This window comes from Balaenoptera borealis (genome assembly GCF_965194805.1).
Source record: "Balaenoptera borealis genome assembly, chromosome: 2".
NCBI lineage: Eukaryota > Metazoa > Chordata > Mammalia > Artiodactyla > Balaenopteridae > Balaenoptera > Balaenoptera borealis.
In genome coordinates, this window is record NC_138867.1 from 90961314 (window position 1) to 91538029 (window position 576716).

At 38.0% G+C, this 576716-nt stretch overlaps 2 protein-coding genes across 2 annotated transcripts; one reads left to right on the forward strand and one right to left on the reverse strand.

Moving 5' to 3' along the window:
- Positions 1-6437: 6437 nt before the first annotated feature.
- Positions 6438-276901, reverse strand: LOC309622514 (uncharacterized protein). Its single transcript, XM_082378595.1, has 4 exons — positions 275581-276901; positions 266046-266237; positions 35679-35770; positions 6438-33495 (listed from the first exon to the last, which is right to left on the reverse strand). The coding sequence occupies exon 1, from the start codon at positions 276645-276647 to the stop codon at positions 276120-276122; it is 528 nt and encodes a 175-aa protein (XP_082234721.1). The 5' UTR covers positions 276648-276901; the 3' UTR covers positions 6438-33495; positions 35679-35770; positions 266046-266237; positions 275581-276119.
- On the forward strand, positions 276618-438118 carry MAN2A1 (mannosidase alpha class 2A member 1). Its single transcript, XM_082375444.1, has 22 exons — positions 276618-277270; positions 306642-306899; positions 309552-309696; positions 324606-324777; positions 340889-341016; positions 348897-349070; positions 351784-351970; positions 355923-356100; positions 361464-361666; positions 364426-364608; positions 369136-369250; positions 369993-370060; positions 391920-392085; positions 393422-393640; positions 394380-394502; positions 397405-397519; positions 411246-411379; positions 414180-414321; positions 416754-416887; positions 423844-424038; positions 433555-433665; positions 435356-438118. Exons 1-22 carry the CDS (start codon positions 277136-277138, stop codon positions 435506-435508), a joined length of 3438 nt encoding a protein of 1145 aa, XP_082231570.1. The 5' UTR covers positions 276618-277135; the 3' UTR covers positions 435509-438118.
- Positions 438119-576716: the final 138598 nt, after the last annotated feature.

Genomic DNA, 576716 nt, shown 5'->3' on the forward strand with positions numbered 1-576716 from the left:
ATCTGATGGAGAAATCAAAAGCTTTACAGACAAGCAAAACCTAAGAGAATTCAGCACCACCAAACCAGCTCTACAACAAGTGCTAAAGGAACTTCTCTAAGTGGGAAACACAAGAGAAGAAAAGGACCTACAAAAGCAAACCCAAAACAATTAAGAAAATGGTCATAGGAACATACATAGAGATAATTACCTTAAACGTGAAAGGATTAAATGCTCTAACCAAAAGACACAGGCTTGCTGAATGGATACAAAAACAAGACCCATATATATGCTGTCTACAAGAGACCCACTTCAGACCTAGGGACACATACAGACTGAAAGTGAGGGAATGGAAAATGATATTCCATGCAAATGGAAATCATAAGAAAGCTGGAGTAGCAATACTCATATCAGATAAAATAGACTTTAAAATAAAGAATGTTACAAGAGACAAGGAAGGACACTACATAATGGTCAAGGGATCGATCCAAGAAGAAGATATAACAATTATAAATATATATGCACCCAACATAGGAGCACCTCAATACATAAGGCAACTGCTAACAGCTATAAAAGAGGAAATGGACAGTAACACAATAATAGTGGAGGACTTTAACACCTCACTTACACCAATGGACAGATCATCCAAAGTGAAAATAAATAAGGAAACAGAAGCTTTAAATGACACAATAGACCAGATAGATTTAATTGATATTTATAGGACATTCCATCCAAAAACAGCAGATTACACTTTCTTCTCAAGTGTGCACAGAACATTCTCCAGGATAGATCACATCTTGGGTCACAAATGAAGCCTCAGAAAATTTAAGAAAATTGAAATCATATGAAGCATCTTTTCTGACCACAACGCTATGAGATTAGAAATGAATTACAGGGAAAAAACCGAAAAAAACACAAAAACATGGAGGCTAAACAATACATTACTAAATAACCAAGAGATCACTGAAGAAATCAAAGAGGAAATCAAAAAATACCTAGAGACAAATGACAATGAAAACACGATGATCCAAAACCTATGGGCTGCAGCAAAAGCAGTTCTAAGAGGGAAGTTTATAGCTATACAAGCCTACCTCAAGAAACAAGAAAAATCTCAAATAAACAACCTAACCTTACACCTAAAGGAACTAGAGAAAGAAGAAGAAACAAAACCCAAAGTTAGTAGAAGGAAAGAAATCATAAAGATCAGAGTAGAAATAAATGAAATAGAAACAAAGAAAACAATAACAAAGATCAATAAAACTAAAAGCTGGTTCTTTGAGAAGATAAACAAAATTGATAAACCATTAGCCAGACTCATAAAGAAAAAGAGGGAGAGGACTCAAATCAATAAAATTAGAAATGAAAATGGAGAAGTTACAATACACACTGCAGAAATACAAAGCATCCTAAGAGACTACTGCAAGCAACACTAGGCCAATAAAATGGACAACCTGGAAGAAATGGACAAATTCTTAGAAAGGTATAACCTTCCAAGACTGGACCAGGAATAAATAGAAAATATGAACAGACCAATCACAAGTAAAGATTAAAAATCTTCCAACAAACAAAAGTCCAGGACCAGATGGCTTCACAGGTGAATTCTATCAAACATTTAGACAAGAGCTAACACCCATCCTTCTCAAACTCTTCCAAAAAATTACAGAGGAAGGAACACTCCCAAACTCATTCTATGAGGCCACCATCACCCTGATACCAAAACCAGACAAAGATACTACAAAAAAAGAAAATTACAGACCAATATCACTGATGAATATAGATGCAAAAATCCTCAACAAAATACTAGCAAACAGAATCCAACAACACATTAAAAGGATCATACACCATGATCAAGTGGGATTTATCCCAGGGATGCAAAGATTCTTCAATATACGCAAATTAAGCAATGTGATACACCATATTAACATATTGAAGAATAAAAACCATATGATCATCTCAATAGATGCAGAAAAAGCTTTTGACAAAATTCAACATCCATTTAAGATAAAAACTCTCCAGAAAGTGGGCATAGAGGGAACTTACCTCAACATAATAAAGGCCATATACGACAAACCCACAGCAAACATCATTCTCAATGGTGAAAAACTGAAAGCCTTTCCTCTAAGATGAGGAACAAGACAAGGATGTCCACTCTCACCACCATTATTCAACATAGTTTTGGAAGTCCTAGCCATGGCAATCAGAGAATAAAAAGAAATAAAAGGAATACAAATTGGAAAAGAAGAAGTAAAACTGTTACTGTTTGCAGATGACATGATACTATACATAGAGAATCCTAAAAATGCCACCAGAAAACTACTAGAGCTAATCAATGAATTTGGTAAAGTTGCAGGATACAAAATTAATGCACAGAAATCTCTTGCATTCCTATACACTAATGATGAAAAATCTGAAAGAGAAATTAAGGAAACACTCCCATTTACCACTGCAACAAAAAGAATAAAATACCTAGGAATAAACCTACCTAGGGAGACAAAAGACCTGTGTGCAGAAAACTATAAGACACTGATGAAAGAAATTAAAGATGATACCAACAGATGGAGAGATATACCATGTTCTTGGATTGGAAAAATCAATATTGTGAAAATGACTATACTACCCAAAGCAATCTACAGATTCAATGCAATCCCTATCAAATTACCAATGGCATTTTTTACGGAACTAGAACAAAAAATCTTAAAATTTGTATGGAGACCCAAAAGACCCCGAATAGCCAAAGCAGTCTTGAGGGAAAAAATCAGAGCTGGAGAAATCAAACACCCTGACTTCAAACTATACTACAAAGCTACAGTAATCAAGACTATATGGTTCTGGCACAAAAACAGAAACATAGATCAATGGAACAAGATAGAAAGCCCAGAGATAAACCCACACACCTATGGTCAACTAATCTATGACAAAGGAGGCAAGGATATACAATGGAGAAAAGACAGTGTCTTCAATAAGTGGTGCTGGGAAAACTGGACAGCTACATGTAAAAGAATGAAATTAGAACACTCCCTAACATCAAACACAAAAATAAACTCAAAATGGATTAGAGACCTAAATGTAAGACCGGATACTATAAAACTCTTAGAGGAAAACATAGGAAGAACACTCTTTGACATAAATCACAGCAAGATCTTTTTTGATCCACCTCCTAGAGTAATGGAAATAAAAACAAAAATAAACAAATGGGACCTAATGAAACTTCAAAGTTTTTGCACAGCAAAGGAAACCATAAACAAGACGAAAAGACAACCCTCAGCATGGGAGAAAATATTTGCAAACAAATAAATGGACAAAGGATTAATCTCCAAAATATATAAACAGCTCATGCAGCTCAACATTAAAAAACAAACAACCCAATCCAAAAATGGGCAGAAGACCTAAATAGACATGTCTCCAAAGACATACAGATGGCCAAGAAGCACCTGAAAAGCTGCTCAACATCACTAATTAGTAGAGAAATGCAAATCAAAACTACAATGAGGTATCACCTCACACCAGTTAGAATGGGCATCATCAGAAAATCTACAAACAACAAATGCTGGAGAGGGTGTGGAGAAAAGGGAACCCTCTTGCACTGTTGGTGGCAATGTAAATTGTTACAGCCACTATGGAGAACAGTATGGAGGTTCCTTAAAAAACTAAAAATAGAATTACCATATGATCCAGCAATCTCAGTACTGGGCATATACCCAGAGAAAACCATAATTCAAAAAGACACATGCACCCCAATGTTCATTGCAGCACTATTTACAATATCCAGGTCATGGAAGCAACCTAAATGCCCATCAACAGACGAATGGATAAAGAAGTTGTGGTACATATATACAATGGCATATTACTCAGCCATAAAAAGGAACGAAACTGGGTCATTTGTTGAGACATGGATGGATCTGGAGACTGTCATACAGAGTGAAGTAAGTCAGAAAGAGAAAAACAAATATCGTATATTAACGCATGTATGCGGAACGTAGAAAAATGATACAGATGAACTGGTTTGCAGGGTAGAAGATGAGACACAGATGTAGAGAACAAACGTATGGACACCAAGAGTGGAAAGCCGTGGTGGGGTGGGGATGGTGGTGTGATGAATTGGGCAATTGGGATTGACATGTATACACTGATGTGTATAAAATTGATGACTAATAAGAACCTACTGTATAAAAAAGTAAATAAAATAAAATAAAAACTATTATGAGCAAATATGAATGTTGCTTTAAGACCTAAAAAAAAAAAAAAACGAAAACTTACACCTGTGGTTCTCAACCTATTGAACCCGCAGAAGTGCAACAGCATCACCTAGGAACTTGTTGAAAATGCAAAATTTCAAGCTGTATTCCACACTTACTGAATCAGAAACATTGGGGTTAAGGTTCAGCACTCTGTGTTTAATGAGCCCTCCAGGTGAATCAAATGCAGGCTAGGATTTGAGAACCATTGGGTTTCAAAACATCAATATTGTTTTGAGAAGTGGGTGCAGTGACCGATAAGACTTTGATTCTCTTTCCTAGAAAGACTAAATGCAGTTATATGGTAGCTGTTTTTGTGTGAAAGTTTAAGTATGAAAAGAAGAGAGTGGGGGCTGGAGTGTGACAGACAATGATTATTGACCTCTTCAGCTTTCCTTACAACGTTCTGAGATATCTGAAAACTGGAAAGTTAAGAACTCTCCTTCTTCGATTCTATTGCTGCTAAGTTTCCAGATATGATTTAGGTTCTGCCAATTACACGCACTCATGTGAGATTTGTAAGGTGAAAGTGAATCTCACAAGTCAATGCTACCCTTCTACTGTTCTGTTTATTTCTGCTGTAAGCCCAGGTTGGAAGAATTGGAATTATCTCTAGCAGCTGTGGCCGAGATCCTGGTGTCTGCTCTTAAGTTTTGTGGCAGTCCAGAGTTAGGAGGTGAGATATCCATTTTGTTGGTGTCGATTGTGGTGGAGATGATGCAGTTCTGGAGCTGGGAACTAAGGTGATCATTTCTTTGAATTGCCAAACAGCTCCTGATACTCTGTTTTTCTGTTCATGGCAAGGGCAGAAGTTCTTTTGGTGGTTCAGCTTTTCAGTGTGACTTTGTGGATAGTTCTTGGATGCCCAAATCAGAGCCTATTTCATCAGCCCTTCCTCCCAGCCATTTTTTATCATATAATAAATTTTACTAGAGTGGATTTCAGTTTTCTGAAGCTGTTTCTAAATGATATAGTAGGTGACCTGTAGTTTATCCTCTCTGGAAGCTTTTAGCACTTTTTTTTTAGATAAGATTTCCATTATCTTTTGTGTCCTAAACTTTTACAACAATTTGTTCTAAATTGTGGGTCTATTTTGATTCATGTGCTAGGCACTGGGTAAGTTTTGGTATGAAGACTTAAATCTGAGCACAGGGAAATTTTTTTAATATTATTATAATCGATAATTTCCTTCACTCTCTTTTCTTTGCTGTCTCTAGATATCTTTCAATTCTTTGCTCTCACTCTTTCATCCTCTAAAATTTTCTTCAGCTTTCTAAGAGTTTCTAAATGTTAATTCCTCCTACTGAATTATTTTTTCAGCCCTCATATTTTTTATTTCTAAGATTTTTTCCTTTTTTATGCCATACTGCTCTTATTTTTTGTATGTAATCTTTTCTTGAATCTTTCCAAAGATTAATTCCACCCCACTCAGCTTTACTGAAGTATGATTGACAAATAAAAATTGTATATATTTAAGGTATACAATCTGATGTCTTGCTATACATATACATTTTGGAGTGATTACCACAATCAAGCTAATTAGCATAGTAATCACATCATACAGTTACTTTATGTGTGTGTGCATGCGTGTGTGTGTGAACACTTGAAATATACCCTCTTAGCAAATTTCAAGTATACATCATTATTAACTATAGACACCATATATTATATTAGGCCTATTTATCAGGCCTTTAGAACTTGTTTATATTATAACTGAAAGTTTGTATCTATGATCAACATCTCCCCTATTCTCTCACCCTGGTAGCCACCATCCTACTTTCTGTTACTATGAGTTGACTTTTTGAAATTCCACAAGTAAGTGAGATCATGCAGTATTTGTCTTTCTGTGTCTAGTTTAGTTCACTTAGAATAATGTCCTCCAGGTTCACACATGTATAAATGGCAATTTTTTAAAAGGTAGAATAATATTCCATAGATAGATACATCTATTTGTCTCATTTTTGTGGGTACTCATTCACTGTGCTCTCACTTTCCCCTGTGGGAGAAATTGTTGGTTAAAGGGACCTCTCTCAGCACTGAGCTGTGCTGCCTTGGGGAAGGGGTATCATGGGTACAGTGAAACTATTCTTCATACCTTCTTCAATACACCTATTCTTGGATTTTTTTGTTCCAATGGTGTGCTGAAACTTCTCCACTGGACTCCTGGATTCACACAAAGGTGATCTTAACCATGGGTGGTTGTCAGAATCAATGTTCTGTGGGGGAGATGATGATAGAAAACTCCTATTCTGCCATCTTGCTGACCCCAAAAATTCTAATTAAAGGTTTCTTTTATTTTTTTAAAGCTCCCTTCTGTTATGTTTCCTTCAATGTTATTTATAGTATTTTTTAATCTCAATATTCCTCTCCCTTTTATTACAAGCTTTCTTTACATATATGATGACCCTTGATTTGTGTTCTGATTTGAAAATAATAAGTAAATTGTAAGTTCTGTGAATATGAATGGGGCTTGTTGACTGGAAGACAGCCTTTTATTTGTCTTTAAGCGGAGGAAGCTCTTTTGCTGTGAGAATCACAGATATTAAAATGCCAAAATACTGCTCCAGGGCCATTCAGTTTCTTCAGGGGAGTGAAAGCACATTTAACTATTCTGTCTTGCAGATGGACACTTGACTGTTCGCTTTTCCCCATGGAATTTCATATAGAGCTACATTGTGCAATATAGTAGCCATTAGCTACATGTGGCTATTGAGCACATGAAATGTAGCTAGTCTGAACTAAGATGGCTGTAAGTATAAAATACACACCAGAGTGTAAAGATTTAGTACAAAAAAGAAAACTCATTAAAATTTTTATATTGATTACTTACTGAAAATTAGTATTTCAGATATGTGTTGGGTTAATTTAAATATATCAAAATTAACTTCACTGTTTCTTTTTACTTTGGGTACTATAATATTTAAAATTATTTATGTGGCTCAAAGTATATTTCTATTGCTTAGCATTTATATAGAGCTTTCAATTATCTTTTTTCAGTTCCGTATCTTACTTATGCTTTTCGTACTTCTAATATCTAGCTTGCTGAATACCACGTATGTCTGAAGCTCTTTTAAGTTTGCTAATTTCCCACATCAGCTATAACTCCTTCTAAGTATCCTTGAGATTTTAGCTTTTTTCTGACTGGTTCCATCAGCTACATTTTCCATTTGATTTCTATTTCCTATAAATTAATTGAAGTCTCTCATGTGCTGATGTCCTTCCTCTTATTACCTTTATAATTTAGGGTTTATACTTATAAGTTTTTAAAAATATTATTTTCATGTAGATTCAAGAGGAAGAGGACATAACATGTTGTTTCAAAAATACTCTTTGATCTAATAAATTATTCAAGCCTAGAAGTCTTTCTCTGGATCTTATACTCGGATATGTCTTCAGCATTGCCAGGCAAGGAGCACTAAAAACAGTAGGGATTCATTTAATTTCTAATTAATCCATATTTGTAAGAGAAAGAGAGTATATATTTAAACTGAAAGTGATGAATTCTGTTTCCTTATGATGGGGACTGTATCAGTTAAGGTTGTAATTAACCCAAAGTGGTTAATTAAAGAGGTAAGTGAAAGTACTGAAAAAGAAACTGGTGTGGAGATCAAAATGGTGGAGTAGGAGGACATGGTGTCACCCTCCCCCCATGAACACATCAAAAATACATCTATAGGTACAGCAATGCTCACTGAAAACAAAGTGGAGACTGGCAGAAAGATTCTTGCACAATCAAGGATGTAAGAAAAAATCCACACATAATAGGTAGAAAGGTCAGGACCTGTACACTCATCAGGGAACACAGAAGAAGAGGGGAATCCTCCCTGGGGAATGAGTGGTTTGAGCCCCATATTGGGCACCACAGCCCTGGGATCCAAACCTGGAAGATGGGTTTGCTTAGCTGGTTTGAAAACCAGTGAGACTAGCAGGAGGGCTGTTAGAAACCTAGACTCTTCTTGTGAAGGGTGAGCCAACACTTGCTTACTCCCAAAACAAGGCAGAGGAAGCAGATGGAAATAGCCCAGGACTTTGGTCATTTTCCTGTGACTGCCACTGTGTGCCCCCCAGTCTGAGCCAAGCGCCCGCTCTGGCCACACTTGCTCTGTGGCACAACACCACATTAAGATAAGGGCTGACAGAGCTGATGGTAGTGTGGAATTGTTAAGGCACAGTACAAGCCTGGACCCAGAATGGCATCTGAGTGGGGTAAGGGTGGTCATTGCTGGTGCCTATAAAGGCAGTAGATCAGGAGCAGTCCAGGACTCTGACACAGTCTGCACCCCGTTCCACACTGAGCACCTGCTCCAGATGCTCTTGCTCCGGAATTGCTCCCCTCTGGGCCAAGAGTGTCAGTGCTGCAGTGGAGGAAATCTCACTCTTACAGAGAACAGAGCCAGCTTGGACCCAACCATCAAGACTTCTGCTCCAGCAACTTGGGACCCAACCCTGCCCCCATAAGGTGATGGGTGGTGTTGGCCACTGAGCAGAGGAGAAGCCCTGGCTCACAACTGCCTCTGGCTCTAGTCCCTCCAGATCCAGCGTCACTTTCTACCAAGGTGATAGCCATCAGCACACCCTGAAGGAGGGCATGACTCATGTTCACATCAGATCCAATTCTCCCACCAAAGTCACTGGGTACACAAAGACTGTAAAGGGACACTCCCATGTAAGAAAACCCCTTCAAGACTGCAATAGGTAACTATTTCACCTAATTTCATAGAGAAAGAGAAACTTCATCAAAATGAGAGGACAAATGTATTTATTTCACATGAAAGAACAACAGAAAAACCCTGAAAAAGAGCTAATGAAACACAAATAATTTATCAGATAAAGAGTTCAAAGTATTAGTATACAAATACTAAGTGAATTAGGGAAAAGAATAGGTGAACACAGTGAGAATTTTAGCAAGGGACTAGAAAATATGAAGAAGAAGCAGTCAGAACTAAAGAAAGAAGAACCAGTCAAAACTGAAGAATACAATAACTGAAATAAAAAATACACCAGAAGGAATTAATAGCAGACTGGGTGATATGGGAAAACGCAGAAGTGATCTGGAAGATACAATGCTGGAAATCACACATTCAGAACAGCAAAAAGAACAACAAAAACTTTACAGTTTAAGGGACCTCTAGGATAACATGAAGGGTACAAATATTTGCATTGTAGGGGTCCCCAGGAGAAGAGAGAGAAAAAGTTGTACACAATGGATTTGATGAAATTATCACTGAAAACTTCCTGAACCTGAAAAATGAAACAGATATCCAGGTACAAGAAGCACAGAGGGTCCCAAAAGAGATGAACCCAAACAAACCCACACCAAGACATATCATAATTAAAATGGCAAAAGTTAAAGAAAGACATCTAAATGCAGCAAAAGAAAAAAAAAAGAGTCATATACAAGAGACATCCCCTCCCCGCCCCCCCGCAATAAGGCTATCAACTGATTTTTCTGCAGAAACTTTGCAGGCCAGAAGGTAGTGGCATGATATATTCAAAGTGCTATGGGGAAAGACATACAATCCAGGATATTCTACCCAACAAGATTATCATTTAGAATTGAAGAAGAGGTAATGAACTTCTCAGACAAGCACAAACTAAAGGAATTCATCAATACTAAACCTACCCTAAAAGATATAAAGGGTCTTCTCTAAGTAGAAAAAAATGGCTACAACAAGAAGTAAGAATCTATAGGAAAGGAAAAATCCCACTAGTAAAAGCAAATGTATACTGAAGGCTGTGGATGAACCACTTAAATAAAATAGTACAAAGATTAAAAGACAAAAAAGTAAGACAAACAATAACTACAATAAACAGTGAAGGGATAAACTTGAAGATGTAGAACACATCAAAAACACAGAATGTAGGGGAGGGGAGTAAAAAATGTAGATATTTTAGATGTTTTAGATTCTTTTTGAACCTAAATGACTACCAGTTTAAAACAAGTAAATATAGTTCTAGGTCAACATATATGAACCCCATGGTAACCACAAATCAAACACCTACAGTAGATACACAAAAACCATAGAGAAAGGAACAAGCATACCACTAAAGAAAACATCAAACCACAAGGAAAGAAACTAAAACAAAAAGAAATGAACATAGAACTATAAAAATAATCAGAAAACAAGTTAAAAAATGACATTAAGCACTATCAATAATCAATTTAAATGTCAATGGACTAAATGCTCCAATCAAAGGACATATGGTTACTGACTGGATTAAAAAAAAAAACAAACTCACCTATATGTTGCTTATAGGAGACTCAATTCAGAGCTAAAGACACACAGAGACTAAAAGTGAGGAGATGGAAAAAGATATTTCATGCAAACATATGACAAGAAAGTGGGTGTAGCAATACTCATATCAGACAAAATAGGCTTTAAAACAAAATCTATAACAAACGACAAACAAAGAATCACATTATATCATGATAAAAGGATCAGTACAAGAAGAGGATTTTACATTTGTTAACATATATGTACCCAATACAGGAGCAACTAAATATATAAAGCAAATATTATTGGACATAAAGGGAGAAATCGCCAATAATATAATAATAGTAGGGGACTTTAACACCCCACTTACACCAATGGACAGATCATCCAGACATAAAATCATTAAGGCAACAGCGGTCTTAATTAATACAATAGATCAGTTGGACTTAACAGATATCTACAGGGCATTCCATCCGCAAACAGCAGAATACACATTGTTTTCAAGAACATAAGAAATGTTCTCCGGGATAGATCACATGCTAGGTCACAAAACAAGTCTCAATGCATTTAAGAGGCTAAAAATTATGTCAAGCATGTTTTCTGACCACAACATTATGAAACTAGAATTCAATTAATGAGAGAAAAATGAGAAAAACACAAACGTGGAGACTAAACAGCATGCTACTAAAAAACAAATGGGTCAATGAAGAAATCAAAGAGGAAATCAGAAAATACCTTGAGAAAAATGAAAATAAAACCACAGCCTTCCAAAATCTAAGGGACACAGCAAAAGCAATTGTAAGAGGGAAGTTTATAGCAATACAGGTATACCTCAAGAAACAAGAAAAGTCTCAAATAAACACCCTAACCTACCATCTTAAAGAATTAGAAAAAGAAGAAAAAATAAAGCTCAAAATCAGCTGTAGGAAGGAAATAATAAAGATCAGAGAGGAAATAAATAAAATAGAGACCAAAAAAGCAATATAAATTCCAATGAAACAAAGAGCTGTTTTTTTTAAAAGATAAACAAAATGATAAACTTTTAGCCGAGCTCACAAACAAAATAAGAAATTAAAGATGAGAAATAACCAATACCACAGAGATATAAAAAATAATAATAGGAGAATACTATGAACAGTTATATGCCAACATATTGGACAACATAGAAGAAATAGATAAATTTCTAGAAACACACAATCTTCCAAGACTGAATCAGGAAGAAATAGACAATCTGAACAGAACAATCACTAGTAGTAAAATTGAATTTGTAATTTAAAGAACTTCCAGCAAACAAAGGTCCAGGACCAAACAGCTTCACAGAAGAATTCTACCAAACATATAAAGAAGATCTAATACTATCCTTCTCAAATGATTCCAAAAAATTGAAGAGGATGGAACACTCCCAAATTCATCTATGAGGCCACAATTACCTTGATACTATAAACAAAGACATCACATACAACAAAATTGTAGGCCAATATCTCTATGAATATAGATGCAAAATCCTCAACAAACTATTACTGAACTGAATTCAACAATATATAAAAAGGATCACACACCATGATCAAGTGGGATTTATTCCAGGGATGCAAGGATGGTTCAATATCTGCAAATCAATCAGTATGATACACCACATTAACAAACTGAAGAATAAAAACCATATGATCATCTCAATAGATGAAGAAAAAGCTTTTGACAAAATTCAATGTCCATTCATGATAAAAACTCATCAAAGTTGGTATAGAGGGAACATATCTCAACATAATAAAGGTCATATAAGAAAAACCCACAGCTAAAATCATAATGGTGAAAACGGAAAGCCTTTTTTTCTAAAATCAGGAACAAGGCAAGAATGACCACTCCTGTTACTTCTATTTAACATAGTACTGGAAGTCCTAGCCACAACAATCAGACATGGAAAAGAAAGATGAGGCAACCAAATTTGAAACATAGAAATAAAACTGTCACTCTTTGCAGATGACATGACACTATATATGGAAAACCCTGAAGTCTCCACCAGAAGACTATTAGAACTACTAACTGAATTCAGTAAATTTGCAGGATATAAGACTAATATACAGAAATCTGTTGCTTTTCTATGCACTATAATGGACTATCACAAAGAGAATTAAAAAAACCAATCCTATTTACAGTTGCCCCCAAAATAATAAAATATCTGGGAATAAATTTAACCAAAGAGGTGAAAGACCTATACTCTGTAAACTATAAGACATTGATGAAGGAAATTGAAGAGTATACAAATAAGTGGAAAGATATCCCATGTTCATGGATTGGAAGAATTAATTTTATTAAAAGGTACATACTATTCAAAGCAATCCACAGATTTAATGCAATCCCTTTCAGAACACCCATGACATTTTTCACAGAACTAGACCAAATAATCCTAAAATTTATATTGGACCACAAAAAACGCTGAATAGCCAAAGGAATCTTGGAAAAAAGAACAAAGCTGGAGGTATCATACTTCCTGACTTCAGACTACACTACAAAGCTACAGAAATCGAAACAGCATGGTACTGGCACAAAACAGATATATAGATCAATGGAATAGAATAGAGAGCTCAGAAATAACCCCCTGCACTTATTCTATTAGTCTATGACAAAGGAGGCAAGAATTACAGTGGAGAAAAGACAGTTTCTTTAATAAGTGGTGCTGGGCAAACTGGACAGCTACATGTAAAACAATGAGATTACAACATTTTCTCATACCATACAGAAAATAAACTCAGTATGGATTAAAGATATAAATGTAAGACCATAAACCATAAAACTCCTAGAAGAAAACATAGGCAGAACATTCTTTGACATAAATCATAGCAATATTTTTTTTGGATCAGTCTCCTAAAGCAAAGGAAACAAAGGCAAAAGTAAACAAATGGGACCTAATTAAACTTAAGAGATTTTGCACAGGAAAGGAAACCACTGACAAAATGAAAAGCTAACCTACTATAAGGGAGAAAATATTTGCAAATGATATGACCAATAACGGGTTACTATCCAAACATATAAACAGTTCATATAACACAGTATCAAAAAAAACCCCAAGGTAACCCAATTGAAAAATGGGCAGAAGACAAGAATAGACGTTTTTCCAAAGAAGACATACACAGGGCCAACAGGCACATGAAAAGATGCTCAACATCACTAATCATCCGAGAAATGCAAAGCAAAACCACAATGCGATACTAATTCACACCTGTCAGTATGGCTATCATCAAAAACACTACAAATAACAAATGTTGGTGAGGGTGTGGATTAAAGGTAACCCTAGTATACTCTTGGTGGGAATGTAAATTGGTGCAGTCACTGTGGAAAACAGTATGGAGGTTTCTCAACAAACTAAAAATGGAACTACCATATGATCCAGCAAATCCACTCCTGGGTATATATCCAAAGAAAACGAAAACACCAATTCCAAAAAATACATTCAAACCAATGTTCAGATCTGCATTGTTTACAGTAGCCAAGATGTGGAAGCAACCTAAGTGTCCATCAACAGATGAATGGATAAAGAAGATGCGTTTTAAAAATATATACAATAGAATATTACTCAGCCACAAAAAAGAATGAATTTCTGCCATTCCAACAATATGGTTGGACCTAGAGCATAGTATTCTTAGTGAAATAAGTCAGACAGTGAAAGACAAATACTGTATGTTATCACTTATATGTAGAATCTAAAAAATATAACAAACAAATGAATATAAGAAACAGAAACAGACTCACAGTTATAGAGAACAAATTAGTGGTTACCAGTGGGGAATGAGGAGGGTTGAGGGGCAAGATCAGGGTAGGGGATTAAGAGGTACAAACTACTATGCATAAAATAAATAAGCTACAAGTAAATACTGTACAACACAGGGAACATAGCCAATATTTTATAATAACTTGAAATGCAGTATAATCTGTAAAAATTAGAATCACTAAGTTGTTCACCTGAAACTAATATAATATTATAAATCAACTATACTTCAATTAAAAATATATATTGGGTAGTTCCCAGAAGTGTATAGAAGACTGGAGAAGTAAGCTTGGGGAAACGGCAGGGACAAATAGAGGTTGGGCATGCAGAATCATAGTCTAAGATATGCCATATAACCACGCTATCAGTACACTGCTGCCACCCCACTGAACGCTGGATGATACAGCCTGCACCAGTGCAGGCTTGGCAAATCTGCCTCTGAAAATTGGTTGCTGTTATTGCCAAAAGAATTCTTCCCTGACCATGCTTCTTTACATCACCAGCTCCTGAGTCAAAATTACTGGAGGGGGCATCTGATTACCAGAGCCTAAGTCATGTGCCAGTAGAGAGAAGGAAAGCAAGTATCTGGCATTTTCTGCTACTATAATGGGAAGCTCTGCCTTCCCTTAGGATTTGTATAGTAAGAAATTCCTCAAACAGCAAAGAAGTTTGGTTTCCAGGTAACCAAAAGAAGTAATAAATGGCCTCCTCAGAGCACATAGCCGATATTCAGAACCAATATTCGGCATAACTTTTAGAAATGTGAATGCTTAAATATGTTTAGAAAATAGATTCTTCTAATTATAGTAACAGCAAAATGCAGAGATAAATAGGCTGTGAGATCTACAACATTGTATCAAATGATTTCTGAAAGATAAAAAATCTGAAGATTTAAAAGAAAGAGTTGATTATCAATGGTTCAGCTTCTTACTCAATGCAGAAATCCTTCCCCAAGATCCATTTGAACCCTTGCAGTATTTAGGGAGCTCACTGAAATGGGGTTTCATTCCAACGGACTTGTTAGTAGTGTGATGTTAGAAATTTCCTCCTTATATAAGATGAACTTTTCTCTCTTATAACATCCACCCATGAATCCTAGATCTGATGACTCTAGTTATTCAGAATAGAGTGCAATACTTAAAAGTTTTATTTTAACTACTGGAGTCAGACCAATATTTGATTCCTGACTTTGTTTCTTACTAGCTCGGTGACCTCTCTAATTCTTATTTTCTTCATCTGAAAAATAAGGATTATAACAGCATCTACCCTAGAGAGTTATTATGAGGTATAAGGTAGTAATTTAGTGCTTAGATCAGTAACCAACACAGAGTGAGCATTCAACAAATATTAGTGATGATAATGATTGACTGACTGATGATGATGATGATAACAGCATTTCCGAAACTGAACGTCAGCTGCCATGAAAATGTAGAATGAAACTGAAGAAAGAACACTGAACTGTTGTGAGATTTCGGTTGCAATCCTGATTCTACCACTGACCAATTCTGTAGACTAAAAGAAGTTACCATATCATTCTTTCTGCAAAATGAAATATTTGGATTAAATTATCTTAATAAAGCCCCTTTCAGCTCTAAATTTCTGAGATTCTGTATACACATGTCATCTGTTTTTCATAGTGAACATTACCAGATCTCTCAACTGTACCTTGTATAACTTAACAGACTCTTCACAGCATTTGTCACGTTTCCTCAGCAATACGTGTCAGTACTCAAGCTATTATTTTATTAGTAGGCTTGTTTCTTCAGATAACTGAAATTCTTAGTTGTATTTTAAAAATTGAAAATAGAGCATAACCATATATATGTATATATATATATAATACAACAATATAAAGCTATGAACCATATGGCTTGCATTAACTCATGAAAAGAAAGTAATCTTACACAAACAAAATATGATCACCTGTGTCTTAAACACAGGTCTTATATTCCTAGAAATACATATGTATTCTGTAGATAGTCTGTATGTTTGATCACACTCCTCTATAAACTCTATGAAGACAAGATATGTGTCTTTTCTTTTCTCCGCTGTATCCTGGCATTTAGCAAAGTATATATGAATGTACACATACACACACACACACACACACACACACACACACACACACACACACACAAACGATGAACTGAAAACTTGCAACATTTGGGCAACCCTAATTCTACCTCTAAGCAAAGACCGACATTTATCTCTTCAAGTGCTGACTTTGCTTTTGAGGAATGTTGTTATTAAGAATTTTGAATGGCACCTCAAAAAATATGGTGTATTTGTTTTGTTAAATTAATTTAATCCAGGCTTTTCAGCCATTACTACGACTTTGAAAAGTCAATGCTGCCTGGAGTTTATATTGCCAAAAGTTTGGAAATGTTGACTTAGAGGTGGGAAGAAGTAGCCAGAAATTGCTTTTGTAGAATACCCCTTAATTTTGTTTTGAAGAAAGATTAAGTGTAGATGAGGACACTGAGAAAGAGAGATATTTTGGACTGCAGGGCCATCATTATGCAGATAATATTCAGCTTTATTCAGCCATACATCTTTTCCTCTAGCCCAGATGGTGAAATGACTCATCTATTCCACTGGCCAACAAAACAAGGGAGACAGAAGAGGAGCTGTTATAATCCAGATAAAAATGGATGATGTTTCAGAAGCAAGGGGAAAATATTTCTAGGCAATGATGATGGTACATTGATAGTACTTGTTAATACTTTACATTCCTTTTCAGATTCACAGCTTGAGTTTCATATTGCTTCCAGGATTCCTGAGGAGTAGTAGTTCTGGCCAGGAATTCTTTTTATCTTTGTCGTGGATGTAAGTTGCAAATATTTTTGAGCATCAAATTACTTACTTTAGCAATTTTTCTTTGTGAAGCCTAAACATCAACCTTCAAACGTGTGACTTTTAAAATTAGTTTCTTTGAAAATCATCTAACAATTTTGTGTGGAGCATATTCTAGTTAAGGATTTGGCTAGGATGAATGTACAAATTCCTTTACTGAATAACTGGGAAAAAATGGCTACTGGGTAGGAAGAACGATGAGGTAGATAATTAAGGGGCCTGAAAGACAAAAATTAATGGGATAGGATAAAGAAGGTTTTGTGTATGCTTGCTTCTATGATTGTCATTATGGAAGGTTATGCTGAGTCTCTGTGTAGGACTTTTTAGATATATCTTTACAGAAAATCATGAATCTTGCCTTCTTTCCCAAAGATCTGAAGAAATAATTGATTTCTAGGAAATCATACTTGTCTTTCACTAACTAGAAACTTTGTTTCTAATGCAAGAGAGAATGGAAATAACTAGGTAAGATTTGTTCTTAGCTATTAGTGGCATAACTGTATTTTGAATCTAACTTGCTATTCCGTTTGTTCCCAAAGCCATTGACCTTAGATTGCTTAACTACAGTGGCTATTAGTATTCCTCAATCCTAAAGCATTTGGTAGCTGTCTATGCCCTGTGACATTGGGTAAAATCTCTCACCAGCACACTCAGGGACAGTTCTACACAGCTGAGCCTACTTTCCTGTTGTTATACTGGAAGGGCTATTTACATGCTCTATGTTAGCCAAACTAAACTTATTGATAATATATATAATTTATTGTGATTCCACTACTGGCTACCAATGCTATTATTACTCAGAATACCTTTTCTTACTACAGGAGGCATCTCTTATTTTGCCTGCCTAACATACATTTCTCCTTCTTCTGGTAATAATATCTAGATTTTCCATTGAGGAAGAACTTCCTCTCATTGCATACAATTTTTGTGGGTCCATCAATCAAGGTGTTCATCCCAACTCTGGCTAAGGAGTAGATACATTACTTATGGAAAGCCAGTCAGAATCTATCTCTCCCTGGAATTTCAATCTTGAGCAGCATAAGAATAAACATAGTTGGAACTATTCATCAAGATAGTAGTGTCTATTAAAAAGATTGTCAAACATCTCCTACTTTCTAGCTATCCAGAGCTGCTCTGTTTCACATCCATTCCAACACAAAATTATTCAGCTTCTCTGTAATTCTATGAGCTAAACCTTTATCCATCTAATAAATTCTCTATCTGCTTAAGTTAGAGACAATTTCTATTGCTTGTAAACAAAGAATACTGATGGCCTCTGTGGTAGACAAAATAATGGCTCCCCAAAGATGTTCACAACCTAATCACCAGAACCTCTGAATATAGTATGCTACATGGCAAGGGGGAATTAGGGTTGCAGATGAAATTAAGATTGCTAATCAGCTGATTTTAAGATGAAGAGATTTTTCCAGGTGGCCCAATGTAATCACACAGTATTAAATAGGGAAGAGGGAAGCATAAGAATCAGAAAGAGAGAGAAACATGTGACCCGCAATTGCTGGCTTTAAAGATGGAAAGGAGTCATAAGCCAATGAATGTGGGCAGCTTCTAAAAGCTGGAAAAGGTAAGGAAATGGATTCTTCCCTAGAGCCGTCAGAAACACACAGCCCTGCTGATATCTTCATTTTAGCCCAGTGAGACATATTTCAGATTTCTCACCGTCAAAACTGTAAGATATAAATCTGTGTTGTTTTAGACCACTAATTCTGTGGCAATTTGTTACAGCAACAGTAGGAAACTAATACAGACTGATAAAATATGACTGTGTAAATCCCATATATCCTTCAAGGGAAATACCACTTTCTCCATGTAGGCTTTTATTTTTAATTATTTTTTAGTTGTGAAATATTTCAAACATTTATAAAAATCTAGAGAAATTTATCATGAATATACATGTATACCATACAGTTTTGCAATTATATTTATTGATATAATTATTTACTTCAGTATTTTTAAAAATAAATAAAATATAACAAAATCCCTTGAGTGCAGTTTTTTAAATCTCATTTCCCTCCCACCTTCCCTAGATATATGTCCTAACCTGAATGTATCATTCCTGTGCATACATTTTATAATTTTATTTATTTATATATAAACAATACGTAGTTTTCTTTTTCATATTTTCACACTTATATAAACCTGTATAAATCATTCAACAACTTCTTTTCACTGAAAATTGTATTTTTGGCTTTTATACATGATGAAATATATAAATATAATTCATTAAATGTTGGTATCTAGTAGTACATAAGCTAAATAGAAGTAACAAACCCCCTCAAAGCAGAGTTGCTTAAAACTAGATAAAAGCATATTTCTTTCTCAACATAATAGTCCAAGGTTGGGCAGTACAAGGCTATTGTGCCATCTTCAACATGTGGTTTCCATCTGTGGGATGAAGATAGATATGCTCTAGCTCTTCCCATTTCCCAGACAAATAAAAAGGGAAAGGATAAGAGTAAGGTAGTTGCACTGTTTTTTGGTACAACTAGGAAGTGACATATCACTTCAGCTCACATCCCATTGCCTGAACTAATCACAAGTTCACACTCAGCTGCAAAGAAGCTGGAGAATGCGACCTCTAGCTAGGCAGTGAAATGCCCGGCTATAATTTGGAAGTTCTGTTACTGAAGAAAGGAGGAGAAACTTCAATACTCTCCTATCAGTAAAATAGACCCAGTAGAAAGAAAATCAGCAAGGACAGAGAGAACCTGAATCCTATCGACCAACTGAATCTAGTTAACATTTATAAAGTGTTCCATCCACAACAGCAGAAAACACATTCTTTTGAAGTGCACAAACACTTACCAAGATAGATCGTATTTTAGATCATAAAACAACCTTAACAACTGTAAAAGAATTGAAGTCATGCAAAATGCATTCTGACTATAATGGAATTAAACTAGAAATCAATAAAAGAAAAATGACAGAAAGATCTTTAAACACTTGGAATTTAAAATACAGTCCTAAATTCACTACTCAAAGGACAATTATCAAGGGGAATAAAAAATGTTGAACTAAATAAAAATGAAAATACAACTTAGCGAAATCTGTGGGATACTGCTAAAGCAGTGCTTAGAGGTAAATTTATAGTATTAAAATTCTTATACTGTAAGAAAAGAAGTTTCAAATAGATAAAGCTTCCACCTCAAGAAACTAGAAAAGGAACAAAATAATCCAATGCAAGCATTAAAAAATAATAAAGACCAGAAATTAATGAGACAAAGTATAAAAACAATAGAGAAAAATCAATTAAAAGCTGTTTCTTTGAAAAGATTAATAAAATTGATAAAACTCTAGCAAGTCTGACAAATGGAAATAGAAGACACCAACTACTAATACTAGGAATTCAAGAGAGGATATTTATAGACTCTGCAGAAATTAAAAGGATAATAAAGGAACACTAAAATAACCCCCAACACACGTAAATTCAATAATTTGATAAAATGGACAAATTCCTTAACACCAAAAGATAAAATATATAACAATTAGTCTTATAACTATCAAAGAAATTGAATTAGTAGTTTAAAACCTTTTAAAAGAGAAATCTCCATACCCAGGGTTTTACTGGCCAAAGTGGGAACAATTTGAGCAAGAAAATAAAGTAGTATGGATTACAGCCCAGAGTGGAAACTTAATATCAATGAGTCCATACTGATAGAAACAAATGATTAAATAAAGTAACAAATGGGAGAGAAGAGACAAACCTGTGCAGAAGAATTTCAAATAATTTATGTAGATACTCCAACCTCAAGGAAGGGAAGTGTAACACCCCACTCCTTAAGGGCAGTCTGTGCACAGTGACTTCCTTCTGAAGAGGACTGTATGGAAAGTGGGGAAAAAAGAGTAACTTTACAACAGAGAAACGTGACATATACCACCTCAGCCAGGTGATCAAGATCAACCTCAATATTCATAAATCATTTGCTGGTAGTACATACTCTCAATGAAATGTGATGAAAACAACACTTGACCTGTGGGGTCTTCCTCCCCCTAACCTATGACCCCAGTCTTATCATGAGGAAAACATAAGACAAATGCCACTAGTGGGACATCGTATGGAATATCTAACTAGTACTAAAACTGTTCTGAAACAATGTCTATTTTCAAAATAAAATAAGATAAAAAATAAAGGGGGAGAGGATCAAAAATCATTAGAAAAAATGGGGGAAAGAGAGAAACAGGCAATTCACAAAAAAAAGATACAAAAATTGCTGTTAAATATGTGAAAAGCTGTTCAATTTCACTTATATTAGAGAAATACAAATTAAAACATTTCTAATTTTGTCTTTGCAGAACATCTTTCCTCTTTTGGAGATAGCCTTTAACCTTTTGTTAAAAAGTGTTCTTCCACCCCACTCCATCCCAGTAGTTCTAGCTAACAGGGACAGTCATAACCACTTGATACATACCAAGCACTCCGCTAACGTCAGCTAGTAAATTGTTATTGGACTTGTGGCAAAACCCACATTTGAGAAGATTTCTGTTCATGGACAGCTTGAAGTTGAAACACAGTCCCCTCCTAGGTTTGGGAGTTTGGAAAGAGGGTAACAGTGACCATAGTGGGCATAATGGAGGCAGCAATGTTGGCCGGGGAATTATACATATATCAGGATCCTCTATTAGGTCAGGCCCAGGATATACGATACACAGCTACACAGAGAGGTACTCCGAACCTGCTCCCCCTTTCTTACTTGCATGATCGAAACCTATCACAATGGCCACCACAGTGACAATTATGAGCTGGTATTAGTTTGATTTCCAGGTCAGACATCAGGAAAATCTATTTAGATTCTCTCTCTCTCTCTCTCTCTCACACACACACACACACACACACACACACACACACACACACACACTGTTCACCATAAAACTAACAGTTATGCAGGGAGGAACATCTCACTTCAAGGGCTGCTTGAGCCACATACATCTATCTGTTCCAGGCTCTGAGAATAATGTTCATTTGTAGGTTTCAGTTGATTGGGCCACCTACACAGTGGTGGATGTTGAAATCCACCTTGTGATATCAGACATCCCCAATTCGTTTTTTTCTTCGCAAACTCTGGTTTACAGACCTTGATTTGGTTTCTAATATTGTAGCCATGGTGGCTTAGTTTAGGATCAAGTATAGAAATTCCCAGATAGATCAGCATTTGCAAGTGGGCTCAGGGAGAGGCCACTGATAATGGTCAATTTCTAGAAGTCCTGTGACACTGATTTAACATAAGCTGCCCAGGAGATTGCAGGAGATATCAGAATGTGAATTTACTAACTAAAAATGAAAAACAACTGTCATGGGAACTAGAAGACCCACAGTCAGAATGAAGAGCTTTTCCCTCTTTATAATCAAGTTTATATGATTAAAAGGTTATCTGAACATAAAAATTTTAGCAACAGGCAATAGATAAATCAAATGATTGTTACTATCAGGGCTGATGTGTCCAAATCTCCATGGACATAGTCTTGCCCTAGAGACAGTAATCAAAGTATGATGCCTAAGACTCCCTCTCATTAAGAACCCATTGAGATGGACACTGCCAATGTTATCCTTGATAACTCTCCTTTGTGTGTGCAGGGAAGGATCCCAAACTACACTCCATGACTCTCCTTTTCTGGATTTCCTGGGCTGACATGACAGGTATGGATATAAACATCATCCAAACTTTATAGTTCTGAAGGGCTAGAAAGTTATCTCTTTTGCAGGATAATTTGCCCATCAAAGATATGGTAATTATGCTCATTTTACAGTTTGTCTCATAAAGCAATCCATTTCCTTCATTTCTAAGTTCTTGAGGGCCATCTCTATATATAGTTCTCTATACACACCAAATCTAGCTTCTGACAAGCACAGCACTTTCAATTTGTTTCCATATGGAGAAAAGCATATAAGAAATTTGTTTCCATATGGAGAAAAACATGTAAGAAAAGCATGGATAATAGCCTTAGAAATTTATCTTTATATTATGAAATGCAATAGACAGGTGCAAAAATGTTGAGTTGCCAAGTTAAATTAATTATAAAAGATATATCCATAAAATAATCAAAGCAAAAATTTGTTCTTAGTCTAGACGGCATTCAATCCTTTTGGATCATTCATCATGTTTTCTGTAACTTAATTGATTTTTAATATTTGATGCATTTTTATCTTATTAACTGTATAATAGCAATCAGCATCAGATGAGGGTACATTTGTTTCCAGAATGAGTGATTAATGTCCTAAAACCCTTTTGTGAAGACCATAGCACATATCTGAGTGAGAGATCCAAGCATGTTAACAATACCAAAGGAACTATGTTATCAGCTAAAAATTGTTCAGATGCTGGCATCAGCACATTCTTCTTCTTTTCTTAAACTTTTCATGTATGAGATAGTGGTAAATCTCAACTATTTTTCAAAGAGGCAAAGTTTAAAATTATGAAATGTCATTAACTCATTTGCAATTTTATGTTTTGACCATTTGCCAGGTTAACTTCCTTTCTCACATGGCACTTATTTTAAAGCTCACAATACGTTAGTTGTATGAAATAGCTTGCCTGCTGGAAGGATTCTGGAAAGAAGACACCGTTCCATCTTGGTTTTGGTTCATACAGGCAAATATTCTGACTCTGGAGAGGAGACGAGGCTGAAGTCAAACTATGCTCTGGGTGTGGATAATAGAGCAATTGCTTCTGTATTTAAGCCAGTAACTCCTGCACAGTCACTCTACCCTGGAGCTGTTCTTCTGGATATTCATCGTGTTTTTGGCCCAGCATTTTTGAACAAATGCCCAAGTTTCACAGAATTTCTACTTTATGAGGTCTGCCTCACCAAGGTAGAATACTGAAAATCCAGTCTCTTTAGCAGTGAGGAAACAGGCATATGACCTATATGCCTCCATCAATCACTCTGTCATGCGAAACTTTGATTGGGAAGTCAACAACTCAAGGAAGGAAGCTCTGGGAGCCCTATTTGACTGGTGAGGATAACGACTAAGATGTATGGCTTTTGAGGGTGGCAGTGGTTGCACAGTTGAGTTCTGGACTGGCAGTGGCCTTACTACCATCAGCATTTGAGCTTTTGGCACCAGTGTAAACAAAGCACCCAGTGTTGGTGGTGTCAGTGGCAGCATCGTGGTAGTTTCTTTAGACCATTCTTATTGGAAGCCTGGCTGCCGGCATGGTTCTTTAGCCTTTACCATTCTGTAGCTTACAAAGTAGTCTTTTAATAAGCTCACTTTCTGTTTAATCCTCAGACTCAGAGTCTGTGGTTACAAGTAAGAACTCTGACTATAATGTAAAACTGGTAGATATAAACCTAGAAATTTCAGGGGCCCTGACAAGAAGATAAATTTGAAAATAAAGTTAGCATAGAAGAAAGGATGACTGAATGATCAAGAGTTAGAAACAGACTGAGATTTGATGAGTACCTGGATCCAGCCTTACCTGAAGCTAATATGAATAGCTATGTAAGCCAATAAATAAATTCCTTTTTTTTTCTTTTTGCACAAATCATTTTGGGTTGGATTATTTGTCATTGAAGTTGAACGCATTCTGATTAATACAGGTTCTTGATTAATATCTATCTATATCTATACTTATGGCAGGAGTGTCAAAGAATTTGTGGGTATTTTAAGACCACTATAGTGACACAGCTGGTCAGTGACAGAGTTGGGATTCAAACCTAGGAAGTGTGACTCTTACCTACTATGTCAAAAGGGATCTATTAATCAGAATATGATATACATATATATATGTATATGCCCCAAATTACAGATATTAAAATTTATATAGAGCAGTGATTTTTAATTTTTCTTTTTAGCAGCAGAACCCTTGAAAGAGATAAGTTTTTTTTTTAAAAAGTAAAGCATATTTTTAAAAAAATTTCCTATTGATGAAGGTTGGATTGGGATGGGGTCGGGGTGGGGAGGCACTCTGTCCACTCAGCCACAGTCCAAACCCTGAAAACACCTCAGGAATCTCAGAGGAAGCTCTAGGTCTCTTCAAAGTGCCAGTTTGAAACTGTTTATACATGAAAATTCAGGGATTTATGAAGATGTTCAATATGCAGGGCTGGTGAGAAAAGCAAATTAAAAGGCAATATGTGCACCATGGTCCTATTTTTGTTAAAAAAAAAAGCAACCCCACCTATACATGAAAAAATTCAAAGGAAAACACATGATAATATTAATGGACTGGTGGGCTTGCAGGTGATTTTAATTTTAAAAAAATTTTTATCTGAATTTATTAAGATTATCTTTGTATGGAGAAAATCAAGGCTTTTTTGTTAAGTTCAACCTTTCTAAGATGACTTCCCCTATACTTAAACCCTGATGTCACTACTTTAATATGTTGACAACTTTTGATACTGAATCAAATTGATTTTTCAAAGTTATCAGTAAACTGAGAGACATAGTCAGTGATGTCTGGGAAATTATGCATGTAGCATATATTTAGCAGCATGCTGACACTTAGGAGTATTTCAATCCTGAACTGAACTTAGAATTCTTGGTTCTTCCCTTTTATTCTATTGAATAGAAACCCCAAAATGGCTTCAGAGCTTTTGAACTAGCCAAGGAATATTTGTCCCTTTCAAAAACATGGCATTTGAATAGACACTGTGGCTTTTAGATGCAAATAGATAATTTACTTGATACAGAGACCTCATCTCCTCTCACCTCCTCTCTCATCAATGCCCTTTGCAATCTCACTGAGATACATGTTCAGGCCTAGTCATTGGATCTGTTCTGGTTCAGTGGTGTACAAAATTAGCCTCTATGCAGATAACATCCTTCTATGTTTGCATGAAGAAGAGAAAATCATTATTGGTCCTTCATTATCGCCACTAAAGATTTTGCCGTTCTGATTAAAAACTGTAATTTTTTAAGTCATTGAAACAGAGATTCAAACTCTGTTTTTTATTTTTTTAGTTTTTCCTTTGCAAAAAATTTAATCTTGTTCCATAAAACAGATTCTTTATAACTTACTGCTTTTATGAGACTGTTTATTTACCTTTCTACAATTTTGACCATTTAGGCATGCTAAAGTTATAAAGTATGCTTATTCAGACCTTAAGTTTTTAGGTATGGATGACCGAGGGCAATAATTTCAATGTCAAACTCTGTTTTGTTCTCCCCTCCAATACATGGCATCAGCGTTTGTGTATTTAAAGACAGCTGTAATGAGAAAAATCATGGCATGTTGGAGTTGTAAGGGGTCTTGGAGATCATATGAACTTGTTTTGCTGGTAAAGAAACATACACTGCAAAAGTTGTGACTTGTCAGAGTTACATAATACAGAGTAGGATGACCAGACTAGAATCCAGCTCTACTTACTTTGGGGCAGTTCTTGTGCAATCATGCTATACTACTTGTTATGAGAGAGCTTCCTAAAAATTCCCAAATGGGCTTGAGACCTCTGGTGTTTCTATGCGATGATTTTTTTTCTTATGGGAACATGGAATTATTAGCTCATGACCATTGTTTTTCAGCAAAGTATCCCAGGGTCACAGGGCCCTTTTCTGAAAAAGAGGCTGTATGTCTGGAGTGTGAGTATGTGGGTAATATCTGTGCAACTCCTGCAATGAATCTATAATTGAATTTCTCATTGAGGTCACAGTTTTACCTTGTGGAAAATAATAAAAAGGGTCAGAATATACTCTTCTTTATGTGGGGAGCCCCCCCCCACCCGATAGAGACTTGGATTTAGAACTATGAAAAAACATTTTCTGTTATATACTCCCCAGTTGCCACCTAAGAGACCTCAGCTCTGGGGCTCAGGACAGCTCAGACAAGATTCTCACCATTAGACAAAGAACTAGGAGCAACTATTAATTGGGAATTCATAGGGAATGAAGGGAGTATGAAATGTTCTATCTGTGGATATCCTGTTAATTCTTTCTCATTGTAATAAAAAGAAATTTAACCCAAACAGGAGGTAGTTCCTGTAAGTTTAGGAGATTTCTACAACAACTCTATGATAGCATTCTACGATGTAAAGAAGCAATTTTATTTTATATGATTCTCTTAACAGTTCTGTGATGTTAGCACAGATGAGAACGATGCGGTCCAGAGAAATGGAACAACAGGACTCGGTTGAAGTTGTGACTCTGCACAGGGAACTGCTCCTCAAGCTCTTAGTCATTGTTGATGCAGCTATAGGAATCTTACAGACATGGAAACAGTCAGTTCAAAAAAACATAAAGATTAAACAACAGGAAGTATTCTGTTAAAGGCAAAAATCCCATGACCTACGTAGTCAAAATACTGTCCTCACAGAGGCAGAGAGGCTGAGAGTGGCTTCTTTTCATTCCGGCTTTTGGATATGAATTTGTAACTTTGAGAGACTATTCTATTCTCTCAGCTGAGAGAATGAGAAGTCTAAGAAAATGAAAATGTTTATTTTAAAAATTGTATCCGCAAAGGGGATACACACCACTCCATGTGTCATTGGGGTATTAACATTTGAAAGCAACTGGATTTTGACATGCCCTTATGGTTGATAGACTTAAAAAGCAGTACAACTAAAAATGAAGGTCTTCCACCCTGTGGTGAAGTATACTTTAAGGTTCTGCTGCAAAATCTTTTATAGCATCTGGAGAGAGGTTCACAGACTGTCAATCTGCAAAGCTGTCCAGACGAGCTTCCCACATATCAATCTGACCTAAAGCACAGTGCTATGCTGACAATTTCCAGCAGATTGAGACACTAGTTTACTAGTTAGAGGATTCGATAGTTTCACTTTTATTCACTCAAATTACTCACAGATCCGGTTCTTATAGGTTTAGTTTAATTTCATTCAGGTTGTATAATTTGCACGGCTGATTTAGCAAAATAATTACTTTTTTTCTGGTAAAAAATCCTTTTATAATATTCATTCTTTCATTCAATATTCACAGCAAATATTTATTAAGTTAGACTTGCAAATTTTGTCCCTCTTTTATCTATATGTCTTTCTAGATATGTATACTCTTCCCTCCATCTAGAAATATCCTTACCCTTTTTCTTTTCTACCTAACTCCTCCTTATCCTGCAGACTAATCTCTTCTGAAAAGACTTTCTTAGTCCACAAATTACTTTGATGCCAGTACCTTTATTTACTCCCTGATGGGAATAGATGATCTTCACTGGGGAAGAACATATCATGTGAAAAAAGAAGAACTGGTTTGTAAATGGACATACAAAGGAAGCCGTGCCTGCAAGGGAGAAGGAAAAGGAACAGCTAGAGAGATACAAGAAAAACCAGGAGAGAAGCCAAGGAACCACTGTTTCCAGACATAGAGCATAGTGAGCCTTGTTCACTGCTGCAGAGAAAACAAGTAAGCTAAGAAGTGAAAACAATCATTGGTTTATATTTGTATCTCCTTCAATGCACATAGAGTACACTGGAATGATTCATAAAACAGTGGTTACCTACAGAGGAGAGCAGGCTCTGGGCAGATGAGGAATATGGATGGAAGGTTAACTTTTACATTTTGCATACCTTCTAAAGTTATTGAGTTTTGAATTATGTTAATGTAATACATATTCAGTAAATTAAATTAACATTAATTAGACTAATTGTAACTCATTAATGTTCATATCAAATTAGCAAAATACACAAACTTCTAAAACTTTTATATGAAATTAAAATTGAGTTTAATGGGTCAAATGATCTAATCAACACTTGCATGAAATTTGTACAATAAATTCTTGTGAAAATAATTTTTTCCTTTGTTTATTATACTGAATTGGAAAACAGAGGATGTTTTCCAATTGTACAAGGCATTTTCTTGATTTCACAAAGCTTCTGGAATCCTTTTATTTTAAAGTAAATGAAGTGCACCTGAAGTACAAGATTTATGTATACCTAATGAGGTATCAAATTTTTATGTTCATCACGGAGTTTATATAAGAATGAAGAATGTTAAAAACACAACTTTCCTTTGGGAAAATGAAATAATGAAAATGATAGAATTATTCTGTTTTCCAAGGAATACTTGTCAAAGTATTTGTGTCCAAAATATCCCATCAGATAGGCTAAGGATTTTTTTTCTTGTTTTATATGTGGTATATTCTAACATTATGGGTTCTTAGCGCTGCCTATATGGACACTTTTTTAATGCACTGGTTACATATTATAATTTCTGTGTATTCAAGCTTTCAAAATGTTTCTATGCCATTTGCTGCAGTCACTTTCTCTTTCTGTATCAAACCCCCTGTGTGGGGTCTTGGGATGACATCTAACCTGTCAGACCCTCCTTTCTGGGCTTATTTGTAGCTAAACAAGAGATTGTTTTTCACTGATTTTAGCTGAGCCGCCCAAAATAAATTCCAATTTATTTTTATTTTTTAATTAAAATCTAGAGTTAGGAAATTCCCTGAAGTTCAGTAAAAATGATAGTACCTATTCTTTTTAAGAAGTATGTAAAATACTTGCTTATATACCAACTTTTCTAAAACTTCCAAAAGAATTTTCCAAGAAGTTAACAGTTTTTAACTTTTTAAAAATAAGACTTCCTTCCAATGGTTAAATTCCACACTTTTACCTAAGAGAAATCCTTAGGTTGTGTATTGTATTATATAGTCCCAAAGGGTGATAAAGGGACATACTCCAACCTTAGAGTAGTCTTTTGAAGTCTAGTAGGCGTATATGAGTCCTTAATGGGAAAAAATGTCAAAAGCCCAACATTTGATTCATTCTCCATTTTAAGCACAATTATAACATTATAATCTAAATTTTATTAGTCAGAAAATAAACTGATTTCCATAATTTTTCTTTTTAAGATAAAGTCCCAATCAAATAATTTTTCCACTATTTATATTGAAAATTTGTTTTTCTGATTAGGACACTTAGGACAGGCTAGGTTATCTTGCAGTAGTAAACGAATCCTGAAATCTCTATGGCTCAACACAACAAAGGTTTATTTCCTGTTCATAAACTGCTAATGCAAGAATGATACTGTCCACCATGTAGTGACTCAGGGATTCAGGCAGCTCCCATCTTGTGGGTTTGCCATCTCAACAGGTGGCCGTCATTGCTGTGGTAGAAGCACCTTCCACTCCACTTTCAGGCCGGTGGCCAGAATTAGCCACCTGGCCACAACCAACCATAAGGAAAGTTGTAAACTGCTATTTTTCCTTGTGTTCAGGAAGAGAAAATGAAATAGACTAGGTGAACACAAAGCAATGCCTTTGCCACAGTTTTAAGTGTAAACCCTTTGAAAGTACTTTTTCTAGTACCAAATATTCTTGGAGAAGGAGAACCTCTATGACTGAAACCAAATTAGAGCTGTTACTCATCTCTGATTCCTTCTGTTTATGATGGAAATGTTTCAACCATCCATGTACTCACATACAACTGACCATCCAGTAATGGGATTTGTGAACATCCCTGGTGTGTTATTGCTTTCAAGATTTAATGTCATAATTTGTTTTATTTTAATTGGATATTGCAAATAAGGAGGGACTGCAGATGTAAGAATATATCAGTTTTTAGTATTGCCAAGCAGAGAGAGAGTCTCCCGCCGTGACTTTTGTGTAGCTTTTAAAAATATTACCATCAAAAAGGTTTGCATGCCTCTGATAATAAAACTTAAAAGTTTTACTGCATTAAGCATTTGATGGAGTTGAGAACATTAACAAAAATGAAATTATATCTAATAAAAATACTCTATAAACATCACAGAGATAAATGAGGTATTTTCATAACTTAAAATTCTCTCTCATCTGGGAGCATTTTTAACCTAAAATAAGAATCCAAATTTCCCCAAATTTTATAGTTTCAGGCTATTTTGAATTTCACCAGAATGAATTTTTTTAAAACAAAAGTTTGTCTTCCAAACTTTAAAGTGCAGTGAGAGAAGGCTGAGAAATTTGCTGTTGGTTTGCTTTATTAATGTGAAGACATCCTGGGTACAAAAGAGAATCAATGGCCATATATCTAACATACCTATACTTTTCCTTGCTTCACAGGGCACTTGGAACAGACCATATAGCTGTCATTTGAGGTCTGTGAGTTGACCTACTGGGTACAACATAAGGGTTATATACAGTAGCTGGCCTGGCAGGTCTGAGCATTGGTACAATATTTATGAGTTTCAGCGTGGCTCCTGGACCCTTTATAGTCTCAAATAAGTAACAGGTAAAACCCTGAAAAGTAACTTTACTGTTGGAAGTGAGGCAAACTTACTTTAGCCAAAATAATAAATAAATAAATAGATAAACAGAGAAGCAAGAAAATTAAGCTTTAAAAAATTTCCACAAAAGAGATTTCTTATCTCACATTGCTATTAACAACACTGATGGCAAAATCTAACTTGAGAAACAAGGGGAAAAGCACATTTTGAGCTTTGAGCTCCCATTGACTCAGAAATAGCCAAAAGATAAAGATTTTTGTTTGTTAATTCCTGCCAGCAGCCTTAGTTACCAGGTCATAACTGTGGACAGGGGAACTAAAAGCAATTTTTATAGGGAAGAGGAAAAGAACTCAGAGAAAGTAGCTTCTTCTGTAAGCTATTCCTCCTAGTCTCAAAACATGGACAGAAGACATATTTTTGCAATGTACTAAAATATAAGCCACAGAAATCATTAAACCCAATGGTCAGAGGAGCCAAGAGAGAGCCAGCCATGGAACACTGTGTGGCCAGCACCATTCAGGGGACCAAATTGGGTTAAGCCTTCCCATGGCCAGCATAGCCATTGGAATCAAGATGGGCAGTATGATAAGAGAAATTTGGGAGACATCTGGAGGGGTCCTTAAACTTAAGGCTCAAAGAACTAGTCATGGGCCTTCTAGCTGGTGGTCCAAGGTTGTGGTCCCTTTGAAGATCAGGCACCTATAGGAAATGTTCTAGTGGTTTATTTTTTTAAATTTGTATATGTAATTATATGCATGTAACTCCCAGGTAAAATGAGATTACTAGTTAACAAGACTGTACCTATAGTAGACATATTCATTATTTTCATAAACAAATCCTAGGGAACATTTGGGATATATACATAACCATATACCTAAGCTGGCAGTTCAGTAAACATTTTTATTATTTACCTGTCTTTTCCAAAATTATGAATTAAATAACTCTTTGAGATATTATAAAAACTGTAACACCTCCTTGGCCCAGATACAGCCATTTGATAATCTAGGGTCCTGATAATATTCCATAATCAGGGGTTGTTCCATAATTGACACCCTTAGAGAGATAGGTCCCTCAGTGGCTTCTGAGCAGGGGTCAGGGCTGGCTTTGACATCTGCAGAGTGTTGCACCTGCAAAGAATGGCTTTGGCTGATCAATAATGTGGTGAGTAGGGTAATTGTCACTAGACAGGACCTTTTGGAAGGAATGTACTCATCCATTCACCCTTCCTTTCACCCATTCAAGAGTATCTAGTGAATGCCTACGTTGCACAGGCTTGGGTATAAGTAAGACCTAATCCTTGCCTTCAGATGGTTACAACTTAGAAGGACGATAAGTGACCAATGTAAAGCAAATGGGGCAAGTAATTTGAAGGAATGAACAAAGCTAGCATTCAGTTGTTGAGAAAATCAGATAAGTTATGAGAACTCAAGCAAGCAAGGATGGTGAGGTGGAAAGGGTTTTGTAACCAAGCAGACCTCTCAAGAAAGGGCTCTGAGGACTTATCTGCAACAACTCCTTCAGTGAACTTTGTCACCCCAGCAGAACTGGCCACTCCCAACTTTATCCTCTGTTGTACCAGGAGCAACTTTCAGTACAGATAGCTTTAATTTGGTTGCTATATTTTGTTTATTTTTTCCCCTCAAAACTCTGTCTTATTCATCTTTGAATCACCATCACCTAGTGTAGTATGTTTAGGATTTAGATTGCAGATTATTTCATCTGATCCAGTGGTTGATATTGGACTAGGGGTTGTCTGGACTTTGAGGGTGTTATCAGCTATGAAAGCAGCTGAAATAATTAGGTTGTCTCCACACAGATTAATGATAACTAGGATACATTTTTTCTACTCCATAGTACTTTGCACAATGCTCTCAAGGCTATAGTATTTGCTCAATAAATACACAGTTACTTGCTATTTAGACAAGCTAAGCCAAGTACTAGTGCTTGCTTTACTTGTCAGCTGATGGTTGCTCTTCAAAGTGGATGTAAAGGAAGTGAAAAAAGAGTAACAGGAAACATACCCTTGGCTCTTAAGTATATAGAAAAAATGATCAGTCATTTTCATAATAAAAGAAATGTAAATTAAAACCATATTGAGATATCATTTTTCACCTAATCATTGGCAAACACTGGGAAACTTAAATAACACTATTTTTAAGAACATGCAAGTGTAAAACTAGTACAAATTAGAAAAGTAGTTTCTGGAAGGCAATTTGACAATATCTTTCAGAATTACAAATGTATATACCCTTTTACTCAGGAATTCCACTTCTAAGGATATTGGCATCAATATTCTCATATGGGGAAAATGATGAGCCAGAAAATTATTCAGTACATCAGTGTCTGCAAGAACAAAATATTGGAAACAACCTAAATACGTAGTCAGTAGGTGTCTGGTTCAATAAATAATGGCACAAGGTATAGTGAAATAGTATGCAGCCATAAACAGAATGGGGATGCCTTCTGTTTTTGTATTGGTGGAATAATCAGTAAGATATGCTAAGGGGAGATAAGAAAGGTACAGAACAATGTTGTAATTATGCTATTCTTTTTTTTTAAGAGCTGTTTTTTTAAATTAATTAATTGATTAATTTTATTTTTGGCTGCATTGGGTCTTCATTGCTGTACGTGGGCTTTCTCTAGTTGCAGCGAGCGGGGGCTACTCTTTGTTGTGGTACGTGGACTTCTCATTGCAGTGGCTTCTCTTGCTGCGGAGCACGGGCTCTAGGCATGCAGGCTTCAGTAGTTGTGGTTCGTGGGCTCTACAGTGCAGGCTCAGTAGTTGTGGTGCACGGGCTTAGTTGCTCCGCGGCATGTGGAATCTTCCTGGACCAGGGCTGGAACCCGTGTCCCCTGCATTGGCAGGTGGATTCTTAACCACTGCGCCACCAGGGAAGTCCTGAATTATGCTATTCTTCACGTAAAATAAGGGGAAAAAGAATGTATGTTTATGCTTGTATATGCAGAAGATATCTTTGGAAGATGACAGAAGAAACTAGTAACATTGATTGCTCTTGAGGAGGGCTGAGAGGCAGGAATGGCAAGGAGAGTTTTCCCTGTGTGTCCTTTTACATTTTTGAAATGTAGAACCTTATTACTACATGGCCTATAAAAAAATAAATGACAATAAACACACTAAATTGGATGCTGTCCTGGCAGGGAGCTGCCGTTGCCATGGTCACCTGCTGCAGCTGTTACATTGGTGTGGTCACCTACAGTGACATCTGCTGGTACTTCCCAACATCTCTTTTAGGTCAGTGTTTTTAAAACTGCTAGTTTGAAAGTGGGCCATGAAATCACTTTAGTGGGTTCAACTAGCATTCAAAAAAAGAAGGAAAGAAATAGAATGTAGAATGAAATAGAACAGAAAATTTCAGGGTTCATAACCAGTAGTGAAAGTAAGTCCTATCGTGTAAATTTTGTTTGGTTTATTTGTATATGTGCTCTGATATAACATATCTTTCTTACTCTGCTCAAAAATGTTATAAAGCCACCATCCTAGGTGGTGACCTTTTTCCAGCCAATCTAGACTTCCACAGTTCTCCCTGAGCAACCAATATATTTATAGGGAAGTCCTGAAGGTCCCATGCTGGTTGGGCCAGGATTTTCAGACCATGTATGTGGGGTTCCCAGCTTCGCAGGCTGGTCCCTCTGCTTATGTCTCCATTACTACTGTACACAGTGTCTATTCATGCAGGCTCCAGGCTGTGTGTCTCCTCACATGAAAGCACATCCATTCTCTTTAGGAGAGTACATCCCACCAACATGGAATACTGTGCTGTCAACAAGGATGTTTGGGGTCTAGATGGGGTAACTGGGACTAAGAGCCAATGTGGAGTCTTTCATGGATCCTGAGATTATGACCCTGTAGCAACCTCCCTTCTCAGATCGACCCCAATGCCTTGGATCATCCAGCTGCGCTCAGCAATGCCCTTCTCTCCATCTCTGCTTACTCCAGTCTAGCTTCCTTCAAGATCCTGCCCAGTACTACTTCCTCCATGGAACGTCCCTAATTCCCTCAGTCTAAGGTGATTTCTCATGTAGCTTCATGCTCTCTTGATGGCAAATGAAAGAAACTCAGTGCAAACTGGTCTTAAGCAAAGAGGGGGAATTAGCTTAACTAATTGAGAAGTTCAAGAATAGGTTAGATGCACAGGCTAAAAAGGTACCATCAGGACTCAGTCTCTCTCAGTCTCTCCCTCTCTCTCTTTCTTTCTCTCTTCCTCTTTCTCGCTCTTCCTTTCCCCTGTCTACTCCTCCCCCATCCCCTTGCTTTCCTCTGTGTTGGCTTAATTCTTGAATAGACCCTTCTTTCATGGTGGCAAAATGTCTTCTAGGAGCTCAATGATTATATCCAACAAGCTGAATTCCAATAGGAAGAGAAGTCCATTTTTTTTCATGACCCTACCAAGAGTTCCATGGATGTGTCTTACTGGCCTAACTTGAGGATGTGCCCAACACTGAGTCAATCGTTGCAGCTATGAGATTAGAATCCACTGATTGGCCAATCTCAGATTACTACTCACCCCTGGAGACCAGCCAGCCCAGGTGTGGAGAACAGCTCCATAGAGTTTGGAAAAGGGATGGTTCCTCAAATATATATTAGACGTGCTGTCCCCTGAAGGAGAGCAATGACAAAACAGGCAAAAACAATAAATGTCTTTGTCAAATTGTAAGCTGTACAGTGAAAATGCCAATAACCTAAGTATGTTTTCTGTGTTAATACCTTACCTATGCGAGAATGAATCATTTAAGATAAAAATGTCAGGGAAGTGAGATTAACATTTCAATTCTTATTGAATTGAATAAGTTATCTCATTCAATTTTTTTTCATATTTCAGGCTTCTCCATGATGTGTTTTCCCTTAGGATTCTGTTTAGATCTCCCACTAACTAATCCTTATGAAGAACTGAATAATTCATCAGTTTATAAAATCTATACCAATTATAAAAATACTGAATTCATTGTTTTTTTGCCCCATTATTTTTGGTCAAATATTTTATTCACAATAGAAATTTAAATTTACAAAAGAAGACCAAAGCACACTTTGAGGAGCACATATGTCGCTTCTGCTTTTGCTCATTCTTTCTCAGGAAACAGAAAATATTTCTAAAGGGAAACATCTTAACACATCCGGTGTGATTTTCTAGTTATCTAGTTTAAGCCAAAAAAAGGTGGTATCATCTGTTTTTCTTTTATACGTTTTGAAACATGAGTCTCTGAAAGCTATTTCCTAACATATGTCAATTTAACATCTGCTAGTTCCTAACTGATTGCCAGAAACAGCCGGTAGCCCCCTGAAATGGTACTAAGGTATTTCCCATTAGAACTGTCTTCACTTTGGAGTTGTCAGTAATATTTTTACTCTAGAGGTAGCCTATTTCCTTAACTTGAAGGAGACGTGAGTTGAAAGCATAGAGCAGGAGGAATAAACAGGATGATGTATTTACAGTTATACAAGGGTATAGTGGAGAAAGGTTTCAAAAAGAAGTATTAGATAAGAAAGTCCATGTCATAGGTTATGGATTAAACAGCTTCTGGCAAAGCATGCTTCACTATACCACATCTTAATTTCTTCTTGTTATTCAATATAAAGAGTGTTTGCAAGCAGAATTAAGATGTATTAACAATATCTAAGGGTACCCAACCATGTCCAAAGCTTCTCTTATATTTCTTCTCCTTTTTAATCCTTTGATGGAATTTAAAGTGCATCAGTGAGCTTCCATTTCTGTCTGGGAATTCATAATAGAATGATATTTTGATATTTATTTTGAAAGAGGGAGCCTAAGTGCCGGTCCTGGGAGAGATCAATATTTTTACCTGCCCCAAGACAATCTGGTATTGAATTTAGCAGTTCAACAATTTCCAGACCTAGCAATTCAGAGGCCTCCAAATGATTAGTGTCATTTGTTCTCTTTAATACATTTTCCCCACCCTCATAACATTACTGCATTTTGTTTCATTGGACTTTAAAGGAAAGGTATCACTGTGGGCTCATCAAGGTCAAGGCTATCTGCACGTCGTTACTTCTGTATACTCAGTGTCAAACTCAGTGCTTACACAGTCAGTGTGGAATGAATTAATCAATCCTGTCCTGAAATTCTGAGATCCAACATTTGCTCTTAGAGTCCTCAAATTCAGGCAACTTGAATAGTCTTACATAAATTATAAATCCATGAAACTGACTTTGATAAAGAAAGAAGAAATAAGTTCTAGGGCTTGGACTTCCACAGGAAAACTTTAATGGCAGTTTTCTCTAAATAAATTTGGGAACTCACATGTACTCTACACCAAATACTATTTATGGTAGTGGCCACTCAAAAACGTTTCAGTGAATATAGTGGTTCTGAATATGTGTGAGGATTGTGGAATGAGAAGGAGGTTTGGTGACTGATGGAGTTGAAATAACTGGATCCACTCTTTACAAAGTTATTTAACCTCTACTTCCCTGTCCTCAAAATAGGCAGAACAACACTACCATGCAGGGCTGTTGTAATTAATTGAGCACAATAATAAAAAAAAAGCTTAGCCAAGTGCCTCGTATTTGTGTTCACTCACTAAGTGGTAGTTATTATGATGCTTATTATAACAACTCCTGATAATAGCTGTTCTGATATTATATAGCACAGAATATATATATATATATATATATATATATATATATATATATATATATATATATATATATATATATATATATATATATATATACCAAACCTTTATAGCTTAGTAAGTTAAAGCCAAACTCTACCCAGTTCTATGTTCATCACTGTTGCAGAATGGTAAATTATGTTCCTTTTTCATATCTTCAGCAGTGGGATCTAGCAAAGTCTAGATTTTGGGCATGGCTAATAGGACATGGCCCTAATAAAAGTCATGCCAGGGCTTCCCTGGTGGCGCAGTGGTTGAGAATCTGCCTGCCAGTGCAGGGGACACGGGTTCGAGCCCTGGTCTGGGAAGATCCCACACGCCGCGGAGCACCTGGGCCCGTGAGCCACAGCTACTGATCCTGCGCGTCTGGAGCCTGTGCTCCGCAACGAGAGGCCGCGACAGTGAGAGGCCCACGCACCGCGATGAAGAGTGGCCCCTGCTCGCCGCAACTAGAGAAAGCCCTCGCACAGAAACGAAGACCCAACACAGCCAAAAATAAATAAATAAATAAATTTATTAAAAAAAAAAAAAAGAGTCATGCCATGAGGTCTCTGTGGTTGACCGAGGTATCATTAATGGTAGTGAGAGAAGAGATATGCTTAGTATTTCAAACAATGTTTCCCCTGTTGGAACGACATCTCCCCAGTCTATGACATATTATCCTACAGATACAAGCGTATATTTGCATTTTGTAAATCACAGTCAAAGACTGAGCAGAACAGTCTCAGGTTAATTCTTAATGTGATGCAAAAGCAGGTTTCCAAGGGAGCCCTCCCTGCCTCTCTCCCTTCATTTCTCCTTTCTTTCTTACGATGTGCCAGGCACAGTGCATACAAAGAATATTTACAGTTGATTGGATAGCAGATAAGAGATTCCAATATTTTTTCTATCTTGACCTTTTCAGGAAAAGGTGAAAGTCATTCTATGAAAAGTTAAGTGCTGTAAAAATACACTGACTCTTGATTCACTAAAGAGATGCTATGAGTTATGTCTTCAAAACTTTTTGATGCATGAATAGTTGTCATAATCCTCCTTAACAAAATGGATGGAGTGTAAAAGGAATGAGTCGATAGAAGTTATTTTCCAAAATTATTTAACAGTATGAGCTAAAAATAAGGGTGAAAGTTGTACTTCTACCCAACCATTAAGCTCATGCTTTTCCAGCAATAGTTCATCTCCAAAGTTATGGATTAAAGTGATAAATTATGTGCTTAGCTGTTGGTGGGAATGTAAATTGATACAGCCACTTTGGAGAACAGTATGGAGGTTCCTTAAACTACTAAAAATAGAACTACCATACGACCCAGCAATCCCACTACTGGGCATACACCCTGAGAAAACCATAATTCAAAAAGAGTCATGTACCACAATGTTCATTGCAGCTCTATTTACAATAGCCAGGACATGGAAGCCACCTAAGTGTCCATCAACAGATGAATGGATAAAGAAGATGTGGCATATATATACAATGGAATATTACTCAGCCATAAAAGAAACGAAATTGAGTTATTTGTAGTGAGGCAGATGGACCTAGAGTCTGTCATACAGAGTGAAGTAAGTCAGAAAGGGAAAACCAAATACTGTGTGCTAACACATATATATGGAATCTGAAAAAAAAAATATGGTTATGAAGAACCTAGGGGCAGGACAGGAATAAAGACACAGATGTAGAGAATGGACTTGAGGACACAGGGAGGGGGAAGGGTAAGCTGGGACGAAGTGAAAGAGTGGCATGGACTTATATACACTACCAAATGTAAAATAGATAGCTAGTAGGAAGCAGCCACATAGCACAGGGGGATCAGCTCTGTGCTTTGTGTCCACCTAGAGGGGTGGGATAGGGAGGGTGGGAGGGAGGGAGACGCAAGAGGGAAGAGATATGGGAACATATGTATATGTATAACTGATTCACTTTGTTATAAAGCAGAAACTAACACACCATTGTAAAGCAATTATACTCCAATAAAGATGTTAAAAAAAAATTATGTGCTTAGTTTACCTACTTTTAGAGAAAAAAGAGGCCTACATATGCTACATTGTATGACCAAGTAGAGCATTTAAATGCAATCTACATATAGGCATAATTCTAGCCAACACCTTTTAATAGATACATAATTGTTTATAGATTATATATATTGATTTCTCTGAAATATAAGAATTCTCTTGAGACTTATTTTTAGGATCACACATTCTCATAAAAATGACCTCTGGGGGACTTCCCTGGTGGTCCAGTGGTTAAGAATCTGCCTTCCGATGCAGGGGACATGGGTTCAATCGCTGGTCAGGGAACTAAGATCCCACGTGCCGCGGGGCAACTAAGCCCACTTGCCACAACTACTGAGCCCAAGCACCACAACTAGAGTACCCGAGTGCCGCAACTACAGAGCCCATGCGCTCTGGAGCCCACACGCCACTATTAGAGAGAAGCCTGTGCACCGCAACAAAGAGCCCATGCACTGCAACGAAAGATCCCGTGTGCTGCAACTAAGACCCAACGCAGCCAAAAATAAATAAATAAATAAATATTAAAAAGAAATGACCTCTGCAGTACACTGATTAGATGTACAAAATCTGGAAGTTCCCTGAAACCAACTCAATACTAAAAGAACCAAACAACCCACCCAATCAAAAATGGGCAGAAGACCTCAATAGACATATCTCCAAAGAAGACATACAGATGGCCGAGAAGCACAGGTATAGACCCTCTACATCGGTAATTATTAGGGAAATGCAAATCAAAACTACAATGAGATATCATCTCACACCAGTCAGAATGGACATCATCAAAAAGTTTACAAATAATAAATGCTGGAGATGGTGTGGAGAAAAGGGAACCCTGTTGGTGGGAATGTAAATTGGTATAGCCACTATGGAGAACAGTATGGAAGTTCCTTAAAAAACTAAAAATAGAGTTACCATATGATCCATCAGTATCATTCCTGGGCATATATCCAGAAAAGATGAAAACTCCAATTCGAAAAAATACATGCACCCAATGTTCATAGCAGCACTCTTTACAATAGCCAAGACATGGAAACAACCTAAGTGTCCATCAACAGATGAGTGGATAAAGAGGATGTGGTATATATATATATACAATGGAATATTACTTGGTCAAAAAAAAAGAATGAAATATTGCCATTTGCAGCAACATGAATTGACCTAGAGATTATCATACTGAGTAAAGTAAGCCAGACAGAGAAAGACAAATATTATATGATATCACTTATATGTGGAATCTAAAAATTAATACAAATGAACTTATTTACAAAACAGAAACAGACTCACAGACGTGGAAAATAACTTATGGTTACCAAAGGGGAAAGAGTGGGGGACAGATAAATTAGGAGTATGGGTTTAACAGATACACACCCCTAGATGTAAAATAGATAAACAACAAGGATTTACTGTATAGCACAGGGAATTATATTCAACTAACCTATAATGGAAAAGAATCGGAAAAAATTATATGTATAACTAAATCACTTTTCTGTACACCTGAATCTAACACAATGTTGTAAATCAACTATACGTCAGTAAAAAATTTAATAAAACAACAATAATTTATTATTATTTTATTAATTGCTCCCAAATCTGCAATTTGGGTAAGACCCAGCAGTGTCAGTTTTCCTCTGCTCCACATGATGTCAGCTGGTGTAGCTCAAGATGGTTCAATTACTTTGAGTGAGATATTGCTGGCTGGCAGCTGGAAGCTTAGCTGGGTTGTTGGTTGGGGGCCTTTGTTCCTCTCCATGTGGATCTCCCTGCAGGGTTTCTTGGGTTTCATCACAGCACAGTCACTGAGTAACAAAAAGGATTGTTCCAAGAGGCCCAGGAAGAAGTTGCAAGACTTTTTATGACCTAGCCTCACGAGTCTCAGAATGCCACCTTTGCCACGTTGATCAAGCAAGGCACTAAGACTATTGAGGTTCAAGGAGAGAAGCAGTCTCTTAATGGAAGGAGTAGTAAAGATTTTGAAGGCATTTTTACTCTACCATGTCCTGTCTTTATCCAAGTTCTGCTGAATCTACTATCAAGACATCTCTCAAATCCATTCCTCATGCTTTCCTCTACCCAAATCTTCTTATGCAGAGCAGAAAGAGAAAATCATGTTGGCAGTGCCAACAGATCAGGGAAAGAGATGATGTAAGATCCTTGCAGCAATGTGTTGGTCTGTCTCCAAACAGCCACAAAGGCAGCTTTGAATAAGTTGAGACACTGGGACAGGTTAAAGGGAAAATACACTTTCAAGGGAGGTCCTCACCATTGTCATTGTCATCTTTTTTCTTATAATCATCCTTAAAATCATTCACTAAACTCTTCCTTCTACTCTGTGATGATTCATTTATGATAAATATATTATAGCTGAATTTGATTTTTTTAAAAGTGCTGTAGGTACATTTGCCCACTGTGTAATCAATGTAGATGGGAGCCCCATGCCCATTTTATAAGATGTGGAGTATGATTTTTACTGTTTAAATATTATAGACATATCTCATTGTTGAAACTTTGTTTTTATGGCAAATTACCTGGAAAGTTTTTGTGTCTCTTATTTAGGAATATGACCCTCAGTTACGATGCTAATCTTATGAGGAAAAGTGATCTGTGTTACCACAGGTCCCTATATGGCATGATTTCCAGGAAAGCACTGTGGACATGAACAAGAACTGTCTGTACTGTTCTAGGAAGTGAAAACAATACAATCCAGCATTTGAGGGAACATTGAAATGCACCCTACAACCAACCACTGGATCAGGGTGCAAGACAAGTGAGGATTCTAATGGAACTTGGGAAAGAACACTAAATGGAATTTAATATATTGTTGCCTAACTTATCTTTCTTTATGTCTCTATAGGGGGCTAACTGTTTTCCTCAATCCTGTGACAAAAAGAATTGGAGGAGACAGGAAGAGCAAGAACAATTTGGCTCTAAGTTAATTTTCAATAAATGAGTAATGAACTTCATCAGGACCAATTTCAGGAGATTGATGAAGATGGCAGAGTAGGACATGGAATTCACCTCAAAAATAGAACAATTCTCACTGAAATCTAACTGGAAACTGGCAGAAAGACTCCTGTACAAACAAGGCTGTAAGAAAGATCCACACGGAATAGGAAGGTAAGAGAAGTGATCAGGTCAGGACCTGTGCCCCTAGGAGGAGACTCAGAAGAAAAGGGAAATAACACAGCAGGAGATCCACCCTGGGGAGTGAATGGTTTGAGCCAAATATTGGGCATCACATTTCTGGGGTCCAACTCAGGGAAGATGAGCCCCCTCGGTATGTTGGAGGGGTGCTGGGACTAACAGGAGGGCTGTGTGAAGCCTGGACTCTGCCCTGGCTTGCCCTCAAGGCAGGGCAGAGAGGGCAGATTGAAGAGTGCTTCAGTGGCTGCAAGGTTTCCTGTGACAGCCCCAGCCTGAGCCGAGCGAACGGTCCAGCCCTGCTTACTTCACCTTACAGGTCAACACTGGACTGAGGGCTGCAACAACTGTGGATAGAGCTCGGCCATGGGATGCAGAGGTGACTTGGACCTGGGGAGGTGTCAGAGGGGGGTGGGGACAGCCACTGCTGGTGCTTACACAGGGAGTTCATCAGGGGTAATCTTGATCTCTGATAGCACAGTCCCTGCCCCATACACACTGAGAGCCTATGCAGGGCTGCATGTCCTTCAGTGCAGATCCACAACGGGGCAGGGGCAGTGGAGGCTTGGGGAAGTGACTGGTTGTGAGGAACAAAGGAGACTCAGGCCTGAGGCTGTATCTGAGCAGGGTGGGGGAAGCCACTGTTGGCACTTGCACAGGTGGACCATTAGAGACAGTTTGGACCTCTGTCTGGAGCTGCCCATAACAGCCCCTACCTCTTAACCAGCCAAGAGTCTGCATGGACCCCTCTTGCTCCAACAATGCTCCCCTCAGGGGCAAGGGTGCTGCTGCTGGGAGAGGGGAGAAGATACACTTAAAAGGAACAGAGCCAGCTTGGACCTGACCCACAGAGCTTCTGCTCCAACAAGTTGGGATCAGACCCCACACCCAATACGGCAGTTATGGCCACTGAGCAGTGGGGAAACCCTGCTTCACACTTGGCTCTGGCCCTAGCCCATCTCCAGCCCCACCTCCTACCAAACTGATAGATGCCAGCAAACCCTGAAGAAAGATGTGACTTGTTTTCAAGTCAAATCCAGCTCTCCCACCAAAGGCACTGGAGAACAAGAAGGGTACAAGGATGCTCCCACATAAAGAGATCCCTTCAAGACCACAATAGGTAACTGTTTCACTAAATTCATAGAGACAGAGAAAGTTAAGCAAAATGAGACAGAGGAAATGGTCTCAAATGAAAAAGCAAGAGAAAATCCCTGAAAAATAGATAATGAAACAGAAATACACAATTTACCAGATAAAGAATTCAAAGCATTAGTAATAAGAATGCTAAATAAATTACAGAAAAGATAGATGAACATAGTGAGAATTTTAACAAGGAGCTAGAAAATACAAAGAAGAACCAGTCAGAACTAAAGAATACAATAACTAAAATAAAAAACACACTAGAAGGTATTAAGAGCAGACTAAGTGATACAGAAGAATGCATAAGTGACCTGGAAAAGAGAATAATGAAAATCATCCAATCAGAATAGCAAAAGAAAAACAAATTAAAAAGTAAAAACAGTTTAAGCAATCTCTGGGATAACAGCAAACATACCAACATTTGCATAATAGAAGTCCCAGAAGGAGAAGAGAAAGAAAAGGTGATCAAACATGTATTTGATGGAATTATGGCTGAAAACTTCCCAAATCTGAAGAATGACATATATATATCCAGGTACAGGAAGCACAGAGGTTCCCAAACAAGATGAACACAAACAGACCCACAGCAAGATATGTCACAATTAAAATGGCAAAAGTTAAAGATAAAAAGAGAATTCTAAGGCAGCAAGAGAAAAACAAAGTCATATACAAGGGACCCTCCATAAGGCTATAAGGACCCCCCATAAAAGCTGATTTTCCTGCAGACACTTTGGAGGACTGAAGGGACTGGCATGATAAATATATTCAAAGTGGGACTTCCCTGGTGGCGCAGTGGTTAAGAATCCACCTGCCAATGCAGGGGACATGGGTTCGAGCCCTGGTCTGGGAAGATCCCACATGCCACAGAGCAACTAAGCCCGTGCGCCACAACTACTGAGGCCGTGTGCCACAATTACTGAAGCCCGTGTGCCTAGAGCCCATGTTCTGTAACAAGAAGCCATCTCAATGAGAAGCCCACACACCTCAACGAAGAGTAGCCCCCACTCGTTGCAACTAGAGAAAGCCTGCAGGCAGCAACAAAGACCCAATGCAGTGAAAAAAATAAATTAAATAAATAAATAAAGGAATGAGCATCTTAAAAAAAAAAAAGAAAAGAAATCTGTCACCTATAATATAAAAAAAAATATATATATATATATATATATATATATATATATATATATATATATATATATATATATATATATATATATTCAAAGTGCTAAAGGGAAGAACATATGATCCAGGATACTCTACCCATCAGGATTATCATTTAGAACTGAAGGATGATATAAAACTACTCAGACAAGCAAAAACTAAAAGAGGTTAGTCTACCCTAAAAGAAATGTAAAGGGTCTTCTTTAAGTGGAAAAGAAAATGCTATAACAAGAAGTGAGAATCTAAAGGAAAGGGAAAATCCCACCAGGAAAAGCAAATAAATAGTAAGGGCTAGGATCAACCACTAAAATAAGCTAGCATGAAAATTATAAGACAAAAATTGTAAGAGCAACTATAACTACAATAAACAATGAACGGATAAACATGAAGATGTAAAATATGACAGTAAAAATACAAAACGTGGGGGAGGGGAGTAAAAAATGTAGATCTTTTAGAATGTGCTTGAATTTAAAGTAGATATAGTTATAAGTCAACATACAGGAACCCCACGGTCACCACAAATCAAAAACCTACAACAGATACACAAAACTAGGAAAGAACCAAAGCCTAATACTAATTAAAATCATCAAACCACAAGGGAAGAAACAAAAAAGAAAAAGAAATGAAGAGAGAAGAACTACAAAAACAACTTGAAAACAAGTAATAAAATGGCAATAAGTACATACTTTTCAATAATCACTTTAAATATCAATGGACTAAATGCTCCAATCAAAAGCCATAAGGTGGCTGACTAGATAAAAAACAAACCTATCAGGCCTTCCCTGGTGGTAGAGTGGTTAAGAATCCACCTGCCAGTGCAGGGGATATGGGTTCGAGCCCTGGTCGGGGAAGATCCCACATACCACAGAGCAACTAAGCCTGTGCACCACAACTACTGAGTCTGTGCTCTAGAGCCCGTGAGCCACAAATACTGAGCCTGCATGCCACAACTACTGAAGCCCATGCACCTAGAGCCTGTGCTCTGCAATAAAGAGAAGCCACCATAATGAGAAGCCCGCACACTGCAATGAAGAGAAAGCCCGTGCGCAACAATGAAGACCCAGTGCAGCCAAAAATAAATAAATTTATTAAAAAAACAAACCTATCTATATGCTGCCTACAAGAGACTCACTTCAGAGCTAGAGACACACACAGACTGAAAGTGAGATGGAAAAAGATAGGCAAACAGAAATGACATGAAAGAGGGGGTAGCAATGCTCATATCAGACAAAATAGACTTTAAAACAACATCTATAACAAAAGACAAAGAAGGGCATTATATAATGATTAAAGGATCAGTACAAGAAGAGGATTTTATACTTGTTAACATATATGCACCCAATACAGGAGCAACTAAATATATAAAGCAAATATTATTGGACATGAAGGGAGAAATTGCCAAAAATACAATATAGTAGGGGATTTTAATACGCCACTTACATCAACAGACAGATCATCCAGACATAGAATCATTAAGGCAACAGTGATCTTAATTAATAAAATAGATTGGTTGGACTTAATAGATATCTACAGGACGTCCCATCCCCAAACAGCAGAATACACATTCTTACCAAGTACACGTGTAATGTTCTCCAGGATAAATAACATGAAAGACTACAGAACAAGTCTCCACAAATTTAAGAGGCTAAAAATTATGTCAAGCATTTTTCTGACCACAACACTATGAAAGAAAGAAAAAGAAAAACAGTATGAAAGAAAGAAAAATGAAAAAAGCACAAACATATGGAGACTAAAAAGCATGCTACTAAAAAACAAATGGGTCAATGAATAAATAAAAAAGGAAATCAGAAAATACCTCGAGACAAATGAAAATAAAACCACAACTTTCCAAAATCTATGGGATGAAGCAAAAGCAGTTCTAAGAGAGAAGTTTATAGAGATTCAGGTATACTTCAAGAAACAAGAAAACTCTCAAATAAACAACCTAACCTACCATCTAAAGGAATTCGAAAAATAAGAACAAACAAATCCCAAAGTCAGCAGAAGGAAGGAAATAATAAAGATCAGAGAGAAAAATCATTAAAATGGAGACCCATCCCCTCAAAATAGAAAAGATCAATTAAACCAAGAGCAGGTTTTATCTGAAAAGAAAAACAAAATTGATAAGGCTTTAGCCAAACTCATCAAGATGAAAAGGGAAAGGACCCAAATAAACAGAATAAGAATTGAAAGAGGAGAAATAACAAGCGATATAAATATTAGATAATCATAAGAGAATACTATGAAAAGTTATATGCCAAAAAATTGGACAACACAGAAGAAATAAATAAATTTCTAGAAACACACAGTCTTCCAGGACGGAATCAGGAAGAAACAGACAATCTGAAAGGACTGATCACTGGTAGAGAAATTGAATTTTTTAAAAAAGTCAGAGCAAATAAAAGTCGAGAACTAGATGGCTTCACAGGGGAATGCTACCAAACATATAAAGAAGAGCTAATACCTATCTTTCTCAAACTATTCAATAAAACTAAAGGCAATGGAATGCTACAAGTTCATTCTACAAGTCCACCATTACCCTGATACCAAAACCATACAAAGACACTACAAAAAAAAGAAATTACAGGCCAATATCTTTGACAAAAACAAATGAAAAATCCTCAACAAAATATTAGCAAACTGAATTTGACAATACATAAAAAGGATCAGATACCATGATCAAGTGGGGTTTATTCCAGAGACACAAGAATGGTTCAGTATTCTCAAACCAATCAATGTGATACACCACATTAACAAAAGAATGAATAAAAATCACATGATCATCTCAATAGACACAGAAAAAGTATTTGACAAAATTCAACATCCACTCATGATAAAAACTGTCATCAAAGTTGGTATAGAGGGAACATATCTCAACATAATAAAGGCCATTTATGACAAACCCACAGCTAACATAATACTCAATGGTGAAAAGCTGAAAGCCTTTTCTCTAAAATCAGGAATAAGACAAGGACACCCACTCTTGCCACTTCTATTTAACATAGTATTGGAAGAATTAGCCACAACAATCAGACAAGACAAAGGAATACAGGGCATCCAAATTTGAAAGGAAGTAGTACAACTGTAACTATTCGCAGATGACATGATATTATATACAGGAAACCCTAAAGTCTCCACCCCAAAACTACTAGGACTAATAAATGAATTTAGTGAAGTTACAGGATACAATATAAACATACAGGAATCTGTTGCTTCTCTATACACTAACAATGAATTATCAGAAAGAGAATGCAAGAAAAAAAATCACATTTAAAATCACATCAAAAATACTAAAATACCTAGGAGTAAACTTAACCAAAGAGGTGAAAAACTTACACTCTGAAAGCTATAAAACATTGATGAAGAAAATTGAAGATGATACAAAGAAATGGAAAGATATCCCATGTTCTTGGATTAGAAGAATTAATACTGTTAAAATATACATACTATCCAAAGCAAACTACAGATTTAATTCAATCCCTATCAAACCACCCATGACAATTTTTCACAAAACCAGAACAAATAATCCTAAAATTTGTATGGAACCAAAAAAGACCCAAATTACCAAAGTAATCCTGAGAAAAAAGAACAAAACTGGAGGTATCACACTCCTTGATTTCAGATTATACTACAAAGTTACAGTAATCAAAACAGCTTGGTACTAGCACAAAAAGAGATATATAAATCAATGGAACAGAATAAAAAGCCCAGAAATAAGTCCATGCACCTATGGTCAATAAATCTATGACAAAGGGGGCAAGAATATACAATGGAGAAATGATAGTCTCTTCAATAAGTGGTGCTGGGAAAACCAGACAGCTACATGTAAAAGAATAAAATGTGAACATTTCTTCACACCACATACAAAAATAAACTCAAAATGGATTAACAATCTAAATATAAGACCTAAAACCATAAAACTCTTAGGAGGGAACATAGAGAGAACACCTTTTGACATAAATTTTAGCACTAATTTTTTGGATCTGTCTCCTCAGGCAAAGGAAACAAAAACAAAAATAAACAAATGGGACCTAATTAAACTTAAAGCTTTTGCACAGCAAAGGAAACTATTAACAAAGCAAAGGACAATCTGCTGAATGGGAGAAAGTATTTGCAAATGATAGGACCAGTAAAGGGTTAATATCCAAAATATATATACAGCTCCTACAAGTCAATATCAAAAAAAACAACAACAAAAAAACAAACAACCTGATTTATAAAATGGACAGAAGACCTCACTAGACATTTTTTCAAAGGATTCAGAAAGATGCTCAACATTGCTAACTACTAGAGAAATGAAAATCAAAACCACAGTAAGATGTCACCTCACAATGGTCAGAATGGCTATTATCAAAAAGTGTACAAATAACAAATGTTGGGGAGGATTTGGTGAAAAGGGAAGCCTTGTACACTCTTGGTGGAATGTAAATTGGTGCAGCCACTATTGAAAACAAGTATGCAGGTTCCTCAAAAAACTAAAAATAGAACTATGCTATGATCCAGCAATTCCATTCCTGGGTATATATCCGAAAAAAAAAAATGAAAACACTAATTTGAAAAGATAGGGCTTCCCTGGTGGCACAGTGGTTAAGATCCTCCTGCCAATGCAGGGGACATGGGTTCAAGCCCTGGTCCGGGAAGATCCCACATGCCGCGGAGCAACTAAGTCTGTGCACCACAACTACTGAGCCTGTGCTCTAGAGCCCACGAGCCACAACTACCAAGCCCACGTGCCACAACTACTGAAGCCCACGCACCTAGAGCCCATGCTCTGCAACAAGAGAAGCCACTGCAGTAAGAAGCCTGCGCACTGCAACGAAGAGTAGCCCCCACTCACCACAACTAGAGAAAGCCCGCACACAGCAATGAAGACTCAACGCAGCTAAAAATAAATAAATAAAATAAATAAATTTATATTAAAAAAAGAAAAGATACATGCACCCTAGCGTTCATAGAAGCATTAGTTACAATAGCCAAGATATGGAAGCAACCCAAGTATCCATCAACATATGAATAGATAAAGAATGTTTGTTTTATATAGACACAAGAGAATATTAGCCATAAAAAGAACAAAATTCTTCCATTTGCAATGATGTGGACAGACCTAGAGAGTCTGTCCACATAACTTTAAATGGAGTATAATCTATAAAAACATTGAGTCACTATGTCGTACATCTATAATAGTCTAAATCAGCTATACTTCATTAAAAAAAGATAAATAAGTACTAGGGATGTAATGTACAACATGATAAATATAATTAACACTGCTGTATTATATAAGAGAGTAAGTCCTAAGATTTAACATCATAAGGAAAAATATATTTTTCTTTTTCTTTAATTTTGTATTTATATGATATGACAGATGTTCACCTAACTTATTGTGATAATCATTTCATGATATATGTAAGTCAAATCATTATGCTCTACACCTGAAACTTATACAGTGCTGTATGTCAATTACATCTCAGTAAAACTGGAAGAAAAAAAGCCCAATTTAATATTTTAAAACAATATTTAGACAAATTTATTTAGACAAATGATTTTTCACAAGTATTTTCAAGCCTGATTTGTGTAGATAACTTCTTAGACTGATCAACTTATATCCAACTATTCCAGTGAAATATGACTAGAGCATGCTTATTCATTCTATTTAAAAATTTATTTCTGTTTGGATCCATTTTCAAATCTACAAATGTTAAAACTTTTAAACATTTGCATTTATTTAATATGCTGTGTTTATAATGCAATACTAAATGAAAACATAACTAAACCATATTTTCCAAATTTTCTACAATAATCAGAAAAAGATTATAAATAATAAATTCCACGGGAAAATCTTAGAGTATTTCTAACTGGCAAATTTGACCTATAGTTAATCCTAACTTAGCATACCATGTAAACCAGAAGCTGGGAAATGCAGCTCCTGTTCTTCTAAACCTCAGCCACAGTTGAAAAACTGACATCCATATACCTTTCAAGCAAGTGAGTATTCCCTAAAAGCAATTTTTAAAAGGGAAGGAAAATGTTATCTCTTCCTCATAAGCACTGTCTTCTCTATTGGGTCTCATATTTTCCTCCTTTGCTTGCAAATTTCCAAGGTGGGGAACAAAGTCAGCATTTATACTTTGAAATTTTCCCTGGATCAGATCAAAAGGCATCTGAATTCTATATTTTGAGGAACAAAAGAATACAGAGGATAGTCGGTATAGGGCAAAGATATGTAGGAGGGGATCAAAATGTCAGCTTTCTTTCGTATGAAATATAAGTGAATCACTAGAACATTCCTCACTTTACTTCAGGTAACTGGGGTATAATTTATGGAAAGCTGAAAGCTGAAACAAAATTTATTTAATTTTGTTTAGTGAAGACTGATAACAGTGTGAGAGAAGTAGCTCTTGCCACTTGATCCTAGTTCCTGGAGAGCTATGGTTAAGATTTTTTTTCTACTTAGTCGATAATTTAATATGATTATTTGTAAATGGTGCCCTAAATTTATTACATTAAAATGGCAGGTAGTGGTGTGACACAGAATGAAGCATGAGATGGAAGAATCTGGCCAGCAGAACTACATCTTTGTTGCACAAAGGATACAATTATAATTTTTTTTTCTTGGCTTACTTTGATTGGGCTAGAGTAGCTGTAAGATGAGTGGCTCTGATAACCAAGCAGATAACAGAACATATACTAGAAAAAAAACCCTCCAATGATATTATAGGGCTCTGGAAACATGATTTTAATAGTCTGCATGCCTCTAGAGGTAGGAAGATATGTTACTGCTTCTCAAAAAGAAAAACCAAAATGAAAATTCTATTTCTTGTGAGAAAGTATTAGAAGTAATCATTAAAAAAAAAAAGCAAAGAAACAGAACTCACATTATATTTTTTATTAATATTGCTCCCTAAATATAAAAATAAGATAGCATTGAAAAACAACTATAACTGTAAGGCTATTAGGGATAGCTGAACTGACATGTCAGAATGCTTTTCTTATTCCTTTAAAAATAAAAGTTGAATGTTGAAGTGAAATGTTTCCTTTAAATTATGACCTATTTTAAATATATAAATAATACCCATGTATTTGTTATGCAACTTTATCAAATCTCAACATTTCCCCTATTTGTTTTAGATTTTTTTATAAATGGAAAGAAACAGTTGAAGTTTCCTGTGTCTCCCTTTCCACCGTCTCCAGAAATAACATGATCATGAGCTTGATATTTATTTCCCAGAATTTTTTTATGATTTTATAAATAAATAACTATTCATAAACAACTTCTTGTTTCTCATGTTTCCAAACATTATATAAATTGTTAAATAATGTAACACCATAAAAACCACACTTATTTATCCATTCACCTACCAATAGAACATTTAGGTTGTTTCCAAATTTTTGTTTTTACAAAAGACGGTACTTCTATGATATTTATCTAGAAGTAAAATTGCTGGGTAGTAGATGGTGAGCATTGTGAAGCTTATTTGATATTGACAAGTTGCCCTAGGGAATAATGACCAATTTACATTCTACCAGGAGTGTATAGGAGTTACAGTTCCTTCACATTATCACAAAACGTAGAGTTAACAGATTTTTAAACTTTTACCAGTGGAACAGGTGACTTTCTGTAGTTTTAAACTGCATTCCCTTAATAACAGTGAATTTAAACAGCTTTTCCTGTGTTTATTGGCCACTCAGTTTTCCTATACTGTAGATTGACATTTTTATATTGGATTACTTATTTTTAAAACTTTATCTGGGATTAGGAACCAAGATGGCGGAGTAGAAGGACGTGCTCTCACTCCCTCTTGTGACAACACCAGAATCACAACTAGCTGCTGGACAATCATCGACAGGAAGACACTGGAACTCACCAAAAAAGACACCCCACATCCAAAGACAAAGGAGAAGCCACAGTGAGATGGTAGGAGGGGTGCAATCACAGTAAAATCAAATCCCATAACTGCTGGGTGGGTGACTCACAGACTGGAGAACACTTATACCACAGAAGTCCACCCACTGGGGTGAAGGTTCTGAGCCCCATGTCAGGTTCCCAAGCTGGGGGTCTGGCAACAGGAGGAGGAATTCCTAGAGAATCAGACTTTGAAGGCTAGTGGGATTTGATTGCAGGACTTTGACAGGACTGGGGGAAACAGAGACTCCACTCTTGGAGGGCACACACAAAGTAGTGTGTGCATCGGGACCCGGGAAAGGAGCAGTGACCCCAGGGGAGACTGAACCAGACCTACCTGCTACTGTTGGAGGGGTTCCTGCAGAGGCAGGGGGTGGCTGTGGCTTAACGTGGGGACAAGGACACTGGCAGCAGAAGTTCTGGGAAGTACTCCTTGGCATGAGCCCTGCCACAGTCCACCATTAGCCCCACCAAAGAGCCCAGGCAGTCTCCAGGGTTGGGTTGCCTCAGGCCAAACAACCAACAGGGAGGGAACCCAGCCCCACCCATCAGCAGACAAGTGGATTCAAGTTTTACTGAGCTCTGCCCACCAGAGCAACAGGAAGCTCTACCCACCACCAGTCCCTCCCATCAGGAAACTTGCACAAGCCTCTTAGATAGACTCATCCACCAGAGGGCAGACAGCAGAAGCAAGAAGAACTACTATCCTGCAGCCTGTGGAACAAAAACCACATTCACAGAAAGATAGACAAGATGAAAAGGCAGAGGGCTATGTATCAGATGAAGGAACAAGATAAAACCCCAGAAAAACAACTAAATGAAGTGGAGATAGGCAACCTTCCAGAAAAAGAATTCAGAATAATGATAGTGAAGATGATCCAGAACCTCAGAAAAAAAATGGAGGCAAAGATTGAGGAGATGCAAGAAATGTTTAACAATGACCTAGAAGAATTAAAAAACACACAAACAGAAATGAACAGTACAATAACTGAAATGAAAACTACACTAGAAGGAATCAATAGCAGAATAACTGAGGCAGAAGAACGGATAAGTGACCTGGAAGACAGAATGGTGGAATTCACTGCTGCGGAACAGAATAAAGAAAAAAGAATGAAAAGAAATGAAGACAGCCTAAGAGACCTCTGGGACAACATTAAACGCAACAACATTCGCATTATAGAGGTCCCAGAAGGAGAAGAGAGAGAGAAAGGATCCGAGAATATATTTGAAAAGATTATAGTCGAAAACTTCTCTAACATGGGAAAGGAAATAGCCGCCCAAGTCCAGGAAGCGCAGAGAGTCACATACAGGGTAAACCCAAAGAGAAACATGCGAGAAACATAGTAATCACACTGGCAAAAATTAAAAAAAAGAAAAATTATTGAAAGCAGCAAGGGAAAAATGACAAATAACATACAAGGGAACTCCCATAAGGTTAACAGCTGATTTCTCAGCAGAAACTCTACAAGCCAGAAGGGAGTGGCATGATATACTTAAAGTGATGAAGGGGAAGAACCTACAACCAAGATTACTCTACCCCGCAAGGACCTCATTCACATTTGATGGAGAAATCAAAAGCTTTACAGATAAGCAAAAGCTAAGAGAATTCAGCACCACCAAACCAGCTTTACAACAAATGCTAAAGGAACTTCTCTAAGTTGGAAACACAAGGGAAGAAAAGGACCTACAAAATCAAACCCAAAACAATTAAGAAAATGGTCATAGGAACATACATATCGATAATTACCTTAAACGTGAATGGATTAAATGCTCCAACCAAAAGACACAGGCTTGCTGAATGGATACAAAAACAAGACCCATCTATGTGCTGCTTACAAGAGACCCACTTCAGACCTAGGAACACATACAGACTGAATGTGAGGGGATGGGAAAAGATATTCCATGCAAATGGAAATCAAAAGAAAGCTGGAGTAGCTATACTCATATCAGATAAAATAGACTTTAAAATAAAGAATGTTACAAGAGACAAGGAAGGACACTACATAATGATCAAGGGGTCGATCCAAGAATAAGATATAACAATTGTACATATTTATGCACCCAAACATAGGAGCACCTCAATACATAAGGCAACTGCTAAAAGCTATAAAAGAGGAAATCGACAGTAACACAATAATAGTGGAGGACTTTAACACCTCACTTACACCAATGGACAGATCATCCAAAATGAAAATAAATAAGGAAACAGAAGTTTAAATGACACAATAGACCAGATAGATTTAACTGATATTTATAGGACATTCCATCCAAAAACAGCAGACTACACTTTCTTCCCAAGTGGGCACGGGACATTCTCCAGGATAGATCACATCTTGGATCACAAATCAAGCCTCAGAAAATTTAAGAAAATTGAAATCATAGCAAGCATCTTTTCTGACCACAACGCTATGAGATTAGAAATGAATTACAGGGGAAAAAACGTAAAAAAACACAAACACATGGAGGCTAAACAATACGTTACTAAATAACCAAGAGATCACTGAAGAAATCAAAGAAGAAATCAAAAAATACCTAGAGACAAATGACAATGAAAACACGACAATCCAAAAACCTATGGGATGCAACAAAAGCAGTTCTAAGAGGGAAGTTTATAGCTATACAAATCTACCTCAAGAAACAAGAAAAATCTCAAATAAACAACCTAACCTTACACCTAAAGGAACTAGAGAAAGAAGAACAAACAAAACCCATTAGCAGAAGGAAAGAAATCATTAAGATCAGAACAGAGATAAATGAAATAGAAACAAAGAAAATAATAGTAAAGATCAATAAAACTAAAAGCTGGTTCTTTGAGAAGATAAACAAAATTGATAAACCTTTAGCGAGACTCATCAAGAAAAAGAGGGAGAGGACTCAAATCAATAAAATTAGAAATGAAAAAGGAGAAGTTATGATGGACACGGCAGAAATACAAAGCATCCTAAGAGACTACTACAAGCAACTCTATGACAATAAAATGGACAACCTGAAAGAAATGGACAAATTCTTAGAAAGGAATAACCTTCCAAGACTGAACCAGGAAGAAATAGAATATATGAACAGACCAATCAGAAGTAATGAAATTAAAACTGTGATTAAAAATCTTCCAACAGGGCTTCCCTGGTGGCGCAGTGGTTGAGAATCTGCCTGCCAATGCAGGGAACACGGGTTCGAGCCCTGGTCTGGGAAGATCCCACATGCCGCGGAGCAACTAGGCCCGTGAGCCACAACTACTGAGCCTGAGCGTCTGAAACCTGTGCTCTGCAACAAGAGAGGCCACGATAGTGAGAGGCCCGCGAACCGCGATGAAGAGTGGCCCCTGCTTGCCACAACTAGAGAAAGCCCTTGCACAGAAATGAAGACCCAACACAACCAAAAAAAAAATTAATTAAAAAAAAAAAAAAGAATAGCTCTTTAAAAAAAAAAAAGTGTAACTTTTAAGAGAAACATTAATAAATGGCTATTACTTGTTTAAAAAAAAAAAAAATCTTCCAACAAACAAAAGTCCAGGACCAGATGGCTTCACAGGTGAATTCTATCAAACATATAGAGAAGAGTTAATACCCATCATTCTCAAACTCTTCCAAAAAAGGGCATAGGAAGGAACACTCCCAAACTCATTCTATGAGGCCACCATCACCCTGATACCAACACCAGACAAAGATACTACAAAAAAAAGAAAATTACAGACCAATATCACTGATGAATATAGATGCAAAAATCCTCAACAAAATACTAGCAAGCAGAATCCAACAACACATTAAAAGGATCATACACCATGATCAAGTGGGATTTATCCCAGGAATGCAAGGATTCTTCAATATATGCAAATCAAGCAATGTGAAACACCATATTAACAAACTGAAGAATAAAAACCATATGATCATCTCAATAGATGCAGAAAAAGCTTTTGCCAAAATTCAACACCCATTTATGATAAAAACTCTCCAGAAAGAGGGCATACAGGGAACCTACCTCAACATAATAAAGGTTATATATGACAAACCCACAGCAAACATCATTCTCAATGATGAAAAAATGAAAGCATTTCCTCTAAGATCAGGAACAAGACAAAGATGTCCACTCTCACCACTATTATTCAACATAGTTTTGGAAGTCCTAGCCACAGCAATCAGAAAAGAAAAAGAAATAAAAGGAATCCAAATTGGAGAAGAAGAAGTAAAACTGTCACTGTTTGCAGATGACATGATACTATACATAGAGAATCCTAAAGAGGCTACCAGAAAACTCCTAGAGCTAATCAATGAATTTGGTAAAGTAGCAGGATACAAAATTAATGCACAGAAATCGCTTGCATTTCTATACACTAATGACGAAAAATCTGAAAGTGAAATTAAGAAAACACTCCCGTTTACCATTGCAACAAAAAGAATAAGATATCTAGGAATAAACCTACCTAAGGAGACAAAAGACCTGTATGCAGAAAATTATAAGACACTGATGAAAGAAATTAAAGATGATACAAATAGATGGAGAGATATACCATGTTCCTGGATTGGAAGAATCAACATTGTGAAAATGACTCTACTACCCAAAGCAATCTACAGATTCAATGCAATCCCTATCAAACTACCACTGGCATTTTTCACAGAACTAGAACAAAAAATTTCACAATTTGTATGGAAACACAAAAGACCCCGAATAGCCAAAGCAATCTTGAGAACGAAAAATGGAGCTGGGGGAATCAGGCTCCCTGACTTCAGACTATATTACAAAGCTACAGTAATCAAGACAGTTTGGTACTGGCACAAAAACAGAAATATAGATCAATGGAACAGGATAGAAAGCCCAGAGATAAACCCACACACATATGGTCACCTTATCTTTGATAAAGGAGGCAAGCATATACAGTGGAGAAAAGACAGCCTCTTCAATAAGTGGTGCTGGGAAAATTGGACAGGTACATGTAAAAGTATGAAATTAGAACACTCCCTGACACCATGCACAAAAATAAACTCCAAATGGATTAAAGACCTAAGTGTAAGGCCAGACACTATCAAACTCTTAGAGGAAAACATAGGCAGAACACTCTATGACATACATCACAGCAAGATTCTTTTTGACCCAGCTCCCAGAGAAATGGAAATAAGAACACAAATAAACAAATGGGACCTAATGAAACTTAAAAGCTTTTGCACAGCAAAGGAAACCATAAACAAGACCAAAAGACAACCCTTAGAATGGGAGAAAATATTTGCAAATGAAGCAACTGACAAAGGATTAATCTCCAAGATTTACAAGCAGCTCATGCAGCTCAATAACAAAAAAACGAACAACCCAATCCAAAAATGGGCAGAAGACCTAAATAGACATTTCTCCAAAGAAGATATACAGATGGCCTACAGACACATGAAAGAATGCTCAACATCATTAATCATTAGAGAAATGCAAATCAAAACTACAATGAGATATCATCTCACACTGGTCAGAATGGCCATTATCAAAAAATCTAGAAACAATAAATGCTGGAGAGGGTGTGGAGGAAAGGGAACACTCTTGCACTGTTGGTGGGAATGTAAATTGATACAGCCACTATGGAGAACAGTATGGAGGTTCCTTAAAAAACTACAAATAGAACTACCATACGACCCAGCAATCCCACTACTGGGCATATACCCTGAGAAAACCATAGGTCAAAAAGTGTCATGTACCACAATGTTCATTGCAGCTCTATTTACAATAGCCAGGACCTGGAAGCAACCTAAATGTCCATCGACAGACGAATGGATAAAGAAGATGTGGCACATATATACAATGGAATATTACTCAGCCATAAAAAGAAATGAAATGGAGGTATTTGTAATGAGGTGGATGGAGTTAGAGTCTGTCATACAGAGTGAAGTAAGTCAGAAAGAGAAAAACAAATACAGTATGCTAACACATATATACGGAATCTAAGGAAAAAAAAAAAAAAAAAAAAAAAGGCCATGAAGAACCTAGTGGCAAGACGGGAATAAAGACACAGACCTACTAGAGAATGGACTTGAGGATATGGGGAGGGGGTGGGGTGAGATGTGACAGGGTAAGAGAGTGTCATGGACATATATACACTACCAAATGTAAAATAGATAGCTAGTGGGAAGCAGCCGCATAGCACAGGGAGATCAGCTCGGTGCTTTGTGACCACCTAGAGGGGTGGGATGGGGAGGGTGGGAGGGAGGGAGATGCAAGAGGGAAGAGAAATGGGAACATATTGTATATGTATAACTGATTCACTTTGTTATAAGGCAGAAGCTAACACACTATTGTAAGGCAATTATACTTCAATAAAGATGTTAAAAAAAAAAAAAAATCCTACATCTTCTTCTTACAGTTATAATGCTACGGTTGAAAATATCTATGCTCTTAGTTGTCCTGGAGTTTATCTCACTCACGTGAGATAAAATTTTAATTTTATTAGATTTAATGTTTTCCCATTTGAATTCTCTTTCCTTTGATTTTTGGGATGCCACCATGGATTTTTTTAAACTGGATTTCTATTTTGTTCCATTGGTGAAGTAAGGCAAGTTACTGCCATATGGTTCTTCTTCAAATTGAACAGACTATGTATCAAGTCATGTATTATTATGTATAGATTTAGTATTAGCTTGTTAACTTACACAAACAAATGTATTGGTATTTTGATTGGAATTGTATGTAATATGTAGATCAATATTCAGAAAGTGACATCTTTATATTATTTAGTCTTTCTATCCATGAACATTGTATACCTCATCGTTTTTTTTGGACTTTTTAATGCTGTTTAATAACGCTTGATAATTTTCTGTATAAAGTCTTTGCACATCTGTTGTTAGTGTTATTCCTGAGTACTTTATACTTTTTGTACCAATTGTGAATGGAATTATCTCATATATTATGTTTTCTAATTGGTTATTGTGAATACATATGTAATAATGTCATTGGGTTTTGTATGCTCATCTTGAGAAGAAAGCTTTTAAAGCCAACCTGTAATATTTACTAGCACAAATTTTTATTAAAGAAATAAATTTGGCATTCATTCTAATTCAGCTAAAATCATGGTTGTCTGGAGATGAGTTAACAATTATCTGCATTGGAGTGCTAAAACACTATAGATCTTTTGCTTTAAGATCATTACATAATATTGGACTCAGTTTGGTAAGACTTAATGACCCCATCTAGTGGCAGTTTGAAGTCTAAGTGAATTGGAAAATGTACTTACAGATTTTATTGGATAGCTATTTTTGTTTAAAGAATTATAATAGCAAAAATATCCTTGTTGGAAATGTCAAGAAACAGCAAAGATTAATTTGACACATCAAAATTAATTATGTGTATAGTCAGTCTTGTGTTGCTGATTTCAAGATTAGAATGAGGTATGCTTACAGAAAAAATTATGTACAATCTTCCATGCTGGAGCCAAATTGTGTATGTGGAGATTTAATTTTCAGGACTGTTATTCAGGGACTTAACACAAGTCACGTTCACATAATGTTTTAAAAATAATATTACCTACAGCTGGCTGTAGTCAATCCATATGACCTTTAAAATAACATGATACTCAGAGTCTAACTCATAAGAGGACTGTTTTATAGTGAAGGATCCTTTAAAATGAGGCCCAGTTTTATATTTCACTAATTAGAATTTTTTCTTTGTGTAGGAAATAACAAAATTTTATGCATAATTGTACTCAGTTTCAGAAAACACTGGGACAACTTGCTAATCACTCAAAAAAGTTTTTTAACTCTAAAATGAATTCAAGATGTATTTAAAATGTAAATATACACACAAAACGATTTTTAAAGTGTAAGATTAAAATACTTGTGAAAGCTAATTTTGAAGTGGGGAAGACCTTTCTAATTATAGACAGAACCTCTAAGAGTAAAGGTTGAGTAAAACCTTTTATTAAAAAATTTAAAAAATTAAATTAAAACAACACTGTCATATCTTTGGTAACATTTTTAAAATGATGACTCCCTGGGTTAATACAGGTTAAAGATGAAGACATCAAGAACAGGCTTTTCTTGGATTGCTAGTGGAGAATATATTTGGAATAAACTTTCTCAAGGGAAATTTGGCAATGCTATCAAAAGCCTTAAAATATGCTAACATTTGCCCCAGAAATTACACTACTCAAAATAATTACAGGCATACAACAGAGAAATGATTATAAGAGTATTCTTTATAGCAGTATTTAAAATATTTTAAAATTATAAAAAATAAACCTCCATCAGTAGATGAGTTGGGAAACTAATTAGAATATATACGTACAGTAGAATTTTATGTTACTATTAACCTTAATGTTACAGAATAATATTTGAAGATATTTAAAATATTTTTACATATTTAATTACATAATTATACAATTAAGTGGGAAGATATTCTCAGAATAGTATTAAATGAAAAGCAGAGACTGACAAATTATTTTCATTTTCTACAAATTCTTTTTGTTCTTATGCAGAAAAACAGAATTTAAATACTCAACAGGGGTTATATTCTGAATTGTGATGTGTCCCCCACCCCCCAATTTATATGTTGAAACCTTAACCTCCGATGTGATGATAATTGGAGATGAGACCTTTGGGAGGCAATTAAAGTTAGATGAGGTCATAGGGCAGGCCTTCATGATGGGATTAGTGCCTTTATAAGAAGAGTCATCAGAAAGCTTGCTTGTTCTCTCTCTCTCTCTCCACCACGTGAGGACACAGTGAGAAGGCAGCCATCTGCAAGCCAGGAAGAAAGGTTTCACCAGGAACTAAATTGGCCAGCACCTTGATCGGGGACTTCTAGCTTCCAGAACTTTGAGAAAATAAATTTCTGTTGCTTAGGCCACCCACTCTTTGCTATTTTGTTATGATAGTCTAAGCAGACTAAATCACAAGATGAGAAGGTTTCTTTTTTTCCCTTTTTTTTGCTTATCTATATTTCTAAATTTTCTCCAATAAACATACTATGTTTATAATTTTAAAAGATATTATAAAATATATTAAACAGTATTAGAACATTTTCAGTGCATACAGATGAGTTTCAGTGAGAAACTCATCATTAGTAAAATCAGTTATTCAAAGCTTGTTTGTGATTACCTTGACATATCTTCATTAATTCTCTTCATATACTAATTATTTGGCCTACAATTAGACTTAACAAAACAGATTGAATCCTTCTTAGCTATGAATGTCAAAGATTGATAAGGTTTCTAAATATACCACTGAAGGACAGATTTGTTTTCCTCCCGTATAACTACCCTACAGTTATTATTTGGAAATATTAACTATTTTAATCACTATATTTCCAATTAGAGCAACTAATTAGCATTCTGCCTTAGGATCACATGCCTAATAATGGTGGAATTATACATTTTCTTGCATTACAAGACAATTTTCTAATTATCTTATCCATCCTATTTCCCACTTATGCCATCAAATTTCTAAGAAACAATTTACTCCTTTTTCTTTTATTACAATTATGTCCAACCATAAAGCAGAGGTGAGATCATAAGTTCCCCCATGGCAATATGTGATGTCTAATACATCTACACATACACATACACACACACGCACACACATTTTTTATCAGTTTTATCTTCATCACCTCAATATCCCATGTTAACACTGGGTATGCTGGTGAGGGGAGGAATGGAGGAAGCAGGGCACATGTTTCATGAATGGCAACTTTTCTTTGTGGCAGCAAAGGGTCTGAACAATCCTGAGATCTGAGGAATGTGGAGTCCATCTCCAGAGAACTGAAAAGTACTTGGCAGCAGGAAACTTCTCAGGCACAGTAATCCACAATCAGTGTATAGAGAACACTCCAAATGACTAGGCCTGTAATGTATATTCATCACTTGAGCTACCTGCCATGTTTGAGCACTTTCTTTACATTATGATAATTTCCCACATTTTATGTCTCACCTTCCCAAAGAGGAAACCAGAAAACCTGCAATCCCAAACTCCCTGCATTAGGGGGCAGGCATGACCTAGCTTCCTCTAAACAGACTATCCTCCGAAGACAGATCTGGAGGGAGCATGTGGGGAGGCAGATGCACCTAGGAATATTGGTCTTTTGGCAATCCAGGAGGTGGAAGGATCCAGTTCTCGAGGGCAGGGAGTGGCAGTGCTTTGGGAATCCAGTCCTGAGCATCATAAGTGCCAACCGCTAGTGTCAGTGGTATTTCTGCTTAGAAAAAGAGTGGTTGGCTACTGCTCATGGAGGTTCAGATTTATTGTTGGATCCTCTGGCCCTACTAGACATTCTGTGAACTGTCTCATATAGTCTCATCAATTCCTTTCCTACTCAAATTTGCAAGAGTGGATTCTGTACATTACAGTTAAGCCCTTTGCCCAATGTATCATCCCAATCATAACACTCCTTCTCTCCTCAAAGCAAAACAAAACAAAACAAAGCCTAACCCTAGTAAAGTTTCACTGCTCATTGTTTCATTACCACAAAGACCAACCATATTTATAGATAATAATAAGAAAACTTTACATGTAAATCAGTGCTATTTGTTTATTTACAGAGCTTTAGTAATTAAGAAAAGAATTTTCTGGCCAAAGCACCACTCTCTCTCTGCAGTGCTCAGCAGAATTCATTCTTCCTGTTTCCTTGGTTTCACAAATAACACAAGGATTCAAACAGAACCTGTGAAGTTGACAATTTCCTCATTAACACATGTTTGATCTCTGCAAAGCCTCTCTATTCATTTACTAGGTGCTTAACTGCTTATTTTCCTGTCATGCAAACATCCTGAAATTCTACTTCATATCACATTCAGTGTTGACTATCACATGAAAAACCCTAGCTATCAGGCCGTGAATATTCTCAATGTAAACATAAACGCCAGCAGGTGAATATTTTTGTTAGGAGCAATGTGTATCCAGGATGAAGGAAGGAAAGGACACAGGAATCAACTGAAATACATTCCCACATGAAAGGCCTGTAATTAGAGAGGCCACTGCACTCGGGGACAATAGAAGAGCACCAGACTCAAGTGTCTGAAATTGGAATTATGTTTCCAGCTTTATTGAGATATATTTGACATAAAACACTATGCAAGCTTAAGGTGTACAACATGATGATTTGATATATGTTTATGTTGCCAAATGCGAAATTGGAATTTAAAGAGGTTGTGGGTGCATGATAAGCATTTGACCGTGTGTTAGAGTGGTTATATCTCAAAAATAACTTCCATTTTCTATTTGATGGGATACTATACCACCTAAACATTTATACTTTGTGAAGGTTATTTTTAGCTAAATTTATTGGACATTTAGTACAGGCCAGCATTAAGATTTTGCGTCCCATAACTCATTTATTTCTCCTGAGAGCACAAGGCAGATACTGTTAACCCTATTTAGGGCCAAAGTGATTTGCAGAGAGATTATTCACCCAAGATAATACAATTACTAAATGACAGAGGTAAGATCTGCCCCCAGGTCTGTTAGACACCAAAACTCCCTACGCTGAATTACGAAGGCTATGCAGCAACACTGAAATAGTACTTACGGTTTTACGTTAAATGCTAAAGGAAGAGTAGAAAATTGTACGCACACTATGATGCAACTATGTGAAACTTTATACACACATGGACAAAGGCTTGGAAGGGAGCACATATAATGTGCTGCTCATTTCTGTGTCCAAGAAACTAAGGGAATGAGGAAACAGACCTTAAAAGGGAAAAAAGATTAAGAGTTTGTGTGTGTGTGTGTGTGTGTGTGCGTTTGTGTGCACGCGCCGCACCATGGTTTTAAGAAAAGAAGTTAGGAAAGTTGAACTCCTTTACTAAACACATAGAATACAGAGACTTAGAACTCACAGAGTCTCTTCACTATGCAGTTTGGAACTGGGATTATTGTTTTTCCCAGTCTTTTTTTTTTTTCCAAATGTTCTTGAAAGCTGCTACATTGTTTTTAAAATAAAAAAAGAGGTAAGAGTATGCGATACACAGAAGCAGAAAGGTTCAGGATTTCAGTCCCTGAGAAGTGCTGAGCTTGTAAAGGCTGAGGAAACCAAGGTCAGTCCCACCCCATTGCCTCCAGGGCAACTGCTAGGCTCTGCCCAAAGCCGAAACCATGTTTGGATTGAGAGTCTGTAAAGTCACTGAGCAAACAGATTGAAAAGGTCATGCTGTCTCACAGACAATCAGAGACCTGCTGGAAGGTAAACATCCCCTCGTTCCATGAAGAGAAACATGTTATCCTAGGATCCTAGGGAATGAACCCTTCTATGACTGTTGAGAAATTGGTGGCTATTTTTAAAAATCAGTGATTTGGCAATCTCTTAATATGTGGGGTTAGGGTCATCATGCCTCCCCAGCTAACACAGTGGTCCCCAACCTTTTTGGCACCAGTGACCGGTTTCATGGAAGACAATTTTTTCACGGACCAAGAGTGGGTGGGTGGGAAGGGATGGTTTCGGGATGATTCAAGCACATTACATTTATTGTGCACTTTATTTCTATTATTATAACATTGTAAAATGAAATAATTATACAACTCACCATAATACAGAATCAGTGGGAGCCCTGAGCTTTTCACTTGCCACTGATAGGGTTTTGATATGAGTCTGCAAACAATTGATTTATTATGGTCTCTGTGCAGTTGAACCTCTCTGCTAATGATAATCTGTATTTGCAGCTGCTCCCCAGCACTTGCATCACTGCCTTAGCTCCACCTCAGATCATCAGGCATTAGATTCTCATAAGAAGCGCGCAACCTAGATCCCTTGCATGTGCAGTTCACAGTAGGGTTCGTGCTCCTATGAGAATCTAATGCCGTGGCTGATCTGACAGGAGGTGGAGCTCAGGCAGTAATGTGAGCAATGGGGAGCGTCTGTAAATACAGATGAAGCTTCGCTCGCTTGCCCCCTGCTCACCTCCTGCTGTGCGGCCTGGTTCCTAACAGGCCACAGACTGGTACTGGTCCATGGCCCAGGGGTTGGGGACCCTTGAGCTAACAGATTCGCTGCTGGTACTACCCCTTTACAAAGTTCTATCATATGAGCAGCAGCTTGTGCCCTCTTACTCACTGAAGGGTAAACAACGGAAAGAGAGAAATCAGATAAAATGTAACTGTAGCTCGGAGAAGAGAGGAACGAAAGATCAGAGGAGGCTCCCTGAAGGACCTGTCCCTGAAGTTAGGCCATGAAAAATAATATGAATACTTGGAGAAAGGGCAGAAAGCTATTCTAAATGGACAGAAGATGAACAGAGTGCAAAGACCCTTTCTGTTCAAAGACCCAATGAACAGAAAATGAACAGAGTGCAAAGGAAAGAAAATTCAAGGCTAGCTAGCATTCCCCTGAAGCTTCATCTACTGATGATAACCATAATTATTTTTAATTTCTCAAAAACTAGGATGACATGCTAGATGCTATACAGTCAGTTACAGATATGTGACCTTTGAGTTCTGGTAGCTAATGTTTTTCAATAAACATATCCAGTTTATTTGGAAGAACAGATAAAACCCTTAAAGTACTTCAGTTATATATAATAGGGTAAATATTTTGGTTTGTGCTTTGAGAAAGGAAAACTTCAGTATCACACAGTAGTTTACAGCAGTTTAGCTTGGAAAGAACAGGAAAATAGAGACAAACTGGATTACAGTCATCAGCAGGCTAAGCATGTCCAGGACCAACCAGGGCTGAAGAATAGGTACCCAGGAGCAGCTGTGGCAGCCTGCTTCCAAGATAGCCCCAAGGCTCCCTGCCTCCTGGTATTCACACCCTGTGTAGTTCCTTTCCACATTACCCCAGGGTTGGTCTGTGTGACCAATAGAATACAGCATTAGTAAAGGTATGTCACTTCTGAGATTAGGTTATACAAGACACTGTGGCTTCTGCTTCCGTCTCTCTTGCTTTCTTGGATCACTTATTCTGGGGAAAACCAGTTCAAATTTCGTGAGCAGTTCTACGAAGAGACCCACATAGTGAGGAACTGAAATCTCCTGCATGAATAAACTTGGAAACAATCGTGCAGGCTTGGATGGCAGCTTGGCTTTGCAGAGATCTCATGAGAGACCTTGAGCCAGAATCACAAAGCTAAGCTACTTCTGGATTCCTGGACCTCAGCAGTGGTGTGATAACAAATGTTTGTTGTTTTAATGTGCCAAGTTTGGAAGTAATTTGTTACATAGCTCTCACTTTGTCCCAGCTTACCCTTCCCCCTCCCTGTATCCTCAAGTCCATTCTCTAGTAGGTCTGCATCTTTATTCCCGTCTTGCCCCTAGGTTCTTCATGACCATTTTTTTTTTTTAGATTCCATATATATGTGTTAGCATACGGTATTTGTTTTTCTCTTTCTCATTTACTTCACTCTGTATGACAGTCTCTAGGTCCATCCACCTCACTACAAATAACTCAGTTTCGTTCCTTTTTATGGCTGAGTAATATTCCATTTTATATATGTGCCACATCTTTATCCATTCATCTGTTGATGGACACTTAGGTTGCTTCCATGTCCTGGCTATTGTAAATAGAGCTGCAATGAACATTTTGATACATGACTCTTTTTGAATTATGGTTTTCTCAGGGTATATGCCCAGCAGTGGGATTGCTGGGTCGTATGGTAGTTCTATTTTTAGTTTTTTAAGGAACGTCCATACTCTTCTCCATAGTGGCTATATCAATTTACATTCCCACCAACAGTGCAAGAGGGTTCCCTTTTCTCCACACCCTCTCCAGCATTTATTGTTTGTAGACTTTTTGATGATGGCCATTCTGAGTGCTGTGAGAAGATATCTCATTGTAGTTTTGATTTGCATTTCTCTAATGATTAATGATGTTGAGAATTCTTTCATGTGTCTGTTGGCAATCTGTATATCTTCTTTGGAGAAATGTTTATTTAGGTCTTCTGCCCATTTTTTGGATTGGGTTGTTTGTTTTTTTAATATTCAGCTGCATGAGCTGCTTGTAAATTTTGGAGATTAATCCTTTGTCAGTTGCTTCATTTGCAAATATTTTCTCCCATACTGAGGGTTGTCTTTTCGTCTTGTTTATGGTTTCCTTTGCTGAGCAAAAGCTTTTAAGTTTCATTAGGTCCCATTTGTTTATTTTTGTTTTTATTTCCATTTCTCTAGGAGGTGGGTCAAAAAGGGTCTTGCTATGATTTATGTCATAGAGTGTTCTGCCTATGTTTTCCTCTAAGAGTTTGATGGTGTCTGGACTTACATTTAGGTCTTTAATCCATTTGGAGTTTATTTTTGTGTATGGTGTTAGGGAGTGTTCTAATTTCATTCTTTTACATGTAGCTGTCCAGTTTTCCCAGCACCACTTATTGAAGACGCTGTCTTTTCTCCACTGTACATTCTTGCCTCCTTTATCAAAGATAAGGTGACCATATGTGCGTGGGTTTATCTCTGGGCTTTCTATCCTGCCCCATTGATCCATATTTCTGTTTTTGTGCCAATCCCATACTGTCTTGATTACTGTAGCTTTGTGGTATAGTCTGAAGTCAGGGAGCCTGATTCCTCCAGCTCCATTTTTCTTTCTGAAGATTGCTTTGGCTATTCAGGGTCTTTTCTGCTTCCATACAAATTGTGAAATTTTTTGTTCTAGTTCTGTGAAAAATGCCAGTGGTAGTTTGATAGGGATTGCATTGAATCTGTAGATTGCTTTGGGTAGTAGAGTCATTTCCACAATGTTGATTGTTCCAATCCAAGAACATGGTATATCTCTCCATCTATTTGTATCGTCTTTAATTTCTTTCATCAGTGTCTTATAATTTTCTGCATACAGGTCTTTTGTCACTTTAGGTAGGTTTATTCCTAGATATTTTATTCTTTTTGTTGCAGTGGTAAATGGGAGTGTTCTCTAAATTTCACTTTCAGATTTCTCATCATTAGTGTAGAGGAATGCAAGAGATTTCTGTGCATTAATTTGGTATCCTGCTACTTTGCCAAATTCATTGATTAGCTCTAGTAGTTTTCTGGTAGCATCTTTAGGATTCTCTATGTATAGTATCATGTCATCTGCAAAAAGTGACAGCTTTACTTCTTCTTTTCCAATCTGGATTCCTTTTATTTCTTTTTCTTCTCTGATTGCTGTGGCTAAAACTTCCAAAACTATGTTGAATAATAGTGGTGAGAGTGGGCAACCTTGTCTTCTTCCTGATCTTAGTGGAAATGGTTTCAGTTTTTCACCATTGAGGATGATGTTGGCTGTGGGTTTGTCATATATGGCCTTTATTATGTTGAGGAAAGTTCCCTCTATGCCTACTTTCTGGAGGGTTTTTATCATAAATGGGTGTTGAATTTTGTCGAAAGCTTTCTCTGCATGTATTGAGATGATCATATGGTTTTTCTCCTTCAATTTGTTAATAAGGTGTATCATGTTGATTGATTTGCGTATATTGAAGAATCCTTGCATTCCTGGGATAAACCCCACTTGTTCATAGTGTATGATCCTTTTAATGTGCTGTTGGATTCTGTTTGCTAGTATTTTGTTGAGGATTTTTGCATCTATGTTCATCAGTGATATTGGCCTGTAGTTTTCTTTCTTTGTGACATCTTTGTCTGGTTTTGGTATCAGAGTGATGGTGGCTTCATAGAATGAGATTGGGAGTGTTCCTCCCTCTGCTATATTTTGGAAGAGTTTGAGAAGGATAGGTGTTAGCTCTTCTCTAAATGTTAGATAGAATTCGCCTGTGAAGCCATCTGGTCCTGGGCTTTTGTTTGTTGGAAGATTTTTAATCACAGTTTCAATTTCAGTGCTTGTGATTGGTCTGTTCCTATTTTCTATTTCTTCCTGGTTCAGTCTTGGAAGGTTGTGCATTTCTAAGAATTTGTCCATTTCTTCCAGGTTGTCCATTTAATTGGCATATAGTTGCTTGTAGTAATCTCTCATGATCCTTTGTATTTCTGCAGTGTCAGTTGTTACTTCTCCTTTTTCATTTCTAATTCTGTTGATTTGAGTCTTCTCCCTTTTTTTCTTGATAAGTCTGGCTAATGGCTTATCAACTTTGTTTATCTTCTCAAAGAACCAGCTTTTAGTTTTATTGATCTTTGCTATCGTTTCCTTCATTTCGTTTTCATTTATTTCTGATCTGATCTTTATGATTTCTTTCCTTCTGCTAACTTTGGGGGTTTTTTTGTTCTTCTTTCTCTAATTGCTTTAGGTGTAAGGTTAGGTTGTTTATTTGAGATGTTTCTTGTTTCTTGAGGTAGAATTGTATTGCTATAAACTTCCCTCTTAGAACTGCTTTTGCTGCATCCCATAGGTTTTGGGTCACTGTGTTTTCATTGTCATTTGTCTCTAGGTATTTTTTTAATTTCCTCTTTGATTTCTTCAGTGATCTCTTGGTTATTAAGTAGTGTGCTGTTTAGCCTACATGTGTTTGTATTTCTTACAGATTTTTTCCTGTAATTGATATCTAGTCTCATAGTGTTGTGGTCGGAAAAGATACTTGATACGATTTCAAAGCTTGCTTTGTGACCCAAGATATGATCTATCATGGAGAATGTTCCATGAGCACTTGAGAAGAATGTGTATTCTGTTGTTTTGGGGTGGAATGTCCTATAAATATCAATTAAGTCCATCTTGTTTAATGTATCATTTAAAGCTTGTGTTTCCTTATTTATTTTCATTTTGGATGATCTGTCCATTGGTGAAAGTGGGGTGTTAAAGTCCCCTACTATGATTGTGTTGCTGTAGATTTCCCCTTTTATGGCTGTTAGTATTTGCCTTATGTATTAAGGTGATCCTATGTTGGGTGCATAAATATTTACAATTGTTATATCTTCTTCTTGGATTGATCCCTTGATCATTATGTAGTGTCCTTCTTTGTCTCTTGTAATAGTCTTTGTTTTAAAGTCTATTTTGTCTGATATGAGAATTGCTACTCCAGCTTTCTTTTGATTTCCATTTGCATGGAATATTTTTTTCCATCCCCTCACTTTCAGTCTGTATGTGTCTCTAGGTCTGAAGTGGGTCTCTTGTAGACAGCATATATATGGGTCTTGTTTTTGTATCCATTCAGCCAGCCTGTGTCTTTTGGTGGGAGCATTTAATCCATTTATATTCAAGGTAATTATCGATATGTATGTTCCTATTCCCATTTTCTTAAATGTTTTGGGTTTGTTATTGTAGGTGTTTTCCTTCTCTTGTGTTTCTTGCCTAGAGAAGTTCCTTTAGCATTTGTTGCAAAGCTGGTTTGGTGGTGCTGAACTCTCTCAGCTTTTGCTTGTCTGTAAAGGTTTTAATTTCTCCATCACATCTGAATGAGATCCTTGCTGGGTAGAGTAATCTTGGTTGTAGGTTTTTCTCCTTCATCACTTTAAATATGTCCTGCCACTCCCTTCCGGCTTGCAGAGTTTCTGCTGATAGATCAGCTGTTAACCTTATGGGGATTCCCTTGTGTGTTATTTGTTGTTTTTCCCTTGCTGCTTTTAATATTTTTTCTTTGTATTTAATTTTTAATAGTTTGATTAATATGTGTCTTGGTGTGTTTCTCCTTGGATTTATCCTGTATGGGACTCTCTGTGCTTCCTGGACTTGATTAACTATTTCCTTTCCCATATTAGGGAAGTTTTCAACTATAATCTCTTCAAATATTTTCTCAGTCCCTTTCTTTTTCTCTTCTTCTTCTGGGGACCCCTATAATTCGAATGTTGGTGGGTTTAATGTTGTCCCAGAGGTCTCTGAGACTGTCCTCAGTTCTTTTCATTCTTTTTTCTTTATTCTGCTCTGCAGTAGTTATTTCCACTATTTTATCTTCCAGGTCACTTATCCGTTCTTCTGCCTCAGTTATTCTGCTATTGATCCCTTCTAGAGAATTTTTAATTTCATTTATTGTGTTGTTCATCACTGTTTGTTTGCTCTTTAGTTCTTCTAGGTCCTTGTTAAACGTTTCTTGTATTTTCTCTATTCTGTTTCCAAGACTTTGGATCATATTTACTATCATTATTCTGAATTCTTTTTCAGGAAGACTGCCTATTTCCTCTTCATTTGTTAGGTCTGGTGGGTTTGTGCCTTGCTCCTTCATCTGCTGTGTGTTTCTCTGCCTTCTCATTTTGCTTAACTTACTGTGTTTGGGGTCTCCTTTTCGCAGGCTGCAGGTTCATAGTTCCCATTGTTTTTGGTGTCTGTCCCCAGTGGCTAAGGTTGGTTCAGTGGGCTGTGTAGGCTTCCTGATGGAGGGAACTAGTGCCTGTGTTCTGGTGGATGTGGCTGGATCTTGTCTTTCTGGTGGGCAAGTCCACGTCTGGTGGTGTGTTTTGGGGTGTCTGTGGCCTTATTATGATTTTAGGCAGCCTCTGTGCTAATGGATGGGGTTGTGTTCCTGTCTTGCTAGTTGTTTGGCATAGGGTGTCCAGCACTGTAGCTTGCTGGTCATTGAGTGGAGCTGGGTCTTAGTGTTGAGATGGAGATCTCTGGGAGATTTTTGCCATTTGATATTACATAGAGCTGGGAGGTCTCTTGTGGACCAGTGTCCTGAACTTGGCTCTCCCACCTCAGAGGCACAGCCCTGATGACTGGCTGGAGCACCAAGAGCCTGTCCTCTACATGGCCAGGTACGTGGGGAGTTTCTTGCCTTTTGGGAGGTCCAAGGTCTTCTGCCAGGATTCAGTTGGTGTTCTGTAGTAGTTGTTCCACATGTAGATGTATTTCTGATGTATTTGTGGGGAGGAAGGTGATCTCTGCGTCTTACTCTTTTGCCATCTTGAAGTTCCTCCTCTACCAGATTTTGAGTGTCACTCACTTTTCTGTTGTTTCAGATTCTTGATTATAAGCCAGAAGTCATGTGACCTCAGTGATTCATACCCTTGAATGCCTGGACTCTGCTGTCGAACCCCTGGGGACAGGTGTGTGAGTGACTCACCCTTGTGGGGATTTCTCTGAAATGAATCCTGACTACTTTGTCTGAATACCATTGGGCTTTGACAAATCTAGAGGTCCTCACTGGTGGTTCTGGAGTTCCTGTGCGGACTCAGACCTCCTCTTCATACTTAATATTTAGAGTAGCTAATATTTTAAATAGCTGTGCCACTGACCATGTGCTAAATATTTCATATGAATTTTGTTATTTTATCTTTATGACAATCTTGTTACATAGTTTTAGAGTAATTCTCATTTTAGAGATAAGGAAACTGAGGCAAAGAGAGGTTATATGGTAAGTGTGCAGGTCCATAATGTTCTTAAGTGACAGAGTTAAGGCATGGATCTGATTGGTCTGATTACAATGCCCATGCTCTAAACTACCCTGCTATAAATGCCTGGAAGAGAATTTTTGCCACCCGTAGACTTGCCACTTCTGGACAATCAGCCCATTTGGGGGGATATTTGACTCTTCACACAGAACCCCTCATTCTTTCTGGTTGATTGCAGTAGTCAAGTTAAACATCCCCAGATTCAGCTGTATCAAATCCACAGCTTAAATCTTTCCACAAAAAGAGCACTTCATTTTAAAAATGTAAGTGGGGAGAAAAATGGCTTTCTTATCAGTGTTCAAGTTTCTTACACCTAATCTAAAATTATACACTTTGCGGTACCTCTTCACACTCTCTCCCACTGCTCTTGGCTTTATGATGGAATAATGCTTTAATTTGCTCCTCATATAATATCCTTGCACCACTGTTTTCTGTAATTTATCCCACATGCTGTCCACTTTCTTGTACTATTTTATTCGGTAAAGCACTTTGGATACCAGTTTATATGAAAGATGTTATTTGAAATGAAGTTGTTTGCAAGCTACATTATTATAATTTCCTTCTTGCTTTGGTCCTACTTCATCTTACACTGTTGCCTGTTGTTTGATGCAGTGCTGAAATTTAAATGAAAAGAATGTTTGGGATTGATGCACACGCATTACTTATTTAATCTGTTACCAGAGCAATCCACTACCCAGTTCTAGTTTTCAATATCTTCCAAGACCTGCCCTGACATCCATCTTACTTGTTTCATGGAGAAAATATGCACTATGTACATTGTTACAAATTAAGTGTAAATGAGCAAGTTGTTTTGGTTTTGAGGCAATGTGTCACAAGATACAACTTAGTAACAACACACAATTATGGGTAGTAGAAAACTTCCTCAGATCTCACTTACTCAGGGACTAATTGTTCCTGTTCCTTTTCCATTCTGTTATTTTTCCTTTTATTCATTCCAATGATTTACTTTAGTACTTTTAGAAGTTAAACAAAGAGGAAGAAAAATTTGAATGGGTCACTTGAATGACTTTCTGGCAGATCTTGATAAAGACTCAACAAAACAGAAGAAAAGATTACTCTGAACACAAAGGTGAAGCTAGTGCCTGAAACCTACATGTTCTCTGTATTTGTGATTCTCTGGATTTGAATATACATCTTTATCATATTTCAGGTATTGAATGAATGTTGCCTAACTTAATTTTGCTAGAAGGAATATACTGATACTGAGTAATAAAAAAGATGACAGTAATATTATTGTTATTAACATTTACAAGAAAACACATTCTCTTTTTGGTAGAGAAGAAATATGCTAATAATGTAGACAGCACGTAAGATAGTTCTGGGTTACTATTCTGTCCCCTTGCTTTAACCTCTGAGTGTTTCACCCATCCTGTGGCTTAAGGCTTATGGTCACCTCCCCACTCTGACTCTCAGAGCACTTTGTGGTGCCTTTCTGGCAGTGGATATTTATATATTATGCTCCAAACCAGAGCATGCACTTTGAGGGTAAAGAAAGGTTTTGGTTCATCTTTTATTCGTCCCACCACATGTAGAAAGGAGGTGTCAGGAAGTACTTCAATAACTAGATTTTTATTTCTTTTTCATTCTAAATATTATACAATTTACCAGTAAAATACTGTTGATATGTAAATAGCAACAGATTCTCCCAGGCAGTCTTTGAAGGGAGGGAAGATAGAACTGGAAGAGATCTTAGAGAGCAACCAACCCAATACCAGATTTCACAGCTTGGAGATCTTGATCTAACATTTATGGTCAGCATGCTCCTGGGTAGACCATTTATCAACTCTGAATTTAAATTTACTCTATTTTGAAAAATGGTAATATTTACTTTACACAGTTGCTGTGAACATTAAGTGAGATGATAGATACCAAAGTGTATTGTAAAATGTTAATTACTCTATCCACATTAGATCAGGAGACTGGTGTTTAGAGAAGTTAAGGGACTACTTCACAGTATTTTTTACAGTTGGTGGCAGAGCCAGGTTTCCTTAGGTGGTGTAGTGTTATTAAGTAAGAACTGAATTTGGAGTGAGAAGGAAGGTACATTTCAAGCAGATCACAGTACTACTTGGAATATACCCAGAATATCCTTGCCACTTTGGTTAGTGCTAATTAAAAATATAACAATTAAATTGAGAGTTTTGAAAAATAAAATTGACTTCAAGATACTGTCACTCCTCAGCTGAGCTTGTTGGTGAAATGTAGAATGGGGATGATAAGAGCAGTTCTACCTACCTTATACAGAGCTTTGTGTCTATCAAAGGGGATAATGCATGTGAAAGTATTTTGGTAAAGAGTAAGGAGCTATGTAAATGTCATTATTATGGTCTCCTGCTTCCTCTGTGTAACTTTTTATTGTATTTCTCACATCAGGAAGAAGAAAAATAATTCTCATGCAAATTTCAGATTAAGTCAATGGAATAGTTTAGTATAACATTTTTTGGGGAAATAACATTGATTGATTTTTTTCAGCATGATAAGCCCATTAAATCTTCCTTTCATGATACCCATTCCATTTTTCAAAAATTCTCTATCTTATTTTCTTATTTTTCTCCCAAAGACCATTACTGCATATTCGTTATTATTTTTTGATTCTGCCCTGTGTCTCCTACTATTAATCATCTTGCTTCTTTATTTCTTGTCCTTAATTTTTTACCATATACTCTTTTTTTCCCCTACTACCTGAGTAACTCTCTCCCTCCTTCTAAACCCACCAAACTTATGGAGTCTTACAAATAAGGGCTCTGAATTAAGGCAATATTTTTTTCAGGAATTCTTCAGTTTCCCTTTTGGGAAATGGTTGAGATTCTGACATTGTGTTTCTCTTTAAGAGAATTACTACAAAAGAAAACCGTCCTGAATCATAACTCTTACCACTCCCCAATTTATGGAGCTCTCTCTGCATAAGAAAAGAATCCATACAGAAAGAATAGCAAATAAACACCTAATAAATGAAATTCAGCTCACATTAAAATACTAGAATACCAGATGGCGGAGTTTAAGTATTATTCAACTACTGTTTATCCTACCCAGTGCTCATTTTAAATTCAACATTTCTGAGAATTATTCATGGAGCCACGGTTGTATCTCATGAAGATAACAAGCTTAGTTTGGAGTGAATTACCAGAATGCACCCATAATTTCCATACCTCCTTGGTTATTGTTAATTTGGGTTGCAACTATTAGTTAAAGTTGAAAATTGACATCAAGCTATCACAGACAATAATTTGTTCAGCAATCTGCAGGGAGGGCAAATCATTAAATTTTACAGGGTGGAGGAACTCACCAAAGAATGTGATGTTCCATCTGCCAAAGCTGAAAAACACAACTGTTGGATGAGTGTTTTTTCCTCTGTAGCAGCCCGCCCACTGAGCAGGCAATTATTCTTGCTTTTATCTAATGGCTGTGGCATAACTTTTAAGTGAATGTAAAATGCAACTTCATCTTCCAACACCTCTCCATGTGAATGGAAAAAAGATCAACCGAGCTGTCTCTGACACAGCACAGTTCCCTATGTAAAGTCACAGGGCCCTTCGAGTTGATCGCTAGGACACACACTATGGAAAATGTAGATTACTGAGCTCCTCCCAACTCTGGTTCCTACCATACATTTGTGTTTTATTCACATTGTGTTAGGAAAAATGACAAGCTGCCCTGCACTGAGTCATTAAAAAAATATTAGGAGAACTTTTAAAAGAACAACATCCATTCTAATGCTAAAAGCTAATGCTTTGACATCTTAAAGAGTTTTTACCTGATGTTTGAAATTAATCTTTGAACAAAAAAAAGTTAAATTCAATATGATACATCCCCAATGCCTGAAAAAGATTTTACATGGAAAAACAGGCCTTAAAAGTCTCCTGATTTTATTGTTGAGTTTTCCAAATTTTGAGAGCAACAAAAGCTAAGAAAGAGGACTTTGCTTACAATCATCCTACAAGACATCATTACTGCTCTCTACTGTTGAGCACTCTGTATGTGCCTGAATTCTGTTCTGGGAGCTTCGCATCCATGATTTCATTTAATTCCTACAATAACTCTACAAGGGATTCCCATTTCACAGAGGAGGAAACTGAGCCTCAGAGAGGTTAGTAAGTATTGAGCTAAAATTCCAACTTGACATGGTCTGTCTTCAGGGCTCCTGTTTTTTCTATTGTGACATACTTCCTCGAGCAAAGTAAATGTGAAATTATATGTGGAAGTTAATATTTACATTTTAAAAGTGACATCACAGAGAGGAAAGCACAATTTATTTTTCAAAACACCTACAGAAAGTTTACCTTGGGTGCTTCTTTACACCCAGCCCCATTCTTTGAATAGCTCCTAAATTCATGCAGTTCTCTCTAAGCTTAAAGTTCTTCATTTGTATGTGGAATAATGATAGCACCTACATCATGTTGTGAGATAGTTCTCCATGAGTATCCTACATGTCTACATGTCCTGCAAGTACAGGCACAGAATGCCTTTGTTCTGGACTAACTGTTCAAGGATGTCTGTTCAGTAAATACCCTTGAAAGACAGTGATAGTGTCTCCCTCTGGAGCAAAGAGTAGCATGCTTACTGTCTATTTTAAAAGCTTCAGGTTCCCTAAATTCAGGGCTCCTCTTCCATAATGTAACCCACTGTGTATTCTTCATGTTGTCCTGTGGGAACTGGGGCTTGGAGGACTGGCCCAAGAAAATGCTGATACTCTAGTTTTTGTTATTTCTGTGGGTAATAAAGTCCTTTGTCTCTGACCCAAGAGTCTCATGTCTTCTGCCACCATCTATAAAAGTATGGTAGGCTATTTTGTTAACTTCCAAATAGGGTAGAAATCTCAAACCCTTCATAATTTTTGACATCTCATAAAGCTGTGACAATTAAATGAGATAATCCATGTAGCTGGATTAGTGACTGGCACATAAAAAGTACTAAATATACATTGGCTATTGATGTTATTATTGAATCAGAAAAAACAATACATAATTGTTTCATTAATAATATAGGTACTTTGGAATTTTACATGAATTAACTTCAAATTGCTTTTTTTTCTTGGTATGATAAACCATCTAATAGTAATATTCCTTCGTATATGCTATAGATAATGTAGTTGGGACTCTTGGAGGGTCAAGTCAGTTCTATACAGACAGGATTCATGAGTTTTTTTGTCTCTTATGGCTAGGGAAGTTGGTATAGAAATAATTCGGAAAGCATATTTTATAATGTAACTTCAATATAGATTTTGAAATGTTATAATTGAATGTTGAAGGAAAATTAATAAAGCAATCCTACAACAAGTGGCATTCAATAGTCTGCTAAAGTTTAATGACTCAGAAACCCCAAAGCCCATGACTCTTTATGAATTTCATCTAAGGAACACTGGAAATATGATTTTTATTCCATCTGTGAACCATATAATTTACTGACATGAAAATGAGTTAAGATATACAAATGATAATGCAGCTCTGAAAACTATGGAATCCATCTGGAATTTCTTCTGTTTCTCTTCACATTTTATCTCTTTATTTTAGCTCTGCCCTTGAATTATTGAAAAGAGAAGGTTTTTTGCTACTAATGGCAAATCATTTGATCCTTTATGCCTTTTTGAGGGTGCTTTTGTTTCATATGCTCTGCCTTTAGCATTTCTAAGATTCTCTAGTTTAGGATAATCATAACAGCCACCAAATGTCTTCTGGCTTTTGCTGTCACTAGTAGAGTTCTCCTATATATGGATTACATTTGCCTTTCCTTCAAAAGTGAGTTGCTTAGTGGGTGAAATTTAAGGAGAAATAGGACATTTGAATAATTTCAAAGTATCTCTTATTATATGTAAATAAATTCTTACTAATTACAAAGGGAAAAATAGTAGATTTGTGGTGGGGAAATTGGGCAGACACAGCCTTAACCAAGATTAACCTCAGGATTAACCTCAGCCAACCAAGACATATCCACAGGTACCCCCTTATATGGTACAGTGATGATGGGCACTTCTGTGATATTCTTTCTAACAAGGCATAATCTCAGTCTAAGCATGAGAAAACATTAAACAAATCCAGACTGAGGAACAGTCTACAAAGTATCTGACCAGTACTCTTCAAAAGCCTAAAGTTAATGAAAGACAACAAAAGACTAAGGAACTGTCAAAGATTGGAGCAGACTAAGTATACATGACAAACCAAATGCAATCTTGAATTAGGCCCTGGGACATAGAAAAAAAGGACATTAGTAGAAAAAACTTGTGTAATCTGAACAATGTCTCTTGTTTAATAGCATTGTACCGATGGTAATTTCTTAGTTTAGAGATCAATACTCTCTATCTCTTTGGTTGAGTAAGGTGTTAATGGAAACTGAATGAAGTGGACACAGAACTCTGTACTATTTTCAACTCTTCTCTAAGCCTAAAATTATCTTAAAATAAAAAGATTTTTAAAAAATTATGAAGTGAGTTATTTATTAATCATTGTGATAAACTCTGGTTTTATTTTCCATGCTAGGAAATAAAGTTAAAAGGTGAGTGAATACAACAGATTAATCTTCATAAGTGAGGATAATTATGTAACATCATGGAGATGCAGGATAAAGTGAGGTCATTTATGAAAGACATTCATTAAATGGCATTCACTTTGCTTTGATCACTTTTAAAGTGTAGGTGGGTCGATAGGCATAGTCTGTCTCCCAAAATAGATAAGACCTCCTACCTTTTATTTTTCTGCTGTCTAGTTCATATTTTTATACATACTAGATGTTCATTGGAGGTTTGTTTTGATTGTTGAGGATGATAACCAAGTGCTCTCTGCTGGCTCAGATCTCAAGTACTCTTTTATCTGGGTGCTGAATATCTGCTCTATAGACTCTCAAGTTGCATATTCAACATAAGTTCTGAGCTACCAATTTTTCTATAAAACTTAGGAAAAAATACTTTTTCTTTTACTTCTAATTCACAATTTCTCTCAGCATTACCAGAACATATACTCAAAGAAGATCGTATAACACGTTTTCTTTAACTAGTGACAAGAAAAATGTTTTATTTCCACTACTCAATTATGTTGAGTGTTCATGTCAATGAATGAAGGGTTGAAAGGGATGGGTGAAGGCTTATGCTTATAGTGATATTTTTGAGAGGCTGGAGAAAGATGCAAATTATACTGATGTTCATACAAAGGAACTCTTATTCTGTTACCATCTCCTCCTTCACGTGTATTTTTTCCTTGAAACCCCAACAGGTTTTCATCATTCTCATCAGAAGATTATGTTTTGTCCGTGTCACTACAACAGAGATGGACAAAAACATGTGGTCCCTGACTTCAGGATCCTGTAGAACTGAGACTTTTAGGTGTCGCATTAGAAAATTCAGCCTCCTTTTCTGAGACTATAATCTTAAAATACATCCTTTATCAAACTGTCACTGATCTAAAATTTCACCATTAAAATTTCATCCCATGGTTGCTTCCTATTCAAATGCAACCAAAACTAAAAATTATATTATTACATATATATTAAAATTATATTATTATATTATTAAATCCCTGCTAACATGATATCTGGTTGAAAGTCAGTTTGAATATGAAGAGCTCAGAAAAGAGGGAACACCAAGAAAGAAATAGGAAATGGGGAGGGTATGTTAAATACGCTTTTAGAATTAATAAGACCCAAGGTTATATTCTGGCTTTTACATTTACTAATTGGTTAACTTTGGATATATTGTTTCCCCTCTTTTAGCTCATTTCCTTCATTTGTTAAAGTGGAAATAGTTAGCTCACCTCCCTGGAAGTTATCAGATTTAAATGAGCTAAGAAATGTGAAAATACCTAGTATTAGTACAGGAATAGGTACTGAAGAGTCTCCGGTTTGTCTTTTTGTCCTCTTCACAATTTTGACTGTAGGACCAAATTTAATTCAGAGACCTCAACACTATCCACAGAGGTTTAAAGACAGTATGGGAGACATCCTTGAAGCCCATTTCTTTGCGTGTTTGTGCCTTGGAGACTGAGCTCTGGATGTGCAGCCTGCCATTGCTCTGCCTGTACAGAAGGCATGAAAACAGCTGCTCTCTCCTTTCCACCAAGGTGTGACCCTGGTTTCTTCCAATAGTACCCTAGGCTGGCTTGACCTGGGAGGCAGTCATGTTGGATGAAGGGGAGAAGTTACCAGCGATAGAAGTTGCTGTGCAACCCAACTGTGAGGGAGAGCCCTAGGTGAGTTATTAATGATGCCCTCAATTGGAGAGGCCAGGAAAGGTGAAACTCCAAGGCATTTCAGAGGCTGGACAGATTTATGAGGAGCAGAGCCCTATTTCCAGTGAATCTGAGGGAGATAATTGGCCTTTTACATGGACCTGATACAGGTCATCTGTAATAGCTGTGTCTACTTCTAACCACCTCTCCCCTGGCCTGGAAAGGTGTAACTCAAGCTTCTGTTTGTCCTGCCTCAGTGCAAACACTGTGAATACCCATCTCTATGTTGAGAACAATCTTTGAATAGCAGCACTTTTAGACAGCAGTTGAAGGAAGCTTTTCTTGGAAGCTACTTTTAGAATCCAACTGGGCTCTTTTTTAGTAAAGGAGAACTTAAAACATCAACAAAAGTAATGCTTATTTTTCCCTGAGGGTTTTCATTGAGGTCTACTTTATTCATCTATGTTTATACATTTACTTTAATTTTGTCTCATTAGTGTCTAAAACAGCACTAACCAGTATGAACTTCTGTCATCATCTGTATGTTCTATTCTTTGGGTATTTCTTTTAAAGAGTATCACCTCTGAATAATCTGAAAAAATAACCATCAAGTTGAAGAAGCCATCAGAGAAAACAGGTAAACCCCACGTATCTGCCATTTGTCTTTTGTGATAGTCGTTCTCTATGCTCATGAATGAGGATATATCTGTGCTTCAGAGACTGTTGGCAATATACCCAATCAGTGTTATTACTTCATAGTCATATTATTTTTTTTTAAACATCTTTATTGAAGTATAATTGCCTTACAATGGTGTGTTAGCTTCTGCTTTATAACAAAGTGAATCAGTTATACATATACAATATGTTCCCATTTCTCTTCCCTCTTGCATTATTTTGACTCAAACAGTGTCACACAGTTTGATGACTGATCTTATTTACTGCGTACTAATACAAAATTACTTTTTCTTGAGGTTTTGGAGAATATAAAAGATGAATTTTTAGGAAGTGGTCTCCAAGCTCAAAGAGTTTATAATCTATGGGTGGACGTATGATACCTAGTGAGGAATTTATTTTCAAAAATCAGGTTTTGTCAATTTTGAGAGTATTCAAAAATATGAAATGTGGACTGCTGGTGAACGTGTCAGTTGGAGAGAAGTTTGGTAGTAATAAGAGTTTTAAAAAATATACATTCTCTTTTATTCTGGAAATTCTACCTCTAGAAATTAAGATAACTTCTAGGAATTGAAATTCTACTTCCATTGAAATAAATAAATGTAAACAAAAATTCATGTACAAGATTATTCATTACAGTGTTATTTACAAAAACAAACTATGGAAAACATTAGATAAATCTGGCAATAAATTGCTGTATATCTGCTGAACACTATGAAGCCATTAAAATGATAGTGACAATAATATTTAATGACAAGGGGAAATGTTTAAAAAATATTAATTGAAAAAAATAAGGTTACAAAACATGCAGAGTATTTCCAAATTTGTAAAATGTATACATGCACATTAGATAGATTAAAAAAAACCTGGAGTATATACCCAAACTTTTATGATTATTTTTAAGTGGTGGGATTAACATTGATTCTGCATGTGTTTCTGTATTTTTCGAAGTTTTCAGTAAAACATCTGTATGTTTGTAGTTCAAAAAATAGTCACAAAAATGTTAAAAGTGTTTTGGCTTTTGAAGGTGATTACAACAGAGAAATTGTAAAAGTGTTTTGGCCATGTTTGGGTTATTATGTAAAAAGCTCCATGTGATGATTACTTGGAACTATCTCTATGTCTTATTAGTTTCCAAACAGGTTATTCTACAAAAATGTATTTCACATATTTGTTTAAATATAGGGAACATTTTCCCAAAGAAAACAGCAATCCAAAGAATCTGTAAAGAAGCATCTGGGTGCTTACTCTCTAGAAATCTCTCTGCTACAAGCTCTGAAGAGTACAAAATGAATGAGAAACAGCTGGGCTGTCAGGACTTGCAGAGCTTAGCTGACTTGTCCAAGGTCACCCATCTATGTAGAGGCAGACTCTAGAATTAACAAATGAGACATGTCCAGAGGCCAAGAATCCTTAAGTCCTATTGATGACTCTTGTTCTGTGTCATGTGCCTCCACTCATCATGTGGTCTTTGACCTTCTCTCTTCCCAGTGTGACCAGTCTGGAGACACATGAAGATGCACTGATCATCACCAGCCCAGATCTCTTTCCCTTGTATGTACTGTTCACTGGGGCCCATCACTGCCTCCACCCTTGCCTCATCCTCCTTACCTTTTAGTTTTCATTTTTATTAAGGTCAATCATATACAATATCTAAAGATTCCAATAGTTGACAAGATTTGCTATGAAACACAGCATTGCTCCAATCCTTCTCAACTTTCGCCCTTCCAGAATTAATCACTTTCATCTCTTTCACCTCATTACGTTGTCATTTAGCTTCATGACTCTAAGTAGCATTCTTGTTATTTCTTGATTTTTCAGTTTCTGGCATTGTTAGTTGACTTCCCATTATAAAGTTGAGACTTGCATCTCTCTTTCCCTCTCTCCCTCCTTCCCTCTCCACATATGCATAGTGTTCTCATTCCCTTTTCTTCTAGTAGATTTATATTGTAATTTTGGTTAAATTAATATTGCGTATTAATACATTATTATGACGATGTAAATTCTATTTTTAGCTGAGACATGTAGTAAACTATGAGCACTATTCATTTCCTGTACAACTTTGTGTTTTCCCTAGAGTCATAATTGTTTTCATTTGCTTCATTTTTAATCTGTTTAATCACTATTCAACCTCTCACTCTTCAGCAATTGTCTAAATTTTCTCTCAAGATTCTTCGTGAAAACACTTCTATTGAGTTTTCATTTTTAGCTATTTTTCATTTGTAAAAGCTCTTCTTTGTAATCTATTTCTTTAGTATCCTGTTCGTGTTTTTGGTTGCATGATTTCTCATCTCTCTGTAGATACTAATGCTGTTTTGTATTTATTTTCAGGTTTTCTTATTTTTGCACAGTCTCTGTTGTCTGCAAGTTGCTTTAAATTTATTTGTTTTGGTCTCTTGCCTTTCAAGTTATATGCTGGCTTCCAATGTCTGATAACCCTTAATTGTCTTCTCATATTTTATAGTATTGTTGTCTTCTCCTGTGTCTTAATATTTTATATATAATTATATATGCATATATATATATATATATTTTTTTTTTTTTTAACTTTCTTTTTTTGGCTGCACTGCGTGACATGTGGGATCTTAGTTCCCTGACCAGGCATCGAACCTGTGCCCCCTGCATTGGAAGCACAGAGTCTTAACCACTGGACCACCAGGGAAGTTCCTATATATGTGTATATATTATTGTCTTCTCACATTTGACATATATTGTCTTTTCATATTTTGTAGTATTTTTAATAGCTCACTAGCCCCTTTGAGTGCATTAGCAGGCCTTATAGATTGTGAATTTCATTTAGAGTGATCAGGTTGGGCTATTTACTCAGTAAAGTTCTGATGTTGGCGTCTTTGGAACTTCCTCTTGAGTTGGTATTATTTTCTAGAGACATTTAATCTCTTCCCTGGAGGATGAAGGCCTGGCTACCAGCATATGGGGAGCTGAGTGGGAGAAAATGGCTAAATTTACATAATTCTTCAATTTTCAATATAGTACTCACACCTTCAATTTTGTCTTTTTTCTTCCAGATCAGAGACCCTCTGTCTTACACACTTCAGAAAATGAACCTCCAGTCCTCAGTAAATATAACTGAGGTCGATTCAGAAATCTTATAAAAGATCAGAATTTGTCCAACAGAATTTGTCCAAGCATGTCTGTCTATAGACTTGCCACATTTTGGGGAAAAGTGTGGTTTAGAATTCCTAAGACCAAATAATAGTGTAATAAAAATGACATAAAAATATGGAGCATCAAATATACACATCAATTGTAATGGCTTATATTCCAAACATATATGTGTGAGCAGCCAACTTCACATTAGATGGAAATGATGATGGGTATTGAAGCCTTGGCTTTCTCAATTCTTGACCCTGAACATCCCATCCTTTCACAAGAAGGTGGCCCAGTGCGACACATCACTCAAGAGTAGAACATGTTGATGAAATAATATTAAATGGTCTGCATGTGCAATGTGCTCCTGCCCATGTCACTTTAGGTAACTGGGAATGCCTTTTCAGACTACATATCTGAGATGAAGGTGAACCTTAAGTGTAAAAGTAAACATTTGTTTTGGACACTAAAATAAAATTTAATCCATGGCATTTTTCTATAGTGGCCAAGTTCCTAAAGCATTCTGTTCAACAGAACCTACCTTTCCTAGGGTCCTATTTGTAAAGACATCAAAGAGTTGAGGAGAAAACATTTCTTTTCAACCAGAGTAATGGGACTTCATTCCTGTTTTGAAAGATCTTAATTTTCATTTGAATTTGAATATTGTTTCCCTTCTGATGATATCTGACATTCAAACAGGTCTTGTTAATAAAATTTAGGCCACCTTCCATTTGACTAATTGGGCATGATTAGCTCCATCAATCAGGCTTTCTAACATTTTTCCCCATAAATTAAGCTTTGGAGCTTTGAAAAATATGAAACAATCAAATTACTGTTATTTGATAGATACAGTGTGTTATGCTGCAATTTGGTTTATAATGGGAGCTCATTACCATACTCATTACTGTGAATTATGGGAGTTTCCTGACTGGCCTTCATTAACCATCTGGCTTTAAACATTGATTTGTGGTTACATATGTTATTTTTAGAAAAGAGCACCTGAATATCTACTGAAAACATTTGTTTCATCTTGTTCTACATATTTTTAAAGGCCATGAGTCTCGCTGTTGCAAAAATCTTGTACATTCTGGTGTGTCTTCATCTTTGACTTATATTCAGGTATTATTTATCCAAAGAACATGCTAGCCATGTCATCAAGTCTTGATCCTATAAGCTGCTTTTACTCAAGGAATTTCCTAGGAAATGTGATAGGAAAATATAGTAGGTGGAAGATGAATCTAATCCTATAGATTTTCATTCCAATGTAGTAGAAAATTTTATATATTTGAAAGTGTATAAGGACTTTGATGTTGGAGTATTTTAAACAAGAGGATACTAAAAACATTCATTCATTAATTTAGTCACCAAATATCTACTAAGCACTTTTTAGGGAATAGAGACTATTCAAGGTGCGGGAGATGCTGGGGATGGAACAGTGAACAGCAAGGCTCCTACCACATATAGCTGGACAACAAACAAAGGAAAGGACCCATAATCAAGATAAGAGTATGAAGGAGATAAATTGGACTTCATAACAGAGAGAAAGTTAGGGAAGAAAGGCTACTTTAGAAAAAGTAGAAAATGTCTCCCTGAGGATGATATGAGGATTACCATGTGAATAACCAGTAGAAGAAACTTCTTGGTAGAAGATGCAGTGAATTCAAAAGACATCAGTCCATAAAGAGCTGGATGTGTCATGAGACAGAAAAGAGGCCTCTGAGTCTAGAACACAGGTAATGCAAACACACTGTGATAGGAGATGAGCTTAGAAGTGCTGGCAGGAACCAGATCCTACAGGGTCATGGTAAGGAGTCTGGATTTAATTTTCATTGTGACTTACATTTAAAAAACATTATGGCTATGGTGCAGAAAAATGACTCTAGGAAGGCAAGAGTTGAAAGATGGCGACCACTTAGAAGGCAACTGTAATAGCCAAAGTGACAGATAATGATGATCTAGACTAGGACAATGACATAGAGATGGAAAGGAATAGAGAGGTGTGTAGTTTTGGAGATGGAACCAACATGACATATTGATGCACTGCATGTGAATAATCAGGAAGCAAGGATGACTTCTAGAATTTTGGATTGAACAAATGCATGGATAGAGGTACCATTTACTGAGATAGAGAATTCTGACAGAGGAGCAGAGTGGTGGTGCACCAGGAGTTCATTTGTTGACAAAATAAATTTAAGTTGTCTTTTAGACTTCAAGATGTTAAATAGCAAATAGGAAGTTGTATATGCATCTTGAGGGATATAAATGAGCCAAGATAGACCAAGATCACCCAGGGGAAGAATACAGACCAAGAGAAGAAGGCCCAGAACAAGTACTTCCTTCCAGGAAGGAAAACAGAAACCATAATAGTTAGAATGATAGGCAACTGGTTATGCAGAAGTCAGAAGGCTGAAAGAGCAAAAGGAGGATGCTGAGGTGCCCAGAGATGAATGACAGGAGGAAGAAGCTCCCACTCTCAGGCCTGGAGAACATAGGAAAGAGGCCGTTAACCAAAATCTATGAGCAAGGAGTATGGGCCCTACAGAGTTAGTGCTTGGGCCTCTGGGAGGACACTCCATGCAGCTGGTGCTTGAACCTCTGAGGAGGGGCATGGCCAAGTGGGTTCTCCCAGGTCTCAGGAGTAGCACAGTTGGTAAGAGATGGCAGTGTGCCTCCTACTAGGGCTGCCAAGGGTCTCAGCTTGGTTACTAGTAGGCAACTTGGTGAGACTGGAACTGTGAGTGTTGGAAGAAGGTGGAAGTTGCAGCCAACTGTGAGCTATTATTGAAGATTTTTGACGGGGAGTAGAAAAGAGAAAACAAGCTTCTCGACCCCTCCTTACTACGTCCAATAATCCTCTGGTGATTCCCGTTGGTAGAACCTAATAGAAAGCCAGATGGTAAGGGAGTCTTGGAGATGTAGTTTGAGCAATCTAAGTCCACCAGTATAGAAGATGGGCTTGGAGCTGAGAAATGTTTTCTAAATATTCCTTGATTTTCGATGTGAGGTAACAACTTTGCTTTCATAGCAGGTATGCAATTCTTCATACAAGAAATGAAGGCTATTAAGGAGGCGTTATACTGATGGCCCTACAAGGGTGAAGTAACATCTCCTTGCCTATTGAGTAGAACTAGGTCAGGCATAGCGTCTCATCTAGTTTGTCTCTCACGCTCAAACCAGAACATGAGTTTCCTTCCTGTCCCTTCCTTAGAAAAACCAGCCAAACATTCTCTTGGGTACTTTATAGAAACATTTTTTGCATATATGGGTATTTCCTTTATTCACTCATTCATTCAACATTGAGCTGTTTTTGGTGCAGCTCTAACTATTAAAGGCATAGGGATGAATATGACAACATTCCTGTCCTTATGAACCTTAAATCTTAACAAGTTGTACTGTGTGCAAAAGGGAAGGGTTAGTAATTAACATATAACACAATTTTTTAAATGAGATGTTTTCAAGCAGTGCTAAGTCCTATGAAGAAAATCAAACATGGTGACTCAATACAAGTGATAGGGTGAGGCACTCTAGCAATTATGGACTCCACTTCACCAACATATTAGTAATATCACACAGTTTCAATCAAAATAGGCTAATTCTTTCAATAAGATATAGCTACTAGCAGCTAGAAGGTTGGTCTAAGGAGGAGGAATTTGCACTAAGACTTGAAAGATGAGCAGAAAAGACAGTTATGTGAAAATTGGCAAAACATTCCAGACGAAAGGGATAAGCAAGTACAAAGGCACTAGGCTGAAATGAGCTGGGCAAACCTGGAAGAGAGAAAGGCCAGTATGGCTGGAGGACAGTGAATGGGGGAAGGTGGCAAAATATCTGCACTCTTTCGTATCTACTTTATCTCACTTAACAAAAAATCTTGGAAATCAGCCCTTATCAGAACTTCCCTCTTCTTAATAACTGCATGTATTCTATTGTACAGGCACTTAGTTTATTTAAGCATTTTGCTATCATCAGATCTTTAGATTGTCTGCATTCTTCTGTTCTTACAAACAGTGTTCAGGGCGGTAGCAAATACAGATGTCCCCAATTTACAATGTTTCAATTTTACCATGGCACGAAAGCAATATGTATGCATTCAGTAGAAACTGTACTTTGAATTTTCATCTTTTCCTGGGCTGGTGATATGCAGTAGAGTACTCTCTCATGATGCTGGGCAGTGCCATTGAGCCGTGGCTCCCAGTGAGCCACGAGATCATAAGGGTAAACAATTGATACACTCACAACCATTCTGTAGCCATACAACCATTCTCTTTTTCACTTTCAGTATAGTATTCAATAAACTACATGTGATATTCAGCACTTTATTATAAAATAGGCTTTGTGTTAGATGATTTTGCCCAATTTAAGGCTAATGTAAGTGTTCTGAGCACAGTTAAGGTAGGCTAGGTTAAGCTATGATGTTCAGTACGTTAAGTGTATTAAATACATTTTCAACCTACAATATTTTCAGTTTATGATAGGTTCATTGGGAGGTAAGCTCATCATAAGTCAAGGAAGATCTGTATCATTGTACATATGGTTTTGCATGTTAACATGATTATGTCTGTAAGAAAAGTCCTAGAGACGTGTGTGCCTTAAGAATTTTGCTCTGTTCATTTTAAATTTTGGTAGATATTTCCAAATAGACTTCCAAAGAATTTTATCAATTTCGATCCCCACCAACAATAGCGCCTTCACCCTCATCCATCCAATGAACGATAAAACATTTGGGTTTTACTAGATCTGCCACATGAAAATGGTATATCATTATAGTTTTGTCTTATATTCTTTTTTAAAAAAAATTAATTAATTAATTAATTTATTTATTTTGGCTGTGTTGGGTCTTCGTTTCTGTGTGAGGGCTTTCTCTAGTTGCGGCAAGCGGGGGCCACTCCTCATCGCGGTGCGCGGGCCTCCCACTATCGTGGCCTCTCTTACTGCGGAGCACAGGCTCCAGACGCGCATGCTCAGTAGTTGTGGCTCACGGGCCCAGCCACTCCGCGGCATGTGGGATCCTCCCAGACCAGGGCTCAAACCCATGTCCCCTGCATTAGCAGGCAGACTCTCAACCACTGCGCCACCAGGGAAGCCCTGTCTTATATTCTTTATCAGAGAGATCGAGCTCACGTTCATGTGTTTAAAAGCCATTTGCTTTTTGAGTGTACTTGAACTCTCAGCTCATGTTCTTTGCCCACTTCCACTGGACTGCTAAGTCTATTTCTGTAATGAGTTCATTACTGGTTGTCTTCTCCAGCAAACCCACAGGGCGAGTGATTAGGCTCACAAATGGGAAGAAGCAATGAAGATCCTCATCCTCCCTCACCGTGCAGTAAACTATTAGCTTTGCTACCAGTTTAGAAATTGTAGTGGTAATTTTGGTTTCTTCCCTGTACTCTGGGCTGGGAAGCTGAAAACAAAATATTTTTAGTGGGGGGAAACCAAGATTCAGTCTCTCTATTCTCCCCCCTGCTTCCAGGTCCTAAATCTTCAGCACAGAGCTGAGAAACATCCCCCTCTTACAAGGTATTCAGAGAAAATCCAAATGTGATCATAGTTGGAGACTGCTTTCTAGTTCCATGTATTTCTTTTCCCTGATACAAACTGCAGAAGTTCTTGGTGGAAATTTGTTTCACGCTTGTACTTGTGGCTGGATGAACATGTGAGAATGTTTCTATAATGTGTTCTATGTGGTTATAGCCATGAGTAATAGAACACAGATAAGTTTAATCAGGAGAACCAAGAAGAAGAATATAATATATTATAGTACCTGTCTCAAAATCCTCCTGCACTCCTCCCCTCCCCTGGCAATATTTAGTCCCCCATTCAAACACATATACACAATTTTATATATATATTGGAATCTATGTTTGCCAGGATTTTAAAAGAGTAATCAGAGAGCATTTTTCTTCACTGCAAATGATTAAACAAAGAAAGATTAAATGAAGATGAAATCAAAACTTCAGAGTGCATAATTCTGGAGACCACATAATCACACATACGGAATATTTTTCCATAGCGAAGCCCCCCGCAATTGATGTCATTGTAAATAAGCAGAATAGTCTCAGGTTTACCTAAATCCATTCCCATTTTCCTAAACTACAGATCATATATGCTCTATCATATAAATTTGTTCAGACTCTGAATGGTGTTGGAAAGAATCTTCATAAAAAGGTTAAAAAGTCATCTCCAGGAATTTCAAAGTTTTTCTTGAGAAATATTTTAAATAGTCAAGGGTATCTGCAACAAGACAGTCATCCCCTAAGAGGTACAGGGATTACTAAGTGTTAATTATGATACAATTTACTCTTACAAGTTCTCCATTTTACTTCTTGTCCGTGTCTTACTTTTAATTTAATGTTTCTCTTTGAGCTAGGAGAGCAGTAATTTTCTTGGCTGTTTCTTCACTAACAGATTTGCTATTCTTTCCAGCTCTTGATAGGCAGCTTCTTTTTCTACTAAGAGAAGCTGAGAAAAAAGCATACAGCATCAAACATAGGGATGCTAAGCTCTGAGATATTGTTAAAATATTGTTCAATCACAGAACTTCCCTGAGCCAGTGCTGAACAATAGTTTTCTGTTTCTCTCTGTCCCATGGTTATCATTCATTCATCATTCTTTTCATTCATTCCTCTGTTTGATCATTTGTTCATTGATTTATCTGTTCATGCAACATTTGTTGAGTATACTTTGACTTCCAGGCACAGGGTTAGGTACTGAGGCTCACAAAGTTGAACAAGACTCAGCCTGTTAGGCATTTCATTTATAGGCGAGACATGGGGATGAATAAGTGTAACGTAAGTGCTTTATTCCATTTGAACCTCAGACTGGCCCTGTAAGTTAGTGCTATTGTCTGAATGTTTGTATCCCTCCAAAACTCAAATATGGAAATTCTAACCACAGAGAAGATGTGATTAGGAAGTTTGGCCTTTGGGAGGTGATTAGGTCATGAGGGTGGAGCCCTCGTAAATGAGATTAGTTCTTTTATAAAAGAGGCTCCAGAGAGCTCCTTAGCTCCTTCCTCCATATGGTAATACAATGAGAAGTCTGAGACTTGGAAGAGGTTCCTCACCTAAGCATGCTGGCATCACGATCTTAGACAGTCAGTCTCCAGAACTGTAAGAAATAAATTTCTATTGTTTATAAGCCACCCAGTGTATGGTATTGTGTTGTGGCAGCCTTATTGAACTAAGACTGTTAAGTAGGATGTATCTTGATATTCTCACTTTATAGGTAAAGAAATGGAGACCTCATTACAAGTAAAACATTTTTTCTTTTTTTTTAACTTTAGATGATGGGATGTTCACTAAACTTACTCTGGCAATAATTCCATGATGTATGTAAGTCAAATAATTATGCTGTGTAACTTAAACTTAAAACTTGTATGTCAATTATATCTCAATAAAACTAGAAAGAAAAAACAAAAAAGAAATGGAGACTTAAATGATGGTTAAGTAAATTATCCAGTGCCCTACAAATAGTAATTGTAGGACCAAGATACAAATTCAGTTCTATAATTCCAAATCCACGTTCTTCTCATTGCCACGCTACATGGTGCTAATGTCCTTCCTTGAGAAACTCTGGAGACAGCATTGCTGATGTGACCACTTTACTAACCCTTGCCCATCTGTGCCATGAACCATGAAGTATGTCCACAAGCAGACAAATTCACTAAATAAACTCATGTTTTATTCTTTTTATCTGTTGATAACAGAAAGACAAGCTTATACTATGCCCCAAAGTTTCCCATAGCTGTGCTTTAGCAGGAGCAAACTTTAAAATCCAATTAAGCCCCATGCATGGAGGAATCAGACTCATCCCTCACAGCAAACTAACACACATCTTCCCAATGATGTTATCGACACCACACATTTTCCTTTCCTGCAACAAGTCAGATTATCATGGTGTTCCCTGCAGGGCCAAATTTTAATATATAGCAAGCCATGCTGTGATAAGTGTAAGAAAGAGATAAAGCTAGGTGTGTATCACTGGCATAATATAAGCTGACTGACTACTTAGAAATAATTTATCCGAGAGCAGAATTTAAACATGAATGATGGAGATGCCAGGTCTGGATTTAGAAGAAACACACACATAGTTACAGTAATTATAAACAAATAGCATCAGGTTTGGGTAGGGCTTCACCCCCTCTCCTGTACCTTCTGATCTCTTCTGGGGTGATATATGATACAACCGAAAACTGGCCAAAAAGAGGCTCCCACATCCTGGATGTCGTTGGTCACATTACCCTAGGTAGACCAATAAGACTCAATTTGGGGATTTTTGTTGGGACAACAAGGAAAAAGAAACTCTCTTTTCTCCCTCCCTCCCTTCCTTCCTTCTTTCTTTTCATGCTTGATTGGAAGCTGTAGGAGGATGTAAGGCTCCATAGAGCTTACAAGGGGCACAAGACAGAAAGAGACTGTCTGAGAGTTAAGCCAACACAGAGAAAGTTTGATTTAAAAAACTGGAGGAAAACTGAATCCTAATATTATCGTCTCAAACCAGGACCCAGCCATGCCTAAAGTGAGAGATACCTCTGTACTACTCTGGTAATTAAATCAATAAATTCCTTTTGATTTTCTCTCCCCCTTTCTGTTTCTTGCTCTCACTTTCTTCTTACACCAGTCTGATGTGTATTTCTGTTACTTGTTACTAAGAGCTCTAATTCAGAAAAATAGCAACCAACCTTTCTTCTCAGTGATTCTGTATCTCTTTGTCTGAAAAATGATAGCTTATTAGGGACAGTAGCCATTTAGCCCTATAAATCCTTAGCTGTGCTGTCCACAAGATTCAGCCTTGTCCCTTCTCTTGATATTTAATGAGCAATTGAAATAGGTTTTGGAGAGAACATAGCCTAGAATGATTTAAAATTTTATTTCTTTTTTAAATTGAAGTATAGTTGACTTACAATATTGTGTTAGTTTCAGGTGTATAGCATAGTGATTTAGTTTTTTTTTTCCTTTGCAGATTATATTCCATTATAGGTTGTTACAAGCTACTGAATATAATACAGTAAATCCTTATTGCTTATCTATTTTATATATAGTAGTTCGTATCTGTTAATCCCATACTCCTAATTTGTCCCTTCCCCCCTCCCCTTTGGTAACCATGAGTTTGTTTTCTATGTCTGTGAGTCTGTTGTATATAGATTCATTTGTATTATTTTTTAGATTCCACATATAAGTGAAATCGTATAGTATTTATCTTTCCCTGTCTGACATAAAATTTTACTTCTTAATGAAAAGCTAATTCTATTATGAAATCCTGAGACCAAAAACAGTTAAATGCTTGCAAGGTTAATGACATTTTCAGTTGCTATAATAACATGCAATCTTTTACTTTAAAGATCACAGCCATTTAAAATGATCCAATAAACATGGTATACTGAGTTCATCCTAATGCTCTAGTCTCTTTTTCATAATCTCTTTAACCCTGCCAGTTTCCCCTGAAAAAACACCTCTGGTTTCAGTGAGATTCCATGAGCACGTTGTTTTGTACGGTTTCCTTAATATTTAGAACCAAAAAGGGAAGAATGGTTTCTAAAAGTAAAGATCTCTGGAGCCCTACATCTGAAATCCCCAAGGTAGATATCATGTCCCAGTAGGTTTTTCTTTTTCGTTTTATACCTTCATTCAACAACAACCATGACAACAACAGAATTTTTGAGGAACTATAGACTTTGTACACACAGATTAGCAAGACACATTCTCACTGTCTCATAGCAGAGAGGGATAAGAAAGTCAATTAGTAGAGTGCTTTTTGTTTTCTTTATTCTAAAAGTCTCCATGCTATTTTAATGCATTTATGTGAAAACTCCTCGGCCCCCAAAATTATAGATTGAATTTTGAGTAAGGAGTTTAAGCTTGAAACTAGTTTATCAGGCAAATATGTTGACTTGTCTGGTTTTGGTACCATATAAACACAAATATGTTGTATGGGCATGAAGGGTGGGCTAAGGTTTAATAAAACATGAAAACAACTTTAATACTTCAAGTGAAAGTCAATGTATAACCCACAGCAAATGCTAAAAGGGGTGGTAGGGAAACCAACACTTGTTATGAACTAATGTGCTAAGTACGTTTATAATAAGTTTTCTCAATTAATTCTCAGAACATCCTATGACGTTGGCACTATTATCCCTGGGGACCCATTCTGCTCTCCCATCCCCAGGCAGGCCCCATCCTCCAAGGCAGTTGTAAGGGCTGGGAGATCCCTCTGGGGAGGCCTGGGTATTTCAAACCTCTACAACCAGGTACCAGGAGAGTGGGCACTTGCCATTTCCCAGTCCAGGGCTCCCGATTTTGGGGGTTTCCTTCCAAGCAGCAGTCTGATTAGACTAAGGGGCAAAGTGCAGATGTGCAGCTACCTGATTTATTATTTACCTCTGACTCTCACCAAAGTCAGCTCCAAGAAGCAGCAGGTCATCAGTACCAGATGCTCTCCCAGTGCTCAGGCACAAGGTAACCCTTTCCTGAACAATCATATTCTCTGTTGTGACATAAATTTTTGTCTGTAACATAATCCCTTTTCAAACTCCCTCCCAGATAATTCTTAAGGCAACATTCATTCAACTACAAGGAATTGTTTTCTTTGTAATGTTAAAGCAAGTATCCTATTGTTAGGGCAACCTGATATAGGGCATTAATTGTGAAGGTTTGACCAAGACCTTTATTCCTACCTGGGCAGAGTCCTACTTTGCTCCTGAGTTTTCCCATTCTGCGGTTACAAGAATGAAAATCAGGTCATTGTTCTGCCTCTTTCTGGCGTTGTTTTGTCTTTGTCTCTGCCTGTGCCCTGGTTGATCTACATAGCTCCTCTCCTTTCTTAGATCAACTCCCGCTCTTTCTACTAGTTAACCCTAGTTAACTTCCCGTACTACAGATGACTCCTCTGAGCTCTCTCAATAACTTCCATTTTCCAAGTGAAGACAATGAGGTTCAGAGAAGTTAGTTATATCACTAGTAATATGAGAGCAAAGATTTGAATTCATAATTTCAAAGCCCATATGTTTTACTCCACTCTCTGTGTCTCCTCTCATGATTGCTTCATTTGTGATTGATTTAGAAAATAAAACAGTAACAGAATGGAGTTTCTGGATTATTTAACATGACTCATCCCCTACGGCCAATTATCCTGCTGTTGAACATTTTCAACGACACATAAATAAAATATATATGTTCACACATTATAATATTTTTCATTATTATTATTTCACCTAAAGACATCCTAAAATTGATTTGTTTTTTCCCCAGATTTTTAGTAAGAATCAATTGTATCATATAGCCTTGCAATTTTTAAGAAAATTATGCTGCTTTGACAAAGACCTTGTGAAAGGATATTCTCCAAAGGAGAAAAATGAAGTAATAAATAATAAACAAGGTTAACTCTAGTTTCCTCAAAATAACTTCTGCCCTTGGTTGGGTTTGTATAATCTTATTGGCATTGGTATGTGTAAATATAACTATTGATGATGTTCCTATGCCAGGTTGCAAGTGGCTAATAATTAAAGTTAGCACTGGAAGTTGAAAATATTTTCAAGGTTATCTATATTTTGAAGGTTTGCTTGTGGTTCATTTTCTACAAAGTTCTTCTTACTTGATGGACAGGATTTTATTTTATTTGAGGGCTTTTAGGGCAATGTAATCTCATAAATAATTATCATTTTGGACTGTAAAATAGAATATATCCTTGAGATTCTGTTTCTTTTAGACCAAAGTTATTGATTGCTAAATTACTTCTCAGGTTTCTAAAAGCCATATTGTGTATGAATGTTAATTATTGTCAATAACTTCCACTGCCTTTTTTTACTTCTATTTTATGCATTTAGCCAGCCTCACCTGCTAACAAGCCAGATTGTGAAATGACTTTGTGATAGTCATTCATTTACTCATTCATTTATACAAATGATTCGAGCAGCTATTGTGTGTCGGGCACTGTGTTAGATACTGAGGATGAACTAGCCGGCAAGACAAAGTCTCTGCCCCCATGGAGTCTAGTTGGGAAGACAGATGGTAAATTAGTAAGTAAATATCTCACCTACTACATGCGATCTTGGGGCTGTATAGGAGAACTTGAAAAGCAAAAACTGGTAAAAATAAAGACTGAGAACAGGAATCTAGACTGTTCAGGTTCATCCTTCAAAAACATTCCCTTTGCCACATATTCCTGAATCTTGGCCATTGTACTTTTGCTGTATCACCTGAATAACATTGTCTTCCCCAAGAAAGTGGCAAACTTGGCCCAGTTAAAGATCAAGAAGCAGGCAAAATTGGCTCTATTTATTTATTTAGCCACTCATTCCAATAAACATGTATTCACTTTGTTAGATCCTGTTTTAAAAATTAAAGTATAGATGATTTATATGTTATATTAGTTTCACATATATAATACAACAGAGATTTAATATTTTTAAAGATTATACTCCATTTAAAGTTATTATAAAATATTGGCTATATAATATATTCTCGTAGTTTATTTATTTTATACATAGTAGTTTGAACCTCTCAATCCCCTACTCCTATCTGGCCCTTTCCCCCAACCTCTTCCCACTGCTACCCACTAGTTTGTTCTCTATAACTGTGAGTTGGTTTCTGCTTTGTTATATTTATTCATTTGTTATAATTTTTAGATTTCACATATAATTGATACCAAAGAGTATTTGTCTTTCTCTGTCTGAATTATTTCACTAAGCATAATACCCTCCAGATTCATCCATGTTGCTGCAAGTGGCTAAATGTCATTCTTTTTTATGGCTAATATTCCATTGTATATATGTTTCTTCTTTATACATTCATCTGTTTGATGGACACTTAGGTTGTTTCCATATCTTGGCTATTGTAAGTAATACTGTTATGAACATTGGGGTACAGGTAGCTTTTCAAATTAGCGTTTTCATTTTCACTGGATATATACCCATGAGTGGAATTGCTGGATCATATGGTAGTTCTATTACTAATTTTTGAGGAACCCACATACTGTTTCCCTTAATGGCTGCATATTAAGTATATCATGCCAGTCCCTTTTGGCCTGCAAAGTTTCTGCAGAAAAATCACCTGATTGCTTTATGGGGGTTCCCTTGTTTGTGACTCTTTGTTTTTCTCTTGCTGCCTTTAAAATTATCTTTAACTTTTGCCATTTTAATTATGATATGCCTTGGTATGGATCTCTTGGGGTTTATCTTGTTTGGCACTCTCTGTGCTTTCTGTACCTGGAAATCTGTTTCCTTCTTCAGCTTCAGGAAGTTTTCAGCCATAATTTCATCAAATACTCTTTGGCCTCTTTCTCTCTCTCTTCTTCTTCCAGGACCCTTATAATATGAATGTTGGTATGCCTGATGTTGTCCTAGAGGTTCCTTAAAATATCCTTATTTTTTAAAATTTGTTTTTCTTTTTCCTGTTCTGATTGGGTGATTCCCATTAGTCTGTCTTTCAGATCACTTATTCATTCCTCTCTTTCACCTAGTCTGCTGTTAATTCCTTCTAAGTGTATTTCTCATTTATTGTATTCTTCAGTTCAGACCAGTTTTTTTTTTATATTTCCTAGTCCCTTGTTAAAATTCTTATTGTGTTTATCTATTCTTTCCCCACGTTCAGTTAGCATTTTTGTTAGTAATGTTTTGAACTCTTTATCTGGTAAATTATTTATCTCTACTTCATTAGGGTTTTTTTTTTTTTCTTGTTCTTTCATTTGAAACAAATTCCTCTATCTTCTCATTTTGTTTAACTTTCTCTTTCTCTATGAAATTAGGTGATGCAGTTACCTATCCAAATCTCAAGGGGTGTCCTCGTGTGGGAACGTCCCTATGCCATCTGCATAGAGAGCTGGAGCCAAAGTGAGCATGGGTCACATCCTCCCCCAGGGTGTTCTGGCAGCTATCACTTTGGTGTGAGGTAGGGCTGGAGATGGCAGGGCCAGAGTCAGGCCCTGTGTGAGCTGGGGCTTCTCATGCTCAATGGCCATCACTATCCTATGGGGATAGGCCCAAGGTGCTGGAGCAGAAACCCTGAGGGTCGGGTCTGGGCAGATCCTGTTCCCTTTCAGTGTGTGCTCTCCCCACCAGCAAGGGCACTTCACCCTAGTGGTGAGCAACACCTGAGCAAGAGGGTCTCAAGTGGCTGCCTGGTATGAGCCTGGTTGTGCACTGGGACCGTCCCAGCAAGCCAGTCAGAGCCCCAGGCAGTTTCCAATTCACTGCCTCTGTGTCCTCTCTGGCAATGGCTGCCCTCATTCCATTCAGAGGCAGGGCCAGGTCTGAGATGACTTTGCTTCCTCCTGGTGCATGCATTCCCACCCCCTAACAATGGTACCTTCACCCTAGTGGAGAGCAGTGCCTGAGCAAGAGGGGTTGCAATAGGTACCCAGTGAAGGCCAGGGCATTCTCTAGGGTGTTCCCGGCATGCCAGTCAGAGCCTCAGGTGGCTCCCAGTCTGTGGCCTCCTTGTGCACACTGGCAATGGCTGCCCTCCTCTTGTTCAGATGCAGGGCTGTGTCCGAGCTGGCTCTATACCCCAAGTGTGCACTCTCCTTGGCAACAGCAGCCAGCCTCCAGCCTAGTGCAGAGCTGTGCCAGAGCAAGAGGACCTGGAGCAGGCACCTGGTTCGGGCTGGGGTGCATGCTGGGGTGGTAACAGGAAACCAGCCAGGGCCCCAGGCCATTTTCAATTTGCTTTCTCCACCTTGTTTCAGGAGTAATCAAGCATGTGTGCGCTCTCTTCTTGATCTGCGTCTTAGTTCCTTATAGCCCTCTGGTAAGCCCCACTGGTTTTCAAACCAGCTAAGGAGATTTGATTTCCTGGTGTTGGACCCCAGGGCTGGGGTGCCTAATATGTGACTTGGACTTCTCACTCTCCAGAGAGGATCACTTAGCCTGTGATATCCCCCTCCTCTTCTGTGTCCCCTGTTAGGGGTGTGGGTCCCAACCTGATTGCGCTCCTCCCTTCTACCTTACTCTGCGTGGATCTTTCTTTACAGCCGTAAAAGATCCACTATTTACAGATGTATTTTTGATGTGTTCGTGGGAGGCGGTGAGCTCAGTATCCTTCTACTCCACCATCTTGATCTCCCTCCACTTCTGTTCGATCCTCTTGGAAGGGCAGAGTTGTAAATATTAGAAATATGTGGAGAAGGACTTCTGCTTCTGAGCAGAATGTGAGAGGTCAATACTCTTACTTGAATAAACAAAATATTACAAGAGTCATCTTCAAAACTTTAGAGAGCTGTGAAAGCAATGAAGACTAAATGAATTAAACTTCGAGAGAGAGAGAGAGAGAGAGAAAGAGAACAATTGACATGACCTCATGATTGTCAGCTATTTTTCTCTTGGGGCATTTGTCAGTCTTGGAGATGCACTGATGCTTGGGGTTGACCCATGTGGAGGGACGCTGCTAGAAGAGGAGAAACCAGAAAAGCTTTTATAATCTTGGAATATAATCTTGGAGCATTGGAAACTTGAGGAGCCTCAAATGCATGCCTGGGTCTCCCCACTGTACTGAAATTTCCCACAGTCTCACAGAGCTTAGAAACAAATTCTCATTAGGAAGAGGTCTGTCTCAAACACATGGCCAGTCTCTTTCTGAGGACATTTGTCAACTCTTGAAGTTGCATGGGACAGGAAGCCAAAAAGTAAGCTTAAAACTTCTCAAGGGAAGAAATGTATCTCCTGCAGGCTTTCAGTAATGAAGAGGCAAAGAACCACCATGCTTAAAGTGAAAAGCCTGGGATAGGCATGTACAAGGAAAATGATTAAACCAGAAGTAAACTGAATCTTACTAAAACTCTACCCCAGTCCAGTTCCTGACTGGTTTTAAGTGATTAGGCCCCATTTTCTGCCTAATAGTGGTGTATTAGTCTGCTTGGGCTGCCATGACAAAATACTGAAGACTGGGTGGTTTAAACCCCCAGAAATTTATTTGTCACAGTTCTGGAGCCTGGGAAGGCCAACATCACGGTTCTGGCTAATTTGATTCTGCTGTGAGTTCTTTTCCTGGCTTGCTGATGGTGGCCTTTCTGCTATGCCCTCACATGCCTTTCCTCAGTGCATGAGAACAGAGAGGGGGTGGAGGTGGTGAATATTTCTTTTTCTTCCTATGAGGTCACTAATCCTAACAGATTAGGTCCCTACTCATATGACCTCATTTAATTTTAATTACTTCTTTAAAGGTCCCATGTCCAAATATGATCACATTGGGAGTTAGAGCTTCAATATAAGAATTTTAGGAGGACACAATTCATCCATAGCAAGAAGAAAGGGAAAATTTTTTCTTGTGGAAAATAATAATAACTGGAACCTCTATGGGTCTTTTGTACAAAACATCCTATCTGCAATCAAATGTTACTAGACATGTGAGGAGGCAAGGTCATATGACCAGTAATCAAGAGGAACAAAACCAACAAAAATCAAACAGATGATCCATGTAATTGGAAGTTAGCAGACAAGAACTTCAAAACAACTATTATTGGGGACTTCTGGGTAGCTGAAGACAGCAACAGCTGCCTAACTACTTGCCTCCTGATATTTCTTCCTCAAAGGATTCAAAACAACAAGATAGGATATGCACATCTGCATTAAACAATGTCTTCAGCATAACTTAAAGACAGAGAATGCCAAAACTTTAAAATGCCTGTGACTAAAAAGAGAAAAATCACCACATCCCAGTGCATGATCCCTCATATTTGCTGACCCCTGTACCACCATGAGGCTCTGTAGTGGGCAAAGGCAGACTGAGGAAAACTCCAGGAAAGTCAAAAAGGGAAGCTAGCAGAGGGGCTTAAAGTTCATCAAAAACTACCATCAAAAAGACTAAATCCACCTTCCATATGAAAATATTATCACAGTATCCAGGCAGAGCACAACATAGAAAGGGAAGTCTTTTCACTATGGAAAGAACTTCAGAATATGTGTGATTAAAAGGATCAAGAGTTATTTAAAGGGTATTGTTCAAAACATATTATTTAAGGGGAGAAAAAAAAGGAAAGGAGAAACATCCTTTGTAATTGGGCCATCAAGGAAAAATAAAGCAAAAGGCAGAAGTTTTAGGGTCCTACGATCAAAGAAATACAACATTGACTGACTTACAACTCTTCCTTCCCACTACTAAAAAAATGAATACAATAACCCCTAAAAAACACACGGACCTTGCTATACTGCTGAAAGATGTAGCCATTAAGCCAGGAATCTTATAAAACACTACAATACCATAAAAATAAAGAGCAATATCAACAAATTCGTAGAGTTGTTTCAAAAAAAATCAGGAATTTTTTTTTTTTTACATATATCAACTGAGTTAACAACCCACCTCCCATGAGATGCAGAAGAAATTTGTAAGTCAACAGTCCAAACAGAATCATATATTCTCATTCAAGCATTTGAAGATATTAAAAAAAAAACCCTTTGAATCAGAAATTAAAAACTGAAAGGACAGAAAAGGATAAAAACTTGAAGAAATACAAAGAGCTGATTGAGTTCAGGAAAGAAATGGATTAAAAAAACAAAAAAATCTGAGAAATAAAAAGAATATAAGGAGCCCAAGGAAGAAAAGATATAAAAATCTAATAGGCATACAAAAGAGGCAGGAAAATAAATAAGAGAATAAGGTAAAAAGAAAGTAAAAATGGTTAGAGAGAAAGTAATGGAAGTGGAAGAAAAGCAAAGAAGAACAGTACAAAAAAGAAAACTACTCCCAAATATCCTCTTGGTATTGATGCAAAAATACTAAATAAATATTAACAAGCAGGGCTTCCCTGGTGGCGCAGTGGTTGAGAGTCTGCCTGCTAATGCAGGGGACACGGGTTCGAGCCCTGGTCTGGGAGGATCCCACATGCCGCGGAGCAACTAGGCCCGTGCGCCACAACTACTAAGCCTGCGCGTCTGGAGCCTGTGCTCTGCAACAAGAGAGGCCGCGATAGTGAGAGGCCCGCGCACCGCGATGAAGAGTGGCCCCCGCTTGCCGCAACTAGAGAAAGCCCTTGCACAGAAACGAAGACCCAACACAGCCAAAAATAAATAGATAAATAAAAACATGTCAATTCATTAAAAAAAAACCCAAAAAAACAAAGTTTAAAAATAAATAAATATTAGCAAGCAGAATCCAATACCACATTAAGAAATACACCATGACCAAGTGGGATTTATTCTAGGAATGTAATAATAAATGTAATGAATGAATGTAATGCATTTTCAATATGAGGAAATACATTAATATCTTACACTATCTCAACTGCGCTAAAGAAAAAAATCACATGATTATCTACATTGATACTGGAAAAATCTATGACAGAATTAGAAACCCATTCACAATAAAAACACTCAAAAAGAAGAATTGTGAAATAAACAAATGGGACCTAATCCAACTTATAAGCTTTTGTACAGCAAAGGAAACCATAAACAAAATGAAAAGACAACCTATGGACTGGAAGAAAATATTTGCAAATGATGTGACCAACAAGGGGTTAATTTCCAAAATATACAAACAGCTCATACAACTCAGTAACAAAAAAATAAACAACCCAATTGAAAAATGAGCTGAAGACCTAAATAAACATTTCTCAAAAGAAGACAAATGGATGGCCAACAGGCACATGAAGAGATGCTCAGAGAAATGCAAATCAAAACTACAATGAGGTACCACTTCACACCGGTCAGAATGGCCATCATTAAAAACTCTACAAATAACAAATGCGGGATAGGGTGTGGAGAAAAGGGAACCCTCCTACACTGTTGGTGGGAATGTAAATTGGTGCAGCCACTATGGAAAACAGTATGGAGGTTCCTCAGAAAACTAAAAATAGAGTTGCCATATGATCCTGCAATCCCACTTCTAAGCACATATCCGGAGAAAACTATAATTCAAAAAGATACATGCACCCCAAAGTTCACTGCAGCACTATCTGCAATAGCCAAAACATGGAAACAACCTAAATGTCCACTGACAGATGAATGGATAAAGGAGATGTGGTATATTATAATAATATGGAATATTATTCAGCCCTAAAAAACGAATGAAATAATGCCATTTGCAGCCACATGGATGGACCTAGAGATTATCATACTAAGTGAGGTAAGTTAGAAAGAGAAAGACAAATACCATATGATATCACTTATATGTGGAATCTAAAATATGATACAAATGAACTTATTTACAAAACAGAAACAGACTCACAGACATAGAGAACAGACCTGTGGTTGCCAAGAGGGTGAGAGGCATTGGGGAGGGGTGAATTAGGAGTTTGGGATTAGCAGATGCAAACTATTTTATATATATATGTATAACTGAATCACTTTGCTGTACAGTAGAAATTAACAGAACATTGTAAATCAACTGTACTTCAATGAAATAAATTTAAAAAACTAAGAATTGTAAAATACTTTCTCAACATGAACATGACCAAATTTATATATATACATTTATATATATACATGTATATATACTTCATATACATAATGAGCTCCGCTTCAAGTAAGAAAGAAGGGGATATGAGAAAATATATATGCATCTGTTAATCTGTGCAAAAAAAAAAAAAGGGAGTATAATCCTAGCACTAAAGAAACTGTTTACCTATGGGGGGACAGTATGGAAAAGGGGTAGAAAGAATGGAGAAATGAAGAAGGAATAGTGAGGAGGAGAAAGTGACACTTCTCTGAGTATCCTTAAGTATTGCTTTCTTTGAGCCCATTGTCTGCCAGTTGGTTTAGCATAGAGGCCAATGGCCAGGTTTTCTTCAGGATTGGACACAGGAGGCCAGTCGAGCTACAATACTCATTCCTTACTTTTGTGCTTTTTACACTAACTATATTACTTCACTTATAAAACAGCACATAGTTCTTTGTCTAGATTTTTTAACCTTCAAGTAACTAACACCCCATTTAGAGCACTGGTTAAAAGCAAAATCAGTTTTAAGTACCAAATAGATCATTTTATTTCTAATTTGTTAATTATGAGTTTACAGTAACCATTCCCTTTTTTTGATACCCACAGGGTACCCTAAGCACTTTTCACTACTCTGGACAATCAAACGAATTCATAACTGGTTGACTTTACACAGGGGTTAATTATCTCCTTAACACATTCCTCTGTCTTAGCACTAACTGCTCTTAATTGCCTTCAGTTTGTGATGAGATAACGGGAGAAGAAAAAGGGGAAGACTGGGAACTCCGGTACCCTGCCTTTCGTCTTTTTGTGTAGGTGAAGCAGAGTTACTCAAGCAATTACTAAGCTAGTTCAGAAGCCTTCTCTTTTCACCCACCATGGCTTATATCTTGTGATATTTGCTACAAGAACATGTGATCACCATAAACCATGTGTCCTGATTATTCTGGTGTAACTCTATTTAAATTTGTACGTTTTAATTTAAGTTGCTAATGTTACTTAGCCTTGTTTCCTTCATATAGGTAAAAGAATTAGAGCTGAATTTGAATTCTGACTCCTGCTTACTGACTTCAGGCAAATCTTTCTGAGTACTAGTTTTCCTGTTTGTCAAGCTGTAAAAAGAAAAACTATATAATAAAACCTAAGCCACAGTGCCAGTTACTAGTAACATTCAGTTAATCTTAGCTTAATCCATTTTAAAAATTTAATCTTCCTTCTGTAATCAGTAAGAACTCATTTTCTATCACTATTTTTGAAAATAACACAGAACAGTGTTTCCTAAGGTTATTTGTTTCATTAAAGGTTTGCAATCCCACACAACAGAAACTAACTCTGGTTGATTCAAGCAGGAAATTTAATGAAAGGATATTGGACAGATCACAAAACCTCCAAGAAAGCTTGAGGACCAGGCTTGGAGGCCACATAATCTGGAAAAAAATGCTCCACACCAAGCCCCAGAACTCTCTAGAACAGCTGCAGTGGGCACAGGCAGCAGATGGTACATCCAGCTCCTCAGATCCTGGAGCCAGGATGATGCCACCAGACCACAAAGCCCGTAGTCTCTGCCTGTGGCCTTGCTAGGACTGAGTCCTTGCAGTCCCTGATTCTATATGTCACCACCTTCTGAATCATGCCTAGGGCGGGCTCATCAGACTGGACAAGCTTATGTCTTGTGTCTGTGCACTGACCATAGGGGTGACTGGAAGAATGTCTTTTAGGTGTTTTCCTCTTCAAGGGGGAGTTGTGTCTGGTTTATACCATGGGGGTCCCCCCAAATAAGAAAGGGGTTCAGGTAATGGTCAGCCAAAAAAATGACAAATGTGTACCACAGAATTTGACGAGATGCAGTAAGTATTGCATGAGAAAATGAGGGTATATCCCATGAGCAGATAAACTGGGGAAATGCTCTTTCCCCTTATTTCTTCCCCCTACCCCAGCCCCATTCTCTATCTTCACCTCACATAAACTGTCTCATTCCTTAGGCAACTTCTGTCTCGCTCACTCACGAGTGTATATGAAATGTTAGCAAGGGGTAATGGCATTAGGTTACGGATAATCTTGAATCCCCTCTAATTTATTAAGGAGAAAAGGGGAATCAACTATAAAGTTTGGTATATATTATTCTTAGCAAAATAGTAGACTGTAGATGACTCTGATACATTATGAGTCATAACACCATGACTAAAGCATGGTTTAGGCCAAAGAGTATCAGAAAAACGTTCTGCTCAAAAAGTGCAGTTTTGGAGCTTGCTCTGTGAACATTAATACTCAGCCAAGACCCCAGTGGGTTTTGCTGTGTCCTCTTTCCTTACTATTGAGTACAGCTGGTTGTGCTATTACTAATACTACTTTGTTGTGGTGTCCACTTAAGCTTCCAGTATCTTTCCACATAATCTGCAATCAATTCTAAATAATTATAAATTTAAATAAAACTTTGTAACCAGCCAACAATAGTTGCTTTCCTCAATTACAAGGCTTCCCAAATGATTAAGTCCATAGGCTAGTTAATGTACAGTGCTTTCAATTCTAGCCGATTATGTCAATTACAAACCATTTTGTGGCATCTGATAGTGCCGATTTGTGAGTTGTGCTATCACGTTATTGAGCTTTTATCCTGTTAATGACCCTGATGCCACAATCCTCACATCATTCAACATAAATTAGCTGTGGTTCCATGCCTTACCAATGGAGTAGAGTGTGTGTGTGTGTCTGTTTGTGTCTGTGTGTTTCTCTTCAAAAAAAAAAAATATACTCTTTTGTTAATAGCCCAAAAGTCTCTCATTCAATGATCAAGTCAAGGGTATTGCCAGAGATTGATTGGTGCCTTTAATGCCTTGGGGGGAAATTCCACTGTACTATATTTGCCATTGGCTCTCACCTCTAGAAAGATAAAGACATTTATCTAAATTTAGCATAGAAGTCCCATGAGTGATCCTATCATCTCCATCTGGCCCAGTTTCTTCTGTTTTTGACTTACATCCCCTGATACAGTTTAAATTTCTCCTTCTTGCTATCTCATTCTGAGCCCCTATCCCCAGTCCCCTCCTTCCTCAGGACTTTGCCTTGGGTTTTGGATGAAATGGATACCAAGTAGAGCCTCCCCACTAGTGTCCTAGGATGTCCCTGGACCTTACTTGTCCCCAATTTTCATTACCCCTGGTGGGAGAATACATGTCAAGGCATCTCTCATTCCATTGACAGTGCTGGTCTGGAGAAATTTGAAATGCATCAACACTATCTTTTCTCATTTTCCTTCTGACAGTGTTTCCAAAGTGTAAGAAATGAAAAAAAGGGAATCAACAGGAGACAAGAAAATGGAAGTTGCTTGTATAATCCACAGGCTACATATTTCAAGTTCCAAATAAACAAAGGATGGCCTAGATGCATATTTAGAAACCTTAAGTTGTTCCTATTTGCTTTTAAAAACTGTAAAATTTATGACATTTCAATATGGCAGGCACAGTGCTAGGTTATATTTGAATATACAACATAATACAATATAATGTAATATACTGCCATGTACTATAGATTATATATATTATTAATAATGTGTAAACATACACACATAATTTACTTCTTACAACAACCCTATGGTACAAGGATTATGGGAAATAGTAATTATCTGGTTTGAGGCAATCAATTTTCCTGTCTGAAAAATTGGTCCCTAATTTGTATTTGACGTTTGTGTCTGAATTACTCCTATAGGTTTTACTCTTCCTTCAATTTAAAGGAATTAAATAATGTTAGGTGACCTACTAGAACGGCAGTTCTGCTTCTAGTAGCAGAAAATTAGGCTAGAATCCTCCGGAGATTTGCCAGCAAAATTAGCAGCAGAGGATATAAAAGCAGCAACTAATTCTGCTAGAAAATGAACAGAAGGGAAGGCACTAATCTTATTAGCAGCTATGCCATTAGTCAAAACAGCAAGAACGTAGGAATGAAGTTTTGAAGGCTATTTTCTTTTTAAGAGTCCCTGTTTCTCTTCTTATTTCAGACCAATGACAGGATAAAGGATAATGGTAGCAAAAGAAATTTAACAGAGGTGAAAAAGCAGAGTTGTATGATTGTTCTGTTGCATAATTCTGCAAAAGCTGGACATGGCTCAAGAGTGACTTCAGGTATGCACGGCATTGATTGCCCAGATGCCACAAGCAGTTGCCACTGTGTTCAAAGTATACTGAAAGCTTTGTAAGAATAGTCCCTCTGCGTAGGGTTAGCCTGAGTGGGTAGGCTAATTGGAGTCAAATATGAAGGACGTGCGTCAAGCCCAGGTATTCCTCAGAGAGGACAATCTGCCTTGTGCTGGCTCAGCCCACAGTCCAGAGGCCATGACGATGGACCACAGACCATAGGGATGTGTTCAGTTCACTGACCTCTAACCACAGAGACTATATTATTGTGTATGTGGCCCAGCAGGTGAGGTGGGGTGGGTACTTTGTTTCTCCTTTTATTCAGTGTAAGGTTATAAGTCAACAAAAGCCTAGGGTTTGATGAGAAACCTACTTTTCTCAAAGGAAAAGGACTCAAAAACTATATAAGAAAAATATGATCTCATACTTTACCAGTATGATAGACCTAATCTTAGACTATGGCTAAATGCTCAAACTTGTTGGTTTACATTGAATTATTTCCCCTGATATGAGTTGACCTGAATTTTATTTCTAGCTTTTAGGGTCTCTGGTCTCTCATCTGTAAATTCTCCAAGTCTCCTTCCAACATTAACACTCGAATTTTGTAACTAATCAAGTCAGACTCACAAGAACTGGAACAGCTGAAACATGTAGACACAAGTGTTTATATGAAGTCTTATGAGGACACTAAAAAAATGGTATTTCTGAGTTGCCAAATATCATGGCATTAACTTAATTTCCAACTAGATACAATCTCTGGTGACTTGACACAGGCCCAGTATGAAATTTAAAATATAATTACTTTTCCATTTTCACATTCATTGCTGAATTGATAAAATATTCATTTTTTAAAACTCATACGGTTGTTTATTTTTCCTGAACACAATTAAGGAACTCAGAGTATCAATACAGTAGTTCAGCCTGAATGACAATATAGTCTCATGTGATAATTTTCAAAGGAAACTGGGATAAAGCCAGAAGTACTTCTGGGGAGATGAGCAAACCCCTACCTAGCCCTGTCCTTGGCACTAGAGAGCTCAAAAATGTCATTTCTCGTCCCTCTTCTGTACCGTCTAGTTTACTCTGAAAAAATCATCGGCTAAATCCAGAATTCTCCATAAAACTACCCTGCTAGGAAAATTGGCCTGTTTTTCAAGCTGAAGGGTGGAGACTGGGCTCCCATATTGGCCTGCTGTTCATCTGTATTTAGCCCACCTACACTCTTATTTTTTATTTTTATTTTTTTAATAGTACTTCGGTTTTCCTTTTAGGAGCCATTCTTTCATAACTCTCAGCCTATCAGATTTAGGTGGCTGGTGCCAAGATGGACCCATGCCTGGCTAACCAGCAAATTCATACACAATGATTCTTACCTCAGTTTACTTGAAACTCATCTGTCGCTGGACTTACTGGTGATAAATTCCATTTCTTAAAAGCCAAAAGAATTCTAGCCCTCTTATTTTAGAGCAAAGTCCTTTGCTTTCCACACAGGCAAATTCCATTTTGTGTGGCAACAGTGCCACTAGGGTCATAGCATTTTTCATAGACAATGACACTCCCATACTTGCCCACTGTTTTGATTTTCTGAGCTCTGCTCAGGATAAGACACTACTGACTTTTTTTTCTGAATTTTTAAATTTTAATTTACTTATTTTTTTCTACAGCAGGTTCTTATTAGTCATCAATTTTATACACATCAGTGTATACATGTCAACCCCAATCGCCCAATTCAACACACCACCATCCCCACCCCACCGTGGTTTTACCCCCTTGGTGTCCATAAGTTTGTTCTCTACATCTGTGTCTCTATTTCTGCCCTGCAAACCAGTTCATCTGTACCATTTTTCTAGGTTCCACATATATGCGTTAATATACGATATTTGTTTTTCTCTTTCTGACTTACTTCACTCTGTATGACAGTCTCTAGATCCATCCACGTCTCTACAAATGACCCAATTTCATTCCTTTTTATGACTGAGTAATATTCCATTGTATATACGTACCACATCTTCTTTATCCATTTGTCTGTCGGGCATTTAGTTTGCTTCCGTGACCTGGCTATTGTAAATAGTGCTGTAATGAACATTGGGGTGCATGTGTCTTTTTGAATTATGGTTTTCTCTGGGTATATGCCCAGTAGTGGGATTGCTGGGTCATATGGTAATTCTATTTTTACGTTTTTTAAGGAACGTCCATACTGTTCTACATAGTGGCTGTATCAATTTACTTTCCCACCAACCAGTACAAGAGGGTTCCCTTTTCTCCACACTCTCTCCAGCATTTGTTGTTTGTAGATTTTCTGATGATGCCCATTCTAACTGGTGTGAGGTGATATCTCATTGTAGTTTTGATTTGCATTTCTCTAGTAATTAGTGATGTTGAGCAGCTTTTCATGTGCTTCTTGGCCATCTGTATGTCTTCTTTGGAGAAATTTCTATTTAGGTCTTCTGCCCATTTTTGGATTGGGTTGTTTGTTTTTTTAATATAGAGCTGCATGAGCTGTTTATATATTTTGGATATATATATATCTCCTTTGATTCATTTGTCCTTTGTTCTTTGATTCATTTGCAAACATTTTCTCCCATTCTGAGGGTTGTCTTTTCGTCTTGTTTGTACTTTCCTTTGCTTTGCAAAAGCTTTTAAGTTTCATTAGGTCCCATTTGTTTATTTTTGTTTTTATATCCATTACTCTAGGAGGTGGATCAAAAAAGATCTTGCTGTGATTTATGTCAAAGAGTGTTCTTCCTATGTTTTCCTCTAAGAGTTTTATAGTGTCCAGTCTTACATTTAGGTCTCTAATCCATTTTGAGTTTATTTTTGTGTATGGTGTTAGGGAGTGATCTAATTTCATTCTTTTACATGTAGCTGTCCAGTTTTCCCAGCACCACTTATTGAAGAGACTGTCTTTTCTCCATTGTATATCCTTGCCTCCTTTGTCATAGACTAGTTGACCATAAGTGCGTGGGTTTATCTCTGGGCTTTCTATCTTGTTCCATTGATCTATATTTCTGTTTTTGTGCCACTACCATATTGTCTTGATTACTATAGCTTTGTAGTATAGTTTGAAGTCAGGGAGTCTGATTCCTCCAGCTCCGTTTTTTTCCCTCAAGACTGCTTTGGCTATTCGGGGTCTTTTGTGTCTCCATACAAATTTTAAGATTTTTTGTTCTATGTCTGTAAAAAATGTCACTGGTAATTTGATAGGGATTACACTGAATCTGTAGATTGCTTTGGGTAGTATAGTCATTTTCATAATACTGATTCTTCCAATCCAAGAACATGGTATATCTCTCCATCTGTTTGTGTCATCTTTGATTTCTTTCATCAGTGTCTTATAGTTTTCTGAGTACAGGTCTTTTACCTCCTTAGGTAGGTTTATTCCTAGGTATTTTATTCTTTTTGTTGCAATGGTGAATGGGACTGTTTCCTTAATTTCTCTTTCTGATCTTTCATTGTTAGTGTATAGGAATGCAAGAGATTTCTGTGCATTAATTCTGTATCCTGCAACGTTACCAAATTCATTGATTAGCTCTAGTAGCTTTCTTGTGGCATCTTTAGGATTCTCCATGTATAGTATCATGTCATCTGCAAGCAGTGACAGTTTTACTTCTTCTTTTCCAATTTATATTCCTTTTATTTCTTTTTCTTTGATTGCTGTGGCTAGGACTTCCAAAACTATATTGAATAACAGTGGTGAGAGTGGACATCCTTGTCTTGTTCCTGATCTTAGAGGAAATGCTTTCATTTTTTCACCATTGAGAATGATGTTTGCTGTGGGTTTGTCATATATGGCCTTTATTATGTTGATGTAGGTTGCCTCTGTGCCCAGTTTCTTGAGAGTGTTTATCATAAATGGGTGTTGAATTTTGTCAAAAGCTTTTTCTGCATCTATTGAGATGATCATATGGTTTTTATTTTTCAATTTGTTAATATGGTGTTTCACACTGATTGATCTTCATATACTGAAGAATCCTTGCATCCCTGGGATAAATCCCACTTGATCATGGTGTATGATCCTTTTAATGTGTTGTTGGATTCTGTTTTCTAGTATTTTGTTGAGGATTTTTGCATGTATATTCAACAGTGATATTGGTCAGTAATTTTCTTTTTTTGTAGTATCTTTGTCTGGTTTTGGTATCAGGGTGATGGTGGCCTCATAGAATGAGTTTGGGAGTGTTCCTTCCTCTGCAATTTTTTGGAAGAGTTTGAGAAGGATGGGTGTTAGCTCTTGTCTAAATGTTTGATAGAATTCACCTGTGAAGCCATCTGGTCCTGGACTTTTGTTTGTTGGAAGATTTTTAATCACAGTTTCAATTTCATTACTTGTGATTGGTCTGTTCATATTTTCTGTTTCTTCCTGGTTCAGTCTTGGAAGGTTATACCTTTCTAAGAATTTGTCCATTTCTTCCAGGTTGTCCATTTTATTGGCATAGAGTTGCTTGTAGTAGTCTCTTAGGATGCTTTGTATTTCTGCGGTGTCTATTGTAACTTCTCCTTTTTCATTTCTAATTTTATTGATTTGAGTCCTCTCTCTCTTTTTCTTGATGAGTCTGGCTAATGGTTTATCAATTTTGTTTATCTTCTCAAAGAACCAGCTTTTAGTTTTATTGATCTTTGCTATTGTTTTCTTTGTTTCTATTTATTTCTGCTCTGATCTTTATGATTTCTTTCTTTCTCCTAACTTTGGGTTTTGTTTCTTCTTCTTTCTCTAGTTCCTTTAGGTGTAAGGTTAGATTGTTTATTTGAGATCTTTCTTGTTTCTTGAGGTAGGCTTTTATTGCTATAAACTTCCCTCTTAGAACTGCTTTTGCTGCATCCCATAGGTTTTGGATCATTGTGTTTTCATTGTAATTTGTCTCTAGGTATTTTTTGATTTCCTCTTTGATTTCTTCAGTGATCTCTTGGTTATTTAGTAACGTATTATTTAGCATCCATGTGTTTTTGTTTTTTACTTTTTTTTCCCTGTAATTGATTTCTAATCTCATAGCGTTGTGGTCAGAAAAGATGCTTGATATGATTTCAATTTTCTTAAATTTTCTGAGGCTTGATTTGTGACCCAAGATGTGATCAGTCCTGGAGAATATTCCGTGCCCACTTGAGAAGAAAGTGTAATCTGCTGTTTTTGGATGGAATGTCCTATACATATCAATTAAATCTATCTGGTCTATTGTGTCATTTAAAGCTTCTGTTTCCTTATTAATTTTCTGTTTGGATGATTTGTCCATTGGTTTAAGTGAGGTGTTAAAGTCTCCCACTATTATTCTGTTACTGTCGATTTCCCCTTTTATAGCTGTTAGCAGTTGCCTTATGTATTGAGGTGCTCCTATGTTGGGTGCATATGTTTATAATTGTTATATCTTCTTCTCGGATTGATCTCTTGATCATTATGTAGTGTCCTTCCTTGTCTCTTGTAACATTCTTTATTTTAGTCTATTTTATCTGATATGAGTATTGGTACTCCGGCTTTCTTTTGAATTCCATTTGCATGGAATATCTTTTTCCATCCCCTCACTTTCAGTCTGTATGTGTCCCTAGGACTGAAGTGGGTCTCTTGTAGACAACATATATGGGTCTTGTTTTTGTATCCATTCATCGAACCTGTGTCTTTTGGTTGGAGCAATAAGACACTATTGATTTTGAAGGTCAAAAAGGCTAATTCTTAGAAAAGAATACCAAGAAATATGCAGTTAGGACAGAGATAATAGTTAGCTAATGGAATGTAGCAACAACCTACAGTGAGCTTTTCCTAGGAGAAAGAAGAAAAGAAAGCTTATTCACGTATACAAGTCCACAATAGAGCAGTGAAATAGAAATCAATGGTTGTTGTCATTGTGTACACCATAATCACTGAAGGAGAAAAAGAACACTGAGGGGCAGACAAATATCTTTCTAGAGCTTTTGACTTTCTTAAGAGAGGTAGTATAGCATGATGGTTAAGGTCATAGACTTTGGGATCAAATTGCCTGGTTCCAAATCCCACCTTGGTCATTAACTAGTTGTGTCCTCTTGAGAAAGTTAATTAATTCCTCTGTGCCTTACTTTCTTCATCTGTAAAGTGGAGATTAAAGCTTTCACACAGGTTTTCATTTTTCTGTTTTTTGTTTTAAGGAATTAGTGTATGCAAAATTCTTACAGCAGTGACAGGCCAATAGTAAATGCTATTTTTATTCTTGTCAGGTAGCACTGCATCATCTTGTTATTATTTGCTCTTTATACTCACAAATTTCAGGATCACTCCACAGCGCTTAGATCTATATCTCTACCTCACCTAATCTCAGGTCCTTTTCTCATCTACCATATTTCTGACAGTGGTGCCTCTATTCTCAAGTCTAAACTACGAACTTTCGGATCATCTCAAGCATTCCTCCCCATGTGATGGATCAAAGAGGAGTAACCCTCTCAGATTCTAGCCAAGGCCAAAACAGACACATGTCCCATCCCAACCAGCAGTGTGAGTTTGGGAATACCCCTGTGATTCTCTTGTCTGTAAAATGGGTAAAATTGCTCCTGTTGAGTCTATGCGGGGCTGATGCTGGAGTCAGCTCCAAGCCTTACAGGCAGTCCTTGTGTTCTGGGGCCCCAGAAGTCAGTCTGAGTTAGTGGGTCCCTAAACTGTGAGCTCCCTGAGGTGAGTGAGGGCACACCTTCCTGTTTGCTGTATCCCCAGGCCCCACCATGGGGTTGATACTGGAATACATACTTGTTAAATAAATGAATAAGTGGCTTAGAGATAAGAGCAGCTTCAACTTTAGGGATAACAATCGCCTAATTGCCTCAAGGCTAGTCACTCACAGGGATTACCCCCAATAACCACTTTTTCAGTGGGCAAAAAATTAGGCCATATTTTTTTTTTAATGTAATTTTTATTTTATATTGGAGTATAGTTGATTTACAATGTTGTGTTAGTTTCAGGTGTACAGCAAAGTGATTCAGTTATATATATATGTATATACATTCTTTTTCAGATTTTCTTCCCATATAGGTTATTTACAGAATATTGAGTAGAGTTCCCTGTGCAATATAGAAGGTCCTTGTTGTTTATCTAATTTACATACAGTAGTGTGTATACGTTAATCCCAAACTCCTAATTTATTATATTGGTTTATGGGTCTCTAAAATTGTTTATTCTAGTTACTAAATTGTCCCAAGTGAAAGCTACATTTTATATGTTTATGATAATGCTTTCTTTTCAGTTTTAGTCTGGCAGGTTTTTTATGTCATGGATTAGTGCTGCACAAAGGCATATGCTTTATTATTTATTTCTTTTCATAGAAGTTCATTAAAAAAGTTAAGAAATAAAATTGCTTGTACATGGTTCGGTAACAAACCATGAAATCTTTTGGGGGGCATCCTATGAGTACTTTTATAATAGCTCTTTTCTTATGCAGTCACATCGAGAAAAACATATTGTCTATATGTGTTACATTTTCTTTGTTTTTAATTTGTTGGTAAATTTAGAACAACCTTTGGCAATGCTAGCCATAGGTTATATTTATAAAGCTAGATTGAGCCTTCATTAATCACTGTGTCATGAATTTACATTAGGTTTAGGAAATCTTACAACTATTTATAACATTTAGTTTTTCAATAACTTGCTAGAAGGAAGGTCTTGAATAATTTGTTAGTTAAGACATCAATGAAAACAGATTCAGTTAATTTATTAAGGAAATAGTTGCTACAGTCTCTCAGAGCAAAACCTTCTTTCCTGTTATATTTATTGAGTTCTATCCCCAGTATGTGAATCTGAGAACTAGGCTACTTAAGACTGGAATTAGAAAAGATTATGGCAACAAACTGAACATTTAGATGGGCATTCATTTTTTTTAGCATTAAGTTTTAATGGCAGATATTTGTTAACTGTGCTCAATTTCTTAAAAGTAAATCCAGTTTTATTCAGGGCAGGAGTTGATGCAACTGGAGGGTAGATTTTCCTGGTAAGTCACAGAGCGGCTATAAGAGGTGCTGGGGTGTGCTTGCTATTATTCCCTGAGGAATTTTGTCTTTAAAGGAGATAATAGCATGACAGAAGTCATCTCATATGTAGTACCTTGCCATAAACTAAGTTGGCCTTGGGACAAAAAATTTTTTTGGAGAACTTTTCTTTAAAAAGGCCTCTGGCTTATCAAATAGTTAACAAAAGTAACTCCTTTCATAAGTCTCAGAGCATCTCAAATTCAGTTTGGTTTCATGAAATCCAGAGAAGGGCTCTGTTTACTGTAATTTGTGCCTAAGCACAATGCCATAAACCGGGCAAGAAACTGCAAAATGCTCTCATGGGGTTCACTGTGATAGTGAACACCATAAATACAACTAAGCTGGGCGCTCCATTCATTCACTGAACAAACATTAAATGCAAACTCAGAGTTTCCTGTCTCTGTAAAATACGGACGAAAAGGCAGGAACCAGAATAGCTGATGTTACATAGCCCCAGTTTGATTTGCTACTGGTTGTATAATTAAAGTACAATGTATGCAAAACATAGTAGGATATAAAGTTACAGTAATCAAGAGAGTATGGTACTGGCACAAAAACAGAAATATAGATCAATGGAATAGGATAGAAAGCCCAGAGATAAACCCACGCACCTATGGTCAACTAATCTATGACAAAGGAGGCAAGGATATACAATGGAGAAAAGACAGTCTCTTCAATAAGTGGTGCTGGGAAAACCGGACAGCTACATGTAGAAGAATGAAATTAGAACACTCCCAAACACCATACACAAACATAAACGCAAAGTGGATTAAAGACCTAAATGTAGGACTGGACACTATAAAACTCTTAGAGGAAAACATAGGAAGAACACTCTTTGACAAATCACAGCAAGATCTTTTTTGATCCATGTCCTAGAGTAATGGAAATAAAAACAAAAATAAACAAATGGAACCTAATGAAACTTAAAAGCTTTGCACAGCAAAGGAAACCATAAACAAGAGGAAAAGACAACCCTCAGAATGGGAGAAAATATTTGCAAATGAAGCAACAGACAAGGGATTAATCTCCAAAATATACAAACAGTTCATGCAGCTCAATATCAAAAAAACAAACAACCCAATCAAAACATAGGTGGAAGACCTAAACAGACATTTCTCCAAAGAAGACATACAGATGGCCAACAAACACATGAGAAGATGCTCAACATCACTAATTATTAGAGAAATGCAAATCAAAACCACAATGAGGTATCACCTCACACCAGTCAGAATGGGCATCATTAAAAAAATCCAGAAACAATAAATGCTGGAGAGGGTGTGGAGAAAATGGAACCCTCTTGCACTGTTGGTGGGAATGTAAATTGATACAACCACTATGGAGAACAGTATGGAAGTTCCTTGAAAAAACTAAAAATAGAATTACCATATGACCCAGCAATCCCACTACTGGGCATATACCCAGAGAAAACCATAATTCAAAAAGACACATGCACCCCAGTGTTCATTGCGGCACTATTTACAATAGCCAGGTCATGGAAGCAACCTAAATGTCCATTGACAGATGAATGGATAAAGAAGATGTGGTACATATATACAGCGGAATATTACTCAGCCATAAAAAGGAACGAAATTGGGTTATTTGTAGAGATGTGGATGGACCTAGAGACTGTCATACAGAGTGAAGTAAGTCAGAAAGAGAAAAACAAATATTGTACATTAACGCATATATGTGGAATCTAGAAAAATGGTACAGATGAACCTGTTTGCAAGGCAGAAATAGAGACACAGATGTAGAGAACAAACATATGGACACCAAAGTGGGGGGGGGAAGGGGGTGGGATGAATTGAGAGATTGGGATTGACATATATACACTAATATGTACAAAGTAGATAACTAATAAGAACCTGCTGTAACGCACAGGGAACTCTACTCAATGCTCTGTGGTGACCTAAATGGGAAGGAAAACCAAGAAAGAGGGGATAGGGCTTCCCTGGTGGTGCAGTGGTTAAGAATCCGCCTGCCAATGCAGGGGACATGGGTCCAAGCCTTGGTCCGGGAAGATCCCACATGCCGCGGATCAACTAAGCCAGTGTGCCACAACTACTGAGCCTGCGCTCTAGAGCCCGTGAGCCACAACTACTGAGCCTGAGAGCCACAACTACTGAGCCCACACACCACAACTACTGAAGGCCATGCACCTAGAGCCCGTGCTCCGCAACAAGAGAAACCACTGCAATGAGAAGCCCGCGCACCACAAGGAAGAGTAGCTCCTGCTCACCGCAACTAGAGAAAGCCTGCGCGCAGCAACGAAGACCCGGCGCAGCCAAAAATAAATAAATAAATAAATTTATTTTAAAAAAAACAAAAAAAAAGCAAAAGGAGGGGATATATGTATACATATGGCTGAGTCACTTCGCTGTACAGCAGAAACTAACACATTATAAAGCAACTATACCCCAATTAAAAAAAAAACATAATAGGAGTTATTCATTCATCTGACACTTATTTCGCTCTTAACCATAAGAAAAAGCATTGAAGTAAGGGCATGAGAGCAAGAATAAGACCCAGTGCCTACCCTCAAGGGTATATAGCAATTACTTGGTGTAGAGAAATCATGTAAAAATGAACGAAAAATGTTAGTCCAAAAACCTGAAGCACCAAATCAATACATCCCCACTTCAAACCTTCTGTTACATACGGTCCAAGTGGTAAAAGCTACTGCAGGTGTGGGTAGTGCTTCCGATTACATACTGGGGCCCTTCAAGTTCAGTATAGTTTATCAGGTTTCCCTCCACAGTATGGCTGCCCTGCTGATGTCTACTTGGTCTTCCCAAGAAGAGCTCAACTGCATTTATAAAAAACAGTCTTCGGTCTCCAAGAAGCCGGCTCAGTTGGTCTCTGTGGCAGAAATCCTAGCTGTGGCCTCTCGCTTTGGCCACACTCCTAAACACTAGCTTCTTGATTCCTATGCACTTAGCCACAGCTTATGAGCCATATCACCTTGCTTCTTGCTTTCTTTCTGGTCCTGGCTAACCCTGGCAAAGAGCCAACACTGTGTTCTTTATCATCGTACCAGAGTCCACAGCATGTCTGCCTTTAGCTCAGCTCCCTCAGCTGTCCTGATGCAGTGTTTGGTAAGGTGGGATAGGAAGGGCTTTGTTTGGGCCTCAGTTAAGAGTTCTGACCCACCTTTGCTGTTTACAGAAGCTGTGAGATCTTGGACAAAACAGTTAACCCTCCCAGACTCTAAGACTTCTACTTCAAAGCAGATAGTAGTTTTTAACTTCCTCTGATTGTTACGAGGATTAAATGAGCTAATGTAGGTAAAATGCTCAGGACCTAATTGTGCTAAACACACAAGAGTTAGCATTTTTTTCTCTTTTAGACTCTCACTTTAATTAGCCAATCTCCACACTTGTGCACCTGACAATTTACCAGTTTAGCTCTTGAATATTCATTTACTACATTTGTCAGCCAAGCTTCCCCAGACCCTCCATGGAGAGCCCCAGGTCCCTTTCCCACTGCCTGTCAGGGAAGAGGGCAATTTCCATTACCAATGGACAACGCAGTGCCCGTGAAATTAGTGGTTCCCACAGACAACTCACACATCACTTTTTGGGCACAATTAAGATTGGTTCAAATAAAGGGATGTTGAGTATAGGAATGAAAGGCTTAGCTTAGGCCAAGCCCTGTAATTCCTCAAGAGCCTGCTGGAAAAGGTCAAGCAGAGAGAAGAGGTTGGCTTTATTTCCTTTGGGTCCATATCCTATTCCTCACCCCCAGGAGCAGGCATGACATTGTGTTTGAAGGCTGCCAGGGATTCTAGGGCCAGACTGCCTGGGTTCAAATCTTGATTCTGCCATTTACCAGCTGATGACCTGGAGTGAGTTCTTTAACTTCACACCTGAGTTTCCTCAGCTATAAAGCAAGGATGGTGTCTACCTAATAGGGCTGTTTCAAGAGTCACTGAGATCAGTTCTGTGAGCTGCTTAGAACGATGCCTGGGACACAGTAAACACTATGTGTTTTTAAAACTGGACACATTTAAAATGCTAGGTACTGAAACTGTCCTCAAATCTTGAAGAATGCATTCACGCACTAGTTCTTTCCTTTTGCCTCAACTGCACCCAGGAAAGCTCTTCTGATGCCACCCACAAAAGTTCTGCAGGTTGCCGCTCTTGCCATGTCTGCTCAAAACTGCACTGATCTAGAAATACAAGCTCAATAGGTGCCTCCCATGCCTCCATCAGTACACGAAGGATATGGGCTTCATGACGTTAGACTGAGTGATCTTCCTCGAATGGATTGCTCAAGACATCTACCTGACTAAAGAAACAGTGCTAGCTCTTTGTATATTAAAAAAAAAAAAATCTTTAAAATAAGAATGCTACTTACCCTTGGGGCAAATTGGATGACTTTTAATGATAAAGGTTATACATGCTTAGACCTGTGATTGTTGTCTCCATCCCCCCTGAAGAATGTATTCTGTTACACTTGCGTCCCTCAAAGCCCTCTGCTCAGATCCCTTCTGCCATGCTGCCTTCCTTGATCTCTGAAACAGGTGAGCCTTCTCCTGTTTAGTTTACCTTCTTTCTTAAGTTCCTTTCACTCAATATACTAATGGAGTGCTCGCCAGGTGCCAGGCACTCAGTCAGGTACTGAGCGACAGCAATGCACAAGACACACAAGGGCTAGCTTGTCCTGGAGCTTTCAGTTTTGAGAATAAGAATTGTGTTTGTTTTGTAGCTCTGTCTAAACACCTGGTAAAATGGTTTTCACTTAAACGGACATTTGGTAAACTTGTTAGGCTCAAGGAGCAGTTAACAGAGTCAGGAGAACAGGATGCTGTTAATATATAATAAGGCTGTGTTTCCTTGGATAAGCGACTTACATGTTTGGAGTTTCTGATTCTTAACTGTATGATGTTAGGTTTGGCCTGTGTTGTCTTCAAAGACCCCTGCCTCCTCCAAACGTCACTAAATTGTATTTGTGATATTTTAAGATAATTGCAGGCAGATACATTAATGTTAGCTGCCTTTTAAGTGAGCGGGTGGGAATTTAAAAATAAGATAAATTACTAAAACATCTCTGAAAGAAACATGAAAGTTTCTAGGATCAGTTTTATAGGTTGCTTTTTAGTTATTATAACTTCAGTATTTAGATTTTTTGTTTCAAACTAGAAATATAATAACAAAAAAAGAGTTAAGGCAACACCAGGTAAAGGATAGGTTAACACTGTATCTTTTAAAACTGCTGATAGGAAATTTTAGTTTCAACATAAATATTTGGTGATAAAGTCTCTTTTCTTCTTGAATGAGGTAAATCTACACTCATCCAAAAGCAACTACACAGGGAGTGAAAGTATCCACAAAACTTAGCTCAGTATGAGTCTGAAGTAATGACTTCCGTGGCCAATTAGGCTTATGAATCCAGGTTCTCTGAAAATTGTATGTACTTGTATTTACAGTTTGATTTGTATATATTAAATGACTGATGATCAAGAGAAAAGAATATGTTGTACAATCCATATTTCTATGATTTTTAAAAAAGCAGCCTAAATACCACCATAGTAAATTTTATTGAATGCAAAATGTCAAGGAAAATATAAGTCCAATACTTCCTTATATCAAAAAATTACAGCTGGGTTATACTCATATAGACCTTTACGATCCTAAAAGATAATTAATTAAAAATCTGCCATTTTGCAGAAGCCTAGAGAAAATAAGTGACCTTCCCAAGGTCACTCCAGAGCCAGAACTCTAAACTTCTCCTTTGGTCAATTAATCCCTGTGTGTGGAGCAAATGGACACAGATCATATCTGTTACCCATCCTTTAAAGATACTCAGTTTAGAAAGCTCAGAATATCCATACTTTACAAATCTTTGTTTTAGCCATTTATCTTAGTCAAGCTGCTTATTATTAAGTTAAACCTTTCATTTCTTCTTATAACCTAAACATTTTCTTTAATTTTAAGAGTCCCCCCTTTCTCCTTCTTCTTCTTTTTCTATTTCTGTATTTTGTATAAAGCTTACCTTCACTCACTTTTCTCATAATCTCACTAGACTTGGTCCAACTGTTGGTGCAGCCCTTGACAAGCTCTACAGCATCTCCATTTGGGATTCTTAGAGGGATTTTACTTTTGATTTTGAAAGCTGGCACATATGCACTTATATCTGGTATTTCTTATTTCACTTATTTTTGAGCTGCTATCAAAGATTTAATGTTGACTGTGTAAACTTTATCTTTCTCATCTGACACTTTGAAGACAAATTCCTTCATCCTGGATCATCCTAGGGAACCACACTATCAAGTCCTGGATGAAATGCTAGATATTACTTGACAGATGTGTTTGCCAGTGGTAACACTTTCGAGGGCATAAGGTTGTGGGGAGATAAACACATAAAATGACTGCAGGAGAAAGTGATTAAATTTTTGATGCTACTTAGTCAAAGAAAGTTGTTACATTAAGCTTGTGCAGGTGGTTAACTATCAGCTTCTCTCATCCTAAGTTGGTAAAACACATTCTCCCAGAAACACTGCAGAGAGAATCACTCTTCTTCACCTCTGCTTCCACAGGGAAATGAAGTCATTTCCCACATCCATGTGAACCTATATGTTTATAATGTCTTAGCTCCCAAAATACGCTAATTGCTAGAAAGGAAAGTTAATCTCTGAGACTGAGTTAATACTATGATTCTAGAACAGTCGATGTTAAAAATTGATGGGGAGGAATTCTGCTTTAGACTATGTCAAACTAGCATATATTAGACCAAACCTCTCACTGACTAAAATTGTGAAAGCTGCATAAAAAAAGGCTTGAAGCCATCCAAGAGCTTCCAAGAAGTTTCTCTCTGTGCTTGAGGTGCTATAATGCTGAAGAGAAGGGAAGAACAGAGAGAACATGACATTTGGCTGAACATTTCTCCTGAGCCATTTGCTGATCTATAAACAATGGATGAAGTGAAGAAAAACTAAGCAGAGTTTTTGGCAGGCTCACAAGGCTGATGAGACAAAAATTTGGGTTTAGGGCCCACCAGAGAGGAGGGCAGATAAAAACTGTATGCTTTCAATGAGCTCCCATGAAGCCTTAAACTTTAGGGCAAACAGGGAACATACCTGCCTTCACAAAAACTGAAACCAAGATTTGAGTCATCTCAATCCCCAATTAGATTAAAATGATCTGCCTCTAACCTAATTGCCTAACAGAAGCTAAAGTATGTTCTCTCTAGGAGGAAGATCACATCATTTAGAGCCTCAAATTATCTCTACAATCTTTCAGAAACAAGGTCTGGGATTTCATTTTAAAGTTACCAGGAAAAAAATAGAAGACAGTCTTTGTGAGCTTAGGTTAGGCACAAATTTCTTAGCTACGATATCAGAAGCTCAATCCATCAAAGAACAAATTGATACATTGAACAATCTCAAAATTGAGACCTCCTACTCTTTGAAAGACACTTTCAGGAGAATAAAAGGGAAGTTATAGAATGAGGGAAAATATTTGTAAATCACATTTCTGATAAAGGACTTAAAACCAGAGTATGTAAAGATGTCTCAAAACTCAATAATAAAAAACCAAATTATTCAAATAAAAAATGGGCAAAAGATTTGAAAGGAGACTTCACCTAAAACAAATACAGATGACAATTGAGCATATGAAACATGCTCAACATCCTTAGTCATTAGGGAAATGTAAGTTAAAATCACAATGAGATACTACACGCTCTAGTTATAACGGCAAAAAAAGAGACAAAACCAAATACTTGCAAGGAAATACTTAAAGCCACTGGTATTCATATATTGCTGGTGGGAATGTAAAATGGTACACCTAATTGGAGAAATAAAAGGGTTTCTATTTCTTATAAGATTAAACATACACTTAATATAAGACCTAGCAATCCTACTCCCATTTATTTTCCCAAGTTAAATAAAAATTTATGTTCACACAAAACCTGTATATGAATGTTTACAGTGGTTTTATTTGTAATCACTCCAAACTAGAAACAATCATAGAGGGAGATTTTAATCACGTCTCTCAGTAATAGATTGAAGAAACATACAAAAGTTAGCTAGAATATAGATAATTTAACAACATGAGTTAAAAAATGGAACTTACTGGTATATCTAGGAAACTCTACCCCAAACTTCAGAATATAAATTATATTCTAGTGCTTTTGAATTATTTACAAACTGAGCTATGCTAGACCATAAAACATGTCTCTACAAATTTCAAAGAACATAATAGTGAGCATATTCTCTGACCACAGTGAAATGAAGCTAAAAATCTATCTAAAAAATAGGAAATCACCAAATGCCCAGAAATTTAAAGTATATTTATATAAAATCCATTGGTTAAAGAGATCACAACAAAAATTAGAAAATATTTTGGAGTGAAGTATATAAAATAGAACATATCAAATCTTGTAGAATGCAGCTAAAACTTATGTTAAACTAAACTTATGTTTAGTGCATGTATTTCAAAGAAGGAAAGGCTGAAAATCAATGATCTAGGTATTTGCCTCAAAAGGTAAAGAAAAAGAAAACACCAGTAGAGCCCCCAAAAGCAGAAGGAAGGAATAATATATAAAAGTGCAAAAAAAATAATGAAATAGCAATAAATCCAATAATGAGAATAAACAAATGTAAAAGTTAGTCCTTTGAAAAGGTTAATAAGAAAGATAAACCCCTGGCAAGAATGATGTGTGAGAGAGAGAGAGAGAGAGAGAGAGAAAGAATTCCTAATACCACTTGTAGAAATGGTGACATCACTATAGATTCTTCATTTGTTACAAACACATAGCTGAATAGTATTAACTTTTTGCCAACAAATTGAAAAGTCAAATAAAATGGGCAAGGTGATTGAAAAATACAACTTTTCAAAAAATGATGTAAGAAGAAATAATATATGAATATTCCTATATCTAATTTAAGTAATCAAATTTCTATTTAAAAGCCATCCTACAAAAAAACTCCAGGCCCAGATGGCGCCACTAATGAATTCTTCTAAACATTAAAGGACAAAATAATATTAATCTTATACAAACACTTCCAGAGAACAGAAAACAACAGTCAGCTTATTTTTTGAGGCCAGCATAATTTTGAGTGCAAAATCCTATAACAATATTACGAAAAAGAAAAATTACAGTCTCTTTCATGAACATAGATGTAATATAATCCTAAACAAAATGCTAGCAGGGGCTTCCCTGGTGGCGCAGTGGTTGAGAGTCCGCCTGCCAATGCAGGGGAAAATGGGTTCGAGCCCTGGTCTGGGAGGATCCCACATGCTGCGGAGCAACTAAGCCCGTGAGCCACAGTTACTGAGCCTGCGCGTCTGGAGCCTGTGCTCCCCAACAAGAGAGGCCGCGATAGAGAGAGGCCCGCGCACCGCGATGAAGAGTGGCCCCCGCTCGCCGCAACTGGAGAAAGCCCTCGCACAGAAACGAAGACCCAACACAGCCAAAAATAAATAAATTAATTAATTAAAAAAAAAAATGCTAGCAAACCAAATCCAATGATATACGAAAGGAAACATACAGCATGGCTAACAATGTAAGTTTGCTTTAGTTATACAAAAATCAATCAGTATAATTCACTGCATTAAAAGACCAAAGAGGAAAAATTATATATCTCAATAGATGAATTAGAAACATCTGATGAAATTTAATACCCATTCATAATAAAAACTCTTAGCAAAATAGGAATAGAAGGAAACTACCTTAATTTGATTAAGTCTATCTATTAAAAAAGCCTATAGATAGCATCATACTAAATAGTGAAAGAGAAAAAGCATTCACCTGAGGTTGGGAATGAGACCAGGATATCTGCTAGCTATACTTTTATTCAGCATTGTTTTAGAGGTTCTAGCCTGGGCAACAGGTCAAGAAAAATAAGTAAAAAGATGTCAGGATTGGAAAAGAAACTGTCATTATTCACAGTCAATATGATTATATTCAATGAAAACCCCAAAGAATCTATAGATACACTATTAGAATTAATAAGTGAATACAGAAGTTTCTTGATACTAGAGCATTATACAAAAAACATTTTTATTTCTATATATAAGCAGCAAGCAATTAGAAAACAAAATTTCAAGAATATTTAAAGTAGCATAAAATTCAAATACCTAAAAATAAACCTAAAGACAGATGTACAAGACTTCTTATACACACTCACTCACACACCCACACATGCACACTATAAAACATTATTTAGAGAAAATAAATATGGTGAAATAAAGGGATATATCACATTCAAGCACTGGAAGCTACGATATTATAAAGATGTAATTTATCTTATCTACAGATCAATTGAATCCCAACCAAAATCTATTTTTTTGTGTGTGATTTTTTGAGGGGTGAAAATTGACAAGCATATTAAAACATAAGTGGAAATATTAAAAGACCTGAGATAGCCAATACAATTTTGAAGGTCAGAACTGGAGGACTTATGTGAGCAAATGACAGCATAGTAATTAGGGCAGGGTGATGTTGGTGCAAGGATAGACAAATAGGTAAATGAAACAAAATATAGTTCAGAACCGACCCCACATATATGGATATCTTATTTATTACAAAGTTGTCAATGCAGAGAAATGGGGAGAAATTTTCTTGCCAAAAAATAGTGGTGAGTCAATGGATGACAGTGAAAAAATGAGTCATTACCTCTACCTCACACTTCCAATTAATAAACTCAAGATGGGTTGTTGGCCTAAATAATAAAGGTAAAATAATAAGGTTTTAGATTGATAATATAGAAAAAATATCTTTATGCCCTTGAGGGATGAAAAAACTTCTAAACAGTACAGAAAAAAATGCCATCTATAAAAGATAAGATTGAGAAATTTGACCTCCTTAACATAAAATTCTATTCATCAAAGGAAACAATTAAAAAGAGAAATGAACTCACAGAGTGGAGAATATATTTGCAGTACATAAAAACAAAGAAAGGTTTATAAATAGATATATAAAGGAGTCCTATATTTCAAAATATAAAGACAGACCAATTTTTAAAAATGGGCAAAATCGAAATAGGTAATTCACCAAAGAGGATATCTAAATAAACTTATGACAAACGTCATTACCCAACATCATTAATCACTAGGGAAATATTTACAAAATAAAACAACAATGTTATGCCACATATACCCCCCAGATTGGTTAATTTTAAAAAGACTCACAATATGGCAAGTTGCAAAGATGTGGAACAACTGGAACTTTCATATTCTCCTGGAACAACCACTTTGGAAAACTGTTTTGCAGCCTACCCTAAAGCTGAACAGTTGCATATTTTGACTTAGAAATTCAACTCCTACATACATGCCTAACAGAAATACACACATATGCATGCTAAAAACATATACAAAAAGTTAAGAGCAGCATCACTCATAATAGTCCAAACCTGGAGATAACTCATAAGTCCATCAACAGTGGAATGGATAAATACATTGCAGCATATTTATATAAAGAAATACTATGCTGCAATAAAAAAGAACAAATGACTGATACGTGTAAAAACATGGATTAATCTCACAAATGTAATGTTGAGGAAAAAAGACACAAAAGAGTAAATAGTATATAACTCCATTCATATAAAATTCAAAAACATTTAAGACTAATCTGTGGTATTAGTGTGAATAGTGGTTACCTTTGGGGTGTGAAAGGGTTGGTGTCTGGTAGGGAGCACAGGGGTTGTTTCTCTTGTGCTGTGAGGACTTTGTTTCTTGATTTTTGTGGTAAATACAAAGGTGTGTTCATATCATAGAAATCAATCAGCTAGAAAAATTATGATTTTTACATGTTTGTGTATGTGTGTACTACTTCCATAAAATTTTGTTTGAATAAAACTAATGGGGAGACTTAGATAGGAGTACTTCCCATTAAAGGGAGAGCAGAATGGCAAGGTTATTTTCCATTTCCAATTTTTTAATCCAAAATAATAAATAGCATAATTTAGACAGAATTAATTAATGGAAACAGACAATCTTATAGAAGTTTTTATTTCTCTCATCAGAAAGGCAGGTTGTAAGCTAGCACATCATAGGAAAATACTTTTTAATATTTATAATGATTACATTTCTTTTGTTCTTTATCGAGTCTCTTAAATGTATATTCAAGGAAGTGACGGCTATTTCCTTGGGAACACTATGTTCTTAAAAAAAAAACAAGCAAAGCATTTCTTGTTTGATCACATTTGTGATTCTACTGAAGAGTGTCCAGTAGATAAAAATTCACAGTGTCCCCTGGAGATAAAAGTGTTTGCTTTGTTACAAAACAAACAAATAAAAAATGTATCATTTTAGAATTAGGCTTTAAATGTCCCTGAAACTAGCAGGAGTTTTCTGCAACTAGTTAAAAATAGGTAACGAGAATTGAAGGATAGGAATGAGGCTAGTGAAAGATCTTGAGCAAGCACAAAAGACAAATTGAACTAAGAAGAGATGTTTTCTTTCTCTAAGAATTAAAAAGAATACAATTTTGTGACAGAAAATTTAGAAGGTATATGGAGGGATAAAAAAGAAAAGAAAAATCATCTATGATCCCACTACCCAGAGGTTAAAACCTACCTATTCTTAGAATTTATTTTCTTGGTCTATATTTGAGTAGGATTTACTGTATTATAACAAGCTTTCTACCCTTACCATTATGTCTGGAACATGTTCCCATGTTGTGATATACTGTGCTGTATTTAATGGTTTTAAATTCTTCATAGAATCAATCACCTGTGTGGATTTTTAAAAATACAGAAACCTGGGTCTTATTCCCAGTATACTGATTTGATTCTCTCCTTAGAGAGACCTGGGCTTGTGTATTTTTTAAAAGTTTCCCAGCTGATCTCAATGCAGAACTAGGGTTGAGACTATTCTTTGACTACTCTTTTTCTTTTAATAGATGCATAGAATTCTATCATATGAATGTACCATAATTTAACTTGTTCCCAATATTATTAGACATTTATGTTACCTTTTTTTGGGGGGTGGGGTATTAGAAATAACCCTGTACTGAATATCTATGGATACATCTCTGATTATTTCCTAAGATTAAATTCCTAGAAGTAAACTTGCTGGTTTGGTCTAATTTAAGGCTTTCATTGCCAAATCATCCCGTAGAAATGTTTGGTCAAAGTTTTCTAGCATCGGCATTTTATGAGATTCTCTGTTTCCTTGCACCATCACTAAATAATGGTAAATATTACAATTTTAAAACATTTTGGCTAATTTTATTGTTTGGTGTATGTATTTCTTTGGTTATCAGTTAGGTTGAACAATTTTTCATCAGTCAATTGTTTCTTTATATCAGATGCAATTCTCACATGGAATAAGACTTGAGGAAAAGCCTAAAATTTTAGAGCAGAAATGAAAATGACTTGGTATTCAACGTTCCAAATCAGAAACCAAAGCAAAATTTGAAGAGTTTTTACTGAGAAATCTAAAGTTATCTTAAATATGTTTGCCTTAAACTAAAGTTAATAGAAGAAAACTAAAGCACTCAAGGGAAAAAATGGGCTGGTTATATCTCCCTAGTACATTTAACTCTGGATAAATGTCTATAAAATAAGTGTGGATTATCCCCCAAAAATTAAAATCCAAATGCGTATCTGGACCATATCATTGCATCTAACTTCTTATCTAAACATTTATTGAACATTGTATCACCTGGAGTTCCAACAGGAAACAGTTACACATAGTAGCATAATTTGAGGAGGGTTTATTTACAAAGGACTAGTTAACAAAGACGTGGGCATGGTAATGGAGAGCAGAGGAACCAGGGCTGGCATGAGCAAGACTGCTCCATCCTCAGTCCTGAAAGAAGGCAGAGTTAATTGTATAGGAGACCACCCTGAGAGATCAGTGATCTTTGGTGGAAGAACCCAGCCAGTCTACAGTCATTTCATAAGGAAGATGCTAGTGAATAAACTCCCTGACAACAGGGTCCTGTAGGACATCATCTATACTTTCCAACCTTATCTCCTATCATTTTCTCCCCATGTCTTTGTATGCTGAATTTCTTCACTTCAGTTGGATATCTACCCAAATGTTACCTCATCAAAGAGGCCTTCCCTGACAAGCAAAGTAGCCAGAAGAGCCGTGTCCTCCTTCCCCCAACTCCTTACCCTGCTTCATCTTACCTTATAAACATTATTGCCACTTGATATGGTACCTTTTTTTTTTTTGCTTACTTCACTGATTGCCTCCATTATCAGAAGGCAAGCTTTATGAGGACATGGATTTTGTCTGTGCCATGTCATCTGTATCTTCAATGCCTAGAATAGTGTCTAGCTCATAGCAGGTGCTCAATATTTTTCATCTTTGAGAAAATGCTTAGTAAACTCCCATGTACCATAGAAACATGAAATATCATCATTTAAATTACATAAAACACTGTGTAAATACACACTTTTTTGGAGATTATCCCATTTTCACTCATGTGCCTTTATTAGCACAAATAACTCATTTTATATCTAATTATATTTCCTACAGATTCTACTTCCAGTATATATCTCTAACCTGTTCACTTCTCTCCATCTTTACTGACATCACTCAAGACGAAACTATCATCTCCCACTTGGACAAATACAATAGCCAACTGGTCTCCCTGCTCTATTCTTTCCTCTTTCAATCTTCCCGCACACAGCGGCCAAAGCAGGCTTTAAAAAATCTGGTATCTATTCCCTGCTTAAAAAGCTTCAAAGGCTTCATTTTGCTCTCATGAAAGAATTTAACATCTTTAGCCTAACCTAGAAGGAACTACATAATCTAATTCACCTGCCCCCTCTAATCAATCCCTTTTCTTTCACTTATAATAAGCCAGTGGCCACTCTGGCTTATTCTGTTTCTTGAACACCCGAGGTCTTCCCTGCTTGAGGGCATCTACACATCTCTCCACTGCCTGGAACTCTCATTCCTCACGCCTTTCCTATCTAACTTTTACTCAATCTTCACATCACAGCTTAAAGATAACTTCCTCAGGAAGCGCTATCCTGACTCCCTGATATTCACGGGGATCCTTTATCTTAAGTGCTTAGAGCACTCCGTAATTTCATTTCCTAAAGTTTTTACAGTTGTAGTTATATTTTATTTGTGTGACAATTTGTCTAGTCTGTCTTCCCCACTAGACTATAAGCTCCAAGGAGGTGGAGCTGTGCCGGTTTTGATCCTGATGTCTCCAACAGTTAAGATAATATCTGGAATGTACTGACTTAATTTTAGTGTTTCACTTTTGAATGAGTAATATAATTTATAAAATTCTCACCTTTAACATTTCAAAATGTATTGTCCTTGTATGAGAAAATGGCATTTAAAACTCAATTCTGTGTATCAACTGCTTCTATTGCCTAGCAAGGCAATTCTTATTAATAGACCTAGAATAAACACTTTTGAAGAATTCATGAATGTCCCCAAATGAGACTTATTCTTAATTTCTAGTTAGATTCTTAGCTCCTCAGGTTAAGGGGTGATGGCACATGGCCCAGGTCTCCACACAAAATGAAAGTATGCTGGATGGAGAAACATCTCTTTTCTTACGGCATTCTTTTGTCATCCTAATGTTAAATGGTGGTATCACACAGTTTTCCAGGCTGAAATGGGGTTCTGAATTTTATAGGTTGTGAGAAAATGTCCTAGGGTTGCTACTAACTCAGGTAACTCATTGGTGGCTTTGAAAAAGGGCCCCCTTCCTCAGGATATTTTGCTTCCATCTGTTTGCAATTGTTATAATATATTGCTGATTTCATTGGAATTTTATGGCCAAAATTGTTCTAATTATTACACAAATCTGCATCATCCACAATGTGAAGGGTGCCCCCTGGGTGGTGTCATTGTACCTGCCCCAATGTCCATGGTAGTCTTGGGAGGTACAACAGATATGGAACATAATACTGAAAATGTGTCACCCATTGCATACTTGTGCAGTGATTTTTCTTCACCAGTGATATTAAGTACAGGAAATGTGAAAAATCTTTCTTTGTGCTCATGGGGATTTTTCTGAAGAAATACTGTAACCTCATAGATAGGCCTTAAATATTTGATTTTCCTGTTCTCATTTCTTCTTCTTAAACCCTATCAGTTTTGCTTGATTCCATTTTGCCCATGTCACTCTGATGGATCTCTTACTTCACTTTTAGAATAGACCTTTAAATTCACTCTTTAAATTCATCCCAGAGGGCATCATCTTTCCTGCCTTGCTTCCACAACAACAAACAACTCAGGTAGTCTTCTGGAAAACTTAGAGTAAAATGCAATTAAATTTTAAAGTAGCTGTTTTGTTGGCATGAATTTTCTCATTTGCAATGAATTTTATCCTCTCATCCAGCATTTCCTAAAGTAGTATTCTGTAGGATGCTAAGAAGAGTAGGGTGGAAAAAGTATACTATGCTGTAAAAATTAGGGAACTGCTGGTTTGTCACATTTAATATGCTTTATAAATTTTTCTAATGGTTTGGGTTTTGTTGGTTTTACCTAGATCTTTAATTAAGTTAATGTGTATTTGAATTTAAAGTATTTTGCAATTTAGCCATAAACTTTTTGTAGCACCTGTTAACAAAACCCTGAAAAAGGCTCTGCAGAACATAGGTTTGGAAAATGTTGCTTTATTGATTGGTCCATTTGTGTGTGCTCTTGGGAAGAAGCCTCCTGAAATGGAAAGGCATCGACTAACAACTAGTAGACCCAGTTTCCAGGCCTTGTTTCTATTAAGTAGTTAAATACCTTGGGCAATGAACTAAATCTTTCTATGTCTAGTTTTCTTCTCATTGAATTTTTTTTCAAAAATGTGTCAAGTCAAAGTGTGGCCAAGATGGCTGAGTAGGAAGACCCTGAACTCACCTCCTCCAATGGGCACACCATAATTACAACTATTTAAAACTATTTTCAGAGCAACTATCTATGAAAATGGGCTGAAGACTACAAGAAAGGATTTTCCACAACTTAAGATATAAAAAAGGAGCCACAATGATATGGGTAGGAGAGGCAGAGACACAGTATAGTCAAGACCCACACCCCCAGGTAGGTGATCCATAAATGGGAAGATCATCATAATTGCAGACATGCTCCCCAAGGAGCAAGGGGTCCAAGCCCCACCCCAGTCTCCCCAGCCCGGGCTTCCTGCCCAGGATGATGAAAGGAAAAAACCTACAACCAAAAATACTCTACCTGGCAAGGCTATCCTTCAAATCTGAAGGAAAGATAAAGTTTTACAGACAAGAAAAAGCTAAAAGAGTTCATCACCACTAACCCAGCTTTACAATAAATTTTAAGGGAATTTCTATTGGCGGAAAAGAAAAGACCACAACTAAGAAAGCAAATATTACAAAAGGAAAATTCTCATTGCTAAAGACAAATATACAGTAAAGGTGGTAGATCAACCACTTATAAAGCTAGGAAGGTTAAAAGACATAAGTAGTAAAATTATCTATATCTCCAATAAGTATTTAGTGGATACAGAAAACAAAAAGGTATAAAATAGGATGTCAATACAGATGGCCAAAAGGCACATGAAAAGATGCTCAACATTGCTAATTATTAGAGAAATACAAATCAAAACTACAATGAGATATCACCTCACACTGGCCATCATCCAAAAGTCTATGAAAATAAATGCTAGAGAGGGTGTGGAGAAAAGGGAACCTTCCTTCACTGTTGGTGGGAATGTAAATTGGTGCAGCCACTATGGAAAACAGTATGGAGGTTTCTTAAAAAACTAAAAATAGAGTTGCCATATGATCTAGCTATCCGACTCCTGGGCGTATATCCATAGAAGACTCTAATTTGAAGAGATACATGGACCCCAATGTTCATAGCAGCACCATTTACAATAGCCAAGACATGGAAGCAACCTAAATGTCCATCGACAGATGAATGGATAAAGGAGGTGTGGCATATATATACAATGGAATACTACTCAGCCATAAAAAGAATGAAATAATGCCATTTGCAGCAAAAAGAATGGACCTACAGATTATCATACTAAGTGAAGTAAGTCAGAGAAAGAAAAATACCATATGATATCACTTACATGTGGCACCTGAAATATGATACAAATGAACTTCTTTATAAAACAGAAATAGACTCACAGACATAGGAAACAAACTTATGGTTACCAAAGGGGAAAGGGGGTGGGTGGGGGTCGGATAAATTAGGAGTTTGGGATCAGCAGATACAAACTACTATATATAAAATAGATAAACAACAAGGTCCTACTGTATAGCACAAGGAACTATATTCAATATCCTGTAATAAACCATAATGGAAAATATAATAATATGAAAAAGAATATATATATATAAAACGGAATCACTTTGCTGTGCACCAGAAACTAACACAACCTTGTAAACCAACTATACTTCAATTTTAAAAAAAAGCAAAAAATGAGGAAAAAAATATGATGTCAAAAACATTAAACTTTGTGCGGGGGAATAAAAATTCAGGATTGTTAGAATGCATTCAAACTTAAGAGACCATCAACTTAAAATAATCATGTACATATATATATATATATATATATATATATATATATATATATATAGTTATATCTAGTCATATATGAACCTCATGGTAACCATAAATGAAAAATCTATAAAAGATACACACACAAAAAAGAAAGGAATTTCTGTGCATATATAAATATATATGCACCCAATGCATGAGCCCGTAAACACACAAAGCAAATATTAACAGGGGCAAAGGAAGAAATTAACAGTAACACAATAATAGTAGGGAACTTTAACACCCCACTTACATCAATGGATAGATTACCCAGACAGAAAATCAATATGGAAACCGTGGCTTTATATGACACATTAGAGCAGATGAATATATATTTGTGTGTGTATATATAACACACACATGCACATTTATTTATTTGTAAAACATTCCATCTGAAAGCAGCAGAATACACATTCTTTTCAAGTGCACATGGAACATTCTCCAGAATAGATCATATACATGCTAGGCCACAAAATAAGTCTCAGTAAATTTAAGAAGATTGAAATTTTATCAAGCATCTTTTTCGACCACAACAGTATTAGACTAGAAATCAACTACAAGAAAAAACAACTCCAAAAAACACAAACACATGGAGGCTAAACAATATGCTACTTAATAAACAATAATTCACTGAAGAAGTCAAAGAAGATATAAAAAAATACCTGGAGACAAATGAAAACAGAAATACAACAATCCAAAATCTTTGGGACACAGCAAAAGCTGTTCTAAGAGGGAAGTTTACAGTGATATAAGCCTACCTCAGGAAACAAAATCTCATATAAACAATCTAAACTTACATCTAAAGGAACTAGAAAAAGAAAACCAAATAACAGCCCAAAGTTAGTAGATAGAAAGAAATAATAAAATCAGAGCAGAAGTAAATGAAATAGAGACTGAAATCTCTACTAGAATCTATTGTAATTTTTATACAACAACAAGAAACTATCAAAAAAAAAATGAAGAAAACAATCCCATTTACAATTGCATCAAAAAGTATAAAATACCTAGGAATAAATCCAACCGAGGAGGTAAAAGACCTATACTCAGAAAACTATAAGACATTCTTGAAAGACACTGAAGACAACACAAAGAAATGGAAAGCTATGCCACACTCCTGGATAGGTAGAATTAATATTGTTAAAAGGACCATACTACCGTAGGCATCTACAGATTCAGTGAAATTCTTATAAAAATACCAATAGCATTTTTCATGGAACTTGAACAAATAATTCTAAAATTTGTATGGAAACATGAAAGACCCCAAATAGCCAAAACAATATTGAGAAAGAAGATTGAAGCTGGAGGTATGCTCCCTGATTTCAAGGGAGCATATACTAGAAACCTACAGTCATCAAAACAGTATGGAACTGGCACAAAAACAGACACATAGATCAATGGAAGGTAATAGAGAACCCAGAAATAAACCCACGTTTATATGGTCAATTAATCTACAACAAAGGAGGCAAGAACATACAATGGGGAAAAACAGCTTCTTCAATAAGTTGGGAAAAATGGACAACTATATCTGAAAGAATCAAACTGGACTACTTTCTCACACCATATACAAAAATAAACCCAAAATGAATTAAAGACTTAAATGTAAGACCTAAAACCATTAAAATCCTAGAAGAACACATATGCAGCTCATTCTTTGACATTGGTCTTAGCAATATTTTTTGGATGTCTCCTCAAGGCAAGGGAAACAGAAGCAAAAATAAACAAATGGGACTACAACTAAAAGTCTTCTGCATAGTGAAGAAAATTATCAACAAAATGAAAAGGCAGCCTTCTCCATGGCAGAAGATATTTGCAAATGATATATTTGATAAAGGGTTAATATCCAAAATATAAAAGGAACTCATACAACTCAACATCCAAAAAACAAACAACCTAATTAAAAAAATGGGCAGAGAACCTGAATAGACATGTTCCTAAAGAAGACACAGAGATGGCCAAAAGACACATGAAAAGATGCTCAACATCACTAATCATTAGGGAAATGCAAATCAAAATCACAAGATACCACTTCACATCTATCAACATAGCTATTATCAAAAAGACAAGAAATACAAGTGTTGGTGAGGATGTGGAGAAAAGGGAACACTTGTGCACTGTTAGCGAGAATGTAAATTGTTACAGCCACTATGGAGTATGTGGGTTCCTCAAAAAATTGAAAGCATAACTGCCATACAATCCAGTAACTCTTCTTCTGAGTATTTTTCTGGAGAAAATAAAAACATTAATTTGAAAAGATATATTCACTCCCCTGTTCACTGCAGCATTATTTACAACAGCCAAGATATGGGAACAGCCTAAGTGCCCATAAATGGATAAATGGATAAAGAAGAAGTGGTGTATATACACAGTGGAATATTACTCAGCCATAAAAAGAATGAAATCTTGCCATTTGTGAGAACATGGATTGACCTAGAGGGTATTATGCTAAACGAAATAAGTCAGAGAAAAACAAATACTGTATAAGTTCACTTATATGTGGAATCTAAAAAACAAAACAAACATAAAACAAAAACAGAGTCATAGATATAAAGAACAAACTGGTGGTTGCCAGTGCAGCGTGGCGGGGAGAGGGGGGCACTGATGTACATAGGTGAAGGAGATTAAGAGGTTATACAACAAATAAGTCATGGGGATGGAATTTACACCATAGGGAATATAGTCAATAATACTGTAATAAATTTATACAGTGACAGATGATAACTAGACTTGCAATGTATCAAGATATTGAATCACTATGCTGTACACTTGAAACTAATATAGTATTGTAAGTCAGTTATACTTCAATTCAAAATAACGTGGCAAGTCAACATTCTTATTATTTAGCCGTGTACTGGGCTGCCGTAACAAAATATCAAAAACTGCATAACTTAAAACAACAGAAATTTACTGTCTCACAGTTCTGGGGGCTAGAAGTCTGAAATTAAGGTGTTGGCAGGGCCAGGCTCTATGATAGCTGTAGGGAAGAATCCTGCCTTGCTTTGTCTAGCTTCTGGTGTTTGCTGGCAGTCCTTGGTGTTCATTGGCTTATTGATGTATCACTCCAGTCACAGGGCCACCTTCTCCCTGTGTGTCTTCACATCGTGCATGTCTATCTTTGTGTCCAAATTTTCCCTTTTTATAAGGACACCAGTCATATTGGATTAGGTCTCATCCTAATGACCTCATTTGAACTTGATTACCTTTGTAAAGACCCTATTTCCAAATAAGATCACATTCTGAGGTACTGGGGGTTAGGACTTCAACAGTATCTTTTTTGGGGGCAATTCAGCATATAACAAGCAGCCACCAGCAAAGCTTGCTTTTTCACCTGAAATACATTAAATTTGCAAATACTGCCTTTGTTAGGAACTACACTTGCTCCCCAACCCTATGCTCCTCACTCTAGATAGCTTTCCAGTTATCTGCTTTGCTTATCTCTGGGTTAGTCTAAGACTCTGCTGTATAATATATGATCCCTGTACCAGCAGCATCAGTATCATCTAGAAGTTTGCTAGAAATGGAAACCCTAGGCCTCATCTCAGACCTCTTGAATCAGAATCTGCATTTTAAACGATCCCCAGGGGATTCATATGCACTGTATTGAAGAATTAGCTCCCATGAGAACAGTAGATTCCTAAAACTGAAGTAGGAAGTTGCCTCTTCTCTTAAACTTTATTTGACCCTGGGGAAGGCTCTCCAGGTGTTCCCTGTGCTGCCTTCCTGCTTTCTTGTCATCTGCTCCCCTGATTGTCCTGACCGTGTGGACCTCTGTTAGCATCATATGGTTTGACTCATGTCTTGGTATCTGTCTTCCTCATTGGTCCTTCTCCTTTCCTGGATACCCACCTTGTACTTATATTCTGCCGCTGCTGCCTAAGCACCAGCATGCTATAAATAATATAAGTGCCACTGCACCTGGAGTACAAAGATTTATAACAAAGCAAGTCAAAGACTATCAAACAGATGTACTATTGTATCCTCAAACGACTCAGAATGTTGGTTTCATTAGCTTCACAATGTGTATGATAACGCTGTCCCCCGTTACTAATATAATCCACAAAGCTAAAAACAGAAGCTGCCCACCAGCTGGGAAAGTGTGTGATGTAAAGCAAAATCAAAATATTATGATATTGAAGTTATAAAAGTATGTATGTAATTATGCTGGCTCTATCTTACATTGGATTCTCTCTGAGGTAGAAAATGAAATCGCCTTCTTTTGATAAAAAAGTAAAATTCCATTTATACCGGATACCATTTTTAATAGAATTTCAGTTAGAGGAAAATAAAAGTGACTGGCAGAAAAGCAATCAATAAGCCATAGGAGACATGACATTTTTATTCTATGTGTAAATTCTAGTTCACTAATAAGAGGAAAAAAAGACATACTAAATTTATTATACTTCATCATTATTTAAGTGTTATTTTTAATAAAATTTTAGGATAAATTCCCAACTTTTCTTTTTTAGGAAATTAATTTGGGTCATCTTGATTGCTATTTACTCTATTAAGACAAGATTTTATTACCTGCTTATGAAAAAGATGCATTTTTTCCCTATTGTTATTTACATATGAATTTTTATGTCTCATAGAGCTGGAATTTTTTTTTTACTAGGCATACTTATTCCCCATTTTTTCATCCTATTTTTTTATACAAAGCCAAATAGTGTCTTACATTTAATGGTATATTGCCACTATCTATATGCAATCACATGAAATTATTTAGCTTTACTTTTAACATCTATATCTGGTTCCTTTTCTTAAGTTAATTTTTTAAAAATGTGAGCAATATTTTAAATGGAGTTGTTTGCCTGAAACTTGATCATTAATAATTCTTGCCAGCCAGTTAGATTGAGATTTTGAGATTCAAATGGAAAACAGTCAACAACAAATACTGTCTTTCTTATATAGTATATGTCATGTTCTTCCATTAAATGTGCTTTTGGCTAGGCATCCTAGAAAGCAAACATTTATGACCAGGAAAGTGCATGCACTGAAAAACAGAGCAGGCTAGACAGAGACTGACATTTTACACTGAGAAAGGCAAAGATCGACTCAGACTAGACAGAATTGGAGCTCAGTGTTTCTTGTTCTGCTAGTAAACCACTTATATGGCTCTAGGCACTTAATTAACCTCCCTGGACCTCATTTTCTATCTATACAGGTAGGCCTCTACTTATTGCAGAAAGGTGCTTTTGATAGGAAATATGGAAATGAACTAAATAGAAACTTGAGTAAAAATACTTTCCTATTCAGTAGTCATTAAACAAACAGTGTGAACACCTATTTCCAGGCAACACTGCTGACTTGAGGAGCTGACTCACAATCTAAGGAATATGTCACACACTTGGAACTGAGGGCAGTGTAAGGCAGGAGAAAAATCTTATGATATACAGTTTGGAAGGACCAGGCTTAATTCTAATTATCTAGGTGAACCTGGGTATATCACTAAACTCTTCCATCTTAGTTTTCTTATCTGAAAAATGAAACAATATTTTTATCTGCCTGGAAAAGAGAACTATAAATTGAAAGTGCTGTACAAACATTAGTTGTTATTATTTTCATTAACTTATAGAAACTTAAAGTGTGCAAAACTATGTTGCCAACTGTCAACTAAAAGAATGACTGTAGTGCTTTAAACTTTATTATATAGTTAAAAAGGTACAGGATGGAAAGTAAGAATTATTGTAAAAATACTGCACATAAAATATGACATGGAAATCCATAACTGTAATTTATTTTCTCAACTCCAACATAGAATTTGCTAAAAATCTGGGCAAGCACTCATCTCTTAACTATAAAGCCCTTGCGATGAAAGGTTCTCTGTGAATTCAAAGTAACATTGTTGACAAGGTTTTATCATCAACTCTCAAGCCACAGACTGGGTGATTGGACCCGGAATAAGATCTGTTCTCTTTAGTAGCTGCAATAATTTTGCATGAATATTGCTTCAACAGGGGTCAGGACCTATCTGCTTCTTGCACAGGCAGAGATAAGCTCCTATATCCTGAGAGGTCTGCTGTATTTTATAAATATTCCCTTACTGACTCTGGCTGGACCTGGAAGGGTATCCTTCCACAGGATGCAGAGTTACAAGTGAGGTGGAAAGAAGGGATGGAGAAGCATTGAAGGGGTGTCCCAAGTGAGAGAGGTTAGAGGAATTACCAAACCACAGGTTATAATCTAATAGAGACTTTGTGCAAATCTCATCACCACTCTGCTCTTTGGTTTTATCCTATAGTAAAACATTAGGAACAATGGTCTCTATGGATCATTCAGAGAAGTATATGAAATGATAGGTAAGCACAGAGATGGTGCCTACTACATAAGAGGTGCCCTATAAGGTAGCTATTCTTCTTTATCATCATCATCACCATCATTTTATTCTCTCTTCCTTCCTCTAGGATCAGATCCTCTGGGACTAACTCACTCTGGAGTTAAAACTCCATACTGTTAAAACTCCAAACTGCCTGTAGCCAGTTTTTCTTGCTTCCAGGATGGTGACTTTAATTAATGTTCTAAATCTCTCAAAGATAATCTCATGTTATTTGTTATCTACTGAGTCTCTCAGGTTCTCTCAGCTGTTTCCGCTCTGTCATAGGGGAAAATGTGGCCATTTTTCTCTGTTCCTTCTATTAAAAAATATTTGTAATTTGTAACTCTGTTTCTCCTTTTATGTGTCTGTTGCATGATTTTAAAGTTATTTCACCTTCTCTGTCACTTTATCATGAATAGAATTTCTACCTTTGGCAACCAGTTTGTATCATCTTAATCTGAACTTCTTTTGGAATCATTCTTCAATCAGCCCCTGATTTTTCTTCAGGATATTTAAAAACAATAGAGTACAGCTTTTGTTTTTTAATCTTAACATTTATAAAAAGTTATTTCTGGGGGCTTCCCTGGTGGTGCAGTGGTTGAGAATCTGCCTGCCAATGCAGGGGACACGGGTTCGAGCCCTGGTCTGGGAGGATCCCACATGCCGCGGAGCAACTAGGCCCGTGAGCCACAACCACTGAGCCTGTGCGTCTGGAGCCTGTGCTCCGCAACAAGAGAGGCCGCGATAGTGAGAGGCCCGCGCACCGCGATGAAGAGTGGCCCCCGCTTGCCGCAACTAGAGAAAGCCCTCACACAGAAACGAAGACCCAACAACAACAACAACAAAAAGCTATTTCTTGTAAAAGCTAGTGATTTAATAAAACATTTTCATTTTATTTAAGTAGTATTTGTATATGCCATCCTTCTGTACTCTAATAGTTAAGAGGTGATCATGAATATTTTCATTATTAACGTTTTATTAATATAGAAAATAATAGAAAATAGTCTATGTTCTCTTCATCTTTGTGTCCCTGCTAGAGCAAGCAGCAAATTTTTGAATGAATAAATAAGTAGAGGATTTTTATGTAGGAAAAGGATCTCCGTAGTTATATTTATTTATGGTAGAGAACTTATGAAAAAAATTAAGTGAAGCTATATCAAAGAAAAATCTAAGCAAGAAAGTCGGAGATTAATCTTCACATCATAATTATGACTTAAACACCAGTACATCCAGTGGCCTTATCTGAAAGCATGAGTACTGTTTTCTGCAGATAAGGTGCCTGTAAGAAACAAGGGTATGTATTCTGCTGTAGAATTCTGCAGTTCAAATGCTAAAAAAGAAAACCCAGGTACCATAATTTTCCTTCCAGAATCTTTTGCTCACAGGATACTTAGAGATAATTCTCTAAAAAGAGTAAAATTAAATTATATGCAAAGAAGAATAAAATACTAGACTGTTGAGGAAAGACACCCCACTGAGAAAGCATTTGTGAGGGTCTTAGCTGCACTTTGAGGGGAAATTTTAAAATTACAGTCTACAGGTGAATGAGAGCTACCACAAGAATACTGAGTCACTGAGAAATATGAGCTAAAGACAGGGAGATTATTGGAGTTATTTACTGAAATCAGTATCACTTGCCTTAAAAATTAAGATAATCCAGGATTTGTTTACCAGGTTACAAATCATAATGATTCTGTGATCAAAAGCATTTTTTGGAGTAGTGATGGTATTAGTAGCAACAATATTAATTATAAAAAATTAGAATATAGCATAATTAGTTTTCAAGACACTATTTCCTCCTATCATTCTGAAGGAATTAGGAAATCATATTAGAGTCAACATTTTCCAGAAAGAGTCATGGAAAACCCCCCAAATTCAAGCAAAAGGATTATTTATCACCCAAAAAGGGAAGAAAGAGAGGATGCTTGCAATCCACTCAGCAAATAATAAAAATAGTTAACAATGGCTTACAGCCTATTATATGATGAAAACTGATAGACTGTCACAAAAATCCCACAAGGTAGGTGTTATTATTATAGCCATTTTACAGATGGGGAAACTGGGGCACAGAGACATAGTGTAACTTGCTCCATGTCACACATCTGGTTAATGAGAGATATGGAAGTTGAATTCTGGCAGCCTGCGCTCAGAACCCAGACTCTTATATTCTACATAACACTGTTTTCCAGAGAGCAAAATCCCAAAGTACTATTCATTCTGAAAAAGATAAATGTTTAGACGTTGGTGTACAACATGAAGCATTTTCCAGAACACACTCAATTCAGTTAACAGCATTAACAATTCTATTTTAAGAAATCCCAGTTCACATTAATTAGGTCTGAGTTTTCAGTTTGTCTTTGTTGAATGTCTCCAGTCTGGGGTCACACTATGGCTACTGTGTACAGCAGTCATGAACGTTCAGACCACCTCGGAGAAACAGGATGCAGAGAAGTTTTCAGGCCTTGCCTAGAAGGAGTCTTCCCATGTTGTCTGGGACCCAGTGGCCACAGATGGCAACTATCCCGCTGTGCTTCCAAATAGGGCCAAATGTCCACTGAGATCAGGAAACTATGCAGTTACTTACTCCTTCAGCTGACTCAGCTTTGCTTAAATAATTAAAAAAATTTTTTTCTGGCACAACAAGAAGCCCAAAGGTGGGGACACTCCAAGGTTAAATTCAGTGGCTCCATACTATCATGAAGGATCCAGGTTCTTTCCATTTTGTCACTCTGCCATTCATAGTGAACTGGATTTGTCTTGTCATAAGGTAAGAGTTATAGCCAGTCTGATAATGTCCAGACAAAGTGGAAACCATCTTTTCTAGACCTTTTCTCATGTTTTATTACTAGGTCACATGTCCACCCTAGGCCAACACTGGCAAGGGGAATGGAGCTGCTGATTGACAGAAGCCCTATAGCTGGGGACAGGATCCCTTTCTTTAGTCATTTGGAAGACGGATAGAAACCCAAACACCTTCCTCTGCCAGCAAGGTAAAGGAGAAAGGATTGGGGATGGGCCACCAACAGTGTGAACTGTAGGAGAATAAACTGCTCATTTTGAGACTGTTCACCTTTAAGTTAAAAAGGAAAAAAAAAGCTACCTTCAATTTCAAAAGCTATATTCATAATACTGTCCATCTTTCTGTTTATGAGAAAGGTTCATTGGTGTTTCCTATACTCAGAGACATTTTTCATATTCCTAGCTCTAATTTAATTTTAACTTTGCAGGAAAAATATTATGCAAATAAGACACTCAAACAGAGGAAGCAAACGCATGATGCACTGTCTAATACTTTAGCAGTTGAAGAGGGAGAGAAGAGCCTGAAGTCGCTTAATAGACAGATCAAATAACTCTTTAATGGATTGTCTTCCTTTCTCATGAAAGTTCAAATTCTTATCCCAGTTAGGGATAGAAGAATGGTGGAAAAAGCACAGAGAATTTGGGATTTCCAGTACTTAAGTCCTGGTCTGCCTTTTTCTAGTGTGCTCTTAACTGACACTCCATTAATTTCCCTCTCTCCATTGGTAAAATAAGGATAATGAGAATCTACTACAGATTTATCATGAAGCTCAAATGAGATATTGTCTATAAAAGCATTTCATCAGTTAGAAATATTTTCAGCTACAAATAACAGAAAATTAAAATTCTAATACTTTAAACAAATAGAAGTTCATTTTTTTTTTCTTATAACGAGACATCTGCAGGTAGGTCGGCAGGTATAGCAGCTCCATGACATCACCAGTGTCTCAGGATCCCTTTATCTTTCCATTTCAACTTCCTTAGCAAAGTGGGCTAATTGCTTCATGCTCACAGCCTGGCTGCTGGATCTCTAGATATTGCCAAGTTACATGCAGAAATAAAAGGGAGAAGTATCCATGAGCTTTGTCTGTTCCCGTCTTCTCAGAACTCTCTCAGCAGACTTGCACTTATATTTTAGAGTCTCCAGAACTAAGTGGCATGGCCACGTCTACACCTGGGAGGCTAAACAAGTATTTGGTTTTTCAGCCTCTATAGCGGGAGAGAGCTGGGAAAAGAAGGTTGGATAAGGTAATCAACAGTGTCTGCCACATGCATTTTGTAAAGTGCTAACTCTGGGTAAATGTTAATAACTAGTGTTCTAGTTGAAAGTTTCCTGAAAGTAAATCAGTCACTCAATAGATGGTTGATGAAAACTAGTAAATATATATAAGAAGAAGAGAAAGTTAAAATGCTAGCTTATTTAGAGGGATGCCTAGTTTCTACTTTATCACTATGGTAAACACCACTAGGTCATACCTGTTACCTTTCTCACAGCAAGGCATGTCCAAAACAGGCCTCCAAGTGAAATGCTACAAAAAGCGTGGATTAATTGGGCACCATTTCCTACTCTTATCATTATGTTTTACAAGCAGATGAAATAATTTGTGCCCCTTCCCAGCCCCTTTTTAGTATTTGTCAGTAGAATGGAATGTCAAAAAGGACTTACAATGCCTAAAACATTTAGAAATTAAAATAGTATGCAGTAGCACCATGACCTTTTCAGTATGCTGGATTTGCAATTGTTCAGCCATTCCTCTTGTTCTTTTTCCCTGGCTCTTCTTAATGAGAGGAAAAGGTGAATTGGCACCTAAAGTATGGAGTACTCACAGGAACAAAACAGCACATCATTAAAACAATTCAGAGGCAACCCTGCACTGCTTCAGAGTGGCAGGGGAACAAAAGAGGGTAACTTTATTCATTATGACAAGGCTGGGAGAATGGATTTAGAACCTTGCCTTACCAATTTTCCTCTAGTGTGCTCTGCAGGTAACCTGGTCTGCATACAAACATCTATTCATGATCAATATGTGACCCTGCCTATTCCAAAGAATAAAAACTAATAAATCCCCTGATGGTATTGCTATTTGGCTCCTCTGAAGGGAAATAGTTGCTTTCGTGTCATTATGGTTCCATGACGTCTCTTGGAAGAAGTCTTCTGGGGATGCCCAAGCCCCTCCTCTGGGTTTCCCTAGCACTCTGCATGTGTTGCCACGTAGAAATCACCACATGGTACTGCAAGTTTCTAGTCACCCACTTGGTTTCCCAGGTAAGTGTGATTTCTTGAAGGGCACCTAGCACATGCCTGGAACACAGGAAGAATTCACAAAATGTTGGCCTAATAAATGCCACCCTGTGCCAAGGAGCAGGATAAGTCTGCAACCAAGAGGCCTTCTCTCCAATAGTCAGAGGGTCTTCATCTCTGAAGAGACTTGAGGAAACACAAGGCATATTGGATGTGTGAAGCCTGCTCCACCATCTCCCAAGTTTTATCCCAAAGCTGATTTTGGTATAGCTCTCCCTACACTATAGAATTAGACTACCTATGAATTCCACAGATGTAAGCAGCTCTAACGCCATTCTGCTACTTTCTTACAGTGAAAGAGGAGACAGGTAATATTTTTAGATAATAATGGTAATTTCACAAATCAAAATAAAATTTAAAAACCCAGTGCCTCACCCTTTTATTTTTATCCTTCTCCTTTCTTGCATCATTCCTCAGAGGTGGGTAGCTTCAGAAACTGATAGCCAAGGATGATTAGGAAGAGTCAATCTCAAAACAGGTGTTTGCACATACACGCTAGATAGGTCTCTGAGCAGAGCAGGTGCTGGCATATGGGACTATATATAGCAGGGGGAAACTATTTTTCTAATTCTGTTAAAAAGGAGGGGATGGGCAAGCCATAACATATGTAACAGTGAATGATAAAGTATATTATATTGGTTGAGGGAAAGGCCTCTGGAGGGAAGGATGGGAGTTCAAATCCCAGAGCTGCCAATTTGTAGCTATGTGCCTTGGTTACTTAACTTCTTCAGTCCTTGTTTTCCATCTCTGTAGAATGGGGATAATGCTAGTGCCTACATCACATGGAGTTGTCAGAGAATGAGAAGCCATGTACAGGGCTTGGCTATTGGTGAGCTCTCAATAAGCATTAGCTGTGAATATGAACTATTACTATGTGACAGTGGCCTGACATTGCTCTTCTAGGAGGCTGAACATTTAGAGTAGAGCGAGTGCAAGGGTCAGGAGACCTGTGCTATAGACTCAGTTCTACAAAAAACTACAGACTCAATGCTGGGCAGTTCATAGGGCCTCAGTTTTCTCATCTAATAAACGAGAAGGGTTTGGATGAATCACTTCCTACCTGATTGTTCTGGAGACTCTGGATTCTAGCAACCAGTGCAAAACAATCTCAAGACTTAGTTCTGAGTATTTTCTGTGAGATTGGATATAGCAAAGATCGGTCTCCTGGGAGCATCCCTTGACAGGTACATGCTTTAAGCCTGTATGAGGTCCATGCCCACAAAAAAGGAAAGTGCATTTCTTACTACAAAGCTACTGCCAACCCACAAATGAACACAGACTGTCTTAACTGGCTCCAACCTCTCCACAGCTCTTTTTGGGGTTCCTGGACCCAGTTCCTACATGTGTGTTTTGGAGTGGTAGGTGGGGCTCCCACACAACAGCAAGCAATTCTCAGACACCAGCAGGGTATCCGAGAATTCAACTCAATTCTGATGCTATCTACCCAGAGGCAGCATCAGACTCCACAGGTTAAGGGCTCAGTCCTACAAGATGCGACCCACCTCCATCCCCAACTACAGATGCAAACCGCGAGCCCAGGTTGTCATCTGTACTTCTGACCAACTGGCTATAAATCAGCGGTTCCCTTCACTCCCTTCTCAGGTTTCATAATTTGTTAGGGAGGCTCACAGAACTCAGGGAAACACACACTTATGTTTATCAGTTTAGTAAGGATATGATAAAGGGTACAGATGAATATCCAGATGGAAGAGATGCATAGGGCAAGGTATGTTGGGAGGGCTGAGGAGTTTCCACGCCCTCTCTAGGCCCACGTGTTCACCAGCCCGGAAGCTCTCCCAACCCAGTCCTTTTGGGTTTTTATAGAGACTTCATTACATAGCCATGGTTGATTAAATTATTGACCATTGGCAACTGATTCAACCTCCAGCCCCTCTCCCATCTGGGAGGTTAGGGGTGGGACTGAAAGTTCCAACCCTCTAATCATATGGTTGTTTTCTGGTACACCAGCCCTCATTCTTAGGTGCTTCCTGAAAGCCACCTCATTAACATAACAAAAGACACCGTTGCTGTTCTCAAGTCTTAGGAAATTCCAAGTGTTTTAGAGGCTCTGGGGAAGAAACAGGGAGGAAGACTAAATACCAGGCATATTTCTAATTATAAACTACAATGTCACAGCCACCTAAGTCCTCCCAGCATCAAATGCCTATTTTCCTTGGTTACTGCCCAAGGACACCTTTCTAGTTGTGCTTCACCCTCTAACTTTCGTTCTAATAATGCTTTGTTGGTTTCCCTGTTCTAGTCTCCTGTTCTTCCCCACCAAACTCTCCTTTAACACTTTACAACTCCTTTTCCATGGCCCCAAATCATAATCAACATCCTCAGCTTCTTCAAGCAACCTTCCCTCAATCCTTTCACCTGCACAGACATTTGGCTATCACCCTGTAAAACCACTGGTCCTGCAACCTTTTTGAGTGGAGGCTGTGTCTGCTCTTCCACACACTGTGTAGCTCAGCACCGGAAGCAGAGTGTGCAGCCCATTACTTCTGCCTCTAGTCTCTTATCAATGCAAACTCCTGTCCCTGTGAAGCTCATGACAACTGGACTCAATCCCCACCTTTGGCTTCTCCTCACTCATTAAGTGGTGGTGACTTTGGCAACTAGCTCACCGTCTCCCTCTCTCTCCCAATTCCTGTGACTGTGCTATGGAATTCAAAGGTGTATGTGGCTAGCCGGCCCCCGGCATACAGCCTCTCAGGCCCATGACTGCTGTTGGCTCAAACATCTCCTTCTCTCCAGCTGAGCCACTCAGTTCCATTTTCACCTCTTGTACCCTGTCATGACCTGAAATTTTGCCACTTCCCAAATCTCTGATTATACCATCCTATGCTTCAATCACAGCTCCTTATTTTTTAAGATTGACTCTTCACTTACTTTCTCTATAATTGATCATCCACTTCATCAATATAGCCAGTCCCTTGACCCATCTACTTTCTCTCTACTCATGGGCCTTCTCCTGCTTGATGTCCTCCTAATCAAGCTTAGATATCATGGTCCATAGTTTTCCAGTCACCTGACAAAACCCCAACCTTGGATGAATTCACTACCTGCTATTTGCACCTATACTTGAGTTGCTGAGACAGCTGTAGAAAAAGAAATTACATAACCAGAAAAATTGATATCAGTATAAACCCATGCTTTCTATCAATCAGGATAGACCAGGTTATGTTGTGGTAACAAACAAAATGAAACAAGATGAAGCAAAGCAAAACATAAACAACAAATCTCAAGTATCAGTGGCTTGATACAAGTTTATTTCTTGTCTAGGCTACAAGTCCAGAATGGGGTTCTGCTCATCTTCGTCATTCAGAGACTCACAGGGATGGAGGCTACATCTGAGTTTGTGCTTCCTAGGTCATTGCAGCAGAGGAGAAGGAGACATGGTGACAAATGCACTGGCTTTGAAAGCCTTCTGTTCATCTTATACTGGCCAAAGGAATTCAGGTAGCCATAGCTGAGTTTAAGAAGTTGGAGAAGTGCAATTTTACCATGTGCCAGGAAAGAGAAGAACCAAATATGAGTATTGATGAATAGCCAGTGGCTGCCACAGTAATCAATTTCAGCTGCTCCTGGCTTCTTAATGTTTTTCCAGTTAGCTTCCTCTCTCCACAGCAATGATTTCAAACTCCTTTACCCTATTCATTCTCTCATTCTGCCTTATTCTCATGCTCTCACAGCTGTGCAGGTTGGAGAGAGATGAGACTAGTCCTAGGACAGTGGCTGTGGGAATCTATCATCTACAGTTTCCTCATCTGTAACACTGAGGTAGTAACATCTGTCAAGCTTACTTCAAGGCCAAGGAAGTGTAAAAATCAACTGAGAACATATTTGGAAGTACTTTGAAAAGTCAAACACTATACTTTGTAAATGTAAATTATTATTATCATTATTATTAATTTCAGAATACTTAGCATGCAAAAAAATGCAAAACAGGGATATTAGCATTGCATTGGTTTAGAATTTAAGCTCCACATGGCTGACTTTTTTTTAATCTGTTCACTGATATATTAATTCCAACACATAATAGGTACTCAGTAAACACTATTGAATGAATAAGTTTTTATAAAATATGTGGTCTGATTTATATGATAGCATCATTACTGTAAGGTGATAAATACTTTGATCTAAGTTCATATACTAGGAACTATTACCTAGTTCTATATACAGTTGAATATTTTCCTGTTTATCCAGTATTAGGACTGTGTGTTGGGAAGTGTAGGGGGCTGGTTATCTCAAAGAAATAAGGTTAAAGTCCTATCTAATGGCATTTTGAAAGTAAAGTTTGGCTTGCTAAATTTTCCATATTCTAAATGCTGCTCAAATTCATATGAGTTTTGTATAAGCATAATAAAATAGTATCATTATCATAAATTTAAAATGCATTATTTAACATATGTGGCAAATGTTTGCCAAAAATGTTTTCATTATATATATTAGACAAGGCAAATACATCACTTAAAGTATGGCATGATAATTTAACAGGAAATATTCACAGTTGATCTTTTTTTAATAAATTGGATGCAAGTCAATATTTACTCAGCAAATTATCAGTCATTTTTTTAGTTTATATAAAATAGTTCTTATCTTCATTTTTTAAAGTTACATGTAGTATACATGAATAGATAGGCAGTTATTATTTATTTGGTTTCCCTTGTAAATGCACAGCTTGCTAATATTTTCAAAAACAACTATTTCCGAGTTGTTAATCTTTGAAAACATTTACAACCCTGGGCTTTTTTCAACTTGCAAAATTCAAAAAGCAAGTCTATTTCTTTAGCTTTTTATTCTAAACTTTTTTTTCATATATTATAGTTCTTTCTCAGAATGGACATTTAAATGTTTAAAGTGGCCACCATAAAGGAACAGTCTTCCTGAGAAGTGACATCCAGCAGTGACAGCCCCAGAGCTGCTGGTATTGCTGAAGCAGAGCCTTGTGCCTCACTGTGACCCCAAGCTACAGATATCAAGTAAGTCAGGTTTACTGTGTTACCAAATCCCCCAAAGACTCAGGGTTCTCCCACATCCCCATTCTTGCACAGAGATCACTGAGATGCTCCATTACACCTGCTGAGGGCAGCATTGATTATCTCTTTTGACTTAATTATCCTTATCAAAATCATCCGTCTTAATGTTCTCCACCTTTAAATCTTAGGTGATATCTTGCTACTCATCTAATAAGTGAAACAAACTAAACTGTTAATGAACACTTGATGTGTTTCCCTTCAACAACTTAAAACATGTTTGAGCATCTATTATGTACAAGTGATAGGCTAGGCTCTACTTGTCTATGAAAGGAGTTAGAAAAAGATCTTCTCGAACATAGGCAAAACATCCTCTGACATAAATCATACCAATGTTTTCTTAGCTCAGTCTCCCAAGGCAATAGAAATAAAAACAAACATAAACAAATGGGACCTAATCAAACTTACAAGCTTTTGCACAGCAAAGAAAACCATAAACAAAACAAAAAGACAACCCATAGAATGGGAGAAAATATTTGCAAACAATGAGACCAACAAGGGCTTAATTTCCAAAATACACAAACAGCTCATACAACTCAACAAAAACAAAAAACAAACAATTTAAAAATGGGCAAAAGACCTAAATAGACATTTCTCCAAAGAAGACATACAGATGGTCAACAGGCACATGAAAAGATGCTCACCATCGCTAATTATTAGAGAAATGCAAATCAAAACTACAATGAGGTATCACCTCACACCAGTCAGAATGGCCATCATTAAAACATCTACAAACAATAAATGCTGGAGAGGGTGTGGACAAAAGGGAAGCCTCTTGCACTGTTGGTGGGAATGTAAATTGATATAGCCACTACGGAGAACAGTATGAAGGTTCCTTAAAAAACTAAAAATAGAGTTACCATATAACCCAGCAATCCCATTACTGGGCATATATCCGGACAAAACTATAATTCAAAAAGATACATGCACACCTATGTTCATAGCAGCACTATTCACAATAGCCAAGACATGGAAACAACCTAAGTGTCCATCGACAGATGAATGGATAAAGAAGATGTGGTACACATGTACAATGGAATACTACTCAGCCATAAAAAAGAACAAAATAATGCCATTTGCAGCAACATGGATGGACCTAGAGATTGTCATACTGAGTGAAGTAAGTGAGACAGAGAAAGACAAATATCATATGATATTGCTTATATGTAGAATCTAAAAAAGGGATACAAATGAACTTATCTATAAAACAGAAATAGAGTTACAGATGTAGAAAACAAATTTATGGTTACTATGGGGTAATGGGGGGAGGGATAAATTGGGAGATTGGGATTGACATATACACACTACTATATATAAAATATCTATAGATAACTAATAACTTACTGTATAGCACAGGGAACTCTACTCTGTAATGGCCTATGTGCGAAAAGAATCTAAAAAAGAGTGCGTATATGTATATGTAGAACTGATTCACTTTGCTGCACACCTGAAACTAACACAATATTGTAAATCATCTACACTCTAATAAAAATTTTTAAAAAAAGAAAAAAATCTCTTTAAGGATTTCTACCTGTAGAATTAGATAATACACAATTTTTTTAGATTTTTAAAATCTCACTAAAGTTAACCAAAATTTAAGGGGAAGGTATTATGGGCCAGTCCTTGTGCTGGGTTCTGTGCATACACAAGTGAATGAGATTCCTTCCATGCCCTCAAGGAACTCACAGTACCACAGGGCAGAACTTGCAGATTGGTGCTTGCAGGCCCAGTCTGGCAGACTGCTTTAGCAAATTTGAGACTAACCATGAAATTGTGAGACTTCATATAAAAACCTAACTTTCCAATTGTTACAGAAAAATCGTAACGTCTGGCACTGCTAGTCCCACATTCCTGGCACACCCACCTGGCACTGAGTGGCAGCCTCCTCATTTTGTCGAGTGTGAGTTTTACGGTTTGTCATAGTCTTCACCAGTCCCTCTTTCTTCCTGACACTAAGGTTGAGTCTTAGTGGCCATTTATCAATGAGTTTGAAAAAATACTAGAGAAAATTTTTTGTACATATGTCTACATCAAAAGTGGGAAATGAAAGTTCCAAAGGACCACATTTTAAGAAAAATGGAGGAGAGCATCCTCTGTTAAAGAAGTGAAAGTAACCCAATATATTAACTGTGCAACTAGTAGGCCTTCATCACTCATTTAAGTTATCTGCTTCTCCTCTTTAAGCATTTGAATGCAGGGTCCCTGTTTTAGGGGATACTGGTATAAACTGTAAGATGGGAGGAAGAGATAGAAGAAATCATATGGGGTAATGGGATACATAAAGAGAGAGTGATAATTAGTAAATCTGAAAGGGCTTCAATCGGATGGTGGCATTGTGGATACGGTAGGAAAGATCACTCAGAGACAACTGTCATCTTGAACCAAGTCCTGAAGGTGGGAGAGCATTTAGTGAATATTAATGAAATAAGTGGTAGAGTGAGGTGCCATGGAGAGCAGGGGTGAATGGGTGATTATACTAAAGCTGTAAGCTCTGATGCATAAAATACAATATTTTATATGGGCTTCAGGAAGACTAATATGAATACCTCTATCTCATCCTTTTGGTGGCTCCTTCTTAGAGCCATTATAGACCATTTTCATTATGCTTTTCAAGGCCGCCCCTGAGTAAGGCTAAAATGTAGTGCCACTCCATTTTTGGATGGTGCCAGTATGCCCTACAGAATCATCTCAAAATCAGGCCCAAGTTGTGTCTTTATCAGCCAGAGGATCATAGGGAATTCCCCCAAGGACTGTAGGTGTGGGTCAAGGGAGAGGTGACAAAGCAGCAGGAGTAGGTGCCATGAGAATCGGAGCCAACTACTCACGTAGCTTTTCTGCCTTTGAGGCTCGCTTGAGCATGATCTCGCTTATACTACTTCCACTTGATTATGGAGTGACGCTGCCCATGCCCCCTGTGGCTCAGTGAATTCAACAACTTCCAGCTCATGATGGGCAGCTCAGGCTGTATGGTTGCTTGATGCTCTGTCATTCAGTCTTTACTTGGATCCAGATTTACTCCAGGAGTTATTTCTCAAAAGAATTATCTATCGAAGAGAGCATGTTTCACTCTAAAACCTCAAAGGTTGCACTGTAATTCTCTTATCTGGATTTGTCAGAGGCTTAATACAGCATTTCCATTTGTAGCAAGTGGCCTTTATGAATTGATATAGAGAAGAAAGCATTTGTCAGATCAATAGTGGCATACTTGATGCCAAAGGATGTGTTAATTTGCTCCAGAAAAAATAGCATATTTGAGGCAGTAGATGTAATTGATGTCACAATCTGATTAAGTTTATGATAATCTGTTTTTCTTCAAAAGCTCCAAAATTTCTCCAAAATTCATCTTTCTTCTGCACAAGACAAATAGGAGAGATTTATTGAAATGTGATAGGAATCAACACCCCTGTATCTTTCAAGCCTGTTGATAATATTAATCTCTGAAGTTCCCCCAGGGTTGTAGAACTATTATTAATTTACTACTTTGGTAGAAAAGGACAGTTCCAGGGGCTGGCTTCCTCTTGGTCTTTTCTATCATAATAACCCTCACTTGAAGAGTCAGGAAGTGAGAGTTCTACCAGTTGCCAAATATACTTTTAGGAACTGGGGAAATAACCACAAAGCTAGGTTTACAGATCCTCTGGGCCCTCTGAGAGAGGAACGTAAGCCAAAATTCTATTCATTATCTAGCATTCCTAAGTCCCCACACTAACTGGTGGAACCTGAAATTTTGGGGGTCATTTCAGAGCCAGTGTACAAAATTCTGGAAATATCTGGGAATTTTCCTTTCTCCGGATTAAATAATCACCCTGATAAATGGATGCATTTCCTTTTGGGGAAAGCTATAAGGAAATTTTATAGTACAGTTTTGTTACAATCTTACTGGGTCCTTCCTCAAAGGTCCCAGCCTCCCCTTCTTTTAAGGGACCCTGTTAACTAGCTTAGATCTGAGGATTGGTGAGTCCATGACTCTCTACTGTGGATACTTTAGTCAGATATCTGTCCACTAGATTTAATTTTTTTTATTTGACAAATGAACTAAGGATTTATTAGCCTGACAATCCATTTCAGTCCCAGGGACACTATGATCAGAAGTCACTGCCAAAGATCTCTGTGGATAAGGTCACTCAGATTAGAACTTTGGCCTGTTGTCCAGTACAATAATCTTGACTACCTTGTTTCTCTGGCGGGTAAGTGCTGTCAATTGGCCTCTGCAACTTCCAGTAGCCCTTCTGTTATTATTATACTCTCATGCCTAATCTGAAAAGGGACAGCCTCCACTGAGAGTTTCAAGGATGCTGGTGCTTCCCTTACTAATATACTTTTCAATACCTTCATGATGGGAGTGTCCTCTGGACTCTCCTTGGGGCCATGGTAAGGGGTGGATGAGCCAGTTATAGATGATTAATCCATGCCAGCAATTTTATCTTGCTAATCCTTTGAATTTCTTCTTCTTATACCAATTTCCTTTAATGAAGACCACTATTGTTCAACCAATCAAGCAAACTCTTTATAGGACTGTTCTCAGTCACTCAAAGTAAACCACAAATCTAGAATATCTATGGTACCATCAATCTATGGTAATTGTACCCATACCAACATATTTGCCTACACCCAAAATTATGTTTCTTCTTCTCTTGTCTAAAACCATTAGATTCCATTCCCAGTAATGTTTTCCAGGTTTCTGATATCCTCCCAGGATCTGTTGGGCTCTGACTATAGTTATAAGTCTGGGGGCAGTAAGTAGTGGAGGTAGACCATGAAGAGAATCTGGATCCCTGTGAAAGGTAGATTTTCAGGATCTTTAGCCTAGGAAAGGCTACTTTCAAACAGGGAAGAAGGGCAGCTCAGTGGGATTTAGACGCTGGTGACTCTCAGAGTCACTGGGATCCACCCAAATGTCCTCATTCCAATTTTGTTCCTTCTCAATCAATGCCCAAACTTTTACGTAAGAGACCTGGCAAGTCTGTGAATTCCATTTGGGCTATAACCTGTGCAACGTATAGGATAAAAAGAAAATATACATTAGCCATATGGCCATAAGAGATATTTTTAGGGCAGTCTTAGAAGCTCTCTGGTTCTCTGTGCCTTGAGCTGAGAATTTGAAGTCCTAACCTTTTATTTAGACGAAACCAGCCCATACCATCATCCTTACAGTCTTTATTCCCTCTAAAATCCTACTGTAACAGTTAGCAGTCTCTTGAAGGCTTTTCTGCAATAAATACTTCATTCCGGAAAACTATAGATAATTATTTTGCCACTGCTTTCTATGGACTACTAGTATTTCATTTTTCATCGGCAATGAAGTCTTAACTGTTTTCTAATCTAAGGAGGTCAGATAACTAATCCCAGATTCCTGTCTTTGAGTTTCTGTATCCGGGAACTCAGGAACCAAACACTGTTTTATCAGTCAGGGTTTTGCCAGGAAAGCACTTACCTCTTTAGTTTATAACAGGAAGGGATGATTAAATACAAAGTGAATTACAAACTTACAAAATTGTTGGGAGGACTGTGGCAATTAAGGTTCATGGTAACATACTGATGGCTTTGAGGAAATTTGGAAATCCAAATTTCCAAATTTGGATTTGGAATGACAGTAAGTAACTAGTGATTACAGTTACTTGAAGTACCAAGGTAGATAATTCACAAAAGCTCACGCAGAAGCATCTGTAAAGTTCATGTCTTACTATCAACTAAGACATCTACCAGCCACTGTTGGGGAAGAATAATGGCTGTCCTCTCTTCTGCCTTCCAAATTTTGTGCAAGATACCTTTTATTGGCAGAATCTAAAGGAGGCAGTGAGGGAGTTTAAGCATCATATTTTCCAGAATTCAGACACTATAATACAGGGAAGAGTTCGGATGGATGGAGATCATACAGAGTATAAACAGTTAATATTTGACACAGTATATAACTATCAGCTTCTCAAAAATATTTTACATGTGGCAACAAAAATTAATATATAAACATTTAACTTTTTCCAACTGCCTTTCCAATAAGTAGAGGATTATAGTTTGCCCATGATCTGTTTCTTCTTTTTCCTCACATTTCTGAACCAGTTATTTTGAGCCTTTAAGATGAGATTAAGTAGGTAAGAGGTAGATAGAGAAGGATTAAAGGATCAGGGGCAGTGACTAGGGAGGGAGCTTTTAGGCAGGTTGGAAAGGCTCAAAAGTAGCAGCAATATGAGAGACTTGGATGGAAGGGGGCAGTGACTAGGGAGGGAGCTTTTAGGCAGGTTGGAAAGGCTCAAAAGTAGCAGCAATATGAGAGACTTGGATGGAAGGGGGCAACGACTTTTAGAAGCATTTAGTGAAATATATGTTTATTTCACAGTTCTTAAAAAACACAAATAAAGGATTTTAGTCATTATGAGATTCCTTTGGCTGCTGCACTTTGTATGTTTGTTTACTGCAGAGATTCTCTAAGTGTCCCCAAGAGCCTTTCAGGGGTTCTGTGAAATCAACATTATTTTTGTAATAATACTGAAACATTGTTTGGCTTTTTCACCATGATGAAATTTCTACGGATGTGCAAAAGCAATGGTGGGTAACGCTGCTGGCAATTTAGCAAGAATCAAAGCAGGGCACCAAGCTGTAGTAGTCTGAGTCAGTATGTTCTTCACCACCAAGCATCCACATTATACAAATAAAATTTAAATGCCACTTTCACTTAATAATGTCCTGATGAAGTAGTAAAAATTATCATTTTATTAAATATTAATCCTTGAGTATACATCATTTTAATATTCTGTGTGACAAAATGGCAAGTACATCTGTAAAGCGCTTCTGCTACATATAGAAGTATGATGCTATCTCGAGGAAAAGCACTTCTGTCATTGAGTTGTGAGATGAACTAACCAGTGTTTTACATAGAACATCATTTTTACTTGAAAGATGACTGACAAACCATCATTGTTCAGACTTGGGCATTTGGCAGACATGATCTTCAAAATGAACAAAATGAGCCTGTCACTTCAAGAAAAATAATTTATACTATATGTTGACAGTGATAAAAATCCAAGCTTTTAAGTAAAAATTAACATTTTGAAAAACTTTACAAAATCATACATGGGTTAAAGATCCTGTCAAAGGACAAGACAGTAGACTTTAATGTTACAGACTACCAAGAGTTCACTGATATGGTTTCAGATGCCACCTTGCAACTCACCTTTCAGTAGCTACTACTTGTTGAGTTTTGGTGTGTTATCAAAGAAGAATATCTACTATCCATCTCCATCTGAGAGGGCTATTAAAATACTTCTTTCTTTTCAACTGTATATCTATGTGAGGCTGGATTTTCTTAGTATATTTTAAGCAAAGCAACATATTGCAACAGTGTATGCAGAAGTAGATGTGAAAATCCAGATGTCTTCTATTGAACAGCATGTTAAAGAGATTTGCAAAATGTGAAACGATAAAAGGGGTACAGATTGAGAAGGAAGACATAAAGCTGTCTTTGCTCACAGATGACATGATCATCTATGTAGAAAATCTTAAAGAGTTGACCCAAAACTCCTGTAACTAATAAGTGATTATAAAAAGGTTGCAGGATCCAAGGTTAATATACAAAAGGCAATTGCTTTCCTATATACCAATAATGAACAAGTGGAATAGGTTAAAAAAAACCCACACTATTTACATTAGCACTGCCAAAAATGTAATACTTCAGCATAAATCTAATAAAATAAGTACAACCTCTATAGGAGGAAAACTACAAAACCGTGATGAATGAAGTCAAAGAATAACTAAATAAATGGAGAGATATTGTATGTTCATGAAAAGGAAGACTCGGTATTATCAAAATGTCAGTTATTTCTGACTTAATCTATAGAAATTCAGTGCGATCCCAATCAAACTCCCAGCCAAGTTATTTTATGGATATTGGCAAACTGATTCTAAAGTCCATATGAAGAGGCAAGAGACCCAGAATAGCTATCACCTTCAATAGCTATTGAAGAAGGACAAAGTTGAAGGAATGACACTACCCAGCTTGAAGACTTATTATGAAGGTGCAGTTATCAAGACAGGGTGGTATTGGTGAAAGAACAAATAGATCAATGGAATAGAATAAAAAGCCCCAAAATAGACCCACATAAATACAGTCAACTGATCTTTGGCAAAAGAACAAAGGCAATACAATGGAGCAAAGATAGTCTTTTCATCGAATAGTGCTGAAACAACTGGATGTCCACAGTAAAAAAAAAAAAAAAAAAAAAAAAAAAATCTAGACACAGACTTTATATCCTTCATAAAAATTAACTCAAAATGAACCACAGACCTAAATGTAAAACACAAAACTGTAAAACTCCCAGAAGATAACATAGGAGAAAACCTAGATGACCTTGGGTATGGCAATGACTTTTAAAATATAACACCAAAGCCACAATCCATGAAAGAAAGAATTGATAAGCTAGACTTCATTAAAATAGAAAATTTCTCCTCTGTGAAAATCACTATCAAGATAATGAAAAGACAAGCCACAGAGTGGGAGATAACATTTGTAAAAGACGCATCTTGTTAGGGTAAAGTGGCAACTTGCAAGCTTCTTACATGTGCAACTGGTGTAATATATTTTGGTATGTAGTGTGAGGTACAGACTTCAGTTTTAAATGGGTGTGTAGTTTTCTAGGCATCAATTTTAAAGATTACAACTGGACTTTATCACAATCAAACTTCCCAGACATACTTAGAACTATTTGTGGATATTCTTTTCTGTTTAATTTGTATATGTGTTCATTCATGTAGTAATGCTACAATGTTTGAACTGTAGTGGCTTTATAGTTAAGTTATACAGCTGCCTGCTAATTAACAGATACTCAACTTCTAATAAAATTTATTACTTGTAAAAAAAAAAAGTAAACCGATGTCCTTACTCTCACTAACGTTAATTTTATTTTGAAAAATATAGATGATTTTAATTAAAATGTTATTTATGGTAACATGCAATGGATTTAATCATTTTTAAATAAATTCATCAATAATTATTTTAAAAATGTTTCAGTTTTATTTTCAGATACAATAAATAATGGTAGATATAACTCACATAAAAAAAGATTCCTGGGGTCCTCAAGATGTTTTTAGTGTAAAGGAGTTCTGAGACTAAAAAGTTTCAGAATTATCGGTTCACAGCAATACCCCTCTAAGACCAAGTGAAATGGATTATGGAATTAAATATGCTACATAAAATACTGAGATGCATTTGTGTATAAGTGCTTTCTTTATATTAATATGTGTTGTACACATCTACTGGTATAAAAATCTAGGACACCTTAAAAATTACCATGACTTCTTTTAAGAAAAACACATTGAGTCATGTTACATATACAAATTAATTTAGAAATAAATAAACAATATAGGAGAGTGGGAAAGTACTTGACTTTGGAGCCAAATATAAACTTAAATCCCAGTTCAGCCATTGCTTTACTGTATTATCTTACACTTTTATACTCATACTTTTACTTAACCTCTTAGTTTTACTTTCCTTATTGTAAAATAGAGATAATAATACAGACCTCATGGGAATTATTATGTTAAAGCAGAATTATGTTTATATATTACTTAGAATATACGCTAAAGTGCTGTAAGAGTGAGATAAAAAATTACAGCAGTTCAAACAAGACTACTTTTATCTCTATTAAAAGTCTAGTTGGTCCAGAATAACTAGATATTTCTGTTCCACACAGAGAGTCAGGCGCCCAGGTAATTTTCATTGTGTTGCTTCTGAGTTCCCAGGGTTCTTGTTCTATATGCATGGCCAAGCTAGTTTATGGACACATCTGTATGTCATCCAGTAGAAAAAGGGCAAAAGAGAGACAACACAGGACAAGAAAATTTTATTTAAGTGATGCAGAAATTGCACATTGCACTGCCCACATTCTTATGAAAAAACTTAGTTACATGGCCATCTACCTGTAAGATAGGCTGAGAAATTGTCTCAAGGTGGAAAACCATGTGCTTGCCTGAAAATTCATTACTATTGAAGAAGAAAATACACTAGAAGCCAATTATCAGTATATAGAAGCTAATGTGTGTTAAATACCTAGTATAGTATCTGCTAATTCAGAGGTGCTCAGCAATCGGTGTCTATTTTTATTATAAGAATAATAATATAGGGGCTTCCCTGGTGGCGCAGTGGTTGAGAATCTGCCTGCCAATGCAGGGCACACGGGTTCGAGCCCTGGTCTGGGAAGATCCCACATGCCGCAGAGCAACTAGGCCCGTGAGCCACAATTACTGAGCCTGCGCGTCTGGAGCCTGTGCTCCGCAACAAGAGAGGCCGCGATAATGAGAGGCCTGCGCACCGCGATGAAGAGTGGCCCCCACTTGCCGCAACGAGCGAAAGCCCTCGCACAGAAACGAAGACCCAACACAGCCAAAAATAAATAAATAAATAAATAAATTTAAAAAAAAGAAAAGAATAATAATATAAACAAGCGTGTGTTTTGTCAAATAAGTTAAATGGTTTATAGAAAGGTCTCTGAGAGAGCTTTTCAGCAAAGCCATATTTTTAAGCAAAGGCAGAAGTTTGGCACAAATATATATTTCTTGGCATAATGTAAAGGTTCACAGCCTTAGGGTGCACTTCTTCCACTATCCTGCAATGTTCGAAAATTTTACCATTAGGGTCTAATTTCTTTGAATACCCTGGGAGTGAGTAATAAAATGTTATTATGGGCTATTACCATCTTAGGATAAATTCATTATTATCTCCTGTCTCACTCCTCCCCCTCTTTCCCTGTATTCTTGTAAAAATCCAAAAGAATACATATGGAGAAGCAAGAATTTCCCATTTGAGTAGGAGAAAAGAGGAAACTAAGCAAGGAAGGCCAGGACCCTCTTTATAAGCTCAAGGCAGGTACTTGTCAGAACAAGTGAGGAACATAATAGGTGAGTTTTAGTAGAAAAGCGGGGGAGTGTGTGGTGCTGAGTCAGGGCTCAGCCCTGAGAGGGTATGTCTTAGTGAAACTATACGAGCACTAGGTACAAATGGCCAACTGGCACATGAAAGGGTGCTCAACATCACTAATCATCAGGGAAATGCAAATCAAAACCATAATGAAATATCACCTCACACCTGTCAGAATAGCTATTATCAAAAAGGCAACAAATAACAAGTGATGTAGAGGATGTGGAGAAAAGGGAACCCTTGTGCATAGTTGATAGGAATGTAAATTGCTGTAGCCACTATGGAAAACAATATGGAGGTTCCTCAAAAAATTAAAAATAGAACTACCATATGATCCAGCATTTCTCACTTCTGGGTATTCATCCAAAAAAAATGAAAACACTAATTTAAAAAGATATATGCACCCCAATGTTCATTGTAGCATTATTTACAGAAGTCAAGATACAGAAACAATTTAAGTGTCAATTGATGGATGAATGGACAAAGAAATAGATAAATGGAATATTAGCCACAAAAGAGAATGAAATCTTGCCATTTGCGACAACATGGATGTACCTTGAGGGTATTATGCTAAGTGAAATAAGTCAGACAGAGAAAGACAAATACCATATGATCTCATTTATATGTGGGATCTAAAAAACAAAACAAATAAACAAACAAAACAAAACAAAACTCACAGACACAGAAAACAGAATGGTGGTTGTCAGGGGGATGGGGGAGTTGGAGGGTGGGAGAAATGGGTGAAGGGGGTCAAGAGGTACAAACTTACAGTTATAAAATAAATAAATCATGAAGATGTAATATACAGCATGGTGACTATAGTCAATAATACTGTATTGTGTATTGCATATTTGAAAATTGCTAAGAGAGTAAGTCTTAAAAGTTCTCATCACAAGGAAAATATATTTTTTTGTAAATTTGTATGGTGATGGATGGTAACTAGGCTTACTGTGGGGACCCTTTAGCTACACATATATACACACACATATATATACAACATATACATACATATATCTTGAATCATTATGTTGTACATGTAAAACTAATATAATGTTATATGTCATTTATACCTTAAAAAAAAAAAAAGAGTATTAAGTGCTCCTGAGGGGAGAGAAGGCAACAAAAGGGGGCTCCAGAGGTGCTGATATCAAAGTAGCTATTTCACGATTTTTTCCCAGGGACAGCCATGCTTCAGAGGCTTTGCTGCAGCTACATTTAGCTAGAGACAAATAAGGTATATGAAAGCTCCCAGGGCTTCAAGCTCTTTAAAAGCATGTGTAATTTCTGGATTTTGCAGTTATTTAATTAAGGCAAACAAGAGGGTTATAAATTCAACAACTTTGTGATTGAGATTAACGTGCTCAGAAGTTAACCCTTACCTTCACAGGAACTGAAAAGTGAACATTAGACATTCAACATTCTCTAAATTAAATCTGCCTGCTTGGTGGCCTAGAACAAAACATGGCTCCCAGAATTTAACCTTTTCAATGGTTGGTGCCAGAGCCAGATTAAGTGGTGGCCAGTTAGGACATTACCAAGAGTTGAAATCTGTAAAGGGTGGTAAAGCATCAGTAATAATGTAACAAAATGGATAAACATGATTTTGTTTTCAAGCAAAATTTCTTTTGGTTATTCTGCTATTAGAAGGAATAATTTGAATATGTTATGTAGGATTGATGTCAAAGCCAAAGAATTTGCTTAGAATTCTTTCTGTCTTCATTTAAACTGAGAATAAAACAATAGGTTATAGGTGTCAAGCTGTGCTCACAGCCCAAAATAAAGTGCTAAACAGCATACAAAGAAGGTTGACCAATTTTGCAGACTTAGGCAAACATCTGAGGACATAAACAGGTTTGGGTTGAAGATGCTGGGGAGGGGAGTGCTTTGGGGAGAATGTTGTAGGAACACTATGGGCCCATCTTCAGTAATGTTGGAGTGGTAGGGTGTCCTACTCCTCTAACTCAGGAAGAAGAATGTCAGGAAAACTACTTAAAAAGTTTGACTTATGTCCCTAAAGTTTGCAAGGAACAGAGACTGGAAAAGTATAAAAATGAGAGACTGTGGCTGGCTTGCTACTGGCAAGCAGTTAAGCAGTCTCTGGGTAGCAGCAGGCGGATAAAAGTCCTAAGTTTCACTATGGAAACCACTCGGTTGGCTTGCCACACTTCCAGAGATTTGGCTGGTAAAGTGACAGTGAGCCCAAGTGGATTCTGGTAGATTCTTATTATGTAGCAAATTCAAGGTCACCAGGGTGTCAGTTCTCCATGTCTCTCTCCCACAGGACAGGGGTGGAGATGATACCAAATAAGAAGGGTGATGTGGGTAGTGGCCAGTCTGATGTTGAGGGGCCAATCCTGAACTACAGCCAAGCAGTGTTACAGACTCACACAGAAGCCTGTATCTGTACCCTAAGGAGGGAGGGGAGAAGTGGGTGGAAAGCCCTGTGCTTGGCTAAAATCAGGGAGATGGATGAGAAATGGTCTCATGGCAGTTTCTCACAAGATAGAAGGCAGATGAGAAACTGAGCAGGACAGCTCTTCACATGGCTGCTTATCTCCCGTTGTTTTGGGAATCACAGGGCATTCAGCCAAGACTTGGATAAGACTGTGATCAAGCCTTTCCTATGTGGCCTATGTGGAGAACAAGGCTGTCACGGTGCTGAAGTGAAGCTGACCCAAGTGTGCCTTGGTATGACAGATAAAAGAAGGCTGCTTTGGGAAGTGCTTTGGATTTTGCCTGAAAAGACAGCCTGGAGGATGGATGAGATTCCCAACAGTGGAGATCAACTACATGCAAATGACCAGGAATCATGACATGCAAGTGGAAAGAGACTGATCTCCAAATTATAGGAAATGTAGTTGGACATTTCCAGTTGGTAAATATCAAAAAAAAAAAACATTCAGAAGCACCCGATAGGGAAAAAGTCAGCCTTGAACGTTCACGAAGCCCAAAGAACACCCAATGCCTTATTACAACAGCACCAAGACAGGCCTTTCCTACTACCTAGCGTTTCTGTCTAACCCCACCCCCAGAGAAGAAGTCAGTCAGGCTAATGGAAATGGAGTGCTCTAACAGAAGTACAAGTCAGAGAATAAAGAGGCTGATTGTGCATCCATTTTATCACCATAGGCTTTCAGCTAGAAGTAGCCTAATACAGAGGAAGAGAGAAGATTTCCATTTGATTAAAGTTTGTAGTTTTGACTACTATATTGGAATGAACATTTTAATAACTGATATTGTGCTGTGACTAGAAGTTCCTGGAGGACTTTTAAAACATTATCTACAAGTGAACATAAAAGCCAGGATTTCATCCACTGACAGGGAAAGAACTAGTGCACAGAGAGGATTTAAGGGAACTTGAGGAAAAAAATAACATTGTTTTCTCTTTGTATCTTATTGGGTTCTACTTTTTTTTTTTTTTAACATCAAGTCTATATCCAAGGGTATGCCTGAATAACAGTAGATGGTGAGCAATTGACTTTAATGCAGAGCAAAGTGGGTGTCCTTTGCTGAGTGGGGTATGCAAGTTTGGGCTGGAATTGAATTGCCTAGGGAAACCGAGGGAGGACTGAGCCTGCCCCCAACCCCACCTTTCCCACCTTCCCCCCAAAAACCTTCAAATAAATATTAAAATAATATTTAAGAAATATAGATTTGAAGGAGTGGCAAATTATTAGTCTGTTAGCTGCAGCACATAAATTGGTACAACCTTGGACCAAGATTTTTCTTCCTAGCTAGACTAAGAATCAAGATGGAGGTAACTAAGTGGAATAGATTTGGAATAAGAAGAGGTGGAGCATGTCCTTTTCCAAACCTTGCTGCCTCTATGAACAATTCATTTGGGCTTTCAAAAACTCATCAGTAAATAGTACTGTCTTCCTTGGTAGGCCACAGCTCCAATATAGAGAAGGTTTATGTTTTATTATTAGGACACATAGTATCCAGCAAGTTTCAGTGTTTTTGAAAATATGAAACAACTTTTACATACAACTGTAGGTTTCATGTAAAGATACGGTTAAATGCTTTAAAAAGATAATTTGTTTAAACCAAGATAACAATTTGTTATAATCAGGCACCATTTAATGGTTCTGGAAAAACTTGTGTCTAGGTAAACACTGGTGCGTGTTCATGACTGAATGAAAACCTGGGTACCAGGCCACTAAAAATAGTGCTTAAGAGTTTCAAAAGATCTTGTCATTTTCCTAGTAACCAATCAGGATGTTATTCTCTTCATCCCATAGATCCAATATAACTACTCAACCTTTGTTTCCTAAATGCCAAGACTCATACGCCTCAAATCAACATAGAAGCTTAATATTGACACTTACATTTAATAGAATGATAGAACTAAAAAGAGACTTGAATCATTTGTTTGGTTCATCCAAGTGAATGCCCCAGACCAGGAATTTTCATTTATTTTTGTGACATCTTACATTTAATTGAGGGAATCACAAGGGGACTTTTAAAATACTCCAATTTAAGTTTAAAGCAATATGCCTTAACATGCTCTTAGCAGGATGCTTTGGTATAATAAAATAAAGCAAATAGTGAAGGTATCTACAGTCTAAAAGGTTGGATCTTAGTGTCTGAAACCTGTCAAAATGGAAAGTTGTCTACCTATGGTTTCCAGAAATGGAGAGCCAAGAGATTCCCTCAGCAACCCTTTCCAGTAATTTATTACATGCCTATTAGAAAAGCAGATAATCCCCATGGTAAATACTTTGTCTAGTGTCCCAAGTACTGCCCGAAGGAAAATTCATATACTCCACATAAATATAATGGGGATAAACAGAATTTTGTTTAGGGTATAATAACTCAGGGCTATCACCATATCCTTAAAACTGAGGATGGAGGGGCATGGTGGTGATGACTGGACAGAGGGCAGGTAGAAGGGTCCCCATTAACTTGTGTTCACAGAGAACAGAGTTTTGAACACGAGACAGGCTGGGACCTGGGATCCTTTACTGGAGCACTTGCACCTAAACAAATGTCCCCCCGAGCAACAGACTACAAAGAAACTATAAGAGACTAAAAGCAACTGCACGCATACGAGTAATAAGACACAAAAAGGCCGCAAACCAACTGCCACTTTTGAGGTGCTGGGAGCAGAAGCAGGATATGGTGCGTGATCCCTGCACACAGCACCACCAAGGGGGTGGACAGATCACCTAAGCTACTCCTCCAGCACGACCCACCCATCCTCCCCTACCCTCACCCTATTTAAGGAACCAGCCGTCCTCCTCTGGGAGTGAGCAAGGGAAACTATTTGTTTTTGCTCCCTCATGCTGCAGCATGAGTCCCAATAAAGCTTTGCCTGAATTCCTTACCTGGCCTCTTATCAATTTCTATTGATTAAAGAATCCAAGGACCCAAGTCAGTAACAAACACATAACATCTATTCAAAACTTATACACTACTATCAAAATGAAACTCAAGAGGCTCCCTTCTAATGCCAAATATTGCTCACATTCTTTCAAAGGTGTTCTTGATGTTAACTTAAACATGACTGTTCCTGTGTGAACACTGTTTTCAGGCTGAGTACCTGGATAATTGGTTCTGGATCTGGACTCACTTGGATGGCTCTGGACCTCTTCCTACCTGGAAACAATTATAAAGTTAAGAATGAAGAGTCATCCAAATACGGGCTGTTCCTCCTTGTCACTGGAAGGCATTTGTAACTCATCTAATCACTTCTCATCATATTCACAGTCTCTGCACAGTCCCAGCTGTATTTCTCTAGGCATCCTTTGAATTTCCCTTCTGAATCATCACTGGATGTTTACACTCTGCTCACTGCACCACACCTTCAGAGAACTGCATCTTTCTGACTTCTGCAAGAAATTCAAACCTACTAATTATGATGTAATCATAATTATATCATGATTTGAGGAGTTTTCCTGACGATTCGTGGGATCTGAGGAAAAAAATCACATTGTACATTTCGGTGCCATCGTACTACTGCCTACACAACCCCTCCCTTGCTCATTTACATTTTCTTTCTCAGATTCTCTTCTAGTTGTCATTTGCTGCCTTCCCAAAGCCTGTGTTCCTGCCATGTGACACTCTCCATCCCGAATGGAGCCCAGGATTAGTTGTAGAGTCCTTCACACCTGTTTTGACTTCTTATTCTCCATACCTCTTTCTTTTGTTAATAGTGCCTCTATTTCTTTCCCTTCTCACACCCAATGCATGCCATTTTGGGAAAACTGTCAATCAAGGTATCCTGGAGTCCCTGGTAGAAGAGCCTCAGGATGTAAGCTGGGCCAATCAGCCATCATCTTCCAATGTTTGAATAGCTGCACCCTCAAGAAACTGCCTCTGAGGTGCCCTTGTTCCTTTCCTTTCTAAAGACTTTCCTCTTCAATTCTCTCAGCTACCCCATTTATTTCTTTTTTACTTAAGTCAGCAGAGCTTCAACCAAAGGACCCTGAGTAATATCAAAATAGTGTCTACTTTCTTGCCTCAACTGTCTGGGAAAAGCACTTTCTCTGGAATTCTGACAAATATTGTTTTTTTAATTGAAGTATAGCTAATTTACAGTGTTGTATTAATTTATGCTGTACTGCAAACTGATTCAGTTATACATATATACATTATTTTTTAATATTCTTTTCCATTATGGTTTATCACAGGATACTGAATATAGTTCCCTGTGCTATACAGTAGGACCTTGCTGTCTATCCATTCTATATACAATAGTTTGCATCAGCTAACCCCAAACTCCCAAAGAGTTTTGGGAGTCTGACAAATATTTTTTTCATCTTGTTATAAAATATCAGGAAAATTCTCACAGTTCTCACACTTAGCAGGTTTTTTTTTTTAAGAGGGGTAAGAGAAGGAGAAAAAGATCTCAACTATCATTTATGGGCTTCCCATGGGGAGAGGGGAAGGAGTTAAAGTTGATACATAAACTACAGGCAAATATACTTAAAGCTGCCCACAGAGGCGTTAGTATTTGTCCAATGTGGGCTGAGATATGCAACTGAGATGTGTTCTAAAGGCATAATTCACTGTATGATGGAAAGATTTTCCTAGAAGTTAAATAGTGATTTGAACGTAATTGTTCCTTTTTTTTTTTTTTTTTGCATTTTTTAAACATCTTTATTAGAGTATAATTGCTTTATAATGGTGTGTTAGTTTCTGCTTTATAACAAAGTGAATCAGCTATACATATACATATATCCTCATATCTCTCCCTCTTGCATTTCCCTCCCTCCCCCCCATCCCACCCCTCTAGGTGGACGCAAAGCACCAAACTGATCTCCCTGTGCTATGCAACTGCTTCCCATTAGCTATCTATTTTACATTTGGTAGTGTATATATGTCCATGTCACTCTCTCACTTTGGCCCAGCTTACCCTACCCCCTCCCCATGTCCATTCTCTATATCTGCATCTTATTCCTGTCCTGCCCTTACATTATTCAGAACCATTTCTTTTTTTTTTTTTTTTTTTAGATTCCATATATATGTGTTAGCATACGGTATTTTTTTTTTTCTAACTTACTTCACTCTGTATGACAGTCTCTAGGTTCATCCACCTCACTACAAATAACTCAATTTCATTTCTTTTTATGGCTGAGTAATATTCCATTGTATATATGTGCCACATCTTCTTTATCCATTCATCTGTGGATGGATACTTAGGTTGCTTCCATGTCTTGGCTATTGTAGATAGAGCTGCAATGGACATTGTGGTACATGACTCTTTTTGAATTATGGTTTTCTCAGGGTATATGCCCAGTAGTGGGATTGCTGGGTCATATGGTAGTTCTATTTTTAGTTTTTTAAGGAACCTCCATACTGTTTTCTGTAGTGGCTGTATCAATTTACATTCCCACCAACAGTGCAAGAGGGTTCCCTTTTCTCCACACCCTCTCCAGCATTTATTGTTTCTAGATTTTTTTCATGATGGCCATTCTGACCAGTGTGAGGTGATACCTCATTGTAGTTTTGATTTGCATTTCTCTAATGATTAGTGATGTTGACCATCCTTTCATGTGTTTGTTGGCAATCTGTATATCTTCTTTGGAGAAATGCCTATTTAGGTCTTCTGCCCATTTTTGGATTGGCTTGTTTGTTTTCTTGATATTGAGCTACATGAGCTGCTTGTATATTTTGGAGATTAATCCTTTGTCCGTTGCTTCAGTTGCAAATATTTTCTCCCATTCTGAGAGTTGTCTTTTCGTCATTTATGGTTTCCTTAGCTGTGCAAAAGCTTTGAAGTTTCATTAGGTCCCATTTGTTTATTTTTGTTTTTATTTCCATTTCTCTAGGAGGTGGGTCAAAAAGGATCTTGCTGTGATTTATGTCATAGAGTTTTCTGCCTCTGTTTTACTTTAAGAGTTTTATAGTGTCTGGCCTTACATTTAGGTCTCTAATCCATTTTGAGTTTATTTTTGTGTATGGTGTTAGGGAGTGTTCTAATTTCATTCTTTTACATGTAGCTGTCCAATTTTCCCAGCACCACTTATTGAAGAGGCTGTCTTTTCTCCATTGTATATTCTTGCCTCCTTTATCAAAGGTGACCATATGTGCATGGGTTTATCTCTGGGCTTTCTATCCTGTACCATTGATCTATATTTCTGTTTCTGTGGAGGTACCATACTATTTTGTTTTGTTTTTTTATAAATGTATTTATTTATTTATTTATTTTTGGGTGTGTTGGGTCTTCGTTTCTGTGCGAGGGCTTTCTCCAGTTGCGGCGAGCGGGGGCCACACTTCATCGCAGTGCGCGGGCCTGTCACTGTCGCAGCCTCTCCCATTGCGGAGCACAGGTTCCAGACGCGCAGGCTCAGTAGTTGTGGCTCATGGGCCTAGCCGCTCTGCGGCATGTGGGATCTTCCTGGACCGGGGCACGAACCCGTGTCCCCTGCATTGGCAGGCGGATTCCCAACCACTGCACCACCAGGGAAGCCCCAACCATACTGTTTTGATTACTGTAGCTTTGTGGTATAGTCTGAAGTCAGGGAGCCTGATTCCTCCAGCTGCATTTTTCTTTCTCAAAATTGCTTTGGCTATTTGGGGTCTTTTCTGTTTCCACACCAATTGTGAAACTTTTTGTTCTATTTCTGTGAAAAATGCCACTGGTAGTTTGATAGGGATTGCACTGAATCTGTAGATTGCTTTGGGTAGTATAGTCATTTTCACAATGTTGATTCTTCCAATCCAGGAACATGGTATATCTCTCCATCTGTTTGTATCATCTTTAATTTCTTTCATCAGTTTCTTATAGCTTTCTGCATACAGGTCTTTTGCCTCCTTAGGTAGGTTTATTCCTAGGTATTTTATTCCTTTTGTTGCAGTGGTAAATGGGAGTGTTTCCTTAATTTCTTTTTGAGATTTTTCATCATTAGTGTATAGGAATGCAAGAGATTTCTGTGCATTAATTTTGTATCCTGCTACGTTACAAAATTCATTGATTAGTTCTAGTAGTTTTCTGGTAGCATCTTTAGGATTCTCTATGTATAGTATCATGTCATCTGCAAACAGTGACAGTTTTACTTCTTTTCCAATTTGTATTCCTTTTATTCCTTTTTCTTCTCTGATTGCTGTGGCTAAAACTTACAAAACTATGTTGAATAATAGTGGAGAGAGTGGGGAACCTTGTCTTGTTCTAGATTGTAGTGGAAATGGTTTCAGTATTTCATCATTGAGAATGATTTTGGCTGTCGGTTTGTCATATATGGCCTTTATTATGTTGAGGTAAGTTCCCTCTGTGCCTACTTTCTGGAGGGTTTTTTATCATAAATAGTTGTTGAATTTTGTCAAAAGCTTTTTCTGCATCTGTTGAGATTATGATATGGTTTTTATCTTTCAGTTTGTTAATATGGTGTATCACAGATTCATTTGCATATATTGAAGAATCCCTGCATTCCTGGGATAAACCCCACTTGATCATGGTGTATGATCCTTTTAACACGCTGTTGGATTCTGTTTTGTAGTATTTTGTTTGAGGATTTTTGCATCTATGTTCATCAGTGATATTGGCCTGTAGTTTTCTTTTTTTGTAGTATCTTTGTCTAGTTTTGGTATCAGGGTGATGGTGGCCTTATAGGATGAGTTTAAGAGTGTTCCTTCCTCTACTGTTTGAGAAGGATAGGTGTTAGCTCTTCTCTAAATGATTGATAGAATTCGCCTGTGAAGCCATCTGGTCCTAGACTTTTGTTTGTTGGAAGACTTTTAATCATTGTTTCAATTTCAGTGCTTGTGATTGGTCTGTTTATATTTTCTATTTCTTCTTGGCTCTGTCTCGGAAGGTTGTGCTTTCCTAAGAATTTGTCCATTTCTTCCAGGTTGTCCATTTTATGGGCATATAGTTGCTTGTAGTAATCTCTCATGATCGTTTGTATTTCTGCAGTGTTAGTTGTTACTTCTCCTTTTTCAGTTCTAATTCTGTTGATTTGAGTCTTTTTCCTTTGTTTTCTTGATGAATCTGGCTAATGGTTTATCAATTTTGTTTATCTTCTCAAAGAACCAGCTTTACGTTTTATTGATCTTTGCTATTGTTTCCTTCATTTCTTTTTCATTTATTTCTGATGTGATCTTTATGATTTCTTTTCTTCTGCTAACTTTGGGTTTTTTTTGTTCTTCTTTCTCTAATTGCTTTAGGTGTAAGGTTAGGTTGTTTATTTGAGATGTTTCTTGTTTCTTGAGGTAGGATTGTATTGTTATAAACTTCCCTCTTAGAACTGCTTTTGCTGCATCCCATAGGTTTTGGGTCGTCATGTTTTCATTGTCATTCGTTTCTAGGTATTTTTTGATTTCCTCTTTGATTTCTTCAGTGATCTCTTGGTTATTTAGTAGCGCATTGTTTAGCCTCCACGTGTTTGTATTTTTTACAGTGTTTTTCCTGTAATTGATATCTAGTCTCATAGCATTGTGGTTAGAAAAGATACTTGATACGATTTCAATATTCTTACATTTACCAAGGCTGGATTTGTGACCCAAGATATGATCTCTCCTGGAGAATGTTCCATGAGCACTTGAGAAGAAAATGTATTCTGTTGTTTTTCGATGGAATGTCCTATAAATATCAATTAAGTCCATCTTGTTTAATGTGTCATTTAAAGCTTGTGTTTCCTTATTTATTTTCATTTTGGATGATCTGTCCATCGGTGAAAGTGGGATGTTAAAGTCCCCTACTATGATTGTGTTACTGTTGATTTCCCCTTATATGGCTGTTAGTATTTGCCTTATGTATTGAAGTGCTCCTATGTTGGGTGCATAAATATTTACAATTGTTATTTCTTCTTCTTGGATTGATCCCTTCATCATTATTTAGTGTCCTTCTTTGTCTCTTATAATAGTCTTTATTTTAAAGTCTATTTTGTCTGATATGAGAATTGCTAATCCAGCTTTCTTTTGATTTCCATTTGCATGGAATATCTTTTTCCATCCCCTCACTTTCAGTCTGTATGTGTCCCTAGGTCTGAAGTGGGTCTCTTGTAGACAGCATATATACGGGTTTTGTTTTTGTATCCATTCAGCCAGTCTATGTCTTTTGGTTGGAGCATTTAATCCATTCACATTCAATGAAGTTATCGATATGTATGTTCCTATTACGATTTTCTTAATTGCTTTGGGTTTGTTATTGTATGACTTTTCCTTCTCTTGTGTTTCCTGCCTAGAGAAGTTCCTTTAGCATTTGTTGTAAAGCTGGTTTGTTGGTGGTGCTGAACTCTCTTAGCTTTTGCTTGTCTGTAAAGGTTTTAATTTCTCCATCAAATCTGAATGAGATCCTTGCTGGGTAGAGTAATCTTGGTTGTAGGTTTTTCCCTTCCATCACTTTAAATATGTCCTGCCACTCCCTTCTGACTTGCAGAGTTTCTGCTGAAAGATCAGCTCTTAACCTTATGGGGATTTGTTGCTTTTCCCTTGCTGCTTTTAATATTTTTTCTTTGTATTTAATTTTTGATAGTTTGATTAATACCTGTCTTGATGTGTTTCTCCTTGGATTTATCATGTATGGGACTCTCTGAGCTTCCTTGAGTTGACTATTTCCTTTCCCATATTAGGGAAGTTTTCAACTATAATCTCTTCAAATATATTCTCAGTCCCTTTCTTTTTCTCTTCTTCTTCTGGGACCCCTATAATTCGAATGTTGGTGCGTTTCATGTTGTCCCAGAGGTCTCTGAGACTGTCCTCAATTCTTTTCATTCTTTTTTCTTTACTCTGCTCTGCAGTAGTTATTTCCACTATTTTATCTTCCAGCTCACTTATCCGTTCTTCTGCCTCAGTTATTCTGCTATTGATTCCTTCCAGAGAATTGTTAATTTCATTTATTGTGTTGTTCATCATTGTTTGTTTGCTCATTAGTTCTTCTAGGTCCTTGTTAAACCTTTCTTGTATTTTCTCCATTCTATTTCCAAGATTTTGGTTCATCTTTACTATCAATACTCTGAATTCTTTTTCAGGTGGACTGCCTATTTCCTCTTCATTTCTTTGGTCTGGTGAGTTTTTACCTTGCTCCTTCATCTGCTGTGTATTTCTCTTTCTTATTTTGTTTACCTTACTGTGTTTGCGGTCTCCTTTTCGCAGGCTGCAGATTTGTAGTTCCTATTGTTTTTGGTGTCTGCCCCCAGTGGGTAAGGTTGGTTCAGTGGGTTGTGTAGGCTTCTTGGTGGAGGGGACTGGTGACTACGTTCTGGTGGATGAGGCTGGATCTTGTCTTTAGGGTGGGCAGGACCACGTTCAGTGGTGTGTTTTGGGGTATCTGTGACCTTATTATGATTTTAGGCAGCCTCTCTGCTAATGGGTGGGGTTGTGCTCCTGTCTTGCTAGTAGTTTGGCCTAGGGTGTCCAGCACTGTAGCTTGCTGGTTGTTGAGTGGAGCTGGGTCTTAGTGTTGAGATGGTGATCTGTGGGAGAGCTTTCGCCATGTGATATTATGTGGGGTTGGGAGGTCTCTGGTGGACCAATGTCCTGAACTCGGCTCTGCTCTCCCACCTCAGAGGCTCAGGCCTGACACACGGCCTGAGCACCAATACCCTGTCAGCCACTCAGCTCATATGAAAAGGGAGAAGAAAAAAAGAAGGAAAGAAATAAAATAAAATAAAGTTAATAAAATCAAAAATTATTAAGAATAAAAAAATTAAAAAGTAATTAGAAAAAAGAAAGAAGAGAGCAACCAAACCAAAAAACAAATCTACAAATGATAACAAGTGCTAAAAACTATACTAAAACAAAACAAAACAAAACAAAACAAAAAAAACAGACAGACAGAACCCTAGGACAAATGGTACAAATGGTAAAAGCAAAGCTATACAAACAAAATCACACAAAGAAGCATACACATACACACTCACAAAAAGAGAAAAAGGAAAAATAAATATATATAGAAAAACGAAATAAAGGAAGAGAGCAACCAAATCAATAAACAAATCTACCAATGATAATAAGCTCTAAATATTAAACTAAGATAAACATAAAACCAGAAACAAATTAGATGCAGAAAGCAAACCCCAAGTCTACAGTTGCTCCCAAAGTCCACTGCCTCAATTTTGGGATGATTCTTTGTCTGTTCAGGTACTCCACAGATGCAGGGTACATCAAGTTGATAGTGGAGATTTAATCCGCTGTTCCTGAGGCTGCTGGGAGCGATTTCCCTTTCTCTTCCTTGTTCGCACAGCTCCTGGGGTTCAGCTTTGGATTTGGCCCCGCCTCTGCATGTAGGTCACCTGAGGGCATCTGTTCCCCACCCAGGCAGGATGGGGTTAAAGTAGCAGCTGATTAGGGAGCTCTGGCTCACTCAGGCCAGGGGGAGGGAGGGGTACAGAATGTGGGGCGAGCCTGTGGTGGCAGAGTCTGGCGTGACGTTGCACCAGCCTGAGGTATGCCATGTGTCCTCCCGGGGAAGTTGTCCCTGGATCATGGGACCCTGGCAGTGGCAGGTTGCACAGGCTCCCGGGAGGGGAGGTGTGGATAGTGACCTGTGCTCGCACACAGGTTTCTTGGTGGCGGCAGCAGCAGCCTTAGCATCTCATGCCTGTCTCTGGTGTCTGCACTGATAGCTGTGGCTTGCGCCCGTCTCTGGAGCCCGTTTAGGTGGTGCTCTGTATCCCCTCTTCTCACGCACCCTGAAACCATGGTCTCTTGCCTGTTAGGCAGTTCCAGACTTTTTCCTGGACTCCCTCCTGGCTAGCTGTGGAGCACTAGCCCCCTTCAGGCTGTGTTCACGCAGCCAACCCAAGTCCTCTCCCTGGGATCTGACCTCCGAAGCCTGAGCCTCAGCTCCCAGTCCCCACCCGCCCCGGCAGGTGAGCAGACAAGCCTATCAGGCTGGTGAGTGCTGGTCAGCACCGATCCTCTGTGCAGGAATCTCTCTGCTTTGCCCTCTGCACCCCTGTTGCTGCGCTCTCCTCTGCGGCTCCGAAGCTTCCCCCCCTGTCACCCCCCGTCTCTGCCCGCGAAGGGCGTTCCTAGTCTGTGGAAACTTTTCCTCCTTCACAGCTCCCTCCCAGAGGTGCAGGTCCCATCCCTATTCTTTTGTCTCTGTTTTTTCTTTTTTCTTTTGCCCTACCCAGGTACGTGGGGGAGTTTCTTGCCTTTTGGGAAGTCTGAGGTCTTCTGCCAGCGTTCAGTAGGTGTTCTGTAGGAGTTTTTCCACATGTAGATGTATTTTTGATGTATTTGTGGGGAGAAGGTGATCTCCACGTTTTACTCCTCTGCCATCTTGAAGGTCCCCTCTGTAATTGTTCCTTTTTATTTGAGGACTCAGACTGTCGGCACTCATTATGCTGTATAGCCCTCCTTTTTGTCATGTGATTAATCAGAAAAGTTAACTGTATCTTCTTCTCAGCTAGGAAAATGCATTGTTAATATGATAATGATTTTATTGTCCTGGATTTCTTCTATATAACTATATTTCTGAGTAGAAATTATCAATCAGTTTAACTGAAAATCATGTTCAAAGAAAATATTATGCAACTATCAAATGAGCATCCACTGTTTCTTGCAAAAATTATAATACTAAAGCTAGGTTTTCATTTGGTCTTGCATAGAAAATACACAGAGAAACTTAACAGTATTCCAAAATTTGGGTCTGGCAAGTATCATCAAGGAAATATTTTCAAGAAAGAGAAATGTTTAAGAAATAAATATTTATCTAGGCGATGTGGTTAGGCATAAATGGTGGGATGGTAGTTACCAGATGGAGCAAGTTATCTGGGTTTTCACATAAGGTGAAAGCATACTATGAAGAAAATATTATATAAAGTATGATGTACTCAATAAAAATGGAAATTGGCTTGAATTATACTTGAAGTTGGTCTAATATTGTGATTGATTATCTTGACTGTAACAGAACTGAGTCTTACAGACTTAAGGTATTCTAAAGCAGTCTACATGTTGCCATGGAAACTCCCCCAAATATATTCCTACACTATTTGGGGGCATTTCCATTGTACCGATTGACAAGTGCCTGATAGAGAGACTGTTCAGTCAGTGGCTTACCAGAGAAGTTTTGGACTGGACATCAGAGGAAAAGATAATTACTAATAAGAATGTGTATGTTACTTTGCATTTTTCAAACTATTTAAGACACTCGAGTGTGGCATTCTTTACAAAATTTATGAAGTAGGTCAGTATTATGATTGTCCTCTTTATTTAGCTGAGAAAACATAAAAAAACAGAATTGTATAGCTAGAAAGCATTTTTCAGGTCATGGTCCTCAGGCAAGATTATAATTAAGTCATCAGGAATAAACCATCCTGCATTTTATTCTGAGAAATCTTTAGTTTATTCACAACATCCTAACTGAAAAGAATTTTCCTTAATTATTCAGTCTATATCTTTCCAAGTAAAATTTAGCACATTTGTTAACAACAATAATAATAAATAACAGGATTTCCATGTACTGAGCTCTTTGTATATGCTAAATACTCTGCTAAACTCTTTTCCTACATTATGTTATTGTACTATTTCTCTTACAGAGTTCTGTGAAGTAGGTGTTGTTACTACCATTTACAGAAGAGAAATCAGACTCAGAGAGAGTAATTAACTTGCCCAAGTTCACTATTAAGTGAAAGAAGCAGAATCTGAAATCAGATCTGTTTGGTTCCTAAGCCTACTGAGTATTTAATCATTTTGCCGTACTTTCTGTTGCCATTTTATATTTGTATCCAATATGAATTTCTTTTGCATAGCACTGTGATAAGCATCATATATATAACATGTTTTGAAGTAGTAGTGGGCTAAAACATAAAAGTGCTGGGGTTAGAGAGCTTTGGGTTCAAACCCAGATGGAAACCAGTTTGTAGTTACTGCTCTCTGATTATGAGAAGGATTTCACAAAATTAAATAACAAGGTCAGCCTCAGGGATTAGTATAGGGGCACAGAACAGGTGGTCAATCCATTCTCCCTAACTCTCACATAGAAGAGTTGTTCTCACCTAATCCATTCCTGTCACTTTGAGTAATAAGCCTACACAAAATGCAAACAAACAGTCATTCATACATTGATTCATTCAACAATGCCTACTGAAGTCTTACTGCTGGATACTGTCCTAGGTGCTGCTGATGTAATACTCAACAGCACAGACCAAGCTCTAGCTCTTCTAGGACCATTTTCCTAAAACCCTTCAAGGGCTCCATTTTACTTACAGGATAATACTCACATCCTTTATTAGGAACAATTAGTCATTCTTGACTAGGCCTCTGGAATGGAGAGATTTACAATACAGTTTGGAGAATGTGCAGGCAATGGGAGGCCTCGAATGTTGGGAGAAGGTAGTAGGACATGAGAGAGCCAGAAGGAAGGCAGGAGTCTGAAAGGCTAGGCAGGACCATAGACTGGACTTGAGGAAGTGTGACTTCTGGCTCCAGCTGTGAGCTCTGCGTAAGTTCTCCCTTTCTCTGCCCTGGCTCCCCATACCCCTGCAAGCTCCATGAGGATGGACAGAATTATGGTACCCTCATCTTGTATCCCTGTTGCCTGACCCAGGCCTGCACATAGTAAGAGTTTAATAAATCTTCCAACACAACGGCCCTAAGTATCTGTGGAAATTTAAGTTTCTAAATCCAGTTTGGGTCAGATTTTTCTCTTCTGAAAATGAGGTCATACAGATTCTTGCAACACAAAATGTGGTCCACAGACATGCAGCATTGGCTACACCTTGTTCAAAATGAAGAATCCCAGGTCTCACCCAAAATAACTGACTCAGATTCTGCATTCAAACAAGATCCCCAGGTAATGTATATGGACATTAATGTCTGAGATGTGCTGGCCCAGATCATTTTTATAACTGATTATAATTTTAAGACAAAATATAAGCAACTCTATAACATTACACTCCGGTAGTATCCACTATTTTCATAAATGTCAGGGGTCAAATACAAGGCCAGGGCCTCTGTAAGCTGCAACAGGATAGACTCTGAAATCCTGTAAACCTCCTCGGAAATATTGGCACCCAAGAGGGAAGGACTTTATAGCTCCTGACAAAGTTAGGAGGCTGTAGACAGAACATATGGCATTTGTCAACCTGGAAACATTAAAGAAAGTTTGTTCTTTTGTGCAATCATTTAGCAATAAGGTAAGGCTTGCCAGCTAGATTTATTGGGATATTGGATTTTATGTTTCTTGTAACGAATAATATTTTTTACATTGTTTAGTTCTAAATAAATCTGTCTTCTATTTTACATAGCCCTGTGGTATTGCTGCTTACAGATAAAGGGTTCAGGTAGCATAATTTGCTGTGCCCTTGGGACATGCAGCCATACATTAAAACCCAGTCACATGGTGACTACAGCAGAGAATTTCAATGTGCTCTGAAAAGTTTCACAGAAATAGTGAAGGAATAAAGCTCGATGAGAAGATGTGGTTTCTGATCTTGTTTATCTAGTCTGTGCCTGGCGGACACTGATTATCAGCAGAATTCAAACCCAAAGATGATAATTTCAAAGTAAAATGTAAAAGCCCTGAAAACCCCACTTACGATCCAATTCTTGCAACAGCTGTTTTGTGACACCCATGGCTGTATGACCATCAATACCTCTGTGGTTTTGGGGTTTTTTTGGTATATATACAAGAACTGAACCAATAAGCAATAGTGGACATTAAAAAAACATGATCACATTAGAGATTTAAAATTACTTAAAATTTTGCAAAGGAAATCATGACTATTGTGAGGCAAATCAATGTAGACCCTTCTTTGTGCTTATAAAAGAAATAGAAATGTGCTCTCATTTTGAACAGACAGGATAAAATATGTCCATTTGTGTTATAATCTTTATCCGTTAGTCTGCTTTATGATTTGATTTCACGTTTTCATTGTTCCAAAGCAATTTTCCAGATTGAATCTTAAAAGGATTATAAACCACAAAAGTCATTTTAAATTCTACATGGAGTTAATATACCTACTGCAATTCTGTGCATTTGTCTTTTAAATTTTATGAAAAAATTTGTTGACACTTTCCCTTTCACTTGTTTCTTACAATCCATTTTGTGTAAAAATTTGTCAAACACTGATGCCTGTCTTATTTGATATGTTTTAAAATATGCCAGCTAATCAGCATAATCTCAAATGTCAAAAATGCTAGGGCTTCCCTGGTGGCACAGTGGTTGAGAATCTGCCTGCCAATGCAGAGGACACGGGTTCGAGCCCTGGTCTGGGAGGATCCCACGTGCCGTGGAGCAGCTGGGCCCGTGAGCCACAACTACTGAGCCTGCGCGTCTGGAGCCTGTGCTCCGCAACAAGAGAGGCCTCGACAGTGAGAGGCCCGCGCACCGCGATGAAGAGTGGCCCCCACTCGCCGCGAGTAGAGAAAGCCCTCGCACAGAAACGAAGACCCAACACAGCCAAAAATAAAAATAAATCAATTAATTAAAAAAAATATTGAAATTTGTCACTTCTCTCCCAATCCTGCCTTAAAAAAAAAAATGCTAGAGTTTTACATTTTTTTCTGTATTAAAATACTACCCCAAATTGAAATCATTTGGTGATGCAACAGAAATAAATAAAAGCTTAAGTTCAGAAAGCAATCTCTGGAGGTTGTTGGTTTTTTTCTCTCCTAAGTCTCCCTCTGACAAAAGGATGGTTGTGTCTTTCTTTTCCACTCTAGAGTGGGGCAACTGCCGAAAGCACTGGGGAATTTAATGGATCAGTCTTCCTGAGCACCTCTGAAAGACAGTCTGTGTTTGAAATGGAAGGGCAAAAACTGAAGAGTAGTGAATTCTTCCATCTGGAGAAATAAGAACAGGTATAATAGTTTTTCAGCAGACCCAGAACATTTAAGCAAGTTGGCTAAGAGGGGCATTCATTTTTTAATTAGAATTTAGCCTTTTCAAAATGAAATGAGTAACCAGTATTTCCCTCAATTATTCTCCTTTCCATAATTCAAGCAAAGGAATTCATAACTCAGTTATTCTCCTCTTCATAATTCTTACTGTTTGTCTGAGATCCCAGTGTAAGAGTCCAGGCCAGGAATACCTCGGGGATTCAGCAATGTTCAGGAGGTGGGTGGGCTTTCCCAAATAAACAGAGGAGCCTCATTGGAATAACTTCATTGTGAACCTTCATAGGAAGGACTTCACTCCAAGGAAGTTAGAACTGAGGGAGACATATCACCTCTAAAGATGAATGTTACATGAAATAGCACATGTGCATCATCAAGCTTGTCCTCTTGCCTTTCCAACACCGGCCTCCACCCCTTTCTCTTCTTGGGGTTTACTCCTAAGCTTGAGGAGGAGAAAGCCCCAGAGAGTATGAGGAAGCCCTGCCTCTGGCCCATGGAATGGAGGAGCACATGAATGGGAGCGAGGCATTTTATCCCCTCCAGTGAAGCTGGTATTGGAGGATGGTGAAATATGAAACAGAGCTTTGGCTATGAGTTCAAAGTAGCAGCAAGCTACGTCTTTGTAGTGGCCAAAGGTCCGTGTAGCCAGTGTCAGAGGCAGAGGAGGCCCACAGAGCTTCTGCCTCATTTTAGAGCTATATATTTATGTTTCTTACTTGATAGTGAGATTGTTGAACACAAAGATGCAGTCAATTAGCCAAATATTCAACCTGCACTCTGCAGTTCTCAAAGCCAGTATCTTGCATGAGGAATAGGTGGGCTAGTCCACTATAGATTCTGTTATAATCTATTAACCCTTGGAAAAAAATCTTTCAGGAATAATGTTAGTTTATCTGTGATTTTATTGGCCTTTATTCAGCCTTTGGTTCAAAAGACAGCAACTGGTTTTAGGCATAATGTAGAAACCTGATTATTGATACAATATCTGCATATTAGTTCTGCTGTAAGAGTCAGGGTTGATAATAATCTGCATATAAAACAAAGATTTCCAGTAAGTAGAATACATTTGTGTTCTGTTCTCCTGCCTTCCCTTCCTTTTAATTTTTAAACACCACGTTCGGATAGATTATTGCAGCCCATGTAAGAGGGTGCACTTCTCTGATCTTGGGAGCAGGTAGTCACTAATTTCCAAATTGATAACTCCAGTTGCCTGACACATGCCAGAAGTGGGCTTTCATCCTTTCTTGGAATAGATGATTCCAATTTTTCCAGCTTCTCTGATGGCCATTTTTCACACCAGTGTTACTAATGGTATCCAAACAAGTCCCAGCATATCATATAACTGGAGTGGCAGTGTTTGGGATATGATTACTCAGTAAGTGTTTTTATTTGATAAAGAGCTTCTATCAAATAGGTAAAAATCAGAGCTTATTTTGTACTTTGAATTTGTACCTACTAATAAAAACATTGCTTTGGTCAGATAATAATCCAGTGTCAGAACATACTTCTGCCTTAAAAAAAAATTTAAACTCAGAGCAGTTGTAAGAGTAACCTTTTTGCTAAGTTTTCACAAAAGATAAGATTTTTCTAAAAATATGAGCATGTAGTCAAAATCTTGAATTCACTACTCACTTTCTTATACTCCCACACTATTGCACGCATGTTCACAACTTAAATTTGCTCTTTCTCCACAGGTCAGAACTATGGGCACTCCTTTGTACATCCTTGGTATGGACGGTGAGTAGACCAAAAGTGAGAGTCTGCTAGGGGCATGCAATTGCCTCACAGTTGGTTATGTCTCACTGTCACTCTCCACTGCCTAGCTGCCAGTATGAAAGCTGGCACTTGCCAACATCACAGTCCCAGGATTACTGGGAGGCAAGCCTCTGTGCAAGTCGGGAGACGATGAAAAAAGTTGCTCATCTAAAATTAGACACTCAGGAGAGCATGTGGTTGGTACCTCCTGCATAGTTAGGAGACCTGAGCTCACTCTGCTTTATAGGCAGACTTCAAGAGGAAGCCAGTTCACCTAATGTAAGAAAGTCATTCTTCACCAATTAGCAATGGTCTCATTCTGTTTAACATTTGAGAAAAAGATTGTGAATATTTTTCAGGAAGCACAGTCATGTACTACTGAGTTTCCACATGAAGAGACATCAATTTGTCCAACTTCCAGAGGTACCATCATGCTCAACCTTTTCCAAGGCTAGATGGCTCTCAAAAAACTGTCTTAGCATAGGTAGCATTTTAGAGCTAGGATGAGAAGGATCTTAGAGTTTATCTGGTCTTATCACTTATTTTACATCTGAAGAAACTGAAGTCCATAGAGGTTTATATATATATTGATGATAAAATAGATAATTCATGTAGATTGTCTGCCATGCTGTCTAACGTGTTCAACAAATATTAGCTATTACTATATTGGTCTGCAGTTTGCTCTCTCTTTAAATATATATCCATAAGAATATATATCATGAGAGATAAACCCCATGCACATATGGTCACCTTATCATTGATAAAGGAGGCATGAATAATCAATGGAGAAAAGACAGCCTCTTCAATAAGTGGTGCTGCAAAAACTGGACAGCTGCATGGAAAAGAATGAAATTAGAACACTCCCTAACATCATACACAAACATAAACTCAAAAAGGATTAAAGACCTAAATGTAAGGCCAGACACAATAAAACTCTTAGAGGAAAACAGAGGCAGAACACTCTATGACATAAATCACAGCAAGATCCTTTTTGACCCACCTCCTAGAGAAATGGAAATAAAAACAAAAATAAACAAATGGAAACTAATGAAACTTCAAAGCTTTTGCACAGCAAATGAAACCATAAGCAAGATGAAAAGACAACCCTCAGAATGGGAGAAAATATTTGCAAATGAAGCAAATGACAAAGGATTAATCTCCAAAATACACAAGCAGCTCAATATCAAAAAAACAAACAACCCAATCCAAAAATGGGCAGAAGACCTAAATAGACATTTCTCCAAAGAAGATATACAGATTGACAACAAACACATGAAAGGATGCTCAGCATCACTAATCATTAGAGAAATGCAAATCAAAACTGCAATGAGGTATCACCTCACACTGGTCAGAATGGCCATCATCAAAAATCTACAAACAATAAATGCTGGAGAGGGTGTGGAGAAAAGGGAACCCTCTTGCACTGTTGGTGGGAATGTAAATTGATACAGCCACTACGGAAAACAGTATGGAGGTTCCTTAAAAAACTAAAAATCGAACTACCATACGACCCAGCAATCCCACTACTGGGCATATACCCTGACAAAACCATAATTCAAAAAGAGTCATGTACCACAATGTTCATTGCAGCACTATTTACAATAGCCAGGACATGGAAGCAACCTAAGTGTCCATCGACAGATGAATGGATAAAGAAGATGTGGCACATACATACAATGGAATATTACTCAGCCATACAAAGAAACAAAATTGAGTTATTTGTAGTGAGGTGGATGGACCTGGTCTGTCATACAGAGTGAAGTAAGTCAGAGAGAGAAAAACAAATACCGTATGCTAACACATATATATGGAATCTTAAAAAAAAAAAAAAGGTTCTGAAGAACCTAGGGGTAGGACAGGAATAAAGACACAGATGTAGAGAATGGACTTGAGGACACAGGGAGGGAGAAGGGTAAGCTGAGACGAAGTGAGAGAGTGGCATTTTCATATATACACTACCAAATGTAAACTAGATAGCTAGTGGGAAGCAAACGCATAGCACAGGAGATCAGCTGGGTGCTTTGTGACCACCTAGAGGGGTGGGATAGGGAGGGTGGGAGGGAGACGCAAGAGGGAGGGGATATGGGGATATATGTATTCGTATAGCTGATTTACTTTCTTATATAGCAGCAACTAACACAACAATGTAAAGCAATTATACTCCAATAAAGATGTTAAAAAAAAAAAGAATATATATCATGGAACTTTTCTGGGTCTATTTCATTTATTTATATGAATGTATCACCATTTCTTAAGTAGTTCTTAACTGATGAGCATTTAGGTTATTTCTGATGTTTTAAATTTCAAACAATGTGTAATGAACATCCTTAAAGAAGTATCTTTCCATATCCATGTATTATTTCTGTGGGCTAGATACTTAGAAGCGGCATTGCTGAATGTGTGTATTTAAAGTTTAAAAATTATTGCCAAATATTTTTCTAGGGCTGCTCTACTAATTTCTACTCCATCAACCATGTATAGGAAGATTTCCCCACAACCTTGCTTGCACTGGATATAATCAGTCATATAAGCATTTTTTTTTCAATCCACAAGGTTAAAAAAAGATAATTTGGTTTTGTTTTAATTTGTATTTCTATCATTATTACTGAGATTGAGCCTCTTTCCATGTATTTGCAGACATTGCATTTTTCTGTGTATTTCCTACCATATCTTTGCTTATTTTTCTATGGGGTGTCCTCTTCTTATTAGTTTGTAGAAGTCATTTATTTATTCAACAAACACTTATTGAGTGTCTTTATGTGCCAGATGTCCTTGCACTGAGGATGTAACAGGGAGCAATCGCTACCATTTACTGAACATCTACTATATACCAAAGACAATGCCCAGTGATTCTCACAAAAATGCTATGAACTCAGTACTGCTGCTATCCCCACTGAGCTGTTACACTGAGATGTGGAGAGGCTACATGACTTGTCCAATGTCATGTGGCTTGTAAATGGCAAAGCCAGAGTTTCAACCCAGACTTGGTTAACTCTCTTCAAAATCCTAGGAATTCTGGATGAGGATAGACCCAAGAACTTAACCAGAGGGATGGTGGCCTGAGAGAAAAGCTTCCCGGCGGTAAAGGCCTCAGTTTGAAATTTCTGCTGAGAGCCATTAGGGAGTAATGCTGAGGAGAGTCCAAGTAAGAACATTAACTCTTTGTCAACAAGTGTCACAAATATTTCCTCCCAGTTCTGTTGCTTGAGGGGTTTTGCGGCAATTTTTGGAATATTTTTGGTACAGATATAAATTTAAAAATTACATTATCATATCTGTTAGATATTTGCCTTCTTAGTTTCTGGATTTTGTTTCTTAGAAGGGTGTCACCCAAATTCAGATTTAAAAATTTATCTAATTTCATTTTGATACTTTATTACTTTTTGTTTGTTTCTTTTTTTAAATTTAATTAATTAATTTATTTATTTTTGGCTGTGTTGGGTCTTTGTTTCTGTGCGAGGGCTTTCTCTAGTTGTGGCAAGCGGGGGCCACTCTTCATCGCGGTGCGCAAGCCTCTCACTGTCGAGGCCTCTCTTGTTGCGGAGCACAGGCTCCAGACGCGCAGGCTCAGTAGTTGTGGTTCACGGGCCTAGTTGCTCCGCGGCATGTGGGATCTTCCCAGACCAGGGCTCGAACCCATGTCCCCTGCATTGGCAGGCAGATTCTCAACCACTGCGCCACCAGGGGAGCCCTTTATTACTTTTTTCAATGCTTAATATTTAATTCATATGGCACTTATTTGGGGGCTGGCTCTAACTTTATAGATAATGTAAATAAACCATTTTCTAAGTAGAAATAAGCCGCATCTCATTCACTGCCTTTATTACTTGTAGTCACTACGTTATTTGCTGCTAAAGGATTTCAGGTTGAGAGAAAGGCATTGATAAAAAGTGTCTACCTCAAAGGATTTTGATATTGCAGTTTCTTTGAAAGGATTTTTTTTTAAAATTTTATTTATTTATTTATTTATTTATGGCTGTGTCGGGTCTTCGTTTCTGTGCGAGGGCTTTCTCCAGTTGTGGCAAGTGGGGGCCACTCTTCATCGCAGTGCGCGGGCCTCTCACTATCGCGGCCTCTCTCGTTGCGGAGCACAGGCTCCAGACGCGCAGGCTCAGTAATTGTGGCTCACGGGCCCAGCTGCTCCGCGGCATGTGGGATCCTCCGGGACCAGGGCTCGAACCCGTGTCCCCTGCACTGGCAGGCGGACTCTCAACCACTGCGTCACCAGGGAAGCCCTCTTTGAAAGGATTTTAATGTGTCTTTCTGCAGTTGGCATACTACTGAGTACATGTAGAAAAGTCTAGTGATCAGCACCGGGTTGATTTCTTCTTGGGCCAGTATGTTGGAAGAGAAAGAATTTGGACTTTGGAATCAGACAAGTTGAGTTTAAATACTGGCTATATTACTTATTGGCCAAATGAGTTTTAGCAATTATTTAACCTTTATGAAACTCAGTTTCCTTGCCTGCAAAGATGAGGTGGGGAATATCTACCTTATGAGGTAAAGGTAATTAAGATAATGTGGGGGAAGAAAACTTCAGCTCAGTATTTGGGCAATAATAATAAGGTCCTCAATAAATATTATTTTGGTTATGTTTAGGATGTTGATTGTCATATTAATATGATTCAGAAATATTTGTCTCCTAATCCCCTCAGATGTTTCTGTCCACTAGGCAAGGAAATCAGCCATTACACACTTAATCAAATAAATGGTTTCATACACATATTTCTTATTTAGTTGATAAAAAAATCAATAACAACTTAAAAGCTCTGGTGCTATAAACAATTAGCCTGGTTGACACATATGTAACAAATGTAAGGGAGGAACCCATTGAGGCATCAGCTAAGTGGTGAAGGAAGGAAACAAAGACCTTAGGGAAATAAAACACATTCCAAATCATATTGTTAATTTCTAAAGTAACTCCCAGAGATTCATACAAAAGCTAGATGCAAATGACCATATCCCAGGAATTCAGTAGACTGTACTTAATGGTGAGAGGCTAGATAACCTGTGAACTAAATGGAAATAATCAGAGTAGATTTGAAAAGAAATGGTAGCGGCTTCCACTTTCACCCAACATAGAGTAACAGGGACCAGACTTACCCTCCCATATTAAACAACCAGAAAAGGGACAAAATATATGAAAGAATGGTTTGCAAAACACTGGATGGAAGGCAACAAAGGACAGTAATCCTTGAGAGATGGGAAGCAAATAGGTAAGCCCTACGATTGCCCCAGCGTACTGCCGAGAAGGTGCTTCCAGGTTGTGGAGCACTGAGAGGAAACCCAGTTAGATTCCAGTGGCTTCCTAGCGTTGAAGAGATGGAGCTAGGTGTCTATAGAGACATCAAGGTGATCAGTGGTCATAGTGTACAAGAGAGAGGAGCACGCACAGCGTGGAAATTCCAGAGATCTGGAGATGGTCTGCCTCAGTTGAAGTTTGAGCAGGGCATGCTTGTGCAAAACTATGAGTTAAGAGAAAGAAACATTCAAAAAGATTAGAGGTAACAGCGTCTGGCACTCACACAGGGCTGGGAATAGTGTCTGTTCTTACCAGCCATGTTGGAAAAACCTCAGAATTCATGGAGAACTAAAAACAATACACAGAAAAGTCGTGTCTCAGTAGTGGAAATAAATAGCCCTAAACTGGACTTACTCCAGTTCTGTCTAACAAATCATAAGAGCAAGATCAGAAAGGATCAAACAATTGCTAAATAACTACATTCCAGAGTAAAGCTCAAGTGTTCTTGTAGGCATACAAAAATATCTAGCACCCAGAAAGATAAAATTAATGAGATCTGGCATATATAAAAAATTACCAGGCATGGGGGAAAAAAAAAACTAGAAAAATAATATCCATAATAAGGAGAAAAATCAATCCACCTAAACTGACACAGATATTAGAATTAGCAGATAAGGACATTAAAACAGGTATAACTCTATTCCATAAGTTCAAAAAGTTAAGATATAACAAAGACCCAAATCAAATTTCTAGAGATTATAACTACAATGTATAAGATGGAAAATATACTGGATGGGGTTATTGGTAGGTTAGACATTGAGGATGAAAGATTAGTGAACTTAAAGACACAGCAATAGAAACTATCCAAAATGAAAACCAGAGAAAAGATAATTTTTAAAAAAATGAGCAGAGCATCATTGATCTATGGAACAACAAGCAGACTGGTATTTGTTTAATTGGAGTCTTGAAGGTGAAGGTAGGAGGACAAAAATATTTGAGGAAATAAGGGTTGGAAATTTTCTAAATTTAATGAAAACTATAAATCCATAGATCCAAGAAGTTCAATGGACCTCAGATACAAGAAACATGAAGCAAATGACACCAAGTCACATCATAACTGCCTGCTCAAAACCAGTGATAAAGAGAAGATATTAAAAGCGGCCAGAGGAAGAAGTTACATTATATAAAGTGGAACAAAGATGAAGATGATAGAGTCCTCATTGGAAACAATGCAAGTGAGAAAAGAGTGGAGCAACATATGCAAAGTACTGAAAGAAAAAAACTATCAACCTAGAATTCTATACTCAGTGAAAATATCTTTAAAAAACAAAGGCAAAATATCATTATTTTCATACAAAAAAAAAAAAAGCTAAAAGTATTCACCAGCAGATATACCCTATAAGAAAATTTAAAGATAAAGTTCAGGCAGAAAGAAAATGATAACAGATGGAAATATAGATGTACAGAAAGGAAGGAAGAACACCAGAAATGGTAATTACATGGGTAAATATATATAATTTATTTCCTGATTATTTAAATGTCTTTAAAAAATAAGTGAGTGCTTAAACAAAAATAATTTCAATATAATGTGTAGCTTATATAAGAAGTAAAGTATGTGACAAACACAGCACAGAGACCAGAAAGGAAGAAATGGAAATGTGCTGCTTAAAGGCTCTTATACCATATGTGAAGTTGTATAATGTCAATTCACAGTAGACGGTGACAAGTTAAAGATGTGTACTATAAACCCTAAAGCAACCACTAAAATAATAAAACAGAGAGTTATAGCTAATACTCTAACTAAGGAGATAAACTGAATCATAAAACAACTTAAATAATCTACCATAAGGCAGAAAAGAAGGAAAAAGAGAACAAAGAAGAGATGGGAAAAATAGAAAACAAATTACAAGATGATGTATGTAAATCTAATCATAGCAATAATCACATTAAGTGCAAATGACCTAAACACCCCGATTAAAAGGCAAAGATTGTTGGACCTAAATAAATGCTGTCTTACAGGAAACTTACCTTAAATATAAAGATACACATGAGTTAAACTTAAAAGGATGGAAAAAGATATACCAAGATTAAAGCTATACAAAGGAAAGTTGGAATAACTACTATCTACTATACTACTACTATTTTACTATCAAGTGAGGTAGATTTCAGAGCAGCAAAATACTACTTGGAATAAGATCATTTTGTAATTATAAAAGAGATGAATTTATTGAGATGACATAACAATCCTAAACATTAATGAACTTAATAACAGAGCATCAAAATATGTGAAGCAAAAACTGACAGAACTTCAAGGCAAAATAGAAAAGTCCACAGTTATAGTGGATTTCAATATCCCTCTCCCAGTAACTGATGGAACAAGATGACAAAGTTTAGCAAGTATTCAAAATATTTGAAAACAGTATTAACCAACTTGACCTGATTGACATTTGCAGAACAGCAGAAAACATATTCAAGTGCACACAGGACATGCAGACCATATTCTGGGTCATAACATAAGTCTCAATACAGTTAAAAATGATCCAAGTTATACAAAGTATGACAGAATATTTCTGGAAACTCCCCCCTCCCAATTTGGAAATTAAATAAAACAGTTCTAAATAACTTATGGGCCAAAGAAGAAATCAAAAGGGGAATTAGGAAGCATTTTTAACTGCATAAAAAAAATATATATATATTTTAATCTATGTAATTCCACTTATGGGGAAATTTATGGCACTAATCATCTATATTATAAAAGAGGAAGTATAAGGTGATGAATATTAAGTAGACTTGTTGTGATCATTTTGCAATGTATACAAATATCAAATCATTATGCTGTAGACCTTAAACTAATACAATGTTATATATCAATTATATCTCAATTAAGCTGTTAAAAAATAAATAAAGGGATCAACAAAGAGGGGGGAAAAAGAAAGGGTTATAAATTCAAGGATCAGTGTACAGGGTAAGCTATTTATAGTCTGGATTAGGAAACACAGAAATGAATTTATTTATTAATGAGCCAGATTGTCTCCAGCATCTAAGTAATTCTCTAATAGGAACTTAGGTATAGGGTTGAACATTATCTTTTTCTAATCATCAGGGTGCCATTTAGTGACTCTCTAGAAAACCAGCCACAATTGCAGCAATGCACTAACTGCCCAGAGAGGAGCCAGTGACTCCCTGGGGATTCAGCACAGCTCTCAAGATTCAGAGCATCCAATGTTCGGCCAGAGGTTTCAGCAGCATGCAGAGGGAGTGACATGGAATCCTCAATGTCCTGTCCTAGGGAGAACCTGTCCTAACTAAAAAATATTACCATTTTCCCAGGTTTCCCACCTGTATCCTGGGCCACCTCAAAGCCTGCCCCCTAGGCAGAACTAGCAATAGTGAGGGAAGTGGTGACAGTGGTCATCACTGCTCAGCTTTTACCGAGCACCTGTTCCGTCCCAGTTGCTGTGCACAAAAGCTCAGAGTGCAGCCCCTTCTGAGTAGGTGCAGGACCATAGGTGGCAGCCTCTGCTGTGGCTTCCAAGGCAGAACATACTCCTTATCACAGTTGGCTCTGGGCATTTTGTGAAGCTTTTCTTAGCCAGGTCTTTCTCAAGGTTAAAATATGGAAATAAGTACTAAGCTTATCTCCTTATCTGAATATATCTTACCCATTTAACTTGACTTTGTGGCTGTTTGTGTGTGTGCATTTTAGATATCATCTACTGAGTTCTTTCATGAGTCAGAACCGTTTTAAAAGCCTAATGTGGATTAACACATTTAATCCACATAAGAACTCTGTGGGATAGTAGTATTATTCTCACTTAAAGATGAGGAAACTAAGGTATAGAAGGGCTAAGTAACTTGTCCAGCTTTTCAGAGTTAGTGAGAAATGATGGAGATAGGATTTGCATCCATGAGCCCACACCCAGTTGATCATAAGACTAATGAAACTGAATGAGGGTGAGGACATAATTGGCTGGGAGCCAACTGACTTTGCCAAGTGAAAAACATTCTGTTTTGTGGTCACAGAGTCCTTAAAATGTTTGCTTCTTGGTGACAAGCCATATCAAGTGAAAGAAATAGAATGGCTCATTGTAAAGCCATTCTGATGACTTGAAAAATAGCCCTGAGCTCATTGAGTACCAGCAATGCCAGCTCCCCCAGAGGGCCGGAGTAGACTTCCCTCTCATCTCTGCCAAACTTCGCTCCTGGGAGGAGTGGGGGCTGCAGTCAGCGGGAAAAGCAGGCACTGGAGCCCTGGCCAGAGGAGGATTGCCGCCCATTGCCCGAAGCTGTCAGAAAGAGGGACAGGCCTGAGCCTTGTTCTCTGAGACTCTAAGGGAGAAAAACAGAGGAATCCGATTTCCGAGTAAAATAAGAACTAGAAGGAAACACCCCAACATTTCAATAGCGGGTATCTCTAGTTGGTGGTGGTAGCGTTATGATGAATTTTTCTCTTTATAGTTCTTTATTTTCCATATTTTCTACCAAAAATCTACAGTCAATGTTATAACCTTTAAAACAATAAATGGTAGAAAAACATAAGTAAGGATTTTCTGGCAGAGTTGCCAAAGGATAAAATAGCCTAGAAATATCCATAGCAGGACTTAGGAAACACGTATACACACAAGCTGTTAACCAGGAAGGATAAAGTTTGCATGGGCCTCATCAGAGGTAGAGAGATTCCTTTCACAGGAGATAATCAAGGATAGGTCAAAGGACCTTTTGATGGAATACAGTAGAGAAGATTCAAGCATCTGCTGGGAAGTCAGTCTAGGACGCTGCTACTCACAACATGGTCCGTGAACTGGCAGCACAGGCAGTTAGACACGTAGAACCTCTGGCCTCCACCCCGAGACGCAAGAATCACCTAAGAAGTATTTAAATGGCTCAAACATGGGCACTTGCTCTTCAGTAGTGCTAGATCAGGGGCTGTGTTTGGGACCCCTGGGCTCAATGACATTTCAGAGCCCTTGCAAGTTAGGGAGTCTGAGCATCTCAGCTTTCCAGCCCCTGGTGGGCATACCCTAAGAGCCAGGTGCTTACTCCTATCACAGATGTCAGAATTCTGCCAGCCCAGCCACCTTGGGCATCCTCTGCTCTTCGGCGTATCTCATGGCTTTGATCCTTACCAGATGGGACATCCAGTCTCCACTCTCCTCATGGTGTTGAGTGGCTTTTCAGCTTGCTCTGCCTCTGTCTTTGCCAGACCCCCACACATGGGCCTGCTGATGACTTCCCCTTTGCTTCAGTTCCACCTTTAGCCAATCCTGTTGGAGCAGGAGTGAGAGCTATCACCTCAGTCCCAAGGTCTGAAGGAAGGAGGTGTTTAGTTAAGTGTCCCACCCAATTCATGACACTGGAGAGGGTCAGCCTACTGTTCATCAGAGGGTTCTAGGCGTGACCTATGAATGTCTGTGTTGCCCCCCTTAAAGTGCAGTAAGCGCTAACCTTCCTTCTTTCATATTGGCCTGTATGACTGTTCTTGTGTCTGGTCCCGAGGTCTGACTGATTCCTCTTCCGTATATACCTCAGAATCTCTCTAGAACCCAAAGGAAATGAACCAGTCGTATGTGAGCACCTATACTGTGCTGGAAACTTTGTTATCATACTTAATCTTTACCCTCATATTAAGAAGATGTTACTAATTGCTCTATTTTTCAGATGAGAAAAATGAAGGACTAGAAAGATTAAGGAACATATTCAATACTACACAACAAGTAAGAGGCAGAGATTTGATCCCAGAACTGGCTGATCTCAAATTTCTATGTTCATTGCATTGTCCCATCCACCATCCTAAATTCCCAGCTGGCAGCTGGGTGGCCAGAGGACCTGCCAAGTTCTAGCTCCACTGAACTAAAGAATCCTGTGTAACAAGATGGAGACATTTTTGTCTGCCAAAATTCCAAGGCTAGGGGGCCGTGAAAGACAAAGCAACCTGGTGAGGCCATGGGGTCACACATCAGTGCACTGGCTTCAGAGAGCTGCAGAGCATGACAGACTGGGTCTAGTGGAAGAGGAGGGTGGAATGGTTAGGGAACAGGAAGCTGGCAGGTGGTCACACCCTCCATGGAATTTATCATCTATCTCTCCAATTGGAGACAGAAACTCTAGGAAGACAGAAATTTTGTCTGTCTTGTTCACTGCTGTATACATAGCACTTAGAACAATAACTAAAACATAGTAGGTGCTCAACAAATGAATAGATATGATTGCCCCCTGCCCCTTGTCCCAACAAATATTCAATAAAGCTACAAAAATTATGATATACTTTGTGTGATTGGATTTCTTATGAAAATTGATGAGGGACTGGGGTGTTGCACCTTTGGTTTGGTGAGGACCTAAATTGCATAATGGATGCAGGAGTAGAGACAGAGAATAGAAACAAGCCTGGAAATGAACAGCAGTTGTGGTGAGTCCTCACTAATCTCCAACTGTGAGCACGGAGATTTGAGGAAAGTTTTCCTAAACCTCAGAGTAGAAAAACCCCCAAGTGACTCATGGAAGACCTCGAATAGACAAATGTTCTAGATGACAACTATGTCCTTCCTAATTTTTAAATACCAAAAAACGTCCTTGCCCTGCATGCTTATTGGACCAATACCAAGAGTTTCCAATATGGGGACTAAAAACTGTTTTTTCTTGGGCACTAGGTCTCGGTTTCCCTGTTGTCCCCTCTGGTGTTCATTCTCCAGAAGAGCTAATTTAATACAGTTGCTGCCTAACTCCAGTCCATAGCGTTTTGTATTCAAATCCATGTTGTTCCCTAGTGACACACATGTCTTGAGTCCAAAATCCAGGACCATGACATGAACCCTCATTTTTCTCTGGCTTTTGTCTTGGCTCTAGCGGCCCTGATGGATGGTCTATCTGCCTCACCTTTTGCTGCCCACAGCCTGATTGCAAAACAATCCTAGGGCTCAGGGGCACAGGCTGCAGACCGCCGCTCAGTTGTCTTCATCTCATGTCATAATCATCACTGCATCAGGCATGCTCTTCCCCAGACCTATGAGTGGCCCAAGGTTGGTGCTTTCTTTTCATATTCTTCACGCTTTCTGTGCATACACATAGCATGTGCTCAACAAACATGGCTGACCAAGAAGATGTTTGATCACTCTCATTTTTAAAGTCCTGTAGGGCAGCAGTGATTTTCACATAACTTGACTCTAGGTAGGAGGATCCTGAAGGTCGGGTGAAAGCTCTAATTTCCTTAGCAATGCCTCTGCATAATTTTTGTGCTATCAAGTTTTCTTCTGTACCAAAGATTCCACTTCCACTTAAATTCAGTGAGACCTTAGTAAAAAAACAAGGCATATAGACATTCCACAGAAGCCTAGAAACATAGTCCATGACTTTGAAAAAAGAAAGAAATCATTATCTTTTTTGTTCTTCTTATATCCTATGTATTAGGTACACAGTGATGATAAGCAATAGCCATGTTAATGAGAGTAGATGCAAATGACGAAGTATTATGGACCATTATTATGTTATTGTGATTTGCATGATTCTACTGTTGATGCCTAGTAATTAAGAGATTCAAACTCAACTATAAAGTACTGGATATTAAGGGGAAAAAATCACATAGAGGAAAAAGCAACTCGGTTTTAAAATTTCGGCAGGTCTTTGAACAGGTGTGCTTGTTGAGGAGCTATGCAGAACTTACATGTGGGTAGCTGCGGGATTCTAGGAAGAGTGGCAAAGTGGTAGAGGGTTTTGGTGATGATAAACTGTAGACTGCATTGAACACTGCTCTTCCCATTGCAGGGACAGAATGGGAGGTTCCTATCTTCAATGTGCATGTCCTCATCCTTTGTCTTTTGGCATCCTGTGACCACTCTGAAATGATCTCATTCCAATTTGCTTTTTCCTTCTAGAATTCCTCCCCTCCCCCACCCCCTTTCCTGCTGTCTCCTTTCCTTTCCTTCATCCTTTCTACTATTATGGGTTTGTTTTTTTTAAAAAATCGAACTTTAACATGTAAAAAAATAAAAATAAAAAATCCATCCTACAACTGCTCTCCATGCTGCTATTCTCAGCCCTCTGCTCTTTTCTTTCTATACCTTCCCTCAGAGACCTTATTCACTATCAAGGGGTCAACTACTACTTCTAAGCTGTTAACTCCCAAATCTTTATTTCCTCTCCTAGCTCCTCTTTCCAGGCAAGGGCACATATTGTCTACCTGATTTCATACTTCATTTCCAAATGCTGTGTTACTTAAAGCTCAGAATGCTTCAGATTGAACCCTGCCCAAATCAGCTCCTTTCCCCAAAGTCTCTCTTTCTAAGTAAGGCATCACTATTCCCTTAATTCCCAGCTGTCCCTCACCCTCCATATCTAATCAGTCCTCCAGTAACACGCCCTTGATCTTTGCAATTCTCTCATCTATCCCGCATATCCATGCCCATTTGCCACCGCCAGAGTTCAGGATCTTATCCTTATTTGGACTATTCAAATAGTCTCCTATTTAACCTCCCTGCCCTTAATCTCATACTGCCTCATTCCATCCTAAAATTTGCTGTCAAATTAACTTTTTTCAAATTCCACTGGGATTCATCTCCTTACTCAAAAATCTTATGGCTCCTCATTATCCATTGACTAAAGAACAACTCATACAATCCTTCACTAAACAAATATTTATTGAGTACCTACTACATGCCAGGCACTTGCACAGTGCTGAGGATTCAGCAGTGAGCAAGATAGAAAAGATTCCTGTTTTCAAGGCTTTTGCCTTCTATTAAGAAGATAGGCAGTAAACAAGTAAGCAAATGAACAAGATAATTTAGTGCTATGAAAGAAATGAAATGCAGTAATAGGTAGACTGAGTTGCTGGGTAACGAGGGAATTGCTTTAACAAGTTGGTCAAGGTGAAACTTTTGGAAGAAATGACTTTGTTTGCAGACCTGAATAATGAGCAGGACCTGATCATCTGGAGATCTAGGAAGAACATTCTAAGTAGAGAGAACAGTAAGTGCAAAGGCCCTGAGGAGGGAAGGGAATTATTCGTCATTCCTGGCCCTCTACCATGTTGACCCAAGTTAGCTTTTCAGTGTAATCTCATGTAACTCGTCCACACAATACTCAGGTTCCAGCAATATTATTTACCTTACTTTTCTCCAAACATAACTTTGCATTCCTACCCCATGTTTTTCTCCATTTTCCCCCTTTCATATGGAAAGCCCTCCTCTTTCCTATCTACGACTGTTTAAATCCAGCAAATCCTGGTTCAGAGGTCACCCCTTCTGCAAAAGCATCACAGATCACTCACAGCAGAAGTCTACATTTTTTCCTCACTGAAATCTGATTGCATATGTTGGAGCCTCTCATGTCTTACTTGCTATATCTAGATAGTTCTATAGGGGGCTGCCTTACCAGAAAAGGTATTATAATTTGAAATATGTAAGTCAAATCAGAACTTTCTCATGGAGATTGTGTCATGATGATGGTTATACTCCCATTTAAGGACCTGATCGCTGGTATACAAGGAAATGTTCCAAAACAATAAATTTAAGGAACTCTAATAAATCTATATTCTATATCAGAGCTACTCAAACTTTATTTTTAAGCTCCCCAATGATATATACCTGAATTTTCCACTATATAAAGCATAAAGGCAGAGCTGGTCGGGTCGAATCAGGGAAAGGAGATCCCGGAGTCTCCCTGCTCAGCTTCTTTGCCTCTGAAAGGAACAGATCCTCCATCTCCACCCCTCACCTCTATCCAGTGAGCCCCTGAGACCTCTGTGGAACACTAGGGCTTCCAGAACATGACTCAATAATGCACAGTCTTACCCAACATAAAGCATATTTAAATCAATTCAATTAATCTCATATTTTAAATTTCTTCAGAAGAACTCTAATGGAGGCTTTGAGGAAGCCCATTGCTATAGGCTTACAGAAAAGAGCTAGCCAGAGTATTTATAGGACAGAGTTTCTGAGGTCCTATCTGCATTCACCTTTGTTTATCCAATTCCTCTTTTTCCTTTGAGTCTCAAATTCAGTGCCATTTATTCCTGAAAACTTCCCCTGATGCCAAGCCTGGGTTAGATTCCTCTGATACGGGTTTGTACATCACCCTGCACTTTCCTAACTGCAGTTCCCTATTGTGACTGCTTGTTACACTGTAACTGTAGCAGTAGCCCCTCGAGTGTTTTTTTTTCTTTTCGTTTTTTGTGCTTCACGAACATAATTTTTTATTTGCTATGTGGAATAAAGACTAGGGAAGGGAGACACAAAAGTTAGAGACAACAGTTAAGAAGGTACTGTATTACAAGGGTACAAAATAATAGGAAAGGGCAATTACAGAGGTAGTTAGGAGAGAAAGCCAATTTAGGAAATTGTGTTTCTTTCTAACTGATAGACTTCCAAGAATTTTTTGTTTTCAACATCTTTATTGGAGTATAATTGCTTTACAATGGTGTGTTCGTTGCTGCTGTATAACAAAGTGAATCAGCTATACGTACACATATATTCCCATGTCCCCTCCCTCTTGCGTCTCCCTCCCACGCTCCCTATCCCACCGCTCTAGGTGGTCACAAAGCACCGAGTTGATCTCCCTGTGCTATGCAGCTGCTTCCCACTAGCTATCTATTTTACATTTGGTAGTGTATATATGTCCATGCCACTATCTCACTTTGTCCCAGCTTACCCTTCCCCCTCCCCGTGTCCTCAAGCCTATTCTCTATGCCTGTGTCTTTATTCCTGTCCTGACCCTAGGTTCATCAGAAGCTTTTTCCCCCTTTTTTAGATTCCATATATATGTGTTGGCATATGGTATTTGTTTTTCTCTTTCTGACTTACTTCACTCTGTATGACAGACTCTAGGTCCATCCAACTCACTACAAATAGTTCAATATCATTTCTTCTTGGCTGAGTAATATTCCATTGTATATATGTGCCACATCTTCCTTATCCATTCATCTGTTGATGGACACTTAGGTTGCTTCCATGTCATGGCTATTGTAAATAGTGCTGCAATGAACATTGTGGTACATAACTCTTTTTGAATTATGGTTTTCTCAGGGTATATGCCCAGTAGTGGGATTGCTGGGTCCTATGGTAGTTCTATTTTTAGATTTTTAAGGAACCTCCATACTGTCCTCCATAGTGGTTGTTTCAATTTACATTCCCACCAACAGTGCAAGAGGGTTCCCTTTTCTACACACCCTCTCCAGCATTTATTGTTTCTAGATTTTTTTATGATGGCCATTCTGACCAGTGTGAGGTGATAACTCACTGTAGTTTTGATTTGCATTTCTCTAATGATCAGTGATGTTGAACATCCTTTCATGCATTTGTTGGCAATCTGTATATCTTCTTTGGAGAAATGTCTATTTAGGTCTTCTGCCCATTTTTGGATTGGGTTGTTTGTTTTTTTGATATTAAGCTGCATGAGCTGCTTGTAAATTTTGGAGATTAATCCTTTGTCAGTTGCTTTGTTTGCAAATATTTTCTCCCATTCTGAGAGTTGTCTTTTCGCCTTGTTTATGGTTTCCTTTGCTGTGCAAAAGCTTTGAAGTTTCATTAGTTCCCATTTGTTTATTTTTGTTTGTATTTCCATTTCTCTAGGAGATGGGTCAAAAAGGATCTTGCTGTGATTTATGTCATAGAGTGTTCTGCCTCTGTTTTCCTCTAAGACTTTTATAGTGTCTGGCCTTACATTTAAGTCTTTAATCCATTTGGAGTTTATGTTTGTGTATGATGTTAGGGAGTGTTCTAATTTCATTCTTCTATGTGTACGTGTCCAGTTTTCCCAGCACCACTTATTGAAGAGGCTGTCTTTTCTCCACTGTATGTTCTTGCCTCCTTTGTCGTAAATTAGGTGACCATATGTGCGTGGGTTTATCTCTGGGCATTCTACCCTGTACCATTGATCTATATTTCTCTTTTTGTGCCAGTACCATACTGTCTTGATTACTGGAGCTTTGTGGTATAGTTTGAAGTCGGGGGCCTGATTCCCCCAACTTGGTTTTTCTTTCTCAAGATTGCTTTGGCTATTCAGGGTCTTTTGTGTTTCCATACAAATTGTGAAATTTTTCTTTTAGTTCTGTGAAAAATGCCATTGGTAGTTTGATAGGGATTGCATTGAATCTGTAGATTGCTTTGGGTAGTACAGTCATTTTCACAATGGTGATTCTTCCAATCCAAGAACATGGTATATCTCTCCATCTGTTTGTATCATCTTTAATTACTTACATCAGTGTCTTATAGTTTTCTGCATACAGGTCTTTTGTCTCCTTAGGTAGGTTTGTTCCTAGGTATTTTATTCTTTATGTTGCAATGGTAAAAGGGAGTGTTTCCTTAATTTCTCTTTCAGATTTTTCATCATTAGTGTATAGGAATGCAAGAGATTTCTGTGCATTAATTTTGTATCCTGCTACTTTACCAAATTCATTGATTAGCTCTAGTCATTTTCTGGTAGCATCTTTAGGATTCTCTATGTATAGTATCATGTCATCTGCAAACAGTGACAGTTTTACTTCTTATTATCTGATTTGGATTCCTTTAATTGTTTTTCTTCTCTGATTGCTGTGGCTAAAACTTCCAAAACTATGTTGAATTATAGCAGTGAGAGTGGGCAACCTTGTCTTGTTCCTGATCTTAGTGGAAATGGTTTCAGTTTTTCCCCATTGAGAATGATGCTGGCTGTGGGTTTGTCATATATGGCCTTTATTATGTTGAGGTGGGTTCCCTCTATGCCTACTTTCTGGAGGGTTTTTATCATATATGGGTGCTGCATTTTGTCAAAAGCTTTTTCTGCACCTATTGAGATTATCATATGGATTTTATCCTTCAATTTATTAATATGGTGTATCACATCGATTAATTTGCATATATTGAAGAATCCTTGCATTCCTGGGATAAACCCCACTTGATGATGGTGTATGATCTTTTTAATATGCTGTTGGATTCTGTTTCTTAGTATTTTGTTGAGGATTTTTGTATCTATGTTCATCAGTGATATTAGCCTGTAGTTTTCTTTTTTTGTAGTATCTTTGTCTAGTTTTGGTATCAGGGTGATGGTGGCCTTATAGGATGAGTTTAAGAGTGTTCCTCCCTCTACTGTTTGAGAAGGATAGGTGTTAGCTCTTCTCTAAATGATTGATAGAATTCGCCTGTGAAGCCATCTGGTCCTGGGCTTTTGTTTGTTGGAAGACTTTTAATCACCATTTCAATTTCAGTGCTTGTGATTGGTCTGTTTATATTTTCTATTTCTTCCTGGCTCTGTCTTGGAACATTGTGCTTTTCTAAGAATTTGTCCATTTCTTCCAGGTTGTCCATCTTATTGGCATATAGTTGCTTGTAGTAATCTCTCATGATACTTTGTATTTCTGCAGTGTCAGTTGTTAATTCTCTTTTTTCATTTCTAATTCTGTTGATTTGAGTCTTTTTCCTTTTTTTTCTTGATGAATCTGGCTAATGGTTTATCAATTTTGTTTATCTTCTCAAAGAAGCAGCTTTTAGTTTTACTGATCTTTGCTATTGTTTCCTTCATTTCTTTTTCATTTATATCTGATCTGATCTTTATGATTTCATTCCTTCTGCTAACTTTGGGTTTTTTTGTTCTTCTTTCTCTAATTGCTTTAGGTGTAAGGTTAGGTTGTTTATTTGAGATGTTTCTTGTTTCTTGAGGTAGTATTGTATTGCTATAAACTTCCCTCTTTTAACTGCTTTTGCTGCATCCCATAGATTTTGGGTCATCATGTTTTCATTGTCATTCGTTTCTAGGTATTTTTTGATTTCCTCTTTGATTTCTTCAGTGATCTCTTGGTTTTTTAGTAGTGCATTGTTTAGCCTCCACGTGTTTGTATTTTTTACAGTGTTTTTCCTGTAATTGATATCTAGTCTCATATTGTTGTGGTTGGAAAAGATACTTGACACGATTTCAATATTCTTACATTTACCAAGGCTGGATTTGTGGCCCAAGATATGATCTATCCTGGAGAATGTTCCATGAGCACTTGAGAAGAAAGTGTATTCTGTTGTTTTTGGATGGAATGTCCTATAAATATCAGTTAGGTCCATCTTGTTTAATGTGTCATTTAAAGCTTGTGTTTCCTTATTTATTTTCATTTTGGATGATCTGTTCATTGGTGAAAATGGGGTAGTAAAGTCCCCTACTATTATTGTGTTACTGTTGATTTCCCCTTATATGGCTGTTAGCATTTGCCTTATGTATTGAGGTGTTCGTATGTTGGGTGCATAAATATTTACAATTGTTATATCTTCTTCTTGGATTCATCTCTTGATCATTATGTAGTGTCCTTCTTTGTCTCTTATAATAGTCTTTACTTTAAAGTCTATTTTGTCTGATATGAGAATTGTTACTCCAGCTTTCTTTTGATCCATTTGCATGGAATATCTTTTTCCATCCCCTCACTTTTAGTCTGTATGTGTCCCTAGGTCTGAAGTGGGTCTCTTGTAGACAGCATATGTACGGGTCTTGTTTTTGTATCCATTCAGCCAGTCTATGTCTTTTGATTGCAGGATTTAATCCATTTACATTTAAGTTAATTATTGACATGTATGTTTCTATTACCAATTTCTTAATTGTTTTGAGTCTGTTTTTGTAGGTCTTTTCCTTCTCTTGTGTTTCCTGCCCAGAGAACTTCCTTTAGCATTTGTTGTAAAGCTGATTCGGTGGTGCTGAATTCTCTTAACTTTTGCTTGTTTGTAAAGTTTAAATTTCTCCATCCAATCTGAATGAGATCCTTGCTGGGTAGAGTAATCTTGGTTGTAGGTTTTTCCCTTTCATCTCTTTAAATATGTCCTGCCACTCCCTTCTGGCTTGTAGAGTTTCTGCTGAAAGATTGGCTCTTAACCTTACAGGGATTCCCTTGTATGTTATTTGTTGCTTTTCCCTTGCTGCTTTTAATATATTTCTCTGTATTTAATTCTTGATAGTTTGATTAATAAGTGTCTTGGCATGTTTCTCCTTGTATTTATCCTGTATGGGACTCTCTGAGCTTCCTGGACTTGATTGACTACCTCCTTTCCCATATTAGGGAAGTTTTCAACCATAATCTCTTCAAGTATTTACTCAGACCCTTTCTTTTTCTCTTCTTCTTCTGGGACCCCTATAATGCGAATGTTGGTGTGTTTAATGTCCCAGAGGTCTCTGAGACTGTCCTCAATTCTTTTCATTCTTTTTCTGCTCTGTGGTAGTTATTTCCACTATTTTATCTTCCAGGTCACTTATCCATTCTTCTTCCTCAGTTATTCTGCTATTGATCCCTTCTAGATAATTTTTAATTTCATTTATTGTATTGTTCATCACTGTTTGTTTGCTCTTTTGTTCTTCTAGGTCCTTGTTAAACGTTTCTTGTATTTTCTCCATTCTATTTCCAAGATTTTGGATCATCTTTACTATCATTACTCTGATTTCTTTTTCAGGTAGACTGCCTATTTACTCTTCATTTGTTTGGTCTGGTGGGTTTTTACCTTGCTCCTTCACCTGCTGCATATTTCTTTGTCTTCTCATTTTGTTTACCTTACTGTGTTTGAGGTCTCCTTTTCGCAGGCTGCAGTTTTGTAGCTCCCGTTGTTTTTTGTGTCTGCCCCCAGTAGGTGAGGTTGGTTCAGTGGCTTGTGTGGGCCCCCTGGTGGAGGGGACTGGTTCCTGTGTTCTGGTGGGTGGGGCTGTATCTTGTCTTTCAGGTGGGCAGGGCCACGTCCAGTGGTGTGTTTTGAGTTGTCTGTGAACTTAATATGATTGTAGGCAGCCTCTCTGCTAATGGGTGGGGTTGTATTCCTGTCTTGCTCATTGATTGGCATGGGGCATCCAGCACTGGAGCTTGCTGGCCGTTGGGTGGAGCTCGGTCTTAGCGTTGAGACAGAGATCTCTGGGAGAGCTCTCGCTGATTGATATTGCATGGGGCTGGGAGGTCTCTGGTGGTCCAATGTCCTGAACTCAGCTCTCCCCTCTCAGAGGCTCAGGTCTGACACCAGGCTGGAGCACCAAGACCCTGTCAGCCACATGGCAGGTAGGAGACAGGTAAATATGCAAGTATCTCAATGGCTTCTTACATGACGGGGAAGATGTGATCCATGAAGGGCACCAACTCAAGCCTCATAGCTTCTTTTTAGCCAAAATTAGTCTTCCAGTTTCTTCCTTTTACAGTTAATTGAAATTTTTTGCAGTGGGGTAGGCAAAAAATGTTTAAGTCTCTCTTGACTCTTCCTATCTCTCACACTTAGTTCTGGGATATTGAATTAGGCAGTGAACTTCTCTGTGCCTCAGATTTCCTTTCGTGCAGCACGTCCTCACCTCAGAGGCCCAGTCAGGTGCGAGGGAAGGGCTGTTGCTCACAGGCTGTGCCCCCTCCAGTGTTTTGTGAGCTCCATGTGAGCAGCAACTGTACCCATCTGTTCATCCCCTTAGTCCCAGTGCCACCAATGCACGGCACAAGTTCGATGCTCTGGTATCTGTTGGATGGATGGATGGATGAACATAGGCAAGGAGCAATACAGGACAGAAGACAAGGAATAGGGCCTTACCGGCCAGTGCCCACCTGCAGGCACCCTGCTGCCATGTAGACGGTGAGCAACCTGCTGTATTAAGGAGTGTTGTTGAGTGCCCTTCATACCTGTTTTTCTTCCCTTCTAAATCGTAAGCTTATTGGGAGGCTCCAACCACAGTTTATATCCAAACCCCTTTAGAGAACATTTAATGTTTGCTGCCTAGTATTCATCTCCTTTTAACAGTTCCTTTTGGCAAGTACTCCTGGCACCCCTCACCCAGCTGCTGTCAATGCACTGACCACACTGCCAGTTCCAGGGTGGGTCCTAATTGCTTTAAGCCAATCAGCATATTCTGTTCCCAGCAGCCCACAGTGATTGGCTTGAGAAGAGGCACATAATCCAATTAGAGTCAGTGAGCTGTCAGCAGCTTTTAGCTGGGGATTCTCGGAAGGAAGAGCTCAGCAGAGAAGTTATAAGTACAAAACTTAGCTCCAGACTGGGTCGGAGTCCTGCTCGCATGGCTGTGTAGCTGAAAAACCTTAAAAGTTAATAAGTTAATAGTACTTAACCTCTTTGTGTCTTGGTTTCTTCATGTGTAAAATACATATAATGAGATTTTATATAGTAAAATCTTCCCACTATATCAAGCTCTATCCCTATTGCTTAGAAAGGTACCTGAGATGGTTATTAATTACCTTGTTTGTAGTCAATATTTTACAATGTATACATATGTCAAGTCATCATATTGTACACCTTAAATATATACAAAGAGGAAAAAAGAAAAGAAATGCACCTAACACACAGATCAATAGATAGTAGATGTCATTGTTTTCACTGTTGTCATTTTTGTTATTATTCCACAGGTTATGGCAGTGTATAGATGTGCGGCTTTGGGCTGCAGCCATCAAACCAAGTGGTCTGCTACCCTCTGTTAGTCAGTTTTGCTTGTGCCATATCATTTAACCTTCATTATGACCTCTAAGATAGGCATCTATGATAGGTTTATCCCCTTTGTAAGGAAACTGATGCTTAGAGGGATTAAGTGATTTGCCCAAGGCCTAGAGCTAGTTAGGGGTGGATTTGAACCCTCCACCTTCTGACACAAAGACCTGTTTTCTTTCTACCACATCCTTTACCTCTCCCCAAGGGAGGAAGAATAGATTGGGCTTCAAAGGATTAGTGCTCCATATTTAGGTACTTGAAAAAAACATGGAGTGAAATTCAGCCCTTCCTGATTTTCATATCTCCTCAGTACCATGTAGTAAGACTCTATCCCAGGGACAAGTGCTAGTTAGCAACCAAATGTTTAGAGAATCAATAATCTAATTTTTAAAAAGGGAACCAATTCTATACTTACATTTTTAGGCTGTAGATCTCAATTTTTTAGAGCTACTTTAACCTGGCTGAACATTAAAAATAGAAAAGATCATGAAATTGGTGTGCAGAGGTTTTTTTCCTTTCTTTTTCCCTTTCCTACTTTTTAACCTCAGGCTCTAGATGGGTGGCAATCCTAATTAGGAAATGATTTCCTTTCAGTTAATTGTAGATGGCCACATTCATACTACAGCTATAATCCACAGCTCAATATATGTACCTTGGTGAATTGTGATTGTCCTGTTTTTAATAGTTATTTCCCTCCTGCTGTCTGTAGAATTAACCTTTTGTGAATCCACTTATAAACTGTTAGCAAGAAATTTTAATTGTGAAGAAAATTATATGCATTCTGGCCTACTTCCTGACACCCACTCTGCACATACAGTTCTCTACATGGTGATGTAGGGCCCTCACTTGAGCTCAAAGCTCTCACCCACACAGTGGGTTGAAGGCTGCTAGTGATAAGAAGGGAAATTTGTGGTAATTCTAACCCTCCTGTGAAAGATCTCCAGGATTTCTGCCACTACTGTTTTGCAATTCATTATTCCTGATGTCACTGTAATGTTTCATTTTTGCAAAAGCAGAAGTTGCGAAACATTCATTCATTGCTAGTATAAGTTCTTTACCCCATGATATCCCTCCTAAAGATTAATTTAAAGTTGCTTTCTGAAATGCAAATGTCATGAAAGAAAACATAAAGATAATTTTTACAGTAATAACTTATAAAATGGAGTATTGGGGCTTCCCTGGTGGTGCAGTGGTTAAGAATCCGCCTGCCAGTGCAGGGGACACAGGTTCGAGCCCTGGTCTGGGAAGATCCCACATGCCGCAGAGCAAGTAAGCCCGTGCACCATAACTACTGAGCCTGGGCTCTAGAGTCCACAAGCTACAACTACTGAAGTTCGTGTGCCTACAGCCTGTGCTCCGCAACAAGAGAAGCCACTGCAATAAGAAGCCCGCACACCACAACAAAGAGTAGCCCCCGCTCGCCACAACTAGAGAAAGTCTGCGCACAGCAACGAAGACCCAACGCAGCCCAAAAATAAATAAATAAAATAAATAAATTTATTTAAAAAAAATGGAGTACTGATAGGTGCAATTTTTCAAGAATGTCTATATAATTCTCTCAGTACACCCTTTCTAATTACATTTGATCTATGTAATAGATAATTAATTTTATCTATGCTTGCAGTTTGAAAGAATTAATTTTGTATAAAAAGGCAACAGGAAAGGAAGAACCCTGTCACTAAAGTCACTTTGGGACATTTCTTTGGAGATAAATTGGATAATACTTTTAGCAACCAGTTAACATATACTTTTTTGCCATAATGAGAATTCTTACTTACTCTGGTGGCAAGCCAGTGAAGGTTTACCAGGCAGGGTTTGTGGAAATAGAAGCTTCCTAGAGAGGGTTCATGGGACACTTTATACCATTTCCTCACATAGAGTTTAGGACAAAGAATGTCACTTCACAGTGAAGCCTGGGGAAGAGGGAGACCTGAGGAATTGTAGGCCTTCTCCCTTCTCTGAGGCTTATGCTTGAGGGGTTGCACACTGGATGAACCATCATGTTTAGGATGAAATTCCAACACAAATAAAAAGTGGTATGGTTCTAGCATAATCTGCTATGTTTGTTCACTGAAAGCCAGCTTGTTGTGCAACCTGTACAGAAAGGTTTTGGGCCATACATCAGAAAAGGCAACCAAAGGTCAATTTGTTAAGTCATGTTCCCTGTGCTCCATGAGCATCCCTGATCAGGCCAACTTCTCTCTCTGTCACACACCTTACACTTAACGTATGTCCACATCTCTGTAACCTGGGCCTTCCACCTCGTCCAAGGAAGGGAGCAGGTAGGAGAGTCAGGTGGCCTTCTTTACTGGCCAGGGCAAACCAGTGATCCTTCATGGCTTGCCCTGACTTTCTCCATCTCCCACTCTGGAAGAACTGAGTGTCTCTACAGACCAAGGGTGGGGTGTGGGAAGATAATAGAGTGGCATATCCCTAGGCAAATGTTACCAAGAATCCTTAAATTCAAGTAATATAGTCTTTACCTTAGATTCAAGTAATATAATCTACTGGACAGAGTCCAAAGTGTGGTGAGTGTCCCTAGTCTGGCCAGCTTGTTCTCATGCCTCATCTATAGGCATGGGGATACATTTCTAGCCTTTTGGGGAGCTGCACTTGTCTACCCTATCAATAGTTGGCAGATTCTCCATGTAGCCCCTCCTCTACATTCTTTTAACCCCTTCTCCACCCCATCCCAAGCGTCTGACTCCTCTCCTATTTCATTTTTTGGCATAGGGTCTAGTCAGTCTCAACACCAGATAGAGTGGAGGGGGATGCATAGGATCCGAAGCCTGGAGAGGGCATGGGTCATCAAGTGGTCTGACCCAAGGCTGAAATATCTTTCTAAAAATCTTACTTTTCACACTGTGAAGGTTATAAAGACTTTTTTTTTCATCCACTCCCAGGCTGTTTTAGCCCAACTGTATATATCTCTGTACATGTCCAATTAACAGTGACCATCTTTGCATGTTTCCGCTGCTATCCTGTAAGTGTTCCTATCTATTTTCATTTGTAACTGTCTCATTTTCTTGCCTATGTATTTTATTCCTTCCATTAAATTTCACACTCCTAAAAGGAAGGGGGCCATACCTTCTATTTCATTTTAATTCCCTAAGGTCTCTACAAACAGAGCTTAATGGATGCTCTTGGCTACCTGATATGCCTTAACAAATAGCTTTGATTCTCCTGGTGCCCTGGGCTTTTCACAGGAAGCTTGTCACATGAAGGTGCCCCTTTTGACCTTGAGCAAAGCTCTAAATCCTAGGCAGCTGTGTGTTTTCCTTTCATCATAAAATTGCTGCCAAGGAGTTGTGGCCCAACACAGACTCAGGAATCAGACCTCAAGTTTGACCCCACTGTCGATATTGAGGACAAGGGTGACTGCAAGTCACACACTGGACACTGGTTTTCTAGCTCTAGGGAAATCGTGTGGAATGAATAGTTCTGCTGACATAGATTCAACCACTCTCTTCCTCTGAAAAGAGAACAGTTTGCCTGACAGGCTCGTAATGAAATTCTTTTTGTCCCTTTCTTGTATTCTAAAAAATAAAAACAAGGCCATCCACAGAATAATGATATCAAAATAATACTAGGCTTGTGAATGAGCATAATGAATGCAGAGAAAATTACGGGCAATTAAGGCTGAAACATTGTCCCTGTCTTTCTAGGCACAGCAACGCCTTTCCCAAACTGTTTTCTTCCTCTTCCATCCTGCCCAGGTTTTTTGAGGACATTTAGACATTTGGTCATTTTAGCCTTTGTTATGATTTTTCCTTGTTGTTTGTTGAGGAATTTGTTGTTTGCTCTTTTGGTGTTAAGACTTCTTTCATGTACTCGGATTTTCAAGGAGGATGTGAATGATCCCATGGAGGACAACGTTTCAAAAGCTCCTAAACTGACAGATAATGATGACTTTGGGTGAGCCAGTAAACAAAGAGAACAAAAATTAAGCCCAGGATCTGAGGAAGATTGGCATTTAAAGCTCAGTACAGAAACCCGAGGTCATTCATTCAGGCACTCAGAAACCCAGCATGGGTTATGACCAGTGCCAGATGATGAGGACCTCAGGTCAAGATACAAATGGCATCATGTTTGATGATGGGGATGTTGGATAGGATGTTTTTATTTTGACTGATTATACTTTGATACCAAAGTGGTAAATGATGGCCTTTATTGGTTATCACATAAGTGCAGTCTAAGAAAGCTGGAGATAGTGTTCCTGTAACTCTGACTTTGTCTTCAGATTAGTCTCTTGAGCTTTATTAGCTGTTAATCTAGTGAAAAGTGATGGATACCCAAAGTTTTAATTTTCTTATTTGTTTAGAAGAGCACTGCTTTCTCTCTACACCTCACTTCCAAATTTTCCTTTTCATTTCATTGTAATTAACTCTCCCTTGCTTATGTACAATCTTAAAAGGAAATTCCACATATATTTATGAGAATCAGTTCTCCCAGTAAGGAGGAAATTCAGTCTTACTCTATGTTATTCCAGGCCAGAGAGAAGGATTCGCTTTAAACACTAACTTTGAATCTACTTTAAACCTCATTGCTCTTTTTTTCAATGTATGCTGATACTCCTCAACCTATCTTGAATTATCTTTTTGTTTCTATGCCTTTACCTGCTTTGACATGAAGACCCATGCTTTTTATTTCTTTTGATGCCCCTAATGTTTGAAATCATGCTGAGAATCTTTACAGTTTAATAAACAGAGAAGTACGATGTATTTACCTTATACCTGTAGCTACTCAGGTCTGTCTCACAAAGAAAATTAATTCATCTCTAAAGTTCAGGGCTTCCTAACTGCTTCAAAGTCATGCACTCGTATGCACTGATGTGAATATATATGTATACATACAGGGCTTAAGAAATGGAGTCCCCTCTGTGCTGCTGCAGCTGGGATCTGGGACTAGTGAAAAAGCAGCTGGGAATTCTTTCCAACTCATAATGGGCTGTACTCCAAGTTTCAACCATCACACTGCTTGTTTTAAAACACTTATTCAACTTTCAGGGAACATACAAATTCCTGTAGGGGGTAGTGGGGAAAGAAGAAGGTACAATCCTGCCAAGGTCTAGAGGGCATGAGCCACCTTCTCCTGACAGATGAGTAAAAGCAGAGGAAAGGGTCAGGTACTTTCTTCATTTGTCCTGCAATTACCCTCTGGTAGTAGCTGAAGTCAGTACCAAAATTTGATTGAAAGTAAAGCAGGGGAAAAAGTACAGTGGCCCTCCATATCTTCAGGCTCCATATCTTTGGGGTCAACCAAACGAGGATTGAAAATACTAAAAAAAAAAGTTCCAAAAAGCAAAACTTGAATTTGCCGTATGCCAGCAACTATTTACATAGCAGTTACATTGCATTTACAACTATTTACATAGCATTTACATTTTTTTAGGTATTATAAATAATCTAAAGATGATTTAAAGTATACAGGAGGATGTGAATAGGTTATAAGTAAATACTATGTCATTTTATACAAGGGATATCAAAACCCTCAGATTTATGTATCTGAGGGGGTCCTGGAACCAATCCCCTATGGATACCGAGGAACCACTGTAAAGATGGTTGAAAGAAAGTTAGTTTTGATTATTTGATATTAATAAAGACATCCCTTATCTTTTCCACTGCATTCCCATTGCAAAGATGAGTCATCCAAGAAAGGACAATTAAGTTCGTTTGAAAAGTTCCCTTCTAAGGAAACAGAAATTTCAAAGACATGAGAATAAGCAAATCCCATGTTTAAATTGAAGGACCAAATGTAAGGCTTTTGCACTAACTCCTATTCTTAGGAATGCAAGATATTCTCAGTATAGCAAAGGACTCATCCACAAAATGTTCTTCCCCTCCCTAATATAGTTGGTTTAATTTTAAAGGTAGATGTCAGAAAGGGTTTATGAATGTTAATTTTTGCTCTGGGTACTACAGCTTTTACCTGCCGAGGTTTCTCTTCTTTTCTGGCCATGCCTAGAGTCACTGGTCAGGCATACACTCACCAGCTTTTTAGGGAACAGCAGCCAAATTGGGCAGGGTGCATGTGTATATACACATAAAATTCAAGTATTATTGTCAGCACTAAAGTTTGAAAGCATGAGAAACTGGCTCTATGCCCTGTCATGACTTGCATTTGGTCTGCTGATGCATAGGCTTTGGTTGGAGGAAAATAGGTCCTCTGACAACAATTCTAAATATTAATTTTAAGTGCTCTCCCATAGATTTAACTTCCAAAAATACCATGCTTCAAATTAATGGTACATTTGTTTGAAAAGAATGGATGCAAAAATGGTGAGAATGATATTCAAACTATCAGCTCAGAGACAGGGCTCCTGGTTACCTGTCTAGGTTGTCCTGGGAAGGGGAGAAAAGTATACACCAAAGTCACTGTCAACATTCTTCCCGCAGAAACAGAGAAATGCAAGTGCCTGAATCAAGACACATGATGACACTTTTTAAAACATAAAAGAAAGATATGTTTAAAGTTACTTTTTTATAAACTTACATTGTAATGGCTTTGCAGGGTTTATATTATTTTTTGAGAAATTCACTGTCTTCCCACCTATTCTCTCTGCTCTCCAAAAATGAATGAGAGCTGAGAGAATGGTTTTCTTATCCTGATTTAGGAGTGACCCTCGAAGACAAAAATGCCCCTCATTCTTTCATTGAATAAATATTTATTGAATGCAAATCATTGGGCAAGTTCTATCACAGATGTTAAGGATACAGCAGTGGGTGAGCAAGATCCAGTCCTTGCCCATTAAGGAATTTAGAGTCTTGGGGGAAAAAGACAAATTAACAGATTACTGTCATCCAGAAGGATACAGGTCACTATGATAGTTAATAAGGGGTACTGGGGAGCAAACAGGAAGGAAATCCAACCCAGTATGTTTGGGGAAGAGGTCAGGGAATACTCTCTGGAAGAAGGGATGTGCAGGCTAAGACCGGAAGAATCAGGAGTTAGGGGAAAAGAGTGGTAAGTTGGGGTATGTGGGAGAGCTTTTCAGGAAAGCAATATGTTCAACCCTGCTGGCAGTGATGGAGGGGTGAGTTTCCCATTAACCAGACCAGCCAAACTCTAATCATCGTCTTTACTCGCATTCTCCAATGTAGGAGTGGTCAATAATGAATATTTCTACAGAGTTGGTAAATATGCAAAACCACCTGGTACTGCACTTGTACCCATGGAGGCAGCAGGCACACCAGTGGGCCATTTTGCCTTAGGATGGGATTTCATGCAGGAATACTACTGCCTATTCCTGTGATTGTTTTTGAAACTGGAAACCATAGCCTTTTCACTTATTTTTGAATGTTATATACATTTGCATGGTTGAAAATTCAAAAAGAACCAAAGGGCATATGTCTTGCTTTATTTCCTTAACAATGTATTTTGAAGACCATCTTTAATCAGTAGGTTAAACAGCCCCCCATGCTTTTTAATGGCTTCATAGTGTTCTGTTTTATGGATGTACCATATAATGGTACTATTATATAGACATTTATATTGATCCAAATTTTGATATTACAAATACTTCTGCAGCAGTGACATTGTACATTCCTGCAGGTTAAATTTCTAGAAGGCACACTGCTGGATTGAATGATATGTGGATTGTAATTTTGTTAGGTACTGACATATTGTCTTCCAGGGGTATGTCAATTTGCAGTCCCATTGGTAATGTTTAAGAGTACCTGTTTCCCCCAAGTCTGTATAATTTTTGGATCTTTACCAATCTGAGAGATTTCTTTTAAAGGTATATCAGAAAAATTATAATTTGCATTTTTCTTATAAGTGAAGTTGATCATTTTCCATCTTTTCTAAAGAGCCATTTGTCTATCTTCTTTTGTGAACTGTCTGTGCCTAGCCTTTGACCCCATTTCTACTACGTTTTGAATTTCTTTTATTGGTTTGAAGAGCTCTTTATATAGACAGATAGTATATATATGACAAATAGTTTTTTTATATTCTGCTTAGTGTGGACCTAAATACTTTTGAGGTCCAAACTTACTTTAGCTTACTCTCCAGAGTGGAAAATGGGGTCTCAAGCATTGTTTCAAGTGATATACGGAATTCAGACCAGCTTCCTAAGAAATATCTTGATTTGGATTTCAAATACCCCTGACCTTCCACATAGAGGAAATTTTGCTTTAATTTCATCATAAAATATCCTTATCCCCTACTCATCTGCATGGTTTCCAAAGCCAGTGACTTAGTGCTGAAAAGATCCTTTATTTCAGGCCCTCTTTAAGGAGTAGAGTCTTGATGTGCCTAATACCAGCTTCTATGAAGAGCTGTTTGAAGGTAATGTCCTCAAGGTATGCAGTATGATGTGAGGTATAGGGATAATGTTACCTGTTTACTCCTCAGGTATCATAGTCTAAGCTCTGTCTATGCAGCATTAAAAGACCTCAGGGCTACACATTGAAACCATAGCCCTATGATCTCTTAAACAACTGCCTTCATTGTGGTGATGGTTTTATGGGTGTATACTTATCTCCAAACCCATCAAGTTGTAGATATAAATATATCTCAATAAAGCCTCAACAAAATGGTTTTTTAAAAAAAAGACCTTCCTTCACTTTGTCATCAAGCATGAGAATTTCTCTCAAAATTCGTGCCAGGAAAAACTCTGTTTCCTAAAGCACTAGTTTGTTTCCTCCCTTTATGGAATAACAGTTTGAATTCTACCAACCCAACCCCTTCTATTTAAATTCCTTTAATTGTTGTTACTGCGATTTTTGAGGAACTTACTTTTATGAGGGGAAAGGGTGATCCAGCTAATTAATAACCAACCAATTCAATCAGCATTTCTCAACCCAATCTGCACACTAAAATCACCTGGAGTGGTTGAAAACCTCCCTATGTCCCGGATGATTCAGTCAGAATCTCAGGGGTGGGTCTATTTAGAAGCTGCCCAGGTGATTCTGATGCTCTGTGAGGACTAAGGACCAGTGAGCTAACTAAACAGGTTAAATTGTAGCAGCAGGTAGAAACAGCCCAATGACATCATCATTTCCATTCTCTGTGCGATTAGTAAAAATAATAATAGCAAATAGTTACTGTATTAACAGTCATAAGTTTGAAATGACATTGGGGGTGAAGAGCTTGTCTCTCTCTCTCTCTCTCTCTCAGTGCTGGAAAAGAAGGTTCATGCAGTTCTTTTCTACAAAACAAGAAAATTTCCTAGAAAATTTGACCAAAGAGCTCATATTACCCTGGGCTTTTCTGAGGTGAAATTTTGTCACTTCTTCACCTTTCTGCTCAGTAGAGTTCATTAAAGGCAAGGATCATGTCTTAGCAGCTTTATATGCTTAGTGTCCTCCATCTTGCCAGGAATGTAGCTGGTACTTAATAAATGTTTGTGAAAGGAAATAAGGAATTAAGTTTGTTTCAGTTACCCAGGAATATATTGAACATTCCATAACTGCTTTGTCATTTTGCACTGCATTTAATCACCCACCTGGAAAGCCTCTTATGAAAATAAATTACTCTTTAAAAAAAAAATCACCTAAATAAATATCCTATGAAATGGGCATTAAAGTTTACACAGAGCAAAGACAGGACCAGTAACTGGTGTTAATATGTGTTGCATATTCCATCCTGCCCGATACATATTTATCTATTTTATTTCTTTCTCATCTCATTGATGTTCATCTCTGTAGACAGAAAGTGAATCAGTGTGGAGGAAGGGTGTCAGAAAGAGAAAGAGATGGGGGTGGAAAGAGAGATGGGAAAAGAAAGAACAAAAGGAGAGGGATAAAGAGAAAGGAACAAAAGTACGAAGAAAGGATTAGTTCTACACCATATGCATTTATAGTTTAAAAGTTGAAAATAACATTCATGAAGTTTTTCTATAGGAATTGATCCTTCAGATAAGGATGAGGGAAGGGTGAACGGGGCAAGAGGGTGTAGTAAGGGGTCTTGACCTGTAGAAAGCGTGTCCAGACCCGCTATACAGATGGTATATCACATAAAGCAAGCATCCCTTCCATGAGAGCTCCACAGCCCACCCCATTTCCAATAATTCAAGAGAAGTTCACTGAGTACATTTGCAAGACATGGTGCCTATGAGAATATGAGGAACATATCAAGATGATTTCAATAGGAATCCTGCCCTCAGGGATTCTTGTGTCTATACCTTCAACTGTAATTTTAAATAGAAAGTAATATTTGCCATAAAAGGTACAGATATCATGGAACTTTATAAAAGGGGTATATCTCACACTGATTCTCATTAGCAGCCCTTTTGATGTTTCCTTTTCAAAATGGTATTGTATTATCTCTAAATGTCAACTTCCTAGAGTCAATCTATTGTGCCTAAAAAGAGATATTCATTATTCTGAAGTACTGACTCCGAGTTATGACCAAGGTACCTCCTAATTCTTGAATTCCACATCCTTATCAGTAAATAGTAAAGTTCCCAGATATATATGTCATAGCTCTAGACTGTTAAATACACATAGCCCTTGTCTTCAAGGAGTGGAAAACCTCAGTAGGACATCAAATATACGAACACAAATATGCATTGTATGATGGACACCCTCCCCCGATTATTTATAGGAATGAAGTAAGAACTGACACAGACATCTTTAGAGGTTCTTCCATTATTGGGACCAATCAATTGGAGTACAATAAGGAGGAGTTAGAGCCAGGCTTGACACCAAAGAAAATCTTCTGCAAGAGCTGGGGTTTCAGTCAACTCAAAGGGTAGAAGAAAGCTAACTTTAAAGTGCCAGAGTACCCCTGCTAAATGAAACAAGATGTGAAGGCTCATGTTTGGAGGGGATAGAGAGAAGGACCACTTTTTAAATACCTAGATTGAAATAACATCTGATATATTTGTAGAATGTATTATTTTGCTGTCTTATGGTTAATGATGAATTTGGAAAGGGCTTCTCCTGGACACATCTTAGAACTGCACTAAGAGAAACTTGGGAGACAAGTGGAATTGATTACTACTTTGATGTGTGGTAATCATCTTTTCTCCTAATCTGAGGAAACAGACCTCTGAGGCCAGTCCAATAGGAAATACGGATTCTGAAGTGCAAAAGGCCAGGACAAAGGTCTTAAACTTACCAGGTTCTGTGCATTGGTACTTGTTTGCGCTTCACTTTGTTTTCAAGTGAAAAATTCTTTTTGGAAAAAAAAAAAGGTAATTTGGTTCCAGTGACCCAGTGGCCTAGGGGTTGATTGATCTCATTTCAGTCAGTACATCAGGGAGCAAGATTGTGCTTGAGGTACATGCAGTGGTGGCAGCAGCTGCTTCAGCTCAGCCCCTCTCCGAGAGCCTGTGGGGCTCCAGCAGAACTACAGGCAAACATGCTGGATGAATGGGAGAGGAGGCTAGGACACTGCCTTCACTTCCCCTGGGTCTAGCCTTTGCCAGGTGGCCAACACTGTGCTGACCTGGGCTAAGAGAGTGGGGAAAGGCTTAAGAGATGCAAATAGAGGGGGTTAGATAATCAGAGCACCGTGTCCAGGACTTAATGCTGACATGATCAGTGGGGGGGAGGGGTCCCCGGGGAGCTGTTGTTAAGGAGAAAAGCAACATGGTCAAGGAGGGGAAGAGAAATCCTCTTGGCAGCAGCATGCACCTTTATGAAGCAGACTTCTAAGACAGAGTGTGCAAATCCTATCAACTGCTGCTGTGAATCTGGCTGAGCTGACTCCCAGCACTTCATATTGTCCATGTCGTTGTCAATTTGGTGAACCAGGCAGCGACTGGAGCCACCATTTCAGGAGCCTCATAAAGTGAAACTGCATTATAATTTCAGCAGTGTTAAGAGAAACTGAAGGTTTCAACAAAATGAAACCCTGTAACTATAGATATGAAGCTCTGTCTTCCCTGAAAGTGGCTTTAGAGCATATAAAACCAACCTTCCTTCCTGCAATTAAATCAGAACAAGATCAGTGTGTCTCCTTCCTTGACGTAATGGCCTTGAAGCATCATAATGGAAACACTCTAATAAAAGTTTATCTCAAATACTGACCAAACTTTAGCACCGGCTGCAGTGAGAATGGTGAGTAACAGCCCCAAGCATTTAGCCTGACGGAAAAAGAAGCTTCTATGTCAAACCTTGGTGATGAAGAGATCAGGATGAATTGTGAGAACTGGGAGGTTGAGAAAAACACAATTACATCCGAACCGAGCCCCTCACCTCACAATCTCGGAGAAGTAATTTCTGATCTCTCTGTCAAAAGGTCTTCTGAAGACCTCCTATACCTCCATCAACCCATCTACAATGGCTGGAAGATGAAAAGAATGGTCTCCAGCCTCTCTTTCCTATGAGAGCTGAGTGAAGGAACAGGGCATCACTGTACTTCTCACTCTGGAACTGAGCTCCTTAAAAATAAAATCCCTTTTTAATCTCTAAAAGAAAGGAAATAAAAGTCTTTGAGCAGCCATAAAGAAAATCCTAAGAAGTGTTCAGAGAGAAAAGCACTCCTAAGAAATGCACCTCTCGGCACTAATACACTACCTTCAACACGGATGGAAACGTGAACGGCATTCCCTCACATGGTTTTCCATTTCCACAGGAATCATGACATTTCCAAGATTTGCCTCCCATAACCACTGTATTCCACAAACTTCAGGCCCAATTCACACATATATTCCACTTCCCAACCCTGTCCCCTCCATGAGGCACTAGGGATTGATTGATCCTCATTTCAGTCAGTGCAGTCAGGGGACAAGATGGTGCTTGAGATAAAGGAACAATAATCAAGCCACCTTAATCTTAAAGGAAGATTTAAGGTTTAAGATTTTACAAAATTGAGATACACTGGGTAGTCATTTTCATGTCCACAAAGATTACTCAATATCTTCAGCTTTATTTACAAAGGGGCAGAGTTTACACTGAGTTTTAGCAGTCAAAAATGGAATTTGATCACCCAATTTGTTTCATGTTGTTCACCTTGCTTGGACCTACCACCTTGTACTAGTGCTGTGATCTGATCAGAGTGCTGGGAAAAGCCATGTCTATTTAAACGAGAGCCGTTTAAACAATATCGTTCTGAAGTCCCAGAACGACAGTCTGTTCTGGGACTTCAGAAACTCACCCAGCTGTAAGTCAATGGCATGGACTTTCCAGTAAGTCCCTGTTTGAACTGGTATCAGTTTGAGTCTGTCTCACAAGCTGCTGGCTATGCGACACCTCTCAACAACTCAGTTGTTTCACCTGTAAAAAGGCAGCTACTTCATAAGTGTGTTGGGAAGAGAAATTCAGATAAGGGTTATAGGTGGTGGTGTCTGGCACCTGGTAAGTACTCCATTAATGGTAGGTGTTAGTAGTCGTGGTAGTACTGTTATTCAGTTCCTCTGGCTGAGAGTATATAAACCAGGCAGAATAGGCCAGAGCTGAAATATCCAATGTGTCTCCAGTTTTGTTTTGCTTGTTCCACTTTCTGGCAATGGAAGGGCATCAGTGAGGCTTTCGAGAAAGTGGATCCAATTTTTTTTTTTCTGTATTCAACTGGTGCCCTCTTTGTTTGGCCATGAACACACTGCCACAATGAATAATGAAAATTCTATAATGTTTCCACTCGACTTCTGCCTCTTGGCAGCCATGACCAAAATCACCCTGCAGCTGTCATTTACAACGGGGCTCCCCAGCCAGCCACTTGCAGCCACCCCGCTGTGAGGGGCAGCTGCTCAAGAGTATTTCAAGCGGGAAAAGTGACAGAGCCAGATGCTATCACGAATCCCTCCATGAGGTCAGGGCATTAGAAAACAGGAAGCCCTGTCCCCCCAACCCCCCAAAAAAAGGATGGGGACTCCTGCTTCCAACCTATGCCAGGCAACTAAACATATGATCTTCCTGAGATCTTATTAATTACACCAAAGGCCCAGATAATTTACAGCGCTTGGAGACCTACATACTTAGGAGGAAACCAGTGAACCACAATGATAAAGTTTCAGGGAAAGGTGATCTGTTAGGACAATCCTTTTAAACCCTTCTTGCAGGAGTTCAGTGTTTTTAAATGCAATTATATGGGATAATAATGCATAGTTGGAACTTACATACAACTCTTTCAAATATATAATATACATTATCTCCTTAAAAACTCTGAATTCAATAATGTATCTGGGAAATCTGAGAATTCTTCCTCCACCAGAATGGGAAAGATGTTGAGAAAAGCATCTCCCGCTGGTTGTTTGAGAAATGCTAGTTTCTTGGACTGTCAATAGGTATTACACAAAAGGTATATCTAAATTTATCTGAATGAAATAAAATTAAATAGGATTCTTTATCACCAAACACCCAGAACTTTTAATATGTTGATGCACCCTGTGTATAGCATTTCCCAAATGTGTTTGATCAGAGAAAGAAAGAGAGAGAGAGAGAGAGAGAGAGAGAGAGAGAGAGAGGGTGGGGCGGGGGTGGGGGGTGGGGAAGGAGACTCAGAGAGAAAGCGAAGTGAAGCAATTGCAGGAATGTTTTCTCCGCAATACACTTTGGGAAAAGCACTCTAGACCATAAGCATCTTGAGAACAGGGACATTTTATTTTTCTTTATTACTCCTAGACCTCTAGCATAATGACTGGAACGGAATAGGTATTCAATAAATCATTCACTGAATGAATTAATGAATGCTAAACCAATTCTTCAAATTTATTGATAAATTCTTATACAGCAAGGAGGAGAAAACAATTTTTGGTCAGACCAAAAGAATGGTTGCTAAGATGTGTCACTTGATGAAGGGCACAATCCATTTTATAGTAAAATTTAGAATAATTCAGAAAATAAAAAAGAAATTGATATGTCAGGGAGGAAAAACGTATTGGGTCACATCTAGTAAAACAGAAATTATTTTAATACAGGGAATTCAATAAATGATGCTTTTGCAAATGAGTTCTGCAGGATAGTGTCTCCTACCTGCTTATGTGCTGGAGATGGGAAACAGTGACCTAAAGGCCCACCTCGTCCCAAGGCAGGGCATCTCCTTGTTTGTCTTCTCTTATTTTACCTGCAGCATGCAAAAAAGCTGAAGCGGTTCCGCAGGTGTGACTGCCCTACAATCCCTAGTGAATAGATGCTGGCGGAAGCAGAGAAAACTGTATGAGGGAGGAACATTTCTCCATCTGAACCTCCTTTCTCCAGCCCCGACACACAACAGGCCCCGCACCACACACACGGCCACTGCTGCCCTGTCTCTAGCCCTTCCCTGATCCATACAGCATTGTGAAGACCATCTGGACCACTGCCTGAAGGCAGTGCGGATAACAAGTGCCCCATCGAGTAGCTGCAGACATGATAAGGAACCCCACATCAGCTGCCAGGATGCCAGCTGCCAAGCCTAGCACCTGTCTCCTGTGGAGACTTACAGAGATGCCAGAGAGGAGAGCTGAGGACCTGTTCACACCTGGCAGGGTAGTTGATACAAGGAGATACAATATTTCACCTATCAGATAGGAAAAGATCAAACAGTTTGATAGCCACCTATGCTTACTCATTTTCTTAAAACCTTATATTATTTATTCTGAGAAGACTAGGCTGGTCAAGAATTTTTGGTAGATTGGTAAATTATCAGCATTTTCTGTTGAAGGCAAAGAAGGTGCTACTGTCTAAAGTAAGATAATTAAGTTGCAATTCTTCAGTGCACAAAAATACTTTCAATCTCTAGCAGAATATCTATAATCAAGCATAGTCTCTTCTTCCTATGCCAGCAGCTGCTACATTTCAAGTGCTTTCCTAGGAATTCTATGTTGCCAAAAAAATACAATTATTGTACTTTTCAGTTACTTCAGAAAACTTTTAAACAAACTGTTGGAAAATGTCAGAATCCGAAATAAGAATCTGCAAAGAAGCTTGTTTCAATCACATTCATTTTGGCTGTGAGGTGCAGGCTTGGTTATTCCATCTTGATAGACTGTGTTTCATTTGCCTTGTAAGCACCGTGTATTTTATGTCTACGGTTGAATTCTATCAGTGGAAATCTGAGCTCTGCGGGATTTGCTGTCGGATTGCTTTCTGTGTGTAAGTAAGGCCTAGGATGTGTCTTCTGTTTAAACCTAGTGTTCTGTTAGATCAACTACACACAGGGCAGTGAGGACAGTCAAGTCTCCAAATTGATCTCATATAATTACAAAGTTAGAGTTGGCACTGTGGACTCCTAGAAAACCTTTACCATTTCTGAAATGGCTTTAGAGTTCTATTTTCTATGACTATCTTAAAACTAGAAGACCACTGCTCCTAATGAAACAGAGGGCTGTGCTTAAATAACCAGACTCCACCAGGGCCTTAGCTGATGGCTGGAAAGGAGAGAAAAACTCTGATTGACTGCTTACCATATGCTATCAACACTACACTTCAAATGATAATATCTGTCATCTTATTTAATACTCACAAAGCCCTGCTATGTTGGAATTATTCTCCCCATTTTCCAAGACAGGACACTTGGATACTAAGAAATTCATTCATGTGACTTAAGTCCTATAACCCTCGTATTATGTGGCAGAGCCAGAATTTGAACACTGATCTGTCTAAATCCAAAGTCCAGGCTCTTTCCACTAAATAACCAAGAAAGATTACATTAATTTGGTCAGTCCATTAAGACAGTATCTGAGATGATCTTGAGCTATTCTGTCCAAGAGAAAGTTATCAGAACAGTCTGGCAACTTTCTTATTATGCACACCTCTAATTGTGAACCAGGCAAGGGGAGAAAGTGTGCAGGACTGTTCTTGTGCCCATGACTCTAGTACACTCAGGCACCTTGTAATACAGTGGGCTGGAATTTAGGCAGCCTCCACAGGAGACCACCTTGAAGAAGAGAGTTTCATTGGCATTGGGAAAATGTGGCCCATTCGGGTGAAGTCCATCTTCATCTCCCATGCTATAGCACACTAAAATGGGATGGATTCCAGCCCTGCCGGTCCTCACCAAGACCTGCCTCTCCTTTCAACTGTCCTGTTTAGCTACCAAGAGTGTGGACTGCTTAATCTCACTATCAGAGAAAGAAAGAAAACACGAGTTGCAAAGGAAGAAGGTGTCCTTCTTGTCCCTTTAGAGCCATGCAGGTCAATGGCGTGCACAGTCTTCAAAAACAAGTCCAAGGCCACACTGGCAGAACCCAAAGCTCATGTCAGGCCTGAGGCTGGGGCATCCTGCCTGAGGAGAGACTTGAAACATGTGAAAAGGATAGAGTGATTCATCAACTCACACTTTGTCTCACAAGTAACAGCTGCTACTCTGTTCCATCTGGAACCTAAGGGGATCCAGTTTAGTACAAAGCATCACATATTCTCCTTTTCAAGAGCATCCAGGCACTTTGACATTTCTGCCATCCTTTATGAAAGTATTTATTTATGACACCTACTATATGCCAGGCACTGTTTTAGGTACTTATTGGATATTCAGTAATGAAAAAAACCCCCAGCAAATAACCATTAAAAGACTTTAATGGGGCTTCCCTGGTGGCGCAGTGGTTGAGAGTCTGACTGCCAATGCGGGGTACACGGGTTCGAGCCCTGGTCTGGAAGGATCCCACGTGCCACGGAGCAGCTGGGCCCATGAGCCGCAAGTGCTGAGCCTGCGCATCTGGAGCCTGTGCTCCGCAACAAGAGAGGCCGCGATGGTGGGAGGCCCGCGCACCGCGATGAAGAGTGGTCCCTGCTTGCCGCAGCTGGAGAGAGCCCTCTCACAGAAGCGAAGACTCAACACAGTCATGGATAAATAAATAAATAAATAAAAGAACGTGAATTTCTTAAAAAAAAAAAAAAGTTAAAAAAAAAAGACTTTAATGAATATAATCAAAGTAATAAAAATTTGAGTATATGCTTTAATGACAACTATGTAAAATGCATATACCTTGGGCTGAAGAATGCAATAGCAAATGCACAACTGAAAATAATTTTGTTGGCATCCAGGATAACAGCTGAGTTTTAATTTTTTCAAAATTTTCTTTAATATTGGTTTTATAATTTAAAGGAAGCAAAAAATAGGAAAATATTTGTTAGGCACTAGAGTTAACTTGTTCGAGCTGTATTTTTTTGTGGGTCTCTGATTCTTCAGGGTAGTTTTTTTATCCTAATTTTAATTAGGAGCTTAGATTCCTTGAGCATTGAAACTCAATGTCATTTGGGATAAGAGTTGGGAATGGTATGGTAATAAATCTATGAAGAAGAGAAAAATCTAGCTTCTAAAAGAAGCACCTACTAAATCTTGAAGTACATTTGTTATATTGTCAAACTGTAATTCCCAGTGATAGGAAGGGGAAAAAGGAAAGAAAGTAGGTCCTGTAATCAAGAATTAGAAAATAGACAGGGTTATGCATTGAAGTATATTCGCATTACTTTCATCCAAGTGAATTTATTGAGACATGATTTTAGAAGCCATCACAGTTTGCCCAAAATTTCCTACAATGTATTGTTTCAGCAGTGTCTGTGTATGTTAGTTGTACTATTTACCAGTTGAACATTATGTGGATGCTATGGGCAAAGAGATGTTGATAAACTATTGTATGGAAATACTGAAACCATTAATGTCACAGTGAAACTGCACTTTCCTTTCTTTACCACCATCTTTTCAGCTTCTGTTATAGACACGGGATCATCCTCGAGGAGACCAGGCTGAAATCCAATCACACCCAGGTTGTTGGGGCTTTTTTTGGTCGTTATCTGTCAAGTAAAAATCTTAAAGTACTGAGTCTTGTTTACAGTCTGCATTAAAAAAGAATTAAATATATTGTCACCACCAACTCATTTGACCAATTTCTCATTACAAATTTGCAACATTTTCCAATTACCAAACACCTTCAAGCATTACATAAATAATTTCCAACTAAGCAGAACTTCAGGTATTTTGATGTAGTAACAAATGTCACTTGTAATGTTTTTTCTTCCTTAGGTGGGCAGAAAGTTTTGTACTATCACTGAAAAGCAATCTGGAGGCTCACTTTACTGCATCTAGAAAGCATTCAGTTTCATACCATGGTTAAAAAAATAATAAATAAATAAAATGCACAAAATGAGAAGCATTTCCATGAGTAATTTCACACATGCTGCTAAGTACTGCAGAGTATTGTCAAGACTAACCTTTAATCTCTATGGGAGCCGTAACAGCTGTAAACTCTTACTTGCTGTCAAATGTCTTTTGCAGGGTTATTAGAAAAGATAGGAGGTAAGAAATCCTTCCAAAATAACTTACTTTATTTTTTGACCTGATTTTATCATCATGGCCACTTTATATCTGCTGATAGCTCAAAATGTGCATATTTCACCAGCCCCAGGAAAAATTATGAAGCAGGACTCATGAGGCGTTGGTGTTTTCCCCACTCTGCTTTCTGGGTTCTCACCTAAATACATTCTCTCCAGCAAGTTTCTCACCCCTTGAACCTAGCTCTCTCCAAAACACTTTTTAAGAATTTTGAGGATATATCCTCAGCAAAATGCAGACAAGTGTGATCTACTGACCCACCTTCATGGATACATCTCTCAGGTAAAGATCTTATATGAGAAAATGGGCCTGAATGAGTAAAGCTAAGCTGTGGAGAAATCAGACTTGCTGAAGTGGTCCCTCTCTTGCAGTGGGGGTACACTCCTAGATCTTTAGCAGGTTCTGAATGTGCTCCAGCTTTTATTTCTATAGAGTTCCACAGACATGCTTTGGCAGATTACTTGATTCCCCTGTCCACACTTCTGTCACTCTGGGCAAAAACCCAAACTACCCAATAGTTTCCCAACTTTGATGCTACCCTCCTAGTGCTGTGAACACACTCCTAGCTTTAAAACCCTTTAGAATTTGTAAGGAATAATAATTCCTGCTGTTAACTATGTAAGGGTAAGGTGGTAAGATGGAAGGTAGTTTTAGTGCCGTGCCAAGCCTGGAGAACTGAAAAAATTTTCTGAACAAATTTTCAGGAATTTTGTGAATTAACTGACATCACCTTGGCAACTTACTATCAGCCACAGGTGGGACTACTTACACCATGAATCGGACAAACTTACACCAAGTAGTTGTTCCCCTCACCACCAGCTGCTGTGGGGAGAGCCAGGACTGGCATGTGGTTGTATTTCCCCACCACACCTGTGTGTCCAGCTCTCCTGTATCTATATTGTTCACTCTTGTATCCCCTTCCTTAAGTACTCACTAAGGGACTCACTGTGTGTTGAATGAATGAATGAGTTGGAGACAGAAGAGATTTTTTTACACAGTATGTAAAATTTGTTCTGGTCTTTACTGAAACGTCAAAAACAGTGTAGACCTATTTCCTCCTGGCCCCTCTTTGCCTGCCTATTTAGAAATTCCAATAGTATTTGCATCCTAGCCTACTCATGCTGTGACTTTAATTCCTGGGACTGGAGTTCACCATTTGCTCTACCCCCTTCCTTACACCCATAACCTTACCCATTTATTTCTGTCACATAGGTTCATGACTATCCTACAGAATATATTCTTAAAAAGTTAGGAAGAAACAATGAAAGAACATTAAGTGTTTTAGTCTATTTGGGCTGCTATTACAAATTACCATAGACTGAGTGCTTACAAACAACAGAAATAGATGTTTCATAGTTCTGGAGACTAAGAAGTACACAATCAAGGCACTAGCAGATACAGTGTCTTAGGAGAGCCCACTTCCTCTTTCATAACTCACCATCTTCTCTCTGTGTCCTCACATGCTCACATGGCAAAAGAGGCAAGAGAACTCTCTGTGGTCTCTCTTATAAGGGCACTAATTCCATTCATGAGGGTCCCACCGTCATGACATCAGCACCTCCCAAAGACTCCATCTCCTAAAACCATTACACTGGGGATTAGGTTTCAACATATGAATTTGGGCCAAACCAAACATTCACTCCATAACATTAACTCTTCAGAAAACTCAGCTTTCCAGGTCATTTCAGACACATGATACCTGTGTCACCTCAGGAGAACATGTAACCTTTAGGTTATTTGGTGTCTTCATATATAAGTGAAAATGTTATTAGTGCTATGCCTACCTCAGTGAGTTCATGAGGATCAAAGAAGGTGATACAAGTATTTTTTTCCAACCACAACAGTATGTAACTAGAAACCAATAATAGGAAGAAAAAATGGGAAAAACACAAACACGTGGAAACTAAACAACATTTCACTAAAAAAATCAAAGGGTCAATGAAGAAATCAAAGAGGAAATCAGAAAATACCTTGAGACAAATGAAAATAAAAACACAACTTTCCAAAATCTTTGGGACATAACAAAAGCAGTTCCAAGAGGGAAGTTTATAGTGATACAGGCCTTCCTCAAGAAACAAGAAAAATCTCAAATAAACACCTAACCTACCACCTAAAGGAACTAGAAAACGAAGAATAAACAAAGCCCAAAGTCAGCATCAGGAAGGAAATAATAAAGATCAGAGAAGAAATAAATAAAATAGAGAGACCAAAAAAATAATAGAAAAGATCAATGAAACCAAGAGCTGGCTTTCTAAAAAGATAAACAAAATTGATAAGCCTTTAGCCAGGCTCATCAAAAAAAAAAAAAAAAGAGAGAGAAAGAGGACCCAAATAAACAAAATACGAGACGAAAGAGGAGAAGTAACAACTGATATCACAGAGATACAAAAACTATCGTAAGAGGATACTATGAACAGTTATATGCAAACAAACTGGACAACCTAGAAGAAATAGATAAATTTCTAGAAACACACAATCTTCCAAGACTGAATCAGGAAGAAATAGACAATCTGAATAAATTAATCACTAGTAGTGAAAATGAATAAAAAGTGAATAAAAAACTAAATAAAATGAATAAAAAAATGAATAAAAAAAAAACCCTCCCAGCTAATAAGAGTCCAGGACCAGACGTCTTCACAGAGGAATTCTACCAAACATATAAAGAAGAGCCAATACCTATCCTTCTCAAATTATTCCGAAATACTGCTGAAGAGTAGGGAACACTTCCAAATTCATTCTATAAGGCAAATATTACCCTGATACCAAAACCAGACAAAGACACAACAAAGAAAGAAAATTACAGGCCGATATCTCTGATGAATATAGAAGTGAAAATTCTCAACAAAATATTAGCAAACTGAATTAAACAATGTATAAAAAGGATCATACATCGTGATCAAGTGGGATTTATTTTAGGGATGCTAGGATGGTTCAATATTCACAAATCAAACAATGTGATATACCACATTAACAAAAGGAAGGGTACAAATCACATGATCATCTCAATAGATGCAGAAAAAGCATTAGACAAAATTCAACATCCATTCATGATAAAAACTCTCATTAAAGTGGGTATAGTGGGAACATATCTCAACATAATAAAGGCTGTTTAAGACAAACCCACAGCTAACATCATACTCCATGGTGAAAGCTTTTCCTCCAAAATCAGGAAAAAGACAAGGATGCCCACTCTCACCACTTCTATTTAACATAGTATTGGGAATCCTATCCACAGTAATCAGACAAGAAAAAGAAATAAAAGGCATTCAAATTGGAAGGGAAGAAGTAAAACTGTCACTATTTGCAGATGACATGAACTATATATAGAAAACCCTCACATCTCTGCCAAAAAAACCCACAAAAAACTATTAGAATAAACGATTTCAGCAAGATTGCAGAATACAACATTATTATACAGAAATCCATTGTGTTTCTATACACAAATAATGAACTATCAGAAAGAGAAAGCAAGAAAACAATACCCTTTAAAATTGCATCAAAAAGAATAAAATACCTAGGAATAAACTTAACCAAGAAGGTGAAAGACCCATACTCTGAACACTATAAAACACCGATGAAGGAAAGTGAAGATGATATAAAGGAATGGAAAGATATGCCATGTTCATGGATTGGAAGAATTAATATTGTTTAAATGGCCATACTACACAAAGCAATCTATAGATTTAATTCAATCCCTATCAAAACAACCATGACAGATTTCAAAGAACTAGAACAAATAATCCTAAAATTTATACAGAACCACAAAAGACCCTGAATAGCCAAAGCAATCTTGAGACAAAAGAACAAAGCTGGAGGTATCATATTCCTTGGTTTCAGACTATACTACAAAGTTACAGTAATTAAAACAACATGATGCTGGCACAAAAACACACACAGATCAATGGAAAAGAATATAGAGCCTAGAAATAATCCCACACACTTATGGTCAAGTAATCTACAAATAAGGAGGCAAGAATATATAATGGAGAAAAGACAGTCTCTTCAAAACATGGTGCTAGAATTAAAAAGGTGATACAAGTGACAAAGCTTTACAACAGCTACATGTAAAAGAATGAAATTAGAATATTTTCTCATGTCATATACAAAAATAAATTCAAAATGGATTAATGACCTAAATGTAAGACTGGGAACCATTAAACTCCTAGAAGAAAACATAGGCAGAACACTCTTTGACATAAATCACAGCAAAATTCTTTTGATCTGTCTCCTAAGGCAAAGGAAACAAAAGCAAAAATAAACCAATGGGACCTAATTAAACCTAAAAGCTTTTGCACAGCAAAGGAAACCATTGACAAAATGAAAAGACAACCTACTGAATGGGAGAACATATTTACAAATGATAGACTGATAGGGGATTAATATCCAAAATATATAAATAGCTCATACAACCCCAAATCCAAAAAATCTGATGAAAAAATGACAGAAGACCTGAATAGACATTTCTCCAAAGAAGATATACAGATGGCCATCAGGTACATGAAAAGATGCTCAACATCACTAATCATCAGAGAAATGCAAATTAAAACCACAATGAGATATCACCTCACACCTGTTAGAATGTCCATAATTAAAGTGTCTACAAATAACAAATGTTGGGGAGGATGTGGAGAAAAGGGAACCTTAGTACATTGTTGGTGGGAAGGTAAATTGGTGCAACCATTATGGAAGACGGTATGGAGGTTCCTCAAAATATTAAAAATAGAACTGTCACATGATCCAGCAATTCCACTCCTGGATATACATCCAAAGAAAATGAAAACACAAATTCGAAAAGGTACATGCATCCCAATGTTCATAGCAGCGTTATTTACAATAGCCAAGATATGGAAGCAACTAAGTGCCCATCAACAGATGAATGGTTAAAGAAGATGTAGTATATATGTAAGAATATTGTTAAATAGAAGTGGCGAGAGTTGGCATCCTTGTCTTGTTCCTGATTTTATAAGATGTGGTATTTATATATATATATATATCAATATGATATACATAATATATACTATGATATATATTATATATATATAATGAAGTACTACTCAGCCATTAAAAAAATGCAACTTTTCCATTTGTAAAAAATGTGGCTGGACCTGGACCTGGAAGGTATTATGTTAGTGAAATAAGTCAGACAGAGAAAGACAAATACTGTATGTTGTCACTTATATGATACATAATAATCCTATCATTCAACTTTGTAAATTCTAACATGAAATCTAAAAAATAAAACAAACATATTAATATAATAAGACAGACTCGTAAATTCACAGATATACAGAATAAACTAGTGGTTACCAGTGGGGAGATGGAATAGGGGAGAGGCAAGACAGAATTAGGGCATTAAGAGGTACAAACTACTATGTATAAAATAAATAAGCTGCAAGGATATATTATACAGCACTGGGAATATAGCCAATATTTTATACTAACTTTAAATGGAGTATAATCTATAAAAGTATTGAATCATTATGTTGTACACCTGAGAATAATGTAAATCAACTATACTTCGATAAAAAATTAAAAAGGTGATACACGTGACAAAGCTCTGTAAACTGTAAAGTGCACATTTGTGTTAGAGCCAGTCAGATGTTATGAAGTAATCACTGACTTCAGAGACACCAAGAATTAGATTTGAAATCCATTGCTGTGCTTTCTAGCCCTGTAGAGTTAAGCAAAGCTTTTAAGTTTCCTGAGCCTGTGTTTCTTCATTCATAAAACGGGAATAATGATACCTAACTAGGTTGTTGTGAGGGTTAAATGAAATCATTTAACCGAAGGGCCTGACTAGCACTGTGTCCCAATAATGTTTCTTCCCTTTTCCAATTTCCCAGCTCAAATATCTTTGGGATGATATTATTATCATTGTTATTTGTCCATCACTAAGGTTCCCCTGTTCTCAAGAGAGAGCAATTTATATAATTTTTTTTTTTGGTGAAATGTTTGTTACAAATTCTTTTAAATTAAAGTATAATTGACTTACAATATTATATTAGTTTCATGTGTACAATATAGGAATTTGATATTTTTATACACTACGAAATAATCACCACTATAAGTCTGGTTATCATCTGTCACCATACAAAGTTATTACAATACTATTGATTATAGAGAGACCATTTATATCTTAGATGTTAAGAGTGAGGGCTCTGGAGCCAGACCTCCTGGCTTCAAGTGCTGCCTCTGCCCCTCGCTCCGTCTTTGATCTTGAGGAAGTCCCTTAACCTCCCTGTGCCTCCCATTGTTTTTTATCTGTAGGAGTACCTGCTTGGGTGACCAACCATCCCAGCTTGCCGGGGACTAAGGAGGTTCCTGGGATACAGGTCTTTCACTGCTCAAACTGAGGAACTTCTACGTAAACGGGAATAAGCTGGTCACCTCAGGACCCACCTCACAGGATTGGAACAAGGATTAAGGGAGCTGTGTATATAAGGTGCTTGGACACAGTGGCATGCAGTTAGTAAGAATTATGTATGACTTACTTATCACTATTATTTGTCTGGATACATTCTTTTGGTTCAAAGGTTGAATAGTAGATTTAAGGGCACAGTGACAAAGATGCTCACGGACAGAGGGGGCTCCTCAGAACCACTTCTCTAAGCCCGGACACAGCCGTCTACCTGGGGCCTGGTGCTGACGATGTTCTGAAATGTCCTCCGCTTCATGCGGTGACCGGCAGAGGAGACCCCCTGTCTACTGTCCCTGTCTGCTACTGTGACTGTTGTTCTTATCACTTTGAATCGGCTGCTGGAGAGAGGTCAGAGAAGAAAACTACCTGATTGTCTGATGCTTCTTGTGAGGACTCACCAAAGGGGTGAGGGTAGGTGAAGCAGGGATGGATTTCAGTTCCCCATCTTTCCTATCCTGCCTCTGAACAGGTTCCACTGGGGTCCCTGGACTATATTTTTGATGCTGTGCACTGAACATGGGCACCTGACTATTAATTCTGTGCATATCCCTGAGTCTGAAACAGCCTGCCTGGGTTCTAGTCCTGCCTCTGCCTCTGAGAGGTGGATACGTTATTTAACTTCTTAATTCCTTCATCTGTGAAATGGGAATAATAATAACAGGACCCACACCATGAAAGTGTTGTGAGAATTAAATGAGATAAACCACGTAATGAACTTTTCTCAGAGCCTGGCCTGGCATGTGGGAAACTCTTAAAAGTTATTCCCTTCAGTGCCCATTTATATATGGGGCACTGAGGGGAAATGACGACTCAATGATGTTTCATTGCTATGCTTACATTTCGAAATTCTAAAATCTTTTTAGCTAACTAAACTTATACATGATCTACTCAACCATTTTAAACACATCTCTGAAATGAGAATGTTCAAATTTACTACTAAATATTTTCCTAGGCCTAATGCTAGTTGAAATGGAGATCATGTGTAGTTTCTCTGCCTTCTTAAGAATTAGTTTGCGAAAAGATAAAATTGACAAAATTTTAGCTGGACTAACCAAGACAAAAAGAGCTAGGACTCAAATAAATAAAGTTATAAATGAAAGCAAAGACTACAGAAATCCAAAGACTATATAAGTAATTATCTGCTAACAAATTGGATGACCCAAAAGAAATGGATAAATTCCTAGAAACATATAATCTACGAAGACTGAGTCAGGAAGAAATAGAAAATCTGAACAAATCAATAATGGGTAAAGATTTTGAATCAGTAATCAAAACCTCCTAACAAAGAAAAGCCCAGGATCAGATGGTTTCACTGGTGAATTCTACCAAACACTTAAAGGACTAATGCCAATCTTTCTCAAACTCTTCCAAAAAATTGAAGAGTAGGGAGCATTCCCAAACTCATCTTATGAGATGAGCATTATCCTGATACCAAAGCCAGATAAGGACACTACAAGAAAAGAAAACTACAGGCCAATATTCCTGATGAATATAGATGCAAAAATTTTCAACAAGATACTAGCAAACCAAATTCAAACAGCACATTAAAAGACTCATACACCATGATCAAGTGGGATTTATCCCTGGGATGCAAAGATGGTTCAACACACACAAATCAATAGATGTAATACACTACATTAACAGAATGAAAGATTAAAACTATGGCATTTTCAGCTCTATCTTGGGAGAACCCTATATCTTAAATATAATTGGGGATGTTGTCCACTCTATATATGCATATCAATTTCAAAATGCTAGTCTGTGTCAGGGGGTATCTGGCTAAATGCTTCAAATCTTGTATGACAAACAGTTATAGAAGGCTTAATAAAGAAGCAAAGGGAATTACAAAAAAAGAAAGTTAGTTTGCTTATTTTCAATAACCAATAAGAATTTAAAATCTGAGCTGCCAAAAACTGGTTCCAGAAATTAGGCTTTAGTGTGTCGTTCTCCATGAAAGAATGCCAGAAATGAACATCGAACAATAAAGTTACATCTTGCATGTTTAAGTGCTTGCATGTTTAAGTGCTTACATGTTTACCAAATCACTATTTTTCATACTGATAAAATTCCCAATCCTCCCTCTTATCAATGTTTCAGAAGCAGTTTTAATCGTGATAAGGAAAATTGAACAATGATTTCTGGTTCAATTTGTCCTTCCTTCGTGCTCTTCTGCATTTGACTTTTTGGTATTCTCTAGTATTTTTCCATGCAGAGGATGTTTCTCTTGGAAGCAAGACACCAGACAAGTCTTTTTCCTTTAGACAGGCTGGTGCTGGTAGAATTACCTGTGCTACTCCCTCTCCCACCTTCTCTATATATAATAACAGGACCAAGTGAGGGTCTCTATTAAAGCTTTGGGGACAAGATCATAACGCCAAGAGAAGCCCTCTGCACTCATTCTTCTCATACAATCCTATTCCTCCATAACAGGACTTAAGGTCATATCAGTAGGGTGAATCACAAGGGAAAAATATCTTCCGGCTGCATGGTCTTCCCAGAGTTCATTGATGTGCGTCATTAATTTGGTGTTCTAGCGTATATACTCAAAAAAGAAAATTAAAAAAAATTATATATTGTGACTCTGGTCAAACTGTACCTTCTGAGTAAATGTAGCCCAAAATATATTTTAAAGCTAATTTTAATAATCATCTCTGTTTCTTCTAAGTCTCTGAATTTCTTCTAGCCCTATAGGTATTCAATGTGCTGCTTGAAGGTCAAAGACTGTACATCTCTGAATTTTATGGCACCTCAATTTCAAAAACTGGATCCCTCATCAATGGTAGACCAAAAATCTGCATGTGTTACTCTCTGTAAATTAACCTCAATTTTTAAAAAAAGGAAAAAAATCTCAGCACGTAATTCAGGACCTCTTGGCAGTAGGGCCTGGATATGAGTATTTTTGTTTCAAAACTCTTGAGGTGATTCTAATGTGCAACCAGGGAGGATAAACATTACTCTCTAATATAGGACAATCAAAGGTAGTTTAGGTGTAAGGTTTGGGCACTCCTATAATATCTGGGCATATCTGTGTCTTCTAGTACTGAACTCCTACCCCCAACCTCTAACCATATGCTACAGAAGCGTCAATAATGCCATTCCCTTTTAAGCCCTCCACTCCTCCCCACCTAGACCTTTTAGAACTTTTATTAAGTATGCATTTTTGAAGGGTATTTATGAAGTTGCCATGACCTCAGAATCTCTTCTTTCACTCATCCTGCCAGAACGAACATTTGCCTTATTGTGAGATCAAAAAATGCACAAAAAATGTTGAGCTTAGGGACTTCCCTGGTGGTAAGACTCTGTGCTCCCAATGCAGGGGGCTCAGGTTCGACCCCTGGTTGGGGAACGAGATCCCACATGCATGCCGCAACTAAGAGTTTGAATGCTGCAACTAAGAAGCCTTCATGCTGCAACTAAAGATCCCGCATGCCACAACTAAGCATGCTGCAGTGAAGATCCCATGTGCGGCAACTAAGACTCGGCGCAGCCAAAATAAATAAATAAATGTTAAAAAAAAAAGTTGAGCTTACTCTTCTCCTTTAATCGGAGAGTAAAATCATTATTTTCACTGCAGTATAATGAGTTTAAATCTTCCCTTTTTCTTGCCTTGCTCCTCTATTTTTTTGTCAGCCACAGAAGCACTTCTCCATGACACACTTAGAACTAAGAAGGAACTGTGCATCTCACACAGGAAGGAGTGAACATGTTCACCACAGACCACAAAAAGCATAATTGGCAGCTTCCTGGGCCAACCCAGAAACCAGAAGTGTGGCTTGCAGTGGGAATGACAGAATAGCTTGCATCTATTCCCTCTGAACCCTACTGGAAGATGTCCTTAATCAGAATTTTCCAGTGGTCTTTTGATTGCAGGAGAAAGTGCAGCCTCCACAGTCCACCACTAAATAGCCTTACTCCTCAGACCCACAGCTGCTAGTTCTAGCCTCCTATTCCAGCACTACTTACCAGCACTACTACTTGCAGTCCCCCAAGTGAATCCTTCCCTTCCCACCCTACTCCCTTCCCTGTGCTTTATTCCTGGAACATCCTCTATCCAATTCAACCAAATTTTGAAGTGACCTTTTCCTTTCCTGAAAGTGTAAGACTGTGCTTCTACTAGAATAAACGTGGGCTTTGGACTCAGACAAATCCACTTTAAAATTCCATGACCTTCAGCAATTTCTTCATTTTTTTAGCAAAAAAAAAAAAAAAAGCAATGATAATAATACTCTTGGGGGAGGATGGCTGTAAGAATTATATGAGATCATATGTGAATGCATTTAGATGATCAATACATATTTCCCTTCCTTTACCACTCAAATAGCATTGCTCTGTATTGTGGGTTTTTGAAAGCAGGTCTTACTGTGTCTGTAAAAGCATAGGGTCTTTGAAAGCAAGGGCCTTTTCTTAAACTCATTTGAATATACTCTAACACTAAGAAGAGTGCCTTGCATGTAGAAAGTCCTCCATAAATATATCTGATGGCTGAATAAATAAATAAATGAATTTTCTGACCCTCTGTTGGATAAAAGATAATGGCATAAAGGGAAATGTGAAGCACAGTGCCAACCTACTTAAAACAGAGTGCCCTCACAAAATGTTATAATGATTAGCATTAATGATAATTATGGAAAATGAATTAAATAACTTATCCAGTCATATCCTAGCCTATCTAGGCTTCCTGGGCATGGACATGAGGATTTAAACTTCACAAAGAATTGTTGAGCTTATGCTCCACAAAGAGGGACCCAGAATCACACAAAAATAAATTCACTGACATTTGATGTCCTTACACTTGCAATGTAAAGAATAAAATAGGCTCTTACAGTTTCCTATTTAAAACTTCTCTTTAATAAACTGCCCACTACTGTGTAGTCCAGATGGCTGTTTGGTATATCAATGTAAAAGAATGCCTTAAATTCCATGAAAATAGGGAGGACACACACAAAAGGGATGTTTTATGGACAGTCTAGGCAGGAATAGTGTCTCTTTCACAATAGGGACAAAAACCCCCATATTTTTAAAAGATTCTGTATATAGAAGGATTATTGCTTCATTAGGAGGAGAGCTGTTTGACAAAGAGGTGATGCCAGAGAGTTTCTATTCCTTAGGAGGAGACATCTCTGTCCTCTCTCAAGAGAGAAAGAAAAGAGAACTAGATGTGATGCTTTTGAGTGTTTATTGCTAACACTGCTAAAAAAGCACTCATAGTCTTATTAGATGACCTAAGAATAGACTCAGTTTTATATTGCAAGGTAGGAATGAGCCACTTATTGATGTTTAAGATCCATCAAGACTTGCAGGTAAATTGAGACTCTTGACAGATGACCTTGAAACAAAGCAGTGCAATGTGATATTTCTCTACCACCAGAAAGAAAAGACATTTTTGACAGCTGAGAAATGGTGACCAAATCTTGAGGTCATTGTTTTTCCTCTTAAAGGAATTTGAAATATAAAACTTAGGACAGAAGTCACATCTTTGCTAGGCTCCTCAGGAGCTTAAGGTAATATCAAGATCGCACAGATAAACAATGACTTCTAATCGTTAAGTTTTTAAGGAAAAATAAGTGATATGATTCAGTGAGAATTAAATTTAGAGCATAGTTTAACAAATGACTCACAATTTCACAAGGACAGATATTTATTCAGTTGGACCTTCATTACCATATGTAATATTGATGGAAAAAATATAGGTTAACATAAAAACTCATTGATGTAAATGCATGGTAACAGTAGCACCGTTATTTCTCCAGCTAATTCTCTTTCGGGTAATACGTATTACCAAAATTAAACAATGGTGCATTTTATTAGCACCTTCAAGACTTTAAAATCTGGATTATTCTTTCAGGTCTTATAAAACCAATCACTTTTCACATTAATGACTGATATTATACCTAGTGGATAATCAATGACACATGATTATTTTTCTAAAAGCCTAGATATAAAGAAGGAAGGAAAACTGAAGGGAAACAAATGAATGAAATTCTAGGACCTATCACTCTCACCAAGATACAAAACATTTAACAAGAATCAAGTTACAAACAGTAATGTTACTGTTATTCTCATTTACCAAATATGACTGTTAATGCTAGAGATTTTTTTCAGTTTCTTTCTAACCTAAATCTGACTATGAAATATAAGTGAAGAAAAATATCTTACAATTATTTACTGTCTTATTGGAGGAAAGCTTTTGCTGACACCATTTCTAAAATGGATACCCTTTTTGCAGCATAAGCTATGTTTCTAAATTTTACCTTATGATGTGTAAGCATAACAGACAGTGAAAAGACCGAATACAAAATGGGAATTCATATTTTAATGTATGTCCTTTTTTATATTTTTCTTCAATCACATAACTGCCCTAATCAATAAAAGTAGAGGTGGGGAGGGGCAAGGGTAAGCTGGGACGAAGTGAGAGAGAGAGTGGCATGGACATATATACACTACCAAATATAAAACCGATAGCTAGTGGGAAGCAGCCGCACAGCACAGGGAGATCAGCTCAGTGCTTCGTGTCCACCTACAGGGGTGGGATAGGGAGGGTGGGAGAGAGATGCAAGAGGGAGGAGATATGGGGATATATGTACAAGTATAGCTGATTCACTTTGTTATAGAGCAGAAACTGACACACCATTGTAAAGCAATTATACTCCAATAAAGCTGGTAAAAAAAAAAAAAAGTAGAGGTGGAAGGATTTTCAGAAAAATGTTTCTCCCCAGAAGTGATCAAAATGTATTAGTGTTTTTTTTTTTTAACTTCTTTATTAGAGTATAATTGCTTTACAATGGTGTGTCAGTTTCTGCTCTATAACAAAGTGAATCAGTTATATACATATATCCCCATATCTCTTCCCTCTTGCATCTCCCTCCCTCCCACCCTCCCTATCCCACCCCTCTAGGTGGTCACAAAGCACCGAGCTGATCTCCCTGTGCTCTGCGGCTGCTTCCCACTAGTTATCTATTTTACATTTGGTAGTGTAGATATGTCCATGCCATTCTCTCTCTTTGTCCCAGCTTACCCTTCCCCCTCCCCGTATCCTCAAGTCCATTCTCTAGTAAGTCTGCGTCTTTATTCCTGTCCTGCCCCTAGGTTCTTCGAACCTTTTTTTTTAGATTCCATATATATATGTTAGCATACGGTATTTGTTTTTCTCTTTCTGACTTACTTCACTCTGTGTGACAGTCTCTAGGTCCATCCAGCTCTCTACAAATAACTCAGTTTCGTTCCTTTTTATGGCTGAGTAATATTCCATTGTATATATGTGCCACATCATCTTTATCCATTCATCTGTTGATGTACACTTAGGTTGCTTCCATGTCCTGGCTATTGTAAATAGAGCTGCAATGAACATTTTGGTACATGACTCTTTTTGGATTATGGTTTTCTCAGGGTATATGCCCAGTAGTGGGATCGCTGGGTCGTATGGTAGTTCTATTTTTAGTTTTTTAAGGAACCTCCATACTGTTCTCCATAGTGGCTGTATCAATTTACATTCCCATCAACAGTGCAAGAGGGTTCCCTTTTCTCCACACCCTCTCCAGCACGAAATGTATTAGTCTTTATTTCACCCTGATTATCCTAAATAAACACCTTTGTCTAGAAGTTTTTATCTTTTTTTTTTTTTTCCTTCTAATCTCCCAGGTACTCTCTAATTGCTTCCACATTGTAAAGAATGTGAATATTGTCATGACAACTAAGAGGAAACTATGCCACCAGAAGTTATTCAAAATACAATGAAACACTTACTGTTGGCCTTTCTAGTGTTGGCTGAAATTATAAAAATGTGCTTCGTACCTCCCACCTCAATCTAGATCAAAGTATTTTGGACTAATTTGTCTGCTTACATCAGGAAAAAATTGTTTGCTTTTAACTTTTGTGGGGGTTTAGTTGAATATATTTTAGTTATAGTAATGGTACATTGAAGGAAAGAATGTTTAAAACCTAATTACTTTTCATGGATGGGGAAGGTAGAGAAAATTCAGTGGGAAAAGCATGTAGCCTGTCTTAAAGGACATGTAGCTTCAAAAAGGTATACCAAATTAAACAAAAATGGGCAAGCTTAAAACTATAGGGTCCAGGTTTGTACTCTTGGGTGACAGAACTATAAAGCAAAGCACGCAGGGGATAATTATAAAGGTAGTGGTTGCTTTTGAGGGACAGAACAGCTGATGTTGAGATAATTCATGTGGAGAGGATTTTGAGGTAGCCTTGTAATAATTCATTAAGCTGTACATTTATCTAGCTTTCTGTATCTGTGTTTCATTTTACAATAGTTAAAAAAATTTTAAGACTATGTAGCTTTAGATTATGAGCATGACTCTGTAAACTATTTATAATCTGGGGGTGGTTTCTTGTACTTTAAGCAATGCCTTTGCCTTTTTATGTCTCAATATCGTACAGAAAGGGTTAGAGATCAAAGAGACAGATCCAGAAGAAATGACAAAAAAAGAAGGAAAAAACCAAATACTTGAAAATAAAGTTTTAATTTAAAATTGCCTTTAAGTAATTATTATTCAGGGTAATAATGATATTTTTTCCAAAGAGCTACATGCTGAAGTATTTATAAATGAAATAATATCTGAGAGTTGCCCCCAAAATAATCCAGTGGGGAATGAGATATGAAAAAAGTGGGGTAATAGATGAAACCAGAGTGCATATATGTTGATGATTGTTGAAGCTATGTGATTGATGTATGGGAGATCATTATATAATGCTCTCTACTTTTGTGTATGTTTGAACATTTCCATAACAAAAAAGTTTTAAAAGTAAAATAAATTCTAAAGTATAGAGTGAGTGTATGCATATTTTATAAAATGTCTTTCGGATACTGTAGTCTTTATGAGGTTTGTAGCATTACAATCAATTTTATGTACCTGAATATGACTATTTGTAAAAATTCTAACAGAACTATCTTAGAGATTAGCCCTTCATTTGGGATTAGTTCAATTACAAATTAGTAGCTTAAAATAATTACAATCACATGGTCCCATAACTGAAATAAGACAAATCTAGGTATATAAGCAGGTGGGGAGGTTTGCTGTTCCTGGCATTCAGAGAATCTCTGCATTATCTCTAACTCACAGTGAGGAGAGGAAGGTAGACATGAGCAAAGTAGACTGTGAACAGTCAAAATGAAGCAGAGAACTGAATTTATTCCTTACACAACTTAAAGGGGAAAGTACGAGAGGACAACGACGGTTGCTAAAGAAGCACTGTAATTTTTCCTTTTCTTTTTTCTCAAAGATATCATACCTATTATCTGGAAAGTAGTTTGTTTTCTCTTACATATTGTCATTTATTTAAAGTAAAATGTTAAAGCTATAAGTAAATTTGCTATACTTGCAATTTTATATTCTTCCCATTAGAAGTTTACTCATTCTTGAGCTAACAACTTCTCAGTGTAAGAAAAAATATCTTTTCTTGGAGCAAAATAGTACTCATAACTAGCTTCTTTAGCTGCATTCCTAATTACTGCCATCTTCTCTACAGATCAGTGTCCTCTAAAAGACAGAAAAACAGTTCACCGTGAGAAGACGGATTCTTAAACAGGAAACTCTTCAGATGAAAAAGCCCTTTTCTTAAAGTGTCTTTCGCAAACATACAAGAAACATAAACGAGTCCCAGCAAACAAACATAAAAACCCACCCTTTTAATTTGGAAATAATTTCAAATTTATACAGAGATACAAGAATATTACAGAAAATACCAACATTCACTTTACCCAGGTTCACCTACTGTTAATATACTACTCCACTGCTTTGTTTTTGCTTGCTTGCTTTCTATTTATCTACCCATCCATCGTGTATGTATATACATACATATGTATATCTACATATAAAATATTTTCCTGTCAACAATTTGAGAGTAAAATGTATATATCATGTTCTTTATCCCTAAATACGTCAGTGTATATTTCATAATATTAGGGATATTCTTTTACATAAGTAACCACAATATAGTCTTCAACTTCAGTAAATATACAATGAAACAACACTTAGACCTAGTCCACCAACCACATGTCAATTTTACCTATTAACAAAATAACATCTTTATAGCATTTTCTTCCTCCAGTATGGGATCCAGCCTAGAATCAAATATTGCATTTACTTATCAGCCTTTCATTGGAATATTTCCACAGGCTTCCACAGTGTTTCATGTTATTGATTTTTTTGGAAGTATATAAAAATATACAATAATATCTCTCATTTAGGGTGTCTGATATTTCCTCTGATTTGATTCAGCTTATACATTACTGGCCAGAATATCACATAAGCAATGTTGTATCCTTTTCAATGTATCATATCTAGAAGTGAATGATGTATATTTGCCCTTCACTGGTGATGTTAATTTTGATTACATGGCAAAGGTGCTGTACTATTTGTTTACTACATAGTTATTATTTTTTCCCTCGTAATTAATAAGCAACCTACGGGGATTTCTTGAAGACCATGCAAATATCCTGCTCCCCATCAAAATTACCCCTATATTCAGCATCTATTGGTGATTCTAACCTGGGCCAATCTTTGTGAATTAATATTTATCCAACTTCAGCTCTCCCTCCACATCTGCCACTCTACACTCAGCACTCTACTGTAAGCAAAAGCCCTCCTTATCCTCTATCGATTTATCTACTTATTATCAGTATGAACACATGGATTCCTATCTTATAATTGGTTTATAATTCATTACTGTATTCAGTTATTTTGGCACTAAAATTGTCCCAGATTTGGCAGGTGTCATCTCCTTCAAACTGGCCTCTATTATTTTGTTTAATCACTTCCTTTATTTCTGCCACGACAAAATATTATAAGTTCATCTTGTACCTATTCTGCTCCAGTCTTGTAAACAGCCCTTTCTCTGAGAAGCCCTGGATCCTTTACATAAAGGAATGTTAGACACCAAAATAAGCATGCTAAGTATGCTCATTTTGACTGTGGTCTCTTTATTCCTATGTGGCCAGGGCTAGGAAATATATGCATATACGTAGATATAATCATATATACATATGTATACATATATGCATATACACATGCACTTAGATATGCCTGTGCACACACGTATACATATTTTAGAAATCATGAATTCACATCCATTTCTTCAATTCTAATTCATCACCGTGGAAATATTTCTTGTCTTTCTCAGCTCTATATATGTGGGTCTCTTCTTTCATAGTGAGAACACTGGCTCTTAACATCATCAGTATATTTATTATCTTGCTTAACTCTGCAATGCATAACACTACAAAACAAATAAATAAACCTACTAAGAAGACCTCAGAATTTGCTTGCAGTACTCACCCCATCCCATCCCCCAACCAAGACTGAGAGTATATAGTCAAATACTGTGTTTATAAATTACTTTGATTACAACTCCCCCCCCCCACCCCGTTCAGTGTAGTTATGACATGCATTTGAAATACAATTGTGTTTGTTTATGGCAGGTGGTTTTCCATTGTAGTTTTTTCCCCTTTTCATCTTGGCGAATTAATTTTATTTTCAACTTGTAGAACACTAACATGCTTCCAAAAGTCAAGACTATGCAAAAAGGTATAATGAAAGAAATGGAACTCCTTTTTGTATCCCTTCCACCCTATTTACTGTCCCCATTGTAAGTAACCAAGTTCATTGTTCTCTGGTTTATCCTTCTGTTTTAGTTTGGTAGAGTTGCCGTTAACAAAATACCACAGGCTGGTTGGCTTAAATAACAGAAATTTGTTTTCTCACAGTTTTGGAGGCTGGATGTCCAAGATCAAGGTGCCAGCAGTGTTGTTTTCCTTTGAGGCCTCTCTGCTTGGCTGCCCTTTTGCTGCCTCTTCACACAGCCAACCCTGTGCGCATGAAAGCTCCTGGTGTCTCTCTGTATGTCCTAATATCTTCCTCTTAAAGACACCAGTCAGATTGGGTTAGGGCCCACCCTAATGGTCTCATTTTAATTTAATTACCTCCTTAAAGGTCCTATCTCTAAATACAGTCACATTCTTAGATACTGGGGGTTAGGACTTCAGCATATGAATTTTAAGGGGACACAGTTCAGTCTACAATACCTTCCTATGTTTATTTTTGTAAAGATAAGTAGATAGGTAAATGTTTTCTTATTTCCCTTCTTACACAAGTGGTAGCATAGTATTTATATTCCTTTGCACTTTTCTGGCTCACTTTTTTTCAGAGGCACTTTGTTAAACATGGCTTTGAATTTTAGTATCCATTATGTAACATCTGTTGAATATATTCAATAGATTTCCAAGATTTAAGAATTTTTATGCATTTGTAATGACTTATGGGTCTTAGCTTCATAGAAATTATGTTTGAATTAGACAGTAAGGAGTCATTTTGGATTTCTGGCTTACCAAGGGGGCCTGAAAAATAATAATTTCTAGGCACAGTGGCTTAATCCATTAAGGTGGATATGAAATAATTAAATAGCAAAATTTCACATGACTGTAGCCAGGAGGCATTTGATGTGTGAGATAAGAAAAATAACTCTTGCTCAGAAGAAGAATTTTTTTCAAGTATGAATTAATATTTTCTCTCCAAAAGGCAGGATGGTCTGAATAATCCTTCTCATTATTACAACAAGCAAAGAGAGAAAGCATAGACATATAAAAGATATCTCTCAAATGCCTCTCTCCCAACCCCAATACCTAAAAGCAATTACACTGCAGATTAAGTTTGGATCCGTACAATAGCAAATTAGGAACTTCGGTGGCTAATGCAATAGACATACAGTTGCTCAAGACGCTATACCTAAAGCCTGAACATACATCATTGAAACAGAGACTGAATTTCTTTGCAGGGAAAGCAACCTGTAATTGTGAAAAGTGCACACAGGTTTTTGAGTCAGGTATCTGCATATTTGTCAAGTGTCTTTTGCTATTCTGCCAAACCACTTTTGCGTGTTTGGAGAATCTGTCACTGCATGTGTAAGTCTAGTGGAAGTCAGGACCTAGACTCCCATGATGGAAGAAAAATAAAGAAGCTGGTTCACTGTTATTGACTGAATTGTGTGCCCACAAAATTCATGTGTTTACGTCCTAGCTCCAATGTAACTGTATTTGGAGATAGGGTCTTTAGGAGGTAATTAAGGTTAAATGAAGTCATGGGGTAGGACTCTAATCTAGTAAGACTAGTGAGTGGCCTTATAAGAAGAGGAAGAGAGGAAGAAAGAGAGTGGGAGGGAGAGAGAGAAAAAGAGAAATCTCTGCTGGCACACAAAGAAGAGGTCATGTGAGGATACTTTGAGATAGAGGCCATCTGTAAGCCAGGAAGAGAGGTTTCACAGACCTGGACTTGGCCAAACCTTGATCTTGGACTTATAGCCTCCAGAACTATGAGAAGAAAATTTCTGTTTAAGCCACCCAGCCTGTGGTAGTTTGTTATGCACCTGAGCTGACTAATACTCTTGCCCAGACCAAGGCAGATGCTCTCCATCCTCAGATGCTCTCCTTCTGGAGCAAAGAATGCAGAGAAGGTACAGATGCAGAGAGCTCATGTTGAGGGTGGCAGCAGCGTTACAGAACCCTAACCAGACCCTCCTCTAGCATTTAAAAAATTATTTATTACATGTATTACATAAACACAACTTTACATAAATGTAGAAATATAATCATATACATATGGTGTATCTTCTTAGATTTTTTTTCCTTGCCTTTTTTTGCTTGCTTCCATCAACCCTCATCCTGCACCCCCTCCCTCCCATTCCCACCTCAGCCAATCACTTCTGGTATAAGTACTTTTCTTAATCAGCAATTCTTTATGAAAATTTATCCAAGGTACCAGGGAGAGTGTTATCCATCTTAATTAGTGGCTGCATTATATTCAATTAATTCCATCATAATTTATTCAGCCATTCTCCTTCATGGTCATTCACTGTCTACATTTCTTTTTTTTTTTTTAATTTTTATTTATTTTTATTTATCTTTGGCTGTGTTGGGTCTTCGTTTCTGTGCGAGGGCTTTCTCTAGTTGCGGCAAGTGAGGACCACTCTTCATCGCGGTGCGTGGGCCTCTCACTATCGTGGCCTCTCTTGTTGCGGAGCACAGGCTCCAGACGTGCAGGCTCAGTAATTGTGGCTCACGGGCCCAGCTGCTCTGCGGCATGTGGGATCTTCCCAGACCAGGGCTCGAACCCGTGTTGCCTGCATTGGCAGGCAGATTCTCAACCACTGTGCCACCAGGGAAGCCCTACATTTCTTTTTCTATTATGAACAAGTGGCATAATTTGGGCTGAGCTTGACTGCCTAGGCTCTCCTTTGACCCTCTGCTTAGTTCTGAGCCTATTTCTCCAGTGTAATAGTATACTTTTTTTTAAAGGGGAAAAACACATGTATATATAATTTCTGGAAGGATATACATAGATGTTGTGATGTTTCTGATATCTTTTCAATGAATTACTCTTCTGCTTTATGTTAACCAGAATCAGAACTACTGTTTGCAACCCAGAACCCTAAGCGGTACACCAGGGTTCCCATTTTAGCTTTCACAATTATTAACTGTGTGTCCTCTCTGAGCCCTTACTTCCTTATGGAGTTATAAGAAATTGGAAAATACATGCAATGTGGTTGGCACAGTGCTTGACATATGCTAGGTTCCCAATATATGGTAACAAGAATCATCATTAATAATAGTAGTTACTGGTAACAGTAAAAGGACTTGGATGAGGATCAGTGGAAGACATGGAAGAAGGTGAGAATCCAAATGACACCAGGCTCAAGACTTCACCAATCCTTTAAGGAGAATAATCTGGGGTTACTGACAGGCCATATAGTATTTGTATACCTAATTACCTATTTATGATCCCATATATTCATTCCCCAGTGTGGATTCAGGCATTCTTATTTTGCCCCTTCTACTGTCATCACAAAGTTGGGCATTACAAGAATCCCTTGTGATATTAACATGAATCCTGAAAGGAGTGAAGCAGTAGACACATCTGATAACAGGTATGATTTGGCCCAAAATGGGTAAAGCAAGGAGATACCTCCTACTACCCCAAAGCCTATCCTTTCCAAACGCCACATGTTAAATTACCATTTGACACATTCCAAAATGTGTATATTCCTTTGAATTTGTCTTTACCATGTAAGGGTATGGTCACAGCAGTTATTCCAATGAAAGGAATGTCTACATTTAGATGTCAATATTTTAAGTGGGTCATGAAATTAAATTTCCCTTCAGTAGTGAGCATCTGCTGACAGTGATGGCAGAGCTGTGAGTGACTGTAGTTAGGAAGAAGGGAAGAAGCCTTCTGTCTTTTAAATGCATATTCATGGAGAGACTCAAGTTTCATTTATATATTTGATTCTTGATAATTAAAGCAACTGACTGAAAGGGAACCATTAGCTTCACAGTTTTGTTGGTAATTTAGTGCTGTTAACACATGGCAACTAATGTGTTTACTGTATTGTTCAGCATTTATTTTCTGGTTGTTTTATTTTAGAACCATAAGATAAATTTATTTCCATTGAAAATTAGTTATCTCACTTTTTTGACCAAATAATGATTTCCCTTTGTTAAACTTACAGTTTTTTTCTTTGATATATTTGATATTTGCCATTAACTGTCCTTACAGTTTTTTATTAATTTTTTCTCAGTTTTAAACTAGTTAACTATGATGGTAATCCCTGCTCATGTCTAGAAATTTAAAGAATATGAATATATACACACTGAAAAGCAAAAATACACCTCTCACCACAGTTTCATTCCTAGAGGTAGTCACTGTTCACAATCTCTTGTGTATCCTTCCAGAAATAATTATATTTATATATGTATTTTCCCTTTAAAAAGGTATACATATGATACCATTATATAACTAGAATTATTTTTTCACTTAATAGCTACCTTAAATATCTTTCTACATCTTGAGTATCTACATCTTATTTATCCATCCTAAATATGCGATTTCTGTAAATTATTTAAATACATTTGGGTGTACATGTTATTTTAATAGCTGATTAGTACTGCATTGCATTGGATGTATTATAATTTTTAGTCTTCAATAATTAACATTCAAGATATTTTGAGGGTTTTTTTTGGTAGATTACTTTTTTATTGAAGTATAATTGACTTAAAATGTTGTGTTAGTTTCTGGTGTACCAAAAAGTGATTCAGTTTTATATATATATATATATATATATATATTTATATTTATATTTATATATATACACACATACATACACACACACACATATACATATATATGATCTTTTTCAGATTCTTTTCCATTATAGTTTATTACAAGATATTGAATATAGTTCCCTGTGCTATACAGTAGGATCTTGTTGCTTATTTATTTTATATATAGTAGTTTGTATCTGCTAATCCCAAACACCTAATTTATCCCTCCCCAAACTTTCCCCTTTGGTAACAGTAAGTTTGTTTTCTATGTCTGTGAGTCTATTTCTGTTTTGTAAATAAGCTTATTTGTATCATTTTTTAGATTCCACAAATAAGTGATATCATATGATATTTGTCTTCCTCTGTCTGACTTACTTCATTTAGTAATAATCTCTAGGTCTATCCATGTTGTTGTAAATGGCATTATTTCATTCTTTTTTATTTCTGAGTAATAGTCCATTGTGTGTGTGTATATATATATATATATATATATATATATATATATATATGTATACCATATCTTCTTTACCCATTCATTTGTTGATGGACATTTAGGTTGCTTCTATATCTTGGCTATTGTCAATAGTGCTGCTATGAAAAATGGGGTGCATGTATCTTTTCGAATTAGAGTTTTCTCTAGATATATGCCCAGGAGTAGGATTGCTAGATCATATGGTATCTCTATCTTTAGCTTTTTAAGGAACCTCCATACTACTTTCCATAGTGGCTACACCAATTTACATTCCCATCAACAGTGTAGGAGGGTTGCCTTTTCTCCACACCCTCTCCAGCATTTATTATTTGACTTTTTGATGATGGCCATTTTGACCAGTGTGAGGTGGTACCTCATTGCAGTTTTGATTTGCATTTCTCTAATAATTAGAGATATTGAGTATCTTTTCATGTGCCTATTGGCCATCTGGATATCTTCTTTGGAGGAATGTCTCTTTAGGTCTTTTGCCCATTTTTTGGATTGGGTTGTTTGTTTTTTTGTTATTGAGTTGTATGAGCTGTTTGTATATTTTGGAAGTTAAGCCCTTGTTGGTTGCATCATTTGCAAATATTTTCTCCTAGTCTGTAGATTTCCTTTTCATTTTGTTTATGGTTTCCTTTGCTGTGCAAAAGCTTGTAAGTTTGATTAGATTCTATCTGCTTATTTTTTTCTATTGTCTTGGGAAATTAAGAAAATATTGCTATGATGTATGTCAGAGAATGTTTTGCCTATGTTCTTTTCTGGGAGTTTTATGGTATCACATCTTATAGTTAAGTCTTTAAGCCATTTGAGTTTATTTTTGTGTATGATATGATGGAGTGTTCTAACTTCATTGATTTATATGTGGCTGTCCAGCTTTCTCAACACCACATGCTGAAGAGATTGTCTTTTCTCCATTGTATATTCTTGCCTCCTTTGTCAAAGATTAATTGATTGTAGCTATGTGGGTTTATTTCTGGGCTCTCCATTCTGTTCCATTGATCCATATGTCTGTTTTTGTGCCAATACCATGCTGTTTTGATTGCTGTACCTTTGTAGTATTGTCTGAAGTCTGGGAGGATTATGCCTCCAGCTTTGTTCTTTATTCTCAGGATTGCTTTAGCAATTCTGGGTCTTTTGTGGTTCCATATAAATTTGAGGATTATGTGTTCTAGTTCTGTGAAAAATGTAATGGGTAGTTTGATAGGGATCACATAAAACAGTCGATTGCTTTGGGTAGTATGTCCATTCCAATCCAAGAGCGTGGGATATGCTAGATTACTTTTAATAAAATCATGGATTGCCCATCCTATTATTGAGTAATGGATATCAACTGACCAGAGGAAAGACTTGAAATTCACCAATATCCAACCCATGCCAGCCTCTGTCCCATTAATGATTCATACTCTACTTCTCTAGCAGTGTTCCGTAAACCAGTTAACTAAAGCAATAAGCTTCCTAGCATCAGGACTTTTGTCAGTAAAATACACTTATGCTTTCATTTCTGGGTGAGAATTTGCTACAATTTAGGAAAATTTATTATTTTGATGGCCAATTATATAATTTTCTTTTTGACGACAATGAATGCTTACCAAAAAGGCCATGGATCAGTAAGATCTCAACTTAGCCTGTGTACACTGCATAATTGTCTGTGTGATTCCCGTAAGAAATGGAATAATAGCAGCAAGATAATTCAAAGTGCAAAAGAGGATTCAAAAAATCTCCTATAAAATGTGCCAAATGCCTCCCACTTATTTATTTTTGTAGACATTTTTGTTGTTGTTGCTTTTGAGTGCTATACAATTTTTTAAGTGGAAATTGATTTCTTACCTTTCTATTAATGGATAGAGTTCTCTTTTTTGGTTGACATCCCCCCATTTTGTGATACCTACCAACATAAAGCTAATAGTGAATACGAACAAGTTTATCTTTAAGTTTGAGTTGAGTTTTCATCTCTTTCATTTCCTTAATGGCCTCAATTTCATAAACAGTCCCTTTTCATACTTTTATTTACTCTTTACTTATTTTTATTTATTTCTTAAGTCATCACTATTGCAGCTATCCCATGATGCATGTGTCACACGAACTCCTTTCTTTTTTTTTTTTTTGTATCACTCCTATTTTTACCTTTTCTGTAACATAAATGATTCCTAATGCAGGATATTCCTATGCCTCTTAGAATGGGCTCAGCTATTATGCACGGATTGGTCAGGCATTCTCCAGTCACTTCTCTATTTTACTACCAGCTCTGAAATATGCATTATCTTCTGTTTCTTGACTCTTCCTCTATTCCTCTCTAGCAACATGTGAAAACCCTTATGCTGTGGAAAAAAAATACACTACCAAAACAAAAACTAATATTTTATTTAGATTGACTATCAGTTTTCAAGGTGTTTTCTTCTTTGTGTTCTCAGCACCTTAGAATAGTGCCTGGTACTTAGTAGGCAGTCAATAATTGCTCATCAGGGGATTTATTTGCTTTTTTGAATGAATCCAAACTGCTACACATGCAACTGCAAAATTATGTTTGACGATGGACAAACTTGAAAAAGAACATAAAAAAATAATAATTGATTTGTTAGGGTGAGGAGCAGTAGTAGGTACTTTGCTACTCTTTTTATCATATGGTATGATTCTACTGTTGACTGAACAGTAGAAGTTCTGCTACAGTTCAACTGTTATGGGTCTGTGGCTAAATTCAGCATTCCCTCTTCTTTGACTAATGGCAGAGCACATTGTGGCCTTCCTCTGACTCACCCCCAGCATTTTTTGATACAGTAAATTGAACTGAAAGGACATTAAGATCAGTGTTAAGGATAATGATCAAAATAAAAACCCAAATTGCTTATTCACAGTATTTAGCACCTTGTGTGTAGCACCACATTTAATCCTCCTGACATCATTAGGAGGTAGGATTATTATTGTTTCTGTTTTAGACATAAGGAAGCAAAGACTGTGAGAAGTTAAATAACTTATTTGGGAACCCCCACTAGCTTGAGTGTGTCTCCCAAGTCCTAGCTAGTAACTGTAACGGGATAAGCAGTTCAGAACCAACAGCTAGCAGGGCATCTACTTTGCTCCAACAGGATTAATGGGTTGACTGACTATTATTCTTTGTTCTAGGGTTGTGACTGCTGCCTCAGCTTTGTTTACCCAAGACTCAGATAAATCAGAATATAACTGAAGAACAAATAGGGTGGATCTATCAAGGGAATTATTTGCATAAAAGATAAAGATGTAGGCTGTGGAAGTAAAAATATAAGGAAAACAACAGCAACCAAAACCACATCTCATTCTTCATAATAAGACAGTCGAGACTGTAGGTTTGATCTAAGGCTAGTCACTTAGGATCAGAGGAAAGCATCTGTTCATATCCATAACAGTCCCTGGGTCTGAGGCCAAAGGTATTTCAAGCAAGATTACCAAGGGGCTCTTTCATACCATTTCTCTGAGGCTTTGAGACCACCACTTTCTAAGCCACATAATAGACCACATACAGACCAAGGAGTAGAGTGTGGGGTGAGGGACCCTTTACATTGCAGCCTCAAGAGTCCTTGCTGCAGGAAGCCAAAGCAAACAAGAAAAAAAAAAAAAAGAGATGACTCCAGTCATGAGGTCATGTGAAACAGCCTTCATGTTCATCCTGGGTTCATCAGAACCTTCTTATCCTCCCTGGCCTTCTGACCGCTTCCACAAGTCATGCCCCACTGGATAAGGGTCATCTGTACCAGAATTCACTACACCCAAGAGAGGACAACATTTTATTGTTTTTGTTATTAAATATTGTTGTTCTAAGAAGACGGTGAACTCTTCAAGGGCAAAGACAATATTATTTTTTGTCTCTCTGGTAGGGCGTAGGACAATGTTGGGCACAGTGCAAGCAGTTGACAATTCCTTATTAACCTGACATGACATTATTCGACAAGTTTGCTTCTTACTGTTAGAAACTTAAAACTGTACAAGATTGTTAAAAGGTATAAATGAAAAGAAAAGAATCCCTCCTTCCTGGCTATCACCAAGGACAACATTGCTTGGAAAGGATTAAAACATTTTCTGTCTCTACCTACCATTTCCCTGGGAAGCAAAGCAAAGCCTGTAATGCTGATTAACAATGTTAATGTTCTTCTGTAGGCGGACAGGCAACTCAGAGGCTTGCTTCTCACCTTCTCCCTCTTCCTTAGATAGAATGACTTAACTCTTCGAATTTTCAGAGAGAGAGAGAGAGTCGGGAGTGGCGGATGGGGAAGAGAGAGACTTATCGACAGTTTTGCAGACTCCACATGGTATACGTACATCCTACAGGAAGTTAGAAAGCAGTGAACTTCAAATTATGACAACAACACAAACACTCTTCGCTTAAGCCCGTCTACCATATCAGAATAAATTAGGAACCAGGAACACAGAAAAGACTTGACGCTGTAGGCCATTTATAGGCCTTCTTAGTGAAGCCAGCAAGGTTTCATTATCAGAAATAGCTGCAGCCTTCAGATCTCAGTGACTATGGGAAAAATAAAATACCACAACACACCTGGCAGATTATAGTCTTTCAGCTCAGTTGTTTATTTATACTTCACCACACACTTGACTAAGAGACCATGTTTCTCTAAAAAATTTTATTGCCAGACTTTAACCCCTGCCAGATTTTTCTGGTGATTACTGGGTGTTTGTTAATTTGTTTGCCCTCTAACAGAAATTAAATGGTGGGATAACTTGTCAAACTTAACCAAACTAAGTTTCATAAAGAATACTTACCCAGGAGTCAAAAAATTTTAGCCTAATTCTTTACTGAACTTCAGAGAGAACCTCATCTCTTTGAGCCCCATTTTCTTACTTGTAAATGAGCAGGTTGGATTAGATGATGTAAAGGATCCTTCCCAACTCTCATGTTCTGTGCTATCATCTATGAGAGAATGCCATATGACAGAGATGTCCAACTAAAAACCAGAAGACAGGGCTTAAGGTCCCCACCTTGCCATTTAACAACTCATTAAACCTTTCTGAGCCTTGACTTCTTTCGTCTATAAGATCCATTCCAGTTCTAAATTCTACGATTTTTTATGACATTGCTTATTGAGTCTGAAAATATCACAAACACAAGGTCTCAGACATTACTTTTAAGACTTTCGTACTACAGGGATTGTATCACATAAACTCAATTTGATAATCAACCAACCACCAGCATTTACTGTGCAAGCAAACAGTTTTTCTGCAAAACGGTGCAGGGGTGAGAGGATGCATGTTTTGCAAACATCACTCAGTAGTGATGGTTGTATTTGCCCTATCTTAACTGAATTTTAGAGCACTTAATATTTAGCACTAATTACCACCATGATGTCTGGTTTTCATGAGATTAAACACTGTGTCAGGTTGCTAAGTTCTATATTTTTAACAGTCTGGGTTGCCTGCTTTCTACAGAATGGTGCCACTGGCAAATAGCCAAACAAGCACAGATTGGTACCTTCATCCAATTGGCCATTGGAAAACTGCATTCTGAGGTGCTTATGTAGCAAGCCTGCTTCCTGTAGTAGCTCCCACTTTATGGTTTGACCAAGTCATCTCCTTCCTTCCCTCGGTAATAAAGTGCCATTTTTGTACCAGCTTGAGTATGGCTGGGCTGTTGTCTAAGCTATGAGAGTGCACTGAGCAAAGAATGGCTGTTTCCAAAGAGACATCTGTCAGATGCAGAGGGAGCTTGCATTGCTCTAGGGTGCTGACTTTGTGCTCATCGTTTTCCAGGCTGTCTGATTGGCTTTCCTCTAAAAGCAAGAAACAGAAGTGCTGGCTGCCAAAGATGGTTTGAATCCTTGTCTGGCAGCTGCCAAAGTCAAAGAGGGAGGAAAAGAGATGGGAAATAACATTTATTGAGCACCTCCTGTGTTACCAGACACTGCTTAACTCATTCAATACTCATGAAGTGACATCAAACATGAAGGAATCCAGGGGCCCAAACAATGTGGTCAGGACTCTGTCTCCATCTCCCAGATCTGCTTTACCCTGCCTGACTGTTCTCACATAGGTTCTTTTCATTTGGTAGCAAGACGACACCAGCGGCTCCATTCTCACATCCTCCTGTCTTAGCAAGCCCACGGATGGAAGACTTCTCCTTCCCATGTGTGTACAGCAATCCCAAGGAAGATTCAGAGTGGGGCATGCTCCATATGTCACATGTTCATGACTGAACCAATTTCCCACCCCCCTACCCAAGCACTGTGAGCATGTGCAGGAGTCAGGGTGGCACAGTGGTGGATAGTCCCAGTGTGAAGTGGGGGGAAGTTTCCTTAAAAAGCCAAAAGAAGAGGGTGGCAACCCTTGCTAGAGAGAGGAAAACTCTGTCCAAATGGCTACCCCAGACCAATGCAATGAGCTACTGAAGAATACTGTTGGTTTGAGTTGTCAATTTGAATGTTTTCTCTAGAAGAATGGAATCAAGAATGCAATAGGGAAAGTTAAGGGCAGTTTATCAAACCTCAATGGACATATATATTAACATACATTTATCAGACAAGCTACATAAATCTGTCTTTTTTGTCTTTTGATGACTCTCATGCAGAAATGGCAGTTAGCTTTCTCTTGGATACGTATAAAGTCATCTAGATTTAAAGGCATATGGTCTATCTTGGATCATTTACAGATTGCAAGATGGCTCTGAAGCCAAACTTGCTGCTTATTTCATGCCCTGCACATTTAATTACTGCTTGATGTGAATGAAGCGTTTTACCCGAAGATATGCGCTGCTGAAATTTTAGCTGGGTTGAGTCATAAAACAGTTTTCAACAGATTGAGGCAATCTTAGAGGGAAGTTTGTGAAGAAAGTTGGCTTGAACTATCTGACTGTAAGTCATAAATGTTTTGAGTCAGTCTGAATATTGCTGGATAAGATGACAAATACAAGTGTTCCTAGTTTAGTGCTTTACTGGAAAATTCTAAAAACCAAAATTCTTCTATTGGGCTTAATCACTAGTGGTAAACGGTTAATCATTATAGGAGTTAGTTCTGAAAGAGAGATAGGGCATTTTCCCTAGTCACTTGTTACTTTTTTGGAAACGAATTCTCTGCAGCACAGATTTTCTTAGTTCCACTCTCTGGCTTAGCTTCCATGTCTTCATGTCAGTTAAACCATTCCTCTCGCTGGTCATCTCAGGTGGTACTAGCCTGGGACAGGGAAGAAGCAATAACTGCGGAGCCTATACAGCTTGGTATTCAAGCAAATAAATAAAGAGTTTGTGAGTTTGGGTTGTTCTATCTCATGGGTTGCTCTACCAATTTCTAATTATGTAAATGTAGGAAAATAGCTAGGCTTATGATGAGGATTGAGTAAAATAATGCTATTGAACTGCCCAGCAGGGTATCTGGCACATGCCCTTCATCTAAAATGGCTGCCATGTTGTTGTTATCATTCCAAAGCTGCTCTCCATGCACATTCTTCATATTGGAGCACTTGGTGGGGGGCATAGCTACTAGCCACTTCTGGCTCCTGCATACCTGCTCTGAACTATCCTCTGCTTTTTCTTTCTCTACTGCCCTCCCTTTGTGCCAAGTAATTCGGACAATGCAAAAAAAAATTTTCTTTCTTTTTAATTCAAGCTCTGATCCTAAGCAACAGAAGAGAGAAAATAATTTTATTGACTTCTTTAAACTTCTCCAAAGCATGGCATGCTCTCTTTCCCTTATGAGTCTTCACACAGGCTGTTCCTTCGATCAGAACACTTTTCCTCTTGTATTTGTTTCTTAAGCCTTCTCAAAGTCAAGGCCTCAGTTTAGACTCCTCTCTCCTCCACAAAGTCTTAACTGACCCCTAACCCCACATATTCTAGGTTTTCTATGTCTCTTAGCATGTTAGACCTTCCCTATCACTGCGGTGTTCATTCTGGTGACTGGCTCAGACAGAGACTGTGAGTTCCAGGAAGGGCAGAGGTCACGTCTGCCTCATCAGTCAGTATGGATCACTGTGCCCTTGGCACCTAGCACAGTGCCTGGCCAAGAGCAGGCACGCAATAAACGTTCTTCCTTGGAAACACACGTCAGTGCCTTTTCTAGAAGGGACTCAAGGATCATTTACTATTTTGTATCTCCTCAGTTATGTGTCTCCTGGAGCACTGCTGCTATCCTGGTGGAAATGTCCCATAGCTGTGCTGACTAGCAGAGTGGACACTAGCCACGTGCCGCCATTGAGCATTTGCAATGTGCCTAGTGCAACTGGGGGCCTTACATTAATTTATTTTGAATTTAATTTTAATAGCCAATGTGCTATCATATCAGCCAGCACAGTCCAAGAGCCTGAGGTTTAAAAGTTTGTTTCCAGGAGCTATAACTCTAAGAACTGTCCCTTTTTGAGGGGATAAAATTGTCATAAAATTCAGAAGTTTGGCAGTAACACTCAAGTTTAGTTAATGTTTGGAACCAAGTTCCCAAAGAAAACACACATTGTGTCACTTTTTGGGCTATGCGGAGCATCTCGATTTTAGGCAAAGGAATGCAGATCTTGGCTTAGCAGTCCTGCTCTGATACCCTCTGCTGTGTTACCCTGAGCAAGTCACTTAACATCTCTGTGTCTCAGTTTCCTTACCTAGAAAATGGAGCTAACAGTTTCTACCTCAAATTGTGTTAAATGAGAATGTGTGTGTGTGTGTGTGTGTGTGTGTGTGTGTGTGTGTGAGAGAGAGAGAGAGAGAAAGAGAGAACAGTCCCTGGCACATTGTATGTTCTCAAAAATGCTAATTACCATGGTTAATTATTCCATTCTTCTATGTTTCTAAATCAACATGGCATTTGGATATATATGTGTGCATATATACACACGCCCCCCCCCCCCCAACAGATCCACTAAACCTGCTTCATAAGTTTTGATCAGGCGGAACAAGAATGTGAGTGTAAAGTACTATGAGAAAGTTAGAGGATAGGTATAATAGAATGTTATACGGGATCATTATTAGGGAAGGTAACTCATTTTAGAAAGGTAAAGTACCTTGAAATGTCATTTTAAAAGAGCAACAGTATTTGAAGTAGGGATTAGAATTTCTGCTTGCAGGAAGGCTTTCAGCAAACATTTCTATTTTCCTTCTCCATTTGTGTCACCTGTCCAGGTTGCCCTTTTGCCATCCTCTCAATAGGCAAAATGTTCAGGGGATGGCTGCCTTGTGCCATGCACCAAGGGGACTGAAATGAGCTGATGCAATGAGTCTAACATCCACCCTTTGAGTCTTACTATTCAAATTAACATGCTATACAATGTTTGTGTATCCTCTGTGGCCCCTTAGCTCCATTAGAAAACTGTGTGAGCAAGGGCAGGAGACAGGGAGATGCTTCCTGGAATCAGTAGCTGATTTGCAAGCCTGAGGAGTTTGCATGAAAGGCAGCAGTAAAAGTCAGTCGTCAGCCCTGATATTTATAGAGAGGAGGAAAGAAAGGAGAGAAAGCCATGAAATGTTATTAGGAAGTCAGGGAAATAGAGAGAGCTACTCAGTATAACTCATACCTTACTACCTGTTCTTCATTTAAAAAAAATAATTTTTTTTTTAATGTATGATATATATGTGGAGTCTTTTTTAAGAAACAGAAACAGGAAACCTCCTCACTCTGATCAATGGTATATGATAAGTTACTATATTCTTTTGATACAAAAATTGAAATGAACTAACCACAAATGCAGGAAGATGAGGTCTAAAAAGCAATACAAAGTTTCCTTTACTTCCCTTGCTTTTTTATGTTAGAAACTGGGGAATCATGCTGAATTTCAAATAATCTGCCTGGTCCCAATACGAAACCATTGCATGCTTTGCAAATTGAGATGCATTTTAAAAAACATTTTATAAAATACATGTCATATAGTGAGAAAACAGATGAAAAAGTAATTCTCACATGATATTAGAAGACTATCTAGTGGCTTGCAAATAAGGAAGCATTCATTTTATTGTCAATACAAATAAATACATAGCAATAATAGTCTCAGATGCTTTGAAAACTGTTGGAACTACTGAAATGGCACAGAATTAGGGAGTTTTAACATGCCCTGATGAACTGTCACTATTTTAAGTGCAGAATTATCTGGACTCATCACTTGTTTTTGTATCTTTGATTTATTATTATCCTGGGGAGATTAGACCATGGTGTTTGGAATTCTAAATGACCCTCCACACTTGGAAATTATTCCCTTATACTACCTAGCAATAGAAAGTAGGTAAGCATTTTGGGGGAAAATATCCTCAAATATACAGTAAAGTGAAAAACATATAGGTACCCTGTCTTTAAATGTCTTCTTGGGTCTTTGAAAAGCATTCATTTTAGCACAAAACTGCTCCTTGGATTAGAATTAGGACCCTTTGGGAAGGCTTATAAAAGCATTCACCTTTGGGAGGCTACTGGGTTTCCAGGGCGATGAGTAAACCAAACCAGAAGTAATCACAGAATGTTAGGGTCTGAAGTTAGAGAAGCTCTGTCCACCCCTTACTTTGCATGTGAGAAAACTGGAATCCCAGAGGTTGACGGCCTTGCCCAGGCCACACATGTCAGGGGTAAGGCTGTTTCTATTAGAATGGCACCTCCTGACCTCATCTAGTTGCTCCTTTGACCACAGCATGCTCCCTGGAATTCTACAGTACCCAACACCTCCTCCAATGCCTGGCACGTAGTAGACTCACAATAAATGTGTAATGACTAACTGAATGGCCTGAGAACCTTAATAATTAAAAACATCATTTTAACTTACTTAAAAACACTGAACAAATCTGCTTCTCAGAGAGGCTAGCCAATTGCAACAAGACCATTATGAACAAGAAGGGGGCTGCTGAATAATATAAACAGGAGGAAAGAATTCAACTATAGCCTGTAGTAACAAGGTGAAACACCCCATGACGATGAGGGGCTAGAAAAGCTGGTGACCTGTGACTATATCAGAAGCACTAAAGCATCCTTGGCTATGATGGAGAAAAACATAGTATGAGATTCCTTTGCTTTCTGCTGCTATTCAAACAGCAGGCGTATGTTCAGAATGGTTCTTTTAGAGAAAACAGGGTGAAATTTTGACATCAAAAGGTCTTGAGATAACCATAGTAATGAGAATGACCACTGGAGGAAGAGCATCCCTCTTTTATACTGAGTTAGAATATAGCTATTTTGAGCATTTTTATTCAAAAAAATGGAAATTTTGCTTAATTTCCATTTATCCTGTTCTAAGTCTACCAACCCTGAAAAGTAGAGGTATGATTGATCTTAAAATGTCAATCTCTTACCTAAAGAGAGGAAGAAAAGATTTATTTAAAGAATAAAATGTCACAGGGATTCTTAGGAGAAAAGCTCCTGGGTTTGGATTTTCTTTGACAGCCAGGATTCCAAATGAGTAATTTTCCCCCTCCATACATTTTGTAGTAGCTCCCCAGATAGCTATCAGTGCAGATGTCCAGACTGGCAAATGCTTCCATGTTTTAGGGTCCTTTTTGTCAATTAATCTACCTGGATGCTGACTTTCAGGAAAGACTTCTTGGTACTGAAAGAAAAACTCCTCAGGCCCTTGGGGGGATGATAAAATTCTACTCCTGGATACACTCATCCCAGTGAAAATGCATCCACTAGGCTGGGGTTGGGGATGAAGGAGCTGGGATTTAATACCTTTGGTTTAGTCCTAGGGGATCAGGGAGGCAAGTGAAACCCAGTTTGGAGAGCTCACCTGACTACAGTTTAAAGTATGAACAGGTACAGAAAATGTGAATGGATTCATCAGAGAGCCTGAAGAATTCTCAGCGTCTGTATGCAGTCTTCACACTGAAGGTTTAATGTACACATTATGCTATATTTCCAGGATCTACAACAGTGCCTGCCTGGCACATAATAGGCATTTGATGATTATTTGTTAAAACATTTCAGTGTTAAAATTAGAGGAAATCTCCCACTAGATGCAGACAGAAATTTATATTATTTATGAAAATTTATCCATTTCTTATGACCTTTTCAGGTAAAAAACAAAACAAACAAAAAAATGAGTTTAAAGACACCTTGGGTTTTATCTAAATTGGCCTCTTGTTTCAGAAAGAATCTTACTCAAATCACCCTAGATTAATGAATTCTACTTCTAAAGACATTTAGATGGAGAATGGCTATATATAAAGTCCAGTGACTGGCACCTTGGTTTTCTTTGTGTGAGGATAAATAATTCCTGCTCTTTAGGTATTCTGTATTTTCCAGATGGTGGGCAAGATTAATGGTGCCTGTTGCCATTGCTCTGAACTAGCTGGAAAGACCTCTAGTCATCCTGACAACCTGGAAAACTAGGTCTCTCTTCTCATCCTTGCAGTCACTACAGAGGATCAAAAGGCAGAGAGGAGAACCGCTGTCATTGCAGAAAACCAGACTAAGGAAGAGTCAATCTAAAGATAGGAATGTATGGTCTGCTCTCACTCTTAGGGAGCCTGAGGAATGAGTCAGTCTCTCCAAGGACCACCAGGCTGCCAGAACCAAAAAACTTTCATTTGTCCTCTTAAGGATGGGGAGGGACAGAGGGCATAGGTGAGAACACAGCTGCAGTTGGCTATACTGAAACCTTTGGGAGAGCATGGCCCCAAGAAAGAGAAGAAAGGAAAAGGGGCCTGCAATGGCCTGACTATTTCATTTTCAACAAAATTTATATTTTGAAATCCTAACCCCCCAAAGTTGATGGTATAGGAGGTAGGGCCTTTGGGAGGTGCTTGGGTCATGAGGGTAGAGCCCTCATGAATGGGATTAGTGCTCTTATGAAAGAGACTCCACAGAGCTCCCTAGCCCCTTCGGCCACTTACAGACTCAATGAGAAGCCTGCATTCTGGAAGAGGGCCCTTGCCCGACCGTGCTGGCACCCTGATCTCAGATTTCCAACCTCCAAATTTGTGAGCAATAGATTTCTGCTGTTTGTAAGCTACCTAGTCTATATTTTTACAGAAGCCTGAAATGACTAGGACAGGGACAAACTAACAATGTTCCTAGTTAATTCTCTAAAAAATAAATCTACCAGGAAACCACCTATTCCTGGTTTCCAGATAATGCAAAGTTCATTTATGTATTTATTCATTCAATAAATAGAGCAGCTCAGACCAATGCTATGGATTGGCCTGGTAAATATGTCTGCTTCTTGACAGAGAATCAAGCAAGAAACTTCCATATGATTTTGGACTATCCTTCTAATAATTTCTGTAGGTTACACAGTTACATGAGTATGGTCAAAAATACCAAGGATAAAGAGAATATTCTCAAAATAAAATCACCCTTCAAAAATTATTTAAGGGCTTCCCTGGTGGCGCAGTGGTTAAGAATCTGCCTGCCAATGCAGGGGACACGGGTTCGAGCCCTGGTCCGGGAAGATCCCACATGCCGCAGAGCAACTAAGCCCGTGAGCCACAACTACTGAGCCTGCGCTCTAGATCCCTCGAGCCACAACTACTGAGCCCGTGTGCCACAACTACCGAGGCCCGTGCACCTAGAGCCTGTGCTCTGCAACAAGAGAAGCCACAGTAATGAGGAGCCCGTGCACGGCAATGAAGAGTAGCCCCTGCTCACTGCAACTAGAGAAAGCCCGTGTGCAGCAACGAAGACCCAACGCAGCCAAAAATAAATAAATAAATAAATAAGTAAATAAATTAAAAAAAAATTATTTAAAAGGTCTGGAAGATCATAAATTGAAGATATGGCTTGGCATAAAGTCAGGGTCCAAAGGTACCAAAACTGCTATATCTTAGCAGATTTACTCCCTCAGGGGCAACATAATCTATGTTAAACTTAAAATGCACAGGCCTTTGGCTCCCCAGTGGCTGTAGGGTAGTGCTCTAATTTATTTGGAACCTGCCAAGGAAACAGTTTACCCTTTCATTTATGTCTCATTTTATGTTTTTGAATTTTTAATAAGTCATTGATTTTTGTTGACCATTTTTCTATGGCACATGGAGAAAAGTAAATTGAGTGTTTTAGAATTTTCTCTCTAAACGCCTTCCATAAAATGTAATGATAGTGCTTTTCCTTTGTATAGTTTTTGGATGCTATTTTACCCCTTTGTGTCAATGACTCATCACAGGAACAGAAAAGTTCCCACCCGTTCCTTACTTGGTATCTATATGGCTCTAAGTGAAGGCATGGGCTTTATCCACAAACTGCTATAGTCAGATTGTTGCTGAAATATGAATTAATTACTGCAGAACCAATGTACTGCTGTCACCAGGAACCAGAGAGTTAAATCCAGGATCCAAGGCGATACCTACAAGCAAAAGTGGTGGGGACTTGTATCTGAATCATGGTGGGGTACTAAGGTGTAAGAGGGAAGGCGAGATGGAGAGACACAGAAAACCTCACCACAGCACGTGGTTGTTTCTCCTTAGGAGAGCCTTGTGGCTCGTTGTGCCTGTCAAGTAGGCTAATGTGCCTGTAAATTTCCTGTGACAGAAAACACATCACAGCAGCAGCAGCACCAGAAAACAATACAACCAAACTGTGGAAGACTGAAAGCCCAGCGCTTTCAAGGGTGATCAGAATGTAACAGAGTAAAAAAAATACAAGGCATTGAAAATAAACAAAGGCTAGGAAGAAATGAGATCACTTTCTAAGAAAAAAGCATTTATCATTTATAGGCCAAAAGAAATGCTTCTCCCACAGCCATTTTTTATATATTATTTGGCAGTCTCAGTTCAAGGTAAAAAATATTAGAGGACAAAAGGAATATGACTCAATATTTAAGATTTGTCATGACTGGCTTTGTAATTGCATAAATATTAAATATGTAGAAATAATTGTAAGCACATTATCTCCACATCTCCACACGTTGCTTTAATTTTTAATGTAATCTTTTTCCTGAGCTGGCTGTGGGTCTGTGATTTGCATAGCTAGAATGATCCGGTGCCATCAATTTAGCAATGATGTTACTCATTGAACAGAAGAGGCTTCTAAAAGATTATACAAAGCTGCAGGAAAGGAGAGTGTGAAAATGAAATTTTACGTTTCAGGTAAATGGGAGCACATTTTTCCATTATAAATTTAATATGGTTACTTTACAATAAATTTGGAAAACAAAAAAGAGGGGGAAAAAGCACCTATATTTTCATCATCTTAACTTAGTGTTTTATATTCTGGTCTTTTTATACTTATGCATATATATTTTTAACATAGATGTAATCATAGTTCTGTGTGTGTATATGTGTATAGTTTTGCAACAAGATTTTTTTCTCTTATTAATATGGTTTTCATAACTATAACTTTTATGACTATGAAATAATGATAATAAAGGGGTCTATAATTAGACTCACCCACAAAATTTCTGTTGGCTAGCATTAGCAGAGTACTTAAGCACCTGACACTGGGGCCTGATGAATCAAATACCAGCTCTGCTACCTAACTGTGTGGATTTGGACAGATTAGTAAAGGCTATGCCTCAGTTTCCTCATCTATAAAATGGGCATACTAATAGTGCCTCTATTAGCGTGTTCTAGTGAGAGTTAAATGAAATAATCCATGGAAAGCACATAGCCTGGCTCTTCCATACAGTGAGTACTAAGACTAAGTGTTATTAAAGACAAAAAAGTCAAATACATTATACTGGGTTAAAAAAATAAGCTTGAGTTTTACAAAACTGAGTTTCCTGAGACATTGCCATCATCCCCAAAATCCCCATGTGCGTTTTTCCAGTAACAACTCCCCACCTCCACCACTAATCAGACTTTGATGGTTAACACTTCCTTGTTCTGCTTCATACTTTAACATCTAAGTATGCTTCCCTAAAAGTATATCTTCATTTTGCCTGTTATTGAACTTGATATAAATGGAATCTCTCTCTCTCTCTCTCTCTCTCTCTCTCTCACACACACACACACACACACACACACACACACAGTATCACTGTATTTAGGAAGCATACAATCCAAGGCTTGGTTATGTTGTGATGAAAAAAAGCTTTGGACAGGAGTCAGAGAACTTGGCTTCTAGTCTAGTCTCCGTGAGATCCTGGGCAAATCTTTTTACTTCTCTGGGGCCTCCATGTAAAATGTTTGGATGTGCTAAGTGTCTTTGAAGCTTTAGAGTACTAAATTGTTAAGCCCTTCCTATGTGAGTATTGTGTTGGCATATGAGAAATCAGAGTCAAAAAGAATCCAGAGAAAGGCCTGGGGCCTGCTGGAAATAAGCCTCCTCTTCTGAAAATTCATGCCAATAACAGTGTCGGCAAACAAAGGGCTATAGAAAAATGAAAGTAATGATCCCACATCACAAATAATTTTCTCATCTCTGATATGTGTACATTTAGATATATTATTGGCCTTAACGTGCATAGGGAACATTTTTCCCAGGATAAATCATAGCCATTAAGAGTTGCATGTTAGGAGTTTGGAGTTCAAATAAATAATCATATCATATAGGTTTTCCTGGACAGAGTCAGTTTTGAACATTTTAACCCATTCTCTCTGTAGAAGTATTTGTATTTCTCCAAATACTGCCTGGGCTAAGTACTGCAGATTGGCTCACCCAATGTCCATTCTACCGTCCTCTTATGGTGGCATTCGTAATGCAGAGACTGGAAGCTTAAAACATGTCCTAGACTTCTTTGCACCTAGAGCTATGGATATGAATTAGGTCTGCCAGTTAGGTATACTTGTGCAAGATTTAGAAAACATAAGAGAAGTTGAGGCATCCTTCTGACCACTTCTGATTGTATTTCTTTTATAATTAAGGTCATGGAAACATTTTTCTAGAGCAATGTTCCATAGTTTATTACTCAGCCTCCTGGAAGACAATAAGCAGTTGTGGCCGCTATGAGAGCAGTAGCTTTTTGACTCCACCTTCTATCATAGGGTTATGTTTCTGAACCCAGTGTTCCAGTCATCCTCAGCAATAATAGATCCACTGATAGGTCAACTCTGTATTATGCTGGAATCGTTCATTCTTACAGGCCTAGTCTGTTAACGCACTTCTCCAATCCTGACATGGATTTTTGAAAGTACCCTCTATTAAATACCTTCCTGCTTAAAATACTTAGAATTGTTTCTATTTTTTTTTGCACTGAATCCTACTGATACACATCCTAGATATTATTTTGGAAAATCTATTCACCGTAACACAAGATGCAAAGTATTATAACTCTATAGAATGCTATAGCAAATAGAGGAGGGGTTTTGAAACCAGAAAAAACAAGCTAGTTTAGTAGTTATGTATCCTTAAGCAAGTTATTTAACCTCTTTGTATCTAAGTTCATATATATATATACATATATATATATATATATACACACACACACACACGCATATATATATATATGAAATAGATATCAGTATACTAATCTTGTAGAGTTGTGAGAATTAAATGAGGCAACACAAGCAAGGTATCTATGTACTTAGTATCTAGCATTGAATGGTCACTCACTATAAACAGAGTTCATTTCTTCCTGTCCCCATATGGGATGTCCTTTGGTGACTGAGGTGATTAGCAAAATAATTTTGGGGGAAATTCTCTTTAAAGAACTTTAAAAAAACCTTGTAGGAACACAAAGATTTGGCGCTGATTCACAAAGACAAGAGGAATATCTTTAAACTCAGCTCAAGAGCAAACAGACTTCTATTATGAGTACTACCAATTCATCCCAACTGGTGGCTTAGGGCCCAGATAATTTGTTAATTATCTCAACAAATATTTATCAAGCCTCAACATTTCTAGACACTATTTTACTCATTAAGATACAGTGGTAAATAAAAAGGTCTCTGACTTCCAGGAGCTTGCATTCTACTGGGAGAGACAGACATAAAATAAGTCAATATATAATTTCAAATAATGAGAAGGATTATGAAAAAAGGCATTCTTCCTTTAGCTCTCTTTCCCTTACCTTCTCAGAAGTTTATTAAGTTACTTGACTCATCCCGTCTCTCAGCTTCCTTTCATGAGAGGAAAGGCATAGGCTGATGGAGATTATGCCAATAATGTCAAGATTCTCTTAGGTAGGTGAGTAGTTTCAGGATATGTGAAGAGTCTGGGGCCTGTTACTGTTTCATGGATGCCAGCAGAAAATAGATGATGCCTGGATTAGAGACAAAGGAGCATGTCAAAGCAGCATTAGCACGATGTTGGCACTTGTTTCTTATGCCCCCAAAATCCCATGGGGTCTAAGGGGAAGGGTCCAGGTGGCTGCCACATACTCAGTGGTTTTCTGTCACAGCCAAGGAATATTGAACTCGGGGAATTTACTGCTTTTATAGTGTTTGGTAAGCAATCCTACTCTTTGGGAGGAAGCTATTACTTGGTTGCTCAAGGTTGCTTGCTGCAAATCCAACCCTGAGAAATGACCCAAGTAAAGAGTAGTCTGGGCTCTGCATCCTTGGCATACCCAGAAATAATGTACAGAGATGCTCAGGACCCTTGGCAGATTGCTTTTCCCAACAGGTAGAGGGGAGAAAATAATTGAACCCTCCATCCTTTACAGTTTTGTGCAATCATAACTACAAAATTTTCTAAGGTCTTAGAAAGTAGAACTTTGTTTCTACTCCCTTCGAAACTTTCACCCTAGGTGTGATATATTTAGGCAATTGAAGACCTCAGACAGATTACAGAAGAAGTTGATAGGGGAAGAGATAGATTTTCCAGTTATTACCAAATATAACCTGAGGCTTCTGTATGGATATACAGCCTCTCATCTCCAGAAGCATGGTGCTAGACCTCACACCTAGAAACCTCACCCCAGGCTCTTTTCCTATTCAAGCTATCATTGAGTGCTCATTTTAACAAATCTCCATTGCAAACATATATTTATGTGGGAGGGAAAAGGGCAGAATATGATATGTTCTCAGCCCTGAGCTCTCCTTGTATGGCCACTGCTCTTGAATCCTGGTAGAAAGGGCCATTCATGGGTCATCCTCAGAGTCCACATTCCTTGCGCTTTCAAGCCAGGGAGAGAAAATTGTAGACTTGCTCCATAACAAATCAACGTTGTCCAATTTATCTATGTGGACTCCACTCTCCACTTCCAATGGTGGCAATTTCAAATGTTCTCTACCCTATTCACCCCTTCATGGAACCCATTCTTCCATTTCCCAGAGAAAATGGAAGGCAACTGGGGAATGCTCTCCCAACATGTCATTTGTTACCTCTTGATTCCTACAGCAAATGCTGAAAAATAGCTATTATTATCTCAATGTGATACATTAGAAAATAGAGTTTTGGAGATTTTATGTAACTCTCCCAAAATGACAAAGGCTGTGTGTCCTGGAGAAGGAATCAGAAGAAATCTTTATGACATGGGACCTTACTCATGTAGGCTAGAAATGGGAAAATAAAACTTCCCTGGGTTTTTTTTGTTTGGTTGGTTTTTTTTTAGTGTTCCTGTAAGAGGCTCTAGCCTCCTAAGCCACAGAAATGTATGCACTACAGAGAATGTTTTCTTTCACTTTTCCTAGATACATTTCTCATACTATAAATATTAGATCTGTAGCTGCTTGTTTTCCTAATGACAGAGCTAACTGCTATGATCCAAAGGGTTAATAAAACCTCTCTTATCTTCCCCAAAGCAAAAAATTATATCCTGGGAAAGGCACCTAGGTTAGTTCTGAAGGTGCTGGGGAGACTGGAGTGTTATCTTTCTAGTTATTTAAATTTCAACTAGGAATGAAGACATTCCTAGGCCCTGGAGTTTGAAGACATCTGGAATAAGGAGGAGACCCTTCCAGGAGAAGGGGGGTACAGCTGCCTCCTTTATAAGCAGAGAAAAATCATTTTGCCTTGTCCTTTGTCTACAGAGTATCTGGCCACTCATATAAGGAAATTTCCGTTGGCTTTCATCACTTCGTCCCAGGGGTAAGGCCTGGGGCAAACTGGGAGAGGGGAGCATGCAGTTCTTACTTATTGTGGGATAATAAGAAATTTGCCTCTGATCCAGAACACCTCATGTGCTCATTCAGGATAAAATGAATAAAGATGGATATTAATAACCCACTACTAGACAATTCAGAGGAGGGATAAGAACCACAAATATTTCTAGACCATGAGATAAGTAGCTATAAAAAATACCTGACAATATTTGAAGAGATAGAGAGAGAGTGTTTGAGTTTCCTTATGTGGAATGAGTAGGAGTTTGCTGGTGGACAAGGCAGCTGAAGGACATTCTAAACATAAAAACTTATACCAAGGATTTGAGGTACATCTTTGTTCAAGTTTTTATAAAACTGACCCTTTCTTCAAGGTAGTACTCTACTTCTGTTTGTCACAAATCTGTCATATTAATTTTATTAGAATAGGACAGTCTACTGCCATCTTCCAGAAAATAGTTCTAATAACTATACAAACTGACAGTATCAGCAATGTGTATGGCACTTCTTGGAGATGTTCCATGTGCAGTCTGTAAAACCATACATAGCAGCCCTGTCTGCCTAGCCCATTAGAGAGAGGTAAGTTGTTCAACATAACTGGAGTGAAGATTGTGCGTGAAAGTGCGATAGAAGATAAGCCTGGATAGAAAGGCAGAGGTCAGACTCCCAGGTATATAACCAAAAAAACCCCAAAACACTAATTTGAAAAGAAACATGCACCCCAATGTTCACAGCAGCATTATTTACAATAGCCAAGGTATGGAAGCAACCTAAGTGGCCATCAACAGATGAATGGATAAAGAAGATGTGGTACACATATACAACGGAAAACTACTCAACCATGAAAAAGAACGAAATTTTGTCATTTGCAGAAACATGGATGGGCTTGGAGGGCATTATGCTAAGTGAAGTAAGTCAGACAGAGAAATTACTGTATGATATCATTCATATGAGGAATCTAAAGAATACAACATACTAGTGAATAAAACATAAAAGAAGCAGACACAGATATAGACAACAAACTAATGGTTATCAGGGGGAGGGGCAACATAGGGGTGGGAGAGTGGGAGGTACAAACTATTGGGTGTAAGATAGGCTCAAGGATGTATTGTCCTTCAGAACTTGAAGGAACTTAGGGTCCATACTAATGTGATTAGTATCAAATGTGAAGGTGCTGGGAAACTCCTGAAGGATTTTTAGGCAATTGGGAAAGTTGTGACAGTAGGACAAGATAGTCAGGAGACCTGGTAAGAGATAGACCAGAAGATAATGGGAGCGCCATGATAGAAAAGGATAGGGAGGAGGCTTCTTTGGTCTCAGGGAAGGGGGTGTCTTCCTTTCCAGAGTGATTCTCTCTACCAAGCTATTGGTCCCCATCACTGTATCTTCTTCTCTACTACCTTGATATATTACTGAACTCTTCTTTTTCCTGTGTGTTCAATCTCTCTCCACTTACTTCATCCCTACAGCCTTTAGCTGCCCCAATATATCAAATACTTGCTTCTGCTCACCCCTACTTTTTCACATGAGTATTTTCCCCTGAATTATACTGGCTTAATTCACTCTTCAGATTGGGAAAATCCTACCCTTCTAAGTAACAAGTGGCTGAGCAGCCCCTAAGAAACAGTGCAGCGGCTAACAGAGCCACAAGGATCACAACAAAAGCTTCTAGGTTGGTTTGCCACACTTTGAGAGATTCAGCCATTAAGGTGACCACAGGCTCAACTGGATTTAGACAATTTGTTACTTGCACAGAAAAAACAATACCAGGATGGTGTCACCTCCCCACATCTCTAGTCCCACTGAAGGACACTGAACTGGAGGGACCCAGTGACAGGGACAGGAGTGATGGTTGATCTACTACTGAGAAGCCATCTTGACTATAGCCAGGCAGTTTCTAGACTTACACAGAAGCTTGCAGCTGTATTTGAAGGAAGATGGAGTTAGATGGAAAGTCCTAGGCTCAGCTGAAATGAGGGAGATGGGTGAGAAATGGTTTTATGGCAGTCTCTTGGCAGCTCCGCACAAGAAGCTTATCTCCCCCTGGTGGAGGGAGTGATAGATACAGCAATCAGTCAAATTCAGCTCATGAGCAATGGTCTGGGGAAAGCATAGAAGAGAATTTTTTTTTTTTTTTTTTTAAGCTGGTAAATAGAGAACACATGGGACTGAATAAGCTCGGGCTAGGTGGAACCATATTAACGTCCAGAAAATTAATCTTGCTCTGTCATCGTGGGTGGAAGTCATCCATCTGAAAGGTCAACAGTCCTGAGTTTAAGATCTAAGGACTAAGGATCTATGTCCTAAGATCTAAGGATCTAGGATCTAAGTTAAGAATGGGTATTCAGCTACCAAAGCATCCTGAGATACCAGGCCAGGTGTCCTACAGGTAAGAGCCAAGAGAGGTTAATGAGTCTTCCCCCGACTCTTGACTTCCTGGGGTTTAGGGTGTTCCTTTTCCACCAGTTGTACTGTCGCTTTCCTTTCATAGCCACATGATTGGTATGACTGGTGTCTGCAGCACTCACTTCATTATTTTTTCCAATCCTATAATTTCTAACCAGCACCCTTTGCTTGGATTTCTCTCTCAGTGGCTTTTTCCTTGTATAGCTTGTACCATCCTAGAACTTATCCCACCCCTGAGGTGTGGGCCTTGCCAGGACCACTTCAGAGTTGTCATCTCACACTCCTGATTATTACCTGATGCCCTCTAGTTCAAACAAATCTTATTAAGGTGTATAAAATACTTGCTGCTTCCTGCTTATCATATTCAATCAGCATACTGTTGTCATTATAAACAACCAAAAAGAACCTGTGTGGTGTTTTGTGGAATGTCAAGATGATCAGTATTTCTGTAGGCTATGTTGAGGAGAACTGATGTGCCCCTGAGGCAATACTGTGGAGGTATATTTGTAATAGGGAAGAACAAATATGACTCCACATTTAATCTGTTTCTTTTACTTTAACCTTTGTATTCCATTGCTTTTGCTACAAGTTAAGAAAGTTGCCTATAGCCTGAAATATACAGGATAGCCCATTCTCAAGGCTCTGATCTTTAAGGGTATAACACTTTTCCATTCACATAGAGATAAAAAGTTGCAGAACAGAGAATAACATTTCTTGTTGGGGGTTTACAGGAACATTGTGACCTGACCTACCTGGACAGTTGTAAGAACAAAGGATTGTGACACCAAGAAGCTTGCAACAACTAACCACACCCCCTCCCCTTTTAGTATAAAAGAAGCCTGAATTCTAATGAGAAAGATGGTTCTTTGGGACACTAGTCCACCACCTTCTCAGTCTGCTGGCTTTCCAAATAAAGTTGCCATTCCTTGCTCCAATAACTTGTCTCTTGATTTATTGGCCTGTTGAGCAGTAAGCAGTTTGAGCCAGGACTCAGTAACATACTGTTAGCCCTGTTAGGTAAAAGCCAGCTGCTTCTGGTGGTTTTTATGAGTAAGTATAGAGAAGACAGCATTATCCACGTCAGTAGCTGTATACCAAGTGCCAGGTGCTGTGTTGATTTGTTCCAGTAAAAACACTGCACCTGGGACAGTAGCCACAATTAGAATTACCGCCTGGTTAAGTTTATAATAGTCCACAGTCATTTTTCAAGATCCACTTCTGCACTGGCCAAACTGGTGAGTTAAATGAGAATGTCATAGGTATCAGCACCCCTACTTTTTTTCAAGTCTTTTATGATGACATTGTAACAGGGAAGAACAAATGTGACTCCACATTTGATCTGTTTCTTTTACTTTAACATTTGTATTCTACTGCTTTTGCTACAAGTTAATCACTTAAGGGATGTTGCCTATAGCTTAAAGTATGCATAAGGGCCCATCTCTGGGAACCCAGCCTCCCATGCCAGAACTTAAGCTTAAATACCTTTGTTTAGCTCACAGGAAACATCCTGACCAGGCCCACCTGTAAATGGCTGCAGCAAAGAAGAAATTAACACATCCCCTCCAGAGTCTGGCTGAAACCCAGAAATATTTGCAAAAACATATCAGCTTTTTTTACTTTACCTCCTCACCTCCTCCTCTTTGCTCTATAAAAGAAACTAGCGTCCAAACCCAGGCAATATAGTTCACTGGGACACCAGTCCACCATCTTCTTGGTCTGCTGGCTTTCTGAGTAAAGTCACTATTCCTTGTCCCAACATATCGTCTCTTGAGCCATTGGCCTGTCATGCGGTGAGCAGCATGAGCTTGGACCCAGTAACAACATTAATTGCTTTACTATCTTGGAAGAGAGTGAAATTTCTAGGCGCATCCACTTAGCTCTTCCTACTATAATGGACTTCATCCTATGGATAGGAAAGCCAAAACGGGGATATGATCAGCTCTAGAACTGAGAAAATAATCACACAGTTGGTGTGTGGATCAAGTGACCTAACAACCAACTGTGAGCTGGATATGAGCTAAGACTTCATCTATCTACTAACCAAGATAAACTCCAGCTTTGGTTGAAGCGTCACAGTGGTGTTTTGAGTCCCTAGGAATTAGCATCAGTTCAGATCTGATGTCTAGAAATCCTCAAAAGATCTCCATATACCCTTTTCTCCAATGTACTGCCACTCTCGTATATAGCCACACATTTTTGGGGGACAAGATTGAGGGAACATTTACAACGTGTACTGTGGCAGTGGTGCAAGGTAATTCCTAAAGAGTACACAGACTCTCCTTCAATCAAGGGGTTCTGGGTCTGTGAATTGATATAGGTCTAAAAACTGAGTGAGAGTCCACTGTGGTGACTCAGGTCAGATACTGGCTACCTGATTTAGAGCTTTTCTTGTTAATAAATATCAAGTAGTACTCTATTAGGTTGCCTATCTATTTTTTTCCTAGGGCATCACTGTGGGCCAAGGCACTCTGATTGCCTGTACACACCTGTTGCCCTTTCATAAGGCAGATGTACCCACATTACCTTTGGTGGTCTGTGCTATTTTGGGATCCTGTCATCCCCATTGTTATCAGTGAGTGCACCTCAATAGTGGCATCCTCTATAGTCATACATGGCCTACAGAGGGAAACATCCACAGAGATTTTCAGAGATGCATGTCTTCCTCTCACTAATGTATTTCTCAATTCTTCATTGAAGGAGCATCTTCTGGGCCTTTGCATGGAACACAGCTGGGGAATGTGCATGCAGATTACATATGATAAGTCCAGTGTAACATTTCCCTAAACTTTTGGATTCCCTGTTCCACATCATGTCAGGGAAGCTCTGGCATTTCAACCTCACAAACTCTAGGCAACTGATGAGTCCAAGTTTCCATCAGCCAACCAAGTAAGCTATTAGACCCACCTCTAGCTGCATGAGCTAACACATATAATAAACACCATAACAATAAATTTGGCTCAGTATAGTATTACATTCCATCCTCCATGGTCTAACACCCTCAGAATCCACTCCCACACGTTCTCCACGTTTCTGCCTATATGTTATCAAAGCCTTGTAGTTACTTTGGTGTGTAAGTTACTACTTCCTCCATCATAGTGTGCACCTATACCCCAGGAGCATGCTGAAATTTGATCCTAGTTGTGAGTACACTGTAGTAGAGGGTGATTACTGTGGGTTTTGAGGAGAATGTGAATTTCCTCTCAAGGCATCTGCCCCAGGTGAGTTTTCAAGCAGAGGAAGCCTACCTCTTCAGAAACTGGAGGGCAACCTACTTCCACTAGTAAGAGAGGCTCAGAGTGACTTGGGGGTTCAAGATTGTCAGTTTCATCTGGGTCTAACCCACTCCAAGTTTTGGGATCCTATTATTTTATAGCATCCTAACTTTTTTTTTTTTTTTTTTTTTAGTTTATTTATTTATGGCTGTGTTGGGTCTTCATTTCTGTGCGAGGGCTCTCTCTAGTTGTGGCAAGCGGGGGCCACTCTTCATCGCGGTGCGCTGGCCTCTCACTGTCGCGGCCTCTCTTGTTGCGGAGCACAGGCTCCAGACGCGCAGGCTCAGTAATTGTGGCTCACGGGCCCAGTTGCCCCGCGGCATGTGGGATCTTCCCAGACCAGGGCCCGAACCCGTATCCCCTGCATTGGCAGGCAGACTCTCAACCACTGCGCCACCAGGGAAGCCCTTTACAGCATCCTAACTTTTACACGAGAAACTTGCACATCCATGAATTCAAGAAGTTGTAATTCAGTAACGTGAAAATTAAAATTTTGTGTTTTGATTTTCAGCAATATCATTTTGTTGCTACAATCAATAAGAGCTTCCTTTAGAATTGTATGGAGTCTGTCTCTCTGGTTCTCATACCATCACTTGGAACTGTGCTTGTCATTTCTCTTTTTAAGCTTTCAAGGTTGGGGGGGGGGAAGGGGTGGTGGGATGAATTGGGAGATTGGGACTGACATATATACACTAATATGTATAAAATAGATAACTAATAAGAAACTGCTGTATAAAAAAATAAACTACAATTCAAAAAAAAAAAGTACTAGGGATGTGATGTACAACATGATGATGATAGTTTATACTGCTGTATAATATATAGGAAAATTGTTAAGAGAGCAGGTCCTAAAAGTGCTCATTGTAAGAAAAAACTTTTTTTGTTTTTATTGTATCTAGATGATGGATGAGAACTAAACTTATTGTGGTAATCATTTTATAATATATGTAAAGCAAACCATCATGCTGTATACCTCAAACTTATTCAGTGGTGTATGTCAATTATTTCTCAATAAAACTGTAAAAACTTAAAAAAAAAAAAAAGCATTCAAAGGAACTCAAAAGAATACATCTCACACCACAGTCCTTATAGTTACCTTACAGCCGTAACAGTACAGCGTAGCTGCCACTTGGGGCTCCAAGGAACTTGGTAGTTCACCACAATCAGCCACGGGTGACTGGTTAATTGGGATGCCCCGTGTACTATGAATTATTAGCGTCTTAATTCACTTTGGCAAGGAACTCAGCACTGAGCTCAAGCCCAAAGGCCCAATCAAACCAAACTCCTAATCCTATCTTTGCAGGTCTATCTCTTGGGACTACAGATAAAGTTTAATAAAAAGAATTATTAACTATAACAGGGTTTTGGAGTAACGAGAGATCCACTAGTAAGAGGAGAACCCTAGAGAATACAGAAAGAGGAGCTTTAAGGAGCTAACCTTATAACTAACCCTTGGACTAGGAGAAAGAGTTCTCAAAGCAGAGCTCCCCTAGCCCTTCCCAGGGCTAAGATCCAAAAATTACTGGAGAGGGTACAGCCTGGCTCACTGAATGGCAGAGAAATCACTGTGGTGCCACACCTTGTGAAAAATCGGCTCTCTGGAACTGGCTACAGATCTTGCCTCCAGGGTGCCCAGAAAGCTATTCACGAAGTAGTGTCTATCTTTAGCCCCCCTACTACAAAATCACTAGAGTTGGGGACGTGGGAGGAAACCGCTGGCCCCTGAGCAGCATAAGAGCTCGGCCCTGGAGAAAGCCAGGTATGCTTCAAGAGCCTGCCTACCAATGCACCAAAACCAGGTAGCAAAATACTTTCCTTCCTGTAATGTCTCTTCAGCATCCTCTACGGACAAAGCTTCAGCCCCTGCTGGCAAAGGAAAACTTACTTTAAAAGGCCCAGATCCATTTTCACAGTGCAGTCAAAAAGGGTGAATTTGGAGTTGAGAGGCAATAAATCAATAACCGGCACAAGCAGGCTCTCCTCACAGATTTTTGTAGCCAGATGTCTACACCTGTCTGGAGGGTCCTTCGGCAGGCTCCTTTCCCTCAGGTTTCCCCAGACGTCACCAAAAGCCGCGGAGGAAAAGATGAGTCTGAACAGAATTCGCAGCCCCCTTCTCCTCACCGAGTTTCCGTCCAAGGCACCCCAGGCCTGGGACCTCAAGGACAGAAAACCTGGGCAGTGAAAAGCAAGTGGGGAGAAAGCGCAGCAGAACTGGGCTGCTGGCGCCCCAGGGTCTCTCAGGGCCTCAACTTGAGCAATACTGCCTCCCAGGTCACAAAAGCAGTCTGAGGTCTTCCCACCGCGGGGGGCTCCGGGAGGCCGACGCGGGGCGGGCCCTGCAAGCGGCGCGTTGTGATTGGGCGCCGGGGAGCCCGCCCCCTCATCCCGGCGCGTCGGGAGGAGGCGGGGCCCGCCGCCTGCTCAGCTCCGGGGCTGCCGGCGCCTATTGACCCAGCGGCCACTGCACCGCCGCCGTCTCCTCCTGCTCGTGGCGGGCGGTGCAGGAGCGCTGAGTGGCGCTGGAGAACCGGCGTTTCCTTTCGTAGCTGCCGCCGCCATCTCCGCATTTGCGGGGCGGGAGGGAGGGAGGGGACTCGCGGCTGCAGCTGGAGCGGGCTTTTCTCCGGGGAAGGTCCTCTCCTTGCTCTCCTTTTCCTCCTCCGCGCGCCGCCGCCGCCCGCCCCCTGCGCCCTCCCAGCGTAGCCCGGGTCCGAGAGCTGAGCGAAAAGGGCGGTGGGGGGCGGGAGGCGCCGGCGGGCGGACGCGCGCTCGGAGGAAACTCCTGCCGGACCCGTGCGTCTCCGCGCCCGTGGTGCACCCCGGCCCGGCCTCAGCGGCGGCGGCGGCGGCAGCAGGAAGGGGCTCAGTCGGGGGAGGCGGGGGCGGTGCCACGGGGGCGGGCCCTGCTGTCCCGGCGCTAAGTTGTGGGGCCCGGCTCCTCCCACTCATTTCTTTACCCACGGCTCCTCGGACCCAGTTCCGCGCCGCCGACCCTAGAGCCGCCGAGCCCGCACCTCCTGGGTGAAGAGGACACGCCTGCCCTGGTCGAGAAAACTTTTCCTGCCGACTTGGTCGGGGCGACGGTGGCAGGAAGTCCAGGCAGCGACCTTTCCTCCGCCTGCCCCGCGCGCCCTGCCGGGTGCCGGCGCTGAACTCGAGATCTAGTTTGAGCGGGCCCCTTCCGGGCTGCAGGCGAGTCCCGCCTCAGGAGGGACGCCCGGCCCCACGGAGGGCGGTGGGCCAGGGCGAAGGCCAAGGGCGCGTGGTGGCGCCGGAGATAAGGTGCGGAGCGCCGCCCGGACCTGCATCCGCAGCGGAGAGCGCGGAGAGCCCAAGCCCGGGAGCAGGGAGCCTCCGGCGGCCGCTTCCAGGAGTCCACAGTCCGCCTCCTCCTCCGGGTGAGGACAGTGCCCTGTCCCCGAGTCTATCGAGGAAAAATGAAGTTAAGCCGCCAGTTTACCGTGTTTGGCAGCGCTATCTTTTGTGTGGTGATCTTTTCGCTCTACCTGATGCTGGACCGGGGTCACTTAGACTACCCCAAGAGCCCGCGCCGCGAGGGCTCCTTTCCCCAGGTAAGGACCGAGGAAGTGGGGACACGGGGCTCCGAGAGGGTAGGGGTGGGGGCCCGTAGTTACCCGCTGCTCCGTGACCTCTCCCTCCCGCCGAGGCTCCGCGCTCCGTCAGGGCGAGGCCAAACTGGAGGAGGCTTGGATCCTCCTCCAGCCTGGGCTCCGCAGCCACCTCATCCCGGGCGCGCGGAGTTAACAAAGTACCAGGCGGCGTGCGGTGGCCGGATCACGCTCAGGGGAAGTGGCCGTGTTCCCGCACTCGCACCCGGGCCTGTTGGGGTGGTCACCTGCTGGCCAGTGAACCGGCGCGGCGTGAGGCGCTCCCTCGTTGGCGCAGCGCCCCCTGACAGCTGTTGGTGAGCCCCTAGGCCCACACAGGGTTAAGCTGCACAGACACCCTGCGCGCACCCAGTCGCGGAAATGAATCAAACAAACCCCATCTGGGTGTTTCATTTATTTATTTATTTTAACTGCACTGTCGCTTGAGGAAAAAAAGTTTATTCCATGTTGCATACCTCTAAGGTATGAATCTGTAGGGTTGATTTTAGTGTCGTCATTTTTCAGCTATTACATGGGGCTTGTTTGGAGCAGATGAGGGAGCCTGGTGGGGAAGCGCTTGTTATACTCCAGCCTGTAGCTATGGGGCGCTCAGTCCCGAGCCAGCGGTCAAATTGTCAAACGAGTTGGGAAAACGACCCGTCTTAAGTCTTTTATCTCAGGTTACTAAAAATGAGCAAACGGAGACAATCGGTTCTATTTGGGAGGATATACCGCGTGTGCGATTTGTTTCAAGTGATTTGCCAATGACCTGTACGATCCAGAAATTTTAGTAAAACTGGGTATTGGGTAGTATCCCCTGTAATGAATGAACCGAAGAACTCAAAACTCTGACAAGCTGATTTATCAACTACTTCACTCAAGGGTAGAGAAATGTAGGACGTGAACAAGTTGGTGTTTTTTTGTTTGTTAGTTTGTTTTTCTTTTGTGTGACAGTGTAAATGACCAAAGAATATTCTTGCCTTTTGTTCTTGTGAAACGCTAGGACAAAAGGCTTGAGTTTAATGAAATTAGACTACTAATTTTACCTGAATTATTATGAAAGTGAAAAAAAGACCCCTTTGTGGATGGTGTCATCAGTACAGAGCATTCAAAATGCCTTGCAGACGAGAGGTATTAAAAATCTGGTTGTAAACAGATGTATCAAAAAATTTAAAAGCTTTTGCTTTTAGGTAGTATTAGAGAGAAAATATAGTGCGATAAACACTATGGGATAGTTTAGAGTTTGTCCAGTGCTTGTTGATGAGATTGGATAAAACAGTTAAAAAAAGGGGCGGGGGGGGGGAGGAAGGGTAAATCCTCTGAAGCCAGAGCAAAAGGAGGAGTTCTAAGCCTTTTTAAAATATGTTGTACAATTTTGGGGCTTAACTTACCATGATTTTTCCCCCAGTAATCCTATTTTTTTGAATTTTCTCCATTACAGGAAAAACCATAAAAACTGATAGATTTTACTTAAAGTGTTATCTTGAGTAATGTCCTTTGGCTTTGACTTGATGAACACTTTGCAATGATTTATGCACACATCTGGGGCTGGGGTTCTCTGGCAACCTTGACATTTTACTGTTTCTAAAGAAGTGAGTGAGTCATTTGGTTACTGGGACGTCTTAGACGAAGTTAATTCCAATATTTTAATATCCAGCCCTAGTCCTTGTCAAGGGGCTGAAGTTCTCTGCTTACAACATAAAGCATTTAATGGAAAGTGACAGTGGCTGCTGGAAGAGAAGGCCCTGCGTGTATTCTGTTTTGTGTGCAAGGGGAGAGGGTTTGGAAGGTGGAACTTTTTATACTTAAGTTTGCCTTTCTCAGATTTTCAGTACTGGCTTTTCAGTGCAAAAGGCACCTTTGCTGATTCAGTTTTGGAGAGCCACTGAATCCCCACGCAGGTGGACTGGATAAATGCTGTATAAGCCTAACTCTTGTATGTCTGATATCAGCCTGTGTGTCTTAGTCTGACATGGTAAACTGCATTCACACAATCACCACCCAGTAGCTGAAGAAACTTAGGCACAGAGGGAGTAACTTGCCCAAAGTCACGCAGCTAAAAGCTGAGATTTCAACAGGCACCCTTTGGAGTCTAAGCTCTCAGCTACTGTGCTGTACTGCCCCTTGGCAATCCTTTGCCTGTTTAGTCCCCCAACTTGCTTGTGGAAAATAGAGCATTCTGCTCTGCAGCTCCTTAGCTTATGACTTTTTTTTTTAAAGGAGTTTTTATTATGAAGCCCTAATGAATGTGCTTTTTTTTTTATGCCTTTTTTTAAAAAAATGTTTGATTTTGAGATAATTGTAGATTCACATGCACGTATAAGTAATAATACAGAGATCACATGTATCCTTTACCAGTTTCCCCCAGTGGTACCATCTTGCAAAACTGTAATACAGTATCACACGCTGGATATTTATATCTTGATACAGTCAATATACAGAATATTTCCATCACCACAAGGACCCCTTACATTGCCCTTTTATAGCCACAACCATTTTCCTCCTGTCCCTGTTCCCTTCTAGCCCCTGGCAATTACTCACCTGTTCTCAATTTCTATAATTTTGTCATTTCAAGAATGACACGTGAAATCATGTAGCGTGCAACCTTTGGGGATTGGCTTTTTTCACTCAGTCTAAATCTCTGCAGAGGCATCCAGGTTGTTACATGTTTGCTCCTTATCATTTTTTGCTGATGTTGTTATCTTTTCATTTTTCTTTTGTTCCTTATTATTGCTGAGTAGTAGTCCATAGATAGAGCACAGTTTGTTTAACTGTTCACCCATTGAAGGACATCTGGGTAGTTTCCAGCTTGGGGCAGTTTATTTCAAATAAAACTGCTATGAACATTATAAACATTCACGTACAATTTTTGTGTGAACGTAAGCCCTCATGTCTCTGAAAAATGCCCAGGAGTACAATTGCTGGGTCATAGGGTACAGGCATACCTCAGAGATATTGCAGGTTCAGTTCCAGACCACCGAATGTGCTCCTTTTTATGAAACGTTTAATGCTTGAGATTTCTCTCTCTCCCAGAATGTCTTCTAGCTCGCTTGAGAGCTAAACATGATAATGAAAACCATTATGCAGCATAGCATCCCAGCATTTGAGTTGATTTTTATTTTTTCACTACTCCTAACTCCTATGTAAATCTTAATCTGACGAGAACACCAAGCATAGCAAAGCTAGGTTGCACTAAATTATATTTCTTTGATGAGTTTGGGTATTGAATTCCTTAGTTTTAATAGAGCCAAGCTAGTCAGTCACTATAAATCTTTTTGGTGTCTAGTAGAATGATATCTCTAGAAAGGGATTGATTTCCTCTGAATTGTCCATCTTAGTTTCTTCCAGTTAACATGGAACCTTACATGGTCCATCATGTAAACAAGATATGTTTTAAAACCGTCTTCAGTTGAGAGCAGTCTATTTGCTGTTATTCTGGCTTTCTTTCTTTTTGCCTCCTCCCCCAAGTCTGTGTTTTCCACCACTTGGCCAGACTCTGGGGTGGAAGTGGGCCCAACTCTGGGTGCTCCAGGTTCTCCCACCTTGGAGCGGCTGCCTGCCTCTGAGATAGTCCTTGGAAGGCTTTCCCCTGTGCTTCTGGGAGGAATTCCTTTGAGGCCTTGAGGCAACAGGTGGCTTTGTCTGTTTTAGCTTGTGTGTATTTTAGGGTTAATAAATCTCAGCTAGAAAAATTAATAAAAATTCCACTGTGAATGAGAGGCTGGCCAGGGCCTAATGTCCTGAAGATGCTTTGAGGTAATGTAAGAATTCAAGCAGATGGAAAGGAGAAACATTGTTAAGGTCTTCCTGAAATTCTTCATCACTTCCTACAAGCGATTTCACAAGTTTCTTACTATCTACATTGTGTATAAGAGGATGGCTTATTAATGTCTTATGTTTGGATCTGGAGAATTAATGGCTCAGGTTTTGTATAACAAATGATCGATCTTTACATAACTAGTATAGCATATGATCATAGCGATTCGTATTAACCCTTGAAAGTTCAGAGATCGCGACTGATGGAGAATGTGAAAGTGAAGTTCAGATTTTATCTTGGTGCCCAGAAAACATTTATCAAGTGAGAAAGTGTGAATGTCTTTAAGTATTTGATTGAAAGACGTTGGTAGGTGGGGACTTTTATGTCTTTTTTTTTTTTTCCACTTTTACTGTGAAAATATAATACACATATAAAAACATGCTTAAACACTTTACATTTCTAGTACTTTCTTAAGAGTTCAACACAGTATATGTTTAATTAAAGTTGACCTCAGTCCCCCAGTTGTTTTTTCTTGCTTTTAGAAATCTGTGAATCTTAAGAATAATAAACAGAAAAATACGATTTTTCCTGCTTCTCCACACTCCAGTGCACTCTATTTATAAACAATAGCACTTGTTGGGGTTTGTGCAGGTGTATAGAAGGGAGTTTGTTTCATTCCTTGGGGCACACTGTTTGAGAGCTGTGACTTCTGGGAAGTGATGGAACTTTGACCTTGACCGTGGTGACAACCAGGGATTTAGGAGAAATGAGTGCAAGAACATGAAAGCCCCTGAAAAGGGCTGGTTTCCTCCACCCTCTCCCGAGTAGAGTCCAGCAGTCCTGCCAGCATGTTTCACTAAGACTCAAGAGTCTTCCAATACACCAACTAGGACAGACAGTCATGACTGCATCTGGTCTGAAGGCTTACGTTTATTATTTTTTTAATTGAATTGAATGTGTTATTCCCAGATCAGCACTGCTGTACGGACCTAAACAAATACTTTTGCTTGGGAGATGTTGCAATTCTGTTTATCTGAAGGGGATTTTTCTCTGTGACTCATTAATTAGCATTAAAGGATATCTGGGCTGTGGGCAAAACATTGACTAAAATTACCACTTTTATGTGTTGTTTTTTATTTTGAGTCAGCTGTTGCTTTTGGTGATAGCTGTTAAAACTTTGGCCTTTTTTGACAGACTGGACTAAGTGTTGAGATTGTCCTAGAAAGAGTAGTTTAGTAGCTGCCTCTGATTCCCTGCTTTTACTCTTAGTTTTCTGAGTCCAGCAGTCTTAGTTTTCCCTTGTTGTTCCCTCACTTCCATGGAGATCTGTAAGAAAATGGGAGGATATTCAACAGCTGGGGTGTAATCTCTGGTTGCTGGATTACAAAGGCCTCATTGCGTTTTTGGCCCCTTCCGTCCTGGTGGTCATGTTCCTGGTAGCATCGGCTTTTATAGTACATGTGGAAGAGAGGAGGAGGAACTCGAAAGAGCAAATTTTGCTTCTTTTCACAGTTGTGATTAGTAAATTGATCAAGAGAGGAAGTGTAGACCATTTTAGCTAACACGGGTTTCTGTTTCAGTTATAGGTGTTACACCAAAGCTGCTAATTTTAAGGTTGAAACTGTGTTTAGGTTCAAACAAGTTTGAGGGTCGATTGTTCTGAAATGGAGTTGAGACCTAGTGCTTGAGTATTGCTAAATTTGCCTTGTGATAGGGAGGAAGTAAATGATTTGATTTGAGTACACTCAGTCTCTTGAGGTTACAATGTAGCTTTTCTGTGAGACAGTGTATTTAAGGTAATGCTATTTGTATTGCAATACTTCTGTGCAGACCAGTGCATAGTAGGTATCTAGTAAATATTTCATGTAAATTTGTAAATTTAACACGTTATATCTAAAGAAAAGATCAACCTTGAAGAATGCTAGTTTAAACATGTACATCTCTACCTTTGGCTGCCTCACAACCTCTTTGCTACTGACATTTGGGGCTGGATTCTTTGATGTGGGGGGCTGTCCTGTGCATCATAGGATGTTTAGCAGCACCCCCGGTCTCTACCCAGTATATGCCGGAAACACCTTTCCCCAACTTGTAGCAAGCAAAAGTGTCTCCGCACATTGCTAAATGTCCCCCGGGGGAAAAAAAATCAACCCTGTTGAAAACCACTTTGGCTGCAGTCTAGCCAAAGGCCTATTCTTTATACCCATAGCACTTTGTTAGCACTTTGCATTTTAGGAAGGAGTGATCAAAAGGCTTAATTCTTTTTTTTTTTTTTTTTTGAATTGAAGTGTAGTAGAGTTACAATGTTGTGTTAGTTTCTGGTGTACAGCAGAGTGATTCAGTTATATATATGTGTGTGTGTGTGTGTGTGTATATATCTTGTTTTACATATGCTTTTCCATTATGGCTTATTATGGGATATTGAATATAGTTCCCTGTGCTATATAATAGGACCTTGTTGTTTATCCATTCTATATATAATGGTTTGCATCTGCTAGTCCCAAACTCCCAGTCCAACCCTTCCCACCTCCCCCTTGGCAACCACAAGTCTGTTCTCCATGTTTGTGAGTCTGTTTCTGTTTTGTAGATAAGTTCATTTGTGTCATATTTTAGATTCCACATATAAGGATATCATATGGTATTTGTTTTTCTCTTTGTGACTCACCTTATTTAGTAGGATAATCTCTAGGTCTATCCATGTAGCTGCAAATGGCATTATTTCATTCTTTTTTTATTTCTGGGTAATAGTCTATGTGTGTGTGTGTGTGTGTGTGTGTGTGTGTGTGTGTGTATGCCATATTCTCTTTATCCATTCATCTTTAGATGGACATTTAGTTTGTTTCCCTGTCTTGGCTGTTGTAAATAATGCTGCTGTGAGCATAGGGGTGCGTGTATCTTTTTGAATTATATTATAGTTTTGTCTGGATAAATGCCCAGGAGTGGGATTGCAGGATCATATGGCAACTCTATTTTTAGTTTTTTGAGGAACATCCATACTGTTCTCCATAGTGGCTGCACCAATTTGCATTCTCACTAACAGCGTAGGAGGAGGGTTCCCTTTTCTCCACACCCTCTCCAGCATTTGTTATTTGTAGACTTTTTAATGATGGCCATTTTGACTGGTGTGAGGTGGTATCTCATTGTAGTTTTGATTTGCATTTCTCCAATAATTAGAGATGTTGAGCATCTTTTCATGTGCCTATTGACCATCTGTATGTCTTCTTTGGAGGAATGTCTGTTTATGTCTTCTGCCCATTTTTTGACTGGGTTGTTTGTTTTTTGAGTTGTTTGAGCTGTTTTTGTATTTTGGAAATTAAGCCCTTGTCAGTCACATTGTTTGCAAATAATTTCGCTCAGTCCATAGGTTGTCTTTTTGTTTCGTTTATGGTTTCCTTTGCTGTGCAAAAATTTATAAGTTTGATTAGGTCCCATTTGTTTATTTTTGCTTTTATTTCTATTGCTTTGGGAGACTGACCTAAGAAAACACTGGTACGATTTATGTCAGAGAATGTTTTGCCTATGTTCTCTTCTAGGAGTTTTATGGTGTCACGTCTTGTATTTAAGTCCAAAGGCTTAATTCTAATACTCAAGGATAACTAGCATTTTTTTGATGACTGAAATGAATCCTTTCACTAGATGCCCAAAATTCACTTATATTTTTAGGATTCTGCATTGCAGTATGTTATAGAAAATACAGGGGTAGATTATGTTCATATGCAAGTTAAAAATGGAAGATTATTATAATGAAACTTAATTAAAAAAAAATTGGACATGCTTATTATTCTGAGAAAAGCATTTGGTCAAGTGATAGTAAATAGACCATGTTTTACTTTCCGCAAGCTTAGTTAGAGTTTAGCAGTAGTCTAGATTTATTCCCCTTGCCTTTTAGCACAGGAAAATAAGATATATTGATTAGTAATAAGGTAGTATGGAAGGCATATGCAGAAATAATTTGAGTTGTCTAAAGCTTTCTCAGGCAAGGTATTTACTTTCTTCAGTGTATTACTTGTTTTATTTCTGCTAATTCTGATGATTCTGGTTACTGCATTTTGTATTCCTTTTTGAGATTAGAAAAAGCAGGGAAAGAAACTGGAAAATAAAGTGGATGGAGACCTCCTTCCTGTTCATTTCATTTTGTTCTAAACAGCCTTTTTAAAGAAAGGGGGGGTGGAGGTAGGGGTAGGAAAAGAACGAAGTTCTGGGCAAATATTCTCCTTCCTTCCTTTTTGTCCGAAGACCTCTGGTCTTGAACTTTGCTGAAGTCAGCTAACTGTGGGCCCAATCTGGCCTGACACCTGTTTATGTAGGGCCACAAGCTAAGAATGATTCTTACATTTTAAAATGGTTAAATATGTCATGGTTAAATATGGTCACACTCATTCCTCTGTGAATCGAATCATCTCTGGCTGCTTTTGTGTTACAAGGGCAGAGTTGAGAGGTTGCGACAGAAAGCGTAGCCTACAAAGCCAAAGATATTTACTGTTTGACCCTTTGCAGAAAAAGTTTGGCAACCCTTGGTTTAAACCGTATTTCTCTGTTATTAACATTGGAGGCAAATAGTGTGGTTAGATCTGTTGAAGCAGAGGTGGGTTAAGTAAAAACAAACAAAATTCTCATAAACTGGTTATTAGGTAAGTATTACTCAAACTTAGTTTGTGTTTTGAGAGTGTGGTTTAAAACTTGTGTTGTCTGTGTGTTTCATAGATTTCCAAGCGTCCTTGGGGAACTTCTGTGCTAGAGCATGGGCATGCTTGACATGTTTAATTTGTTTCCCTTCTATCACCTGAAGATTTCTCACTCTGGGACCGATCTGGGACAGAGGGTTCTAGGGCATGAACTAAGCAAAATTGATCCATAGTCTTGAGATTGCAAACCATGACTTTATTGTGTCTTGGATTTGCTGTAATTCACAGACGGGCTGAATTCTGAGCCTAATCTGACTGCTTGGATTGGTTAGTACTGTAGAAGGAGAGCCCAGGTCCTTCTGCAAAAGGTATCTTCTGCAAAAACCATAGATCTAGGGCCGGAACTTGGCAGTCATCTCTGGGACCCCGACGACTGCTCAGCTTGAAGGCAAAGAACTGACTACCAGGGCGTCTGCAGGGGCACTGTGCTACTCTGGTTATCCAAGAGTAATTAATTCCTGCTAATTTTGATCCTTCTTCATGCTTCTTAATGATTATGTGTGACTTTCATCATTCCTGTGGCACAGGCCGCCATCCCATTTGTGTCCTCAAAGACTTTACTGTCACCATTAAAATGTAGTACACTTCCTCTGAACAAAATGAGTGTAATGCGTCTCATTGAGTGGTGCAACTTTTAAGTGGTTTTTTTTTTTTTTTTAATTTTTAAATATATGCATGTGTGCATTTTTCACATGTAAATGGATTTCCGCGCTGGCTTCCTTTGCAGGTAGTTGCCTTCAGAAGTCCAGCGAAATCAAATGCTTTTTGCAAAGGCAGAGCAGGCCCCGAATGGGACCTGATCCTACCAGTGAACATTATTGTCCTGAATCAGGAGTCTGGAGAGCCGGGAAACTTGCCAGTGATTTTTTTCTTCTAAATACATGTTTCTTCCAGGTCTGATGGTGTTTAGTTTTGTAATGGGAAGCTCTTCCTCTTCAGGGTGAAGCTGTACGTTGGGCCTGAAGGTGTACTTTGCAGCATTTACCCTCTTTTCCCTACTGCAGGTGTGGAGGAATGTGGAATTTATTGGTCCTGGCCTTTGTGGCAACATTTTTACCTGTGGAGCATTAGAGGATGGAAGCCTGACAGTCTGAATCATTCTCAGAATTATTTTCTACATAAAAGAAGTCCTGAATTTGTGTTTTTAGAATCCAGTGAGGTAGTCATTCTCTTAACAGTCATCAGTACCCCAGAAAAGTCATAATAGGAGAGAGTCATAGAATCTTTGGAGGGCCCTTCCAAGGTTAGGTAATTTAGTCTTTGATTTTTCAGATAAGGACACAGACATGTAAACTGGACCTCAGCAGTTTTGTTTTTGTCTTTTGGCTTAGGTCCCATAACTAGTCATAGCATACCTGGGACATGCTTGCTGTCCTGTAATTCAGTGATCTTTCTGTTGTACTACAGCCAGCATATACTTGATGACTCACTATGCGTTAGGTACTATGGAAATTGTGATAGACATGCCAGGTATATTATTTGCTTTTTGATAGAGCTTCTTAGTTATTTGAGGAGACACAACTGCCATTTCTGAAACAATTAGAGACAGTTGAGTGTTATTTAGTTATTCTTTAGAAGAGTTAATTTTAAAAAGTTAGAACAGTGCCTGGCATGTAGCAAATGCTCAATAAATGCTAACTATTACCAATGAACGGAGGTTTATATAGTATCTATATGTACAAGGCACGCTTGTAGGTTCTGGGTATAAAGGAACTAAGAATAAAACAAGAATCCATGATCATAATTTATATTCTTTTTTTTTTTTAATTATTATTATTATTATTTTTAAATTTTATTTATTTATTTATTTATTTATGGCTGTGTTGGGTCTTCGTTTCTGTGCGAGGGCTCTCTCTAGTTGTGGCAAGTGGGGGCCACTCTTCATTGCGGTGCGCGGGCCTCTCACTGTCGCGGCCTCTCTTGTTGAGGAGCACAAGCTCCAGACGCGCAGGCTCAGTAGCTGTGGCTCACGGGCCCAGTTGCTCCGCGGCATGTGGGATCCTCCCAGACCAGGGCTCGAACCCGCGTCCCCCGCATCGGCAGGCAGACTCTCAACCACTGCGCCACCAGGGAAGCCTTCATTTATATTCTTAATATAAGGGCAAAGGCCTTAAAGAGAATTCAGAACTAAGTTCGTGTAATGGCCTAGCTCCAACTGACCAAAGGACATGGGACAGAAGCTAGGCTTTTCTGATTGGGTAGGACTTTGAAAGGAGAAAGGACATTCCTAGTGTGAAGTACAATGCTTCCGAAGGCTTGGAGCCTGGCACCGTGAGAAGAGGTAAGGAGGCTGGTTTGATTTATAATATTTGGAGTTTGTAAAGAGTAATTGGGAAAACACAGCAGGTAGTTTGGGATCAGATTGTGAATTTTCCTGAGAGCCAGTGCGAGGAGTTATGAGTTGGATGGTGGTGAACCATTCGAAGTTATTGAGTATGTCAAGAAGCTGCTTGAGAAAACCAATGTTGAAGAATTAATTTCATAGAAAATTTTAGACCTGGAAGGGAGCTAAGAGAATATTAAATCTAAATTATTCCGGTAGCAGGTGTGTAGGAAGACTCAGAAGCAGGAAGGCAGCTGAGAATCTGTTTGAGGTAATACAGACATAAGGCAGTAAATCCCTGTACCAGTATTGAATTGGCTGGAGTCAAGAGGAAGAGGGAAAATGTGGAGACATTTTGTAAGAAGAAGCATTGGGCTTTCTGACGGATTTGATAAAGGGTAATGATGGGTGGCTTGAGTAAAAAAGGTTCTCCCACCTTTTTCCTTTGGGGCATTTGGAGACTGCTTGTACTGCTTGCAGAAGGGGATAGTTGGAAGGATAGCTAGTTTGGGAAGCCAAGTTCAGTTTCGTTTATGATGAGGTGGATGTGAGTGGAAATAGCCAAGTGGGCTGGAGTGCCAGAGTGAGAGATCGGGGAAGGGAGATGCTGATCTGGTATCATCAGCACAGTCGAGAATGAATGAGCTCAGTTGGGACTTTGCTTTGTGAGAAGAGAGCAGAGAGCCAAGTAACATTTCTTATAGCCAAAAGCTATGCTTCTTAGATTAAGATTACTGTATAGCAGATGTTAATAAAATGCAGCAGCTTGTATTCAAATTGTCAGAAACCAGCTCATTGATCAGCATACCTCAGAAAAGATAAGGCTATCATGAGGAAGGACTACAAAGAAGCATTTCAGTAGGAAATGAAAAAAGGCCCATCTCACCTTTGGCCCAAATTATGGGACTAAATTATTTTTTCTAGGTTATAAGAACAAAAAATAGATTACTCTGTGTGTGTGTGTGCATGTGGGGTGTGTGTGTGCGCGTGTGCGCGCGTGTGTATGTTGAGGGGTGGGGGAGGGAGAGGGAGGAAGAGAGAGATTTATTAAAGACCAAAAGGCAGCACTCTAAGCAGGGGCCTCATAGCTCAAGGTTGTTCTGAAGATCAAACAGATTTCTGAGGGTACCCCCAAACTGCCTGTTGTTTATAGCGAAGAAGAGCCTGTCCCACTTGAATGGTGGCTAGCCCCACGTCCCTCACCCCAGAACTGAAGAAGAACTCTTTTTGTCCCCAGACCAATTCGTGAAAATTTGTAGGGCCAAATGACAACACTCAAGATGCAAGCTATTGGGCTGGCCAAAAAGTTTGTTTGGGTTTTTCCATAAGATGTTACGGAAAAACTCGGATGAACTTTTTGGCCAACCCCAGTACTTATTGTGACTTTAAGGGGAGATCTAACCAATAACTGTTTAAAAGAAAAAAAAATTGAAGAACCCAAGAAATTAATATCTTTAACTCATCTCTGGTAGCTGATAGTATGATATTTAGAAGTTTGCTACTTTACATTCTTTTATGTTACATTGTGCCTTACTATTGCTTTTGTTGTGTCTGTGGTATTTATCATGCTCCTCCTTGCCCTTGTAGATCAATTGGTTCAGACTGATATTTTTTAAAATTTATTTTATTGAAGTATAGTTGATTTACAGTGTTGTGTTAATTTCTGCTGTACAGCAAAGTGATTCAGTTATACATATATATACACATTCTTTTTCATATTCTTTTCCATTATGGCTTATCACAGGACGTTGAATATAGTTCCCTGTGCTATACAGTAGGACCTTGTTGTTTATCCATTCTGTATATAATAGTTTGCATCTGCTAATCCCAAACTCCCAACCCATTCCCCCCTCCTCCCCTTCAGCAACCACAAGTCTGTTCTCTATCAGACCGATTTTTACAAAGTCACTAGGAAAGGATTTGTAAAACTTTAGAATATTTGATGCTTGTAAAGAAAAGTAAGGAAATTCAGAATTTATAATAATTCAGGTGGGGCTTGCCTAAACACCTGTCTCTTGTCTGTAAGGAATAGTGGGGCTTATTCAGGAAATGAATAGTATAAACAAGACTGAAGGTAGGCTGATTATCTACTTAATACAATCCTGCCTTCAGAGATTCCCCAGAACTATTTCTGTATGAAAAACCGTCTTAGACATGCCAATTGCATTTATTTTAATAGGCTAACACTGTTTAGGTTGATTTGTTTTTTCCATTTTTGACAGTTAATGTCTTTTTACATTAAAATTGTGTTTCTCAAAATTACTTGTGTCGATAAAACTTTTATTAGCAGATCCTAAAGTATAATATATGCCATTCCTTCATGGAGAACGAGTTAGGTAGTATAAATGGATTGTGCATAATAACCCTTGTGTACAAAGACAGGCGTATGTCAAAAAATATAAGATAGATTAACAACATAGACCAGAAGTCTTTGATCAGATGAATGCATGACAGTATGATCCTGGTTCCTTGGGAATTCTTGCAGTCTGAAAGTGTATCCCATGAACTTTTATGCATGTTCTTGGGTGGGATACATTGTTGACATATTATCTCAGAGTACTATGTGTAAGAATAGAAATTCCATTAAAATATAAAATATGTTTTAGAAGAAAAATTAGTATGATTTTTTAAAAAATTGCAAAACTATAAAGAAAAGTAATGTTCCATGGAAGAGTTTGCAAAGTGCTGAATTAAAGAATTCTATTAGTCAACACCTAATTTGCTTAGTGCCACTTAATTGCAGTTATTAACTATATTTGAAAGTAATAAAACTGCACTGTATGAAAATATTTTATAGCGTAAACATTTTGTGCTGCCTGCAAGGCCTTGTTCTCTTAATCATTTTTAAAAAGATACCTGTTTTGCAGAATTTCACTTTATACAGTGGCTTGGTGCCTAAAATGTTGCCTCAACAGGAGGTGGTTCCTGTGCAGCTGCATTGGGCTGCTGTGGACGGGGATGATAGGGTTCCAATTTCCGTAAACATCTGGAAACCCATAGGGTAGAAGGAGAGCTGCGTCCTGGAGCTCACAGAAAGCTGCCAGCAACTGGAATCCTGACTGTACTTTGAAGGTGGTGAGAGGATGGGATTACAAAGATGGGGAGAAGCACTGTGGCCTGTTGTTTTTCTGGGTCAGGGCTGGGATCCTCTGTAGTGATTCCAGCAGCTGCAGAGTGGTTACCCACATGCAGCCAGGAGAAGTCTTTTGGGTTCCCTGAAGGAAGCAAGGGATGGTGAACTTGGAGTCCCAGCTCTTCCCTTCACAGGCACTTGGCACTCTATTCATACACCTACATCCAAGTAGCCTTTGTTACCGTCACACCTAGGCAGGTGTGAGATTTATGAATGATGATTTCCAGGGCGAAGAGTGCCTTGGCTCTTGTGTTTTGGCAGGGTATTATGTAATTAAGTATTCTCTGTGCTCCCACGGTGAGGGCATTTATTTCTTTGAATGGGCAAGTAGAAGCACAAAGACAGTACCTTGGAAGAGATTCAGGCATGATCAGCTCCAGGTCTGGGTAAATCACTGAAAGGTCATTTGTAACTGTGGTTTGTGGCTTGTTGATAGAGTAGTAGAGTTACATACATAACTGTGGCCACAGCCTTAGTTCACACTCTTTCTGGCCTCAGCACTGCACATCTTAAGGGGTGGAGTGGTCACTTGGGTGACTTGTCATTTTATCAAACCAAAATGCTTTCCTGTCACGTGCCTGAGATCTGACTAAATAGCAGGATCTTTCTGTATAGTTGCATAGCAGCTGACTGACGTGGAACTAAGGCAATAACGGTGACACCCCTGCTGGAAATACAGACTCTCTTTTACCAAATCACTGTTCCTATATTTAGCTTTAATGTAGTGGTTCTTAACTGGATATGTGTGAGAATTGCCTGGTGAGCCTTTTACAATGATAAAAGGCAGATCTGTGCACTCTCTCTCTGGGTAATCCCATTCATTCCCACGGCCTTAAATTCATATTTATACTGACCACTCAAGTTTATATATTCTCCTGACTTTCAAACTTGCATGTCAGTGTGACACCACCATTGAGCTATCTAATAGTTCCAGAATGGAACCTTTGCCCCTCACTCTGTGTCTTCCCCAACATTCCTTGTTTTCTTAAAATGCCACCCACTATCCTCCCAGTTCCCCAGTAAAAACCATCATCCTCCCAGTTGTCTCAGCAAAAATAAGGGGCCATTTTTCTTGCTTTCCTGCCCCCCAGACCCCCACCCCCCACCCCGCCCAGTTCATCTGTCCTGTCACATCCTTTCACATTCCTCCACCTCTGCTGCCTTGGCTCGGCCCTGGCTACCTCGGTGTTTACCTGGCAAACTGCGGTAACCTCTTCCTCCACTGCTTCACTACAGCACCAGGATAGCTTTAAAACACTTTTTGTTCGTTGATCCCAAAACTGTCCAGGAGGAAGAGATGGATGTTTCTTTCCCTGAAAAATATTTTTAACCCTAACATCTTTTCCTGCCTCCTTTATTCAAAGATAGTATATAGGCTTGTTAGATCAAAATATGCCCGTGGGAAACAGCTTATAAAGTCACAAGGTCTCACCTTCCTTGCTCCATTGTACGGGCTCTCAGCTCCTTAGGCTCCCAGCTCTCCACCTCTTCTGATGGGCATTTGGGCAGACTTCCACTGACAGGGACTTCGAGTGTAAGGATACTTGCTGAGCTTTATATAGGACAGCTCTCTGCCAGGTGTATTACTTTCCTAATAAATCACAACAAACTTAGTGGCTTAAAACAAGAAAAATGTATTATCTTACAGTTCTGCAGATCAGAAGTTTGAAAAGGGTCTTATTTGACTAAAATCAAGACGTTGGCAGGGCTGATTCCCTTATGGAGACTTTAAGGGAGAATCCATTTCCTCACCTTTTCCAGCCTCTAGAGGCTGCCTGCATTTGCTGGCTCAAAGGTCCCCTTCTAGCCTGGCATCACTCTGACCTGCTCTTCTGTCTTCATATCTCCTCTGACTGTGACTCTTCCATCACCTTCTTTTCCATTATAAGGCCCCATGTGATTATGTTGGGACTACCTGAATATTCTAGGACAGTCTCCCCATCTCAAAAATCTTAAGTTAATCACATCAGCAAAGTTCCTTTTGCCATGTAAAGTAACAGATTCACAGTTTTCAGGGATTAGGACATGGACATCATTGGGAGGCCATTATTCTGCCTACCACACCAGGCACTATTTAAACTGATTTGTGTATGCCAACTAATTTAACACTCATAACCATCCTATGAGTTAGGTATTATTAGTGATCCCCATTTTACAGATGAGGAAACTGAGGCACAGAAATTATGTAACTTGCCCAAGGTTATACAGCTATTAATAGTGGAACCATAATTCAAATTTGGCTAGGCTTTATTTTTTATCTTATTTTATTTTCCAGCTTTATTGAGAAATAATTGACATACAACATTATATAAGTTTAAGGTATACAAATGATGATTTGATACATGTATATATTATGAAATGATTACTCTAATAATATTAGTTGACAAATCCATCACCTCACATAATTGCCATTTCTTTTTTGTGGTGGGAACACATATTTATATACAGTATCGTTAACTGTAATCATCGTGCTATACATTAGATCCCCAGAATTTATTCATCTTATAACTGGTAGTTTGTACCCTTTGATTAACATCTCCCCGTTTTCCCCTCCTCCCAGCCCCGAGTAACTATTAATACCATTCTAGTCTCTTTCTATGATTTTTTAGATTCCACATGTAAATGATACCACATAGTATATGTATTTTTTTGACTTATTTCACTTAGCATAATGTCCTCAAGGCCCATCTGTATTATCACAAATAGAGAATTTCCTTCTTTTTTTATGGCTAAGGTGTGTGTGTGTGTGTACACATGTACCACATTTTCTTTATTCATCTGTTGATGGACACTTAGATTGTTTTGGTATCTTGGCTGTTGTGAGTAATGCTGCAGTGAACATTTCTTTGAGATCCTGTTTTCATTTCCTTTTGATACATACCCAGAAGTGGCGTTGCTGGATCATATAGTAGTTCTATTTTTAATTTTTTGAGGAACCTCCATACTGTTTTCCACGATGGCTGCACCAGTTTACATTCCCACCGGCAGTGCACAAGGGTTCTATTTTCTCCATACCCTCACCAACACTTGTTACCTCTTGTCTTTTTGATGACAGCCATTTTATCCATTATGAGGTGATAGGTGATATCTCATTGTGGTTTTGATTTGCATTTCCCTGATGGTTAGTGCTGTCGAGTACCTTTTCATGTACCTGTTGGCCATCTGTATATCAGCTTTGGAAAAATATCTATTCCTCTGCCCAATTTTTAATCAGTTTTTTTTTTTTAAACTATTGAGTTATATGCATTCTTTATATATTGGGTATTAACCCCTTATTAGATACATGTTTGCAAATATTTTCTCTTATTCCATAGGTTCCCTTTTTGTTTTGTTGATTATTTCTTTTGCTGTGCAGAGCTTTTTAGTTTGATGTAGTCTCACGTACTAATTTTTGCATTTGTTTCCTGTGCTTTTGGGGTCACATCCAAAAAATTGTTGCCCAGACCAATGTCAAACATTTTCCTTATGTTTTCTTCTAGGGGTTTTACAGTTTCAGTTCTTATGTTTAAGTCTTGAATCCATTTCAGTGGTATAAGATTGGGGTCTAATTCCATTCTTCTGCTTGTGGTTTTCCAGTATTCTCAACATCATTTATGGAATAGAATATCCATTCCTCATTGAGTATTTTTGGCTCCCTTGCCAAATATTAGTTGACCATGTATGTGAGGATTTATTTCTGAGCTCCTGATTCTGTTCCATTTGCCTATGTGTCAGTTTTTATGCCAGTACCATACTGTTTTGATTACCATAGCTTTGTAGTACAGTTTAAAATCAGGAAGTGTGTTGCCTCCAGCTTTACTCTTCTTTCGCAGTATTGCTTTGGCTTTTTGAGGTCTTTCATCATTTTATACAAATTACACGATTATTTTTTCCATTTCTGAAAAAATGCCATTGGAATTTTGATAGGGATTGCATTGAATATTGATAGGGATGGCATTGGGTAATATGAACATTTTAACAATATTTGTTGTTTTGACTCATGAACAAGGGATATCTTTCCATTTGTTTCTGCTCTAATATTTGTTAATTCCTTCCTCTGCTAACTTTGGGCTTAGTTCGTTCTTCTTTCTCTAGCTCCTTGAGTTGTAAAGTTACGTTGTTTATTTGAGACCTTTCTTTTTTCTTAATGTAGGCATTTATCACTATAAACTTCCCTTTTAGAACTGCTTTTGCAGCATTTACTGGGTTTTGGTATGCTGTGTTTCCCTTTTCATTTGTGTAAAGGTATTTTTTGATTTCCCTTTTGGATTCTTCTTTGACCCATTAGTTATTCAGGAGTGTGTTATGTAATTTCCACATATTCGTGAATTTTCCAGCATTCTTCCTGTTAGTTCATTTCTAGTTAGATTCCATTCTGGTGGGAAAAGATACTTGATGTACTTTCAGTCTTCTTAAATTTGCTAAACTTGCTTTGTGATCTATCGTATCGTCTGTTCTGGAGAATGTTCCATGTGTGCTTGAAAAGAATATGTATTCTGCTATTATTGGTTGAAATGTTCTATATAGGTCCCTTAGGTCCTTTCGTTCCAAAGTATGGCTCAAGTCCAATGTTTCCTTGTTGATTTTCTGTCTGGATGATCTATTGTGGAATGTGGGGTACTGAAGTCCCCTACTATTATTATATTGCCTATTTTTCCTTCAGGTCTGTTAATAATTGCTTAATATATTTAGGTGCTCCAATGTTGGGCACATATATATTTAGGAGTGTTATGTCTTGTTGACTAATTGATTGCTTTATCAGTATATAATGACCTTTTTGTTTCTTTTTACCATTTTTGTCTTAAAGTCTATTTTGTCTGATAAAATTATATTTACTTCTGTTCAGTTTTGGTTTCCATTTGCACAGAATATCTTTTTTTTTTTTAATTGCTAGTTTATTTATTTATTTTTTGGCCGGGTCACATGGCTTGCGGAATCTTAGTTCCCCAACCAGGGATCAGACCTGGGCCCCGGCAGTGAAAGCACTACATCCTAACCACTAGACCAGGGAACCAGGGAATTCCCCAGAATATCTTTTTCCACTCCTTCACTTTGAATCTGTGTATGTCCTTAAAGCTGAAGTGAGTGTTGTGTAGCCAGTATATAGTTAGGTCTTGCTTTTTGTCCATCCAGCTACTCTGTCTTTTGATTGCAGAATTTAATGCATTTACATTTAGAGTAATTACTGATTGGTAAGAACTTACTAATATCATCTTGTTGTCTGGCTGTTTTGTAGTTCCCTTGTTCTTTATTCCTGTCTTGCTGCCTTCCTTTGTGACTTGATTTTCTGTAGCAGTATGCTTTGATTCTCTTCTGTCTTTTGTGAATCTGCTGTAGCATTTTGCTTTGTGGTTACCATGAGGCTCACATAAAACATTTTATAGTTATAATAGTCTATTTTACCATGATAACTTAACTTAGATCACAGACAAAAACTTTACCCTTTTACACCCCCCTTTGAAGTCACGATTTACCTCTTTTTATATTGTGTATCCATTAACAAATTACTGTAGCTAGTTATTTTAATGCTTTTTCCTTAACTTTTTTTTTGAATTTTTGAATTTTATTTTATTTATTTTTTTATACAGCAGGTTCTTATTAGTCTTCAATTTTATACACATCGGTGTATACATGTCAATCCCAATCTCCCAATTCATCACACCACCACCCCCACCTGCCACTGCTTTCCCCCCTTGGTGTCCATACGTTTGTTCTCTACGTCTGTGTCTCAATTTCTGCCCTGCAAACCGGTTCATCTGTACCATTTTTCTAGGTTCCACATATATGCGTTAATATGCAATATTTGTTTTTCTCTTTCTGACTTACTTCACTCTGAATGACAGTCTCTAGATTCATCCACGTCTCTACAGATGAACCAATTTCGTTCCTTTTTATGGCTGAGTAATATTCCATTGTATATATATGTGTATATATATATATATAACTTTTTTATTAGAGTTAAATGGTTAGCACTCCACTGTACTATATTACAGTATTAGAGTATTCTGAATTTGACTATATACTTATCTTTACCAGTGTGTTTTGTATTTTATATGTTTTCATGTTACTAATTAGTGTGTTTTCAGCTGGAAGACTTTTTTCAGCATTTCTTGTAAGGCAGGTGTTGTGATGAGTTCCCTTAGCTTTTGTTTGTCTGGGGGAGTCTTTATCCCTTCTTCATTTCTGAAGGACAGCTTTGCCAGATAAAGTATCCTTGGTTGGCAGTTTTCTTCTTTCAGCACTTTGAATATATCATCCTGCTCTCTCCTGCCCCATAAGTTTTCTGCTTAGAAATCCACCAGTAGCCTATTGGGGGTTCCCTTGAACTTTACACGCTTTTTTTCTCTTCCAGCTTTTAAGATTTTTCTTTGTCTTTGATTTTTGTCAATTTTATTAAACTGTGTCTTGGAGAGGATCAATTTAAATTGATTTGGTTTGGTGACCTATTAGCTTCATGAACCTGATATCCAAATGTCTCCTCAGTTTGGGAAAGTTCTCAGCCATTATTTCATTAAATAAGCTTTCTGCACTCTTCTCCTTCTCAAACTCCAATAATTTGCAAAACGGTTCTTTTGTTGGTATCCCACAGAACACGTAGGCTTTTAAAATTCTTTTTCATTCCTTTTTCTTTTTTCTCCTGATTGAATGATTTCAATTGATCTATCTTTGAGCTCACTTATTCTTTCCTTTGCTTGGTCAAGTCTGATGTTAGAGCTCTCTACTGATCATTGTATTCTTCAGCTTGAAAATTTCTTGTTTGGTTCTTATATATGTTTTCCATCTCTTCATTGAATTTCTCATTTTTTTCTTATATTGTTTTTATGATATTGTTATGTTGCTTATCTGTGTTCTATTACTCTTATCTAGAGTTCTATTGTAACTCTCTGAGCATCTTTTGAACAATTGTGAATTATTTGTTGGGCAATTCCTGTATCTTCATTTGTTTGAGACCAATTACTAGAGGTTTACTGTATTCCTTTGGTGGAGTCATGCTTCCCTGATTCTTTGTGATCCCTGTAGCCTAGTAAAGGTGTCTGCATTTGAAGAAGCAGTGACCTCCTCCAAACTATGGACTGACTGGTAAGAGAAGCCTTTCACCTGTGGGTGGGGGCATGCTGGAGCATGCTGTGATCCCAGGTCAAGTGCAGGGGTGTGTGGCTACATCAGTTTTGGGGGTCAGTGTGATGTCTCTTTGGCTCAGGCCACTGGATTTCACAACATTGATATGTGTGGTCTCTGGTGAGTGATGCAGGCTGTTTTCAGTGGCTGCAAGGGCTGTCTGAGTCCTCAGTGGCATCGCTAGGTTCAATGGCTAGGTATCAGAGCAGACAGCAGTGATGGCCAGAGCTGGTGGTGTGCACACATTTGGCCATGGGAGCCAGCTACAGGGGCCAGTGAAGTGACAGGGCCGGTTGCAGACATACATGTATTTGTGGCACTACAAGTCAGGCAGCAAAGCTGGAGCCAACTATGGGTACACTGGTAGTTGCAGGGCCCCTGGTGGTTGATGTGTACTACTGTGACTGCTCGGTCTCACCATGAGCACGCCGCAGTGGAGACTGGTGACAGGGGCAGTCTTGGGGTGTGCAGGGGCACAGCTGGCAGGTCTAGCTGGCAGGTCTAGCTACCGGTGGGCACAGTGTTGCCTGCTGGTGACAGAAGATAGGACCACATCCTGACCCACAAGCAGCTGTAGGGGCCCTCGCAGTAGGCATGCTTTCCCATGGCTGCACAGTCTCTTCCTGGGTGTACGCAGGTGATGGAGGCTGGTGATAGGCATCAGGTTGGCAGCAGCTTGCAAGTGCACAGCTGGAGGGGCTCCCATAGTAGTGAGGGTCTAGGCTGGAATCTTGCACTTGAGCAGCCACAGAGGCCTGGTTTGGCTGCTGATGTGGTTCCTGGGCTCCAGAGGGGATGGGTGTGGAGGAAGCAGGAAGGGACACAGGTGGCTGGAGTCAATGAATGTGAATACATGTGGGGTGAAAACTGGTGAAATCTGCAGGGGTTCTGTGACTACTGTGCTAGCCATTGGTTCCTTCTTCAGTGATGGAAGCTGCTGGGCTTCTCTGCAGTGCAGGTCACTGTGAACTCCTGCTGTGTGACTGCTACTGGTAGCCCCTGCTTTCCTTCCTTGTTCCTAGGTGTCTCTATGTGTCTCTTTGTACAGTGCTCCAAAGGGCTGAGGAGGTTGATCACTTACCCACTTTTCTTTCCCAGCAAGGGGAACTCTTTCTAGCTGTGGAGTTCCCTCTTGGCATTGAACAATGTTGGCTTGGGGGATGGCATGATGCAGGCAAAATGAAGCTGCTTTGCTTCTTTTTTTGTGTGGTATTCTCAGTTTGTTGTTGTTGTTGTTGTTGTTCCACTGTGTTGCTGAAATTCTGTAAGTAGACTCCAGAGCTCTCCCAGGACTATTTTGTTTGTGGATAGCTGTCTAATTGTTGATCTTTGTGGGAAGGTGGAGGCTGGGGTCTCCTATGCTGCTGTTTTGGTTATGCTACTCTCTTGACTTGGCTTTAGAGTCTGTTCTTAATCACAGTTGTTGTTCCCCTTCAAAGTAATTTTAGAAAGCCAAACTTTTTTTATAGCAGTAGCAGCAGTAATATCTTCTTGAGTGCTTACTTGGTGGCAGGTTCTGTGCTAAGTTCATTGACAACCATTCCAAGCAATGGGTATTAGCACTGCATTTAGCCCGTAATGAAACTGAGGCTCCCCAAAGTTAAGCTGTTGTACTTTCTCAAGGTCACAGTGCTTGTAAGTGCCAGATCTAGGATTGGAACCCAGACAGTCTGACCCAGAGCCCATGTGCTTAACTATTTAGCTAAACTGCCTTTACCGTCATCTGGTAAAGGAGTCATTAAAAGTAATCATTATGTGCTGTTATTTAAAAATAAAAATGTGGTAAGGTGTAATATCCTAGAGCATGAGATGGAGGAGAGTTAATATATATTTAAACAGATTACCAAAGGGTGCAGGTCTGTGAATTCATGTCACCCTGTGGGGAGTTGAGGGATGACTTGCCAAATGGTTTATTGTCTGCTGCAATTCTCTTAGGTATTTCACTGAAATGCATGATGTCAGAGCCATAGGTCCCAAAGTTGGCTAATCACCAGAGTCACCTGTGGAACATTAACACTGCAGTTTCTGGGGCCCTACTGAGATTCCAGGATGAATCCCAGGGATCTGTAATTTTGAGCAGCCTTTCCAATGAGTCTAATGGTCACTGTTAGAGCCTTGTTCACCCAACCACATTCACTTCATGAAGGATACTTCAGTGACAGAATCCAAGTGCAGAAAAATCTTGATGTGATGGAGTGACACGCTGAACCTAACAAAATTAAATTTGAAGGGGGGGAAAAAGCATATATGAAAGGGGGTATAGATCTAGAGTTTCAGGTGTATACATACACGCACATATTGGGGTGAAGTTTTGTTTCTTTGGGTGAAGTTTTGTTTCTTTTGCATTCTGCCATTGGTGGTTATACAATATACATGTAATAATATTTCCTTGAGAGTTCTCTTAGTTATAAATTTGATTTGGTTGAATGAAGATTTCATATCACTACCATGGTAAGAAGGATTCTAGAATCGTCTCAGCGTTCTTTATCCAAACTCCCTCCACCCTGGCCCCCACACGTCAGTTGAAAATCATAGCCCATTGAGCCATGGTTACTGAAGGTTGTGAAATCTGAAAACATTTGATTGGACTGTACAGAATCCATAATCTTTGCCCTAGAAAAGGAGCCACGTATTTTACTCTACTCACGAGGTCATGATTGTCACTATGTGGCCGAATATGGGTCATTTTTTATTTCATTTCCTAAACAGTCCATGAAGATCACCCTATTATTTAGGACTCCTGATTCTTTTCTTACCTACTTTTTGGGTTACAGTGAAGAGTGTTTCTGGATTTTCTTTCTTTAAAAATTATTAGTTTCATTTTTATTTGTATTATTTTTGGTGTAGGTATATGTGCCCAAAATGACATTTACTACTTCCTTGTCTTAGGAAAAATGTTACACACTGTTTTTCTGTCTTTTTTTTTTTTTTTTAAGTAAATATTTGCATTTCTATTGTGTGCCAGGTGTTGTGCTAGGTATCAGGGTACAATGATGAGTAAGACAGCTGTGGTGCTTGTTCTAAATATAGTGATTCATTTAGTGATGAAGATGGGGAAATAGTACATGAATAAAATAGGTAAAAATGCTGTGGAAGAAACGAAAAATAAGCTGACGTAGAGTATAACATGAGGAGGCCTATTTTCGAGAGGATGGCTGGAGAAGACTATGAGGGGACATTTGGAACAGAAGGGAGTTGGAGCATTCTGTAAAGAGAACATGTACCAAGGTCTTAATGAGGTGGGGAAGAGCTGGTTTAGAACTGAGATAAGATCAGGGTGAAGCTAAGTTGGAGGAGAGAGAGAAAGAGAGCAGCGTGGGGAGATAGATATGCAGGTCCTTACTGAGTCTAGTGTGAGGTGTTTTAATTTTTTTTGAAGTGTGATAAGAAACTAGCACTGGATTGTAATAAAGGTATTACAACTGAGTAGGGCATGGTTGAAGGATGTGGATATAGGAAATCAGTTAAGAGGCTGCTATACTAGGCTAAGAGAGATTGTTGGTGGCTTGGACCAATGTGGTAGCAGTTGAGAGGGAGAGAGGTAGATGGATTCAGTAAATATTTTGGAGGTAGGATGAATGAACTTGCAGGTAGGTTGGATGTGTGAGCAGGGTGAGGAGGATTTCAGGAGTGGTCAACGAGGTAGACATAGGCCTCCAGTCTTTACTAAGTAGCTTTAGTAAGATGGCTTTTTGGGGAAAGTAATCTTTCAGACTTAAGTTTGAAACCGAAGTGGAGAAGTCAGGTAATCATTTGGATATATGGGTCTATTTTTCAGAGAAGGGGTTTCATTTGGAAATATAAATATGGGAGACATCAGTACAGAAAATGGAATTTAAACCAAGAAGTGGATGAGATCATTTACGACAGTATGGAGAAGGCAGATTTCTCAGGAGCTAACCTTGAGTGCCTCCATTGTTTAGATACTGGGGAGAGAAAGAGACTGATAAACAGTTGGCAGGAGGAAAACCAAGAGCATGCTGTGCTGCGAGCAAGTGAAGAAAATATGTCAGGGAGGAGGGAGTGGTCCACTGGGCCAAATGCTCCTCGAGATGATGAGTAGGGACAGTGTTGGCTAATGAGGCTTGATAACATGGTAGCCTTTGGGGGCTTTTCAGGGGCAGTTTTGGTGGAGGGGTAGGCAGATGCTGATTGGAATGGCCAGATGAGGGAATGGGAGTTTGTAAGGAAGGGGGATGTATAGACTGTTGATAACCTCTGTTTGTCTGTGAAGGGGGTGGGGCCCTCGAAGGGAATGGTGGGGCTAAGGGAAGCACCAGAGTTTATTTTTTTAGATAGGATATAGTGTTAAGTTGAGCCATAAGAAATTGGTGACATTTGACTATTTTTGGCTTATGAGAATGGCAATTTCATATAATTTGACCTAATATAATATGTTATACTATTGAGGATGAGTTGCTTTTAGAAGGCGAGTTTGATGAAGCAGTGTTGAGGGAGTTTAACCAAAAGAATACAGCCTTTGAGCAATTGAGAGAGATGGGTTTGGAGCTCACCAGTGGAGTGTTGGTCTTTGACGTGGGGCGGGGAGGCACGTATTTTTTCAGTTGTAACAGGAAGGAAGAATGATACGCAGATTCAGCCATGCTTGAGTGATTACAGTGATGCCAATCCCAGCAGCTAGTGTCTTATATGGGGCAAATAATTATATAAGTTTTTGGATTTAGCAGTTAGGTGTATATAGATTGATTTTGTTCATAGGGCAGTGTGGGTACTGATCTTGGTTTGCTTGTAGTAGGCTCTAAATTTTCTCTCTCAAAAGTCTTTGCTATCAGTGATTTTTTTTTTTCTCTCAGTTTTTCTTTTTCACCAGAAGCAGAGTAAATCAAATATCATGACCTCCTTCCCCACTCCTTGGCAGTGTAACACTGTGGCCTCCCTGTAGAACTGATTAGCAAATCAAAGAATAAAGTGGTTTTCTCACAAGTGATTTTCTTGCCCTACAGAAAATTGTCTTTTTCAATATTACCATCAGCATTCTTTGACTTGTCAGCATAACTGAAGCATTATCTATGATTTCTGTTACTTTAATGCAGACTACAAGTGTATCTTTTTAAGGTCATATCATGCTCCTCTGTCGTGTGTACAGAATTTGCTTATGGAAGTATGTATATTTCAAGAATTTTAGCTGTTTGTAGCGAGACTTTATTCCACTGCATAATATAGTTTAAAAAATGATTTTCATTAGACCATTATGCTAACATATCTCTAGGCCATAATTTTCTCCATGGACTTATTAATTCAGTACAGAATTCCAGGTACTGATCATTAATTGTATCTTTAAAACTACAGTGAGATTGAAAGTCATCTTTAGTGCCTGCAGGATCTTTTTTCATGGAACATCCATCGCCTGTAATGTTTATTTTGTATAATACTCTCATCCATGGGTTTCGGGACTGGGGCCATAGTGAGAATATTCGCAAAAGGAGGCTCTTTTTTCTCAGTGTGTTCTTTTAAGCTATAGGTGGCTTTGCTATATGCATGGCTCCAGAATTATCTTTTCCCGAAAGTACAGAAAGATCTGGAGAAACATGGGCACCCATGAATTAATTTATACATTATAAGTGTCGGATAAAACACGCAGCATCTTTAAAAGCTCTGGGTTGGTGGTATTTTAGACTAAGCTAAGGTTTTATTTTATGGAGGTGTGTAGCTTTACTGCAGGCAAGACAAGGCAACATGTTCTAATTCTGCTTGGATTCAGAGGAACTTGATTTACTGTTGTTACCTGCTGTGGTAGAAATTGCAAGCATCACTGAAGTAGGCTTGTATGTTCAGTATTGGAAATATTCAACAAAACTCATCAGTAGTGATTTCAAAAAGCCTCAGTCTGGGGTGTTGTGATAATGAGTGAAGAAAAGTTTTTCCCTTATTTCAGACAGCCTTTGATAGCATGTCCATTTAGGAAATTAAATACAGATTAGTCAGCTGTGTACCTAACTCTCAAATATTTTTAGCTTCTTTGGGTGAACTTTGGGTTAGGCCAAGGGGTCCCCTTTGGTCTTTCCACGAGAGCCAATCGACCAATATGGATGTGTGCCTATAAAGAAATACTTGTAGTGTAATATTGCTCAATTGCTGACTGGCAACGTCTGTGGTTCAACTAGCTTCTTTGGACCCTGACCTAGTGTGTCAGTGATCCAACAAGTTTCCTTTGCTTTGCCATTTCTAGTCAAGGACTGATCCATATTCTCTCTCTTGCTTTTCACGGGGGGAAGTGGGGCTTGTTTTGCAGGATGAGTTCTTTGCTAAGACCTTGCACTTTCTGCTTCTCTATACATTGATGAACAGGCTTGTGTTCTCCCTTGTAGGACGTGGCACCCCACCCTAGAGGTGACAGTTGCCTTAAAGGACTACAGTTCTGACCTGTAGGGGGCTCTTTCTATCATACGTGTCTAAGTAGAGAAGCCTGTGAGAGCATCTTTCAGGTCTGAGGAGGTCCATGGCCATCTTGTGCTCTTTGTTTCTTCAACGTCTAGGCTTTGGTTATTCACCTCCAGTGTTGTCTCTCCCACTCACCCTCAAGGTACCTTCCTGCTGGTTTGCCTCTCATCTTGGCTATAGTAAGTCCCCTACATACGAACCTTCAAGCTGTGAACTTTCAAAGATGCGAACATATTATAAACTTACTACAGTACAGTGCTATCAATATATAGCCGATTGTGTTCGTTGGGTACCTAGGCTAACTTTGTTGGACTTACGAACAAATTGGACTTAAAGACGCGCTCTTGGAATGGAACTCATTCGTATGTAGGGGACTTACTGTACTTTTTTTCTTATTCCAAAATATCTCCCTTAGTCCCTTCAGACTTCTGTCACCTCTCTCACAGTTTGCTGAAGTGGTCTTCTCTTGGTAGAGAGCACTCTGTTGATTTCTCCCCACCCCTTGCTGAACTGGCCAATACTTGGAACTTGAATCTTTCTTATTCTTGGCCTCCCCATTACAAAATCCACAACCACTCATAACGGACTAAAGAAAAGTATAAATACCCTTAACCAGTTTTTTCCATCTTGATTATGGCCTTCCTTATGTATTTTTTATCAAAAGAGGATCAATCATGTCATACATACTATGTTTTTCATACATACTATTTTAAAACTGGGTTTTCTTCACTGTATCTCCTGAAAGTAACTTCCCAATATTTCTTTTTTTTGAAAATTTGTATTTCTAACTTTTTAGCGACTGAAAACTGTTTCATGATATTAGATGTATCACTTGACCAGTCCTTCACTTTGGGACATGTAGGTGTTTTCTCTTCTTCTTTTCCTTCCCCCTTTCTGTCTTCCTGTTATTTACTGGTGAGAGAATTTTTGTTTCTGGGTGTACGGATTTGTTTATTTTCTATGCATATATTTTATTAAACCTTAATGTGGACATTTTTGGGGTCATAGCGCAGGCTATTGCTATTGCTATTGCTGTGGCACAAATGCAATGTCACCTTGTGTATTCAGACAGGGACCCATATCTAATGCGCATCTGTCTTTCCAGCATGTAGCCTTATGCCTGTACAGTGGGTGTTCACTAAAGAATTATTGTTGAGTTGAAGAAATGTGAGGGCCATGTGATAAACATATAAGTACTATGTATTTGGGACCCAAGATATAGGAGTGAACAAGACAAAGATTGTCATTGCTCTCATAAGTTGAAGGGTTATTCTATATAGCATGGTTTATGTTCAGAGGTGGCAAGCCTCTACATGTGAGGATCAATGAAAAAAACCGAAAGATGCACAGTAGTATAGTAGGAGCAATCTAAATGACTTACAGCGCAGTTGCTTGGGGAAGGTTCATGCCAATCTTTTTCATAATATAGCTAATTAAGAGTTGACTAGTTGATTTTTCTATTGATGATAGTTCTTTAGGATTGTTCACTAGTGTTACTGATTGAAATGGAATGATCTTTTTTAGGTTCATACATTTTTGCTCTTATAAGTAACTGGAATCAATTATAGTTAAATTTAAAATTTCATATCTGAGTATAATATGGTGTTGTACTTAGTGATTTTAGAGACCTGAAGATCTTTTAGGGCTGGGTTTGGGGTAATAGGAAATATAGCCCCCAATATTTTTGGTCTTTCTGTTGCACATTTTAAAATATGACTAAATGAAGATTGCAGCCATGGAGAAGATTTTCTGCTGTAAATTGGTGTTTTAACAGCCAGCTGTTATACGTTCATGCGTTCTGTGATCCCACTTATAAAAGTGGATAGTGAAGGGTGAGTAGCTGCCCTCTTGGTCAGGCACATAGTTTAAAAAAAATGTTGTGTGTCTCAGCAGAGCTATATTAGAGTTTCATATAGCTGCCTTTTTCTTTTTTATTGTAGGGCCAGCTCTCAATGTTGCAAGAAAAAATAGACCATTTGGAACGTTTGCTAGCTGAGAATAATGAGATCATCTCAAATATTAGAGACTCGGTCATCAATTTGAGTGAGTCTGTGGAGGATGGTTCAAAAAGCTCAAAAGGCAATTTCAGCCAAGGTGCCGGCTCACCTCTTCTGCCATCGAAACAGCTGTCTCTCACAGTTGACCCTGGAGACTGTCTGTTTGCTTCGCAAAGTGGAAGTCAGAGTTCAGATGTGCAGGTAATGTATGCATTCGTTAATAATCACTGGGCTGGGCTTCCCTGGTGGCGCAGTGGTTGAGAGTCTGCCTGCCAATGCAGGGGACACGGGTTTGAGCCCTGGTCTGGGAAGGTCCCACATGCCGCGGAGCAACTAGGCCCGTGAGCCACAACCACTCAGCCTGCGCGTCTGGAGCCTGTGCTCCGCAACAAGAGAGGCCATGATAGTGAGAGGCCCGCGCACCGCGATGAAGAGTGGCCCCCTCTTGCCACAACTAGAGAAAGCCCTCGCACAGAAACGAAGACCCAACACAGCCAAAAATAAATAAATTAATTAAATTAAAAAAAAAAAAAAGTTTGCCTTCAATTAAAAAAAAAAAATCACTGGGCTTTGATTTGTTTTTGTTTTTTTAGATTTGATCTGGTATCTGTTCTTAGTTGCTGAATTCTCTGGATTATCGTTTCTATTTTTATAAAATCATTTGATTAGTCAAATGATCATTAATGTTCTTTTTAGTGATAAATTTCTGTAATTCTGTGTTTCTCCTAATTTTTCTTATTTTATACTTCCTGACTATGGCCTTTTCTGTATGCTTCTTAGGTCTTATTTTCTGTAGTAGTTGAAGACCTTCAGAGGTTTAAATCTGGCCAAAGAGATTTTGTTTACCTTCCTTTGGAGAGTACCAGAAAAGCCCTACTCTTAGTATATATCTGTTCTACATTATAGGTTTTACACAGTGTAAGGTTAGATTCTTTTTACTGAATATGCCTTTGTGAGAGGGAAGGGAAATGTTCTAGAGCTGTGCCGTCCAGGATGGAGGCTGCTCTCCACCTGCGGTTAATGAGCACTTCAAGTGTGGCTAATTTGAGTTGAGATGTGCACTAATATCCACACAAAGTGTTGAAGAGTTAGTGTGAAAAAAAGAATGTAAAATATCTTGCTCATTCTTATATTGATTACACGTTGGGATGGTAAAATTTCGAATATATCGGGTTAAAAAATATATCATCAAAATTAATTTTACCTATTTCATTTTACTAGAAAATTTTAAATCATGTATTTGGCTTGCATAATATTTCCCTCGGGTAGCACTGTTCTAGAGGGTAGAGGAGTTGAAAACTAAGGTGAGAAAGGACTTCTGCCTTTCTTAAACTTTGGGTGTGTCACTCATATTTGCTCTGTTCTACAAATTGGCAAAGAGCTATTTTAACGTTGTACCTTAGACTGGAAACTGGAACTTGGTGACAGGACCCTGGGGTGTGAATATTTTAAAGTTGGACAAAAGGAGTTGGCTCTGGCCTTGCTTCAGAGTAGAAGTTTTCATTAACTCTTGGGGACAGAGAACATGATGTGATCTCGAGGCCATGGCTCACAGGCCACGCCAGAAGCTGGGGACAGTGGAGCTGCCCGGGCTGCGTGCCTACAGCCTCATCAGCCTAGTGTGTGGCCAGGTTCAGATAGGATCACCATCCTGGGCTTTGAAGGGGTATCTATTTCTGTGAGGCTTGGCTTTGTTTAGGTTTTAATTAAGTACCTTTTAAAGGGAGATGATAAAATCTTTTTTGGGGGGGAGGGGAAGGGTCTAAATCTGAGCTGGACAGAAAGGAGCTGCAGAGGAGCCATGGAAATCAGGCAGAGCAAGGCAGCAGGGTACTGGGAAAGCTGCAGGGCCCCAGAAGGACCTGGAAGGGATAGCAGAGAGTGCTCTCACATCCTCTTATCCAGCTGGTTCCCAAAGATTTGTTCTCATCCTTGGGAGTATTTTATTTTAGTTATGAACTTCCAAGTGAAAGACATATGATTGTTTTAAAATACTTTGTATTCACTTTTATATAATTCGCTTATCTTAAAAAAATTTGTAACCCATTTCTGTATTTATTAGGATGTAATTTTTTAGTTTGAATTTTACCAAAGAAGGTTTGTGTTCTTTGTTACACTTACTATCATAGAGAGTATGAAAAATAAGTTTTTAGGTTTGTTTGGCTTTGTTTTTCTGTAATATTTTTTTCCTTTGTGTCCAAATAGATTATTATCTAGAAGGAACACTACATTGGAAACTTAGAAACTTAGAAAATATTTGAACACTAAAAGCTAAATCTCAATGTAAAAAATTCTTCCAATTTTAAACCTAGTTGACCCTGTTATAGTTTTATTTTTAGAATAAAAAAGGTAAACATACATAGGCGAAATTAAAGAATAGCTATAGATCCATTTCCATTCAGATACAGATTTTAAAAAAAACATAGGAGATTGATTATAATATAAAGACGAAGTAGAAAATAATTTTCAGTACCGTGTTTGAAAATGCTAAAATATTTGATCATGATGAAATTTTTTTTTGTTTGCTCTTCAGTTCCCATCATTTTCTATTAAATTGTATTGGAAGTAAAGCAAGGGAAGAATTGAATGAAGGTATTTTATATAAGAGGAAGGGGATTATTTATCAGGTTAATTATATAATACAAATAGCATTTTAATCCTTTGAATGGTGATTAAATATTTTCTGCCTTAAACTCTTTAGTTAACGTCTACAGAAATAGTTTTATCTTTTAAAATATATATACAGAGTACAGCAAGGAATAGTTTTGAGCAAATATTTCCAACATTACGTTTAAATTAATAATGGTTATACATGATTAAATTTAACTTTTTTTTTTTGTCTCATATTTTTAGATGTTGGATGTTTATAGTCTAATTCCTTTTGACAATCCGGATGGTGGAGTTTGGAAGCAAGGATTTGACATTACTTATAAAGCTGATGAATGGGATACTAAGCCCCTTCAAGTCTTTGTGGTGCCTCATTCCCATAACGACCCAGGTAAAATTTGCACTTCAAAAATCTAGAGGTTAATAAGCCCTTGTAGGCCCAGAGTATTTTAGTGAGAATCTGGTATGACCCACTTCTCAAATTTTTGAGACGTTATTCTCTGACTTTTAACAATAACGTATTTATTTTATATGTAGTTGTGTTCTCATTTTATCAATTTATGAGCCATTCAAGGATAATACTTGTATAGTATGAAATAGGAATAAACACAAGAAGGTCTTAGCTTTGGGAGATGAAAAGTTACATGCATTTAAGGTACTGATCGTTCATTTCAGTTACTTCTTACGTATTGTGTGGGAGAATTATTTCACGTCCATAAGCTCTACGTTAGAAAACGCAGAGTGCTCATGGGAAAGTTTGTATCTTTAAAATGTAGAAACAGTGTAAAGTGGTTAAGAGCCTTGATGTTAAGCAGACGTGAGAGTGAGTCCCAATCCCAACAGTGTTAAACAACTTTAGGCCAGCTTCTTAACATGACAGTAAGTTTTTTCCCAGGTGGAATCAGGATAAAGTACTTATTACTTCATAGGGTAAAATGTTAAAGGTATGTTACACAGCCCTAGAGTAACTGCTATCATTATCATTAATGTTATTATTCTTTCATATGACAACTTTTGTTATTTACTGAGGCCAGAGATTTTCCCCCCAAGGTAAAGGGAAGTTGCTAAAATGATGATGGGAAATGTGATTCGATCTTTATCTCTGTTAGTGTGAGGACACAGGCACTGAGTAAATGCCCAGTGAATTAAGTTGCAGGATTTTTTTTTGGAATATACTTCCAAAGACCTCTTTTGAATGACTGACTTTTGCTTCTATTTGTTATTTTTCTCAATTTCATTATTACTCTCAGAGGCACCATATTCATTTACTACTTTGAAGGTTTTTTTCTTTATTACCAATTTTCAATTTTGTCATACTATATTCTTTTCAACTAGTTTATTGTTATGTATTTCTTTCTGTTTCTAAGACAGTAGAACTTGTTACTTTATGTCTGGACAAATGATTTGGTGAAGCTGTGTGTGTGTGTGTGTGTGTGTGTGTGTGTGTGTGTGTGTGTGTGTGCACGCATGCGCCCTGCTTTTGGGTGTGAGAGATAGTCTGGGAGATGGAGCTTGGATGCTGAAGTGTTTGAATTTCCAGTATACTTCAATATTTAGTATACACAGAGGTATAGTATATGTGAAATCAATATTGTTCTGGAAATTTGTGATGAGCAGTTACTACACATCAGCTTCTGACTTGGTTTCCTTGTCTTTGGTCTTAATGTCTTTATCTTTTCCTAAAATTCCTTATTAGTCTTGTTAACTTTTCCTCTTATATGTTTTATATCACCTTCCTCCTTAATCTTAACCTTGCCCTTCAAATCAAAACTCAGGGTTGCCTGGGCATTGAATAAAGGCTGCAGAGATTTGGAGCCAGGCAGAATGAAGCAGACCTTCTGGTGTCCTTGGGCTTGTTTATCTATAAAATGTAGAAAATTGTGTATCTATAAAGCGGAGGTCATATAGTGGACAAGAATTAGTTATAAAGTAAGTACAAAAGGTGATGAAAATCACATCTGATAAAAATTCCTTTTGCTATTTATCCCCTTGAGCCCCAGATTAAATAGTACATTTGCATTTAGGGGACACATATGAAAAAACACACTGTCTTTGTTTATATCTGGACTCACTCAGTGAGGTGAGGTGCTCACACTTTACATGTGGGATCTGAGAATTGCCTGTAGGACTGCAGATTTTTTTTTTCTGTAAATCTCATTTACTCTGAAATAGTCCCTCATTGAGTGAGATAGTGGCAGAGCCACTTTTATTATTTAAATTGTTCTCTCCTCCTCTTTTCTCTGCCAATCATGTATCGTTTAATTCTTGTCACTTAATTGGGTATGTGATGTGATTCCATTGTATACTATTCCTCGTAGGCTTATAAATACACTTAACAGTGTGTTTTACAAAGAGCTTCTAATGTGAACCCAGCTCTCCTCCCTTTTTGATTTTTTACAGACCTTTATTATCCTTTCCTCTTTTCTGCCATCCTCAATTTCCACCAATCTCATTTCTTGTTATTCTATAACGTGGGCTCTTAACTGAAATAATAAAATTTGTAGTTTACCAGGCAATGTGCCAAACGTTTTATAAACATCTAATGTTCACAGTAACTTTTGAAGGTTAGTGCCACTATTCATGATGAAGGTGTTACCAACTTGCCAAGGTTACACAGGCAGTAAGTGGCACCAGACTACTTCCCTGTTAGTTTACCTGGATCTCCCACCCAGATAAACTTGAGTGGCAGAAAACATGTGTCTCTTGTTACACTCTGTCCTCATTGCCTAGCCCAGCACTTGGCATGTAGTAATCACTACATATATGTAAGGCCTTCACTGACCTGCCTCCGTGCCCTTTTCACACTGTGTACGTACACACACACACACACACACACACACACACACACACACACACACACGCATTCATGCTTGCCTATAGGCAGAAATATTAACTTCTGTCTCCTTCCTGGAGTGTAAGCTCAATGAGGGCTCAAACTTTGTCTTATTAGCCACTGGGGTGCTAATGCCTAGAACAGTAATCAACACATAGTACAGACTCATTCAGTTAAATAAGTTAATGAACAAAGGAATGTGACTCTGCAGATTCAGATGAAACAGTTGACTTATTCTTTGGCCTATACGTTTAACTTCCCTCCTTCACTTCTTCCTGCTGTCTACTTATTTCCATTCCTTTAAAAAATAGCTTATTTAAAATGCACTTTTAAATACCAGTAACAGACGATATTAAGCTCTTAAAGGGCAGGGACTGCCTCTGCCCTTTAGACTTTGTTTGCATTAAGCTTCCTTCCTGTTGCAGTTAGTATGTTGTTTTGTGAGAAGACATTATGAATAACTGTTCCTGACTGTAATAAGTGAATCTGTCTGTTGGTATCCTAGCAACCACAGTTGAATCTTTTTGTCTTAGTGAAAGATGTTAATGACCATTACCCTCAGGCCCCTCTCCACTTGAGACAAAAATAATGGTCAGAAACAGACCTTTTAAAACTAAAGTAATTTTTGCTATCAAGCAAAATGCTAGAGAAGAACCTGACTTTTCTTAATAATTTTCACTGCTCCTTAACAAGAGTAGAATTTAGATAAACTAAATTATTCTGTGAAAAACTGAATCACCCAGATCATGAAAAACCACTCTTTCAGTAGAGAAGAAGAGATAAGTATGTACACATACATTCCAAGTCAAAGTGTGACTCTGATGGGAAATCTTTGTATAATACTCCTAAATGAATGTGCAATTAAGGCAGTTTACTTTCTAAATGAAATTTATAGAGATTTGTTTCCATTTTCTGCCGCAACAATTTAAAACAAACTTTAGCTCAGTAGTTTATCAGTGAAGTGTTGTCTGTTGGGGATAGAGTTTAGAAGATTCCTATATTTAGTCACCGTACTTAAAAAATTATGTTGCTGTATTTTTATATGTGGAGATATTTTTCTTTTGGGATCAAATTGGAAAGATAAATTTCAAATTATATTTGTATATTAATAAAATTCCTAATTATGTCTTCTTCCAGTCCATAAGGACATGTAACAATTATCATATAATATTTTACATGGTTTATATGAGATAAAACAAAGTTGGAAAGGAATTGTTAAGTAAATACTGATAATTTTGTACCGTTATGCTTTTGAAAAGTTTTGAATCATAGACCATGAAATTAAATGTTAGTTGATTGATACATGTTCATGTTGTATTTAATAAGCTGATTAAAACACAGTTAAAGCACCTTTGTATCTACAATCTTAATTCTTTGCTTCCCTCTAGTTAAACTGCTGAAATATTTAGTTAATTTTCCTTCAAAGAAATCACAGTGTGTAGAGAGAGAAGATAAGGTATACTAAATGAAAAATTGGACAGCATATTGTTAGTTAAGCAATTTGTAAAATGAGCGTTAGAAAATAATCCCCCGTGTGGTATGACTCCAAAACAGAAGGAAGACCTAGGCCCAAGAGTCACAATGGAAAATAATTTTCTTTTATGCATTTGCAGTTCTTCTGCAGAATTTTTATTGACTTGATTGAGTGATTAGGATTTTCAGCCTTTTTTTTTTTTGAAAATTAAGAGAACAGATTTTTGCATTTAGTATTATATGATAATTTGAAATGAATTTGTTTATGTATCCTTATTCTTAAAAAGTTTGTGAAAAAGAACAAAAACATGTGAGGACATCACAGTGTAATGTTATTTCACAGCTTTTCTGTTCAAATACTGTTAAGCACGGTCAGAAGAAACCAGTTCTGGCCAGCCATGGTTGAGTACTGTGCATGTAGGTGAAAGGCAGTGGGGACAGAACTCGGGCTGCCAAAGGAACCTGCCTAGTGGAATGAGATGGTCAGGAGAAGGAGAGCTTTGTACGCGGGCACAGTTTGGGGAGTATATTTTTCTGTTGAGTTATTGTGGGATAAAGCGAGTTCTTCGGTTTTGGCTACTGTGACGGGAAATTTGCGTTTCTGGAGCTAAGATACTATGACATTCATTGCCTGTCCTGCCTCAGGGTGTGTTTGGTGTGTGTTACTTCATGGAATCTGTCCTGCAACCCTGAGAAGTGGTAAATTTAAACCCCATTGACCAGGTGAGGACAGAAAGGTTAGAGGAAGTGTAGTTATTTGTTCCAGGTCAGTCAGTCATAAATAAATGGGCAGAGGAGTGAATTGGATCTCAGATTTACCTGATTGTAAGATCCACGTTCTTTCCATTTTGTATACTGCCGCTTAAGGTGCTTTATTTAGTTCAAATGATGCTAGTATTTCTTTTCTTCTTGCTTTATGGGCATTAGCTAATTTAGCACATTTATCTGAACTTTGGGTTGTTAATAGAGTTGCCAGATTTAGCTGGGAAAAAAAAAAGCAAAACAGGCTGCTCAGTTAAATTTAAATTTCCTATAAACAATGAATAATTTTTTTACATGTGTTGCAAATATTGTATGGGACACACTTACACTAAACATTTATTATTTATCTGAAGTTCAAATTTAACCTCGCATCCTGTATTTTATTGGGCAATCTTAATTGTTAAGAAATTGTGGCATTTAAAAGTTAAATATTTACATGGCTCTTTAGGGTTGTCTTTTTAAGAGATCTCTAGAATTGGTATATTGAGGTTCCTTTTTAGAGGGAAAAAGTCTGATTGGGTTCTGACTGGGCTGTATTCCTTAGGAGCACAAATGTCAGGTAGCGCCTAAGAGATGTAGGTGATCATTAAACATCTCCCGATTCTCCTATTTTGATTACTTTTGTCTGTCATCAATCCTGGGTGCATCAGAGCTCACCAGTATGCTGGTTACACAAATAATTGCTGGTACTATGGGAATTTACTATGTTCCAGGCGCTGTTCTAGGTATTTTACATGTATTGAATCCATCACTCCTCTCAGCAACTTTATGACAAAAAATCCTGTTTTTACCCTCATTTCGCAGATGAGAAAACTGAGGCAGAAGAGAGGATAAGTAATGTGTCAGTGGCAGGGCTGGGTTTGAACCCAAGCCATCTGGTTCTGGAATCAAAACTTGTAACCATTAAATATTGCCTCTAGCAGGTAATACTTCTGAACCCATAGGAGAGCTTTTAGGAAGAAAGTCTTTTAAGTTTTTCCAAGCCAAATGTCATCTACTTTAGTATTATTAATCACGTAAAACATTTTAGTAACTCTCTTGCAAAAGTAGGTTCCTCATTGCACTGTTTCCTCTCCTTTTTTTCTTCTCTTCCATCCTTATTGAAACAGACGTCTTTGTCCTTAAATACTAAATTAGTACATGAAATGGTGAGTGGTTTTCCTCATTGCTACATCTTTTACAATTAGAAAGTGATTGAGAAGCCATATTTTCCAGCTTTTAAATGGTTTCTTCTAGAAGCTTTGATTATTTGCCCAGTATTGGCTTACTCATAAGGCTAAGTACGTAGACTCCTCACATATCCTAAGAGTAATGCCTCAAAGGAATATATATGTCTCTCATATTATAGACAACCAAACTCTATTTGGAGAGGACTTATTAGGCCTGAAGTGTCCTCATTTGGTGTGAGTAGATACTCATGGATGAAATTCTTAACAAGAGAGGGAAGTAACTTTAGCACAGACTTAGAAAATATTTTGGAGGTTGATCTCACAATTGCAGGTGTCAGGTATCAAGGTATGCAGGTCTTTTAAAGGGCATTTAGAAAAGCAGTACAGTAAGAGGTCACATTTGGCCATTATACATATACAGCTGCAGGGTGAACAAAACCCCAGCTGTCCTAATAGTAATGGAAATAGGTTCTTGTGGTGTGGGATAGAATTTCCAGTGACACCATCTTACATGGGTTCAAAAAAAATGCTGTATCTCAAGCAAGTTAATGGAAGTGAAGCTGATATGCTTTAAAAACTATTAGATGACACTGAATCACCTGGCAAAAAGGTTGGGTTATTTTGAAAATCTGAGTTTAAAAGCATTTAGAGGAATCAGCAGGTTTGCAGGTTTCCGAAGACTCAGCTTCATCTTTGATTCTCCCTCTACGCTCTTCTGGAAACTTAAGTCAATTAGTAAACGCGCTTCATTTTGCCTCCTTGGCCTCTTATTTCCCTCTGTTTGTTTCCACTGCGATCCATTACCATATTTTAGCAGGATTATTGCAGTGACCTCATTTCCTCTTTTTCTTCTGCTTTACCTTGTTAGTCTATCCTTTATACTCACAGTCCAGTTATTTTTGAAAACACAGCTCAGAATACCTTAACTTCCTTCCTCCTAAGTTCTTGGTGAGAAACAAGGATCGTCTAGAAGGTTTCTGTGATCTGACCCCGACTTCTGTTTATCTCACCATGCTCCCACCATGGAAGCTGCGGTGCAGCCATACCCAGCTGCCTTCTGCCACCTGAAGCTGACACACAATTCCATGGCTTAGTGTCTTTTCCATATCCTCTTCTGCATTTGGAACTTCCACCTTTTCTCTCTAACCAGATGACATCTAATTTAAGAATCTCTCTTCTGTCCTTCTGGTAGGAATTTACCATTTCTTTATTCCCACGGCATTTGGTTCATATTTTCAGTGTAGAATCTGTTTTCATTTAGCTTAGCTTTATCGTTTTGCCCTTATTAGATGCTTGGTTTGTGTTTGAATGAATAAACCAGAACAGAATGTTAATTAAAACTCTTCCACAGTTTATCGGTGGGCGGGGGGTGGGGGGAATAAGCTTATTTTATAATAGAAGTGTTGGAATTAAAATTAATCAGCATGTGAGTTATGGTAATACCAATTAAAGTTGTATGTGACCCCTTAAGTGTCAGATTGGATGTTGCAGTCGAATATTGAAGGGTTTGACAAGTGATGGAAGAAACTGTTGATCATTTGTCCATGTAGAATAACTTAATTACTAAAATAAAGGAGCTTTTTTAATGAACTCTACTTGTATTTTTAAATTTGAGAATATTATGTTAAAATGGAAATAACTTGAAGCATGTTTTATTTTTTTCAATGTTTATTATCTGGATATAATTATTTTTGACTCAGAATCTTTTTATGTTTTCTTAACAGTTGGTACCTATTTAACTTTTGAGTGGAATTAATGTACTCATTAAAAAATCATTATTGTAGCAGTTAAAACCATAACAGTGTAACAATGATTTGAGGGGCATGCCTTCTTCCGGATGTGTGTTTTTAAATCATCTTAGGGCTGACAGAGCCTTTTTAAATATAAAGTAGAAACTTAGAGATATTGTTCAAAGATTATTAGGTTAGTATCAGAACAGAGAGTGAACATAGCAGAGCTAATAGTATGTGGTATCTTTGACCTTTGGTCTCATTTCTAGTTGAAGTAGTAAGTTTGCATTTATACTCCACTTGCATTTTTTTCCAGTCCTTTCGGCACCACACTTCATTCATCTATCAAGCACTTACTGAACTCTTGCTGTTGTAGACTGTACCAGGTGCTAGATTCATGAGGACTGACTCGTTTGAAGTTCAGGTTGTAGCATGTGTCTAGGCTTGCTTCTAAAATTTGCAGGACCTGGGGCAAAAGTACATGGAGGACATCAGACACTCTGTCTAAACATTTAAAAGTTATAGATCAAACTAATACATTGCTAAATAAAATAGGTCTCTTCCTACTGCCTTGAGAAATAACTCAGAGATCTGGAAGGCCAGGTGTGGGTTTAGATTGCTTGGGCTCCACTTCCCCACTGGAATGTGCTGGTGTTGTGGGGAGAGCCAGCCTCCAGGCGGCCCAGCCCCCTCTCCTCCCAGACCCGGCCTTGTCCTAACCCAGGAGGGGCTCTTCTTGCAGACACCCCAGTGCTCTTCCCACGCCCCTACAAACTTCAGCCCCTTGGCTACTGCCCAGGCTAGTTCGACTGTCCTAGCAGGTAAAGGCATTATAGAAGGCCCTGGGAGGCTCAGAAAGCTGGCTTGGGGATGTTTGGACACAGATTTCTGGGTCTCGGGGACTCAGAAGGGCAGGGCTGGGTAGGACAGACTGTGGGTGGGCAAGTTCTTTGCCCTGTGGATTTATCATGTGGAAAGGGATGTGGTCAGAGGAAGAATAGGGAGATCCCTCTCGAGTCCAGTGCTCAGGGTGGGGTACTCTTTGCCCAGGTCCTAAGGGTGGTACTGTGTATGCCCTTGAACCGAATAAAACGAAGTGTTCCTTAAGAGGATCAGGTCTTCACGAAGTCTGTAGACTTCGAAGCTAGATCGGGTCCAAAATTTAAAAAATAAATTGTATTTTGTTAGTGAACAATTACTAGGTGTGTATTTGTTTATGCACATTAAAAATAAGCAGTAGAGTTTTCAACTTTATTAGTTTTCTGTTTTAGAACTTAAAAAAATTTTATGATAAAATAGTGATAGTGAATTTGGAATTATGCTAGCTGTATAGAACTTCTAATTGTGTACTCTTTGTTTTTAATATTTCCTCACTTATTTAAAATAGGGATTAGGTGTTTTATGGGTGATAGTGTTGTTAGGATGAAAAAGAATAAATTGAAAAGTACTAATGCTCTTCTAGCCCTGGTTCAATTTCCAAGTGTATTCAAGGGAAAGAAAAAGGCTGTGAATTGACCACTTAAGTAAATCGGTTTGCAACCGAATGTCCCAAGATTATTAAATCTAGAGGTAGGAATATAATTTTATGTCACAAAAATTCATCCCATACAACTTTTTGTAAAATACTATCTTTGTGATTGGTTTCATGTTAATATACAATTGGAGTTTTACAGTAGTTTAGAAAAAGAAAGAGCCAATTCAGTGTAAAAGGGAATACTTGATTACGCTATTGTATAAGAGCAGTAAAAGCTAATTTACTGTTATATTACTCAATATTGAAAACTGCAAGAGGCTATCTTTCAGTTCATTCTTAATTAATTGTGCTGTATTGTAGTGATAGTAGTATCTATTATAGATGAGTTTTATGCAAGGCTTTTAAGTTGACATCTCTGAGCTTGTATTTTGGCTCACGTAAATATCTTTGACATATTTTCTGCATGATTGTTGAAGGCAGAATGGATTAATCAGTCACTGTGATTCCTCTATGAAAACTCCCATGATAAACTATTCTTTGAAATGGCCTGAGTTCATAACAACATATAACTGATGAAAATAAGTAATTGTATTAAAAAAAAAAACCCTTTCACTTATTAATCTTCATAAAGACTGTTTTTTCTAAATTTGCCTCTTATGCTAGGTTTCTAGTGTTTTATTATTGAATTAATTTTGGAGGCATTCCTCTGTTCATAGTTCCTTTCTTTAATTGAGTTATCAGCCAAATAATTAGGGATTAATTTTGACCTTTGTTAAAATTTAGGTAGAAGATAGATGTGATGTCTTAGGGACCATAATTCTAGTAGAGCCATTTAGTAATTTAGATGATCCTTATTGAGTACATATAATAACATGGGACACAAATTGATGTTACTTACATTTGATTTCAGCTCAGTCTTGCAATACGGCGGTAGATGTATATTAAGTATTATGATGGTATTTGGTAAAGTAGATTCTCTCTGCATGGCAATCTTCATTTTTTTTTTTTATACATTTATTTATTTATTTATCTACTTTTGGCTGTATTAGGTCTTCGTTTCTGTGCGAGGGCTCTCTCCAGTTGCGGCGAGCGGGGGCCACTCTTCATCGCGGTGCGCGGGCCTCTCACTGTCGCGGCCTCTCCCGTTGCGGAGCACAGGCTCCAGACGCGCAGGCTCAGTAGTTGTGGCTCACGGGCTTAGTTGCTCCGCGGCATGTGGGATCTTCGCAGACCAGGGCTCGAACCCGTGTCCCCTGCATTGGCAGGCAGACTCCTAACCGCTGCACCACCAGGGAAGCCCACAATCTTCATTTTTTGAATAGTAATAACACTTATTTTTTCTAGTGTGATATTGGTTCGCTAGGGCTGCCTTAAAAAAGTACCACAGATCAGGTGGCTTAAACAACAGAAAATTATTTCCTCACAGTTCTGGAGGCTAAAAGTCCAAAATCAAGGTGTCTGCAGGGTTTGTTTCTTCTATGGGCCTCTTGTCCTGGCTTGTAGATGACCATTCTTCTCCCTTTGTCTTTACATGGTCTTCCCTCTGTGTGTGTCTGTGCCCTAAATGCCTCTTCTTAGAAGGACATGCATGGTACCTTGCAGGTGTTGCATGTTTGGTTCCAGACCACTGCAATAAAGTGAGTCACACGAATTTTTTCCCAGTGCATATAAAAGTTTTGTTTACACTATACTGTATTCAAAGTGCAATAACATTGTCTAAAAAAACAACATACAGACCTTAATTAATAGATACTTTATTGCTTAAAAGTGCTAGCCATCATCAGAGTCTTCTGCTGGTAGAGGGTCTTGCCTCGATGTTGCTGGCTGCTGACTGATCAGGGTGCTGGCTGCTGAAGGTTGGGGTGACTGTGGCAGTTTCTTAAAACAAGATGACAGTGAAGTTTGCTGCATCGACTCCTTCTTTCATGAATGATTTCTCCGTAGCATGCAATGTTGCTTGATAGCGTTTTGCCTACAGTAAGACTTCTTTAAAAATTGGTGTCAGTCCTTTAAAACCTTTCCGCTGCTGCTTTATCAACTACATTTATATAATATTCTAAATCCTTAGTCGTTATTTCAACAGTCTTCACAGCATCTTCATCAGGAGTAGATTCCATCTTAAGAAATCACTTCTTTGCTCATCTGTAAGAAGCAACTCCTCATCCCTTAGAGTTTTATCAGGAAATTGCAGCAGTTCAGTCATTTTCAGCCTCCACATTTAATTCTGGTTCTCATGTTTTTTCCACCACATTTGCAGTGACTTCCTCTGCTGAAGTCTTGAATCCCTCAAAGTTATCCATGAGGGTTGGAATCAAAGTATTCCAAAATCCTGTTAATGTTGATATTTTGACCTCTTCCCATGAATCGCAGAGGTCCTTAATGGCATCTAGAATGTCAAATCCTTTCCAGAAGATTTTCAGTTGACTTTGCCCAGACCCAGCAGAGGAATCACCGTCTGTGGCAGCTATAGTCTTATGAAAGGTATTTCTTAAAGAATAAGACTTGAAAGTCAAAATTACTACTTGATCCATGAGCTGCAGAGTGGATGTTGTGTGAGCAGGCATGAAACCAGTGTGAATATCGTTGTACATCTCCATCAGAGCTCTTGGGTGACCAGGTGACCATTGCTAATGAGCAGTACTATTTTGAAAGGAATCTTTTTTTCTGAGTAGATGGTTTCAGTAATGGGCTTAAAGTATTCAGTAAACCGTATTGTAAACAGATGTGCTGTTATCCAGGCTTTGCTCTTCCATTTATAGAGCACAGGCAGAGTAGATTTAGCATAATTCTTAAGGGCCCTAGAATTTTCGGAATGGTGAATGAGCATTGGCTTTAACTTCACTAGTCACCAGCTGCATTAGCCCATAACAAGACAGTCAACCTGTCCTTTGAGGCTTTGAAGCCAGGCACTGACTTCTCCTCTCCAGCTAAGAAAGTCCGAGATGGCATCTTCTTCCAATAGAAGTCTGTTTCATCTACATTGAAAATCTCTTGTTTAGTGTAGCCACCTTCGTTCATTATCTGAGCTAGATTTTTCTGGATAACTTGCTTCAGCACTTGCTGCTTCACCTTGCACTTTTATGTTATGAAGTTGGCTTCTTTCTTTAAACCTCATGAACCAGCCTCTGCTAGCTTCAAACTTTTCTTCTTTATCTTCCTCAACTCTCTCAGCCTTCATAGAATTGAAGAGAGTTAGAGCCTTGCTCTGGATTATTAGACTTTGACTTAAGGGAAGGTCGTGATTGGTTTGATCTTCTATCCAGACCACAAAAACTTTCTCTATATCAGCAATAAGGCTGTTTAGCATTCTTATCATTCATGTGTTGATTGAGTAGCAGTTTTCATTTCCTTCAAGAACTTTTCCTTTGCATTCATAACTTGGCTAACTGTTTGGTGCAAGAGGTCTAGCTTTTGGTCTCTCTCAGCTTTCGACACGCCTTCCTCACTAAGCTTAATCATTTCTAGCTTTTGATTGAAGGTGAGAGACATGTGACTCTTCCTTTCACTCGAACACTTAGAGGTCATTGCAGGGTTACTCACTGGCCTAATTTCAGTGTTGTTTTGTATCAGGGAATAGGCAGGCTGGAGGGGAGGGGGAGAGATGGGGAATGGCCTGTAGAGCAGTCAGAACGTTGTTTAAGTTCACTGTCTTATGTGGGTGTGGTTCGTGGCACCCCCAAAACAACTGCAGCAGCAACATCAAAGATCACTGCTTACAGTTCATGGTAACAAATATAATAATAATTAAATTTTTTGAAATATGAGAATTACCAAAATTCAGAGACTCAAAGTGAGCAAATGCTGTTGGAAAAATGGCACTGATCGATTTGTTTGACGGATGGTTGCCACAAACCTTCAATTTGTAAAAAAATGCAACACCTGTGAAGCAAAATAAAGCAAGGTGCAATAAAACGAGTTATGCCTGTATTGGATTAGGGCCCATTCTCATGACTTCATTTTACCTTCATTATCTCTTTAAAGAACTTACGTCCAAATACAGTCACATTCTGAAGTGGGTGTTACTGGGTGTTAGGACTTCAACATATGAGTTTCAAGGGGACACAATTCAGCCCATAATGGGGGCATAAAATGAATTCTATGCAAATTGAAGTGTTGGGTAACCAATATGTTTAAGATGTGGAGCAATTTATTTAATGTTTTAAATAAATTGTATACTTTTCAAAATTAGATGTTAGGAATATCTTTTATTTCTCCTTTGACCCAGTTTGATTGTAGAGATGTGGAAGGGGCAATTAAAGACTGATGATGATTATGATAATAATAATAGTAGCAGCAGCTATTATTATTATTATTAAGTGCTATATTATATACTGGGCTCAGGTCTGAGCACTTGATATTTTTTGTCTCTCAGGGGTGCTGCATGGTCAGCAGGGAGTTAGGGCATCTCCATTTAAGGATAGGTTGAATTTTCTTTGCTTGTCCCTGGGAATCCAGATGTGGATCCTGGCCTCAGTGCTCTGGGGCAGGGTCCAGGTTCGTACCTTTGTGAAGCAAGATGGGATTCTTTCTAAACCACTATTTCATGAGACATCTTTGCGTTTTCTGTAGGTACAGCCTTTTTATTTAAACATGAAAAAGTTGAATTAATTCAGGTAGCATTCTTTGGTGACAAACCAGCTTAAAAGTGCCCCAGATCAAGAAAGTCCTATAAAAAATACTTTACACTATATTCCTATTTGGCTCATAGCTTCATACCCATCACTTTGTAGGTGCTCAGTAAATAACTGTAGAATGAATAGATTTCACTTAAAGCAAAAGGGAGAAATGTAGTCACACTGGCAGTGCCCTTTAGAGGCTCATATTTGCATTGTCAAAATAGTATATTGCCGGCTCAGCCCTCGTAGGTTTTTGTTATTTTTTGCCAGCAAATACAGTATGCATTGAATATTCACTTAATTGTAGACAGACAAAAGAAATAGCCAGTTGTATCCCTTGTATTTTAGACCTCCCACATGCTTGAGGCTTGGTAACAATAGCACAGTAGTTAAGCCTGTCTCTATAGAAACTCCCCTTCCTTTTAGATTTCATAGATAAGAGGTTATTCTCAGCAGGGTATATTTTGTGTCCCACCAGTAGGTGGAATTGGTGGCTGTGTATGTTTTGCTTCAGCCACTCATCACGTTGCTTTATTACTCTGCTGGATGGGGCTGTATTTGGAACTATAGGTCTTGTTAAAAATATTTCTTTATAGTTGAATTGCAAATGTCTTTAGATAAAGTTTCCAGGATATTTGAGATGTAGTAGGAAAAGTCAAAGAACTAAGTTGTCAACATCAATCCTTTTTTGAAAACAACTTCACATGGATGTGTACATATTTGTTGTTTGATTATTGCTCTGCTGCTGGCTTTTCGGTAGAGTTTGTACTTGTGATTTTCTTTTTCATAGTTTAGGTTACTTAATGGATAGGAAATTTTTGATGTGGTATGAGAGAGGATAAAATTTTGATTCCATATTATGAGAATATTACTGTCAACTTATCAACACTGTTCAGATTTTTTTAATTTAAAAAATTCCTTAAATTAGAGATAAATTATAAATAGTTGAATTAGATATTATAATTGTTACATATGAAATGCTTTTTGGCTTTTTCATTTTTCTCATTGATATCTGAATTTGTACAGTTTTCAGAGTATTTTTATCATTTCAATGTTAGTGGCTTGTTGAGTCTCACATCCATTCAAGTGGAATTTCATTAACTGAAAACGTTTGCTAAATTTTTAAATATGTCTTTATATGAATAAAACGTGAGGTTATGCAAAGGTAATGCAATGGAATGTGACTGAGTTTACATCAGACGTATGAATCAGACCTTTGTGGTATATTTATGTCTTAATTTAGGTTGGTTGAAGACTTTTGATGACTACTTTCGAGAGAAGACTCAGTATATTTTTAATAACATGGTCATCAAGTTGAAAGAAGACCCACGGAGGAAATTTATGTGGTCTGAGATCTCTTACCTTTCAAAGTGGTGGGAAACTATAGATATTCAGAAGAAGGATGCTGTTAAAAGGTTTGTTTTTTAAAACTTTTTCTTTTAATTTGGTAATATTAAACATTAATTATACAGTGAAACAGGTGTTGAATTTTTAGAACGTGAAAATTCTTAGCTTTATATCTGAAACTTAAAATATTTCTTTGCATTCTGTTTTTCCTTGATTCTGGTTCATCTCTGAAAAAGTGACTTGAAACTTTTCCATTGAAATCCTTATGTTCCAGCTTTGTCCTAGAAATGGAATTACTAGGTCAAAGGGGCTTAATATTTTAAAGATTTTTTGAAGCATATGATCAAAGTGACCCCTGGAAGAGTGGTTTCAGTGTATTCTTCAATCTTCCATATAGAAAGGTACCAATTTCTCTGCATATTAGGCAACAGTATAATTTTTTCTAAAACTTTGACCAATTTAAGTGGTGAAAAATGTGAATTTTTGATTAGTGATAGTGTTCCATGTTTTCTCATATATACAAGCAGAGCTTTTTTTTGAGTTGCTTGATCATGTACTTTTTCTTACTGATTTGTAAGAATATTTATATACACATACCAACCTTTATTTTTCCTGAAGCTTTATATTTCTTCTTAATTCTTAGTGTTTGATATAAAGACTTTTAAAATTTTTATTTAGTCAAGTGTATTAATCTGTTTTCTTGATTGACTTTGCTGTCATATTTAATATGCTGTCATATTTTAAAAGTCTTCCCCAATCCAAGAGATGAGATAGTCTTTTTTTCCCCAATTTAGTTTTTTATTGTTCACTTTTATAAATCCTCCAGTTTATTTTTTTAATGTGGTGTGATGGGAGGTTTTGCTCCCCATGTCTCCCTCCTCCCTGCTCCCAGGACTTTAAGGATTGTCTTAGCGTAAATTGCTTTCTTTTACTTATTTAACATCACATATACAGTGCTTACTGTATTACTTCCTGTTTGAAGTAGCTTGCAAATGATAACTGATAATCCTCGCAACAATCCTGTGAAGTAGATACAATGACGATCCTGATTTTACAGATAAGGCCACTTGTCATCCAGGGTCACCCAGCTGCACGTGCTGCGCTAGTTACCATCCAGTCCAGCCCCACAGGCTGTTTGTTCCCTTGCACGTTGTGCTGTGCTGCTTCCCTAAGACTTACATAGTCCATTCTTTTCTACTGACTTGAAGTGCCATCTTTACTGTATTTCAATATGCATTGATTTCTGGGCTTTCTGACCTCTTTCATGGACTTTTCTGTTTAAGCGTAATTGTTGCGGCCTTATGTGTTTCAATAACAGACAGTTTAAATCTCCTCTTGCTTCTCTTTATTGAAAAGTTCTTTTAATGAGTGACCACTTAATTTTCCCAGAGAGCTTTAGAATTAACTTGCTAAATTCTTCCTACCCTATCAAAAAAAAAAAAAAAAGAGGGGGATTTTGATAGATATTGACATAAACGTTTAAAGGTAATTTGGAGAGAATTGGTGTTCCATTATTATCTATCAGACATTTTTTCCCCCCCGATAGCATGCTTAAAATGCTTATAAGATTGGCCAGGAAGGTGCCATAACTGAAGGCTGTAGACTCTGAGGGTCCTGAATGCACCAGGAGTAACTGCCACACCCAAAGGGACTGCCCCCTCTTCCACTCCTGCCATGTGTGGCCACGGGAACCAGAGTCGTCAGGATATTCTTCCAGTTATTCTTGACAAGCTGGAATTCCAAAATGTTACATAAAATGCCTTGACTTTTTAAGTTGAAAAGTTAGCAGCTAATTTTAGGTTAACATACACACACACACAAATCCTTCGTTTACATCGAGTTACCTACTGGTTTGCAGTGTTTCAGAAATTAAGAACTGCCCTGTGAAACCCTGCGGAATTGGTGTTTGTCTATACATATTTTTTCTTTTACTAAGTTTAGAGATTAAAACAGATTTTTTTTGTCTGTCTAGGTCTTATATTGCTCCTTGAGTACAAATAATACTTCATAGTTTCTTATAATTTTATAGTGTTTTACTCAGATTGTTCAGATTTTAAGATTTTATTGCATCTGTAGTTATTTTGTTTGCTTGTTTTTGTTTGTTTTCTTATTATTTGGGGGAACCTGATTTTTTTCTTCATCTTAATTAGATCAGCTAAAGCTTTTACTATTTCTGTTGGTTTTTGTACACCCAAAAAACTATTATATTTTTATTTTACTGGTATTTACTCTTGACTTTTCTGCTTTTATTTAATTCCTTCTACCTGTTTTTTACTAATGCTAAATGGGCCAGTTGATTTATTTTAACAAGGAGCATTTCTCCCTCTGTGTTTGCCTTTTTACTGCTCTTGCTAGCTTTCACATTTTTATGTTATTTTTTTCCTAAATATTCTGTATGTATTGTTTTCTCTTTGACTTGAGTATGTTAGGAAAATTTTCAAATTCCTATTTTTTTCCCAGTTATACTTTAGGTGTTAAAAGGTGGTTTTAATGTCTTGTGGTCAGAGAATATGGACTGCACAATTTTTATTCTTTAGATTTTTGAGAAACAGTGCCATTGATCCCTAAAATTCCACACTTTTGCCATATATCTAGGTATGCACAACTTATTAAATTTTCCATCTATCAATTCAAATATTTTCAACTTATGTGTTTTTGCTCTTACTAATTACTGTTTTTATTTCATTTGTTTTAGAATTCAGTTATCTAGTTGTTAAGTCTCTGGTCTCTCTTTGGCATATGCATTTTAATTTTAATTTTTTGGTTATATTTACTGCATTATGTGAGGTTTTTCTCAAGGTTTTTTGTTTTCTTTCCCACCTCACATTGTTCTCGATGGTGTGGAGCCTGTTCTTTTCTGGCTTCAAATGCTTGGTTTTAACTATGCTTTTAAATTACCCTTTAGTTCTGGGTTCTTTATATTGTTGTCTGTAAGTCCAAGCATTTTCCTTCCTTTTAATTCATCCATGAGCAATAACATGTATCCACACCTGGAATTTGTTTCAAAACAGAGAGTGTAACCCGACTCAAAGCCCTTCCTTTTCTAACAGAACACTTTGTTTCCCATCCATTTCACCTGATTTCCTTTTAGGAAATGGTCTCCAAACACAGAAGTCAGATCCTTCATTGTCCTGCCCCAGGTCAGATAGGTCAGTTATGATCTGAGCTCAGCTAATCAATATATTATTTCCCAGGGTTTTGAGCCTTTAGAGTGAAGCGAGGGTACAGAGATGGAAAGAAGGGAAGCAGAATGGAGGGAAGGTTGCAGGTCAGCCCTCACAGCACTGGTGCATCCGCAAGATTCTTCCTCTGTGTCACGGACCCTGTCATGCCTGTAGCATGGCCTCTCATTTTTTTCCAGTCCTTTGTTAAGCCTGGACTTTTAGCCTGTCCTCAATTCTGTGTACCCAGGACTGTCCCCCAATACATTTCCTGTTCAGAGTCAGTCAGTGTTGCTTGCGACCAAGAAAGCTAGCTGATATATTTCTCCTCAAATCCTTTGTTGGAGAGCTGGGTTCCAGAAAAAACAAAACAAACAAACAGAAAAACTTAATAGATACATAGGTTTGCTCCCATTATTTAAAATTCTGAGCTTGTACTAAGCGGCATTAATGATAGAATTTTTTTGACTACTACTGTAATGCTTATGCAATGCCTTGTTTTCCTCTTTTTGAAGATGAGTCTGTGGATTAAATATCTGTACCTAAATTTGCAAGCTAGCTGTTGAAGAGAAGAACCTGTTAATTCTAGCAGAGTTCTGTGTAAGCTTTTATTGTCCCTGAAGAATATCAGTTGATTGTGGGAACTTAACAGAAACATAACTCAAGTGATCCTCATAATCTATGCTAGCAATGACTTGTTTGCTTCTTCCCCCCTGTGGCAGCAGTATTCGGCTCTATCAGCTTTCAGAAATGAAAATCTAGTTAACTAAAAGGAGATCCATGCAAACAACATCTAGCTTTTTTATTTTGTGTGACTCAGAGTAATTTAATCAAGTATAGTCATGGTTCCTACTTGTAATACATATCCAGTGGATTTAAAAGAAACTGCCTTGTTATAATCAGCACATTTTCCATCTACGCTTGTTTTATTTTGAAAATGACTGGTATGCTAACACTCTTTTTACTTTTTAGGCTTTCTATTTGAATACTTTTTGGCTAAATGCAGTTAAGTACTGCATGACGTTTATAATACAGCAAAATGTGAACCCTATTCAGAGTCAAACAGCTGAAACATTAGCCTTAGCGTTTCCTTTGACTAGCACCCAGCATATTACATATTCATTTTTCCTCTCTGGGCTCTGAGACATTGAAAGAGTTTTTACATTGCATCTGCTTCTGCTGTTGGGACCAGTGTTCAATTGAGAAGCGCACTGGGCTGTTGGAACCTAGAACAGTTTATGTGTTTGCCAGAATCTTGACCAGCTTCTCTGTGTGGACCTTTTGGTATAAAATAAGGCTCCAAATGTGTGAGTGGGGAAGGGTACCGTTAGATACTGTGTCTTCACTGCATTGCTGGATTTCATTGCTTTGCTGAGACCGCGAAGTCTTTATCTAATCTACCATTCTCTTACTTCTTTTTTCCCAGGTTTATAGTTAAGTGAACCTTCTACCCTGTCCTTATAACTATCTCTGCTTATTGAAATCAGAGAAAAGTTTGAGATTACTTTCTTAAGTAATACAAATAATACAAATCCAAACTTACATTTTGCAAACTTACATGCATTCTGCATTATGAGTTCACTAGAAAAAAAAATACCTTTAAAGTTCTTATACTAACTAATTTATTATACATTTTATACAGGTCAGATTTTGTGCTATTTAACCAAAGCCTGCTGTAAAATTTGCAGAGCAGTGAGAAGTTACGGTGTGTCATGTTCAGAGTAAATTGCAGATTTGGATTTAGTTTAGAGCCTAAAGATACATAGCATTTCATCAAAGGAATCAAAGCAGTGCACCAGTGTCTAAAATAACTTTGGTTCTACTAGTTGAAGCAGTGGTGTACATTTATTTTAGAAAGTATGTATCCCATCCCCACCCGCTCCAATTCCAGTTCATCTGGATTGAGGTGTCTTTGCTTTGCTTTCACCTCTCGTTCACTTCAGCTGCTGGCTTCTGTTTACATCAGCTATAGGCAAAAGCCATGAGGACTTCTCAGCCGCTCTGTCTGTTGGATACTTCTTCAGTCCTCTGGGAGGATTTCTTTGCAGGATTGACACTGACCACTCCATTCTCCTTGAAATTCTTTCCTTTTTTGTTTTTTGGTTTTTGTCTTCTGTGAGCCAGAGCTCTTTCTCTCCTGGTTCTAGTCCTGCATTGCTGAACATCCCTTTGTCATCATCCCTCTGACTCCCTCCTCTGCTCTTTCCTAAATATCCCAGTTCTCATCTGTGGGGTAGCACCGTTGGTTCTCCTCATTTTGCATGCCCTGCCACACTGCTGTTTTAATTTCCAGGTGTGTGGGCTGCTTCCAGATCTAAAGCTCCAACCTCGATTTCGTTCTTCTTCCCTAGTTAAGGGTAACAGTAACAGCTAACACTATTGAATGCTTACTCTGTACTCAACGTAGGAGGCTTGTTCTAAACACTTAGATGTATTCATTCAGCCCATCCTGTAACATTCCTATGTGTTAAGATCCTTCATTATTCTCATTCTACTGCTGAGGCAACCAATGCAGAGGTGGTAAGGAATGCGCCTAGGGTCCCCCAGCGATTAAGTGTGGAGTGAGGACCAGAACCAGGAAGGCTCACCCCACAACCAGTGCTCCTGCCCACTGTGTGCTCTGCCTTCCGGTCTGCTGTTCGTGTCATCCAGTCAGTCCCCACAAGCCTGTCAGCTGTGCCTTGTTAGTGTCTCTGCACAGTCACACACACACACACCCCCCCGCCCCCCGCTCTATCCCCCTTACTCTTGTTTCCTGCTGTAATGAAAACCTCCAGCTGGTCTTCCTGTTTCCAACTTTGCCACTTCCAGGTGTCCTCCGTTTCACCCACAGAATTAGGTTTCTAATATATGAGTCTGCCCATGTCTCTTCTTGGCTTTCAAATGCTTCAGTGACAATTCATTGTCAAAAGGTACAGCGCAACCTCCTTTGCCTGGCACATCCTTGCTTTTGTCCTCTGATTCCTCCCTGCTTGTCCACCCTTACCTCAGATCACTTCCTGCCTCACACCCCACTCTTAGCCATGCTGAGCCACGTGGGTGTCCTCAGTCACAGGTTATTTCCTGCTTCTTAGGAACTTGCCCATGAGTTTAGCTGAGAATATTTTTTTCCTTTTGTGCATTGGATAATCTCAATCCTATTTATTCTTCAATACTCAGCTGAAATATTACCTCATCTCCAAAGCCTTCCCGTATTTTCTCCATCATCTATCCAACAAATATTGACTGTGCTAGACTCCAGGGATACAGGAAGTGAGTGAGACTTACCTGATCCCAACTCTCAGGGCAGAGCAAGGAAGACAATATAATTAACACAGTATCACAATAAAGCATTTCCTTCTATGGAAGCAAGAAGTGGGTCTTGGAAAGCTTCCTGAAGCAGGTGGTATTCAAGCTGAAACCTGAAAAGCTGTTAGAACTAGCCAGGTATAAAGAGGGTGGCAGAGGGTGGGGAAGGAATTCCAGGTTATGAGAGGAGAATTGTGATTACGGGCCAGGGATTAGCAAGAACGTGGCATGTTCAAACACCTGAAAGAAGTTTATTAGGCTGCAACAGTGCAAGGGAGGGTGTGCATGTAGGGGCTGAGTAATATGTGGTCATCTGGGACATGCAGATTAAAACTACAACAAGATACTATCCCAAACACCTTAGAATGGCTAAAATCAAAAAGACTGACAACACCAAGGCTTGAGAAGAATGTGCTGCAACTGGAATTCTCTCTGAAGTTAAATATACATCATGTGACCTGGGAGCTCCCTCCTAGGAATTTATCCAAGAAAAATAAAAACATGTTCACCAATGTTTTGGTGAACAGGAAACAGTTCAAATGTCCATCAATAAGATATTGGATTAAAATTTTGTGCCATATTTAAACAATGGAGTACCACTCAGCAATGAAAAATAATGAGTTACTGAAATACACAGAAGTATGAATGAATCTAACAAACACATTAGCAAAAGAATCCTGACACCAAAGAGTATTGTATGACTCCATTTTATGAAGTCTGAGAGTAACTAAACCAATCTATTGTGATATAAATCACTAAATAAGAATGTCTTTTTTGTGGGGGGGGAGTAAGGTAGGAATTGATTGGAAAGGGGCAGAAGGGAACTCTCTGAGTTGATGGGAATAGCCTATGTCTGAGTGTACAAATATCGGTTGTTTTGGGTAGTAACAGGGGTATAAACAGTTGTCAAAATACATCAAACTGAACACATGTATATTATTTGTTGTTATATCTCAATTATAAATACTTTAGAAAATACAATACATCCATAAACATAATGATATATGTCTGTTTATTAACATGGAAAGATGTTCATGGTATATAGTATTAAGTGAAATAAATTGATTAAAAACTATGCCTACCATAACCCTTTATGCATTTATAGCAAGAAATTGAGTGGATTTTTAAATGTTATTCTTCAACCTCATATATTTTCTAGTTTATTTGAATGAACAGTTTATTTTGTTTTAGAAAAATGAGAAAATGAAGTAATATTTACTATACAGTGAAATATTTCAAGTGTATCTTATTAAAACTTAACAGAAACTATTAATTCAATTGTCTAATATAAGAAATATTCTTAAATAAAATTTCGTGACTATTTTATGCTATAGTTTTGTTTATTTTTAGTGCTTAGGAGAAATCAGGGTAGTATAACATTTATAGTTTAGAAAAAATTTTTATTTAATTCATATTTTAATATAAGCCTGAATATATAAAGGGTATACAATGAAAGGTAAGGTGCTGACTACTCCTGTCTTCTTGGCATCTATCTCTTCTCACAGGAGGCAGCTACTTTGACCAGATGCTTATCTAATTTATAGATACACAGGAAAAATATGTGCATGTACATATGTGCAAAGACACATTCATATTATACAAATGATAGCATGCCATGCACATTGTGCTTTTTTTTTTTGAATGCATCTTTTTTTTTTATTGTGGTAAAATGTACGTAACTTAAAATTTACCATTTTAATGATCTTATGTGTGACATTCAGTGGCATTACATATATTCACATTGTCTTGCAACCATAACCATCTGCAGAACTTTTTCATCATCCCAAACTGAAATGCTATACCTATTAATAACTCCCCATTCCCCTTCACCTCTGCCCTGGCAACCACCATTCTGCCTTCTGTCTCTATAAATTTGACTATGCTAGGTACCCCATATAAGTAGAATCATACAATATTTGTTTTTTTGTGTGTCTGGCTTATTTCACTTAACATAATGTCTTCAAGGTTCATCCATGTGGAAGCATGTGTCAATTTCCTTCCTTTCTAGGACTGAATAATATTCCATCGCATGAATATACCATGTTTTGTTTTTTCATTCATTCATCAATGGACGTTTGGATTGTTTTTACCTTTTGGGTATTGTAAAAATGCTGCTATGAGTATGTGTACACAAATATCAGTTTGAGTCCTTGCTTTCAGTTCTCTTGTGTATATACCCAGAAGTGGAATTGCTGGATCATATAGCAGTTCTATGTTTAATATTTCACAGAACTCCCATACTGATTTCCACAACAGCTGCACCATTTCACATTGCCACCAGTAGTACCTGAGCTTTCCAGTTTCTCCACATTCCTTATCAATACCGGTTTCCTGTTTTTCTTTTCTTTTCTTACTTTTTTTTTTTGGATAATAGCCCCTAATGGGTTTTGTACCATGGTTTTTAAACTTAATATATCTTGGAGAACCTTTCAGTAACCTTTCTTTTTAAAGACTATATAAAAGTGTTTGTTATGAGTGGGCCTTAATTTATGTAACTTCTCCTGATTAATGATCCTGTAGTTTTGTTTCTGGTCTTTTGTGAATGCATACAGTGTATCTTTATCTTTAGTGTATATAGTCATCCCTTGATAATCCTCAGGGGGTGGGTTGCAGAACCTGCCCCAGATACCCAAATCCTTATATAAAATTGAGTAGTATTCGCATTTAACCTACGTACATTCTCCTGTGTACTTGAAATCATCTTGAGATTACTTATAATATTTAATACAATGTAAATATTATGTAACTAGTTGTAAATACAATGTCAATGCTATGTACATAGTTGCTAGTGTGTGGTAAATTCAAGTTTTGCTTTTTGAAACTTTCTGGAAATATTTTTGTTTTTTAAATTTTCCTTCAGAAGTTGATTGAATTTGTGGATGCAGAACCTGCGGATATGTAGGGCTGACTATACAGTGCTTTTATGTATTTTTATGTATTTTCTGACTTCATTTTAATGAGCATAGATAAAAGTATATATGCATTTTAAAATTTGATAGTTATTGCCAGCCTTAAGTAACAATACCTATTTGTAAATATCCTTGACATCACATGTTACACAACTTTTTGATCTCATTGAAGTTTTAATTTGCATTTCCTCATGAGTGATATTAAACTTCTTTTCATTTTTAGGAGCTAGTAATTTCTGAAATATCTGCTTCATATCTTTTGTTTGCTTTTCTTTTGGGTCGTTGGTACCCTTTTCTAGTAGGAACGCCCAGATTTAAATGGCGAGCAAAACAGATAATGATTCCTGCCTTCATGAGCTTACAGTCTATTGAGGGACAAAGACAGTAAACATGCAGATGTGTTATTAAATTTTGTGATAAATGCTATGAAAGAAAAGTTTTGGATTTTATGAAAGATAACAACTTAGGTGGGGTTTGAGTGGAGTGTGGTGGCCAGAGAAGGCTCCTGATGGATCCGCTATGAGCCACTGAGGTAAATACTGGGAGGAAAAACATTCCAGACAGAGAGCATGGACTGCAAACTCAAAGAAAGGGTATGGCTGGAATGAAGTGAGGAAGAAATGAGGAGATGACTCATTGGCCATCTGTCCCTCATATATTCTCTTAAGACGGGTGTCTATAATACTCAGAGGTATATGATGAGTTTCCCCAATTATTATGTGAGGGGTTTTTAAAACAAATCTTATTTTTACTCTGTCATTAGATATTCCCCATGAAAGGCATACGAGTCAGATAATCTGATGAGCAAATGTTTTTAGACTATTACTTGATTCATTGGGAGCCTCCATCTTTTTAAATTTTCCATTTAACTAATTTTTTATTTAAGAATGAATCACCGTACATCATCTTGTATTATTTCATATTTCCCCGTGCAAATTCAACTCGTTTTCTCATGTGAAATTAATTTGTGATTCTTTGAAGCTTGCTAAATGATGCATTGTTTGCTACTAAGTTATCTGTGACAATTTCCCCATTAGGGAAAAAAGCTCTTTGAGTCTATCCTTCTGTGTGTGACCAAATTTCAAATGTGTGATGTGTCAACATAGGGGAAAAAGTGACAGAGAAAATGATTTGCAACTTCTTGTGCTTGGCAAGTAAATTCATAAATGTAAATTCTGGATCTTGGGCAAAGTGAGCTGTGACAGGTATGCTCAGCTTAATTTTGATCAGTATTTTCTTAAGTTCTTTATATCAAATTCTCAAGCAGAGAAATTGTAGAAACAGAGAAGTACATAATGGCTTACAAATCATTTAAAAAATAAAATAAGGGTGTTGTTAATTGTGAAAGTTAGTGCCTGGTTTCCTATTTTCTGGATTTGCTGCATATATATACTCCTTTCTCTCCCTCTCTTTCCCTATCTTTTCATTTGTTTCTGGATCTCTTGTTTATTAGAAAATATTAGGAAGAGCATTCATGCAAAAAATTTGCCAGAAACCAGAGCGTCTCTTGATAGAAATTAAGCAATAGACCCTATGAGGTGGGCATATCTTCTTTGATTTTGTACTTCCCTCTTTTTTTTTCAGAGTTAAAACAGTGGTTGTTATTGGGGAATTAGATCTGGGTAACTTTTATTTACAATTTTCTGCATCCTTTCACTTTTATCATTAGACCAATAGGCATTGCTCTCCTAAAAGTAGTATAAGTAGTATGCCTGTTTTCTTTTTTTCCAGAACAAACAACCTTTTATTGAAGTATAGTTGATCTACAATGTTGTGTTAGTTCCAGGTATACAGCAAAGTGATTCAGTTATGCATATATATGTGTATATATATATATATACTCTTTTTCAGATTCTTTTCCATTATAGGTTATTAAAAGATATTGACGGGCTTCCCTGGTGGCGCAGTGGTTGAGAATCTGCCTGCCAATGCAGGGGACACGGGTTCGAGCCCTGGTCTGGGAGGATCCCACATGCCACAGAGAGGCTGGGCCCGTGAGCCACAATTACTGAGCCTGCGCGTCTGGAGCCTGTGCTCCGCAACAAGAGAGGCCGCGATAGTGAGAGGCCCGTGCACCGCGATGAAGAGCGGCCCCCGCTTGCCACAATTAGAGAAAGCCCTCGCACAGAGATGAAGACCCAACACAGCCATAAATAAATAAATAAATAAAAGATATTGACTATAGTTCTCTGTGACATACAGTAGGTCCTTGTTGTTGTACCCCCCTGACAATTGCAGAGAAATAGCTCAATTCATGCTTGTTGAGCACTAAGTGAGTGGAAATACTTGGAAGCACCTGTACTTATTCTAAGTAACTTTTTCTATAGGTGTTTCCCATTACCTGATATTTTAAAAATTACGAAGATGTCGAATGTACAGCTTGCAGTCTGTCTTAATTTTATTTTGTGTTGCTAACAATGGCGATTTTAAATATGGTACTTTTTGTAGGCTAACATAGCTTTTCTGCTATTGCTTATAAATATTTTTCTCAGTATTTCCTGGAGTGTTGTTTCTGTAAGACTGTCAAGCCTACTTTTTGTACCTATCACTACCTGATGATGATGGTGGCTGTGCTTCTCAGTCATTAGGTCAGTGTTTTCCTCAGGTATATTTGGATCATTTTGTTTTCCTGTCATTCCTCAGGTGCTTCTTAAGTGCTTATCACATATGTTCTAGAAATCAGGGGTATACATGGCAAATTTTTGCACTTCTGCAGTTTTTATGTGTGCATGTGTATTTTTTGTTTGTTTGTTTAACTGGTCAAGTGGCATGTGTTTTTGCCTAACACAGTGAATATTTTATCTCAAGCCTGACCTTCCTGCCTGTAAGAATGTCTGGTTTATAATCTGGTTTTCACCATTCATATGTATAGACTAGGGAGAACAGGCAGTTGAGTGAAATAGGAGTACTCACTAACCTGATTATTTGTCTGGGTGTCCACTCATTGTCACATTGCTTCATATCTTAAATCATGTTGTCTATTTTCTTCCATTTTGTTCTACCTGATTAGAGAAACTTCCCTAAGAAAAACTAAAACCTAAGTTCTTTCTGGCCTGCTATTATGACATCACTTATGCCTCTTGTGACCTCCTCATGTAGTTTTTATTAAAAACCTGTGTGAGCCATTTCAAATATCAGTCCTTTGGCTTCCATGACATAATATCTTGGCTTTCTTATGAGTTTGTTTTAAATCACTCTGACTAAAGATTAAAAAAACCAAACAAACCGCAGTCCATTCTTCCCCACTAATTTAATGGCTATTTTAATAATATAAATATTTTAAAAATTTATTTCTCAACTTTATATTCTGACCCACTGATGTGTCCATTTCTGAGTAAGTCACAGTTATATGGTAGCTTTTTAAACTATAAAAATGCCTTTTACCAAGGAGAAGTGCAGGTTGTTCCTCATTACTCTTTTCTAGAATGTCTGAGGTCATAGTCACAGATTTGTTCTTTTTTTCTTTAACATTTCTTATCACCTCAATTTCCTCTTATATTTTCCTTCTGCTTGATCCTTAACTCTCCTTTTGACTGTTTTCTCCAGACTTCCCATCCTTCTCTATTTCATCTTTGTTTCATTCCTCCAAAACTTAATTTTATATTGACCTTTTCCCCTAAACTTAGTTTTCTTTTTCAGTTAGGTCCTTTTGGCTGCCTCACTGTCACATCAAATAGCCTTATCCAAATTTATATTTATTACTGCAAAATGATTCCCTTCTCAACTGAACTGCACTGTCTGTGTGTATTAACACCACCACTCCATTAGACCCCTGGAATCAAAACCCTAAGTCATTCGTACTTTAATCCTTTCTTCTATGTCCAGATATTTCTTGATTCCCACTGATGCTTCATGAAGCATCTCCTCTCTCTCCCTCCCCGTTCATTTTTCCTACACGAATCATATTCCAGGTCATGTCACTTTATACCTATATTATTCACACTCCTTTTTAACTGAACCTTCCCTGTTCAACTTATTTTGCATATGTCTGTGAACTTCATCTAATAACAAACTTCATGTTACTACTAATTTTAAACTGAGAATCTCATTCACTCATTCCCTCTTCATCTAACAACAGAGTACCCATTAAATGCCAAGTAAGCTTCTCAGTGCTGGGCCTGGAAAAGTGAACAAAACAACATGTCCTTGTCCCTGCTGTCTTGGAGCTTATGTTATAATGGTGGGTGGGGTAAGGAGGGAGAGGAAGCAGTAAATGAACAAGGCCATTTTGGTTTGTGAAAAATATTATTGTGTGATAGAGCGTGGAGGTACAGTGGGAGTGTTGATTTAGGCTGTGTGGCCCAGAGACTTTGTAGGTGTCCCAGAGACTTTTATTTGAGCTGAGAAATGAGGGCAGCTGGGATCAGCCAGGTTGGGAAAGATAGGAGAGAAGAAAATAGATAAGAAAATTCTGAAAAACATTTTAATGAGTGAGAGGCTTTCATGCCTCCCTCATACTAATAGATAGGATAGTCTTTAAAGTAATCATTGTGTACAGATAAGAACTCTGTACACAATCACTGTAGCATCTCAGGCATCATCCGGAGGGGGAAGGGATAAATTATTCACAAATGGAGCTGAGGAAATATAATATGTGTGATTCTTTGTTTGGTTGTCTTTTCTTGGAGCCCATTTATGCCTATGGGACAGGGAATATGTAGCAAAATAAAACTGACTGATATAGGTGAGAAATTCCATCACTGGAGTGATTTTTTTCCATTTAATATTCAGATTAGTTAATTTATAGTTTCTATTCTCTTTTCAGGAGCAGCAAAGAATTTGTTTTGACCAATTTATTTCTGATATTTTCCAGAAGATCTGTTTATTGGAATACTGAGATAAGGAGGTCAAGTTTCTATATTTGATGACTAGAGATTAAATCCCAAATCTGTCCTGACATCTCAGGCTTCCAAATACTGCTCATAGGCATAAGGGGTGGGACTGGTCCATAGCTTCCAGGATGTGGCTAAATCAGGCAATCACCAGAAAGACAAGAAGAACTAACTGCAAGCAAAGTCCCATAGAAAAACAAAGACAGTATGCTAACACATATATATGGAATCTAAGGGGAAAAAAAAAAAAAAGGTCATGAAGAACCTAGTGGCAAGATGGGAATAAAGACACAGACCTACTAGAGAATGGACTTGAGGATATGGGGAGGGGGAAGGGTAAGATGTGACAAAGTGAGAGAGTGGCATGGACATATATACACTACCAAACGTAAAATAGATAGCTAGTGGGAAGCAACCGCATAGCACAGGGAGATCAGCTCTGTGCTTTGTGACCACCTAGAGGGGTGGGATAGGGAGGGTAGGAGGGAGGGAGATGCAAGAGGGAAGAGATATGGGAACATATGTATATGTATAACTGATTCACTTTGTTATAAAGCAGAAACTAACACACCATTGTAAAGCAATTATACTCCAATAAAGATGTTAAAAAAAAAAAAGTCCCATAGGCAGTAAGAGTGGGACAAAATAGCCTTGGATTTAGTTGTGTTCTTAAAGAAATACAATTTTTAGAAATTTCCAGCTTCTTTCTTACAAGTTCTTGATGTGGGCCTGTGAGAATCTGAGGTTTGACTGGACATTGGAGTTTCTTTAGACACTATATAATGAGCCATCATATTCTCCATATGAAATTGTATTATTTGGTGATCCCCGTGGTAATACAGATGTAGTTAATATCTTTTTATTTTATACAAGGAAATCATTCATGTATTCATTCATTTTTAGAAATTGTGTCCATTATCCACTCTGTCATTGGTTTCTATGATCATGCATATGTTTGAAAAAATTGGATGTTCTGTTAATGCTGTGGCTTCTGTTACATGCTTTGTAGGAAAATGTTTATTCTTTATGCCTCTGGTCTGTTTCAACCAAATTTGGCTTTGTGCTTGGCTGTTAGCTATAGGCATTCAGTGATGTTTATCTTTATTAAAGCTGATTTTGCTTCTGAAATTTTACATCGTTTTCAAAACCACCTTGTCGCAAACTCAAAAGTCTGTGGCACTTAAAAGGCTTGCTTAAGTTCTTGACATTTACACTTCCTCAGGTAGTTCTTCAAATTTTTAATAGTTGATGATTTTTTTCTCTCTCTGAGGAAGGTGTCTTCTTGTAACAATTTAGTTCTCCAGGGCTGTGGTCTAGTTACTTTGTATAGTATTATGGTAAAGAGTACCCAATGAACAGATAATGATCATGTTAGAGCTTTTGGCTCAATAATGAAAGATAAACTATATAGCCTACATTATAACTGACTGGAGCAGGGTACTTTATAATGTTTTCTGTATTCCCAGAAGCATGTGATATTTACTAGCTTTACTTTTATTTTTATTACTTCTGTAGTTTGCATGATTAACTTATCAGTGTCAGAAGTACTAAAATAAGTCCTGATTTTTCAGCATAGGTGTAATGAAACAAATATTGTGCTTAAAATGACAGTCCTCCAATTAACACTCATCAAGCATATACTCAGGTATTTGCTAGGTGCTCGGCAAGATCCAGAAGTAAATCAGACGTGGCTGCTGACATCAGGAATCTTTGAAGTTGTGTGGGAGATTATACCCTTAGGAAATAGAACTTCCAGAGTGACCTGCGTGGCTTTGCCTAGGGCAGGAGGGGCGGATACTTTACTAAGGACACTTTATCACCAGGGTCCCAAAGTTGAAATTCATCCACTGGTTTAAAAAAAAAAATTAACAACTAGTGTAAATACTGGTTACATTTAAAGGCTGTCTCTAATGTTTATGATGTCTTACTTTTTTATTTGAACTTTTCTTATATATATTAATGTAAACTCTTATGTTATTTTCTCCCTAGTTTACTAGAAAACGGTCAGTTTGAAATTGTGACAGGTGGCTGGGTTATGCCTGATGAAGCTGCTCCACATTATTTTGCCTTAATTGACCAACTAATTGAAGGACATCAGTGGCTGGAAAAAAATCTAGGTATGTATTCGTATCTTTCTCTTTCATTTGGACTACTTTGGGCAATTAATTTTGGGGAACGTGAGATTGGGCTTTTTATTTTTTTTAATAACTAATTTTTCTAGCACTGATTATTACTGAATAATTTATTTTTTTATTGATTTATGATGTTTCTTGGATCATAAACTCAGTTACATAGATATAATATGGTCACTCTTAGGGTCATCTACCTTGTTTCACCTATTATTTTATCAATTTTACCTATTTATTAATTTTAGTATTTTTTTCTAAAACTGTCCCCCTGGGATTTTAATTATATATTAGTTAAGACACTTGATCATAAAAGGCAAAAACCTAGTTTACTACCTTAAGCAAAGAAAAAAAGGAAAGAAAAATGTTAGTTTTGTCATTGAGAATTCCAGAGATAGGGTAGCTTCAGGTAAGGTTGGATCCAGAGGACTTAGATTATGTTGTCGGGATACTCTCTCTTGACTCTGCCATAGACAACCAGGACTCTGATCTTCTTGGTCTAACAATTAGGAGGAGTTTTCCTTAATACCTTACCTACTTGACCCACTTTGGGTTAGGGGCTTATCTCTGAGCCAGTTTACTGAGGCCAGAGTTAAAGGAGCTGAAATCACTGAGGCCTGGTTAATTTGATGGAAATGATCATGGGAGGAGAGTGGTTTGGGGCAGGGTCAGCCTTGCCTGAACCATGTGCATGGGTCCTCCATGGGGAAGAAGTATCCTGTTACAACAAGAAGTGGGGAAGTGTATTCTGAACTGATTAAAATCAGATGTTCATACAACTCATAAGAACATGGGACTAATCGAAATCTTTGTGATATCGAATATTTGCATTCTGCAACATGGTATGTAATTGTTTTCAAATATTTCATATCTCTCAGTACAATTTTGTAGTTTATGGTAAATATACATGTTTTTTATTGAAGTTATTTCTAAATATTTTATTATTTTAAAGTATTCTTCTGTTAGGGATAAAATCCCTCCACCCCCATTAATATTTTATTTACTTTTTATTTTGGAATACTTTCAAACTTAAAAGTTGTAGGAATACTACAAAGAACTCCCATAAGGCCCCCAACCAGATTCACCAGTCATTATTTTGACACATTTGCCTTATTTTTTCCTCTTTCCATATTGTTATTGTTGTGATTGTTATAGAGTAAGTTGCAGATATCATACCTGTGCCGAAAAGAGTTAACATAGCAGATCTGAAACTGCTATCCTTAGAAAGATCTTGCTTGCAAAGTTGGCTGTTGGCTGGTGTCTGAGGACTTGGATTTCTTAAATGATGAGTGACTCACTGTGTTTAAACTGTACAAACAGTGTAGTGTATGCTAAACACTTGTTTCCCTTCGGGGGGTCTAGAATCCTATTATGTACTAGACAGAGGGTGCCTGCATGACCAGACCCCAGTAAAAACCTTGGACACTGAGTCTCTAGTGAGCTTTCTGGGTTGACAGTATTTCAGGTATTGTCCCCATTCACTGGTGGAGTGATTAACTCGTCCTGGGTGATGCCACAGGGAGAGAACTCATAGAAGCTTGTGCCTGGTTTCCTGCGGACTCTGCCCTGTGTGCCTTTTCTCTTTGCTGATTTTGCTTTGTATCTTTTCACTATAATAAATCATAGCTGTGAGTATGACTGTATGTTGAGTGCTGTAAGTTTTCTTAAGTCGTGAAATCTGGGAGTGGACTTGGGGACCCCCTACTCAGTGCCACTTTTCTTAAATACTTAATTGTATTCTAAGCCAAAATATTCACTTTATAAACCTCAGTTTTTGTGGATTTTTTTCTTTATGTTTAGCTTTTATGGATGTGTAATTTACATGCAGTGCAGCACATAAATCTTAACTGTAGAGTTTGAGTTTTGACAAATGTAACTCTGCACCTTGTAAATTAGAGTAGTGTTCTCAGTTTTGTTTAAACAATTTAGAACAACATGTTGTTTTGGACACTGGTTTTACATTTGGTTATGGGATACTTTTTAAATTGTTTAGTCTTTGGTGGTTAATTTCTGCTTTTACTAACTTTATTATATAAATTTGACCATTAGAAACTAAGTTTGAGTTTTTAAGGTTATCTTTTGCCTAAAGTATCCATTTTGTAACTGTTCTCTGAGTCCTCTTAAGCTTTAATATTAGATACATTTGGAATAATCCAATTTTATTAATTATATTATTCATGTTGCTCATGTTCTAATTTTTGTCTATTAGATTTGCCAAAAACTGAGTGATGTATTTTACTCTTTTTTTTATAAACATTTTTTTTTTTTAACTTTTTTTGGGTTTATTTATTTATTTATTTATGGCTGTGTTGGGTCTTCGTTTCTGTGCGAGGGTTTTCTCTAGTTGCGGCAAGTGGGGGCCACTCTTCATCGCGGTGCGCGAGCCTCTCACTGTCGCGGCCTCTCTTGTTGCGGAGCACAGGCTCCAGACGCACAGGCTCAGTAAATTGTGGCTCACGGACCTAGTTGCTCCGCGGCACGTGGGATCTTCCCAGACCAGGGCTCGAACCCGTGTCCCCTGCATTGGCAGGCAGATTCTCAACCACTGCGCCACCAGGGAAGGCCCTATTTTACTCTTTTTAATGATTGTTTCCTGTAATTTTTCTTGTTTTTACTCTTTTATATTTTGACAGTCTTATTCTTACATGAAAACACAAAATCTTTCCTGGTTTTATTGGCATATGTACCCTCTTTGTAAAATTTTGGATTTTTCATATACTGCATTTCCCCCCTAAGTTTGTCACTTGCCCCCTTTAAAAAAAATGATTCGCTTATACCAAGGAAAATCCTAGAAGGATACTGGGGTCCCCTCTATGTCTCTCCCTAGCTTCTACCTCCTTTCGTATGAGTTTTTAAAAAATGTAGTTTACGTTCTCTCTCTTCTACATCATTACTTCTCAGGAATTCTTTAATCTATTGCAGCTAGGTTGCTATTCCTGTGTATCAGGTGATTTTGATACGGAAAAGATCATCAGTGATGATGAAATCTCAGACATCACTAACTTTTCATGTTGATTTTTATTCTTGTTTGTAAGCTTATTCTGTCCTAGTTATTTGGGATAACACATACTCCTTTTTTTTATTTTATAGCTTAATTTGATTTCATTTCAAATTTATAGAGTTGCATGATAGTATTTGAGAGGGGCTCCTATATATCCTGTAGGGTTGGCCCTCTGTATTTACCAGTTCCACATCTGATGATTCAACCAACAGTGGACGGAAAATAATTGAAAAAAAAAATCTGGAAAATTCCAAATAGCAAAACTTGAATTTGCCATGCCTGGCAACTAGTTACATAGTATTTACATTGTATTTACCACTATTTACATAGCATTTACATTGTATTAGGTATTATAAGTAATCTGGAGGTGATTTAAATTATAGGCATACCTCATTTTACTGTGCTTCACAGATACTACGTTTTTTACAGATTGAAGATTTGTCACAGCCCTGTGTTGAGCAAATCTGTTAGTGTCATTTTAACAACAGCATTTGTTCACTTTGTGTCTCTGTGTCACATTTTGCTAATTCTAGCAATATTTCAGACTTTTTCATTGTTAATGTATTTGTTATGGTGATCTGAGATCAGTGATCTTTGTTTCTATTGCAAAAGGATTATGACTTGCTGAAGGCTAGCGATGCTTAGCTGATTTTTAGCAATAAAGTTTTATTTTGTTTTGGTTTTCTTCCAGTTTTATTGAGATATAATTGATATACAGCACTGTGTAGGTTTAAGATATACAGCATAGTGATTTGACTTACATACATCGTGAAAAGATTATCTCAGCAAGTTTAGTGAACATCTGTCACCTCATATAATTACAAAATTAAAGAAACAGAAAAAACAATTTTCTCTTTTCTGAGAACTCTTAGGATTTGACTCTTTTAACAGCTTTCATATATAACATACAGCAGTGTTAATTACATTTATCGGGTTATACATGACATTCCTTCCATCTTTATAACTGGAAGTTTACCTTTTGCCTGCCTTCATTCAATTCCTTCTCCTCCCACCCTCACCTCTAGTAACCATAGATCTGATCTCTTTTTTCTATAAGTTTGTTTGTTAGTTTTTGAAGTATATTTGACCTACAACATTATGTTAGTTCCTGTTATACAGCATAGTGATTCGATATTTCTATGCATTTCAAGTTGATCATCACGATAAGTCTAGATGTGTCACCATGCAAAGATATTACATAGTTATTGACTATATTCCCCACACTGTACATTTCATACACATGACTCATTTGTTTTGCAACCGGAAGTTTGTACCTCTTAATTTCCCTCACCTATTTCTTTCCTCCTCCCAGCCCCCTCCCTTCTGGCAACCACCTGTTTGTTCTCTGTATCTATGACTCTGTTTATGTTTTATTATGTTTGTTCATTTGTTTTGTTTTTTAGCTTCCACATATAAGTGAAATCATTACAGTATTTTTCTTTCTCTGTCTGACTTATTTCATCAGCAAAATGTCCTCAAGGTCCATCAATGTTGTCACAAATGTCAAGATTTCATTCTTTCATATGCCTGAATAGGATTCCATTTTATATATATATATATACGTGTATATATATATATACATATATATATATATATATATACACGTATATATATATATATATACACACGTATATATATATATACACACACACACATATATATACACACACACATATATATACACACACACATATATATACACACACACCCCACCACATTTTCTTTATTCATTGATCCATCTGTGGATACTTAGGTTGCTTCCATATCTTGGCTATTGTAAATAATGCTGCAGCGAACATGGGGGTACATGTATCTTTTCAAATTCGTGTTTTTGTTTTCTTCAGATCAATACCCAGGAGTGGAATTGCTGGGTCATATGGTAGTTCTCTTTTTAATTTTTTGAGAATTCTCCATACTGTTTTCCATAGTGGCTGTACCAATTTACATTCCCACCAACAGTGCACAAGGGTTCTTTTTTCTCCACATATAAAGTATTTTTTAACTAAGGTGTGTACATTTTTTTAGACATAATGCTATTGTACACTTAATAGACTACCGTAAACACAACTTTTATATGTACTGGGAAACCAAAATATTGTGATACTCACTTTATTGCAGTGGTCTGGAACCAAACCCACAGTATCTCTGAGGTATGCCTGTATACAAGAGGATGTGTGTAGGTTATATGCAACTACTACACCATTTTATATGACTTGACATCCAAAGATTCTGGTATCTACAGGGGTCCTGAAACCAATCTTCCCTGGATACCAAGGGACTCTAGTTAGATTCACATACGTGTTTTTCTGAACCATTTGAGAGTAAACTGGAGGCATCTTGTCCCTTTGTCTCTCAATACTTCATTGTGTTATTTCATAAGAAATAAGGATGTTTTCTTAGATAAGCAGAAGATAGTTATCAAATCAGGAGCGTTAGCAATACTACAATCTAGTTCACAGGTTATATTCAAATTTTGTCAATTGTCTCAATAATGTTCTTTAATAAAGGCTGCTTTTTCCCCTCCCAATCCAGGATCCAACCTAGGATCGTGTATTGCTTGTAGTTGTCATGTCTTTTTAGTCTCCTTAACCTGAAACAGACCTTAGCCTTTCTCTGGATTTCTTGACATTGATATTTTTGAGGAGTGCAGACCTCTGTTGTAGCAAGTCTCTCAATTTGAGATTGTCTATTTCCTTATGATTAGCTTTAGGTTATTGATCTATCTGATCTATCTATGTAATCTAACCTAATTTATTTTGCTAGAATATCACTGTAGTTATTTTCTATTGTCCTCAATGCATCCTGTCAGAAGGCACTTGTTATCTCTTTGTTCCCATATTGGTGATGCTATTCTTGATCACTTGTTTAAGTTGTGTCTTTTAATTTTCTTTACTGTACTGTTACATTTTATGCCTTTTGAATTAATAACTAATTTGTAGGAGATACATTGAGAATAGGTAAATATCCTGTTCCTCATCAAACTTTAATGTTTTAGTTTTAGGATCCATTGATGATTTTCTAATTCCATCATTGCTTCTATAATTATCAGTTAGTATTCTATTAATACTAAAAGGAAGAGCTTTCCTTTTTATTTTCAGTTTATTTGTGAGCTCATGGATTCTTATTTTAGTCAATGGGACCTAGTCCAGTATTATTATTATTTATTTTGCTTCCCCAGTTGTCCTGCATTTGGCCAGTGGAAGCCCCTTCGACTATCTCCTGATTTATTTTTATATGTTCCCATGACTCTTTGACCATTTCTTTAATTTATGCCCCAAGAATATGTTCCAGGGTTATCTTGTACTTTCCTAGCCTCAGCCCTGGAATAAGTAATTTCTTTAAGGTTATTTTTAATAGAGCATGGCATATAGAGGTCAAAATCTGGGGTCGAAGATAATGTTGATTGGTACTGAGCTGTTATTACACTGAGCTAGGAAATGTGTGTGTATGTGCATGTGTGTGTATATGTATATATAGAGAGAGTTTGTTTAAATATATATTTGTGTGTATATATGTATATTTATTCATGTTATTACTACTATCTCCTATTTCAACTCAGTATCATAGGGTTCTGCTCTTTCATATTTATATATTTTATAGTTCCTTTTCTTAACAGTGTAAAACCTGGCTCCTTTATTCTAATTTACTCAGTCTTGAAATACATGAAACTTTCAGAATTGCTAAACCTATACTACCACAAAAACCCAGAATTACTAAATAGAGTTCAAGATTTCTTTATAATTTTTTGGAGGTAAATTACATATGTGAAATGGACAAATTATATGGTCACTTTGAGTTTTGACACACACTCTTGGTCCTCTGACAGTTCTGACTTTTCCTTCTCAGTCTCCTTGGTGGCTTCTCACCTCTGTTAATCTTCAATATTGTTCTACAGAGTTCTCTCTGTTCTCTTTTCTGTTACCCTGTGTTACACCTATTTGCATCATAATCTCTGCAGCTAGAATCAGGATCAAGATTAACTCATTTTTGTAATCCTAGGGCCTCTTTTAGTCTTCGGCATATGCAAGGTGCTAAACAGGTGTTTGAGTGAAAAAAATGTGCACAATTTTATTACTTATGTCGATTTATAGATTGTTTGTAGAAGCCTCCTTTGAGAATCCTGAATCAATAAAAGATCAGATTTGTATAATGCCCAAAGAATAATCGTATTTCATTAATTCTAATCTGTGCGTTTATTATGTATTTTTATGTCTTATCCTCTGTGAAACTGAGATATATCTTTAGGCCTTCACTCTTAGAATTGGTGTGAGTCAGGTGTGAAAAATTCTATTGACCCATTCTTGGTAGAAAGCACCAGCATCAAAATGTCTTAAGATTTAATGAAATATGGTACAGTTACTTTGGCCATCTCTGCTACTGTATATTATGATGATTTGGGACTATTGTAAGCTATAAAAGATAGTCTAAAATCCCTTAACGTTGGGGTTGGGGAGTACAAGTTGAAATGACTTAGGTTACTTTTCTCTATTATGTAACAGTGAGTTGCTGGGTTATGCGTCTCCACAGAAGACAGGACTGTTAGATCCTAGAGGGCAGTGACTTGGTCCGGGTTCTTTCTCTGGCTCCACTGAGTGCAGTAGCTTTCTAATATCTATCAGGTGGCAGAGTGCTTATTTCACCTCCAACTGGTTAACTGCCAGTGTGATTCACCTTGCCTGGGAGAACACAGCAGTGGCAGAATCCTCCTCCCAGGGAGTCCTGCTGGGAATGCTCGCTAGGGGTAACACTGGGCAGCCCCTTTATTTTAGAATCCAGGAGACCAAAAGAACTCTGATGGGTCTAAATGTGTTGTGACTTCTTCTATTTCATTTATCAATTTAAAACAATAACACATTTTCTTTATCAACAGGGGTGAAACCTCGGTCTGGCTGGTCTATCGATCCTTTTGGACATTCACCAACAATGGCTTATCTTCTAAAACGTGCTGGATTTTCTCACATGCTTATCCAGCGAGTTCATTATGCAGTTAAAAAACATTTTGCATTGCATAAAATGCTGGAGTTTTTCTGGAGACAGAATTGGGGTATGTAGGGTTTGATGAAAGTTGAAGATCTCACTTGACCTAGATGTTATTTCACAGGGGTTATGAACTCATGCTGTTGTGGGTTTTGTTCAGAGTGTCAGTCTGGAAAATATGGTTGCCTAAAGATACACATAATTGTTTTTTCAATGTATTTGTGTCAGGAGTCTTTTAAGCATTGGTGAAGATATTTATCTATAGAACATTGTAGATTCTTTTTTAAGCCTAATGGAAGTAAATAAATACAAGTAATTAGTCTTTTGCAAATAATGCTTTCACTTGCTTCTCTTTTAAAAAGTACCTGTTTTATCACAAAGTTGAATGTGCATTGGAACTAATGTCCAGTCATATATCTCATATTCAGCCAGTGTTTCTTCCTTCTGTCTCTCCTGTCTCTGTATCTAGTAAGAGTTGCCTTTTAAAACCTTAATCCTGTCCTACTAGAACAGCCCTCCTATTACCTGTGTTGCTTGTTTTCACACTGTTCTGTGGGCACGCAGGTGTTCCAAGGGTGTACTTCTCCAGCTCTTTGCTGGGGCAGAGGTGACAAGATTTAGGCCTCCTGAGAGGCCTTTGCCTTTCCTAACACCCATGTAATTCAGAACACCTTATTTTCTTACTTAATTTTATTTATTGAGTCATATGGGCCATGCATGGTGTTAGATGCTTTATATCCACTCTTTCATTGAATCTTTATAATTCTTTAAATTAGTTTCTATAATTATCCCTTTTAAATGGTGAGGAAATGGAGGCTTAGATATGTGAAGCCATTTGCCAAAAATCATACAGGTAGTGGGTACAGAGCTGAGATTTGAATCCAGTTCTGTGCTGTTCCAAAGCCCAGGTCCCTAACCCCTAGTATATACCACCATCAGTATTAAGTTCTTGGTAAAATTTCATCTGAAAAAAGGATTTCATTGCTAAGACAATGTTCAGAAATCACTGCATTACATCATACTTGCTTCTCTGTGTAATCTAGACCCTCCTTAAGTGTTTCGGAAAAGTCATTTGTAAATTTAGATGGTATCTTTATGTGTACTGTTGTTTTTTTCAATGAGGAAACATATTAGCTATATAATTTTTTATCCTGGAAAATTAAACCTAATCTGTAGAGAAAACAAGAGCTTGTAGGGGATTGCATCCTGTATACTTTGATCAAATGCAAAGGAGCATATTAATTTTTTTATAAAAAGGATTATTAATTTGAGGAAGCCCTACTTAAACTATTACTTACATTCAAATTGCCCATAAATATCCATCACCAGGAAATTACTGAGTACTTTTATGTACTTAATACCATGCTAAGAAGAAATCTTGCTTATAAGAAAATTATAGTCTAATTTGATAAAAGACAGACACCACCAAATACAGCAGATAAACTGAAATGTGTAAATGAGCTGCTAAATAGTATGGCATGAAGAGAGGTAGTAGGATGTGGAGTATGTCCTTGATTCATAGCAGAAAGGAAAGAAGTTGCCATAAGTCCTGGGACTATGACAGCCTCTGTGCAGATAGCAAGCATTAGTGACCAACATCCATGATGTCACAGTCATGAATGTGATTCAGTGAAACAACTTACAGCACACAAATGTACGGTTTATAATAGCTTTAAAGTTTGGAAAAGACCTGGTAATGATTTTAACTAAATGGAGTATGAGAGAAAACTGGACTATTTTAAGACTTACCTGATAGATTTGGACATGTTGCTTTAAAATGATGTTTTGGAATCAAGTTGAGCTTCTTTGTGTGTTCTGGTTCTTAATGAAGCAGTTGTTTTCAATTTTTTTAAATGTACATGTTGCTTGTTTGTTTTTTCTTGTTGTCTGTCTTTATTATAAAAGCAATGCATTGCTGAGAATTGGAGATCCATACGTAAAGGGGAAGAGGTAGCTGCAGGTCAGAATCATAAAAAGATACCACTTTTAACTCTTATCGGAGTCCTTCAGTCTTACTTGGTGGGAGGCTTTTGACCGCTCGAAAGCGGTGATATCAACACATACTGGCACTGAGGTTTCAGTTAAAAACAATTCTGTGTCAGGAACCAGTGCTCGTTTTCTGTATCTTTTTTGTTTGCTTTGTTTTGATTCTACTTTTTGCTTTTGAAAATTACTTTTACTTTTCCTCTGCCTCCATGGAGAAAAGCATCACTGGCTCTTTATTGGTGAACATCAGGGTGACTCCACAAGACTCTCCTGAGTACACTTCTTTCTCATCACTACAAAACCAGTATTTCCCCAGTATCTTCACACCCCCTCTTTCTTCTTCCCTTATTCTTCCAGGTCCCCTTTTTACTCCCTTCCTCTCTTCTCACCCAGTCTCTGCCGCTAATGGTCTCTCTCAGTGTCCTATTACCTGAGGTGGGAGCAGATGTGGCAGGGTCTGGCAGCCAGGGATAGACACGGCCATAATTTTGGATGAGCCCATTATAACTTTTGCTTCTGCTCAGTTTATATCCTTCCAGGTCAGCAGATGCTGCTTTGTGGCGGGGCTTTTCTGTCTCAGCTAGGTTTAGATGGAAGAGGTAGATAGAGACAGATGTGAGTATCTTCCTTCTGGCTGGTGGTCATTAAACGCTGCTGGGGTGTGTGTTCTAGTAGTTGAAGGGGTTGTTGATTTAGGGTAGAGTTTGCATTATGTATGTATAAAGTACTGGAAATTTGAACAGTTTGGGGAAAACAAAATTTATAAATGCAGGTCTGTTGGCTCTTTATTTTAGATCTGGGATCTGTCACAGATATTTTTTGCCACATGATGCCCTTCTACAGCTATGACATCCCTCACACTTGCGGACCTGATCCTAAAATATGCTGCCAGTTTGATTTTAAACGACTTCCTGGAGGCAGATATGGTTGTCCCTGGGGAGTCCCCCCAGAAACAATATATCTTGGAAATCTCCAGAACAGGTATGAAAATATGCATTTTGTAAGACAACATCTTGAACAAGCAAGCATCAGTGGCTTGTTGCTGAAGGATTGAATAAATGGTTTTTAGTAGCCAGCTTATCCTTGTTCAAGGTATTCATTCAAACTAGATCTAAAGCAACTTAAAAATACCAGAGCCTTGACTATTTGTCTTGTATGTTATAACTTAATGGAAAGTGAACAATAGTAGATCAATATACAATGGATAACCTATAATACACTGTTATTACTGTCTCCTTTGCCCTCATTATAAAAGCCTTCTACTGTGTTTGATTGAGTTCATATACTTTTGTTGATAATAAAACTTATGGCCTCTATGGTATAAATTGGTGAGAAAGGCAGCCCAACTGCAAAAACACATTTATTGAAATGGAACACATAAAGAGTATAATTATCTGTTCCCTTAACAACAATTTCAGTAATAGTGAATGCTGCCCAGCTCTGATGAATACACATCTGCATCTTTCTGATATTTTTGACTTATAGAAAACTTTAATTAGAATATTTATACTTAAAGATTTTTAAATAAAAATCAAAGGAATGAATTATTTTTTTTTCTTAGAAGAAAACTGTCCTAATGATGGAAACATCTCATTAAACCAGGCTACCTATACTTCTAATTCTGGTGCTTTTAAAGTTTAATTTCTTCACTTTAAAATTAGTGGCATGTAATGCATTAAAATAAAACACTGTGTTGTAATATAAACCACTCAACTCTGCTAGAAAAATAATATAGCCTTGTAAGATCGTTGCTCTGTGCTCAAATCTCTTTATTCTTAAAAAGGCTTTTAAAAAAGTGTGTGTGAGGATGAAGGTGGGATTGGGTCTCTTTGCATTGAGTGTCCTTGTGGCCATAAAGAAAACATTCCAGTGTGAGCCTCTCACTGGCAGGCACAGAAGTATTTTAGCATGGCAGCCTTCTTGAAGCCATGGATCCTTTGTATCAAAATCTGGCTTTCGTAGTTGTTTTGAAAAACTGTCCAAGGTTTGGGAATCAACCTGGTTTCATTTTCTTGATTCCTAGAGAAGTGAGGATCAATGGGAGACCCTGAACAGCCTGCTTTCTAGGGTCAGGCTACTTAGGCTAAGAGAGTAATCCAGTACATTATGTAGCGAAAGGAGCAATGGAAAGGAAGTGGTGGTGGATTGGGGCGGTGTGTGTGTGCGTGTTTGAGGGGGGGGATTCTTGCCTGTCTACTTGGGAAAACAGCTGTTTGTAACTGAATGGTATTTACACTCCTTTCAGCTCCAGTGGTCAGGGATAGGAGACTTCTTGAAGGGTAACCGGAATCCCAGTGCACTCATAGATATTTTGAGGCCCGTTTTTTCTTTTTTGAGTGCTCCTTAGAGTACTTGAGAACCATTTTGTGTCATCCTGTCGCTGTGTCATAGAACCCTTCAAAGATTACCCCCCCCATTCCCCCAAGAACACACCTTGTGGTCAGTCAGTTCCAGTGATTCTGAAAGTGGTTTCCAGGCACCTGGGACATACGGATGAGAGCGTCTATGTAATACCTACACAGTTTTTTTTTTAAACTTCTTACAAGTCTTGAAGTCTTAGCTCTGCTGGTTATTCCCGTGCAGATATCACCTTCCTTTTGATGTTGTGATGAACAAAGATCAAACATGGGCATTCCAGCTTAATGGCATTTGATTTTTTAATTCCCTAAAGAAAATGAAATTTAACTATAAGGTACAGGTGATACATTTAATAAGTTCAGTTTATCAGGTTCCTCTACTTTGCAGATAAAGAAATACCATTCTTCAACAAGTTCAGTTTTTGGTCTAGTACCATATATTTTACATACGATGATGATTTACATGTCAGGTGATTTGATGTTTCAGGGAATTCTTTTCTTCTTTGATCTAGTTAAGTTGGTCTTTCTTACGTGGTAGAATAAGTGAAGAGCAAATTGCAGCTGTGCATCTTTAACTGTGATGTTGGTCAGTGCATTTGTCATAAGTTTACTGTACATTAGTGAGTACCCACTACCTGCCAGGTGGGTTAGGTTGGTCCCTTGGCTTTCCCAGCATTGACACTTTCTGAGCAGGAGCTTGGGAGTTAGTTAGGATAGATGCTGAATAGAAAAGGCACTTCATTAGACTTTGTGATTTCTTTCCTCTTATGTGTTTTACACATATACATGCAAAATATGGTATATCTTACAGTAGTAAACCTTGGGATGCATTTAAATGATCGCATACCCTTTTTTATGCTGGTTGCCTGGGGGATCTAGTTGGATGCTCATTCATACTATATCTTATATCGGCAATTTATGTGTATTTTTTTCCTCGTATTTCTTTGGTCTTATATATCTTTCTATGTGATTAATCTCATTGTATGTGTGTTTTTTAATTGTAAGTAATAATCTAAAATTGTTTTTGGAAAATGTGGAATATTAGTAAATTACTAGTAAAAATTAAGTACTATATTGAATGCTAATCTCTGAAAACTAAGTATTATATGTTATATAATTGGGTCATTTGTAGAGACGTGGATGGATCTAGAGACTGTCATACAGAGTGAAGTAAGTCAGAAAGAGAAAAACAAATATCGTATATTAACGCATATATGTGGAACCTAGAAAAATGGTACAGATGAACCGGTTTGCAGGGCAGAAATTGAGACACAGATGTAGAGAACAAACGTATGGACACCAAGGGGGAAAAGCAGCGGGGGTGGTGGTGGTGGGATGAATTGGGAGATTGGGATTGACATATATACACTAATATGTATAAAATAGATAACTAATAAGAACCTGCTGTATAAAAAAATAAATAAAATTAAATTTTAAAAAAGAGAATATTACGGTTACATTTTATCCACCAAGTTATTAAATTTTTCTAATTTAATATTTGCAAAATATTAAATTTTTTAATATAGAGACTATCAGTATAAAAAGACTATCAATATAAAAAGATTATATGAGATTCTAAATTTAGTTAAATTTTTTTCATAATTTCTACAAAATGCCTCTTTCCATCATTGATATTCTTTGAGATTTCTTCATAAATTTTAATATCGTGAATTAGAATCTAATTCTGGATAATCCTTGAAATGAAAATTGGAATAGTGTGTAAAAAAGTGTATTTGTCATTTATCACTGTTTTTTTAAGCTTTGGCATTAGAAATATGGAGAACTACTCTGGGTTCATCTGCTTGTTTAATTTCACTTTCAGAAGCCCTTCCTCTTAGTTTGTGTTCCCAGACTTCCTCAAATGGTGCTCCAATTCAGCATCTCCCAAAGGGTTTTTTACAGAATACGAGAATATGAAATATATAAAGCACAGCAGCACATTGTGTTTAGCTGACCTTTTGAGTCATGGGTTAGCGCCCAGAGAGATAGAAACCAAAATAGCTCATTCAACTCCTAAGCTTTATCTGTTGATCAATATTAAGAAGGACACCGTGAGGAATACTCAGATTATTGATGGAAGGTGTTAAGTGAGTTGATTTTCTTCCTTCAGAAAAGAAAATATGGTTCTATAATTGGCTTCATTCTAAATACCTTTTTATGTTTAATTAGGCAATTTTAGATTAAATTAGAGAAAGGGAATTAAGTCAAAGCAAACTTCAAAGTTTATATAGATGAGAAATCCTGTCTTCTTGGACTAAATTGTTTTACGACAGGCTATCTGGGAGCCAATCTTTGTGGCTGACCTTTAGGAGGACATTGATGCCCTCAGTAATTATATGCCAAAGTTGGTATGTGACTTTATTTCTCTAAGGATATTCCATTGGAAAACTATGGGTTTTTCTCTCTGATAAGAATTTATGAATATTTTAAATGGATAAAGAAAATCACTATGGTAGTTTAAAAAGCCTGCCTCATAAATTATGCTAAGATAGAATATAGGTAAAATACACAATACTTTATTTTAATATAATACACTTGTTCTTTTCTTAGTAGTATTTTCCTTTTTTCTTTTGTAGGGCTGAGATGCTTCTAGATCAGTACCGAAAGAAGTCAAAGCTTTTCCGTACCACAGTTGTCCTGGCCCCCCTAGGAGATGATTTCCGCTACTGTGAACGCACGGAATGGGATCATCAATTCAAGAATTACCAACTGCTTTTTGATTATATGAATTCTCGTTCTCAATATAATGTTAAGGTAATGAGAAAATATTTTATTATGAGACTGTATTTGAAGTTGACCCTTCATTATTAAAAGAGGCTAAAACACAATAGCCTTAGTTTCTTTGTCCCACATCCCAGTATTTCGTAGAATATGTAGTTCTTCTATAAAAGTATAATTTATGAAGAGGAAAATTATCTTATATTACAGTTCCATTTCTAAAGTTGTCCCTTTCTTACCACTCATTGAGTATTAAAGAGGCATTACTTTATGTAGTTGAAAACATGCACCTACTAAGTTGTGATGTTCATTTTCCAGTGATGCCCTGTTTTCCTTTCCTACTGAAAGTTTGTTGTTTCTTACAGTTGCATCCTGTGATTTAGTAGTGTGACTGGCAGATGCACATGTCAAGAATTTTGCAAACAAACGTCTTGTATCCAGAGACTACAGTAGCGTTTTTCTTAGATGAGAAGGCTTCTAAAATTAATCATTTGTCTGTTGTTCTTGCTCTTTCTTCCCCCCTGTGGAAAATCTATTATGTACCCTAAAGTTGTGAGAATAATGTAAATTCCTCCCTCCACCCGACTCCCGCTTCCCATATCCATGACTCAGCTACAACATTCGTCAACTCACGGTCACTCTTGTTTCAGCTGTGCCCCACTGTCATCTCACTCCTCTCTCTCGAATTATTTTGGAGCAAATCTCAGCGGTCATGTATTTTTGTCTATAACGATTTCAGTATGTATCTCTAAATGAAAAGGACTCGGTGTAAAAAATATGATCATAATACCATTATCACATCTGAAAAATTAATAGTAATTTAATATCATATATCCAGATAGATTCAAATTTTCCTGATCTCACAAAAGCATTTTTTTTTCTTTTTAACAGATGCATTGTGTAAGTCAGGATTCAAACAAGAGTCATATATTTGACCCTATATAAGAAAATGAATTGTCCAACAGTTTATTATATTCACATATGAACCTTTAAGACAGTAAAAGATATGTGAAAGTACCATAGAGAAGAAGTGATATACCTGGTAGGAAATTAGAAAGGTGATGATATACCACCTTTTATGTAGTGAGAATTCAAATTTATTAAGTAAACTTAAATAATATTAAATAAATAAATACACTTAAATAAAATATTGAGGTTATTCAAGATACTTAAAACTGAATTTCTACCATGTTATAGACTCTGAGCATCGGGCCTATATTTAAATCATCCCTGTAATCTCCTCAAAGATAAAGTGCATACATGGACATTTGATTAGAAGAGTCCATATGTATGTGGGGATCTTATCTCTAAATATATCTTCTTGGGGAATGGTTTTGAGGTCTGCAAAAGGATCCACTGCATGATTCTGAAGAATTTAATCCTGCTTTTAGTATTTTACCTTTTTCCTCCTTTGTTTGCCCACTAGAACAATTTTAAAGTAATTTAAAAAGTTGACATATCATATACATAGAAGTGCACAAACCATTAAGTATACAAAGAATATTTTCAAGTTTTAAAACCCCCATGTAATATAAAAAAAAAAAGTCTATATGTGTATAACTGAGTCACTTCACTGTACAGCAGAGATTGGCACAGCGTTGTAAATCAACTGTACTTCAATAAAATAAATAAATAACCCCCCCATGTAACCACCATTGAGATCAAGATGTAGAACATTTATAGCCCCTGGAAGGGTCCCACAGGTGTCCTCCAAGTCATTACCAATTCCTTCAAAAGTAACCACTATTTTCATTTCTATCACTGTGATTAGTGTTGCCTATTTTTGAATTTTATGAGAAAGGAATCTTAAATATGCGTTATTTTGTGTCTAGCTTTTTTTGCTCCACATTATGTTTTTGAAATTCATCCATCCACCATTACGTGTTGCTGTAACAGTAGTTCATTAATTTTTTATGCTGTTTAGTATTTCTTTTTTCTTTTTTTAAAAATATTTATTTATTTATTTGGCTGCATCGGGCCTTAGTTGCAGCATGCAGTATCTTCGTTTGCCAAGTGTGGGATCTTCGTTGCGGCATGTGGGATCTTTAGTTGCGGCATGCGAGCTCTTAATTGCAGCATGTGGGATCTAGTTCCCTGACCAGGGATCGAACCCGGGCCCCCTGCATTGGGAGTGTGGAGTCTTAGCCACTGGACCACCAGGGAAGTCCCAATGCTGTATAGTATTTCTAGTATCCATTTGATATATATATACCACCATTCATCCATTCTATTGTTGATGAACATTTGGGGTGTTTCCAGTTTTTGTCTATTACAAATAATGCTGCTTTGAACATTTTGTGCATGTTTTGGTATACATATGTATGAGTTTATGTGGGTATAAAATGGGATGGAGTTCTGGGGTTATTGGGAATTTACATGTTCAACATCACTAGATATTGCCAAACAAGATTCCAAAACAGAAGCACTGGGTATTGCATGGTATGACGGTTTCAATTGCTCCACTTCCTTACTCAGACTTTGTATTGTCAGGATTTTTTTTTAATCCTTTATGATAGATGTGATGGTTTTATTTTGTATTTCTGGTAGTTAATGAGGTTGAGTCTCTTCATAAGTTTATTGCCATTTGGATATCCTCTTTTGTGAAGTGCCTATTTAAGTCTTTTGATGATTTTTTTTTTATTAAATTGGGTCATCTGTCTTTTTCCTAACCATTTATAGTTCTCTTATGTATTTTGGATTGAGTCTTTTTTTCAGATAAAAGTTATACAAATGTCGTCTCCCACTATATAGCTTGTGTTTCTCTCTCTTAATGCTGTCTTTTGACGAACAGAAATTCTTAATTTTAATTGAATGTAGTACAGCAGTATTTTCCTTTATGGTTAGTGCATGTTATGTTTTGCTTAAGAAAATTTTGTTTACCCCCATGGTCATGAAAATACATTTCTTCTGAAGCTATCCTCTAGAAGTTTTATTGTTTTACCTTCAACATTTAGGTCTGTAGTATATTTGGAATAGATTGTTGTGTATTGTGTGAAGGGAGGGATCAATATACTTTTTGCCCATGTGAGTATCCAGCACCATTTATTGAAGACCATAGTTTGCCCACTGCACTGCAGTGTTGTCTTTATCATTAATCATGAGTGAGACGAATGTATGTGTGGGTCTGTGTCTAGACTTTCTATTCATTTTTGTCTCTCTGACTGATCTCATACTGTCTTAATTACTACAGCTTTATAATAGATCTTACTGTCTGATAGTATAATTCTTCTAGTTTTGTTGTCCTCAATATTGCATTGGTTATTGAGCTCATCTGTACCTATTGGGTCTGAAGTTAACGCTGTATTTCCTTGTATTTGTGACCCTCATTTCTTGCATGTTCACACACACATATTCTGCTTCCTAGTAATTACATTCTGCTTCCTGGTAATGAGATTAGGGAGTAATACGTAATATTAACTAAAATGTATTGAGAGATTATGATTTGGTAATTAAGTTTTTAAAGTGCTTTACTTTATTTAAAAATTTTTTTCTAGTTTTACTGAGATATAATTTGACATATATCACTGTTTATGTTTAAGGTGTACAGCATAATGATTTGACTTACATATATTGTGGAATGATTACTGCAGTAAGTTTAGTTAGCATCCATCATCTCATATAGGTATAATTAAAAAAAGAAAAAGAAAAAATATTTTCCTTGGGATGAGAACTCTTAGGATTTACTCTCTTCACAATTTTCATACATATACAGCAGTGTTAACTGTAGTCATCATGTTGTATATTACATTCCTAGTACTTATTTCTCTTATAACTGGAAGTTTATACCTTTGGACTACCTTCCTCCAGTTCCTCCTCCCTACCCACGACCTCTGATAACCACACATCTGCTTTCTTTTCCTGAGTTGTTTATTATTATTATTACATTTCACATGTAAGTGAGATCCACAGTATTTATCTTTCTCTTTATCTACTTAGCATAATGCCCTCAAGTAAAGTGCTTTACTTTAACAATTATTGAATTCTCTGAACATTTTCTGGTAGGTACTATAATTACTCATGAGGAAACTGAGGCACAAATAGATTAACTTGCCCAAGAAACACTATATTTGGTGAAGCCAAGATAAGAGTAGATAATATAGTTGAAAATTGATTTTCTTTAATGTAAGCATAAGGATTTGGAAATAGACATCCACTTTGCTGTTACAAAATTTATTATATCACAATTAGATTATAATAACTTATATTTGTCTTACTAATATCATTGTTTTGTTTCTGGTTGATATTTTGCCTTTGCAATGGAAGAATAATAGCTAAAACTTATACCGTTATTTGCCAGTCATGTTTCTAAGCATTTTACTTAGAACCCTATTAGCTGTAACACAGAGAGACCCAGAGACATTATATACTATGCTCAAAATCACATGTTGCATAAGTGGTAGAGATGGAATTCAAACCCACATCATCAGGATCCAGCTTCTGTGCTGCTCTTAATAACTGTTGGAGTGCCACTAACTCTTTTTGACTACTTTAATTATTTTCCTGCCACACTGAATCAAAATGGCTCTCAATATCTGTGTGTGTGTATGTATGTATGTATAAGGTCAGAAACAGCAAAATTAGCATCATATTAAAAAGAGCACATTCCCTACTTAATTAATTGTCTGTTTACTTCTAGCAACACTGCCTTTTAGTATCTGTTTATGAGGTCTGGTATAATGTTTCTTTTTTCCTTTGATTTATAGAATAGTTTGGGCTCATAGAAATGGATTTATGTACTAGTAATTTGAGTCACTAGTCAGAAAAACCTTTTCATTTGAGCAGTCAGCCTTGCAATTCTTGTCCCTCTTTGTGTTTTACCTCTATTCATTGTTACCTGCTGGTAGAGAAAGTCCATTTTTTTAATGACCTGCTGTTCTCAAAGTCTCTCTTCTCTCCATTATAAGAACACAAACTGGGGAGAAGGGGAGGCCAGGGGAGGGTATGTGCATATGATATATGAAAATACTTAATAGCTAACAAAACTGTTGTTCCAGACTTCTGGAACATTTTACGCAAAATACGTGTCTTTTATTTTTGCTGCTTCCCCCACTTTCCATTCATCTCTGGATTATTCCATATCCTGATCCTTGCACACTTGAAGATTCTAGGGATATGTAAGGAGTTTTCAGATCCACAAATTTGTAGCTCTAAATAACTCTTCTTACTGCTTAGGTGTACAAGTTTTCTCTTAGTTTAACTTGGGACTTAATGCAAGTAAAAGAAAGTCACTGAGTGCTTTCCCCCCTGCATTTGAGTAAATCTGAGCTATATATTTATCTTAACTTGGAAGCATGTCTTAAATATTTATTAGTAACTTTTCCTTTCAGTGCTAGAAACAATTTTAAGGTAGAGATGAATGTGTGAATAAGTGAAATGTACCTTTTTTTTTTTTTTACTAGATACAGTTTGGGACTTTATCAGATTATTTTGATGCACTGGATAAAGAAGATGCAGCCAATAGAAAGAATAGCCAATCAATGTTCCCGGTTCTAAGTGGAGATTTTTTCACTTATGCTGACAGAGATGATCATTACTGGAGTGGCTACTTTACATCCAGACCCTTTTACAAACGAATGGATAGGATATTGGAATCCCATTTAAGGTACAGTTACCTTTAGATAGCTACATTTATTTTTTTACTTCTTTTATGTTATCATAACCTATCTGTAGAGTTTTGCATAATATACAGCATTTATGCAGTGTTAGGATGCACTTAATGTAATTGTGAAATATTAATGCAATCAGAGATGTGTCTCCAAACCATAATCAGATTATTACAGAGGCTTTTATTCTGGAAGGAAAAGCAGTTTATGTAATTAGATTTTCTGGGAGTTGTATTCAATATTTTATATTTTTCTAATTAAACTACTTATATTATTTGCACACCATGGTAGTATTCAGCGACATCATCGTGTGTCTGCAGGTCAGTAACCTGGCAAGCTGAATTGTTGGAAACAGGGGCAAGGGTCAAAAGGAGCAAATAGGGTCTCTCAGTAGCCAAAATGTAGGCCTCAAAGTACATACTCTAAAACCAATGTACTTTATATGTGGGAGAACCTTAGGGACTCCATCTCAGTTCTTATTTATTTATTTGAAACACATTTCTATAGGTATGATTTTCTGCTTAGAAGAAGAAAATTTGAAAGACATGAGAACAAATGGAGGCAGAGTGATTGGTTGAAAAAGTAAACAGATATGGAGATGACAGAAAAGTCATTAGAAAAACATAAAAACACTCTAACCCTGCATTATCCAGTTCTTTTCAATCACTATCCAATAGAACTTTCTGCAGTGATAGAAATACTCTGTTTCTGCACTGTTTATGCAGTATGGTAGCCACTAGCCACATGTAACTATAGAGCACTTGAAATTTGACCAGTGTGACTGAGGAACTGAACTCTTAATTTTATTTAATTTTAATGAATTTTAATATATATAGCCACATGTGGCTAGTGGCTGTCATAGTGGAGAGTACAGTTCTATGTAACTGAGTCTCATTGTTTTTTGATAAAGAGAAACCACCCCAAGGGAATCCTGAGGCTTTTTCTATGTGTGTAGCTCAGGAGAGTAATTTATTTTCATGACAAATTCATTGTCAGTTAAGTTCAAAATATGAATTCATGATGATTGATTTTCATGATGAATCTCAGTATTAAAAATAAAAATTTATATCAAACCTACCCTCTTCTATGTACTAATGGATATTGAATATATTTTGGACAGCCTTTTTTTTTTTTTTTTTTTTGGACAGCCTTTTTATAAAAATCAATAATTTCTTTAAGAGTTGTACTTTGGTAGAGTAGTGTGTGTTTTTATTATTTTTACTGTTGTTGTGCTGCTGTTCCCACAAACTAACAGTAACTGTTATTTAAAAAGCCTAACCTTTGACTATTTTGGGGTATATTCACAAATGTGCCAGATGAATATACATTATTTGTAACAAAATAGATTTATATATTACAGAGATTTCTGCATTCTTACCCAATAGAATCTTAGTTATCTTTATGTTAGTTATCTTTATAGTTATTCATAATTTTTAAGTGGCAAAGAGTTATGAATATTGGTTCAATCTTAATTTATTGAACTTGTTTAAGGTGTTACTTAAATATATTACTACTGGTAATATATTTTGATAATTCTGCTGCTTTAAAATAAAACAATAAACCTATAGTAAATTGAATTTCAGAATGTAATTAATTTATTTGAAAATAAGTTAATGGTGTGATAATGATATTTCATCCTCAGCTCATTTGTTAAAAATGTGTATAAAATAGAAATGTACAAAGAAGAAAATATTCTTGAAATCCACTTTTTTACATTTTGGAGTATTTATATGTATATGTATTCTTTCCATAACCAGGAATACTTGCTCTGGATATATATGCATATATATACATACAATTTCCTTAATTCCAATATAGTGATTCTCATGCCATGAATTTCAGAAGGCTTATAATTTTATAAAGTGGAGATTATTTAGTTTCTTTTAATTATTTCAACAATTCAAACGAATTCTTTTTTTTTTTTAAGCAGTTTGAATCTCTCCGTGTTTTTTGATACCTTGATACATTTTCATGCTGCCTTGATTTTTCTCTCCATCATCTTAACACATTTGTGGTGAAGAATCTTCTTATATTTTTCACTCCATCAAGGCATGTCTCTTTTTAAAGAACTTTTAAGAAACCCATCTTGAACCATGTCCTCAGATGAAAAACATTAAAGATGAAAATTATAAAACCCCATATTATTGCTCAAAACTGTCCTTAAGCTAAAGTATTTTTATTCTTTACTTAAAAATACTAAGAAAAGACGGCATAAGATTTATCATCTTTCAGTTTCTATTGTTAAGTTCTCTATAGTTGTTGTATGTTATCATTCAACACTTAGACTAACTCTTGTCTCTGAGCTGTCTGGCCATCATTTTCTTCTTCTCCTTTACTGTTAGTCTAACACTCATGTGGCCATGCATTTCCCCACCACCTCTCCTCTTAATGTACCTATGTGAGAGTAAATGGCTTTCTGGTGATGAAGTTCATGGTATATCCAGTTCTTACTGCTTTGAGATATTTTTTTACTATGTTATATGTAAATGGACATATCTTTCTGCCAACAGTTACTGGTTTCTCTTCCTTACATCACTGAGACATGGTGTTCTTTGATGAGAATTTAGCTGTATTAGGTGGATACCTTTGTGGTTTTATAGAAATGTTTATTATCAATATCTGTCTTATAAATTGATTGTCCTGAAATCATCGATTTGAAAAAAACCACATTTAAAAATGTATCAGTGCCACCTATTTTAGGTAGTAAACTAAAATGTTTGTTTTGAAATAAAAATTAATGACTGTTTTATGCAATTAGGGCTGCTGAAATTCTTTACTATTTCGCCCTGAAACAAGCTCAGCAATACAAGATAAGTAAATTTCTTTCATCATCCCATTATATGATGCTGACAGAAGCAAGAAGGAATTTGGGACTATTTCAACATCATGATGCTATCACAGGAACTGCAAAAGATTGGGTGGTTGTGGATTATGGTACCAGGTAATATATTGAAAAGTGGACTTAAAACAAAATCTTTTAAAATTTCAGGTCATAAGCTTTTATCTTTTGATGAAGTGTCTTTTTTAATTGTAATACTGAATTTTTATTGAAGTAAAACACACTAAATCAAACCAATTTCAAAGATACACATGTCACACCAAGAAAACATTTTCAGTTATGCTGACAGCCCAAAATGCTTATGTTTTGATGAAGTTTTTAATAATTATATCCCTTATAAGGTTTGCTGTAGAAAACCCACCAATTTTCAGAGTCACCAGTTTTTCAAGAAATCTGTTGACAAAGTCCTGGCTGTCCCAACTTTTTATTGTAGTGCATTTCTGTAAACGGAGTAGTAAAACATTATTATAAAACCGATCCCACTTTTCCCCAAGTACAGTGTGGTAATTGAGGTTACTTCTTGACCAAGAATTTGGTATCAAGTAAATCATAGTTATAATCCAGGGAGATAAAGAGCTCCACTTCATTATACAGCCATTTAATTTCATCCTATTTCATATCCATTTGTTCTTGGATACCTCATTTTTTGATAGGGGCATTGACAAAAAAGTGTAAGCCTAGAAGAATAGCCAGGAAGTAGAAGAACCTAGAAACCTTGTCATATATGGACGATATAAGGAATTGGGATGAAAAGCGATGGCCTGGGTGTTGATATCAAAGCCGTCTTTAGCTCTTGGATGGTCTGTCAGATGAATGACGGAGTAGAACTCAGTTATTTTCATATTGCAGATCAGAAACAATGAGTACAGCCTTTGGCTCAGAATAGCAGAGGGCTTTGTAAACAGTGCTTCCCAATAAGCTTACCTTTTGTGATAGTGAGATTTCCATCATCATACCAGAGTTGAGGCTGCCATTCGTTAGGATCAATGCAGAGGAGATTCCCACACTGGGGGAGGAGTTTTGCCTATTGTTTCACTGTAGCTTAGGTTAGTATTTCTTCCAGATTATGCTTTGATATTATTTTTAAATCATTAAAAATATGCTCTGATTATAGATTTAAAAAGTGAATCTCTTTTATAGGTATTCTCATATGTGGAAAGTGTACATAGCACATAAAGTCATTATTAAAAAATTGATCCACAGCTGATACTACTAATTGTAATGAGGGTTAATTAAATTTTTAGTTACAGTATTTTGACTGCCTTTCACGAAACTTGGGAAAAAAGTATTCTTGAGGTTTCATTAGTTGACTTGAGTCTTTAAAAAATATATTCAAGGTAGTACCTTGAATATCTTCTCAGTTTTCTTATGGCAAATGTATTTGGCATCCATCTATTGAGATTGAGCTGGGCTTAAAGCAGAAAATACTCATTGGATGATAATGATGTTATTTCTTCCACAGAAAGCATTTTTGAAACTAAGGTCAGATACTCCATTTTTCTTTTTCACCTGTTCCTGTCTTCTTGGTTTATTGAGAGTTTAAAAGTGAGGCTGCTGGGAATCAGACCAGAGCAGAGCTCCTAAGAGGAAATAGAGAAGTCATCCTCCTCCACTGCCTACTTGCTATCTCTCTGGCTGCGATATTGAAAGAAATTTGGGTACAGGTCATTGGGTTTTTGCTACAGAACATTTTCTGTCTCATAACCTCTCCAAAAGGCCTGTCATTAGTTCCTCCATATGTTTGGTGTTGCTTTTAGCTTATAAAAGCATCCCCATACAAAATTGCATCTCAGAGAAAAAAGACACAATAATTCTCAAGTTGTACTTGACATTTGTAAATTTGCTTTGTGAGCACTTCACACTTCATTGAAAAGTCATAAACAATTATCAGGTCATTAGCACAGACATTTTAAGTAGGAAATTTCAAAATACAAGTTAGAGAATTATAAATAAAGAGGCAGCTAGTATTGGGTGGTCTCTTGTCCTTGGATTGTTGACTACTTTTTATTCAGATGTTGGCAGAAATGTCCCAGTGAACAAGTGTATGAGTTAGGGGCTGCCTTTGGCTGCTAGTAATAGCAACTCGTAACAGAATTAATCGTATCCTGCTTATCTTTAGGCCATGTAAAAGAAGTCTGCAGGTCACTGGTTCAGGTGTGACAGTTCCACAATGCCATCAGGGCTCCAGGCCCTTTTAGCTCTCTCTTCTGCCGTTTAAGGGTGACTCTTAGTGTCATGCTGTCAACAGTAGATTGAATGTTTATGTAATTACAAACTGGAGAGCAAGCATACATCATGGCATATTTGGATGTTAATTCTAATCATGGCATAAAAAATGAATTAGACTGGGCAGTGTCTATGTGGATGTTCAGCTTAAAAGTGGTTAATGGGGCTGTGTGAAGAAGGAATGGTAATGAGGTCAGTTACAGAAAGATTAAGAATTCTGCCAATTGCTAAGTTGTAATAAAGATAGGTAGGAGAAGAAAATGAACAGAGGGTAAGAATGAGGCTCCTAACATGTAGATCAAACTGTTGAATAACAGACATGATAACGTCTCCTTTAGAATGCAGGAATGGTAGCAAACTAGAAAACTGTGATTCCAAAGTGACGTTTCCTGAACTGTTTCATAATAGGATAAGGGCAGGTTAGGAAATTAGAGGCTCTGAGATATACCACGTTGATGAAATGTTGAAACATGTAAAATTTTGTTTTACCCAGTTTTCCCCAAACTTATTTACTGTGTTTAACTTTGTTTTGTTTTCAATAAAATAGCTTTATACATACTGAGAAAGTGTTTGGGAAACGTGCCTGTCTTTAGCGGTCATCTGATAAGAATGCGTGTGTGCCTTTAGGACACGAACATTGATTCGTGACATTCACTCAGTTTATTTAGGACTCTTTAATACACTGTAACACATATAAAGTTTTAGCTGATGGAGAACATGACTTATTCTGCATGTTCAGACAACCTCATAAAGATAGCCATGTAGATAATAAAAATAAACTTAGATTGAAGGAGTTGTTTTTCTGACTGAATTGTATTCATTCATGTATATGGTCTTTTAGTCTGGTGAGGACACTTACTACTATTTAGTAAAACATTTGAATAGACTGAGAAATTTAGCTGGATGATGGTCTGAACTTAAATCCGTAAGATTTTAATACTATGGTTACAGATTTACTATGTAAATGCATTTAATTCATAACTTATTGATCATGACCGCTTACATCTTTGAAGTTAATCTTAATGCTCTGGAAAAAAGTTATTTCCATCTAATTCTTTTGCAATTTTTTTGTTGTTGCATGCCAACAAAAATGTTTTTAACACATAGATACAAAATTGCTTCCTGTGTTGGGGAAAATAATATAATCACTCTATAAACAAAATAGATTCATTCTAATGGTTGATTGAAAACATGATTAGCAAAGTTTCTCTACAGATTTCTCCAATATGAGTTTACTTAGAGGTGCCTGCTCTCTAAAGCTTTAAAAACTAAGATTAAACTTGGAAAAAAGGCAAGTTTTTTCCCTATATGTAGTGCTTCACCAATAGCTGGTAATGTACCGAGATTCTATTCCAGAATTGATCTTGAAACAGTTGATTCATAAGCATCCCTTTGGCTCCTCAGACATAATTATACAATCTGAATACAGTTAAGAATTTCAATGACAAAGAAATATAATAAGGACAAAGACAATTTCATTATCTGCATCTGTGAAATACTTTTTTTTCTCTAGTTCTTTTGAACAAGAACATGAAACTAAATTCACAAAGTATCTATTTGAATTCTTCAGGAATTTAATTCTTTGAAATGTGTATACTGATTGAATTTTTTTGTGAATGAGAGTTAATCTCATGTGTTCTTTTGTCATTATTTCAGTGCTTGTTAAAGATTTTTCTAAAGTAAAGTATCAAATCATTGCTTTTTGGTAGAACGCCTTAGAGCTATTGGGGTGATCATGCTGGCTATTGTTATTATTTGGTATGATATTCATGTAGAATATAAGTAGTTTGAATAAGTTTATGTGTTTCAGCTGTGTCCAGAAAGTTTTCTTATTTTAAATGAATCCTTATCAGTGATACCTTCTGATTAACTTTTTTTTATCCCTAAGTACTTCATTCAGGGTAAAAAAAGAGAGCCAATTCATCATAGGTTTATTACAGGTTTCACTTTGAATACAGGATGAAGGTGATAGTGGTTTGGCCATAATTAAAGAAACTGAAAATATTGTATACAGATTTTTAAAAATGTTTTTATTAAAGTATAGTTGATGTACAATGTTGTGTTAATTTCTACTGTACAGCAGTGATTCAGTTATACACATACATGTATATTTTCATATTCTTTTCCATTATGGTTTAATCACAGGATATTGTATATAGATACATGTGCTATACAGCAGGACCTTGTTGTTTACCTACTCTATGTATAATAGTTTGCATCTGACTAATCCCAAACTCCCAATCCAACCCTCCCCCACCCCCTTCCCCCTTGGCAACCACAAGTCTGTTCTCTAGGAAAATATTGTATAGAGATTTTTTTTTTGGAATTTTATTTTATTTATTTTTTATACAGCATAGAGATTTTTGAATTACTTCTCAGACTAGTAAAATTTTTGGTTCACAGACTCTTTCATTCATTGATGAATTTAAAGAAGATAATTGGACATTCTGCACTGCTGCTTATTTTGAAGGACAAACGCTCGTACGACTCTTACTCTTTTGATACCTTCCTAGAAATGGTTAGTTGATATCTTCTATTTTCATAATAAAAATGTGTGATTCTTTTGTTCTTGGGTTGGAAAAGGGAGTGAGAAGCTTAATAAAAAGAGACATTGAAATATAATTATTTCTTTTTACATTATTTGAAAGAATTTGTATCACTGTATATAAATTACCTGTGTGTTCTTTCCCATAAGTGTGACTCTATTTGATTTATGGTGTGTATTTTATTCTCACTAAATCTAAGCATGAAAAATAAAATAATGAACTTATTTCAAGGTATGTAAAGCATACAGGCTTTTAGAACACTTAAGATGATATCGTAAGGTAACTGGACGTTATAATTGTTATTTTCCTTAGCTTTAATTAGAAGCTCCTTGATCATATGTTTTCATATTAAAGTAAAAATGCAATAAACAGACTTACATTTTTTAAAGATATGAAACATATGACACAAAAGTAACATAGTAAAACTTTTTGCAGGATTGTCTCTAGAATTCTGATTTATTTGATTCCTAGTTAGAACTGCTCATTATGGACTCTAGTCCCCGTAACGTGCTGTACTTGAAATCTAAATACACAATACATGCGCACAGACACAAGATTTATTTGTTTTGAACTATGATGGACTTCATGTAGCTGGAAAGAGGTTTTGTTTTTTTTCCTACTGTGTCCTTTTCATGTTTTTTTAAGGTACTATTACATAGCTAATTTTGAAACAAGTTTTAAAAGTAAAATAAAAATTTCTGTTCATTTTTATAGGATTTGAAACAAAGAACACAAAGTTCTCTGCCACAAAAAAATGTAATAAGTCTGAGTGCGGAGCCAAGGTAAATAGCATAATTTCTCATAAACTTTGACCACTTCTATGACTTAACTTTTTGGGGTTTTCATGATTTTGTTCTGGACTCAGCATATATCGTAAGGCAGTATTTCATTTAATCAACTTATGAATTTAAAACAGTTGTTCTGAAGAAATGGATTTTCTCCCATGACTGTGTTGTATTCAATGCTAATAGCTAACACGGTGTTTGGTACATTGATAGCTGAATAAGCTATTATAACAATATTTCTTACAGATACTTGATGTTGGATGGTAAATATGTAGCTTTATTATAAAAATTACCTTATATTTATAATATTGATTAATTTTAGAGTATGTTCTTTCTTGATTCCCTTTTTGTTTACTTACCTTGTTTTCATTAATCTCTGATACTGTATTTTTAAATGAAAGAAGAGACGTAATTACTATTAGAAGATAAGGGTTCCCACTGTAAATTATTTACTAGGTAACTGTCATTGTGCTTGTAAAACTGCCTTATTTTCGCACTGTTGATTTATGTTTAAGTAAATGGGAAAGGTGTTCAGTCGACCTAAAAATGGGGCATTTAATTGATGGCTGCCTCTGATTTACAAAGAAACATTTTATGTTTTTATTGACAGTTATTTAACCAAGTTATCCATTTTTAATGAGCAAATGTCAATCAGTCAGTACCCAGTGTACCCAGATACACAGTGTAGTTTTGTAATATAACTTTTTACTACCTAAATTGAGAAATTGAGTATCACCTGTTATAAATTGTAGAATAAAAGAGTAATTGTAAAGTGTAATTCATGATTTTACACTTTATTAAAATTATTCTAAAATAAATGGAATCAAAGTTATTACAGAAATTTTATAATTGTTAATAAAGTTGAGATTTCAGTTAAACATAGACTAGAGCCTTAGCTGACTAAACTTCAGTAAGTAGAAACTTAAAGCATATATAGGTCACACCTTAGAACAGGAAGATAAGTATATTTTAATAATACTAAAGTATCACTAAAGTAATACTGAAGAAATCCTACATCTCATTTGGCTGGAAAAAAGAAGAGATTAATTTGAAAAGAAAGTTTAAGTCCTAAGTTTAGTCTTGCTGAAGTCTTATCTTAAAGCTTTCATATTGCCAAGCCATAGTTAGGGTGAAAGGATAATGATATTGAAAGAAAAATCAGTTGTAAAATTACAAAACATTTTCTTTGTCTTAAAATAAGTAATGTTTTGATGAATTTTGGATTGTATGGGCGTTCTTTATATACTGTGTCCCTAATAAACTGTGGTGTCAGTAAATCTATTTGGCTTTCGGCATAATCCTCTTATCTATTACCTTTTTTATCTTTTTCTATTTTGGTGGGGGAAGATCTTCTTTTTTGCTGACTCTAAGAATGACCTATGCTTGCTATAAGTAATTCATGCTCCATCCCCAGCCCATTAGTCTTCCTGTGGGTACATGTTAAGGTGGGTGGGATGCAGTGGGGATGGGGCCATAATGAGTCAGAGGACTCATTATGCTCTGTGCTCTGTCCTTGCCTTAGCCAGACGTAAGTGATAATTCAGCCTTACTTATGCCAGAGGAAGAAAGTTAGGAGATAGAGGTCTACTAATTAAGGACAGATATATATATATATATTTTTTTTTTTTTTAAAGATTTATTTATTGATTGATTGATTGATTGCTATGTTGGGTCTTCGTTTCTGTGCGAGGGCTTTCTCTAGTTGCGACGAGTGGGGGCCACTCTTCATCGCAGTGCGCAGGCCTCTCACTATCGTGGCCTCTCTTGTTGCGGAGCACAGGCTCCAGGCGCGCAGGCTCAGTAGTTGTGGCTCACGGGCCTAGCTGCTCCGCGGCATGTGGGATCCTCCCAGACCAGGGCGCGAACCCGTGTCCCCTGCATTGGCAGGCAGATTCTCAACCACTGCGCCACCAGGGAAGCCCCCAGGACAGATATATTTTTGAGCTTTTAATATTGAAGAATTTTAATTAAAGATAAATATAAATAGGCTTTTTGAATCTATTAGGAAAGCAGTCACTTTTTGATATTTCCTTTTAAACAGTTTGTATTTAAATAGTGTTCTTCATTTTAATATTATATCTTCAGAGTTCTTTTCTACCAAATGTCAATGCTCCTGTTTCCGTAGTTAGGTGAATTGGGAATACTTAGGATTGTCAGATTCCTATTTTTATCTTTATTGTCCTTTTTGAACTTTAGAACCTCATGAATAAAACCACTTATAGTTTTAGTTTTAAAATCTATTTTTTACTTGTTAGCCACAAATTTTCTGAGTTATTTATCTTTCAGTAAAATCAGTGAAGAATGGAGGACTGATGATGGCCTTTAAAATGGAAGCCTTTGATAGTTTTATTTTGCAGGTACCGAAAGTTAAATAATTGTCTGTACTTCTCAGTCTTTAAATTGGCAGTTTCAAAAGAGTGGGCATGACTCAGTCTTCTATTCTTTGTGAGTCTTCTGTGATGCTCTAAGGCTCAGCTTTATTTTGCTTATAAGAATAATTCTTATTTGAACAACATATTATTAATCTAAATAACACATGCATTCTCAATAGGGAGATGTCTTCCCTAGGAGGCTAAGAATTGGTTCTTGGCAGGGGTGGGGGTAGGGTTTGAAAAAACTTATTCTTTTTAATATGCAAAGCACAGATACAGCAGATAATAGTACGTAACAGATAAACATTTTATGTGTAGCATTAAAATTGTGTAGAGGGATGATTAGGAAAAAATGTCTGAAAAGAATCTTTAAGGAGGTTGTAATAAAAGGTTGAGAAACACTAGTCTAAACCCATACAGTTAAATAATACATGTAAATGAATTTCATCATGCTGCTGGCAACATTACAGTTATAACCTAACATGATTTAGTTTGTGAGTATTTAAAAAGTAGTCCATGATCTGCTGAAAGTGACATAGTACATGTCAGTGTGCCTAATTTAGTTCACAAGGTTATGTGAGCTGTATAGTGAATACATTCTTAGCCTTTGTATAGAAAGCAGATGTGATTAAATTTAAAAGTTAGGGCACCCTGGACAAGTCATAAATTGTCTAGCCTTAAATAATCCTTAAACATACAAAGATGTTTCTGTTTCTCTCTACATTCACAATTGCCTAAGGGAACCAACTGTAAGGACACTTAATACAAAGACTTACAGGATTAGGGACTTGGAGAACACTGAGGATGCAAGGTAAAATCTGAGACAAGCAAAGAGATTTCAGTCTTCTTTCAGTATTCCATCTGTTCAGGCAGGACAGGATTAAATGTTGCCACAGCACGGGTCTGTAACTCACGTGGTTTGACAAGGTATAAAGGAACTTTTTTTTAATGGTAGATAATTTGAAATGCCACCAAGTATGTAATCAAAGTTACATCGAGATTGCATCTGTAAATCTGAAAGTTTAACTTTTCAAGTAATAGATACATTTTTAGTTTGAGAGTAATTTATTCAAACCACAATTACAAATTTACCTTTAAATGCTATTAATTTTTAGCAAGGTATTTCTTGGTAAGGAATCCTACATCTCTTTCTTTTGGCTAGAAAAAGAAGGGATTAATTTGAAAAGAAACCATTAACCATGTGGAGACACAAATGAAGTCAATGTTTTCTAGGCTTAGGTGACTTCAGAGTATCAGCCAGATATAAAAAGGACAGAACTCCAGAAAAGGCACTCGATAACCCATTCACTTGGGGTATTGCCATTCGTTTGTTGGATGACCTCCCTGCCCCTCTAATTTAATTTCCTCTGTTTTTCTCCATATATGCTTTTCTTTTGGATTCTAATCTTGATGGTGAGCATCATTTTCTTTTTAGCTGTCTAGGTTCTGTAACCCCAGAAAACACTGTGACTTCTGTCTTTTCTCATTCCTTAAGTATCATCAATTGTAGAGTCTTTTGGATTTTAGCTTTACTCATCGCTGACATCCATCCTCTCCTCTCTTTCTGTTACTTTGGTTTTAAGCCATCCTTTAGGTTTTGCTTGAACTACTGCAATGGCTTCTTGCCCCAAGGCCTTTCTCTGTGCCTAAATTATTAACTATAATTTATGTAGTTATCTGAGGAATCTACCCAAAGCAGAACTCTGAAAAAGTTACCTGGCTAGAAACAGCAAGGCTTCTTAGGACCTAGACTCGAAAGTCCTAGAAGGTCATTTTCACTACATTCTACTAGTCAAGCAAGTCACTAAGGCCATCTAGGATATAAGAGAGGGGAATTATTCTCCATTACTTGATGTGAGGAGCGTGTGCAGGAAGCACAGGGAATGATGGCAGTCATCTCTGGGGACTATCTACCACAGTTCACCACTGACCACCACAATTCACATACCTCCCATGTGCAAAATAAAATAAACTCACCCTCCTCCCAAGATGCCCAAGATCTCATCCCATTATGATAGTGGCCCCAATTTTTCATCTAAATCAGGTCCAACACAGCTCAGCCATCTGGCTGGGAATTGTTTTTGGCTTATTTCTGCCAGTATAATTATTTGAAGTTAATCCCACTAGACTGTAAACTCCTCGAGGATACGAATTATTTCTGTCATTTATGTCCACCACTATGCCTATGGTATGATATTCAACATAGTAAGAATTTTATAAAGATTTGTTGTAATATATTTTATTATTGCTTGAAGAGAATATTAAACTTCAGACACCAGATATGCATAGAATATGGTTCACATTCTATGTGAACCATATTCTATGTGAAAAGGTAGTATCCTGGTATATATTCTCCCCAATTGATTCTTTCATCTAATATTTGTAGGTTGAGTGGCAGAAGACTTCCAATCCACTAAATACTAATACAAGTAAAAATAAGCAGTAATTCAATATAGCTTTGAATTTGCTCAGCATTTAGACAACTGCTCATTTGAGATTTCAGAGTTTCATACTATGAGACTTGAAAAATTGGGGGTTGCATCTCAGCATCATTGCATTCTTGTAGAATGAACATTGTTGGGGTTGCATTCCTGGGGGCTCTTCAGAATGAGTGGATTCAAAAGATACTCCCAAATACCTGAATGAGTTGCCTTATCAGATCATAAGACTTTTTTTATTGTTGTTGACATAAGAGTATTTGCCTGATTCTACATTTTGTATTTTTAATATTGTTCTCAGAGACAGTTCTTCTGGTAGTAATTATCTACTAGTGTGATGGGATTCAAGGCTTTAGAGCATTTTCTGGTTGGTCACTATGTCATCAACCTATTTTTATACCAAGTCAGAATGTAAGTAAGAAAGTATCTAACATTTCTACCAGTTATTTAAACATAAGTTTTAAGTGAAGAAACCAAGTTCACAGCCTCATTTTTATTGTTTGGAATATTCACTATTTTTCTTTGGGGGAGATGGAAAAGCATTAGCAGTGATAATTAGTGTAAGGACTGTGCTTGTTTCTCATGGATTGTAATGTTCAAGCTCAAGTCTTATCATGTACTAGAAAGCTAGTATAGAAGTGTCTTCACATTAGTTAGCAGAAAAATAAATGGATACAATCAAGAAGATTGAGCTTCTTTTTTTTTTTTTTTCTTGAAAATGGTGGGTTGCATTTTAAAATTATACCAAGGGAATTCAAGGTGATAATAGAATACATGATTTGACTAGGATTTGACACTGTACCCTCCAGAGGTTCTGTTATTCTGAGAGCAACCCAAATGTCCTTTCCTGAGAAAACTAGTTTAGAACTTCTCTTTTAATGGGGGAATTATTAACTGACAGTACCGGAGACTCAAAAAAACTGAGCTATTCTAGTCTAGGTCTATCTGGGTATTAATTGCATAGTCCATTTATGAGTTAATAGTCATTACTGGACTTGAAGGATGAGTTCCTAAGCTCTTCTCTGAGATACTTTTCTGTTTAAATATTAATTGCTTGTGAAGGATATTTGTGTATTTTCATCTACATTCCATCTGAGTTGTGTTTTATTAATTATGACTGTTTTTAAGATGTATATTGACCAGTTCTCTGATTATCCAGAAACACGTTTCAGCCTGTTTGTAATCTGGAATGTTTTTAGAGGGGATGTTTTACCCAGAAGACTGAGTGGAATATAGTATATTATTTAAACAACCAAAAGTTTCTTAGGGAAATGGAGATCATCCCTTCCCCATGGTACATTAGTTAATTTTATGTTAAAACTTCTTTGCCTAGTGGTTGGAACTAGTTTTGGAACGAACAGTCATGTCTGGCAAGCAAAATAAATAACCTTGTCTGGAGTTTGCCATTCTAAGTCAGTCATTCACTGGTTTGCTTTTTACCTGATTTTTCAGGGAAATAGAAGGATCTTTGGGGAGAGAGTAGGAGGAAAGACTCCACCCTTCCCACACTATTCTCCCCACCCTTATTATTTCTATTTATTTTATTATATTTATTATATTTCTATATATTTTATTATATCAGTATCCTGAAATACTCTTTCAACCTCACATTGACTTAGATGAAATAACACCTATTACATGTTTTTTTTTTAAATGTTGACACTTCCATTTTATATGATGGCTGACTAGGAACCCTGAGACTGACTCTCTCAATTTTTTATTAAAACTCATGAAAGCATGGAAGATGACAAACAATCAGAGGAGCAGCAAAACCTTGGTTTGACAGTCACCCTATTGCCACAATCTAAGATAACCTCAAACTGCAACACTGATCGAACTGGACTAAGAAACGCAGTTAGTCACTGACCAATGATAAACAGTTAGAAATAAAGACACCATGCAGGTCTCTAAAAGCAGGTGTGGAGATTGATTCCTTTGCCTTTCCATAATGTCTGCCCCCAAGGCTTTGAAATTCTGGTACTTTACCAACAAGAAAAATGGACAAATGTTTTTCTACAAGGAAGGTGCTACTTTTTATAGCTAGATAGGTCGCTATTCTTTACTTTTCATCCTCTTTGCCTAAAATCTCTATTAAAAAACCTCTACTTAATTGACCAGCTGGATCAGCTGATACTCTACATTTCTTTTCTGTGCCCATGGCACCCTGACCTTGTTGCTAATCGACTACTAGCTAGCAGGCTGGCACACTTCTCTCTCTCCAGTATTTCAGTTGAGTTGTGTGATTACCACCAATCAATTACTTATTCCCAAATCAGTTTTTCTTGTTATTTTTCTCTCATAATTTGATTTTTATTAAACTGATGAATTAAGCAAAAAGATTTTGTTTTAATATAAAGTTGAGTGCTTTGGAAATTTTCAATAAAGGTGAGTCACTGATAAATACTGATGAGATGACTACAAAAGATTTGGGAAGAAATTGTAAAGGTGTAGAAGCAATCTGCACTCAGATTGCTTTATATTTTTAAGTGTTTAAGTTCTTGTTCTACTTTAGAAAAACGAAGCTAGAAACCACAGATAATTTATCATATGTATGGTTATGCAGAAAATATGACACAGAATGCCAATTAGTGGTCCCATAATCAAAGCAGAAGCTTTGCTCTTACATCAGTAGACTGGGACATGATACACATTTGTATGTTTTATGGTAAAGTATATATATATATACATACACACACACACACACACACATATACATACATGCATCTTAAAGATGTCCTACTTTAATTTTTACTTTCAAGTCAGCTTTAACTCTTTCAGTTAATGGATCTATTGCCAACTTTAATCACATTGATGGCTTTCACTGTGTCTCTATTTTACAAACAATTTGGAGACTGAATCTGCCAGAAATAAAATAGGCAGGAGCAAATGGGGAACTGATGACAGAGCATTGATCTAGGGCAGTATCCACTCAAGGAAATCGCTGTTGGTAGTGGCATGGGCCAGAAGAGTACCTGATATTGTTTGTTGAAGAGAGAAGCTCTCAGAGCAGCAAAGCTGGTGTAGAAGACCGAATGCTACAGACAGTAGCCCCCTTGGACAGTAGCCTTTTGGGAACTTGCAGTCAGGCTGCATCTATGCATGTGAACCTATTTTTCACTCATTCTTTTCTCCATTACTGCATCTTCTTTACATCCTTCAGACAGTATTAACAAACTGATTATTTCCTTTATTTCTGGTTGTGCATTTCCCTTGCTAAAATATTAGCTCTTGTTCTTTTGAATCCCCTAGCAAATACCTGGTACATTGTAGGTGCTCAACAAATATTTGTCAAATAACTAATTCTAAATAAGAGGTGAACTTCAAGCAATACCACAATAAAGACCAAGAGATACCTTTCTCATACACAGGGGCTGGATGGATGTCTATTTCTTTTTTTTTTTAACATCTTTATTGGAGTATAATTGCTTTACAGTGGTGTGTTAGTTTCTGCTTTATAACAAAGTGAATCAGCTATACATATACATATATCCCCATATCTCCTCCCTCTTGTGTTGGATATCTATTTCTATGAGGATAAGTAAATGGAAAGTTATCATAGGAAACATGTGAAAAAGCTCTGCAAAATGATGAAAATTAGGGTAACATGAAGACTGAGAAGAACAACTTATCTCTTAATTTATTACAGAGACCAGAAAATTTTTTTTTAAAAAACTCTTCTGAATTCTCAAAAAGTTAAAGAGTCACAATGTGGAATTTGTCTCCTTAGTGCTTTCAGGGTATGGTATCTTAAACCATTCTTTTCATCAATTTTACATAAACTTGAAAAGTGCAGGTTCTTCCCAGGCCCTTATAATTAGTCTGCTGTGATTTTTGTTCCTAGGTACAAAATTATTTTAGATTTATTAGATTTAGATTTCATTTGTGGAAGTGGTTGAACAGACTGCATTTTAAATGATTGTTTTAAGGTTTATTTGTTTAAAAGCAATGGCAAAGTAGTTACATGTTCAGTGAACACCTGCTAAATTTCCTGGTTAGTCTATGTTTTAATTGCCTTTTTATTTTTTATACTTTAAATCAAACTTTCTTAACTAGCTGTGTGGTTCTAGTTTATTGTTGTCAGATTATTATACAGTGAATTAAGTTTACACAGGGTGTTTAAGTTGTGTGGTTTGTCTAATGAAATTAAAGTGACTTTTGCACATTGCTTATAACGTCTTACAATTACTCCATCAAGGACCACAATCAAGAAAGTGCAGAAGATGGAGAACAGTAATATGTGCCTCTATATGTAGGATTATGATGTTATTTTGATACCTTACAATATGAAGGCAGAGTTAGCATGGGGACCACCACCTACAGTCTAGGAAGGACTATAATAATTTCCAATTGAGATATTTGGAAATAAGTAACTTTGTAGAATCTAAGAAAAATCTTGTAAAGGAGATGAAATAGTGTCAAAGAAGAGCGGGCATTAGTTTTGGTGTATCTGCCAGATAATGCAAAGTTTGAGTGATTCTGTTCTGTGTTATTGCTTGTAGCACCCAAGTTTTTCCCCCATTAGTTGGAGTTATGTCATACACTGTGAAAGTGTTAAAGTAAATTAAATATCTGGCATATGAATGATTTCTTGAGTGATATGTATTGGGTTGGGGAGAATTGACGAGTATGTGAGAGCGATTCCTTATTTTTTCTAGTTTTGTGCACACTTAGTTCTCTGTCCTCTCTCTTCTCTTCCTCCCAGTGTCCATCATGTCTTCTGAAATTGCTAACACAAAGCTCATTAACTCAGAGCAGTTCAGAGCACAGACTGAAGTGATGCGGCATATTTCAAAGTCTTCCATTCTTCTGAACCAGATTTTTTTTCCTTCTGAATGCAGATTAATAAACCGTGCACTACAAGAGGAACAAGGAAAAGGATTTTAGTGAAGGTATCCTGATCCTGAAAAAGTCAGGGAGGGCTTCAAGCCCATCTTGGACTTCAGAACACTTCACAACTTTGTGGTAAAAGAAACATTTTAAATAGAGCCTTTGGACTTATTTATTTCATCCTTATTTGGAGAGTAGCTTTATTTTTTTTAGGCAAGAAAATTAAATGTGAAATTGGGGTACTTTTCAAACTAAAACATACTTGGGTTTTAGATTTTGATATTTTGTAGGTACTTAATGTATACTCAAAGTACTATAGGTGTTTGGATGGCTTGTGTGTTTTTCTTCAAAACGTGTTCTTTATCCCTTGTGACATGGTGTTTGCCTTCTCTGTGAGTGATGTTTTTTCTAGTGTTTTGTATCTTCTTCAGTCGGTTCACTGGATTGTAGGGTGTCTTTCCCAGAACTGATGTTGTGTAAAAGTGTTTTGAAAAGAGAGAGTGGTTTGTGTTTTTGTTGTTTTCATATTTTTACCTCTTACATGATGGCTCACTAGCATGAAGAGATGTTGCACCAATAAAAAGTTGTTTTCTCTTCACCTGAAAGCCTCACACAAGATAGGTTTTCAGTTGTCAAAGTGAATACAAACGTATTTGCCATTTTTGTCTTTCGCAACAAAATAGCCTTATTTTACTGCATTAACTTTTAAGATCTTTTTATGTGTAAAAATCAGCCTGTTTATGTACTATGTATTCCTCCAAAGTTATGGCGTTATAGTCATTGGAGAAATGAAATTTTCTTCTAGTAGATGAAAATTACATTTTGATTGAACATCATTCCTTATGCAGTCACCCATAAATATAATGTCTTTTGCTGTCTTTTCAGAAAATGGCTACAGATGTGATTTCTGAATTGACAAGAAAATAGAACATCTTAATGTTTTAGGTGAAACAGATGGTATTTTTGTTTTAGGCAAAACTCTCAGAGTGAAAGCATCTTAATTGGTGACAAGACTCTTGGGGTCAGCCAAATTATGTACAATTTTTGTGTCTGTTTCTTTTTATTGCTTTAGTATCAAAAACTTTAGAATAGTTGGAAAAGAATAGTTATCCTTTTCATTGACTTGCTATTTTCTCTTATGCACTGGGAATAGTTGCAAGATTTTTCAACCTTATTTTATTTAAAATAGTTATAAAATTACATGTTGATTCTACTTTGGTTGTGGTTTTATTTATGCTTTTAGAAATGCTTTTCTCAATGTAGGAAAGCCTGAAATATGTAGTTCTACTTTTGAGGGTTAAGATTTTAATTTATAGTATTGAGTTGCATTTGCAGCTATAAATTTGAACATTTATGATACTCTTTTGCTTCTATACCGTTGAGCTTTGGGCACATCTCACTGTCACATGCCTGGGAAGAGCACAGTGTTGTGAAGGGAGCCTTGGACTGAGAGTCAGAGGGCTCATTCTGGTCCCACCTCTGTCACTAACCAGCCTTCTTTTTTTGAAACGTTAGTTCCATTTGCAATATGTCTTGGGAGAGAGGGGGCTAAAGTAGATAATCCCCAGGGTTACATCCAACTGACATTTAGTTTTTTTGTCTGTTACAACACAAATCATTCATAAAGCATTCATTTGGATGAACACTGGGAAAGGAAGTTTGGGGGTAGAAAACTCAACTCTGGAAAATAACCAAGTTTGTTCAGTAACTGGGACATAGGATAAGGAAACTATTTTCCAAAATACCACCACTATTGCAAAATGAAGACCTGTAATGTAACAATTCCTCTCCCACTGCCTCTTACATAAAGTAAGAACTACTGAAAGAACAGCTTATGTTGTTATTAGAGCAGCTTTGATAAGTAGCCTCAGTTTCATCACCTCAGAGAAAACCCCTTACCCCAGTCCTGCCACTACAGCTGGTTGGGGGCTTTCAGAGTGAGGACTCTTTGCTAGGGTGGAGGTGGAGCCCTCTGATGAAGCAGAGTTCAGAGAGACTTGGGGAAATGGAACTCTGGTGGGACTCTGTGCTTCTAGCACATACACCCCGAGTCCCTTACCCACTGGAGAAGAGCAAGGCCACCCACCTACCCTACCTCCAAGATACCTTAAAGCCTGACTGCTTGAATTTGAATCCTGGCTCTACCATTTAAATGGCTGTGAACCAGGAGCCGGATACCAAGCCACTCTACACATCTATAAAGTGGGCATGATTTTAGAACTTGATAAGTTGGTTGTGAAGCTGAAAGGAGTTAATTCAAGTACAGCACATGCTGTATGCTAGACACTGTTCTAAAGGCTCATTAGTGCTAGCTGTGTGTTATTACCGTTATTGTTGTTGTTGTTACTATTAACATCTGGAAAACTCTCTGCCACTTACCAAGTCAAATTTACTTTGAGTTAAAAGTAGCAAAAAATATCCCTTTAATAATATAAAATTTTATTTTTGATTTACTGCTTTGCCTATTAGTATTATAAACAAACATAATTCTCTACACAAAGTAATGTCTTCTAACATAGAGCTTTCTAGAATATTTTCTTAATAATTGCATACTTTTCATCTAAACTAAGAACTCTTCTCAGTAATATTTAATGGAGTTCTTGGATTTTGTAAGGTATTTTCAGAAATCAAAACCTTAGTTGACAACAGCAGTTTTAGGTGCTACTATCATCTTACTGTTTCATAAAGGGCATCTTCACACTAGATTCGATCACCCTGCAGTACACTTGTTTACTTTCCTTTTGAATCTTGCCCTTGGGTGAATGACTTTCATGGGATGATAGATTTATAAAAGTTTTGCCCATGAATTTTAATTTATTTCTCCTAAATGTAGAAAAAAATGTTGAAATAAACTTTCATGTGTTAGGAAATTCAGATAACATTTATGTACTACTATATTCAAGTGCAATCCTAATTTTGATTGCTGAAATGAAATTGTGTTCTGTTCTTTAGTGTTGAATTTTTCTTCTTCTTAAATGAGGCCAAATAATATATGTTACACAATCAATTAGAAGCTTCCATAAAATGTCATGTTTTATTTTTCCTCTTGCAAATATAAATTCCCGTATCTAGTCGTCGAAGATAAGTGAGATTGTTATTGTATAGTTTCTAGAGAGGTTTTTGTGGGAAAACAGCTAAATGTTTGCCTATTTAAGAAGGCCTATTTTATAGGAATAGAAATGTTTTTAAACTGGGAGGCCTTGGAACTTATATGAAAAATCTTGTGCGTATGTGCATTTCTTCAGTGAATGGTGTCTGTATAAGGCGTTCAAAGATTAGAAGATAAGTAGAATTTTAAAAGGTTAAAAATAACCACCTTGGTCATTGTAAGGGACTGTCAATCATTTGCTTTTTACGAAGTGCAGGTCTGGGGGTTTTCTCCTCTGCTTTTTCCTTATTGTTATCTGTGGGCACTTGCACAGGGACAATGTGAATTTGGGCACGTCAGACCTTGTAGCCAGCGGATGAGAAAGTATGAGGAAGTCCTCCATGAGAGAGCAGGTCAGAGGGCTAGACACACTTACTTCAGTCTTTGCTTGGGCCCAGTTCCAAGGACCCCAAGCTCTTCTCATTGCCCTTCGCCCACCCCCACCCCTGCCCCCTTTTCCAGCATTCAAGAGTTTCTTTTCTGTGTATGGTGGTCTTTGTGATGTGAAACCGGAAGTTGGCCCTCATCTTCAAGAGGAATAGTATAACCTGGTGTATCAGTTTCCTAGTGCTGCTGTACCAAATAACCACGAACTTAGTCTCTCAAAAAAAACACAAATTTATTATCTGCAGTTTTGGAGGTCAGAGTACAAAATCAGTTTCACTGGGCTGACAAAGTATTGGCAGGGCTTGTTCCTCCTGGAGGCTCTGAGGGAAAAATCTGATCCTTTGCCTGTTTCATCTTCTAATGGTCACCTGTATTGCTTGGCCTGTGGCCCCTTCCACACACATTCCAACCTCTTGCTTCTGTTGTCACGTGGCCACCTTCTCTGTTAGACTTCCCAGTCTCTCTCTTATAAGGACCTTGTGATTATATTGGGCCCACTTGGATAATCCAGGAAATCTCCCTATCCCAAGACCCTTAATTTAATCACATCTGCAAAGTCTCTTTTGCTATGTAAGGTAACATATTCATAGGTTCTGGGGATTAGGATGTGGACATCCTGGGGGGGTGGGGGGGGCAGAATTATTCTGCCTACCATACCTGGAAACCAGTGTATTTCTAGTGGATGAGTGGGATAATTAATTTAAGAACATCAGGATAAATCTATGTAGATGTCCCTCAGGTACGTCAAATTCGAGAGGTCTGATACTGGATTTATCACCTTCATCTTGATATGTCTTCCACCCATCCTTAGGGGTTCAGTCTTGGTTAGTGGCACTACCATATCTATGCCACCGTAACTGCAAAACAGGAATTACAGACTTTTCCTTCTGGCTTATGCATCCTCTAAGGAATCCAAAAAATCCTATTAATAAGAATTCCTACCTGTTTCTCAGACTTGTTCCTCCTTTTGTATTTCTACCACTCCTGTAACTTAGGTTTTCACCTTTTCTACCTTGGCTGTTGTAATATTTCCTTGGTCTTCCTCCTTTGAGTCTTGACTCCTTAAATCCTTCCTCTACCTGGCAACTAGAAGTACCTATTAAAAATGAATCTGACCATGTTAAACCTTCAAGTCACTCCCCATACCCCATATAATAAGGTTTTTAGCAATTTGTAATGACTTAAAAGACACCTCACTCCTCACTGTGGTTTGAGATTTATCTCTCTTTCTAGCTCCATATATTGGCATTTTAGACATGCACTTTACTATGTAGATTCTAGTGATATTGAACGACCTGTATGTCCTGAAAATAATGTCCTTTTTTTCTTTATATATCTGTGCCTTTATTCTTATGGTCACTCTACCTAGGATGTATTTCCCTACTTTTACTTGGCTATCTCTCCCTGACCTTTTAAAAAGTTGCATGTTTTTGTAGTTGTATTTTTCTGATTATTTTAAAAATACATACTTTTTGTAGAATAGTGTTTTATATCTAGATGTCTAAAAAGTAGTTGCAGGATGTTCGCTAAAAATCCCGGAACCTAGAGGAAGTATCTCTGTTAACCATTTAACTTCTCTTCTGCTTAATCTACTCTGTTGTTAAACATATCTGGTGAGTTCTTAATTTCAAATATTTATCCTTCTAGAATTTCATTCAGTTAATTTTTGACGTATTCAGTTTCTGTGGTGGAATTCTTTATCTTTTCATCTACTGTATTCATGTTTTCCTCTTTCCTTGGACATAGTAATTATCATTTTAAAGGCTTATCAGTTAACGCCAATATCCAGATCATGTGTGGTTCTAATTCTTCTCTTTGTTGTTTAATCATGTGGCTCTGTCTTTGCAGATGTCTCAGCTTTTTATATTAAGTGCTAGACATTGCGTAGAAAAATTTTATAGGCTCTAGAAACTATCTTCTAGAGAGTGTTCACTCTTACTCCAATCAAGGGCTGTGCTAAATTGAGGCTAATTCTCTCAATGTCTTCTTCATCTAGCTCATTAAGTTTTCAACTAATAGCCTGGTATATTCTGTAGGCCCTATTCCCTGGTGGGTTCTAAAACCTCATGATATGTCTCTGCTCTACTTTTTAGAAGCTTTCTGTTTAGATTTTAAGCCTCCTTTTCTGTGCAGCTCCCAGTGTTTGGCACATGGACTGATGAGAAAGCCAACTGTGCACTTGAATCTTTCTACATCCTCACCAAGTGCCTTTTAGCCTCTTTGCCACCACAGTGAAACTTCTCTAGGCTTTGTTCTGGGCTTTGCAGGGAACTCAGCCTTTCTCTTGCTGAGAATTGGCACAGCCCAGGGTGAAAATGGCTAGAGAAGGCAGCTCTCTTCTCTGCAGTTCTTTTTCTCCTCAGCAGTTCTCTGTTGCCTTCAAGCAGATGATTACTGTATTTTATCCGGTTTTTCTAGTTGGCCCATAGAAGTGAGAGCTCTTGTCAACTACTTCATCTCTCCTGGAAGTGGAAGCATCGTTTATTTTTCAACTTCAATTTGGTGAAAGAAAAATGCTCATTTTTTCCACTTGAGTGTTTATATTTCTATTGATTTGTAGGAGCACTTTACAAATTTCCCAAATTTGATCTCCTTTTATTTTTTTATTCTTTAATCTTATTTTTTAATATAGAAAATGTTAATATAGAATATTTTTTAATATAGAAAATGTTCTAATGTCCTAATGTTCTTTTTGTTATCAAATCTGCCATCTTTTGCTTTGCTGTATTTTTCTGTTATGGTTAAAAAGAGAATTTGTTCCACAAATTTTATATTTATTTTTCTTACTGATTTTGTATCATTTTTTCTGTTTTTAAATTTTTTAATTCATCTAGAATCAGTGTTGGCATATTGTTTTAATGCATTTGTTTAACCATTTATCTTGCCCATCTATTACTGTAGATGTATCATAGGATTGTTTTGCTCCCTTTCTCCCAATAAAAGGATTTCAGTGGGATTTTGGTTGGCAGTGCATAAGATTCATGAATTAATTTTAGGAGAGTTGTATATTTTGCAGTATTTTAGTTTTCTCACCTAGAAAAGTATGTTTCTTCATTCATTCATTTCTATGTCCCTCATTAAAGTTCTGTCAACTTCTGTATATACATTTTGCTCCTTTTGTATTAATTAATGGTCTATTTTGAATGCTCTCCTGATTAATTCTTAATCATCCTGACTGCCATCTTTTTGTGTGTATCACAAGACACACTGTACATACTTTTGTATTATTACCTACCCTATTATATTGAACTCAACAATTTCTCTTTCTCCCCTTCTAGACTATAGATATTCAGAACAGGGACTATGTAGTCACATTCATAAGTTTATAACTACACATACCAGGAGGAGTCCTTCTCTCTGTCCTTTTTTTTTTTTCTGCCTTTTAATTTAGCCACATGCCATGTGGTTACTTTGTACGTGTGTAGATTCTGTGCATCTCTTTATTTATCTCCACCCCCCCCATATTATGTGAACTCCACCCCCCCCATATTATGTGAACTCTTGTTTCAAGGTATCTGTGTTATAACATGTGTGGTTTTGTTAATTTCTTTCATTTAGGTTTATATATGCCTTACATAAGAAAGCATATAAGGCAGCTCAGTGACCTGAGTTAATTAAAACATTCATTCCACCATTCGTGTGACTCATGTACCAGGGTATCTGGTCAGGACACCAGGAGGGTCTTATAAAGGAAAGGAGAGATTTAATTGCTGTTGAGATTCTACTTTGTGCCAGGTCTGAGCTCTGAGCTCTGTGATTTTCCAAACATTTTATCATTTAACCCTAATTGCAATCTTGGCTCCTGATTTTGTAGATAAAGATATTAAGGCTTGAAGAAATGAAATCACGTGTCCAAAGCCTCTCAAATTCTAAGTGCTGTAGTGGGTTTTTGAACTTGAATGTATCTGACTCCAGAGCTAAGGACTCACAGAACTAATCATGATTTTTGAAGATCTAATTTATCTCAGAAAGGCTCCCTTTGTTTTTAATAGCTTAATTTTTTTTCCTGATGGCTAATATGGTAAGCATTATGTTTTAAACCTAGAAAACTAGGTAGACTATATGAAAAGTTCGTATCTAGAAAGTGCAATTTTTGTAAACATATAAAACTATGTATTTTCGTATTCAGAATACTGTACAAAGGTTACTACTCTTCTTTAGATGATGCTCCACTAATGAGGCTACTTAGAGAAGATGAATATATTGTTTGAATTTTTTAATATGCTGTCATTGATTAAGAATTGGGCAGACTGAGCTCTACTCTTTGCTTTGTTCTTAACTGTCTCTGTGATCTTGGATCTGTCATTTCCCCCATCTTTGCAAAGGGGTTAATTGCATAGCTTGTCGATGCTATTTTTTAAGGAATTAAAATAATCAAAATGAAAATGATTTGATAAAACCATAAAGCTCCACACTAGTAGGTATTATTCACAAATGATAAATTCTCCTACTGGGATTTTTGTGTGTTACTCATTCATCAACTATTTATTGAATGTTATCCCATGCCAGGTACTACACTAGGCACATGAAGTTACAATTACTTTTCATATAACCTGGTGTTTGCTTAATTGGTTTTAAACTGCACTTACAGGGGACTTGCAAATATTTTTCATTTCTGTCTTTACACAGCCATAAATGTATGTAGTATTTTTTAAATGGTTTTTTTGAATATTGTTTTTGCTTTCCTCATGCAGTGAGGTCATAAGATAAACTCTTTTAGTATGTGTTACAAGATATTTTCTATGCCAGCGTTCCAGTTTATAAATTTTCTTTCACAGATATAATGTACTGAAATGTAAATAGCTCTTTGTTCATCCTGAGCTTCCTGAAGATAGAAGGTCTGTGGGGATCTTTGGCATCAGTGAAGACAAAGTTCTTCTCAAGTGAATTAGGAACTAAGGGAATCTCCACAGGAAACCGCAGTTGTCAAAATGGTCGTTATAAGCTTGGCCTGTGAATAAAGTGGTTAGGATGGTGAAGAAGATGGTAATAGGGGTAGGACTGAGTTCTAAGCCTGTTGTGGCACTTGTAGCTGCTTGCGCCCCGGCAACATACCTAACCTCCCTGAACCTCAGCTCTCCTATCTGTCCACTGAAGGATGAAAGGCTGTGCCTCATAGATTATAGGCCTGAGGACTGAACCCCGGCATACAGGAAGCACTCTGTAAGTGGTAGCTCCAGCGTCAGTCTCACCAAGAGGCATCTTACTTTCATTCTGCCCTACGTCCAGTCCAAGAAGGAAGTCCGCGTGGTCCTAGTCTTTTGTTCATAGTAGGCACTGCTTAGATTTGCCTCAGAGAGAGGACCTGGAATGCCACAGTTGTCTTTCTTAACATGACATGAATCATTTCTACAAGAGGGGTGAGGAAATTCTAAATATACTCCTCCTCATTAGAATCTTCAAGGACAGAACCACATTTACAGTGGAATTATCATTCTTCCTAAAATGACTCCCAGTTTGACATGAGCATACAGATGTCTTTTCATTTCTCTCCATTCCTTTTTCTCTCAGCCACAGTAGATCATAGCTTGCCCTCTCATTTGATTGGCAGGTAACATAGGAGTGCTTTGTCTTCATGAGGTGAAGGTTGTTCATTGTATATAGAAAATTGAGATAATTGCCTGTAGGCAAGTTGCAGGGGCTTAATGTCATAATGCGAGCGAGGAGGCTGGTTATGACTTGGTGACAGATGATAGATAAGGAGCTAATGCAAATATAGGGGAAATTGGGAAAAAATATTTCTGAGCTTCCTATATAGTTACTTCCAAGGTAAAATAGAAATTAACTATCCCCATTTTTCAGTGATATTTTACTCTTTTCATCTGTTAGTGTGGATGAAATAATATTAATTTTTAATAAGTGAGTATGATATTATATGAAACCTCCTGGTTCCGTTCACAATTGATTGACTTAAAAGGATTCATGTTTGGAGATATTAGCAGTGTAACAAATGTTTGACTACTAAACATGATAATGACAATGAAAATTTAGTTAAATTGTGATGCTGTATTTATTTCCCAAGGAAATATAATTCATGTATGATAATGCTTTCTCTGTACTCTACTTGAAATGTACATAGAAGTTTGTGTATCAGATAAATGTGTGCTGTGATGCACTTGAACATGCTGTGAATCTCTAATTATGTTAAAAAATTATTTTCTTAGTGCAGCTTTATACTCATTATATACTCTACACATTTAGTTTTTGAATAGATTCCTGGCATGATAATTACATAATCATTCAGTACAGTAGAAACATCATTATGGTCAAATACTAATTAGCTATGAAAATGAAACAAAACAACCTAGTTCACAGCTTATTATAAAAAGCTATTTAATATTGTACAAAACGAAATGTATGGTTGAAATTATTATTTGCTTTAAATTTGAGTCATTTTCTTCCTCACTGGGAAGAATCAGTGTTTTGGATGCTTGCTGCCTAATTTATTGCTTGGACACATTATATTTTATTATCAGAGCCTTTATAGCCAGCTCTGGGTAGTAGAGCATCAAAGAACTTGAAGTGGGAATTCTGGGCTCTGTACCTAGGTCTGCCTCACGGCTTCTGCAGAATTAAGAGACTGGCCTAAGTCTTCAGACTACATGTTCTAGAGTTCTTCACATACTGGCTCTAAGCCTCTGGGCACATGGGGTTCAGTAGTAAGTCACTCATTTCTGGGATGCTGGTTTGAACATCTTTGGTGCTGGACATGAGTGATCCTCAACTGCTTTTCTTCTCCAGTGTACCTGAGGAATATAGTGTAGTCTAGTTGATAACAATGAACCCTGGCATTTGTGATTCTCCAGGTGTGTTTGTGATAGGAGAACAATCAGGCAAAACGTAAGCTCTGGTGGAGGGCAGTGGGAGGGTGCAAATAGGTTGATAGATTCCTTCAGGTAAGTCTGTTAAGCACACCTCTCAAGGGGGCAGTACTCTCACTCTCCTTGAGAATTGCTTCTGTGGATAAAAATGGGGTTTTGTCTAGTACTTTGAGGCTTCAGTGCCCTTTGTAGATATGTTTTTGACTGCATGCTTCAGCTGCTCTTTTCTCATATACATGTGGAATCTCAATGAACGTAAATGGTGTAAGTTAGATCTTGTGATCCTAATGTATATACTGCAAGCCTAATAGGAGCTAGAGACGTTCTTATTGTCATATATTGTTACCTTTGGTATCTCACAGTACTGTCTCAATCAAAAGTGCTTCAGCTGATAAACAATTTATAAGTCAAACATTTTATAGGTTTTACGCTACATCCTCTTTCTTTTCCTTCGTGCTTTTCTGTTATCCTTCACTTCAGTTTTGGCCACTGTATTAATTTTATTTCCTGACAAACCATTTGCAATGCAGTTGAAATATACAGGACATACATAGGATAAAAGAGCGCTGCTAGGCTTTCTGATGCACAAAATAAACAATGCTAGCTTGCTTGGACCAAGTCTGATATCGCTATGGGTAACAGGGAGAAGTGGTTGACTGACTATTCATTTCTCTGTTCCTGAAGTTACAAAATTGTGTAGGAAAGCAAGATATTTCAGATCATGAAAATATTCACTATTGAATCAGTTATATTATTAGTCAAATATCCTCTTTGAAATTCTGCTTATTTTATTTGAAGATAATGCAAATTGTTTATAAAGTAAAATCATAAATGTTACAAAGAGTGCATAATTCATGAAGTCTGTGACATGATGATCTAGAACGTTTTTACTCACAGGCAAAGCCAGGAAGCAGTGAGGATCCAGCAGAGTTATGCTACTGAGAAAACCAAGGATGTTAGGGGATTCAACTGACAATTACTTAAATATCAAAGAATTGAGAGAGAACTTTTGGAAAAATGATTAAGTCCTTGAATATTTTTTATAAATATAGTTGTGTTTAAAACCATCCTGTAAAAATGAAATGTTATGTGAAGGATGTCATAATGTACTAATATAAAATATTGTTGGAAAAATTTTGCCAAAAACCCTACTTTATTCTAAGAATTGTGCTTAGTTGTAAATATTGCCTAAACTTATTTTAATAGTCATTATTTCCCTTTTCTAGCCAAGTTCCAATCAATTTTTTTACCACTATTTATTATAAAATTTCAGCCTCTATTTTAAGTGGATTCACTTCAAATGACCTTTCCTCTAGAACCAACTGTCTTGGATAATAAGGGCCCCTGTGTATAAAATATATATGTGAATTATGTGATTCTGCATGTATAGCCGTACATTTCACTGTGTTTTAGTGATCTAAAATGAATGAACTAAATGAATTTTAATTGAAATTAGTTGTGACTAAAATGCAAACAGACAATTTATGTATTTTCTTGTTCAATGAGTTAGGCAGGGATCAGGATATTAGATGTATAGGGCTGGTTATTTTAGAAAGACCAATAAAACCATATGTATATAAGTCATTTTCTGGGACATAGAAATAACTTAATTATAGTTGTATTAATGTCTTTCATTTGTATAACATTTATTCTTAGAAAGTGAGTCATTATTTCATTACCCTTTGTACTGTGTGGTATTTGTTGTGGTGAAATTGCCTGTTCTCCAAAAGTTTTACCAAACTATTTCTTATAATTCTTCTCCTTGTGTTGGCTTTATGACTGTCTATGACCTGAAATCTCACAAATAATGTGGAAAAGTTCAAATATTTTGAGACCCCAATAGTAAAGCGACTGTTTTTGCAGGTATCTTGTGGTCTACAATCCTTCAGAACAAGACCGAAACTCAGTAGTCTCGGTCTGTGTGAGCTCCCCGACAGCACAAGTATCCTCTGCTTCAGGAAAGCCTGTGGAAATTCAAATGAGTGCAGTGTGGGATACAGCAAGTACTGTTTCACAGACAGCCTATGAGGTATGTGCTCTCTATAGAACTTAGAGAGGCAACATGAAAAAAGCATAGCCAGTATATAGTTCATATATGTATTATACGTACCCCTGAGAGAGCTGTCAAGTTGGTGTATGTAAAGTGGTTAAAGTTGTAAATGCCAGAGGATTTAACTGGTGAGTTAAATGACACTAAAGGAAAATAGATCCTGTGTTTTCCAAAATATTAATATCTTTGTTAGTATGTGTATTGTATGTTATTTTTAGAACGTTATTAGTATGTATATTGTATATCTTTGTATATCTATTGTAACTTGTTCCTGAAGTCATGAAGTAATCATTTCTCATAAAATTTTGAATTTTTTGTCTAACGCAATTTAATGACAGTTATAAATATTGAAATGGAGATAAATACCATCCTTCTAAATAACTTGGGATACTTTCAACTTTTCACTGCAAAGGTGACATTAATATACCGTGAAAGAAAGACTTCCTAAAATAAGTAAGATGCTTCTTTTCTGAGATAATTATGGGAAAAATCTGGATTCAAATAATAGACATTTTGGGGGGGAAATGTCTTAAAATAAGCAATATTAAACTGAACCCCCATATCACTGGAAGGATCTAACTTTTAGAGTTTGGAGTACTATTTAAATTGTACTCCAGACTCTATAAAGACACAGACATAAGCTAGGAACTCTAAAAGAAAATTAAAAGCCGTTGCTGGCTGCTCTTATAAATTCATAATTCTTTAGATAGAAAGGAAAGTATAACACAAGTTTTGGTCAGATTTTACAGGAAACACCCCATTTAGAGAATGGAACAGTAGCTCCTGGAAGGCAGGAGTCATGTCTCATGGTGGGTGCATCCTCCATGCCTTGTTCAGTGTCTGCTGGACCCCAGGCATTTGATGGCTGGTGTTGATTGAACTAATGTGCTTAATATTTATATTGTTACACTTACCATTTTTATTTTTAATGTACTGAAATATTATAGTATTATTAAAAGATTCCTAATAATTAGGAAAAATCATTGTTCACAATAAACCCTTACCTTCACGGAGAATTTCCCTGTCTGAGCATCCATTACAAGCACCGTAGGACAATTGAGGATGGTCACATAATTTCATATATTGGATGAAAGCAGTAATGTCTTTGATAGTCTCACCCACTTGAAGTTATTAGTTTCCCTGGATAAACAGAGATGTGGATACTCTACCCATAAGTTATCAAAACATATTTATGGAATAGTACTATATTCTCTTTTTTAAATATGGTAGTTTCTCCTTTTTACTAGAAGTATATATGGTTTCCTTTCAGTAGATACATTTCTCTTTAATAAATTCTCTCCTTTGTCTTGTAAAGATCTCTTTTCTAGCACAGATGCCACCATTGGGACTGAAAGTATATAAGATTTTGGAAACAGCAAGTTCAAATCCACATTTAGCTGAATATGTCCTATATAATGGTCATATAGCAAATAAAGGAATTTTCAACATGAATAATATAAAAAGTGCTCAAGAAGATATAACTCTAGAGAACTCCTTTATTAAGCTGCGGTTTGGTCAGTCTGGGCTTATGGAGGTATGTTCTGAATAGTTCTGAAATTTATAGAAGTCTCGTCACTTTTATTATAATATATGCAGATTACTTCTTCAAAGTGGGAAAAGTGGACACAGATTCTCTGGGAGAAAGGATAGATGAGCTATATGTACCTTCTCCTTGGGGTCCACAGTGACCACTTGCTCCTTATAAGTGTGGTCTGTGGGCGGTGCTGCTCAGTGGACTGTTTGTTATTTGTCCACAAGATAAGTATGGAAGCTGTGGCTGTTTAGAAATGTTTATGGAAACTTTAAAGTAATTTGGCTGAGTAAAATTAGGCCTATTGAATCTAATAATAAAAAATATGAGTGTATATTTGGCATATCACTTTAATTTTTCTAGTAATTCACTTTCATTGTACTTTACAAAAAATATTGTTCCATGCATATTGGAAATAAAAATAAATCCACTCCTTTACTACAGAAAGTTTGAGAAGTACTGGTCTAATCTCTTAATTTGTGTATCTCTTTCCTCCTTGGTGAAATGTGTTCTTTTTGTTCCTATTGCAAAGATTTTAAATCTTAAGGTTAAGTATAAAATTTTGAGTGTTTATCTAAGAATTGTGAATATTAGAGGCTGAATGTTACCATTTTTGAATCTATTGCCAGGTAATTTTTTTTTTTTTTTTTTTGAAATTGACATATACATGTAACTAGATACAACTTGTTAATGTCTTAATCGTGAGTTACCTTAAATTTTTTCTTTTTTTTTTTATCCTTAGGAAATGATAAATAAAGGAGATGGTAAAAGTCATGAAGTAAAAGTGCAGTTTTCATGGTATGGAACCACGAGTAAAAAGGACAAAAGTGGTGCCTACCTCTTCTTACCAGATGGGGAAGCCAAGGTAAGTGCTGGTGAGCTGAGCAGTGAATAAGCACTTATTGAAGAATAATGAGGAGCAAAATAAATGCATCTCAATATTTTGTTATCTATTAGGAATAGATGAGTTGGCTCCATTATATATATCATTATTGACACTTAGCAATTTCTAGTTGAATGTTAGATAAACAAACAATTTCTCAGAATTGGAATTCAGTTAGGATGCTACAGTGGACAAATGCTCTCTATGGAAAGAAGCTAGATTTGATTTAAGATTAGGGTGCTGCCGTGTTGTTGTGTACATATGTGGCATGGCATATATATAGACACAAAATTCCTAGCCATATGAGAAAAATAGATTGACCACTGAGCCATTTTTCTCCTTAAATTTTAGCACTTTAAAAAACAAACAAAAAAATGTTTTCCTACCCTTGACTATAAAGGAAGTATATGCAAATCTTAGCACATTTAATGAAGAAAACAATAAAATTTGCCAACTATTCCACAAGCCCATGAAAACCCCTGCCAACATTTTGATGTATTTTTACTGTCTTTTATTCTATGCGTATCTTTTTTCCCCCATTTTTAAGTTTTTGTCTTCCTACATGAACATATTTTATTTTTCATTGTGACAATGCTCACAATCTGATATGTTCTTTGAAAACATAGTTTTAATACACACTTTTGTGTTTAAAAACTTTTAGCTATAAGATGAATAAGGTCTGAGGGTCTGATGTATAATATGGTAACTAGTTGATAGCACTGTATTATATAATTGAAATTTGCTAAGAGGGTAGAACTTAAGTGTTCTCACACAAAAAACGTGTGTGTGTGTATATATATGTGGAAAAAAAAAAGAATTTCCTATTGTTGCATATGTACATTTTCTCCCAATACTTTACTACTGTAATACTGTGATAAGCTTTCTCTGTAGCATTCTTTTTGTACAGTGCTAATTATTTCCTGAGAATAACTTTACAGAAGAGTCATTTTTTGTCAGTGGATGAAGCCTTTTAAGGCTTTTGACATATATGTACTACTTATCTTCCCTCTAGAAAGATGGCATACATATTCACTCCCACCAGTGTTTTTTTGAGAGTAGCTCTCTAGTATGCTATTCTAAGCTCTGAGAATTAGCCATATTAAATGCTTTACCTATAATAATGAGTGAAAAATATTTTACTGTTAAGATTTTTATGATTATTAGTGAGGTTGAACATTTTTATGCCTTTATCTTTCATATTTCTTTTATGAGTTTCCATTTAAGTTCTTTGACCATTTTTCTATCGATATGACTTGTGGATCTGTAAGTATTCTTTATATATGGTAAAATTAATCCTTTTTCCTATTTATTGCAATCCTATATCCTATTTATGCCCTCAATGTGTCATTTAGTTTGTTAATTCTTTTATTCTTCTGTTATGTAGTAGTTTTTAATTTTTGTGTAGTCAATTTTGTACTTTTTTTCTTTAGAGTTTGTTCCTTTGCTTTTACAGTTACACAGGCTTTCTCCACTTTAAGATAAATTAAATATTCTCCGTATTTTGTTGCCTAGGGTCCTGTCTCCTGAAAAAGTTACTTTTGTTCTAGAAAAGCTTGCTAACCAAAATCAAATATAGATTTTAAGAGATTTTATAGGCCACACTCAGGATTCTAGTTATTTGTCATTGTTTCTGTTTTTTTAAATCATTGAGGAATTAAAGGTAAGCTACAGCTCATAGTAGGCATTTCAGGATGGGCAGTGGATCTTAAGTATAAGCTACATCAGTGTTTTCTCACTTAACAGCTTTTGTCATTAGACAGGCATTTTGTTTTGACTGACATTTTCTTTTAAAAAAAAAAAGTAGCTATGCTATAGAATATTATACATGGACAATTATAATTACTAATTTATTTTAAATGATTTTATCTTTAAATAGCTCTAATATTAGATAGAAGGATAAAGAGAATCATCATATGTTTACAAAGAAGAAATAAAAGAACATCAGGGAAAGAGACAGCTGGGTTTTTCAGAAAAAGGCCCGGACATCACCGTCCTAGGTTTCATTCTCCTCCATTACTTTCTAGCTATATGGTAATTAGGTACAAGAACTTTGTTAACTATAAAGCATTATATTAATTTCAGAATATTTTTCTCTAGCCAAAGAGATAAATTTGGAAGAAAATTACACAGTTCTGAAAATCTTGTGCTACATTGCAAGCCTAGCTTTTTATGCTATTGTTGAGCTTTCTAAGGTGTGTAATACTTAAGAAAATAAAATTCTTCATAAATACTTTAAATTTTGTTTCTGTGTCATATAAGTTATGTGTTTCATTCCCATAGTTTCTTTAATCTAGATTCTAAATAATGAAAACTAAACCAGTGGTTGCCATAGTTCCGAGCTTGGAAGTTGGCTTTATATTCAGCTAGTTCTTTTGAGTAAAAGGGCAGTGTTAGAGTAGTAAACCTGACTGTGATTAAACTGTGTTTCTGAATCCTGCTTCCTGTTTGCTTAAGATGACTCCCTGTGGTCATCCTAGCCACCTTCCCAACCCCTGAACATTAGGGAGCCATGGTTATAATAAATGTTTGCCTGAGAAAATGTCACTGCTATAGAACGATTACTCATTCTAATAAATAACATATGGACAATATAGAAAGATTTTCATTAGAAATTTTTATATCTGGGAGAAATGTTTGTAGATCATCTAGGCCAATCAGGTTGTAAAATTTTTATTTTCTATTTTCAGCAGTTTTTGTCTAATGCAAAACCTTATATTCAATTTTTGTAGCACGCACATATTCCGATACCTCGTAAGGTTTGTTTTTCACTTAAAATTACAACTATCAGGTGATATACATTTGCCAGTTTAGAAACTATAATAAACATTCCTTGGAAAAACTAAAAGCCAAAATACTTTTCTTAAAAATGTGATTTCCTCCTCAGCCTTATGTTTACACAACACCACCTGTTGTCATAGTGCAACATGGAAGGTTTTTTTCGGACGTGACTTGCTTTTTTGAACATGTTACCCACAGAGTTCGACTGTACAACATACATGGTAAGAAAACAGAGAAACGCAGATGTGAAACAAATGTATACTGATTCTTGAATTCTTGCTTTTCTTTTGTTGGTTTTAATAAATTAGCAATTGGTTTTCGGAGATGACAATCATCTGTCTAACCTTGACATCAGACTTATCATATGATTTAAAATGTAGTATTTACCCTTTGATAATCAAAAATGGTAAAACATTTAATGCCTTACATATACTTGTTCTTTTCTTCTGTATATCTTCTCTTTCCTATTGCAGTATTTGTCTTAAGTCATGTGCTCATTTCTCAGATCTAAAAACAGTATAGTGGTTTTCTTTTATTTTATAAAATGGAAATTATATTAAATGTGGCTTTCAATTAATGGATCACTGACTACCTCTGTCACACACATACACACACACACACACACACGGCCTGCCTTAAATATAGAATGTATTGTCATAGTGTACTACTAGAATTTAACTTTAAAAGAAAAATGTTCTCTGCTTGTTTACGACTCTTTAGCTTGTAGAGCATAAAATCAGGCAGTTTTTATTGCTTTTAGGACAGTATTGAAGCAGCTTCTTTGTTAATCAAGTTTTAAGAAATAGGCCTTTGATCTCATTAGAAACTGAACTGTGGACAGTGGCACTGGTCCTTCCATAGGATTTGGGTGGAGCTGTGGTTCCCAAACAATCTCAGAATTGTACAGTTTTGTTGGTTGATTTTGAATTCGCTGTTTTTAGAATGGAGTACTCTTCCAACCACAAGTTTAATCCTGATAACCAGGCCATTTACCATTATATCAACTCTCTTAGAAAGGACCTCATAAAAATGCCACTTTAAATGTTTTGTTGCTGTTAGCTAAGATGAAAAATTAGAAAAGGAAAATATTCTTTCCCAGAATCTTTTTTTTTTAATTTATTTATTTTTATTTTTTTTGGCTGTATTGGGTCTTCGTTTCTGTGCGAGGGCTTTCTCTAGTCGCGGCAAGTGGGGGCCACTCTTCATCGCAGTACGTGGGCCTCTCACTATCGCGGCCTCTCTTGTTGCGGAGCACAGGCTCCAGACGCGCAGGCTCAGTAGTTGTGGCTCACGGGCCCAGTTGCTCCGTGGCATGTGGGATCTTCCCAGACCAGGGCTCGAACCCGTGTCCCCTGCATTGGCAGGCAGATTCTCAATCACTGCGCCACCAGGGAAGCCCTCTTTCCCAGAATCTTTAGGCAGGTAGACAATAAAGCATTTAAAAACCAGTGATAAAATGAATGGGCAGGCACTGTTTACTTTCTAGGTATTGTGGGGAAGCAAAGGCTGCTATGTTCAGGGAATTTCTTAGACAACTAAGTTCAGTTTTCAAATTTCAGTGTCTAAATTTGATTTTGTTTTTAGTTAACTTTCTTAAACTTCAGATCTCAACGATGTTTGCCTTTTGGTAGAATTTCAGGTGTGGACAAACTTTCTCATGTGACTTCTTAGGTAGTAATGTGATATGTTTTCAGGATGACCCATTATTCATATGTTGAATTAAGAAGTAAAAGGTCTTTTAGAAGATGGTAAAGTCATATTAGACACTAACTTTGTGTCTTTTGCAATTATCTGAAATCACTTTGCTACCTACAAGAAAGTCTGTAGTTTTGAAATAATCTTTTATTTAGTTTCCCAAAACCTTTTAAGTCAGAAACACTATTTTTGGCTATCTCTTTGTACTCTTGCATAAGCCATTGTTTACTGTTTCTGAGAGCCCTAAAACTCCATCTTCAGCTGTGGCCAAAGGTTTCATTTTATGGGTAGAAAATAGCATGATCACACAGGAGATGTGCTTATCTACTTTTAAGTTTGCTTAAAACTGTTGTGTTTTAATGGAGAAGTTCTTCCTTGAATATAACATGGCACCGTTTGGCACAGATCTCCATCATCAGGCTTGGTTTACTATTGCTTTTCATCAGTTATATTTAGGGATAGGCTGTGTCTCAGAGTTGCTGAAGCAACTCATCAGAAAAATTCCAACTTCTCAACAGGTGTATTTGCTTAATTGCTTTTGCTTCTGTTTAATTGCATCCGTCCATCAATGCAACTTCTGAGTTTTCTTCGGTTGGCCATGGAATCTGGGTCTCATATCAAAGGGTGGTTTCTGTAAGTTAGAGGGCCCTCTTCTGCTTCTGTGGCTGTAGCCTAGCTTGCCATCATGCTTCAGTGGCCAATTTGGAAATTAGTAGGCTCTGACTTGGCCCGTTTACTTATTTTCAATAAACACACACTCATCAGAACTAAATGCTTGTCTTTTCTCCTCTTCCCCTCCCCTCCTGTCCCCTACTGAGCAGTCAGAAATGCCCAGTGGCTGACGAACAGCCCTTTAGCAGGAGCAGGGGCCACGGAGAATTCACTGACCCCCAGCTCTCCAAGGTGGCAGTGCTGGCTCTGATTAGTCAGTTAAGGAATAGAGGTTGTTTTGAACGAAGTACTTAGAGTATTAGCATAACAAAAATAATAATAAAGAATAAATATGCAGACCTCAGATTGCCTCTGGATGTCTCAGTGGGTGGAATAAACTTGAGCTCAAACCTTTTTTCCTGATGTTAGATTTTTGCAGCTTGGAAGCAGGAGGCTTCAGAAGTTTGTGGGAAATGACAGATGAATAAGTTAGATATAATGTAAAGTTAACTTAAAGTGCTGTTCAGATGAGTTTTACTGTACTTGCTTGGACTGAACCTGAAACCAGCATATGTAACTATTCAAAGTGGCAGATCCATCTTTCTTTTTGCTGTCTCAAGCCCGGAGCATTTTTTTTCCCCAACAAGACTACAGTTTGTGAAAAATGGAGATATTAGATCACCTGAAAGGCTTTCTTCCAAACTATATAGCCTCCCATGTTTGTATTTGAGCTCCTGGGGAAAAAAAAAAAAAAAAAAAAAAAGCCCAGTTGTGGAGATGGAGCCTTTTCTTGGTAGCCTCTGTGACCCATTTCCATCTGTCCTTTTCTTTCATACACTATTGCGTGAGGGCACAGATTGTCTGGATCCTGTCTTAGTGGGCTTTAATTAAATCACTAACCCAGGCCTGTGACAGAGATGTGAAATCTTCAGGCTGTTTGACTCTCTAGGTGTTCACACTACCTGAAAAGGGTTTGGTTATGCAGCGCTAAAGCGTCTGTACTAAGAAATACTTGACAGCTCTTTTGAACTTTGGCCTCTTGTAAACTAGGCTTCTGAGTGATTGATCAAAATGCATAGACAAACTGACTTTTGATCTCAGGTGTTACGAATACTTCAGCCAACTTCCAAGCTTTTATAGATTGGCTTTGGTTTTAAATTTCTTAAGATAACAAAAATATCTATTCTTGAACTTAACTTATTAAACTATTTTCAGACATAGACTAATTTTGCCCCCTTTAAACTGAGTAGATATGGTTATTTGGACGAGTATTAATGACTAGAGTCTGTTGTTAGTACCAAATTCATGATCAATGGGGGTTGGGGGGAGGGAGACTATTAATATTTTATGATTACATACTGAAATTGTATTAGTTTACTAAACCAGTTAATCACACAAAAGATTTTATTATCTCTGAGCAAGAAGGGTGAAGAAAATGAGTTTTATTATGGATTGTCTTTACTGAGTATCTGTTCATATTAAACCTTTCAAATTCCATTTACTTGAAACATTCTTTTAAAACCTAAGGTAATGCAAACCTGACAAAATATATTTAAATTCCTCAATCTCCTTTTTTAGTTACTCTTTGATTCTTCTCTCCATAAAGTAACTTTTGCCCAATTTAAGCTTCAGAAAACAAAGTCAAGGACAAAAATCAACCAACCCTTCCCAAATTACATAAACTGTGTGATCATTGTTGATTTTGAAACAAACTGAGTCGGGAGGCCTGGGTGCAGCCTGACTTCTGGTTTTGTTCTTGGTTTGGTATTTAACTTTAGTTTCTCTATTTGTGTTCTCTCCAGATTCTGAAAATAATAAGCAGTACAGTTTAAAGTCTCTCTCTTAACATCATTTAAGCTATTAAAAACACTGTGTTTTTATTTTCATTATTGTTCAGACATTACATTCAAAAGGTTTCTAGAAATATTAAATTAGAGGAAATTTTGTGCTTTCACAAGCTTTAAAAGCTTCAAAAGATCAGAGCAATTTCAGAGATTTCTGATGAAACATCATGCTTTGCCTTATATCAAGTTAAATAAATCCTTTCTATGGTGACCATAACTTAATGAAATGCCCTTTTAGGGCTATTTTATGATTTCTAAAAGATTATTTCGTTTGTAGAAAATAACATTTTTCTGGAGGAAAAGGTGGGAGAGGTGGGGATTAATTTTTCTTGTAGTGTAATCATCTTTCATTAAATTGAAGCTGTAAATGTTACCAGATATGCTGCTTTAGCTTTTATCGTTAACCTTGGATTAGAAGATAGATTATAATACAAGCAGAAACCCCTGTACCCCCTTGTGTTACAGTAATTTGTTATTTTACCATCACAAAAAATAGGTATCTTGCTGTGATGTTATGATCAGTAAGTGACATTCATGAGCTGTAGTTTCATTTGTCTTCAGAGTTGTAATTATTAGACTGGTGCTATTTTCTGACATAAACTGCTACTTTGAAGAATTAGGTTGCTATGGGTTACCAATGTATCATGTTCATTTTCACTGGCACAAGGTTCAGGTTCCAGATCTGTTAATATATACCTTCAAGGTTTTTTTTCCCCCTCAGGACTATGTTCTCCTAGACAGGTGTTTGTGAGTGAGTGAGTGAGTGTGTCTGTGTAAACCATGTTTCAACCCTTAGGAGAAATATCTTAAATGCAGTAAATACTTTTGCCTGTTTTCCACCAACACATTATGAAGGTACTGCATGTAATGGATCTTGCCAAAAGAAAGTACACAGTAGCCTGGGGGTAAAATGTAATGAACTGCCATCAAGAAGTATGGAAGAAAAGACTTTCCTTTGGCTGAAATGACTGATAATTTCCTTCCAAGGGCATATTTAGCTATCAAAGAGAGGTTGCTTTGTTTTTCTTCTGTTTTGAATATATAATCTAAATGGATTCATAACATGACCCTTGACTTTTAGAGAGTCAAAATGAACTGTATCCAGTTAAACATATAAGAGAATCACATTGGGAATTAGAGATCTGAATCCTTAGTTTTGCCTCTAAGCAAGCTAGAGTGACCTTGAGTTTGTTCTTTAACTTCTTAGGAGAGAAAGACTAGATGGTCAGTTAGGTATCACCATCAAAGAATCTTAACAACACTTGTTTTCACATCAAGTTTCTTTGGTGCTTGACTCCTTGCTTCTAAATTCATCTTCTAAGGATGCTTGAATCTGGGCCCCTCATCCCTGGAGTCCTTCCACTTATAAACAAGGTCTCACAGCTTCGCTGAAGTTGTTTTTATTTCCATAAAAAGATTCATGAGGATATTAAAATGGTTTGTAATCAGTCTCTCATTTTTCCCAGGACTACGTTCCATATTTAGTTTGATTTAAGAGCAAAAAGCATTAAGTAAGTTATGGCTAGGCAGACTTAGGTAATTAAAACATTTTTGGAATATCATAATATGCAATTGACTGCTAAGGATTTTTTTCCTGTTAATTGGAACTTTTAAAAAATGAAATAAGTAGCTATGTGTCAAATCTGATTACTCCCTACAAGCATGAAAAGGAAGGTTATTTTAAGGGACTATAAGCACATTCTGGTTACACAAATTCAGAACTCGGAGGTTATCTTGGGGGCTGTTTGACAGCAGCTGCTGCATTGAAGGCATAGCTTCTTAGCGGGAAATAGCATCATCTCCCACAAATATGTGTTGTACTAAACTCAGATGAAGGGAATAGGGATGGGAAACACAGGGAAGTGTGACGGTTAAGAGCTCCAACTCCAGAGTCAGCCCATGTACATTTCATTCCCAGCTCCCAAACCAGCTCTGCCGCTTACCAGGTGTTTGACCTTGTGCAGGTTATTACCTACATGGTCTTGGTTTCATCATCCTGAAAATGATGACAATAATAGAGTCTTCCTCATAGGAGTGTTGGAGGATTAACTGAGTTAATGTACATAAAGCCTGACACATACTAAGTGTTGTATCTCCTTAAGAAGGATGTGCAGGCCTGAGAGAGTGGTCATTGGAGGGTTGAGGGATTTGGAGAAGATTTGATAAAGGAGGTGAGTTTTTGAGATGCTAGGTCTTAGAGAAATGTCACTTGAATGGGCAGAAAAGAGGAAAAGAATATCACAAAGTGTGAAGTGGTGTGGGTGAGATCAAATTTCCTTGTTCCTATAAGAATTTGAAGAATCGAAGTCCATTACATATTTGTAATTTGACATCTAGTTTTCCTTTATACATTTAAATATTTGCAAAGGGTTTTATTTTTGGTATACTGTAAATATTGACATTTTAAGATAAGCATATCCAATGGGTAGCAATTTGATACTAAATCATGCATTTTTAAAAAGCCTCAACAAACTCTTCTTAAACAGTCAAATTTCATATCATTATTTTCTCCTTGAACTCATGTTTCCATTCTACTTCCTCCACCAAATTTTATCTTAGTATAATACTTTATGCTTGAGAGTCTTATTATTGGTCAACTTTTCATTATTCTTCTGAAAGAAATATATATATGTGTGTTTTAAATAAATATATATATATATGTTTTAAAATTCTGTCATCCTAAAACTCGAAGTATTAAATTTCTTCTGGATTGAGTTATAAAAATTGTTATAGTATATGATTGATCAAAATATATAATTGATCTATATATATTACCACTTTGATCATTTATTTTATAAACTTTAATAGAAACAGTTTTCTTAATGACATGAATTGTACCCTTTGTATCCTAAATGTTTATGCATTCATTGGTGAATGTTACTTATTGCTAGAAGAGATAGGTTTCAGCATCGATTTTATTCTTTCTGTTCTTATAAATGTAAGGCAAAGGAATGTTGCTAACATAAATAAGTAGGTGGAAATTGAAGTTTAGTTATGAGAATGCCATTTAATTCCTTGAACTCCTTCTGAGTTATATTCCATAAATCACAGTGATCTATTGCCAAACATTAATCAATTATTTTTAATGATCTACTGTCTGACAACTTTATTAGGTAACCTTCAATTTTGTTGAAAGCCAACAATTGGAAAACCATGTGTTTTGCAAAAATATTTGTTCCCTAGTTGTTGAAGTTCAATCAGACACCAATACCTCAGATTGTTTTTGTTCAGCACCCCCCTTGAGTTAGGGTGGGTGAGAGGCATGCTGCTGCCTTTTTTTCTTTCTTTCTTTCTTTCTTTCTTTTTTCTTTTTTCGGTTAAGCTGGGAGAAGGAATAGTGAAAGTGTGGTTTAAAAAAAAAAGAAAAGAAAAGGAAGGACCACATGCTTCCATGGCAGGTCTGTTTCAGTGGAATCTGAGCTTCCTATCTAAAAGCACCTTGGAATAGAGCATGTTTGCAAGAACAGGAAGTAGGCAACTCCAGGGTGACTGTCAGTGTGGAGCCAGGCAGACCACTGAGATTACCCCAGCAGCCTTCCTTCTCTGTCCTAGACCAGCCCAAGTCTGGACTGTGGGTCATGAGCTGTTTATTCACCTCCCAGGTTAGTTAGACCACGTCTGTTTTGAATTGAAAAGAATGTTACTGATGTAGGTGTTACGTTCCTCCGAAACAGGGCTTTAAAAAAACCTGTTGTTTTTTAAAATCAGTGTTTATTAGAAAAAAAAAAAAGACAGGTTCCCAGTTTTGTTGTGTATGTTTCAATTATTAGGCCTTTTTCATATATATCATACTTAACTGGTAGAATCTTTAACCAGAATTTGCAATCTGTGTGATCAAAACGCTATACCTTTCTTATTATGCATTTACTTTTGTGTCATTGTGAGAATTATTGAAATGAAGAGCATAAAGTATGTAGACTAGTGCCTAGCTCATACGTTGATCGGTAAGCAGTGGTAGTTATTTATCTAGTGCTTTATAAATGAAACAGAGTGACGCATCATTATTTTCTTAAATTTGAGTCTTGGAATGAAATTTACTAAACTGTGTATTCCTGAAAGCAGATGTTAAAATTTTCACTTGTGGAGAAATAATCAATGTGAACATTTACAGGCCTGGAAATCAGCAGGTACCTCAGAGGATAAATTAGATCTTGTAATGGATGATAAGTTGAGTCAGTCAACATGGATAAAAAGGTCATCCGGTTGTGGGAATTACTACCATTTCTATTCTTGGTACTTTCAGATGGGAGTACACTTTTTTTTTTTTTAAATATAGTCATGATAATATTTGCTCTTTAGAAACATTTTCTACATGTTGACCTACTAAATTTATCATTGTTGTGAGAATTGTCATTTAAGTGTATGTGTCAAACTAAGCAGTGTGTGTTAATTAATAATCATGTGTCAACTCCCAGTTAAGTTGGATAAGTTTACAAAAACAATGTCAGAAAGTAAATACACACTAGGAGAGTTATTCTTATATTTTTGATCATTTAAATACAAAACAAAATACTCCCAAAATTGAAGGGGAGATATTCAAAATTAGAAGCCCTGGTTTTTCATGACAGCTCTTATTGTCCTACTTCTGCTATGACATAAGGGCTCAGTCCCTCTCTCCGTTCAGACACACATTTGAGGAAAAGGGATGAGGACAGCAGGTAGATAGCAAGGTTCCATTTTTGCCCCAGAGCACACATTTTAAGGACAGTCACTGAAGACCTTGCTTTAAATCTTGGGTGGGTTTTTTGAGGATTTATTTTATATTTGATTTCCTATCTATGTCACATTTCAGTTAGACTTTTGTTTGAAGGCTTAAACACCTCTCTTAGGGCTCTCACCATCAGTTTTCATTTTCCCAGGTGGGTGTGGGCCAGTTGCTGTTTTTCCATCTTGATCTGATAACTTGTCCTAAGCACACATTGAGTGCCACTAATAAGATATTGGATTCTTGCTGGAGTGAGAGAGGGGCTCTCTCTTGCTCTTTTCCCCAAGCTGCTGCCTCTCATTCTTACAACTACTTCAGTGTCGTAAGAGAGGCGTCCGATTTATATTCCTTGGAAAAGTATGCCTTGCATTTCAGAATTGTTAGAATAAGATGATCTAGGCAGGTGGAGAAGGCTGAATTAGGCTGGTCCAGATAGATTTTAGAATGATCTGACGTGAAGAGAGTAGATTGTGCAGAGGAGATATGCCTAGGATTCTCCAGAGGCCTTCAGTTGCTGCCCAGAGCCATGACCCCAGCCTTTCCATCTGCATGACTTAGTCATTAGACCATCCTGGATGTTTGCTCCACCTCTTCTTTCAGGCACAGGGGATGTGTTAGAGGCGCCCTCCAATTTTTCTCTCCATACTCAAAGGAGTATGTTTCTTGGTTTCCTTAAGACCAGTGCTGAGCAACGGAGTCAAGAGGGTCTTGCCTTCCGACCCTGATCCCTTGCCTCCTTAGTTTCATTTTTCCCTGCCATCTTAGAAAATATTCTTTTTTTAAAATGCTTAAAATTATTTTTATGTATAAAATGCAAATTATATACATGTATGTGTGTGTGTGTATTTACACACATACTCTTTTGACAAAAATTTCACACATTATGGATATAACATAAAGTCTCTCTGGAATCTGTGTCTGGCCCCTATCCACTGCTCAAGAGAGGTAATACAGATATTTGCATGCTCTCTCTCTCTCTCTCTCTCTCTCTCTCTCTCTCTCTCTCTCTCTCTCTCTCTCTCTCTCTCTCTCTCTCTGTCTCACACACACACACACACCCCTACAGAAATGTATAGTATTATGTTTGTCTGTTTCAGCATAAAGTTTATCGTACTGTGCAAACGCTCTGTTTGCTTTTCCCATCAGATCTTTCTCTGCCAGGACAGACAGTTGCCTCATTCTTTTCATTTGCTACACAGCATTCCATAGCATGGGTGTACCTGATTTTATTATTCATTTGCCTGTTGATGGACATCTAGCATGTTTCCCCATTTTTTTTACTCTTGGCACCAGTGCACTGTAAACATGCTTGTGCTCGTGATTAGTGTTCATTTTAGGTAGATAAGAGAGGTAATTAGGGTATGTGTCTTTAATATTTAATATATATTACTTTATTGGCTTCTAAAGTGACTGTGACGTTTTAAAAGAGATTTTCGGATTGTTTTAAAGAAGTTTTGGGTTTTGGCAAGCCTTGTCCCTTAATTTTATTTCACTCAATTCAGTAACTCTTGCAGCTTATCAGATCCCAGATCAGTGCCCTCTCTCCTCGTTTGAAAATAATCTGTAGCTCTCCTCTCTACTAAAGCATTCCTACAAAGCTTTTCCCAATCCTTGGTCCCAAAGTAATTTCAACATTTTCCAGTAGTTGATCTGCTATTGAGACATGATGGTTGAGAGGTTTAGTCCTGGTTCTGCCAGGCCTTGTGATCTGGGGCAGATAATTTCCTCCTAGGCTTAGGGTCAGGAATGATTATATGTAAAGCCTATAGTATGCGTATGGTACATAGTAAGCACTTGGTACTTGTTGGCTGTTGTCATTCCCCCATGCAGCTGAACCCTTCACTCACTTCTTGTGTACCTATTATGTGCTGGGAGCATAAAGATAAATAATACATGGTCCCTATACCTGAGGAACTGACCTTCTAACATGCATGTGTTTGCTCAAAATGAAAGTACTTACTCATCTTTCTATCTATTTGAACCTTATCTATAGCCCATCTGCTTTCTCCCCCGCCAGTTAACTTCTGCATCATGAGGGACAGCCTCTCACATCTTTACTCATTCTGTTTAACAGTGATTCAGCACTGACCACCTGCCCAAAACATTGTTAAAAACTGAAATATGAGATAGTGTGTAAGACAGTCTGTGTTTGTGAGCAGCTCATAGGCTCTAGGGAGGAAAAATTAAAGAGCTCCGGGGTTCTGAAACACTCGTTTGGCTTCTCTGTTATAGCTTTTCACCTGTGAACTGGCTAAATTTTACTTTTCATTGCCTATGTTAGTAAGGATAAACAATCTCCATCCTCTCTTCTCCAAGGGCACAGAGTGTGAGGTGCTAGCAAAAGGGCAGTTAGTTCTCTGTTGAAACCTGGGAATGGCCCCACACCCGCTCCCCCTCCCCCGTGGACTACTCTTGTTAAGTAGGAGCTATTTTCTTTCCCAGGATTGAAGAAAAACTAGAAGGACTTAGAAAGCCCTGGCCATCTATGCTCAGGTAGAACCATTTTAGTAAAAGTATCTTTTGCTGCCACATCCTGCAAAGATCCAGCATATCACTGGGACCACTGGGTTTGTACCCCTGCTTCCTGGGGAGTTCTGCCCTCAGTCCCATGAGCTTCTTTGGGACTGACACATCTTAGGAATTCTTGACACAGAATAGGAAAAGTCAGCAGTCTTCTTTCTCCCTCACACATGTTCTTCTTTTAAAAATAATTATTTTTCTTTGAGAACTCAGGGATACCTCCTTGCTTTTATTACCATTACAGGTTTCATTTGGTTTGTTCACAATAAGTATATTAAGTCTGAACTTATTTTAAGTCTACCCTGGCACAGAATTTAAATTAATGTCTTGCTGAATTGTGAATGGACGTGAAGGCTCCTTTTAAAGGAGCTTTAAGCGTTTGTTGCCCCAACAGGATCTGAGCATAATATTGAGCTTGAGAAAGATGATTTTCTCAATGGAAATAATTTATCATTGCTAGAGATAATGTGAAATTACTAATTTTTTCTCGAAGCATGTTTTTTGTAAATGTTTTCCAGAGATACATACCTTGAAATTAATGATGGTCTCCTTTGTGAAGACTTTGTTTCATTTCATGTATTTTGTTGACCCCTGAGATAATAGTCCATCTAGAGAGGAGAAAACATAAAGCAGTACTAAAAACCCTATAAATGCTTTCAGTAAAGTAGAGTCACTAGCCATCTGCTGTTTTCCCTAATGCTGCATTAATACTAGCATCTCTAGTGCTACATTTTGGGTTTTGGGCATCTTTGGTTCATTTGTGGATGCTTGTCTTTTAAAATTTTATATACAGTTCATTTGGTTTTAGAAAAATATTCTGGATAATGTAAGTATACTGGAAAGAAAGTCTGCATTTAAAGTAATGCATTTCCTAGTTCAAAGAACACACTATTGTTCTATCACCAGCATATGTGCTTGCTTTTTTTTCCACCCCCCCCAGACTTCCCAATAGTGGTGAAGAAGTTTGGATCAGCTATGTTGGCAGGTTCTTCTGGTAATTCTCAGAAGGAAATGTATGTATGCATTTAATTAGCAGAGGTTAGTGGTTCAGACTGTGGCTATAAAGCAGGAAAAAAAATGGCACTTCCTTCCCCCACCCATGGAGATCATGCTCATCATAGTAAGAAACTGAAGTTGGCTCTGGTTGAGGTTGTTGAGTTGGAAGGACAACATCTACCAGAAGAGAATTTCTGTGAGCATTCTGAAGATTATATTGATGGAAACTGCAGCCCATTTAGTATTGTTACCATATTATTATTTATGGTGTACAATTTCCAGTTGTACTTTTCACGTAAACCTATAATGCCTGGGCCAGCTGCATTTACATTTTTTCCACAAATCCCACAGATCCAAACTTCCTTTCTATTTGCTGTCTAAACTCTGGGGATTCTTCTTGGCTCCTGGAAGAAGTCTTCCTCACTCTCTTTCTCCCCTCCCTGCTTTTCTGTACACAGCCCTCTTTCTCTAAAGAGTACGCTGGTTATCAGCAGAGTGACAGATTGTGTGTGAGAAGGGGGAGAGGTGGGTCATGAATAACAACGGTGGTTAAGTGTCCAGGGTTCTTGGAACCTCCAAAAACTTCAGCTGTATGAAATAAGATATGGCCAATCTTTCTTCTTTGACCACTTTCCTAATCTTTCTCTTTCTTAGAAGATTCTACAGTATCTTTTATATCCACTCAATCTGTATTAAGAGTGTTGGGTTTCTTCATAACTCCTCTCTCCAGCTCTGAAATAGACCCAAGGGTTCACTGAGGACCTGAAGATATAGTTAGGGTAGCATGACAGATAGAAATTAGTAAATACTTTAGGCTTATCCAAAAAAATAGAAATGTTCGATACATCTGGGACTTTTTCAAGCTCTCCTCTGCTTTATATAGCAAAGGGCAAAATGAATCGCTCCATAACAAGGGATCCTAAGAGACACCAAACTCAATTTAAATTGATTTAAGTTCTGGAGAGCTCTCCAGTTTATACTCCACAAATACTAATATGGTAATACCAGTTTTAGCCATAAATCATTGCATTGGAACTCCTGTCTCTTTTCCTGGCTATAGATCATGGGCAGTAATACACTGTCTCTTGAACCACCAGGGTGTAAATTTCACTGCTCATAATTTCCAGTGTGTGAGGAGAGCCTGGTGAAGAAGTAGGCTTGAATGGCTCTGTTGGGGAGTGGCAGTGCACATGAGTGGTGGATTGGCCTGTAGTGTGGCTGACCTTTTCTCATTTAATGTCCTCTTTCCCCTCTGGAACTCATTGCAGAATCATTTGCATGTTATATTTCATCTACATTTGTCTCATTGTAGCCTCTTCATCCTTCTGTTGAGTTATATATGCCCCTGAATAAATGTTTTCTATTGTCTGATTAAAAAAAAGGTGAATTGTGACACCATTTAGCATATGAGAGATAGTAAAGATAGGAAGTAAGAAACAGGAAAATACCTGTAACATTAGAAAGAGTTCTGTATAGTATATGTAAGAAAAGCGGGGCAATTATTTTTTATTAATGTATATATTCTTTTAACTTTAGGAATAGAAGGACAGTCTGTGGAAATTTCCAATATTGTGGACATCCGAAAAGAACATAACCGTGAGATTGCAATGAGAATTTCTTCTAGCATCAACAACCAAAATAGATTTTATACTGACCTAAATGGATACCAGGTAATTTCCCTTTAAAATGTTTAAGTAATGGTTATAGCATGTAACTTTTATATGTGATGATGGGCCAGTTAATTTTGGATCCTTTGAAAAAATATGCTTAAGGTTGCAAATTATTTCTAAAATAAAACTGAATTTTAACAGACACTTTTAGGTTCTGTATTCAACCATATTTTCAAGGTTAGAACAAATATTTGCAAGACTATTTTGTGAAATGTCTATTTGTAAGGATTTATTTTTTCAAAGGAAGATTTAGTGACCATTACGCATGTTAAATACCTTGATGCTAAAATGTATATGAATTTATCTAATAGAAAGGAAATATTAATTAGGGACTGATGGAGTATATCTTTTTTTTTTCCTCATAAGGAATTGGTCTATGTATATTTAGTTTATTCCACATATGTTTTTAAATGTATGATTTAATACTGGGCTCTTTTAAATTTCAGGAAAACTCTTCTCTCTACTGATGTATATGTGTGTATACATATATACACACACATATATGTGTACATAGACATAGATATACAAATAAATACATCAGTTTAGAAATGTGAGTAGGTGTGTATTTAGTCAAAATTTTCATGAAATAGTTTGAAATAGTAATGGGAAAATTGATTCATAAAAATTTTTAAGATTGTCATTTCTCTAATTTACTAGAGCTCTTTTGATTGTTACCTAAATCTCTGTATTCAGAGTGTATGTGTGTAACAACATATCTTTGAAATAATACTATTAGAAACATGAACATGTTTTTGAAGCATTAGCATTTTAGAAATTTCTGGCTACGAATAGAAATAATTTCACAAATGCTGTTACTTTGATTTTCAACTGGAATGAGTGGAAGGGATTGTGATAATTTTCTCTTCTACAATTTCCTGCAAAAGTTAAATTTAAACCTTTTCAGAGCATAAAAATTACAGCATACATTTTGAATTAACATGTTAATTCTACTACAGCTGTTTGGTTTTCAAATGAAGCCCTGGCTTTATGGTGATTCATTTTCCATGTGTACAAAAGAAAGGCTTTTCTTAAAGTCTTACAGAAGCAGTAATATGTATGTGTGGGTGTATACATGAATGAAAAACCTTAGTAAAAATGAATAAAAATGTGAATTTTCTTTACAAGGTTCGAACATTTTAATAAATAGGAAAATATTATTTTTAAGTCTATAGCCTGTTTCTTCTTTTTTAGAATAGGTCATTTCTTAAGCTTTGAAAAGAGTAGTTACTTGGGCCAAACTAGAAATCTAGACCTGCAGGTGGAGAGTGAGGGTAACAGCTACACAATTGTGACAGTTTTAAATGTCCTTTTTTAAAGTATACAACTAAATGGAGTAGGAAGATCAGGACTGGAGATTTCTTTCTAACTAGCTTCCCTTCCTTCCTTCCTTTTTTATTTTTTTTTAACATTTTACAGTTGTTTTTTCCACCAGTTTGTTAATTTCCTAGGGCTGTGATATAAACTGCCACAAACTGGGTGGCTTAAAACAACAAAAATTTATTCTCTCACAGTTTTGGACATTAGGAGTCCAGAATCAAGATGTAGGCAGGGCCCCACTCCCTCCATCAGCTCTAGGGAAGTGTAACCTTGCATTTTCTAGCTTCTGGTGGTTGCAGACAATCCTTGGTACTCCTTGCCTTGTAGACATATCACTCCAATCTCTGCCTGTGCTGTCACATGGTCTCCTTGTGCCTCTGAATGTCTCTCTCTGTGTCCAAATTCCCCATTTCTTGTAAGGACACCATTCTTTAGATTATTGCTCACCCTAATCCAGTATAACTTGATTTTATCTGCAGAGACCATATTTCAAAGTAAAATCACATTCACAGGTTCTGGGCGAACATGAATTTGGGGGGACACTATTCAGAACCAGTAAGTTGAACGACCTACTGCAGGGTTGTTGTGACGATTAAAGATCTTATTTGTGAAATTCTCAATACTGTGCCTGGCATTAATGGTTACTCAGTACATGTTAACTATTATGTTTATGTTGAACTTCTCCTTTTCTGAGTTTCATGTCAAACTTTCATGAGTTTAAAAGAAGAGATGGCATTTTTATGTGGTATAAGATTTCTGATAACAGAGTCTCTGTTTGATGTCTCCTCCTGAGGTTTGAGTGAGTCTCCTTGACCCAGATCAGCTTAGTGCATTGTCAGTCTCTCAAGTATAAAATTAGAGTTGTATTTCATGCATTCAGATACTAGACCAAGAAAAATTGGAATTTGGAACTATCTACATTGAAACTAAACAAGAAGAGTAAGCCTTGAATAGTTTTTAAATATAAATATGCATTTGATTGTTATAACATAGTATGTTAGAGGATTTGGTGAGGAGATGTGTGGTATTTATTAAAACTGATTCAAGAATCATAAGAGATATTTCTTGAAAGGGGATAGAGAGCTATTATGCTTAGCCTTCATTACAAAAGCAGTATGTTAGATGTAAATGAGAAATGAATCCTTAATACCTTTATAATTTGTTTTATGCAAATATTGGAGAGCTAGAAGACTTGTTAAGGATTTTTATTCTGAATTTAAATAATAATGCCTATTTTAAAAATCTGGACAAGTTCTACCTTTCTCACTTAAAAATTGTTTTCTAAGATGCTCATGATTTTTCTTCATATTGTTTTGAAGAATGTTTTCATTACTAAGTTAGCTGTTCTATTGGACAAGAAAGGTGCTGTACCTTTTTCTGTTTGGAAGAAAAACCATCTGTAGTCGATAGTAATTTTTTTTAAGTACACGTGTAAATATCACTTGATTTTTTTTTCCTTAACGAGAACTGTTTGGTCTTACAGATTCAACCTAGAATGACACTGAGCAAATTGCCTCTTCAGGCGAACGTTTATCCGATGACTACAATGGCATATGTCCAGGATGCTGAGTATCGCTTGACCCTGCTCTCTGCTCAGTCTTTAGGTGTTTCGAGTTTGAAAAGTGGTGTGTTGTTTAGATTCTTTTTTGCTCTTATAAGTTTCGCTCCCCAGTGTATAATCTTTCTGTTGGTCATATGTATTAATTGTCATACCCAGTCACAAGCTTTCTTCTTTTGAGAACCAGACTGTTAGTTAATTTTGAGCTTTGTGAGACCAACATAAAATAATAAATTTCCTTAATCTTCAGATGAAAAAAGAGGAACCTAAAAGTCCATGAAACTGATTATTTTTAAAGATAATTTACTTCTCCTGATGGCTCATTGTTTGCAGAAGTCTGTCATTATTGTGACTGATTGGGAATGGAAATTCAGACTCAAATTAAACTAAGTTTAGGTAGAGTTCAGATAACTTAACCAAGTTTGCAAAGGTGGAAAGTTACAGTTCAAACTTAGGTCCTTCTCTGAATTCCATCCTTCTAGGACACTACCACCTGAAAAGAAGAAAGGGAGTAAAGATGATACAGCTATGGGGATAAAGAGGTGACAGACATGACTCTACGGATTCCAAAAGAGAGAATGAAATGGAGAGAAAGAGAAAATAGATAGTAGACGCTGATTGATTTTTTTTAAGAACTTTCTATTGGGAGACTTTGTCCCTCATAATACATATTTTTAATTATCATATACATGTCAATTGCTCTTCTTTCCTTACATACTAAGAGTTGCTAAGACAAGCATGTTACGGAGCCAGGCAGATAATAAATGTGTACAGCTGCCTGGCATATTCATTTTATATTGGGCATATGCATACAAACCCACTATTTATGTTAGGTATATACATGCATTCTGTACTTCCACACACAGAAAACCTTACTACTTATCATTTTTCTTTGTAGCCTCCAGTAGACAATATCATGAGATCATGTCATGAAGACATGACTACAGTTATAAAATTAATAATGGCCTCATGTCGGGGCTCCAGTGGGGAGTGCTGGGATTTGAGTGAATTGCGGAGCACATCCCCCCTGTACAGTGGGGTGGCCACTGCTTGGTGTCAGCTACTTGTCGCCATGGGGAAAGGGGCCCAGTGTTGCCAAATTTTTCAGTTTTTGAAGAAAAGCCCAGAAGTCTGGAATTTTATGAGAAGTTGCCCATTCTGTAACTTGTGACATAATTTTTTAAAAATCAGAACATAAAGCCTCTTTGTGTCAGAGATGACTCCTGAGCTACCCATTTTTAAACACTGCCTTAAATTCTCAAAATTGGGCTCTACTTAAATAGGGCACTAGACCTTAGGATTCAAGCAGTCATGAACCAAACAGTATTATCTCACTTCCCTGATCAAGAGAGCTATGGACATAAAAACAATTTGAGTACAGGCCAGGAAGTTACTAAGTGTCACATAGTATATGGGCTAACATTTGGAGGCAGAGAGAAGAGTTAGAAATGACCAAGAGATTGATATACTAATTTGAGTGTGAAGAGATCAAATTCTAGATAGGCATGGGGACAGTTAGCCCCAGTGCCTGAAGAGCATGTTCTGGACAATTGTCTTATGACATATGGAGAAAACAACAATGAAAATTCTAACCAGCACTGGTAATTTTATGTACTGGATACCTAAACTGAGAAGATAGAAACTAAACAGAGTTGGTTTGACTATGTAAGCATAATAGTTATTAAAATCCTTTACATAGTTCCCTTTTATGCCAAATGATTGCTCAATACAGTAGCAAATATGAATGAATGGATGGATGAATATATATATTTAAACACATATAACTTTAGTGGGTTTTGGGGGAGTATAATCTTAAGCATATAAATATGTCTCTGGGTGATTTTTTTTCAGTTTTTTTTAGTTTGTAATTTCATAACCTAACCATTAGCTTACAACTTAAACTAAAGGAGTTGTAGAATTATTGCATAGCAAATAAAGGAACCAAATATGACAACTTTTTGGGCTATAGGAGAAAAAGACACACTAACACAGTATCAGAGAGGGAAGGGGGTACGTGGTGGGTGTCTCCAAATTCATGGGCTTCAGAGAATCACAGCACATCAAGTAACCTAAGATTTTACTTCAAATCCTTTTTAGATTCTGTCCTTTTGTATTTGTCTTATTACTCCATGCGTGATGTACATTTTTTAATGAACCTCATAAACATTTTTAAATTCTAAATGCAGCCACTAAATTTTTGGAGGATTTAATTTATTGTTTCTATTAAATTTTTATAAGTTTCACTTTAATTTTGATCTCTTCTGTCCCATTTTTAAATTTCTTATTAGATTTTACTAGAAGTTGATAAAGAAAAGGAGAAATACAATCCTGTTTTATGAGTTTATACTAGCTGCTTTGAGCCATTATCGAGAGGAAGCCCATGGTACTGTGGGTTGTATAGGTCTGTCTCCCTGACTGGAGGAAAAACTTCAATCGAGACCCTGCCTTGTATTATGAGGTTCTCAATGAATAACCCTGGCCTGTTTGTTTGTTTGGTAGGTCAGATTGAAGTTATCATGGATCGAAGACTCATGCAAGATGATAATCGTGGCCTTGAGCAAGGTGTCCATGATAACAAGATAACAGCTAATTTATTTCGAATACTACTAGAAAAAAGAAGTGTCATGAATATGGTAGGAAGAAAGCTCTCATGTTCTGATGTTGTTTGTTCTTTGCCATCCAAAATTATGACTTTATACTTTTTTATTTTTTGCATTTTCCAATATTGAGATATTTTTGTAATAGACTTAGCCTCTATTCACAAAAAAGAGAACTTCAGTTATATATATCGTGTAAGATTTACATTCAGGCCATTTTATTTTTTAGTTTTGCTTATTGTGTAGATATAAAATAATGTTAAGGAATCAGCTTGGGTGAAATTTCCTGAAATTACTTTGAAAGAAATAAGCATTGAGTTTAAAGGATAGAGCTTAGTCATGTACTTAGGAGATTGTTTGATTAATAAAATTTATTTGAAACCTTAGTATACTCATTCTAGTCTTAGACTCATCTGTTGAAAATAGATTTCCTTGTCTGCTTTCTTGTTCAGTTTTCATTACTCAAAGCAAAAATCCAGCATTCCATGTAAAAGAGTCTGGCAAAAGCTTGGTCGGACATGAGCCAACCTGACAGTATACTCCTTCAGGTGGCAGAAAAGTTATCTCAGAGCCCACCATAGACTGCTGACTACCCACCTCAGATGGCCCTGGACATGGCCCTTTTTCACTTACTCTGCTTTTCATCTTTCTACACTGACCGTTTCAAATCTTTTCTACTCTTTTCAGCCAGTGGCCTCACCATCCACTCTGTAGAGAGAACAGCCATTCATAGGGCTCTCTGTTCTAGATACCAAGCATCTACTCCCACCGTGTCCTTCTTCCCTTGTGTTACCTTCCTTTCCTCATAGCCCAGTCCCTCCAGTGTCCTTGGAACTGACCCCAGTCTCCCTCCTGAGGATCCTTTTGTTGATCATCCTCCCTCCTTCCCTGTCCCTGCTCCTCATAGCCTTTCAGTTGGCTTTTAAATGCTCTTCGTTTTCTTTCATGAAAAACAAAAACAAAAAACAGCCCTCACTCAGACTCTCATTTCCGTTTCCCCTACACTATCTCCTCTACCCCACTGAGCCAGAGCTGATGAGGTGAGTTTGTGTCCTCATCTCCGTCTCACACTCAGTTCATTTCAGTCTGGTTTGAGCCCCCATCATACGCTCTTGCCAGTGTCACTAGATCCAGTGGATGTTTTCGGTCATCATCTTACTTCACCTTTCAACAGCATGTGACACACTGACCATTGTCATATCCTAAAACACTGCCTAGCGAGGGCTTCCATGGTGCCCTACTTACTTGGTTTTCCTCCTGCTTCTGGGGTAGTTCTTTCTCTGTCTCTCTCATAGCTCTTTATTCATCCATTAAATATTAGAGCCCTCAAGGCTCGGCCCCAGGCCTTTTCCTTTTCTCATTTTGTACGTTCTTCCTCTGCATCAATTGGAACCCACAAATACAAGCCCTCAGCTTCGGTTTCACCTCTCACCTCCAGACCCATCTATCTGGTTGCTTCCTGGCATTTCTTTCTACATTTTTAAGGGCATCTCAAGCTCAACATATCCAATATCATTCTTGTGATCTCCCCCCCACACCTGGCCCTTTTCCAGTGTTCCCTCTCTTGATAACTAGCACCACCTTCCATCCAGTCCAGACGCCTAGGAGTCATCTCTGATAGACACTTCTCCTTTGCTTGCTTTCTTCTCACAGCAGAGTCATCACCAGTGCTTGGCTATCTCATCGCCTAAATATTTCAAATCTATGAACTTGATTACTTCAGCGTCTCTAATCTAAACTAGCATCATGTGTTTCCTGGAGGTAGCCTATACACATCCACTCTTGTCTCTTCTTTCTGCCATATCTGTTTTTAACCCAGGAAGCAGTGTTTTTTGTTTTTTCAAAATGAAATCTGTCTTCCTTGTGCCCTGCTTAACCCCACTATGTCTTCTCATTGCTCTCAGTATAAAAGCCAAATCCTTACCATAGCCCACAGATCTCCTCGTGGTATGGGCCCTGCCTGTCCCCCATCCTCATCTACATGGCTTTCCCTGTTTCTGCTCTGGGCCAGCTGGTTTTTCTTTCAGTCATAAGTACTTCCCATGCACCCAGCCCTCACAGCACCTTTGCATACGCCTTTCAATCTCTCTGCCCAGCGACTCTTAGTAATAGTTCAGATCAGAGCCTATTTCATCAACTGCTTCGGCTTGACCAGGTCAAATCCCCTTCTGCGCTCCCTCAGAACCATGCATCGCTCCTTTGTGTTTGTGTGATTATGTTGTCATTGTTTTTCTCCTCTTTTGGACCGTAAACTCACTGGGAGTAGGGGTTATGTCTCTATCTGCTTCTAGGATTATTCCTAGCAGAGCAAGCACCCAGTGTATGTTCTGTGAATGAATACACAAATGCACAAATGAATGAGCTGTGATAGCACATTGCACCACTGTATTTATCGCAATTACTGCTTACTACCTTGTCACCATATGCATGTTCTATTCCCCCTACTAGATTCTAGGGACTTGTCTACTTTATTTGCATTTGCCCCACAGGGCCTCCTTGCCTGTGGTAGGCATTCTATAAATAAAATACTAGTTGACTGAATGAAATGGCAACAGCTAATTAAGGCAAAGAATTCTCCCAGTATTTAGAATCTTTTAGGAAAAGATTTTAATATCCATTTTAGATGTCAAGATTTATACCAGTTCTTGAAACTCGTGGTTTAAATCAATTACTGACAAGATAGCTTAGTTTTAGGATTAAAACTTTATATAAAAATCATTGTCTGAGTGCTGGCAGCTACTATCTTTTGCTCCTCCTGAAATGTTTCTGGCTTTGACGATTTTTCTCTCTATAGACACTAATTTACAAAACTTCTGTTAACTATGGCAATAAAAATGTTCATGTCAGATCTATAAAGCTTTCACTTAGAAGTTAAATAATTTGTTTACTCTCATTCAGAACTCTTTGGGTAGTAATTGATTTAAATTTGATTCAAAGTTTTTATAATCCTGTGTTGGTTAAATTTTTCTTTTGCTCAACTATAGATTCTTGGGCTTAAATCAATCGTTTCTTTTAAATAAGAAATGAACTAGAGAAGAGAAAATACATTTTAATTTCTAGTGAAATTGATTAAAAAGACATTGATTAAGAAATGTTAATATGTCATCATGTAACTTAAATTTTCTAGAAAGTGTCTATTTTCAACTCAGACTTATGACTAAAATATCAATGGTAGAAACTGAGGTGGGGAGACACTCCCTGGAAGGGAACGCATTTTAGTGGGAAGCTTTGAGCCTCATGGGAATAATCCTGGATGACTAAATGAAAGCGTCCTGTTCTTGAGTGTTCTGCAGAGAGGCAGTGAGAACAAGACTGGAATGATAAATAATCGCTGGGAGAGGTATAAATGCCCAGTGGAGCACTGTGGCTGTGTGAGGTTGACTGTCATCCATGGGAATAATGCTCAAGGCTCAGCAGAAGTGGAAAATAGGAACTGTCTTATCAGCATTACTCTTCAGGGTTTGTTTCTTTGACCCTTACTTCCTACCCCCTTCCTGCTGGCGACTAGTATAATAGTAAAGGGGGCATTGAACTAGGAAGTGTTCGTGTGTTACAACTGGGTCATTTTACCTCTGGATACCAGTTCATATACATATAAGGAGAGGAAGTGGGAGAGATCAGGTAAAAACTCAAATGCTGACAGGGCTCAGGGAAGTGATGGCATGAGGGAGGTTGGTCAGGTTTGAGGGCAAATGCTTACGTTAGGTGACCAGAGGGTCTGTGGTGAACATGAGGATGGACACATCCCACTTAGGAGCCACAACTCAGCCCTAGATGGTGTTTCCACATGAGAATGTGGGGACCCAGTGTGACTTCATTTTCCAGTGTTTGCGGTAAAAAACCCAGTTATCTGTTTGGGGGAGTTTTTGTTATTATTGTTGTTTTGATTATTTTAATGTGAAATCTCTTGGATTTTTTTCTTTTTTTGAGAGGTGGCTGAAAAACAAACAACTTTTTAATACCATACAGAGCTACCAAAACATGTCTAATAGGCCAGCTTGGCCCATATACTACTAGGCTTCAGCTCTGCGCTAAATGATATTTATCTCTAAATCTTACAGGTCTACATATTTTCATTCATTCTCTCTCCTTCTCCCTCTTTGTCTTTTTACCCCATCCTTCCCCCTACAGTAATTTTCTCTCTTTCATTTATATTGCATTGCTTGTTAATGTAATAATTAATAAATTAGTTAATCATCAACAAACATTTATCAAGTTCTTACCATGTGTCAGGTCATTCTGAATAAACAAAGGTGACTTAAAAAATGATCTTTTTCTTAATAATTTAGCAGGTTTTGATGTAGACGAAATGGAAACCTGTGATGTTTAGGAATAAGAGAACTCAATTGGGCTTAATGAAGGGCACGAAGGAGCCTGGCAAGAGGTTCTGACTTATGAAATAAGGGCTGAAACCCAATAGAGAAGATCTCAACTTGATGTGGTTTGGATCAGAATGTGCTAGAAACTCTTTAATGTTGAACAGGATGCAGGGAGAAAACCAGACCTGTACAGTCTGAAACCTTCCAACCTACAAGAAACCAAATAATATTTAGAGTAGTATATTAGTTACTATAAGGCTGGGAAATTCATTTATAGCTTAAACGAACATGTAAAATTTCCTATAGCAAATATGTTTTATAAACTTTGGGTTTATCATCAGGTTAAAAGATTAGTGATAGCTCCACAGTTAAATATCTTGCTAGCCCCTTACTGCTATAAATATGTTCAGAAAGTGTGTGAATGATGGCGCTCTCCCTGAGACTTTGCCACCCCCAACTTGGTCAGCGTCCAGCAGTGTTACTTGTTCAAGGAGCTCTTCTGACACCGAACCACAACTCTTATATAAACTGCTCTTCTTTATCTTGCTTAGGAGACAATAAATAGCACAGTTCTTGAATGCTCAAAGTGCTTACATTCATGACATTGTGTCATTTGACAAGACTTTTCATTAACATGTTTTCGAGTCTACATCTTGGTTTTTTAACCCCAAACAAGTTAAAGGGTGAGGCTTATACTTTTGATTCCAAAGGGAGCTTTGTTTCTTCTAAAAGGTTGGGAGGATGTCTGGGGTGGCGGTTCCTAGCACAGGTCAACAGAGCGGTGTGGGACTGACTATGTGACATTCACCTGGGGGGCTTTTAACTTTACCTTCCCAGGGTCCCACCCCAGGAGATTCTGATTCAGTAGATTTGGGTTCGGGTCCAGGGATCTATGTTTTCTAAAAGTTCCCCAAGCGATTCTGATGTATGGTCAATGTGGGGGAAGCACTGAAGGTCAGAACTGATTTGGGTTTGGAGGAATAGTAAATATGCATATCACTGCTACTAAGGTATAGATAATCTATCAAGAAGTACCCTACCTACTCACTGAAGTGTCCAAGGATTCCTCCAAGAGCATAGGACAAAGCCAGAAAGCTCTTTCTGAATGTTTCTTGACCTAGAATGGACTTAATGCCTCCGGAATCTGATAAGGCAGGTGTTTTCCTGCCTTAAAAAGCTTTTATCTTTTATTACTCAAAAGTGATTTTGTCAGCAATCCTGACCTAGATTATGAAGTCCTTTGATCTTTGAGTACATTTAAAGCTTCTTGTTGAAAATGTTCCCTCTCTCTTCATGTTATTCTATAAGCTGCATTAAATTTCAATATTGTTGAAGAATATTATTTTATATGCTTTATTTAATCTTTCCTTAAAAAAAGGAATGTGGAATGGATAAAATTTTTTAAAAACTCTTTTTATACCTAATATTTTTTGTCAGTACCTTAATATTGTAGTGTCCCTCTATTGCCTTTAAAAAATTTTCTTTTCTCTCTTCATAGTCTGAATTGTAATGATATCTACAGTTTGCTGCTGGCAAGATGCTCCTCACTCTTTGCTAACACCCTCTGTTCAATGCTAATCTGACATTCTGAATTTTAAGCTCTGTATATCTTATCTTTTCACACAGATAAGTAGCCAAACCTTTTATTTGAGCCCTCTATTTAAAAAAAATGCAAAATCAGAAGATATCAGTGAAATAGTCATTTCAAAAAATAAGATATAAAATTAAATTTTCTCTAAATGTTGCTGGTGATCAAAAGACTTTTCTACATAAATTGTGTTTTCATCTTAGTGCTTTTCTGTGTCTGCTTTTACACCTTAGGCATTGTTGGTTAAGGTTCTACTTAGTCATTGATTTAATTAATTGTGTATGTCATCTACCATATGTATATCCCTAGTTCTGGTAGATTTACTTAATGTTTGAACATGCTGAAATACTTGTCTATAAGCATACACCATAGCAAAGACTGAAGTATTTTAAAATTATACTGAATAATTGTGTACCATGTAAATGTGTGATAACTATTCTATAACACATATAGTAGTTCCTATTTTTGGAATAAAGTGAAGCAACTGACAATGATTTTATCAAATTTAAAGAAAACAGATGATCTAGTTATGCTACCTGTGTTATTTTAAAGACTTATTTATTTTTGAGTTTTTTAAAAAAAAATCCTATCATTGGGTAACATTTATAAAACATAACTTTGGATCAATACATAACTTTACAGTCTAGTTAAGTGTATAAATGAAACCATGAGAATATGTTGGGTAAAACCTGAGGGAGAAGAGATAGCATTTGACGATGTATAAGATATATGAACATCCCAACCCATCTACTTTAAGAGTTTTATGGTAGGTTGAGAAAGAATTTTCATAAAAAGTTACACCTTGTCCTAGAATGTTTGTGGAGAATGTTGTTAGGATTTTTAGTTTCAAAGCAATGGAAAAGAGATATTTCTCAACATGGGAGTTAAGTGGGCACTTTGTTTTCTTAGAACTGAACTTGGTAATCTTCTGTGCATTGTCTAAGACTTATTTATAGAATATAATGAAATAAAAGTATTAATATATTTGTATGTTTTTTCCTGTTTAAGCCCTGTCTGATAATTCAATTAATACTGTAAGAACTGCAAATAAATAACTCTTAAGCATTTTTGTTTTTTCTTGATAGGAAGAAGAAAAGAAGTCGGTCAGTTATCCTTCCCTCCTTAGCCACATAACTTCTTCTTTCCTGAATCATCCTATCTTTCCGATGACAGAAAAGGTCCCTGTGCCCACCCTTCAGCTGCTGGGTGAATTCTCTCCATTAATGTCATCTTTGCCTTGTGACATTCATCTGGTTAATCTGAGGACGATACAGTCAAAGGTATATCCTAAAATATATCTATAAAAAATTACTTTTTGTAGTATACTTGGTGTAAGGGGGTGGGAGGAATAAAACTGTAAATTTTACTCTGCTTCAAAGAATGATTAAGAGGATTTCACCTTTAGGCAACATCATTATACCTTTCATTTGACTGTTGCTCTGTAGTTTAGAGTGTTTCCTTAGACTGATTTATTTTATTCTCAGAAAAGTTCTGTGTGGTGAGCAGGTCAGGGAATATCAGCTTCTTTTTACAGATAAGGAAGCTGAGGCTGGCCTGAGGTCACATAATTAGTAGGTGGGAGAACCAGGCCTTAAGATCAGCCCTACTGGCATTTTCCATTTGTTTCTCCTTATTAGTCTGTGTTTCTCAGGAGTTAGAGAAACAGAAAGTATAGTGTGTAATTATTTCTGTACCAGAGGCTTTGTACATTCATATCTTTTCTCCTAAAAAAACAAACAATATCCTAAAAAACCCCAAATCTTTGCATTGAGAATCCAGCTATGTAGGTGAGATATAAAAACACATCAGAGGAAGAAACAAGGGAAGATTTTATTAGGTATGGAATTTTAACACAGTTTGATTGCTTGAGTTTACCTATATGCCTACTTTTAAAGTCAGAGACTGCATTTGAAAAGAGGAAAAATGAGAGGTTTGACATCATTTTTATGTTTTGTAAAGCTGTTTGATCTTGTGGATTGACATCCACTTAGCCAGAAATAGTGAGTGATTATGGATTCTGTAGGAAATGTCTTATAATAAATGGCCTGAGTGTGAAAAGAAGAGTGTTCATGTTGGAAGAGAGTGTAAGAGGAAAAAAATGTTTAGCTTGAGAACAAAGAACTGAAGAGAACCAAACAAAGGAAGGATCAATGCCTACAAATTTGGACATTTAGGGCTTTAAAACTATATGTCCAAGATAGGGAACTTACGCCTGACTATGTAGGAAAATACATATGTCTAATAATGATGAGTACAAGTGAACGTTAGAGGCCTATGTGTGTATCTCTGTGTCAAAAGGGCTTGTTTGATCACGTGAGTGAACTTTAGGATTTATTTCATGCCTGCTACATGCCAGTTATTGCTAAAGGCACTGGGGTATAGTCATGGACTAAACAGACAAGAGCCCCTGCCTTTCTGAAGCTTAGATTCTAGTGAGAGGAGAAAAATAATTAAAGATGAAAAAATAAGAGAAACATATGTTAGATGATGATAAGTGTTATAATGAAGGGGAAGAAGGAGGGAAGGGCAGTTTTAGAAGGTGATTTGAATAGCGTGGTTGGAGAAGGCCTTGCAGAAAAGGTGATAATGGAGTAAAAATCCGAAGGAGGTCAGGGAATAAGAAACTCACGCAGATTTCTGAGGGTAGAGTGGTCGGGAAGAGTTAAGAGCAAGTGGAAGGCCTGAAGGCAGGAGATGCTGGTCAGAATGGAAGAGCCATGAAACCTGGGCTGTTCTTTGATTCCTTGCTGTATCCCCCTGCCGAGAACAGAGCCTGCACCTAGTAGGGGCTCGGTAACAATTTGTTGGACAAATGGATCTTGTGAGTGTTCTCTCTAGGATTCTGCTATGGTCTTTTGTGGGTCTACTTTTTGACTCAGGGAAAGAACGCACTAGAGATGGACAGCCTCCCTGAGGTAACCTGTCATTAATTCATGGGCTGAAGAGAATGAAAGGATAGGGTGGAGACACCAGACTCTGAGCCTCAGGCTGCCACCTCGGGGCATGGATGGTAGAGGACATTAGCGAGCTGAAGGATCCAGGGGCTTCTGGGGTCCCTGGCGGCCATGGAGAAGTTTTAGCCTCACTTTTAGATGACTCTTTCCCATGATTGTTTTCTGGAAGCAGCACCAGCTGACTCTAAAATCGGTGAGTGTAGGGTTTTACCCTCCAAGGTTTTCGCTTGTTTTCCAGATCACCTCTTTTTTGTGATTACCTGTTCCTTTCATTCTTCCTGCTGTTGGCTAGCTTCCTGTGATACAAATCTAATCACTTTCGGGATTAAAAATCCCATTGCCTACAAAGTTGATTTAGACCCTTGGGCATTCAGTTCCTCTGCAGTCTGGCCTGGCTGGCTGTAGCCACCTGGCTTCCCATTGCCCTTCTCACCTTTGGAAGGTGAACCACCTTCACTCCCTGCTGGCTGCGTGACTGCTGACTCAGCTACCATTTATAAAATGGGCCTGATACCAGATATGCCTGTTTCAGGTCTAGTATGAGAAACAGATGAAATAGTGCTGTGAGAGCCCTTTGAAAGCAGAAGTGCTTTGTAGACATACATTGTTATCCCGATGATGCTTACAGTACATGCCAGCGCAGGTGCAAACTGGAGTTTCAGCAGAGGGAATAAAAGCAATTTAACAATTTGACCAGGAAGAATAAAGACTGAAATGCCTAACCATAGGCATAGGTTAATGCCTAACACGTGATCAGAACTAAATATTGGGGGCTTTTCTGCATTATCATATAAATTGGTGCCAGTTCTATGTTAGTCTTTGACTCTTAGCACGTATTTCTAACAGTTGTTCAAAAACTTACCAGTACAATTATACTCCAGTAAAGATGTAAAAAATAAATAAATAAATAATAAAATTGCGGGGGGGGGGGGAACTTACCAGTAATCCGAAGGGATACTTTAAAGAATTGCTCTCTGTCCCCTAACCTCTGATAATAGGAAAGTAATCATTGAAGGAAGCTAATGTAGGTATTCATTCAAAGAAAGCTGGATACTTAAAAGGTGTCAAGTGTAATTCCATGATTACACTAAAAGAAAGACAAAAATAACTCAGTCCGGAAGCCAGAGCTAATCATTTTGGATTGTGTTCTTGTGTTTTTGTGTGCTGGCAGCTTCCAGCATACAGTAATGAGTTGTTCATTTGGAGACTGCAGTGCATTTTCCCCACTGAAAGTACGTAAACAGAGGGGTTGGCTGCCTGTAAGCAAGACTAGAGGTCTACGCTGGCCTGTATCTACGTAAGCATTTTCCTAACCATCGCCGCACAGTATTTCCACGCGAAAAGTGTCTGAGGACCCCCTTGACATGATAAGGGCACATCTGTCTTCCCTTCTGACCTCCCCCATCAGCTGCGTAACAGAGGACACCTCTGCTTGCCCATGCCCAGGCTGCTGCCTGACGGTTCCTCAGTTCTAAGCCTCAGTCTCCCTCACTCCTTGTGGAGAAAGGGGTCATGGGCTCAAGCAATAGTGAGAGAAGCGAGGTGGGGGCTGGAGGTTTGCTAACCACTGAGGCGGTTCAGCATTTCGAGCTATCATTCTCCGAGTCACTGTGTCCAGATCACACTGAGGAGATTTTTACAAGAAGAGACTTTAACAAATTCCCTCATCTCTGAGATTCTGATTCTGTAGGTCTGGTGTGGAGAGCTTAGGAATCGGTAATTTTTAATAACTCTCCTCATGATTCTAGAAATTGCTGAGTTATCACCATTTGCTAAATTAGGAAAGTAAGGGTTAGAGAAATTAAATGATTAAAATTAAACTACCCAGCAGTAAATGGCAGAATCAGGAGCCACATCCAGGTCTTCTGAACTTGGGTGCTGAACGTAGCCTCAGAGGGTGGTATTTGACCTTTTAAGACTTACTAAATCTGTTCTCAAAGTCCAGTTTCTCAGGAAAAAAAAAAAAAGAAAAAAGGTCCAGTTTTTCAGAAATTGTTCTATGTTGGTAGATGAGTTTATTTTTACATAGGCATCTCTTGCTTTTCTAGTTTATAAATTTTTTTGGAAGAAAATTAATTATATGTCATATATTTATAGTCAGATGAAGAGGGAAACAAACATCTCTTAAAACCTGCCTCATAGCTGTATGGCCCAGCAAGCTCCAGCCCCTGTCTAGGAATTTAAGTGTTAGCCTTCTCATCCTATATGCCTGGCCTCAAACTCTCTTCTCTTTATCACCCTCTTTTCTTGCACTATCAACAGTTTGAGATATAAAGAGAAGCTTCTATAAAGATTTGAAAACTGGGGAATAAGAGTACCACTCAAGTGCACTAAACGGGAAAACCATGTCATCGGGAAAGGGTAATGATTTGGGGAGAAGAGAGCCTTGGTAGAGAGGATGCTGGGAGAATCTCATGGGAGGATGGATCATGGGTCAGGCTACAGTGAAAGGTTCAGCCTGGAATGCTGACATTCCAGGGATGAAGAGGAACTTGATTAAGCTGTTCAGATAGGCTTCATGGAGCCATTCTGCCTTGATGTTTTGAACAATGGTGTCTGTTTCAACATTTTTTGCAGATTGTTTCCACTGCTTTTATGTTTAGATATATTTTTATTTAATTTATTTTTAGATATATATCTTTATATCTATACTCTCTATCTATAGCTATATATTACATTTAACTCTTCACCCTGTATGGAATTTATTTTGATTTGTGCTTAACTGTTTCTTACAGTTAACCAGTCATTTCAACATCAGCACCACTTAACTGAATAAGATTTTCTCTCTCGACTTGTTTATACCACCCCCTCCTTTTCTTGTAAGAGGCAGTTTAAGGTTTTACTTTATTTTGCCCTTCTTATAAGAATTGATTGGTGCTTTATTGATCTCCCTAGCTTCTGGAAAGGTGAAAATTGTGGGAAAAAATGTCCTTTGTTGTACATATCTGAGAACAACTATTCACCTTCCCCTTTCTTTCTGCCATGCTATCTTGTTGATTAAAACAGGATAACTGTTATTGACATTTTAACGAGTGCCCTGGAAAATGAATTTCTACTGGTTATTTCCTGTCTCAGGACTTATAACACAGTGTGAGATTTTCTAACCTTCCCAGCTGCCAGAATGCACTGAAATATGAGTGTTGTTTGGCATTTTCAAAGAATCTGGGCGAGTTGGAGAAATTTTCCCACCAGGTGTTTAGCTATGCCTTTATCTGTGTACAACTTACACTTCCTCTGAGAAGGGTGGGGTCACATTCTTCTTGGAGAACCTGGTCAAAGTTACGACCCCTCTCTTCCTCAGAAAACAACGTGTGTACGTATGCTGTTTACCACAGTTTCCAGGCGTGACAGATTTGTGACCCTCACTTTTCTAAGGAGCAAATCCAGCTTCTTTTGGTGTGAGATGCGAGTAGCTCAGCTCTCACCATTTGCAGAGTTCTCATCCACCTCAGGAGAGGAACATTTGGCTCTTCCTTTTCTTAGAAGAGACTGTCATATGTGTGTGTAATTTTCAGAGTGACTTTAAATCCTGTTTCAAAATGGGATGAGTGGATAGGTGGGAGGGTTGTAGATGGATAGAAATGATAGTTTCTAAACCTTTCTTTCTGAATATGTTTTGGTAAATCATGGTTTTAGCTCTGTTGGAACCATTAATGAATACTCGCTTTTTCCAGCCTCGGATCAAAGGGGTGATCTCCTTTAGTTGATAGCCTTTCATTATATTAAGTCAAAAGCAGTCTTCCTCTTTGCCCTCCAAGCTAAGTATCTCTGAGCACAAATCCACAGCTAGAGCAAAGGCAGGAGAATGTAGTTGTGAAAGTACAGACTTGGGAGTCAGACCACCTAGGTTTGAGTGCATTCCCTGTACTTGCTGGCTGGGTGTCTTAGAGCAAATCGCTTAATTCTCTTGAGTCCCAGTTTCCTCACGAGTAACAAGGCAATGGTAATAGTACCCACCTTAGAGATGTTCTGAGAGAATTAAATGAGTTGATGTTTGTAAAGCATTTAGAGCAGCATCTGGCACGTAGTAAGCACTAAGTGCTTGACAGATAAAGGTTCTCAACTGCGATCATTCAGTCATAAGCAGTTGTGATTGTTACTAATAATGAAGTGAAAATCTGGACACTGTTTTTTTTTATAAATTGGAGAAGGTTGAAGTGTATCGCCAAAGTAAATCTTGATGTCACTGTGATGTGTATTCCTTATATAGTTTATTACTGATTGCTCAGATTTTCCAAAACAATGTGCCTAGAAGTGTCTCCATGCCAGGCATTACCCTGAGTGCTTTACGTGAGCCTTATTTAGCTCTCACGACCCCACTGTGGAAGTAGGCACTATTTGGGCCCCATCGTGTGGAAGAGAAAACTGACTGACCTAGGGATGGGGTAACTTTACAGGTCACACAGCCAGTAAACGGCGGTGCTGGGAGCCACAGCGCAGCAAGCCTGACTCCAGATCTCCCTACTCAGAACCTTATACTGCCTGGGAAGACGAGGGGAACGCTAGTGCTAAAAATGTTAGGGAACACACTGCCTGTTTTCTTCTTGTCTACTCAGTAACGATGGGGCACCTGTAGAAGAGTTCACCAGCCATTGATGGGGAAAGGTCATGAAGGGCCGTTGTACCATCATTAGTGATAATTGCACTTTGAGTATGAGAGGGAATGTTTTGTGATAGGGGTGTTCCTGCACCTTTAAAGAGAGCAATACACCTTGTATATCACCTCAACTACTTCAAAGGTTGTTGCAAGATGAAATGAGTTAATCCATGAAAAGCATTCTGTACAGGACTGGCACACAGCAGGTGCTCAATAAGTGTTAGCTGCAGTTACTGTTATTGTGCCTGTGGTGGATCCTCAAAGGGCTTTGTCACGAGTCTAACCTAGTTCCCGGAATTTTCAGAAGAGAGACTCTGTCACTTAACTGGTTCGTGGTGGAACCAAACCTTCCCTCCAATCTAGCTTTCTCTGAGCCTGATGGCTTCATTTGGTAAGCCAGATCACCTTCCCCCACAGTCCCCCCAGTTGCTGGAGACATTTCACAGGTCCCCCTTAGTCTGGGAGCTAGATGTTGGTTTATCCCCTGAAATAAGTTCTACAGTGGATTTTCCTGGTGCAACTTGGGAACATCCAAGCAGGGATTCAGTCTCAATGGTGATCTGAACTCTTACAAAGACATTTCATTTGAAGCTCACCTAGCACAGTGCTTGGTGTGATTTCAAAATTTGTAAGTTTTCTTCCCCACACCCTCCCCTTCTTTTCTGAGGTCTGGATGCTACTAATGTGTTAATGAATATAAAAACAGGTCTTTCAAAATTTGTTTACTCTCCTAGAGTATATAGTGTGACTACTTGAAAGTATCTGTTTTCCTGTACACATATTCAAGTTAAATTCACAGTTTCCCTACTTTGAAAAACAGTTTTCTTGGAAATAAAATGTCTAGACAGACTTTGAAACTGAAAAACTGCAGCTTTGCCTCAGGTATTTTTGCTTGAAAACTGGTACTTTCATGAATACTTGATTTTTAAAACTTACACAAGATGAATGCCATTTCATTTGGTGTTTTAGTCCTTATGAATAGTGATACAGTTTTGGTTTTTAGAGAAAGTAAAACTTTTTCCCATTGGTGAAAATTAATTTTTATGACTTTTATCTCTGCTTTTGTATTGTTTGTTTAAATCTCTTATCAAATTCAATGGCAGAATTCCAAAAGTGTTTCCCTTCCCACTTTTTTTTGTCACCTTCAGTCTGCTAAAGGCCTTACATATTCATTATTCAAGAACAAATGCGTTACAGGAATTTTAGCAATGCCTACTTATCAGTGTTTTTTTAAGGATGGTCTAGTGAGTTAAGATGACCAGATGCTTTAGGTTAATAGTGATAAGTGCTTTTGGAGTCTAATTAAGAGGCCATCTAATTTGTGAATTTGAATCAGGGTTCTGTTATGATTTTGATGTATAGTTATGGACATGTAATTTGGAGCTTCCCTGATTCCTTAGCTACAAAGTTATGATGTCAATAAAAGAAATTTGTGAATGAGAACTTAAATGTTTAATTTGTAACTATTATGAAAATAATCACTATTTATTTGATGGATGATGTTGATAGAAACAATAACAATATACTGAGGGCTTCCTCTGCTCCAAACCCTAGGCTAAGTCCTTGTTATGCTATTTCATTTCATTTCATCTCTCTCTCTCTCTTTTTTTTTTATGGTAAAGGAAAAACTGTTTTGCTGAAATCAGCAGCTAGTAAATTGCAGAACTAAGATACAGATCTTAGGCTGTCTGACTCCCAGCCCAGATTCTGAACCACTCATTTGTACAGCTTCTTAACTAGCACATTCTGTCCTATAAGCTGGGCTACCTTACATAGTATTTTCAATGGGTTAACCCACACCATGACTCCGTGAAGGAGGTAGACATGCATTAGCTCCATTTTACAGACAAAGAAACTGACATTTAGGAAGAATAAAGGGCTATTCCAAGGTTTCACAATTGGCACAACTATTATCCTTCTGTATATAATAAATAAAAGGTTTTCTTATGTGCTCTTTTAGTGCCATTTTGGGACTGTGAAATTGTTTGAAATTTCATTAGAAATCTCTATCATATGATTTCAACCTAGTGTGTGTATCATGTGGTCCTGTGATGACTCACCGAATCCCTTAAATGACTTTTTTCTCTCCCTTCAAACAAAATTTCAGCAGTACCACTGCAAAATACCAGTGTAAAATGTCATAAAACAGGTTATTCCAGCCAAGAATCTGAGGTGAGGACAGCTTTAAGTTGTTCAGTCACATTAAAATCAAATCAGTGATGGGAATGCTGGCAGCTATTCAGAAAAGATGTCTCTGTAGCACATTAAAAATTTTATGCCCTAGTAAGGATGATCAAGAACATGGGCATATTCATATCTGTGGCCACAAAAAAGAAAAAGGGACCAATTTCGTCACAGTGTCAGTGCCAAGCAGCACATGACTCTCCTTGGAATAAATATGCATTTCTTAACTTTTCCAAGGATTTTTAATTCAGTTTATTTATCATAGACATTTTCCCAGTTTAGAAAACATAAAAGTTATTAAATAGTTGTAATTTTAAATATTCAAGGACTTGAAGCATTTGTGACATTGTTACTTAAATGGGTACAAGAAACTTTATTGCAAGAAACTGTATACTGATCCCTGTAGCTGACTTGTCATGTTTAGTATTTTCCTTTCTGCCTGCACAAGAAGAATAGCTTCTGTAATGTGAATTTAAATGATATATCAATCTAATAAATGTGGTTGGCTTAGCAAGTGATAAGCATAACTAATTCAATTTAAATGCCTCTTATATAAAAATAATGAACCAATACATTAAAGATTAAAAATGTTAATGCAATTAGCAAAAATTAGTATTCAACGAAGAAGGATGTTTCAGTTTTAAGATGGATGATATATCATTCAATGACAAGATAAGGACCAAATTCAGGTATACTTTATTCAGTTGATGGATTTATTAAAAATAAAATAAAATGCTTTATCTGAAGAAACTTTGATAAAACGGTATGTAATATGTGGACGAAAGATAACCCACGTCCTCAGGAACTATGGAGGAAACCAAGGCTTGAGTGACTTAACAGGGACTCTTAGAACATAATATCACCTGACTCCTTGTGGGAGGGAGTGTAGCGGGGGGGTGGGCACAGTGAGCATGGAACCTGAATGGAAATGGATTTGCCTGAATTCACTTTTCAATAAAATGAGCATTTGTGGTTTGGGGACACTGACATCAAGGGTATGCAATAGTGTCAGTATTTACCTTCATGTCACCGTGGCGTGTTGGCGCTCTGCTCATTTGCAGGTGGATGGCAAGCATTCCAACGAGGCAGCCTTGATCCTCCACAGGAAGGGGTTTGATTGCTGCTTCTCTAGCAGAGACACGGGGCTGCTTTGTTCCACTACCCAGGGAAAGGTGAGATGAAAGCTTATTTTTGCTTGTTGAGTTAGTGTGCTTTGAAATCCTTACTTTCTGCAGATAATCTTGACAATGAGATGTTTCATTGCCTCTTCGCTGACTCATTCCCCTCAACTTCAAATTAGTTCAAGTTTCCCCATCTTAAGAAAGCCCTTTCTCAACGTTCAGTCTCTTCTCCTTGTCACCATCAAAATGCATAGGCAAACATGTACACGTTTGAAGACAGTGCCCTCATCGATTCTTAGGCCTTCCATTTCCAACCTGCATAGCACCTTCTTCCTGCCCACCCCCCCATTTCCACCTCTCTCGGACATGCTCATGTATGATCCAGTTCAGCGATGGCAAACCCAAGTCCTACAGGGGCCAAGGCAAGTTTTACTGTAACTGAAGTGGGGTGCTGGCTTGCAGTATGGGAACAGAGGGAGCAATGAGACTGTGGCCAGCGGGATAACTCAACCAAAGACCCCAGGGCAGCTGTACTTAGCTCCAGTCAGTTGTTTCCCCAGGGGAAAGATGCAGGGCTAGATCTTCTGATTAAGCAAGATTTGCGTATGAGTCCACACTCTGCAGACCAAACGGATCCTCAGGCTGAGGATCCGTTTGGTCTGCAGAGTGTGGACTCATACGCAAATCTTGCTTAATCAGAAGATCTGCTTGGTGGCTGCGCATTTCTGACTTCTCTTCAAGTCGGTCTTGCTGACAGTTCTCATCAGAGAACTCTCCTTGGAAGCAAGTGAACCTCCAGTCTTATGCCTGTGGCTCTGAGCTAGCTGTAACTACAAGAAGGTGCTTGGGCTGATTGTAGCACACTGGTGGGTCTCCTCCACCAAGTCAGCTCAGGGGACCCAGCTCTTCTCCAGAACCTAATAGACATGGTGTAGACCAGACTCAAGTGATTCAGTTCCAGCCCTACAAAATTAGTATGTGCATAGGATCCAAAAAGAAAAGAAAATATAGTAGGGGGGCCTAAATCAGCTTAGATAGATAAGCTTCTGCATTTCTGTTGCCTCACCCTGTATGTGGTTGGTGCTAAGAAAGCACTGATATCTTTGTTTCATTACATTTGCACTCTCCCTTATTAGTGATGATCTGAGAATACTTGCTTGTGAACATTTGTACTCAAACATTAAGGCATTGAGTCTTTAGGGGGGTATATGATCCAGAGAGACATATTAGAATAACCTGCCAGAAGTGAGGACAGTATTTTCCAAACAACCTCCCCACCCTATAAATGGGACTCACTGACATGATGGGCCTTCCTTGTGGCAGCCTGTGTCCTATCTCCCGGCTCTTTGGGCACAGGGAAGATGGTGGAGGAGCACCACTGTTAGGGGTAAGTATTGACTGAAAGAGGATATAGATGTGTTTAAAGCTTCTTGGCCTATAGATGTCCTTTCTTTTATTGAAAAAATGGCCCCTGCACCTGATGTGTTCTCAAGCAACAGAAAAGGAATCCAGAGCCCATCATCCTCTCCCGTTACAGTTTCCTGTGTCTCCCTCCAGGGTTAGTCTCCATGTTCAAGTATGTAGAGGTGGATTTAATCTCCCTCCCCTTCCCCTTCTTTTTCATTAAAAGGGAACTTCAAACATACTTTTCACTTTTTCTCCCACTGAATATATAGATGCGCTACTAATCTTTCTTCAAAGTTGTTCTAAACATGCAATTTTTTTATCATTTACTTTTTAGATATTGGTACAGAAACTTTTTAACAAGTTTACTGTTGTAAGTCTCATACCTTCGTCATTATCCTTGATGCATTCACCTCCAGACGCCCGAAATATAAGTGAGATCAACTTGAGTCCCATGGAAATCAGCACATTCCGAATCCAGTTGAGGTGAACCTGGCTTTCAGATTTGGATTGGGAAGCATTGGCTTTTATACACTTCTTGGTTTGACGTGCAATAAAGAAGGACATTATTTTAGCTTCTGGCTACTGTGAGGACATGAAATCTGTGATTTTTTTTTTTTTTAAACCAGTACAGTAAGAGAGGAAAAAAAAAAAAGCCATGCTATAAACTTTTTTTTTTTTTTAAAGTTCCTTCCATGAACTACCATCATCAGTATGAATTGATGCAACAAACAAAGAAATGTCTAAAGACAACCTCTCAACAGATTGTATCTCAGGTTAAATGTTAACTAATTATATCTGTGTTGGGGGTTGTGAAGAGATTGTTGTAAGTATTCATGTTGCTGACCCTTTGTTAGTCTTACAAAAATACCCATTTTTACCAAAATGGAATAAAAAGCTGGTGGGTAATAGCTAATGGCCAAAATGGTTGCAATCATTCATACATGTTAGAAAAATTTTATGTGTTGAAATATGTGGAAAAGTGCAATCCATCAACCCTTATACATAGTTGACTATGTGTTTTTCTACCACTTGTACCACTTGACCCCTCCCCTCCTACCCTTTGTAAGTATTTCCAGAAATATCAGATTTTGAATCATTCAGTAGTAGACAAAGAGGCATATTTTCATTACTTGACAGTGTGGGATAGGTGCAATTTATTCCATTGTCACTAAAATAGAAGAAGCAATTCCATAGGTACCATGACCTCTTTTAGGTACCACAAGGTGTCTTTTTACACAGCTCATTTGAATACAGATGTTCTGAGAAGGGGTTTTCTATTTTAAAATTATCGTATCAGAATAAATGTGCCTTATTTTTTTATAAGTCTTGTTAATTAAATCTTTTGGTGTCCATATTATGGTTGGGGGAAGGGAAGAGGCTGGGGGGAGGTGGAGGGGTGGGTACTTTCTATGACACATAAATTGTATAATTTTTGCCTGACAATGCTGGCCACGTTCTGATCTGTTTCATTAAATTTGTGGAGATGTTACTTTAAACATTTTGACTATTTGAATGTACTGAGATGTCAGAAAACAAAAGAAGGAAGAAAAATATTGTTAAGTAAAATATGCTGCTGCCAAGGAGACTGCAACGTGAAGCAAGGATTTTGTAACATGCAGAATCCACATGCTGTTTCCATTTCACAGGAGTTCACCATTTTGAAGAGAGAATGCTTTAAAATAGACCCTGTTTTGAAACCCACTTACATGTAGCTCATCATAATTTATCTTATTAAAGAGTATGTATGTTCAATGAATTCCAGACTTTTATACGTGCTAACCTCAAAGTGAAGCTCTAAACCTATGTGCCATTACAGTACTTTTGCTAAAATTTATTTGGGATCATCGTGAACTTGACATTAAAATAAAAGCAACATTAGCAACATTTAGAAGATTCAGTTTTAGCATAGAAAGGATTCTTGACTATGTGCACTTCTGAAAATTCTCTTTGTGTTAACTAATAGATTTAGTATTATCTGACTTTAAACTTCCATTATACCTCCTGCCATTCCAACATCTTCATATAGAAATAAAACACAATTTCTGTTTTATCATGTAGTCTGATTATCATCTGGATTTTCAGTCAAGATGCAGCTCCTAAGATTATTGTTATGTTAAATTCATAAACTTCTTTCTCCTTTAATTATTAAGGAAACAATACTAGTGTTGATCAAGATATTTACAAGGGAGTAATTTCATGCAATAAACATGTACTGTAAGTTTCCTTCCTCATTTTGGGGGGATAAACAACTTTTAAAAAAAAAGCTTCCTTCTTGTGGACATCTACAGATGTTAGGATTACCAGAAGCAAATCCCAGGAACGAGATCAGTATTTTCGTTGCATCTTAAATGTAAAACCTTCCTATAGGAGTTCACTGTGTTCTGTGGTTTAAGTGGGTGTGCTTAATTGTTCTGGAATTTCTGATCAATTGAAATAAAAAAATCCTGATGCAATAATAGTGGTTTTGCCACTCCCGGTTGTTTGAGATGGATCTGTCCCGTGTTTGGTTGGGGTCTTATTCAGTGTGTGTTGCCACCAGCTGCTCACAGGTAAAGCAGAAATTCTCTTTTACCAGCAAGTTTCTGCTTTTTATTTTTAGAATAAATCATCAGGGAAATGAAGAGACGATGCTTTTGCTTTGGGTTGTGGTCAAGAACTGATTAAGTAATTTAGTGTCCCCGGCACACACTAAAAATCAGGCACTTCAGTTGTGATCTCAGTGGCATATTTGTTTACTTATGTTTTATTACATTTATTATTGCAGATGTTCAGTAGTTCATTACTTTCTCTTATTTTTTTTTTCTGAAAATTTAATTTACGGTTATAACTACAGTGTTTGAGAACTCAGCATCCTTGTTTTCTACAAATACTGATTAAAACAAAATGCTGTAAATGTAAAACATTGTAATTACCTTCCCATGTCTTTGTTGTATTTGTGCTGAAATGTTTTCACATTCCTTTGTCTGGAAGAAATTCTTTGCTTTCATTTTGATTATGTTGCTTACCTTGAAATCAATAGGTTTTGATATTTTCTCTTGGAAGATTTTATATCTTTTTGGGAATATGTAATATATCTAATAAAAGATAAATATTATCATGTACATGGTCCTCTAGAGTAGTTCTTAAGTCCTATTTTGTAAACAAGATATATTAAAACATTTTGAGGGGTAGGGTGGAGGGGTGAGGGCTTGTTCTTCCATTATGAATGAATCGCTCCTTCTTCAGTGCAGTTCTAGTTAGAAAAGATAGTTTTAGCAAGCAAGTGGCAGGCAGGGGTGATGGTGAGTTTCACGTCTGGTTTTGGGGTCAGCTTTGAGGTTGGAGTCCAGGAACCTTCCCAGGAACGCCGTGCCTGTGGGACCTTCTAAACCAATGAGCAGGGCGAGATTGTGGTCACATTCCACGTATTCCAGGATAAGATGAGAGTAAGCTAAGATGTGAAATGAAGAAGGTCCATGTGAGCTGATCCGGAAGGTAAGGTGCGTTGGAAGAGTGGACTCCGGAGACACTCTGCCAGCCTGCTGGCCCAGACCAGCACACAACTTAGTGGTTTTGGGGGAATTCCTTCAAAGCCAGGAGAGGGGGGAGGGGGAGGGATATATATCCTTCAGGTACATATGGCAAACGACATGGCAAACGATACATGCTAACTAGGAAGTTTGGACTTGTTTTGGATGACTTAAAAAGTAAAGAGATGAATCAATTTGTAATATGTATATACTGAGCTATAAAACCCTAGAGAAATATTAATAAAAATACTAACGTCATCATCAGATAGTGAAAATTATTTTTGGCTGCATATTTGATTGTCAACATGTCAAAATCATTTGAATGTTAAAACTGGTAAAGAAGAATTTTGTTTAGGTGGGCATATGTTCACATTCCTCCTACAAAGCTGTGATGTGAAACCAACTAAGGGTGATTGTGGCTGTGAATGGTTGAAGTAGTGGCCCAGAGGGGAGTGGGAGGAGGGCTCTATGACATATGCTGCCATATAGCCTACATAGAGAATGCCTGAAGAGAGGTTGTCATGGACGAGCCTCCTTCAATGTACACTGGCTTAAGCAAAAACAGGTGATTTATTGTCCCCAGTACCTAAGGTTCAAGGGTAGACAGCACTCCAAATACACCTGTAGCCAACTATAAGGTGATGTCATCCAGGATATGTTTTTTTTCTCTTGTTTTGCTTTCCTCTGAGTTATTCTTCTCAGGCAAGGACTGCACATTTGATGGCAAGATGGCTACCAGCAGACTCAGACTTGCATCCCAGCCGGCTTAGTGACCCCATTGGTAAGAGCACCTTCATCCACATTTTCAGCAAATGTCCTAGGATGGACAGTACTGGCTGTCATCTTGCTCATATCCTAAAGATGGTGGCTAAGGGTAGAGTTAGGTTCAACTGAACCACATGGGCAAAGAGCGTGAGAAATAGTCCTCTCGTCACCCCCCACCTCATAGAAAATGGGATTCTACAACCAGAGGAAAGGGAGTTGGATACTGGGATACTATGGATTTTAGGCAGGCAAAATACAGTACGAAATACATTGCTGAGAAGAAACAAATGTGCAAATTTAAAGGAAGTAGAAAGCACACTTAGCTTCCATTTCAGGAAAGGTTTCAGAGAAGAGGTAGGCTTGAAATATCAATAGTTCCTAAAAGATGCATTTGACTTTAGGAGGTAGAACAATATGCATGTACTCCGTAAAAGACCAGAATGAGGAAAGACATGGTAACAGCAAGCCTGAAGAACTAGAAATAGTTCCTTCCGTCTGGAGCAGCACTGTCCAATACAACTTTTCTGTGATAATGGCAAGGTTCTTTCTACATGTGCTGTCCAGCATGGTAGCCACTAGCCACATGTGGCTCTTGAACATTTGAAATGTGGTGAGTGCAACTAAGGAACTGAATAGCTTATTCTAGTTGAATTGAATACCAACATGTGTCTACAGTATTAACACTGGTCTGGAGCACATGGTAGGTACTAGTAGGAAGTACAACTTAAAATGCAAGTTAAGGGCACATTCTGCTGCAATCCTGGTACTCAGTGTGGTCCTCAGACCGGAAGCATTGGCATTACCTGGAAACTTGTTAGGAATGCAGAATCTCAGGCCCCACCCCCAAACCTGCTGAATCATAATCTACATTTTAGCAAGACCCCCAGAGGATTAATGTGCATATTAAAGCTCCAGCCTAGAACATTTTTCAAGAAGTAAAGGCTCTCACGCCTGTTAGAATGGCTGTTATCAAAAAGTCAATTATCAAAAAGGCAAGAAATAAGAAGTGTTGGCAAGCATGTGGAGAAAAGGGAACCTTCATACACTGTTACGATTATTTTTCTTCAGGGCTTTGCACTTGTTCCCTCTGCTTCAGTGATTCTACTTTCATACCTTCCTGGCGCAGGCTCCTTGTTATTCTGCTTTGGTTCATTGTCACCTTCTCAAGAATCTCCCTGGACCAGCCAATTTATACAAGTCCTACGTCCACTTCTTCACTAAGTATTTTATTACCCTGCTTCTTTTCTTCCTAACAGAGCCAAGTGTGAAATCATGTCAGTTTGCCTTCCTCACTGATATAAGTGCTACTGAAGGCAGGAACCCCAGCTGTTTGTTCAGCCTTGTTATCCCCACACTTGGAACAGCAGACATTCAGAAAATAGGTGTTCAATAAATTGATGAAAATGTTTATCACCATTAAGTGTTGAGAAACAAAATTCTCAATTTTCAGAATAGAAGGCTGTGAAGTCCCTTACATCTTAATTGTATTTGTTCATGTTATTTTCCTGCTGAAAAGTCCCATTACCAGAAATTAAAGTATAAACATTTCAAGCTGCATTCCTAATTTGCCTAAAGGATGTGACCTCTTTATGGAAGATATTGTTGCTTAACAACCAGCTAGTGGCCCTCTGGCTTCTTTGCTAATAAAATCCTGGTTTGATTCACATATCAGACAGTCATAAGCCTCAGGAGGTGAATTGTGATTGGTCTAAATTAGTCATGATGATTTCCTTCTCTAGGCTTAATGACTGATTTAGGAATTGACTTGTGACACACTTTTGGCCAATGAACTATGATGGGAAGTCTGTTGAGGGCTTCTGGGAGAGGACTCCTCCCTCCTCAAAAGGGGAGAGCATCTTACCCTCATGCAACAATGTTCAAAGGCAGTTTTGTGTAAGTGTTGATGCTGGAGCTGCTGCAGCCATTTTGCAGCCCTGCAGAGACAAGCCTGAGGACAAAAGTCAACTGGATGACCAAATAACAAATGAGTAGAGCTGATGATGCTGAGCTGCTGAATGAACCAACTCCCACCTTCTTGTTATATGAAGTAATGTCACTTTAGTATTTAAGACACTTCGAGTTTAGTGTTACGTTACAAAGAGCTGAAAGCATTTAAACTGATGCTCCTCACCGCTGCCTCAGCACCATGCTCTCTTGTTTTGAATGGGTACATGTGTACTTGCCTGACCAAAGCTTAGTTGTAAAGTCAGTTTCTCAGAACACAGCCTCTTACTTTGTCCCTATTGCTCCCACCACCTTGCACATTTGCTCAAAATATTAAATAAAACTGTTCTTAATGATATTGTGTAGACACTTTTTCAAATATAAGATGAGAAGAAGGATTTTAAAAAATGCAAAATGAATCCAGGATGTGTGTACTAGCAAAATGCCTGAAGACTGCAGAGCTCCTTTGGCATATGCCCTCAGAGAGTGTCAACTCAAATGTGGAATTGGGGCTGGCTCCTGTGTAGTAAGGTGAACCTTATGTTAACCAAATGTTAAGCAAAATCTGGAGGCAGAGGGGAAGAGAACCAGGGGGCCGGGGTGGGAGCAGTGAGTCGGTGGAGGCTAGCCTCTTTGAAGTATGTCAGCTAATTCTTTAACTATTTTAAGATTTTTCCAAATAGATTTAAATCTTTGAAGGACTGTAAGTGAATTTCTGAATCTCCAAACCAGGCAAAGGAAGGAAATTGTAACAGTGCTATTTTAAAGGGCATATTTTAAGGGCCTTACATGGAACCCAGTGTTCTTGGCTCCCATGCTCTATGTAGCTTTCCAATTTTTTATTCATAAGCTTAGCCTTGGGGCTCATTTTCTGGTCCCAAATCTAAGTGGCAATGTTAGCAAGCAAGATGTGTCTCTAGGGTCTGGATGTGTGAGAACTCTTACTAAACCAAATGGAGCCCTCATTGGTTGACTTTCAGAGCATGATCTGAAGTTGTGAGGAGGCCTTTGTTTTGATCCAAAACTCCCCCCCACTGGAGCAGATCAGAGCACTCGCCTTTCTTGGGATGAATGTCCTTGTCACATGCAGGATTGAAATCATTTTGGGCTGGCTATATGGAAGTGAGTTTTCAAAAAAAGTGATTTGACTCATTTGTTTATTTTGTCTTCCTAGATGGATTTTTAAAGTGCAGTTAATAAGATTACTTTGAAGTTTAAATCTATTTTCTTAAGAAAAATCTACAAATTCATCTTCATTGAATGTGTGGGCTCCCGTTAATAGAGCCTGAATGCAATTGGTTTTAGATTTTGCATTGAGCTTTCAATAAACATTCATGGGAGTTGTCATTTGCTCAGGGTACCTGTGCTGGGCTCTGGCGGAGTGGGATTTTAATAATCTTGCCCTCCTGTCTAGTAAGGGAGAGAAATCCTGCATGGAGTTAAGGTGCTAGAAGACCAGAGGGCAAGAGGGCCACGTTAGCGTTGGCGGCACAAATGATAAGATACTTAGAGCGCATAGGAAGGAGACTTTGCTTCCATATGGAGTGATGAGGGGAGAAGAGCAGGAGGTGGGAGGATTTGAGCTGAGCCTGGAAGGATATAAGTATATCACCAACTAGATGTGGGAGAGGAGGGTGGCATGACACCAACAGCATGAAAACGAGAAATCTCATGTCTGGTGGAAGTTTTGTGAAGGGAAATCATTGGAAGTTATACTGGAAATGTTTTTGTATAATTTAAAGGCTCCCCATAATCTGTATCTAGACTTCGGACTCTACAGAAGAAAATGGAGATGTGGTAGTATGCACATTAATATTGATTGATAAACACGTTTAAGAAGGTGAAAGGAAAGAAGCATGTGTGTAGTTTTCAGGAACCCTTAATAATTGCCAGTAATTGTGAAGAAAGGGAAACATATATGTCTGAATTGAATTTTTTCATTGTAGCCACGTGATGCTTGATTAAGGCAATTATGAACTGTAAGTTTCTTGTGTATGAGACTGTTGACTCCAGAACTCTATAGTGATTTTATTAGTGAAATAGTAGCATCTAATTAAGCTTGGACAGAACCATTTTACAGGGTATCGAAGTAACTAGCTCCTTTCATTAGTCCATAGTCAATCTACTTCAGGACCGTCTCTACAATTTAATTTGTCAGCTATAAACTCTAGAGTATTTGTCACCCAGATAAGAGGTCAAAGAATTAATGAGACACATTATTAAAATACTTTTAAAAGGGTCTAATATTTTAAAGTTTAGTAGAACTTTGTCACATGCAGTCTCTCGGGCCTGTGTCATTGAAACGTAACGATGAGGGTTTGTAAGTCAGTAAAAACTACATAAGGTGAAAAACTAGCCCACCTGATCCTGAATCCCACCCTGTTTGCATGATGAGAGATGACTGAGATTTCAACAAAGTTGTAGCCCCAGTTCTTACAGCTTTCACAGGTATGGGGGACATGGAGCCCTTTGAAGGACAACATTTCAAATTACAAGGGAACACAGGGGGCAAGATGGCACCAGCAAAAATGACTGGTTTTTTGAAAATATGCACCTGGCTTCATTAAAATCTCTAGAAATAAACAATGAAAATGAAAGCTTTTCAACATTTAAAAAGAAAGCTACCTACTTGAGCACCTGGTATCATGGAGCCAGGAGGCTGTAGGAGTTCCAAACTTGCCAGGGTTCCCAATAGAAGGCAAACTGTCTGTCTCGGGCCTATAGGGTCTGGTGTTGCCATCTGTGTGGTTATGACAATCAGCTACCTGATAACGTTTGTAGAGCAGCGGGGGCTCATGACAGCGGGCAAATATTGTCAGAGGACAAGGGGAAAAGAAAGCATCACTAAATGCTGATTCCCTTTTCTCTTCCTTTTTCAAAAGGCATGGCCGGAAGTAAAATATGATAATAATAATCATTGCCAACACTTACTGAGTGTTATGTACCAAGCACTGTAAATACATGGCATACTTAGGTATGCCTTACAGCCACCCTATAAAGGCTGTACTATTATACCCATTTTACAGAAAAGGAAAGTGAAGGCTAAAGAAATACAATTCCAGTCTTGGTCTACTGGGGGTCTGAGAACTATGGTCCACAGGTCAAAGTTAGCCTACTGCCTGTTTGTGTAAATAACGTTTTATTGGAACACAGTGATACCATTTGTTACATACTTTTTATGGGTACTGTATGGCTACAAAGGCAGAGTTGAGTAGTTGTGACAGAGACCATATGGCCCACAAAGCTGAAAACATTTGCTGATGGTCCTTTAGAGAAAAAAGTAGACCTTTTATCTATCTGACTATAGAGTCCACTTGATGTGGAATCCCCAGAGTTGTCACTTCAGTGGATATTGAGAACGTTTTAACTATAAAAGAATGGAAAATGTGGCAGCAGTAGTGGAAAGAGCACTAGACTGGGAGCCTGACAATCTAGATTCTTGTCTCAATTCTACAAAAAGTAACTGTGGGACCTTGGAAAAGTCACTCCACCTCCTAAGAAATCTTTCTTCCTGATCTGCTCATTAAAACCACACTGCCAAGCTTCCAAATTAAAAGGTTTCCTAAACAGTTTTTCTGGTTTGCAAAAAGCTATTTTAACTGATCAAATAAAATGCATTTTTACCAGTTCTCCATGGCAACGCTCACAGCTCTTGCCAAATAACCTTTTGAAGTCCTATTTCTGCATGTTTGGGGTATGGCACCTTTGGGTAGAAAGATGCTTCAGAATAGGAATATTCTGTTTAATGCAAAAACTTATTTTTGTTTTGTTTTGTTTTTGTGAATGCCAGGGGTTTCCTTCCACTGAAACCACCTAAGCCTGAAGCTTTTTCTAGGGAGATTGAAGGCTGAATGTGAAGAGTAATATAAAAAATCCCGAAAGGATTATGTAAAAACCATTGAGTTTCAAGCTGTGAGTCAGCACCAACGGCTCCTACATGTTGTGGGCTTCAGATCAGCGCAGGGGCCTGTGGGACAGGAGATTCTTCCACTGAAGGACTAAGTTAAGAAATCACTTTAAATCTCAAGGAATCTTAGTCTTTTGCCATGTGGTGAAAAATCAGTCCTGGTGTAGATTTACCCTGAAAGATTAAGGGAAAGGACCGCTTAGGAAAAAAAATACAAGCTGCCTTGTGATAAGTGCCTGAGCTACTGCCTTACGCAAAGAGGATTTGATGAGAAGGCTGGTGATGGGACCTGTATCTTGTTCCAATACTGCATCGTGTTTGTTTGAAGCAAGAAATGTGTTAGTTTGGTGATCCTGTCTTGACTCTTTTCTTTTTAAAGCATAAAGATTTGGAGTGGGAGCAGGAAGGAAATAATTAGATGTATATCTTTGAATTCAACCTGAGTCAAGTTTGAGTGTGAGAGAAGCTATGAGTATATTTTAGAAAGAGAAAGACGTCAGTACTTCATGCCCACAATTTAGGAATGAACTTCCATTTGGCAAATGTCAGTTGTGTCCTGTCGAGTCTCAAGTTGGTAAAGCACTGCATATCCTGAGCCTTATGTCTTATGACATAGGCATTTGTCGTGGGTTGAAGCGGGGGGTGGGGAGGAGTCCCAAGAGATTTGTCCATAGCCTAATCCCTGGAACCTGCTATGTTACCTTATGTGGTAAGAGGGTCTTTGCATATATGATTGAATTAAAGACCTTGAGATGAGATGGATTATCTGGGTGGGCCCTAAATCGAATGCAAATATCCTTATAAGAGACAGCATGGAAAACACAGCAAGGAGGAAGCAATGTGACCACGGAGGCAGAGACTAGAGAGATGCGACCCCAAGTCGAGGAACGCTGACAACTACCGAAGGCTGGAAGAGTCACGGGAGGATTGTCCTCTAGATCTTCCCGAGGGAGTGTGACCCTGCCGACACGTTGATTTCAGACTTCTGGCCTCCAGAACTGTGCGAGGATACATTTCTGTTGTTTAAAGCCACCCAGTTGAAGTAATTTGTTACAGAAGCCTCAGGAAACTAATATAGTACTCAGAATACATCTAACCATCCCACTGCCTGTCTGGAGAAGCACACGGGGCTTTCCCCAGTCTCCCCTGGGATCCTGTCAGAGAATGAAAGGCTGCAGGATTATGTTGATTTGTGGCAGACACAGTACTTTGCCAAAAAGAGAGAAGCACAGAACTGGACAGGAACCCCTTTGGTATTTGATTCATTTTGTGGGATTACTTATCCACTGGCAGTTTAGAGTACGACTTGGAATAAAAACAGGAAAATGTTTTTAGTGATTTGCCACCACTTACCACAGAAAGTTATTCATCTAGTTCCAATAAATTTGAGTAAAGTCTTCTCAAGATGAAATGGTTGGATACTTGTCAATAATGGAGACTATGAATAATTTTCACTTCTTAGGAACTTCTAATTTTTAGAGCACTATTAATATGCAGATTAATTTGCACTCTTTTCTCTCATAATAACTCTGTGAAGCAGGTCAGATAGATATGATTATGGGTCTTTCAAAGCTGTGCATCTTAAAACTGGAAAACTAATGAAGGCAGCCTGATTGAAAGATAATTTTTTCTGATCCAATGCCGTGCTCATTGGCTTACCTTTTAGGGATTGACTTGACTCAACAGAGACTTGATAAATTGACAACATAGTTACCTGGCTATGTCCTTGAAGGAGACTAGGAAAAAAAGTTTTAAAGAAGAAAAATAGAGATTTGCCTTATCACATAACAAAACATACAGATATAACATCTTGTAAAGAATATAAGGATTGCAATTCACATTGGTGGTAAAGAGGTAGATCATTCAATAAATAGCATGGTCTTTATTTAGCGAAAAATGAAATTGTATATCTACCACAAACACACATGCAAATAATTGGCAGATTATAGAGTTAATTGCAAAAATTAAGACTATACATATAATAGAAAAAATACAGGAGACTATTTTAATCACTTAGGATTGAAGAAGGCATTTCTATGCAAGGTAAGAACTTGAGAGCTGTAAAAACAATTAGACAAATTTTTTTTTTAAACATCTTTATTGGAGTATAATTGCTTTACAGTGGTGTGTTAATTTCTGCTTTATAACAAAGTGAATCAGCTATACATATACATATATCCCCATAGCTCCTCCCTTTTGCATCTCCCTCCCACCCTCTCTATCGCACCCCGACAAATTTGATTATAAAAATTAAAAGTGGTGTGACCAAGATGTCAGAAATAGAGTTAAAAGAAAAAACAATATACAGTGGTAAATATTTGCAATATATGTGTTATTCATTAATATATTCAACAGCTTTGGAGCACCAGCTATGGGCCAGACACTGTAGTTGGTGCTGGAAACAAAACACTGAATAAGGTAAGTACAGATCATACCTTGTGAAACTTGTGATTTAGTAAGTAAGGAATCACATTGAACAATTTAGAGTATAATGAGTATTAGAAAGGTCAAGCCTGAATGCCATGGGAAAAGTATGGTGTGGATAAGTATTGACAGACAAAGAGTTAATATCTTGTGTATAAATAACTCATGGAAATCAATGAGAAAAATATTAACATAGAAAAATCAACAATAGATATATACTGGAAATTCCCAAATGGAGAAATATGGTTCACCAATAAATATATGAAAAAATGTTTATCCTCATGCATAATCAAATATATGCAAACCAAAGTTAGATATAGTGCTTTATCAGATTATCAAATAATAAAATGAGTTATAGAAACTGTTAATGATAAGATGTAGAGAGATGGGAACTCTCACATATTTTGATAGGAGTATAAATTGTAGAAACTCTGATGATGCATATCAACACTTACAATTTAAAAATTTGTCCCTCTGTTAATGTGTTATGAACTGAATGTTTGTATCTCCCCAAAATTTATATGTTGAAGCCCTAACCGCCAAAGTGATGGTATTTGGGCCTTTAAGAGGTAATTAGTGTTAGGTGAGGTCATGAGGGTGGGGCCTCCAATATGGGATTAGTGCCCTTGTAAACAGACATGAGAAAGCTTGCTGTCTCTCCCTCCACAGACACACACTGAGGAAAGGCCATGTGAGGGCACATTGTCTTATAAAGTATTATGCAGCATTTGATAGGGTGACTTCTTACATACAGACATGGATATATGTCTTAAGATATTTTGTTAAGTGAGAATTATAGTTCAATATGTATAGCATGATCCATTTCTGTAAAATGTATAAAGAGAGATACATACGTATGTATTCACCCATTTATAAAGTGCTACAGTGTGCCAAGTACTGTGCTATACAGTTAACATAATTTATCTCATTATCTCATTTATTCCATACAACATTCACATGTGTTTAGGTAGTATTATTATCCCTATTTTACACGTAAATAATTGAGGTCTAAGAGGTTAATTTGCCTAGTCACACAGCTAATAAGTGGTAAAGCTGGAGTGTGAATTTACACTCTGAATCACTACACTGTGCATAAATGTTCGAAATGGACAAGTGCCAACAGTTATTATTTTAGATTAGGGATGGGAATGGGAATAGAACTATTAGGGCCTTTAATATCTTGATATTTTTTATTACGTTTACTGGTAATAAGTGATTGTTGTTAAAAATTCAAAGGTTCCCCTATTTTGGAAGAAAAAGAACAAATGAGATAATTCAATGACCTTTGCCTATCTATAAGATGATGTTTGCAGTGAGTAAATCATGGATACTGTCACATTAATGCAAAATTCATTGAAAGCTGTCATTTTGAATCATTTCTTAATCAATTAATTTGTTATCAGAAAACTAATTCAGTTTTAACTGAAAGAAATAAAGTTTTAACATCAATTATTTTTCTGAGAAACTTGCAAGAGAAGGAAAACTAAAATGTCAAAGCTTGGAATAACCATGGATTTCCTAAGTTTGTATTATTCAAATGGACACAATTTTCCTCCCTTGTCATTTGATAGGCATAGTTGTGGCTTGGTGGAAATAGGTTTATCTTGAAAGTAAATTTGATTAAATTAAGTTAAAGACCTGGATTTAAATCTTAGCCCTGCCTTTTTACTAGCTAGGTCATTAAATAACAAGTTATTTACCCTCTTGAAACTTTACTTTCTTCATATTTAAAATAGGGATGTTAGTCCCTAACTTTGGGGATTTACATACATTAAATCCTCTAAAATACCCAGCACATTGCCAACCACTTAGTTGGTGCTTAATAAACATTGGCCATATCTGCAGAGACACAATTTAAGCTCTCAAGTAGAGAGTTAAATTGGTCAACTCAGATTTTTCTGTCCTCAGCTCCACTAGTCCAGAAGGAAGGTGGTTTTTCTCCCACTCACTAGCGCAAGCCGGCAACAGCACCATCCGGACTGGATGTTCATCACTATGGTAACAACCATGGCCTCCCCGCTTCCTGCTCAGTGTTTATGCTCCCATTTTTTCCCTCTCCTCAGAGCCAGACTCAGCTTTATGGCTCCCACTCAGATGTCCTTTTGAAAGGAATAGACAAACTATAGCAAATGGAAATTGGACATATCTCTTTTTCCCTCAAAGTAAGATACCACAATTGTCCAATTTTTTTTAGGAAATCTAACTAAATATTGTACTTCCATTCTTATAGCAACACAAGATTCCCTCGTTTGATGGAAATATAAGGAGGCAAGACTTGTGATACTCAATTCTCATGGATTTGCTCTTTAAAGCTCTAACTCAGGGGCATTCGGATTGAAGTGACTGTAAGACCAAAGACACAAATATAGGAATGCAATCAGTGGATCTGAAGCCCCATGGGTTGGCAGGCTTTGTTGAAAGAGAAGGTTGACACAGGTGAGGAATGGGAAATATGGCTGGAGTACTAGATTGGGGTCAAGTTGTGAAAGAATAGATACTACTAATCTCGTTGGTTTCCTAGGAGAAGTCATCTCTCATTGTACCAAATTTCTCTGCAATAATCTCTACAGAGTCTTGTACTCCCTATGTTTCTATGATTCTAGCATCTGCAAGAGATCCAAATTTGTAGAAACTCAGCCATATTTGGTCTTAAGCAGTTTATCATCTATGGCCCTAGATGCAATGGTTATACTTGCATAAATTATTTTCTTAGCTCACAATTTCCCAAAGGCAGATATATCTAGATTATTATTTTTACAGGAATAATATTTTTACAAACATTAAAGTGACATTTTTTCATTCCCAGAAGTCATGTGGCTCTGTATTTAATAAATCAATGGACTTCATCATGTCATGAGAGTTTGGAACAGAGAAGTCATTTCTTGATGGTGAGTGGAAAACCGTATTTTAAAAAAATTCACAGTGAGACTACAGTGTTGAAATCCAGGCTTTGTTGAGAGGGGAATAAAAGTTGTTTAAATTTGCCAAAATTCCTTTTACAAATCAAACCTAAGCCTAGAGAATCTGGATCACTGCATTTTATCTTAAGCCATAGTGTAGAGAGGACTGACATTTGCTCTAAGGGACATTTCCACCTGAGAGGAACAGGGAAGGCCCTTCCATTTTTGAGAGGAGGTGTTTGAGTGTAGAAAGGAGGAGAAATACGAGTCATCAGACATGAATATCCCAGCTGTCTGGACCCCCTTGGGGTTGTACTTTCTTGGAATACGTGGCAGAAACATGTTCCAGAACAGTGGCTTATCCTAGCATATATTTCAGAGCATCCCCACAGTTGGCATGACAGTACATCTAGCATGGTGCCAGACAGCATTTTAGAAATGGCTTAGGAAGGTGTCTAGAGGGCTGGGCTTTTGATATCACCCCATTTATTCATATCCTACCATGTGCTATATCCCTGGCAGGGATGAGAAATGAAAGAAGTGGTGGACCAGAAGAGGCCTAGGGTGAGAAAGAAGTCACAAGTATGACCTTACAACTAGAGCTGAAACTTCAGCAGAGGGTGCCAGCATGGCATTTGAAGGAACTAGGGGAAAGCACACTTCTAGTTATGAGGTTCTGGGACAACTGACTTGTTACCCAAACTCACACATGACTACTTTATATTAGGAAGTTGATCTCCTGCATTACACGGGAGGTACATGTGGCCCCAAAACATAGACCAGTTGTCCCACCAAAAATCCACTCCCTTCTTATTTAAGGATTGAGTGAGAAATGCTTATTCCACATCAGTAGATTGTTATTATTTTGTTTTCCTCAAGAGAAGGAAGTTAGGCTTTCAGCCCAGAGACAATTTTTTTTTTTTTAAAGATAGTTACTATGAGCCAGTTACTGTTATCAGAGCCTCTTTAGTTCCATTTCTATATTTTCCTAAATGCAGTGCAGATTTTTCTTTGTACCTCCAACAGATTTTCAGTCTTTCCTAATTCTGCATCTCTTCTGTGGAATGCTTTCTCATTTTTTAGTGTTATTCTTCAACCTGTTATTCTTTCACCTACCTGTTTAACTGTTTATATGCATTTCTATGTTACCATTACAATGAACAAACAGGACTTTTAAGGAACAAACATAAAGTAATTAAAAATTTTTTTTCTCTTACAACTGCTGCAGCAAATGCACTCCACAAGCTGGTTCTTTTCTGTCTCCAGATAAAATTGGAGGTAGATACCACTGACTTTTCTGGTCACAGTTAGAAAATTAAAATATTTAATCTGCAGAGTAGTCTCAATTCAATCACCTGGATTTCCAGTCATAACTCCAAATTTTATTCAAATTTATAATTTCTCCCTTCCTCCAGCTTTGGCCTGTCAGAGCCCAACGTGAGAAGGTGAAGAGGATGTGATTGGCTTCATTGTTCTGCCAGCTCTTCTCTGCCTGACTCTCCAACTCCTTAACAAGGTAAGAGGGAGGCAGGAGAGGCAAGGGAGTGGGGGAAGGTCTTCATTGACTGGCATCAATCAATGGTAGACATTTAAAGTTGACTTTGTCATGGGACATTTTCCTGGGTTCTTTGGGAACCCTCTCCATTGCTGGTAATCTCTCACTGACCTTTCCCTTGATGTGGACACAAGCTTTTACCAATCGCTGGCTTCCTCTCACAGTCCCTGGATATCTTGTGGTACATCTCCATCTTTGAATACATATATCTTCCCCAAACACAGCCCATTTTTTCCCTTAGCGACCTGGTAGGCATCCATTTCAATGATTTCCTACCCTTCTTTTGAGAAAGGCAAGACTGGCTTTGGACCATGTGTGATACAAGCCTTGCAGAGGTGCATCATTTTGGAATCTGGGAGCAGTTTCTGCCTATTGTCTTAGAGCTTCAGCCTAAACCAAGCCCAGGATCCATTTTAGTTTCCTGTTGTGTTCAGTTGGAGACAGATCTGTACAGCGGGGTGGCGACATGGTGTGTGTGTAACTCTGAGCACTCATGCGACTCTCTGTTTCCTTACGTCTGGGACTTTCTCTTCTCCTCTTCCACCTGATAAGTGCCTCCTCCTTCTGTGAAGTCCACCCTAGAGCACCTGTTTTATACCATTTTTCATTCTTTTATTCTGCGACTCTTCTCAATTTCTTATTTCCTTGGTTGATATCTCCCCACCCCAAAACCTAAGGATTTTTAGCTTTTGTTCCCACTTTCTATTCAATTCAAGGCTCCTTTAAAAAGGTAAGGGCTGTACTTCTTAGAAAGAAAAGTTTAGGAAGTTTTTCCAATACGCTGGGCTCTTTGCCCACAGATTCTTACTTGCTTCAAGGGAACTCTGTCTGCTTGTAGGGACAGGAGAGACACTGTTGTTTGTTGGCTACTTAAGTGTGGCATCAAGCATTGAAAGGAATCATGTTGTGAACTCTATTTGCTTGTAGTATTTCAGCTTGTGTATATTTATTTTGTTCCACTTCTTTACTTGCTGTAGAATGACAAACAAAAACAAACTTAAAAAAAATGACTTTGGTAAAACAACACAGAGCAAGTATGGCTTTTTTGTTTTTCCAGACTCAATTTTTTTGAAGTATTTTATTTACTGTTGAAAAGAAAATAATAGAAATAGATAAAATGATGTTAATACGGAGCTAGGAAGATGCTAAGATCAACACACTGCATTATATTGTCATCAATGACTTATCTGGCCACATAATAAAGGTTATAAATACTTTCAACTTTCCTCTGGATCCTAAAAAGAATGCTCCTTGTTCACATTAGAGTAATATACTTTGGAAGATTATTTGAATTTAAGAAGCTAAATATTTAGAAAAATTTTAATTAGATTGCATATTAAAGAGGGCTTATATATTCACCATTAGTAATTCCCAATCTAATAGTGCCAATGAGAAAACTCTGAACAGCTGCCATCTAGAATTCTAAAATATCACTCGTTGTTAAATGTGCAACATAAGCACCATAGCTCAACAAAATGAAGTGCAATTTTCTCTTCAGTCAGAGAAAAGAGCAAGTTCAAGATTAGTTATGCATTAAACAGTCCATTTGGGGAGGCTAATTAGAGAGAGAAGACCTTGAAATAGAAGTCATCAGAAAAAGCTAGCAGATGAGTCTTTTTGGAGACTTAATTTGTCCTTTGTCACAAACAAGAACACCTGTGAAAAGTGCAGGTTGCCCTCATCCAAAGTTTGGTCATGAGGTTCACAAGGTTTTCTAATCCTGGAGGAAAAGAACAGTAATAGTTCGTGAAATTGTCTTTAGGGGCACTGGAGCCTTTTGAGTATCAGGTTTCCAAATTGGTAGAGCAGGTGTGCAAAATTAAGTGCCAAAAGAATAGACATGGGCACAAGAATTTGGATCGTTCTCTTTTCCCCAGGACTTAATAACAACCGAGAATGGGTAGAGCATATAGTGTTAAGAAAGCCACATTTTTTAACAGGAAACCTAGCACGTGAAAGAAAAGTATCTGAATTCTATCCCATTTAAGTACACTCAGATTAATATAATTCTCACTCCAACTGAATAACAATGTCTCTGGCAGCTGGGCCAGTTAAATATCACATGTTATGTTTTTGTAGCATTTACATCAAGAACAAGAAAGAAGTAATTCTATGTAAGTTGTACTCACTTTGGTATCATTAATGTGCATATTTCTAGAAAATGTAGACAATATTTTTTCTTAACAAATTTGTGTTAGATCATCAGTATCCAGAAGGTTTCTCAATATTATCTCATGAAAGGGCAAAAAAATGCTTTGGAAAAGAGTAAGAGTGTGGATTGTCCATTATGAGGGGTATCTACCAGAATTAGTGATCACTCTCATGAAATATCTCTGAGCAGACTATTCTAGGTCCATCTTTGTAAGGAATGGACAAAATACCCTGGAGAAAAGACCAGAATCATAAACTAAGGGTTTTTTTTCTTAGTGCCTCTGTTTTCTGAAGAGTTGGCAGCCCAGCCTTGAAACCAGATAGACCATAAGTTCAACACTTAAATTTTATCAGTGTCAGAAACTCTCAGATGATCTATTAAAATCTGAGGCCAGGTACTTTCTCTTCAGAGAAACTATTTTTACTGTGAAAAAAACTAGTTCTCTTCTTCATATGCAAAGTAACAAGGCTAAGGAAGGTCACTTCTGGTGATTACATAATGAGGCTTAATGAATGGTTGAACTTGCCCAATCCTCTGAACTTGGAATAGGCAGTGATTAAAGGCCAAGAGAGTTGCTTTTGGGTCATACTCTTCACTTCTCTTTCACCCTCTCCTCAAGTCTTCCTTACCTTTTTAGGGAAGGTATCTTGGTCCCAAGGAACAAAAATATCCTCTTGACCTGGGTCGGTTACTGCAAGTATATGCGTCTTGAAAAAAATCTCCAAATCTCTGCAGTCTATAATCTAACGGATATGAATCACCTCATTCATATTTAATTCCCACAACAAGGGGTGATATTCAAAACATTTAACAACTAATAAGGTAACTTCATGGATGATTCAAATGGCACCCTCAAACAGGGCTGGAGCAGGGACCTGGAGGCCCCTCTGTGTCTTTAGTTGGAAGATTATAGAGAAGTATGAGTAGGGGCCATGGGGAACACTGTAGAGGCTTGGGCAGTGATTATTTACCAACTTGTACTGAACATTTTTAATATTTTAGCAATCAATACAGCTGAACCATTGAGGGCTGCCTGGTTGGAAGCCCTGCTTACAACACCATGAGGCAGAGATTATCATTTCTATTTTATAGTTGAGGAAACTGAGACTCAAGAAGGTTAAGTAGTTTTGCTATTGTCGCTCAACTTGGAGGAGACAGAGAGGAAGGGGAACTTGGAGGGCACCCAGGCTTGGAAGATGCCAAAGCACAGGCTCTTTTGTGTAGACTCTATGCAGTGTCCCTGTCAGCCAGGCCTGCATTTATCCAGCTCCTTAGCACCTAGTCTGATGTTAAACCAAGTTTAGATATAACCTCTGACCCTCCCTCATTCTGTGAGGTCGGCCCTGCTTGAAAAGGCTGCAAGAACACCAGGGAACTGAGCATCTGCAAAGGAAAGGTGTTGCTGCCCTGCCCCCTACCACAAGCAGCTGCAGGAGGCCATGACTGTATTCAGGCCATGTAAGACCATGTTCAATGCCTGTGTTTCTGAATAAGACATGGAAGCTTGAAGGACTATATTTTCTGAGGTTGCTTTGGGAACAGGAGGCTTAAATACACTCCTCTTAAATGTATTTCTCTTCCTCTTTCTCTCTGAAAATCAGTAAAGCATACAAAAGAAATGAATTTTCCTTTTTCTTTTCAAAATTCCTCAATATTTAAGAAACTTTGCTGTTGTCTGTAAAGTTAACATATACTCATTGTAGAAGACTGAGAAAAAAAAAGTTGCTTTGAAAATTGATTATATTCCTACTACCTGTTATTTTATTATATTTATTTACATATCTAGTCTTGGAATCATAGTTTTTAGCACTTTAAGGTTATTTTAAAAATTATTGGGGCTTCCCTGGTGGCGCAGTGGTTGAGAATCTGCCTGCTAATGCAGGGGACACGGGTTCGAGCCCTGGTCTGGGAGGATCCCACATGCCGCGGAGCAACTAGGCCCGTGAGCCACGATTACTGAGTCTGCGCGTCTGGAGCCTGTGCTCCGCAACAAGAGAGGCCGCGATGGTGAGAGGCCCGCGCACCGCGATGAAGAGTGGCCCCCGCTTGCCACAACTAGAGAAAGCCCTCGCACAGAAACGAAGATCCAACACAGCCATAAATAAATAAAAATAAATAAATTAAAAAAAAAAATTATTAGTTTTATAAAGTTATTTTTGAAAGTTTTATGAGTTTTTTTTCCCATTTTATTACATTATCTTTGAAATTTATGTGATGATTCCTTTATCGCTGGACATTTAGGATATTTCCAGTTTTTCACTATTCTACATAATGCTCCATACAAATCCTAATAACATGAATCTGACTCACCACAGGTTGTTTTCTTAGGTAAAATCCTAAAAACTGAGATTACAGAGACAAATGTGTTAATATATTGTTCTTAATGGCCTTTTGTGTCTTTCTCTTTTCTGAATTCTTTGTTGTAGCCCTTGGCTCACTTTTATAACCATGTTAGGGCTCTTTTCTTCTTGTTTCTTTACATATTTAAGATATTATGTATTGAGCTAGCATATTCCACGTCAAGTAACAGCTCCCAGTATATTGTTTGCCATTTAAAATTGTTTATGGTATTTTTTTATATAGAAAGTTTTATATTTTATGACCAATTCTACTGCCCTTTTCTGTTTTGATTTTTATACTTATTAATTCCTTAAAAGGCATTCCAAACATCAAGATCTGATAAATACTAAATACATTTTCTTCTCCTTTGTTTGAGGCTAATTTTTAGCATTTCACTCTTTAAACCATCAAAAGTTTTATCTGATTAAGGTAAACTTTTATTTTTTTTCAAAGATGAGCTAATTATCCCAGCACTACTTATTGAATATTCATTTTCCCCCACAAAGGTGTGATACTACATTTATCTTACATTAAATTATTATATATACTAATATTGGCTTCTTGGCTGTTTATTTTATCCTATTGATTTACCTATCATTTCTTTAAGCAGTGCATATTACTTTATTTATTTAAATAAGAATCATAGGGTTACTATAAAAGAATTACTATCAATGCTCAAATTATCACTTAAGAATATTATTTATTTTAAATAACTAAAAATTACTCACCAAGGCATATATGGACATAATTTCTTTATGCATGCTTCATTACCAAAGGCTTTGGAATATTTTACACAAATGTACAAAACACAACAGAATGAAAATAAATGAGAACATTATAAAAATAAGATATATCCAGGTATCAGGTTAAGATATGAAATGATTGTCATAATGAACTAGAGTTACTTTAGAATATAGACCATGTATTGGTTCTGAGCGTCCTAGTAGTCAAAGCAGAGAAGAAAATGTGGCCAATTACAAGGTTCCACGGTTAAGCAATAGAAATTATTTTTTCAGAAGTACTGTTCCCCGATACTGAGACCCAAAGTGTTGGAAAACATTCCTGATTACACCCTACAAATGGTGAATGAGTCACACCTTCCCTGTGCTTTCAAGGCATTTTGTGTCACTATTACAATACTGTTCATACTGTAGTATAATAGTGATGCATGTTTTGCCCTCTCCCCACCACCATGACCTTCCTAATCCCAGCTTGTGAACTTCTTTAGTGCTTGTTTTCATAAACTTTGTGATTGGCATAGTTCTTGGAACAGTAGAGGGCTCAAAAATTGTGGGGAAAAAAATAAAGAAAGAGAAGGGAGGGGGGAGGAGAGAGGAAAAGAAGAAAACAACATAGTAATCAACATGGATTTGTTTGAAGTTAGCACTGACACGCAAATGGCTCCAGCTTCCCATTCTATGTTGTTGCTGCCTTTTTTTGTTTTTTGGAGTTGAAATTCCTATTTTACCTTGTTTTATTGTGGCAAGAACACTTAACATGAGATCTACCCTCTTAACATATTTTAAAGTGTAAAATACTATAGTATTGTTAACTATAGGCACAACATTGCACAGCAGATCTATAGAACTTATTCATCTTGCGTAAATGAAATTTTACACCCACTGATTAGCAACTGCCCATTTCCTCTCCCCCAACCCTAGCCACTGGCAACTACCATTCTATTCTTTGCTGCTATACATTTGACTATTTTAGCTACTTCACGTAAGTGGAATCATGCAAGGTTTGTCTTTTTGTGACTGGTTTATTTCACTTAGCATAATGTCCTCACTTAGCATAATGTCCTCAAGATTCATCTATGCTGTTGCATATGGTAAGACTTCCTTCTTTTTAGTTAAGGCTGAATAATATTCCATTGTATGTATATACCACATTTTAAAATTCATTTATCCATCCTTGGATATTTAGATTGTTTCTGTATTTTGGCTAATGTGAATAGTGCTGCAACAAATCTGAAAGTTCTAATATCTCTTCTATATCCTAATTTCAGTTCTTTTGGATAAATACCCAGAAGTGGAATTGCTGGGTCATATGGTAGTTCTATATTTAATTTTTTTGTGGAACCTCCATACTGTTTTCCATAGTAGCTGCACCATTTTGCATTCCCACCAACTCTTTACGAGGGTTCTACTTTCTCCACATCCTCACCAAAATATATTGTCTTTTGTTTTTTTGATAATAACCATCCTAATGGGTGTGAAGTGATATCTTGTGGTTTTGATTTGCATTTTCCTGATGATTAATTTATGTTGAGTACATTTATATATAGCTTTATATATCCACACCTTATATATACATATACATATACATATACATATATATATACACACACACACACACACACACACACCTATTGGCCATTTGTGTGTCTTCTTTGGAGAAATGTCTGTTGAAGTCATTTGCCCATTTTTAAATCAAGTTATTAGTTTGTTTTTGTTTTTGTTTTTTGTGTTTTTGGTTTTGTTTTGCTTTTTTTGCTATTGAGTTGTTTGAGTTTCTTGCGTATTTTGGAAATTAACTCCTTATCAGATACACAGTTTGCAAATATTTTCTCCCATTCCATAGGTTGCCTTTTTACTCTATTGTTTCCTTTGCTGTGCAGAAGCTGTTTAGTTTAATGTAGTCCTACTTGTCTATTTTTGCTTTTGTTACCTGTGCTTTTAGTGGTACATCCATGAAGTAATTGCCAAGACCAATGTCATGAAGTTTTGCCCCTGTATTGTCTCCTAGGAGTTTTATAGTTTCAATTCTTATGTTTAAGTCTTTAATCCATTTTGAGTTGATTTTTGTGTATGGTATGAGATAGGGTGCAATTTTATTATTTTGCATGTGGAAATCCAGTTTTCCCAACACCATTTGTTGAAGAGACTATCCTTTCCCCATTATGTATTCTTGGCACTCTTGTTGAAGATCTGTTAACCATATATGTGTGGATTTATTTCTGGGATCTCTATTTTGTTCTATTGGTCTATATGTTTGTCTTTATGCCAGTACCATACTGTTTTAATTGTTGTAGCTTTGTAATATATTTTGAAGTTAGGAAGTGTGATACCTCCAGCTTTGTTCTCCTTTATCAAGATTGTTTTGGCTATTCATGGTCTTTTACAGTTTCATATGAATTTTATAATTTTTTTTTCTATTTCTGTAAAAAATTCCATTGGACAGGTAAATCATATATCTTCATTTCATTATGGTTGGTTTCTGAAGGTTTATCTTGTTCTTTTTGAGGGGATGTCATGGGAGGACACATTTTCTTGTTTCTTTATTTTCCTTGAGTCTCTGTGTTTGTGCCTGTGCATTACATAAAGCAGCCACTTTTCCCAGCCTTCATGGACTGACCTTGTACAGGAGAAGACCCTCCAATAAGTCCAGATAGAGATTCTGGAGGCCTCTCAAACTTTTGTACTAGTCCAGCCTGTTTTCTTTATTCTTAGCAGCCCCCAGGAACCTAGAGTATGCCAGGTCCTGTCAGTACAGGTGAGACAAGTGAGAAGCCGGTTCCTTGGGCAGCACTATGAAAACTTGGGACGTTAGATGTGTGATTCACCTCTTTTACTCCTCAGGGAGAAGCTAGAAGCTGGGGTTTATTGCCTGTCACTATGTGCTGAACTGAAGGGAAGAGCCATGGTGAGTGCCTGTACACCAGTTGAAATCATTTTGTTCTCTGTAACTCCAGGGACTAGCAAATGCCAGATCCTGTTAACTCTCTGAGACAGGCAAGATTCAAACCAGGCTCTTGGGTAGCACTGAGAGAAGCTGGGACACTAGGTGTGTGGTCTAACTCCTTTGCTTCTTAAGGAGAATCCTGGAGCTGGGGGTTCCCTCCTGATCATATGACCCTTTACTAGGGGTGGGAATGATGGTGGGAGGGTGTTCTCTGTTTGTCCTATTTGTTTTAGTGTGGCTGGATTTGTACTTGCCCAGGATATAGGAACCTGTCACCTTGTTTCTGATTTCCCACTAAGTGTATTGATCCATGTGTTGTTGTTGAATCAGTGTGTCTGAGGAGAGGAGAGTTTAGGGCTTCTTATCCCACCATCTTGCTGACATCAAGTAACCCTGATCTGTACCTCTAACTCATCCCTGGAATCATCCAGGGTCCCAAATTCTGTTCCTATCACTCAAAGCAATAGTATTTGGATTTTGAGCTCTATGCTCACTCTCCCCATTCCAGCCCTGACAGTACACTATATATGCTCATATTAAATGACACCAGATGATTTTCATGGTCAAAGTGATAGAATTTCAGGAACAAAATGATTTCCAGTTAATAGTGTGACATTAGTAGTTCATAGATTGAGCTTCAGCCTCAGGAGCTAAGTCCAGCTCACTCATCTGCCTTCAGTGACACTGTAACTTAGTTTAAAAGGACCATTTGGAAAGCAGAGCTGCCAGCTGCTTGCTCTCTGCTCCTTAGATAAGGGAGGCCCATTCCCTTGGCTTATTCTCTGAGCATAATGTGCTCACAGCATCTGTCAGGACTGATTGCTTATAAAAGAAAAGGACTTACCTTAAATCAACTTAAACATGAAATGAAACTCAGGCAACTAACTCACATAACTCATGCCACTAAAAAGTCCAAGCAAAGTTGAATCAGGGGGTCAAACCAAACCATGTCACCAGGACTCAGTTTCTCTCGCTCTCTCTCTCTCTTTCTCTTTCTCTCTCCTCATCTCTCAGCTCTGTTCTCTCAGCTCTGTTCTTCAGGTAGGTCCTTTTCACGTAGTGGTCCCCAACTGTTCCTGCCCTGTACCTTCCTGGGTCTTGAGCCTGCTGGTCTTTGGATTAGAACTTACATCATTGATTCTCCTGGTTCTTCAGTTTGCCAACTCACCCTGCTGAGATCTTGAAACTCGTCAGCTTTCATAATAACTTGAGCCATTTCTCTCTCTCTCTCTTTCTCTCTCTCTCTCTCCATGTGTACAGACTGCTTCTGTTTCTTTGGAGAATGCTAACTAATATAACAGGAAAAACAGTAGAAACTCCCCATTTCTTCTCTCTAAGACTTTCTATTCCTTTTCAGGCTGTGTGTTCTATCTACCTGCATCCTCTCCTTTCTGTCCCTGAAATAGGTCTATTTCAGGGCAGTCTGTTCTAGAGCTCATTAATATCCTTTCCTTGAAGCACTCCCTGTTTTTATTCTTGGAGAACTAGGCGTCACCCACTTTATAGTTTCACAGGGCACTGGAGTTTCCTTACAATTTGCTCATTCTATTTCCACATAGACTTCTTCAACTTCCCTACCTTTAAGGGAGAAAGAGCACTTTCTTTTTTGGGTACATGCTCTTTACAAAATATTGTGTTATGTGTTTATGGAATATGGATAGGAAATATTTATTCTTTCTCACAAACAGGGGAAGAGTCAAATAATCATGGTCTTCTCCTCCACTCCTCTAACCTGGCTTTCTTATTCGTCTGTAGCCGGCAGTTCACAATATTTCTATAAGCCATACTTTATTCCAAAACTACTGTTAAGGTAGTAATTAGGTTCTGTGACCAGTTTCCAGAGTGATGACTGGAAAGAGCAATGAAATAGGCTTGAGTAGCAAATGAGAAGGAAGCTGTGCCAGAGTTGGTCCTTTAGGGTGGTAGGGAGCCTGCTGAAGTGCCTGGCTGAGGAGTGACATGAATTACAGATGTAGCAATAAGATTCATCTCCCATAGTATCTGGTTCACCCTGTAGAAGCCAATCTGGCGTACTGTAAATGATCACAAGGCCCAGGGGGCAGATCTTGTGCCACCACTGACCTAACGAGAGATCATGGGGAGGCCACTTCACTTTTCTGGGTTGTTCTCTCCTCTGTAACTTGAAGATGATGGACCTTCAAGGCTGGGTTCATGGTTGTACTAGTTCTATGCGGTCCCTCAGAACCCCATGCTTAAATGGCCCTACCCTTGGGTTGGTACTCTGCAGTCACTGACTTGAAATGCTTAATGATTTTTGAATAAGGTGCCCAGCATTTTCATTTTGCCCTGAGCCCTGCAAATTATGCAGCTGGTCCTGTGGGCCAGGTCAGTGGTTCTACAGGATCCCTAGGGTTGTTCTATGGAATAAGGGACCCAAAGTCCTATCAGTTTGGGAAAAAAATGGGTTAACTCTTAACAAAAGTAAATAGATTGTTATGTTAAAAAAAAAAAATCTCAGAGTCTTTAGTATGCCAATGTGCATTGTAGTTTTCTAGGAAGGGGATGTGAAAGTCATTTTCTAAAATTATTTGACCACAAACCCCCTTTCTTTTTTTCAAGAAGCATGTAGTATAACAAGTATTACACAGACTACATGTTGGGGAATGTTGGCCTCAATGTTGGTTTAGGTGTCTGTGAACTCCACCAACCTTTACTTTTTTATTATAATGAGTCATATGTGGAGAGTGGAGGTGCGGGGGTGGGGTGGGGGGAGTAAAGCTGCAATTAAGGAGTGAGGATAATGCTATTCCTTGACCCAGGGCTCTGTTACGAGGAAGAGTTATGCTGTTTTAGTCTCAATGAAACCCACATAGAGCCACCATTTTTCTCCTCTGAATCTTTGCTTATGTGGTTTTGTCTACTTAAATGCCCTGTTCTGCCTAAATCCAGTAGTTCTTGTTTGTTTTTCCAAAATATGTCTCAAATTTTTCTACCTTTGTATCTCCGGGCCTCACCTTTGTATAAAACACATTGTCTCAAATGGACCAATGCTACAGTCTCCTTATTCCCCTCCCAGCTTCAGCCCATTCTCCACATGGTGCTGGTGCTCTGACTTGACCTTTCTTTTCTTTTCTTTTCTTTTTTTTTTACAGGAACATTTTTGCGAAAGCATCAGAGTACAACCAGAACTGTCTGTAAATGACAAAAGACTTAAAAATGACCACAGTTAAAGATTTGATGAAAGTTCATAATACAATTGACAAGGAAATTTAGTTATTTCTCAGATATACATTTTAAAGTAATAACTAGAAATATGACTTATAACATTATACCAGAACATATAAGATTTTTAGAAATTGCATGTAATGTCTGAAACATTTATATTAACATATTTCCATATAAATAACCCAAAGAAAGTTTAGTATTAGTTGTTTTCTTTGTTTTTTTTCTTTGTTTCTTTATACTGCAGGTTCTTATCAGTCATCAATTTTTTACACATCAGTGTATACATGTCAATCCCAATCGCCCAATTCAGCACACCACCATCCCCACCCCACCGCGGTTTTCCCCCCTTGGTGTCCATACGTTTGTTCTCTACATCTGTGTCTCAACTTCTGCCCTGCAAACTGGTTCATCTGTACCATTTTTCTAGGTTCCACATACATGCGTTAATATACGATATTTGTTTTTCTCTTTCTGACTTACTTCACTCTGTATGACAGTCTCTAGATCCATCCACATGTCAACAAATGACTCAATTTCCTTCTTTTTTATGGCTGAGTAATATTCCATTGTATATATGTACCACAACTTCTTTATCCATTTGTCTGTCGATGGGCATTTATGTTGCTTCCATGACCTGGCTACTGTAAATAGTGCTGCAAGGAACATTGGGGTGCAAGTGTCTTTTTGAATTATGGTTTTCTCTGGGTATATGCCCAGTAGTGGGATTGCTGGGTCATATGGTAATTCTATTTTTAGTTTTTTAAGGAACCTCCATACTGTTCTCCATAGTGGCTGTATCAATTTATCTTCCCACCAACAGTGCAAGAGGGTTCCCTTTACTCCACACCCTCTCCAGCATTTGTTGTTTGTAGATTTTCTGATGATGCCCATTCTAACTGATGTGAGGTGATACCTCATTGTAGTTTTGATTTGCATTTCTCTAATAATTAGTGATGTTGAGCAGCTTTTCATGTGCTTCTTGGCCATCTGTATGTCTTCTTTGGAGAAATGTCTATTTAGGTCTTCTGCCCATTTTTGGATTGGGTTGTTTGTTTCTTTAATATTGAGCTGCATGAGCTGTTTATATATTTTGGGGATTAATCCTTTGTCCGTTGATTTGTTTGCGAATATTTTCTCCCACTCTGAGGGTTGTCTTTTCGTCTTGTTTATGGTGTCCTTTGCTGAGCAAAGCTTTGAAGTTTCATTAGGTCCCATTTGTTTATTTTTGTTTTTATTTCCATTAGTCTAGGAGGTGGATCAAAAAAGATCTTGCTGTGATTTATGTCAAAGAGTGTTCTTCCTATGTTTTCCTCTAAGAGTTCTATAGTGTCCAGTCTTACATTTAGGTCTCTAATCCACTTTGAGTTTATGTTTGTGCATGGTGTTAGGGAGTGTTCTAATTTCATTCTTTTACATGTAGCTGTCCAGTTTTCCCAGCATCACTTATTGAAGAGACTGTCTTTTCTCCATTGTATATCTTTGCCTCCTTTGTCATAGATTAGTTGAGCATAGGTGCGTGGATTTATCCTGGGCTTTCTATCTTGTTCCATTGATCTATGTTTCTGTTTTTGTGCCAGTACCATATTGTCTTGATTACCGTAGCTTTGTAGTATAGTCTGAAGTCAGGGAGTCTGATTCCTCCAGCTCCGTTTTTTTCCTTCAAGACTGCTTTGGCTATTCGGGGTCTTTTGTGTCTCCATACAAATTTTAAGATGATTTGTTCTAGTTCCGTAAAAAATGCCATTGGTAAATTGATAGGGATTGCAAAGAATATGTAGATTGCTTTGGGTAGTACAGTCATTTTCACAATGTTGATTCTTCCAATCCGAGAACATGGTATATCTCTCCATCTGCTTGTATCATCTTTAATTTCTTTCATCAGTGTCTTATAATTTTCTGCATACAGGTCTTTTGTCTCCCTAGGTAGGTTTATTCCTAGGTATTTTATTCTTTTTGTTACAATGGTAAATGGGAGTGTTTCCATAATTTCTCTTTCAGATTTTTCATCATTAGTGTATAGGAATGCAAGAGATTTCTGTGCATTAATTTTGTATCCTGCAACTTTACCAAATTCATTGATTAGCTCTAGTAGTTTTCTGCTGGCATCTTTAGGATTCTCTATGTATAGTATCATGTCATCTGCAAGCAGTGACAGTTTTACTTCTTCTTTTCCAATTTATATTCCTTTTATTTCTTTTTCTTCTCTGATTATTGTGGCTAGGACTTCCAAAACTATGTTGAATAATAGTGGTGAGAGTGGACATCCTTGTCTCGTTCCTCATCTTAGAGGAAATGCTTTCAGTTTTTCTACATTGACAATGATGTTTGCTGTGGGTTTGTCATATATGGCCTTTATTATGTTGAGGTAGGTCCCCTCTATGGCCACTTTGTGGAGAGATTTTATCATAAATGGGTGTTGAATCTTGTCAAAAGCTTTTTCTGCATCTATTGAGATGATCATATGGTTTTTCTTCTTCAATTTGTTAATATGGTATATCACATTGATTGATTTGCGTATATTGAAGAATCCTTGCATCCCTGGGATAAATCCCACTTGATTGTGGTGTATGATCCTTTTAATGTGTTGTTGGATTCTGTTCGCTAGTATTTTGTTGAGGAATTTTGCATCTATATTCATCAGTGATATTGGTCTGTAATTTTCTTTTTTTGTAGTATCTTTGTCTGGTTTTGGTATCGGTGTGACGGTGGCCTCGTAGAATGAGTTTGGGAGTGTTCCTTCCTCTGCAATTTTTTGGAAGAGTTTGAGAAGGATGGGTGTTAGCTCTTCTCTAAATGTTTGATAGAATTCACCTGTGAAGCCATTTGGTCCTGGAATTTTGTTTGTTGAAAGATTTTTAATCACAGTTTCAATTTCAGTACTTGTGATTGGTCTGTTCATATTTTCTGTTTCTTCGTGGTTCAGTCTTCAAAGGTTATACCGTTCTAAGAATTTGTCCATTTCTTCCAGGTTGTCCATTTTATTGGCATAGAGTTGCTTGTGGTAGTCTCTTAGGATGCTTTGTATTTCTGCGGCGTCTGTTGTAACTTCTCCTTTTTCATTTTAATTTTATTGATTTGAGCCCTCTCCCTCTTTTTCTTGATGAGTCTGGCTAATGGTTTATCAATTTTGTTTATCTTCTCAAAGAACCAGCTTTTAGTTTTATTGATCTTTGCTATTGTTTTCTTTGTTTCTATTTCATTTATTTCTGCTCTGATCTTTATGATTTCTTTCCTTCTGCTAACTTTGGGTTGTGTTTGTTCTTCTTTCTCTAGTTCCTTTAGGTGTAAGATTAGATTGTTTACTTGAGATTTTTCTTGTTTCTTTAAGTAGGCTTGTATAGCTATAAACTTCCCTCTTAGAACTGCTTTTGCTGCATCCCATAGGTTTTGGATCATCATGTTTTCATTGTCATTTGTGTCTAGGTATTTTTTGATTTCCTCTTTGATTTCTTCAGTGATCTCTTGGTTATTTAGTAATGTATTGTTTAGCCTCCATGTCTTTGTGTTTTTTACGGTTTTTTTCCCTGTAATTCATTTCTAATCTCATAGCATTGTGGTCAGAAAAGATGCTTGATATGATTTCAATTTTCTTAAATTTACTGAAGCTTGATTTGTGACCCAAGATATGATCTATCCTGGAGAATGTTCTGTGCGCACTTGAGAAGAACGTGTAATCTGCTGTTTTTGGATGGAATGTCCTATAAATATCAATTAAATCTATCTGGTCTATTGTGTCATTTAAAGCTTGTTTCCTTGTTTATTTTCATTTTGGATGATCTGTCCATTGGTGTAAGTGAGGTGTTAAAGTTCCCCACTATTATTGTGTTACTGTCGATTTCCTCTTTTATAGCTGTTAGCAGTTGCCTTATGTATTGAGGTGCTCCTATGTTGGGTGCATATATATTTATAATTGTTATTTCTTCTTCTTGGATTGATGCCTTGATCATTATGTAGTGTCCTTCCTTGTCTCTTGTAACATTCTTTATTTTAAAGTCTCTTTTATCTGATATGAGTATAGCTACTCCATCTTTCTTTTGATTTCTATTTGTATGGAATATCTTTTTCCATTCCCTCACTTTCAGTCTGTATGTGTCCTTAGGTCTGAAGTGGGTCTCTTGTAGACAGCATATATATGGGTCTTGTTTTTGTATCCATTCAGCAAGCCTGTGTCTTTTGGTTGGAGCATTTAATCCATTCATGTTTAAGGTAATTATCGATATGTATGTTCCTATGACCATTTTCTTAATTGTTTTGGGTTTGTTTTTGTAGGTCCTTTTCTTCTCTTGTGTTTCCCACTTAGGGAAGTTCCTTTAGCATTTGTTGTAGAGCTGGTTTGGTGGTGCTGAATTCTCTTAGCTTTTGCTTGTCTGTAAAGCTTTTGATTTCTCCATCGAATCTGAATGAGATCCTTGCCGGGTAGAGTAATCTTGGTTGTAGGGTCTTCCCTTTCATCACTTTAAGTATATCATGCCACTCCCTTCTGGCTTGTAGGGTTTCTGCTGAGAAATCAGCTCTTAACCTTATGGGAGTTCCCTTGTATGTTATTTGTCGTTTTTCCCTTGCTGCTTTCAATAATTTTTCTTTGTCCTTAATTTTTGCCAATTTGATTACTATGTGTCTTGACGTGTTTCTCCCTGGGCTTATCCTGTATGGGACTCGCTGTGCTTCCTGGACTTGGGTGGCTATTTCCTTTCCCATGTTAGGGAAGTTTTCGACTATAATGTCTTCAAATATTTTCTCTGCTCCTTTCTCTCTCTCTTCTCCTTCTGGGACCCGTATAATGCTAATGTTGTTGAGTTTAATGGTGTCCCAGAGGTCTCTTAGGCTATCTTCAATATTTTTCATTCTTTTTTCTTTATTCTGTTCCACAGCAGTGAATTCCACCATTCTGTCTTCTGGGTCACTTATCCGTTCTTCTGCCTCAGTTATTCTGCTATTGATTCCTTCTAGTGTGGTTTTCATTTCAGTTATTGTATTGTTCATCTCTGTTTGTTCTTTAATTCTTCTAGGTCTTTGTTAAACATTTCTTGCATCTTCTCACTCTTTGCCTCCATTGTTTTTCCGAGGTCCTGGATCATCTTCACTATCATTATTCTGAATTCTTTCTCTGGAAGGTTGCCTATCTCCACTTCATTTAGTTGTTTTTCTGGGGTTTTATCTTGTTCCTTCATCTGGTACATAGCCCTCTGCCTTTTCATCTTGTCTATCTTTCTGTGAATGTGGTTTTTGTTCCACAGGCTGCAGGATTGTAGTTCTTCTTGCTTCTGCTCTCTGCCCTCTGGTGGATGAGGACCTTTCTTTTCAAAATGCAAATTGGCTTCATGCCACTGTGCAGCTTAAATCCCTTCAAAGGTCCTTCTACAATTGGGAGAAAATTCAGATTCCTTCCCATGACCAATGCCTTGCAAGACCTGAACCCCACCTACTTCTCCAGCCCCTTCTCAAGCTGGCCATCCCATTGCTTCCATTTTCTGGCTACAGTGACCTTTTGAGTCTTTCTTGATAATCCGAAATTCTTTTTCTCTTTAAGGACTTTTCACTTAATGCTCACAGAATCTTGATCATTCCAATCCCTGCTTTTCAAATGGCTGGTTCTTCCTCATGCTTCAGATCTCCACTAAAACTCACTTCTGGAGTAAGACCTTCCCTGCCCACTTTGCCAAAGTAGGTACCCTACCCTGCCACCAGCACCACTTACCTTGGTTAATACTATCAGTGCATTCTGCTCATTCAATTCTCATATCCATAACAAACTATAATTAACTAATTAGTTTACTTGCTCCTTGTCTAATTATTCACTAGAATGTAGATCCCTTGAGGGCAAGGACTATGTCCTTCTTGCGTCTCCAGTTCTTAGCACATGACTGGCACATGAGAGATGTTCATTAAATCTTTTCTGACTACATGACTGAATGACTGAATTCCTAAAGGTCTGTATCAAATGCTAGCTCCTTATGCATGGTGTCTTTTTTCCAACCAGAAGCGATGCCTCCTTTGCCTGAGTTCCTATAGCTCTTTATCTGTAACCCTTCATAGCTCTCGTCTTTGCCTCTTCCTCATTCCTCAAGTTCCTGGAGCAGTATCTTAGTGATCTCTTTATACCCCTGCTCTGTCTGGCACAGAATAGGTGCTCAATAAATTCTGATTGAATTGATCTGAATAACTGAAAGAGCTTTCAATAGAACAGGGAACTGGAAAAAATGTCAGAGAGGTTTATTTAAAAATAAAACCACAATAAGCACTGGACTCCTTGCCAAAAACAGGCATGTTTCTCAGCCATTCTAGAGGTCTTGGAGAACAGCCTAAACACCAATCTCCACTGATCCCAATCAGCTCCATTAAACACTCCCTGGTCCTGTGAGATGGATGGCATGTGAGCCAAGTCTTGACAGGTGGGGAGAAGAGATCTCCTGCCTCCAGGTGCTCTTGGCCCCAATTAATGGCCTTGCCGTGGAAACTTTCAAGGAGGAAACTCTGCTGTGGCCATGAGGACTGAACAGTGCTTCTTTTTCTGGACCTGTCAGAAGTTTTCTCTGATTGAGGAGGAAGCCTGGATATACATGCATGTATGGGATTGCAGTGAAGGCTTGGGGGAAAAGAAAGGTATTTATCCTGGCCAGGACACTTAAATGTGAGTGACCATTACCACCCTGGGTTCATTTGTTTTATCTGTAAAAGTAATAATACATACCTCGCAGCATTGTTTTGAGTATTAATTAGGATAATATATGTCTTAACTTTATATACATATAGTAGGTGTTAAAGATGTGTTAAGTTCCTTCCTTTCTTCCCTCCCATTCCAGGTGAGAGCTCTACCTGTGACCTCCAGGATGGGCCAATTCTGGGTTCATGGCAAGAGTTTGTAGACAGGGGGAAAGTAGATTGATAAATGTGTGTGTATGTGTGTGCATATGGCTCATGGATGTACATGTGTCATACAAAGGGAAGGTTATATTTGCTATGCGTTTTGAGGTAGTAAGTGAACAATAAAATGATGTGTAATTAGCATCTGTTACTTTTACCCCCAGAAGAGAATGGAATTGGAATCTTGATCTCAGTGTGGAGAGCGACTACTTGCTGGGCTAATGTTAGTTTGTGGGAAGAAAAGTTCTGCACCTTAATGGGACAAACAAAAGTGAAATTTTCTTGCTCAAGCCAGGAATAAGAATGAATTTAATCTGCAGCGGACTGATGAGCAGCACCAAAAAATTAGAATTTCTTGTTATAAAGATTGCTCATTTCCCACCAGTAGATTCCCACCAGTAGATGTGGAAGCCTTTTCAGGTCAGTCTTAATTATTTATTAAATGAGCACAGGAAGTGGATGATTAAATGATTATCTGTATTGGTTTTCAAGGGCTTCCATAACCAAGTGCAACAACCTAGGTGGCTTAAATAACAGAAATTTATTTTCTCACAGTTCTGAAGGCTATAAGTTCAAGATGTTGGCATCTTGAAGACAGGTTCCTCCTGAGGGCTGTGAAGGAAGGAAGGATCTGTTCCAGGCTTTTCTCTTTGACTTGTCAATGGCTGTCTTCTCCCTGTGTCTTCACATCATCCTCCCTCTATATGTATCTGTCTCCAAGTTTCCCCTTTTATAAGGACACCAGTCATATTGGATTAGGACCCACACTGTGCCCTCATTTTAACTTGATTACCTCTGTAAAGATCTTGTCTCCAAATATGGTCACATTCTGAGGTACTGGGGATTTCAACATATGAATTTGGGGTAGGGCTGGGGGATATAATTCAACTGAACTGCACAACAGTTCTGAAACTTGAAAGTGTCCACTAGATACTATGCTCCTAGCTCAGCAAAAGAAGAGCCAAATTGTATTAAGATGGCAACTTTTGCGTCTCAGTTCTGGACACAGGTATGGAAAACAGATTACTTGGATAGAGAATGTTTTTAGTAGGAGCTCCCTTAAGGTTCAGGATGTACTGGAAACAAGTTTATTGCTACTTGTAAATGTGATGTGACAGTTTCACCTATGGACCAAATGAAGTAAACGCATGGAGGACCATCGAGTCAAGCATTTGCTAGAGAATTATCCCCATGACAACCTGACTTCAGTTTTCAGGGAATGTAGCTGCTGGGACATAATCCGTGTGCCTTTTGTATCCTACTCTCCACCCCAGAGTATTTCCTCTGTTTTTTCATTATAAATGAGCAGGAGAGCTGAACAGAAAACCAGAACTACAGTGAACAAACAGACAAACACAAGACCCTCAGAAGGTTGTAGATGTACAGGAATAATAGAATTTGAGGCAAATTTGTCACAGTGATAGCTGTCATTTAAAATAGTGTCTCTAAGGTTTTGTTAACTGACTTTAAAATGTCATGTGAATTCTAGAAGCATGGTGTCTTTTTGCATGTCTTTTCTAGATGTAGAAAATAATACATATATGGTTTTGTTGTTAACAAAAGCTTATTTTAAAAAGACAATATTGAAGAAGGAGATTCATAGGGAGAAACAGCCATCTGCCCTGACATTCAATACTATAAAAACAAACACAGAAAAATGCTAGGGAATTAATGCAACAAGTTCCAGAATGTTAATATTTCAGAGAATCCTCCCCAGCTATTTGTTTCTTTGCTCCTCTAGCCCACTAAGAGCTGCTTTAGTGGCACAGTAGCACTAAAGCCATTTATTAGATGAGGCCATTTATCAGATGAAACAATAGAGTTTCATCGGAATGGAGACACACTCATTCCTCGAGTGAAGACACAAACTGGTAATGGGAAGAGCACATTTTCCACTGGCTGGGTGTTGATTCAGCCTAATGTCAGAATGTCTTTGGTGAAGGATTTTAGTACTCTTTCAGCAATAAGTAGATCACTTCATGTAAAGACAGGACAGAGTCCTTCAAAATCTTCCCTGGAGCTTAACGAATGGATTTGAACATGTTTATAAAAATGGCTGCATAAATATTTTTCTTTGCCCATTTCAGAGCATGCTAATCAGAAAGGCTCTTTGAAAACAATATTTTTATCTGTACTTCAAATTCATCCATACCCATTAGCTGCTCAATTAGGTGAAACAAACTTTTAGTTGCATGCCAGGGGCTTAATTTAATTTGCCTGGGATAAGCAGTTGGCCATAACTTTGAAATCCTGTGTTTTTTTAGAAATTAAACCAGAGTAGTGAAGCAAAAACTCTTAAAATGCAGTGTGGAAACTGAAGGAGACTGGTAGTTCATATTGTGTGGAAATTCAGAGCAATTTAGTAAGCAGTATGCAGGTATGTTAGTCACAGCCTCCCCATCCTGTTCGCTTTCCAGTTACTGCTTGTTTTGTTTTGGTTTTGTTTCTTTCTTTTTCACTCTAGTCCTGTGGATTCTAAAGCAGAACAGAACAACTCAAGTGACATCAGTTTAGGAAGACAAAAGAAGCTTTTTGTTTGATTGTGGCAAGGTGGGTGTTTAGTTCAAGCAAGAACTGAGCAAAATAAAAGTTGTCTTTATAAATCCTTAGCCTAATGGAATTTTCTTGGATTCAAAATGTAAATTCTATTAAATTACTTTTCAGTCATCATGTAAGGTACTGAAGCATTTCTAGATAGTGAAACACATTCAGCCTAAATGCAAACAGAAAAAAAAATAACTTTGGAAGAAACTGCTCCTTTGTTTTTAACCATTTAAAACAACATCCAAAATACCCAATTCTTATAAAAAGGAAAGTTAGAAGGTTGGTTCTTTATGGCATTAAAATAAGTATATTTAGGTATGAAGTACCTCCTAGGAAGACAGGGGAGTCGATAGCAAAGACTGCTTCCATTGTGTGTCATGAACACACAATGGAACGTGCTGTAGGGAAAAGCAGGGAGAGCCATGGATGGGGCTGCAGAGGCTCAGGGTAGGAGTCCTGCTCTGATACTGATAATAGCTGCTTGACTTCAGACAAGTCACTTGACCATGATATCTCAGTTTCCCAGTATGTGAAAAGTTGAAAGAAATACTGTCTGTCTTATATAGCCCACAGGGTCGTCTTTATCACCTGAGAGAAAGATGAAAGTGATTAATGTATTTCAGGGACAAGAGTTGTAAGGTGGAAGAAGAAAGAGAAATGGGTTCAGAGAAGATTTGGAAAGATGGCCAGATGTAGTGACTAGACAGAGGAGGATGAGTGGAAGGAAAAGCATCAGTGAATTTGAGTCCAGAGGACCTGTCATGAGAATGGACGAGGACACTGTGGCAGTGGGAAACCGGGAGCCGCTTGAGGGAGGTGGGAGAAGTCTTCCACCCTGACCACCTTTGCAGTGGGTACCTTCTGCTGACCGTCCCCACCCTGCAGTCACTGACAGTGGAATTTGTTAAGAAGCCTTGTGGGGTCAGGGCCAGGGAGGGAATCAGTGTGAATAAACGGCATTGTGTTGATGACTGAGTCCCCTGCCAAGCCTGGTAGATGGGAACATTCCACGCAGTGGCTGAGAGTGATGAGGTGATAACTGAAGAGACAGAGTAAAAGCCACAGAACACCACTGGGTGTTCAGTGCCCAAAGCTTCTCAGCATGCTGGGTGTATCCAACAGGAAAAAGGAGTAGAGGGAAGTGATTGGCTGATGATCTCTCCATTGTAGATTTACTCGCTTAATTGCCATCGACGGAGAGAGGCTACTCACAGGTGAGTTGCCAGCGTGAATAAACGTGAGTTATGTTAAGAAATTAACAAAAAATGAATTTCAGGCAACTTTCTGGAAAACACAGTCTGGTGATAAGATCCACTGGACTGTGAAATAGCCTTTCAGTGGAAAGGGGAAGGAGTGCCATCATTTAAGATATTTAAAACAAGACTAGCTAAAGCATCTGCTAGAATCTCATCCAGAAGGGAAAAATCCAGACCTGGCAAGAGATGAGCTAGCTGATGTCTGAGAGCTCTCACACCTCTCATTCTTGATGTTGAAAAGTTGTGGTCAAATCCCCGAACATTTTCACAAGCACATTTAAGACTGGGAACTGTGTGACTCATTAGTCATCCAGTAATCTCTAGGATTCAGTGCCAGCTGTGGAATTTCAAGCAGATGTAGCAAAACAGCAAAGACTACCTTTCAGATTCATATCCTCTTTATCTCTCACTCTGGTTTTATCCTTGGAAGAAGCTGAGCATATTTTTAAAGGGCAAGTTAGGTAGTGGTAGAGATGAAAAAAAAAAAGGAAAAAGAAAAAGCTGTTTAAGACAGAAAGCTTCCAACTTCCTAATTAAGGGGAGAAGACTCGCAAATGCCCAGGTTTAAGTACTATAGATGATGCCTTGATCTGACCATTACAGGACTGTGCCCAACCCAGAACTCTTGTCAGCTGTTAATTACGCATTTGAGCATTAGGCCCAGCAAACTGGTAATTCCAGACCATCTTCCCTCTGCTGTCTAATATGTTTCTGGTCCATCACTTGGCTACTTGCTAGCAGAATACACTATATCCTTGATAAGTCTGCCCTTTGGGAAGAAATGCATCTGGAAGGACGGGCAGAAGAGAAGGAATAGTAGAGCTCCGTTGGTAAGTCGTAATGACCATCTGTTAGTACTGAGTCTCTGGGCTAGGCTGACTGGGGAAAAGACAGGTGCAGCTCAAAGTTGAAAACATTCGTTTTGAATGAATCTGTCAAAAGTTTGCCTTACTTAATTTCCACAAGATACTAAACCGGTGGCTTTGACTCATTCCTCTGAGAGTGGCATTTCCATTGTGTGTCACCTGCACATGTGCTGTGTGGAGAAGCAGGGAGACCCCCCAGGGATGGGGCCTCAGAAACTCAGAGCGTGAGTCCTGCTCTGATACTGATATTAGCTGTTTGACTTCAGACAAAGTTGCTTAACTATATTGTCTCATTTTCCTGGTGAAATGGGAAATAAATAATACCTATGTTTCATATGTAGCCCATATGAAAGGAGAAAAAATGGAAGCAATTAGTATATTTATTCTGGAAAAAAAAGCACTCAGATTAGAAAGCATTTGTCCTATCAAAGCCAACGCCTCTATTCATTTAGGAACTGGAGCTTATCCTCTTTTAATTAAACCCCAGCAATTCTTCATTTTCCGTCCTGTATTGTCTTAGTTCGGGTTGTTATAAGAAAAATACCATAGACTGGGTGGCTTAAACAACAGAAATTTGTTTCTCACAGTCTGGAAGCTGGAAGTCCAAGATCAAGGTGATGGCAGCCTCATTTCTTGGTGAGAGCACTTCTCCTGGTTTGCAGATAGATGCCTTCTTGCTGTATCTCACATGGTGGAGAGATTATTTCTCTCATGTCTCTTATTATAAGGGCACTAATCCCATTCATGAGGGCTCTGCCTTATAATTTAATCACCTCTCAAAGGGTCCACCTCCAAATATTCAATACCATCACATTGGGGAATAGGACTTCAACCCATGACTTTTGGGGAGACACAGTCAGTCCATAGCACATATAATCAATTTTCTCCTCTCCACTGGATTGTTCCCATAGGTATACAAATACTCTTAATACTTCCTATCTTAAAATAAACAACAAGGAGAAAAAACTTGACCCCAAGTCCCATGTCTTCCTTCACCTACAGCCTGTTTTCACTGCTCAAACTGTTTTCACTGTTTCTTGATGACAGAAACTCCAATACAGTTGTCTATACTCTGCTTCTACTTGCTCATCTTTGAATCTCTTCTTAATTCATTCCCTTGTGTTTTGTCCTCACCACTCCTGGTCAAGTCCCCAGTCCCTTTCCTATTGCCAACTCTAGCAACCACCTTACAGTTCGCATCTTTTGGGAACTCTCAGCATCATTTGACACAAATTTTCACTTCTTGTTTTTGAAACACTCTTCTCTTGGCTTCTAAGCCATCACAGTTTTCTGATATTCATTCTGTATCCTCAACTACTTGTCAGCCTTCTCTGCTGGTTCCACCTCTTCTTTCTGACCACTATTTGGGGTACACTGGGGCTCATGTCTCAGATCTCTGTCTTCTTATATTCTTAGATGATTCCATCTAGTTTCATGTCTTTAAATATTATGTGTATCCTCTGTCTTCAGCCTCATCCCCTCCTCTGAACTCCAAATTCACAGCATGGTGCCTTGTTGGAATCTCCAATGTCCAATAAATTTCTCAAACTTAGCATGTTCAATAAACCTACTCAGTTGTTCAGGTCAAAACTACAGGAGCCACCTTTTAATCTTTTGTTGACTTCATATTCTAGATCTTATCTATCAGAAAATCCTGTCTATTCTTCAAATTACACCTCAAATCTAACTATTCCTCAATTTCAAAACTACTATCTTATTGCATCACCATAGACTGTCATTTGGACTAGTGCAAAAGCCTCTTTATGAATCTTTTTGCTTCTGCTTGAGACTGACCCAAATCCAATCTCCACACAGCAGCCTCAATTGTATTTTTAAAACCTAATTCAGATTCTGCCACTTCTCATTCAAAATCCTCCCGTATGTTCCTGTCATACCTATGATAAAATTAAAATTTTTATCATGGCCAACAAGTCCCATAACTTTGGCTTCTTCCTATTTCTCTAATCTAATTTTCTATTTCTGTCCCTATTACATATTCTGTCCTGGTCATGTGAGCTTTCTTAGGTCCCGTGAACACACCAGGCTTATTTCCTCCTCAGGATTATTGCAATTACTCTTTCCTCTGCCTGAAGAGTCTTTTCCAGATCTTTATTATTTATTTTTAAAATAAATTTATTTATTTATTTATTTATTTTTGTCTGCATTGGGTCTTCATTGCTGCCTGCGGGCTTTCTCTAGTTGTGGCGAGCGGGGGCTACTCTTTGTGGCCGTGCGTGGGCTTCTCATTACAGTGGCTTCTCTTGTTGCAGAGCATGGGCTCCAGGTGAACAGGCTTCAGTAGTTGTGGCTCGCGGGCTCAGTGGTTGTGGCTCGTGGGCTCTAGAGCACAGGCTCAGTAGTTGTAACGCACGGGCTTAGTTGCTCCGAGGCATGTGGGCTCCTCCTGGACCAGGGCTCGAACCCATGTCCCCTGCATTAGCAGGCGGATTCTCAACCACTGCACCACCAGGGAAGCCCTCTTCCAGATCTTTGAAAGAGTTTGCACAAAGACTCTTTCCCCACCCACCCAACCTAAAACAGTCCTTGCCCCCACTGCTGTTTTACTACAATCCCTCAACCTGATTATATTTTCTTCAGAACATTTATTAGTATCTAAAGGTACATCTTTTAGTTATTGTCTTTACTTGCTTTTCTGTCTTCCCAAATAAATGTAAATTCCCGATAGGCAGGGACTTTTAAAGTTTACTATTGGATCTTCAGTACCTAGGATAAGCCTAGCCTATATTGGTGCTGTGCTATGGTCTGAATGTTTGTGTTCCCCTCAAATTCAGATGTTAATATTCCAAACCCCAATGGTGATGGTATTAGTAGGTGGGGACTTTGGGAGGTGCTTAGGTCATGAGAGTGGAGTCCTCATAAATGGGATTAGTGTTCTTTTTAAAAAAATTTTTTATATCAGAGTATAGTTGATTTACAACATTGTATTAGTTTCAGGTGTACAGCAAAGTGATTCAGTTATGCATATACATATATCCATTCTTTTTCAGATTCTTTTTCCATATAGGTTGTTACAGAATATTGGGTAGAGTTCCCTGTGCTATACAGTAGGTCCTTGTTGATTATCTATTTTATATATAGTAGTGGGTATATGTTAATCCCAAACTCCTAATTTATCCCTCCCCCTACCTTTCCCCTTTGGTAAACATAAGTTTGTTTTCAAAGTCTGTGAGTCTGTTTCTGTTTTGTAAATGTTCATTTTATCATTTTTTTTAGATTCCATATATAAATGATATCATATGATATTTGTCTTTCTCTTTCTGACTTACTTCACTTAGTATGATAATCTCTAGGTCCATCCATATTGCTGCAAATGGCATTATTTCATTCTTTTTTAAGGCTGAGTAATATTCCATTGTATATATGTGCCACATCTTCTTTATCCATTCCTCTGTCGATGGACATTTAGGTTGCCTCCATGTCTTTGCTATTGTAAATAGTGCTGCAGTGAACACTGGGGTGCATGTATCTTTTCGACATTGAGGTGCACGTATGGTTTTCTCCGGATATATGCCCAGGAGTGGGATTGTGGATCCTATGCTAGCTCTGTTTTTAGTTTTTTAAGGAACCTCCACACTGTTCTGCATAATAATTATACTGATTTACATTGGGGGATTAGTGTTCTTACAAAAGAGACCCCACAGAACTCCCTCACCCCTTCTGCCATATGAGGACATAACTAGAAGGTGCCGGGTATGTACCAGGAAGAGGGCTTTCACCAGAATGTGACCATGCCAGCACCTCAATCTTGGTCTTCCCAGCCTCCAGAACTGTGAGAAATAAATTTCTGTTGTTTATAAGCTACCCAGTCTGTGATATTTTGTTATAACAGCTTGAATAGATTAAGACATGCTACATAGTGATTTTTTTGCCTCTGATTAATTCACCACACCTTTTAAGTTTTTCAAAATTGCTTTGTTATGTTGAATTTTTGATGCATAAGTAGACCAGGTCTTCTTTATGGAATCAGAAGGTGCCTGCTGTATTGGATAGCTCCAACATACTATTCTTTATTCTCATAGTGAATTTGAGTAGCAGTGTTTGTTTAGTGACTGATTCTTTATAACTTCTGTGGGTTTTTTTTTTTCTCCCTAAGGAGTCCTAGATATGTCAGTGTATCAGAGAACATAAGGGAAATTGACCACTTGGATGTGCTTCGGAATTGGCTTTTTGGTGAAACTATAAAAAACCCGGTTCTTCTTTTTTAGTCACCTTCCTGAAACACAGATGTGTCAGTAGGAGGACTGTGGTTTGAAGCAATTAAACTTGAGAATGGAGGAGAGTAAGCTGGAAGAAGAGTAATCCAGGTCAGGGATGGTTCCAGCACATTGAAGAAAGCAGAACTGATAGCCTTGTGCACAGACCAATATGATACCTAAAGACAGAGCAAAGAGGCCCAGTAGCTGGAAGGTGGAAGGCTACTGATGGCCAATGGCAAGGTGAGGGGTTGAGTACAGGGCTAAGCCATAGGAGTAGATAGTTATCTGCAGGAGAGAGGGCATAGTGGTAAGGCAGAGACAAACTTCCACTCAGAAAGTCCCTCAGATGATTCCTTCTGGAGCACTAACCAACTCTTCATTCAACTTAATTGATTATTTAGGAATTTATTAAGTGCCCACATCTGGCAGTCTTTCTGATAGGAAGCTAAAAGATCCATTCTATTTATATCCTCAAATTGGTCACAGTCTGTGTTATTTGTGCTCAATAAACCTACAAAGGAAGAAGTCTTTGTTAAACCAAAAAAATTTGGTTTCATTTTGGAAAGAAAAAGATGATGAAAAGTGGTTGAGATTAGGGGACTAAAGGAAGGTTGAACAGAAAAGAGAAGATTTGGGGAGGTAAGGTCCCTCCTTGAAAATAAAGAATTGTCATAATTTTTTTCATTATTATTTCAGTATTTATTAGAGGCTTCATCAGTGTAACTAGTGCTTCACTGTCAGAAGATATTTTTTCCTTTCCACTTTGGTTCACATAAGCATAAGAGCATGCATGATGAAATAAGAAATCTGAAGTCAGATAGGCACATTATTTCCCAGAATGTCTGAAAATTTTTATACAGGGGATTCAAATGTAGGCAAACGTTTATAAATGCTGTTCTTATCTTCTATGCTCTTCTCTCTTTTTGCTAGGACTCCTTGAGAAGTTTGCGTGACATTCTGTTTGACGTAAAATCAGCGTGTGTCCCAAGTAAATCAACAACAGCTGTTTTAAACAGCAGATTGTATCCCAAAATATCATTATGAACCAGGATAAGAACTGCTTGGATGCTTGTGTTTTCAGATTACACTGATGGAGCCCAGCATCTGGACACTTTGGCCATGGGTGGACAGAGTTCAAGTTGGCTGAGAGATGATAGCCTATTTAAGAGCAGTGACATTTGGAGTAAATTTTAGTGTCATCTCAGGGGTAGAGGTGCCAGCAAAAAAGGGCCCATCTACATTCAAAGGATTCACATTTCTGTGGTTGAAGCTTTTACTCAGAATCCTGGGGATTTCTCTAAATGGGCCAGAAAAGCAGTTCAAATCCAGTTCGTCCCCTTCAAAAACTTTCACTCCAGTGTTCTAAAAAATATTCAGTACCCTCCTCCCTCCAAGAGTTCATAGTATAATATGGTGGGCTAATTATATTATCTGGTATCACTAAAAAAAATTGCAGTTCTAGGACCTATAGATTGTTTTAAGCTCAGGATAGAACCAGCTGTACCTTCAGTCTCTCACATTGCCCCCCATTGGTTGGGATTCCTTTGGCCATGCCTGTGGCACTGCCCTGTGCTTGTACATCAAGCCTCGGAGGAGGGGTTGGGCATTTCGCCTTCACCTCCTAACACTGCTTCTTTGCGCAATATGTTCCTCTTTCACAATGCTGCCAAATGCAGACCTTTCCTGTTGAAACTGTTCCATTGAGTTACAGGACAATAGCTTCAGATGGCGGATGGCTCATGCATATCTCAGGAGTTTCAAAGTGGGCCTGACTCAGGCAGGCTGGCAGGCAACCCTTCCCTGGGAGCGTCTCTTTTGCCTTATTTTGCAGGCTTGCTGAGGGGCATCGCTATTTTAAGACTGAAGCTGCACCAATTCTCTTGTCTAATGGCTCCCTCCCTGCAGAGGCAAGCTCTTCCACTGGGCACAATATTATAAGTCACCTTATAATATGTGCCACCTCATACCCATCAGGATGGTTACTTTAAAAAAACCAGAAAATAGCAAGAGTTGGCGAGTTGTAGAGAAACTGGAATGCTTGTACACTGTTGGTGGCAATGTCAAATGGTACAGTTCTGCAGGAAACAGTATGGTCGTTCCTCAGAAAATTAAAAGTAGAATCACTTTGTGATCCAATAATTTCACTTCTGGATATATATACCCAAAAGAACTGAAAGCAGGGTCTTGAAGAGATACCTATATTCCCACATTCATTGCAGCATTATTAACAATAGCCAAAAAGTGGGAGCAACCCAAGTGCCTATCGACGAATGAAAGGATAAACAAAATGTGGTATGTACATACAATGGAATATTACTCAGCCTTAGAGAGGAAAGAAATTCTGACATATGCTACAGCATGGATGAAACTTGAGGGCATTAACTAAGTGAAAAAAGCCAGTCACATAAAGGGCAAGTACTATTTGATTCCACTTATATGAGGTACTTAGAGTAGTCAAATTTATAGAGAGAAAGTAGAATGGTGGTTGCCAGGGGCTGCGGGGAGGGGGAAATGCAGAGTTGTTTAATGGGTGTAAAGTTTCAGTTTCACAAGATGAATGAAGTTGTGGAGATTGGTTGTACAACAATGTGAATGAGCTTAACCCATATAGCTGATTCACTTTGCTGTACAGCGGAAACTAACACAACGTTGTAAAGCAACTATACTCCAATAAAAATTTTAAAAAAATGGTTAAGTTGGCGAATTTTATGTTATGTATATTTTATCACAACTAGAAGTAAAAAAATAAATAAATAAAGATTTTTTTAAAAAGGCCTAGTCTCAGTATCTCAAGGAACTGCTAGAATTAACCTTGTGCTTCACATTTTCTGACATCGCACCTACTGACTTTGGATTGACCATAGCTAGCCCACCTTTCCTACATATACTTCCAGACTGAGGTCAGTCCTTCCCCAAGCCCCCATACCCAGCCATTGACAGGTTTTTGGTCCCCCTGCTACTATGGGATCATATATCCCCCAAAGGAGTTACTGGAAAATATCAGTTTCTATCACTTATATCAAAGTTTTGCCTGGTGCAAGTAAAAATGTGAATCCAGGAAGTTCCCCAGTCCAGCTGTTTTGGTGCCCTTTCCTTTGAAGTGATTGCTGTGGTGCTTGATGAAACACTTGCTGGTCCCAGACTTCTCTTGCCACAGGGAAAATTTATCTGAAAGACAAAATCACTTATTTATTTTAGGATATTCACTGTTAAAAAGATAGGAAAAAAGCTCACAAATTTCAGTGCCTCTAGAATGCCTTCCAGTTAGGTGCAAACCATACCCACCCTTTAAGGCACAGCTCAAATGCCAAATGATCCTCTGAGTCAGAAGTGATCAATAGCTTCCTCTTTTGAATTCCCAAAAGCATTTTACCTGAAACTGTCTTAAGACACTTATACTTTTCATCCTAGACATAGTTATTGATACTTATCCATCTTCCATGTGGACTCTGTATAGTGTAGGCTATCGTACTGCAGAGTCTCCCACAATGCCTGTGCATGTTTGAAGGATGCTTAACGTATGTTTGCCAAATGGAAAATACAGAACTCTTTGTAAAGGTTGTGCTACCTCTGCAAAAAACAAGTTGAAAATGTCAACATTTCTAGCCCTGTAGCTCCTGGTTGGTGCAGATATCTTTGGACAAGGGTTGTGGGCTCTTTCTGGTTCTTCCCAGATCAACCTCCCTGGGCAGCTGTGACTTGCAGGAAGGCTGACTCCAAGTGTGAAATTATTAATGAGACAAATGCAAGGTGATTTTGACCACTCACCCAAGCCACCGTGGAATCTAATTAACAAGCGTCGTCTTGACCAACACGTGAGAATAAGAGTTCACATGCATGCTAACATTGCCAAGGAGAACTTCTGAAGGAAAAAGGAGTCTCATTGAGTGGCAGAAATGGTTATTTCACGGAGAGAAGCATCCTGGTTGTTTTATCGAGCACAGGCAGGAAGATGTGTTAGGCCTGGGAGAATCAGACTTAACTCTTTCAAGTGAACAACGAAGGACTCCCCAGCTTTCAAAATGCATTTCTTCTCTCTGCTGCTCTCTCCTTCTAACTCATGCTGAAGGTCAGAGAAAGGACAGACTATAAATGAAGTTAAAAAAAAATTTATTACCGAACGCTGCTACTTTTCCCTTGGAAGTTAATTTCTATTTAGAATCCTCTCCACAGAAGAACTTAGAGAGAACACAAAATCGAAGGAAACAGCATCGAAGTCACTCTTTCTCTGGGAAAGTGATCTTGACAAACCCTTCATGGGACACTCCACTGAGCAAAGCGTTATTGGTCTCCTCTCCTCATAATTAACAGGATTCTTCTCCCTTGAACTCGTAGAACCAGCCACCTTACCCTGCCCTTTTACCCAGATCCTAAAGTTACTTTTCAGTCAGTGCCTACCAAAACCAAACCAATGAATATGGAAAACACATTGTTTATGCCTTCTGGTTTACTGTATTTACTGTGTAATCTTGAATAGCCAAGGAGTAAGTGGGTGAATCCCCAAAACTGGCACCTCATAAGGCCCTTTCTCTGTGGCATGTGTAGCTAAACGGATGGTACTTACATAGGTACAATTTTCATTATTTTTCAATATTTATTTGGGTGCCAACAATAAGCAAAGTACAGAACATCTATTTAGGTAATATTTCTGCCCATAGGGACGTGCATGGCGAATGCAGAGCAAAATGGTTAAAGAAGAAATGCAGTGCTTAGTGGATGACGACAAGCACCTGGGTCCATTCTGGTTTCCTTTCCCCAGAGGAACCCGGAAGACACCGTCTTCCTCCCTCGGGGATCTCCTCTATTCCGTGCCCCATCAGCCCAGCCCTTCTTTTGCTCCCACTTCAGATGTGCTTGCGCACTAGAGGACTGGCTCTGGCTCATCTGAATTCCTGAACCATACATATAAATCCTTTGTTTTGAAAGGTGCTTGGGTTTATTTTGTTTTTTTTTTTTACCAAAGATACTGACTTACCCTACAGTAAGTGCTCCCCATTTTGGGGGTGGAAATGCTGATGTTCAGAGAGCAATGTCACCTGAGCATAAACTGATTGTATGATAGTCCATAGCTGGAAAAGTATGCTCAGGTATGTCCTAGGATCTAACATGTGGGGTCTTGGCTTTCCCTGGGGAAAATACAGAGGTTTTGGACCAGATTTATGTGGCAACTTCCATTTCCCCCCTTTTAATCCTCCCCCCCTCAAAATCTGATCCAATTCCTGAAAGTGAGACAGTAATCCTGGGATGCTCTATTCATTAATTTGTCTTTCGAGTAACATTTATTGAGCATCTGCTATGTGCAGGTAAGCTTCTCTAGAGAAACAGAACTAATAGGTGAAATAGATAGATATCAAAATAGATATAGATACATATATGATTATGGAGGCTGAGAAGTCCCATGATCTGCTGTCTGCAAGCTGGATGCCCAGGAAAGCCAATGGTATAAATTCTAGTCTGAGTCTAAAGGTCTGAGAACCAGGATCGCCTGATGGTGTAAGTCCCAGTCTGCAAAGACTGATGTCTCAGCTCATGCATTTAGGCAGAGAGAGTGAATGCAATGTTCTTCTGCCTTTATGTTCTACTTGGGCTCTCAGTGGGTTGGTTGATGCCTCCCCACTTTGGGGAGGCTTTACTCAGTCCACGAATTAAAATGCTAATCTATTCTGGAGATACCCTCACAGACACACTCAGAAATAACACCTAACCAGATATCTGGGCATGTTGTGGCCCTTTCAAGTTGATACATAAAATTAACCATCACAGCAGGTCTCTGTGCTGGGTACAAATGAATAAGAGCTGGGCCTTTTCCTCAATGTGCAAAGCTGCTAAAGTAATTTCTTCCTTACTGAGAGTCTACAGTGGTCCTTTATCATCCAGCTCTTGTTTGCTCCTTTACCTTTGCTTTCACCTCTCCTCACCAGGCATGATGGACCAGCTTAGAGTTACCTGGGTGAGCTGTACTCTCTCAAGCCCCTGAGACTCAGCACAAGCTATTTCCTCGGAAGGGAATGGCCTCCCTGCATTTGTGTGCTTACTACATGCTTACCCTTCAAATTTGAGTTTAAGAGCTACCTCTTCCATAAAGCTTTCCTTGATTTCCTCAGTCAAATTTGAAAGCTCCTCCTCCAATATGCTCATAACTCTGTGTATACAGTCTCTTAAGCTTGCTAAGAAGTATGTCTCATCTCAAAATTACAAGCTCTTTGAGGACAGAGACCACATATTTTTATTTTTCTATCCCTATTATCTTCCCCAGTGGGTTGGTAGGTACTCAACATATATTTGATGATTGAATAAATAAACAAATAATTGAATGTAGAAAATGATTAATATCCTAAGAGGGGTACTGAAAGTGGCAGCTGTCATTTATTGAGTGCTTCTTCTATATCAGGCATTGTGCTATGCCTTTCATAATCATCATCTCATTGTTATTTCCTATGTTGTAGATGAGGAAACTGAACATGGAGAGGTTAATTAACTTGCCTGATGTGACATGGCTAAAAGTGATGGTGTGAGATTTGGATTCAGGTCTGTCTGGTTGCTCTTAACTGCCACATGGTATTATCCTCATTGAGACTGAGCTGACCCAGGACAGTTAGCCTGTAATTTAGAATGTTATGGTTCTTCTTAAAAGCAGCAATCAAACCCATGTGTATTACTGTAAATGTATCGCCCATTATTTCCGAGTCTGCCCTATAACCTCAGACTAGAGTTTTAGGAGGAAATAAAATCTTAGAGCTGAACAAGCCCAGAGCACGTAGTGTGTCTTCTTCAGAAGTTAGGTCACTGTGTAATGCACAGTGTTTAATTGATGCCTGATCAAATTCAAATCTCATTTGAATGTGGAAATTAAAGTTCTCTACAGTGAACTCTGAGGGACTTTGTCAACATGAGATAATTGTCTTCCAAGATAATGACTAAATTTAATCTCACATAAGCCTGATAACAGGCAATTCTCCTGACAGCCATTGGAGCCACTAGGCTGGTGTGTGAGTGGTGAGGGGCTGAGCGGTCTGCAGAAGTCCCAGAGTGTGGAATGGGAGGGCGGTGGTGGGCAGAGAACAGGACGTTTCCAGGAAAAAGAAGTCTAGCCCTCCTAGAGCAAATGCAGCTCTGTCAAATGTATATGCTAGGATGATATTTGAAGTCTTAGAGGCATTTTTGGATGTATTCATTTTTATTTTTTTAACCTCATTTTTTTAAATGCTTATGTTCCTCTTCCTCAGCAGTATTACCCCTGAAAATTGGTTTCCCCTCCTCAGGACAAAATAAAAGATATAATGTTTCCCTTACTTCATACCTCAATCTAGAAACACTTGAGCCAAAACATTGATTGTCCATGATGGGTTGGGTGCAGAGAAATTAGCCAGTGACTGAGCTCCTAGATCCTTCTAAACTGACTTAAAAATTTTTGTTTTAATCTTACATGGACTCTGCTAGGAGCTGACTTTGAATAGATATTCTTTCTTGTTCCTTCTTCTCCACTACTGAGAGTGATCAGGGATTCCAAGGCCAGTGAGGGCCCTGCCCCTTGCTCCCTGGGAAGGTAGGACTCTTGGTAAGCCACAGCCAGGGGCACGTCTCTGTGGGTCCTTGAGAGTGTAGTGTTGATGGGGATTCCTGTCTTCCTATTGTTCAGGACTCTACCTCTGGGGCTCCATAGGGCTAGCTTTACTCAGCGTTACATTGCAAAGCCTCGTTTCTGGTTTCCCCAGCTCTTCTCTCAGCCAGGCCTGGCCCTCCAAGGACACCCAAGGTGAAGCAAACAGGCAGAGTCCTTTTGGTCATTTCTGGTGGTTACGGTCACCTGTGGTCCCTTCCTGCAGCTGTAGGAGGCTTATGGTCCTGTCACTACTTCTTGCAGTTGATAAGAGCTGGATAAGGCCTGTGGCTGCCAAGGCAGGGACCCAGAACTGATCCACACTTGGGGCTAAAGGAAAGATGCTGTAATTATGGATTGGAAGCCACCACCATTTGCAATGCAGACTCCCTCACTGAGGGGAGGATTACACAGAAATAGACAGCAGGGACATACAGATGGTCATGGCTCTCCAGACCTTTGTTGGCCAACCACAGTCACCTTGCTCTGACCTTTGGAAATTACACAGCGCTTCATTCTCGTGATGCAGAGTACGAATACTAAGGAGGGTGGCTGGGAAACCATGCCCTGAGATGCACACTGTCACTATTTTTATGATTTTCTTTCCTTCTAATCAATCATGCAATCCAAGAGTGTGCTAAAATGATTTGGGCTGGAGGAGCTCATGACATTGAGGGACACAATATTAACACAGACATAATGACTGAGAACAATAGAAAGGAATCCAAAATGACTGCAGAATTGTGTGCAACCTTCTGAAAGGGTTGTAGGAGGAGCCTTGAGGGCTGTGGTAGGCAGCCAAGAAAGCCTTAGAGAAAAAGTGACTAAAGCTGGGTCTTAGAGAATGTGCCAGATTTGAGTTGGGGGAGGGACGGACATTCTAGGAGCCAAGAACAAAGGGGAGGCTGCAGGAAGTTTTGATTCAGTGTTAAAGAGAAGTGGTACAAATCCAAGCCTTGGAAAGACAGGCTGTGAGTGTCTTTAATTATAGACTGAGTTCCTGAGGGCACCCTGGTTTCAAGGCAAACCAACTATGACTCTCTCATGTCGAGGGTCCACTAGGTGACCCCTCAAGGTCACCACGCATCCATGGTGCCAGAACGCTGGGGTGCATCTGCAGCAGTCATAGGCTCAAAGCACTTCTCTCTTAACCATGTGGCATTCACTCCCCACTTGTAACCCCTTTGAAGCTGCCAAAACACAGGTGTGCTTTTTTTTTTAACATCTTTATTGGAGTATAATTGCTTTACAATGGTGTGTTAGTTTCTGCTTTATAACAAAGTGAATCAGTTATACATATACATATATCCCCATATCCCCTCCCTCTTGTGTCTCCCTCCCAACCTCCCTATCCCACCCCTCTAGGTGGTCACAAAGCACCGAGCTGATGTGCTTTTGTTCTGATTACAAACTCAGAGAGAGAGCTGCTGGTGGGGCTTTTTGAATCGTGAGGCCGCTGGTGCTTCTGAAGCTGCTCAGATCCTTCAGAGAGCTGAGGACTGAGCTGCAGGGGGAGGGGAGACTGACTTTAGAGGTTTAGGCGGGAGGTGCCTTTTCCACTGTGGCTCCCCCCACTTTGGAAGCAGAGGGTTCTGGCCTCTTTCGGAGAAGATCCTGAGCTTCCTCCTCGTCGCGGACAGCCCTGCCATGCCGAGCACTGACAGGAGGTCGCGGCTGCTTTCAGCTGAGCATTAGCCCTAATGGGTTTGGCAGGATTTTAAAACAATCAAAACAAAGCAGGTTAAAAGGTTCAGTGGGGGAGGGACGTGGTGACTGCCTGAGCGCAGATCACAGGATGTGCCATGAAGCCTGGGCCGGGAACAGCTCCCAGGCCTGATGCCAAGGGTGTGAGCTGAATCGAAATCTGGAGTGGCTTTATCAGAGAAATTAGTCCGTGATTAGAGCTGAAAAGAGTCACGAGTCTTAACTTGTATTTAGCACTCCAAGGAGAAAGTGTCCTGTGTGGTACTAAATTTCTCCCTCTTGCTCTGGCGTTCTCCAGAAGGAACGGGGAGGCTCATCGAGGAAGTATGGTGGGTAAAGATGGGGCAATGGGGGATGGCATCGCCTTGGAGGGAGCTGTGGGTGGACATGCTTCTGCTTTGTTTGGGGGAAGTGAAATTCTTTTGGTAGTGATTTGAGTCCAGTGATCAGAGACTTAGAACATGTATTGGAGCTAAGGAAAGATGGAACTTTGACCAGATTGGGTATAGAATTTTCATTGAAAATGGGATAGTGTATAAAGTATCTTCCTTTTTTTTTTTTTTTTTTTTAGATTTTTAAAAACCCTTTTTATTTTGAGATAATTTTAGACTCAGAGAAGAGTTGGGAAAACAGTACCGATAATTCCCACCCACCCAGCTTCTCCTAGTGTTAACATCTTACCTAACCATTGCACAGTTATCAAACCTAAGACATTGACATTGGCGCAGTGCTATTAACAGCAGACTTGATTCAGGTTTCACCCGTTTTTCCATTAATGTCATTTTTCTGTTCTAGGATCCAGTTCAGGATCCCATGTTGTAGTCTGTTGTCACGTCTCCCTTTGTCTTCTTCGATATTTGACAAGTCTTTGTTCTTCCCTTGTCTTCTGGGATTTGACACTTTTGTGGAGTACAGGGATTTTGTGGAAGGCCCCTCAATTTGTGTTTAGCCTGAGTGTTCTCAAGGTTAGGATGAGATAATACATTTTTGGCAGGCACACTGTGGGGCGATGTGCTCTTCTTAGTGATCATATTAGGGGCACATATGTCAGGATGTCTTAAATTTTAAAATTTTTGTACAATTTTTAAGGTCATTTTCCATTTACAATTACTGCAAAATGTTGGCTATATTACCCATGTTGTACAATACATCCCTGAGCCTATCGTATAGGTCTAAAGAAAGAACAGGCAGACCTTCACTGTGGTGGAGAGATGGGGAGTTGCCCACTTCTCTTTCCTTCTGGCAGGAGGATTGTGTTCCAGCCACACTGGAACACTCAACCCTGCAGCTTTTAGCTGTGACCGACTGACTGTCCATTGTAGGGAAGTGGGGCTGCTTCTTTGTCCCTGACCCCAGGACAGAATTCAGCTGAGAACACTTCGGTGGAGTCCCAACAGGTTACAGCTTGAGGACAGCCAGGGAGAGATGCAGTTGTCAACAGCAGTCCCTGGTTTGCTTTCACTTCTGCCGGAGGCTCCCTCCTTCCTCCTTTGTGCCTTAGTCTTCTGGCTCCACGTGCCTCAGGCAAAGACAGAGTGTTGAAAAGATTCTTTCAGTGGCAGCAGGAGGGTCTGGTTCTGAAATAGGCCAGGCACTGGTCAGGCCAGGTGGTGGTGAGCTCCCAGCCCAGCGTGACTTTGCTGAGGGCTGGCCCCGGAGCCTGGATTGGACCCTGCCCTTACCTGGCCCGGGGTCTTCCTCAAAGCTCTTTTTGACTGCACACAAACTAAACAGAATGAAGGACTGATGTTACAAAAATGGGGCTACTGCCTGAAACTCAAGGGAAGGCTAGGCATGGGCCCAGGGCTGGTAGGGAAAATGTCCAAAATGCAACACAGTTTCTTTCTCTGTCTGCCTCACTCTGAGACTTGCCAGGCTCTGGCTCCCCACTTGTCACTGTGTACCTGCTTTTTTCTTCTCTCAGGGCAACAACCTTTGCTGTTACTTCCAGCACATGGCAGAAGATGCCACCTCTTAGCTCCCACTTTTACAAAGCCCTCAGTTCAGGCAAACAGCAGAGCTGATCCTCTCGGTGCCAATTCCAAAGTCACAGAAAAAAAAAATCTGATTAGTTGAGATTAAGTTAGAGTAAATTCAAAGGGTTAAGAGGGCGGGATATGGCGATTACCCAAGTTCTGATCATAGATAGGCCTAGCAGCCTGAGTCCAAAGCAGCTCCAAGGCTGTGGACATAGGGCAGCAGGGGGAGGGAGGAGAGTGGGCAGTGGTAGTAGAGAGGAGGTCATACAATGTTATCATGGTTGCCTAGACCCATATTCATTATGGCTCAGAGATACGTGTGTGTGTGTGTGTGTGTGTGTGTGTGTGTGTGTGTGTGTGTGTGTGTATGATCTTATGGTTAGACAGGGACCTCTGTAAGTGTCTACCACATCAGACAGATAACCAGAGAAAGGATAACTGGACACACCCTTTAGCTAGAAATGTCTTTTTTTGAAGGTACCTCCCTGTTGTGTACTTCAACAAGGTTCGTCATTAACATGGCCCTGCTGAATCTGGAGATTTGGTCCCCGATTATCTAATCATCCTCTGTCTTCCCAGAGTGGATAAACTGATATATGCTGGGGAGGCTTTTGTGAATTTACATTTCCTTTAATATGCATTGGGCACAGATGGTTACCAGGTTGTCTCCGATCCGTAAGTCTTCTTTCATCAAGGGCTGATCAAAATTTACTGCGAGCAGGTTTAAAGGGACAAGCTTTTAGGCTTGGAAGTGTGCATATAAATAAAAATGTTGCTGTAGTGGCTCATTGTTAATGAAAGAAAAATGATCCATGTCCTCTTCCGGAATAACGGACTCTCTGAATATATTTATTTCAAGATTTAGGTGCTGGGGGAACTGGCCACAAATCACAGAGCAACCATTAATGAGCCTCTGTCCCTACCTGTTAAGCTTATTAACTGCCTGTTACCTACAGTTCTATATCCCACCTGGGGAAACAAAATGGATGCTTTGGCAATGCAACGGCTGAAAAATACAGAAGTTAATCAAAGGCACAGGGGGGCCTGGAAATGCAATCAGAAGACATGTGCTGGCTGAGATTATTGGGGCACTGGGAGGTTTCTGGGAGGAAGGATCTGATGCTGTCTGGTTTGAGATTTAGCTAATTAAATTCAGCTGTCCTTTCGTCAGTGTCTTCTCTGTGCAAGCCGAGGACATGAAAGGCACAGTCCCTACCCTCAGGGAACCTGCATGCTAATTGGGTGGGCAGGCTTCACATAACTGAATCAGATGGATTCTGATGGGAAGCAAGTTCAGGGCAGTTATTCCGAGGCTATATGAATAAGTGCTAAAGTAATAAAAATAAGAGAGTGGAAAGAGCCCTTAGCTGAGAAAGAGGATACTTTGGGTTTTGCTCCCATTCTACCACATGACAGGGGCTGTGCTATTCATTCTCTTCCAGTCTTGGTTTTCTTCTGATAAAAGAGTTTGACCTTGGTCATTCCTAAAAAGTATTCATGAGATGCACTTTTATGTATCCATAAGATAGGAGCGGGGACAGAAAATTGCTCAGAGGAAGGGAGCCTTGATTTGAGCATTTAGCAAAGTATAGGATTCAGTTCAGGGAGAGGAAGGAGGAAGCCACTCTTAGCAGGGCCACTTTTATTCATCGGGCTTAGAGGTGGATGTATGTCTGCAGAGCGGACGGCCTGCCTTGTGGGGATGGGAGCCGAGGAAGGAGGGGAGTGGATACAGATTACAGGCAAAGAGAGGGGCAGACCCAGTTAGGGGGGTAAGCAATGCAGAGATCAATGCTGGGACCTATAGCTATGTTCTTTAAGCCAAACATTTCAGGAACCTTCCCAGTTGCTTTCCCACTTGAAGGCAAGGTTCTTTCTATTAAAAGCAGCAGCAGTCTTTTTGATGTAATCTGAAGGTAAAGATAAATACTGAAAACTGAAAAGCCTAGGCTCTATGATTAATTAAAGGAATCATCTCAAATTTAGAAAATTGCTTAAGTAAAAGAAGACACCAAATTGCATCAGTGTGCCTCCATATGTTAATTACAGCTATTTTTCCTTGTTTTTCTGCTGCCGCTCCAGCCATATCCCATCTATCACTTGGTTTCAGGCGTCATGATCAATTGACTGTACCATAAACAACATGTTGCATATGTGGCAAATGATAACATCATTTAACTCGACACAGGGTAAGAAAATTCCCTCTTTTTCATCCTTCCAGTTCCTCAGAAGAGAAAAAGGACAGCCTTGAATTAATTCCTTGCTTATTCAGTCAAGCAAGCATTTTTTGCGGATTCCTCCGGGGTAGAAAAACCGAGCCCAGCAGGCCCACCACAGAACTAGACCCATGATGTTGGAAGTTCTGTACCCTAGTACACAGAACAGTGCCTGGCACATAGTAGGCACTCAATTTTCTGTATGTAACCAAATTCCTAATTTTAGTTTCTCTGATATGTGGTAAATTTCATAGAGAATTAATATTCATTACCAGAAGGGTATTTTTATCCTTGGAGTATCAAATCTTTTCTTGCTGGCTGAAAGTCAGTAAATACAGAAAATCTTTTAATGATCTCTACGTAGTGACACCGAACTCCCCATGGAATTAACCGGTGTTCTTCCATTTCTTCTCTAACACATGTTGGCTGGAGCTCATGGCCACTGAATGCATATAGCCTGTCAGCACCTCAACATCATGCCCTTGTTCTTCTTCCTGAGTGAGCTGTATGCCTGTGTGCTAACCAAGGCCCAGTTGCATTTGTTTCCAAATCTCTTCCTCCCAGTTGTGCTTCAGATTGTAATTATAGAATTTAATTAAATATTACATAAACTGATGATACATGTAAGGAAAGAGGTTCTTTTTTTCCTATGAAAAATAAGTTGAATGCTCTGGAGGAACTCGCTAAAGTCAAGTGCTTAAAAAGTCTATGTAAAATTAGTGGGCGAGACACCTGTAAATGATTGAAAAGAAGGAAACATGTAGAAGAAATGCACTTTCAACTTTAAAGAAACTAAATCTGGAAATAATTGGTGATGTATGGGTTGTATGAACGTACTTGATGCAAGAAAGACAACATGCAACTCCAACTGGCAAACACCCACTCAAAGAAAGTACACAAAGTTTCAAGGGAAAAGAAGTATTTAAGCCATGTATATGTAATTTTTGAAAATGGTTTGCTGCTTTCATAAACTTTTTACAGTTAACCAATTGCCTATTCTTCCTGATCAGTAGGTAACATAAGAGGAGTTTTACTAAAAAAAAAAAAATTAGTAAATTCAAAAAGAATTAAGTCAACACAAAATCAGCAGTCTGTCTTTGCCATGAAAGCACAATGATTGGTGGTCACACCCTCGGAGCCTGCAACAATATGGGAGCTCAGCCAGGCACCCTAAGTGACGCAGTCCAACATGCCTCTCATGCAAGGAGATGGTGCCTTCCATAGACAGTCCATCTTGCAATCAGCTTGTTGTTTGTCTTATATATACGTCTTGCTCTTTTTCTCTAATGTTTTACACAATGTTTTGTTTGGAAAAAATTCAAACTTACAGAAAGATGCAAGTATAATGTAATGAACTTCCTTACCCCTTTACCTAGATTCACCAATGTTAACATTTTGCAATCTTTGCTTTGTTTCTCTCTTTCTACGTGCTCCACCACCCCCATGCACATACTTCTTTTCCTCCTACTCCTCCTCTTCCTTCTTATGAAACTTGCTAGATGATTTGAGATGCCATAACTTTTACCCCTAAATACTTCTGTGTGTATCTCTTAAAAACAAGAATATTCTTTTACACACCCACAATATAATGATCAGATGCAGAAAACTTAACACTGATATAACAGTAGTCTTTAATATGCAGTTCATGTTTAGCTCTCATCTCAATAAGATCTCTTATATGTATCATTTTTCTCTTGATTCAGGATCAAATCTAGGATCACTTATAGTACTCTTGAGTCTCCTTTAACCTGGAATAGTTCCTCAGCCTTTAGTTGTCCTTCATGGCATTGGCATTTTGAAAGAGTACCTGGCCAGTTGTTTTGTGAAATGCCCAGTGATTTGTGTTTGTCTGACTCTTTCCTCATGATTACTTTCAGGTTATGCATTTTTGGAAGGAACTACACAAGTGATATTGTATCCATCTTAATGCATCATATCAGGAGGCAGGTAACATCCATTTGTCTCATTATTGATGATGTTAGCTTGGATTGTGTGGTTATGAGGCATCCACTGTAAAGTTACACTTTCTTCTTTGTAATTAGTATTTGGAAACTACATAAGCATCCTGTTTGCCATCAAACTTTTACCCAATTGTTTTATCATCCTTTGATAATTCTTGTTTGAGTCAGCTATTACTATGATGGTTGCTAAATGCTGTACCTGTTTCTCTCTACCTCCCGAGCTCCAAATGGAGAAATCCAAGTGTTTGCTAGAAGTTGGAGGTAGGGATGGGGAAAACCAGCATGTACTCCCCTGCCCAATCCCCACTTGGCCCATGAAGCAAAATTAGGTTCCTTAATCTATTCAATTTGCCCGCAAGTTGAATTCTAGATTCTTGTGGGTGTTAGATACATGGATGGCCTTCCCTCCTTCTTCCTTATGGCAATCCTTACAGTTTCTCAGTGCTTTTAACCCCTTTGCTCCCCACCCCTCGTGTTTCTGCCTTTTCCTGTGTCCAGCCTCAAAACATGGGTGATCAGTCATGTTTTGCTCAATCCAGTATTTTCTTTTTTTGCTGAATGGAATGTGTGTGTGGGGGTGGGGAGTGGTAGCTTTGAAAGCATAGAGTCATGAGGGTAAAGAAGGGGAGGGAGAAGAAGCCTGGAGGTCTGTTCTCTGAGTGAAATATCTAAAAAAACACAGTCAGATGTCTTGCATTACAAAGGTTAATCTCCTGATAGCTTGGCATCTCTTTTTATTGCCTTATTATGTTAAATGAGTGTCTGTCTACTCCCCAGGCTTGAGATACTTCTTTTGCTTTATTTAATGCCTACATGTACTAGTGCTTTACTTGGTTTATCTCATTTACATCTTGCAATAACCATATGTCATTGGTACTATTGTTAGAGTCTCTATTCTCGTATAAGGAAACTGAAGCTTAGCGAGGTTAGCCTAAGATCATGTAGCTGATAACCAAGGCAGTCTATTTCCAGGGGCCATTTCTTTTGCCACCATGTTTCTAAGTCAGAAAAATAGGTGGCGTAAAGCTCATGCTCATGCACACAAGTACAGAATTACCTTCTGATTCTCCAGCTAGAGTTGACTGATTAAATTTTGAACAAAATTATGCTTCCCAGTGTAGTAATCTTGGTGATGTGGTTTCCCCTTGAGGAGTAGGAACTCACCTCAAGTCATAGCTGATTCTCATGAGAAATAAAAATGGCTACAGTGACAGATGGCAGGTGGGCAGCCAGAAAGGAATCAACAGAGGGTCCTGAATGGCCCCCTCAGAGCAACTGTAGTGAACATCCTGACACACCTAGCCCCTGAAACAGCAGCTTAGAGCAGGAAAGATGCTCAGACACTGACAAAACTGAAACATGAGGAAAATCATGCATTGTGTTCCAATAGTCTCTTTTGACAGAAAAATTGACTTTTGTGCATCTACCCTTACTCTAATAAGATTAGTGTAAGGTGGTCTGAGGAAAGTTAGTTCATCTCAGCTGCAAAATAAGGAAGCAGAATTCAATGATCCCTAAAAGGTCCCCTCTAGTTTCATGAGTCTAAACATGAGTTGTTATTGTAATCAACCAGTTCTAGAATATCAATAACTTCCTTGTTTCTGTGACATGTAAACATGACCTACACTGAAGTTAATCCTGATGATCGAACCACAGTAAAATTCTTGGAGACAGTGCTCTCCTAATTGGTTCCTGGAGCAGACACTTTTGGTGAATAAATTCTCCCAAGACAAGGAAGAACTCAGATCATTACCATATTCAGAAGACAAATGCATCACCTCATGAAAATGTTAATGGGCAACATTAATTGGAAGCAGAGGTCAGGCTGGGAGTTCCCTGTAGATCCTGGGAGCCCCAGAGGACTCTGGCATATATAGAGCACATCTTTCTAGGGCTGGGCAGGGAGTGCTGTAAGCCCCTTAGACGCCCTGATTCTCCTCCTTGCTTTTTGCACTGTCTGCCTTTGTTCTAACCTTCCACCTCCTCACCTTCTCCCCGTCTTCTCTCTAGTAGTGGTTCCTCACCCCTGCTATACATTTCTGCATGAGCATTAAGGATCAGTGATGCAAAGGAAAGAGAACAAAACCAGCAAAAAGGTTTACTTCAAAGGAAGCAATAATGACACATCAACCAGAAAATTATTTAAGAATAGACTGTAGCATCTGCTATAAGGCTTATCATACATGAGGATGCACCTTCCCTGTGTCTCTGTCTAACTATTGTCTTTCCTTTGCGAGGTCAACTCACAATAAAAAAATGCAGTAAGTACGCTAGCTTAATTTTAGCTCCACCCTTGCTTTTATTTCTTTTGCTCCTGCTTGAAAATTATGCTATTCTACTGTATTTTACTTTTGTTAGGTGCCTCACGTTCTTTCCAGAACAGGGATTCAAACAACAAGAAGTATGAACAATTTGTCCAATTGCGAGAAGCAATCCATGTGTTTCTATTATCCATAATGAGAATCAACACTTACTTGGTATATAGTATTTGCCAGGTACTGTTCTACCATTTCACATATATTGACTCACTTAACTCTCAAACCCCACTGTGAGGTAAGCACCATTATTACCCCTTCCCCATTTCTGAAGGGGAAGAAACTGAAACCTATAGCAATTAAGTAATGCTTGCAGTCACACATTTAATGAGAGGTGGAACCAGGATTTGAAATCATGTTCTCTGCGTCCAGACTCCAGGTCTTTGACTACTGTGTGATGTTGCCTCCCTCTGGTGCACTATTTTGGGTGTGATGAGTGAAAACATATGAACAAACCCATCAGTGCTCAGGGAACTGGGATCAGCTATTCTGGAGATAGTGACTGCACACAGCTACTCTTCAGGAACTAGGATACATATAGATTTAAATACAACCCAGTCAATTTCCTAAGCTGCTGGAGATCCTACTAGAGATTCCAGCTTTAACATGGATTATTGGTTCTGATTTTCCAAAAGACTTTTCTAAAATGTCTCCTGGTCTCTTCTGGTAATTTTATTTTATTTTAATTTTCTTTATACAGCAAGTTCTTATTAGTCATCAATTTTATACACATCAGTGTATACATGTCAACCCCAATCGCCCAATTCAACACACCACCATCCCCACCCCACCGTGGTTTTACCCCCTTGGTGTCCATAAGTTTGTTCTCTACATCTGTGTCTCTATTTCTGCCTTGCAAACCAGTTCATTTGTACCACTTTTCTAGATTCTACATATATGCGTTAATATATATTTGTTTTTCTCTTTCTGACTTACTTCACTCTGTATGACACTCTCTAGGTCCATCCACATCTCTACAAATGACCCAATTTCGTTCCTTTTTATGGCTGAGTAATATTCCATTGTATATATGTACCACTTCTTCTTTATCCATTTGTCTGCCGATGGGCATTTAGGTTGCTTAATGACCTGGCTATTGTAAATAGTGCTGCAATGAACATTGGGGTTCATGTGTCCTTTTGAATTATGGTTTTCTCAGGGTATATGCCCAGTAGTGGGATTGCTGGGTCATATGGTAATTCTATTTTTAGTTTTTGTAAGGAACCTCTACATTATTCTCCATAGTGGCTGTATCAACTTACGCTTCCACCAACAGTGCAAGAGGGTTCCCTTTTCTCCACACCCTCTCCAAAATTTGTTGTTTGTAGATTTTCTGATGATGCCCATTCTAACCAGTGTGAGGTGATACCTCATTGTAGTTTTGATTTATATTTCTCTAATTAGTGATGTTGAGCATCTTTTCATGTGCCTCTTGGCCATCTGTATGTCTTCTTTGGAGAAATGTCTATTTAGGTCTTCTGCCCATTTTTGGATTGGGTTGTTTGTTTCTTTAATATTGAGCTGCATGAGCTTTTTATACATTTTGGAGGTTAATCCTTTCTCCATTGATTCGTTTGCAAATATTTTCTCCCATTTTGAGGGCTGTCTTTTCGTCTTGTTTATAGTTTCCTTTGCTTTGCAAAAGCTTTGAAGTTTCATTAGGTCCTATTTGTTTATTTTTGTTTTTATTTCCATTACTCTATGAGGTGGGTCAAAAGAAATCTTGCTGTGATTTATGTCAAAGAATGTTCTTCCTATGTTTTCCTCTAAGAGTTTTATAGTGTCCGGTCTTAAATGTAGGTCTTTAATCCATTTTGAGTTTATTTTTTGTGTATGGTGTTAGGGAGTGCTCTAATTTCATTCTTTTACATGTAGTTGTCCAGTTTTCCCAGCACCACTTATTGAAGAGGCTGTCTTTTCTCTATTGCTTATCCTTGCCTCCTTTGTCATAGATTAGTTGACCGTAGGTGCGTGGGTTTATCTCTGGGCTTTCTGTCCTGTTCCATTGATTTATATTTCTGTTTTTGTGCCAGTACCGTATTGTCTTGATTACTGTAGATTTGTAATATAGTCTGAAGTCAGGGAGCCTGATTCCTCCAGCTTCGTTTTTTTCCCTCAAGATTGCATTGGCTATTTGGGGTCTTTTGTGTCTCCATACAAATTTTAAGATTTTTTGTTCTAGTTCTGTAAAAAATGCCATTGGTAATTTGATAGGAATTGCATTGAATCTGTAGATTGCTTTGGGTAGTATAGTCATTTTCACAATATTTATTCTTCCAGTCCAAGAACATGGTATATCTCTCCATCTGTTTGTGTCATCTTTGATTTCTTTCATCAGTGTCTTATAGTTTTCTGAGTACAGGTCTTTTACCTCCTTAGGTAGGTTTATTCCTAGGTATTTTATTCTTTTTGTTGCAATGGTTGCAATGGTGACTGGGATTGTTTCTTTAATTTCTCTTTCTCATCTTTCATTGTTAGTATATAGGAATGCAAGAGATTTCTGTGCATTAATTTTGTATCCTGCAACTTTACCAAATTCATTGATTAGCTCTAGTAGTTTTCTGCTGGCATCTTTAGGATTCTCTATGTATAGTATCATGTCATCTGCAAACAGTGACAGTTTTACTTCTTCTTTTCCAATTTGAATTCCTTTTATTTCTTTCTCTTCTCTGATTGCTGTGGCTAGGACTTCAACAACTGTGTTGAATAATAGAGGCGAGAGTGGACATCCTTGTCTTGTTCATGATCTTAGAGGGAATGCTTTCAGTTTTTCACCATTGAGAATGATGTTTGCTGTGGGTTTGTCATATATGGCCTTTATTATGTTGAGGTAGGTTCCCTCTATGCCCAATTTCTGGAGAGTTTTTATCATAAGTGGGTGTTGAATTTTGGCAAAAGCTTTTTCCACATCTATTGAGGTGATCATATGGTTTTTATTCTTCAATTTGTTAATATGGTGTATCCCACTGAATGATTTGCTTATATTGAAGAATCCTTGCCTCCCTGGGATAAATCCTACTGTATCATGGTGTACGACCCTTTTAATGTGTTGTTGGATTCTGTTTGCTAGTATTATGTTGAGAATTTTTGCATCTATATTCATCAGTGATATTGGTCTGTAATTTTCTTTTTTTTGTGATATCTTTGTCTTTTTTTGGTATCAGAGTGATGGTGGCCTCATAGAATGAGTTTGGGAATGTTCCTTCCTCTGCAATTTTTAGGAAGAGTTTGAGAAGGATGGTTGTTAGCTCTTCTCTAAATGTTTGATAGAATTCACTTGTGAAGCCATCTGGTCCTGGACTTTAATTTGCTGGAAGATTTTTAATCACAGTTTCAATTTCATTACTTGTGATTGGTCTGTTCATATTTTCTTTTTTTTTTTTTAACATCTTTGTTGGAGTATAACTGCTTTACAATGGTGTGTTAATTTCTGCTTTATAACAAAGTGAATCAGTTATACATATACATATGTTCCCATATCTCTTCCCTCTTGCATCTCCCTCCCTCCCACCCTCCCTATCCCACCCCTCTAGGTGGTCACAAAGCACCGAGCTGATCTCCCTGTGCTACGCAGTTGCTTCCCACTAGCTATCTATTTTATGTTTGGTAGTGTATATATGTCCATGCCACTCTCTCACTTTGTCACAGCTTACCTTTCCCCCTTCCCATATCCTAAAGTCCATTCTCTAGTAGGTCTGTGTCTTTATTCCCATCTTGCCACTAGGTTCTTCATGACCTTTTTTTTTTTTTTTTCCCTTAGATTCCATATATATGTGTTAGCATACTGTATTTGTTTTTCTCTTTCTGACTTACTTCACTCTGTATGACAGACTCTAACTCCATACACCTCACTACAAATAACTCAATTTCGTTTCTTTTTATGGCTGAGTAATATTCCATTGTATATATGTGCCACATCTTCTTTATCCATTCTTCCGATGATGGACACTTAAGTTGCTTCCATGTCCTGGCTATTGTAAATAGAGCTGCAATGAACATTTTGGTACATGGCTCTTTTTGAATTATGGTTTTCTCAGGGTACATGCCCAGTAGTGGGATTGCTGGGTCATATGGTAGTTCTATTTTTAGTTTTATAAGGAACCTCCATACTGTTCTCCATAGTGGCTGTATCAATTTACATTCCCACCAACAGTGCAAGAGTGTTCCCTTTTCTCCACACCCTCTCCAGCATTTATTGTTTGTAGATTTTTTGATGATGGCCATTCTGACCGGTGTGAGATGATATCTCATTGTAGTTTTGATTTGCATTTCTCTAATGATTAATGATGTTGAGCATTCTTTCATGTGTTTGTTGGCAATCTGTATATCATCTTTGGAGAAATGTCTATTTAGGTCTTCTGCCCATTTTTGGATTGTTTGTTTGTTTTTTTGTTATTGAGCTGCATGAGCTGCTTGTAAATTTCGGAGATTAATCCTTTGTTGCTTCATTTGCAAATGTTTTCTCCCATTCTGAGAGTTGTCTTTTCATCTTGTTTATGGTTTCCTTTGCTGTGCAAAACTTTTAAGTTTCATTAGGTCCCATTTGTTTATTTTTGGTTTTATTTCAATTTCTCTAGGAGGTGGGTCAAAAAGGATCTTGCTGTGATTTATGTCATAGAGTGTTCTGCCTATGTTTTCCTCTGAGTTTTATACTGTCTGGCCTTACATTTAGGTCTTTAATCCATTTTGAGTTTATTTTTGTGTATGGTGTTAGGGAGTGTTCTAATTTCCTACTTTTACATGTACCTGTCCAGTTTTCCCAGCACCACTTATTGAAGAGACTGTCTTTTCTCCATTGTATCTTCTTGCCTCATTTGTCAAAGATAAGGTGACCATATGTCAGTGGGTTTATCTCTGGGCTTTCTATCTGTTCCATTGATCTATATTTCTGTTTTTGTGCCAGTACCATACTGTCTTGATTACTGTAGCTTTGTAGTATAGTCTGAAGTCAGGGAGCCTGATTCCTCCAGCTCCATTTTTCTTTCTCAGGATTGCTTTGGCTATTCGGGGTCTTTTGTGTCTCCATACAAATTGTGAAATTTTTTGTTCTAGTTCTGTGAAAAATGCCAGTGGTAGTTTGATAGGGAATGCATTGAATCTGTAGATTGCTTTGGGTAGTATAGTCATTTTCACAATGTTGATTCTTCCAATCCAAGAACATGGTACCTCTCTCCATCTCTTTGTATCTTCTTTAATTTCTTTTATCAGTGTCTTATAGTTTTCTGAGTACAGGTCTTTTACCTCCTTAGGTAGGTTTATTCCTAGGTATTTTATTCTTTTTGTTTCAGTGGTAAATGGGAGTGTTTCTTTAATTTCACTTTCAGATTTTTCATCATTAGTATATAGGAATGCAAGAGATTTCTGTGCATTAATTTTGTATCCTGCTACTTTACCAAATTCATTGATTAGCTCTAGGAGTTTTCTGGTAGTATCTTTAGGATTCTCTATGTATAGTATCATGTCATCTGCAAACACTGACAGCTTTACTTCTTCTTTTCCGATTTGGATTCCTTTTATTTCTTATTCTTCTCTGATTGCTCTGGCTAAAACTTCCAAAACTTTGTTGAATAATAGTGGTGAGAGTGGGCAACCTTGTCTTGTTCCTGATCTTAGTGGAAATGGTTTCAGTTTTTCACCATTGGGGATGATGTTGGCTGTGGGTTTGTCATATATGGCCTTTATTATGTTGAGGAAAGTTCCCTGTATGCCTACTTTCTGCAGAGGTTTTATCATAAATGGGTGTTGAATTTTGTCGAACGCTTTCTCTGCATCTATTGAGATGATCATATGGTTTTTCTCCTTCAATTTGTTAATATGGTGTATCACGTTGGTTGATTTGCGTATATTGAAGAATCCTTGCATTCCTGGAATAAACCCCACTTGATCATGGTGTATGATCCTTTTAATGTGCTGTTGGATTCTGTTTGCTAGTATTTTGTTGAGGATTTTTGCATCTATGTTCATCAGTGATATTGGCCTGTAGTTTTCTTTCTTTGTGACATCTTTGTCTGGTTTTGGCATCAGGGTGATGGTGGACTTGTAGAATGAATTGGGGAGTGTTCCTCCCTCTGCAATATTTTGGAAGAGTTTGAGAAGTATAGGTGTTAGCTCTTCTCTAAATGTCTGATAGAATTCACCTGTGAAGCCATCTGGTCCTGGATTTTTGTTTGTTGAAAGATTTTTAATCACAGTTTCAATTTCAGTGCTTGTGATTGGTCTGTTCATATTTTCTATTTCTTCCTGGTTCAGTCTTGGGAGACTGTACCTTTCTAAGAATTTGTCCATTTCTTCCCGATTGTCTTTAATGATATCCCAATAGTGTGGCTTCCTTTCAGGCATGATTATTTTGCGTGGCTTCACTGATTGAATTGTCCCTGCCCATGTTCTGTTACGTGTGGTTCCTTGGGACACATCAGCGGCTCAATGACTCCCATTCAGCCGACAACTTTTTGTTTGTCAGGTTGTGACATGTTCCTTACACACATAGTTGTGTGTGTGGTGGACTGTAGGAGGCTCTTGGCCACATTTTGTACCTTTCCCACGTTAGTTAGGATAACTATTCCAGTTTTCCCCGACTGGTCCAAATTTTTGCTGGTTTTTCCCAGCACAATTATGAACAATGCTCCTTTCCCTCTAAAAGTTGTCCCCATTTGGGTGGTAAATTTTATGGTTGTACTATTTCTAGGGAAGCCAGAACAGATGTCATCCAGGGAGCATCCATTTTGGTAGAGTAGAAAAATGAGGTTTAGAATTAACAATCTTCTTCTACACCCTGGATTTTCCATGAGTGATGGAAAAGTAATTTAAAATCTCTGAGCCTCAGTTGTCTCATCTAGAGAATAGAAATAATAGCAGTGTTTTTATGAGAATTAACTGGGTCAATATATGTGTAAGTGAAAACATCCAGAAGTGTGCCTGAAACCCAACAGGGAGTTATGAAGTTTGTTTAAGGACAAAGTCTTTTCACCTGAGGTGAGGGTCGGGCTGGATTGTACCTAGCTACAGTTGAAACAAATTTTTGTGATGGAAATAGGGCAGAGAATTAAGTGAAGAAGAGAGCTAGAGGGCAAAGGAGGAAATGAATTTAAAGTAATTCTGGTACAAGACACAGGAATGCCAATTTTAAAAGTAGCATGGAAATTGTTTCCACTCAGGGGTACGTAATAATTGCACTTGGATCCTCCAGGGCACGTTTGATGTTTCTCAGTGTATTTCATGTATTGAGGCTTTTGATGCTTTTCTATGCTCCAGCCCATCTCTCTTGTTCTCTCTCTTATTTATTTATTTATTTATTTATTTACTTATTTACTTATTTACTTATTTATTTATTTTTATTATTTTTTTTGGCTGTGTTGTGTCTTCATTGCTGCGTACGGGCTTTCTCCAGTTGTGGCAAGTGGGGGGCTACTCTTCGTTGTGGTGTGCGGGCTTCTCATTGCGGTGGCTTCTCTTGTTGCAGAGCACAGGCTCTAGGCACACGGGCTTCAGTAGTTGTGGCATGCAGCTCAGTAGTTGTGGCTTGTGGGCTCTAGAGCGCAGGTTCAGTAGCTGTGGCTCACAGGCTTAGTTGCTCCGTGGCATGTGGGGTCTTCCCAGACCAGGGATGAAACCCATTTCCTCTGCATTGGCAGGTGAATTCTTAACCACTGCGCCACCAGGGAAGTCCCTCTCGTGTTCTCTTGAAGCAAACTCAGCTTCCTCTGAAAACATGGCATTTCTGTGGAAAGGCTGGTGAGTTCTCCAGGACTTCAGTCTCCAATAACAGAAGAAAATTAATCTGAAGGGAAAAAAAAGTGGCAGATTGCTGTGCTGGCAAGACCAACAGAAAAGTTGGTCCAGACACAACCATTCTGAGGCAGTTGGTTTCAGCTGGTTAAACATGAATTAAAGTGACCAATGTCATGTACCTGCAACATGTAAAGGTCTAGACACAACCAGATTCTATTTTTTCCTTTCTCTGTGACCCATTTACTACTTCACCTAGAATAAAGATAACTACAGGAGAAGTTATGCCTTTAACATGCCTTTACTTAACGGTCCTCATCATGTATATTATGGGAAATATTATCCGTGTTTCTACCATTCAAATGCATCCACTGTTTTGGCATGTTTTATTTGGTCATATTTCTACAGTTTTCTATCCCCACCCACCCTTTTTGGCTCATATTATAATTTTATCATATTAAAATTCCATTGGATGAATTTTTCTGAAACTTATATAATTATTCTTCAAATGTTAGATTTCATTTTTTTCAATTTTTTGAAATATTCTTTGTATGCATTTGGGATTACTTCTTTAGTGTGAAAATTAAGGAAGAGGAATTATAGGGTCAAAGGCATGAACCTTTTAAAGTTATGCATATTGAAAAGCTAAGAAGCTATTTTAAAATGCTGCTATCAGTTCACAACGAACTGTTATTTCTTTTCATAATCATTTTAATGATAAGTAGTAAGCACTCTCTAAGTATAATCAATGCAATTAATCCTTACATCACTCTGTAAGATATGCTGGTCTATGCAGTATATAAATTAACCAGGATTTTTCAATATAAAAATTCTGGTTTTTCCATACTGTTGGTGTAGGCTGACTCTATTATTCTTTTGATCTTTCATGGCCTGATGTTTTTCTGGAAGTCTTGATGGTCCCTCTTCTTGCTCATGATTGTACTCAAATTACTTTAAAAGCCAGGCTGGCAGCAGGAAGGGAGGAAGGGCAGAAATTTCTTCCTTTAGAAACACCTTAAGTAGTCTCAAGTGGGCTACACTTCTGGTATTTGCAGCATATTTCTACACAAATTGTGGAAAAGATCGTTTTGTTTCAAAAAGAATGATTTTTATATTCTATTCCCTTCTTTGGACGAGCGTTGTAAAATTGGGCAGAAATCTTGGAATGGATTTCCGTAAGTGGAGGCTCAGAATCTGTGGTTGCTTTGCTGTCTCTTTGAGGTAAAACTCAGGTTCAAAGCGACGGCTCCCAGCACTCTGAGGGTCTCTCAGAACTTGTCACTGGCGGAGAGAAACCTCTTCCCTGCAGAAGACAATAACCCTCTGAATTGTCTTTCTCCTTCTCTGTTGCATATAAAAGCAACTGGCCAAGAGAGGAGACTCCTTCAGAACCAAGCTCAGTCCCCAGACACAGACTGTGATGGCACCTCCGAGAGCAAGAAGCCGTTAGACCCCAGGCCCTGTGCTATGACCTAGCAGTGAATGGCCGAAGGGGTGACTGCCACCTAGTTTCTTTGGGGAAATATAGCATTCAGGTTCTCACTGTTGAATGATGAGAGAACAATGCTAGGTTTTTGTTTGGCCAATTTTTGGTCAAGATGGATGTATTTCGAGTTGATTTTGGTGATTCCTGCAATGTCAGTAGCATTTTCACCAACATTGTGAACTTCTCTTCTCCTGGCTTAAACATCCTCAGTTTCTTCAGTGATTATTCTGATAGAGTAGTTTCTAGAATTTTCCCTCGGTCAGCCCTCCTCCACATCTCCACCAAGGCTGTTGGTCTCATCTGGAATGTATGTAGTTAGCCCCATTTTTCTTGAAATACTGTGTCTGCATTAACATGATACTTCGTGTATCATCTAGCATGGCTAGCCCACATTCTAATAGTACAATATATTCATGTGATCAGGATAATATTATTGAGAGAGTCCAACATTAAATTGTCCCCCCCACCCCTGAAACATCATACTATTTGCTTATAATATATCTGTTGTCTGCTACAGCCTTGGGAGTTACTGCCAAGACAATCTCAACTCTCTTTATTCTCAACTTGTAGAATTGCCTTGTCTTTATTTATTTGGATATAGAACTTTACATCTATCTTATTTCAAATGTATCTAGTTTAAGTCTAAGGAAGGCCTTACTTAGTATTATATGATGTCCCTAGAAGGTGCTTAAAAAATTCTTGTTAACAAAATGCTTAATATATGCTTTTTAAATAATTACGTGATCATGGAGTCTTTCTGCTATTGTTAGAAGTAGCTTTAATTCTTCTCATCCTTTTCACTCTATTTTAAATTCTTCCCGAAGTTGTCAGTGTAGAAATCTATTTCTCTTTCATCCCCTGACTTGCATTAATGAAATACCAGAATTTGTCTCTGATGGTCTTAGTGCTACATTTTAAAGGAAAGAAAAAAAGGAAGAAGAAGGGAGTTAAGCATGCATTGCCCTCCTTAATAATGCATGTTTTCTGTTCTCCAGATAGTTTATTATTTAGAAACTATGGACTCTAGGATCTTTCCTATAGCAAACAGAAACTGCATAGGGTGAATCAGAATGATTAGTATTCAAGGGGCTGATTCTGGGATATTCACTATAGCTTGTCCTTTCAATGTGTCTTCTTTTGACATCTTCACCCTGGGTATCCTGGCAACAGAGTACTTCACAAAAACAAAAGTCCCATAGACACTGTTTGCTGAATTCCATCAGAATAATAAAAAGACCGTTTTACTGAAGCATTTACTGAAGACAGTAAGTTAGAAAAATAACAAGACGACAGCTAAATGTATTTGATTCAAAAGTGACTGACACTGAAGGAAGCCCCAGTCCAAGGATGGTGTCTTTGGGTCATATAATTTCTCAACCATTTGTGGGAAGACAGGGGGGTGAAAAAAAGATGATTTATGGGCTAAAATGGGAAGTAAACCAACATGAATGTACTATAGTAAGAAATCCCTAAAAAGGGCCCATTTATATAATGTGGGGCACATGTCTCCATACGACCTAGAGATGCATCTTTGCTCCTGTGAAGGGACCTCTTCCAGCTGCACAGTCTCCTTCTCCTCAGTGCTCCGTTTGCTCTGGTGGAGTAGCAAGCTGGGCTCTTAGGGTGGCACACTAACTCTTTCTAGGCCTTTGGGGAGCCAATCACTTTTGTAGGACATTTGGAAGTTCTGATCCATTTAGTGCAGTGATAATGCTGTCGTTGGTCTCCTTAGGGCTTTAACAGGTTAATTAAAGCACCTCCCTCAGACGCCTACTGTTTCCTCCTTTAGGCACTGGGGAGAGGTAGGCAACGTGGTTAAGAGCATGCTTAACATCATCTGTCTCCTAGTTTTTCAGACTTGCCCTTGCAGTGCCGTATCACCTTTGTGACCGCAGGGCTTACTACCTTGGTGCAGCGACTGTCTGCTCTTCCTGAGGGCAAACATTAGGAAATGTTATCTTACTCCAAGGCTGATGTCTTTATTGAAAGGAACTCAAGACTTGCAGGGAGGACTTCAGGGAAGAGAAGTTTAAGCTCCCCAAAGGATTGGAATTCAAGCAGGTTATGTGCTAGTACAGGTGTATTTTGATGGTATATCCTGCCCAAGAAGCCCCTCCTGGTGCCTACGCCCTCACCACCCTCCTTCCCCGATTCTCAGGGGTTGCTGCTGACAGCTCTCTTCATACAGTACCATCTGACTCCCACCCTCAACCCCGGTTCCAGGCCACAGCTGATTGGACCAGGATGAGGCCCCTGACCCCATCTGTCTAGTCATAGTTTCTCACCTGGGAATTTGGAAATGAAATTCAGCAATACTTGTCCATTCAGCTGGTTGTTTGAACTTGGGACATCTACTCTTGGAGGGCTAACTTCTGTGGGCATGCAAAAGCAGGGACAGAAATGACATAGCCACACAGCAAAACTAGATGAGAGAACGTGAAGAGAGAGAGAGAGAGAGAGAGAGAGAGAAGCTGTCTTGATTCTTTGTGACTTTTTAGCTTCTAGTTCCAGTTTCTTTTATGGTTTGATTCTGCTTGTTTCCCTTGGATTCTGTGTAAGACGTACACACAGGACCCTATTTGGCCTAACCCAGTTTGAGTGTGTTTTACTTAATTATACTTTTGTAAAAAACTTTGACCAAGACAAGCTGATTAAAGAAAGACTCAAAACTGGAATCCAGGCACCCTGTCCCCAGGCAAATATTTTTTCTGCATTACTGGACCTTCTGCCTGTTAGCTGGACTCCAGACTGCAAAGGCAGAAGCTCTTTTCTTTGGCAGCTCTGCTGTGTCCTGGTGGGGCCAGGACCCTGAATGGTCCTACCTTTCAGCCCTTTGCCCTAGATGGTTCCCCAAATGGATGATCTGCTGGCACCCAGCGCTCATCCTCACGCAGACTGGAATAGAAATCAGTGCTGTGGCCCCCTCCACCTGCTCATCTGAGCAGCGGGTCTGAAAAACCCTTGGACCATTGCACTCCTGATTCCTGCATGACTTCTAACCACCTCAGGGTCAGTTTCTAGGAGCCCTTACCTGAGAGGCCTCAGGTGATGAAGGTGATGCCTTCTACCTCTTTGGAAGGGTTACTTGAGAATCATTGTGGGAGAAGAATCCCAGACAGGCCCTCACTTACTGCTCTAAGGTGCCAGCTCTTGTTTTGCTACAGTGTGCCAGTAAGATAAGGGCAAGCTGACATTCTGAGTGAGGCTAATTGTTGGGGGCAGGAGGGAAACAGGAGCAAAACTGGGCTTCTGATTGTGTCAACAGTGTTTCTATAGCTCCTGCTGTGGGAAGGCCCCTCTCTCCAGGACAAGGCAGACTGCGTGCTTTTGGCATGAATAAAAGCCATGTAGTGATCCAGGTTTGACCTCTGCGTAGAAAAGCTTCCTGCTTAGTTTATGGCTTTAGAATGGGCAGTCATAGATTTCTGGCAGAAAAAAAAAAGCTAATGTATTCTTGTGAAGCAAAGAATAGAATTAGTGGGATAAATGGTACTTGAGAAGCTCCTGACCATTCCCATATTAATCAGAAAAAAGTCTAAATGATGCTGATTAAACTTTAAACAATTTATTTGGGGCCTAATTTGGCCTGCTAAAACACAGGGGCTGGCTGCAGTCTCTCATAGGGCATGAAGCCTGGTGAAGAGGGAAAGCTTTAGTTCTTTTGTGACCATTGTCACAGCAACAGTTTTCTTCGTTCTGAAGGATGAGACAAGTTCTGTTTGCAGAAGCCAATGTGTTGCTAGGGAGAGCCAGGACACATCAACATCAAAAAGGGCTGGAGGCCTTGAAATTATTGTCCTTTTTCCTTATCTATACATTACCTTCCTGGCCTCCCCTTCAAAATACATACAAGCACATACAAACACACACAGGCACCTACATTCTCACACGACTACAGTAGTCCCTTTGATAAAATACATTTTCAAACTAATGTAATATGAGGATGAGAAGGGGCTTTAGAGTCTGTGCTAGTCATCTATTGCTGCATTACAAATTACCCCCAAACTTAGCAGCTAAAAAGAACAAACATTTATTATCTCACTGTCTGTGGGTCAAGAAACCGGCATGGTTTGGGGGCCTCTGGCCCAGCATGTCTCACAAGGCTGCACCCAAGGTGTCAGCTGAGGCCGGCATCACCTCAAGCCTCAACTAGGGGAGAAGATCTCCTCCTAAGCTCATAGATAAGGCTGTTGGCAGGTCCCAGGTGCTCATTGCCTGCTGGCCAGAGACATCAGTTCCTTCTGCAAGGGTTCCATAGAGATGCTCACAATATGGCAGCTGGCTGCCCTCAGAGTAAGTGAGCAAGTACCCAAGAGGTCAAAGAGGGAGAGAGGACCCCCAAGATGGAAGCCACCTAATCTCGAAAGCGACTTCCTATCACCTCCACTGCATCCTCTCCTCTACAAGGGAGTCGCTAAATCCAGCCCATAGTCAAGGGGAGGGGATCACACAAGGGCATGGATACTAGGAAGTGGGAGTCACTGAGGATTCTTTTGAAGCTGTCTACCGTGAAGTCATCCAGTTCAACCACACCTCTGCTCTGCTTGCATACCTCTTGCACAGGAAGCTTCTTCACTTCTGAGGCAGCTCTTTCCATTCCACGTTTAGAATTTCTTAGAGTGAACCATAAGACCAGTGGGCATGGTCATTTGTGACCTCCCAGCTTCCCTTTCCTTTCTGGCACTTTTCCCTTAAGGGCTCCCTCTTCTCCTATCCTCGGTCAAGTTTTGGGGTGGCCACAGGACCCAGCCCTGAACAATCAGAATTTTGTATCTCTTGGTAATTGGTTAAGGAATGGGTACAGGCCTCAAGCTAATCCAATTTACATTCCCTGAGATCTCTTTTTACCATTCCTGTGAGCCTTCTCCCCTCTCTGCCCCTACACTTTCAATGCGTTTTCAAGGGCTATTTATGGTAATTCTTCTGAGGACCAGTCTTGGGCTGCCCCCAGTCACTTTGTCCCAACCACAGCGAACTGGAGGTACCCAGGAATTTATATTACGCCCCCCATTTTTGTTTTTGACCAGTTAAAAAAATTTTTTATTGAAATATATTTCACATATCATCATCTTTACTCATTTAAATGTACAGTTCAATGTTTTATAGTGTATACACAGATATGTGCAACCGTCCTCACAGTCAGTTTTAGAATTTTTTTATCATTTCAGAAAGAAACCCTATACCCTTTAGCTATTACTCCTCTATCCCCAATCCCTGCCCCATCCCTAAGCAATTACTAATCAACTTTCTATCTCTCTAATTTTCCTATTCTGCACATTTCATATAAATTGGATCATATGTGGTATCTTGTGACCAGCTGATTTCACTTAGTGTAAAGTTTTCAAGGTTCATCCATGTTGTGGCATTTACTGGTGCTTTATTCCTTTTTGTGACCAAATAATAGTCCATTGTATGTATATACCACATTTTGTTTATTAATTCATTAACTGATGGGCATTGGGTTGTTTCCATGTTTTGGCACCAAGGAATAATGCTATTATAAAAATCCATGTATGTGTTTTTGTGTTGACATATATTTTCATTTCTCTTGAGTATATACCTAGGAGCGGAATTGACTGGGTCATAGATAACTCTTAATTGTTTGAGGAACTGGCAGACCAATTTCCAAAGTGGCTGCACAACATTTTATATTCCCACCATTAGTGTATGAGGGTTCTGATTTCTCTACATGTTCACCAACACTTGTTGTTATTGGACTTTTTGATTCTAGCCATTCTAGTGGGTATGAAATGGTATCTTGTTAGGGTTTTAATTTACATTTCTTTGATGACTTAATGATGTGTAACATTTTTTTTATGTGCTTACTGGCTATTTGCATATCTTCCTTGGATACATGTCTATACATATCCTTTGCTTGTTTTTCACTTGGGTTCACCCACCCTTTTGACCAATAACTTTTTGGTGTGAGGACATGAAAGCTGCATTCCCTCAGGTTGAGGTACCTTGAGACATGACTTTCTCTCCAGAGTCCCTCTGAAGAATCAGATAGGAGTCAACACTACCTGAGACTTGTACCTTCTTCCCTTCCCTATCAGACTCCTTTACTAGAATGAGGTAGTTTGTCTTGAGAACCAGCTGCCTTCAATTCCTTCTCAGCCTGTATGAACATGTCATTCTTCCACTGCCTTCATCTACTTGAATCTGGGCCAGCTTGTGACTACTTTGTCCAACAGAATACAGTGATTCGGAAGTGATACTGCCCACTTTTGGACTTAGACTTAAGAACTTAAGCAGTTTCCCCCATTTTCTTCTGAGTAATTATGTAAGAAGTCCTAGTGGTGGTTCTAATCTGATCCAGCATTTCAAAGTTGTTCAGACCAATCCAGTTTTACTCTACTATAAATTTTTTTTTTTCATAAAATTACAGTTTCTCATTGTAGAAAATCTGGAAAATACAAAAAAATAAGGGGGTGAGGGGAGAGATGAATAGGCAGATCACAGAGGATTTTTAGGGCAGTGGAAATACTCTGTATACCATACTGATGGAAACATGTCATTATACATTTGTCTGACACATAGAATGTACAACACCAAGAGGGAACCCTAAGGTAAACTATGGACTTAAGATGGTTATAATGTATCAATGTAGGGTCATCAATGATAACAAATGTATCACTCTGATGAGGGATGTTGATAATGGGGGAAGCTAGGCATGTGTGGGCCAGGGATTGTATGGGACCTCTTTGTGCCTTCCTTTCAATTTTGCTATGAACCTAAAACTTCCCTAAAAAAAAAAGTCTTAAAAAAAGTATAAATAAGATAATAAAAATCACTTATAAGATACTTCTTACTGATAAGCACTGCTACATTTTGATATGTGTGCTTGAAGTTTTGCCTGTGTTAATAAATCCATATCTAGCCATAATTTATCTACCAGTCAATTTATCTTTATGTAGTTTATCAAAAATGTTTGGCTTGATTTATATGTACTTTTCCAAACTCAGTCAAGTTTCTGACCAGGGTCATTATTCTCCTGGTCTCAGAAGCCTAAGACACTCTGACAAAGTATTATAGAAGGTATTTGAGTTCAAGAGGTATAAATTAAGAAAGAAAGCATGAGAGTTGTGAAACAGGGAGAGGGAAGAAGAGCCATAATTTCCCTCTTAAGTGATATTAAAGTCTCTGATTCTTAGCAAACCCAGTATTTCTACCTTTTAATTCTCAGAACTGGGGGTTTTATCTTCATAGGACCCATTTTTGTTAAGGGAGTGGAATGGGTGAGGTACAAAGAACTTCTCCCCATGAAAGCACTTACCCAGCAGATGCTGCCTTTCCTAAAACATAGATGAGGAAACTTTAAGATAATGAGTTCTGCTTCAGGTAGCACAGGGTGAAATAAAATCACAGAAGATGATTCTCAAACATTGACTGCAAGTCCTATGGGTTCATTGCATGCTTGGGGATGGAGGTGACAGGGTTGAACAGGTCAGAATGCATTGACTGTTGTGGCTGCTGGATGCCTAGCTAGAGGTCCATGAAGGAGAACAGCTAGTCCATCAGCAGCATGTCCTAAGTGAAGCCCATGAGTCATTTGTAGATCTGGAGTTACACAAAGTAAAACATTAGATAAAACATCTGTTCTATTAGGATGGTGAGAGCATGGGCACAAACCAGAGGAAAAGGATATACTGATAAGAGCTAACTATTGTGGCTATGAAGAATCAACAGAAAATTGATTCCAAATTCATCTGCAGTGGAAATCTATGTAAAATCCAAGAAAATCAGTTTTGCCACTTCCTTGAAACAGTATAAATAGATAGCAAATGAGTTAAAGGTAAAGAATCGTTTGGGAATGCAGTGGTTACCTTCTTCCTTATGAATGTTGAAAATGTCATTTGTTACATCCAAGCTTGGACGAGTGGAGGCATGGGGCTCTCAGTGAAGCATCTGCTTTCCTTACGTGCTCTCTTCTGGAACGAGAAGGCTGGTCTCTCTCCTAGTTGGAGGATTCTGCTGGAGGTTTGCTTATTGAGGCTTGCCAACACACCCTACACTGCCATGTCTGCTCGATGGCAGTGTCATATTTTATAGGTTCTCACAACTTATTATGTCCAAGTTTCCTGCCGTTAATCACCAAAGCCTGCCATCTTCACTATAACCTAATGAATTTACATCCACTGAAACAAACCCCTTTCCTGACTGCTGTAGTGCTGGAAAAGGAATGTATATTTCTGGCAAGTTGTCTGTTCAAATGCAATTCCACCAAGAAAGAATAACCATCCTAGTTCTAGTATCGACTTTTTTTTTTTTTTTTGAGAGCACTTTTGCAAATCAGTAGTTGTTGGGGCATTGATTTTATTTGGTAGCAATCATTGACCTTGGTTGACTTCCCAAGCTGAATTAAGGCTGATGAGTAGTTGACAGACTGGATATTGTGACAGATTCCCTGACCATGACGTTTTATCTCAAGTAATGTTAGCATTTGGATAAAACAAGGTTTAAACATGCAAAGATAACAGATGCACGTTACAAAATGGTAAAATTAAGATGCTTATCAAATGTAAAGCTCTTTCTATAGAATAAATTCCAATAATATCAGTAAGTATTAGAACTTGTTGACTCTAAGTTCAGGCAATAAAATACATGCTGTATGGTTCTTTACTTCATTGTTACTGAGTATTCATTTAAATACTCACTAAATGTCTGCCATGGTGTATTAATTAAGATAGTTATTAGCAAGGATTATAAAGTCCTAAAGAAGGTTGTGGTGGTGGAGATAAAGAGGAGAGGAAAGATCTGAAGGACATTTCTAATAGAACATCCCTAGGAAAGTGATTCTATGTAGAGGAGAAAGAAGGTGTTGGGTAACTATGAGCTTTTGCTCTGGGGAGACACCATTAACTGAGTGCTGGGGATGCTTGATTCAAGGTATCTACATGACATGAAAATGAAAAATGAACTACTTAACACAGTAAGCCTTAGTAAATTAAGTTGTCTGTTTGAAGATGCCTCCTCTCCTCCACAGATAAGGAGGAGTGAGCCTTGCAGGCTAGGTTTGGGCATGAAATCCCAGTACCAGTTTCTGGCACTGATGAGTGTCTGAGTAGGTTTAAGAGAGAGCATCTGGGTGAAAGCATATTGAAAAGCCGGGAGGATGGTCTAAAGCTATTTATGAATCCCATTCTAATAGACTCCATGGGAGAAAAAAAATCACTGTTTTTTGAAGACCCACTTGATTAGGACTCTGAGTGTCCACTCCTGTTCAGTTGGGGACACATTCCCTCTCTGTCATTGGGGTTCCTTCTTTCTCTTGGGATGGAACGAAAGCTTGGGGTGGAGTGCGGGCTTACAGGATGCCTGCAAAAAAAAAAACCCCACAGAAGTCTCTAGTTTTAAGTCCACTGTGTTCATGGCTGGCATCGTCGACATCCAAACCCTCAGTGTCTCCTGACATCCAGTAGCTCTCTGTTTCCACATCACATGGGATGTGGGCAGCTTTGATGAAGCCAAGACTGTCTGTGGCTAGGGTCCTACCCCTTGGGTGCCCATGGACCTGTCTCATTCTTAGGTCTTTGTGCACCAAGGCGCCACTGCGGAGCAGGACCATGTAGTTCTCCATTTTCTCTGGGCACCTGCAGCTATCTCTCCTCCCTCCAGCCCAGGGGAATCCCCTACTGCCCTCACTACTTCTCCAAGTCCCTCCACTTCTTCCAGCAGCCCTCTCCTTCTCAGTGGGTTTCAGGTTAAGGAAACTCAAAGCAGAAAATCTGGCAGCCATCTTGTTTTGCACTCTGTTGTGTACCTGCCCTAAGGCAATGAATCAAAAAGCTGGCTACCTGCTTTGATGAGGGAAGAAAAGGGGGAAAGCACAGGGAGGAAATCTACTTACATTAATACCTCAAAACATGATGTGGCTGCTTCAGTCATGAACCTGAAATTGCTAGGCAGAGAGGGAAATTCTAGGTTTTGAAGCCAATGTAGTGAAAAGCCTGGTAAGCCCACAGATTGCAGGCTTGGAGAAGTAAGTGGGAGGTGAAGCCTGAAATAGTCCCTTCAGCTGGGGTGGAAGTGTCTAGCTATCACGTCTCTTCACAGGATGTTCAGGGCTCCATGGAAATAGGGGGAGTGGAAGCAGCGTGAATTTTTCTTTCTATATTTCCTTTTGAAAAAGCTAACAGAGTAAAGGTTTACCCTCAAAAGAAAGTTGGGTTTACCCTACTTTCTGCAGATTGATTGATCTGCTCTTGCATTTCTGCTTCCTGGTATGTCCTGCCCCTCCCAGGCCCTGGAACTCAATGACCTCCTAACCCAGGGCGAGGCAGAGTTGGAAGGCTGGGCTGAGCAGAAGCAGAATATTAGTTGATCCACTGCTGGGTTGGACTCAGTTATTGATTAACTTACAGAGCAGAGAAGACACAGCTGATGGTACTCTTTCAAAATAAATCAGTATTCCAGACACTGAAAGGGAAACTAGGTTTGAGGGAATTGCAAAGACAGGCTGAGAAAAGATCAAACCACAGAAGGTCAGGTACCACCAAGAGATTTCTGGCAGAAGGAGGTAGCCTTTTTATTGAAGGATGTAGGCAGCTAGGGAAAGGCATCAAAGGAGATTATCTATTTACAACTCCCTATTCCAGAAAAGATCAAGAAGAAAGAGAGCTGGGAGTGGAGAGAAAGTGGTGGCTCAGCAGGCACCGATGTGATGGAGAAATGGCATGAATGTTTGATGAGGGAAGGACGCAGCAGAACTGTGTGTGCCTCTCTGATGCGGCCGTCACTCTGGGTGGGCTGCGAGGTGGCAGAGGTCGCGGGGGACAGCTCTCCCTTTCCCTGCCAGGAGGTGACAGGTGCTAGTAGCATCACTGTGGGCTGGGCGCAGGTGTCTGGGTGTGGCCGAGGTTGGCTGGCTGAGTGTGGAGCCAAATGCAGATGGGAACATTGTCATGATTAAAACTACAGGAGAGGGGCTTCCCTGGTGGCGCAGTGGTTGGGAATCTGCCTGCCAATGCAGGGGACATGGGTTCGCGCCCTGGTCTGGGAGGATCCCACATGCCCCGGAGCAACTGGGCCCCTGAGCCACAACTACTGAGCCTGCGCATCTGGAGCCTGTGCTCCGCAATAAGAGAGGCCGCGATAGTGAGAGGCCCGCGCACCGCGATGAGGAGCGGCCCCCGCTTGCCGCAACTAGAGAAAGCCCTCACACAGAAACGAAGACCCAACACAGCCATAAATAAATAAATAAATAAATAAAATATTAAAAAAAAAAAAACTACAGGAGATAACACAGCTGATCCTGGGTGATCAATTTTCCTTACTAGGGCTTGGTTTTCTCACCTGGGACACAACAATACTCTTACACGTTTGTGAGTATTAAATGAGACCATGCATTCATTTGTTCATTTATTCATCCATCTATTTCTTTTCTCGGTGCTGAGGGTATCAGTGCAAAAATAAAGTCCTCCGTGGAGGACACAGACAATGACCAACTCAACAGAGAAATCTAAGACTGTCAGGTCCTGAGCAGTGGTAGAAGCAAAACGAAGCAGGGTGAGTAGATGGCATGATGGAAGGTGCAGCTTTAGATAGGGTGTTGGGGAAGGCTTCTTGAGGAGGGGGCATTTAAGTAGACCCCAATGAGCGATGGGGGCAAGCCAGGCTGCTCTCTAGGGGAAGAATATTCTAGGTAGTGAAAACAGCATGGAAAACCCTGAGACTGGAACATACCTGGTGTGCTTGGGGAATGACCGGAAACTGGTGATAAAGGGAAGAGTCATGGGAAATGAAGTTAGAGAAGGAGCCAGATCATGTAAGGCTTTGTAAGCCATGGGGGAGGACTTAGGATAGTATTTTAAGTGTGATGGAAAACCCTAACATATGCAGGGAGTTTAATTAAAACACATATGGAGCACATACTGGGAATAAGGCCTGTTCTAGGCACTTCACTAAATCAGTCCTCAAACAACCCTGTGATGGCCCAGGAAGTTCAGTTGTTACCAACCCTTCTGAGTCAGGCCCCAACAAGGGTCCTCGCCAATAGAAAGAGACCGAGTTCGGTGGGGTTGCTTTATAGGGATCGCCTCACCTGGGAAGGGGGCAGGGCGCAGCTGTGCTGCTCCCCTCGGTCCAGATCAAACAAAGTGCCGAGGGCAGCATCTCTGCACCTGGGCTGCCAAGCTGAAGTGTCGGGTGCAAGGCCTCTGTACCGGGCACCCTATGAGCAAGTGAAACTAGACGAAGCACAAAGGAAAAGAACAAAAAAAGGTCAGGTCTTATTTTATTACCCAGATTCTATTTTTATTTCCTGAGAATTGTTTGGGGTTTTTTTGTTTTTGTTATTTTTATAAATTTATTTATTTTTAGCTGTGTTGGGTCTTTGTTTCTGTGCGAGGACTTTCTCTAGTTGCGGCGAGTGGGGGCCACTCTTCATCGCGGTGCGCGAGCCTCTCACTATCGCGGCCTCTCTTGTTGCGGAGCACCGGCTCCAGACGCGCAGGCTCAGTAGTTGTGGCTCGTGGGCCCAGTTGCTCCGCGGTATGTGGGATCTTCCCAGACCAGGGCTTGAACCCGTGTCCTCTGCATTGGCAGGCAGATTCTCAACCACTGCACCACCAGGGAAGCCCCTGAGAATTGTTAATGGTGTCAAATCCCTCCTCTGTCTTTTGTCCTGCTCCTAATTCTTGAGGAGGCACTGAGGGGTGAAGTTCATCTTCTATAACTACTTCCTGCTGCGTTTGGGCATCGTACTAACCTGGGTGGAGGAGCAGAACTTCTCCTCAGCTGCCTTTAGATGTGTGTATGGTCACTAGGCTTCAGCCCTAACTATTCGTATCCCTGCGCGACCACCATTTGTCTAACCTTTTGGAGACAAAGGACGCCAGACAATTTAAGATACATGGCCCAAATATCAGCAAAAGAAAAATGGCCATGTGTCAAATTTTTCCTGAAAATGAAGGTTTCTAGGTCTTTTGCCTGTAGGCCCAAGTGTTCCCTGATGTTGAGGCTCACTTCCTAGGTCAGGCGACTGGGATAGATCGTGACTGTGGTTTCTATACAATCATGCTCTAGGGGCCTCGTTTCTGTGGGTAGCAGGGTGGCAGGATTTAGCATGTGACAGGTTTTTATGGTAGCCACTGTGTTGTCTGAAAGCATAGCGTGACCTTGAATCGACCTTCTGGGGGACAGCCATTCCGTTCCCTTAGAACTTACTAAAGCCTGAACCTGGTGGAGTCTATACAGTGACTGGCTGACCAAACGTTAACTTTTCAGCCTCCTTTAGCAGGGTGGTAGTAGCTGCTCCTGCCCGGAGGCAAGGAGGCCATCCCTCAGCTGGTCCATCCAATTGTTTAGAGAAATAAGCAACCACCTGAGCAAGAGGTCCCAGTTCTCCAGCTAATGACCTGAGGGCGTTCCCCCTTCTCTCGTAAATGTAAAGGTCAAATGGTTTAGCTAAATCTGGGAGGGCCAGGGCAGGGGCCTGAAGGAATTGCTTTTTCAATTCGTGAAAGGCCCCTTCACATTCTGAATTTCATTCAAAAGGATCATCACCCTTTCCTTTCAACTTCCCTTGTAGAGGCCTTGCTATTAGACCCTAGTTACGGATCCATATGTGGCAAAACCTGGCCTCCCCAGGAAACATCTAAGCTGTCTTGTAGTTTTAGGAGGGGCCAGGCTCCTGGGGTAGGTTTCTCTGACCTTCTGTGAGAATGAAGCCTATGTAGGTCACCTAGTTTGTGATATTTGAGCCTTTTTCTTGGACACCTTATATCCTTCATCGGCTAGGTCGTTCAGAGCGGTTACAGCCTGGTGTTGTTGGAGCCAATAGAATGAGACCTAGTTTGGTTCAGGAGCAAAGGAGAGTTTCATTCTTTGATCAAAGAATGGAGAGGTGTGACCTTGCACTCTAGAGCACCTGCTTTCCGTTACAGACCATGGGCGAGGCTGCTTTATAGGATTCAGCTGGGAGAGCTGAAGGCGGGGCTGGGGAGTGAGGTGGGGTTCCTGCACATTAGGCTCAGGTGTGCTGCTCTCCAGACGCCAGGTAGCAGTGCTCGGTGCGGCACCTCTGCACCCGGTCCGCTGCCGCCATCTTACTCGTGGGCAGCGCTTGTGCACACAGCCTGCCGAGCTGAGGTGTGGGCCCAACCATTTCACGCCAGGAGCTCTGGCCTGAAGCGCTGGGTGCAAGGCCTCCGCACACAACACCCTGTGAGCAAGTGAAACTGGACCGAGTTCACAGGAAAGAAAGGTTAGACTTTCTTTTATTACTCAGATTCTATTTTTATTTCCTGGGATTTGTTAATGGGCTTTGCTGGGGACACATCCGTTTGGAGATGACATGATTGAAGTGTCATAGTCAGTTATATCAAAGTGCTCATAGTTTTTCTTTTCTATAGATGAAAATGTTTTGAGTTTTGAAGAGCTGCAGGACAAATAGAACTTGGGCTTATCTTTCATAGTATTTTATGTTGCTACCAGTTGTAATGTGTTTTTTCTCATGGGAAGTATTCTAAAAGTCAAGAGGCGTCAAAATAATGATTTCTTTTTTAAGCCTAAGTGGGTAATATTTACATATAAATATTTAAAAATACATAAAATTAAATGAATATACCCATGGTTATTTGATTAATCATTAATTAAGGTTTTAATTCATTCAAATGTTAATTGAGTGCATCTGTGAAACAGGTACTGGGCTACAATCTGGACCCAAAAGAAAAATAAGTCAAAGTCCTTCTTCCCAATGAGTTTATAATTCAGTGAGGAAGACAAATAAACATAATTACAACCCAGTTTGACAAATTCTGTGCTAGAAGGAAGCCCAAGATCTTGAAGCAGTATGGGAGAAGGGGAGCCTAATCCTGACGAGGGCATGTGTCAAGGAAGGCTTTGTGACTGTGTTGCCTGAGATGAAAGCTGAAGATAAAGAGAGGGGGTCAGAAATGGCATTCCTGCTGAGGGACTAGTATGTTCAAAGATGCAAGGGTGTTAGAGGGCATGGAACATTCCAGGAGCTGCAGACGGAGCAGACAGAGCCAATCCTACAAGGAGATCCTTAAACGACTCCATGTGGGTAACTATACAAGCACAGCTCTGTCATCCAGCTCTCAGATTTCTCCGCACGTTTATCTCATCCTTCCTCTAATATCTTTCTCCCCTCCGTTCAGGGTTATCTTAACTCGCTCCATACTTATTCCAACCTGTAAACCTTTTTTTCATAACGTTCCCAATCCTTAATACCTTTCCTATTCTCTTATGGTATTTGAACTTTTCCCCACTTTTCATTGCCTGTCTCAACTACTGCCTCTACCAAGAAGACCTCTCTAACTATACCTGTTCACAGTGATCTCTCCTAGCTCCGAATTGATTTTGTCCTTCAAAACATACCTTAAGAATCTACTCCGTTATCTTTTATTTATTTCAAGTGTTAATGTTGCATTTTCAACTCATTTGTGAATTTGGTAATGGTAGGTAACCCTTTGTGATTTTAATTTGTCTAGCTCAGTGTAGTGTATGATGAACACTCTTGGTCAGTACTATAATTTGATAAATATTAACTGGACACTTTTTTCAAGGCTACTGCTGTATGCTGATTGTATTTTGGAGTCCCTAGCCGCTTGTACAACTAGGTAGTAAAGTGGGCAGGTTTTATTTCTCCTACACAAACTTATCCTGTGACCTGGGGAAATTAAGAAGAGTCAACTAGATCTGTATATATCATGTATACATCACTGAAATGCAATATAGAGTGGAAATAGCAACTTACAGAATAATACAGCATGATACTGTTTATGTAACTTTTAAGTGTATATACATACTATATACATTTTAATGGGCATACGTATGTATGTTAAAGAATTTAAAAAAATGGACTGGAAGTATACATGCAATTCATGCTTATGGGTGTCTCTGCATTAGGAGAGGAAGGTCAAAGATAATTGCAATGTAGTCTATTTTTATTTTACAAAATAAAAAATCCAAAGCATATAAGATAAACTATTTTCAATGGTCAGTGTTGTTTTTCTAACAGTTAATATGTTGTGGGATTGTTTGTTGTATTATTCCATATAATTTTCTCTATTTGAAATTTTTTCTCAAACACCTAAACACACACACACACACACACACACACACACAGAAATTGCATGTGTGTTCAAGAGCTGGAACATTTAGGAGCAAAGGAGACAAGGAAGGTGGAGAGAGAGCTTGAACAGCTCAATTATTGTGAGTAGAAAACTTTTCTTGTAAAATATTCCAGCCCCTGCTATTTTGCTATTATAGCTCCTTGTAGATCAGGAGACAATTCTAGTAAAAATAAATCCTGTGGCCTTTGCATGGTCTTTGGTTTACTGTAGGCTTCATGAGATAATACGGACACTGTGCTGGAGGGCTTCAGCTAACTCTCTCTAAATGAACTGCAGCTTCCTCTCTGCCTTTTCTCAACTGTATGATTTCAGGTGAGGTTAATGGGCATTAATTATACCAGTAGGTGGAATATATGGGGCCTGAATTTTAATGCCTGAGCCCCTGCCATTCTAAAGTCAAAACTGACCCAGGAGAGTTACAAATAGGTAGACAGCGTCAAGGGGCTGATCATGAACATTCCCGTAAAAACCGAGAGCGTGGGGTAGGTGGAGGGAGTCAGCAGTGATCTAGGGCCAGAGGGACCTGAGGACAGGACCAACCTATAAGTTCTGAATTGCTCTCACTTAAACTCACATCACTGGAAAACTTTAAACGAACAAACTGAGCTGATTCAACAAGATTGTGTGACCTTACAGCCAAGTTCAGCCTGAGGAGATATAAAGAACAATTGATTCCAAAAAAGGAAGGCCCAGTTATTTTAATATTAATTCACAGAGAGGGAAGTTCCTTTGAAATCCAAGTCTGCCTAGGTTCCTAAGAATAGGTCTTGAGGGGGACATTTTAAAATCCTTTGAAATTATGCCTCTAAAATTATGTATGTGTGTATATGTCTACGTGCATAACATACAGGTACACATACATGTACACACATAAGCATATAGACACAAACGTATGTGATATGTATACATATATCATGATAATATATAAATATACGTTATATTTATATATATATATGATAGATTATATGTATATAGATGCCAACAAATCAGTACCTATGATCAATAAATGTATGGTGAATTGAGTGAGCATCACAAATAGAAAAAAGCTTAGTAAGAGTCATATTTTCCTCTCAATTGTCTTATTCTTGATGGAGATTTCTTAACCTTCCTGAGCTACACTGAAGTTTCAGGATGCTTAGTGACAACTGGGACAGCTGGGCAGTTGGTGGGTTGAAGGGGAAAAACAGGGAATGATAAATCTCTCGTGTCTGGGAGGGTCCTACAGTCAGTAGCATGTGCCTTCCTCTCCTGCTGGCTAGGGGTGTGGTTCCTGTTCTCAGCTTAACAAGCAGTCACTGTGTGTGAGGCACCGTGCTAGGCACTTGACAAAGATCTTCTCATATAACCCTCACCACCAGACCTGCTAGGTACCAGTGTCCTCATTTTCAGAACAAAGAGCTTAGACTAAGTAGCTTTGCTCAGAGGCAGTAACTGAGAAGTGGCAGAGCTGCGTTTAAACCGGGGTCTGGCTGACTCCCAGTGCCTGCTTTAGTAATCACCAGTGAGGATGCTTCAGGTCGTACTCAACGGCAGATAGAAGGAGCTTTCTCTCTAGTGCAAGCTGAGGGACAGTTCGGGCTGCAACTAGAAATAGGTACCATACATATGCCTACCCCAGCAATTGTGAGGACCGTACAATACTCATTGACCATCAAAAGATGTTCCCAAACCACACATCAGAGGCCCCAGAGAGAGCTTTAGGGTGTCAGCTCTGCACTGGGTAGAAGGCCCCATAATTTGGGGAAAGAGCATGGGCCTTGGAGCTAGTTGAATTTATGATCAAATTCCACACCTGCCACTTAATAGTTTTGTAGTCTTGGGAAAGTTGCTTAACCTCACCGAGCCTGTTTCTGAAGCTCTAGAATGGTGACAGCAGAGCCTGCCTTGCAGAGTTAGTGTTAGTTCTGGAGAAAAGCAGCACACAGCACATGGCAGGTCCTAAACTGCAGGTAGCAATTTTTCTCAGCAACATGAATTATAACGAATTGGTGGTCATTGAACCTAAACAGAAGAAAATGTGCAGTGTTCTAGGTAGAGGGACAAGAGAGACCTAGTGTGAATACATGGCTCACAGGTTAGCAGCACAGAGATTCCCTGTGGAAATGGCCTCCCTTTTGCTGGTGAATGGGGTAGTAAGGTTCCAGGGGAGAGCACACAGTCTCCCCTACACATATTTTGTAACATGGGTGATCCACAGGACCCTTTAATGGTGCTCGAACAGACTTTGGCAAGGCAGCTGGAGGGAGCGTGCGCTGGCTCTGGGGTGGAGTCAGTCTTTGGGCAGTTCTCCGTTTTGGTCCACTCTCTTGTGTGTGCTGAAGGTACCCAGTCCCTTGTATGTTGGCGTCTTTTAAGGACAGAGTTTTCTCTTTGATTGAATGGTTTGGTTTCTCTTTGAATGAGAATTTTCATTCCCAAGGGGAGCTCATACATACGCTTGTTAACGTGGATAGATATAGGGAACAAAGAAATGATAAATTTTAACAGCTAACATTTACTTAGCACTTACTTTGTGCCAGTCACCGTTTTACATGCTTTACATGTATTAGTCTTTAAATAATTTAATTCTCACGATAATACTATTAGGTTGATACTAGCATTATCTCAGTTTATAGTTGAAGAAACAGGCACTGAGTATTTAGGTATGTTGCCCAAAGTCACAGAGTTCTTAAGTGGCAGAGCTGGCATTTAAACTCTGGTAGTCCAGCTCCAAAAGTCTTGCACAACTGGAGGCAATAATTGGTATTTACAGCCCCACAGGCTTCACATCATGGTGACAGAGTTGTGTACAAAGCAAAATGGCAGCTAACAGAAAGAGTCCCTGTAACTCAGCAGCTCAAAGGCTTTGCTACCCAGAGTTAAAGACATGCTTCTCAGGATTGTGTCACTGGCATCTAATTTTAGAGCAGTTAGGTAGCAGCAGGGATTCTAACCCATATTTACTAAAATCAAATTAAATGTCTACTCATTTTGTTACCTTGGAAATATACCTTGCCTTAATGATATGATAAGTGGATACAATGTCATGGCAAGATCACACAGTGTATCATCTTTGTTAGCTATACATAGGCCAGCTTTTGTGATGTTATTTCATAGGAATTGGTGTTTCTGAGTGTCTGATTTACGCATTCTCTAATTTCTTTTATGATCTACATGTTGCTTATTTTCCTTTCACAAATTTGCCTTGCTTGTAACAGAGAGTGTATTTTTGGTTCAAATGGATAGGTAGCCTAAGATGTTCCAGGCCCTGGGAGTTCTGAAATGTTTTAATGCTTTCCATTTAGAAAGAAACAAGTAGCAACGTAGTAAGAACTTGGGAGAACACACAGATACTAAATTTCATTCTGCTTGTACTCATTTATAGCATAGACCTAGGGGTCTGTAATGGTGAACTCCTTTCTCTGACACAGAGAATGATTGGGTTCTGGATTTCCATCCTTAATTGCAGAGACCATTGGCCTAATCATTTCTACCAAATGGATAAGGAGACTATGATTCAGATGACACAATACCATACTGAGCTATATAGTTGTAATCAGCAACGCATCCAGGGAACTGCGTGAATTTGGAGTACACCATCTGTTATTAGGCAATTCTGAATCCATGGAGCTTCATTCATTTGGATTCCACATCATGAACTTAAGATCACTGGACCTGACTTTGCCCACTGGGGAGAAGGCCTTGCTAAATATATAGACAAGTCAAGGCCTAGGCAAAATGGTGATGTTGGTGAACTTTCAGTGTTGAACCTTCCCAATCAGCATCTCCTTTTCCTGCCATGATGATGCCACCTCTCTCTCTGGTGAATCATGCCTACGCCTCCATCTTCCTCGTCCTATCCAATTTGGGGCTTTTGAAATACTTTGATAAAATCACTTGCAGTAATAGGCAATTGACTGATAAGATTCTTTTTTTCTTTTCTTTACTATATTCTGGAACATTTGCATTTTAATAGAACTGAAGTCTTTATCCAAAGGAATAAATGCATTCTAGAAGTAAGGAACTGGTCAAGCAAGTATAGTTTTGAAATTGAATATTTCTTTCTGGTACCCATGAACACATAAATGACCACTTTTACTGCATACTTGAAGGGTTGACCTTGCATATTAAATGTTCACTTGTTGAGAAAAATAAACTGTGTGCCAAGTCTTTTTGTTAACTATGAAAGACAAATGAAGAGAGTAATTATAAATCATTCTTAAATACAGTGTATCAGTATGGTCTGATAATACCTGTGCTTATAAAAACTAGTAAAATTTATTTTACATATAAACTTAATATTAAAATAAGCATTTCCATAATTTGAATTTTACACTACTCTAGAGAATAATAAGGAGGCTAAAAAGGGCTGTAGATAGCTTCCCTGGTGGCGCAGTGGTTGAGAATCTGCCTGCCAATGCAGGGGACACGGGTTCGAGCCCTGGTCTGGGAAGATCCCACATGCCGTGGAGCAACTAGGCCCGTGAGCCACAACTACTGAGCCTGCGCATCTGGAGCCTGTGCTCCGCAACAAGGGAGGCCGCGATAGTGAGAGGCCCGCGCACCGCGATGAAGAGTGGCCCCCACTTGCCACAACTAGAGAAAGCCCTCGCACAGAAACGAAGACCCAACACAGCCAAAAAAATAAATTAATTAAAAAAAAAAAAAAAAAAAAGGGCTGTAGAGATCAATGTTTCCAAAGGGTGGTCTCTGTCCCGGCAGCATCAGCACCAGCTGGGAACTTGAAAGAAATGCACATTCTTAGGCTCCACCTGAGAAATGCCACATCCAGAACCCTGGAGGTGAGCCCAGCAGTCTGTTTTAACAAGCTCTCTGGGTAATTCTGATACACTCTAAAGTTTGAGAACCAAGGTTGTAGATGATTATGCTTGAACTCATCCTATTCACAGATGAGTAAACTGAGGCCCAGAAAGATTAAGAGGCTGAGCAGAGCTGGTGATTTTTAGTACAGTGTTCTTTTTACCAGCCTAAGGTAAGTCCCTCTGGCTAATCAGTTTGAATGAGTGAGATTTGCTGTGGCATCTTTGATTGGCAGGACAGTCAAATCGCCCCCGATTGTGTGACTTTACCCTTGTAAGGCCCGGGGGTGAGACTTGAACAACTTCAATCTCTTGGAGCCTCTCAGGGATCAAGCTGCTCCATATTCACTCTCTTTAAAAAGATCAGCATTCATTTTCCTTTAGAGTTGGGGTTAGTCTTCCTGAGCTGCGTACGAATAAGATGAATGAATTTATTACCAAAAGCTAGATTAAGTTTTGCAGCTGTTCCGCCTGGGGATCTAGTAGAGAAATGGGCCAGCACAACCGAAAATCCTTTACTGACCAAGGCAGTCTGAAAATGCAATCTTACATGGTAAGTAGCATTCAGAAATACTGAAATGAAGTGAAAAATTAAAATGACTTTTGCCTAAACATGTGGGAATGGGGAAATCCTGGGGTACCAGCAAACATATATCAGAGCTGTGGAATGCAGACGCTGTCTTTTTAGCTGGCTCACCTCAAGGGGATGCCACTTGTGGATGTAGGAATGAGAATTCACATTCAAAAGTTCAAGGGGCTGTATAAATTATAGGACAAATACTGATGTTTGTGACTCTAGCAACCTCATTTATCCATTTATCTCTAAATCACAACCTCTAAACTACGCAGTATCTGGGAACTGATATCTTCTGACCTGCTCTCCTCAGTATAGGAATGTCAACATGTGCATTCATTCATTCTCTTCTTCATGAATGCAGCCATTTATCCTGCCAATATTTAAAACTATCACTATATGCCAGGACTATTCTGGGATTGTTTTTCTCTCATTTCTTGCCTTTTATTCATGATGGAGTGAGTAATTTTTATCTTCTACTTTTCCCTGTACCAATTTGGAAGTTGCACGTTCTGTTTCTTTCTTTTAGTAGTTACCCTAGAAATTTTACCAGATATACTTAAATTATTGAAGTCTAAAGTTAACCAAAACCTTGACCCTCCTCCCAGTAATACAAGTTCTTTTCAAAGTTTAATTCAATTTATCCCCTCTTGACTCTTGTTACTGTGTTGTATTTTTAAGTCTACCTAAAAACAAAAACAATTAACATAATTATTACTGTCTTATACAATCAATGTTGATTAATATTAGTTTACTTTATTCCATCCTGCACTTCAGATCCTATGTCTAGAATTACTTTCCTTTAGATTTTCTTTTAGTAAGAGTATGCTAGTGATGGTCTCTCTTAGATAGATAGATGTCTTTATTTTTACTTCACTTTTTTATTGAAGTATAATTGACTTAGAAAAATTATGCTAGTTTCAGGTATACAATGTAGTGATTCAATACCTTTATATATTATAAAATGATCACCATGATAAGTCTAGTTACTTCATTCTTGAAAGATACTTCACAGGATATAGACTTTTAGGTTGGCAGGCATTTTCTTTTAGCACTTTGAAGGCTTTATTCCACTATTATCAGGACTCCATTGATGTGTTGAGAAATCAGCTCTCTAACTTATTCCTTTGCATATGACCTGGCTTCCCCACCCTCCCCCCACCCCCAGCTTAAAAAAATTTTTTTCTTCTTGTTGATTTTCAGCTATTTTAATATAATGTACTTTTTTGGAATTTAATTTATTCTATTTCTGATGCAGTAGGTTTCTTGACTCTCTGGATTGCTGTCTGATTAGTCCCTGAAAAATTTCAGATATAAGCATACTCCGTTTTATTGAGCTTCGTTTTATTGTACTTTGCAGATATTGCATTTTTGCAAATTGAAGATTTGTGGCAACCCTACATTGAGTAAAACTATTGGAGCCATTTTCCCAACAGCATTTGCTCACTTTGTGTCTCTGTGTTACATTTTGGTAATTCTTGAAATATTTCAAACTTTTTCATTATTATTATATTTGTTATAGTGATCTTTGATGTTACTACTATGACTCGCTGAAGACTTAGATGATGGTTAGCATTTTTTAGCAATAAAGTGTTTTTTAATTCAGGTATGTACATGTTTTTAGACTTACTGCTATTGTACTCTTAATAGACTATAGTATAGTATAAACATAACTTTCATAGGCACTGGGAAACCACAAAATTTGTGTGACTTGCTTTATTGCAATATTTGCTTTATTTTGTTTGTCTGTAACTGAACCTACACTATCTCCAAGGTATACCTGTGTCATCTTTTCAAATATTGCCCTGACCCTTGCTGTCTCTTCTCTCATTTTAGTTCTTCAATATTTATACCTTGTCATTGTATTTTCCCCATCTCTTACCCCCTCTTCTGTATTTTCTGCCTCTTTTTTCCTCCTGATGCTGAATTCAGGATCATTTATCCTGTCTTATTGTCCTAATATAGGGTAGGCATTCAGTGAATCTTTGTTGAATGAAATGAAATATTGAACTAAAAAAAGTTCTTACTATATGAAAATAGTTTTCATACAACTTGAAAAACCTGGTCTGATACAATCCTTTCAATTTTCTGTTGCAAAAACTGAGGCCTAGCATCAAAAAATCTACCAACAATAAATGCTGGAGAGGGTGTGGAGAAAAGGGAACCCCCTTGCACTGTTGATGGGAATGTAAATCGATACAGCCACTGTGGAGAACTGTATGGAGGTTCCTTAAAAAACTAAAAATAGAACTACCATATGACCCAGCAATCCCACTACTGGGCATATACCCTGAGAAAACCATAATTCAAAAAGAGTCATGTACCACAATGTTCATTGCAGCTCTATTTACAGTAGCCAGGACATGGAAGCAACCTAAGTGTCCATCAACAGATGAATGGATAAAGAAGATGTGGCACATATATACAATGGAATATTACTCAGCCATAAAAAGAAACAAATTTGAGTTATTTGTAGTGAGATGGATGGACCTAGAGTCTGTCACACAGAGTGAAGTAAGTCAGAAAGAGAAAAACAAATACCATATGCTAACACATATATATGGAATCTAAAAAAAAAAAAAATGGTTTGTAGAACCTAGGCGCAGGACAGGAATAAAGATGCAGACATAGAGAATGGACTTGAGGACACGGGGAGGGGGAAAGGTAAGCTGGGACGAAGTGAGAGAGTGGCATGGACATATATACACTACCAAATGTAAAATAGATAGCTAGTGGGAAGCAGCCGCATAGCACAGGGAGATCAGCTCAGTGATTTGTATCCACCTAGAGGGGTGGGATAGGGAGGGTGAGAGGGAGACGCAAGAGGGAGGGGATATGAGGATATATATATACATATAGCTGATTCACTTTGTTATATAGCAGAAACTGACACACTATTGTAAAGCAATTATACTCCAATAAAGATGTTAAAAAAATACCAAAACGCTGAGGCCTGTAGGTTAAATGACTTAGCCAAGGTCATAGAGCTAGGTAATAGCATATCTGGCCCTAGAAATCAGATCTGACTCTAAATCCATTGTTCTTTCCACTTCATCACACAATTTCTCATTCTAATCCAAAATATTACAATATAGATAATGGTAATATGGGTTCAACATTTTAACTGTATTCACTTATGAGGAGTTACATTGTTATTTACAAAATAACCTATTTCCTCTATTAGTGACCAATGAGAAATAAGGAATTCGGAAGTGATGTAGGGAAGGACAGTGGATGGTTTAAGAACTAATCAAGGAGGGTTTTGATAACTCTCGGTAAGATAGTGACTTACTGGTGGAAAGCCCTCAGGTAAATAAAGCATCTGCTCATTCACTAGTTTGGCAAAATCCAACCAGAAGCGTAACAGGAAAAATAGTAGATTACAATGAAGTCTTGTCTATACTAAAGTGATGAAGAGTGTTTAGAGAACGATAAGGGCTTATACTAATGCTTGAATAATTAGCCCTAAGATGTGAGCCTTTTATCACAATTCTAAGAACAGTTGTCTGCTGAAAATAGACTCTTCTACATGAGTGAGAACAAAACTGAAATTAGTTAAACAAGATCTGTGAATGCAGTCTGTGGGGAGACATAAGTTATGGGGGAAAGTGGAAATGCAGAGAAAATACAAGATAAATCCAAACACCTGCAACAAAGTGTATGTATGTGAGTGTACGTGAGGTGGTGATGGGAGGAGGGGTGAGGGAAAAATTAATTTTTATCAGTTATTTAGAAAAACTATGAAACAACAATATTTATATATGAATACATCAATGTAATAGCCTAAAAGACTTTTATGAACATTTGCAGTAAATTAATAAAGTGTCCTACTGGAGTGCAGTTTTGCGAGATACCATATTTTGTATCTTTTTGCTTTTGGCTATTTGAACACATTTTTGAAAATTATATTTACTCATATACTTTCTCAGTTCTCCCCAATTGTGTTAGTTCCCAATACAAAATTATGGGATGGTAAAAAGAATAAAATATATTAACTCCAGATATTCACTTTGTCACACTTCTCTCCCTCGGCTTTGAAGCAATAATCATTTCCATGTACCTGTTCAGTTCCTCTCAATTGCCCTGTATAGTACATTGCTTCACAAACATAACACATACTTATGTGATGATAGATGAGGAGAGAAACAATTCTTTCATGTTCTTCTCCCCTCCTTAATTTTTATCCTTCCTCCCCGTCACGTTAAACTCACTAGTTCCAAGTCTCAGAGTAACGTGACTCTAAGAGCAGCTTTCCAGAGAGGAGGGGCAACCCTGACTTGTAGAACAAAGAAGAATGACTAACGGCCTGGATCTGTGGGAAAGGGGGCAGCATCCAAGCCTAAACCACAAACTACAGATACCTTGGCCATGTGCTTCCTCTCTATAACCTTAAAGTGACAAAGCAAAAGATCTAGACCAATATATGCCCTCCTTCTCTTCACCCCAATAAAGAATGTCATCATATCACAAAATGATAAGATCTGACACATTCTCTGAAGATCGTCTTTTTTCAAGCAGCCATCTGCATTAAAACCATCTGTCAGCTTTTCTTGCTTATTAGTCACATCCCTGAGAAACCAATTGTAGTATCTACTAATCCTAAAAGGCCATGAAATATTATTGATCAGAAATTGGAAAGGATGGCATTTCGTTGCACATAGTCTGCATCCTTAGAGTGCAAAATAAAGCACTGAAAATTTAATTTTTATCAGCATAAAAAGCCAAGCAAGAATACTCATCCCTCAATGTGTATTTTTTTCTGCCTTCTTCTCCTTTGTTTTGGTTAGTTGGTTGGAATTTAATTTGTTTTGTGTCCTGAAACGGATGAGGGTAAATTTTTTTTGTCCTGAATTTTTCTTCTTTGTTTGCTTGTCATAACTGATGTGCACAGGAGGTGATTATTCACGCAAACTATACAAGCCTAATCTTTTTCCAAATTTCAAGTTTAATCCAGGGGGAGCTTTAAAATTAGAAGCATAGAAAGAGCCCTTGTTCATTTGTCAGATATCCTAGCATCAAGACTCTAGACTTGAAATTTGGGTAGGTTATTCGACATGATTTACTTTGCTATATATAATTTAAAGATAATATCTTTTTTATTGAACTGTAGTTGGTTTGCAATATTAGCTTCAGGTGTACAACATAGTGATTCAATATTTTTATAAATTATACTCCATTTAAAATTATTACAAAATAATGGCTATAGCTCCCAGTGCTGTACAATATATCCTTGTTGCTTATTTATTTTATATATAGTTGTTTGTGTCTCTTAATCCCCTACCCCTATCTCGCCCCTCCTTCCTTCCCTCTCCCCACTGGTAACCACTAGTTTGTTCTCTATATCTGAGTCTGTTTCATTTTTGTTTTATACATTCATTTGTTTTATTTGTTAGATTCCACATATAAGTGATAACAGAGTATTTGTCTTTTTCTGTTCTGACTTATTTCACTAAGCATAATACTCTCTAGGCCCTTCCATGTTGTTGCAAATGGCAGAATTTCATGGATGAGTAATATTCTGTTGTATATAAATACCACACCTTCTTTATCTGTTCATCTGTTGATTGGCACTTAGGTTGCTTCCATATCTTGGCTATTGTAAATAATGCTGCTAACACTGAGGTGTGTGTCTTTTCAAATTAGTGTTTTTATCTTCTTTGGATATATACCCAACAGTGGAATTGCTGGATCATATGGTAGTTCTATTTTTAGTTTTTTGAAGAACCTCCCTATTGTTTTCCATAGTGGCTGCACCAATTTACATTCCCGACAACAGTGTACTAGGGTTCTCATTTCTCCACATCCTCTCCAACATTTGTTACTTGTACACTGTTTGATGATAGCTATTCTGACAAGTGTGAGGTGATATCTCATTGCGGTTTTGATTTGCATTTCTCTGATTAGTGATGTTGAGCATTTTTTCATGTGCCTTGTGACCATCTGTATATTTTCTTTGGAAAAGTGTCTATTCAGGTCTTCTGCCTATTGTTTAATGAGTTGTATGAGCTGTTTATATATTTTTGATATTAACCCCTTATCGGTCAAATCATTTGCAACTATTTTCTCTCATTCAGTAGGTTGTCTTTTATGTTGATGTTTTCCTTTGGTGTGCAAATCTTTTATATTTAATTAAGTCCCATTTGTTTATTTATGCTTTTCTTTTGCCTTAGGAGACAGACCCAAAAAAATATTGCTACCACTTATGTCAAAGAGTTTTCTGCCTATGTTCTCTTCTAGGAGTTTTATGGTTTCAGGGCTTACATTTAGATCTTTAATCCATTTTGAGTTTATATTTGTTTATGGTGTGAGGAAATATTCTAATCTCATTCTTTTGCGTGTAGCTCTGTAGTTTTCCCAACATCACTTATTGAAGAGACTGTCTTTTCCCCATTGTATATTCTTGCCTCCTTTGTCGTAGATTAATTGACCATAAGTGCGTGGGTTTATTTCTGGGCTCTCTATTCTGTTATTTGATCTATTTGTCTGTTTTAAAGCTAATAATAGCTTTTTAAAACAAGTACCTGGGTCCAAAAATAGAGTTGCTTATAAAAGATGAAATATATTCATTAATTCACTCATTCAATTGTCTACCCATCCATCTATCTATCCAACCATCCTTTTAAAAAAATATTTATTTCTAACATGTGCCAGGAAGTGAGGGTAAAGCAGCAAACAAAACAAAATGTTTGCCCTAATAAAGCTTAATTTCTAGTAGGGAAAAATAAACATGTTATAATAATTAAGCTATATAGTATGTCAGATGATCATAGATGTTACGGAGTAAGTAAGGAGTTGTTACGGAATAAGTAGGGAGATGGGTTATGGAGTTTTGGTTTTAAATTGAGTGAGCAAGGAAGTCTTCACAGAGAAGGTGACATTTGCGCAAAGACCTAAAGGAGATGAGAGAATGAGCCATGCAGGTATCTGGGAGCAAAGGTAACCAAGAAAACTGTAGGTATTAAATTCCTGAGGCAGGAATGTGCCTGCCATATTCAAGAAAAGGCCAAGAAGCCAGTGTGGCTGGAGTGTCTTGAGAAAGGGCAGAGTAGTGGAAGATAAGATCAGAGAGATAGTGGAGGGACAGTTAGTAAACGTAGGGTCCTGCAGGTCCCTGAAGGGACTCTGGCTTTTATTCTGGTTGCAGTGGGAACCATGAAAGATTTGGGGCAGAGAAGTGATATAATCTGACTTAGCTTTTGGATTCCTTGTTGAAAAGAAGCTGTGTTGAGGTGGAAAAGGTGCGGGAGTAAAGGCAGAAAAGGAGGCTAGTTAGGAGGCTATTGCTGTCATCTGGGCCAGGGTAGGAGCAGCAAGGTGGTGAGAACTAGTAATTTCTGACATATTTTGAAAGTAGAGTCAGGTAGATTTGCTATTTAGAAAGGAAAGAGAAAGAAATTAAGGATGTTTATAGGATTTGGCCTAAGGAATTTGAATAGTGGAGCTGTCCTATACTGGTAGGACCTGCTAGGGGAGAAGCCAGTTTGATGAGGAAGATGAGGAAGTGGGTGTTTGACTGATGAGTTCGAAGAGCACCCAACTAGAAGCCAGACCACACTGAGTCCTTGCAGGTGGGAAGGAGGTGATGGGCAGAGATGACTGAATGGCCATCCGGGCTTGAAGGTTCTTACTCCTTACAGAGGGGAACAGGCATGAAGACAGATAAACACGGTAGAAGGCAAACTAGCCTAGGCTGCAGGAACAGTGCCATTTCCACCCAGAACTTTCCCTTGGGATGGAAATAAGTGGCCCTCTATATGGTTCGAACTTTTAATCACTTATTCAGTCTTGAGACTAGGCACAATCAATTTCACACCTCATCTGATTACAACCCTTCCTTGACACCATTAGTGATAAGACTGGAAGAGACGTCTATTGCCCTGCACACACTTGAAAAACACACTTTGATGGCTATGTGATTATATACCTCTTTGAAAAAAAGTTTCAAGTAAAATCAAATCCTTTTGCTGATATCTCCCACCTTCACCTTTTTGTTCTATACATTTTTGCCCAATCTTTTTGCCTGAAGTTGGAAATTATGCAGTTAAGATTTGTCTTCACCACTATGCTAACATAGACAAGAAGTTCTATTGCCACCATGCATAATTATCAGTGATTTGATTAGTCCCATGAGTTTTCAGAACAAAGTCTTTCTAAGGTTGGTTTTAAATGAAATTTAGGGGTATAAAGAATAATTGTTAAGGCAGTTTAAATCAATGCCTAAGACTGAATGAACACCAGTAAGAATTATAATGATTGTGCTGAGGTGGTAGATTGTAGGTGTTTTCTTTTTTTCCAATTTTTTTTTAAACATCTTTTTAAAAATTAATTAATTAATTAATTTATGGCTGTGTTGGGTCTTCGTTTCTGTACGAGGGCTTTCTCCAGTTGCGGCAAACGGGGCCACTCTTCATCGTGGTGCGCGGGCCTCTCACTATCGCGGCCTCTCCCGTTGCGGAGCACAGGCTCCAGACACGCAGGCTCAGTAATTGTGGCTCACGGGCCTAGTTGCTCCATGGCATGTGGGGTCTTCCCAGACCAGGGCTCGAACCCGTGTCCCCTGCATTAACAGGCAGATTCTCAACCACTGCGCCACCAGGGAAGCCCTTTTTAAACATCTTTATTGGAGTATAATTGCTTTACAATGGTGTGTTACTTTCTGCTGTATAACAAAGTGAATCAGCTATATGTATACATATATCCCCATATCCCCTCCCTCTTGCATTTCCCTCCCACCCTATGTTTTTATTATTTAAAAATATACAGGAAAGAACCACTGTCATAGTTCTTTTTTTTTTTAAATTTTTATTGGAGTATAGTTGATTTACAATGTTGTGTTAGTTTCAGGTGTACCGCAAAGTGAATCAGTTATACATATATTATACATATATCCACTCTTTTTAAAAATTCTTTTACCATATAGTCCATTACAGAGTATTCAGTAGAGTTCCATGTGCTATATAGTAGGTTCTTATTAGTTATCTATTTTATATTTAGTACTTGTATATGTCAATCCCAGTCTCCCAGTTTATCCCTCCCCCCACCTTGTCCCCTGGTAACCATAAGTTTGTTTTCTACATCTACAACTCTACTACTCTTTTGTAAATAAGTTCATTTGTACCTTTTTTTCTTTTAACGTCTTTATTGGAGTATAATTGCTTTACAATGGTGTGTTAGTTACCGCTTTATAACAAAGTGAATCAGCTATACACATACATATATCCCCATATCTCCTCCCTCTTGTGTCTCCCTCCCACCCTCCCTATCCCACCCCTCTAGGTGGTCACAAAGCACCGAGCTGATCTCCCTGTGCTATGCGGCTGCTTCCCACTAGCTAGCTATTTTACATTTGGTTGTATATATAAGTTCATGCCACTCTCTCACTTTGTCCCAGTTTACCCTTCCCCCTCCCTGCGTCCTCAAGTCCATTCTCTACATCTGTGTCATAGTTCTCTATTGGATTGATATAGTGTGTTTAAACATTTGATTTTTAAAAATATCTTTGTTTTGAACAACATTGCAAAGGTAGTATACCATGTGTTTGTGCTACACGCCAGTTTTTCCTTGCTTATTACTATGCCTACTGTTCCAGTGAACTGACAATGGGAGTGAAGAATAGTGGTGCCTTGTCCTAATGGACATCAACATGACCTAAAGCCACTCACTTGGGCTTCTTTGAGTACCCTACTCACCTCAGTCTCCTCCAGGGAGAGGTTTAGATGCACAGGGTGGGCAAAGTATGGGGCCAATACTCAGAGAGATGAAAACAAATAAACAGATACAACTGTTGGATGATACAGATTACTGAGATTGGAATGTGGTGGGATCATTTTCCACACTGGGATACAGGTTTGGAAGACATTCTTTTTGAGCAATAATTTCATTTCCTGAAACCTCCAGGAAGATTAGGAGTAAAACTCGGGCAAGAGTAGGAATCAAAATGCATCTTTTTAGTTTTCTGGTGATATGTTCTATGCGTTCTGGTATTTGAGATTTTAGGGAGTCTGTCTCTGTCTTTGCATAATGCTTAGAAGGAACTTTGACTTTGTAGGCTTGGACCATGATGGGGTCCACTGAAGAGAGAGAGATCATGGTGCTGGCTACCTAAGACTTGCTGCAGTCTCAAAGGGAGGAAAGTAGATGGATTGAACAACCATTGTTTGTTTTCATAGAGTATATCTTCTTTCTTCTTTGTTAGCAGCACCCACTTCCTCTGAAGAACTGGTCCTCATCCACTCAAAGTGATTTTGTAAGAAGTGGCTTTCACAGACCCTACCCCTCTGGCCTAATGGGTAGGCCTGTGAACCACGCTTATATAATCAGTGCTCTTGACTGAAGTTGGGAGGGAGAATTCTCTATTCCCCCTTTTACCATGAGCTGCAAAGATATGACTTCAAAGATGTCAGATGCCCCAGAATGTGAAGTATAGCTGAGAGAATGAAGTCAATAAAGATAGAAGCCAAAATGAGAAATGAGTAGAAGTGGAGTGGTTGAGATGGGGAGAGATTGTAAGGTAGAGAGTGAGTAGGCTTTACCTTGTTTAATTCCTGTGCTCCTGGGGACACTCTACTCCCACCAAACCTGGAACACCACTCATACCTTTTCCATGCTTGGGTTTTGTGATCCAGTAAATCATCTTTTAAAAAAATACAATTAAATTTTAAAAATTCTTTTTTCTTTGAATTTTGTTTCTTTTATTTCCAACCATATAATACAGATTAATATAGGGAAATGCATACCTTTTCTAGAATTCCTAGTCCATGTTTCCAACATAGGCAACCAGGCAGGTGGGAGAAAGAGATTGTGCATGTGGCTAGAGATTTTCTGTGCTGATTGTTTCTTTTTCCTTCTCCCTCCCTCCTTCCTTCCCTCCCTCCCTCCCTCCTTCCCTCCTTCCTTCCTTCCTTCCTTCTAGTTTTCCTTCTCTCTCCCTCTCTCTCTCTCTCGCGCTCTTTTTCTGCAATTGAGCATAACAGGGTAGAAGTGGATGAAGAAGAGGAATAGTAATTAACTGAGTTAATCACATTTACTGGAATTACTAACAATTTAATGTCTAATGTCCAATTTAAGTGGGGATTTAATGTAGTAAAAACAGTTGGGAGAGGAAGAGAGCTAACATTAAACTGTGCCTGTTACATCTTCAACACGGGAAAGACACTTTATATCCATCACCTTGTCTAGTATTTATGAGAGTCTTATAAAGTAAATGTATAAATTCCATGTGCTTTATGACTATTCTGTATTGGCTCCCCTAATTGACTAGCTCTAAGGTTAGAACTGTTGCTAGGAGGGTCTTGATTCAGTGCTTAAGTGATCATCAGGATCCGTTTCGGTGTTAGGACCACTGTGTCATATAACTCCTGTTACATAGAAAAGTGGGTGAGTGGCACTCCCTGGAGTTGTGCAGCTGCTCCTGCTCTTTTTTTCTCATACTTCCATTATTCTTAGGCTTATTTTGTAGACCCTGGAACTTGAGACTCATATTATGCCAGCAATCTTAAAAGATAGAGTCTGTTTCCATGAGAGTATAAACAGAAGTCCTGGAATTGAGTGTTATCAATTCTATGCAGTTGAGAAAACAGTTAAAGATCTTAGATCCTCATAGTCAGACCATGCTGACATTAAATACTGGCTCTGCCATTTACTGGCTATGTGAACTTAGATGTGTCCATGACTTCTTTGAACCACAGAGATGGCCAGTACCTTCCTGCTAAAATTTGGTGGCCATGATTCGCTATCAGAAAATGAAATTTGTATAACCTGATTTATTTACTATATTTTTTAGAGATCCTAGAAGCCAGCACTTTGGTTCAGGAATTGCGATAAACTCAGCTCAGGAAACCTAGTGCCTTAACTCTTACGCTTAACTCAGATGGATTCTGTTTTTTTCATCCTTAAATTGCCTTTGAGACTTGATTTCAGCAGTAGCCAGAGACAATCTTATTGAAAGGGAAGAGTTATGGTCAACCAACTTTTGCCTGAAAAACATCCCTCTGACGTTTTCTAAGTAGAAAGAAGCTTTTACTAATTCATTCTAAATTTCTGTTGTGCACAGTTTTTATTTTAAAGGATCACTGACTTTCATAGAGTTTTAACTTCCTAAAGGGCATGTAAATAGTAACTATGTATTAAAAACTAGACTCATACTTGTCATATGTGAAATGACACACATGCAAGAATAGTAACTATCTCCTTGCCCCTCTAACCTCTCTAATCTTTACCTCCTGCACATCAACATTTTTCACCTGTCCTAGCCTGACCTGGGGTGTCTTTGATGTTCACAGCCTGTCTGGCAAGTATCATAATGTGTGGTAATACTCCTTTTGATAGGACTATCACAAATAGATATCTGTCACAAACATGTGCTCCTGGAATTCACTTCTGGAAAATTAGCAACAGTTTAGAATTCGTCATCTTAGATTAATTTTGAACTGAGTTTGGGTTGTGTGAACACATGCTTATCAACAAGACTGAAATATCTTAAACATACTGTGGAATTGAAAACTTGCAGAACTTTTATGTAGTTCAGAGGTTAAGACAGCTTGTGCTCGCTAAGGCATCCTTGTGAGTAAACCCCTCAGGGAATCCAGTCCTGTGAGCTTGGAAAATTATTTTCCATTGTCAGAACTTTCATGTTATTAAAATACAAGGATATAAAAAGAAGAGCTCTTTAGGCATCATCTTTCCCTTCTGATAGAGTTCTACATCACTTCCCATGCCACACAACGTTGAAACCATGCACACCCCACTGTAGGAAACACAAGGGTCTTCTTATAGGAAACATCAGGTGCTTAAGGCTTAGAGAAGGTATGAGAGTTGTCCCCAAATATTTGATGAGTTGTCAGGTGAAGAGGACCCCCAAGAACTGAACTGGAGGTAGAACCGATAGAGGCAGAGTTTACAGGGGGACCATAGTTAGACTCAATGAGAAGATTCCCAAGAATTGTAGCTATTTAACAAAAGAACAGGTTTCCCTGCAGTATTCAAGAAAGGGCTGTATGATATTTTTCAGGTTACAGAGTATGGGCAAGAGGTTTAATCTCATGGGCTCTCAGAATGTCCTAAAAAGAAGAGTCAAAATAATTTCTTCATCCTGTTGGGCACACTAACATTCTGAGTTGTGAAGAAACTTGTTTATCCTGCCCCAGTCTCAGAACTACTTCCACATGTTTTTTCCAAGAGTGGAGTAAAAAATACTCTAAAGGGCATAGGGGATATGCAGGTGGGAAATATAAATGAGCAAAGTGGGCTGGGTGGGCACTGTGATGAAATAGAAACAAGCTCTTTCAAAGTGCATGTACCTGTGGCTTCCCTTTGCCTTATGGGCATTGAGAAATAATGTTGCCAAATCCGGACTTTTCAAGGAAAGCAGGAAATTGATTTTTTGCATATGAGAGCTCTTGATTTTTTAAGCATTGGCAACTAAAAACATTTAAAACACAGTGCAGAATTGAGGGTGGTGGAGGTTCAAACAAAAATTGTCTGCAAATCAAATTTGGCTCTTATACCACCTTCTCGCAACATGTGGAACAAGCAAAGAGAAAACAAAATGAATGAATAAGCAACTATCCTGGTCACAGGTGAGAGCACAGATGAGAATGCGTGATTTCTGAGTCAAGTGTCACTAGCTTTGTTGTCATTTGTGCCGTGTAATGTCTTGCTCACGGCGCATGGGTTAACTAAACATATTCACGGTCCTCACAGCAGTACAGACTCTGGAGAGCTATCGTGGCAGTGTAAAGTACTCTAATACACAAATCCAGTTAGGGCTCTTCGTATACCATCCTCAACAGCGCACCATATGGGAGGTATGATGAGACGGTGTAGTCAGAGAGACCTGAGGTATTATTCCTATGTCCCTACTCACCAGCAGGTGACCTTGGAAGATCATTTAACCTACCTGAGTCCGAGGTTCTGGGTCTGAAAAATGAGGAAACTGATACCTACCTCTTAAGAAAAGTGTGGTTTGAATGGGAGAAGTATATGAAGCACCCGGCAAAGGAACTCAAAGGAAATTACTTCCCTGGATTTTTCTCTAGGATCTTCCCTCTCACACATTTAAGTAGATTTTCTAATGAAAAGTGTGAACAATTGTCTGAGTTTATTCAGGAAAAACAAATAAATAACAAAGAAGTGAATAAAAAGTCAAACAACAACAAGATCCTGCTACCCTCTTCTCATGATACTTCATATCCTGCCATTTCATGAAGTGTTCTTAATGTTGCAGGGAAAGGCTGGCTGAAGTTTAGCTGACTCACAAAGGTCTCCATGTGTAACCATGGGAGAGAAATTTTATTATTGCAGAAATTTCATTTGGGGTCCTTTGGGGCCCACATTTTCATGTTTTGTGTTGAAGCGCCTCATGCCAGCTCTCTAAGCTTTTACTGAACATCTTTTGCTGAACTTTTCCTATATCCACGTCTAGAGATAAGGTTCAGATCTGCATGCTTTCTCCTTCCAATCCAGGGTGTGTAAGCCAGCTGTCTGCTGAAATTCCATCCTGAGGGCTCAGAATCCATGGTGCTCACATGACTGCCACTAAGAACACAGAGCTTCATGGGGCACTTTGGGGAATTGTTATTCTGTGCTGTCATTTCTCTGTCAGTACAGTGTGTGGAGATCCTTGAGAATTATTTGATACACTCTTTTCTCACTGCACTGCCACCTTTTAAATAAAATCCTAAAATCCATTAGTGTGTTAAACAATGATCTCAGGAGGTAACATTGATACTAGTAGGATCTGGCTTATTCCAATTGTATTCAAAGTAAAAATGGGCATAGGCATACAGTTGTCCAGAAATCACCCCTTATATAAGCTGCTGTAACATCACAGGAAGAGAAAAAGATAGCAGTTTTACTCTCATAACTAAATATATAATATTTGTCCCACATCCACACCTAGAAAGCATGGCTGGGTACCATTTCCCAACATAAATCTAAAACAGGTATGGGTGGTAACACAGAGCATTATTCCCACAGTAAAGAGGACTGCACCAATCAATATTTATTCTGCAATTTATGGAGGCTTCAATGTTCATTGTGTGGGAGCTGGGCAGAAAGGAGTTAAAGTTGGGAAGGACAAAAATTTAATTACTTTTCTTTCATAAAATTAGAGCAACCTGTATAGAGAAGGTAGATGTGTATAAATTCTTAGAAAATAAAGCTTGGCCAAGAGCTTTTAAAAATTAGAAAAAAAAATGTTGATATGATCATCACTTGATACATCTTATTGACACTTTTAGTTGAAAGAAGGTATGAGTCTCTTAACTGAGCAACTAATAGTAAGCAGAATTCCAGAGACAGCACCTAGGCTTCAATTCTGAAAGTTGCTTAAAATCTAGCGGGATCAGAGCTCCCTTAATGTGACAGTGTAAGGCCTTCCTCTCCCAATATGACACCCCTCAGTTCTCTGAGCAGGGGACACCCAAATTGGGATCCAGACCTCTATTAACTCTATTGAAAGGCCCAGAAAATTGCCACCACTGAAAGTTTGACAGCACCCATTAAATTAAAGCAATGCCTAGTCACCATTTTCCGTTAAAGTGTTATTAAATAGAGCCTTCACTCTTTCTTCCTTTTGATGTTTCTTTCACACAGATTTCATCTCACATTTATAATTCATTCCACCTTAATTTCCCCCCATTATGTTGAAATTTTTCAAATGCTTGTGTCTTAGTTTTCTCTCTTTAATTTCTCCCGTTCCTTCCCTGTTACCATGATATTTCTTTTTTTTTCAAATATTGCTCCCATTTGGCATTAGTCTTTTAAAATATATGCATAAGAACCTTATATCCATGGGAACAATGATCTGCATTCAAATGTCTTCTCACATTTTTTACTTCTTTATAATACTGTAAAAGAAGAAAGAAAATAAATTTTATATTGTCTTTCCACTGCCCCCATCACAATGCAGATCCATTTCCCATGGGGACAAGGCTGCTTCCCCCCTAGTTTTTTCCGGGCTTAGTCAATAGCAACCACCATTCATCAAGTCACCCAAGATAGAATACCCCAGGCTGACACCTCTTCCTTATTTTGCAAGTCCTTTGTATCTCTAAGTACTTCACTGTATACAACCTCTGGCATCTCTCATATCCACCCCCAGCTCTACTGCCACTGACATGATTTAAAAGATCCTAATAATCTTCCACCTGGACTATTTCGGTTGCCTCCTGCTTCTATTCTCATTTCCTTTTTTATTTATTCAAAAAATATTTTTGAGATCCTACCACCAACTGTGTTGGGTGTTTATCAAGTTGAGCACGACTGGTGATCTGCACCTTAACAGACTCTGTAGTTTAGTAGGGGAGGGAAATGTGAATCAAATGATCAAAAAACATGTGAGCACAGCATCTCAGCTGCCAGTGTAATTTTCCCAAATGCAAATCTCCTCGCAGTGCTTAAAATCTTTCAGTATCTTCCCATTTCCTTTAGGATAAAAAAACCAAACCTAGTGAGGCCTACCAGGTCCTCCACACTCTGGTCCCTGAGGACCTTTTCAGTTCTTTCCCTCAACACTAGTATCTCTCTTCTCTCTCCAACATCACAACTGCCTGTTTTTGCTCATGCACTCTCCTGTGCTTGAACCTTCTTCTTCCACTCTTCCTATCTAGGACCCCTGTCCTTTCTGCTAGGCTAAAACTGATGAATTTTCCCAGAATCAACTCAAACATCAACTCTATTTTTGAAAGCATTCTTGACATTCTCCACATGTGACACGACCCACCTTTGTGTTCCTCTGTACCTTATTTAGTCTTGAGTCTCACCCTTGCACCCCTTCATCACATTTACATGTTACATCATACGAGCATCTTACCCACTAGATGAGAAATGCTTTGAGGTCATGGACCTTGTTTCATTCCTCATCTCTGCATCCTCAGGGCCAACTCTTAAGTCTGGCACATGGTAAAATAGTTCATTGCAAATGAATACGTGAATGAGTAAATATAGAGTTATCAAGATATACTGAGTACTATGTTAGCAACTGTTCAAAATATTTTATGTTTTTAATCCTGTTAGCAACCCAAAAGGTGGGTATTTTTATTTTCTCCATTTACAAGTAGGGTAATCAAGTTAAAAACAATCTGACTAATTGGCCCAAGCTTACCCAGGTTGAGAGGGATGGAGCTTGGACAGTGAGTACAAACAAATGTTTAGGAGAATGGAAGACTGAATGGACAAATTCAGAAAATTTAAAATAACTTCACTGAATTCAGTTGTCCTTATTTTGTCACTATGGAGGAGATGATTTGTTGTTGGAACTGTGCTGACTCTAACCGGTTAGAAATTTGGGCAAAGCCTTTGGTCTTAATTCATGAGAAGGAGGCCATGATGTACCTCCCATAGGTTTGCGGTGAGGATTAAATGAGATATCCAGGAAAAGTGCTTAACACAGTGTCAGGCATGTGGTAAGTGCTAAATAAGTGACAGCAATTGCTCTTATCTTTAATCACAATAGGAATTCTTTCTATTCCTTCTTTTTCTTAATTGTCAAAACATTACAGAAAGTTTTAAATAGACAAAAGAGGACAGAAAAACAATAACACAGACCTCCATGCACTTAACACCTAGATATGACATAAATTAACAAAGTATAAATCCTTTTCACAGATAAAGTCATAAGATAATAACACTTTACAGTTACTGTTGAGATCTCTTTCTATGCCTCCCTTCCCAGAGGTAAGGACTATACTGACATTTGAACTCATTCTTTCTATTCAATATTTTTTATACTTTTATTACACATATATTTATTTGAAAGCAATGTATACAGTTGTTTTGTATGCTATTAAAATTTGCATTAAAGTATTCTTTTCTTTTTTTTTTTTAATTTAATTTTTTTAAATTTTTGGCTGCCTTAGGTCTTTGTTGCTGCACACGGGCTTTCTCTAGTTGTGGCAAGCAGGGGTACTCTTCGTTGCGGTTCTCGGGCTTCTCACTGGGTAGCTTCTCTTGTTGCAGAGCACGGGCTTTAGGCGTGTGGGCTTCAGTAGTTGTGGCACACGGGTTCCATAGTTGTGGCTCACGGGCTTAGTTGCTCCGCGGCATGTGGGATCTTCCCGGACCAGGGCTCGAACCCGTGTCCCCTGCACTGGCAGGCGGATTCTTAACCACTGTGCTACCAGGGAAGTCCTAAAGTATTCTTTATACCTTTTTTTTTTTTTTTGCAACTTGCTTATTCATTTAATATTGCATTACTGAAATTTACCTCTTTAGGTACATATATAACTTGTTTATTCCATTCTGTGGATATACTATCAATTCATCTTACGAATATTTATTCTTTAAAAAAATTTTTTTGGCTATTAAAATCAAAGCTCATTGAAGAATATCCTAATACATGTCTTATTATGTACCTGTGAAAGAGTTTCTCTTTATCCCTTCTCAATTACAGTTTTGAGAGAGAATTAAGCCCTACTGCTCTAAAACATCCACCATGTGTAATGAATTAATTCTCTCATATGAATCTAGAAGGGAACTAGCTATGGACCCTGGGAGAACTGAGAAAATAGTTACTCAAATTATTTTCTGTAGGACTTAGTTTTCTCACAGAACCATGATTGACAAGGGTTGTACACAGAAGGGGAAATATTAGATTATAGGGTATATATTGGTTGCACCATGTGAAATTGCTGGTATCTAATCACTTTAAATCTACAAATATGGCAGTTTTATATAGCTCAACCTACATGTTTTTAACTTGGAAAATATTTTGCTTATCTGATGTTTATGAAATGGTATTTTATTGTTTTAATTTGTATTTACTGGATTACAATGAAGTCTGAGAATCTTTTTATATGCTCTTGACAATTTGGCTTTCCTGTTCATAATCTTTGCCCATTTTTCCAGTGGAGCTCTTGTTTTTAAACATGCACATATGTGTGTGACAGTACATATCCTTGCCCTATCTTTGGGCCTTTAAAATATTTTCTGTATGGTATCAATTTATGCAGAAGTTTAAATTTCACTATAATCAGAATTGTTAATCTTTTCCTTTTTAGGTTTTTCTTTTTCTTATTTAAGGATTGTTAAATTCTTTGCTTTTTATGTTTAGGTTCTTAAAACATTTAGAGTTTAATTTTATGTGTGGGGAGAGGGATCTAATATAACTCTTCCCCATCACCCTAACTTGCCTCCTCATACCCACTTATGATCTAGAAATTCCAGGATTAGTATCTGGTACACCCAGGGGCTTCTGAGATCAGTGCTGAAGTCCTCTATTTGATTGCAGTACTCACTGTTGAATATTTAGACTATCCTTCCTGCTAATATTTACTATTTTAATTGTGATAGTTTTATAATTTCCTTATATATGGGTGAAAAATTCCCATACTTTGTTGTTGGTCTTCAAAATTGCCATAAATTTTCTTTGCTCTTTGTTCTACTATGAATTTTTAAGATCAGTTTACCAAGTAAGTTCCACCTAAAAATATATTGGGCTTTTTAAGAAAACAATATATTATTTGAATCAAAATAAAATTGAAGCCATACACTTTTATTTGTTCATGTGTCTCAAGTCTCTTTTAATCTATAGGTCTTCTCTCCTTCTCTCTTTTTGTTTCTTTTGTAATTTATTTATTTAAAAAAAACACAAGCAAACATGTGTGAACTGTTGAGTTTCTCACAAAAACACAGTGTGATAGTTCCTGATTGCATTTCAAGGCATCCTTTAACATGTTTCTTTGGCCCTTGTTTTTCCTATAAATTGCTAGTTAGAGCTAGATGATCAGATTCAGGTTTGATTTTTTTTTTTTCCTGATTGTCTGGCTCCATCAAAGGTGATCTCATCTCAAGGTCCTTTACTTAATTACATTTGCAAAGACTCTTTTTCCAAATAAGATACTTTCTCTGGTTCTGGGGGTCAGGATATGGGCATATCTTTTTGAGTGGCCATTATTCAACCCACTGTAGGCCTCAGGCTTGATTTAATGCTCCACTGTTGCTATCTTTAAATTCTTAATAATTTATCTTTGAAGTTGTGTTTTCTAAGCAAAGTCTGATGTGACAATGGAGCATGCATGTGAGCAGAGGAGGTATGTGCACCATCTGTGTCTACTGTTCCCTGTGACCCCAGTTGCTTATAGTGTTTCCAATGCCAGGAGCACAGACTTAGAATAGACCCATGATATGTGGGAGCTCCATGAGACTCAGCAAATACAAGGGAAGTGTGTAGGGTCTATGACTGAGTAGTGGACCAGTGACAGCCCTGAGAGCTCCACTTTCCATTCAAATAAGAATGTGCTTCTAGTGTGTAAAGAAGTCAAGTGTTTCTGCATATGAGTAAAATGCCTTTATATTTGCATTTAAAACTGGAATTGGACAATATAAAGATGAATGGCAAAATTCGTGCAAATAATCTGAATTTTTCATTGTTTAGAATGACATAAAATATCAAATAAAATGTCATAACAAGTAAAGAGAGTGTAGAAGAAAGAAAAAGGTTTTATATTTTAGTCCTTTTAATGCCAATTTTTTTTTCCTGTGTTTTGAACAAGGGCCCCTGTGATTTCATTTTACCCTGTAAATTATATAATTGGCCCTGGTTCCATCTTTAGACAATCATGATGGTTTCTGAGTACTTTGGATAGGACCCTAGTTGTCATCTACAGCTTCCTGGGCATCTGTTATGACAAGATATTCCAGATTCATCTTGGGCATTGCTGTCCCAGACTTGAAATCATACATTTCTCTAAGAAGTTCTGGATCCTTTTAGTTGAAATTGGTATTTTGAGACCACAATCTGGGCACTAGAGGTGCTGATTGCTACCATGTGGTTGTTGTTTCTAGAGCCTGTCAGTAGAGGATACTAGGAAATATGATTCTTTTTTTCTTCTTATTGAAGAAAGAAGAAATATTTATATACAGAGAAGTATGTACAAAATATAAGCATACTGCGTGAGAAATATTCACAACCCCTTGAGTCAAGAAACAGTATTGCCAACACCCTGAACCTCCCTCTTGCCCATTTCCAGTCATCTTTCCCTCCAAAGGTATACTGACTTTTAATACTAGAGATTAATTTTGCTTGCTTTTTGACTTTATGTAATTATAATTATACATTAAGTTATTTTTGTGTCTTGCTGCTTTTGCTTAATACTGTGCGTATGAGATTTATCCATGTAGTTGCTAGTAGCTGAAGTTTATTTTTGTTGCTATCTCACCTTTTATTCTATGACAGTACCAAAATGCCTATTTATTTCATCACTGATGGACATTCAGATTGTTTCCATTTTTGGCTATTCCAAGTAGTGCTGTTGAGAACATTCTTGTACTTGTCTCTTAGAGAACTTGTGTACCATTTCTGTTGGGTATATACTTAGTGGTGCAATTGTTGGTTATGTTGATGTTCAGCTGTAATAGGTACTGGAACTATTTTCCAAAGTGATTAGAACACTTATGCTCCCACCCACAGATAATGAGAGGACCAGTCTCTCCACATATTTGCCAATGCTTGGTACATTTTAGCCATTGTACTGGGTTTATAATGATATCACATCATGGGTAATAATTTACACTTCCCTGATGATGAATAAAAAGGGTATATTTTTATATGTTTATTAGATATTTAGATATCTTCATTTGTGAAATTCTTCCCTCTGTCTCTATCACCCCCTATATCCTTTCTTTTTGATTTGTAGAAGTCTTTTGTGTATTCTTGATATTAGTCCTTTTCTGAACTGATGTATGTATCGATATGTATGTATGTATCTATCTATGTATCTATTCATCTCAACTATCTTCCCATTCTTTCTGTGGGTTGTCTTCATTATCTTAATTACTGAGGAGAAGTATTTAATTTCAGTATAGTCAAACTTTATCATTTTTTCCTCTAGGAATAATGCTTTTTGTGTCCTATTTTAGGAAATCTTTGATTACTCATAAGTCATGGATATATATTCTTCTATGTTTCCTTGAAAACATTTTGCTTATTTTTCTCATTTAGGTCTGTAATCCATCTGAGATCATTTTTGTGTGTGTGTGTTAAGGTACCAGGTAGGGTTCTAAATTCATACTTTAATATGGATTAATTGACTTAACAGTGTTTTGAAAGATAATTCTTTCTCTTTGCACTACAGTGTCATCTTCAGAAATCTATTGTATTCTACTAGTCTATTTTGTAGATTCTCTTGTTTTTGGTATCTTCAAGTCTCCCAGTGCTCATATTCTTCAGGATTGTCTTTGTATTGTAGGTTTTTTGCATTTTCATATACATTTTAGAATTTATATGAAATGTAGAATTTTAGAAGCCTTTTAATTTGAGCAACTTTTGAGGATTTTGTTTGGGAATACATTAAATCTGCAGGTTAATTTTGAGATAATTGACAAATTCACAATGTTGAACTTTACAAAACATGCACATGATAAATCCCTCCATTTACTTAGAACTTTAATTTGTTAGCATTATTCATATATTTTAGTGTAGATGTCTTCCTACATTTTTGTTAGATATATTTCTAGGCATTTGATATATTTCAGTGCCAATGTAAAATTTGTCTGCTGTTATATATTAATTCAAACAGTCAAGCAGTTCCTAAGAGTTGCTTTCCACGTTTTTACAAATTTGATCAGTAAGGGAATGAGCCAAAATGGATGTAGATGATTTATTACTCATGGCACAACATGTTTACATCAGTTCCCTTAGCTCCTCCTCCCCGAGTTCCATAGGAGTAAGTCAGAGTGGGCCTGTGGTATGCTGCCCACACAGGTCTGTGTCGCAGCTGAGCAATATTGAGTATTAGAACCACCTAAGCTCATCAGAGGCTGCTACAAACCTGCCCATTCTCCCCTCAAGAGAGAGAGATTGGCTTTATTATCCAGGAATGTAAGCAAATGGCTCCAGAGAGATAAGTCTAAATGTCTCCAGAACCATGCATTATCTCTTGCTTCCAAGGCCTTTGCTATTCCAACTTGCCTCCTTGCTTGGAAAGCCTAGACATTGCAGAAATTAAAATATTCATGGAGGATTTTTTTCAAACCTATATAAATTCACTTCAGAATTCTTCACAAATGTTTTTGGATTTTTGGTTAACTAATCAATTGAATTTTCTGTATACACAATCATATCTTCTGTGAATAATGGCAGTTTTAGCTTTCCGTTTCCAATCTTTACACCTTTGATTTCATCTTGCCTCACTGCATTGCCTGGAACTTCCAATCAGTGTTGGACGAAAACAGTGTTAGTGAGTCTCCTGGCGTATTCCCCACTTCAGGGAGAAAGTGTTCATTATGTATGATATTAGACTGTTGTAGATAACTTAGATTAAGGAAGTTCTCTTTTCTTTCTAATTTGCTCACAATTTTTAAAAGATAATAAATAGGTATTGAATTTTTGTCAAATGCTTTTTTTGCCTCTGTTTACACATAATTGTATGTCTCTACTTTTTTGTTAATAATATAGGAAATTATACTGATACATTTTTGAATGTTAAATCACTCTTGCCTACCTGAAACCACATGTGATTGTGATGTATTACCATTTTTATTTGTTTCTGGGTGGGATTTTCTAATATTTTGTTTGGGATTTTTGCATCTAAGCTTCTTAGAATATATGGTCTGTAATTTTCCATTCTTATAGTGTTCTTATCAGATATTGATATCAAGGTTAGGCTGGCTTCAGGAAATGAATTTGAAAGCATTTACTATTTCTCTTCTCTGAAAGTATTTGTATAATATTGGCATTAGTTCTTTAAATATTTGAAATAGTTCACCCAGGAATTCATCCAGACTTGGGGTATTTTTTTGTGTGGGAATGTGTAAATAATGAATTCGATTGCTTTAATAGATACCAAACTACTAAGAATTTCTTTTTTGTTTTGTTTTGATCAGTGCTCTTTTTCAAGGAAGTTGTTCATTTTATCTAAATTTTAAAATTCATTGAATTTTGAACTTATCTTTACTATGCTCTTTCTTCTATTTTCTTTGGAGTAGACTTGCTTTATTTAACTTTTTGAGTTGAAAAATCAGATTGTTGAGTTTTTTAGCCTTTTTTTTTCTAGTCTATCTTTTGAAGATTGTACCTTTTCTTTTCAGTACTGTTTTAGTTGCATCCTACAAGTTTAAAATTTTGATATGTCATATCTTTGTAATTATCTAAAGTCTGATCTGATATCTTTTGTGTTTTGTTGGAGGAGGTCATCTAGAGGACATGACAACCAGTTGACCTGTGAGCTGGATCTGGGCAACTGGAGGTTCCTCACCTCCTCCCCATCCTTGGAATTTACATTCCACCCACCATTCCCCACAGTGGGAACCAGTTTCAAGGACGCAGCCTTGAGAGAATTAGGTGTTGTTGAGACCATCTGCACGGTATTGATATATGTGACTGAACCCTGTTAAGGTCTCCAAATAAACTTTAAAAATTCAGGTGGGCAGGAGCAGAGATCTACTTGTCTTGCAGCTGCCTAAGACACCCCTCCTATGTATGTTTCCTTGCTTATTAAACCTGCCACCTGCCACTCTGGAGTGGCCTGCCTCTTTCTTTGGTCTCTCCTTGCCCTCTGTATATGGGGACTACTTTGCAAACTAACAGTTTTCTTCTCAATTTATGGATATTTACAAGTGTGCTGCTTAGTTTTCAAACAACGGGGGCTTTGCTAATTATCTTCATGTGACTTATTTCAACCTTTTAAAATTTATTTCTACTTTGATCTTTATATTCAGAAAAAATACTCTGAAATTGTCTAAATCCCTTGCAGTTTGTTGAGATTTGTTTTATGAGGCAGCAAATGGTCATTTTTTGTAAATATTTCATTTCTGCGCTTCAAAAATTTCGTATTGTTCACTTATTGGATTCGATGATCTACATATATCAATCAGGTCAGTTGTATTAATTATATTCCTCACATCTTCAATATCCTGACTGATTTTTTTTTTTTTTAAATTCTATTTATTTATTTATTTTTGGTTGTGTTGGGTCTTCGTTTCTGTGCGAGGGCTTTCTCCAGTTGCGGCAAGCGGGGGCCACTCTTCATCGCGGTGCGCGGGCCTCTCTTGTTGCAGAGCACAGGCTCCAGACGCGCACGCTCAGTAATTGTGGCTCACGGGCCTAGTTGCTCCGCGGCATGTAGGATCTTCCCAGACCAGGGCTCGAATCCGTGTGCCCTGCATTGGCAGGCAGATTCTCAACCACTGAGCCAGAAGCCCCTGACTGATTTTTTTAACTGCTTGTTTTATCAGCTTTTAGGATTATAGAACTATCAATTTCTCCTTTATCTTGGCAGATTTTTTTTCTCCAAATGTCAACCTTTCACTGATAGCCAAGCTATCAATAGATGTTTTGAAGCTATGTTGTTGAATGAATACAGATGTAGAACTATTTTTTCTTTCTGGTAGATTGGCTCCTTTATCATTATAAAATGCTCCTTTAATCTCTGGTAGCATTCTTGTCTTAAAATTTTCTTTGTCTGACTGTGCTTAGGTTTCCTTGGTGCATCTTTTGCCATCCTATTGCTTTCAACCTTTCTCTGTCCTTATATTTTGAATTTGTTTCTTAAAGCAACTCAGAGTTAGATATTCTATTTTAAAGTAAAGATGATAGGGAATTCCCTGTCGTCCAGTGGTTAGGGCGCCATGCTTTCACTGCAGGGGGCATGGCTTCAATCCCTGGTCGGGAACTAAGATCCCACAAGCCGCGTGGTGCAGCCAAACAAAAATTAGATGATAATCTTACTTTTTAAGTGGTAATATTTAATCCCTTTATACTTATATAATTACATATATATTTGGGTTTAAATTATTTTATTTGACCTCTTTGCTTTATATTTCTTTTAAGTTTTTAAATCTTCCCTTATTGGATTAATCAAATATATTTTTATTATTTCCTTTTCCCCTCTACATAGTTTAATTATTTGTTCTTTTTCAATTCCTAGAGACTAAAGTATGCGTATTCATTTTGCTACAAGCTAATATTATTTTACAACTTCCTTAAGATTCTAGAACATTAGAACACTTTAGCTAATTCACCCTTTCTGCCTCTTATATTTTGTCATGCATTTTAAATCTAGATATATTTTAAGTCCCACAAAACATTTAAATTTTTTCACAGCTAATAGTAATTTATATATGTCCATATTTTTACTTCTCTCATTGTTCTTCCTTTTTTTTTTCTTTTTTCTTTCTGTTGTTTCATGTGTTTGACAGATGCTTTTAGTTTTTTTTTTTTTTTTTTTTTAAAGGAATTCCTTTATTTTTATTATTTATTTATTTATTTATTTATTTATTTATTTTCGGCTGTGTTGGGTCTTCATTTCTGTGCGAGGGCTTTCTCTAGTTGCGGCAAGTGGGGGCCACTCTTCATCGCTGTGCGCGGGCCTTTCACTATCGTGGCCTCTCTTGTTGCGGAGCACAAGCTCCAGACACGCAGGCTCAGTAGTTGTGGCTCACGGGCCCAGTTGCTCCGCGGCATGTCGGATCTTCCCAGACCAGGGCTCGAACCCGTGTCCCCTGCATTGGCAGGCAGATTCTCAACCACTGCGCCACCAGGGAAGCCCCTAGTTTTTTTTTTGTTTTTGTTTTTTAATTGCAGGTCTGCTGGTAATAATTTTTTAAAAATTTGTAATAAAAATGTATTTATTTTGCCTTCAATTTTGAAAATTGTTTCCAGATATAGAATTCTAGGTTGGCTGTATGTCATTCCTTTGTTTTCTGGTTTTCATTATTTCTGTTGAAAATCTGCTTTAATCTTTTAGTAGCACCTTTGAAGATAAAATGTCTTTTTTATCTGAATAGTTCATATTTTTTCTCTGTCTTTGTTTTTTTTTTAGCACAGCTTTAGTAATTAGCCTAGGTTTCTTAAGAAATTATTTTCAAAAGCATTTTTATTTTCTTTCCCCTCCCTTCTCCTGCTAACCTAAGGTATGATCTTTGAAAATTTTGGAGGATAAAAACTTACATCTCTCTGGATTTGGTGATTAATTTGTGGGTAGATTTGTAAAATTTCTAATTTTTTAATTGTTATAAGATCACTAAGTTTTTAAACAGTCTGTGTTATCAGTATTGGTAATGTATATTTTTCTATAAAATTGTTTCATCTGAGTTTTCAAATTTATTGCCAAAAATGTTCTTAGTTTTCTCTCTCTCCCTCCTCCCAACCTTTACTCTCTCTCTCTGTACCTTCTTTCCTTCCTTTTTTTTCTTTTCTTTTCTCTGTCTCTCAGTGATATGATTATAATTTCAAAATACATTTTATAAATGATTTCTATGAGTTTATTTTGGAAGGGAAGCCCTTGTAACTTTAGTACTCCTAGTAACTTTGTAACCATGTAACTAACAGTAAGCATTTTGCGTAAATGTTAGATCCAGTTAGATTTATCAAGATATTTTCATGCTACCAGTGAACAAAACAGACAGCTAATTGTATTACTTTCCTGAGATAATCTAGTTCCCTTTTTGTGGGATGGTGGTGGCTTATAACTTACTTATTTTCTTATGCTAATTCTATTTTTATTGCTCTAAATTTTAATCTATGCTGTCTCCTCCCTTTTCTGTTCTCTTCTTTTTGGGAGAGAATGCAGGGCCATTTTCAAATTACCTGCCACTGTAGGAAAAGCAAATCCAGTTCTGGCCATCACAATAAATTAAATAAGAAACAATAAATATGTCAAGATAAAAAACATAATATATTTCACTCAAACAGATGTACACTATAGAGATGTCATAGCTATTTTCTGATCTATTGCAGTATTTTTAACAAAATTTTCTTCTCTAGTTTGAACAAATCCTCCCTGTTTGCACATGAGAATCCATCTGCATTGTCTTTATTCTCACATTTTTGTTGTTATTGTTGTTGTTTTTTAAATGCCTGGAATGGAGCAGATTGTGGGCTGAAGGCATAGAGACAAGTTACCTAGTGATTATTTTTCTTGCCTATTCCATCCTTGACAAATCTTAGCCTCCTAATGATACAGAAATGATTCCCTTCAGGAACCATTTAGGCACATGAAAAGATGCTCAACATCACTAAACATCAGGGAAATGCAAATGAAGACCAAAATGAGATAGCACCTCACTCTTGTATGAATTTTTTTTTTTACCAAAGACCACAAATAATAAGTGTTGGTGAGGATGTGGAGAAAACGAAACCCTTTGTGCACTCTTGGTGGGAATGTAAATTGGTGCGGCCACTACGGAACACAGTTTGGAGATTACTCAAAAAAATAAAAAAACAACTACCATATGATCCAGCAATTCCACTCCTGGTATTTATCTGAAGAAAAAGAAAACACTAATTAGAAACACCCCTGTGTTCATTGCAGCATTATTTGCAGTAGCCAAGATATGGGAGCAACCTAAGTGCCCGTCAGTAGATGAATGGATAAATAAGATGTGGTGTGTGTGTGTGCGTGTGAAATCTTGCCATTTGTGAAAACATGGATGGACCTGGAGGGCATTATGCTAACTGAAATAAGTCAGACAGAGAAAGACAAATACTGTATGATTTCACTTACATGTGGAATCTTAAAAACAACAAATGAGCAAACATAACAAGACAGAAACAGAGTTATAGATACAGAGAACAAAAAGGTGGTTGCCATAGGGGAGGGGAGAAAAGAAATAGGTGAGGAAGATTAAAAGGTACAAACTTCCAGTTTCAAAATAAATGAATCACAGGTATGAAATGTATAGTGTAGGGAACGTAGTCAATAACTATGTAATTTTCATATGGTGACGTGTCTTATCTAAACTTGCTGTAGTGGTCATTTTGAAATGTGATCACTAACAGAAACATAGTGTGATAAGTCAATTATTTTTCAAAACCAAACTCATAGGAGAAGAGATCAGATTTGTGGTTACCAGAGGCGGTGGGAGCGGGGGGAGTGGGAATTGGATAAAGGCAGCCAAAAGTTACAAACTTCCAGTTACTTGTCTCTCAGTTTTTGTTTGGATGATGGATTATGTTATGTCGATTAATATGTTTTATGTTTGTCTTCCTTTGAAAAGTCTGCCAGGCAAGTGAGCTTTTAAGTAATCCTGATTCTTAGGATTGTTTTGTAAGTTTTTGAAGTGTATCTAGAAGAACTTTTTTCTAGGGCTACTTTAGTCCTATGTCTGAGGAGTGACATATCTGGGTTCTCTTCTGAATGTCTTGGGTGATCAACCAGGTTTTTCACTTTAACTGGTCCAATTTCAAACATCTTCCAGATCTGGGATCTGAGCATTGTTAAACTTACTGCTTTCTGGCAGTTGTTCTTTACCCAACTTTTGGTTACCCATTGGAAGTTTCTCCCCGTACATGTACATATTGATATGCAGACTTAAGAGGACATCTCTGCAGATATCTGGACATAGTTCTGTGTATAGCTTTCTTTTCCACCCCTCAAGTCCCACTGCATCAGCCTCTATAAACCCTTCTCTTTTTCCTCAACTCAGTGGGACCACCAGGCTTGCTTAGGTCCCCTCTTCCTGCATCACAGTTTGAAAAATGCCTTTAGGTAGAAAGCTAGAGATATTGCAAATCTTACCTCATTTTGTTTCCCTTTTTCAAAGATCACAGTCAGGTTATCTGTTGTTCACTATCTGCATATAATTACTTCATATATTTTGTTCAGTTTCTGAATTGTTTATGGAGAGAGGCAAGGCTGATGTCAGTTTTTCTGTCATGGATGGAAACAGAAACATTGGCCAGTATAAGTAAAAGTTAACCAAGATTTTATTTTCCCTTGAACTGGGGAGAGGAATTCTGTTATTCTGTTATATTCTTCAAGGGTACTTGGAATGTATTCCAAGTTTGATACAAACATTTATCAAGTTTTATATAATATAAAGGTCAAACTCTTTAATAATGATTCCTTGCCTTGAAATTTAAAGGACACATGAAAAGGATTCTTTCTCCATGAATGACAGTCAAAACTTTTTTTCACAGAAGGCCAATTTTTAGCAATAGAATGGTTATTGATTGAACTCACTAAGTATTTCCCTGAGAAAACTATCAAAGAATTGACAAAACTAGAACAATGTTAAAAATATACATGTACAACCCAGAGAGCAGGTGGAATAAATAAGGGGAGAATTTAGAAATAATTTTTAAACTACTTGGTGAATGTTTTTCTCATGCTTCAGGATTGCCAATCATGATCTCTAAATCACAGTAATATTGAACTTAAAATCTGGTTTGCATATCTTTTCTGTCTGATATGACACACTGTAGTTAACATGCCATTTACAAAAATAAACATACCATTAAATAAATTGAATTAGTCATCCAGATGGCATTTACCTAATTCCTCACACACTGAAGGAGAGAAAGAAGAGATAAAGATATAAAACGACAGCCTGGGTTTTTCTGGATCGCTATAGGCCTCTCACCACACATTGCCACCCTACCATACTCATAACTCCTCATCCATATCAATTAGAAAAACGTCAGCGTCAACTCACAGAACTCTGTCAACAACGTGCTCTTGATTATCTAGTTGACTTTAAGGCTATTGAATGTTTTCCTCTTTTCCGTATATTCCCTCCAGCCCTGCCAAGGGCTTCCTGCCATATTGAGGCTAAGGATTAAAGATCCCTATTAAATTGACAAACTGTTGACAATTGTTGGATCTAGGTGACGGGTTCATGGGAATAGTTTCCTGTCTTCTTCAGTATCAGCCTTTTGGTCTCCCTTTTTCCCCTCTGGCATCAGCTTTTCAAGGGTTTTTCATACTCCACTGAGACCTTTTTATCATCTTTGCTTCATAGCCCTTTCACCTACAAAACTCCAATCATCTTTGTCTCCATTTATCTTTGGTGGCAATTCCTGTTCTTTCATCTCTTCCCCTTTCACTTAGTCATTCTGAACCTAGAATTTGCTTCCCCATGAGCTCCTTGCCTATTCTCGGGGTCCATCCCCTTTTAGCACTTTCTGTGTGGACTCAAGGCCTGTAGCCATCAACAAAGCCATTTACCAGAACCTTCAGATCCCTCAGTCCTCACCGGATCAATCTTCAGTGCTTTCTGGTTTCCTTATGTCTGATCTGTCTTCTGAGAAAAAGCGAGGAAAATCACTACTGCATTCTCAAATACTCTATAGTTGTAACTGGATCCTTACAACTGTTTGGCAGACTATTTATTCATCTTATTTGACTGGCACCTGCAGTCGGATACTGACCCTGCTACAGATTCCCTTATTCCCAGAAGATGACTTATCTCTCACTTTAAAGATATCCAGATAAATGAACATAAATTCCCTCAGCTTCCCTTTTTCTTTGTAAACATTTCTCTGTATTGTTTTCTGTTTTCTGTTATCTCTGCATGTCTGTGATAATGGCCCTTCTTATTTTACAAAATAAACCCTCCGTATAATGCTCAAGTCTTTGCAGTCTTCAAAACCCCCTCTTTTAATCCAAATACTATCTCAAGACATTATTCTCTGTGTATCTTTGCTTCTTAAGAGCTTAGTGTATACTTCCTGTATCTACTTGCTCACTAACTCCTCACTCCTTCACCCACCGGTCACCTGGTGGGCTCTCAGTCATCAGATCTAATAACTCATAATTGCTGTTTGTTCTTCTCATTTTGCTGGTATTCACTTTCTCTTTGGAATTGTTTTCCTTCTGGGTTTTGAGTGCCTGAATCTTCCCTGACTTCATGAAGGAATAAGTGATGACTGAGATGAACACTGACAGGGTAGCCAGGACAAGGCCAAGATGAAAGAGGCTGGTTGTATTCATGACTGACTGGGAGCTGGAGATGCAGGCTCTTATCAAGTCTGGAAGACCAGCCACTGAGGTAAATGCCAAACCTGGAGGACATAAAGGAAGGATCATAACTGGAGTTATAGAGCCACTAATAGAGCTGGGAAGACCTTATTACAGCAAGAACAATTGGAATTGATCAGGGAATGTGAGGTTGTGGGAGATAGATCTGAATGACAGCCTGCACAGTGGCTGGTGTTTGAGGATTGCCCTTGTGAGCTGGCAGGTGCATGATGCATGGGTAGTCATTCTGGTTTTAAAGCCATAGATGTATCAGCCACATGGCTTTCCTGAGACTCTGTCATAGGCAGAGTTTGCACAGCCCCTCTTTATGTTTTCCTAGTGGAATTCCTTGATGTGGCTTAGTACATTCTTAAAAAATGATTCTCGTTCCCAAATAAGTCCTTTCACCCTTACCCTTTCAATTACTCCAGGCAGTGGTCGTACAGGATGGCAAAAATTTCTATCGCCGCCTAATCTAGTTCTCTACTTTTGGTCGAATGGACTGAATGTGGGTCTGTATATTACTTACAAGGCAACCAGGAGAGGTTGAGGATCAGGTTAAGGGTAGGTTGCAGAGAGTTTGTGGTAGATACTACTAGCTCAGAGTGAACACTCTCCACTAGTGTTCAATGGAGGAGGCTGTGTGAATAGAGGAGACTCGCCAGGGAAGGTTATCATCCGTTAGTGACCTGAGCAGTGGTAGGAGAATTGGAGGGATTGGATTAGGTGGCTAGTTGGGCTCAGTGTGGGGTCTTGTTCTGCAACACTTCCTATGTTCTTGGTTTCTCAAAGCATGTAACTAGAGGTGAGGGCCTGATTCACTCAACTTCATAGATCCACAAAATCTGGCGTCTTGCTCATTGGTAAGAACTAGCATTCACTGATGGGGAGTGTACAGTGGATCTGACTTCTTCACCCTTTACCCATGGCAGCATTTAAATTGAGAGATGTGTTTCTGTGTATGTGTGTGTCATGCTTTTTTCCAACTTATTGCCAACATTTTTCTATATTATTTTTGTGCTCTTTGATAGCAATAACTGTGACTTCCTCATTCAGGTAAGTTTTACAGTAGCTTAGAAAACAATGAGTTTGGTTTCCCATTGACTAGCCATTCTGAACATGGGGTCTGTATGTGACTGTGCTGTGGTTTGATCAGAGGTAAAGAAAAGAACATTACTCCCAAGTTGAGCACACAGATGTACCTCCATTGTTGAGTTTTCAGTCTTTGCATCTTTCTTTTCTTAGTAATACTATTGTCTCCCATTACGTTGCTCTACTACACACCACAATAAATAACTAAATGACTATTTCATTGCCCAGGGCTGTCCAATGGTTCCATTGGGTTATTTAATGTGCTTGTATTAATTGTAGTCATTGCTGGTAATGCTATAGGTTTTCCTATTCCCTTTCTCTTTCCACTGCCCTGTATTAATTTGATTACCCAAGGTGGCTTTGTTGAGAATACTATATACAAGAGGTATATTATTAGCAATAGTTTTAAAAATCATTTGCAAGCAGATTGCTATGTCAGTGCCCCATAATAACGTTGAATACTCCTATTCTTTGCAGAGTCCTTTTTATTCCTTCAGAAATAAGTCATACTCTTAAGAACTTTTGCTCTAAATGAAAATATGAGCCAGTATGCATCATAATGGAGCCCCCTCCAGGGTAATAACATTATTCCCATCATAAGGGGACCGTACATTTAACAATCATAAAAAAAGGACCCATACTTCATCTCAGAGTTGTGCTACAGTCTTTATTTTAAGTGTTTCCCTCTCTTAGGAGAACTGAAGCTTGTTTTTGAACCGGGAAGGGCATTTCCAAGGACATTTTCTTTCCTCCCTAATCCCTGCATGAGCTGCCTATGTCAATTGTGCTGCTCTGACTCTCACTTTATTGCTTTCATTTGTCTACTCTTGCTCTCGTAGTCCCTTTAAAACATCGATCCTTTAAGTCACACAGTTCTGCTCCAAGCCTCCTGCTCTTCTGCCCATATGATAGTATCAGAAAACTTTGAAGTGGAAATATTTTCCTTTCTAGGACAGTCTTTGGGTATCAGCACAGAAAGGGTTTCAGTCATGATAATGTATAAAGTGGGGATGAGTTAGATTAAATTTCCTTTACCACTGCTGTTTGGGCAGGCTCTTCAAGAACTGCTGGGGGTGTGGAAAAGCAACTTTTACCCCCAGATCAGGATCCCATATCGAGTGAAATACATTTCTTCAGCTTTGGGGAATAGAAACCAAGAGAATTTTAATTTGTCTCAAGATGGCTAACAGTTTGTACCTAGTGGGAAATTGCAATGTTGACGCCTTCATAGTGATCAGATCCTGCCTTGAGTTAGTTTCTAATAATAGCTCACATTTATTGAAATCGTATTATGCTCTAGGTCTGTATAAAAGTGTCTTATATATATATATATTGCAGTTGTGAATTTGAGTCTATAACTCAAATATGCAAACATATCATATTCCATTTTTTACTGAGATGGCAATTCACATACCACAGAATTCACCCTTTTAAAGTGTTCAATTTGGTGGTTTTTAGCATATTCACAAAGTTGTGCAACCATCACCACTGTTTAATTCTGGAAACTTTCTTCATCCCCACTCCCCACGCCAAAATCAGATGCCCATTAGCAGTCACCCCCTACTTCCCCTTCTCCCCAGAAGAAGATTCTATTCTACTTTCTGTCTCTGTGGATTTGCCTATTTTAGGCATTTCATATAAATTTATCAAACAATGTACGAAATTTTGTGTCTGGCTTCCTTCACTTAGCATAATGTTCATCCACATTGCAGCATGAATCAGTACTTCACTCTTTTTTATGGCCAAATAATATTCCATTGTATGGATATATCACAATTAATTCATTCACTGGTTGATGGACATTTGGATGGTTTCCACATTTTGGCTATTATAGATAATGCTGCTGTAAAACTTTGTGTGCAGTTTTTTGAACATTCATGTTACATATGTTTTCATTTCTCTCAAGTGAAATGGAATTTCCAGGCCATATGGTAACTATGTTTTAACTTTTCAAGGAACTGCCAAACTGTTTTCCAAAGCAGCATTTACTTTCCCATCAGCAATATGTGAAGGTTCCAATTTTTCCACATTCTCAACAACGTTATTTTCTTTCATGTTTTTTTCTTTTTCTTTTTCTTTCTTTATTTTTTTAACATCTTTATTGGAGTATAATTGGTTTACAATGGTGTATTAGTTTCTGCTTTATAACAAAGTGAATCAGCTATACATATACATATATCCGATATCTCTTCACTCTTGTGTCTCCTTCCCACCCACCCTATCCCACCCCTCTAGGTGGTCACAAAGCACCGAGCTGATCTCCCTGTGCCCTGCAGTGGCTTCCCACTAGCTACCTGTTTTACATTTGGTAGTGTATATATGTCCATGCCACTCTCTCACTTTGTGCCAGCTTACCCTTCCCCCTCCCGTGTCCTCAAGTCCATTATCTACTAGGTCTGCGTCTTTATTCCCGTCTGCCCCTAGGTTCTCCATGACCTTTTTTTTTTTTTTTTTAAGATTCCATATATATGTGTTGGCTTACAGTATTTGTTCTTCTCTTTCTGACTTACTTCACTCTGTATGACAGACTCTAGGTCCATCCATCTCACTACAAATAACTCAATTTCATTTCGTTTTATGGCTGAGAAATATTCCATTGTATATATGTGCCACATCTTCTTTATCCATTCATCTGTCGATGGACACTTAGGTTGCTTCCATGTCCTGGCTATTGTAAATAGAGCTGCAATGAACATTGTGGTACATGACTCTTTTTTTTTTTTTTTCTTTTTTTTAACATCCTTTTTAGAGTATAATTGCTTTACAATGGTGTGTCAGTTTGTGCTTTATAACAAAGTGAATCAGTTATACATATAAATATGTCCCCATATCTCTTCCCTCTTGCATCTCCCTCCCTCCCACTCTCCCTATCCCACCCCTCTAGGTGGTCACAAAGCACCGAGCTGATCTCCCTGTGCTATGGGGCTACTTCCCACTAGCTATCTATTTTACGTTTGGTAGTGTATATATGTCCATGCCACTCTCTCACTTTGTCCCAGCTTACCCTTCCCCCTCCCTGTATCCTCAAGTCCATTCTCTAGTAGGTCTGCATCTTTATTCCTGTCTTGCCCCTAGGTTCTTCTGACCATTTTCTTTTTCTTTTTCTTTTTTTTTTTTTTTTTAGATTCCATACACATGTGTTAGCATATGGTATTTGTTTTTCTCTTTCTGACTTCATTCTGTATGACAGTCTCTAGGTCCATCCACCTCACTCCAAATAACTCAGTTTCATTCCTTTTTATGGCTGAGTAATATTCCATTGTATATATGTGCCACATCTTCTTTATCCATTCATCTGTTGATGGACACTTAGGTTGTTTCCATGTTCTGGCTATTGTAAATAGAGCTGCAGTGAACATTTTGGTACATGGCTCTTTTTGAATTATGGTTTTCTCAGGGTATATGCCCAGTAGTCGGATTGCTGGGTCGTATGGTAGTTCTATTTTTAGTTTTTTTAGGAACCTCCATACTGTTCTCCATAACGGCTGTATCAATTTACATTCCCACCAACAGTGCAAGAGGGTTCCCTTTTCTCCACATCCTCTCCAGCATTTATTGTTTGTAGATTTTTTGATGATGGCCATTCTGACTGGTGTGAGATGATATCTCATTGTAGTTTTGATTTGCGTTTCTCTAATGATTAATGATGTTGAGCATTCTTTCACAGGTTTGTTTGCAATCTGTATATCTTCTTTGGAGAAATGTCTATTTATTTCTTCTGCCCATTTTTGGATTGGGTTGTTTGTTTTCTTGATATTGAGCTGCATGTCCTGCTTGTAAATTTTGGAGATTAATCCTTTGTCAGTTGCTTCATTTGCAAATATTTTCTCCCATTCTGAGGGTTGTCTTTTTGTCTTGTTTATGGTTTCCTTTGCTGTGCAAAGCTTTTAAGTTTCATAGGTCCCATTTGTTTATTTTTGTTTCTATTTCCATTTCTCTAGGAGGTGGGTCAAAAAGGATCTTGCTATGATGTATGTCATAGAGTGTTCTGCCTATGTTTTCATCTAAGAGTTTGATAGTGTCTGGCCTTACATTTAGGTCTTTAATCCATTTTGAGTTTATTTTTGTGTATGATGTTAGGGAGTGTTCTAATTTCATTCTTTTACGTGTAGTTGTCCAGTTTTCCCAGCACCACTTATTGAAGAGACTGTCTTTTCTCCATTGTATCTTCTTGCCTCATTTGTCAAAGATAAGGTGACCATATGTCAGTGGGTTTATCTCTGGGCTTTCTATCTGTTCCATTGATCTATATTTCTGTTTTTGTGCCAGTACCATACTGTCTTGATTACTGTAGCTTTGTAGTATAGTCTGAAGTCAGGGAGCCTGATTCCTCCAGCTCCATTTTTCTTTCTCAGGATTGCTTTGGCTATTCGGGGTCTTTTGTGTCTCCATACAAATTGTGAAATTTTTTGTTCTAGTTCTGTGAAAAATGCCAGTGGTAGTTTGATAGGGAATGCATTGAATCTGTAGATTGCTTTGGGTAGTATAGTCATTTTCACAATGTTGATTCTTCCAATCCAAGAACATGGTACCTCTCTCCATCTCTTTGTATCTTCTTTAATTTCTTTTATCAGTGTCTTATAGTTTTCTGAGTACAGGTCTTTTACCTCCTTAGGTAGGTTTATTCCTAGGTATTTTATTCTTTTTGTTTCAGTGGTAAATGGGAGTGTTTCTTTAATTTCACTTTCAGATTTTTCATCATTAGTATATAGGAATGCAAGAGATTTCTGTGCATTAATTTTGTATCCTGCTACTTTACCAAATTCATTGATTAGCTCTAGTGGTTTTCTGGTAGCATCTTTAGGATTCTCTATGTATAGTATCATGTCATCTGCAAACAGTGACAGCTTTACTTCTTCTTTTCCGATTTGGATTCCTTTTATTTCTTTTTCTTCTCTGATTGCTCTGGCTAAAACTTCCAAAACAATGTTGAATAATGGTGGTGAGGGTGGGCAACCTTGTCTTGTTCCTGATCTTAGTGGAAATGGTTTCAGTTTTTCACCACTGAGGACGATGTTTGCTGTGGGTTTGCCATATATGGCCTTTATTATGTTGAGGTAATTTTCCTCTATGCCTACTTTCTGGAGGGTTTTCATCATACATAGGTGTTGAATTTTGTCAAAAGCTTTTTCTGCATCTATTGAGATGATCATATGGTTTTTATTCTTCAACTTGTTAATATGGTGTATCACATTGATTGATTTGCATATATTGAAGAATCCTTGCATTCCTGGGATAAACCCCACTTGATCATGGTGTATGATCCTTTTAATGTGCTGTTGGATTCTGTTTGCTAGTATTTTGTTGAGGAATTTTGCATCTATGTTCATCAGTGATATTGGCCTGTAGTTTTCTTTCTTTGTGACATTTTGTCTGGTTTTGGTATCAGGGTGATGGTGGCCTCATAGAATGGGTTTGGGAGTGTTCTTCCCTCTGCTACATTTTGGAAGAGTTTGAGAAGGATAGGTGTTAGCTCTTATCTAAATGTTTGATAGAATTCACCTGTGAAGCCATCTGGTCCTGAGCTTTTGTTTGTTGAAAGATTTTAAATCACAGTTTCAATTTCAGTGCTTGTGATTGGTCTGTTCATATTTTCTATTTCTTCCTGGTTTAGTCTCGGAAGGTTGTGCTTTTCTAAGAATTTGTCCATTTCTTCCAGGTTGTCCATTTTATTGGCATAGAGTTGCTTGTAGTAATCTCTCATGATCCTTTGTGTTTCTGCAGTGTCAGTTTTTACTTCTCCTTTTTCATTTCTAATTCTATTGATTTGAGTCTTCTCCCTTTTTTTCTTGATGAGTCTGGCTAATGGTTTATCAATTTCGTTTATCTTCTTAAAGAACTAGTTTTTAGTTTTATTGATCTTTGCTATTGTTTCCTTCATTTCTTTTTCATTCATTTCTGATCTGATCTTTATGGTTTCTTTCTTTCTGCTAGCTTTGGGGGTTTTTTATTCTTCTTTCTCTAATTGCTTTAGGTGTAAGGTTAGGTTGTTTGTTTGAGATGTTTTTGTTCTTAAGGTAGGATTGTATTGCTATAAACTCCCCTCTTAGAACTGCTTTTGCTGCATCCCATAAGTTTTGGGTCATCGTGTTTTCATTGTCATTTGTTTCTAGGCATTTTTTGATTTCCTCTTTGATTTCTTCAGTGATATCTTGGTTATTAAGTAGTGTATTGTTTAGCCTCCATGTGTTTGTATTTTTTACATATTTTTTTCCTGTAATTGATATCTAGTCTCATAGCATTGTGGTCGGAAATATCTTTCATATTATAACAATTCTAGTGGGTGTGAAGTGTAGTCTCTTATTGTGTACGAGTCAACTTACTTTCTATTGTAAGCTTCCATCTTGCCAGGCTTAAACTCAGTGATTTTTGGTGTTTTCTACCTAAGGCCACGTCAGGGTCCTAGGAGACTTACCCGGTACCTAGATATTGGTGGGTCAGGAACTAAGCTGTCTGGTCCCTGAATTATCCACTGCTAAGGCATCCAGCAGCTTGGTCCACATGACCAATACATGTACACAGTTATCTCTACCACTCTTGGACACAGAAACCTTTCTTGAGGTTCCTTAGGATTCCATCTGCAATAGAGGCATCATGAAGCCATATGTTGTTTTGTTGTGCTTTGACCCTAGTGTGTGGTTGGGCCCCAGTCTACCTTCCTCACTACCCTAGGATCTATTTTTCCTTTAATCCCTAGAAAATCTAGCCTGAACCAAATCTTTTTCTCTTCATGTTTCCCCCACCCCCAAAATGTTTCTTTCTCCCATCCTCAACTGTGGGGATTAAGACTGTGGAAACAAAGCCATGAAGGCAAATGTTTTATAAGGAAACAAATTTTGTTTCTGCCACACTATATACTTCCTCCTAGGCAATAGGCATATCTCCCTGCTTGTTGGGAGGGAAAACTAAGTATTTTAAGGTAGGATAGGCCCTCACTTGTCTTCTTTTAAGTGATACTACACAGGTAGATACCTAGAATGAGGTGGGTAGACAACTAAAGTTACTATCTCAAAATGCTATTTAGTCATATATGCATTTTATAATTGAATTCTTACAACCTTAGGAATAGGGATTATTACCCCCATTTTCAGTTGGGGAAACTGAGGCTCTGAGAGATTAAGTAGCATATTATGCAGATAATAAGTATTGGTTGAAATAATTGAACTTACACAGGATTTAACGGTTGCTAGGTAATAAAACTGGGAATCATATTCTAAAACTCAAGCTCTCCACTTGACCTCACTATTTAAAGAGATTTGATAGTTTGGCTCCAAATGACTGCTTGCAGTCTGACATTGAATTTTATCACTGAATTTTCTAGACAGTATTATTTCTTTTTTCATACTGAAAGAAATCAGGATGATCAATTGCATTATAAACATGAGTCTGAGTCTTCTCGTGTGCTCTGCAAGTCAGGAAAAGTGGAAATCTATGTAAGGGTGTGTAGATGCCGTGGAATCTGAATTTTTTTTTTTTAATCTCCTTAGAACAGACTTTGCCATGGTGGCTTAATTTGCAGGAGGCTGAGTTGGAGCCAATGTTAGGAGGAAGGATTGAGTCTGGCAGGGGCAGTATTGTCCTTTCGAGGGGAGTGGCCTTCCTGGTCGCTGGAATTTAGGATGTTAGACTTTTCTGTGACATTTATCTGTTTCTGTCCTCCCAGTAGCTGTGGCCAAGTGGGCTGTGTCCCTCTGCACTTGGTTCATAAATTACACTCTCTCCTCAGTGTTTACCTTATCCACAGGGAGGCCAGGTCATATCAGCAAAAAGGTGAATTTACCTTTTGCAGCTGACATCTTTTCTTCTAATACTTTTATTCCATGTAGTCCCAGAGGTCCCAGCCTGCCTGTGTTTCCTCCCTCATCAAAATGTGCTCCTCAAAGTGTTACCATCAGTCATTCACACCTTCCATCAATTCACCTAAATTTACCAGGACTATATTTGTATTATCTCATTTAGTAAACATAATAACAGCTCTTAGACTTAGGTATTATTATTATGCAAGTTTACAGGTGAGGACATTGAGGATTTGCAATGCTAGGTGATTCTTCCCGGTTTACTTGGTTAATAGGTGGTGGGACTAGAAATTTGACCCAGGAGTTTCTGACTCCAGAATCCTCTCTAGTTGCCTTCTGGCTCCTTTCATGCTTGCCTCTGAGATCTCAAAGACAGGTCAGAATACCACCTCTGGAAATTAGTGAATTCCCAGTAAAGACAGAGAATGTGGATTAAGCAGAAGAGGAATGGAATATTATTTAGACGAGGTTATATATGTGCCCATTATGGAGTAAATGTTTGTGCCTCACCCTGCCAATTTACAGGTTAAAGTCCTAATCACCAGTGTGATGGTATTAGGAGGTGGAGCCTTTGGGAGGTGATTAGGTTTAGATGAAGTCTTGAGGATAAAGCCCCCATGATAGGATTAATGTCCTCACAAAAGGAGGAGGAGACTCCAGAGCTCTCTGTCTTCTCCATGTGAGGATACAGGGAGAAGGCATCTGTTTGCAAGCCAGGAAGAAAGCCCTCACCAAGGACTAAATCTGTCAGCACCTTGATCTAAGACTTCCCAGCCTTCAGAAATGTGAGAAATAATTGTCTGTTATTTAAGATGCTGTATTTTGTTACAGCTGCCTAAGCTGACTAAGACAGTGCCCCACCCTAAAATATCACCAGCCCCAAACTCTTATCTTCCCAAGAAATCATTTAGGATTATATTCTTTGGGGCCAGAAGGCTTTGGATTCCAAGCGTTCAGATTCCCATGTGTACTTGTGTGTATGTTTATATCAGAGCTCATCATGCCTTTAGCTATTGCCAGCCAGCTAGCTACCATTTGAGCTGGAATGAATTTTTGAACCAGTGCCTAAATGATGGAATACAGATAGACTCACCTTCTGGGGCAAGAGGAGGGAGAAGTGAAGGGTGTGCAAGGAGCAGGGTAAAGCACGCTCTACAGGAGGCTCCCTTCTCCCCTATTAACTTACCTTTTGATACAGATAGTTGGCAACTGTATTCTGAGGCCTGACGGAAGTAGGAAAATTCTGTAGATATGTCAGGAAGAAGGGTTGCCTGCCTAGCAGTGATGAAAGTGGAATCTGTCGTTAGTGCTGTGGTTTATGCCTAAGCAAAGGGGCAGTCTGGAAAAGGCTGTCTAATTATGTACTATTGTACTGTCAACCTTTCCTTGTTTTGGTGTCTTCTTTTCACCCCGCAAATAGACTTCATTCTCCAACTTTCAGAAAAATACTTTGTAAGCTATAGATTTATTTCCTTTTTCCGTAATTTTCAAACTTTCCAAGAATTGTATCTTCCTCCCACTTTCTCACTTCTCTTTGGACTTCTCATCCCCCCTTATAATTGGACTTCTGCCTTCACCATCCCACTAAGAATGATTTCACTGAGAACATTAAGAAACAAAGCACAAGAAAAACTGTCAACTGTCATGTCCAAGGACATTTTTCTGCCTCATGCTACTAAACCATCTGCAGCATCTGGCTCTGAGGATTGTATCCTCCTTCTTGAAATTCTCTCCCACCTCAGATGCTGCTGTAGTACTCTCTTCCTTCTCCTCTTTTGTTCAACACCTTCATGTATTTTTTCATTGTATGTACTAGTTTTCTAGGGCTGCTGTAACAAAGTACCACAAACTGGGTGGCTTTAACAACAGAAATTTATTGTCTCACAGCTCTAGAGGCTGGAAGTCTTAAATCAAGGTGTCTGTGTCCCAGAGTTGGTTCCTTCTGAAGACTGTTAAGGAAGAATCTGTTCTCCTTGGCTTGTCGACAACTGTTTTTACTTTGTGTCTCTTCACATTGTCTTCTCTCTATGCATTTCTTTCTCTGTGTCCAAATTTTCCCTTTTTATAAGGACTTCAGTCATTTGGGATTGGGGCCGCCCTAATGACTACATTTTAACTTGATCACCTCTATAAAGACCCTGTCTCTAAATAAGGTCCCATTCTGAGGTACTGGCAGTTAGAACTACAGCATATCTTTTTTGGGGAGTGATATAATTCAACCTATAACACTCAACAAACTTGTTTTGGTTTCTGTAATTCAACTGACATTGATCTAGGAGTTGGTAGTTTGGATATAAAATTACCCAGTGCCTACCTTCAGAGGGACACAGAGTCTAGTGGGGAGATGAACCCAGTCCTTGATTGTATCTTGGACCTGACAAGATAGAGAGTTAATACAACTTCCTGGATGGCTCTATGGCTCAACCCTGGAGATTCCCGAGAATGAAAACAAAAGACTGTGAGAAATCCTGGAAGAGGGAGTGTGATTGTGACAGAAAGTATAGGAAATGACAAGCAAAGGTAGAGAAAGGCTAGGTGCCATAGTCAGGAAGAGTCCCGATGTGCACTTTGCTGTCATGCTGCCTGGAATGGCTAATGGGTGCTTTTTTCCCCCACCATAGTGGTATAGGAAAGCATCTCAACACCAGCCCCAGTTTGGTGGTGGAGGGGTTTGAGGGATAAAAACCTAGGAGAAGGGTGGGGTTTGGAGCAGGTAATCACAGATGCAGCCTGACTGACCCGGTTTCAGGCATTTTCTTCTTTTACCTCCTCACACTTTCAGGTCTAGGCAGTTATAGCTGAAAGGTAAAACCTTTCAGAGAAGAGCAGTGCTTGGGTCTGAGGAAAGGAGTGGCTTTCTCAGGCACAGGACCGCCTGATAAGCAGAAAACAGTGAGAGGTGATCAAACCCAGTCTGTGAACACATTACCAATCAAGATAGCTGATACCTCCAGGGGAAGAAAAAGTCACAGGCTAAGTAATCAAATAATGAACAGCATAACCAAGAAAAAAGACAAAACAGCCTATATGGAAGCAGAATGGATGGAACAGAGATATCAAGAATTTAAAATACACATAATGATTACCTTTAAGGGGATAAGAGGAGATACTGTAAGATGAAGCAGGAACAAGCATGTTTGCTTATAGTGACCTGGGTGTGCATCATTATGGAAATGGGAAATTTAAATGTGATAAGTGTAACTATAGAATGCTATGTGAGAGTAGGAAGCCACGAATTTGATGTAAAATACCAATTTGATTCTCAAAAAAGAAATAAAAAGAATTAACTGGCAAAAGTAAGAAATAAAAAAGATTTCAACACAAAAATATTTATGTAAACTAAAAGCTCACCTATTCATAAAACAAGACTATACATTTTATAACAATATAAGCAGATATAAGAACATATATCAAACACATTACATAACTACCTACTGGGCAGTTGGTGGGAATGAGAGTTGGGAATCAGGAAAGGGGTGAAAAAATAAAAAAGAGGGGAACTCAACTCTCCACATTGAGGCAAAACATATTTCTTCTGCCTCTATGACCAAACCTTCTTAGGTTTCTACCTCTTACTAGCACTTAAATATTGACGTTCTAATCATTGACTCTTTTCTCTTATTGCTTGGTAAGCATTTCAGCACACCCAGGATGTCAACAGTAACCTATTGCCAAATGAGCATCTCCAGCTTTCTCCTGTTTCTTGGTCTTGTAATTCCACCTGGTGGCTAGATTCCCCCACCCTAAGTCCTTAAGTGCAATGACCACAGCTCCAAGTGCCTGGGTCTTGCAGAAAACATGGTCTACAGAAGTGGTGGCCAGAAGCTTGTTTTGGTTTCCAATCTTCTAAAGTTGTCTGTAATTTCAGATATGGTACATTCAGGTAAAAAATATGAGGGAGAAGAAGGTACAATACTGACAGAGGTCAAACATTCTCCATTTTATGGTTTTCCTGACAACTGGCTCTGAGACTTCCTGCTGCCCCCAAATGGGATTAGTCACTGAACTGCTGGGAATATCCCTTCGGGGCTTTGTAGAGGTGTCCTCAGAATGTTGTCCAGATTGTTTTAGGACTGGTTGCTGCAACATGCTTGGCCCAGTATGCTTGAGCATATGTGTATATATATGTAAGCAAACATTTTGAGTTGGGATAAATATTAGCTGTCAAAAATTTTGCAGTTATCAAACTCTTCAGAGCCTTAAGCTTTCCAAGTGAAGCTTCAGGAATGGGCTTCTAGACTGTCCACCTCCCTTGGGTTAAAAGCAGAAGAAGAGCTTTGGTTAAAAGCGGAGTGCTTGAGAGCACAGACCCTGGAACTGGATCCTCTCCTAGACCCACCGTGTTTGGCTGCGTGACCTTGGGGAAGGAAGTTTCTTAATCCCTCTGTCCTTAACTTTCTTTCCCTGGATTTACCGCATAGGATTTTGTGAGAATTAAGATGAGTAAAATACACAGGAAGCATTTAGAACTAAGATATCTGCAGAGTGCATGCTCAGTGAGCACTCTTATCGTTGCTGTTGTTATTATGATTTATTTCAGATAATGGGATGTGGATAAAATTTGATTTGAGAATGAGATTTTTATAAAAAGTTTAGGACTTAACACTTTCCAGTTCTTTCCATAATTTCATAAATGGGGGGGCTGTGATTCACACATAATCACACAGTTAGTAGTAGAGTGAGAATAATATCTTGGGGTCCCTGTCTCTTAAGAGAGTGCTCTGTCCCCCTACCCCCCAACCTTCATCAAGTTTGGACATCCCACTTTCCTTCCTACGTTTGTCATTACTCCGTAGATCACAAGTGACAGAAAACTATTCAAACTGCTTAAGCAAAATAAGAATTTCTCTAGCCTTGGTCATCTCTGTTTTCAGATTTACTAACTCATATCTCCTTAGTTTACCATCTCCCACCACCTTCCTAGAGAAAGATCTTTCTTCCTAATTATGGCGAAAATCCAACAACTCACTCTCATGCTCTTACAGGTCCAGTGTGGTGTGTGTGTGTGTGTGTGTGTGTGCATATTATTGAACCAGTTATTGTAGCCAAGGGGCCCAGATCTTCTGACTGCCCAGGAATGGATCAATGCCCAGTCCTGGAGCTGCAGAGTGGGCTAGTCCTCAGCACATCTTACGTGGTATTGAGTGCAAGAGAGGTTGCTCCCAAAGGAAAACTGAGAAAAGAAGAATGATTATTGGGAAGGCAAAAACAACAGAAGTCCTCCTTATTTCCAAAAATTGGCTTAACCTCAAAAGAACTAAATACCTCAGAGAAAACAGTCCTATAACTTAAAAAATCTGGGCCATTTCACTTTATATTGTCAACCGTTGACTGCTGGTTAAGTTCAATTCGCCCTCATCCTTTGCTCCCCTCGGTGGCTGCTAGGTCTTTTCACCTGCATGGCTGCTGAGCTCTTGTTCTTTTCTTTCAACCAATGATTGAGATTATTAAGAGGGTACTTTCAAAATAACCATCTAAACTTCAAAATGGACTGGGAAGATATGGTGTGTAACATTTTAGGTGATTTTATATTGCCAACAATTTTCCCTGGGTCTATCAGGGCTTAGTTATAATTTGAGTTTGAGTATTGTATCTCTGAGATGCTCTGGGAATATAGCATTTTCCCCATGACTGCTAAGTGGGCTAAGCTGTGGGGACGCTAGGCCCCAGTGTGTTTAGGCTGCCTTTTCCATTCCTAGTACAATTCTATGTAAGACACTGGCCTCTAAGTCCCTAAATAACCCAACCCCAGTCTTGGAAATTGCTCCTCTCCCCTTGTGCCATCATCACAATTAAAATGACTTGAAGCACTCCAGCTACAGTTCAGAAATTCAGTCTTCTGGGGAAGAGGAGCAGAGACTTCCCTTGAAGGATCCTCATTTGTAGAATTTTCTCTGCCTGCCCTGATTGCAAAGCCCCAGTGAGAAAAACCTTCTTTTTATTATGGTGAGTTTCTGATGCTAATATATGGCAGTCAATGTTGTTTGCTATCTATTTAAATTAAACATTATTTGGCACTGACTCCCTGAAGAGTCTGTACCACCAAAAAAAAAAAAAAAAAGCGCAGTTTCACAAATCTCATAAACAGCTAAACAAATACATGCTTTTGCACACTGATAACACTTGAAATCTCTGTATTTTTATAAGTTTGTTCCATACTATTGCAAAGACAGCTATTTCTACTTATTTGTGCATGAGTAATTCCTCCAGTTTCCTTGGAAGTAAAGCCAAAGGCAGACATTGGCTGCTTCTCTGCCCATCCCTATGTGTACACAGGGATCTATAAATATGAATGCTCTTATTTTCAGAGTTTGAAAATGAAACAACCAAATATTATTTGAATGAAACTGGTCTTGCTTTTAGTTCACAGCAGCTCTCTGGAAAACATGCTAATAAAACCACTGAAACAATCACATGTTTCTTTGGAAGCATCAGTATAATTAGCCCTTTCAAGAAGAGAACAAAACTGTATTGGAAACTTTAATTTGAAATACAGTGAAGCCAAACACCTACTTACAGTGATGCAGTTTGCAGGGGGGTGGGGGGGACACTTTTTGTTTTTTTTTCTCTTGCTTTGATTTCCTGGCAAGACATTATTTGTTCCCCCTTCAGTGACCATAATAGTCTTGGCATAAATTTTGCCAGGTGGGTGAAAAACCTCTGGGTATTTCTTGTTATTTTGGAAGATATTCTTAGCAATAACCAAACCAGTGGTTTTCTTAGAGGGCTACCTCTGGAAAGTGAGGAGTCCCTCCTGAGCCAGGATCCAGACAAACATTTCTGTCTCTTCTTCCCCCATCCCCAAGACACTCAGTGACCTTGAATCCCTCTTACCCCTGTTTGCAGTCCCTTCCTGTTCAAGAAAAAGATTGTGTAAGGAAGGGCTTTCAGAGTAAAGAGAGATCTTTGAGGACTCTGGGAAGGCTTGTAGAGGAGCCTCCTTGAAATAGTTGACCTAGAACTCTTACCTTCTCTGGGAGCTTTTGTCTTAAAAGCTTTGGCTATGGAATGAAAAGTTTTGTCCCCAGTGAAAGGGATTCCTCTTTGAGCAGGATGAGGGGACTGTCTGTGTGTTGGGAGTCTTTTCCCAGAGGAAGAACAGATAACATAAGCATAATAAGTAGAGCTGGTGAAAGCTGGGATTTCCAGGTGACTGCTCCAGTGCTCTAAGGGTAGCCCTTGGAGTTAGGAGCTAAAACACTTCACTTTGCACCTGATTTAATAACTACCCTGAGGGAAGAGTTGTTCTGGCTGATTGGATTAAAGCATGAAAGCATGAAAGAAGCTAACAATAAGGATCCTAAATAACAGTCAAGTCCCATTTCACCATCATGATAACCATCTGATCCGACTGGTATGTTCACTTTTATCCATTATCATAGCTTCCTAATGAAGGCTCATCTTAAAATTTATGGACATTAAAGAGGAAAAGCAAACCAGTGGAACATTTGCACTTGAATTTGATTTATAGGAAACCGTTCATTTAAAGTTTCCTTTGTTGTTATTTTTCTCAAAAATGTGAACATGTTGCAAAATTTTAAATGAAACATTATGTTTGAAACATGTCTCCAGACGCAGGTTACCATCAGTAGTAATTTTCTTTCCTCTGGAAATGATAATAGGTGTCACTAAGCCATCCTTCCTTATTCCTTGCTGGCTTCTGGGGCACTTATGAGAAAGTCTGAAATAATTTACCAGGGCTTACCAGGACTTCAGCATTGGGCACTGCAGAGCTGTTAGCCTCTTCTTTGTTCTCACATTCTAGTTATCGTGCCGTCTTTCAGCACCTGGAGTCTGCCCTGCTTTCTCCTGCTTCCGGGAATCCACATGTGCTATTTCCCTGGCCTGGAAACTCTTAGCCCCACTGTTCATCTCATGAACACTGTTCATTCTCACTTTTCCAATTTCAACTTAAACTTCAGGTCCTCTCCTGGACCACAGAAGAGGCTGGTTCCCTTGTGACTTATACCCCTAATATTCTATCCAATTTTTGACCCTCCTCCTATATTTATAGTTCTTTTTTCATTATCTTTGTCATCAGAACACAAGCTTCATGAGGGCAGGCACTGTATATATATATATTTTTTTTCATTTTTCTTCTTTGCAGCTGTTGGCACTAGACTTGGCACATAATAGTCAATAAATGTCTGTTGGGCAAACTACATGCCTGTGACAAGATCAAGTATTTTTGTAAAATTTTTAGTAAAAAGCCTTTTGTTCTGTTTCCTTTAAAAAAAAAATGTTCACATAGGATTCTGCATCATTTATGTATGAGAGTTAGGGGCCAAGAAAAGGGTAAGCAGATATGACAAATTAAAAATGATGGTGTCATTTTCAATGTAATTAGTTCAAATAGGCTCCATTTTCTTTCCAGTATGACCTTAAGGAGACTCCTGATTGCTCATGGTGCTTCCTAGTAGTTAGTTCTAAGACCAGATTGTGAGTCTAACAATAAAATATTTCACGAATGGGCTTTGGCTTCACATTTGTCTTTTAGTCTGGTCTGTGCTAGAAACACTGATTTTATCACCCTGCTGTCCCCCCTTCCGCCAGTCTCCA

Excerpts from the sequence above, each read along its gene's own strand:
- LOC309622514 (XM_082378595.1), bottom strand. The coding sequence starts at position 276,647 with ATGAGTGGGAGGAGCCGGGCCCCACAACTTAGCGCCGGGACAGCAGGG.
- MAN2A1 (XM_082375444.1), top strand. The coding sequence starts at position 277,136 with ATGAAGTTAAGCCGCCAGTTTACCGTGTTTGGCAGCGCTATCTTTTGT. Across the intron at positions 370,061-391,919 it reads AGTCTGAGTGCGGAGCCAAG|GTATCTTGTGGTCTACAATC; the intron begins GTAAATAGCATA and ends CTGTTTTTGCAG. Across the intron at positions 392,086-393,421 it reads TTTCACAGACAGCCTATGAG|ATCTCTTTTCTAGCACAGAT; the intron begins GTATGTGCTCTC and ends TGTCTTGTAAAG.